This window comes from Mytilus edulis, chromosome 1 (genome assembly GCF_963676685.1).
Source record: "Mytilus edulis chromosome 1, xbMytEdul2.2, whole genome shotgun sequence".
Classification (NCBI taxonomy): Eukaryota; Metazoa; Mollusca; class Bivalvia; order Mytilida; family Mytilidae; genus Mytilus; species Mytilus edulis.
The window spans coordinates 72,756,667-73,227,579 of NC_092344.1; the positions used below are offsets into that span (position 1 = coordinate 72,756,667).

The 470,913-nt window shown below is 32.1% G+C and overlaps 12 protein-coding genes and 3 long non-coding RNA genes across 22 annotated transcripts; all 15 read right to left on the minus strand.

The window, feature by feature from the left end:
* Positions 1-6,966: 6,966 nt before the first annotated feature.
* LOC139489654 (uncharacterized) lies at positions 6,967-17,214 on the minus strand. 3 transcript variants are annotated; one of them, XM_071276296.1, is made up of 7 exons: positions 17,098-17,214; positions 15,638-15,724; positions 14,525-14,746; positions 12,213-12,428; positions 11,154-11,360; positions 9,538-9,692; positions 6,967-7,929 (listed from the first exon to the last, which is right to left on the minus strand). In XM_071276296.1, exons 1-6 carry the CDS (start codon positions 17,114-17,116, stop codon positions 9,637-9,639), a joined length of 807 nt encoding a protein of 268 aa, XP_071132397.1. In that variant the 5' UTR covers positions 17,117-17,214; the 3' UTR covers positions 6,967-7,929; positions 9,538-9,636. The 3 variants fall into 3 exon arrangements, with proteins under 3 accessions (XP_071132397.1, XP_071132414.1, XP_071132406.1); XM_071276313.1 differs by having other exon boundaries at positions 9,538-9,741; XM_071276305.1 differs by having other exon boundaries at positions 15,638-15,721; positions 17,098-17,174.
* A 26,765-nt stretch (positions 17,215-43,979) lies between these two features.
* LOC139489596 (receptor-type tyrosine-protein phosphatase mu-like) lies at positions 43,980-151,831 on the minus strand. The gene is made up of 30 exons (XM_071276190.1): positions 151,778-151,831; positions 146,102-146,174; positions 137,439-137,657; positions 136,404-136,604; positions 87,759-87,959; positions 85,641-85,823; positions 76,207-76,404; positions 75,425-75,559; positions 73,492-73,629; positions 71,876-72,019; positions 71,111-71,245; positions 70,349-70,486; positions 63,885-63,987; positions 62,781-62,860; positions 62,225-62,511; positions 61,307-61,394; positions 60,340-60,407; positions 60,116-60,152; positions 59,634-59,731; positions 57,201-57,326; positions 55,138-55,283; positions 53,869-54,004; positions 53,032-53,181; positions 52,026-52,125; positions 50,982-51,055; positions 50,428-50,553; positions 49,285-49,395; positions 47,964-48,115; positions 47,456-47,591; positions 43,980-46,793 (listed from the first exon to the last, which is right to left on the minus strand). Exons 1-30 carry the CDS (start codon positions 151,781-151,783, stop codon positions 46,713-46,715), a joined length of 3,870 nt encoding a protein of 1,289 aa, XP_071132291.1. The 5' UTR covers positions 151,784-151,831; the 3' UTR covers positions 43,980-46,712.
* On the minus strand, positions 108,744-405,949 carry LOC139489619 (multiple epidermal growth factor-like domains protein 10). Of its 4 annotated transcripts, none has more exons than XR_011656208.1 (15): positions 405,841-405,913; positions 403,571-403,643; positions 402,567-402,779; positions 392,794-392,994; positions 390,750-390,950; positions 384,828-385,010; positions 383,510-383,707; positions 122,920-123,054; positions 121,116-121,253; positions 119,881-120,024; positions 115,036-115,170; positions 114,000-114,165; positions 111,542-111,658; positions 111,167-111,203; positions 108,744-108,881 (listed from the first exon to the last, which is right to left on the minus strand). XR_011656208.1 is itself a non-coding variant. In XM_071276227.1 (15 exons), exons 4-15 carry the CDS (start codon positions 392,981-392,983, stop codon positions 108,755-108,757), a joined length of 1,752 nt encoding a protein of 583 aa, XP_071132328.1. In that variant the 5' UTR covers positions 392,984-392,994; positions 402,567-402,779; positions 403,571-403,643; positions 405,841-405,912; the 3' UTR covers positions 108,744-108,754. The 4 variants fall into 4 exon arrangements, 2 of the variants coding, with proteins under 2 accessions (XP_071132328.1, XP_071132346.1); XM_071276227.1 differs by having other exon boundaries at positions 111,542-111,667; positions 114,028-114,165; positions 405,841-405,912; XR_011656209.1 differs by lacking the exon at positions 403,571-403,643 and having other exon boundaries at positions 405,841-405,949.
* On the minus strand, positions 139,705-144,849 carry LOC139489646 (uncharacterized). The gene is made up of 2 exons (XM_071276284.1): positions 143,553-144,849; positions 139,705-140,843 (listed from the first exon to the last, which is right to left on the minus strand). The coding sequence occupies exons 1-2, from the start codon at positions 144,393-144,395 to the stop codon at positions 140,790-140,792; spliced, it is 897 nt and encodes a 298-aa protein (XP_071132385.1). The 5' UTR covers positions 144,396-144,849; the 3' UTR covers positions 139,705-140,789.
* Positions 161,151-191,892, minus strand: LOC139489612 (receptor-type tyrosine-protein phosphatase epsilon-like). Its single transcript, XM_071276213.1, has 24 exons — positions 191,766-191,892; positions 190,084-190,150; positions 185,642-185,845; positions 185,045-185,260; positions 183,242-183,442; positions 182,024-182,164; positions 180,912-181,023; positions 179,817-179,896; positions 178,827-179,110; positions 176,704-176,791; positions 174,648-174,715; positions 174,130-174,166; positions 173,653-173,750; positions 171,904-172,035; positions 171,501-171,646; positions 170,662-170,797; positions 169,632-169,781; positions 169,098-169,197; positions 165,078-165,151; positions 164,550-164,675; positions 163,922-164,032; positions 163,154-163,305; positions 162,518-162,653; positions 161,151-161,513 (listed from the first exon to the last, which is right to left on the minus strand). The coding sequence occupies exons 1-24, from the start codon at positions 191,769-191,771 to the stop codon at positions 161,433-161,435; spliced, it is 2,946 nt and encodes a 981-aa protein (XP_071132314.1). The 5' UTR covers positions 191,772-191,892; the 3' UTR covers positions 161,151-161,432.
* On the minus strand, positions 202,376-210,483 carry LOC139489685 (uncharacterized). The gene is made up of 7 exons (XM_071276355.1): positions 210,309-210,483; positions 209,268-209,467; positions 207,547-207,690; positions 205,841-205,891; positions 205,030-205,189; positions 203,690-203,803; positions 202,376-203,129 (listed from the first exon to the last, which is right to left on the minus strand). Exons 2-7 carry the CDS (start codon positions 209,444-209,446, stop codon positions 203,100-203,102), a joined length of 678 nt encoding a protein of 225 aa, XP_071132456.1. The 5' UTR covers positions 209,447-209,467; positions 210,309-210,483; the 3' UTR covers positions 202,376-203,099.
* Positions 229,439-231,902, minus strand: LOC139489695 (uncharacterized). The gene is made up of 3 exons (XR_011656221.1): positions 231,765-231,902; positions 230,904-231,039; positions 229,439-229,523 (listed from the first exon to the last, which is right to left on the minus strand). It is a non-coding gene; the product is annotated as an uncharacterized lncRNA (long non-coding RNA).
* Positions 232,079-241,357, minus strand: LOC139520652 (receptor-type tyrosine-protein phosphatase T-like). The gene is made up of 8 exons (XM_071313501.1): positions 241,240-241,357; positions 240,154-240,289; positions 237,035-237,184; positions 236,388-236,487; positions 235,229-235,302; positions 233,742-233,867; positions 232,974-233,084; positions 232,079-232,090 (listed from the first exon to the last, which is right to left on the minus strand). The coding sequence occupies exons 1-8, from the start codon at positions 241,254-241,256 to the stop codon at positions 232,079-232,081; spliced, it is 726 nt and encodes a 241-aa protein (XP_071169602.1). The 5' UTR covers positions 241,257-241,357.
* On the minus strand, positions 244,178-245,977 carry LOC139489699 (uncharacterized). The gene is made up of 3 exons (XR_011656224.1): positions 245,936-245,977; positions 245,151-245,248; positions 244,178-244,309 (listed from the first exon to the last, which is right to left on the minus strand). It is a non-coding gene; the product is annotated as an uncharacterized lncRNA (long non-coding RNA).
* LOC139489698 (uncharacterized) lies at positions 250,250-254,208 on the minus strand. Its single transcript, XR_011656223.1, has 4 exons — positions 254,080-254,208; positions 251,493-251,604; positions 250,775-250,842; positions 250,250-250,502 (listed from the first exon to the last, which is right to left on the minus strand). It is a non-coding gene; the product is annotated as an uncharacterized lncRNA (long non-coding RNA).
* On the minus strand, positions 255,245-275,477 carry LOC139520657 (cell death abnormality protein 1-like). Its single transcript, XM_071313514.1, has 8 exons — positions 275,249-275,477; positions 272,298-272,498; positions 269,603-269,776; positions 263,693-263,827; positions 259,585-259,722; positions 258,567-258,710; positions 257,033-257,167; positions 255,245-255,396 (listed from the first exon to the last, which is right to left on the minus strand). Exons 1-8 carry the CDS (start codon positions 275,475-275,477, stop codon positions 255,245-255,247), a joined length of 1,308 nt encoding a protein of 435 aa, XP_071169615.1.
* LOC139489632 (uncharacterized) lies at positions 283,635-287,916 on the minus strand. The gene is made up of 2 exons (XM_071276258.1): positions 286,152-287,916; positions 283,635-283,769 (listed from the first exon to the last, which is right to left on the minus strand). The coding sequence occupies exon 1, from the start codon at positions 287,683-287,685 to the stop codon at positions 286,165-286,167; it is 1,521 nt and encodes a 506-aa protein (XP_071132359.1). The 5' UTR covers positions 287,686-287,916; the 3' UTR covers positions 283,635-283,769; positions 286,152-286,164.
* LOC139520666 (multiple epidermal growth factor-like domains protein 10) lies at positions 310,835-330,161 on the minus strand. Its single transcript, XM_071313524.1, has 5 exons — positions 329,993-330,161; positions 327,300-327,494; positions 314,932-315,066; positions 312,130-312,267; positions 310,835-310,989 (listed from the first exon to the last, which is right to left on the minus strand). The coding sequence occupies exons 1-5, from the start codon at positions 330,159-330,161 to the stop codon at positions 310,844-310,846; spliced, it is 783 nt and encodes a 260-aa protein (XP_071169625.1). The 3' UTR covers positions 310,835-310,843.
* A 4,457-nt stretch (positions 405,950-410,406) lies between the features above and the next one.
* LOC139489601 (receptor-type tyrosine-protein phosphatase epsilon-like) lies at positions 410,407-443,258 on the minus strand. Its single transcript, XM_071276203.1, has 24 exons — positions 443,144-443,258; positions 440,120-440,186; positions 437,193-437,396; positions 436,563-436,778; positions 434,732-434,932; positions 433,478-433,618; positions 432,392-432,503; positions 431,313-431,392; positions 430,635-430,924; positions 424,999-425,086; positions 423,938-424,005; positions 421,572-421,608; positions 421,099-421,196; positions 418,116-418,247; positions 417,504-417,649; positions 416,665-416,800; positions 415,649-415,798; positions 415,109-415,208; positions 414,291-414,364; positions 413,775-413,900; positions 413,281-413,391; positions 412,508-412,659; positions 411,872-412,007; positions 410,407-410,753 (listed from the first exon to the last, which is right to left on the minus strand). The coding sequence occupies exons 1-24, from the start codon at positions 443,147-443,149 to the stop codon at positions 410,673-410,675; spliced, it is 2,952 nt and encodes a 983-aa protein (XP_071132304.1). The 5' UTR covers positions 443,150-443,258; the 3' UTR covers positions 410,407-410,672.
* A 4,041-nt stretch (positions 443,259-447,299) lies between these two features.
* On the minus strand, positions 447,300-459,675 carry LOC139489670 (uncharacterized). 3 transcript variants are annotated; one of them, XM_071276340.1, is made up of 7 exons: positions 459,508-459,675; positions 455,942-456,143; positions 454,195-454,338; positions 450,886-450,936; positions 449,837-449,996; positions 448,659-448,772; positions 447,300-448,047 (listed from the first exon to the last, which is right to left on the minus strand). In XM_071276340.1, the coding sequence occupies exons 2-7, from the start codon at positions 456,118-456,120 to the stop codon at positions 448,018-448,020; spliced, it is 678 nt and encodes a 225-aa protein (XP_071132441.1). In that variant the 5' UTR covers positions 456,121-456,143; positions 459,508-459,675; the 3' UTR covers positions 447,300-448,017. The 3 variants fall into 3 exon arrangements, with proteins under 3 accessions (XP_071132441.1, XP_071132433.1, XP_071132425.1); XM_071276332.1 differs by lacking the exon at positions 459,508-459,675 and adding an exon at positions 456,997-457,216; XM_071276324.1 differs by lacking the exon at positions 459,508-459,675 and adding an exon at positions 456,676-456,977.
* Between the last annotated feature and the right edge of the window lie 11,238 nt (positions 459,676-470,913).

The following is a 470,913-nucleotide window of genomic DNA, read 5'->3' on the forward strand; positions in this document are numbered from 1 at the left end:
TTAACATATCTTTCTTTATTCTTCATTTGATAGTTTGCTTTCTCTCACGTTCTGTTGATCATATTTACTGTAATTATTATCTATCGAAATAATGCGAATTAAAGGATCCACATTTAGAGTCAAAAGTGCTGGATCTTAAGTTTGTATTAGAAATTGATTTCCACGTTTGTAACATAGATATACCACTGTTTGTGCTTACGTATCCTTACTTTAATCTACAGCCTCTGCAATCTTGATCAAAGTAAACTAGACTTAGGAAGAAGGCTATGCTCATCATTCCCATTGTTAACTTTCTATTTCTATTCAATAACATTTCAGAAATTCATGTAATTATATGAATTATATATACATGTAGCATCGTGTATACTACTTTCGTGGGGTTATATTTTATGTCAAGGTTTTCGTGATAGTATTGTGTAAACTACTTTCGTTGGGTTATGTTTTATATCAAGATTATCTTGGTACAGGATTGACTATTACACCGCAAATATTGAACCCATGCTCAATCAGTCATAACATTAACGTTATTTATACTGATGAAGTCAATTTGAATACTTCACAGACATCATCATGAATTACACTAAAGTAATGAAATATATGTCACATCTGACCATACTTATCTTCCACTTGTGAAATAAGTAAATGTGGCCTGTTAACTTTATCGTTCTTGTCATGTCTTGAAAGAAGAACATTCTAAGGGGACTTTTAAATTTTGTGATACGTTCGTCTACAGCAACGTTGTTTTGTAACTTTGTTATATCTTTTCATATGAAATCTTTCGGTTCGTCTCAGGTGTTAATTTTTTTTAATGAACGATTGTTTTCTTTTTAATAAACTTTTTGTATTGCTTCTTTGGTAGGTAAATAATAATTATAACAAACGGTTTATTAAAAAAATACATTTTGTTAAAATCAAACAACAATTATTTCGTAAAACGACCCTGTAAAACTAGATATGCTGCTTTCAACGGAAGAGCCCTTGCTATCAACATAGTGGCATAAATCATACTGACCTTTAATATGAAAACACGTTGATATATCGATAAAATCCTCACTAAACAAGTGTTTGAAATTAGTCTATACTGCGAGAAATATACTCTTTTTGTGGTTGCTCTGTGGTGATTGTTGTCTCAGCTGACAAATCATCCAACAAAATCGTTTTTGTATGATAATCACTTTACATCAACCGTTTATGAAGAACGAATTTATTGACTAGTAAAGTCAAGACTCGCATATACTTCAACGGCAGTTACCACAAACGAAATTTTAAACAATCATAAGTGTGACCTATTTTCGTTTGAAAGTTAAACCAAACAAAACTAAATCTTCTTTCGCTTTTTTTGGTTCACAAATTACATAAAAGTCCTTACACGCATTGTTATATTGTTATTTATTCCAAATGCGTAATAAATTTTTTTCCGAATTCTTAGCATCTTTTGTTTGAACACATGGCCTAAGAACCGTAAATAAATTTACTTGATATAGGCGATTAGAATCCGACGAGGATACGTTCACAGATATGTCGTTATACATTCTATTTAAGAATCTTTATATATCCTTTCCTTTAAAACTAGACATCAAACATTTCAAATATTGCAATAGTAACATGTACGATCAAAGAGATGATTTGTCATTTCATATTGATAATTATCCATTTAAGATGGTGAAATACCATGGCACCATCGTATGGTGTTTATATATATATATATATATATATATATATATATATATATATATATATATATATATATATATATATATATATATATATATCTACTTGTTTAATTTGCTCGTGTGTGTAACAACGCATTTTATTTTTGAAAATAAATATATGTTTTACTGTAATAAAATTATGAATGGAAATGGGGAATGTGTCAAAGAAACAACAACTCGACCATAGAGCAGACAACAACCGAATGTCACCAATGGGTCTTCAATGCAGCGAGAAACTGCCGCACCCGTATGCGTTCTTCAGCTGGCCACTAAACAAATATGTATACTAGTTCAGTGGAAATGGACGTCATACTAAACTCCGAATTATACACAAGAAACTTAAGGTCACACAAGACTAACAAAGTTATTACAACAGGATTTTCGATGTTACTAACTTTTAATAAATTTTATCATCGCTACAAAGACATCTTTCGTATAAATATACCGACGAGCAGAGATTTTATACGTTCAGGTATTTCACGTTTCCATCTTTAATGGTAATATTTTATGCAAACCACAAACATGTCAACATCATAAGCTGACCAAACCTTTAAACATGCGTTTTTTAGGAAGGGGAATAGCTTCGTTACGGTCAAGTTATGAAACATAGGAGTATGTAATATTTTCACTTTGATTTTCATATGTTTTGTTTGCTTGTCGCCAACTGTTACTAATTTTATTCACAAAAAGTACTTACTATCAATGATTTATTAAACGGTAGAAATTTCAAACTGGTTTCATACGTTCTATTTTGAATTGTAGTCTGGTAAAAATCGTAGTTATATTGGACCATTGAGCAGAAATTGTGTAAAAAAAAAATGCACGATACAAATAATAATACGCATGCAAGGTGTTTCTGTAAAACTCTTAAATTTCCACAAACATGAATTTTATTGTTTAATTCAATTATTTCAATGAAATGTTTCTGAATGCAACGTTATTTTACTATTGAAATAATATGGAGTATCTATAAGGAATGATATTTGTTTTTTAAAATCTAGTACACATCCAAAATATTTTTAAACTTGTAGGATATAGAGGTACGCAGAAAATACAGAGTAAATCAGTATACGACTTCGATAAAGACGGCAAATGCAAATTATTAAACAAGTTGAGAGTTGTCTCATTGGCCTTCATACCACATCTTCCTATATCTATTTATGATATATTCAAGATAAATATCTTCAGTGAGACTAGTGTAGCTGAACATATATTCGGTTGATTTTTAAGGTCGACAATAACATAAATAAACAAATAAACAAATTTAACATAATATCAATTTGTAAGTAAACACATTATTTATAACAATGTATAAAAGAGGGACGAAAGATACCAAAGGGACAGTCAAACTCATAAATCTAAAACATACTGACAACGCCATGGCTAAAAATGAAAAAGACAAACAGAAAAACAATAGTACACATGACACAACATAGAAAACTAAAGAATAAACAACACGAACCCCACCAAAAACTAGGGGTGATCTCAGGTGCTCCGGAAGGGTAAGCAGAAACATGTTCATCTATATGTGTAATGGAGTATAAAATGAACTCCAATATATAAGTTAAGCACAAACCACTATACCAGCATTATTCAAATAAAGGTAGCCGTATATTTAAAGCATGCTCAATATAATTAATAACGTTGCCTTGCATTTATATATATGTTTAAACATTCATTTAGTTTTAACTAAGCACATATATTAGTTTTTTCGCTGATTCACCACTAGAAAAATTTAATATTAATTGGTGCTATGGTTTTGTCCTAGTATATAAACACAGATGAGTTTGGAATCATTGTATATATATATATATATATATCAATATAATCATTAAATGTATCAATCGAAATATAAAGTATGAGCTGATAATTATTACTGTACAGTAACTGATTTTATATCGATAGAATCTAAATACAATAACATTATATAAGATCCTATGGATAACACGAGGTGTTAGGTAAGTAATGAGGAAACAGCATCCAAAAGACATGATTAAACAAATAAAAAAGCGAAAAAAATAATCAACAATTAATGACGCGTATAAAATTTTAAGTTCAATATCTCTAAATCCTACATACAAATATATTGATGATGTTATTGTTTAATCAAATGTAGAAAATTATTTCCAGTGCATGACAAAATATAGAACCAATTCTTTCTTTGATACTCATGTCTATCTAGAATAAACAATATTCTTCGAATATTTTTCAAACATACATTTTACAAATTGAAGATACTTTTAAAAAAATACGTACATTTGCCACAGGTACAAAATTGTCCGACCCATCCTGTTACACAACCCTCATGGCAAAAACCCGTATGTGTATCACATCTCCCATTAACACATCTTTGGGGATCACATCCCCAAATGCAGGAACCATTTTCAGGATGACATTGTTGGTTTATACATATAGATGAACATGCTTCTGTACAGTTAGGTCCCCACATACCTTTTGGGCATCCTACAATGTTAGAAACTGTTTTACTAAAAGAAATGTAGTAATCCACGATCAACACGACAGCCAATGAATTAAACAAGTGCAAAATAAAAAGCATAAAAACGAATCCAGGAAGTCTATGAACATAAGCTCAAACGTGATAACTCAACGGAACAAATGGGGAAAAACTGTCATAATCCTGACTTTGTACAGGCCTTTATCATGGCGATTAAAACCTGATTTTATACCTAGTTTAACCTCCTCCTTGTATTACAGTAGCTATAGTTCTGATATACTGAAGACAAATGTGTGAGCTTAACTTCTTCTGTACATATTTTGATTGATTAACGCCTTTTTATAAAATATAAAACCGTAACATTCTTTTTAGGTTCATGATTACAACAAAATAATTGTTTTTAAAATATAGGTTCAACCTTATCATAGTTATATGTATTTTTATATTTAACGGGAAGTAACTTTTTTCTGAATAAGTAAATAGACAGAGAAAGCCGTTTCAGTAATGATTGTAATGTCGAATCAAATGTATGCAATCATATTGCCCTACCAAAGAAAACAACCTTATTTCAGCCAATTCTGATTCCGAAATGTAGTGTTAATTATACTTTATAAGATAAGATATAATTGCATGTATTTTAAGACATGAAAACTGACTCCTCAGAACGAATGCGAATTTTAAATTTTATAGGAGAACATCGCATACAATGGCATATCTTATAAGTCTTATATTCTAAGGAAAATTAAAAACAAACCTGAATAAAGATACCAAGTGTATAAGTTGGTTTGCTAGAGTAAAAATTCATAATCAATCTCAAAAGCCAAAAACAAATAAAACCGATCTCAAATTGTAGAAAGACTTCCTTGTGTCGAGTTCTGTAATAATACAAATACATATTGTGTATTTAAACGTTATCTCAACATTTATAGCAACGTAGCACCGTTCAACAACAGGTCCAAAGAAGCCATCGCCTGTAGTATCGTAGTAGATAACGTATTTTCCAGATTTATAACACGGAATATTTTGATTGATGTTTGGGAGACCAGGATCAGAATCTTCATAACATAGATACCCAACAGGTTGAATAATTGATGTGTTGGTTACATATAACTTAAATCCATCCGTCCGATAAGCAACTGTAAAAAAAGAATTACCATTTTTGCTTTATATTTTCCTCAATATAATCGTTAATTTGAACATGTGTATGCTCTCTCTGCACGAAACTAATCGCAACAATGAGTTAATTCTCTGATCAGTAATATCATGGTAACAAGAACTCAATAATGAGATTACAAGTAGTTCATGCATTACTGCAAACGATTCTTTCTGTGAGTATGTGCCATCTGTTAATCCGGTTATACAAAATAGGTAAAATATATCTAAGAGACATTCAAACTCACCATACAAAAAAGGTCAAATCCATGTCTAAAATCGAAAAAGACAAACAATAGTACACAAAACATAACATAGATCAATAAACACTGAGCAACACGACAACAACCCATTTGGGGTGATCTCATGTCCTCTAGAAGGGTAAGCATATCCTGCATCACATGTGGCACCTGTTGAGTTGATCATCTTAGTACAAACCCAGTTATAAGTAAAGATCGGATCGGTAATTTCTTATGTTGGAATAATGAAGTGGCAAATTCCAAATTTAATTCAAATATATTTTTAGTGTATAATCTGGAATTCAAATAAATTTGGTTTATCAAATCAATTCCGCTCTCGACATTCTTTGTTACAAACAAACAAAAATAACCTAAATTAAGATATTTATATGTCTCAATGCTTATTAACAAAGAAGGCTTTCTTAATTAACAAACCGCAGCTCATTGTGTATTGACTTGTCTTTAAATATATATATCTGCCATTTGAAATTCATGACTTCTCATTGTAGGTGCATGTATATAATATGAATCGTTAAAATAAACTAGCCCGGCTGCGTTCTATCTGTTGTTTTTTTTGGTTTTTCTTTTACTGCATGTAGACAAAACATGATTTAAGCTACATGTAAACATTGATTTTTATCAAAGGGAACGTAATTGTGTTAAGTTTACGTGTGAATTACATTAACACATCGGATCCATAGCACACTTGTAGCAAACTCATCAACAAAGTTTGAATATGAATGACATGAACGTGTATCACTTTAACGCAATGTAAGGCCCACCACCCTGCCCTTCGGATGAGCTTATCATTTGACTTCCAGATCAAAATAATAGATTTTTAAGAAACTGTATTGCAATCACATGAATCAGGCGCTGCCAGTGATTGGGCTTCTTTAGCGCCAGTATAAGTTCTTTTTCATGTCAAACAAAAACAAAATCCAGATTGTGTTATTCTTCAAGATATTTATGTATTATTGTCATTTTGTTTATTTTCTTTGGTTACATCTTCTGACATTAGACTCGGACTTCTCTTGAACTGAATTTTTAAATGTGCGTATTGTTATGCGTTTACTTTTCTACATTGGCTAGAGATATAGGGAGAGGGTTGAGATCTCATAAACATGTTTAACCCCGCCGGATTTTTGCGCCTGTCCAAAGTCAGGAGCCTCTGGCCTTTGTTAGTCTTGTATTATTTTAATTTTAGTTTCTTGTGTACAACTTGGAAATTAGTATGGCGTTCATTATCACTGAATAGTATATATTTGTTTAGAGGCCAGCTGAGGGACGCCTCCGGGTGCGGGAATTTCTCGCTACATTGAACACTTGTTGGTGACCTTCTGCTGTTATTTTTTCTACGGTCGGGTTGTTGTCTGTTAAACACATTCCCCATTTCCATTCTCAATTTTTTTAATAAGTAACAATGTCAAAAATAGGGGCATAGCAGTCAATATTTGTTTATTATCTTAATGCCTATAATATATATAAAACAAACAAATTTATTAACAAACAATAATACAATGACGGGATGTATAAGTACACAGTCAGGTCATATGTAAGAAAGAAACACAAAAAAGCCTATAAGCAAAAGTGAAAGACAAAAATACAGAAAATAACATTTTAGCGAAAATTGACCACCATTCAATATTTTATAGACTATTTGACAAATCTGCTAAGTATTGCAGTGTGCTTGGATTTTAATGTTTCAACTGTTGTTAGCTAGGGAATATAAGTGTAAAAAATGTTTGTGAGTTTATTTTAAAAAACAAAAAAAAAGGCATTGTTATTTTTTTCAAATTAAACTGCATTTTCAAGATTTAAATCAATATATTGCAAATAAATTACGGATAACATATATGAAAATAAAGAAAAAAAACAGTTGAAGTTCACTGACATCCGATCCATTTCTTATCTAGACCGCAGTTTCACACATTTACGTGGAAAATGTCCAAGAATGCGTTATAAGTTTAGATGTTATAACCATAAAATATTCCCCTGTGACATTCTCAATTTTACGATATAATTCACAGCTGTTTCTATTATTAATGCGTATGACATTATCGATTTGTTAACGTGGATCGTCAAGGACTGCCAGACAAAGATGATTCAAGGTATGTTTTGTCGACGATGATGTTTGTCCCTGTAAGTATCATAAACAATTGTAAAAGCTGTATTATCCAAAACAAAAATTCAAGGTTTGAATGATATATCCATCGAAACAACCATTTGTTCGTTATTTCAGTGAGCATATTTATAAATAACGCATTGTTAAAGTTGATAAGAGGGAGTTTTCTGAAGGGTGTTTGTAAACCAGACTCAGGATCTTCATTACAGATATAACCATTAGGAAGAATAGTTGATGTACGATGCTTGCCTATGAAAAACAAAAATCTATATTATTTCATGAAAGGCAACCATTAGCATTCTCTTTATTAGTAGACTGTTTTTTTTCTTCTAAAAAACTGATAAAATTGCATGACAAAAATGTTAAATTGAAAAAAAAGAAATTTACCATTATGTCCAAGGATAAAGTATTAATTGATACTACTGCAACGAATTACTTTATACAATTTTAATCAGCCTGAAAAATGTGTTCTGCATGCAATATAACTAAATATAGATGTTGACAGCCGACATGTTATATACACATACGTGTTAACGTCAAAAGCGCTACAAAATAGTCCTGAATTAAATCAGTAGAAGTACCATTTCTTTACTATTCTACACAATAATGTATAAAGCATCCTACATTCATCTATATTAGTTTTGGATGTAACACATATTCTGAGTGCTTGAAATTGTTTAGTCTATCAGTTCAGGTATATTTTTATCATGTGCCCGTAACGTCGCCAATGTTTTTTTTATTATTATTTACTCCTTACAAATAGAATTTGAAAGATGTTTTCTATCTCTAAACAAAGGCTCTCAAGAGTCTGAATCGCTCACCTGTTATTTTTTTGCGTAAATCTTTCATCAATGATTATTTTTCAATATATATTAATGAGTGGCTTAAAAATAACATTTACATGTTCATTGTATGTCTGCTTTATTTCATTCTGACAAAATTGTTTACACCATATTAAAGCAACACATGATTTTTCAAGTTGACTTTTTTTATTAATTGGACATAGTAAAAAGGAATGTAACTCTTGCATACAAATGACAACAAATGAAAAGAATTAATTAACACCAATGCGTGCTCCACCCTCAATGACGATTTTAAATAATCATTATAACCGACAGTTGTTAATCTATAGGATAGTTACAGCTAGTGAATGCTTACCTACAGTCAAGTATATTTGTTTGAATTATTTTTAAACCTACTCCGAAAAATGCACGAACTACATGATTTGAATAGCTTATAATTAACACCTCTACACATTGATTAAACATTATAAATCTCTAACAGTGTAAGACAAAATGTCACATACTATTCTTGCATCAACTTACCTTTAAATATGTATTTAAAGCCTAAACATTCAGACTTTATTCACATTAAAATACATCTTGAAAATTTTAAAGTTATCACAAATCCCTGTTTAGATATGACAAAATACTAATATCTAGATATTGTCAGGTAAATATGCTAATGACGCCTCCGGTTGCGAGAATTTCTCGCTACATTGAAGACCTGTTGGTGACCTTCTGCTGTTGTTTTTTTCCTATGGTCGGGTTGTTGTCTCTTTGGCACATTCCCCATTTCCATTCTCAATTTTATAATATATATGAATCAACGTGCAGACATGCTTTCAAATATTTCATGTTTTCATCTTCAATGGATAAAATTTCATCCAAGCACACACATTTTGTCATTCACATCAAAAGCTAACCAAACTTTAGACAGACTTATAAACAAGGGATATAGCTTCGATACTGTTGTCAAGTTATGTAAATAAGAGTTTCAATATTTTTACTTGCGTTTTCAAATATTTTGTTAGCCTGTCGTGAACTGTTACTAGTTTTATTCACAAATAGTACTTACCAACAATGATTTAATAAACGGTAGAAATTTCAAACTGGTTCGTTGATTAGTAAATCACTACTATAGATGTATGTCTAATTTCCATTGGTTGTAAAATCTCTAAGGGTAATATCGTGTAGTCTTTTTTGAATACAGCCCGTAAAAATCGTAGTTGTCTTTGACCAATGAGCAGGAATTAGGTTTTAAAAAAAAATATGACAGATACTAAAGTAATAATTATACGCCTGCCAGGTGTTTCTGTAAACCTGTTGAATTTCTACAAACATGACTCTTGTTTTTTATTTCAGTTATTTCAATGAAATGCTTCTGACTGCAAAGTGCATTTGTTATTGAAAATGATATATAGTATCTAAAGGAATGATATGAACAGCTTGTATTACTCGAGTAACACTTTCAAAATATACGACGGGTGCCACATGTGGAGCAGGATCTGCTTATTCCTCCTCAGCACCTTAGATCACCCCCAGTTTTTGGTGGTGTTTGTGTTTCTAAGTCTTTAGTTTTCTATGTTGTGTATTGTGTTCTATTATTTTTCTATTTGTCTTTTTCTTTTGTATGCATGGCGTGGTTTGTTTATTTTCAATCTTTGAGTTTGACTGTTCCTCTGGTTATTTTTAGCCTGTCTTTTCAAATGGGTATAATATAGAAGAACAACAAAATTATAGAGTTAAACAGTATACTACTTCGATAAAGACAGTTAACTCAAATATTGCTTTTTTTTTTTTTTTTTTTTTTTTTCTTTTTTTAACTTTTTAACATATTATTTAAGATTAAAGTCTCCAAAATGAGATGAGCGCAGTTCAACAGTGTTCTGTTAACTTTGAAGGCCGACTATCATGAAATAAACAAATTGAACATAATATCAATATGTGAGAAAATCACATTATTTATCAAAAGTTTATAATATAGACCCCTATATGAAAAGTTAAGCATACATCACTATACCAGCATTTTATATATACGTAAATAATGATTTTCGTACATTTAAAGCGTGCTTACTATGCATATATCTTTTAAAAAGCACATATACAAGCTTTTCACGCTGATTCATCCCTAGATGAATTGAATGTTAATTGGTGCTATGTTTTATACCTTATAAACACAGATAAGTTTGCAAGTATTTGTATATATAAAGATGTATACATATCAAAAATGTATGTATAGTTATATAGTTTATCAATTGGCACATACATTATAAGCTGATACATTAATTACAGTTGTTGATTTTATATCGATAGAGATTAAATATGTTAACTGTGTCTAAAATGCATATGAATACACCTAGGATTCGGGCACATGTCAATGATGAAACAGTTACCCCACGACATGAACAAACAATTGTGAAGTCTGGTTATATGATATATGGTATATATTGAATGGACAAGTGAAAAGAAAATAGTAATTGATATACGTAATTGGGTTTGATTTTACTAAATTCTACATACAAATATATTGGTAATGGTATTGTCTTATCATATGTAAAACAAATTCCCAGTGCTGGACAAAATACGATTTAAATTTTTCTATCATACTCATATATATCTAGAATTAATCATATTTCTTCATTTATTTTCTAACAGAAATTTTACGAAAGATACTTTTAAGAAAATACTTACATTTGCCACAGGTACAGTATTGTCCTATCCACCCTGTTACACAACCCTCAGTACAAAAACCTGTATGTGTATTACATCTTCCATTAATACATCTTTGGGGATCACATCCCCAAATACAGGAACCATTTTCAGGATGACAGTGTTGGTTTATACATATAGATGAACATGATTCTGTACAGTTTGGTCCCCACATACCTTTTGGACATCCTACAATGTTAGAAACTGTTTTACTAAAAGAAATGTAGTAGTCCACGATCAAAAAGAAGTCTATGATAATAAGCTCAAACGTGATAATTCAACGGAACAAATGGGGAAAAATTGTCATAATCATGACTTTGTATAGACCTTTTTCCATGGTGATTAAAACCTGGTTTTATACTGAGATTTAACTCATTCTTGTATTACAGTAGCTATAGTTCTGCTATACTGAAGACAAATGGGTGAGTTTTACTTCCTCTGTGCTTATTTTGATTTAATAACGCATTAAAAAACCGTAATATTCTTATAAGGTTCATGATTACAACCAATAAATTGTTTTAGGTTCAACCTTTTCCTAGTTATTTTCATATTTAACGGGCAGTTACTTTTTATCTTTTATTCTGAATAGTTTTAACAAAGAAAGCCGTTTCAGTAATGATTGTAATGTCGGAGCACACAAATGTAGGCACGATCATATTGCCCTACCAAAGAAAACAACCTCATTTTAGCCAGTCCTGATTCCAAAATGAAGTGTGTATGATACTTTATAAGATAAGATATAATTGCATGTATTTTAATACGCCAACACCGACTCCTCAAAACAAATGCAAGTTTGAAATTTTATACGAACACATCACATACAATGTATCTTATAAGTCTTATATTCTAAAGAAGATTAAAACCACATCTGATAAAATATAATAAGAGTATAAGTGTGTTTGCTAGAGTAAAAATTGATCATCAATCTCAAAAGGCAAAAACATATAAAACCGATCTAAAATTGTAGAAAGACTTCCTTGTGTCAAGTTCTGTAATTATGAGATATATGCATACACATTGTGTATTCAAACGTTATCTCACCATTTATAGCAACGTAACACAGTTCAACAACAGGTCCATATAATTCATCCCCTGTAGCATCGTAGTAGATAACGTATTTTCCTAATTCATAACACGGAATATTCTGAGTGATGTTTGGGAGACCAGGATCTGAATCTTCATAACATAGATAACCGTTAGGTGGAATAGCTGATGTGTTGGTTACATATATCTTAAATCCATCCATCCGATAAGCAACTGTAAAGATGAATTACCAGTTTTGCTTTATATTTTCCTCAATATAATCGTTAATTTGAACATGTGTAGGCTCTCTCTACACGAAATTAATCACAACAATGAGTTAATTCTCTGATGAGTTATATCATGGTCAAAACAAATCAAGACTGATATATTATTCCATGCACTATTGCAATGATTCTTTCTGTGAATATGTGACATCGGTTAATCCGATTATACAAAAAGGTCAAGGTTATCAAGAGACATTCAAACTCACAATGCAAAAAAAAATGTCAAAACCATGGCTTAAATCGAAAAAAATTCAAACTGACAAACATAAGTACAGAAAACATAACATAGATCAATAAATACTGAGCAACACGAAAAACAACCAATTTGGGGTAATCTCATGTCCTCTAGGAGGGTCAGTAGATCCTCCTTTACATGTGGCACCTATCGAGTAGATCATCTTAGTACAAACCCAGTTAAAAGTCTAGATCGGTAGGTCATTGACTGTTGCAGCAACTCTACGAAATATTTAATACGGTTTGTGTTGTTTATTCTTCAGTCTTCAATGTTGTGTCATGTATACTATTGTTTGTTTGTTTGTCTTTTTCATTTTTAGCCATGTCGTTGTCAGTTTATTTTCTATTTATGAGTTTGACTGTCCCTTTGGTATCTTTAGTTCCTCTTATAATGGAAATGAATACAAATCGTTATTAAAACATACTTTCTGATGTTGGAATAATGGGTCGGCAAAATGCTAAAGGTAATTAAAATTATCTGCCATCTATAATTCAAATAAATTTGGTAATTCAAATCAATTTCGCTCTCGACATTCCTTGTTACAAACAAACAAAAATATCCTAAATCAAGATATATTTATGTTTCACTGCTCACTAACAAAAAATGCTATCTTAATTAACAAACCACAGCTTATTGTGTACTGACATGTCTTTAAAGATATCTGCCATTTGAAATTTCTGACTTCTCATTGCAGGTGCATGTATATAATCTTTAGAGTAAACTAACCTGACCACGTTCTCTCTGGCTTTTATTTGTTTTTTTTACTGCATGTTGACAAAACATGATTTAAACTACATGCGCACATTATTTTATCAATGGGAACGTAATTGTGTTTAGTTTACGTGTGAATTACACCAACACAACACCGAGTTTAAGTCAATGTGAACACGGCCTAAGATGTATTTCCATCTGTATCAATCTAATAAGTCTTTTTCAACTGATTTTATAGTTGTTCATATATTGCTTTATTACACTTCTGTCCAAGGTAAGGACGAGAGTTGGGATACCGGTTATGTGTTTAAACCCGCCACATTCTGCATGTGTGTGTCTGTTCGAAGTCAGGAGCCTGTAATTCAGTGGTTTGTAGTTAACGATTATCTTGTATAGCCAACTATGCGATAGGGGCTTCGTTAATTGTTGAAGGCCATATGCAGACCTTTATTTGTAAATTTCTGTCTCATTTGATAAAAAAAAATCGATTTGACTCTATACTAAAAAATGAAAGAAAACAAATGACTTCTCTGACAGGCAGATTAGTTTAATAACATGTTGAAAGTTATTATTCGGGTTAGCCAATCATCATTATCATTGTGTAGGTTATTTTTCTGAGAGTCTGCGGAACAAGGCACAAGACAGTTGCGCTTGACTAAAATCTTAACTGACTATGGTTTGAACGTTTTTCTACCGAAGATCAGTGGATCTGTTTCGAAATTCAATTTCTAACTGTGGGGTTTAATTCAAGGTTGCATGCATACGGATTCAATTAGGTAGAATTATTGACTTATAAGTGACCCATTCATCTGCATGGTTTCTTAACACATTATTTACAAAATTGAACCACACTGGCTGCTTAAAGCGAATTATTATTTCACTATTTCACTTTTACTGATAAGTGAACAAAACAAGTTATATTCTATTTGTTTAATATCTCGTAGCTAGTGCCCCTTAAATAATTATGTTTTGTAGTGAATTTTTTGTCATCCTCAACTTTGTTTATCATTGAAGTAGGACTATTCTGGATATGTTTACATGTGTGAAAGCAAAGAAGATAAAATAGAAATACTATTCTATCTGAGATTGTGTATACTTACATTCTGTTCTGTAGTAAATAGTTATATCTGTGATGTACGCCAATTCGAAAGAAAATTGAAACATCCACCAGTCTGCAGATGGATCACTTCCATCTGCTGTGTGGGAACATATATTCAAATCAAAGTCATTTGAGATAGGTGGGAGTATAGCATTGTTGGGATTACTTAAAGTTCCTCCATACTCAGTGCTTTGCGAAGCTATGCCAAATGGTGTAAGGTTTTCTGTAAAATGAGCAAGACATATTTGTAACATATACATATTTATATATACTAGGTAAACATTACATTTTAATTAATTCTGTAATTCGTCATACCACGTATCATCAGACCCTTTTTCTCAACCTTTATACGTTTTTATCAATGAAACACCGCTGACTTAAGACTTAACCAAAAGGCAATGTATGAAATAGAATTTAAACACCGTAGTGTGCCCATATGTGTTTGATGCCTGTCACAATAATACCATCTCATAACGTTAAGTACCTTTCCGAAAGATATGTGAATGCTGCGTACACTGCAACACGCACTAGGTGCATGTTCACATTATCAGTGTATGTTAGAGAGATAGAGATATAAAAAGTATCAACATGTTAATATAACAATAAAATCGCTATAAGAATGACAGCATCGACGCATAACTTACGTATTTTTTATTTAATAAGGACTTATTATGTAATTTATAGTCGGACTAGCAAATATAACAATATTCTTTCAATTGAATTAGTACCCTTTCTACCGTAGCATTCTAAAATTACAGAGGCAGAATATGCAGAATATTTTGATCAATCAACCCTAATTTAGAATATTAAGCAGTTAACACTTTCATGCAATAATCTCAGAAAAGGATACTGCTATTAACGGGAGGGTCGTTATCTTGTTCATCTCAAAACATACTAAATTGAAGGTATAATACTGTATTGAAAGATGTGTATGTCTCATATAATATATGTATTACGTTGCTAGGGGAACAATACTGAATGTGACTAAATCCAACCCTCCGAAAGGTTAAACTCAATAATGACCTTCTGATAAAAGCAAAGGTTGAGTGACATTAACTATGTGTTGCAATTAACATATATGAAATGAAACTTGAATAAAAAAAAAGTCACTTACGTTGGGCTGTAACTGACAACTGTAGAATCGTGTGAATTAGCATCACCAACAACATATTGTTACATCGAACAGATGAAAGCAAAACTACTGAAATGAATTAAAAGTTCATGTTATTGAGTATTAAGCCGATATACGCCTACGAAGTAAGCAATAGTCTATAGATATTGCTACAATCTATAGATATGTGAAATATCTACAGTTGTTAAATAGTATTGAGCAGTGTAGGAAAGGACCAAAACTTTAGACCTATACTTTGTTTTATATAATTATATATATATACTTGCTTAACTTTGGATGACGTTCTGTTTTTAAGTTTTTGCATCACTGGGTCGATACGTCTGCTGGTGGACTAACAGTTCATGGGGATATCAATCAATCAGCTCAGTAGTCAATACTGACATGATTTAACAAACTTTTTTTTAAAAAATAGTCCGTTTATTAGTTTTAAAATTATTAAGAAACTAAGGTTTCAACTCCCTCAGGCAAAGTTGACTTTAGATGAATTTGGCTATTCATTTTAGGCATTTTTGAAATATAGCTCTTCAACGGTTTTGGTATTTATTCATCCCCGGATTTTAAATGGCTTTGAGCGTTCCTGATGAAGGTAAATCCAGAAAAGCGCTTCGGACGCATGGAATTGTAAAACGTGTTGTTTTTAATTTTATGGTCTCTTGTGGAGTGTCTCATCAGCTAGCATACCACATCTTCTTTCACAGTTAAATGTAAAAATAAAATACATGTTTGTATCAAATCACAGTCTGTTGGTGAAAGAGGTTATAGTTTATTTGATTCGCCTAACAGGTGCTTTTTGAATTTTGTCATACTATCTCTTTCTTGTGTAAGAAATATAACAAAGCCTGTTTCCCAGTAGATACATGTTGTAATATGATAAAACTTTTTACTTAATGGCACTGTTATCGGTAAAACTTTCACTTTGTACATTATAAACTGGACATAAAGCTGATATGTTCTATGAAACTTGATTTTTTTTTATTTAAAGCCCTACTCCAGTCAGGCATCCATTTTAGTTGTATCAGCTACTATAGTTGGGCAGCTTACCACAAAAATAATGCAAATGATGATACAAGCATGAAATTTTATAAGAACATGTCTATAGCTATAAGTAGTCATATTAGGGGGGTAGCCACGAAAAAAAAATCATCCGATCATGGCGGCCAGGGAATAGGCATCAAATTAACGGTCATTGTAGACCTACAACAATAAGCAAATCCCATACTTTTTAGTCCGCTAAAATGTCCCTTTTTATAAAATTAAAATCGACGCAAAAAAATGGCAGTAGAAGGAAACAAATTCGACTAAAAATAACTGACTTAAATATTTTATAAATAGTTCATTAACAGACGAATACCGTATCAATAACTGATTATCAAAGCATTTACAAACACTTTAACTATTATATAAATATGAGTGTGGTATATATGTGTTAGAAGAAGACGTACCTTTTATCGGGTAAACCATCACGATATTATTCAATAACCGGACGTTTCAATGTTAATGTATTTCATTTTCATTTTTCAGTGTTATCAGATTTATATTATATTATAGTGAGAAGATATTTTTGCACCAAAATCACTCAGGCATACAGTTGTAATTAGATATAATGATAAGTCTAACAATGTGAGTGTGTTTCGATAGATATAATGTAACTACAAACATCAATGTGCGTATTCAAAGTAACGCATCACGTATATCTTTCTAAAATAAAAAAAAAGGATAGAGTCTTAAGGGTCGACTTTGTAAATGTTTCTCTTGTGATAAAGTGAGCCTCATAGTTCATTTTGGTAAGAAAATCAAAGATAATTTTTATGTGACATCAAATGAATGATTTATATCATGCTAATAACATTAACGGTACCAATTTTCCTGGACCAGATGCGCATTTCGAAAATACATGTCTCTTCAGTGATGCTCGTGACCATAATATTTGAAATCCAAAGCTTATATTAAAGATGAAGAGCTATAATCAAAAAGGTCCAAAAAGTATAGCCAAATCCGTGAAAGGAATCAGAGCTTTGCGTGAGGGATATACGTTCCTTAATTTATAATAATTTCTAACATTTTGTAACAGCAAATTATCTTCTTTCAAGTTTTCTGACATCAACATTTTAAGATCGACATTTTTGAGGTTGTACACAATGAACTGCCTAATTGGTGCCACGACATTATGATTGACATGTACATTAAGCATATATATACCTCATTAGAATTAACGTTTTAGGATAGAAAACTGTTTGAAAAAAGCAAGAATTTCGAATTTCTGTCACAAATTGGCGGTCTTCACTTTGTTAAGAATTATTTTTTTTAGGCGAGTGACTGCAATATTTAAAAAATAATAAACAATTTTTGTAGGAATAATTGTAGCAAGCAAAGTAAAACGAAGCATGTTAATGTGATAAATCCTGTTAATTACTAGACCGATATGATGAGCGGAATAAGTAGCGTGCTTGTTTACAAAGTCATCGTCCGCATGTCAATCTAATTGGGAATCATTCTAACTCTAAGACGACCAAAGTTTGTCTTGTGAATCGATAAGTGATGAATTTCCCATTTTGCAATGGTGATAAAAACACACATTCAACTTTGAAATTTCAATATCTTAAATACTATTCTTAAGGATTCGAAGATGAATATGAGCACGTCACGTTTATAAATAAAATATTAAACATTTTTTTTTTGGAGATGTAATTCATCTTAAATGAAGTTTCACACTTCTAAGTTCCAGTTCATTGCATGTTACGAAATCCTTGAGACTACAACTACCATTTATATTAACATTTTCGTTGTCTTTTCTTCTTCTCAATTTTCTATCGGCAACCGGTTTGTACAACTATTTTTTTTAGAAGAAAATGTTCTGATATTAACACCTACTTTTTTTTGTTTTTTAATTTGAATTAATTCAGATTGATCCACTTCATTTTTATTGAAAGTGTGAATAAAGTTTAATTGTGGAACTGTGAATTTTTATCACGATAATAGTCCAACAATTGGTAAACATTGCGCAGAATGAAAAAATCATCAAACTTGGGTATTTTCAAAGGGCCGTAGCAAAATAATAAGTGCACCGCTTAATGATTTTGTTTTTCACCAATTTGTTTTTACAGTAATTTTAACCTGTAAATCAGTCTGAGAAAAAAAAGTTCAATTCTAGAATGTTTTGACTTATCAGAGGTGTACATCCTTCAGAAGATACGAATAAAAATAGACAAGATAACAGTGACTGATCAAATACAACAAAACGATACCTCAAATTTGACGATACGAAGAGGATTTTTTTTAAATTGCGCTATTTGGCGATTAATCAATAGTATTCTTTACAATACATGATCCGTCGCCTATCCCAAAAACTTTGACTACTGAAAGAGCCGCTTTTACTAGAGCGCTATACGTCGGAGATAAACATATAATACAGAAAATTGTGTGTCTATATGTCTGATGTATTTCTTACTTATTCTATATTCTTGTCAATTTATAGTAAAGTACTAAACTGGTAATTTTTATTGCAAATATTACATTTGTTACGCGATCTACAATCGGAAACATCGTGATTTCATAAACCATTAAACATTTGTTTTCTTGTGAGATATTCAAAATTGCATTAACATCAGATATTATCGTGCATTTCCATGTAAATTGACTACCTGTGCAGTATATAAATGGAAGTTTTTTCCAAAGTGTAACGTATATTATTTCAATTGCAATTTATCTGTGCCGTTTGGGCAGAAATATGTTGCGGTATAATTTTATCCGTAAATTATCTCATTCATGAATTTTCACTTTCTTTATACATGCCGTATTGATAATTCCTAGGTTGCTTTGGTTTATGTGATCACTGTTACAGTATTATTCACGCGCAATACTTTCCTTGTTCCTACGGTAATTCGTTTTTGATCAAAGGTGATTGAAGGGCGCCATAAATCTATATGTGTTTTACTCAACTTTTCAAGACCTTTTCAGTACGATTATAGGAAATCTCCAAAACATTTTAATGCCTTAAAATCAGTTGGTGAAGAGAAAAGATACACCAAAGCTTTTATGAGTGCAACTTTAATGTTCCATACGTGTCTGAATCTATCTAAATGAAAACATACGGATCTCCAATAATCACATTTGTTGTATAAAACGAACGGAAAACAACTGTCATATTCCTGCCTTATCTGCATTTTTTATGTAAAAATTTGTGAATTAAACTTAGTTTTAGCTAGCAAGCAAAACCACTGACTTGAGTGACAATTGCATAGAATTTCATCATATTGACAGCAAAATGTGAGCACACAAACAGGTATAGCAAGTACAATTGTAAAAAAATAGGATTGAAATATATAATATATATATGTATATATTCTACTGCTAGCCCCTACAGATACTTAGTTTTATATGCAACGTGCAATAAAGGGTAGTTAAAACTAAAAGTGAGGAGAAAGCCTTGATTACTACACTAATTTTTCTATTGCGAACTTTTCCTATCTATCTATCAACGTTCAAGAAAAGGATGCTAATTATATAATCGTTATTTATCATTAGGCGTACGATTATCATAAGTTTCAATATTATGTCATGATTTTCGTGATATTAGATTGCCTCTTACACGTCACATTTTGAGCCCAGTAGTTATTACTGTAACGCTGAATATAGTGAGGAAGTTAATTTGAATGAAATTACAAAAGCAACACAAATTCAATAAAGGTGAAAAAACTTGTAACATCTGGCCATTTATATCTTCCACAAAAGCTCATACTCAGTCCATTGTTCCTCGATTGTGACAAAAGGGAATGTGACCTGTTTACTTTAAAATACTTTATTTGTTTTTCGTTTATTTTTTTTATATAAATAAGGCCGTTAGTTTTCTCGTTTGAATTGTTTCACATTGTCTTATCGGGGCCTTTTATAGCTTACTATGCGGTATGGGTCTCTTGTGGACAGTTGTTTCATTGGCAATCATACCACATCTTCTTTTTTATATGAACACTTTTGGTAAAAGGAACTACTACATACACGGTAACATTTTGAAACTTGCTTCAAATGCATTAGTATAATTGTAACTTGTTCATGTCTTTCATCTGATTACTTTCGTTTATTTCTATTTTTCTGAGATTTTTTATTGCTTTACCATGTTTACTTTATTTTACCTGTCCTTTTTGGTATTCTTGGTTTTGAAGGCAAATGATAACATAACTGTGGATTTTTCAATATTCGTTGGATACCCATTTTCCTGGATTTTGTTGGTACGATCTGGTGTGCTTTGGACAACATTAAACTTTAATGTGTAAACACATCTATACAATAATGGAATAATGATTGGAAAATTGTTAATATTACCGAATGATCTCGGACGATTTCTGTCTCGGCAGACAAAATACTCCAGCAAAATTGTTGTGTGTGTCGATCACGTGAAATTAACTGTTTTAGAAAGGACTATAATATATATTCATTATTCAAGTGAAATATTTTCTTGAACGACAGTTGCCATTTTTTTGTTGCTGTGTTTATATCTCACTATGCGGTGTGGGCTTTGCTCATTGTTGAAGGCCGTACGGTGACCTATACATTTGAATTTATGTATCATTTGGTTATTGTCGAGAGCTATTTCAATGACAATCATACCACATCTTCTTTGTTGTATAAACCATCTAAGGTCAACGTTAGCCGATAAGTTAAACCTATTTTTTTCTTATTTTTCTAAACAAACGATTTTACAAATATTCATTTAATATCATGGCAGTACCAAACTCCTGACCAGTAATCTGATGAAACCCTTGGGACTAATGTGCATTACTTCTAACTTTCAGTCAATATTTCATTTGGTTTTTAAATTTTCACACTTTTAAGATTAGTAGTGCTCTACATGTTTCTTTTAGTTAATATTCATTTTGGTTTTTAAATTTTCACACTATTATTCCTGACTGAATTAAAAAAAAACAAAACAATGCAATATCAGGAATAATCTTGATTCTTCTCTAAAAATATGAACATCAAGGTAGACATACATATTTTGTTTTTAAGAAAGAAAAATATACACATTGTACAAAAGCAATCTGTTTCACACAAAACATTATTTTATAATGATACATGTTTATAATCCTGGTACCTTTGATAACTATTATCATTATGTTTTTTTAAACACATTTGATACGTTGCAGGCATGTAGTTTTAAACAACTATTTTTTTTTGTGAGAACCAACGTTGCTTAGTGGGTACGGGGTCAGTAGAGGTCTGTTCATTTAAAACAGTTAAAATAATCCATCCTTCTTTTTCTCGATATTACAACGTATGCATAGCTCAGCCATAGAATTTGTATTTGTCCTGCAAATAAAAAATATAGTTGTATTCTACCGAAACTAGATTTTGATATGCCAGCTTTAGCTGGCACTTATGGTAGAAGCATCGTTTTGGAATAAAGAACGATAACTCTCTCTACACGACCCATCTGAAAAGTTTCGTCACTCTCGTGAAATCTCGTACGATTATTTTTTTTAATGGCGGCCGAATTTAACGTTTCAACGCAAACTTGAAAAACGGGACAGATCGGAATAATTTCGATTTTAAATAAGACACGAATTTTTATTTGTTTACAAAAACAATAATTCAGAAATTTTCGTAACTTGTGTAGTTAATTAAAATTTTAATTTACCACAATGACCACGGAAACTACCAAAGTTAGGACAACAACATTTGACGCCATGTTTCGTCTGCTTCGACTTTCCATAATATCAGTGAGGTCAAAACAAATTACTTAAATAATCACAGGTACTTTATTTAAAAGTCACAAAATCATAATTACCGATAACATATTTAGCGTAAAAGTTCCGTCCAACCACGGAAACACAGAAAAAACCTCCGCAAGCAATACATTTCGATTGTTTTTTAAATGGCCATGACATGAGGCATGCGGGGTAAACTCCGATGCACTGGTTGACCATGACTACTTATGTTCATCTGTCGCTTAATTCCCCACATCAAGGAACAGTGATAATGACGTTGGTTATACTGTTGAATGTGACCACGGTAATTCATGTAGCCATTGGCGAATACAGAACTTTTCAAGGGAGCCCCCTGACTGACCTGAAAAAGGGAGGGGGGGGGGGGCTCCAGGCATGCCCTATATAATCAACAGATTTTTTCCCACGAAAGAGGGGGGGGGGGGGTCATCCCTGGATCCGCCTATGGTAGCTAGCCACAGACTAATTCAAAACTTAACAAAAGTTTAAAACAAAAAAGAAATATTCAAATAATTCACAATTTTCTAATTGAATTCTGTACTTCCTTTGACAAACTTTAACTCTCAACAAATTTGTTCATTGATTATGTCACATATCAGATATCTACCTTATAAGTCACAGGAGATGGAGACTGTTTTGTTTTCTCTAAGTTTAATAAAAAAAAAATGAGACTTGAGTCTGAGTAGTACATTTAGTACTGACTGTATACATGTATATTGTATGCTCCCATTTTGTCCAAAATTAGATTTTATGGGAAGATGGAGTTATTATGATAACTCATGAGAATACCATGACTTTGATAGATATATACAGGGCATGTCACTTGGAAGTATGTGGGCTACATCCTTTAGAATTCAAGCTGCAGCAGTGGCCTGTATATTTTATGCCGCTGCGTCAGTTTAAACCTGATCATAAAATTTTCAATCTACCAAGTACTTTATCACTATATCACTATCAGGTTCACATTTCAACCTATTTAGCAATACACACTTTGGTTATATAACATCACAGTACCAAAATTGCACTCAGTAACCAAATTGCACCTACATGTATTCAACAAAAAAAGCTGCAGAAATCTTTCAAGCTTTCTTTCACCATCATGCATGTCATGTGAAGTTATATAATTATCATATTTTTAAAAAGGGCAAATTAATTATAAAAAAGAAGATGTGGTATGATTGCCAATGAGACAACTGTCCACAAGAGACCAAAATAACAATAAAATAAGCAACTATAGGTTACCATACAGCCTTCAACAATGAGCAAAGTCCATACCGCATAGTCAGCTATAAAAGACCCTGATATGACAATGTAAAACAAAAATTAACTTTGTTACCAGCATCCTTTTCTTCAAAAAATAATATTTGAAGCAAGGAATTATGTCAAATTGTTCAAATATTTGAAGAAATAAAACAAAACATCTGTTTATATTTCAGTTTTAAGGATTTGTAATTAAACATGTAATGATGTAAGGAATTTTGGTACTGACTTCATTACAGAATCATGGATTGTTTAGAGGTCAGTTCAAACCCATTTCTCTATGACTCTACATATATGGACTCAAAATTAAATTAGTGTAACTATATTGTAAACAAGGATAGTCTACAAAATAAGCACAGAATGGTTCATAAATAAAAGTTGGTGAAAAAACTGACAATATAGGTGCAATTTGTGTACTCTCATGTTAGCAACTTCACAACTATAAATTTATTTTTAGGACCAAAACAAAAAAAAAGAACAAACTTAAAAGCAATAAAATGCTTCGCCATGCACAGCCTGATACGACCACGGTACAGATGTATATTTAGCATATAAAAAACACCAATTTTTTTATGTCAGTTGAAATTAAGCATATTTTAATTTTGGACCCTTCAAACTTCAATATGGACTAATTTGAAAACAGGTATCAGGTGAACCCAAACATTTCTATTCAGCAGCAGTCTCTAACTACATATCTCCTTAATTTTATATGATAGTCCTACAAAAATATTTAAAATGTGTAGATTTTTTTCTTTTAAGCTTCTCTCATGTGAAAGCAGTACCTTTTTGGTCACTATTTATGTGTTGCGTCTAAATAAGAATTGTAACACTTTATAGTGACTGAACAAGTTAAATAAATACTTCTCAAGAAGCAGAAAAAGAAGACAACTTGGAACAGCACCAGCCATGCCAGTATATGTATGAATAAAAACTCAGATCAGAGTAGCATGGACAATATGTTAGATATATGTCCTTGTGAATAGTAAGGAAAGTCATCAATAATTCTGCAGATAATGCAATTTTTATATCAAGTGTTTTTTTTACATTTTTCGACAAAATTTTCACACAATCAGTGAAACATTCAAAAAGGCTTTAAAATAAATTTTGATTACTGAAAGTTTCAAACAATGACAAGTGTTTTATTTACCAAATAACTCATGTGTTTCTGTGAGAAAAAAAAATCAAGTGCAATTTTTGGAATTTAAAGTGGAAAAAATCCTTTTGACGCACACTGGCGCATGTCAATTGTGAATATACTTACCAAATATATTTTCTTTATCATGATACTATCAAGGATTACACATTGTAGGAAAAAAATGCAAAAATTACAGATAAAATAATTAAACCACCTTATATCGTGTGCATCTCCTGCAAAATCAGTATTAGTTGCATCTATATATACTAAATGAGTAATAATCAATGTAAATATTTGGTAAATTTTTGAAGAAAAACCCAAAGTTTTGGTAAAAAAACACCGCAAAATCAATTCTAATCTTCCTTTTGAGTACTGAACCTTCTAGCACAATTTCATAGAAATCCATTCACTTAAACTAAAGTTATTGTCTGGAAACCAAATGTGTCTTCTTGAAAACAGAGACATATGATTGTATTATATGTCTGTTGAAAACAACTATGATATGATAAAGCATTACTCGAAAAGCATATTTTTGACATGCTTGTATTTCCCATTGCCATGCTCAATTTTATTTTGCGGTCATATAATAAAAACTTGAAAAGTAAACTAGATTTTTTTCACCAAAGCCCTTCTGACAGCGCTATAGATATATATTATTTAATCAAAATTTAACACTAGTATTTAGGTTCATCATGACAAATTGGCAAATAAGACCGAATTTTCACCTAAAAAAATACTGTGTACAGACTTATCTGTGCAGTTTGGGAAGTTTTAAATGTTTTTAGATATATAAAAGTTAAATTTATTTTGCATATCTGAAAAATAAAATCGTTTTTGATGAAGATCTGGATTCAAAATATTTTGTTTGTCCTCTGCTTGAACAGATATTTTTTTCATCAAATTGGAAATTGAATATTTTTTTTGTTAAAAAAAAATACCATACCCCCTCCTGCCTTTTGAAGTTCATTGAAACATTAATCATTTCCCTAAACATTTTCAATCTGAACTTTTTATTTTATTTTAGTGTAGCCTAGGACATTCGTCCTGAACATGCATGAAATATTTGACACTGGACGTTAAGCAACCAACAACCAATCACTATATATAGGACATTGTCTTGGTATAAAGCTGGCATTTAAGGTAGCGCCTTCCTCATATTAGTTATTATGACATAAACTATGATCCATACATTTATCTTATTAGTATCTAATTGCATACGCACTTTGGTTTGAGATTGATATCGTGTCGTCAACATGTCTGATATCTTTGATATATTTCGCCTCTCCTTTGAAAAACTTTTATAATAGAGCTCTTTGTATGTTTTGCAAAGTTCATAGTTTGCTTATTCTTTTATATGTGTTGTTATGTCAGTAAGATCTGACACTAAACACGATAATTTTAAATTAGATTACCGTAAATATTACATTCAGCTCTACATGTAGTGATAACCATGTGTCTCATTTCCATCTTTTGATAAACTTCTAGGATAATTGACTTTCACTCCAGTTTAAGTAGCTGTCCCGTGACAATATGGATTATTCAGGAACAATATGCAGGTATTGTGTTAAAAAAAAGAGAAAGATAAAACGATTAACGATCTTTGAAATACTACGAAGTTATTTCGTAGGTTTACCAGAGTTAGTCTTCCGATATTTTTGAAAATATTAAGTATCTAACTGTTACTTATCTTATAGATGTATAGGTTATATCAGTGTACAATTCAGCTTTACATAATAAAAAAGATACAATTATTGAACAAGTTATAACTTAAAAATTAAAGATTTTCATTTTCAGAATTTTAAATCAATAAAAATGGAACACAAATTTGATCAACTTTCGCTCATATTTGCCTGCCTTTTATGTAGTAATAATTACACATATACATGTTTAAGCATTGGTATACCGTTAGTTTGGCAACAACTCCAGGCTAATTTCAACTCCGACATAACATATTGAATGTTAATTGTTTCTATTATGTTAACTATCTAGTCATGGTTGAGTTATGATGTAGAAGAATATATTTACAAATGAAGACATAAAGTTATGGATCGAATTATGTTAATCATATGAATAGGATAAATGTTTATTAATAATTGTTTACAGGTACATGTATCACTTGAACTAGAATATAATGACATTGTCGGTATCCATATAAATAAAAGACAAAAGCTGTTTTGTTCACGCCGATGATGAATCAGCAAACACATCACACCAAAAAACAAAAATGCATACATTTTTTTGTCCTAAAGACTAGTCAAATAAAAAACGATTCACACATGACACAGGTCAGTCAACAAATGTGAGCAGTTGAAACAATTATTTACAATATTTCAATAAATTAGACAATGTGGATTGATATTATAAAAATATCAACAGAAATATCGTTACTAGCTGTTATTGACTAAGTAAACATTGAGTTTTAATGATAAATAAAAAAAAAAATAAAAAAAAATTGTCATTCTCAATTATTTCTTTATACTTTCAAAAACATATTTTTAAACGAATATATAAACAAATTACTTACATTCGCTACATGTACAATACTGCCATCCAATTACACATCCTTCAGTACAACCACCTGTTCGTGTATCACATGTTTCGTTTAGATATGTCTGAGGGTTGCACCCCCAAATACAAGAACCATTTTCAGGGTGACAATGCTGAGCTATACATATAGACGAACAAGTTTCTGTACAGATGGTTCCCTACATACCTTTTGGGCATCCTACAATGTATAAAAGTTATAAATTAGCTTTGAATTTAGACAACAGAAGATAATTAGCTTAATAAGAATGCTTCCTCCCAGCGTACATACTTACTGAAAAGCATCTTCGAGAATAAGATATAGAAACACTGCATGTATGCCTACTGTTAGTAAAAGATGTGTTCTTTTAATTTGTATAGACAATACATCTTTATTCTATTATTTGAAATCCATACTTTAGAAAATAGTTAACGCTGTTTATCGTAAATTCATTTGTCAGCAGTAGTTATTCTGTTGTCATACATTAATGTTTTTTTTATTATCATTATCTAGATTTGTAATACATGTGCCAATATTAGCTTATCCACCTGTACATTTGACATGTTCAAGTTTATTTGTTTATGTATTTACGAATTGAACCGTACACTTACAATGTATATCAAATTTTGAGTTTTAAGCTTAATTGTGCACGAATTTCAATAGCGATAATAGATTTCTTTGTTTAGCAAACTACATTTTATGATCCATGTAATCATTCGTAGCTCAGTGTTCAGTGCATCCTTGACTCACATCTATACATATGAAGAATGTAAATCTTCATTCACTTATATACCAACTAATCCAATTTTGTCATTGTAGATTTTTCAACATGACAGGAGCCGGTGCATATATGTGAAGGACTTTTTTCTTTTCATTATTTTTTTAATAATTTAATGTTCAAAAGAGAAGCATATAAGAAGATAATGCAATTTACATTACATATGGCGTTCATTAGTGTTTCAGCCCTATCCGATACTCAATACTCATTTGCCTAAAAGATTTGTTAATAATCATTTTTAATTAGTGTCGAACACAATCCCGTTGAGCGCGTTGCTTGACCTTGGTCCATCCCTTAATCCAAAATGAAATGTACTATGAATTTATAATGAAGTGATAATAATATTCCAATATTTCACTCATATTCAAGTGAAAACTCATTCTACCTAAACATCGCTTGTTTGTATATATTCATTGGAGGAAAATCGCATCTCCTTTCAATACCCAGCACAGTTATGTAAATTCCTGTTTGAGTTATACTAACTTGAGTATATTTTAGTTATACTAACTTGAGTATAACTTGAGTATATTTGACAGGTTTGTAGAGGGTTGTACAATTCATTTTGACCATATAGACTATGTTGAAACTATAGTTTTCGTATTGAGTTAGAAATAAGGAATACACCACAGATGTTGCAGTGTTACTTTATTTCTAAAAACGATTTGGTAAAACAGTCGTTCACGTGTTTCAATTTTTATAACTCATTGCGTCTGTCCTTGATTACAATAAAACCAGAAAAGCTATTCGGATGCGTTCCATTCATACATTAGTATTTTTATTTTTGTATAGCACGAGTTCAATTCTGCTGCTGGTCACAGCTCTGTATGTCTTTCAATTTCATACATCATTTGTTCCAAAATATTTGGCTTACACAGTTCTTGATTCAGACAAATTCATAAAAAGCACTTCGGATGCACAGCATTTATGAAATGCTATTATACGTAGGTCCCATTTGGACATACAGGCCTTCTTATACATCATTGGCTCACAAACATCTGGATTCCAAATATTTTTCATATCATTTGTAGTCCAATTATTTGGCGTTGTGCGTTCTTGATAACTATACATAAAGACAAGCGCCTCATTCACACATTTTTGTTTTGGAATTGACGATTGTGGCGTGATCCTGCGTCGTCCCAGAATATGTATTGCAGTCGCATTCCAATGACGCGTTGCTTGACCTTATGTGAACTGTAGATTAATTAACGTTGTATCGGTTTTCAAAAGTTATTTTAGAGCAATATGAATTAAATTCATTTTCTGCTAACAGACAAACATGAACATGCAGCATGATTAACTCAATTTTCTACAGCGCCAATTATCGAGTGACAAAATTAAATGCGTACATACGTAACACAAAACAACAACGGAACAATGTCAATTTCAGCATGTTTAGTGAACGTCCTTCAGTTCCAAATTTTAAAGCGTAGGACTATTCAAACACATGTGCTGTAAATCTGACAATGTTTTGTTGTTTATTCTTACTGTTGAAATTAGTCGTTATTTCATAATAAATAAATATTTACTGTGTGCGACGATTAATGTTGAACTTTTTAGATTCTTTTTTGCGAACCCATCTTCAGGTGAATGTGTGATTTAATATAACTACGCAGGCATTACATTTCTTTTAAACGAAAAATAAATGCAATAAATGTGATTGTTTCTGTCTTTCAAAAGAAAAACCAATTTTTAGCAATGACGTTATCGTTTCGACTCATGAGTTTAAATGTCCATTTGGTATACTATGCAAAGAAACTCACTTGTTCCATCTCCTTCAGACCAAGTTTAATTTAAATAAATGTAGCTATTAATGTTATGTCCCTTTACGGCATTGGTCATGTAGGTTTACGTGTGTTCCTATTTTATAATATATAATTTATGGATTTCAAATACCATGAATACTGTAGTTAAAGAGGGACGAAAGATACCTGAGGGACAGTCAAACTCATTGTTTGAAAATAAACTGACAACGTCTTTGCTAACAAAAAAAGACAAACAGACAAATAATAGTACAGAAGAAAAAACATAGAAAACTAAAGACTAAGCAAAACGAACCCAAACAAGACTTGGATTGATCTCAGGTGCTCCGTAAGGGTAAGCAGATCCTGCTCCTCATGTTATGATATTACTAATCCGGTAAAAAGCTTAATTCGGTAGGTCACAACCGTGAAACGGGAAGGTCATTGTAGTTACGACATAAGGAACATATCCGATATAATCTGCGAAACAATCAACCAATTCGTCATGTCGTCCGTAAAATTTACGATGGGATGATTTCAACTTCACAATTTGGAACTCTTGATTTAATAGCTTCCTTGTGAGAGCAGCAATAATTTACCAAGGAAATCATGATAGGAAGTTCAAGTTGGGAATATCATATCAACAGGGAGATATGTACTTGATATGCAGGCGCTGCTTGAACCAATATATTTTAGTCATACATATATTAATACTCAAATTTAGGGCATAAACGGTATTTCTTTTTAATGATCGCTTTTTGTCCCATTTGCACAAAGGCCGTTGGAGTTCTACTAAATTTTAAAGACACCGAACAGGTATTGGAATTTCTACAAACAAACAAAACAATCTGTTACAACAAATAAAGCAATCTGACATTGTGAGTGTTTGATTAAATGGCTATATGAAGAAGAAAAAAATTATTTTTTGATTTTCTGCTAAATGCGTTGTAATCAATAATAAAAGTGTCACATAATATACGACTAACCATTAATGGCAATGTAACATAATTCAACAACAGGTCCAAAGAATTCATCGCCTGTAGTGTCGTAGTAGATAACGAATTTTCCAACTTCATGACAGGGTATAGTCTGAGTGAGGTCTGGTAGACCAGGACCAGGATCTTCATAACAGAGGTAACCATCAGGGGGAATAGTTGAGGTATTTGTCACATATAATTTAAATCCGGCCATCCGATGAGCATCTGTAATAAATGAAACAAGATTATTTTTTACATCTAAAAAGATATTGAAAATCATTAGTAATGACTTTAATCACGAATGAGTTATTTGTTTGTTTTGTCAGGAGGTATTACATATAAGTGTTTTAACATTTATTCGAGATTTTACTTTGCTGACATTGATGCATATTATCTTTTTCAGAAAGGTGCAGACAATTGTTTAAAAGTGTACATACCTGAGTAGGTAGGAATCTACTTCATTGAAATGAACTTCAAATTACAGCCCTTATTTTGTTTCACTCGTGAAAATGAAATCCGTTGTAGATAGATATGGCGCTGTTATTTTATCTCTAAACCTTTCAACATACATGAATAATCCTTACGATCCTTACTTTTACAATGTCTGTAATGTTTCTTATTGTGTAACGCACCGAGGGTTGACAGGATTCAGCAAACGAAATACCGATAATAAGAAGGTATTTTTTCGTTGGACAATTCTATATGACTTCTTTACCGCAAACAAATAGAATGTTCTGCAAAAGTCTGCTGGAAAGTTTATCCTATTTAACCGATCCGATCAATTATATGTGAATTTTCTTTTCTTTTGCGTTTTGGTAAAAAGGCTCAATTATAATGTTAATTAATACTTCTTGATCTAAATATAAACATTTGTTATCTCTGTTCGTAACATAGATAAAAAAATTACTGCAAATAAAAAAAAAATAGAAAATTAATAAAGTGTTACGGAGTATGAACAATACGAGTCATTAATAAGTAATTCATCATAATAACTTTATAAAAAGGTGTGCTACATGTTTGCTCTTTCTTTTGCTCAAAGATGTTTTTAAGACAGAAAACGTAGTTTTTTTAACATTTTTTTTAGAAGTACTCATACATGTGATAATAATAGTTTTTTTCAAAGCGTTCGACCTTGGGCACCAAGGCGCCAGAATAATCAACATGTTGTTGTCGGTGATGTCAAAAAATATTTAGATGAGTTTTGGGGTTATAACCTTTATAAGCTCACTGTATGAATCAACATGTTTTAACAGGTGTTTATGAAATGTACATCTAAATGGAATGTGGAGGGCACTTGAAGGGAATTATCATTCCACAAACAATGAGAAATAGTTTTTAATCATTAAAGAAACAGAATCTTTAATAATTACCCGTGGCTGATCGGATTTATGCAATCTCGATAATTAAATTAAAAGGCTCGGACTTCAAAATTGATAATTTGTTCGGCATCACAATGTTAGAGTCAACTGATAATTCTTTCCCATTATGGCACCGAAGTTTAAGCGATGTATTACAAAATGAAGTTTCTTCCTTTTGGCCTTCTATCCCGGTTTCCAGTGTGTATTGCCCTTTCATAGTAATTATCCATCAAAAGTCATTTGCCATTTGTCCATGCTCTTTGGGTGACATTCTTGTTACGGTCCTCCAAGTTGACCAAGCTGGAAAACTCAGTTTGATGACATTGTGAAGGATCTCACAAACTGTGATGATTATTCTATATTATCTGGCCTTTGTGTCAAAGTTTCAGCAATACGGAACTCGTGTTCCTGGAAACCATAGACATTATCCACTATTGCTTGCATCTGAAGAGAAAATGGTTAAATATTCTCTTGTTTTATATTTATGATGGAAACGTGTTCATCAGGAACCTGTCAATTCCAAAAGCATTGTGTCCTATTATGTAGTATGGAACAAGAACGTCATCACCATTAGAAAACTTCCTTTAGAGGAGATAGGGTGTGTTGTTCAGACTTTTTTTGTCTTCTGTTAGTTTTGACTAATTGTAGATACTTGCATTGTTGCTGGAACCACTCGAGCTGATTTCAATCCAGAGATTTTAGAAGGATTCATCGTCGACAAGGGTCATTAAAACAATGGTGATGAAGCCCTTGTAGTTTCTGTACACAGATTTAGCAAGTATTTTAAGGACAAATGACCGTCACGTGCTTGCAATCCTGAGCACCACATACACGTGGAAATTGCCACCTATCTACTAAACAACTCTTCAGTTGAAGCAGAACACTGTAACGTATCAGCAGAAAACGTCGCCGTTGAAGGTAGCCCATACTTAATTTATGGTAAGGGAGAATGCATTTTGAGAAACTTTAAGTTGTTGGTGCAGACTTGCACAATTGTCACGTTAGACCATGTGTTCAAGAGAAGCATAACTTATGCCTCTTTTCCTCGATTGTTTCATCATCAAAGTGTCCCATTCTGCAAGAACTATTTAGAATGACGTTTAAGGAGTTTTTGCAGAAGCATTTTCCATGATTGTCTATGGAAGATGTTCTGAGACAGGCCTTTAATATGTCCATGTTTCCGTACCATCTAAAATGCCAACCTCATATTCATATTCGCCTTTTTTCGCAAATACCGTTGTCGATGACTACATGATGGTTTTGTGAGGACTTTGGGTAGCCGTCGTGCCTTTTAAAGGTATGACTGTCGATGATCAAGAGACCAAATGACAAAGAAATTAACATGCATATGTCACCGTACGGTCTTCAACAATGAGCAAAGCACAGACAGCTATAAAATTTGCTTCCAATCACGATAGTGCTGCCGATTGCTGAAAAACTCTACTGGAGGTCACACGTTGGCTTAAGATGCCCCTGCGAATGGTTAGATCAGAAGCGGATTTGAACATTTCCTGAAGTTTACCATGTGCCTACCTTGAGTCAATAACGGGTCAGTGTGACAAAGGCATTAAAAACATAAGATCAGGTTCCGGATAGTATAAATATGGTAAATTGAATTAAATATTGTTTAAAAGAATGCACTATAATTCTGAACGGATATAACATCATATACATAATATTTTTAAATTATTTTATGGAATTCTAAGGGCTCTGTCTGTCAATGCATTTTTGGGGATTGCAATATCGTAACTAACCAAATAATCTGGAGTAGTTATTAAATTGAACAAAGTATTATTATATGGTCGATAAAACAACTGTGTATCTTGCAATTTGAATTGTATGTGCAATTATATTTCTTTAGGGAGTTATCTTTTCAATTTAACCTTATTAATATAAAAAGGCCAAAAAATATCAACCTGGTGGAAAATAATCATTGTAAAATCATGAATACTTACAGTATTCTCTGTAGTAAATATTTATATTTGTAATGTACGCAAATTCAAAGGAAAATTGAAACATCCACCAATCTGCTGATGGGTCAGTACCAGTTTCTGTGTGTGAACATCTATCCAAACCGAACGAATTTGATATTGTTGGGAGTATAGCATACGTGGGGTCACTTAATGTTTCTTTAAATATAGAACTTTGCGAGGCTGTGCCAAATGGTGTAAGGTTAACTATAAAATAAGCAACACATAACAATGATAACACATTACATATTTGCAATATAAAGATATGTAAAAATACTTGTAAAACATTAAAGCTTAAGAAATTTATTGATTATTCACACCTTTTATCATCAAAATAATGTCTGTCATTTTTCTCTTTTAATTTGCATGTATGCCACTACGGTTCCAACAGTGTGGGCCTAAAAAAGAACTATGAATTTGGACTGATCATTTAAACAAGGTATCGAAATGGATTTTGTTCTGTTTATAATATAATGTCAACATATTACGAGAGCATCTATCTGTAAGATTTAACAAACAGCTTTTAAAATACTCGATAAGATGGATATGATTTATCATTGATATGGTCATATTTATAAATTAACTGTTTACAAAATTTTTAAATTCTTGAAATTCTAAGACTTTTCTACCTCAGGAATAGATTTCCTTTTCTGTATTTGGTAAAACTTTTAGGAATGTTGGTCCTCAATGCTCTTTAACTTCGTACTGTATTTGCCTTTTTAACTTTTTTGGTTCAAAAAGCGTCACTGACGAGTCTTTTGTAGACGAAACGCGCGTCTGACGTAAATATATAATTTAATCCTTGGATCTATGATGAGTTTATTTTCGGTCAGCAATTTCTTTTCAGAATGACAGCGTCGACTGTTATGTCAATGGAGTAAGGTATATATCTAGAATTTTTATATACAGCCATTGCACGGTCCGTCAAGGAGCAGGGTTACATGTTTATCACGCTACATTCGGTCAAAGATGGTCAAAGTCATATAATGCATGTATTTATGGGCATTAACTCTTATAAGAAAATGTCTAACATTTTTTACGTATAACATAATGACAATTAGTAGAGTTCATTATTCTGAACATATTTTCTCCATTCAGATTTTCTCTTTTATAACGATTCAAAAAATAATAGACAATTTAATTTGCAGTTTGATATGTTCCTTACGTCGTAACTACAATCCCCTTCCCTTTCATGAATATGACCTACCGAATTAGACTATTTACCGGATTTGTAATCACTTAAGCAACACGACGGGTGCCACATGTGGAGCAGGATCTGCTTACCCTTCCGGAGCACCTGAGATCTCCCCTAGTTTTTGGTGGGGTTCGTGTTGTTTATTCTTTAGTTTTCTATGTTGTGTCGTGTGTACTATTGTTTTTCTGTTTGTCTTTTTTATTTTTAGCCATGGCGTTGTCAGTTTGTTTTAGATTTATGAGTTTGACTGTCCCTTTGGTATCTTTTGTCCCTCTTTTAAACTTGACATTTTATATATGATTTCATTATTACAATTAAACGAATGATTAAGTAAGTAAGCAATATATTTTTTAAATAATACTGATAATAATGATATTAAAAACTATTGTACCTTTAAAAAAATTATATAGAATTGTATTTAAACTTTCACCAATTTGTGTTAGAATACATGGATATGACAGTATATGAGATATGACAAAAGTAAGAATTAGCAGTACAAAAGAAAGTATTTTTTACTAACACCTATCTGTTGTCTTTTAATTTTTCCTTGGTGGATATAACTGTCTTTCATAAGCGCCAAATTAATAATGCAAAATGAATTTATTTGTTATTATAAACAATTGTCAATTATCATCCCTTAATGATATACTCTAGTCCGGATCTGCAGGTAATATTTGTCATTGGACCTCATAGCCTTCCCAATCAATGTCTTACGCTCTCCATGTATATTCTTGTCTCATAACGGCAATAAATCCAATGTACAGTTTTTGTGTCTTATTATAAAATTTGATATAATAACTTTTTATTTTTCAGATATATTTCAAAAGCACTATCTTATGAATGGCTTTAATTTATTATGAATTTATTGAACCATAAAATTATTTTTTGACTCTTCACATTGAATAACCCTCGAAGCGTATTATGTAAAATGTGACGAGTAAAAAAAATAATTATGGTTTAATTAATTCAAAATTAAGTATTGCCATTCATTATAAATATATTTCTATCAAAATTAAGGTTCACAGAACTTTTTATATTATTTCTATTATAAAGAAGAATGTACACACATGTTGACGTATGCATATACAACGTCAGGGTGTGCATGTCGCCATAAGAAATTACAACATTGAAAATAAAAGTAACTTTTAACCAATCAGAAGACAGTAAAAACACCACATTTATGTATTTAATAGTATTACTTAGTTTCGAATAAGTTTACTTTCTCTGACTTTTTAGCAATAACAAAGCAATGAGAATTATATATTAGCTAAATATGACTGACATTGATAATTGATTAATAAGTGCAAGTGTACAGTCATGCATTTTGATTTCCATCTTCTCGAATCCAGTAATTGGCGATGAGATTAAAGCAAAAGTTGAGCGTTAAGTTGATGTTTAAATGTATAGAAATATAACTGGAATACACCAAAAAATACTTACTTTGGGCTGTAACTAACACCTGAACAGTTGTGTGAATTAGCCACACTAATAACATATTAGCTGATGTTATATAGAGAAGGTACAGTCTGGACTACTATTAATCTGAAAAATAAATGATGATTAATGGAGCATTCGCTGTCAAATATCGTGTTCACCGATTTGGTTCAAATTCCCATACTTGATTTATGATATACTTACACGTATATAAAAATCACGAAAGTCTAAAAAAGAAACAATTTACAATGCATGGATGTGACAACAATATATCAGCATTTCGTGTGTATTTTAGTCTGGATGTATTTTAAGTATGATATTTAATCCTGGGACACGATATCATCACTTACCATACCTTCTATCTAAGAATAGGCTTTAATTTGAAAAGACAAAAGCACAATAGTTTTCAAGAATCCACTCTTATCCATTGTATCTATATACCACTAAACCTGCCTTTTTTATGTACATTAATGTTAGACGTTTGAAAGTATGTCGAAAGCTTAACTACTTCTCCTTCAATTTATCAGGGAAAATTGAGAAGAACGCGTCGAGATCAGCCGGGTTTATTTCAGCATAACTTGTTGCAAAACAAAAACCCAATGCGTTTAGCATAATAAAATTTATTTCGGAGCACAGAAGGGTTCCAGTGGCCAAGTATGTAAACGAACTGCTGTATCACTAGTCTGTCGATCACTGATGTTGTGAGCTCGGAACTCGCACGTGGCACGTGATTGATCTCACCCTTACTTGACTAGTATTGGTTTTTTTTTACCTACAGTTCTCCCACAAAAAAAAAATATACTGAACGCCACAAAATGATTTTATAGTTTCAAATCAACAAACACCAATCAACTTGGGTTTTCTTACAGAGTATCATTGATCTACAAGGAATATAGCACGATTTTCCCAAAGACATTACAAAAAAACTGCTTGTTATGGATTTTGATTTTAAATTATCAATTGTGCAAACAAAATCATGTGCAGCAAATCCAATTCCTACGTTTGCATTTCGTCGGTACGGTATTATAGTGACTCAAGCAAGAGGATTCATTCTACTATATGCTTTGAATATTACGGAAAACATGGTATTTTAATGAAAAGTCGGACAAATGTACAGAAATAAAATCTGCTATGTATGCTCTATGCGAGGGACCTGTATATTCGTTTATAGCTTAAAAGTATATATAGTTCGTGATCTCTCTTGGTTTAATCATATGGGTTAAATAAAAAAAATAAAAAAAATATAGGATTTCCCTTTTTTTTCTATCAATATACTTTATTCTAATATTAATGGAAAAAGTAAATACAAATATTGGGTCACCGTTAATTTAACCTCACAATCTTCCTTCGAAAGAAGTATACATTTTTGTTAAGGTTGAACTGACAGGAGAAACAAAAGTAGAATCGTAATAACAAAAGAACAAAATTACAAAAATCGCCTAAATTTTACAATAGTTTAATTTAAGAACAGTTCATTTTTTTTTATAAAGAATATAGGTCACCGATGACCTTTGGCCTCAACCCCTATGTATTTTACTAACCCTTTATGGATCCGTAGGGGGTCAGCATTGAACCATATAATTTATTGTAGAACAACGTAAAAACATTACATGTAAAAAGTAAAATCACAAAAATACTGAACTTAGAGGAAAATCAATTCGGACAGTCCATAATCACATGGCAAAATCAAATAACAAAACGCTTCAAAAACAAATGGACAAGAACTGTCATATTCCTGACTTGGTTCAGACTTGGTAAGTGGGGCTAAAATGTTATAAGAAAATCTCTTATAAATTACGAATATAAAAAGATTTTCAGACAAATACCCAAAACAGATGTAACTGACTGACCTTAGGTGAACTTTTCCTTGGAGTCAATGATTTCAAATGATTTCGATAGGTCATAAAAAGTCTGTTTACATGAAATGACTATACAATTTATCGGTCATGCACCACAAAAAAAAGCACAATATAGAAATCGCTGGAATATGATTTAAATAGTACTGTGAATCATTTATGATAAGAACAAGTGCAGTGGACACACCGAATTTCAAACTATTTACAATGCCCTCTGATGCAGTAAAATGAGTACTGTGAATTCAGAAATTATCGCGACGTTTAATTAATGCGAATAATGCAACTGGGTGAGAACCGCAATAATAGAACTCGTATTTTGATAACAGAAACATAGATCTTTATAAAGATTTGTTTGTAATGGCAATAATTAAACTCGCAATGTTGTCCATTCGTTAAAAATCTAAATATTATATGCACGCAATAATTTCTGAATTATCATTACCTTGTACGTTATTAAATATGGATCTTCATTAAGTATCAGCATGTAAAAACTGAAATATCACATGTACTATATTCCAAACAATAAATTGCAATAAATCATCATCAAGTTTATATTCTAAACGAACACCTACTTTCAAGAAGAACACAATAATAAAATAAAAATAGAAAAACTAGTTATATAAATTTGCTTTTTTCATTGTGAATAACGAAATAGTGTCACCTATATCAGTCAAGCATAGATGTGTCACCAGATACTGTAATATGTTTAACAAATAAGGGGTGTGTTTATAAAACTAGTGAAAAATAAATTCACAACTTAAGTACGCTTTGTAACTTACACGCCATATATTTTAAGTGAATGAAAAAAAAAAAAAAAAGATTTCATCGTTATAAAAAAGAAGGTTGCATTGCATACGTGTAGCTCAATCCCCTCCTCACCAAATGATCAAAATTAAGATATAACTATTATTTTTTAAAGCAATTAAAAGTCCCCAAACTCTCAACGTTTTCTTCCAAAAGCATGGTACAATTTTTGTCCGGAGTTAAACAAAAGTCACGAAAGTAAATAAATCTTTATACATCAGAAAACTTTTAATGTGTTAGAACAATAGCGACAAATTGTCGTACTTAAAATAAACTCATCATATATATACAAAGATTAAATTTTGTATTTCGACAGACGCGTTTTACGTCTACAAATGACGCTCGAATCCCAAAAAGTTAAAAAGGCCAAAACAGTACGAATTGTTGAGCATTGAGGACCCACATTCCTAAAGGTTTTGTCAAATATAGCTAAGGTAATCTATTCCTTTGGTAGAAAAGCCTTAGTATTTAAAAAAAGGACCTACTGATTTATCAACTGATGTAAAACATGTTTAATCCCGCAACATCTTATCAGTGTCCGTCCCAAGTCAGGAGCCTCTTATTGGGTGGTTGTCGTTGGTCCATTTCTGTCATATTTGTCTTTTATAAATTGTTTTGTTATAAAATTGGCCATAAGTTTTACTCAATTGAGTTCATTTGAGAAATAATTTGAATGTCAGGTCTTTTGTAGCCGATTATCCGGTACTTGTTTATCTCATTATTGAAGGTCGTACAGTTGCATATACATGTAATTGTTTACATTCACATTCAGTTAGTTGGCTCTTACACTAAATGCGACCTTGTATTTGACGATTTGTTGTTAATTAAAATACACACATGCGAAGAAGAAACCCGTTGTTTTATTTGCAGTCAATAATTATAACTTGGAAAAAATGACCTCATAATTTTGGTACTGTACGATTCATTCACTCTGAAATTTGTATGCTATCTTTAGTACCGTACGCACGTTCATTGAACATATTTGTACTATTAGTTGTGCAAAAGTCTATCAATATCGTAGAAATTTGTACATGTATGAAACAGCATGACAAAAAAATGGATTTCGACGGAAAAAATAATTGGACTGAAAATGTTATGCATAATGAAATGATAGCAGGTAAGTGCAAAAGTAAAATTTCCAAAGTAGAACTCTTGGTTTAACAGCTTCCTTGTTAGCAGCAACTTTCTATTAAGGAAATCATGTTAGGAAGAACAAGCCCGGGAATTATCATATAAATAGGAAATATATACTCCGTATGCTGGAAAGTTGCTAAATAGAAATTAAATGTTCACAAACGGGAAGCTTAAATCATCTCTTGTGTCGTAAAGTTTTGTTTTTAACCGACTATAATTGTCAATTTCTTGATGTGATTCAAGATATAAGGCAGAATTTACTGTATCTGTTGTATATCAGGTATGTATATCTTAGGTTCCATAGGATAGATGCGTTGAACATAGGCAGCAACTTTAGCATTATTAAGTGCGAGAACATTATCTATGTAGCGGAAAGTAAATTTAAAAGATACTGTTAACTGTTGTTTCATCTTCGTGTACAGTTGGTTTCTATGGGAATGCCGGTTGTATGTTGAAAAACACGTAAACCAAACGTAACAAATATGTTGTTAATCAAGCATTCAAGTATCTTGATATGAGTTTCAGAGAATTTTTTATTTAAATAAGAGTGATGTTTTTAGAATTAAGATATTTGTATCAAATTTCGCCATTGTTCTTTATGAAACGTGTTTTTTAGTTATTTTTCTACCAGTTTATGATAGGGAATAATTGTGTAAAATGTAGGAAAAAAATCAAATGTTAAATACTGTCGCAAGTTTGAGTTTGATTGTCCCTCTGGTATCTTTCGTCCATCTTTTGCAAGATGAAAGTGACTTAAATTGGTTGTATGTACTCCAAAAGATCTTTGAAATGTTTAAATATCCAAATCTACTTTAAGACATCTCAAGAATATGTAGTTTCACAATAACTTTGAAGTCAGGCTTTGAATTCTGATAACAAGGTCTATCGTATCTAGATTTGGTACAATTTTATGTAGGTGAATCCAAAAAAGAGTTTCGGACTCACGGAATTATTCTTATCATGTATGTATTTCTTTTGCGTCCATATGTTTGTAAAGCTCTTCAATTGTTTTGGTTTTATACATTCTTGGACTTCCAAATACTATTCGAGTATTCTGATTTATACGTTCATGAGGAAGTTTAATCCAGAAAATCGCTTCGGACGCATGGCATTTATAACGTGTTATTTTCATTTCTTTTTGTCTGTTTTTACTGCTCAAGATTTACAGCAAACGTTTCATGAATTGACCATTACGGATTAAAAAAATATTGTGGAACTTGTATTTCAACAGCTGGTGTGAAAAAAGTTGACCTGAGATGAATTCCTATGTTTTTTTAAGTTCATGTTCACATAACTCTTTAAATGTAGGGGTTCCTAAACATCATTGACTTTTCAATATTAGGTTTCCTGGTGGAGGTATAATCAACAAAAAGCGCCATTAATAAAATATTATTTTCATTGTTGTTCATCTTCTAGAAACGTATTGAAAAGTAACAGAGGGAAAATAACATGGATCAAAAAGTAGGAGAATGTAATTAAACAGAAGACTGAAACAATCGATTGTGATGTTCTTTCATTAAATAATTCAAAATTTGGTGACTATGTTGAACGCATCTATCCCATCGAACTAGAGATCAATGATACTACATATACAGTTAAGTCGGCCTCATATCTTGACTTACATATAGAAATTGACAGTGAGTGTCGGTTGAAAACAAAACTTTACGACAAAAGAGATGATTTCAGCTTTCCAATTGTGAACTTTCCTTTTCTAATAAGCAACATTTAAGCAGCACCTACATACGCGGTATATATCTCCCAATTGATACGATATTCCTGTGCTTGCATTTCCTATAATGATTTTCTTGATAGAGGGTTGCTGCTCTCGGGGAAACTATTAAACCAAGAGTTCCAAATGGTGAAGTTGAAATCATCCCTTCGTAAATGTTAAGGACGCCATCACGAGTTGGTTGACCGTTATGGAAAATCTGTTTCACAAATGATATCGGATATGTTCCTTACGTCGTAACTACAATCCCCTTCTCATGTTATGAATGTGACCTACCGAATTAGACTTTTTACCGGATTTGTTATCACATAAGCAACACGACGGGTTCCACAAGTAGATTAGGATCTGTTTACCCTTCCGGTGCACCTGAGATCACCCCTAGTTTTTGCTGGGGTCCGTGTTGCTTATTTTCAGGTTTCTATGTTGTGTCATGTGTACTATTGTTTGTCTGTTTGTCTTTTTCATTTTTAGCCATGGCGTTGTCAGTTTATTTTCGATCGATGAGTTTGACTGTCCCTCTGGTATCTTTCGTACCTCTTTTGTACCATCTTAATTTGCAAATCTACATGATTAGCTTTACTTTATGTATTTAAATGCAAATATACTTAATTTAACATGTAAAGGTAAAACATGTAAATATTAAGTAATAATCAACAATTTGGGTCCATCATTAGAACTTGTGTCCATGGTAAAAATAAATCCATAGATGACTTAAAATAACGAGCTCGAGTGTGTTACGTCAAAATGAAATATTCAATTAACGACTTCTTAGCTGTTTTGGATTTGATTATACATGTTTTATATGAAGTGGTAAAAACTATCATTCACTATAAAGGACCATAACACCTTCCTTAAGGGGTCAACTGAATGTGTTTTCCATATTCAATAAAATTGTATACACTGTTCGAAGGTAAATACGCTATATAATTTTAAGCAGTTGTTGCTATTTTAAAAAATCGTGTTTTCACCTAAAAGTTCAAAAATCGATATAAAACTTAAAACATGAAACTTAAACATGGACTTTCTTTTTAAACTTTTGAATGCCTTTGCAACTATTTAAATACGTAATTCTCATCTTGGAAATTGAGTCCAATTTTTGTCGTCATTTCCGCTAGTTTGATCCTTGTATTCAATAAAACGTTTTTTTCTCATTTTGCAATTTGGTAAGATTCGTATCAAAATTTATATATTATTTAGAAACTAAGGTTTCAACTCCCTCAAGCGAGGTTGGCTTTATATAAATTAGGCTATTTATTTTAGGTATTTTTGACATATAGCTCATCAACGGTTGTGGTACTTATACATCTTCTGATTTCAAATGTTAAGCTTTGAGCGTTCCCGATGAAGGTAAATCCAGAAAAGCGTTTCGGACACAAGAAATTATTAAACGTGTTGTTTTCAATTGTTACCATCTGCATTTGTTGGAAAAATGAACGTATTTCTTTGAATACTTTATCAGTTTTTTTCTATTCACTGTGTGTTCTGATCAATTGGAGTTCAAACTTGTGTACCTTTTATTGACTAGTATACTTTATAAACGAAGGACAAAGAAAATAAATTACATGGTATAATAGTAGGGAAATAATTTGTTTGGTAGAATTAACCTCTTTCTTTTCATAAATTATATATAGTACATGCCTGTGATATTTCAAGCAAAATACAAAAATAAACGTGGAATCATGTTTACTAATAGCACACAAAAGATAGGTACATACAATATCTAGTTTATTTCAAAAATGCGTTAACACTAAAACAATGGTACTAAAATTCGAAAACATGGTCAAACATCACAAAAGGTACTTTACAAATTTGTAAATGTATCAATATGAAGTTTGAATAATATTTCAAACAGAACAGCGATTGAAGTGTTAAAATATTTTATATGGAGATCATATGACCCTATAATTGTCCTTAATGATCAATTCAAATGTATACCACGACACACTAGATCTTTAAAATTTAAAACTTTGATCTTTTGAATATAACACAGGTGTCGAAGTGGAAGTTGATAGTTTCAACCCTGCAGTTTAGCCTGATTAATAACAGTTAGTTCCCCGGCTCGAGTGTCTAGATCAATATTTGGAAATTTATCATTGTCATTTAATTTATCTTTTGTATTTTCAGAAATTGTTAGCCGATTGCATATTTCCGGGAGGGGGGGGGGGGGGGGATAACCAATAGTGCACAAGGAAGGACATAAAACTAAAGTACCATATTGATAGAAATTCCGTAAAAACAAGAATCACAGTCTTCAGCATTATAATCAGAAGTAAATGGAGTATTTAGTATTGTACATTGCTTTACAAACACAATTAACGAACCGTTCAAATACTGTTACGTACAGAGTGCATATGTCGATTGTGAAAAGGTAGAAAAAAGTATCGGTGGTCATTTATTTATAGTAAGTGACTTCATAAAAAATGCTGCTACTTATATCAGGTTTTTGCATTTTTTAGCAATCATTAGTACACATAAACAAAATCAAATGACAACCAATGTCGTTATTGTTATGTTATTACAGAATAAGATTCTAATTTAAATGAACGGAACAATATACATAACAGCAATCATGATGTGTATACAATAATCTTCATAGTAAAATATAGTAAAATCATATTAAATGTTAAGATTATCCATTACAATTAAAGTTACAAACAACACTTTCAATCTACATTGTTTGTAATTTGAAAAGACAGATCTGACTTAAACACTCAACAAAGTGATTAGTCATTTGTATATATAACTATTATCAAAACAATTACTTTGATTTATCGTATTAGAGGCCAAAATGATATGTATCATAGGAAAACCTTTAGCTGTACGATTTTAGTAAAATTTATACAAACCTATAGCTATTTTCATGTACTTAACAATCGTAAATTAACTTTATATGGTGACAATCAAAAAGAGCTGTAATAATGACAACATATACATGGCATCTAGGTCCCTGTTTTTCCTTATGAGTCTTACAAAGTATAAAGGATCCTAATTAAAATTAAAAACCAATTCTTCAGAGAACAATTGAAGGTCTTTCCACCTCGATAAGAATGAAATTGAAAAAACGATGTTAGAAAATGTCACTCCTTGTTGATGTAATTTGGTTCTTCAAATTGATAAAAAAAATAAGATTAATAGGTATATGCAGAAGACTTAATTGTTTTATTATGAACAGAAAATAATTTTTAGCAAAGGTCAAAATCTTGAACGTCAAATTGACCTTTGACCTTGACCTCAATTTCAAGGTCATAGGTCAGTGATCTCACATCAAAAGACCCCAGGTCAATCAATTGTATGGTTGTGGAGAAATACTGATTTCAAATACATCAGGGGAGAAAACTCCTATAAGGGTTAACCTAAACACTTCAACTGAACTATGTTGAAGTTGCGCCTTTTTGTAAACAGTTATTTGGCAAACAAATCATATCATTAACTGTAACAGTTTCCTTTGATTAACGATAACAAGCAAAATTCAAAATTTATTACATGACCTTGACCTTCGACCTTGATCTTAATTTCAAGGTAATAGGTCAGTGAACTCAAAACGGAAGACCGGATGTCAATCACTTGTATGGTTGTGGAGAAATACTGATTTGAAATACATAAGTGGAGAAAACTCCTATAAGGGTTAACCAAAACACTTAGATTGAAATAAGTTGAAGTTGCGCCTTATTGTAAACAGTTATTTGGCAAACACATCATATCATTTACTATCACAGTTTCTGTGGAATAACGATAACAAGCAAAATTCAAAATTAAGAACATGACCTTGACGTTTGACCTTGACCTCAATTTCCTTCAAATGGACCAAGGACTTCATATCAAAAGACTGTAGGCCTCTACGACTTATAACGTATGAATTTATCCAACAAATCGCCTATCTTAAATCTTCAAAGGGAAATAACTCCCATAAGATGTCTTCCGATCACTCAAGTCAAAATTAACCAAATAATCCTCAAGAGTAGACAAACATTTTGGTGAAAACAGTTTGCCAAAATCTTTTACGGTTTTAGAGATATAGCGATAACAAGAAAAAGGGGATGCGGGGAGATAACTCCTATAAGAATAAGTATTTGGTCATACAGGGTGAGTTTTGAAACCCCAATTACTGTACAACATCATTGGCCAAAAAATCCATTCGATATTTTGTAAGACAAAAAAGCATTTCAGACGGCAGAAGAAAAAAAAATAATCAGAAGAAAAACAAAAGGTCTTTCCAAGAAAAGTGGAAAGACCTAATTATAAATATTTATATTTTGTATTTCAGATACTACAAAATGAATGTTTGTATATAGTTTGTTTGTTTTTTAAATGCATGTGTGTTATTTATATGTTGTTGTTAAATGGAAATTATAAACGCTTTACTGCGATGATAATAAGTACATATAAATACTATATAAAAAGGTGCCAATAAATACAGAAGGACATGACAGAATACGTTAACTCCATTAAATATTCGCATAGAGAGAATCATCAGAGTCTCTCTCAAGTAATAGTCTGACACACTTGTAACAGTACTCGTACTGGTCCTGAAATAGACAATGGAAAGTAATGGTATACTAAAGTCACTAGTGTACAAATGATTTTATATCAAATCTTCAAAAGAAATTTACTTAAAAAAAGAAAAACATATAAAAGCACTTTGTCATAAATAGCCCAAAAGTTTATACGGAACACATTATTAAGCTTTTCAAAAATTGAATTGTCAAAAACGTATAACCGAAAACTATACTAGCTTAAAATGTATATAATCAAGTTGTATCTGTTGCATATAATGAAAATGATCAAATATTATAAATCATATTTAATCCATTTGACTCAATAATTTATTTTGATAGAGGATTGGTATACTACAATGTATGATAATCCTTCTAATGACTATTAAATCATTACAAACAAAAATGTGTCCATAGTACTAGGATGTTTTAATCGTACTATCATTTTCTATGTTTAATTGACCGTGAAATTGGAGTTCGAACACTCATTTGGATCCGACCAGAAAATAGTATGTCCATAAATGTGGCAAAAAAGAACAATTGATGTATAATTGTTCATAAATTGAATATTAACAAAGAAAAAAATGTTGTCTAACTGTTTAACTGTTCCAGTTATCCCTGCATCTTGCATAAGCGTATGTCAGTCATTGCTAACTGAATACCCTTAAAGTACTGTCACGTAACTTAACACTTACAAAGTCCTCAAGGAATTCTGGTCGCCTTAATTGAATCTCTCTAACTACTTGGAAAATATCAATTTCCTGATCTATCTGCATTTTTTCCAAAACCAATCGCAATGCAACAAATAGTCCACTCTTACTACAACCATCACTGAAATATTGACAAAACATTGCGTAACAGAGTTTACTAGATCATTATAACAAATACTAATTATAATCCTTTTTATTTCATTGTAAAGTTTCAATATTTAAGGTCAAATTGAGGGCATTTCAGTATTACATATAACTATATACTCCCTTGCTAATTCTAAATTAAAAAAAAATATATAAAATTTATAAATGTAGCCAAATTTGTTCACCGACGTTCAAATTAATGTTAATAAAATACAAACAATGGGATCGTCGCATTCGCTGATTTTACAAAAAGTAAAATAACAAAAAATCCCGATTTTGTTTTTTGTCCATGGATTTATGAGTTTGAACAGCGGTATACTACTGTTGCCTTTATTTAAGAAGGACTTACCTACAAACTACAGTGATAGGGCCGTTGTGTGATTCCCAGCAGCTTTGTACACGTTGCAGAAGATCTAGCATATTTGCTGGTAATGGGGGTGCATTACTGATCGTCCAATCGTCAGCAGTAAAAACATTGATTGAAATTTGTTCTTGATTTTTCTGTAAACGTAAATCATACTAAAAAGTTAATTTTATTCTTTAAACACATCATGTTTCTGATTTTTAGTAGAGTACTCAAACGACAATATTAAACAACGGCTAATAATACAATTATCTTCAGTTCTTAATACAGTATGTCAGCTATCTCCGTAGGAGAAAAGTCTAACAAAAATACCGCAGTACAAGGCAACAATTTTATAAAATAAAACCAGACACAATCGAACGCCATTTATCAACAGAACAACTAAAAGACATCTGTCAAATTCCTGTCTACAAAAAACTAGAGGCTCTAAAGAGCCTGTGTCGCTCACCTTGGTCTATGTGAATATTAAACAAAGGACGCAGATGGATTCATGCCAAAATTGTGTTTTGGTGATGGTGATGTGTTTGTAAATCTTACTTTACTGAACATTCTTGCTGCTTACAATTATCTCTATCTATAATGAACTTGGCCCAGTGGTTTCAGAGGAGAAGATTTTTGTAAAAGATAACTAAGATTTACGAAAAATGGTTCAAAATTGACTATAAAGGGCAATAACTCCTAAAGGGGTCAACTGACCATTTCAGTCATGCTGACCTATTTGTAAATCTTACTTTGCTGAACATTATTGCTGTTTACAGTTTATCTCTATCTATAATAATATTCAAGATAATAACCAAAAACAGCAAAATTTCCTTAAAATTACCAATTCAGGGGCAGCAACACAACAACGGGTTGTCCGATTCATTGCAGGGCAGATTGATTTTGACCTGATAAACAATTTTACCCCATGTCAGATTTGCTCTAAATGCTTTGGTTTCAGAGATATGAGCCAAAATCTACATTTTACCCCTATGTTCTATTTTTAGCCGTGGCGGCCATCTTGGTTGGTTGGCCGGGTCACGCCACACATTTTTTAAACTAGATACCCCAATGATGATTTTGGTCAAGTTTGGTTAAATTTGGCCCAGTAGTTTCAGAGAAGAAGATTTTGGTAAAAGTTAACGACGACGGACGACGACGACGGACGCCGGACGCCAAGTGATGGGAAAAGCTCACTTGGCCCTTCGGGCCAGGTGAGCTAAAAATATACAAATTAATCTAACAAATACATACGTGTAGTAAACCAATGTTCGGTGTATATAATGATGATTTTACAGTTATATTAAAAACAAAAGATTGTACTAACCGTGTGATTCAAAGATAGCTGAATCTCTCCTTGTGAATTTTCCTTTTCTAAAATAATACGGAAATCATCAAACTGTAGCATTTCTTTCTTTTCTAACCATAATGGAGCTTCCTTGATAAAAGAAACAAATTCCCTTAAAACACGAATTACAAAAGGTTTAACCCAAACTTTATGTTTGCATTCAAAATTCTGTAATTAAACGTATTTCGGCGGAGATTTGTTACGCTTTGCGGTAATTTTATCAATTATATCGCAAACTATACTTTTGTACTTCTGTTGCTGTATTCGTAAGATGTATAATAAATCCCAATGCAATATACTCTACTTACCTTTCCGGAGCACTATATATCATCCCCATTTTTGGAAGGGGTTGATCGTTTTGCTCAAACATAAGTTTTCTATGTTTTGTTTGACATACTATTGTTTGTCGGTATATTTTCGACTAATGAGTTTTTAAGTTCCTTTGATATCTGTTAACTCCTTTGCACTTCTAAATATACTCACAATATATTTTTATATTTGCAAACACAACCGCTTGCAAAAATAATTCTGTTTGCTATTAAAATGTGTTCATATCTGTGTACCATAAATTAAAATAGGTTTGTTCAAAGATGAACATTACATACCACCTTTTTTTATTAATGAATATCCACCTATCCTAAGTCAGGAATCTGATGTACAGTAATTGTCGTTTGCTTATGTAATTTATACGTGTTTCTCGTTTTTCGTTTTTTTTATATAGATTAGACCGTTGGTTTCCCCGTTTGAATGATTTTACACTAGTTATTTTGGGGCCCTTTAAAGCTTGTTGTTAGGTGTGAGATAAGGTTCCGTGTTGAAGGCCGTACATTGACCTATTATGGTTTACTTTTATAATTTGTTATTTGGACGGAGAGTTGTCGCATTGGCACTCACACCACATCTTCCTATATCTATCTATATGCATCAACTTGAAAACTATTTTAAAGCAATGTCAGATTCTGATGCGGCAAAGTTATATTCATGAATTCGACATCGATTAGGCATCTTAATAGTATCATACTGTAAAACCATAGACAAGCAAGCTTATCTTCACATTTCTATTTACAATGATTTACTAGTTACCTGATGTACTCGGAAATTATATAATGGAACAGTTCTCACCTTATTTCCGGGATCCAACAAAACAATAATTCTGGAACTGTGATCGTACATCATTGTCCAAAAATCAATTACAGTTTCCGCAAGTGGGGTCTGTGTTACAAACATTTTACTATCAACTGCATAGCCCTGAGTTAAGCAAAAATAAAAAAGGAACAGTCTGTTTTACATGTATCTATCATACTATCTTTTACGTTATGTATATTAACACTGATTGTGAACAAACGACTGTACTATTACCCAGCAGATGCATTAATCTGCGTGATAACCATTTTAAAATTGTTTTAATTATATGATGGATTTAATGCCATTTTCTTCCATTAAAAATTAAGGAAATACTATAAAATGACGAAATATGAACATTTTAGAATAAAACATAGGTGTTTCGCGAGTTACATATGATCTATGCCGAGCGATGCGAAATAGATGCATACTACCTTTTCCGCTTCAAATAAGTAAGAGAGATATATGAAACCTCCATGTACTGTATGTATGGCTTACATTTGACGACTGTAAATGAAGATGCTTTAAAGAACATAAAGTGAACTTCAACTCACTGGAATTATAACTGCATTAATGTAGTCACTTCTGTTTTTACCGTAAGACATTAGGTAAGGTCTATATTGATCATCTGCAAGAAATAATTTTAAAACAGCACAATACAAACAATTGTTTGCAATTGTTGAATCGCAATTTAATTTTCCCATTCACTCAGAGATATTTAACAATTGGAACATTCGCTAGAGTGTTTATTCCCCAAGGATATCATCAGTCCAGTAGTCAGCACGTCTGTATAGATAAAATTATCATTGATATGGTCATAATTATAAATGAACTGTTAACAAAACGTTTCCTTTTTTTAAATAATAAGACGCTTCAACCTCATGTATCGGTAAACTTAGCTGTGTTTGGCAAACTTTTTTTGAATATTTGGTCCACCATGTTCTTCAACTTCAGACTTTTTTTAGTCGTTTTAACCTTTATTATTCGAGCGGCACTGACGAGTCTTTTGGAGACGAAACGCGCGTCTAAAGCAAATACAAATTGTTTTTCATGATGAGTTTATTCACAGATATTTTCAAGATCTATTTAGCTTTCATGTCAATTTAGATAATTGTACGCAGGTGTTGTCATTTTTTTCGTCTTTGTTGATAGCATTATTTTCGGCTGCTGTAATTCGGTACATTCAGCAGCTGTTTTCAATCAATGAAAACTGCCTTAGAATATTTGGTTTTGTATCAAACTATTGGGACGTATTTCTTACGGTTTCTGTTCTTTTATGCTTTTATTACTACTCTTACTTTACTCATTCCGTCGTGATGAAAGTAATAACATGTATTAATCACATTCTTTTAAGTTATTTGTATTTTGACACGCTATTTGTTACAACAAAGTTTAGGAATACAACATACCACATGTAAATATTAATTTGTTCTATTAAGAGAAAGTTAACATCATATTGTATATGTTTTTGATAACGAAATTATTATACTGTTGATGTGATTTTTACGATGTTATATATTACTTTATGTTTGCGATCATCTACACTTTAAGAAACGATAATTCATGGATATATGTAATTTAAACTGAACATTACTTACGTGCGAGAACGCTCATTGTCGAGTTCTTTGATTTATTTTCTTTACAATTTGCACCAGTAAACTGATTAGAAGAATATGCTGGACGCAATGTTCGCAATCTCTAAAGTGTAAAAATTTAAAATGTAAAAATAAGAAGCTGTTTGTATTAATATAAAATTAAAACTGAAAAAGGACGAAATAAAGATCTTTGGAAACTACAAATCTTTAATGGAGCATCAATTAATTTTACACACTTATAAAGGAAACTTACAGTTTTTTCAAACAATACTAATGTACAAAATTGTGATATATCCAAAAATTGTGGATGACAAGTGCCTAACTATTTGTTTTTCAGTAATTTTATAATATTGGAAAATACTGTATGACGTTGCCAGATGCAACAGAAGCAGCAAGAATTTAAACAAAGATTGTTTATAGGGTCCCTCACAGGTGTATTACTGAGTTTTTAAAATTGTAAGTTACAAGGGGACAAGCAGAAAAGAATCCTTCCGAAAAGGCAATGGTCTTCATTTTTTTCTATTTTCTTCATCTGTTTTAGGACGGTGACACTGATACATTAGTTATAACCAACTCTTACTTTATTCTTTTGACCCAAAATCTTCTGCCATATCAAGTTTAGTCAAAATCAACTGATGTGTTATCATTGTCATTCGAGTAACACCCTTTTTTAGCGGACATGTAGAAGAACATGAAAATGTAATGCATTTAGACATGTATATATATATATATATATATATATAAATATCGTTAACAATTTAAGTTAAAACGATATTTTGTGAATTCAGTTATTTTAGCAATTAAAATAATGAAGTTTAACGTCCTTCTCAATGAAATATTATGATGTTTTTGTTTTGTCTAATGATGCAAATGAACAAAACGTGCTGAGGAAAATCGTACATTTTAAGCGCAAGTTTATTATACATATATTCTTATATAAAAATCTGGAATTTTAAAAATATTTTATGAAGATTTACTGCTGTGTAGAACACATTAGGAAAAAAAGTACCTGAAACTCTTCACTGTACATTGTTTGATTTTTTGGTAATGTTTTGTTTTGTTGCTTCTCTATATATCCACAGAAATCATCTTTGTGGATGGACGTATCAGGAACAGTGAATAATTCAAGAAGTGCTTCAAACACGATCTCATATTGTTCCTACAAATACAAAATGATGCTGTGAAGTGTGAAAAAAACAAAGGAAGATGATACTATTTGTCTATTTATACGTCTACACATTTTTACCAAACAAAACAACATATTTTGCAAACTGTAAAATCAACATTGTAAATCATACAAAATATCTGACTTGTTAACTTTGATAGTCACAATATATCCACTCTATATGTATAATATTAATTACCGACTTCTGGTAAATAGAGCTTGAACTATATGTAATTCAAAATTCTACAGCAATGAATATACACGTATAAACAATTAGTATGGTGAACCATTTGTATAAGAAGGTTAAACTACAACATCGTCAGCTTTTTAAAAGTCACCTATAGTTCGATCTGTCTTCTAAAGAGGGCGATGTAAACGAACAATATTTTACCCCAAAATAACCAGTAACTAAATATCCGTGATTATATCTTGTAACAATTTAAGGTGTCGTAGGATCGTTTGGTCGTATCCTTTATCCATCAAAGTCAGTGAAATTAATTATTTTATTTCCATTTACATATTTATATACTGTATGTCTGATTGGTTAACAAAACATACAAAACTTATTTATACGTAAATATCATATTGAGCAATTTTAAATTTAACTATCAAGTACCAGTTATCTATAGGTAGATAAGTTTATACAGTATACAATACTTGTATTGTTAAAATGTTACATACATGTGTTTGAATCATATTCATTCTGTCTTTCCTCATCATCTGAACATACTCCATAATATCAACGTGACCTACTTTTTTGCCATACTCATAAAGGGCATCGATAGCAATGAATGTACCTGTTCTCCCTATACCAGCACTGAAACATATATATCAGATATACATACTTATAGCAGTAATATATTATACATATGTTGAGTTTTGACATCCTTAGGATTTTCAAATTGAATCTGACGTTTTCAATATATGCATTGTTTTAAACAGGCATGTTGCAAAATTTAATATAATCAGAACTTCAACTTTATGAGAGAAAACAATTTTTAATGAAATTCATTTATACTTGACTTCTACAGTTCCATAATACTCATGAATTTAAAACGTGTCACGACAATAGTGTGTGAACTACTGCTACAAATAACATTTAATCCAATTATTACCACTCCCCTTTTTTCGACTGTAAAGTCAATAAACGTGTAGTCCATCCTATTCATTCCTGTCTTATAATTATATAATTTCAACTTACGTATTAAGTTGCTTACATTTCATTATTGTGATTCTAAACATGGTGCAAATATAACGCTTTAAAAAAAATATTTGTTAAGGTAAAAACAGAACATTGATACCTATTGAGTTGGTTGTAAACATGAAACTAAAGTTAATGACTCTTGAACACAAATATTGTATGATCTTGCAATTGGAATTGTCAGAATTCGAAGTATTTAACCTTTTTTGCTTTGATGAACTATCAGTTGACAAACACAATTTTCTGTATATATAGCTGAAACAATTTTATTATCAGCATCAAAAGACGCGTCAATTTAATCTAGCTTACTCGTCCCATCAAAATAAATCTTCTACCATATTATTTTTATTATTGTCATTTTTCTAATAATCCTTATTCATCCGTTGTGATTTTTTATTCTTGAATAAGCTTGAATTTAAATTCAAGACCGATCAGTAACTAGTTAATTGCATTAGCAATGCGTTAGTTTTTCCATTAATAATATAATTATTTGTTTGCCTCTCAGCATGCCAATACAGGGTTTACAACTGTAGTTTTGTATAAAGACAAATGCATAATTATCTAAACGCATGCAATACAATATAATCGCTCATGTTTCCAAATCCGATTTATAAATGACTAATTATATAAAAGAAATGTCTTGTCGTTGGGTTCATGTATAGAAAGATCTCCATACTGTTTCTATAAAAAATTACCACATAATATAAGTCTTGTGAAGAAAATTACATAATGTCAGTTAACTAACACACCTGCAGTGCACCAGTATTGGTCCACTATTATCACATTTTTCACTTCTGACTTTTCGGTAAAATTTTACCAATTTTATGCTATCTGGTACACCATGATCCGGCCACTGTGTAAAATGGAATTGGTGAACTTTCAGTTCCTGTTTATTCTATCAATACAGAAAATAACATCATCTCAAGAACTTTTGTGTAATAATTTATTGGGTACCTAAAATAATTCATACTTAAAAAATGCATAATTTATTATTTATTTTCTTTTTACAACAAAACTTTCAACAACAAAATATATTTCAAATCAAGCAGCAATCGATGTATCGATTTTCTGTCAAAAAGAATGATTTGTATATTTCATTTGCAATTGTGCATTAGTTAACCCATAATATAAGATACCAAATTGTAAGTTCTCTAAAATGTTACTAAAACAGTGTATGTTGCTCGAAATATATGCTTATAAAGAGTAAATTTGAAGTGTTTAAATGTCGCATTTCTATATTTTAAATTCTAACTGAACAGCATTAATGTTAAAAATAGTTTTGTCTACAACAACAAATAAAACAAAAAAGTATATGTAAGGTTGTCTTTTATTAATAAAATGCTAAGGATTTAATGTATCTTCATATGAAGATTCATTTCCTATTACATAAACTGCGCAAAAATGGTAACTGTTACATGTATCATAGTAATCTGCATAATGTGATCGCTCGACTTATGTACACACCAACATTTAACTGTATTCAATATCTGCTATTATTATCAAGCAATTGAAATCAAACGTCGGATTTAATGTGTTTTTTATATAGATTAGACCGCTGACTTCCCCTTTGAATGGTATTACACTAGTAATGTTGGGCCCTTTATAGCTTTTTGTTCGGTGTGAGCATAAGCTCCGTGTTGAAAACCGTACCTTTACCTATAATGATTTACTTTTATAAATTTCGACTTGGATGGAGAGTTTATAATTGGCACTCATACCACATCTTCCTATATCTTATTACAGCATGCTTGATATATTCTGTAGTATAAACCATTACTGTTTTTTTTCTCCTTTTTATACGCCTGATCACATGACGTATTATGGTATACTGTTGTTTGTCCGTTCATGGCAATCAAGTCGAACATTAACTCAAAATAAATTCACCAATTTGCGAGAAACTTTGGCAAATAATTTACCCTTCCGGAGCACCTGAGATCACCCCTAGTTTTTTTGGTTTGGTTCGTGTTGTTTATTCTTTAGTTTTCTATGTTGTGTCGTGTGTGCTCTTGTTTGTTTGTCTTTTTCATCTTTAGCCATGGCGTTGTAAGTTTGTTTTAGATTTATGAGTTTGACTGTCCCTTTGGTATCTTTCGTCCCTCTTTTTACGTGTATCTACATGAATTCCCTTACGATTTTTATCAATTTTAGATTTTATGTTTACGAATTATTGGGGTTCAATTCATTACAAAACAGGAGATTTTCTAGTTTTCAGACAATAACTTATAAATGCTTTGAACAGTTTCCTTGAAACTTTGGTGAATTGTTTTTATTAATTGGCGTAAGCTCCTTTTCAATTCTTATAAATTTCAGATTTTAAGTTTACTGGTTTGATGCGAGGTTTTATTCATAAAAAATGGAACTCTCCAGTTTTCGGAAAATAAATCACAGCAGTTTACATGAAACTTTAGTAAATTGTTTAATATATTGTTCTAAGCTCCCATTTGGTTTTTATGAAATTTAGATTTTCGTTTCTGATTTATGGAATTTTATTCATAAAAAGGGGTGATTTTCAAGTTTTTGGACGACATCCTTAAAGTGCTTTCAGCAGATTTTCTTTAACCTTGATGACTGATTTATATCTATCAAGATATTAGTGTTTTTATACATTTCTGAGATAACATTTACAATGTATTGAATTTTATTCTCTGATCACATGACGAGCGCTCATTTTGATTTATGACTGATGAGTTTGAATGTCCCTCCGGTAATTTTTGACTCTCATTTATTATCTTCTAAGTTTGTTGTGAATAGACGTTATTCATATACACAAACAAAAGTTTGAATGTAACTGGTCTTATCATATTATAGTTACCATTTTATTGTGCAGAATAATAAGTCTATACGAATAAACTGTGTAATGAATCTCCTCTTTCATTGTAAGTCTATAATTGTCCACAACAATTGCCCTGTTGATGTTTTGAGGCCAATACTGTTTGTTCTAAAATTTTGAAATTCCAAGATAAAGGAGACATGAAAATAAAAATAGCATAATATTATTTCCCATATGTTGTATAACTTGTTCGACATGTAATTTGTTTATACATGTGCGTAACCCTATGCCTACAGAAAGATGCAATTAACAGATTCATAATGTATTGTTTACTCGAATGTAAAAATGGGCCACCTGTCTAAATGACAGTACTATATGTAAAGTGACAACCCAACAAATAACCCAACATTGTTGCATCGCCATGACTACGTTTGTTAGTTTCAAAGACACATTTCCTAGATGATTTGAGATTAACATTAATGTATAAACATAGAGATTCGTGGTCACAGTTACTCAACGTGATACAAGATGTGTATGTATTTGTTTTTAACTAACATACACTATCTGCCTTAAATCATTAATTATACATTCTAGTATGACGTTCTTCTTCAGCTTTGGGTACAAATCCATGTTCTAATTCGAATAGAACATGGGCTGCACGTGATTGACGTCACAATTAAAATTGCAACGTCAGATGATTTTGAACAACGCCAGAGATCAAAATGGACATGTTTTGTTGGTGTTGCTCGCTAGAACATTAAATAAAAACATTCTAAAAGAAAGTTTAAACGTTTTTGTTCTTTTTTTTATTGATAAACTGTCGATTTTTTTATAACGTTTTTGTTCATCAAATCAAAATGTCGACATTTCGAGCGTAAACTATAGGTCCGCTTCGAAGTACAAAAGTTCAAAATATTCCTATTAGAATCGAAATAATTCTATCATGCCATGCTCTATGCTCATTTTAACATGGGTAGGCATTATATTTGTAAACATTTAATACCTTGCTAACGCTCGGTATTAAGATATTAACAAATATAATGCCTACCCATGTTAAAATGAGCATAGAGCATGGCATGAAAGAATTATTTCTTAATTATCCTTGGTCATCCCAACAGCATTGATTTTCTCGTTTGAGTCGGGACGGAGAAAGGGAAAGAAGCAATCAAGTTGAGTTAACCAATGATAATCTGTTTATAGCTATTTTTTGGCGTTTGCTTGCTCATTTCAGTTTTCCCTGCTTATTTATAATTCATTAAGAGAAGGAAAAAAGTATTATATGTTATTCAGGTCTCAGACAGGGTATATACTGTGATATTCCCGGCTTAGAGTTTATATCCCCTGAGCCGAAGGCGAAGGAGATATAAGCCCTAAGCCGGGAATGTCACAGTATATACCCTCTCTGAGACCTGAATGACACATATATTACGGATTACCCCTGACTTAATGTTATTTTCCAGTGCAGGTATTTGTTGACAAAACATAAATAAGTTGAAAAACCCAACCTGATATGTTCGGCATACGTGAAGTATTTTTCTAATTGGCTGTGAACATAATTTTACCGTGTATGTAATAATTTATAATAACACTTTTAACATTAATTTTAAGTATTAAAAGTGTAAATTGCGTGATCTTGTATGAAATGTATTATTGACTGAAGCACGTCATTATTTTCCTTCTGTGAGCCTCTGACAGTCTGATAGCTTTTGACTACGTCACATAGTAACCGGTGTTATGATGAAGTTTTTGAGGTTCCAATTGGGGATACAAACGTCGTATAGACCCCGGCAGTTTCCTGAATATATACTGACACCTCTTTGTTGTTATCCAATCACAAACCTCGACACATTTGTAATCCGTAATATATATATATCTTCATGCCTTATATATCATGTACTGTAGTACGCCGCTAGATTAAAACTGACGTGGAAAGGTAACACATGGCCAGCGAAAGCTCTTTTTAGAGAGCCGAGGTGGTCGTGTGGTCTAGCGGGACGGCTGCAGTGCAGGCGATTTGGTGTCACGATATCACAGTAGCATGGGTTCGAATCCCGGCGAGGGAAGAACCAAAAATTTGCGAAAGCAAATTTACAGATCTAACATTGTTGGCTTGATGTTTAGACGAGTTATATATATATATATATATATATATATATATTCCCTGCCCTATTTATAATTCATTAAGAGAAAGAAAAAAGTATATATTTATATTCAACCGGTAAACATCTTTTCTGAAACACAAAAAAATAAACTATAAACGAAGAATATTAAAGTCCTCATGAAAATCAAAATATGCAAAGTGAAATGTATTCAGACATATAACACATGACTAGACAATGACAGTTATTTCCTTTTTGCTCTGTTTTATGAATACATTGTATATATAAAATAGATAAAAATGGCCTTTGTAAATTTATTGATACTTTATCATAAGATACAACTGTTATCAGAATTTTGTAAATACTTGATACATACCATTCTTCCCTTTTCTAGTTTTGTGACCATCACTATTTTGACAACTTTCTCCTGCCAGATCATGTGCCAGAAATCTCTTACAGTATTCGGTTTTGGACCTTTAAGTACAAACATAATATTATACAAATACTGAAATGATAGTAAATACAGTTATCGGTAGATATTACAAAAAAATGACAATAAAATAGTTATAGTTATAACAAAAAAGAAAAAGAAAGAAGAAAAATATTACTACGAGGAAAATAATAAAAAAAGTGCCTTATCAAATGGTAAAATCAAAAGCTCAAACGAATAAAATAAAATGAAATACACCTGTCAATTTTTTGACTTGGAACATGAATTTTTAAATGGCGATGTCATTAAGCATCAGTCTTTAACAGAGGTGCTTAAAATAATTTGGAATGAAGAATTTAACCACATACAATAAAATCATAGAAATTAGGTAAACAAAATATTGGCTAAAACAAGTTTCTGAAACAAACCTTGTGATGCTATGTATGCCCTTTCTTTGTCATAACTCTGAAATGAAATGAATGAACTATGTCAATTTGGTATCTTAGGAGTGAAATTTAAAATTACGAGTTCTTCAAATTTAATGACGCATTGGTCGTTTTTTTGTATGCTCAGCGTTCAAGTTATTTTTTACATTAACATTTAATGTACGTAAAAAATTATATGATTAAAACAATAAACGTTTATATCTTACGTCAATATAACTAGCGTTTATATAATCATGCTTGGTATTTCCCGTCAAAATAATCCGTGAATGGTCATCTGTAAAACAATGACAAAACACTTGTTAAATCGTTTTCATATATTTAGTTTATGCCTTTGAGCGAGTTACTTAAATTCATTAAAACTGATTCAGTAATGCAGAGGTATAACGATACAGAACTTCCAGTCATGCATATTTTTTAAGTCGTTTTTTATTTGATATTAATCAATGGTATTTTATGAATTACTAATAGGGTATTGAACCGTTGTACATGCTTGCCCTTTCCCGTATGGACATGTGCGTCATTTAACGGAATTCCCTAGACAAAACGATAACTCAAGATGAATAAATACAATGAACTACATTCTACGATTTAATAAAGGCAAAATTGCCTAACATACGTAACGGAACATGAGGGTGCTTAAACGGATTTTGTTTTAATTAACCTGGTGTTTTGCATATAACATGTATGACATATACTGCATAACAATGCGATAATAAAGATTTTATCATGTTTATGTAACTGAATTTTCAAAATAATGGAATTTTATGCAATTTGCATAAAAGTGAGCGCTTTAACTAGCTTCATAACCAGGTTTAATCCACCTTTTTGTACAAAACGAAGTGTCGATACCAAATCAGGAATACAACAGTTGTTTGACATATGTTACATGTACTTAAGTTGTTAGTTTTGCAATCATATTTTTTTATTCCGTTTTGAATGTTCATTACCGTTAGAATTGTTTTTGAATTTTAGCTTTCCTAAAATTTCATTAAATTAAATGGTAAGTAAAAGTAGTCACAGCAGAACCGAACATTTTACTTGATTAAACCACATGGAACTGTTTTGACATTTCAATGCAATATTAATACCCGATCAATCCATGGTCTACTGTGTACATGTTAAGTTTAAATGATTACATATGGACACATCACAATACTTAGAATATATACATACATGGCCAAGTTTTCAGGAAACGATTCTTAAGTTTGTTTTCTTCTTTGGAACCTTCGTCGTGTGCATGAACAAGTCCTTTTGGAAAAATCTGTAATAATTGAAAATGAGATTATACCACCTTTTTCAAACTTACTCAGTACTTGTTGCATTATAAATGTCACTTAATTATAAAAAACAACGACACCAGTAGATTGAAAACAGGCAACGCACTTTTAAAGATATTTATATAATGTTAGGAGTTGATTTGCCATGGTTATTGTTTGGTACATATCAAGAATTTGAATATGTATGCAGTGAATGTGTTGTTAATGATCTATAAGAAGTTTAAATGTTGTTTTCTTTGAAATCAAATCATGATACAAAAATCGGTAGTTTTATAAGAAAACTTTTAGATATGTTAGAAATAAAATTGCAACAAGGATTTATTGTTGTTGTTGTAGCCTTCTTCCAAAAGTATAAATAATAATTGTTGCGATAACTATCGAGTGTGGCAAATCTAAAATGAAACATTGACGACTGACAGTAAATACTACGATAACTTGACATCAATCTGTTGTTCGATTTGTAGACTCTTTTTTCAAGAACCAACGGATAACTTTAGTTAATTTACCATGTATTCCTTACTTTCTGTAAACTATTGCAGGGCTACATATAGAGAAGAACCGTAAGAATATAATATCTTTCGAGCATGGGAGATTCCATCGACAAATACATTTATAGGTAAATTATTTTTATCTGCTTAAGTTGATTTCTCTGATGTATCATAAAAACTTATAATGGATGGTAATTGTACACGAAACTGATTCAGTTATACAATTTGTAGAAAATGACGGATTCAGAGAAGTCTCTCGTTGAGCTCGTTGAGTATTGTTTACCAATTCATTTGCCTGTAATCAAATCTTTTACTAACTAACTAACCTTGTATTCATTATCAAAGCCATTCTCTTTTCTTTTCTCGCTAATAACTGTCTTAAGTTCTGATATTGATATTTTATGTTTCGATTGTTCAGCAGCTATATTAGTGTAAACTCCTCCTCCTTCATCTTCTTCATTGTATTCTTCTTCTTCTGGTAATTGATCATTTTCTTCACTATATCTGACTTTGCCTGCGTTTGTGCCAGACAAAGATATTTGAATATCACCGACAGATGTTGCACAACCCATATTTGCATATCCGTCTTCCTTCTTTTGAATGATTTCCTGATCTTAAAAATGAAGAAGATAACAGTTTCAACTTTAATAATTCTATATCGATTTATTGGAATTTTGCAGAAATGCATATGTTTGAAGTTGCGCAAATTTATCGAGTATTATCATGAAGAACATAACTGATTCTTAAAGATACCATAAAACGATGACCTATTCGACAAAAAGGAACACATATCATAAAGATGCGTTGAAATAAATCATGACAGTCAAAACATTATTTGACAGTTTACATACAACGACAGTTTATTCAAATAATTTAACTCACTGAAATATGTATTCCCCTCTGCTCGCTTAAGTGCTTCATTATCACGGGAAAATCTGTCTTGTTGCGGCGTTGACCTTCGTCTGAAAACAATAAGATCAACCATGCATATTATTTTGGCCATACATCTTTATGATACACTATGTTACTGTTTTTCCCATAATGCTCGTTTTTTCAGAAGAAAAAAAAAACTAAAGCAAGGTACCAATTGATTATTTATTGAGATATGAAGTTTTTAAATATTGGCTGCTTATATCCAAAAAAGATTATTTCAAACATTAGTCATAAAATAGTTATTGTGCATATATTGACTTGTTTAAGCGAATTTTTGACGTCATCAATATCACAGTCATAGAAATACCTTAAACATTGTTCAATATATCAGAGCGACGACGGGAAAATCAAAATGGAATCCCGAAAAAGAAACTGAAACTAGAGAAAAGTGTAAAAACAAAACAAAAAACACTGAAAATTAGTGTTTTGCACGTTACGAACACAACATTTTTGTAAGACATTAAAATGCTTTCAAACAAAGTAAAGCAAACAAATGCAGCTTTTACAAGAAGAATAAATATAAAAGTAACACGCAACCAAATTGGATACAAATTAAAGCAAAAGAAAAGTATGAATATGTAAGTGAAACTAACACCCAATAATGACTGGAAGGAGAAAATAGAATCTTGAATAATATGTTTAAGGTTAAAAAGAAAGCACTAAATCGTCTTACATGTAGGTAAGAAGTTATGTTAAGTATGTTTACCCCCATCAAATTGTCAATCCTAATGTCGTACGTCAGAAACATGGATGTCAGTGGCTGTCGTTGGTTCATGTCAGCCGTATTTGTTTTTCAAAAATTGTACTGTTGTAAATAAGGCCGTTAGTTTTCTAAATAGTGTTGTTTCAAATTTTTCATATCGGGGCTTTTTATTGGCTTCGTAATTATATCAATTTTTCTCAATTATTGAAATCCGCACAGTAGCCTATAATTGCTAACATCCACTCCTTTTAAACTTCGGCGGAAACTTGTCTCATTGGCAACTATACAATATATCCTTTTTTTTTTATAGTGTAGGTGTTTTTCAACATTTCTATGTCAATACAATTTACCTGTAGATAATAACAGCAAGAACCACTACCACAATAACTATAATGACACCACTTATACTTCCTCCAATAGCTGGACCAGAACCTGCTTGCGACTTCTGATTGTCTATTGAAAGATTTTGTTTTTAAATATTATTGTAATCTAAAAATATCGAAAACTCCGTAAGCAGAATTCATGAAGATGCTATTTTCCGTCTTTTAAACCAATTAGATCGAAACCATTAACCGATGAACATTTAATAATAAACAACCAATGTTAACTTAAATTAAGGAGAATACTTAAAAAAAAACACTTATCTGTGATTCATTCTACTCTCAATATATTATTTACCCAACTGGTCATTTAGTTTTTGATTATTGAAAAATTATTCAACATGAACACCTCCTGAAGATGATCATGATGGTATCCATAAAAAGAGAAATAACACATCAGTTAATACCATAACTAACATACTCAAAGTTTCCGCAGAGGAATACGCCAGACCTCGGGCAAAACGAGAACATTTGAAATATATGTAAATGATAACCTTAGTCAGTTTATTCAAAGAAAAATGTAGCTGTGAAATGTCTTCAATCGATTAAAGATAAATTTGTTATTGCTCTTGAAGTCAAACCTTTAAACAATACCTTTTAAGTAAATAATTCATATTAAAAAAACGTAACTATTGATTGCGTCGTTGCATATTCCATTATGCAACACACGTGACCACTGACTGTGTTTGTACATGTTGCATATGACGCCTAAACCTCACACAACGCTGTAGAACTATAGATCTATTGTCGGCTTATCTACATGTTCTACTAAGAAATATATCGTTAGATTGACACAAAATATTGCGTTTCTCATTAGCAATATATAGTTTTTTAAATTTTGCAGGAGTATTTTCCAGCATCTCGTAAGCATTCATATTGAGTAACAATGTGATGTCCTGTTCCTTGCCGACCTTTTTATACCTTCGCAACAGATATAGTCGGAGATATTATGGACATAATTGTGCAAATCGTGATACAAGCATGAAATTTGGTATATGGGTGGACTAAATGATAATTAAAAAAAACAGCTGTTGGCCATAAAATAAAATCATTTTATCAAGATGGCCACCGCTCATTTTGCAAATGACGTCATATCCAATTGATTATATTTCGTAAATCATTTGAAAGCTGTGTAATAGGTATAATCCAATGTAAGTTTTGATAAAACTTATATTACAGTTCCTAAAGTACGAAAGAACAATACCTACATGAAAAAAACCAGTGATTTCCGGTTCCAAAATGGCGGCAAAACGTGTAAAATGTCATTTTTATCATTTCTCTCAACTTAACAAGAGATTTCACTGACTTTGTTAATTTCAAATGCATATATAGTTTGTTTAGGAAGACAGGTTGCTTATCTTATGATTATCTGACAGCTGCCTATACAATAACCCATACAAGGAAGGCCTGAACGGTATCATTTACAGTTACCAACACAGCTTAATTTCTTGCATCCGCATTTCAAAACACGAGGATCAGCGGCGACCAAAGAAATCCATTTTGGTTTCCAATTGTCATTGTGTTTTTTTTTCAACCCTTTTCCTGTGGTCATGACTTGGTACATGAACCTGTCGAATGAATAAATCCGGACGAGCCCAAACATGCCTATCTTGATAAGCTTCTCTTTTGATGTGCTCCAGAAGATTAAAATCGTTTGCAATGAAGCAGCGGCCTTGTAATTCTATTCCGCCGACCACATGTAATTATAATGATTTTGTGGTAGGCGGAATAGCATCATAAGGCCGCTATTTCCTTGCAAACGATATGACTTTCCTTACACTCGTTGATCACATACTTGAACATCACAGTCATGAACTATATTTTCTGTGTTTATGCTTTCATAACGGCTTCCATTATCAGTTCAAGCAAACCACATGCAGTGCGCGTGTCTATTCCTAATTACATTTAAAACATACATGAAAAGCATCTGCCATTCTAGGTGTTGCAATATCGGCTTCAGCGAGGGCATATGTCCATCCACTATCATGCAATTCATCACTCAAAATTTTAAAACAAGCGAATTTAATGTATAATCCACCGAACATGAAGATAAACGTATGTTCTCCGTACAAATCTGGCCATTCAAACTGAAATTCCTTAGCCAATACAAAAGAGTTCAATATCTGCATCTATAATTGATATTTGCCCGATATTTTGAAAGTTAAACACCTTTTTCACCTTATCCATCGAATGTTTGATCATTGCAATTAAAAGGGCGTGTTTTCAAGCAGTGGCATCAAAGACGTAACACTTTATACTCGAACAGAAGAGCTAAGATGCTTAGAGGAATGAATGACGACCAATATATGTTTAAGAAATTTTAATCTTCATCTGTTAAATGAACTACGATTTCCACCATTGTGCCCTTGTAGTGCGTGTAATTCATTCTTTATTTATAATAGTTTACGCATGCTCGAAATTTGTAAATGCATGTGTCTTATAACCTTAAAAAATGTCATCAAACAAATTCATAACATCACAAAAATTCAAAAGCGTTAAGCATATAATAAATAGTTCAAATATTTGTGTGTGAATTTTGTAACATTTTCACGCATGCGCAAACCCAGAAATTGTCAAATATTAATTTCTATTATATACGTCACACGTAAAGAAGGTATCCACCAAACCTGATAATATTTTGTACTCAAAGAAGGTCAAAGAAAAAAAATAAGTATTTCAATCTGGAAAAACAGCCATTTTAGAAAAGGTGGTGGCCATCTTGAAAAAATGAAATTTTCTTAAGGCCAGCAGTTTTTTCTTAAAAAGTATATAATAATGATGCTTCGTGCTAAATTTCATGCTTGTATCATCATTTGCACAATTCCCTTGATTTTGCTTGCTACATGTAATATCTTCCACTAATAGTTGGGGAGAAAGGGGCATATTGTGTTACCTTTTTCCGTTCGTCGATCCGTCTGTCTGTCGCTCTGTCGGTCATTCCGTCTGTCCCATTATTGGTATATAGCAAGATAACTCATATGCCTCCTACAGCTTGCTTCTTATGAATTGTTCCCTTTGTTAGCTGTTTGTATATATATTAAAGGTGTACATGTTGGCAGGGGTTTGATTTATATCAATATTTGCTCTTCTGGGAGATAGTTTAAAGAATATTTTTGATGTATTTTCTTGTACTATTTTCTTGAGGTGTAAGGAGTTTCCGGAAAACTTCTCCTACAGTGAACCATAGACCTATGTACTCCCAAGCCCAACTGTGTGTATTTTTAAAAAACAATTTGCATCAATTGTGTCGCACAGAAACAATATTATAACTATAATATATATATATATTTCTAGGATTTTGATTGTATGACGCACATCGTGACAAAACCAAAAGCCAATAGGTAATGCTAACTTATAACTTAAACACGACAGGTGCCACATGTGGAGCAGGATCTGCTTACCCTTTCGGAGCAACTGAGATCACTCCCAGTTTTGGTAGGGTTCGTGTTGCTTAGTCTTTAGTTTTCCATGTTGTGTCTTGTGAACTATTATTTGTCTGTTTGTGTTTTTTTTTTTAGCCATGGCGTTGTCAGTTTATGTTCGATCTATGAGTTTGACTGTCCCTTTGTATTCTTTCGCCGCTTCTTTATACACTTGAAGTTACACATGGGAAATTAACGCGCGTTAACCGTAATTCCATGGTTGCTTCTTGTGGTACATGTATATTAAATTGTGTTGATTATCCATGATATCTGTAATTAAATATTTAATCCAATAACGATTTTATCTTATCATGCCGATAATTTGTAGTCGTTTATGCCCGCGTCACACTGTCCCGATTTTAACGCCGATGGCAACACGATTATGGAAATTTTCAAAATCAGGACTGATCGTATTCAGATCGGGCTATTCGTAGTGCAATCTGTACCATCGTAGAACCATCGGCCACTTTTTCTAGCCTTCGGGGACAACTTCGGGAAGGGTTCTTAATTTTTTAACATGTTAAAAAATCCCCGAAAGTGCGTCCGATGTTGAGGATTCGTATTGAGTTCGTATAACCATCCTCACCATTGTAATGTCACCGGGAATGCATCTTTGAACATCGTATTGCATTCGTGTTTCCATCGTTTCCATCGGGCAGTTTTGACATTACGATGTCTACACGAATGAATCACGAAGCTACCCGAAGGTCTTACGATGGCAACACGTTTTCGTGAAGACCTCGTAATCCCGTCGTGTTGCCATCGAATAAAAGTACGAAGTCGACAAGATGGAACAACGACGGCAATAAATCCAGCTAAATGTAAGTTAATTTTCGCGCTAAAATACAGTTAAAGTGCCATGCGCGATATGCACTGGTCATTCAATACGACAGTTAAGAAAGACGTTCACAAAACATGGAGCTCATATCATATGATTCTATGAGAACAAGAAAGGCGACAGCGTTGTTTCTATTAATTCAAATGAAACAAGAAGAGCAGCTATTTCAGGCTCATGACTTACTTCTACAAGTAAAATAATATTTTTTGTCAATTTTTCATATCAAGTAACATAATGAAAATCATAAACGCGCCTCGTACACCAACACTGCAGGTACACGTATATAGGGAACCCAACTTTTTCTTCATTATTCTGATTTTTTATGTATCGTCTGAGCTGTTGTCACACGAATGTTAACTCCATAACCGTTTTGATTTCTATATGTCATATTTTGCCGCATTTGTTGCTTTCCCCCTCATCCTTCCTTTTGTCTATATTATTATGATATTCTCCTGGAAAGAGCTCTTTTTGAATAAAAGGGATCAACGAACCCATTACCTTACCTTTAAGATAGATCAGTAAACATGGGCATAATTATGGGTGATTATTTAGACTAGTGCACACATTTTACAGTTCAAACAAGACAATGCCAATCGTGGCATCCCATCGTATGTAACATATTGGTGACAAATATGGACACTATATGTGTATATGACACATGCAGAAAATGGTAAATTTAATATACATATTTGATACATAAACTATTTTTTTAGAAATCAACCAAAACATTCAGTAACTGGAAATACCTTTAATATTGTCTTTAGAACCAGCAGGTAAAAAAATGAGCAACCAATTTCCTGTGTATTATGCTATTTCAAGGAGAAAAAACAAGTCCATCTGCATGACCTTGGCCTTGAACGTAAAAAATGTTAGATCATTACAAGGAGGAACAATATACCAAATGTGGTTAAAATCTTTTGAAGCATATTGGTTTTAGAGTGTCCACAAGGATGATATTGCCTTGTATTACAACTGCCACTGTGACCTTGACCTTTGAACTTTAAAGTCAATAGCGCTTAAGATATTGTTAACGAGTAACATCATACCAAGTTTTGAGCATTTTGGTTCTAGAGTGTCCATAACAATTTTATCTACACGCAACTTACATAAATGTACATTATAATATATATTCAATATTGATCAAACAATTTAAAATGTGGGATGCCTTCGGCATATAATTTAAATACATCGTAAGCTGTACACGACGTCTTTTAGACATCGTATGACCATCGCGCCTGCACCATACTCCATCGTGTAGCCTTCGTGATCCATTGTGAGATATGAAGCTTAAATACCCGTCTTCGGTTAACCTTTGTATGTCCATCTTTTGCTATGGTATATATTTTAAGCACCATCGTATAGACTTCGTTATTAATCGTACTTGCTTCGGTCACGTTTTTGTATTTTAACGAGATCGGGACGAACTTCGTACGAACGTACAATTTTCGCATTCGGGTGTCTATCGTATATAAAAATCGGGACAGTGTGACGCGGGCATTACGCAATTGCATAACTTGACTGCCACATTTTCAATGAATAAGACTATTGACCTACATGTATATATGCAAATAATTTAGTTGATGTTACACCGTGTATGAAGTAACTCGCACAACATTGCGCGCCAATTTTACTCAATCCAGTTTCTCTGTCTCTGGATTACAAACGTCATGTTTTTGAGAACATGTAAGGTTAAACCAAAGATAATATCCTACCTCTGTTAACAATTTGGTATTAACACTTTTTTAAATGATGAAAACACGTTACTTTCACGTTACAGTTTGTGGTCGAATTACTCTTAAAAAAGCCAGAATCAGACAGGATATCAGTTCGTTATCTACATTCATATCCGTAAAATCTCAAATAAAGTCCTACATTGACTTTGTCATAATACAGTTACTTCAGAGTTGAGTACGGAGGCATCAGTTTGTCTAATTCTACATTGTACATTCATTTTAATCGAATTTCCTTAAAAAACTAGTTGAAGTGCTAGATATTTTTTTTTATTTATATTAAATTAGGGATCCGAAGGTTTTCTTTAAAAAAAAGGTATGTTTATAAATCAGAAGGAACATTATACATGTAGTTATAATTTTTGGGTCACTATGTTGTTGTCTTACCGATGTTAACCCATTGGTTCTTTAATACATATGAAGTATAAAAGTATCCCTCCTTACCTTTAATTGTGCAGACTGAACCACTAAATCCACCTTTGCATCCAGCTTCACAACTGCCATTCAATTTATTACATGAATTGTTATAACAATTTCCACAAAACTGTATACAATTGAATCCAAAATAACCGTGGGTACATTCTGAAATATTATCCATTTACTTTTAAAAATCTTTAAACATGTTTAAAGTGATCATGCATTATTAAATAATAGATCGGTGAAACGTATCTGGTCAACCAAAGTTGTCGCCAGTTCATATATAACAGTTCAATGTGTTCTCCCTTCTTTTTTATTTTTATCTCTATATGTTTGTTTGTTTGCTGACACATTGTATTCAATATTATGGAATTGTCTGCAACTATCATTCATGTGAAAGGTTTAACAAACAATAAAATCAGGTTTAAATCAGTATGTTTTACACAAGGAAACGCAGATACCAAGTCAGGAATATGATAGCTGTTTTCGATTCAAACTATGTGTTAAAACGTTTACGTTCGATAGGATTAGAGAGATGCATTTAACATAGTTACACATTTATAAACTGAACTTTATAGGGATTTGATAAAAATCTGTGAAGTTTAAAAATTAAATAGGTTTCTTTTCTTTTGTTCCTGCATGCTCGTGTGTGGTATCAGATTCGTATGACTGAGGAAGCAAGTCTGCAAGGTGACGTGTATTTTTGATATTCAAAGGACTGCTAAATAATCCATTGCAATAACAGAATTACGAATATTACAAACAACATCAAATATTGTGTATGTTTACCTTGATCGCACGAGTCACCACTCCATCCCTTTGCGCAATCGCCGTCAGGACATTTGCCAGTTAATGCATTGCATGATATGGTAAGACAGTTACACATCTCATTACAATTAGTTCCAAAATGCCAATCTTCACACGCTTCAAGAGAAAACCATTTCAGGGTAATCTCATGCATATAATGCTTGCAAATCAAAATTAAATGTTTAGCATATTTAGTTGACAGCGAAATATGTTTTAAAGTCAGATTCAAAAGTACATGTAACATGCTTATGTTAAATTCTTGTGAATCCAATTCATAATATTCTTGTTTACAAATGATGATAATCCAATCGCAAACTGATATGCTATTCCATACTCCAAATGTTATAAATTATGTATCAATATATACATACGTTCTAAGTACAAAGATAAATTCATAGTTAATTATATTCAGAGTAAATTACACTAAAATGAAAACGGTAATATAAAAATGCACTAATTTCACATAATAACTTTTCAATTGAATCATAAAATCTGGTTAAAATCCATTGTCTAGCACATATCTGGATCATGATGAATAAGTATAATAGTTACTTAAAGACGCATGACTAGTTGAGTTTAAACGTACACCAGGGTGAACAGACATACACCTAAACTTAAAACCATTTTGAAAATTATGCGAGACATCACGACAACCAATGACTTCTAAAACTACAAAAAACATGTACATTAAATGTCATTATTGTACATGGTTATTAATTAGTTCTTGATCAAACCATTGAAACTTACTCTGATTACAGTATTTTCCATACTTGTAGCCAGTTTTACAAACACTGTCATTTTTGCAGATTCCGTTGATATGATTACATTCATCTGCTATGCATCCAGTACAGGTCTCTGAACAATTCCAACCAAAGTATCCAATATTACACTCTGAAACAGATAAAAATAAAGAAATATTGGCATGACTATTATTTTTTCAGAACGATGCAATCAACATGTAACGAATCTTTAAATGTGCGCTTATGATAGTATCTCCAGCAGCAAGGATTTTACTTAAAGTCTATGTTTTCTCTTTTTGATCACTTCTAAACATGACAATAATTGTAAAACTGGATCACATTTCTTAATTGGAAGCCCTATATAGGCAAATAGAATTTCAAAATTATTATTTGTAGATACAATAAAATTGATAAGATGTATTCACGATCAGAATTTGCATATATCAGACATTACATAAATTACTTTAAACAATTACATTGATCACAAGTTTTAAAATTTGGTCTCACTGTGCCGTTGTCGACTATTTTAACATGATACAATGTATCTGAAATTTAAAACATTCTTTGTGCAAATTTGGTTTTCTTTATATGCAGAAGATGGTGTTTATTAGTATCAAATGCTGGTTTTCGAATGGCACATTCTGATTTTGTTATTCTAAATTATTTGTCATGTATGAGCACAACAGATAAACGTTTGTTTAACAATTCTGTAAAAATGAACCGTGTGATGTCCCTGTGTAAAATGGGTACTGTCGTGTCAGTGCAAGACAAAACACGCTTGCAGCATTCACCACTGACTAGCTGCTTGCTGTGATAAGGAGAGCCGATTTAATAAGTTTTGCCTTCTAGTTACAGCCTCTAATGCAATCAGACCATATTTGCCAATATATGGGATCCTCTTAAAGATGGCAAATGGAATTTGTGAACCTTATGACCTCAGGCAGAACTACAGGGTATCACCTAGCTAATTTTAAAAATCCCCACTATCTTCTGGATGACCGAGGAAAGTCATGCAAACAGTATTTAAATAACCAAAGGTCAGATAAGTAGCTAGGGCACAATATTAAGTCTCAATATAAAACAGTTTAAGTCATTTTTGACAATTGCTGGGATACAAACGTTGTAATACTCGAAAATAATGAATGCATATGATGTCGCCGTCGACATAAAAATACAACTATTGGAGAGAGTTATCTATCAAAATGTTGAGGCAAATCGTCTTAAATATGTTTAAATCCGTTATTATTCGTGTGGATTGTGTTTTTGAAAAAAAACGTTTGTTTTATATTTGTTTTATTTGTTTTAGATTTGAATATACTAGTACATCGCCCGGATAACAAAGAAAATGGTATCTTTGCAAAATTGTGCTTTTCTTCTTTTTATAAGAATAGTAGGTTTATATAATGCATCAAAGATTGAATAATTATAATAGTAGCTTCTTTAACTTTATCACATTGTCATATTCTTTACATCTCAAATTAGCTTCTTTCCACTATGAAATCAAAAGATAACACGACAATAATAGTTGTTTCATATAAAAGACAACAGATTCAATTCCAAAATGAAAGTAAAATTATTATAGTAATACTATTATTATTATCATATCAAATAAAATGAACAAACTGTCTGTGCAATTGAATCCTTTCCATCCTTTCATGCAGCCTGATTTACATTGTCCCGTCACATGATCACAGGGTGGTGATAAACAATTCACTGAGCAGTCACGCTGACACTGACCACCAAATTTACCTACATTACAGGCTGGTAAGTGAAAGAAAAAGTTTTTATAATCAAATATTTATTACTGTCATTAACAAACCAAAAAATGCATTTCAAATAAAACTTTTGTGTTCTAAATTATGAACAATTAATTTCTTATTTATTCAATGATCGGTAATTATTCTTATATATGCACAGTCTGAAACAAAATACTGTATAATATACATTGGAGATTCGTTTCGTAGTTAAAAACAGCTACTGCAGTAAGTGATGAATAAGGTTTTTCATTCATGTTTTCAATGTATCATCCTGCCTTGTAGACAAAAGTGCATGCAGAAATTGAAAAACGTTTTTTTATTAAAACATATGCTTTAAAATGTCTTATATTAATTGATTCCTGATTCCAATAACATAACACTTTATTAAAAAGTGTGTGTATATCAAAACAATTTTACTGTATCAATTTTTATACACCATCATTTTTTTGGTGTCACATTCAGATTTGACAGTTTTTAACCAATGTATGTGTTTGTGCGTTTTCTAAGTTATTTTTCTACAGTTCATCGGAAGGTACCAAGACCTTGTTGATAAATATTTCGTATCAACTGCACAAATAATTCACGGAGGTCTTATATATTCTTGGTACTGACACTATTTATCATCCTAATAACATTTTTTAGTACTCGTTTGTTTGTCTTTAAGAATATTACTTTTACTGGTTAGTTGTTGGTGGTATCTCTTTGACGTGGCTCTTTATTACACTTCCCGGAATTGTGTTATTGTTCTATGGTAAAACAAAATTGTATTCGTGCCTTTCGTGTGCTTCTTTATTACATATTTTTTTGTTCTTTTAAAGTAATTATAACATAATGTTGACTAATTTACCCCTATTTTTCACATTTTTACCTATTATGTCTTTTCAATTTGTTTAGACATCGTTGTCAATACAAGCTAGAGATTTTTAAGCGACCGTCATACAAGTGAGAGGATTAGTTAGAAAACTATGTTTCATCCACCATTTTTTACGCACAAAAATGCCTGTACAAAGTCAGGCAGTTTTTTATTTTGCCATTTGATTGGGACTTTCGGTTTTGAGTTCAGTATTTGTGTGATTTACTCTTTGCATTCTGTTTACACAATCTTACCTGCCAGATTCCAATTATGGTCATCTATCAAAGGTTATGTATATCAAGCATGCTTATATTTGAATTGGTCATTAAAGTGGATCCGTTGTCAACAGTCATACACATGTACAAGTGTGCTTACAACTATCCGCAAAACGAGTTTGAACGCACCACTTTTCTTCGCAAAATGCATACACTTAAACAAGAATATGACAGGGTTTTTTCCAGTCGTCCGGTTGGTTGATAAATTTGTGTGTTTGTTTTTTTTCAGGTTTTTGTCTCGCTTTTCTTGGATTAACAAATTTCGTTTAGTGATTTTATTACATATCATATATATATATACATATACGTCGTTATATTGTCTTAAGGAGATAATTTTGCCAACATGCATTTATAAATGGTGATATGGTTATTTCAATTAAAGATACAATGTACGAACAAATATATCCTTATTGCATCACTTTAAATATCAAAACGGCAGAAAAACTTAATGATAATAAAAAAAAATACTTATAAGTAAACCATCTTTTATAAATACAGAAGTCAATTGTAAAAAGAAGCATATTATACAGTTGATAATATACCTTCTGCTGGTCATTGAAGATATAACAGTGATGTATAGTACATAACTAACCTATTATATACAAGTGCATATGTACAAAGAGCATTAAATGCGTCCAATTTCTACGTAAATTAACAAATAAATGTTTTACCTGTTTCACATTTTTCACCAAGCCAACCATCTAAGCAACCAAGCACACAGTTTCCTGTATCTAAATCACAAAATCCATTACAGTTCTTTGGACAGGTTGACTGACAGTTGTCTCCATATTTCCCATAAGGACAACCTACAAGCAAAGCGATATCTTGATTAAGACAGTTTTGAACGTTTTCCTATTGTCTACGAATATATAGTGCATACAATACAGTAAGTTTGAAATACTTTCAACGTAAACAATTTTCTTTTCTGCATTGTATTTTCGAATTATCTTTTCATAGCTTAATTTGTTTTCTTCATTTCATATTGTTCATAAAATCACGAATATGCTCTAATTCTCATGCACAAAATTTCGTATTGCTTTCTTTATGATTGCATAACTACATATGACTGTCACCGACGAATTTGTAATTACCATGGCAACACGAGTGACACTTGTGGAGCAGGATCTACTCACCTTTCCAGAGCATTTTAGACAAATCAATTTGTGTGGGGTTTCATGTTATATATATTTTTCCACTTGTTGCATGTACTTTTAGTTATTTTTATATTCTCTTGTTATTTTTTTATTTTTCGTTAACGGATGGAGCTTAAACTTTTGCAACATAGTAAAGCCCTGGTAGGAAATTAAAAACAAATATATGATACCAAATATGTTTACCAACACTTAAACATGTTAACTGATATCCTGATTATATTCGATTTTTTAAAATTTAATGTCAATAATAATGACAAAAAACTAAAAAAAATTGCTTACTTCCGCAGTAATATACTTACCACCTATTTCAATTTCACATATATCTAACTTTGTATTTCCATTCAGAATGGGTGGTATATATATAATATATTTGCATACAGCAAATACGGGTATGTCCTCGTTATCATACTCTGCATTGTATAACACAGTATCATCAGTCCATGAATCAGTGGTATTTGAACAGTACACTTTATGATTACCGGCAATGGTAGTATTGTCTGCAAATGAGATATAATATCGACTCTAACAATGATGGATAAAACAAAACAATTTAAATAAAAAATGCACAAGTAGAAACGTCCATATGTACATGTAGATAGAGTTTGATATATAAATATATTGACACCTTTATCATTTTATATAAAGTAATTGATTTTAATGCATTTATGGTCATTTTATTTGGTGTAGTCATATACCAACAAAATCAATTAAAACCAGTTGATGCAAAAGAAGATTTATCCAAACATTTTATTTTAATTCTGAGTAAAATAACAAAGTATCGAACTCCGGCAAAAATTCCAAACGAAAAATACTTAATCAAATGGCAAAATCAAAAGCTCAAACACAGTAAACGAATGGATAACACTGTCATATTCCTAACTTGCTACAAGCATTTTCCGTTGTAGAAATTGGTTGATTAAACCTGGTTTTATAGCGAGTTAAACATCTCACTTGTAAATACCTGTACCAAGTCAGGAATATGACAGTTGTTGTCCATTCGTTTGATGTGTTTTATCATTTGATTTTGCCATTTGATTAGGAAATTCCCGTTTTGAATTTTCATCGGAGCTGAGTATTTTTGTGATTTTACTTTTTAGTATGACAGTCGTATTTGAAATATTGGTGTTGCGTATTTATTGTTTATTCATAGAAAGGGCATGATCAGAGTCAATTACACATTTAGTTTTTATTTAAAGTAATATTCCTATGGCTATATCATATCTCCTGAATCTTCAATACATGTAACAATTTTAAACACCTTTTTAAAAAAAAAATTTTGTTTGTATCTCAATTTCAATTTGACTAATTCATAAACATATTTTGGTATATGAAACGTTAATCAGTAACTTTGCTATCAGCTACGTAGGCTTTTCTCATGGCTTAATATCTATTAATCTTTCAAATACAGGTAACGTCTACATCTTTTCTTTTAATAATTTCGAACAGTAGTTACTTTTGTTAACACATTACTTGTATGCATTGACTAGATAGAAAATGAAATGAAAAAAAGACTTTTGTGTCTTGTCAGCAACATCCTCTTACATGTATAATATGTTGTTCAAAACATTCATATAAACGCCTTGTAAAAAGGTCATTGCGTTCGTCTATAATCTATATGTATTTGCAGTTTAATTAACAGTATAAGACGTATCCTGGTTTTTTGATAGTCGTACAGTAAAACCTATATGTTGTAAAAGAGGGAAGAACGATACCAGAGGGCCGGTCAAACTCATAAATCGAAAATAAAATGACAACGCCATGGCTAAAATGAAAAAGACAAACATACAAACAGTAGTACACATGACACAACATAGAAAACTAAAGAATAAACAACACGAACCCGACCAAAAACTAGGGGTGATCTCAGGTGTTCCGGAAGGGTAAGCAGATCCTGCTCAACATGTGGCATCCGACGTGTTGATTATGTGATCACAAAACCGGTAAATTTTATATTGATGTTTTACAAAAAGAAATCACCAATTCAGCAACATTCCAACTGAATCCATTTTCAGAAAACGACATCTGTAACAAACAAACCTTTAGCTACCGCTTTACAAGCAGAACCAAAAACAATGAAAGTCCCAACTATGTATTGGCTTCCGAAGCTACACAAAACACCTTACAAATATAGATTTATTTCGTCTTCAAGCCATTGTTCCACTACTAAATTATCTTTTCTTCTTACTAGTACACTTGGTACAATCAAAAACCTGATAATAAATTTTTTAAATAAGGCCTTCGAAAAAAATAGAATTAATTACTTTTGGAGTGTCAAAAACTCGTTGGAAGTACTTGATAAATTGCATGCTTATTAGTACGGTGACCGAGTAAGGAAAAGACGCTTATTTAAGGAGTTTAATTGTCATTTGGACTATACGGCTATAAATCACAGTATTGGTAGTTCAAAGGTTAAACGTAATATATTGACTTGTCGTCAAAAAATCGTACGGTGCAATTTTTGTAAATTGGGCTTTGAAGTACGTTGACTTGAACGAAAAATCGACTTAGAAAAGTTTTGAGGTCTACACTGTAAAATAACATCCATGATATGATTTATGTTATTATATACATTGTTGTTACACCTTATTTTAACTATTTTACATAAAGTTTAGCAAAATTAATCCGTTATTAAGGAGATTATGAAAAAGATTAACAACACGAATACTTTGCATTTTATAGAGTACGTTTCCATTCAATTTCATCAATTTCTTTTAACGCAAAACGTAAAATAATTAACAGCTATATGATATTTCATATATTTGTACCTTTATTAATCAATAATATCAAATTCCTATATATCAGAAGAATTATTTCAGCAATTAAACCCAGATACAAGTCCTAACGCTCATATGACGGAGCTATTTGAAGCTCATATACAGCTTCTTATCGATATATATACGTAATGGGGATGTACTGTATCACTTACATTCAAATACTGGGCTATGTTCCATGAAGAAGTAGGCATTTTGCTGTCAAATGTAAGAGCAGAGCGAGAGGAAAATTGGTCACTTCCTTGAGATCGTCAATTCAAATGTAACCTTATGTTTTTGTAACCAACCGTACCAATTACTGAAGGTGGTTGCCTATTTAAATACTCGATATGCTTCAGTTTTCTGAGAATATTCGATATAATAGATGGCTACTTTTCTTTCATACAGACTCCTGGACATTTTAACAGTACATGGACCGACATGGACCGACATGACAACAGAAAAGATCGTTATAAAAGCCCCAAGGGGAACAGGTGGTACTGCAGGCATATCAAATCAAAAGGCGCTTGTTAGGTGGACCTTTCCTGACTCCCTATGTCGTGTAAAGCTGAAAAGGGCTGGAATTACTGCAAATTCACAAGAGGAAACAAAACCAACAGCAATGAAAAGAGACGAAGAACATGTTTTTGTCACTGTGAACCACCTGAATGACCCATGACTGGTCCCTTTGATCCCTTATATCTTCTAGAATGCATGCTACAAGAGATATTCGAGGTTCTTTGCTCAGAGCTGTCGTAACATGTCTTAACATTTTATCACTAGTGTTCTTTCTTTAGATAAGTCAAGGAGTTTTTATAGTCCAATATAAAAGTCAAAAATAAAAACATTTGAAATTCCAATTTCCCTTTTCAAGGTGACGTCATCATGAGAAAATCATGTAAGTTGGATTTAGTGAAGCAATTAAAATCTGAAGTCTCTGGTGCACTGTCCCTACCTTCCCTTGTACCATCACTCACAACTTACATCAGAGATGGTATATATGGTATTGGTTCAATGTACTGATGTTAAGAAAGGTAAAACATTCGGTGACCTAGCAGCTGACATTTAAAAAAAATATGTCCCAACGAATTTCTTTAGCGCACATACTAGCAGATGTGTTTGCCCTCTACGACATGAACAACTCTATAAAGTCTGCCGAAAGGGAACACCGCACAAAGACTACCGCACAAAGACTACAGCTTCCACCAAAGTTTATCAGATTATTGAGGGGAGAAGTATTCCTGACTGGAAAACTTTGACAAATCTGGCCTATATTTCCACCATTCACTAACTATGTGTCTGTCTTTCCCCAAAAATTTGTAAACAATTGCCTGCTGTACATGCACTTACCGAATGCGACAAAACTTCGTCTTTGTTTGGAGTAGGAATACAAACTGTCTACCAGACTCAGAAAGACGCACACGGCTATTTCAGTGGTTTTTAGAGTTTCGGTAATATTGACAAAGACGAAGCCCTTGTTTGGGCATGAAAGTTAATTTCAAAGCTTTATGACAAAACAACTGTCTTTAAAACCGTTCCATCATAATAAATATTCAAGATTGCCACCAGTAAAGATGTAAGTTTAGTCAGGTTGCCTCCCTGTGAGACGGCAATGAAATAGCATTTTCACTTTCTTCGTTTCAAACTTATAAAAATTGGGACCGCATTACACATTGCTAAACCCCTATCCGGTCACCTTTAGATAACGGTTGAGTTAAATGATTCATTACACCCCGTGTATTTTAAAGGGCATATGTCAGTAGAATTCTTGAAGGGTCTTGTGTTTTCACTGAAGGGAAAATCTTCATGTAAAAAAAGTCATGTGTTTGTTCTCAACAAAACCTTACATGTTCGGAGATTGGCTCCTGTAAAGGATTAGAATTATGTGGATATTTCTAATCATGTTCCTTGACACATTGACAGATGAGCAAGAAGATACTCCTAGCATAATTCTGTTGTGTGGATGTTTGAATTGTAACTGATTTCGTGGTATTTAGTTCTTTTTAGTTTTAATAAATTACATGAATGAGCTTATAAAAAATACGCCTTCATGATAGTCATGATAGTAGGCTTCAGGTTAAAATAGTATTTATCATTTATTGATGAGGTTGCACGTAAGCCGGCAAGGTAACTACTGTAACTTTCACAGAATATGTGTTGATCATGTATAATAGATAGATAAGATATACTAGTATGATAGAAAACGTCATTTTCCAAAATAAATGATTTCTTATTCATTTTTTTTTTTACATTTTCGAGATAATTCATTGTTAATTAATTTGAAAAAATGTCTGTATCTGAAATTTAACCTGAACTGTTGTATATACTTCAAATCTTAAAATAAAATTGAGAATGGAAATGGGGAATGTGCCAAAGAGACAACAACCCGACCATAGAAAAAACAACAGCAGAAGGTCACCAACAGGTCTTCAATGTAGCGAGAAATTCCCGCACCCGGAGGCGTCCTTCAGCTGGCCCCTAAACAAATATATACTAGTTCAATGATAATGAACGCCATACTAATTTCCAAATTGTACACAAGAAACTTAAATTAAAATAATACAAGACTAACAAAGACCAGAGGCTCCTGTCTTGGGACAGGCGCAAAAATGCGGCGGGGTTAAACATGTTTGTGAGATCTCAACCCCCCTATACTTCTAGCCAATGTAGAAAAGTAAACACATAACAATACGCACATTAAAATTCAGTCCAAGAGAAGACCGAGTCTGATGTCAGAAGATGGAACCAAAGAAAATAAACAAAATGACAATAATACATAAATAACAACAGACTACTAGCAGTTAACTGACATGCCAGCTCCAGACTTCAATTAAACTGACTGAAAGATTATGATTTCATCATATGAACATCAGGCACAATCCTTCCCGTTAGGGGTTTAGTATCATACCATCATAACATATATGAGAAGAACATAACCCGTGTCATGCCAACAACTGGTTTTTGAATAAATGTGTTTAGTTCCGATGCAAAGTATTTTGACCTTATTTTATGCAAAACTGTTACCACATTTCTTTTTGACGACATCGATATTTTAATAGTACTCATTTTCCCGAATCCAATGATATATAATGTAGCCGTATAGTATGTTTGACGATTAAATCTAAAAAAATATTGGGTCTAGTCACCTTACTATATATTGGTGATTTTGAATCTGTTTAAAGTTTTGATTTTTTTCTACCCTATATACCACATTGCCTCACATTCTCATTAAGAAAAAATTCACACACCTAATTAAATAGGCATTTAAAAAGTCAGAATGTGAATATATATGTTCAACCTCTTTTAGGTCATTTTTTAGTAACAATGAACAAAAAAACTATGTCAATTGGTCATGCTTTGATACTATATATGCCCTTGAATTTTAACTAGATAACATTTTTGTTCGCTTTGGAGATTCCTTATATCGTCAGGTGATCGGAATTCCAATGGGGACTAAATGTGCACCACTTGTTGCGATCCTGTTTTTGTATTGCTATGAGTTACAATGTATGACAAAAGTCAACAAAGACCCATCGAAACAACACCTGATACACAAATTTAATAATACTTTTAGATATTTGGATGATATTTTGGCTCTCAATAATGACGACTTCAGTACGTATACTAAAGAAATTTATCCTGTTGAACCTACTTTAAATAAAGCTAATACTAACAATGACCACTGCCCTTTCCTCGATCTTGATAACTAAAACTAAAATTTATGATAAAAGAGATGATTTTTCATTTCCTATCGTTAATTATCCATTTTTAGATGATAACGTTCCCTTGTCACCATCTTACGGTGTTTATATATCTCAACTTGTACGAGTCGGTCTTGTATGTAACAATGTTTTAGATTTTAACGAGAGAAATTGATGTATTACTGAAAAACTATTACACCAGGGTTTTCGATATCACAGACTAGTCAAAACATTTACTAAATTTTATCATCAGTATAAGGACATCATTCGTAAATATAGCTCAACATGCAGACTTCTTAAACGTTCATGTATTTCACATCCAATATTTTATGGAAATATTCTTTATAACGCACAAAAATGACAGTATTTACCTCAGAAGTTAACAAAACGTTTAAATAGACTTATTAAGAAGGGATATTGGTACGATACTGTTGTTTGGTCATTAAAGATTGCATATTTTGGCATTAATATTGACACAATTATAGGGTCTTTGGATCGGAACTAAACACATGTATTTAAAATCCTGTTGTTGGCATGACACGGGTCATATTCTTCTCATATATGTTATGATGGTATGATACTAAACCCCTCACGGGGAGGATTGTGTCTGATATTCATATGATGACGACATAATTTTTCAATCAGTTTAATTGAAGTCTGGAGCTGGAATGTCAGTTAACCGCTAGTAGTCTGATGTTATTTGTGTAATATTGTCATTTAGTTTATTTTCCTTGGTTCATCTTCTGACATCAGACTCGGACTTCTCTTGAACTGAACTGCGTATTGTTATGCGTTTACTTTTCTGCATTGGCTAGAGGTGTAGGGGGTTGAGGTGAGATCTCACAAACATATTTAACCCCGTTGCATTTTTGCGCCTGTTCCAAGTCAAGAGCCTCTGGCCTTTGTTAGTATTGTATTATTTTAACTTTTAGTTTCTTGTGTACAATTTGGAGTTCAGTGTGGCGTTCATTATCACTGAACTAGTATATAGTTGTTTAGGGGCCAACTGATGGACGCCTCCGGGTGCGGGAATTTCTCGTTGCATTGAAGACCTGTTGGTGACCTTCTGCTGTTGTCTGCTCTATGGTCGGGTTGTTGTCTTTTTGGCAGATTCCCCATTTCCATTCTCAATTTCATAACTCGGTAGGTCACATTCATGAGAGGGAAGGGGGTTGTAGTAACGACGTTAGAAACATATCCGATATCATTTTAGAAACGGTTATTCCATAATGGTCAACTAACCCGTGATGGCGTCCGTAAAATGTACGAATGGATGATTTCAACTTCACCATATGGAACTCTTGGTTTAATAGCTTCTTTGTCGGCAGCAAACCTTTATCAAGAAAATCATGATAGGAAATGCAATCAGGGGAATATCGTATCAATTGGGAGATATATACCCAGTATGCAGGTGCTGCTGGAATGTTGCTAATTAGAAATGGAAAGTTCACAATTAGAAATTATTAGAAAGCTGATCTCATCTCTTTCGTCGTAAAGTTTTGTTTTGAATCGACCCTCATTGTCAATTTCTAGATGTAAGTCAAGCTATGAGGCCGACTTAACTGTATCTGTAGTATTCTTTATATCTAGTTCGATGGGATAGATGCATTCCACATAGTCCCCAAAATTCGAATTATTTAGTGTAAGAACATCATTAGCGGAAAGTAAAACTGATTATTTTCAAAGGGTTAAATATTTCGCAGTGGTCTCTTGCCATGGCTTTGTTTGGACTTGTTTGTTTGATTTTTGGCCTTGAATGTTTATCCCTAATATTTTATTAATTGTGCATTTGCATTCAGATATCGCAGATCAAATTTATTCGTTGATATTTTATGAATTTACGTTTTTTGATTGAGTTAAGCCTGCCAATTGATATTTTATCGTGTGTTTTTCTATGTTATGATGTTATGCTATTGTTTCAGAAAAAGGGAGACGGTTTGGTACCATTCAAACGTTTAATCCCGCTGCAAATATTTGCACCTGTCCTTAGTCAAGAATCTGATGTACAGTAGTGGTCGTTTGTTTATGTAATTTATACGTGTTTCTCGTTTCTCGTTTTTTTAATATATATAGATTAGAACGTTGGTTTTCCCGTTTGAATGGTTTTACACTAGTAATTTTGGGGCCCTTTATAGCTTGTTGTTCGGTGTGAGCCAAGGCTCCGTGTTGAAGGCCGTACATTGACCTATAATGGTTTGCTTTTTTAAATTGTTATTTGGATGGAGAGTTGTCTCATTGGCACTCACACCACATCTTCCTATATCCAATTAAAGGATATCGCTAACTTCCTATCTTTCTTCCTAAGAAGTTCCTGCATGAGGTCAGCGTCATAATTATAAAGAAACAAGTCGGCAAGTAGAGGGGCACAATTTGTTCCCATTGGAATGCCGACAGTCTGTTGAAAAACACGTCCTCCGAACGTAACGAATATGTTGTCAATCAAGAAATCAAGCATCTTGATTATATCAGTTTCAGAGAATGTTTTGTTTGAATCAGAGTGATCCTTTACAAAGTAGGATTTATCCCTTCCTAAGACAAGGTATTTGTATCTACGTTGGCCATTTCTTTCTATGAAGCAAAGCAATACCAAATCTTTCAATTTGTCTTTTAGTTTGGGTTGTAGAATACTTGTGTAAAGAGTAGAAAAGTCGTAATGTATCATATTTATAAATTTAAGTTATGTGTTAGGGACTTATGATACGTTCGAAAAGCGATCCCTATCATTTCAAGTGCAATACATTTATATGGTGCAATATCAGTTTGTTGACAAAATATGTGTTTTAAGAACCAACAATTACCAACATAACGATACACTGGTAATGCCATGCATATTTGCCAATTTTTTTAACGTGAAAATCAATTCGCAACGACATACCTACATGTACGAAGAGTAACAAAATTGCATTGAAAAATATTCTTAAAACAACTTGAATATAATGTTTTTATTTTAGACAATGCACTAATAATATTTCTAAATTGTCCCTCTAAAAGTTCTGTTTTTCAATATTCAAATTAAATATTTTCTGAAACATATTTTGTTGTTTGAAATGTATTGCAATGACAATTAAAATCCTACATGTGCACGGAATCAGAAGCAGGATGAACAGAACTTTGATAGTTATTGGTCAACATAAGGTCCTATTTAAGAGGAAAGCAATAATTTGTCCCTAAACACTAATTATTTTGATATATTCAAAACATTAACTGTAAGGAAGCCTACAGTCTGCATGTATACTTATTATGATCAAAGCACAATTATTGTTATTTTTCTGTTTTACTCACCTCCAAAGAAAAGATACACCCCAGTAGTAACAATTGATGATCCATTTCCAATCTGTATATATGAATTAGAACTAGCTGTTTCTATGCTGATGCATGATGTTGTGTTTCCATCGATTATTATATTAGCGGGTGAATTGACACCAGAAAGGCTATATGTTGCAATTCCATTATAAACCGTATTATCTGTGATTAAAAGTATACCAAATGTCTTAACTTACTTTGTTTGTATAAAAAATCCCATACCTGTGTTTTGAAACTTTAAATTAGCAGATACATAATACGATAAGCTTCTTTATCAACACTCAAAATTGAAATAGTATTTTGATTGTATTTGCTGATGTTTGCGTAGTTTTTTATTTAGCATTATAAGACAGTTAAGTTTGAAAAGAGATTTTTGTTATACACGGCATGTTTATAGCCCAAGACACTCTGCTTACAAACAGTTAATGTTCAACTATTACAAAAGATAATTATCGATTGCTTACAAGTTAGGAGGTTTCAAAAATTTATAGACACACGTATAGATACACTGAAATTATGAATAAGAATTAAGAAAATAAAAACTATACGATTCTCATAACATGCGTCCGAAGTGCTTGTCTGTATTAACATTCATCGGGAACGCTCAAAGCCGGATATTTTGAAACAGATGATGTTTACGAACCACCAACACAGGTGTAGAGATATACTAAAAAGTACATAAAACATAGCCAAATCCATCTTAGGTCAACTTTGCCAGAAGGAGTTGAAACATTAGTTTCTTTAGGATTTTAGAATTTATCAACTGACGATTTTAGAATGGTTTATTATTAATTTTGTCAGTACCAAAATACTGACTACTAAGCTGATGATACTCTCGGGGGCTGATAGTACATTTAAAGAGGTATCGACCAAGTGTTGCAAAAAATGTTAAAAAAAACCATTATTTATTGCATGCGTCCGAAACACTTTTATTGATTCACCTTAATCAGGAACGCTCAATGTCAAATGTTTGGAAGCCGAGAATGTATAAGAACAAAACAGCCGATGAGCTATATAAATTTTGAAATATCCATCTAAGGTCAGCTTTGTCTGAGGGCGTTGAAAAACATAGTTTCTTTTATAATTCTAGAAATTAAAAAAAAAACCGCTTTTACTCTATTTTATCCACACAAAAAAATCTAAACAAAAAACATGAAAAATATTTTTTAAAGGAACATCTTTTTTTCAGAAATTTTAGTTCCTAACTGTATTTATGATTATTTAGTAAACAAGAGATTAAGAAAAAGGCCAAATGTTTTCGAGTTGAAATAGCTAATTATACTCTTTGTTTGATTCTGCATATGCGTAATTGAGGTTGCTGTTCATTAATTTTTGGAGTATTTTGTATACAAAAGAAACCCATAGAATTTTTCAATTCCAAGTAAAATCTTTAATGTTTGCCAGGATTTAAAAGCATTTTTTGGTTGTACTTTATGATTTATCCCAGGCATAGATATTCTTAGCCGTATTTGGCACAACTTTTTTGAATTTTGTATCCTGAATACTCTTCAACTTTGTACTAGTTTGGCTTTATAAATATTTTGATCTCAGCGTCACTGATGAGTCATATGTAGACGAAACGCGCGTCTGGCGTACTCAATTATAATCCTGGTACCTTTGATAACTTTTGTGATGACTCTTTGAATATTTGAATAATCTTATTTAACAAATGATTCACAGATCACAGTAAAATTGAATGGGTTAGTCAAAGGTAAATAAAAGCGAAGGTGAATAAAAGTAACGATCATTATTCTATTGTTTATTCATTCTTTCTTGTATATGCATTTTATCTATTTTTCAAATAATATAAAGAAAACTAACCAATGAACTTTATTCCAATTTACAATATTCTGATTTATTCATTAAGGTTATAGAAAACGTTTTTGTTGACCAACATGGGCCAACATGTCCTCTTTTCGGTGACAGTTCACGTTTGAATCCCTGCACCTTCAGATGACTTCCAATAAAGATCTCACGTATCTGATTACTGTAATGCCTAATATGTCATCCTGCATATGATTTAATAACTATCTATTTATCCAATACAAACCATATTCAATCTAGCAAATTGATATTTGTTTGATGTATTATACTTACAGAAAGTACAGTATCTACCGCCTTTTCCCTTGACACATCCCTTCATACAAACATCTGTATTCGGATCACACTCTCCATGAAAACACTTCTGTTCATCACAACCCCAAATACAAGAACCATTTGAAGGATAACAATGTCTATCTATACATTCAACCGGACAATTCGTTGTACAATTGGTTCCCCAAGTACCTTTCCAGCATCCTGAAATTTAAAATTGAATCATATATAATCACACAAATTTCCAACATAAAAATCCTGTTAAAGTGACAATACATGTTTCCAATAATCTTTCCTATTTAATGCCCAAAAAAGCAACCGGAAAGTAATTGCTGAAAAACAAGTATTAATCCTAAAATGAAGGCAACAGTAGTATACCGCTGTTCGAAAGTCACAAATCGATTGAGAGAAAACAAATCCGGGTTACAAACTAAAACTGAGGTAAACACATCAACTACAAGACGAAAACAAAGAAACAACAGAAACACTAAGTGCAACAAAAAACCAAAACGACAATTCAACACACACAGACACTATAGAAACTATAAGATAACAACTGCAAAAAAAAAAGAACAAGAAGAACAGCTGGCTTTAATAGGCAAATCGAAATAAAAGTAAAAAAAGACAGGAGGCCATTCAAATGACACAACTGAAGATTACATTTTTAAGAGCCAGTTTGAACTAATCTGTATGCACACGGGACCTCATCTATAAACTGATCTATGTAAAAGAAAATCAATGTTAGCGCAAATAAATTGAAATTAAGGTTTATGACCCCCTTTGTAGCCATGTGAATTAAGAATTTTTCAAACTTCAATAGTATCAAAACAGCAAATATATGACCAATGATGGGTCACTGTGTACATATACCAAACTTCGAGCAAAGCATTATTATTTATTGTTTCATTGTATTTATAGAAAAAAGTGGTTTAATGGCAAATAAAACCAAAATTTTGTAGAAAATCCACAGACTTTAGCTGAGATTGTTGTTTTAAAATGTTAGACATAGATTACTCTGAAGTGTTAGCGTTGATTATTTACGGAAAGTCCCAAAATAACCTTTAAATTCCAACACAATTTTGTGCTGAGTTGCTTAAGTCGAGTGCACCCTAGAAGGTGTACTTGATTTGATCCATATTCATATTAGCTTTAACCAATATCTAATTTTAAAAACTTGTTTTCAGAAAATAGTTGCTAGCACTGCAAAAGCAATTATCCTTTACCTATCGATCACTGAATTGCTAAATATGAGAGTACAAGAGGAAAGACTGTTGTGTAGTGGTTAGTGCATCGGACTTAAAACACAAGGGTACCTGGTTCGATCCTCGTTCCAGGAAGAAAATTTCAGAGACTGAATTTTCGGCTCTCTCTTGACACCATTTGCGAGAATGGTCTTGTGAAACGATGCTAGTTCGTCGGAAGGGGACAATACATGGCTAACGCATGTAAAAAATAACCATATATCTTGCACGTGAAAGGCACCCTTGTAGATTTCGAAAAAGAACAGGTTAAAGCCGCTATAAACTAGCACACGTTCCGGCAAAGTGGAAAGGGATTAATATAAGTTGTAATAATTTGTTTCCCAATCCACTATAAGTAAATATGTTTAAAATAAGACTATTGATTGTCTATAACATTTCTATATGTTTAGCATTGAATCAATACGAGGGTACATAATCATAAAATGGTACCAATTTTACTGCACCATTCGTATTTTTACAGTTAGTGTTTATTCAAGGATTAACAATTCGTGTTAATGCAAATGTAAATTGGGTGTCTTTTTGAATGTGACAAATGCAGTTCGCCCTATGTGAATTTAAAAAGATATGTTTTGTTAATACTTTACCATTTATTTCTATGTAACATATTTCTATTAATGTATTTCTGTTGAAGAAATACACATTCTTGGTAGGGCTCAAATCACAATCGACACTATGAATCAGGGTTTGGAAGGCCTGATTCCCTGTGTCGACAAAGCACAGTTCAGTTTTTTTATACACAGTGTCATTTGCAAGGTACAACCGGAAACCATTCATGCGCTCTGCCGCTGTAAAATAAATAATAAGATAGTGAATAAATATGGCACTTGTCGTGTTGGTGAAGCAAGTTGTGAATGACTGGATTTTGATTATTTCATCAACGAGAAAAATAAATACGATAGACGATATTATGCTGTTGCAATATAATTTTATTTCCAAAGATTACATGTCCCTTTTTCGATAAGTAAATATATCAAACTCAAAAGAAGCGAGACAAATAGGTTTATTTAAGTGTGAACTGAATAAACTACTTAGGGTGTCCCCGATTTCTCTTTCAGGCAGAGTCATGGGACACAAAAAATCATGTTTAAAGCATGATACTGCATTTATGATTGTGTCAATGTGTAGTCAAATATGGCCCCGTAGTTTCAGAGGAGATGATCTGTATAGCAGTTAACAGACAATGGACGACGACGACAGACGAAATATAATGTTTCGAGGGGTTAGTGTTGGGGAAGGGAAATAATGATTAATACAAATAAGAACTTACTATCATTCCTTAGATAATATCTAATATTCGTAATGTAGACTAATTTTGGGAAAGACATTCCCCACCACTGTGTCGGTTGTCCAGCGGCTGTAGAAGAACATCCATCTGCCCAATTATTATTTGAAGGTCCTTCTATTGCCAAGTTCGCACTGTACGAATTACCATCGGAGTCTGTGTATGTTGTTTCTTGTTCTGCTGTCCCATGTAAAGCAAGATTAACTGTAAAAAGAAATAAAGTCATTTTTTTTACTTGGTAGTTCGTTTTCATTTGTTATTGTATTTGATTTGTTGTATACAGCTGTAGAATTGGATTACCGTTATGATAAACCTTACCTTAATCTTAATTCTTTCTGCGCCAGAAGTCGCATACGGCCTCGTCTTCATGATAAACGTGACAATGTTATTCTTTTGTTTAAGAATGTAAAACAAACAATATATTGTGCATGTTATGCCTTTGCCAACAATAGTAATGTGACTTGCTGTATACTGAATTTTTTTTAATTGATAATTATTATAAAACCCTTCTTTCAAAATAAAGAGTATTTATTGTGTTATCATATTTCATTAAAAGAAAAATATTTGGTCGCGTTGCTTTCATATGCGTTATTTACAGTTGTCAAGGATGACTGTTTATTTCGCTTAAAGCTAAATAAAAGATTTATACATTCAACAACAGAAAGAAAACAAATTCTAAACTATGTCGGAAGAAGAAATTAAGTTGTATGTTGTCAACCAAGAATCCATAAGCTTAGGTTTTTTGAAGAAATAAAAATATTTGTGGCATACTCCGCCCAATTAAAATCAATATTTTTTAGCATGTTCAATACGATTGTTTCTGTAATGTTCAAAGCTATGTTGTATAACGGGTATGCGACCTGCCTTAAAGTAAAGGGTCCAATATTAATAGTTAAACATTAATAGACCATTGGTTTTAAAGATTTCTAAATAGTTCAATTTTCTCCTATGTGCATGTAATTGTTAGAGATTTTGAAACTACTACAACCGAACAAAACGACATAATATTTCAAAACATTGAGATAGCTGTAGAACACCGCGGTAGTCTGATTTTCCTTACTTGGAAACCTAGATAACATAGTCGTGCAACGAAATGTGACAACACTTTGCAGAGTTGATTACTAAGAATACAATTTGAAACATGACACACATTGTCAACAAGTGTTTTACACAGCGCTGATTGGTCTAACAAGGAAAACGTGAACGTACAAATAATTATTATACGGTGTATTTCTTTTTGGGGTAGCATGTCTGTTTTGAAATTTGTAACGTTTGGTTGCTGTTTCCTTGTCGTATACCTTACCGCTATCTGCATTTATTTTCAATAAAACCATTGTTTTTTTAAAACACTGTGAGAATATGTTATTTGTAAGACGAAAAAAAAGTCATTTAGAGCAACAGTGAACTTAGTGATATTGAAACTCGCGTGAGAAACGCTTATTTTACTTTTATCAACTAACTTTGTAATCTGAAAGAATTGAACTGAACAGAAACAGGAATATTATATATAAAACAAAATAGTTAGCAATTTTCGAATTAGGCAATAATTGGAGAATCAACAATTACATTTGTTCATCCTGTTAGTCAAATACATATCATACAAATTAAATATATATGTTAACGTTTCCTGGTTAATCAAGGTTTAAAAAGGGTTATTCGGACCAAACCAGCATTCAATGATTTCGACACACAAACTGTACCGATCGACTTCACCTCGAAAATAAGTTGACATCTCAGGAACAACAAACTTACTTATCATTGCGTCTTTTTAGACAAAGGTATTACAATATTGGGTGTACTTACTTTGTCCTGTGATTAACACAAAAGTGGTCGCTATGACAATCAGAAATATACTCGCATGTTGTTGACGCTTTGAAACCATCTGTAAGTAAATCTTGTAATCGTTCACATCTATATCATCAACATAATCAAATATAGATATTCTGTTTTAAATCACCTTGTGCCTTGAAATAATTCACTACTTCAGTGTTTATAAACTATATGGTATATCTTTTTAAAAACATATTGTCATACTCTATAAAAAACAACTCCGTTTCGGAACAATTCGGTTAAGGTTCATTTATAATAATAAGCGATCTACAGACTGTGGGACCTATCACAATCGTACACGTATTTAGCCATGATGGGAAGTCTTTGTAATGGCTTCATAAGAAGAGCACAATAATTTGTCCTTTTTTGTTAGGTACAGTTGTATTTCGGACATAAAAGGCAGCATTGGCCTTTATAAGTTTACACGGTTGTATAATATGAATACCGTGTAAAAGCTGAAAAGAAAAATGATTACAAATAATAAAACCATGTAATGCCTACACAAATGTATGTAACTAGTACACAGTTATATACATGTACATCTTACGTAACCATGAACACAGAAATAACTTATTATCTTGATTTTACCCGATACAACGATGTAACCTTTTTGCATATAAGTTTGTACTTTGTTTTTCAACCCTAGTTAAACATGTTGAAATTAGTATGGACCGGTTCTTCGTTCTGTATTCTAATAAAAACAAATTTCACTATGTTGAAAGATTAATTTACCTTCATTGTAGCAAAAACAACATCACATTATATCCACAGCTTACCCGGAAGTATATGACATACTGTTTACATATATATATATACCCGCATTGAATGTCTTAGGTTGGTTTATTGTTACCCTGAGCAGTCAGGCATAGAAGTATCAGATTAATGTCTTTATCCGTAAAGTAAAAATATTTAAATGTAAAGAAAGTATTTAAAAGTATTCACAAAATTGAATGTCAAATTGATGTTTAACGGAGCAAAGGACCTGTTAATTGTATGTCTTCCTTGTACATGTTTTTATTTGTTAAAATTCGGAAGGATACATTATGTAACTCGGTCATGATAATTTTGATTAAATGACGTGTGCATAGCAATCAACATAAATAATCTTTAAATTGCAGACCGAATTCTGTTCATAATTGAAATTTAGTAACATAAATAAAACGATTAAAGTAACTTTGTTTTTGTAAAATATATCAATTACAGTTTTTGAAAAGTGCATCTATTTATGCGTCATCCATTCATACAGCCTCACTTTCCCCTTTCCCATGTTTAACCCGCAACTTTAAATGTTTGATTTCGTATCGTATTCGGAACACGTATGCAAAGTTTGCAAATATTCAAGTGTATATGTTATAAAGGCCATGCGAACAATCATCATATGTATACGCGAGATGTTACACATATTAGAGCTTTCTTACAAATTGACGAAAGGTACGAACGAACGTAAAGGGAGCACGTATTTCATTTTCTACAATAACAGTTAAAAGAGTCTTTGTTTTATCCAGTAAAACAGCATTCTTTTCTAAATCAAGTTTATTTAAAAAAAAAATAATATCGCAAATAATACACGATTTAAATATAATCAAACACAGAAAAATAGTGTCAAATACACTTACGTCCGATACGTTACTTACGTAAACCACAAGTACACACATTTCCGCGGGAATTTTTTAAGCACGAGTTTCACGATTAACATTTCAATGACATTATTGAAGTACGTTAGTCTAAATTTAACGACAAGATTCACATTTATTTTTATTTGTTACAGTACACTTTCAGCAAATTGTCAAAGTGGAATATCGAGATTTGCTAAAAAATGATGCTACAATGTTTTTAAGAAGTATTGTTGAATAAATCTAGAAAAAAAAGACTTTGTATATCAAGAAAATAAATCTACAATTTTACACCATATATATAGTGGATTTTATAATGACGATTTAACAGTACACATGTATGGAAGATAGACGCGAAGTTGCCAGTCACTTATCGTCCAGTGGCTAATATTTCATGAATGTTCAGGACTCTAGGCAAAACTTAGTTATACGCTAAAATAACCGTTCCATTGCTGCGGTGTATCATATATACACATTTAGGGTAAGGGGGGGGGGGGGGGGGTCAATGAATATTACCAGGGGAGAGGCAATGATTCAAAAGTTATGAAACGAGCACCAGCATATGGCATAGTAGGAAGATCATCTTTTTTTATTCATTTTCATTTTATTATTTTGAGCTTTGAAAATTTTGCATCAAGGATTTATTTGTGTTTCTGTTAGGGAAAAAGACAATGTATTTGCTTTGACATTATCTTAGGATAAACAGTGCAACAATGTAATATTGAAGAGTGGCATATGGGATGGGAGGGGCCTGTTTTTAGTCTTCTAGGGGCATTCTTTTTCGTCTGACTACTCTATATTTAAAATATTTTGTAGTCTTATCTCCTCCGACCTGGTGGTATCAATAATCATATTCTAACCTATCGTAAGTCCCGAAATCCTAAATATATCTAAGAAAAATCCAATTTTATAAATGTCGTTGCATGCACGATAATTGTTCGAAGTTCCACGAGTATTATTTAAATATTGCAAAATAAAGCATCCCTAAAACGAGTCTTACGTATGATTCGTCAAGCATACGTACCTTTCGTCAATTTGTAAGAAAGCTCTATTAAGTAGCCTTAATCAAAGAGGAAGAAGGTAAAACATACGGAAGAATGTCTCTAAGTGACAAAGATGACCCATTGGTGTTGAAACTTGTATTCGATCTTTTAACACTTATCAATTGTGTTAATGATAGCTTCCTAGTTCGAAAGAAAATGCTAACAAAAACTTCGATGAAGTAAAAAAACATATCGTTTTGTAAGCTAACTTTATTAGTTTTGTTCCTATTCAAGTAACTGCTGTGGTGAGTCTCTCATTGATAAGCTGCTTCGTTATTTGACATATTGTGAGACTTAGTCAGTGCTTTAAAGCACAGTGTATATCAATTGTATCACTTTTGTAAAATTTATTATGTAGAAGATATTTAAGATGAACAAGTCTATACGAAGTTTAAACTCTTTATGAATCTTAAATCAAAACAAATGTATGTGAACAGTTATTAAGGTCACAAAAAGGTATGATCATTTCTGTATTTTTCTTTCGTCGTCCTTTATGCATAAGACACACATTCACGGATCATCTCGCCGGAAACGCTACGCAGAAAATCTCACGAATGATCCCGGAAATGGAGTTTCCGTAGTCTGATACGGATCCTATACGGAGACACAACGATATGACTACGGGTTTTGACGTTACTACCACGGATAATAAAGGACGGGTTCATTTTGGCGACATGATTGATATAGGTTCTTACGGTAAGACACGGTAAAATAAGAAAATGACACAACGATACGTGTCGCGTCGTATGTAATGTGGATAAACAACGGTTTCCTACGGTATAAGTAAAGGTTAGTACGAATTGGAACGATCTGAAACCTAATAGCACGAACCGTCATATTTCTATAATTTACTTATTAATCATCATTTCTTTATGGCAGTTAATTGAGATTATTTTTCGATCTTATTAAATACATCATTTACATGTATCTGTCTGTCTGTACTATGTGGTGTTATTCGCAACCCTCTGACCAATGACATGTAGCAGCTGTTCTTGAAACATATTTAGGATTATTCTTTCAAAATTCTTTAATGTATCTGAATTTTCTTCACACAATTGAGCTCAAACTGGCCATGGATAGGGAAGTGCACTCCCTAGACCAACATCTAATCTGCCTCCTGTCATCTCTACGTCTGTCATCAAGTATCTCGATCCTGCCCTATCATTAAGCGCCATATCAATATCCAGTTGCAGCCAATTATTAGCAAGCAGCAGTTGTTGATGATTCATGTTGGATATTCATTATGTATACCCTCAACGTCAAGACACAGAATAAGAAGCTATAGGGCCCTATAGCTATGAAGCATTTATACAAAAGCTAGCCTTACGGCAGTCGGTCGTCGTTACAGACATAATAGTGTGGATTTATCATTATTCGTTGGAACCAATATTCTGGGTTTTGTGCGTACAGATGAACAACGAATTTTAATGTTCAACGCAAAAAACAAATTTCTATAAAAGAGGGACGAAAGATACCAGAGGGACAGTCAAACTCATAAATCCAAAATAAACGTACAACGCCATGACTTAAAAAGGAAAAGGACAAATAGACAAACAATAGTACACATGACACAACATAGAAAACTAAAGACTAAGCAACACGAACCCAACCAAAAAGTAGGGGTGATCTCAGGTGCTCCGGAAGGGTAAGAAGATCCTGCTCCACATGTGGCAACGATATAAAGTCGTATCCATACTTTGGCAGAATATCAAAATATCCATGAAAATTCGAGGTTCCCGCAATCCACGAAAATTGGTACCAAAGAAAATAAAATAATCCACAGCATTCCGTATTTTTTCGTGTTGTAACTTAGTAAACCGTAATAGACTCTTAGAACCCTGGCGGATACCTAACTATTCGTATTAAAACGTAGTAAAAACGTGCTGTTAATACGTGGCACATTCGTAACAAATCGTATTGTATCCTTACCAATACGTGGTGTAACTTTACTAGTACGTAGTTCTCCGAAACTAGCCGTATCAGTTGTTTTGGCCTACGAATAAGTACGGATTAATACGGGTTTGACAGGGACTATAACGGATTAGTACGGTCTTATACAGTTTAGTAAGGAGTTACTACGGTCATTTGATCCGTGGTCAAATTTTGCGTATACATGTTCAAAAATTGTCAAGGATATACAAGTACTACTACGATCTACTACGTATGACTACGACACCAATACAGATATCTACGGACTAATACAGATTGCCACGAATGATGCCGGATAGTATACATAGCTAATCCGGCGCAATTTCTTATATATTTCTTTTTTAATTGGCACAATTGCAATGCGCCCGGTTATTCTTACGTTAAATATCAATATGAGGTGATACAGAAACTAGACTCAAGCTGGCATGATCACAGGTTTAAAGGACACAGCGTTATCGGCTTTAATTATGCAATATGAAAAAAATGATGATGTTTGTAAAGTTTGTCCAAATCATAACTTTACATATATACAATTTTGTGTATACATGTACTACTACAAGAAACTAGTTTTGATCTTGGACCTGCCAGAGTCTTGATTGGAAATAACGATCACATGCGTTTGGTAAGTTTCACATTTGTTTCATATTGAAATAAATGTTAAGGAAAAAAATAAAAATAACACACTGTTCTCGCGACATACATGTATGAACATGTAACAAAACCGACGACAACGACGTAGTTATCTTAGATGTGTTTATGTCCCGCTAGGAACATTACATTTTTCAGTCTGTGCGTCCGTTCGTCCGTCTGTCCTGCTTCAAGTCAAAGTTTTGGGTCAAAGATTTTTTAAAGTGGAAGTCCAATCAACTTCACGAGTGGGGCATACCTGTACTATCATGGAAACATTCTTGTTCTATAAAGTTTAAGTACGATAGGCTACACAGATGATATCGAGCTATATTGAAGCTGTATCGACGTGAACACCTTTTGCATCAATATTTTCTTAAATGTATTTTAAATAATTAAGCTCGTGTCTCTTGAAATAGATAATATAAAAAAAGTCGAACCTTGTTTACAAGGAACAACCACCAAATCAGGATGCGTCATATATTATGCAGAACAGGGTCAAATGTTCTGTGTGCATGGTTCATATGTATACTCTTTACAAGTCCTTATCGACTTGTGCATCAAACTCACAACCATTGTTGAGGAAGGTATCGTGTATATAATTTATGATAACCGGAAGATATCAAATCACATATAAAGAATGTTAAAGGTCGAAGAAGAACAATATCATGATCAAATAAAAAAAAAATATGACGAAAAGTCAAACAACAGCATACATGACATTAATATATTCCTTTAGTTTTAAACAAATTGCACTGTCTTTAAAATGTACATTGTATCATATGCTTTCGAAAATAAGACAGCAATCGACCAATGACAACAACAAAGGCAAATGTACATCGTTGCTATTTCAAATAGAGCAGTTTATCTTGTTATCTTAAAAATGGATCAAATATGGGAATGATTGGGAAGCTTAACTTTACCTTTTTCAAGATCAAAGAAATGATAAAGAATCCCGCCGGAAAAGAATAACTTATGTCTCGACTTCTGCGAATAAAAAAAAACACGAAAAAAACCCAAAATACATGTACTTAACACAAAAGAAAATGTGGTATGATTGCGAATGAGACAACTCTTCACAAGAGACAAAATGACACAAACATTAATAACTATAGGTCACCGTACGACCTTCATCCATGAGCAAACCCCATACCACATATAGTCAGCTATAAAAGGTGAAGACATAACAAATGTAAAATAGTTCAAATCAGAAAACTAACGGCTTAATAAGTGTACAAAAGAGTTAACGAAAAACAAATACATGTATAGAAACACCAGATTATAATGAAAACAACGAAAACAACAAAAGCGGTCTCTTGTGAAGATATAGAGTATATAGAAAACTAGAGTCTACGCAACTCGGAAAAATGCAGGTTGGTTATTGTTTTAAAGCCGTAAAAATTTCCTCTATCATTACAAATGATCTAAATGTAGAACTTTTAGTGCGGAATTTATCGCATGTCATACACTCAACACATACATGTAACGCAAAAGTGCACTAATTATATTATAGCAGTCTAAATGTACGTTTTAATCAATTGGTTCATAGAAGAATTTAAATAATCATTGTATCCATTGTCTAATTGAATAATGATTATCATGACCCCCTCTAAAAATGTCAATACATTTTAATATCAATGAATTCATTCTGATAATTATTAATTACAGGCAATACATTACCTAGACAAATAAAAGATAAGTTAAAGATTATTAAAAATAGTCTCTAAATTCTTACAAACTAATGTTCAAATAATTATGTAATTATCTACTAGTATTCTTTCGTACTGAAGTGTTTTTTTTTTTTTTATAGTACATGTATAAATTATTATGAATGAATGAAGTACATGTATAAATTATTATGAATGAATGAATGAATGATTTTATTCTCATAAACTAGTACGTAGCTACAGAGAAAATAACAGTTCATATATAATACATATTTTGATTCGCATGTGTGAAAATAAATAACACTGTTACATTATAATATAATTACAGTTCCTCTAACCAGGAGGACAGACTTTCAATGATATGTAGCGTATAAATCTACACAATTTGTCTAGTTCTACAACATTTTCAGATGAGAATACATTTTAAAATTTAACAATGTAAGCATTTTGTTTACAATAATGTGGTAAATATTTTTCTCTTTCAATGTTAAAAAAATTGCATGACAAAATGTAGTGAAATTCATCGCAAATATCTCTTGAACTGCAGAGATGACAAGACCTTTCCGATCTCGGGATAGTTTGCCACCTTCCCGTCTCCACTGGCAAACGATGATTTCCGCATCTAAATTTACACAGAGTATATAAAAAATTAAAAGGAAAAATCGATAAATACTTTTCAAATTGAAAATTCTATAACATAAACTTTTTGAGGATTGATGTAAATCTGCACACCACTCTTGTCGAAATTGGTCTTTAAGCTTTTGCTAAATATTTAATTTTATCCATTTTTTTGTTAAAATAATCTTGGCAATGCCATACATTTGACATGCCACATTCATCAAATATTTTCTTAACACATAACATCCATTTATTTCTAATACCATAATTGTTATAGTTAATGTATAATAATTTATAAAGTATAATACATGATAATTTATCTTCATTCGTATTATCAAGAAGGCGACACCAAAAGTTGATCATTCGTAGTTTAGCATATAAAGAAATGGGGTATCTCCCAAGTTCTCCATAAATCATAAAATTTGGAGTCGAGCTTTTAAGTTTTAGAATGTGCTTACAGAATTTCAAATGCACTCGCTCAAGTATATCAAAATTTTCGTATCCCCAAATTTCAGCCCCGTATAGAAGAATGGGTACAACAGCTTTATCAAACATATATAGTTGGCATTCGATCGATGAGTGATTTAATCTGCTCTTCTTGATACATTTTTTTTGTAACACTATACATACATGTAGCTTTCGTTGCTTGGTCTCCTAAATATTTCCTAGTTTCGAAAAAACATGCATTTCTAGAGAAATAACACCAAGGTATTTAATAATGTTTAACTATCTCTATTTCTTCATTTTCAGTACAAAATTTTTAATTATTGGATATTCTTCCTCTTGTAAAAACCATCACTTTGGTTTTGCTAACATTGATTCTTAATTTCCAATTATTGCAATACTGTGAAAAATTCTTTAAAAGTAACTGTAAATCTGAACTTGATTCAGCAAGTAAAATAGTATCATCAGCATATAATAATACAAACAATTTTAGGTATATATTAAGTTCATTTTTAATATCTAATATTACAGATTATACACAACTTATGTTAACATTTTCTAAATACTGCTGTAAATCGTTCAAATACAGAGAGAATAACAAAGGAGAAAGATTTTCCCCTTGTCTTACACCAATTTCACTAGCAAACATGTCAGATAAATTATTATAATGAACAATACGTGATTTAACATCATCATACATATTTTTAATAACTCTAAATAACTTCCCTTTTACATCATTCAAAAGGAGTTTATATAATAGAGAATTACGGTGTACAAAATCAAACGCCTTTTCAAAATCTACAAAAGCGCAAAAAAACTTTTTCTTTTTAACACTGAGAAGTTCAAAAAGTGCATATAAAGAAAAAATATTCTGTTGTAGAGTAACCATGTCGGAAGCCGGCTTGATTTGCATTTAATATATTCAATTCATCAACGAAAAACCCCAACCTGTCATTAAGAATAGATGTAAATATTTCCCCCAAGTACGACAATAAAGTTATCGGTCTATAATTTTTTGGATCTAATTTACACCCTTTGTTCTTAAATATTGGTATCACATTACCAATAAGCCAGGCTTCCGGCAATATACCCGTATCAAAAATAAGATTAAACAATTTTATGTATATTTAGAACATACTCACCCCTTCTAGTCCAATGCAAAAAGACCTATATTGATTAAAGATTAAAGAGCAAAGATTAAAACAAAAAAAATGAATTTTGCAAATTTTCATACATTTTTTAATGGTACACATATATATAATAAACTAAAAATAATAGGGTAAGGATGTAGGTGAAAAAATATTTATTTAATTCATAATCAACATTTGAGGTTTTTTTTTCTTTCAAGAAAACAATGCCAGACTGCTGATATATAAAGCGAAAGATTTTTTTTCTTCAGAGAATACATGTAATTTATTAATAAATGTTAGCATTTAATTTGAATGGTCTGAATTCAAATATTCATATAGAGAGTTTTATGTTTATAACAAAAAAATTAAATTCAAAAAGGGGATTTATATAACATTATGTCGCTTTTTAAAATCAAAAGTATTAAATTTTACCTGAAGCAGAAGAAAAATAATTGATCCTTTTGGTCCTCACAAACTATGTCATTAATAGTTATCCCATAAGGACGCGGTGTGTCAGTGTAAGATCACCCCGATGGCCGGAGGCCAGAGGGTGATCTAACACTGACACACCAAGTCCGAGTGGGATAACTATTTTACATCCAAGCTCTTTTAGATTGGACGAAAAAACATTTGCAATTTATAAAATCTAGTTTAGAACGCCACACAACCATTATAATATACTTTATATATTACTATATGATGTATACCCTTTATGACCCCTGAACACGATGAGTAGATATCAAACAATGTCAACTCGCCCCACTTGCCTATCGGCCCACACTATATCGCCACTTTATAAAAGAATCGCCGTACTCTTGTTTACTGACTCGCCCCACTTTTGAAAAAGTGTAAAATCAAATTGAACAATCAGTCTGATAACTCACTTATTAACGAAAAAGGTTTAAACCCCACTGAATAAAGGTCTGCAAACTCGCCCCACTTATAAAAAGATCTTGCTTCTTTTAAGTATGTTAGATTACTGTGAGTTCGTATCCAGTCCTCCTGGTGTAGTGGTATGTGTCGTGGCTTGATATGCTAAAGGTCTTGAGTTCGAATCCCAGCATATACACTGGATTTTTTCTACGCGAATTTTGATAGATAGTCTTTTCCGTATAATTAATTATAAGTTTTATAGTGGATTTGACATTCCCGCCAAAATGTTACAGAACAAAGGAAAGCATGCATAACAAAGAAACTCAAACTGGGGTGATCTGGTAGGGACGATCCGGCTCAGATCACCCCTGTTAGAACAAAGGAGCTGGGATGTAAGTGCTATTCCATTCCATCCATTGAAATGATCATTACCTATGTTCTACAATTAGTTCATTATAAAAAGCGAACTCTTATTTAGGTTTGAATATTACAATGGGAAAGGATAATTTTGTAAGGTCACTCAAAAGTGTGAATATGTTCTAAATAGTTCAGACAATACTTGGTCATGTTGTATGAAGATTTAAGCCCTCGGCTTCGCCTTGGGCTTAAATCTTCATAAAACATGACCAAGTATTTTCTAACCTATAATTAATACAATTGGTAGAGGGTTTATGTCTCGGTTATTGTATAAAACGGTATATACTATGAAAATTAGAGCGAGGGGCTTGACTTTAGAATGTAAAGAAGGTAGCTGCTGGTGTAAGTATGTTTATTGATATGAACGAAGCGTTGTTTTACTATACATGTACTTATTTACATGGTAAGATGACAAAATGAACTGACCAAGAGCAGACAATTCTTGAATTGCAGTGAAAGCTTTACATTCTTGAAAACATTTTTTTTATTTCACATAAAACCTAAAACTATCACAAACAGTTGGATCCCCCTCCCACATCTTTGGTTGAAACACCTTTTAAAAATGGCTGGATCTGCCCCTGGTATGTACCCATATGTAGTTTAGTGGATAGTTTATATGCATGAAATATTTGTCACTGGACATTAGGCAATTATCGACCAATTTATGACTAAATATTTCAAATTGCTTTATTAATAATTTCCCTTCAAAAGATTCATGGTTGACTCTTTTTGTGTACAAAGTAATTGCATGGAAGATAAAGGATTACACATTTTAGATTGAGTTGTACTTTAATCAAGGTATAAAGCACCATTATTATTACTCTTTATTTAAATGAAAGAAACTTTTTTAATTGTCAAAACAAAATTTAGATCAAACGATTGATTAGTAGGATGTTAAAAATCTGTTTGAAAACTAATTACAAACTATTTAGTTAAATTTGGAACACATCATTTATTTCAAAATAGCCAGTAGCAATTTTTGTTCTAATATCTTGATTACAATACAATGAAATCTTACCCTTGTGGTCATTCATGCGTAGTTACTTAGTACACGCAAAAAGTATGTACTATGAAAATTAGAAGGCAAATTCAAGCAATTTGATTGGACGAGAAGTTGTAAGTATGTGCTAATCTAATATCTTGATTACAATACAATGAAATCTTACCCTTGTGGTCATTCATGCGTAGTTACTTAGTACACGGAAAAAGTATGTACTTTGAAAATTAGAAGGCAAATTCAAGCAATTTGATTGGACGAGAAGTTGTAAGTATGTGCTAACTACAGAAAAACTATTACAATTTGATTGAAAGTCACAAGTGTCAAATAATTCGTCTGATTTAACGGTTTCGTGTTCTATTCCTCCACGGTTATCCTAATGTGGTGAACTGCGCCTTTGTCGTCTTCCGGGGTCGTTGAACTTTTTTGGTCGTGCACCTTGTTTGGTGTACTGTCGACGAGGTACATCATCATCTCTCTTCTCTTCATCTTTCTTGGACATGTTGGATGGGCAATATTCAACTCCTTCGATGAATAGGCGGTCCTGTTTGAAAAAAAGCCTTTTTCCGTTGTCTACGGGCTTCTTGAAAGTGTGGCCAAAGTTCTATCGTTAACTTCTTTAGGAAATTGTTCACTGGTACCGAAGTGAGTGTCCTTCAATTCCCTTGCAGCTTTTCTCACGAATTCTCTTTCTTTAAAATTTCGGAATCTGCAAACTATTGGCTTGGTCATGAATTTCACTGATCCATCGGGGTACCGTTCGACATATTCTTTACCAAAACGGTGGGCGCGGTCGTATTCAGCTATTCGACCTAATTTTAATTGTTCCGTCATAAATTTCTCGATAATTTTTTCAGTCGTCTCTGACTCTTCAAACTTATCTTGCATCGGTATTCCGGTAAAAAAATCGCATTGATCTCGTCTGTAAGTCAATGTGTCTTGTATACAGATTATCGAAATCTTTTTGTAAGCGAAATATAGCAGAATCAGTATTAACAACAAAGCATGATGCATTTATAAGATGATTAAAACGTTAAAACTTGTATATTTTTACAAACTTATAGATTGAACGAGTTTAACTAGATTTGATTAAGTTTATATCTATCATCCAAGAATACGGTTTAATATATACAATTTAAGGTCAGTATAAAAAATATATCCATGTTGCTTGTATGAGGCTTAAAAAGTTGGTAAGGACGATGTTTACGAGTATTTTAACAGTTTCGAGCCGAATTACTTTTTTATGTCATTGCTCCAATATTGTTTGTACACTGCAGCATAATTTGGCTACAATTATATCAATTTATATGGATAATAATGTAAGACTTAGTATAGAAATTAAAACAGAAAATAATCCATCATTACTTCTCCTATACAGAGCCATGATAGAACGTATACATGTGATCACATGCTCAATTTTGTGTATTTTAAGATATCACTTTGCATCTGCTGAGGCATCAATTTGTATCAGACACAATATATATATATATATCTGTAAATGTATATAGCGCAAAGCCTCAGTTGTAGGCCTTTGATGCCTTTACCCACCAACCAGTCATATACATGTAACATTGCCCATCGTTTATGTCTACCTGAAGTTGAAAACAACTATATTTTTCATTTTAAGGTTTAGAAGGGGATATGATTGCAATAACCTTTAGACCTCAGTTGCAGACGGTCTGTTAATGTACATGTATGAACCATGACGTTTCAGCTGAGCAAGTCTCAGATCATTGCCTATAACTAGTATTTTGTTATTTTTATTCATCGTAGTTTGTATGTGTGTTGGTCGCCAGAATATAACTTTGGACCTCAGATGTAGGCCCTGCGCCTTTGTCATCATTTGTACCCAGTGTGGACAAAAGTTTTGGCGTAGAAGCTTAAAATAAAATGCGGACTTTTACACTTTGGACATTTATTAAAATGAAGAAAACTGTGCTAAAAATTAAAATGTTTTAAAGGCATCAAAGTATGCGCAATTTATTTCATTTTTACAAAAGTTTACTTGTATTATTATGTTTTTTTTTGTGTATTATTATAAAGGGAAAACAAATAATTTAATAAAACAATATGAAATAGGAAGAGGAGTTACAGAATGACTCATGAAAATTCGATGCAAGGGTTTCACTTATTATTATCATTACGGTTGATTAAATAAAGCAAGAAGCTGTCAGAGTGATAGCAAACAGGATTTTGTTAACAATTCCTTGTGTCCTGGCATTCCTCAATACCACAAAGACCATGATAACTCAAGATTTGTAAATGCGACAATAATCAATATTGAACTTGATCTCATTTCGTCACCAGTACCATCATATCAAAATCTGAATGACTTTGGTTGAACGGTCCTTGGGTAAAGCACGGACACGACTGGAAACACGTTTTAAAAAAAAATCTTACTCTGAAAGGTGAAAGTGCAAATAGGCAATATATATCTTGACCTACATTTTGTCACCAGTAACAGCATAGTTTTTATTAAAATTTGAAAAGCTGGTTGAACAGTTCTTGAAAAATGGACGGACAATGTTTGACAGCTACTCCTCGCCCGCTGTTAATCCAAAAATCTGAAACCGATATTTCCTTCTGAAATCTGGTTCAAATATTTAATAAATTTTGTCTTCTGTCTACATGTATTGCATGTTGTCTTACTATTGATTCTGCAAAGGGCGTTATACGTTGCTGAAAGTCTTTTGTTTTAAAGTTCTTGTATAAAACAATTGGTTTCGGTCAATTTTGTAGAAGTAAATGTTTAATGAATGACTTTTGCATTCATTAAATAGATGACAAACTAACAACAACAACAAATCATAAGTGGTGTATTTCCGTACAGTTGCTGAATCGGAAACCTGCGGTTAAATTATTATACATGTACTAGTATTAAGGTTTATGACCCCTTCTGTAGCCATTTTTGTACGAACTTTTCAAACTTCAATTGTATCAAAACTACAGATATATAAATGAATAACAGAGAAAGGCCATTTTGTATATGTTCCAAGGGGAAACTTGATGCAAAGTATCATTATTTACTGTTCCATTGCATTTAATAGAAAAAGAGTACTTTGTGGCAAATAAACCAAGATTTTTATAGAAAATCCACAGCCTTTAATACAAAGACTTTTGTTATAAAATTTGAAACATAGATAACACACTTGCTTTTCTATGATGTGCTAGTGTTTATTTTTTACTTAAAGTTCTAACCAGCCTGGACCATATCAAGGTAAACTCAACTGTTTGTTAATTTTATCATCTTCTGCAGGGACGTAAAAAAGTGTACGGCAAAATCCAGTTAAGTTATGAATTTTCTAAATCATACAATGCATTTGAATTTTATTTATCTATGGCATGCTATGTCTTAAAACGTTTCCTAATGCACAGGTTTGCATGTACTCATAGTAAATTTTGAGGTGAAACTACGGCCATTTAAGCCATAGGGTCCACATGAACCTTAAATCGTTCAAATTAATGCTACTTGTCAGATATTACATTTATCTTTTTTGTATACATTACACGTTATTTTGAAAGAGCTTAATTATAAAATTAATTTTACGGGTGATTAAAACTGATAAAAGTATCAGTTTCCTTATATTCTGTGTTTGCGTCTACAGTTACATGAACCATGTTTGTGAATGTGATGTCAATAGACGAATGCTTTGAAAACAAATCAATCTTTTTAGCCTCTTCGATAGTTTTTTTTCACCATATGGCATTTGCACGGTCGCTTAGAAACAGCCTTAGTACGATGCGGGAGGGTGTGTTGGCGGGTCTTAGATTGGAAAAAGAGATTGGAAGAACAAACTAAGAATGCAACAAGAACATGTTTCATGTATGAATTAAAGGTTAATAAGCAAAACACATGAACAAAAGAAGTAAACTTACCATTTTCTGGTTAAATCATTCCCATTCTAGCTATAACATGAACACATAATCTTCGATAGGAGCCGTTGATCGGAAATGTTATATCCGTAAAAAATTTAGTTTTTTTGTGGAACTATATATCTCAGTTAAAGCAGACCTGTGATACATATTAAACATACTATTTAATAACTGTATGACCAACTTAACCGGTATACATGTATGTTAGCTGTACATGTACGGGTGACACGATAAACCACACTTCTGACGTCGTTTTGGTCATTGTATGGTCATCTTCGGTCAATAGCTGTACATTATAACTACAAAATTATTACTTACCATGTACTTATTACAGAACAACTACAATATTCAATATGTAAATTTTCTAAAAAAATTTATTTATATATTTTTTTGTGTTGATTGACTGTTTATATCAAGTATATGCCTTCAGAAAGAATGATATTAGATTACTCAGCAATACAAAAAAAATCAAGCTTAGATGAAAAATTAAATAATTAAGAATAATAACTCTAAAATATATATTACGTATAGAATGTCACCCTGTCAGATAGACATGCTTATGTACACATACAAATGGTTCTTTTTACAAAATATATGTAATAGTTTCATTCCTCATGAATGTAACTAAATCAAAACGAATTCACGAGACACCCTTGAAAGTTTCTTCTTTGCGAATTATTGTTGAGTTAATCACGAATTCTTCAAGATAACTTAAGAAAGTCATTTATGCAAAAATGGCGAAGGTAGTACAGTGACATGTAGCTGCAATTTTAAGTCTTCTGGTCTGTGGTGGAGTTATCATTATCATTATGCCTCATTATCAGGAAGCATATCGTATATTTTTATTTGATATCTACCTCTGGCCTCTGATGTCAGAACTAGCGGACAGTATTGGACACATTTCGTAAATTGTTGTTTAAATTGCAATTTTGTGAACACATATCCATTTCAAATAACTTTTAAACGGACCATATATTAGCCTCTCATTAAACGTTGATTTAAGTTAATCTCATTTTCTTTTATACTTACAACTAGTCAAATTCAATCATAAGTGCAACATGATTCATTGTATTAAGCAAATTGTGTATGCGGGGATTTCATGAGTGGACAGAGTCCAACAGTTTGACATGTTAAATATTAAAAATGATGTTAACATTAATGATAAATAAGAACAACATTCTTTTTTTGCAATTTTTATAGCCACTCGAGATTTATGTACCTCATTTGATTGAGTTATGCCCAGACAAATTAAAGATAAACGAAAAAGTTTTTAATCCTCATACAAAACAATTGATTTTGTTTCTGACATTGAACTAATATTGTATATAATACACATGACGTAACGATAAAGAATGCAGATGTTTTTCTTGAAATAAACAAATGTTATATTGTATCTATTGATTAGCATATGAATTATTAATTTGATCATAGTCGTTTGACACAGTAACTGTTTGTTTCGCCAAATCCTGATATGTGGATAAACCCTCCATTTTCATAATGTCATCATAATGCTGCTCGTTACTACAAAATAAAGAAGACAAGATGGATTTTTTGCATTGTTAGTGGGAGACTATATTCATAAACAAAAAAAGAATCTCGAATGGTCAACAATAATACATTGCTCAAAATGAATAACAGTGTATATTCTAACATAACATAACAATTAATTTCAACAGTAAAAAGTTAAACAAATACCAAACCATTGTCCATTGAAAAAAAGTGTACAAGTTGTCCTTAGCTTCAGAATTTTGAACTGAACTTGACATTGAATTTCACTTATCATGTATGCTGAAATTGACATAGTTGAATTTAATACACATCATACACATTGATGTTTTGAAATCGATGATTGTCGTCGTAGAAAATACTGATGTTCATGTTTGGTTTAATTCTATTGCTCTCAAGAAATATTTGAAAACAAACAAAACGTATATAAGTAATCGTTAGTTCGCATAAGGTCAAACAATACGCCATTAGAATGCGATTGCAATACACACATTCTGAGGTCGCTCATGTTCATGCAACATTCGTCAACAGCAATACACAAACGTAGTCCTGCAGTGGGCGCAGCTTTAGAGAAATATCTGTATGCATAGCGATATCTGTAGTGCTGTATCTGTATAGTAAGAATAATTGCAGGAAAAAATAAATAAAATGCAAGCTAAAGTAGAGAGAGAAAACTCAAAACGAGGATATAGATCTAGATCGTCAAACTTTTCTCCAGTTTCGTAGCAGTAACTAGCGTTTTGAACGACACTATTTCAAGAGATATATACAATGAAATTCAATATTTCAGACAATTCACATGCATTGTTTTATTTCGAAATCAAAACTTGACAATGAGGATGAAAAAGTTGTTAAATTACTCACCATTGTCTAGGATTGTTACATACATAAAGTTGTGTGGATGTTGGCATTGAATAATGCAAAAATAACTGTGACATATTTTTACAATAACCATTTACTCAACATAGGAGCGTTTGATTTGTATCGGAACAACTAAAGCATGTATTATAATTCGTATTTATAGCTTTTATTGGTACAAATGTATAATTTGACCTCATTTAATCCATATTCATGTGACCTTCAATTTAACCACCTAGGTAGAAATTGGTTATTTATTAGACGTGAACAGTCAATTTAAGGAAAAGAATGTCAACATTTAATGTGAAACAAATATGAACCATTGTGTTGCCTGATTTGATCCTCAAACAAATCCTTCTCATACAAGTTTAAACGATGATTGACTTTTTTGTTGTAACTTATGACATGACATAAAACAGGCGTATACAAATTAGACCACTTTCGAGTTTATCTGTCACCGGAAAAACTCGTCAATTATACACGCCTTTAAGACGTCATTAACCAGATAGAAGGGGGGAGGGGGGGGGGGGGGTCGTCTACGTTCATCAAACGTCTTAGTGATCGTCATTGTGCAGGATAAACTAGGAATAATGGTTGTTCTGTAGGTACTTAATGACAATTCCCTAATGACAGCAATGCTGATTGTCAATTTTGAGAATGCAATTTGCCGAAAATTCGTCCAATATAGAATTATAGTTTTCCAACCACTCGCTCAACATTGGAATGGAAGTGACGACGCCCCTTAACGCACAAATGACGTTCATTAAAACCAGAGCTTTTGACGGAAATGCATCGAACTCGAAAGTTGTCTATTGCACTTGGTTACAATCTATCAATATGAATGGTTGTGTTCACATCCGGTTATGTGACTGTCAGCAGTCTTAGAAGGTTGATTCGTTGGCTTCTGGTCTAAAATACGCTCGAAATGATGATAATATTATAGAAAACTTTTAACACCACTGGGTCAATACCACTGCTGGTGGACGTTTCGTCCTCGAGGGTATCACCAGCAAAGTAGTCAGCATTTCGGTGTTGACATGAATATCAACTATGTGGTCATTTTCCTGTTTACTAAGTTAAACTTAGGATTTTCTTATCCCAGGCATTGATTACCTCAGCCGTTTTTGGCACACCTTTTTGGAAGTTTGGATCCTAAATGCTCTCCAACCTTGTACTTGTTTAGCTTTAGAACTATTTTGATCTGAGCGTCACTGATGAGTCTTGTGTAGACGAAACGCGCGTCTGACATATTAGATGATAATCTACGTACCTTTTTTCTAACCTGTTATCAAGTCGATCCATTGCTAATTATTTATTTCAGACTTATTGTAGTTTGGAATACGTTTTTGTATGTCACAAATCGAATGTGAGAATTTGAGTCAAATCGGTGAACATGAAATTGAAATCTACTGTACCTTTAACAGCTAATCAAATATACTTACCTATGTGAATGTGAATTGTCTGTAGCTTGCCTACTTTCTATGAATAAATGTATTATACAGAATTATTGTCACGAAATATTAAAAAAAAAAAAATCTACATACTAGGAATAAAATTGTGAATGGAAATGGGAAATGTGTCAAAGAGACAACAACCCGACCATCGAAAAGACAACAGCAGAATGTCTACGTTTGAATACAGTTCGTTATTTGTTTTTTATGACATCTTTACGATCTTAATTTTGTACTGTCTTGATTAACCTATTATTTCATTTATCTATATAACCACCTATATTTAAAAAAATGAGTATATTAATAGAAATTGTACTGTATATTATTATATTTACTGTATGTATTACGTTTTTAAAGTTTAGGTACCTTGCTTTTTTATTATTCGTCTACGTGCATATTTCACCATCCAAACTATTAACAGAACAACACACATGCTTGCTAAACCGCCAATGAAGAACCCAAATCTAATAATTGCTGATGATTCTTTTGAAACTGAAAAAATAAATAAAATGGAAATATGAATTAATACATATCTAGGCTAAAAAAGATGCATAAAAGTGTGGTCTAGCAGTTTGGTTCCTTGTAAATTAAAAAAAAAAAGGTAGTTAAAAAGAAATGGTTTTTGATATTTGAAGAATATTGCGGCCTTCATAGTGAGTGTATATTGACATCAGGCTTGTTTTTGTCATGTTTATTTACCAATTTGCCATTTTCTGGTTGATACTAGTTATTACGTCCTAAAAAGAAACTTTCCCTCCAACTTTTGGATGCAATTTAGTAGAAAAATAAGGTTAAATGCGAATGATTTTCCTTTTACCTCTAACTTGATAGATAAATGACAATGTTTTCAGAAGAGATATCACTCAAAGGGGTTAAATTTATTATTGAAATAAAGTTTGGTAAATGTATAGTGTATGCACCTTTTACAGTATTTGCTGGTAAATAAATACATAGTGTGGCCATGAATACACAGAAACGAATTTTTATTTCAACATTTTAACTAATGGAAAATGAATGATATGCAATTTTATTATAATTCACGTTAAAATGTCATATTTTGATTGGCTAATACGAGGGTGTTAATTTACTTTATCATATATTTGGTAGTAAATACAGTAGTTTTGAAAACTAAGGATTTTTTTATCCCAGGAATAGATTACCTTAGCCGTATTTAGCACAACGTTTTGGAACTTTTGGGCCCACTTTGCTCGTCAACTTTGTACTTGTTTGGCTTTATAACTATTTTGATCGAACGTCACTGATGAGTCTTTTGTAGACGAAACGCGCGTCTGACGTAATAAATAATAATCCTGGTACCTTTGATAACTATTTGAATATTTGATAAATAGCCTGCTGTTTAATCCATATCGCGCAACTTTAATGCGCACCTTTTAACATACTCTTTATCACACCCCTACAATTTTTTTCTCATTTTTACCGTTTTTATTTATGCAAGCTTCTCAAGAAATATTTTCCCTCAAAATGGGTTCTAAATGAACGGTCATTTAGGCGTGAAGCAATTTATTGAATTGGCATGTGACGCCCTAAACGTCGAAATGTTCTGGCACACGAAATGCAACTATAAAAAAGAACTCGATGAAATACCAAACAAAATACACAAAACAAAATACAAAAATAGGTAACCCAGTTGCTTCGGATGAGTAATTGAGCAGTTCTTTTATAGCTTTTAAACAAGACAAACATAAAACTGAAGGTTAATCAGGTGTTAGTGATCAGAAAACAGTTTGTATATACTCTCCAGTTGAATAACATGATAAAGCGTATAAAACATGGCAAAAACTGTATCACATGCCCTATCACCCTCTACCAATAGCATCCCTCTGGCCTAAAGGCCCTCGGGCTTATATTAGTATCTCGGGATGATACGGCATATGATTCGGATTTTGCCATGTATTATTCTCTATATATCACATGGCTGAGCGGGTGACGCTTTTTTTGAACGCCACCCTCTCGGCTAGACCAATCAAAAATTGGTAATTTAAAGAACAATGAATTGAATTTACATCAATTTATTTAAACAAATGTTTAAATTCTACGTTTTGGCTCAGATTCTATTTTTTGACTGTCAAAAAAATAAAAAAATAAAACATCTTTGCTTCACTCCTGTTTATTTTTCGAATACCCGTTATGTTGTTATATAGATATAGGAAGGTGTGGTGTGAGTGCCAATTAGACAACTCTCCATCCAAATAACAGTTTATAAAAGTAAACCATTATAGGTCAATGTACGGCCTTCAACACAGAGCCTTGGCTCACAAGGAACAACAAGCTATAAAGGGCCCAAGAATTACTAGTGAAAACCCATTCAAACGGGAAAACCAACGGTCTAATCTATATAAAAAAATTATGTACTTGACGTCATAGAAAACACTTTTAAATGAAATTCATCTATGTAAAAGACAATAATGATAGAACATACAGTATAAGAAATTAAATAACACATAGCTGAGAGGGTGATAGAGCAGATTGGTACCCCTTGAAAAAGCCTTGTCAACCTTGACTTCGCCACGGTTGAAATTTTTTTGTCGGGGTACCAATCTGCCTTATCATCCTCTTAGCTATGTGTTATTTATATAGTATGACATAAATATAGTTTTGAACAGCGGTATACTACTGTTGCCTTTATCTACCTTAATTTATTAAAAGGCAACGAAATAAGAATTGTTAACAATTAAGCAGGTAATTTCTTTTTATAGCTATTTCAATATCAATATTCAATATGCTATTTCTAACAAAAGCAGACGTTATTTTTCATATTAATCTACAATAACATAACCGTCTACACCACACATGTCAAATGCACCTACATCAAATGTGACATTGAGAGTTACCTGGCATATCGCACTTGCGACCACGATAACCGTCGTTACAACCGACTCTGCAATTCCCTTCCAAAATATCACAAGATTGATTGAAGCAAGTGTCACATAAGTAGGCGCAATTAAAACCAAAATAGCCAGGTACACATTCTGAAATAATTAAACCGAAAGCTAATATATATTGAGCATTGATTTGAATAAATGATCACATTTATCATTACTGGTATATTTTAATTGATGGGATTTGTTTTGTTCAGCTTTAAGTGTTTTTGTTGTATTTTAAAGAACGTGGTTTTATCAAGTTGCCATTGCCATTTAAAATTCTGTATATTGTATTTAGTATGATTTGATCAACTATGTTAGAAAATGTGTTTAGAGATATACCCCATTTAAAGTATAACATAAATACTAACACAAAAGGTAAATTGAAAAGTGGATACTTATAAAAACTTACAAATCAAACGCCATCAATCGACAGAATAAGTGAAAACTTCCTGACTTAGAACAGACGTTTTCAGAAGGAAATAGAGGATTCGACTTGATTTTTAACAGGCGATACTTTAAAGTAACTAGAGAAAATTGCAAAGCTAACAAAGCAAAGTAAACATCCTCTTGTGAAGTGAAGTTATCAACCAACCCCATTGTCAAGTTCTATACGTTAGTCAAGATATGATGTATAAAGATCTGAATCTGTCGTTTCAGTTTACTGGTCTGATGGAATATATGCGTTCAACATTTAAACTATATTTTAATAGTTAGTGGTCATAATTTACTTACCAGTACGTAAATTAAAAAAAAGAAGTTTCTTCCGTTCTGTATTTATTTAATGTAGGACTCGTATAAAAACAGTAGCATACTAGCACGAATCGGGTCATAAGGATTTTAAATAATTTTAGAACCTTTAGTATAACATGTATATTGAGCCTTATATATAGAAACACGCATCCGGCATACCACATGTACCACTTTATAAGATTTTCAAGAATTTTAACGAACAGCTTCATATTACTTTTTGTTTACCTTGATCACATGAATCACCTTTCCATCCATTTTTACAGCCATCATCTGAACATTCACCAGTAAACATGTTGCATGGTATTTTAAGACAGTTACACATCTTATTACAATTAGTTCCAAAATGCCAATCATCACACTCTACAAAACAAGTTTGAAAAGAAATCACAAAAAATAAAAAACTTATATATGAAACAATAGTTATATATTATATACAGCTGCTATGTTTATTATAATTATTGAATCAAAGATAATCTAATATGTTATACTTAGTATGTCGAAATTAAAAGAAAACGTAAATTATATCCAAACAGAACAAAAAAAATCATGATCCACTCGTATTAATTTATCAGAACTAAATATAAAATTAAGGAGGCGATATATGACTGCAAAGGAGCCAATTATCAACCTGAGTTCAAACTACGTTGATAAAAAACAAATATAAGTCATCGTACACGTAAATGTTTCAACAATGAGAAAACCCAATCTGTATGAATATTCAGTGGGGATCACTTCTAACCTCTTATTAGAACTTTCAGAATGATCTGTCATAGAACTGTTCTACACTGTCTTACAGCAGTTATTCCTAGAACAGTTCTACCCTAGAATAGTTCTACCGTAGAACTGTTCTAAGTAGAACTGTCAGAATCAGTTCTAGGGTAGAACTGTCAGGATCAGTTCTAGGGTAGAACTGTCCAAATCAGTTCTAGGGATAAACTGTCAGCAGAACTGACCAAATCAGTTCTAACCGTAGAGCTTTCAGCAGAACTGACTAGATCAGTTCTAACAGTAGAACTGTCTAAAAATGTTCTATCCGTAGAACTGACCAAATCTATCAGGATTGTAGAACAGTTCAAAATGACGTCACTACAGTTAGCTCTCCTGACAGATTGTGACAGTTTTGATGAAGTGATCTCAACTGTAGGAAGCAGTCGGCAATCCTCGGTAGAATCCGCTACTCTCCTTCTACCTTTTAGCTTCTTAGATGAGGATACGGAGTTGACACGAATGCTGTAGGCAACTATAAAAGGCACCGACAAGAAAAGTGGTAAACAATTTAAACAAGAAAACAGATTTATAGCAAAGTAGATAAACATATTCCTTTATGAATCAAAGACAACCATTGACTGTTCAAAGATAAATTGTTTTTTTACTGTACAAAAAAAAGTAAATCCCCAAAATACTGAACTTCGAGGAAAGTTCAAAACGGAAAGTTTCTAATCAAATGGCAATATCAAAAGATAAAACACATCAAACGAATGGATAACAAATGTCATATACCTGTCCTTATGTAGAACATGGTGGATTAAAACTGGTTTTAAAGCTAGCTACACCTGTCATGTGTATGACAGTCGCATCAAATTTCAAATGGAGATATAACAAAACAAGTGTAGGTGATTCAAATACCATAGTAAGGCATATGTGTTATAATCCCATACATTATTTCTGATCACGTTCATTAAGTTGAGGATACGTTTGATCAACACAGCCATGTTCAGTTCTCCTTAAATACATTTTGGTTTTTGATGACAAAGTACAACACTGTCGCATTTCAAAATGTGAGACCAAAGGCTGCAATACTTGTGCTATTTTAATTACAGATGCTGAATTTACTAGCAATTTGACCAAGAAGTCATATTTTACCAGAAGTTACGATGATCTGAATTGTAAATCGATAAATGTCGTCTACGGATTAGAGTGCAACCTTTGCGGATTAGTATACGTCGGTGAAACGAAAGGAAGGCTAAACAAACGTATGTGCGGTCATAGATCAGACATTAACCTCAATGCTAACGACATTCTATACCAGCATTTCAATCAGCCCGATCATTCCATCGTTTCTATGACAGTTCGCATTATCGAAAAGATATACCATAGCTCTAACAATCCTAATCTTTCAACGACTCTCCGTAGACAAAAAGAAGACTACTGGATTAGACTATTGGGAACTGCAACACCGTATGGCTGCAATGACAAAATTGATGGTATAGGTATTCTATCTAGTCCTTCGTGTAACTCGGTGAATGTGATGAATATTTTCAACTCGACTCCTCGACGTAGACGCGGTCATGGTCATCGTCATTATACACCACCTTCTCTGCATGATGTCTTTATTAATGACTTGCTGCCATTTATACAAAAGCCGTTAGGTATTCATCACATTCGCACGCAACTTTATTCATTACCCCTTTCAAAACTTCATTCTCTGTTCAATTTATGTTTGGAATCCACTGTTACAAACCCTCATTCAAACCTATACAAAATTACAGCTATAATTTCGGATATTGCAAGTCACAGACTTTTCAAGCCAGTCCGCATTGGCAAAGATGAAAAAGAGAAAAGATCTTTCCTTAATCTTTCCTTTGCCAACAAAGGTATCGATGGCGTCAACTTAGGCAATATCCTTCATCATAAATTAGTTCAATCGAAAATACCTCCTTATTTCAAAGACCAGTCTGTACCAATCATTTCTTATACCTATACCAAACCTATTGCAACTAAAATTTTCAATTACAAACACGTTTTGCAGGATCTCGATATTGACGACTTCAAGTCTAAACCTCTCGATTGCACTTGTGCTAGTTCCCAATTCACATATAATCCCGCTGGCCACGTTATTACCGGTGACCTCAACATTGTTAATAACACTTCTCTACAAAATGTGTTATCGAAAGGTCCGAAATATCGTGAGCCTAAATCCATCAATTGGAAATTCAACTTTAAAATTTTGATTGATTCAGTTGAGGATTATACCAGGTAATGGGCTAAGCGCGAGAAGGAAGACGTAGACACTCTTTCCGAATGGATTAAGGCAGTGAGGTCGTTGATACAAATCAGAATTAAGAAACTGAATGGGTCTATCAATGCCCATGCTACGTCAATCTTTAAAGACCCAAATGTTGCAAAACACCTATCCTACCTGCATGACAAATATGTTGTTGTCCCCGCAGATAAAGCCCCAAACAACATCGTTTTTGTATGTAAAACTCATTACATTAACTGCTTGATAAACGAATTAGGTATTGACAATTCACTTGGAAACTCAACATATACACTCACGACACTTACCAAAGAGAAAATCCTGGATAATCATAGGTCTGTTCTGTGTTCCTTTGGAATTTCAACCAAAGATGAAGAACTGGATCTGCCATCACTGTATTGGATACCCAAACTACATAAGTGTCCATACAAACAACGGTATATTGCTGGGTCTTCCAAGTGCTCCACGAAACCTCTTTCTAAATTATTAACATCTATTTTATCAGCAATCAAAGTCGGGCTTCAAAGTTATTGTGAAACTGCCTATTCTAGAGGGGGCGTGAATCAGATGTGGATACTTAAAAATTCCAAAGATCTTTTAGAGTACATACAATCTAACTCTCTTTCATCTTGTAACAGTATTAAAACATTTTTCTACTCTGTACACTAGTATTCCACATTCCAAACTAAAAGACAAATTGAAAGAGTTGGTATTGCTTTGCTTCGTAAAAAAGAATGGCCAACGTAGATACAAGTATCTTGTCTTAGGGAGGGATAAATCCTACTTTGTAAAGGATCACTCTGATTCCCCAAAAAATTCTCTGAAACTGATATTATCAAGATGCTTGATTTCTTGATTGACAACATATTTGTTACGTTCGGAGGACGTGTTTTTCAACAGACTGTCGGCATTCCAATGGGAACAAACTGTGCCCCTCTACTTGCCGACTTGTTTCTTTATTATTATGAGGCTGACTTAATGCAGGAACTTCTTAGGAAGAAAGATAAGAAGTTAGCACTATCCTTTAACTCTACGTTTCGCTATATAGAGGATTCCTTTCACTAAATAATTCAAAATTTGGTGACTATGTGGAACGCATCTATCCAATCGAGCTAGAGATAAAGGATACTACAGATACAGTTAAGTCGGCCTCATATCTTGACTTACATCTAGAAATTGACAATGAGGGTCGGTTGAAAACAAACTTTACGACAAAAGAGATGATTTCAGCTTTCCAATTGTGAACTTTCCATTTCTAAGTAGCAACATTCCAGCAGCACCTGCATACGGGGTATATATCTCCCAATTGATACGATATTCCCGTGCTTGCATTTCCTATCATTATTTTCTTGATAAGGGTTGCTGCTCACAAGGAAGCTATTAAACCAAGAGTTCCAAATGGTGAAGTTGAAATCATCCCTTCGTAAATTTTACGGACGCCATCACGAGTTGGTTGACCGTTATGGAATAACCGTATCACAAATGATATCGGATATGTTCCTTACGTCGTAACTACAATCCCCTTCCCTTTCCTGAATGTGACCGACCGAATTAGACTATTTACCGGATTTGTTATCACATAAGCAACACGACGGGTGCCGCATGTGGAGCAGGATCTGCTTACCCTTCCAGAGCACCTGAGATCACCCCCAGTTTTTGGTGGGGTTCGTGTTGTTTATTCTTTAGTTTTCTATGTTGTGTCATGTGTACTATTGTTTTTCTGTTTGTCTTTTTCATTTTTAGCCATGGCGTTGTCAGTTTGTTTTAGATTTATGAGTTTGACTGACCCTTTGGTATCTTTCGTCCCTCTTTGACATTACCATGTACTTTGCACCGTAAAATCTGAATAAAACCATTAACTGTTATACATCTAAAAACTTTCACAGCATAATGAATAAGTTGGATGGACATAAAGACGCAAAGACACAGCAACAAAAAATACAATGCCGATGTCATCGAAGACGAACCGTAATCAAATCAATGAGAAACGCCAACCATGTTTATGAATTGAATAACTACATTGTCTATCTAATTTGAACATATGCATTGTTATGGACTTTTTTATTAGCAGATACACAAGTGCAACTTACTCTCATTACAATATTTTCCATACACATAGCCGGGTTTACAAAAACTGTCAATTTTGCAAACTCCATTGATATGATTACATTCATTAACTATACAGCCATCACATGTCTCGGAACAATTCCAACCAAAGTTTCCATTACTGCACTCTGAAACAGCCAATTAGGATCTTTAAAGTACAGACTGGTCTGATGCGTGTGTCAGGCAAAATTACCATATATATGTAACCAGTCATCAATATAGAGAATCTAGTCTTATATAGTGCCAAGGGTTCATCTTCAGCCCTTCTGCTCTATTTTGATGAAAATGGTGAAAATTTTAACATTAGTTCTTAATTTCTGAAAACTGTTTCCTCTGATTTCCTTTGACTTTCTGGGAACCTTATAATGTAAGAAGCTGTACTTCTCCCCGCAGTCCTTGGCTTTTTGTTACCAAACATAAAGGATTATGTACCCTTTTAGACTTGTTATATATTATATTTTGTAGTGTACTGAATCATAATTATATGATCCATCGCCCCGTAAGATTTATCGTTGACTTTTTATTCAGTCATTTAATATATTTCTCATAATGTACATTCAAAGATAGCATTTCACCTTCAAAGTAGCCACGATATAGCCTTTCTGTCCTAATTCGGCGTAAAGCAACCAACAATCAATCAATCAAACAGCAAATTAATCAATTAACATGTATTTTTAAACTAACTTACTGCGGTAAATTCAGTACTGTTTAGAAAAGTTGCTTGCATTCTATTCAGAATTGTTCGGAAACTGTCAGATAATTCAGTATTGAATAACAAATAATGCAATTCTTTTTCGCCGATGATGACACGCGGACAAATCTATTCGAGCAGTGAATTTAGTCGTCTTTGGTGTGTTTGAATAGTTGATGATTAATTATCGTGAATTGTGTGGGTCTTTTTCTTTCCGGACACATAAATTTATCAAACATGCCCCTTTGTGTTTTTTTTCTATTTCAATCTGAACCTACAGTGCAGGGATAATATACACGATGATGTGCCGGCAAATTTGTGTAAACTTGATCTTAATAACAGGTTTCTGCAATAAGGCAAACATAACATCATCAAATTAGCAGCTTACTGTACTGAATGAACAAGATGAATCGTGTTTATGTTTTCGCTTTTCGACTGGGAAATCAAACGCTGCCGAACTGTAGAAGTCATTTCAAGTAACTAGCAGTATAATGCAATCCACAAATATCTTAATATTAATACTCGAACCTTCTGTGCAATTGAATCCTTCCCATCCTTTCAGGCAGCCTGCTTTACACTGTCCCGTCACATGATCACAAGGTGATGTTAAACAGTTTAAAGAGCAGTCTCGAAGACATTGATTACCGAATTTACCTTCACCACATGCTGTGAGATGACATAAGAAGTTCCCATTTTATATAATTACTTTTTTTGTGTCAATTCCACATTGTAAATAACCCTATTGTTTTGTAATTATCAATTATATACCTTTAAGGATGTTTGCTTGTCATGTTTTTGAATTTTTGTCAGTTTTTCGAAATGTTGCCCATGGACCCCAATTTTTCTTTTTATAAATCTCGTACATGGATAATTATAAGCCATTTGTGAAAGTCTTATCAAATCTTATTTATTTAAAAATAGTTTTTGAGAACTTTAACTGGTCAATGATACATGTAAAGCTATGAAAAATCAAGAGAGAACATTTTCCCACCAAAATTCCAATGGCTAATATCTCCTATAATCCCCTATCAAAAATAGATCCTAGTTTTACGGATAGTTATTTATTTTGAAACTGAGCAGCAAACATCCTTATATGCAAGATAAATCTGCGTACAATAACGTATATTACACGTACAATGTATTAATTCTAAGAAAGGTCAATTACCATCTCAATCTTAAACAGACACATTTAGTTCGTTGCTGTGTGTGTTACATTTTAATGTTGTGTCGTTGTTCTCCTCTTATATTTAATGCGTTTCCTCAGTTTTAGTTCGTTACCCCGATTTTGGTTTTTGTCCATAGATTTATGAGTTTTGAACAGCGGTATACTACTGTTGCCTTTATTTAAAACAAACTGGCACTAAAGAGGAATCAACAATATAAAATGTATCAATAGTTTTTATGTCTGCTAATCAGCGTATCTGAATATCATTAATATTTCTGAGGGCCTGTTTTTAAAACTACAAGAAGTATATTTTGTATATAAGATCTGGAAAACTGTCCATCAAGGTGAAAATAAAAGTATTGAAAATGGAAAAATGGGGGATGTACGAAATCAAAAATTTAATTGTTGTAGCAAACGGAAAGTAAAGAGTGAATTGCGAATAATGCAATATTGTCGGGATATGTTTTTCAAGTAAGGATTTATATTGTTTACCTTATCTATATGTGATTGAGACTGCATCAAATAGCACTCCAAAACTTTATCAGGGAGAGGCAAACTTCTATTAAAGCGATGTTTGTGTATTGAAGTATATTGATGTACCTGTAAAACCTCATGCAGGTGGAAACGGATTGCAAAACCGTTATATGGGTTTCTTTCATTTCGAGTAAGGTTAGACATTGTCTACCAGAAGAGCATTTGCCATATGTCTAAAAATTTACTGTGAAAAGAATATCACTGAATCCTATCTAAACAATGTTAATTTTTTTACCAAATGCGTTAACTGATGAAATTACTTATCACTTTATATACGAATGGTTTTTTTTTATCAATTTTTCTGTTGTAAAAGAAGCACATACAAAAGTGGCTTCTGGTGATCATTGTATGATAAAACGTTAATTCTCAACATGAATCTCAGCTATATATGTCATGTTACAAAGCTTTGTTTAACCTAGTATAAATATAACTACTTTATTTCACTATGCATTATTTAGACAACAACAACAACAACAACAATAACATAAACAGCAACAATAAATAATTTATTAGAGTCTCACCTCTTTTAAACATTTGATATAAAACACAATATAATATTAACAGATCAATTAATAAAATAGCCACTCTAAAAAGAGTTATGAGAGACTGAGGAGGAAATAATGAAATTGTTACCTCTGTTACATTTTTCACCGAGCCAACCACTTGAGCAACCGAACACACAGTTTCCGGTTCTTAAATCACATGATCCTATACAGTGATCGGGACATGTCGATTCACATCTGTCTCCATATTTCCCATACGGACATCCTGCAAATAAAGTGTCGTATTTCTCATGGTTGTCCTTTACACTATGTCAGTCGTTGATAAGAGATGGTTCTCACACAACGTCGCAAATTCGATTTTTAAACATTTTCAATGTGATAATTATTTTCTATGCATAATTGTTTTACATGCTGGAATTGACGTTTTTATAATTTTATTTCCTCGCCAACTTAAATACAGGTATCTTGTCTAAGGGAGGGATACGTTGTACATTGAAAAAAAAAAGAATCAAACAAAAATTCTCTAACACTGACAGTACCAAGATGCTTTATAATTTCGGATTGACAACCTACTTAGTACGTTCGGATGACGATTTGTAACATACAATTGGGTGACTTCATTAAAGAACTTATTAGGAAGAAAGAAAGAAGGTTAACCTTATCAAAACTTGACAAGGACTTCATGACAGGTACCAGGCCAGTTGTGGATCTTGATATATTAATCTTGCATGGGTACATAAGATTAAACCTGTTTTGTATGGTCTGTTTTGTGCAGTATCGTACATTCTCCAAGTTGTACCGGTATTTGTCTATTTTCTTTCATGTAGGATTTTTTGTATTCCCCCTGATATAATATATTATGATTATAAATGAAATATAATATGGTATTAAATTTGTTCACTCTGATCATCCACAGGATCTTCTAATTTTATGTCAAAATAGTTAGAAATAACACATTACACAAATGTACTAAATTTGTAAATTCTATATACTTACCACCAATTTCGATTTCACAAATATCGATCTTTGAATTTCTTTTCAGAATGGGCGGTAAATAAATAACATATTTGCAAACAGCAAATACGTCTATATCATCGTTATCGTACTCTGCATTGTATAACACAGTACCATTAGCCCATGCATCAGTTGTATTAGAACAATACACTTTATGATTACCGACTATGGTAGTATTGTCTGAAAATGAGATGTTATATAGACATTTACAATGATGGATAAAAAACCAGTTCACAAAAAAAAAAATACCCCAAAAGAAACGTCAATATACATGATATAGGTATTGAGATAAAAATAAGTTGACACATTTATCATTCTATGGAACATTCCTTGTTTTATTCCTTAGTATCGATCTTATATAAATAATATATTTGCATACAGCAAATACGTCTATATCCACGTTATCATACTCTGCATTGTATAACACTATACCATCAGCCCATGGATCAGTTGTATTAAAACAATACACTTTATGATTACCGACTATGGTAACATTGTCTGCAAATACGATGTAAAATAGACCCTAACAATGATTTATAAAAAAACAACCAGTTCACAATAAAAAAAAATATCCCAAAAGAAACGTCCATAAACATTCATGATAAAGATCTTGAGTTTGAGATAGACATTTGTTGACACATTTATCATTCTATATAACTTTACTAGTTTAATTGCTAAACTTCGATCTTTGAATGTCCATTCAGAATGGGCGGTAGATAAATAACATATTTGCAAACAGCAAATACGACCATATCCTCGTTAATATATTCTGCATTGTATTATACTTTATCTTACCTCCTATACATTTCTAGGAATGTGATTGGTTAAAAGCGCCCTCGTGGAGACCGTATCTATTTGATATTTGGTTAGTAGGGAGGCGGGGCTTATCTCATACCCGGTTAGTAGTGGTGTTACGTCCCTTTATAAAAACAGAACGGTACTGAAAAAAATCGTAAAGGTTTCAACAGACGAAGAAATTGATGATTAAGATTGAAATCAATTCATAAAACACATTTAAACCTAACAAGTTGTTATTGTTGGTATCTGTTTTTGTAGGATCAATGGAAGTAGTTTCTTAATGCTAACAGTATTGAAGACTTCCCCATTTTGATAGGTCTAAATTTCACACGTTAAGATAGTCGGTAAGATAAATTCGTTACATAGTGTGCTAGTGACCTAATACGGTATATATGGGGTCAGTAAATTCCATATGGGGATTCGAGCTTCGGTCTCACCCCATATGGAATTTACTGACCCAATATATACCGTATTAGGTCACTAGCAACCTATGTAACTAACAGTACCATATAGTATTTATACATTACACTTTGTGAATATGTCGACAGGAGAATTCAGGTATGTAAAAAGGTATTAAACAGATATATCATGTTAAGGAGGGGTATTTGCAAAAAATGCCAGTCGAGAGAATGTTAAATTTTGCGAGCCGTAAGGCGACGGAAATTCATTCTCAAGACTGGTATTTTTCGCAAATACCCATCAAGAAGATGCTCTATCTGTTTAATTACACCGAATGTTAATGTTCAAAAACGCATTAATGATCGTGACGTTACAAGCGTCCAGTCGTATAGAGTATTTTTTTGGCAAATACCACGGCAGAGAGGGTAAAAAAGGCATATCCTTTTGGCAAAAACCACGGCGAAGTTAAAAAATGAACGATATTCATTTGAAAACAGTAAATTTGTGAAAAATACACTAGCTATCAACCAATGAAAATCCAGAATTTTTACATACGGTGTAATTAGAACAAATAACACAGATTTACAAATATTTTCAAAGAGGGAATTTTAAACTCTATGTATTCAAATTGTGATTGTTATTTACAAATCTGATCAATACAGGCATCACCCAACTTTCAATATTTATTTCCTATAGTTACTTTTCACTAACTTAACATGTTACTATTCTATGGACTAGGTATTGAAATAAATATATGACTGCCTGATCTTCCAACAAATACTGAAAAATGTATATAGATTTAATCAATAGCCCACACGAAAATCACTACCACACTGTGTAACGAAATTATCTTACCGACTATCTTACTATGAGGCTTTTAGACTATTGTACTTTAAAGTTGTTAAGTTTTCATTATACAGAACCTATTTTCATTGGTCTTTACCTTAAAAAAGCCTATTTTCCTTTAACCACTATTCAATAGCTTTCGTGTCTTTTAATAAAAAAATTCTATTTGGTATATAATCCTGAATAGGACAATATCTTTCGGGACCTTCAAATTATACACAGTTGAGACATACATGCATCATACTCCTGTTATAATCTTAAAGTCTTTCATACAATATATCTTATGCCATGCCATAGGACATGAAGGATATACGCATACTTTTGAAAAACAATCCCAAGATCTCTATTTTATTACCTTTAGTGCATTGTTTATTATCAGCAATATTAGAACCAGGAACTGACCATATTTGCATATCAACAAAACGGGGAGATGTTAAAACCGTGCCTGTTATTTTAAATTGACTAAGCACGTATGACGTTTGCAATTATTCTTGACAAAGGTGTTTAAAAATACTATTTCCAAACTTCCGCGCTTCATACAAATTGTGCATCGGTCACCATTTTTACACCCAAATAGAATTACAAAAAGGAGCATTAAATCCTTAAATATAAAATCCGACATTGGCGAGTTAGGAACACACAACACTTGAAGAAAGACTGCAATCTACAAGTTTGTTTAATATGCCCAAAACACAATCATAGATATTCATATACTAAAGGCGTTCATAAACATAATGTTTATCATTACATTATTTTAATCCATTGTTGTCAATATAATAGAATGTTATGCGACTGTCATACAAGTGAGAGGTTTGGTTAGCGATTAAACAAGATTGAATACACCATGCTCTACATTAAAAAAATTGATTAGGGAAATTTAGTTTTGAATTTACCTCGGAGTTCAGTATTTTTGTTGGTTTACTTTTTACTCACCTCCAAAGAAAAGATACATCCCTGTTATCACAATTAACGATTCATTTCCAATCTGTAAATACGAATTCGAACTGGTTGTTGCAATACTGATGCAGGAAGTGGTATTTCCATCCGTTAATACATTTGTGGAAGGACTAGAAACAGTAATGCTTTGTTTTACAGTTCTATTGTACATCGTATTATCTGTAATTGAAAGTATAAAAGAAATATTTCAAAACTATGTTTTATAAGTAAACATAAAGATTTGTGTGAATGAAATATTTTACTTTGTTGTACTCTTATTCTACATTTGTATTTAAAAAAATAAGAAATTGATTCATTGAAAACTTATCGACAGTTCAGTGTAATAATCCAACTTATAAGCTTATTCCAAACACTTCAACATCTAATATATGGTTAGGTGTAAAACATGTTTAATTTGTTTTGTATAGTGTACCAGGAAGACCGTAAAAATGGTGTATGTTATAATACTTAATTCTTTTCATCACTTTATAAAAATACAACTGTTTTATCTACATTAACAACATATGCCGTTACTGAATGCGTCATTGATCGAGTAATAGAACAGCAACAACGCAATAATAACAAAAAACAGTGTTTTGGAGGAAAATAAGACTCTTTTGCAATGACGCATAACTGCTGTGCTTGGGATAAGTTATGACTTCGAAAATTGAATAATATTGAGTAATGTATTTGATTCTTTCTACCTACAGAATGTACAATATCTCCCGCCTCGTTCAGATACACATCCCTTCGTACAAGCATCTGTTTTTGCATCACACTCTCCGTGAAAACACTTCTGTAAATCACAACCCCAAATACAGGACCCATTTTGAGGAAAGCAATGATTGCCTATACATTCAACGGGACAATCAGTTGTACAATTAGTTCCCCAAAGACCTTTCCAGCATCCTAAAAGTACAAAAAAATATATATTTATATATATATAACTCGTCTAAACATCAACCCAACATTGTTAGATCTGTAAATTTGCTCTCACAAATTTTTGTTTCTTCCCTCGCCGGGATTCGAACTCAAGCTACTGAGATATCGTGACACCAAATCGTCTGCACTGTAGCCGTCCCGCTAGACCACAAGACCACCTGGGCTTCATATATATATTTGAACGTAGTTTTCAATTTAGACTTGTTTATATTTTTTCGTTTGGGCTTGTATCATATTTTCCCTCCGGTTTATATGATCCGTTCATCCTATATTGACTCTTAAAATTCAAGAGTCTATCTAAAAATGAGGGTACTTTTTCTAAAAAAGAGGGAACTTTTTATATGGCCTTCCAAATACCGTTTCGATCCCTAACATCACTGAAGAGATATTTATTTTCGAAATCCGGATCTGGTGTACTAAAATAATATTGACACCGTATGTTTGTGGCATAACATCGTGGCTACAAGTTCAAAAAAAATTTTTTTCTGTTTAGTATTAAATTTATATTAAGATCCATTTTGTTACATCTTGTGATCAATTTTATTTGGCAATCGTCAATGGCAGTCAGCAGGGTTAAAGAACATCAGTTGTTCGACCTGTTAGTCAAATGCGTTTTGTTTAAATATACGTTTTTAATTTTTTGGTCTTTTGGAAAATGTTGTTTGTGCTGTTTTTAGACCCTTCTACAACGAAATTTGTTTTACATGCACACGTATAAAAATTGCGGATTTTATCCAACGCAATCATAGGTTTGAACGTAGTTTTCAATTTAGACTCGTTTATATTTTTTCGTTTGGGCTTGTATCATATTTTCCCTCCGGTTTATATGATCCGTTCATCCTAAATTGACTCTTAAAATTCAAGAGTCTATCTAAAAATTAGGGTACTTTTTATATGGCCTTCCAAATACCGTTTCGATCCCTAACATCACTGAAGAGACATTTATTTTCGAAATCCGGATCTGGTGTACTAAAAAAATATTGACACCGTATGTTTGTGGCATAACATCGTGGCCACAAGTTAAAAAAATATTTTTTTCTGTTTAGTATTAAATTTATATAAAGATCCATTTTGTTACATCTTGTGATCAATTGATTTGGCAATCGCCAATGGCAGTCAGCAGGGTTAAAGAACATCATTTGTTCGACCTGTTAGTCAAATGCGTTTTGCTTAAATATACTTATCACTTTTTTGGTCTTTTGGAAAATGTTGTTTGTGCTGTTTTTAGACCCTTCTACAACGAAATTTGTTTTACGTGCACACGTATAAAAATTGCAGTTTTTATCCAACGCAATCATAGGTTTGAACGTAGTTTTCAATTTAGACTCGTTTATATTTTCTCGTTTGGGCTTGTATCATATTTTCCCTCCGGTTTATATGATCCGTTCATCCTATATTGACTCTTAAAATTCAATAGTCTATCTAAAAATGAGGGTACTTTTTATATGGCCTTCCAAATACCGTTTCGATCCCTACCATCACTGAAGAGACATTTATTGTCGAAATCCGGATCTGGTGTACTAAAAAAATATTGACACCGTATCATATGTTTGTGGCATAACATCTTGGCCACAAGTTAAAAAAAATTTTTTTTTCTGTTTAGTATTAAATTTATATAAAGATCCATTTTGTTACATCTTGTGATCAATTTTATTTGGCAATCGCCAATGGCAGACAGCAGGGTTAAAGAACATCAGTTGTTCGACCTGTTAGTCAAATGCGTTTTGTTTAAATATACTTTTTCACTTTTTTGGTCTTTTGGAAAATGTTATTTGTGCTGTTTTTATGCCCTTCTACAACAAAATTTGTTTCACATGCACACGTATAAAAAATGCGGATTTTATCCAACGCAATCATAGGTTTGAACGTAGTTTTCAATGAAGACTCGTTTATATATATATATATATATAAAAGTCTATAAAAACGACCAACCAGCAAATTTACTATGTACCGGATCGTCTAGAATAGGCGATACTATGCAGATAAGGAAAAAATTATATCAGTCTAAAGATTTGCACAACGGTACTGATATAAGATGTTATAATACGAAAATGTTGTTATTAAATCGTGCTGACAAATATTTCGGCTCAACAAATGGCCTTCTTCAAGTGTCACAAGTTTTAACAATACTGATACATAATGTATAAGGTGTAAAAATAGATCAGTAATAATGCAGGTAAGTTTTGGTCGATTGATTTTAATCCAAAAGCCTGAATATCATAATATAAACAAAACACTATAAATCAATATACGTGACTGTGTATATTAACAATAAAAATGAGTGAAAAAACAAAAACGCTAGTATTTCTTATTGATGCCGTTTGGATGATGTACATTAAGTTCCTTTATCCAAAAGCTTTCCCGAACCTGTCGCTGGGCATCACTCCAGTGAATATTCTGTTCAATCACTAGAATTTTCATGCGGTTAAAGTCATCAGGTTTGTGACCCGACTGTCTGAAGTGCTGAGAAACTGGGAGTAGTGGCTTCTTAGAGATATCACTCCTATGGCCATTTTTGTGGAAAGGCTGCTTTGACTCACCAACATATTGGAGGCCACAAACCGAACATTCTAGTATGTAAATAACATTCATACTTTTGCAGGTAACATTGCAAAATACCTTATAGTTGTTTTCGGTTGCCTTACTGTGAAATGTTGACGAATGCTGCATCTGGAGGCAGCATTTGCAGCGTTTTTCTTCACACGAACGACATTCTCCAGAAGTACTTCTATTATCAGACACTTCAGCCCGCACCAGCAGGTTCCGCAGACTACTAGATTGCCTAAAAGCTATCATTGGAGGCTCGGGAAAAATCTTGGATAGTTTGAAATTCTTTTCAACTGATTTCCAATGCTCACGAATGACACCAAAGCTGTTTTTGAGAGATGGGTGGTAAGTAAGAACACATGGAGTCCTTTTATTTTTCTTTTTAACTTTGTATTCCAATAGTTCACTCCTGGGAATTGATTCCGCTTTCTGAAAGCTTTTTTTGATATTTCTGTGTTTGTAGCCCCTTTTCTTCAAGCGAGTTTCAAGTTGACGTAGTTGTCTTTTAGTTGTTTCTGTGTTGGAACATATTCGCTTGACTCTAAGTGCCTGACTGTATGGAATGCTCTTGGTAAGATGAGCAGGATGGCAACTTTTAGGGGACAAATATTGATGAGTGTCAGTGGGTTTAAAATATAAATCTGTAGATATGATGCCCTCTGTGAGCGAACTTGAAGTATCGAGGAAGGCGATTTTGGATTTAGACTTCTCATGAGTAAATTTGATACTAGGATGTATGTTGTTGGCATGAGTGATAAAAGTATCTAAATCCTCGTCGCTTTTATTCCATTTCATATCCACATCATCTATAAATCTAAACCAGGAAAGCGGCTTTTCGATGGAAGTTTCAAGGAGTTGTTTCTCTAATTTGCCCATAAATATGTTGGCATATGACGGAGCCATTTTGGTGCCCATGGCAGTTCCATTTACTTGCAAATAATGATCTCCATCAAAAGTGAAGTTGTTTTTCTTAAGTACCAGCGTGAGCATTTTGACCAGGCATTCAGTAGGTGGATATTTCACTGGTCTGGAATTCCAAACTTCTTTACATGCATCGATGCCATCTGCATGTGGAATATTAGTGTAGAGGGAGGTGACATCCATGGAAACAAGAGTCGTGTCGGAGGGGAGTGGATTTAAGGCCTGCATTTTTCTTAGATAATCGGTTGTATCTTTGATCTGAGATGGTAAGTCTTCAACATGTTGACGAAGATGGAAGTCAACAAATTCCGATTGGATGACCGTTCGCTGAAACTATAGGTCTTCCTGGGTTATTGGCCTTATGAATTTTAGGTAAAAGATAAAATCTGCCCGGTTTTGGATTTTCTGGTTTCAAATATTCAAGAGTTTTGTCATCGATGAAACCATCGTCATGCATTTCTACCAAACTATCAGTAATTTCTCTGCTAAAAGATGTTGTAGGATCAGAGTCTAGTTTTTGGTAGAACCTTGCATCGCCAAGTTGTCGTTCAGCCTCTTGAATATAGGCAGATTTATCCATGACAACCACTGCACTGCCTTTGTCTGCATGTTTAATGACGATATTGTTGTTAGATCGTAAGTTTTTTAGTGCAGTCCGTTCTTCATTGGTAAGATTGTCAAAAGGTTTATTGTTATTTTTAGTATTTTTAATAATGTCCGACTTAAAGTTATCAATAAATGATTCCAGTGTAGCATTTTTGCTCGGTTTAGGGATCCAAGAGCTCTTTTTAATAAACTTGTAGTTGTTCTAATAAGGCCAATAACCCAGGAAGACCTATAGTTTCAGCGAACGGTCATCCAACGGAAAAAATATCGGAATTTGTTGACTTCCATCTTCGTCAACATGTTGAAGACTTACCATCTCACATCAAAGATACAACCGATTATCTAAGAAAAATGCAGGCCTTAAATCCACTCCCCTCCGACACGACTCTTGTTTCCATGGATGTCACCTCCCTCTACACTAATATTCCACATACAGATGGCATCGATGCATGTAAAGAAGTTTGGAATTCCAGACCAGTGAAATACCCACCTACTGAATGCCTGGTCAAAATGCTCACGCTGGTACTTAAGAAAAACAACTTCACTTTTGATGGAGATCATTATTTGCAAGTAAATGGAACTGCCATGGGCCCCAAAATGGCTCCGTCATATGCCAACATATTTATGGGCAAATTAGAGAAACAACTCCTTGAAACTTCCATCGAAAAACCGCTTTCCTGGTTTAGATTTATAGATGATGTGGATATGAAATGGAATAAAAGCGACGAGGATTAAGATACTTTTATCACTCATGCCAACAACATACATCCTAGTATCAAATTTACTCATGAGAAGTCTTAATCCAAAATCGCCTTCCTCGATACTTCAAGTTCGCTCACAGAGGGCATCATATCTACAGATTTATATTCTAAACCCACTGACACTCATCAATATTTGTCCCCTAAAAGTTGCCATCCTGCTCATCTTACCAAGAGCATTCCATACAGTCAGGCACTTAGAGTCAAGCGAACATGTTCCAACACAGAAACAACTAAAAGACAACTACGTCAACTTGAAACTCGCTTGAAGAAAAGGTGCTACAAACACAGAAATATCAAAAAAAGCTTTCAGAAAGCGGAATCAATTCCCAGGAGTGAACTATTGGAATACAAAGTTAAAAAGAAAAATAAAAGGACTCCATGTGTTCTTACTTACCACCCATCTCTCAAAAACAGCTTTGGTGTCATTCGTGAGCATTGGAAATCAGTTGAAAAGAATTTCAAACTATCCAAGATTTTTCCCGAGCCTCCAATGATAGCTTTTAGGCAACCTAGTAGTCTGCGGAACCTGCTGGTGCGGGCTGAAGTGTCTGATAATAGAAGTACTTCTGGAGAATGTCGTTCGTGTGAAGAAAAACGCTGCAAATGCTGCCTCCAGATGCAGCATTCGTCAACATTTCACAGTAAGGCAACCGAAAACAACTATAAGGTATTTTGCAATGTTACCTGCAAAAGTATGAATGTTATTTACATACTAGAATGTTCGGTTTGTGGCCTCCAATATGTTGGTGAGTCAAAGCAGCCTTTCCACAAACGCCTCAATGGCCATAGGAGTGATATCTCTAAGAAACCACTTCTCCCAGTTTCTCAGCACTTCAGACAGTCGGGTCACAAACCTGATGACTTTAACCGCATGAAAATTCTAGTGATTGAACAGAATATTCACTGGAGTGATGCCCAGCGACAGGTTCGGGAAAGCTTTTGGATAAAGGAACTCAATGTACATCATCCAAACGGCATCAATAAGAAATACTAGCGTTTTTGTTTTTTCACTCATTTTTATTGTTAATATACACAGTCACGTATATTGATTTATAGTGTTTTGTTTATATTATGATATTCAGGCTTTTGGATTAAAATCAATCGACCAAAACTTACCTGTATTATTACTGATCTATTTTTACACCTTATACATTATGTATCAGTATTGTTAAAACTTGTGACACTTGAAGAAGGCCATTTGTTGAGCCGAAATATTTATCAGCACGATTTAATAACAACATTTTCGTATTATAACATCTTATATCAGTACCGTTGTGCAAATCTTTAGACTGATATATATATATAACTATCTACACACGCTTAAAAAACACGTGTCTCATGTCTATCTCTAGATTCACCTTCCGTGACAAGGTAACACTACGACTATTGAAGTTATATTTTTTATATAGCGGATGTGGTCGAGTGGTCTAGAGCGCTGGACATGAGGCTAAGCGATTGGTGCTGTAGTGTATCGAAGGTGTGAGTTCGAATCCCGCTGAGGGACGGACAAAAATTTGTCAGTATAAAATCTAACTCTAACACTGTTTGGTATAATTTTCAGACATATATATATATATATATATATATATGCATATGTATCTATTCTATCAGATATCTAGTGTTAAAGTTCTGTATGTTGTGTGTAGACATAATTTATTTGGCATAGTTTTAATGAATGGTTGGTCCAAAAAGCTCTTCAACTTCGTACTTAATTTGGCCTTTTCAACAAAAAATATTCGAGTATCACTGAGGACTTTTTTGTAGCCGAACCGGATGGCTGGCGCAAATACAATATTTAAATACTAGTATATATAATGAGATAGTAACATGCATACTACTACACTGTTACCTGAAACTTCACTTTTACCTGAATTCTCACGTTTTAGCAGTGGGTAGGTTTTAATCATTCATATTTCAAATTTCTGATTATGTAAAATTGAGAATAAAAATGGGGAATGTGTCAAAGAGACAACAAACCATAGAACAGACGGATGTTATATATTTTTCAACAAATTATGATAGATCTATTTGATTTTTTTTTTATCTTATTAACGCGATGCTGGTTCTTGATTGTATATATAAATCTGTGCATACTGCATATAATCAAGAATCCATTATGTAAATGCCTGGCGTTCCAAACACAGTAAATATAGGAACAAAACAACATCGGAAACATAACAACGATTGTTACACATGCATACACCACACATACATAAGACGTGATTTGCAACGCATGTGTCATTTGAAATTTTGTGAATACAATAAGATGCAACCATCTGCGATTCATGTCTGAGTCTAGATCGCCTGGAACAGTCAGCAAAGAGTAGCAGACAAAATCAGTTGAAACAAAACAAATAGTTTATTCAAACTGAATAAGGATCGAGAAGGAATCATTTGTTCGACAATACGACAACAGTATACCCATTTAAGTGGGAAAATTGTACATCCAAAGTAGGACAAGAACACAAAGCAATTTAATAGAATCGTTTAAGACATTTATGAAAAAAGTTGTGAATAAAAGTCCTATGAGTAATTGAGGAGTAAAGATGTACACATAAAACAACCATCATGATCCTGTCGAGGTATACTTGACGCATCAACGTATACGTATGTATATATTGTATGTGCGTGACCATCATTTTTTTTAATTTTATCTTTCAACGCCTACGATCTACGTCAAGACATGATTGTGGTTCATATCAAGACATTGTGTTTGTACACAAGATATATTACATGTGCAGCTATTAGTAAATTAATTCCTTTTATTATGTTTTTCTTCTGCATATTCTATTTCTAAGTTTTTGTAATCATCCATTTTGTTTTTGAATATTCCTGTCTTGAATTACAGTGTATGATTAAGTGCCCTTATAAACCATCGAGCATACAACACATGATACTTGAAAAGAGTGAATAATGATGAGTTTAATTCATGGCTCATTCATTATACGCGTTTATTAAATAGGGGATTTCCCATTTCCATTGTTGTGGACACTTTTTGCTGACGGAAGCAAAGTAAACAGTGATAAAACCCATAAATACTGGCCATTCTGCTTTTTATACCAAATTCAAGCATTCATTCATAATTGTCTTAACTTAATAAGGGTTCGCTTCTCAGTTTAAAAATATTTAAATTTTCAGAACACTAGTTCATATTAATAGGGGATAAATAAAGGAATCAAAAGAGCAAAATATATATATAGGTCAATGTGCTTGTTTTCGAGATATTAGCCATTAGAATTTTGGAGGGAAAATATTCTCACATTACTTTTCAAAGCTTTATCATTGACAAGTTAAGTTCTCAAAAACTATTAAAAAATAATTAAAAGTGTATAAGGCTTTTACAGATGGCTTATCATTATACATGTAAAAGATTTATAAAAAGAAAAATAGGGGTCAATGGACATTTTTTTTAAGTCATTCCATTGAACAAAACCAGAGGACTCCGAAAATCTGACAAAAAATCAAAAATATTGACAAGCGAACTGCGTTAAATTTAAATGAAGTGACATTCCTTTCAATTCAAAAGTTCAACTTATCCTTGATGGTTTAAAAAAAAATGTATTGTACGATTGTTTTTTTTTAATTTTTAAAACCAGCCATTTAGTTTTAAATTGAACAAATTAAGTGGCTTTGTGCAATAAGTATTTCATGAAATGGGCTTACATTTGCTTCCTTTCAACCAATATAATCGCAAATGCAGCCAATAACATACATTCTTTTATAATATGTTATCGCCCGTAAAAATTATTTACAGAGTAAAACTGTCTCAATTTGTTCCGAGATTCAAATATCATACTTTTAAGACTGAGTAAAATTCCAACAAATTGTTTTGTTAATACATTACCAAATATTTCTATGTAACATAATTCGACAAATGTATTTCTGTTGAAGAAATAAACATTCTTGGTAGGGCTTAAATCACAATCGATACTCTGATTCAGGGTTAGGTAGGCCTGGTTGGCCTCATCTCTGTAGCACAGTTCAAGGTTTAAATATACACTATCATTTCCAAAGTACAACCGGAAACCGTTTATACGTTGTGGCTCTGTAAAAAACAAATACTATCATAGTTACTGTAGTTAATGTACTTGACACTTGTTGTGTGTTAATGCAAGCAGAACACGGCGATAATTCGCTTTGCATAATGACACAAGCTAGAAAGCATGATTCTTATTGCAAAGTACTATAATGTCCAAAGAATGCATATCCTCTCTTCTATATTTACTTCATTCAGAGAAAAAAGACAAGGAAACCAGAAAAAAGAAGACTATTAACGTTCGACTTAAAGTAACTACGAAATAAGTTAGTTTTAGTTCAGGATCGGATTAAATACAATCACTTACCATGCGTCTATATACCTTTTGTGTAACAATAAAACAATAGTAGCACGGAGTATTTTTGTTTGATTGTTTGATAAAGGTCGATGGCCAATCTTAAACACCACAGTTTACGAGCAAACTCAGAAGCGACCCGTCTCAAGTGCTTTTAATCGATCAGTTCAACAGTACTTGCCTTGATTATATGATATTGCTAACTACTAAAGAATTTTCTAAATACACTGCCCGAATTTACCCACAAAAACTCAATTAAAAGAAAAATACTAAGTATAATAATTATTTCAATGTTTCACTTTTACACAGGCAACTCTACATGAAGAAAAATTTATGACAAACAAGGGGGCGATTTTTCGTTCCCTAATCATATTTTTGGTTGAAATCGTTTGTCAAGGTGAATATATCTTATGAGGCGTAGAAAGGCGATGTCAACAGTTTGTGTCTTATTGATCCACTTGTTTATTTGCATTTAAACATTGTCTTGGGTTGAATTAAAAATAATTAAACAGTGAATATAATGGTTTGGCAACAAACAGTTGACTTACCATCCTTCCGGTAATAACTCTTAACATTTGAAATGTAGGCTAATTTGGGAAGAAGTAGGCCCCACCATGCTGTCGCTTGATTAGCAGCTGTAGATGAACATCCATCTTCCCAATTATTATTTGCTGGTCCTTCTATAGCCAAGTTGGCAGTATATGAAATACCATCATTGTCTGTATACGTTGTTTCTTGTGCTACTCTTCCATGTAAAGCCAGATTTACTGTAAAAATAGGCGTACTATGTAAAGCATACATTTTGATCAATTATTACTTTAGTACGTATTGTATAGATTTGCATTATTATGTTGCAAAAAACAAGCTACTGTAGGAATAAACAAGAATGTGTCCAAAGTACACGAATGCCCCACTCGCACTATTCTTTTCCATGTTCCATGGACCGTGAAATTGGGTAATTATCTAATTTGGCATTAAAATTAGAAAGATCATATCATAAGCAACAAGTGTACTAAGTTTCAAATTGATTGGACTTCAGCTTCATCAACAACTACCTTGACCAAAAACTTTTACCTGAAACTCCCACTTTCATTTTCTATGTTCAGTGGACCGTGAAATTTGGGTCAAAAGTCTAATTTGGCTTTAATTGCAATACTCATAGAAGAAGACCCTATATCAATACTGAACGAATAACAATGAGATGAAGAACAACGATCAAGAGTTGTTGACGTATTTCTGAACTATGTTGAAGTCCTACCTTTAATCACAAAGTGATTAAAAATTCATCTAGAGTTGTCTCTCTTTATCTGTTGTTTTACCGTTATTCACAAATACCAAAATTAACATTATACAGACTTTCTGTATATTATACTCATTTGTGTAGAGGTTCCATCCTCTGTTTTTCATTTATAACTTTTACAACTAATACAAAAACAATCCATTGAATTAAACATACATTTTATTACACCAACTTGTATTTACATTTTCATGACTAGAATATACATTTTTACTTTGTGGCATTACTTTGGCTACAGAGTATTTTATAATATTTTGTTGAGGCGCCAGGGTGACTACCGATTACCTATACACAATGGCTATCAGCTGACCTATGTTGACATAGTGTCATAAAACCCCTGGTAGTTAAACACGGTTACACCACCACCTACCATGGGGAGTGACCGGGGAAAACACTCGTATTACCAATGCTCCAGTTATTAGTGCCCCACCTGTTGGCAGGTGTAGGCCTCCCCTCTATAAGATGAGGTGGAGGAGGTCCCAGAGTTACCCATCTGTAGACCCCACCGTTACCACTAACCACATTTTCCAAACCTGCAAATTGTAGAACTTGTCAGGCCCAGAGCAAGGGCCGAGTGAAATAATCCCCCAATCACTACCAGTCTCCCTGGACCTCCCCCATTCAAATTTGACTCTGCGGCTAAGGATAGTAGAAGATAATTAATTTCTTTAAAATGTCTTGTTTTCTTTCAAATTGTTTAAATTGTTAATTACTTAAAACTAGAATTAATTCTGGATGCTTAAATCACAATAGTCCATATGTTAATAACGTGCTTAATGACGGAAATGTCCAAATCATAGAAACGCAAGTTTATTCCAAATAGTCCTGTATAGGTCCAATACTATGAAGGTCCGGCTTGTATACTGGTAACCATAATATTGTAATCAAATACAGCAAACCAGTGCCTGAAAATATAAAACAAAAACAGCAACAACTATTCTCATAGGGAGGGCGGGCGGGTTTGGATATTTTAACTTATTTGCGTAACACTTGCTTTCTTGTCGACAGCAAATTAAAAAGTGCCCGATACGGGAATTCCAAAATTCTATTCTAGCTGATACGGGAATTCCAAAATTCTGATTCATGCTACGATCGCCGCTATGGCCATGCCGAATATGGCATTGAGCTACAGGCTGCAACGCCCACGCACCCACACGAATATTTGATTGAATTAAACCAGATTATTGAAAATATAAAATTTTTATAATCTCAATTAATTGCAATACTCATAGAAGAAGACCCTATATCAATACTGAACGAATAACAATGAGATGAAGAACAACGATCAAGAGTTGTTGACGTATTTCTGAACTATGTTGAAGTCCTACCTTTAATCACAAAGTGATTAAAAATTCATCTAGAGTTGTCTCTCTTTATCTGTTGTTTTACCGTAATTCACAAATACCAAAATTAACATTATACAGACTTTCTGTATATTATACTCATTTGTGTAGAGGTTCCTTCCTCTGTTTTTCATTTATAACTTTTACAACTAATACAAAAACAATCCATTGAATTAAACATACATTTTATTACACCAACTTGTATTTACATTTTCATGACTAGAATATACATTTTTACTTTGTGGCATTACTTTGGCTACAGAGTATTTTATAATATTTTGTTGAGGCGCCAGGGTGACTACTGATTACCTATACACAATGGCTATCAGCTGACCTATGTTGACATAGTGTCATAAAACCCCTGGTAGTTAAACACGGTTACACCACCACCTACCATGGGGAGTGACCGGGGAAAACACTCGTATTACCAATGCTCCAGTTATTAGTGCCCCACCTGTTGGCAGGTGTAGGCCTCCCCTCTATAAGATGAGGTGGAGGAGGTCCCAGAGTTACCCATCTGTAGACCCCACCGTTACCACTAACCACATTTTCCAAACCTGCAAATTGTAGAACTTGTCAGGCCCAGAGCAAGGGCCGAGTGAAATAATCCCCCAATCACTACCAGTTTCCCTGGACCGCCGCATGAGAGCCCCAGTCAGCTACCAAATCTGACTGGGGTTCTCACCTCCACAAAATTTTCATTATTGAATCATTGGAAAAGTTGATTTTGTTGTGCGTAGGAAAGACTCAACCCCCCCCCCCTTGTATATTATTTAAGAAAACCTGATTTCCAGTTTGTGACAAATGAGTTCCATCTGTTCTGTATAAAGACACTTCACTTGCCCTAATGTTCTCATGTAATATAGCTTTCCCCCCGTTTTCTATTACAAAGTTTTTGACCACTGAATTCACTCTTTTTCTCTTCTGTTCGATTATTGCACCCGCATTCAAGGGGGCAAAATGCCAGTATCTGCGCTGTAGTATTGAAGACCATATTATAATAACATTTTTAAATAAAGCCTTGTAACGTAGGATAGAACATTTTACATTTTCCATTAAACCCTTCCCTGTCAATTCTAAATCTGTCAAATCATTAGCTCCACAGTGAATTATTATAAAATGAGGAGAAGGTAAAATTTTTCTTTTTGCGTCCAGTAGGGAGTCCAAATCTTTAATCTGTAAACCAGGTTGCCCAATCCAGTATGTTGTTACACCTTTTGACCCCAGTCCCAGGTTGTTCCTACCATATTTCTTCGCCTCTACGTTGGCCCAATGAACAAGGGAACTTCCAACAATCCATAAAATCTTGGGACCTGTGAAAACCTTTAGCTTGTTAGCTTTTTGAAACTAGAAAAATTGTAACCTAATATAGCGAGAATAAGCATGCGATTTCCATCTGCCTAATCTCATAATTACCTCCTCTGAGACCCCCTGCCTGGCTAGTTCCGTGGCTCCCCCAATTCTAAAACTATGTGACCTAAAATGGCCTTTACTAATACGAAGAAAATGTAAAGCTTTTTCCAGTATACTACTGAATTGGTATCTAGTTAAAGGCATACCAGTATAATGGATAAACAAATCTGTATTGTTACAGGTAGGTCGTACCTTTAAATATTCGTTAATGAGTCGTACCGGACAGTAGTTTTTTCCGTTCTCAGCTATCAACAAAGTAACAGACTTTCCCTTTTGGTCAGTTTTTGACCACCTTACTCTTAGCTCCAGGACTTTTCTCCTTACTAAAATATCAGAAATTGTTAAGTTGGACCCATTTATAACAGACTTGGATTTCGAAGTAGTGATTTCCCCTACTCTTAGCAAACCAAAGAAGGCAACAGAAAAAACTGCTGAAAATAAAGCAGCTTCATATTTATTCTTACATACTTTATCTAAACAACTAATCATATCTGATAACAATTGCACTGTAATTGGTGCTCTAATGTCATTACGTTTTCCCCCTTGAATTCTTTTTATTCCTTCTAATGCCTTTCCAATTATAAAGAATTTTGTAGTATCCTGTATCCCTTGAATTTTATGATGGTATGAAACTCCTGATATATAAGATGATATGGTTCCCCCCGAAAGACCCTGTACTGACAAAAAAGCTATAAAATTTAACAAATCATTGACTGGCACCGGCCAATCCTGTTTCAATTTATAAGATGATCTAAAAGTACAAAGTTTTGACAGAGCCAAATTGTATGATTTTTGTGTATTTTTGGACACACCTTGATTGACAATATAATCAGCCACCTGACTTAAGTGTTCCAGATCTGTGTTGGAATTTTGGTTGGCCACTGGTCTGCTTCTGGAGCTAGGCTTCTGAACTTCCCCCACTGAGAACGAGAAAGACAATCAGCAATTTGGTTTTGTTTTGAAGGGATATAAATTGCCTTAACTAATGTATTATTTTTTAAGTTCATTAAAACCATCTGTCTTACTAAAGTCATAACTCTACTTGACTTGCTAGTTTTCATATTAATGATTTGAACAACCGCCTGATTATCAACATGAAAAATAACTTTTTTGTTAACAAAATAGGATTCCCAGGACATAAGAGCAGCTACAACTGGAAACAACTCTAACAATGTCATATCTCTGGTGATTCCAGTCTCAACCCAATGTTTTGGCCATGTGCCTTGGGCCCACTGACCTGCAAAATAGATCCCATACCCGCCTTTGGACCCCCCTGCACTATCAGTGAACAACTCTAATTTTTCATTTGAAACCCATACATTGTCTGTTATTACAGTTACACCATTGTATTGTTTTAAAAAATCTAACCAAACTTCTAAATCTGCTTTCATCTGCTTGTTTACTCGGATTTTGAAATACGATTTTCTTACCCCAATTGTTGAATTTATGAGTCTGCGACAGAAGGTGCGGCCTGGAGCAACTACCTTACAAGCAAAATTCAGGAGCCCAAGAAGGGATTGCATATCTTTAAGAGTTATTTTAGAACTGTCCAAGGTATCTCTGATTTTTTGTGAGAGTTTGACAAGTTTTTCATTTGGAAGTCGCATGATTAAATTCTGTGTATCAAATTCTATACCCAAAAACATAAGTAATGTAGTCGGCAAAGTAGTCTTGTCACTAGCAAGAGGAATACCGATTTTGTTGCATACCTCTTGGAATAACTTCAAAGTATTGCCAACTTTTGATGTTTGGCTCGACTCGACAAAAAGAAAATCATCTAAATAATGGAGGATATCATCATTTCCGCTTTTTAGCTGTATTATCCAATGCAAAGCTTTTGCAAATTTCTCCCACAGGGCACAACTTATTGAGGCCCCCATAGGGAGCATTTTATTAAGATAATATTCACCCTGAAATTTTATCCCCAACAAGTCAAAATCGTGCGGGGCAATTGGCAACAAACGAAAAGCCGCTTTTACGTCACACTGATTTAATCGGGCAAATGTTTTGTGTCTATTAATCAAACATGCTGCTTCGTCCACTGAACTGTACTGCACTGAACAATGATCTTTATCAATAAAATCGTTTATTGAATTATTCTCAGGATAGGATAAATGTTGAATAAGTCTGAAATTCCCATCCTTTTTTGGCACTAGCCCCATTGGTGATACCTGAAGTGTGGGAAAAGGTGGGTATCTGAAAGGACCAGCTATGCGACCAAGTTTAACTTCCTTCATTAATTTTTCTTTAAAAATTTTGGGTAGCTGTAATGCACTTTTTAAATTGGAACTCTCCCTTGGTTCCCTAGAGCCAAAATATTTTAAAGAAAAACCGTATTTGAAACCAGATATAATTTCATGTGCTACATTGTTAAGTGGGTAGAATTCTAAATAATTTTCCAAGACTGATACTTTTATAGGAGTATTTCCCAATGAATAAAAATTAATACTTTTTGTTATTTCTTCCTTGCCCCGGTTATTACATTGGGCTTTTCTGTGTTTGCCACTGCATATTTGGCATATGTGTTTAAACCTACAACGAGGGAAGTAGGGACAGTCAGTACCATTATTATAGTATTTACATGACATATTTACACTTCCACTAGTTACCTGTGATTTTTGATGTGTTCTATTGTTTGGAAGTGTAGCTGCATTTGAGTTATAATTACCACGATTTTGTGTATCTGTTCTATAACCCTGTGATTGCACTGACACACTATTGTGTACTGTGGGAGATGTGATGTGTAATAGCCAATATTCACCGTGTATATTTCCCCAAGATAAATTAGGATTCTTTTCTATTTTTAGCCTAAATTGCTCGTCATAGGTAGCCCAGTTTTCTGACCTAGTTGCCGCTAATCTTATATCGCGCATATATTTTAACAATTCCTGTGCCCGTGTGTTGTATTTCTCAATGTAGACACTCATAAAAATCATGAATGCTGAAGTCCATTCATTTATTGACAAATAAACCCCCGACGATCTTTTTTCAATGCAAATTTTCCCCCTTTTTAATTTCAAATCGCCCTCGTCAACCTCTTCCATTTCTTTTTGCGTTCTCAAAAGAGAATGAAGCTCTATAAATTTTCCCTCCCAAATTTTTTCTTTAATTTTAAAAGACACGTGTTCCCCCACTGTGTCATGCACGCTAGATTCTTGTGACGGAGTGAAATCAATGGAATTATTTGCAATTTTGTGTCTTAAAGAGGGGAATGCCCGTGCATCTTCCTCCGACTCATTACCTGATGAGATATCAGTATTTTCCTCAGGTACTTCTGCCACCACATGTCCGACCTCTTTTGTTTTCTTTGCAGATCTTCTCCGGTCAGCTCCGTCTTTCTTTTGGGCAATTTCTTCGGGCTGCACTTTCTTTCCTCCTGTCCTGCTGGTCGTTCTTCTTTTCTTCCCCATGGCCCTTGATGGCGATCCAACGGCATTTCTCTTGTTAGGCATCTTCTTTTTCTGGATATTTTAACTTATTTGCGTAACACTTGCTTTCTTGTCGACAGCAAATTAACAAGTGCCCGATACGGGAATTCCAAAATTCTATTCTAGCTGATACGGGAATTCCAAAATTCTGATTCATGCTGCGATCGCCGCTATGGCCATGCCGAATATGGCATTGAGCTACAGGCTGCAACGCCCACGCACCCACACGAATATTTGATTGAATTAAACCAGATTATTGAAAATATAAAATTTTTATAATCTCAATTAAAATTAGAAAGATCATCTCATAAGCAACAAGTGTACTAAGTTTCAAGTTGATTGGACTTCAGCTTCATCAAAAACTACCTTGACCAAAAACTTTAACCTGGACGGACGAACGGAACCACAGACGGACGGACGAACGGAGCCACAGACCAGAAAATATAATGCCCCTCTACTATCGTAGGTGGGGCATAAAAAAGAAGATGCGGTATGATTGTCAATGAACTCTCCACAACAGACCAAAATGACACAGACATTAACAACTTTAGGAAATCGTTTGACCTTCAACAATGAGCAAAACCCATACCGCATAGTCAGCTATAAAAGGCGCCGAGATGACAATGTAAAACAATTTAAACGAGAAAACTAACGGCCTTATTTATATAAAAAAATTAACGAACAAAAAATTATGTTACACATTAACAAACGACAACCAATAAATTACACTCAGACTCCTAATTTAGGACAGGCACATACATACTGGTATTCTAGTTTAATTAATACTTACAATGGGTTATCCTTAAAATGTAATTCATAGTCTTTATCGTAAAACATATTGTTATTTCACTTCTTATAGATAAAGATTTATTTGCTTGTACCTCAGGTTTTACAGTGCATTTAAAAAGAATATACAAATATATAAGTACATGCAATATCGGCATTCTTTAAAGCTAGTATGTCATTACATTGAAAGACAATAAAATCATTGGAATTTATTCAAATGAATGCAGATGTGTATCTTGGACTACATGATATGTTCATGATTTAAAAAATTAAACAACGATATCGTAAAAATATCTACAATTCAATACAGAAATAACTTTCAAAAAGCATTCATTAGACACTTCTTTCAACACGTCGGTAACTATTCCTTACTGTTTTTAACAATTTTGTTTCATTTCGAAACATAACAACCATAGTTGTGTTAGCTAAATTGATAATCAGAAATCACACGCTTGCAAAATGCAACATATTTGTAAAGTTCTTTTTTAGAATGCACTTTGAATCAGGATTCACTACTAGTTACTGTAAAATTGAGAAATGAAATGGGGAATGTGTCAAGGAGATAACAACCCGACAATAGAACAGACAACAGCAGAAGTTGTATTTAATAAAAAAAAAAATGTTTGATCTACCAAAAAGAAAATAGTTGCTATCGTCGACAACTCTTGTTTTACGGTTGAGTAGTTATTAAGTTATTGAGATTATATAATAGTCGGTGCTTTCTGTTTCCTTGTCGCATAATTGATACCTCTTTTATATAATAAAATTGAGAGCTACACATGTAAATATTATGCGAATATGTATATAAAGATGTAATACAAATATCCTTAATAATTAAACAATGAACGAAGAAATTTCTTCAACTAAGCGTTAAACACAATTGATATTTCAAATAGATAAATAGAACAATTGTTCAAGATGGTACAAATTTTAGATATACATACTCTGTGCTCTTACTGGAACGAGAAGAGTCGCTATTACAAATAACAATACACCTGATTGTAGCTTTGGGATCATCTGAAAGGTCAATATAATAGCATTTATAACTTAAATTGTTTCTAACATTCTGTTTTAATCGGAACCAATCAAACAATCTAACATCCATACTACATATACTTATACACTGCGTTTCATATGTATTTGCATTCAAACCAAATATTAACCAAATTGAATATCGTGATTAATGTGTGAGTTTCAGTTCGATTAAAGGTATGAGTAAATATTAAGTTGATTTTGTATTCGAGTAATGCTTCGATTTTAAAAAAAAATACTTAAATGTCTACAAGTTATACCAGTAAAATGTCTTGTAAATTATAAAAACAGATTTCATTTTCTATGCAAAGAATAGTTGATAAAATAGGAAGTGGATTCAGTAGACAATTTCGTATATTTAACCTTTCCCCTTATTTTTCACTTTGGCACCCCTTCGTTATTTTTGGAGGGCTTCTATGTCCTTACTTTTGTTAAGTCCTTGATTTGTGACTAACGTGTTTGAAATTAAAAACACATAATCACATACTCTAGTTCTTACTCGAGTGTTTACTTAAACTCTTTCTGAGGATGTGACTCAAATTTAAATAGTAACTTGAGCTATATCTCTAACAGTGACTCAAACTCTTGCTCGGAGAATAAGTCAAACTCAAACTATCTCAAACCTTCACTGGAAATTTATCTTGAAGATAAACTGAATAGATTTGAGTTCATCCGTCACCGACAAAACTCGTCAATTATGCACGCCTTTATGACGTCATTTACCAGATAGAGGGAGTCGCCTGTATCCCTGCACTATTTACGTTCATCCAGCGTCTTAGTGGTCGTCAGTATGCAGGATAAACTAGTAATAATGGTTGCTCTGTAGGTACTTACTGATAATTCCCTAATGACAGCAGTATTAATTGTCAAATTTTGAGATTCAATTTGCCGAATAATTAGTACAATATAGAATTATAGTTTTCCAACCACTAGCTCAACACTGGAATGGAAGTGACGACGCCCCTAAACGCAAAAATGACGTTCACTAAAACCAGAGTTTTTGACGGAAATGCATCGAACTCGAAAGTTGTCTATTCAGGCTAACTCACTGGTTATTTCATTTCGGTAATCTGAATTGGTCGAACCGCCATCACGTGACCTTAAGTTGTCTCGTATATAATCTGAAAATCAAAATGCCTTTAAAGAAAAAAAATCCCATCACTGTTTTTTTCCGGAGTGCGACATTAAAACAAACCGTTTTCCTCACCACTCGTTGTGTCTCTCAATAGGTTCGACTATGGTAGCACAATTCAAAGATTTCAGACCTGCAATTCCCCAGTTTTAAAATGCTGTAACTTTCTTTATAAGTCTTGAAAATTTATAAAAGTGGTATCTATGGATAGCTAACGGATTTCTGTTTCATGTTAATGCAATGTTTGTATTATATGTAACAATTATGTAATTAATTTAAATGATAACTGTGTCTACAAAATTTTACAAGAATTTTTCACTTTTAATTGAAATAGCTTCTTCATGGATCCCAAGAGGGTTGATTTCATTTTATGTTGTTCTTTGAGCTATTATCTGCAAAAGGGTGTCTCAGATTTTGGATAGAATGTATAGATCAAATTTTAACTTTTATGTTGTAGGGATGTTAAAACTAATTTAAATTTATGAGAGAATGGAAGACGACAGCGATAATTTTAGACACCATTTGTAGCTCCTGCTGTGTTAATTAAGATAACATAAAAATGTCTTCTGTAGCTATATATAGAGATGAAAGTTCTACATTGATTCAAGTGAACTGATCATGATTTTGCCATACATTTCATAATAATTGATTATATATCTTGTATCTACCTATATATACCTCTTTTATTAATCTATATGCAGTTTTAAGAAAGTAACAGCATTTTAGAAATTGGAGATTGGGTGTAAAAAAATCTTTTTATCGTGTATTCTTTTCAGAAACATATAGTCGTAAATAAAAATGTTGAAAACCTAGAGGATATAGAATGTCAATGAGTCATCAAATATTTAAAAAAAAGCCACAATGTTGCCATATCATGTTCATGTATACAGTGAATCAATTAAATATAATTATCCACATTTCTATTGCAGACTTTATGTATAATTTGAAACCAACGAAAATGCTTGCAGATGTTTCAAGACAGATTAAGTACACTTGGCTCTATCATGGTGGCCCCTTTATATAAGGGATTGAAGCTGAAGTACAGGCGAGGAGATCTACTGATCTTCGCCAAAAACACTTATTATTATAATCAAGTAAGATTGAAGTCGTGCGCACCTAGCCACAGTGAAGTTCTTATTCACAGCTACAGTTTTGATAAACTGTCCGTACAGTTTTGCATCTAAGCCCTTTAGAGTGATGATAATACATGATAATGCGTCAAGTTTCTGATAAAAATATTCCAGGACAGAAAGAATGAAATCGATTGAAACTATGTTAATTCCAACATTTGTTTTAACTAATCATGGAAATCAAATATTAGAAAGGAAGACGAGAAGTTTGTGATTTTTCCCTAAATGAATTCAAGTTTTAATTTGTCTTCCTATAACTCTGAATTTATATTAAATGTATACGTATGTAATCAGCTAAATATTCACATTTATAAATATTGATAGTTGTTGTGTATTTACTATAAATTCAGTCATACAACAATTGCTACCTACAATAAAAAACAAACAAAAAACGGAACAGAACAGAAAATGTGGTTTTTATAAACAAACAAACATAATTATATTGAAGTGATAATAAATTATTTTTTTCTAACATTTTGTAATTTTTAAGTAGTGTACATGTAATTAGTAAGCTTTTTTTCAATACAACATCATTTTTGATGAAATTTCTTGGACTTAGATGTAAAACTGTGTAAACTATAATTGATCGTTTTATATGTAGATGAAAATTACTTAGAATACTAGGCCATCGATGTTTTTTAACCTAAATAAAGTTATATGTATGTGAAAGAAAATGTGGTCATGAAGATTCACGTCCGATAATACTGATTTATTTTTGTAAAGACACTTTATTAAAATTTTGTTTTAGAATAATATTTTTGTCTAAATCTATAAACAATTATGTGTTTGAGACGTAAGGGTCAGTTGTCTGTTTCAGCTCTTTTATTTAAGAATTGAATGCTTTTTTTCGTAACTTCATTGGGGTGTAAAAGCGTTGACCAAAGTACATTTTGTATGAAGCGCGGAAGCGCTTCATACTAAAATGTGCGCACGGTCAACGCTTTTACAACCCTATGAAGTTACAAAAAGAAGCATTCAATACTTATAATTACATTTTTTTAGCAATGATCATGAAAACACGAATTTTATTATTGTTTTATTTAATTCACCTGTGCACTTTATTGTGGGACCACGTGTTATCATGAATGAAAAGTTTTATTGAGCAATGCAGTTTGCTTACGGAATAACACATGATGTGCAGTTAATTAGCCAATCACAATAAAGTATCATACTGAAACATACATCTAATGTAATTATAAAAGCATGCAAAGCAAACGTTTGATCAACTTGCTTACTATGATTGCTTTGATGTTTGCGAAAAATAGGTAGGCGGAGTTTTAGGTTGTTTTATATATACTTTGATTTGATTGGACAATAACAAATTGACAAAGTTAATGTTTATTGTCCAATCAAATTTCAGTATATTGTAAACAGACTGAAATAGACTACCTACCTTTTGTTTACAAACATCCAAACAAACATAGCCAGCAAATTGATCGAAGGTTTGTTTTGTATGCTTTTATACAAAGAGCTATTATATAAATGATTAAAAATCTACAAACGGGAGAACACATGTCTATGCATGAAACTGTCCCTCTACCTATTAAGGTTTGCCTTTTTTATCCTGCAATTGGGTGTTTACTATACAGATACAGCCCTACAGATATCGCTATGCTGTACCTGTATACTATACAGATATCACTTTGAAGCTCCGCCAACTACCGGACTGAGTATTGTATGAACCTACGTGACAGAATGTGTATTGGAGTCGCATTCTAATGACGTATCAATTGCGAATTAACGATTACTTTTATACGTTCTGTTTGTTTTCAAACATTTCTTTAGAGCAATAAGAATCACACCAATTTTCTGATAACATAAACACATGAACAGCAGTCTTTTATACGATGACAATTACCGATTTCAACACTTGAATGTGTATGAGTGTGTAACAAAAACAACCATGTCAATTTCAGCATGCATTTTTAGTGAATGTCGAGTCTGAAGCGTAGGACAACTCGTACACTCCTGTCTCAAATTGGACAATGTTTTGTTATTTGTTTTGACTGTTAAAATTAGTTGTTATGTTAAAATAGATAATTATTCACCCTGAGCGATGTATTATTATTGACCATTCGAGATTCTTTTTTTGCGAACCCGTCTTCTGCTGAATGTGTGATTACTACATATCGTATTACTACACAGGCCTCAGGGGATTACACATTGAAAATAAATGCAAAATATGTGTTTTTGTGTCTTTCAAAACACAAATAATATACAGAATTAATTGCAGGATAAAAACAATAACTGTTTAGCTACAAGCTCGCATACACCTTGTTTCCTAGCTTCGTACACATACAGCTGATATTTTAAGCCACTAAACAGTTATTGTCTATATAAATGGTCGTATTACACTTTAATTAAGCTTTACCGTAAAATGGTCTTTTGTTTTAGTTTGCAAATGTATTTGTTGTTGGCATGACACGAGTTATGTTCTTCTCATATATCTTATGATGGTATGATACTAAACCCCTAACGGGACGGATTGTGTATGATATTGATATGATGAAATCAATATCTTTCAATCAGTTTGGAGCTGGTAAGTCAGTTAACTGCTATAGTAGTCTGTTTCTTTTATGTATCACTGTCATTTTGTTTATTTTCTTTGGTTACATCTTCTGACATTAGACTTGGACTTCTCTTGAACTGAATTTCAAATGTGCGTATTTTTGTGCGTTTACTTTTCTACATTGGCTAGAGGTATTAGGGGGGGGGGGTGAGATCTCATAAACATGTCACAAGTTAACCCAGCCGCATTTTTGCGCCTGTACCAAGTCAGGAGCCTCTGGTCTTTGTCAAGTGTATTATTTTAATTTTAGTTTTTTGTGTACAATTTGGAAATTAGTATGGCGTTCATTATCACTGAACTAGTATATATTTGTTTAGGGGTCAGCTGAAGGACGCCTCAGGGTTGTTTTTTCTGTGGTCGGGTTGTTGTCTCTGACACATTTCCCATTTCCATTCTCAATTTTATTGATATTTCAACTTCTCTGATAAACACATGGGATTGAGATAATAAATTAAGGAGTAATAGCAAATACTGGTTGGTTCGGGAGTCACAATGATTGACCTGGTAGGTTGAAAAGTCTTCCTATGGTCTGTTCCATTATTAAATAGAAAGTTAAACAATCCGGGTGTATCAATATAAAATTAAGCAGGGCTAATATCATGAATATTCATACTACACGTCTAAATATTCTCGTCAGAAATATTAATTTGATTTACCACTAGGCGTAACAACTGTCCATCATCATCTATAACATTGATTTGAACAAAATATATAAGTTATGTTTTATAAACTGTTTAACATTTAATAAGTAACCTACCTTCATTGCAACAAGAACAATATCACTGTGTATTAACTGTCAACCAGGAAGTTCAAGACATACTGTTCATATTTATATACCCAATTTGGATATTTTTAGTCGGTGAGAAGTCAGGCATTTACATATCATATAACTGTCGATTCAAACACAAATTTAAGTATTAATAGTATTTACTGGGAATAAACCCATACGTAATATTGTTCAAGGAATGCTGTGGAAGACGACGTTATAGTTTAATCATATTTATTTATAGTGGATTAGGAAACAAGTTTTACAACTTTTATTAATACCTTTACAATTTGCAGGTGTAACTGCTGTATTGTAGCGGCATAAGCCTGTTATTTTTCGAAATCTACAAGGGTGTCTTTAACGAGCAAGATATAGTGCTCTCTCGTAACACGGGTCAGCCATTTATCATCCCCTTCCGACGGACTATCATCGTTTCCTCAACACCATACTTGCAAATGGTGTCAAAGGCCGGCCAAAAATTCAGTCCCTGAAAAGTTATATGGAAACCCTTGTTCAAACATAGCTCTGATTTACTTAATTTTATCCTAAAATGAAAACATCAAAACCTACCTTGACCAACAACCTTTAACCTGAAATTTGCACTATCATTTTCTATGTTCAATGAACCGTGAAATTGGGGCAAAAACTCTAATTTGGCATTTTAATTAGAAATATCATATCACAGCGAACATGTATACTAAGTTTCAAGTTGATTGTACTTCAACTTCATCAAAAACTACCTTGACCAAAAACTTTATCCTGAAATTTCCACTATCATTTTCTATGTTCAGTGAACCGTGAAATTGGTGCCAAAACACTAATTTGGCATTCAAATTAGAAAGATCATATCATATGGCACATGTCTACTGAGTTTCAAGTTTATTGTACTTCAACTTCATCAAAAACTACAGTGGAGATCACTTCTAACCTCTCATCAGAACTGTCAGAAAAATCTGTCATAGAACTGTTCTAACCTGTCCTAGAACAATTCTACCCTAGAACTGTTCTAAGTAGAACTGTCAGAATCAGTTCTAGGTAGAACTGACTAAATCAGTTCTAGGAAGAACTGTCAGGATCAGTTCTAGGGTAGAACTGTCTAAAACTGTTCTAGGTAGAACTGTCCAAATGAGTTATAACAGTAGAACTGTCAGCAGATCTGACTAAATCAGTCAGGACTGTAGAACAGTTCTAAATGACGTCACTGTAGTAAGGGCACTTTACTGATAAGTCTTTTGTAGACGAAACGCGCGTTTGGCGTATATACTAAATTTAGTCCTGGTATCTATGATGAGTTTATTTACAACCTCTTGGTCGATGCCACTGCTGGTGGAGATTTATTTCCCCGAGGGTATCACAAGCCCAGTAGTCAGCACTTTTTGTGCTGACATGAATTGTCATTGATATGGTTATATTTATAAATTTACTATTTACACATTTTTGATTTTTTTGAAATACTAAGGCTTTTCTACCTCAGGCATAGATAACCTTAGCTGTACTTGGCAAAACTTTTAGGAATTTCGGTTCTCAATGCTCCTCATCTTCGACCTTTATTTGGCCTTTTTTGGATTCGAGCGTCACTGATGGGTCTTTTGTAGACAAAACGCGCGTTTTGCGTATATACTAAATTTAGTCCTTGTATCTATGATGAGTTTATTTAGAATTGAGAAGAAAAAAATCACTTGTATTTACTTTTCTATATAATAGCAGATTTTCCATATTTTTTACTGATTAAACGTTACATGGACAAATATCGAAGTGGATAGAAGGTTATCCAACTCATCGGAGAAATATTTTTATAAGATTGCATATAGTGAAACATCATTGTTAACGTTTCTTCGTTCCCCGTTTTTAACAGTCTCTTCCTAAATATAACTCTGCATTTAATTCATGGAATTTTAATCGTATTTTACCTTGTTTGCCTTGGATTTACATTCATGATTTAAGATTCTGTTTTGACAAATGTTCAAACGAAAATTGTACAGTGGATGAATAATGGGATATTAATGAAAAAAGTGTTGTATAACCATGATAACGTAAAAAAATATATATACATTTGCACCATCTCGTCAATTTAGCCAGACTTATCCATAACGATTATAAATGATATCTGGGAGTCTGGAACGTCAGAAAAATATACATGAATGAAACATTTGCCACAGGACGTTTGGCTACAAACAAAATCATGCATTTTTCTTTGCCTTCTTCAAATTATATTAACAGTATACTATTCCAAGAAGAGAACTTCCCATACATGTACATTTTATTTTAAAATAAAGTATATGAATCAGTCATGTGAGTGTTGGATGATGCCGTTAAATAGTTTTGTTTAAAAAAGAAACCATCACAAACTACTGACTTAACAAGTCACTTTAGTGACGGTTCATTATTATGGATACAGAGAGGAAATAACGGCGCACTAAATTTTTATATATGGTATAAATACACCTTATTGCTATTTGTCCGCCATTACTGGATATTAAACAGGTTCCCGTAAAATTTTGACGTCATAAAACAAAATATCTGACTCCACAATGGAAAAGTGATTGTTCTATGCTTCAAAAGTTCAAGCGGCTGGGTCAGCCGGGATTATCGATAAGGTGTGTTGTGTTCCAAAGTTGGTGTCATTTTGATCATACAATCCGTCCTGACATAGAAATACTATTGCTTTACAATCATGACAATGAGGCCATATATATTTACATGATATTGATAAAGTGTAAATATGTTCAGTTTTGGTTGATGCGGTCAAATTTATTTGGATACATGTCAACTCGTACTTTCGACAACTCGTACTCAACCAACACGTACCCTATTTTTACCAACTCGTACCTCTACCAACTCGTACTTCTACTAAGTCGTACTCAATATATTTTTTACATTAATATATAAGTTCAATATTTTGAATAAAAAAGAGGACTTGCTGGTACTCTAAATTGATGTGGATTTTTTTTTAAGCCAATGTGTTCCAATATTGCTGTCATTTGAATTATACAATCCATCGTGGTATGTAACTATAAGTGTCAAAGTGATTTACTATGTGGCTATACATATATATATATATTAAGATTTACATAATAAAGTGTTAATATGGTCAGTTTTGATTGATGCTGTCACATATGGTCAGTTTTGGTTGATGCTGTCAAATATGGTCAGTTTTGGTTGACACATCATGGTTGATGCTGTAAAAAATTGTCAGTTTTGGTTGATGCAGACAAATAGTTTTGTTACATGAGTCAGTCTGAGGTATGAAAACTACTGATAAAAAGAGGACATGCTGGCACTATAAACTGATGCGAGCATAATTTTGTTTTCCAATATTGCTTTCATTTACATTAAACAATTCATCCTGATATAAAAAAAATATAAGTGATTTACTTTGCGGCTATTAGGATTTACATCATATACATAATAAAGTGCAAATATGGTCAGTTTTTGGTTGATGCGGACAAATTATTTTAATATACCAGTCAGTCTGAGGTATGAACACTACTGATATTTGTTTATGATGCAATATTTTGAATAAAATGAGGACATGCTGGCACACTAAATTCATTGTGTTCCAATATTTCTATCATTTGTTTTATCATGATTATATAATCCATCCTTACATAAAAATATTACAGATTTATTATGCGACTATGAGAAATACATAAAAAGAGCAACTATAGTCTGTTTTGGTTGATGCTGTCAAATATGGTCAGTTTTGATTGATGCAAACAAATAATTTTGTTACATGAGTCAGTCTGGGGTATGAAAACTACTGATATTTGTTTCTGATGCGATATTTTGAATAAAAAATTGAAATGCTCAATTGATGCGGATGCATGTTGCAGTTATCTATATACTACAGTCCCTCTTGACCTAAAATTGTAACTGAATTACTGTGCAGTTACAAATGTATATGGATTTACATGTAAAAAAGCAAATATTGTAATCTTTGGTTGATGCGGTCAAAAGATTTTATTACACGGCTCAGTCTGAAGTATGAAAACTACTGATATTTGTTTATGATTCAATATTTTGAATAAAAAGTGTACATGCTCATTGGCGAATCCAGGGGTTGGGGTGGGTCCAGGGTATGGAACCCGCCTTTTTTTGGACCATCAACGCATTTGAATGGGAGCATATACATGTAGTTGGAACCCCCTTTACTCTGGATTGGGACCCCCCTTTTTAAAATGGCTGGATCCGCACTATAGATTGATGCGAACAAAATTGTTTTCCAATATTACTGTAACTTGTAAATTACAGTCCCTCTTGACCTAAAATTATAACTGAAGTACTGTGCAGCTATATAGATTTGCAGAAAGAAAGAGCAAATAATGTCAATAAAATTGAGAATGGAAATGGGGAATGTGTCAAAGAGACAACAACCCGACCAAATAAAAAACAACAGCAGAAGGTCACCAACAGGTCTTCAATGTAGCGAGAAATTCCCGCACCCGGAGGCGTCCTTCAGCTGGCCCCTAAACAAATATATACTAGTTCAGTGATAATGAACGCCATACTAATGTCCAAATTGTACACAAGAAACTAAAATTACAAGACTAACAAAGGCCAGAGGCTCCTGACTTGGGACAGGCGCAAAAATGCGGCGGGGTTAAACATGTTTGTGAGATCTCAACCCTCCCCCTATACCTCTAACCAATGTAGAAAAGTAAACGCATAACAATACGTACATTAAAATTCAGTTCAAGAGAAGTCCGAGTCTGATGTCAGAAGATGTAACCAAAGAAAATAAACAAAATGACAATAATACATAAATAACAACAGACTACTAGCAGTTAACTGACATGCCAGCTCCAGACTTCAATTAAACTGACTGAAAGATTATGATTTCATCATATGTACATCAGGCACAATCCTTCCCGTTAGGGGTTTAGTATCATACCATCATAACATATATGAGAAGAACATAACCTGTGTCATGCCAACAACTGTTTTTAGAATAAATGTGTTTAGTTCCGACGCAAAGACCTTATCAGTGACTCAATATTAACGCCAAAATATGCAATCTTTAATGACTTGACAACAGTATCGTAATTATATCCCTTCTTAATAAGTCTATTCAAAGGTTTTTTAAGTTTCTGAGGTGAATACTGACACCTTTGTGCTTTATAAAGAATATTTCCATAAAAATCAGTTTAGATTGATACGGTCAAAAGATTTTTGTTAAACAGGTCTGTACGAGGTATGAAAACTACTCGTAAACATATATCCCATTTGTGAAATGGGAAACAAGTACTTACATTTGGTTTATGAGGTCAGATAATTTTGTTATCTGATAACGAGCCCTCCTGACTCCCGGAATGACAAATGTAAAACAATTTAAATAATAATCCCCCCCCCCCATAATACTAACGGCCTAAAAATGAAAAGAAAAACAAAATAAATATTTAACACATCAACAAAAGAAAATCACTGAATAACAGGAACCTGACTTGGAACAGGCAAATACATGCAGAATATGGCGGGGTTATAAAACATGTCCTCTTGTCGATTATAAATCTGAAATAAAACCGGCAACATAGCAAAACTCAAATATACAATATTAATCGCTATTTTGCCGAAGCCTTTATATTTAGACAAAGAGGTCTTAAAACTTATAAATCAATTCTAGCCGTAGAATTTATAAATCAATTTTAGCCGTAGAATTGATAAATTAATTCTAGCCGTAGAATTTATAAATTAATTCTAGCCGTAGAATTTATAAATCAATTCTAACCGTAGAACTGTTCTAGAAGAAGCTAGAACTGTCTCAAACTGTTTTAGGGTAGAACTGTCAGGATCAGTTCTAGGTTAAAACTGTTCTAGCTACAACTGACTAAAAGGTGTCAGGCTGACAGTTCAACGTACAATCCTAGAACAGTTCTACGGTTAGAATTGATTTATAAATTCTACGGCTAGAATTAATTTATAAATTCTACGGCTAAAATTGATTTATAAATTCTACGGCTAGAATTGATTTATAAGTTTTAAAACCTCTTTGTTTAAATATAAAGGCTTCGGCAAAATAGCGATTAATATTGTATATTTGAGTCAATGTCATTTCAAGAATTCAAGCATCATCGCAAACAAAATTGTCTTATAGGAGAAAGGTGTCATATAGCCTAGCTTACAGAAACATCAATTACAAATATCAAACATGGACACATAGATGTGGCTGCCTATTTAATATAAGATTTGTTGTTGTTAATCTTATGTTATAAAATGTCATCAAGGAAAAATGGGAAATTGTCACTCCCCCTCCTTTAGACTGAGAGATACACGGCACTTCAATTTTACAATAATTGTATATACTTAACCGACGTGTATTTCCTGGGATCGTCATGTTTCAAGATTTGGCAGAGCTAGAGCTATATTATAAACATTTCACATGCCTAGTGCAAAACAAACCACCATATTCAATATAAATTTTGTACTGTACTATATCTGTTCTTAACATTACCATCAATAATTTTAAATGCAAAGACCAAACAGTTATCTTTCCCTGTTTGCAATCGCCAACACACAATCATTTACTATGTCTTTGATCTTATTTTCCAAAAACGACCTTGAATACGATTTATGATTTGCAAAGTACAGGACCCTTTAAAACGTATTAATTTTATTTGAAAATAAGCAGTCGAATTGCCAGATTACGACATCATTTCTATAGTTTCATAGGAATGTGTTCCAAGTACAAAGAGTCAACAGTTACATCCGAATTCCACATAAAATTCCAGAATTCAAAACATTATTAGTAGTCTTAACGAAATTTACTAAGTCCTTGCATCAAGTACAAATGCACATAATAAAAGAAAACCAGTTTCACCCATGAAAAGTTTCAGAAAATATTATAAAGAGACTGGTGTAACAATGAAGTAGAAAACATATCTGCTTGGCGCATACAGTATACTTTAAAATGTAGATTTTGTTAATGGCTGACGTGTATAAAAAGACCAGAACGGAATCATCAATACGGAGAGGCTATCTATTTGTAATGTACATATGTATATCGAAATAAAAATAATTACATTAAGTTTAATATAAAAGGTCATGAATTTAAAATACGTAGACGAGGTTTTCAAGCCATACAATTAAAAGTTTTGGGTACGGAAACAAGCAACATTACATGGACGAGTTGACCGACTTGGATGTATACAAACTATTTCAGCATGATTTGTTAGGACCTCTGACAAGTGCGTTTCATTAAACCCCACTTCTTGTCCCTAACATACGTGCACGTGGAAATGGGAAACTAAGGAATCTCTAATATGTTGATATTTGTATCGGAGTAAACTCTCTAGATCAGGAATGTCAATTTCTTCGCACTGAATTTCAAACCAAAATTTGACAAGGAAATCGTCATAACAACATTTAAAAAAAATCAATGAATATCGTGGTCAGGTTTATGTATTCCTCCTTTTCCCAAGCAAAAAAAAAACAACAAAAATTACCAAAAATGACTCACCTTTTGATTTGACATCAATCATGTCTTTAATAGACAAACAAGAGGCCATACAAACACACATCTTCAAAAGTTGTAAATTGCTTTTGGCTGTAAACTAGCTCTGATTAAATGCGACTGTTCACAAAAGTGAACTTTTGGTCGTTTGTATTGATAGATTTTTCAAAACCCTGTCACTTCTGTTTTGTATCGATATGACGAGCTCAGTCCCTTTCAAATAATTATAATAGCTTGTTCTTATGTGGTACTGTTATCAGGGTCACACCACTTTATCTGGTTAGGTTTCACACATCGGTTCATGTATGTTTAATAAAAAGAGAATATCATATGGCTTTTTCAATATCGAATCCGTATCAATCCAAGACACTAATATAATCCCAAGAGCTCTGATCGAGGGATTATATTGGTTGAGGGTTGATACGGTGTGTGTTTTTATGTGACGTAACGTCATACAGATAAGAAGGATTGAAATGACGTCATACAGATTATAGGTTTGACATGACGTCATACAGATTAGGGTTTTGATAAAGCCTTTGAAACAGTGACTGCAATCGATGCCGTGACGTCATACAGATTAAATGTGTGATAAAGCTTTTGCAACCGTGCTGATATCGATATCATCACGGGTGGCTGATACAGCACGCTTGCCATTAATTGTATTACACATACAATTTATCTGTATTTACTACTATATATATAATAACATTCTTTATCTGCCTGCTCCAAGTCAAAAGTGTGTGGTTCAGAGGTTGTCGTTGGTTCATGTTTCATTTTGTTTTGTTATAAATAGGACCTTTCTGAATTGAATTGGTTCATAATCTTCTTGTCGCATCTTTTATTTATACCCGACTTTAAGGTATGGGTTTTTCTCATTGTTGAAGGTACTATGGTTTCTATAATTGCTTACATTTACTTCATGTGAGCTTTGTTGTATAGTTGTCTCATTGGCAATAATATCATACAACATCTCCTTAGTTTTACAATTATAAAAGTTATTTTTTTTCCCCTATGGATGTATTTGTTCCCTTAAAATGCTTAAGCTTGAACGTAAGATGATATTATATTAACATAGGTCTTTAGATTGTTGGAGACCGGTACAATTACTGGACGACACCGGGATGTTACATTTTGCTTAAAACATGTAGTATCCGCAATGCTGTTGTCATGAGATGGTGAATGCATATGTTTTTCAGAAGTATCATTTGGGACATCAAACGTCTGTGACCCTCATCCATTGATGGTTAATTGAACGTGACTGTGTGAGCAAAAAAAAAAGAAACAAGAAAAAAACACAAAAAACATCTATTTTAAAACTACCGTGGTAAGAAGTATAGATTTAGCAATCCTATATTTAGTCCCAAAAATTAGTCCTTTCGTTATTAAAACCTCCCACAGAGTTATAGTTAGAGAGAACCGTCCTATTCGTTGTTGGACAATGCTTTGCCGACAAAAATGCGAGTAGGGCAAACTTGATATTAGCGGTAATTTATTAACAACTTTGCATTGATCACACGACTAGCTTTTTTCATCGATGAGGAAAAAACAGTTTTTTTTCCCCAAACAAAAAAAACAAAATGCTCTATAAATTATCCAATTCCTTTCCAAGGTGTAATGCGTTTTGGGAGATCATGATTGACTAAAGCAAACTGTTGATATATTACAAGTAACAGCAAGACAAATCAAGGATATTTGTTTCCTTCTCTAATATCCCATAACATGTATCAGATGCATTGTAGTTCCGTAACAATAAATTTATATCATGTTCATATCTTATGGACATATATTTAAAACTATACCATTGTAGTAATATTTTAATAAAATTTTAACATCTTCTTTAAAATAACAACAACAAACTCTCTGCATTGAGTTAAGAGTTTGAAATAGAACAACAAATAATGAACGTTTTTATTACTATTTGTTTTTGTAATTTACATTGATGGAGGTAAGTATATTGGATTTTTATAAATGACAAATGATTCGATCGTTCAAACACTACGAACTGCATCCGTTTATATTTTTGATAGGTTTTGCAATAAATGTTTTAAACTTGCATGGTAATGTTAACACAAGTACCTTTGATAACCATTAACACAAATCACACAATACTGTGGAGAAAATAATAAAAGGTATATAAAATGGGTTACACAAAACGAAAAGACATAAAATATTGACGCCTTTTTAGACTGTAAGAATTTTCTAAGTATTCGCATACAATGAATCGTTTGGATCTCCTTCCAGTAGCACTCTGACACACTTGTAACAAAACTCGTATTGATCCTACAATTGACAAAGCAAATTAAATTTAAAAGATAGGTCACTCATACAAAATTTTATGAGTGTCTTTTCTGCAAAATTAATTAATGTCCAAAAAGGGAAAGAAGAGCAAATCTGAAATATTAGATATTGGGGTAAAGTTTTCTGGTTTTAAATAAAGGAGTTATTAAACACTGAATCCTTCAAAACGTTGAAAATAACAAACGTTACAGGTTGGTAGCACCCGAGTTTTGAAGACTGAAAATATCATATACATATTTTACGGGACAATTTGTTTAGTTCATGGAATGCAGTAACTGTTGTAACATATATTTTTTCCATTGGGTGTAATTATGACTGAGAATAGAATCACTTAATGTATAATCAATATTTCATTACATGGTAGAATTACTACACTAAAAATCTCGCACAAATAAAAAATGTACACTTGTTCAATATATTTTAAAGAAAATTGCCATTTCAGTCAATCTTTGTTGTAATCAAGAATGTCTTAAAACTTCAATCATAGAACACGGGAATGTACATGTCTTATGAAGAAACAGAACAAATAACAATACTTAGGACATATTTGAGTCAGTGGTTGATTGCTTATTTGCACGAGATAAAGTAAGACTTACATATGGCACAATTTCTTAAATGTTATAAATCATAATGGGCAATTTTCATCATCTGTTTTTTACAGTCATTAAATGTTATGTTTTACATGTTATAGGAAAAGTTCATTAATTAATTGTATGTACTCGCTTAAACCACACGGTAAATTTACAATCATTAGGATTCTTTAAATCATTCAGATTTACAACTACATGTATACGTAAATCTAAGCTTCAGTATATAAATATATCAACAATTCTATAAAAAAAACTGTTTTGAAATATCTGATTGTCATCTCTTATTCGCATATTTTGTTGTCAAATGATGGGACAATGTCAATGTTTAATAATGTTATATCCAATGATTGAAAAATATAACATACACTTATTAATTTCCCGTCTAAACACACTTACAAATTCCACAAGGATTTCTGGTCGCCTCGTTTGCAGTTCTCTCACTACTTGGAAAATATCAATTTCCTCATCAATCTGCATTTTGTTCAAAATTAATTTCAATGCCACAAATAATCCGCTCTTACTACAACCATCACTGAAATATTGAGAACCGATTGCAAAATCATGTTATTATTTTGATTAATAAAAAAGGTAGTAACACGTTTTATCATTTGGTGATAACCATTTGTTATTATTAGAGTGACGATTAACACTATCAAATATTCCCATGCTTATGTCCTGCTCTTCGGCAGCTGTCGACACTTGTAGAACAGGGACGCTTAGTACACGATGATTTACGTTAAGATTCGTGTTGAACTGTCGTTATCATGATTTCTACATATTATAGTAGTACTGTATGTTTTATGCTTTACTGTTGCCGTTTTTCCCTTGTGATAACCCCTTGGTATATGATGCCACTTTTTGATATTGACAATTTGACACGATAGTTTTTATTATTAGATTTTCAGACTAAAATGAATTAAAGAAATTTGAACAGTTTTCGAAAAGTAAGACTAGTACGTAGACATGTGATAAAGTTCCATATGTAAATGTAAACCTTCTTTATTAATCTACACGTTAGTTTTAGGGACATACCTACACACTACAGTGATAGGACATTTGTGTGTTTCCCAGCAGGTTTGTACACGCTGCAGAAGATCTAAAATATATTCTGGTGAAGGTGGTGCATTACTGATTGTCCAATCCGTAGCAGTGAACACATTAATTGAGATCTGTTCTTTATTTTTCTGTAAAGGAATATCAAACTAAAATAATATTTTGTAGATTTACTCCAAGTGGATTTTAAATTGAATTGGTTAAACATTTTTAGGAGAAAATTTATACTAAAGCGATATTATTTAACTGATCTGAAAAATTGATTTGTTCAAAATTACTTAGTCTAGTTTTATTCAAGTTATACATGTCTGAGACACGAGCAGCATTGTACTTAGAAATCGCGTGTTTGCACGCAATAACAAATTAAATAAAACACATTATATACATATTCAAGCGTGTGAATGTGAAGGAGGCGTGTTTATATTAATACGTTATTATAAGAATGAGTTCCTTGTTCATGAAATATGTCGCGAGTATTGAATTTGATGCCGACGAATATAAATTATTTTTTTCTTTTCAACATCGGCTGAAGACGAAATGTCGGTTTAGTATGTCGTAAGATATTCATAATTATTAAGTTTAACAATATTTTTTCTCGTTCTTTACGACAAATGAAACTCAAAAGGTATAAACCCTGAGCTTGTGAGAAGTCAAGAAATGTGTTACGTTCGCCAAATTCTGTACAAATTCAAAATGGTGTAATTTACTGAATTGAGTAATTGTATAAACTTATAGGATCGTATTTACCGTATGATGTAAAGTTAGCTGAGGCTCTTCCGGTGCATTTTCAGTTTCTTTTACAATACTGAAATTATCGAACTGGAGCATCTCTTTCTTGTCTAACCATAATGGAGCACCCTGGAGAGAAATAAAATGTATCCGTAATCGACCAATTCTAAAAACAGGATACACGCTTCTTTAGCACTGTGCAACAACTTTTTGTTTATATATTCCGTGTCAGAGGACATTAGAGCAATTCAATATCGTTATAACGTTGTTGTTTTTATACAAATTACATGTATATCCCATTGAAACATATTTGCGACAATTTGTATTCACTTCCTATTCTTACTCTCGAAAGTTTCGGAAATCTTCGCTTTCAAAATGTATTTTCTAAATGTTTTTTTTTTCTTTATGAATATTTATAATTAGGTTATTAAACCCTCTCATAAGGAGAAGCAGGTCCAAGGTCAACACTTTAATATCGAAATAGTATTTCGATACCAGTTGTGATACCAGTGAATTGCCTGTTTTCGTTTTGTTTGAAAGCAAGTCAACATTAAAATGATGACATCAGCTAGACAAAGAGGTTTTTCGTAAGATCACTATTACTAGATACTCAATGATATCCGAAGTAACAAAACATTAATCTTACCTTATTTTCTGGATCTAACAAAACAATTATTCTGGAACTGTGATCATACATCATTATCCAAAAATCAATTACAGTTTCAACAAGTGGGCATTGTGTTACACACATTTTACTATCAGCTGCATAGCCCTGTAATAAAATAATTCAAATATATATCAAGATAAAAGGCTTAAATAAGATTTAAAATCACAGTAAATTCATTTGAATTTGTAATGATGAATAGTCTATAACATATATCAAGATTCTGACCTAAAGTAAATCATTTTTTTATGGGAAGCTTTTTCAATTGTGTGTATTGTTTTTGCAATTAACTCACTAAATCGAATTTCATTTAAAGATACAATTGAATAATCTTAGACCTACTTATGTTTTTACAGATGATAATTTCTAAACCGCCAGCCCATTAATCAAGTGTTATTTTGGTTTTCAATACTTAATACTACCGCGCGATGATCGGGTACTCGATTGAACGTTGAGATCCTATGTTTTTATGTAGTAATGGAGAAGACTTTTTAAATAAATTAAACTCACTGGAATTATCACGGCGTTGATGTAGTCACTTCTGCTTTTACTATAAGACATTAAGTAAGGTCTGTAATTGTCATCTGCAACATATCATTTGAAAAAAAAACAATTCTATATTCTAGCGCATGTAATAACAACATTGCATCTTATAGCTATAGGATCGAATGACGATTAAAGAGTTTATTTTGTATATTTTGCATACTTTTTTGTTTTTTGTTGTTGTTGATAAAACTTATGTATTGCATAACATGCATAATACACAAGTTTAATCTTAAGGTAAGGTTTGCATGAAACCTGGATTTTTTTCTTAGTGATATTATATCAATATGATACATCAATTTGTTCAGAGAGGACTACCCAATCATTTAATGAAAAAAAATCGAACATCGCCCGTCCCGTTTTTTCAGGTGAAAAGCTCAAAATTCCGATTTTTTACGATTTTTAGGGAAAATTGTATTTTAATTCTTCTGAAATAATAATGTATGCGAGTGACTATAAAAAAATAAAACTAAATAAAACATGTATAAATAACTGTGGTCCATTCATTAATAATAAATTTTAATTAAAAATATAAAAAAAATCCTAAAAACAAGATTTTTTTATTTTTGGGTAAAAAAAAAAACCCGTTGCCATGGCAACAAAAAGCAAAAAATATCCCTTTTCCGGGTCCACCGTTTTTGTAAAAAAAACTGTGAACTTGAGGAATTAACTATTTGCATTGTAATGAGCTAATAAAATTGGTTTGTCCCCGAACTCGTTTTTACGGAAATGGCCGTTATATGTGTTTAAATTTCATTTCTGTAAAACACAAAAATATTTTTTTTGTTGATCTGCAAAGAACAAAGTCATCTTTAATGGCATCTTTTTTATAAAGAATCATTTTGTCTTGTAACACTTTGGGATTGACCATAATCAATGAGAGAAAACCGTGATTAACTTAGGGATGACATCAAAAGATCAATGTAGGATAAAAAACTTAATTCAAATAGTTTGTGGGTAGGGGGGATAAAAGTTGCTGCAAGTTTTGTTAATTTGACATCGATTTTACATATAGCCATATCGGTTAATCAATTTTCCCAAATTAAGTTATGAGGGGGAGGGGGAGGGTCAGAAAACAATCTATGTGAATTAAGTTTTTTCTTTTATCCTACATTAAACTTTTGATGTCGTCTCTTTAACTTTTATGCCCACAACTATCAGTCGGAAGGGTAGGTGTTTAACTTTGGTCATACTTGTGTATTAATACATGTACAAGACTCTGATTTTGAAGGAAACACTTATATTCTTTCAGTGCTTCAAACTGTAATATTTTAAATCTTAGAAAAGCATTCAAATTGCCATTAAAAGTAATGAAAATTGCTTCACTGCCCCATGTTTGGTAAATTGTTTGTATGCAGCAATTGGATGAAAAGACATCAGTTTTGACTATAGTAAAGTCATTTACAGCAGCCGTGTTTATTCCATTCATTTAAATCTAGACATCAACAAATGTTATTCAAATATGATCGTGAAACATTTATGACTAAGCAGGGAAGCCTTGCGGAAGAAATATAAGATTACTGGTATTATTTGTTCAATTGTTACACATGATGTGCAGATTTTGGGTCTTTGACCAAACAAACAAATTACATGCTCCTTATACATGATGAAAGACGAAACAGACGATGGCCTTGGAATACAAATGACCAGCCGTATATGTATTGTTGATATTTAAAATAAGAAATGCAGTTATGTAGACCTGTAATATGAAAATCTTCCACATTTCAATAAATTAAAATCAGTTCAATGAAGTTCACAGGAGTTACGGCACTGTAGTTGAGGAATCCCCATCATCAATTGGCGATTTGATGTTCGCAAATGCAGTTTTACTGTCCACGCGTAGGGGAGACAGTAAAACGGAAATTTGCGACCGTCAAATCAAATTGACTGTGGCTACTCTTCAACCACAGTTATGTTATTCCGATTATAATGCATTACACAAAGAAATAATACGTTAGAGCTTGGAATAAATGGATAATGTGTACATGGGACACTGATGATGCCCCTATTACATAAACATGAAAGATTATAAAGCATTACGTATAAATTTTTTAACATTTGGTAAAAGCAAACTTAAGTTGGAGAACAGAAACGAAAAATTCAGAAAACGACCTCATAAAAATACTCCGAGCGTCGTCACTACTTTATTACGATCTCTTATATAAGGAGAAAGACTAAAAACTAACAGTTTCCCGGATTTTATAGTGAGTCCGTGTGTAGAGACACATATTACCATCCTTGTTTTTAGATAAATTGATTCAAAGTTGATTAATGCATAGAAGTAATTAGTTTGTTTGATTAGAGGTTGTAAAATGTCCAGTGGCAAATACTTCAGGCATGTTCAGGACGACACAATACAATAGTTGTGACTTAATGCATCCATAAAAAATTACTATTAGAACACTCCGTCAGTTGTAAAAGTGATTGATAAAAATAAAATACATTTCGAATGATGTAAACGTGTGGGTTGTGTGCGTATAAAAATTTGCGGAAAAGACCAAGTTCAACATTCTGTCATTCGTAAAAATTATGCAATAAAAATATCTGTGCATCCTCTATAAGTAAAACACATGGCGCATTATGTAAATTTTTAAACTAAATTGACTAAAAGTGTCACAAAAATGTGCCGTTTTTCATAGTGTCTATAATTTGTATTTATACTGTATAAAAAATCGGAAACGGCGTGCATCAGACTTACTGGGGTTCTTGAAGCAGAATAAACAACACTTCTACCTTGTGAAAGGACAAGACGGGACAAGCCATAAAAACAAGAAATTAGACCGATTTCTATTGAAATCAGCTTCCCATACATTAGTTTTATTTAGGTTTTATGGCGGGAGACAAGAGAAAGGGGACGGGAGAATGGAGAAAGGTATCCCCTGTCCGACCATTCATAAATCTAGAACTGTAAAAGGGACGACATCAAAATTCAAATCTATTCTGTGGTTTTGTGGCAAAAAGCATTGTGCATAAGTTTTATATCAGTTGGTTGAGGAAGACTAAAGTTAGAGAATGGAAACCAATTTTGTAAAAACGGACGTACACTATGATACGTACATTCGGATGAACGTACAAACAGACAAGGATATAACTCAATGCCCCCTTTGCTACGGCGGGGGCATAAAAATGCACATTTATGAAATAAAATAAAACTCCGCGAAACTTCATGAATTGTTTTTGCATAAAGACGTTATGGCTAAACGTGACGTCATATAAATGAAAACTAACAAACTGAAGGTCATAACGTTACTTGTACGATTCAAATTTTGATGGAATTACATCAAAACGACGATTATGAGGTAGGTGTTGTTTTATTTTCGATAAGATTGTAGTTATCGAACATTGGTAAATCAAAGCAATTCAAAATGGCGGGTCCCTCCTTCTTTCAATTATTTGAATTCGAGTTATCTCCCTGTGTACGCAAACCTTACCATAATCGTTGACAACATACATTTCAACGTAATTTTGTACATTCAGTTACCCAAACCATGTAGTGGATTATTTCCTTTCAGTGAATCCTATTCGGAAACTTGGTTTGTAGCAAAATATTGTCATAGATATCTTTAATACATGTTTCTTTATTTTATTATTATCAATGATTGTGTATAACTGACCGTTTCATTATCATTATTGATTGTCTACATATGTTTAAAATAAAAATAAATGTCATACTCGTTGTTTGTTTAAGTTTCTGTTTTTTAATCTATGTATTACCAAAATATAATTTGTTGCATACGTATACTTTAATTAAGTAGGGAAACTCATTAATATTTAGATGTTTTTATAGAAAGAAATTTACTTACTAAGTCCTATAGTATGCAAACATAACACTGCATTCTTCTAGATAAAATATTGTTGATAACATTGTTTTTATATGACTTTTACCTAAAACAATATGTTCATCGTTATTAATATTGCTTTCAATTAACGACAACACACTCGTTAGGTCACGGTCTGAAAATGTGTATTAGTACTAAAACTATTTACGTGCAAGAACAGCTGTCGAAGAATTCTTTGTTTTGTTTTCTTTAGAATTTGCAGCAGTAAAACTTTTCGCAGAATATAATGGTCTCAGCGTCTGCAATCTCTAAAATGTTAAAATAAGAAAATGAAGTAATATATAAGAACATATATGCGATATATAGTTATATGACTCTCTTATCAAACAAAAGTATATAAATGAATTTCATAACAATAATAAAACTTCATTCAAACAATCATGCATTGCATATTTTGTCTTCCAGTTTAACACAAGTACTGTCAAACTGGTCGCATGTTAGTACATACATTTAAACTGCAAAGTAACATAAGAATAAACGATGTATTAATATTATCCGTCATCTTCTACAAACAGCCACACAGTGCGTTAAATATACGTTAATGTTACATGTAAGACAACTTTTACATGTGTAATTTTTTATTTTTTATTTTTTTTTAATTTATAAAAAAAATGTTTTGGGGACGCTTAAGATGTAAGCATGCTGGTTGTTAAGAATACGTCGTGATAACAATATATGTTACCTGAAACTCTTCACTGTACATTGTTTGATTTTTTGGTAAAGTTTTATTATCTTGCTTTAGAAGTTGTCCACAGAAATCATTCTTTTGAATGGACGTATCTGGAACAGTAAATAACTCAAGCAGTGCTTCAAACACGATCTCATATTGTTCCTGCAAATGTAACATGACAATATTAAAGAATGAATCATATTAGAAATACGGTATTCAAATCCTGTCTACACGCTAGAGTTATCACGTGCACTATCAACAAACTTTTTTTTAACAATTTATAAAGCTGACGCAAAAACAAATTATGGAGGAAATGACCCATTCCAACATGTTCAACTCTGCAACATTTATTCATGTGACTGTCATGAGTCAAGAGCATGTATTTCATTGGTTGCCATTGGTTCATGATCGTCATATTTGTTTTTCGAATACCTTTTGTTATAAACTAAGTCGTTAGTTTTATTTACTATGTGGTTGAGTTTTTCTCATTGATGAACACCGTACGGTTGCCTATCATTTCTTATATTTATCTCATTTTCACTTTGGTAGATAGTTGTTTCATTGGCAATCATACCATATCTCCTCTTTTGTATAATTAACAAAATTGAACTGTTATTGATAAAACTTGCTTCTGTGATGAATCTTTTTTTACTCTATCAAAGATTGCTTTATCAGCAGTACGTTGATGCAAATCTGACCTATATCTAACCATGCTAATAGATATAAAAAAGGTTATGTTATACAAGTGTTTACTGCACTGAAATCGATATTATATTGTTGAACAAGATAGCATCAGATATTTAACAATAATTAATGGTGGAATATTGTCAATTTACCTCTGAAGAGGGAATGTTTAACATATACAAACATAGTAAAACCAAGGTTTATTATCAGAAACGTACAAGTCCTTCATCTTGCAACAAACCACTAAGAGTCTAAGAAATAAAATGTGTACGTCGCACGAATCTATACCATTTTCAAATTGTGTTCTCAAATGCCATGACTTTTATTTCATATTTGTATTGTCGAAAATCATACATACATGTGTTTGAATCATATTCATGCGGTCTTTTCTCATCATTTGAACATATTCCATAATATCAATGAAACCAACATTCCTGCTGTTTTCATAAAGAGCATCCACAGCTATGAATGTGCCTGTCCTACCAACTCCAGCGCTAAAACAAAACATGATACATATAAAAGGGGGACGAAAGATACCAAAGGGACAGTCAAACTCATATATCAGAATGTTATCATACAACTGAAGAGAGGGATACATTTTAGGCCCTGAAATTGCACAATGGAAACCTTCTAAAATTCTGCTTATTATTTGATAAATAAACAGATTAATTTACTCTGAATGCTGGAGTGCAATATGTCACTTGTGAAGGCAATATTTATAAATTCGACATCATTTACCGATAGAAGAATTCTGTTAAATGACTTGCACGACAAATTACGATATTACATAAAACTTCGCAAGCCGCAAGCACTTCAAAAGGAGTAATGGGAAATTGACAAGTATTAAGTTGAGCTCATCAAGTTTGTCATTTAGTTTGAAGTCGGTCATTTGCTCCAATATCGAGTAAAATAATAAGATTTGAATCCGACCTCCTACTTTAAATGGGATATATAATATGAAAACACTGATTACAACGTGCTTAAGGGAATAATCAACCTCACTTTCTCCGTATGCGAAATGGTTGTCTTTTAGTCGGAAAAAAATCCTACAAACAAATATACATGTATATCTGATTTAAGATATATGAGATGTATTTGTGTTCATGACTACAATGACTTTAAAATATATCTACTCAAAAGAAAATCAGATGTTGGGATAACTCTCATATTTTGGTATTATATCGTATATGTTTCTACCTGCAGTGGACAACCATTGGACCATTCATATCATATGTAACGCTTTTCACTTTCCTGTAAAATGTGACCAGTTTGACGCTATCTGGAACACCATGATCTGGCCATTCAGTGAAATGAAAATGATGAACTTCCCTTTCTTGCTTGTTCTACAATTATAAGAAGTAAGAACATTAAATTTGAGCTTATAGTCTATTTTTTGTTCTACAATACCGTGTATATATTTATAAGCAGTAAACACTACATTATTGTTTATTAGCATATACAGAAATAGAAAAATACTATTACGTTGAGTTTAAGGTGAGATTAAATTGAAAGTTTGCTTGTTATTGAATATCAATGTAAAACTTATTGCATAAACTTTACCAACATTTTGCTGTTAATTGGAATTAGTGAATTAAATTACCGTTTTATTGTAAACAACAATTAATCTGTACACAAAAACTGTATGATACGTCTCCTTGGTCATTGTAAGTCTAAAGTTATCTACCATGGTTGCTTTATCGACAGATTCAGGCCAGTATTGCTCACATTTTTTCTGAAATACAAAAGTTCAAAAGTGCATGTGACATGAAGATAATATATTTACCCTTGCTTTAGTCAGTTTTAAAAAGATTTGTTATTCAATTTGTAAGCAAAACATACTCAAACAAAGAAGATCCTGCACTGAACGATCGGTCGTCTTTATTTATATAATTATTTCTTGATGATCTTCTTAATTGGGCAATTTTGTTTTTTAGGTGATATAATGTCTTTATGAAACACAAGTTTACCACTGGTATATTTTTGTTATCAATAAAGAAGACACTTACAAAACAAGAAATACCACTAGTAAAGCATCAGTATTTTTTGGATTTATCATGTAATTCGGTAATATTCAGAACCAGACCATGTTAATGTAACATGAAATGTAGCCCTGCATTGTACAAGACCGTCATGCTGAACCTGATTTTTTAACGATTAATTCACAATGTAACAGTCCACATGAAAACTTATCACTTTACTCGGACGCATGATTCCGACTCCGAATTGACCAGTTTTACATTCTACTCATTTAGGCCATGTGCTTAGCGGAAAACAAACACAGCAATTTTCTTCTTAGCAATTTTTTTATGCCTCGGCCAGGGTTCAAACCCAAACCAACTGTACTGGAGTTGAATATACTACTACGAGACAATCAAAGTGGTAAGACATTTAGGATCTGTTCATACTAAATTCAGAATGTTCATTCAGTTGATATGTACATTTACACGTCAACACATTCTGAATTGTCTAAAGTCCTACTGAACATTTATTGATTTACTGCAAGCGCTATGTGTCAACAATACTTAATTTACCACAGTCGATGATTCTTAGAACTGACTGAAAGACTGACAATGACATGTGCATCGATGTCTATGAATCTGTCTGTCCTGTCAATACAAGCACCAAAACCGACAAGCCTAGTATAATTGAATGTCATGAATATATCATACAGGTGGATGGAGGGATGATAAGAGCCATGGTCTTTCTTCCATGTGCCTATATCACCGTGCTTAGTCGCTGCGTAATTATTGCATCAATACAATGAGACGAGAGCAGGCATTATCAGCGACGTCACAATAACTGCGGAAAGTTATCAGCGACGTCACAATAACTGCGGAAAGTTATCAGCGACGTCACTATGTGACGGAAGACGTTATTTCTATTGCTTTCATCAAGCGTAAAACTGTCTATGGGAAGGAAAATCGATCAGTAATAGAACGATTATTTATACTAATTAGCCCCCACAAATTGCACATATAGGATTACTGAGGAAACCGAAAACATTGAGCTGCTAATGTGATTAATTATTACGTTAATATATATAATCTGAACACTTTGGTACAAAAGGTCACATATGAATTAAGATAACAGAAGTATCCTAAATAGATTAGGAAGAAGAATATCAAGGTAACAAACGTAAATGTTTACAAAGCGGTTTAAACCAATGCCATATATACTGCGATCGGTTGCATCAGCATTGGATTGGTCTCCTACTTTGAGTGTATATTTTTTTTATTAAACTATCTGAGAACCTCAATACACATTAATGACTTTGAACTAAAAAAAATCTTATACATGGGGTTTAACATATAATGTGACTGAAAGGAGTAATATTAATAGAAGTACATACCCTTCTCCTCTCTTCTAGTTGCGTTACCATCACTATTTTGCATACATTTTCCTGCCATATCATATGCCAGAAATCTTGTATGGTATTCGTTTTTGGACCTACGAACAAAACAAAAAGCGTTAAAGGACTTAAACAAAAAAAGAAAATGCATAATATATCATTGGTTCAGTTTGAACCTGAATAATGCATCCGAACCCCTATCCGACATAAATATATAAGTCATAATGATAGAAGATTCGATTTAAACTATATTCTATAGCGTTTGCTACTAAGCAAAGAAAATATTTTACGAACCAACTAAAATTTGATAATGCCCTATCGGCTGTAAAAGGCACTTTTTTAATGTTAGTCAAAAACCGGCCAATTTAGCATGTTTTAAACAGACATTAAATATATAAAAAAAAAATATTGACTTAAATTGAATGCAAATCTACCTTTTTAATTATCAAACTATTAATATAAACATGATAAACGAACCTTGTGCTGCTATGTATGCCTTTTCTTTGTTATAGCTCTGAAATCAAATAGGTTGGATATTGTTAGAAGCAGAATGACAATAAAAACTTTTTTTTTATTAACTACACTGTCAATACTTTAATATAATTTATTCCACTTTCAAGCATGGTTGTAAATTCAACAATATTAACTTACCGATGTTTAAATCTCATAATCGGTTAAGAAGATCAATTAAGAAAATAAAAAGAGGCAAGCGCATGAACTCCAAAAGGACGGAAATCGATTGCGTCAATAGAATAAGGTGTCTCCTCCAGTACTACCAGCTATGCAATTCTGCTCTTAGTAAAAACAAACGATGTCAATGACATGTAATTCTTCAAGTATAATGTAATAATGTACAAATAAAGTATCAGGCGCCCAAATCTTTCAACTAAATGCCTTCATTGCATGAATAGATGTTATGGACTCTGAAATATGTATTACACTTTTTTTTTTTTAATTTACTTGACAATAAAAACGTTATAAAAGAGTTATCTTACATCAATGTAACTAGCGTTTATGTAATCATATGTGTTATATCTAGTCAGCACAACCCTTGAGTGGTCATCTACAAGAAAACAGTTAAGGTTTTTACAATATTTACGTATACTAAACGTGTACACCAAAATGTACATGTAACACTAATATTTGTTTATACATATGACATAATTAAACACTTACATTGGAAATTTTACATTTAGAATAGTCAAATTGTATAGTCAAAACATTCAGGGATAGCTCTATTTATCAATTTATTAGTTTTTTGGTGTATTCATGTATTCATTGATACATTTGTCGCTATTATTCGTTTGTTTCTCTGTCCTATATTTTCTCTCATTTATTTATTGTAGTCCTGTCGTGTAATATTGTCATTTTGATGTTATAATTAACACTGCCATTAAAGCGGAAGGTTTGGCATGCCATAAAACCAGGTTCAACCCACCATATTTTCTTTAAAATGTCCTGTAACAAGTCAGGAAAATTGTTACATTATAGTTCGTTTCTTTATGTTTTACATTACGGTGTTGTGTCTCTGTTGTGTCGAAGTTCTCTTATATTTGATACATTTCCTTCAGTTTTAGTTTGTAACCCGGAATTTTTTCTCTATCGATTTATGAAATTTTAACAGCGGTATACTACTGTTGCCTTTATATGTGTATTCATCATGATCGTTAAGTAAAATATAAATATATAAAAAATGAAATAGTGAAGAAAAATAAGGAGTAGCAAACATTTAAAATTTTGTCTTATACATAAATTTGGTGTATTTATTGTCTTCTGATTGGTTAAAACAATTAGCTTTATTTTCAATGTTATCAATTTTTATGGCGACATGCCCTCTCTAATGTTGTGTTTTCATAGGCAAACATCTGTGTACGTTGTTATTCGTATTAATATACATCTTTGAGCCTTATTTTTAATAGAAATTTATTGATAATGAATGGCAATAATTTATTTTGAATTTATTGAACCATAACGCGAAGCGGATTACTGTAAACCAACTTATTTTCGCGGATACTTTATTTCGCGTTTAGCCTTATCTAGTCAACTTCGCGGCTATTTAATTTCGCGATATTCTTATTTACTAGAGTTGTTTAAATAAGGAAAGATCCAAGTTATACATATTCGCGACGATTTAAATTCGCGTCATTTTTCTAATCGCGAAAGTCGCGAAAATAAATCGCTCGCGAAATTAAGTTAGTTTACAGTATTCAATGTGAGGAGTCAAAAAAATTTTTTATGGTTTAATAAATTCAAAATAAATAAGCCATTCATTAAATAAACTGTAAAATGCATATGTTTATTTAGAATAGTTAATAATAGTTATATCGTCGCTGTTATGCAAAAACCTCGTATCTAAGGTTTTCATAATTTTACACCAGGCAATAAAAACTGATTTTTTTTATCGATTATTTAGAATTAAATATTTATGTTCCAATGTATGCAAAAATATCGTATCTTCTAACCAATCAATTACCAAGGCGAGCAAAAATTTCTGCACCTATATTGTATTTTCTAAGCTATACATAATATATTAGACAAAACTGAACCTGTTATAATCTCAGCTGCTAGTGCCATCTTTTTTTTCTTTTGAGATATGATATTTTCGCACAACAAAATGTCTCACCAATCCGACTACACTTTTTCGTCACTTGTCAGAATTCGGGTTAATGATTGGTTAGAAGATCAGATATTTTCGCATTCAGTGGAACATACATATTTAATTCTTAATAATCGATAAAAAGATTTCCGCAAAAAATTGAGATACGAGGTTTTTGCATAACAGCGACGATATGCTTGTTTATTCATTTATCTAGGTATTCATTCATTCATTTTATTCATTTATTCAAATATCAAAAAATATAAAACTGAATTATATAAAATAAAGTAAAAGTGGAGAACAAAATGAGAAAACATTTTTGTCTTGCGCACTTAGGGCCATGAATAGTGAGCTTTATAAAGACCCACTCTAGAGGTTCTATATGTGTGCCTACATTTAAGACTATTGTCCGATACAGATTATAGGTATAAAAATAATGAAGAGACAATACGTACATGGCCATGTTGTAAGAAAGCGATTTTTAACTTTGTTTTCTTCTTTTGAACCTTCAGTGTGAGCATGAACAAGTCCCTTAGGTAAGAGCTAAAAAAGTAAAATTTAATCATATTAACACATCCGTTCTATTAAGTAACAAGTTCGGTAAAAAAGCACAGTGATTAAATAAATGCTACAAATACTGTCAGAACAAGAAGACGAAGATACCAGCTGAACAACACGTAGGATCAAATTAAACACAACCCGCAGTCAAAATATGTTTTTTATATTCTAATTGTTACAGTGGTGTGGCATTAACACTCTTTTTTTATGATACAAGCCTACCGGCACTTTTAGTAATCCTATTCTTTAAATGTATAAATGTTAGATGTTTGAACATTGTGTTTTTGGCTGTTAACATAGATTTTATTTTAATTGCAATTACATTAAAAGAACATTTCATTAATATCTGTAATTACAATGTGATTACACTTATGATTCTACATACTGCGAATAAGTAAAATTTGAAAGTGAACACTGTTAAAATGATGCTAGACTGCATATGACGAATCGTTCAATTCCAGATCTAGTGGTGTTAATTTTAGTCAGTATTAGAAAATTAATCTCAACGTTGAGTACTATTAAATCGGAACAATGCGTCTTTCGTCATATTACTGATGTTTATAAAGTAACAATCTGATAAAATAAGTACTGTTCGACTGCTTTAACTGTTTGTTCTCATGCACCGCCGTAAAAAAAACTTTATCTTACCTCCTACACATTTCTAGGGATATAATTGGTAAAAAGCGTTCTCGTGGAGACCGTGTATATTTGATATTAGGTTAGTAGAGAGGCGGGGCTTATTTCATACACGGTTAGTAGTGGTGTTACGTCCCTTTATATTCCATATTAGATAAAAATGAGACGGGGCTTATTTCATACACGATTAGAGGTGGTGTTACTTCCCTTTATAAAAATCAAACCGATACTGGGAAAAAAATCTTAAAGGTTTCAACAGACGAAGAAATTTATAATAAAGATGTAAATAAATTCACAAAACGCATTTAAACCTAACAAATTCTTATTGCTGGCATAGTTTTGTAGGATCAATGGAAGTAGATAATTTCCTAATGCTAACAATATCGAAGACTGGCTCATTTTGATAGGTCACTAGTCTAAATTTCACGTTAAGATAGTCGGTAAGATAAATTCGTTACATAGTGTGCTAGTGACGTAATACGGTATATATGGGGTCAGTAAATTCGCTCTCACCCCATATGGAATTTACTGACCCCTTATATACTGTATTAGGTGACTATCTTCTAGCACTATGTAACTAATAGTATCTGGTTATGTGATTAAGCATTGCCACTATTGAATTACTTTAGTCTTAGACGGTTATCCTGATTTGTACGACATCTGAAGAGATCGAACAATAAATAAATAAGTCATGTTCAGTCCCTTGAACTCAATTTTTCACTTATCCACTTATTGCAATTCAGTCTTTGTATTAGCCTTATACGATATTCGACATCATGTTAATTTGTACATATAGTTAAACAGATTTTAATGAACTGCAAGCAAATTTTCAGAACAAAAGGTACAAATTTTACTACTGTAACAGTGAATGCGTCTAAAATTTGATTGACAGACTTTAAAGGACTATATGATTGTTCTGTATTTTCTTAAGAGCTGTTCAAATCAAAATGACTTTTTCAGATCAAAATTGTCTAACGAGGGTCAAATGTTTAAATACATGTTAACACCGACATATTCTGCACATGCGTGCATGGAACTTGTTGTCCAATGATTGTAGTTGGTTGCTATTTCTCATTAAAATGGTATTTCCTTTAAAATTATTCGTCAAATGAGTATTGTGTCATATTATTATCAATGTATTGTGTTCAATTGTTTATAGATTATTAAATTTATTTATAATTGTTAAAGTTCCTTGCGATGTCTGTAACTGTTCTTCTTTTCTGTTGGAGCATCATTTTCCTTATTTCTTTTATGTTCAACAATGAACAAACTTTTTCGCATTCTAAATTACACATTAGGAATTTATCTTTTCATTTCTAAAATTTGATATTCAATAGAAAAAAGATCATCTCGAAATGGTTAACACGGAAAATTGATTCCGTACCTCGTATTCATTCTTGAAACCTTCTTCTTTTCTTTTCTCGTTGATGACCTTTTTCAGGTCAGCTATAGGTATTTTATATTGAGTGATTGCTTGTTCAGAAGGTATATTATTATACACGTTTCCTTCTCCTTCCTCGTCATACTCTTCTGGATATTCGTCCATTATTTTAATAACACTTGTTTTACTCTCTATTTTGCCAGTAAAGGGAGGCTTTTCCTTCGCTGAATCTTGTACACTATCGAAATTAAGACATACGCCATCCGTCGTAAGCGCAATGTTATGATCTAAGAGTAAACAGAAAAAACATAATGTTTGACATAGATATATTATTTTATAAAGAATGTACTTTAATATATATATAATATGTTCTTTTAATGTAATTGCAATTAAAATAAAATCTATGTTAACAGCCAAAAACACAATGTTCAAACATCTAACATTTATACATTTAAAGAATAGGATTACTAAAAGTACCGGTAGGCTTGTATCATAAATAAAGAGTGTTAATGCCACACCACTATAATAATTAGAATATAAAAGACCATATTTTGACTGCGGGTTGTGTTTAATTTGATCATACGTGTTGTTCAGCTGGTATCTTGTTGTCAAATATCTTCGTCTTCTTGTTATGACAGTATTTGTAGCATTTATTTAATCACTGTGCTTTTTTGACGAACTTGTTACTTAAAAGAACGGATGTGTTAATATGATTAAATTTTATATATATACAATAAAACACTTCGAAAAAGACAAACAAAATAACAAACACAAAACAAAACAAAACAAAAAACAAAAAACATTCGTAAGGTGTTTTTTTGTCACAAGTAGTCTTACTCATGAATCATACAAAAATCGAGGAAAACATCTTTATTTAGTCAATCTAAACAAAAACAATGTATTGAAATTAGAATGATATCAAATTGATAATTTGTGTAAAATTTTGAACATTGTTGAATAGTCAGCTAAATATCAGGATACAAGTATACTCACTGCAATAAGTGTTTTCGTCGTTTCTACTTATTTTGTCTTGGTTTCTGTTATACTTTTCTTTTCGTGGTTTAGATCTGCGCCTACAAATGTAATCAATGACACAACAGGTAATGTATGTAAGTATGATACGATTTGATGGGATGTTTATTTTGGACCCTCAATGCTCTTCAACTTCCTACTTATTTGGCTTTATAAATATTTTGATATGAGCGTCACTGATGAGTCTTATGTAGACGAAACGCGCGTCTGGCGTACTAAATTATAACCCTGGTACCTTTGGTAACTATTATTTGAAGATTTCCTTTTAAGTATTTTTCAAATTATAGTTTGTCGTAACTAGGTATTATGTATTGTGTATTTCTACCTTTTTCCATTGAAACATTATTCTTTTATTATTATCATAATTTTTGAGTTAGTGTTTGCGTGTTTTATTTCTTCATTATTATAATTATTGCAAAGTTTGAATTAGTTTTTTAAACAGTTTTCGATTACTGAGTTAGTACCTTCATTTATGACTTTTTGTGTTAACGATTCGATGTACTTTGCTATAGATAAAACAAGTTATTAAAAATTATCTTGATTTCTGCAATTTTTTTAATTACAATCATGATTGTTATTGTAAAAATTTCTTTATGAATACCATGAATACACAGCATTACTAGAAATGTTTGAGTTGAAAATGTAATCATAATTTATCGTTGGTCCTCTCAACGAGATTGATGATCTCGCTTGAGACGGTACAGTGAAAGTGAAAAATGCAATCGACTTGAAATGGCCAATGATAATCTTTTTATCGCTTTTTTACATATGATGACGTTGTTAATTTCATTGACAACGTTACGTTCACCCGTGATGTATATGGATAATTTTTCATATCACTGTCTCTATTGTGCTGAGAAAGAAATTTACCAGTAAGTAAGATTAAAGGAAAATTTCGTAAAAGAGCGATAATGCCATTTACCAATTAAGTAAATCATAAAAGAAATCAAAATAAATTTTACTTGATCGTCCGGAATGTTCAACGGCAGATGTCTTTAACCGTAAGCATATACCGTAACAACTTCAAATATCTAAACAATTGACAAGATACTTTACCTGTATATAATAATTAGTAGTATTACTACAACAACGATAACAACCACAGCCCCTATGCCTCCTCCTATTGATGCACTGGAATTGTTTTCTTTGGTGGTCATCTCTCCATTCACTAAAAAATGTATGATTACTGTTTTACATTCATGTAAACCTATATGTTTTATATATAAATGAGGCGATATTATGATATATGATTCCCAATGACAATAAAACAGCAACGATAATTTAAATGCATTTGATATAAGCCATAATTTTAGAACACCGTTCGAATTTCAACAACCTTATAGTCGGCTATAATAAAAAAAAATATGTAAAAATCAGATACAATTGGCATATCTCAAACAGTTGGTACAAAAACTAAACAACAGACATAAAAAATAGAATTTGGTTTGATCCAAATTACTTTTTTCGAAGAAATTCTTTATATTATTAACAACAATTTTAAACGGGTTTTGAGGTTGTTGCAGATACGAAATTTGGACAGAAGCAAGAACGGAAAATACCGACCCATTTCCTAATCCAATCTAACGCCCGCTTTTAAAAGTGTGGATATACATGTAATAGTAAAACCCAAATGTAGTACTCTATTGTTGTGTTACATGTAGTAGACACCAAACGGCAAACTGTAAAAACTGTTTTGATGAATTATATGATTATATACATGTGTTTTAAGGTTTTGCATATTATGGTTAATATAAACAGTTTATGAAGCTTGGTAGACGAATAATAAAAGAGTACAACACTAAATAATTAGTTATTAAAAGTTACAACCGTCCAAAATCATCAACTTTTTTGGAAAAAAAGCTAGATTGTTTTAAAATCCATCAATAAAAAGATTCACTTGATAAAACATTAATATTATTATATTGAATAACAATAAAGAACATAATGTTTACGCTGCGCGCCATATGGGAAAAGCCTTGCGTTACATCCTGTTTCTCAGTCATTACGAATATATGTTCTATATTTTTTAAACTTTACTTATATTGTATAGTTATTTTGGATTAAGTTAATGTTAATGTAAATCACTAAAAGAATTTCAATATATATATTTCGAGACCTAGTATATAATGTATAAAACTCAATCAATTGCATTTATCACCTAAGCATACCTAAGGTTTGGCACCGTACTCCTTCGTATCTGCCATCTATACAGCCATAAGAGCAATTTCCTTCAAATCTCTCACATGACATGTTGAAGCATGTTGCACATTGTGTTTTGCAATTAAAACCATAAAAACCATTGTTACATTCTAAAACAAATTATTACAGTATTAAAGTAGTAAAGATGTCACTATGGCCAAGCTAATATTAAAAATGATGCTGATGAAATGTTTTTTTTAACTTACAATCCTCTTTCCTCCCAGAAAAAATCCGTGATTTAGTGATTTTTTGCTTGTGTGTTTCCTAATGATGCAATACTTTCATTTTATGATTACTGGATCATTTCAGAATATACAATGTAGCACTTTTTAAATTACTGTACAACAATACGACAAAAGCAGTATTTCTATCATCACAAAAGTCGATAGTCTATAATCCATCAGAAAAAAAATCATTAGATAGAGAAGGTATAATCGAAAATAGAAACACTGCATTTTTTTCGTACAATAACAATCCAGACGAGAAAACTCGAGAGTTGCCAAGCATATAGAATATCTAAAATTCAAATGAGAAGGGTGTAGACGTTTAACATATTTTGCGCAATATTTGACTTTTTTTTTAAATGACCTTCAAAAATATGTGTTCTTTCTAATTGATGTCATCAGGCAGGTCATGTAGACCGCCTTTTTTCATGACGACAATTAACTGAAAAAAACCTCACATATCATAATTGAATACGACTAATACAGAACTGAAAGGTATGAATAGTAAAGGAATTCGAAAAAAAAAAACAGGATGCATACCCCTTTACAGCTGTTATACACTTGAATAATGTATTTCCAATTATGCAGATTCGATAATTTTACGATAATTTAAAATCTATAAAAAGGTCGCACATCAACTCTTTATTAATTGGCATGTCAACAATAATTAAAAAAGACGGACAAAAGCAACAACGTTGAAATGATAGATATCTAAAGCTAGTCGATTTGAATTTTAAGATCTTGGATCAAATACTACAACATAAAATTCTAGAACACTTCTGCTTTGAAGCAACTATTCAGTAAGCAATTACAAAAATGAAAATAAAGTTATAGTTCGGAAATTGTACTGAACAGTCTTACATACCTTTGAATATACGCAAATTTATCTTCTTGTATTAAGATGCTTTAATGGTGAGAGAAAAATGTTCTATATCTTTACTCACATTATTATAAAATACCTACGCTTGTTACAATACTGTCCGGTTTGGCCAATTTCACATCCAGCAGTACAAACACCTGTTTTATTATCACATTGATTATTTAAACAATTCTGTGCATCGCATCCCCAAACACATAATCCAGTTTCAGGATAACAGTTTTGATTAATACAATTCGCTGGACATAATTCAGAACAATTTCTTCCCCAAGTACCTTTCCAGCATCCTAAAAACATAAAATGTGGAAGTTATTGTTCTTTGACAAAACTGTGCATTTATGATTTATATTTTAGTAACTAAGATCGACGACAAGTTTCAAATTGACGTCTGTTCAGTTTTCAAATCAGAGTCCATTGTTATACATGTACATGTTATAATATAAGATTTGAAGTCAACGACAAGTTATGGCCACCTTTAAAACTTAATCAAGTGAAAGGAAGTTTATTCTTAAGTTAGATCACCTATACTTTTGTACTATATCGTCGACATAATTTTTTTGGTTATTCATGTACGGCCTTATTTGCAATTACTTTAAGATATGCTATTCAAGATACGATTTAAAAAAAAGTGAAATCACAAAAATACTGAACTCCGTAGAAATTAAATCGGAAAGTCCCTAGTAATCACATGGCAAAATCAAATGACAAAACACATTAAAAGCGAATGTTTACAACTTTCATATTCCTGACTTGGTACAGGCATTTTCAAAGGTAGAAAAAGGGGGATTGAACCTGGTTTTAAAGCGCTCACTTTGTACGGAAGTCTTATTAAATTTCGTTATATTTACAACGATGCGTGAACTAAACAGACATAATGAATACAGTTAAAATATGGGCACAGCAAAGTGACCTGCACCAATACCATTTGATTCATCGCAACCTGAAACAAGTATAGTAAGTTAAGAAACATTTAAATAGTAAGACTTCTACTGTTTTGCCTGATAAATAAAACAATACAAGATATTCTTATAATATGTCATATATTATAAACAAAACAGATGTAGCTTTACTGTTATCGTTCCAAACGACAAAACTTAACCAGAGACTAAAAGACCGAGAGTGTTAACAACTAGAAGTCATCGAAACATCATCAACAATGAGCTGAACCAATACCGTACGGTAAACTAATCTAAAATTAATTCAGGAAGGGAACTAACTGCCCGATTTAATCTTATACAAAATACGTTTTTTTAAACATTACAAGTAAAATTTGAGCCCCAACGTTCATCATCAAAAAGGATTTAATCTTTCCCTTTTTCTTTGAAATGAAAATAAAATGGTGAGTTGAAACTGGTTTTGTAGCTAACGAAACCTTGCGCGTTATGGAAATGCTAAATATATCGCTGAAATTGACAGCAATACATGACTAGAATACAGTACAAATAAATGCAAGAACAATCAGGACAGATAAATAGTACATAAATAAATACTATTATATTACATTTCTACTTGTTAACCACATTATATATTTCTTTTTCATTAAGAAGCAATTATCGCTATTTTACTAAGTTTAGCCGGAGGACAATTATCCGATTATTATTCAATTTGCATAAAAATGATAACCTTTTATAATGTTTTAAGACCCTTAATTAACTTTGAATTAAGGTATTTTTTGTAAACTGTTGCTTGGGCAGTCTTCACCTAGATTTCAAACTGTACACTTGTGAAAAAATTTGTATATACTGTGTAAAGCAGCCACAGTGTACGAATATAGACGAACATACTTTAATGTATCCCGTACTGAAACTCACGGGGTTATAATTTTACTCTTGAATTCAAACCAATGTCTTTTACATAAATAATGTTTTGTTTACATTTAAATACATTACCATAGATTGCAACGTAACACAGCTCTACATAGCATTCAACACTGTTCCTTCTATTGACGAAATACATATTTTCGGCCAGCATATTACAAGTTAAGTTTTGAGTAATCGCAGGATATCCAGAAATTCCTTGGTCTGTGTAGCACAGACCGCTAGCGCTACTTTGGTCTGCAGTTCCATTCTCAAGATACAAACGAAACCCATCCATACGAAAAGGAGCTGGAAATAAGAATCATACGAGGTCGTACCGTAACATTTATGTGTTAACATCTACGTCATTTGATATCTGATAGATCGTTTTTTTTTCTAACTGACCTTATCTTTCAAAATGAACCTTTCGTGAACTAATTTGAGAATAAAATAGCTCTCTTTCTTCATTATTCCAGTACATATAATACTTGAATGTTAAAATAAATATAAACTGTATTATTAATGTTAAAATAAAATAAAATTGATTTGCTTGAAACATGTACGTGTATGCTTCTCAGTCGGGTCCAGTTCATTCCAAATAAGCATTGATCGACAAAAAAGGTGGATTCTTACCCCTGGACCCCTTCCCATACATTTCTCAATCGGTTCTTTATATAAAATATAACTTACTATCTTTCCGGTAATAAATCAGAATGTTTGTCATATGGGCCACTGCTGGTAATTGAAGACCCCACCAAGCGTATAACTGTCCTGCATTGGTGGCTGAACATCCGTCGGCCCATTCATTATTTACAGGTCCTTTAATTGCAAGGTTTGCGTAACGATCAAGATAAGTTGTTCTTTGTACCGCTATTCCCTGTGGTACAAGATTGACTAAAACAAAATGGTAGAATTAAAAACAAATTATTTGGGGAATAATGGTATTCTTTCCACATTGGATTTCTATCAGTGATAATCCATCTTCAATGGAAATCATTGATTTGTACACTTTTCTGAAATAACATATGCTACGTTTGCTAATAAAAAGTCACCTCCGGTCTCACCGATTCCAAAATTGAACTTCTGGTTAATTGAGATCACATCTGGTCTAAAAAAACGTAAATTTTAATTTTGATTATTATTAAAATGATTTTTTTCTTGTAAATAGTTAGGAACCATCTACAATACTAAAATTACGAGGTCCAATTTATCAGCCGTCATCACGTAAAAATGATGAATCAAAGAATTCAACTTTATATCTAACTAATATAGTACAATGCTGTTGATTAAAAATTACACCACTCCTGACCCCTTTGTTTCCCACATAATTAATATTGCCAATAATTAAGAAGTTCCGGGTCGAATCCGATACCGATACCAATAGTATATTCACCTGTTTCCTATTACCTTATCTGTACGTTCCGCATCTGACAGGCGCACCACCAAACGCTGTATTTATGATTTTGCTATATACACGGGTCATAATCACAGGGTTGACACTACTAAATTCAATCATTGTCTCATTGTTCCCGATTGTAGTATTTTAATCATTATGACTTTTTAAGATGACAATACGAATAATATAATTCTGGACTTAAAATAAGGCGTATAGGTACAACATGTAATTTTTTAATTTGTAAGCCGGAATGACGTAAAACAGCGAATCAAAGAATTCAACTTTAATTATAACTCATTAAGGACAATGCTGTTGATTAAAAAATACTCCTTTCCAGGGACTTTTGTTTTCCAAATAAAATTAATAATACCAATAATTGATAAGTTCCAGGTCGACGGGTTCAAACAGAAAGATGTTGAAAGCAGAGAAAACTGTGCATCTTATAATCGGCATGACTTTATCAGATGACAATACCAATACTAAAATAAGGCTTACGCATAGTTATATTCTTTAATTCAGCCACAGACCCGCGATATCACGGGTGTGTTCTAGTATCATTTAAAGATTTAAATACAAGTATTGTATTGTATTTGTATTGTAAAGGCTTGTGGAATAACATACTCAAAATATTTGGTCAAACACCAGTTGCTTTAGATGGTCGAGTTTTTTAAATTGCATTTTTACATCTAAAATACTCATTTCTTGTATAAACGTATAATGAATTTTTCACTACCCCTTTTTCACTTTGTGTTGAGGACATCGAAACTTGCACCTTCGTCGTTATTACAAAATTTGTTATCAACTATACTTTTAGCAAAGTTGTGTGTAAAACTTAACTATATTCGTTAAATGAAATGCACGTAACTTTACAATAAAAATAAGTATAGGTAAACAAACGAGTGTTGCTAAACAGTGGACACGGAAAACAGAACGGAAACAGAAAAAGAAAGAATAAGCATATTATCTGTTTGGTTATTTTATCTACATAGGCATGTTGTCTTTTTTTTTTATATATATATAGTACAACATATGTCTACATAGAAAGATAAATAGATGAGTACATTTTAAAAATAAGGTTAAAAAGCATAAAACATTGAAATAATTAACAAGAGATGATGAGACTTGTTTCTTTTTTTGTTTTTGTTTTTAACATTTGATTAAGTCATGCGTACTTCGTTCATGCTATTCAATATAGAAAGTGGTTGTCGTTTGATGGTGTTGTTCATAATTGTTTCTCGTTTCTCTTTGTTTTATATAGACGAGATTGGTTTTCTTGTTTTTATGTTTTTTTCAGCTGTTCGACTGTTCTTATTTTTTTAAAAGAAGAAGAAATATCATTTATTTCTATTCCGTTATATTTGGGGTTTTCCCTTATCTATTTCTATCTTTAGTAACTGTGGTTTGTAGAACAAGTTTGTAAAACAAGTTTGAAGAACTGGTTGGATAGTATCTATATATAAGTCTTTAGTGAGTACTGCACGAACATTTCATAGGCGGGAATACGGGTGGGGTATATAAGTCCGATGTTTGGATAATTTGTATCGAGGTTCTCGAAGTTACTACGAGCAAACCAAACCTACATTTTGATTTGCCTCTTATTTCGCCATGTAGATAGATTAGAAATGTTTTAAATTCGGGCGAATTTATGAGGGATAATTTGAAATAAGAAAGTAACTCAACAACAACAAAAAAATCTACATACGGCCTCAAAAGATGGACATTGACCCCGATTCTATAGATAGGTTGTGAAGTGATCAAATCTTGTGAAAAATGATTTTAATCGTTTTTTCTTTGTTTCTTATTTTCAATTTCTTGAATCAGAATGAGTCGGAAGTGGTAAATCTTTTTGCGTTGTTCTGCATTGGTTATTTTCTTTGTTTCTTTTCTTGTACAATGCCATCGAAAGAAAACACACAAGAAACATAATGGGACAATGGTGTATGGACAACAACCGTCGGTAAGGATAACCGGGAAGTAGAATAGAAATTTTAATACACTTTATTTTTATGTTAAAATTGAGAAAAACACCCACTATACAAAGCCTTTCTTGATCGATACGTTTTTTTGGTTTTAACGTCGAGAACACATTACACTCCTGGAATTTCAAATCAATAATAACGAATTGATGTGAAAAAAGGCAGAAAATTAGAACCCTACATAGATATACGATTTGCACAGTGCTCTTATCTAGTTAGCCGTAGTCATGTCCTAGGGTTTTCAAACTCAAATTTACCACACTGCTTTTAAGCATGCCGCTTAGTTTTTCTATGAAAATTCAATCCTTCAGGTTATTCAATCCTTCTCAAATAGCCATGAATTTTATTTCATAAGAATACAATTGAAATCGTGTCACTCGTTCGTTATGCTGTTTTACTATAGTTGAAAAACTTTAAAAGATAGGTGAACGATACTAAAGGGACATTCAAACTCACAAATCGAAAATAAACTGACAACGCCATGACTAAAAAAAGACAAAAAAGACAAAAAGACTATAAGACAAACAGTACTACACAAAACACAACATAAAACTAAAGACTGATCAACACGAATCCCACCAAAATTGGGGGTTGTCTCAGTGACTCCAGAAAGTTAACAGATCCAGCTTCACATGAGACGCCTGTCAACATAGACATGAATTTATATTCATTCACACTAGAGGAAAGTTGAAATTTGAAATTTACTTTTTATTTATATTGGTTAGTTTTTAAAAATCTGGATGCTATGTGAAGACAACTGAAAATCCTTTCTTCTCTGTTCTTTTTTATTGACGGAAATAATACTTTAATTTACACTACGCATCTGAACGTTTGGATGTTTCTACTGGCCAAACACCCGGCAATATTCAAGATATGATCACTGATATCATTTACTTAAAACACCTGACCAAGAACAGTTCCATGAGATTCCATAGAAGCAACGTCCTGTTGGATCTGTTTGATGTTGTTCAATTTACCAAGACTCTTTGCTTGCGGAAGCATAGGAATGAGTAAATCCATTATTGTGTTTTACCTGGTTTCCTGTAGTTAGAAATTTTTAATTGATGTTTATATTAATGTTTCGTGTTCTGTCTGACTCGGCTTCTGTTAAAATCATTATTTATTTAGGTGGACGATAAACATTTTATTACTAGATTAATGATGTATGTGGTAGAGACGGCAATGTTTTCTTAACCGTCTCATGAACTTGGTGCACGTTTTAATTTTTGAATCTTTGTATTTATCAAGGTTTATTCATTCAGTTGCATTGATAAGTTAGTAGCAGTATATCAGTGCAAAAATTCAACCCTCCAGCCGCCCCAACACCGCCGATTTTTTATGAAGATGTTGTGCCTTTATGGTTCACGTTATGTTACTATAACATTTGTATAATAAATGATCAGGCCAGACATTTATGAACATTTTTCGAGTAGTTAGGGTGCTTACGTTCCTTAACGATGAATAGTCTCATCTTGATTGCTCAACAGCTCTATTTCACGTCGGTCTATGCCCACACAGATTTACTCTGATGCGGTACCACGTGGAAAATCAAGTAAGGCTATACCGCTCGGGAACGACTTGCTAAAGTACTCAGAGAAAAAACACAACTATTTTATTCGTGTTATTTGTATCCTTAACGATACCGATAAACGAGAAATACATCATATCATAATTTTGACTGTCGGATACATGTTCATGTAAAACATTCTGATAGACACATTTCAATATGTAATGGTGCATATTTTGTTATTATTACTTACTTTGAGCTGATACTGTCAAAATGATGGTCTCAACGATAATTAAAAGCAGTCCTAGGTTTAACCGGATCTGAAATACAATTTCATTTGGTAATAGAATCATGAGTGAAAGTAATTCAAATATAGCTAACAATATAGCTGATGAAAATCAACAGCAACTGGTTTAATTAACACAAATATTCCCCATATCGATCTTTTTTGTGTTAAACTAGTTGCTGTTGATGTTCCAGATAAGGGGACTGAGCTAGCGCTAAGCGCTCGAAAACAAATTTAACCCCGCAAATCCTGAAGTTATGTGATTGCTGGTAATTCATGTCTGTCACAATGACATTTTATTTTCGGACAATGGTTTGTAATAAACCAGATCGGTAGTTTTCTTGTATGCATGTAATCCCATTTTTCATGTTGGAGTCATTCATAGGTGACTTTTATTTATTTGTTTTTGTAGATAGATTTTAATACTTCTACATCTTCGGATTTCAAATGTTTGGCACTGTGCGTTCCTGATGAAAGTAAATCCAGAAAAGCACTTCGGACGCATGAAATAATTAAACGTGTTTTGTTTTCATTTTTTTTTATATCACTGGGTCGATACCTCTGCTGGTGGATTATCAGTCCTCGAGGGAGGGAATCATCGGCTCAGTAGTCAGTACTTCAGTACTGACAAGATTAGATAAAATTTTCTAAAATTAGCCGTTTATAGATTTTATTAAGAAACTTAAGGTTTTAACTCCCTCAGGCAAAGTTGACTTTAGATGAATGTGGCTATTTATTGCAGGTATTTCTGTCATATAGCTCTTCAACGGGTTCAGTACTTATATATATACATCCTCTGATTTCAAATGTTTGACACTGAACGTTCCTGATGAGGGTAAATCAAGAAAAGTGCTTAGGACGCATGAAGTTTTTTAATGTAATGTTTTCAATTTGTTATCAATACCACCAATAGGTCTACAACGTACAAATCCCAAACCCGGCGGCTGGTTAATCTTGACTTCTTAACAATAAGGTTTAATGGTTGAGAAACATAGCTGCCACACTAGTTCCGAAACATACAAAAGAACCAAAAAAGAAAAGAAAAAAAAACCAACACAAAGACTTTAAAAGATACAGCGGGGTTAAGAATTGTATGTGCTATCTCAACCTTAATTTTATGTTTCTAGCCGTATACACTAAAGCTAGTTTAAAGTTAACATTATCTTTTTTGACCATTAAAACACGAAAGATAACACGACAGGAACTCAGTACTAGATTTAAATTGTTGTATACTTGTCGTGGATTAACACAACAAATGTAACTTATTCAAATACAAAATTCATAATTAGCAAAATCGAATGTATATCGCTTGACTGTGTAATGTTATTTATTTCATACATGTGAATAGTGATGGTTGAAACGTCACTTGTGTGGTGACGACGTTTATTTGAAAGGCAATTATCGAATTTTATAAGCAGATTAAATGGGATTAAATATAAGAATACAAAAACCACAATTAATTTTCTCTAAACATTCGACATTAATTTTGATGAAAATAATTCGGTAAAAACAGACTATTTGTTTTGAACATGCAGTTGTCACCACTTCATGTATTAATTGTGAATTCTGTTTTCTAGGTCTGATTTCTAAAAGTATAACTTGTTAATATTTACTTTTATATAAAAAATTAAATGAAGAAAAATACGTACCTTCATCGTAGCCAGATCAACATCATTTTGTGTTTATTGCTAACCGGGAAGTACAGCTAGGACATACCGTTTGTGTATACTTCCGTTTTACATTAGTAAGAATATTAAGCTGGATCAGTCAGGCATACAATCTTAATAATGTATCGATAAATACAAACTTTATATTTTTAAATACAAAGAAAAGTGATAATAAATTATTCTTAACTGAACTGTTGTTGATGATCAACATAACAAACGAACCGTATAAATCCCAATATATGTTTGGGTGGATAATAGTAAAACACTTGATCAATTGTTTCGCTCCACCTGAACCCCCCCCCCCCCAAAAAAAAAAAACAACCAAAAAAAAAAAAAAAAAAAAAAAAAAAAAAAAAAAAAAAAAAAAAAACGGCTTTTATATATAAATCTGCATATCACAATTTGGTTTCTACAGAAAATTGTGTTATTGATATACATGTAGCCTCCGAATTTGAAAAGATATAATTTTTAAATATGTGATAAAGTAGAAAATTATCCTCGCTAAGACTACATAAATGTATGTCCACTCTTAAAACAGCTGTGTTTATAAGCTGCAGTAGTTATGTTGCTCATTTTATGAAATATTTGTTATTTGAATCAAAGAAACAGTTCGATTGTATTACAAAATTAAAGTTAAATTCCTTAGGACATGAAAAGGCTTCATTTTTTAATTGACTTCTTATCTTCTTTAATCATTCGGGGTACAACTATATTTTGTATTAACGGTCAGTCAAATATGACAAATAAAACGAACTGTTTTCATAAAGCTCATACAAAAACCTCAAAAACTTCTACTCTGTCAATTATTTATTTCGCTATAAATACAATATAAAATACATCAACATATTCAGCATGAGACTAAATCTCGCTTGAACTTTTTATTTAAATATATTTATCATATTGAATATGAACATATACAGCAAATCTTAACACAATCGTATTGTGTTGGCAAGTAAATAAAAATACACCTGTTAAAATAACTTTTTGTTTCATCTTAACAAGTGGGTCTAACTTGAAAAACTTCCGCGCTTCATACAAAATGTACTTCGGTCAACGCTTTTACACCCCAATGAAGTTACAAAAAGAAGCATTCAATTCTTAAATAAATAATTATGCAACTTTGAAGTATTTTTTGTAAAGTTGCAATATTTTTAAGAGTATCCTCATTGTTTTGATAGAAGATACAAACAAATATTTATCACTGGCTCCAATGTCTAAGTAGGCGTTATTTGCAAGATTTAGTTGACAAGTTGACAAATCTCCTTTTGTAGCTACGTGAGATTATCGTGTAGGAGAAATACCAGTTAGAATCTTGGCATGATTTAAGCAGCCGTTTAGTAAGTTTTTAAAAAACGTTCATAAGGTTATTTCTGAAGTTGTTTTTCATGTTTTTCTAATCATAACAGTACATGTATCAAATAAAAATGAAAAAAAAGTGAACATCATAGGATGTTATTTATTTAACTTATAAAATAGAATTGAGAATTGAAATGGGGAATGTGTCAAAGCGACAAAAACCCGACCATAGAGCAGACAACAGCCGAAGGCCACCAATGGGTCTTCAATGTAGCTAGAAACTCCTGCACCCGGAGGCGTCCTTCAGCTGGCCCCTAAACAAGTATGTATCGAAGTTCAGTAATAATGGACGTCATACTAAACTCCGAATTATACCGGCACAAGAAATTAAAATAAAAAATCATACAAGACTAACAAAGGCTAGAGGCTCCTGACTTGGGACATGCGCAAAATTGCGGCGGGGTTAAACATGTTTTTTGAGATCTCAACCCTCCCCCTATCCCTCTTGCCAATGTAGTCGACAATAAAGATGTCATTACTGTACATGACTCTATACATGTTTCCGCTATCTGCGATACGGTAGTATCAAACGAATAGCTATGAGCTATATTTATAGATTATCGTTGGTTATCTCAACGAGAAAAGCAATCGAGTTGAGATGACCGATGATAATCTGTTTATAGTATTTTACCTATGATGACGATGTCAATTTCATGTCAATTTCTCAAGCAACGCCACGTGGCTCCTTTGTTTCTAGCGATAATTTTCCATCTCTTGAAATCGAGTAGCATGATATGAAAAATTATCACAAGAAAGATCAAAAGAAAAATGCACAAAATAGCAATAATGCACTTTACTATCTATTTTTTCGTGAATATAATTTGGATTATATTCTAATTCGCCAGCTCAAACGAATATAAATTATTTAATAAATAAAACAACACATACATAGGATAAGTGTGCCTACAGCTAAAGCAGCCTTTTAATTAGTCCTACTTTTTTTGTGCTTATTGATACAATATATTTCCAGAAATATCCAAAAGAAATGATAAATTAAGATACAATTTCATTTGAGGTGGACAAATATTTAATTTTGCTTTGAACATGCCAAAATACTTCACTTCCGAAAAGTATAAAATTAAAAACTCGGTAAAATTTGACAGACGAATCTGCGGATAAAGAAAATCGAACGTTCCGGAAATTTGGGTCCAGGCCACAGACCACAATTAATTCCTCTATCAGTTCTTTATAACTTTTTGTCTCATTAAAAAAATTGCACCGAATCTTTTTGTCAAATTTTTTGTGTGTGTAATGTATAGTACTAGTCCAAAAATATATCCAAAATTCAGAAAGATTGCAGCCACACATCTTACAAATTTAGCCAATACACATCCACACCCCTATTGACAAGTCAAGAGATGTTCCGAAAACTGTAAATATTACCTTTTTGCACTTGGCCTAATCACTCATTCCAAATCAAAATCAGTTAATACAACATCCAAAAAGAGGTAGGGCCAATATGCCGAGGATTTTTTTCACAGAATGGCCAATTTCAAAAAGTGCCAACAGAGTAAAATTTACTATACAAACAAAAAATAAAAATGCTTTTTGATCAATATCTCGATTTACATATAGTATGATATGTGTGATCAATAGTTAATTTAACCCTAAAAAAGGATGAAAGTCCAATATCCGGATTTTCGGGTGTTTTTATGTGGAAAAAACAGGGAATCCCCCAAGAAGGACATTTCAAACCAAAAAAAAGTTATGCTTTTTATGACTGTTGTTATTCATACTACTTTTTACTTCAAAAATGAAATTGGTTTAGTGTGTCCTTATTACATAAAAAACAACTTTTTAAAGAAAAAATTGTAACATCGAAAAATTGTACCAATATAGCTTCTAAATAAGAGTGATAATGATAAGAATCACCGTAGCTCCACCAGTAGAGCGCAGAACTACTAATAAGTGACGGTTTTGAAGAAAGGGTTCGAACCTCGCTCAGAACTTTTGCATTTTTTTGTGTTGTTATATTAAATTCTAAAGTTTCTATCATATTTTTTCGGATGTTTGCTTGATTCATAGAGTCATTCTGGTTCATTTTGACTATTCAGTTAGTTTACTAGTATATCATTTTACGTGTATCAAAGAAAAAATAATGTATCGCTTATTGTGTGCAATCCTATGACTGTCCATACTCTTGAATTACTTTCTATTCATGTGTTTACATTATTACATATATCCAAGGGACAACTGCCGTCAAACTGATGTAGGTGCCTGTACATAACCAATAACACGAGAATTAATTCTATAGAAATTAAGCCTACATGTTGCTAGTGTAATATACACATAACTTAAAATAAGGCCATTGTATACAAGTTTCATAACAACAAAAAACAATTCGTCGAAACCTTTTTTGAACATGGTATTATATGTAACAAATGCTGTCAACACCAATGTTGTCGCCAAATCACAAACTGTAGAGATACTTGTACTGAAATTTTTACTACCGTCTATACACGGATACATAACTCATCAGAAAAATAAAACAACACCACAGAACAAATCAATTACACTACAAATCGTGGTTGTAGGTAAAGCATCAAGAAGCTGTTGCATCTGTATCACAACGATTTGTTAAAATTACAGAAAAGGCAATAAAACATGAAGTAGTAACACAGGGTGATCTATGACCAACTGATTTAAGATGTTCTCCGGTTAAAATATATACATGTACATGTATTTTCTTGTCTTATCTTATAGACGATAAAACCTTAAAAGACCAGGACAAATACTGTGTAACAGATATACATATTCAGAATGAGAAAATCACGATTTGAATTAGTTCGATATTATTTGGCTCCTTGACAAGTTACATGGTATGGCACCTTGCATAAAGGATGTTAATAAGAAAATAAAATCAATATTAAAAAATCAATAGTCATGGCCTTGTTTTAGTAGGAATACCTGTTCAAGGTATGAAAATAAATGATGTGACGTATTATTATGTACTATAATTAGCATCTATCGGGCTATTTAAAACATGATTTACCTATCTTATCGAATGAAACAAATTGACGGCAAATTGTCCCTACCTCAAATTTATTTCACCTCTCTTCTTTCATTTCCACCAAAAAAAAATCTAAGAAATGAGTGAGGAAGGGAATGAAAAAAAATTAAGGAAAAATACACTCTAATTAAAAGGAACTATATTCGAACAGCGACAACGAAAAGCGGGGTCATTAATTGTGGTCTTGGGCCTATTATTAGATTTTACCGAATTTAATATTTTATATTCACCGGAAATGACGTTCCTGGGTGTTCTGGGATATCATGCTGAAATAAATATAAATACGTGTCCACCTCAAATGGAATCGTATCTTTGATGATTTATCATTTCATTTGGATACTTCTGGAAATAATTTTTAGCAATAAGCACAAAAAGGTTGGACTTTGTAACTACGTAAAAATTTCTAGCTGGCAATAATATTTTCATGTCAAAATTAGGTCGCAAAGTCCCCCCCCCCCCCTCCCCCCTAAAACAAAATTGCCCTCAAAGTCCAGACGTAAAAAATGGCTTCGGCGTTATGACGTCGTAGGAAGGCGTCCAAGAAAAAATGAATAAAATAGCCTTGCCAGACTTCATAATTATTTGGACTAGTGCAAACACGGTGGGTATGGTTGTCCTGCGAGAGAACGTTCTGTGCTGGTGATTTGGTCCTGTCAGGTGCTGGTGGGTCCTGATTCTGTGCTGGTGGGTTTGTTTACATTGTATCAGAACGGCAATAAAACGACTGTTTTGTTGCTTAATTTTTCTCTGATGCGTCATAAGTACCATGCAAAGTATATTACAACAATATTATATTGCAAAAGTCGTGCAAGTTCGTTAAACGGAATTGTCCTGACGCTGTGCTGGTGATAAGAAAAACGGTCCTGGTTCTGTGCTCCTATGTCCTGGTTCTGTGCCTTTATATTTTAGTTAAAAGTGGCATATATTCAAGATCATTGATGCTGTACTGTTATTGACTAATTAACTGTTGTCTGCTTTCTTGAAATTGACATTGTTGTGAATCTGTTTACTGTTATTATGAGAGAAAAAATACCCCTATTTTTTTTTAAATTAACTGTAATCTTATTTATTGGCCTGTTAATGGAAACTTTCTTGCCCCCTTTTAAGATAAGAAAATATGTTTACGATTTTCGTGATTACGATCATTTTGCAAGATCACCAAAATACGTTGTAATTTATACAATACTTATATGAAGTAGGTGATGTGGTATGTTTGTTGTCAATGGACAAATTTCCATAAGAAACCAAAGGAAGTATGTGTTAACAACCATACGTCATCGTACGACCTTCAACAATAACCCATAAAATAAAAATGTAAAAGGTTTTGTATAAAAATGGAGAGCAAAAATATAGAACAAAGGACTTTCTGAGCGTTTGAATCATATGTCTTTAGCAGCTTAAAACACATTTGTTTGTGAACAATTTAGTGCTGACTATAAGAATGACAATAGTATTGCGGGTTTGTTTGTTTGGTTTTTTTTTGTGGGGGGGGATGGAGGATAAGTTAAAGCGAGGTTACAGTGAAAGTTTTAAGCTTGGAATAGTTTCTCGTAAGATTTAAAAGTTGTATTTTAAAAGAAAAATGTATCTTATAGCTATTAAGAATCACTTGCTGTATCTGTAAGATTTGTTCAACATAATTTTTTTGTCTGAACGGTTATCAGGTATTTTTTTCGAAAGTTCGATAGAACACTAAACAAAATTCACTATTTTATGAAAGGGCAGACTAGAATTTGCCGAGAATTGCAGAGAATGAAGACGAAATAACCTATGTACAGAGATTTTTGTTATGTTTAGCATAGGATCAACACAAGGGTACATTATCCTTAAAGATCTATTTAAAAGTATTTGAAACTACCGTTTGCTTTGTTAATTGTGCCTTCAATTTCAAAAATTAAAATATCTCGTAGCTTCATACTACCAATTGAGTATAAAACAAGTACATGTATATAAGTTTAAAAAAGAAATTCTTAGATTAAACACCTACATTTAACTTTAAAAGGTCATAACAGTTTAAAACAATACAAATCTACACACACAAAAAACTGGCTTAATTTCAACTGATTTAAAATCAACCCGAATCGCTATAAGATCATATATAAGCTCACCTGTGTCGAGGGGTCGTGTGAGGTTCATGTATTGTCTTGGCGTCCGCAATTACAAAAAGATCTTTTCTGAAATTACTTGACCAAATGTAACCAAATGATTGTTCAAGAGTGAATCTATGAAAAGCAATATCCATCAACAAACATGATCACTGTCTGTTAAAATGTATTCGAGTTTTTAGTTACAGCCGATTCCATTGAGTATGTAGGCAAAGGTAATATCTTTGGTTAGCTTGCTTGTTAGCTAAACCGTGAAGTCATTGTTAGGTAAGGTATACTACCCTCCTTTCGAAGTAGCCTGGTCCTACAGACAGAAAGATGTGTCATTTGTCGGACTAGTCTACTTTTAAAGTAGGGTCGTTTACATAACCTAACAATGACTTTTCTGTTCAGCAAGCAATATAACCAAAGATATTCCCTTTGTCTACACACTCATTGAAATCGGCTTTAATATTGTAAAAGTTCAAGCAATTAGGGCAAAACTTACCGAGTAAAAAAATCAAAAGGCCAATGTCTATCTACCTTGCACATTTCAGAAAATTCAGATCAGATAACGAAACTGGGTCCAGCAACATTTATAAGCAATTTAAGATTTTGGCCCTCACAGTTTCCATTCACCACAAATATTCTCGTTACAACGAATCATTTTAAATACAAAAATACCAGTTGCAGCCTTTTGTTTATCTATTAATATATGTATCCGGATAAAGTTATGAAAGGCAGCAGGGTCACCAGGGTGAGGAGTCCGTGTCATCGGAAATAAATGCTAAGCATAGATCTAGAAAGCGACAGATAATCATGACATTAAAAAAACTCTCTTCTTTTCGACTTTTTTCGAACAAATTGACACATTAAATGAATTATATAGTATTGTGGAATTTTTAACTTGTGTTCAATTCATTGGTTACACCTTTTACTAGGATAACAATCCTGTCAAGTATGAGCTGGGAAAAATATTTCAGAAAAGAAGATGGAAATGTGAAAGTTTCCGTGCGTCAGGTGCAACAGCATACGAACAGCTAACATGCCTCGTCAGGGTGGAAGCTAAAAGGTCCACGATAATTTGATTTAAAACCTTTAATCGTTCCAACAAAGTTGTCGAGGATTTAACCATCTACGACAACAAGAATTTTTTTTTTTAGAATTTACAGCTCTTCTATAAATATATGCTTGCTATGATTGTTTGGATGTTTGTAAACGACAGGTAATTAAGTAGTCTGTTTACTATATACTAGAATTTGTTTGGACAATAAACATTAACTTCAATTCCTGTCAGTTTGTATTTGTCCAATCAAATCCCAGTATGTATTGAAACTCCGCCTACCTATTGGTTGAAAACATCCAAGCAAACATAGCAAGCAAGTCAATCAAAGTTTGTTTTTGCATGCTTTAAAGAAGAGCTGTACTATATAATGTAAAGAAGCGTTTAAGTCTTTCGCCAAAAAATACTATCAATTTTTTTTTGTCCTATGTAAACTTCCGTACCATTTCCTTCCATTCATGATCATTAAATTGAACTGTAAAATATTTCTTGGTACCTTTTTAATTCCTTTATAAGTCTTATGTAAACATAATTATGACAATAACTGTTGTGAGCACAAGATTCACTGCACACTTTTTAAGTTCTGCTTCATCAAACATTAAAATGTGAACTTAAGTTTTGAGACTTTTTTAATCGACACGTATATGAGAACATGGTTTATCTATTAGTTGAAAATGCGGCTTTGAACTAGCTTTCAGTACCTGCGAGCATTCGTTGTTCCATAATGTGTGTCTTTGTGTTATTATTTTATGTGATAAATCGTTATGTTGGTACACCACTGTAACAATGAAGGAGGAAATGAGGAGGGTTGGTTGGGTGGAAGTGGGGAGGGGTATGCGGAGCGCTAACAAACATGTCTATGCGGCATGGGCTTTGATCATTGTTGAAGCATCAATGTAAGGGGCATTTAATATCTTAATAAAACTATTCTTATTTTAGATACTATATATTGTTATCTGATATTGGACGAAAGATGTTGCCCTTTTATGTAATTATGTTACGATCATTTGAAAACACATATTAAACAGCCAAATGGATGCACAAGAGCTAAAATAGGAGTCATAGATCCTATTGACAACAATTATCTGCCCAATTTTATTGATTTTGTAACATTTGTTTCAAATATGACCAACTTCTTATCCAAAATCACCAGCACCGTATCAGGACCCAACAGCACAATGACAGGACCCACCAGCACAGTATCAGGACATGAATAAATTTAGAAAATGCTAAATTTTAATAAATTGCAATGCTTTTTCACAAAATAGTTTTGTCGTGTGGATTTCGGTATAGAAAGCGGACTCTATGAGCATTTTTGTTTTATTTTTGCAGTTCTAGATTTTCTGAAAATGAGCATTTTTGTGTTACGCTTACTGAAACAGTTTAGAGGGTCAACTTTTTAATGGTTTACATATGAACCCATAAGAAACAAAATTGAAAAATTTCAACTGTTTTCTTCCATTTTTTATGAGTGAAAACGTCAAAAATCATCATTTTCGTCTTTGTTTACATTTTTTCATTGATCACCAGCACCCGTCAGGACCGAATCACCAGCACAGAACGTTCTCTCGCAGGACAACCATACCCACCGTGATATACTTTTTTTCTGAAGAAAATTTTTTCATTTATTCATATTTAGAAGAAGTTTACTTAATTTTAAATGCTTCCTTCCTTCCTTAGCAATTCCCCCGACATATTTTCCGTATGCAAAGTGACCTCAGTGTGACCCATCTCTTAAGAATCCGGTGATCACAATACGCATGGATGTCCTTAAAATAAACTATTATCTGTATTTACATGTTAAAAACGTGCTCAATGTCTGTGCTTTTTGTTGATTTTTTGTCGATTGTTGACAAACAGGTGACAATCGTTAAACTTCGGCTTCAAAACACGAACTTTAATTACCTGCCATATTTTCACAACACTGACCGATTGAAAAAAAAATTGACGATTATATGAAATTTACACGAAAAAAATGATAAATTCGTGCACAGAAGACTTAGCTTATGATGTTTGTACAAAATGTATGCATTGGTTCATGAATTGAACATTATTTTTCACAGGTCACTCGTTTCTTATGACTTTAACGTTATACAACCTTTTTTTTCATTAATATCCCATAATTCATCCACTGTTCAATTTTCGTTTGAACATTTGTCAAAACAGATTCTTAAATCACGAATGTAAATCCAAGACAAACAAAGCAAATTACAATTAAAATTCCATGAATTAAAAAATGTAAATGCAGTTATTTTTAGGAAGAGACTGTTCAAAATGGGGAACGAAGAAACGTAAACAATGATGTTGATATGCAATCTTATAAAACTGTTTCTCCGATGAGTTGGATTACCTTTCTATCCACTTCGATATTTGTACATGTAACGTTTGATCAGTAAAAAATATAGAAAATTTGCTATTGTATAGTAAAGTAATTGGAACTGATTTTTTCTTCTAAATTCTGAAGTGCCCTTACTGCAGTGACGTCATTTAGAACTGTTCTACAGTCCGGACTGATTTAGTCAGTTCTGCTGACAGTTCTACGGTTAGAACTGATTTGGACAGTTCTACCCTAAAAATGATCCTGATAGTTTTAGACAGTTCTACCCTAGAACTGATTTAGTCAGTACTACCTAGAATTGATTCTGACAGTTGTAGCTAGGACAGGTTAGAACAGTTCTATAACAGATTATTCTGACAGTTCAGCTTCTAATGAGAGGTTAGAAGTGATCTCCACTGTGAGAACAAACTATAAAATCAGTAGGAAAAGGCTTAACTCATCAGATGGATACAATTAGACATCCATAGACAAAATGTGGACAAAAATAACATCACAGAATGGACGTGGACGGGTACTTATACATCCCCACAACATATTATTATTTGAATGCATTTATTTGAATGTACTACATGTATGTATATTGGATATAAGCAGATGATTGGTACATGTATAATGACAATAGATGCTATCAAATCATATCCTATCATCAAAAGTGTGTACAACATAAACAAATGTCCTCACTGTCAGTATTTTCAAATAGGCACTACTGTATGCACATGTATTATAATATATGAAATCAAATCAAATCAAATGGCTTTTTTCCTTATAAAAGGATCCACAGAGAGCATATTAATCAATTATACACTAAATTACAAAGTTAATGCAATACCTACACAAACAAACATGCATACTTGTTAATAACTTGTTAGGTATATGCATTAAAGGAGAGAGCCAGTACAAAGAGGGATAACTCTATGTGTTCACTTTAACTTGTGTCTTGGACTAAAGACTGTACAGTATTAATAAAATATCCCAATCGTTTTTTGGAATGATCCATATACTTCCAGATCATCGCTGTAGCCTTGCTCGAGTTTCTTTGTTCTGAATGATTTCCTTTGTTCTGTTACATTTTGGCGGCAATGTCAAATCCACAACAAAACTCAAGAATTTAGCATATAGACCGGTCAATAATTATACCCCTACATTATGACGACTGGTTAAAACTTTTAATTAATATCTTAAAATATTGTGTACGAGATTGTATTTGGTTTTCGTTCATATTTTCCAGTTTCTATTCTAAACAGTGGCTGCTAAGCCTAAAGTTAAAGTGTTACAGTAGATGTATATCATTGCATGTTAATGTATGGTACTTATGAAATTAAAGATCACTAGGTTAGAATTATAATGTTTCAGATCTACTAACTGCCTAAAAGATAATTTCTAATCCAGACTCAGTGATCAGGTAAGCTAAATTCGTAATGATTGTCACAAAAATGTTTACAGAATTATGTTTGGCTTCTTGGTATCACAGTGGCTTATCCATTCGTGACGCCTTCTGAAAATAGATTAAGTAAATACATTAATTTCATCCGTATCTTAAAAAGTTAAGAATTTGGTTATTAATTATCATTTAATGTAAGCTTGAATAATTTTAAAGTAATGTTAGTTTAGAAAAGGCATGAAGATAAGATAACTTTATAAAAGTTTGTTGTATCATTTTCTGTTTGATAGTCAGTATGTTTATATCCATTTCCGACTTAGTATCGTGATCAAATTTTTTTTTACTAGTTTTCTACCTTATTTTAAATACCATTTTTTTTTTATAATTTTAATCAAATTATATGAGGGTATAGTGTTCGCACTTTACCCTCAGTCGTCAAACAGTCATTTTCAGTCACCATTAGTTTTAAATTGGTTAAAATTTTAACGTGATCCATCACAAATAATTATCGTTACCGTTATTTTTGGGAAAAAAATAACGTGATTCGTAAAGATCGTCTAAAAGATTTTATCGTCATGCACATACAAAATATCTTTAAAATCCTTTGACAAGAATTTTAACCGTTATTCGTAAAAAAAAAACTAACATTAGGACCCTCTAATAAATGTACATACCTTTACACCTAACATGCATTTCAAACAGCAAGTTTTATTTTCTGTAACAACATATCCTTGACGAGAGTATAAATTCAGCGCTCGATTTGTTGAAACAACCCATAGATACATAGTCTGAAATTGATTAAACAAAAGTATAAGCATTGAACAATGCGATAGAATCACTATTTCTCTTAATTTAGGAAGCAACCACTTAACTATAAAAAGGGTTTTACGATTTTCTTGTCTGAGTCTGAGCCGCATTTAAGAAGAAAAAGTGATCAGCAAAATAAGACCTAAAATAAGTCAAATATATATTAAACCAAAATCGTAAGACGACCCCTTATAGTAGTATAGACTCAAAAACACTGCAACTAATGTGTGACGATATTTTTTTACTCGAGACCGTTAGATCTAAACAACTAAAGCGCGAGGCTTGCTGACCATTTTAAATAATTAAAATTTATCTGATGAGATTTGAGAAATGTATCGTAATACACGATTTATGATGGTGAAGCTATTTCTCTAATGATTTTTTAAATTTTTGCAGAAAGTTGTGTTATTTATTTGTAACGTCATCAGACGTGGTCTCCATTTTTCAAAGACTTCACAATAGAAAATTAAGAAGAAAAAAAAACAAAAAAAACAAATGGCTAAATTTCGACCATTCATTTGCCGGAAACAGTTATTTCATCATTATAAGCAATCATTTTGGAGATGTGAAAACAGATACAACTAAAAGAGAATAACTGCTCCTACATAACAATTTGAATCATATTATTTTTGCCTAATATATTCTTCAAATATACACAAGGTATGAATATCTACGCCTCGTTCACAAGTACGTTTAATTCGAATTGAATTCCAATCGAATGCGAATCGAATTCGCTAATCACGTTCACACACTCTTCATTTTTAATTCGAATCGAATTCGAATTGGCTAATTCTCATTATCCAATTTACATTTTAAATTTTAATCAAATTCGAATTGGCTAATTCGCGTTATCTAATCTGCATTAGAAATGCGTTCTAAACGGAATATTATTACGAACTAGTTTATTTGCGTGTTTTATCATATTTATGGTTGTATTTTACAAAAAAATAGAATACTTTTGTTTGATTCAATTTTTTCCAACTTTGCCACATAAGGAGAATTAACTCAAATGTAAGGGCAGATAATTCAGATAAAGTTAGTTAATGCGAAACGAATTCGAATTACGTGTGAACGCAGCATACTGTATGAATGTTTGCCCTTGCATTAAAGTTTTTACTATTTATGTCATGTTTGTCAATCATTTGATAGTCAAATATAGAAATTATAATAAAGCAGAATGACTATGTTAAGTCACATCAACACTTACTTTACAATTATGATTTCTTTTTGCATCTGTTTCAACAACGTCCATAAGAACTTTCCCGATTCCTTTCCCTCTAAACTTTTCATCAACACATATACATTCAATATAGCAATATCCGACTGGAACATTTTTCTCTGTTGTTGCGCTATCTAAGCATAACAACCTAAAAAATGTTAATCAAGTACACTTAATAAAAAAATTAATATTAGACCCTTTATACATGTAGCTTGCTGTTCGGTGCGAGCCAAGGCTCCGTGTTGAAGACCATACTTTGACCTATAAGGGTTTACTTTAACAAATTGGGACTTGGATGGAGAGTTGTCTAATTGGCACTTATATCACATCTTCTTATATCTAAATATTATTCATTTGATAAAATTGTACGATCGTATGTTTACGACGAAGGGATTGTATGTACATGTATACGACTATATACGTTGTACACATTTCCGTTTAGAACGTACATGTACGATTTATATAACTCCTAATAAGTATTATAGTTATCCCATGAGGACGCGCAATGCAGATACCGCAACTTGTATAAAAAGAATAATAATGTAGTCTTCTCCAAAAATAGTTGTATTGTAATGCAAAATACAGAGCCACACATTAACATTTTAAAGCATTTCTAAAGTTGAGTATATTAGGTCAGACAATATAAGTGGTGTTTCATGTTTCTCAGTCTACCATGCATTCATTGCATTTCCCATTGTTTACATGCATATACATACAGATGTTTTGTCTATTTTACTTTATTCTGTAAAGTTTTTAACCCAATTCTGACCGTCATACTTGTGCTTGGTCTTGTACTTACCCACATAAATCACAGCAATCAAAATCTGGAACTACATCACTTGACCTTTCACTGTAAAATATAATTAACTAAAGGCAGTAAGAAACGTGTAATGAGAATATTAATAATAAAGATAATAAATTCTTTATTTTGAAAAAGGTAACGCGATTTGAACTAGTCTAACGGACATATGTAAATGGATATATGTAAATGCATTGCCATTGGTCAGTTAAAGTTTGTCGGGAAGTGGAACGGTCGTTAAACTGGCCGGGGTTCTAGGCTCGCTGTTCGACATTCTCGGTAGATATACCGAAGCGAATTAGAATTTGGAACTGTACCACAGGCAATTTTGCATCGAAGGACATTATAAAACGAAATGAATTAATTTTTAAGTGAAAATGGAGAATCAAGATTTATCTTTTGGTATTATATATTTGTTTATCATCTGTTTATTAAATACCAATGTTTAAATACCAATTTAAAAGTCGTTGAAGTGACTTGGCCGGGGTTATAACCAGAGGCGGATTTAGTGGGGGGGGGGGGGGGGGGGGGGGGGGAGGTCGTGCCCCTCCTTTTTGGGAACAAATTTGGTTGCTTATATAGGGAATCACTGAAGCGTGACTGAAGCGGCCCGCCTCTTAGGCAGTCAGTGGGCCCCCACTTATGAACATTTCTGGATCTGCCAGTGATAACCAACGACTGACATTACTTGAGGGAAACACGCTACCATGTATTCACCGAAACGGTCCGTATAAATAAGAACAAATCCAAGAACATACAATTAGTTAAAATATTAAATAAATAATCTTAAAATAATTAGAAATAGGGGATCTTGTCCACCACCCCTGATGCAATGTTTTTATATATTTAACACCATGAACTGTTAAATTTTGTGCTAATACCAAAATTCCATATTGTTTTTTCCCACACTTTGACAAATCAAATTCTATGCCTTAAGGTCCCATCCACCATTGTTAAACATGCAGTTGATTGTAAAATAGTTTGGTCATTTTAATTCAAGGAAGTTCGTGCATGAACACTTCCTTTTTACATAGTTTGACATAATTTTGTCGCTTTGATCGAATAAAAATTATAAAAAAAACTATCTCTGAACGAAAAAAGGAAGCAGATAGAGTATATATTACGAGACTATAAAAATAATATGTCGATGACAGACAAGGTCTAAACAATAAAAAAAGAACAACAACAAAAAGTTGAAACACGATCAAACTTTACACAGTTAAGCAAACAATACAATTACCCAAACAGAAACGGGGTTAGGTTGAACCAATCTGTTCGTGGTGAAAGTGCATCCCAGGTTAGGGGGAGGGTTGGGATCCCGCTGACATGTTTAACCCCGCCACATTATGTATGAATGTGCCTGTTTCAAGTCAGGAGCCCGTAATTCAGTGGTTGTCGTTTGTTTGTGTGCTACATATTTGTTTTTCGTTCATTTTTTAAAATAAAAAAGGCCGTTAGATTTCTCGTTTGAATTGTTTTACATTGTCATTTCGGGGCCTTTTATGACAATGCTATATTGGCTTTGTTCATTGTTGAGGGCCGTACGATGACCTATAGACTATAGTTGTTAATGTTTGTGTCATTTTGGTCTCTTGTGGAGAGTTGTCTCATTGGCAATCATACCACATCTTTTTTTTATATTTACTTTTAACATCTGTCGTACATGTATTGCTAAACTAAATGGAGTTTAATAACTTATATCTTACGGGAATTTTTCTTTGTCTCCGTGATAAGCTATACTGCATAAGCCAGCACGTACTCCATCATATTCAGCAACAAATATTCGATCATATAATTCCTGAGGTCGACCCTTACTGGTCACTCTAGTGAATTCTATAACCTTTGGAATACTGAAATATTTATAATTGGATTGTAAATTGTAAATTCGTTGCGTTTTATGTGAAAATACAAAACATTTGATAAAAACGAAGCTGATTGTTCTGCTTTGTATTTAGGTTTATGGGGTTGTTAATAATAATACTCCTTTCCTAATTGTGAGGTCAACTTGAAATTAATATTCAAAAACCGATTTTTTGAGAGTTAGAAGTTCCATAATCAGTTTACACACCCGTAGTCAGGGTGTTCGAGGGGTTTGTACAACCCCCCTTTTCCCCCTAAAAAAATAATATGTACTGTTGAATACGACGTTCTGTTTGAATGTTTAAAACTGTTAAAAGTTGAGTATGATTATATCGAACCCCCTTGAAAATTCCTTGCTACAGGCTTGGTTTGTGATATGAATGCAATGAGCATATCATGATGTTGTACCATACTGCATACCGTAATCTTAAATGGCATATTTTGAACATTTTAAAATAATTACATCAGATGTATGTTTCATTATAATACTTTATTCTGATTGGCTAACTGCACGCCACTTGTTATTCCGTAAGCAGTTGCATTGCTCAATACAACTTTTCATCAATGATAACACGTGGTCCAACAATAAAGTGCACAGGTGAATTAAATAAAAAAATATATAAAATTCGTGTTTTCATAATCATAGCTTTAAAATGTAATTATAAGTATTGAATGCTTCTATTTGTAACTTTATAAGGTTGTAAAAGCGTTGACCGTGCGCACATTTTTAGAATGAAGCGCTTCCGCGCTTCATACAAAATGTACTTCGGTCAACGCTTTTTACACCCCAATAAATTTACAAAGAGAAGCATTCAATACTTAAATGAAATATATCATATGATATCAATACAAACACTTATTTCATTTAAATGCGGTTTACATGCTCCCACAAATTGCACATGCATGGTGTAAAAATGGTGTAAGCGTGAATAATCAAGTATTTAGGTAGAAATTTTCTGAATTTTTACCATCTTTCATTGTGTAAAATAATATCTTCTCTCCTTAACAATTTTTTTTTATAACTTTTGATGTGTGGATTGGTTTGATTCGGTCCTTTTTCCTTTTTAGGTTTAGTACGTTTACATCAATTCATAACTGCATTTTATTAAACAAAAGCCAGACAACGCACATGCGCCATGACTATATAATATACATACATTATGTGTGTTAAAAAAAAATATAACATAAAACATAGTACAACTAGAGGCACAACGATGCTTAGTGTAAGGACTTTTTATTGTAATTTACTGATTGAAATAAGTAAGTCCAAACTAACGAAAATATATTCCCATTCCCACTCTTATAAAAAAAAAAGCCACCCTGTTGATGACTTTTTACCTTAAATCATTCGCGATTTCACGATATAGTATCTCCCTAAACAGTGCCCTAATTTTGTACTATGTTCTATTTGAGTGTATAATGTATACGTAGATGCTATATTTGTGAACTGCAAAATTCCTCAAAAGATTGAACTTGATTCACGCTATGATAAAAAAAAATGTGTGTACTAACAGATCAAAGAGTCTAGTTCAAAAATTTACATGCATGATATATAAAGAATTTATACCTCGATTCCTTTGTTGCATGAACGATTTTGTCAGTGAAAGCTTCTGTTGACAAATGTGCATAAAAGCTGCAGTCTTCATGTGTATCCATCATTTTACGTATTTTGATTGGACCATTATTGTATAGTACTTCTTCGACAGGCGGTACGGTATAAAATGGTTGCTGAGTAACGACTGCCATGAGTGATTGTTTTTGTTTTGCCTATATCAAATTAAAAGAAAATGTGTAAAATGTAGATGGCATACAAGAGGAAAATCGAGAATTAAAAAAAATAACTAACATTTCCTTTTACATTTACATTTTCATTTACATGTTTATTTTAATTGCCAAATTGAAATGAATATGAGTTTAATATTGTGGTATACTCTCTTTCATTTTAATAGTCATTATAAAGTTATGTGGGATATCCGTGTGTGATGACCCGTAAGTTAACATTTGTATTGTATCCATGGACAATAGAAGGACATTTAAACAATTGATTAGCACTCAGACAGTACCAAATAATCAAATTAGTCAGATGTTAGTTTAATGAAACATATTTTGATGTGAAACAATGAAATAAATCTCAAAATCCCTAAAGAGATTTTACTTTTCCCTGAAACACGACAAGACACAGACATAATATTATAAAGTTGTTAACTTCTGTGCGATTCCGGTGTTTGATGGAGAGTAAAAAATTGTTCCATTGCTAATCATACAACATCTTTTTTTTTACAATTACAGATATTTTTACCAAATACAATGTACAATGTAGTGATAATGAACATTACAATCTGTCATATAGCATCTAGAAAACGGTATTCTATCTACATGTATCTGTAATGTCTACTCCGACTGAAACACTGCCTGGCATTCGAAATACCTCAGGTAGACACGTTTTTCTAGTATCGATTTTGGGTTATATATCATCTGTTATGTTTTGTATTTAATATTGAGAAGTCAATGGCACTTCTATATTTATATAACACGAATGTATGAAGTGTGACGACCTAGATTTTATGTTCAAGATGAACAGATATTTATATAGATTATCCATACTTACAAGTGATTCGTTATGTACTTGTTCTCCTGTCTTACACTGCTATATTAACCACTACCACTGTCCGAAGTGTCATGTGTACACCATGTACATAGTTTATAACCTTTTTAATGTCTATTCATTCTACACACTTATACATATTTGCTCAAATACATGTTGTAAATATTGCCACTGTGTATTACAATAAAGGTATTTAAAAATGAAATACAATGAACTAAATGGTACAGTAATGTGAAATTAAAGGGAGAGAACACACTATATTTAATATCACACTGACACAATACGGGTGGTCAACTCTGTTATTGATCCTACAATAAAAGATCAATACTATAGTATTAATGAATGGGTGTTTTTATAATGGCCTTGTTATATGTCCAAGGTCTGTTATAATGGTCGAGGAAGTCTGTAATGCACGGCCGACACTCGGCTAACCGAGAGATAGGTCGGTTAATCTATATTGAGTATGCGGCTATATCGGCTGTTGGTCTGTTAATGGGGTTGGTTATACGTCTGTTAAGAGTAAAACGCACAATTTTAATATTAAAATCATTTTAATATACAGATTTTAGGTACATTATAAGAATCAAATAAAAAAAAGAAAAGTGTCTGACAAAATGATATATATCATAGAACATTTTCCAACTGTAAAAACATTTCATAGTCTGCGCAGGTTTCAGTAAAACTAAAAGGCGTCGCGCAAGTATGTAGTATTTATGCTTAGACGCATAGCAATTTTTGTAATGAAAGGCGAAAAAAACAATTTTAGATATCATTTAAAGGACAAAAAATCGTACTTTGGTTCTAAAATATAAATTGAAATTAGTAAATATTTCATAATTGTAATATAACGTGAGTAATACCACGTTTTAGTGAACATTATGGGGATAAAGTCTGTTAATGGGTTGGACAATTGAAATTGTGTCAGTTAAGAGTTATTTAGCCACGACAATAGTTGTGCTACCTTTATATTTTCCCTTTGAAAAAGTTAAGAATGAGATGCTCTTGAGTAAAAAAAAATGACAATACGCTGCAACAGTATCCTTCTAGTAAGAACATTTTTATTTTGACTTCCTTTGCATTTTTTAAGGGGTGTGTCACTTCAATATATGGATATGGATTGCTTGCTGAAATATGCATGAATCTATTATTAACGTTTTCTTCAGCCTTAATTTTTGTGTCTTTTCAAAGTAGCACGTTCTCAAATCCGTCTGAAAGTGTCTTTCTAATATAACACAGGGTACATATAACGTGTTGTCGTTCTCATATGCACATGATATTTGTCACTGGACGTTAAACTCTAAATCGTCAACATCATCCGATTGGTTCTTTTCTTCTATTACTGAATCATCTGTTGTTTACAAATCAGTCTAAAGAAGTAAATGGAAAGGAGCGAATGCAGCTACATTTGGTTATCTTAAGTTTTAATTCATTTTATTCCGTTTAGTTCCTTTCTACATAAGTGTAGAGGAGAACTGCAGTTGTCCGCATGTAAACTTTTAGCATTTATTATCAATATGAGTACATAGCAATCCGTTACTGTTTCAACACCCAGGGGTGTTTCATGTCTTTATTCTCAAACAGTTATTATTTTTTTCTATCTTTTTTTATCAATGCATCACTTCCTACTGTCCTTATCTATTATTCTATATATTCTGTGTTTCCATCCAGATTCTCGTGTATACAATGAGGGTCCGGATTGGGGGTGTTGTTTATTTCTATATTCTTTAAATTGTCTGTTACTTTTCTCTACATTTTATTTTATCTTACTCATTATTATTTCTTTATTCTTTATATATTTTAGCATCCCAATATATTTTACTTACTGATGTTTAGTTACATTACGACGTTTATCTCTGATTTATATACTGGTTAATACCAATTTAGATACAAATTAGTGTCATTCATGACAACCTAAACAGAATCCACATGATATATGCGACCATTCTTGGATAAAATCAATATGTATAGATTATAACATGCCCTTTTCTATATTAGCCCTGGTATCATCCCGAGACTTCCATATCGGCCTCGAGGCTTTAGCCGAGGGCCGATATGGGTCGAGGGATGATACCAGGGCAAATATGGAAAAACATGTTATAATCTTTAAGCTATTTATCACATATTTAAGTGTTGCAGAAAAGAGGGAAAACAAGTTCAATTATAACAATTTAATGAAACATAACAGGTAAATCTTAAAAATTTATCCGTATCCGTAACAAATATGTGATAAGATATAAATAACACATAGCTGAGAGGGTGATAGAGCAGATTGGGTCCCGAGAAAACATTGTCAACCGCGGCGAAGCCAAGGTTGACAATGTTTTTTCGAGGGATACCGATCTGCTCTATCACCCTCTCAGCTATGTGGTATTTGATTTATTATAATGAATGTCCTACCATCATTTTCTTTAACAGATGAGTTTTATTATAAAGTATTTTCTATGTAGTCACGTACTTGACAGCGTAACGGGTATTTAAAACATCATCAGAAGTGAAGTAAATAGACAATAGTAGTGCATTGACTTGACATATAAACGATACAAGGATTAGGCACGAAACGGGAAAAAAGCTCTGCTATCAAGAAAAAAATTATTTTCAATTGTTGTTATTTTGTTATTGTTATTTATTTAATTTAAATTTTGGGTAAATACCCCTTTCAAAGGCCTCATATCTGGCTGAGAAATATACATCACAATGAACATGGTGAAATGTACATCACCAGTTAAAACCCATCGATGGTGAACGAATGCATTTGATATCAACAATAAGCATATCACACAATGATTTATAGGTTTTAAAGTAAAAATATTAACAAGTGAAATACGTTTTTCCAACAATTGTAAAAGAAATAAGTTTGAGTCGTTCCACGCTTCGTTGTATTGTAAATTAGAACTTTAAGCATTGTCTATAAAATAACTTGACGTAGATTCAATTCATTGTCGTTTAAACTGCCGATTTTTGATTGGTCTAGCCGAGAGGGTGACATTCCAAAAAATTGTCACCACTCAGCCATGTGATAGAGTATATTAACACCTTCGTATTAGGCAATTAAAATATGGCATTTTAACATGATGTATAATTATAATACTTTAATATTACACTTTTTTATATCAGTTTTTTATATTCATGGCCTAAATTCATTGTTCATGTCAGTGTTTCCGTATATATTATGTTTCATTGTTCATGTGTTGTTTCCGTATATTTTAGCCACTCGTCTTGAGCCTACCCATTTGATCCGATAACACCCCATACAGCAATAAAATTATACTTTTATTGCCATTCATAACTCTTAACAGACCAATTAACAGACCGGGTTTTATACATCCGACCCATTAACAGACCAGGTTTTAAATAAAGATTGATTTATGTCACCAAAATACAGATTTTTGTGTAGATTTTTCACACAATGATATCAATTTGGTTGACAAACATAATGCCTGTCTTTGTTCGATGTTCAAAATATCGCATGCAAGTAAATTCAACCAACGTGTCTTTTTGTGTACATTTTGTGTGTGTAAAATGTGTATAAATTTATTGATGAGTAACACGCCTTTTCATTTTATAGATCGTACATCGAAGCTAGAAAAATAATAATTACACCACTGGATTCAGTACATTGAATTGTTTTGTTAGACATGAATAATTTTTATGATAAACATATATTTAAAAAGTTATACAATGAAACATGCAGAATTTCCAATGATTTCCTCGATAACACCTGATTAACAGACTTTAGCCAACCCGATTAACAGACCCACCGCCGATATAGCCACATACTCAATATAGATTAACCGACCAATTTCTCGGTTAGCCGAGTGTCGGCCGTGTAATGGCCCGAGGCAACGCCGAGGGCCATTACAGACATCCGAGGCCATTATTACTGATCGAGGACATATAACAGAGCCATTATAAAAACACCCATTTCTTAATACATTTATTAACCAACTGAACAAAAGTGTATGTGTTAATATATCAAATATCCAAGATATTAAGTTGACAAAAGTTATGTGTTGAAAAACAGGAGGAACAGTGATCCCTATAAATGGTTCTTTAATGTTGGTTGCTGGTTGCTAAATTAAATAAAATACAAAAAAGTATTATACTCTTTACAACTTAATTTTATTAACTTTATTAAAAACCCTAACTGTGCTTTATACAGACAAACCGGGCATTAATACAGGGCCATTACAGAAAAACAGGCCATTACAGAAAAAAACAGGGCCATTACAGAAAAACCGGGCCATTACAGAAAAACAGAAAAACAGGGCCATTACAGAAAAACAGGGCCATTACAGAAAAAACAGGGCCATTACAGAAAAAAAACAGGGCCATTACAGAAAAACAGGGCCATTACAGAAAATATGTTATTTTTAATAACTAGTCATTTTTGGCAATAATGTACTTAGTTGGTTAATAAATGGATGAATTGTTTCCCTTAGGAAGTAGGAATAGAGAATGGAAACGGGGAATGTGTCAAAGAAATAACAACCCGACCAAATAGGAGAAACCAGCTCAATTGGTCTTCTAAATAATAATAATAATAATAGTAAAAATTTCTATAGCGCCCTATATAACAATAAAATCACTCTAAGGCGCTTTACATATATATATACATGATAAAAATATATTAAGTTAACCACAAAACAAAATGAAATAAAAAATGTTATGTTTAAAAGAACTAAAAACGTATATATGAAGGATATATGAACATAAATAATTATATTGATAGAAAAATAATAGAATTAAAATCAATAATAAGTACAAAAAAAAAAAAAAAAAAAAAAAAAAAAAAAATAATTCAAACATAGAAAGCGAAAATATATTAAAAATTTAGCAGAAAGATTATAATAAATAATTGAAATGGTCATGAAAACTTTTGCTAGAATAAAAATTGTACGAAGAAAACAAAAAAACAAAAATCACAGCACATTTTCAAATAAAAGGAATAAGAATTAAGATAACAGCTTATTAAACGCAAGTCTGTAAAAATATGTCTTCAATTGTTTTTTAAAACACTGAACAGATTTAGAGTGACGAATTTATACAGGTAGATTGTTCCATAGGGTAGCGGCAGCACGATTAAATTGTCTTTCACCGTACGTTCATGTGGCAGTTCGAGTCTAAGGCTGCCCTCTGATCGTAGTGCCCTAGTTGTTGTTTGGAGATGTAATAGTTCCTGTATATAGTCCGGGGCAGTTCCTTGCAGTGCCGTGTACGTATAGACAAGGATTTTGAACTTTTCTCAGAGAGAAAATCGACCACCCAGTGGCGGGCTTCAGGTGATCCCTTGACAATGATGTATACTCGTTCGACGAAATGAAGGCTACAATTAATTCCGAAACAATCAAATGAATAAAAAATATTATAAAAAAGGCACAAGACTAAAAGACATAAAATAAGAATGGAAGTGGTGAAAGCGTTAAAGAGAAAACAACCCGCCCATAGAGCAAACAACAGCCGGAGTCCACTAATGGGTCTTCAATGCAGCGAGAAACTCCCGCACCCGGAGGCGTCCTTCAGCTGGCCCCTAAACAAATATATATAAGAAAAAAATGACAATAGTGCATAAATAACAAAAGACTACTACAATAATCATTATGGATAGCTAGTGAAATGAGAAAATGTATCTATGCGTTTTATTTTTTTTTATATACATTTGTACATGTATATAATTTTATCTAGTGAGTTTTCAAATCTTTTATTTAAATGTACATGTACTTTTAATCGTTTGCTTAACTTAAATAGTTTGATATCAATACTTATTTTTCATTTAAATAATTGGTTAGAATGTCAATATATTACCATTTTCAACTAAGCATGGTTTGAATCATTGAAATCAGCCCATTTCTCACGTTTACGATAACAGAATGAAAAAGGTAATTCCACATTTGAGAATCTAAAGTATTTTAGGGGATATTATCAAAATCGTACATCAAAACGATGTTATTGGCTAACATCATCCAAAAGCATTGCATGCAACCAATGTATCACCTTGCAAATATATATATTAGTTTTACAAAAAAATGTTTACTCGCAAGCTCGTGCAATATAAAATTCTACTCGGAACAATATTCCCCAGTATTCATGCAATAACCGGCTATATTATTGTATTTAAAATGTGTCAAATATCAAACTTATTCTTTCCCTGTATTTTAACTCGTTTTTTTGGTAAAATATTATTTTAATCGTTTAAAGCTATTTCATTTGATATTTTATAGTTTGTCTTTTTATGTTATAAAATACACTACTGTATCAGGTAAGGGTGAAAGTTGGCGCCTCATAAAACCTTTTTTATGCACCTGTCGTTAGCCAGGAGCCCGTCGTTCTGTAGTTCTCGTTTTTATAATGATTAGGCCATTGTTTTTCCTGGTCGAATATGTATGTAACGCTAGTTATTTTGGGTATTTTATAACTTGCTGTTCCTTGTAAGCTAAGGTTTCGTGTTGAAGGCCGTACTTTGAGATACATGTATGATTGTTAACTTTTTATACATTGTGACTTGGACAAAGTTTCCCTACAAATACCTACCTTTTATAAGTACTCACTTAGAATTCCTGTTGTCAGCTATAGGTTAAACGCTTGAATTGTAGCCAGAAAGTGTGGTGTTTATTATATTTAGCCACACATCAAAACCCTAACATACATGTTTGTGCATAACTAGTACAGAAGTTAAACTTTTCTTATATGTATGTCAAATATGTTTTATCCTAGCAGGCAACGCTTCCAATTGTCTTCCCTTCAAAAGGTTGCTACATAACGTCTGAACTGATATTTTTATACTATTTGAATATAGTTTTCTGTTAGGCGAGTAATCATATTGGATTTTGTCAACACAGTATGTCATCACATGATAACGTTTAGCATATTTCTTTCTTTAGAACTGCAGAAATAAACAGTGTCGCCGTTGGTAATGACAAAGTCTGAATTGCTAACGTATAATTCAATAATAAATCTTATATTGACGTATTATGGACTCCAACAGCGACAATATTTGGCAGTCATATATTCCGCTATACAGCATTTGATATTAACAGGTAATTTTCCATCATATGAGATAAGTGAAAACTTGAATACCACAATGTCAGAATGGAGCTACATGTAATGACTGAGTCAACGGATATAGCTGAACATGTGCTGACGGATTCACTGACATACACTGTCAGATAGGTAAAAGACGAAATATCAATTTTAACGCAACATTTTACTTTTTCTCTAGAACGATGTTAGTCACTACAGTATACTAATAAAGTTAATACTTAATTTGTTTTAATACAAATATGCCAATATTCCTGTTCAATTTTGAATATTTACTTGGATATTTCATAAAGCATAAGTTATGCGTTATCACAACACATACTTGTCATCATCATTTCGATTGAATGCATTTAAACTTATTTTGATCTCGTAAGTATTTGAAAAATCTCGGTCATATTTGACGACAAGTATATCTATATATAGTTAAACTAAAACAAATTAAAACCGAACCACTCTTGTACAATCTCACAATTTCAAAGTTGACGGAGGTAGAGTATTTACAACAGAGACTGCATAGTATTAGTTACATAGTGTGCTAGTGACCTAATACGGTATATATGGGGTCGGTAAATTCCATATGGGGTGAGAACAAAGTTTTAAAACCATGTTTAAAATTCAATGTTCTACATAAGAAAATGCCATAACCAAATCAAGAATATAACAGTTGTAAATGTTTCGCTTGATGTGACTCTTGATTTTACCTTTTGATTACTGACTTTCCCAAGTCAGGAACCTCTGACCTTTGTTAGTCTTGTATTATTTTAATTTAAGTTTCTTGTGTCCAATTTGGAAATTAGTATGGCGTTCATTATCACTGAACTAGTATATATTTATTTAGGGGCCAGTTGAAGGACGCCTCCGGGTGCGGGAATTTCTCGCTACATTGAAGACCTGTTGGTGACCTTATGCTGTTGTTTTTTTCTATGGTCGGGTTGTTGTCTCTTTGGCACATTCCCCATTTCCATTCTCAATTTTATTTCTGTTTTGAATTTTCATTGGAGTTCGGTATTTTTGTTATTTAACTTTTTATGTCATCAAATAAGCAGATAAAAAAATTCGAAGGCATCACCCACACTGAGACCTCTTCCCCCAAAACAAAAACATATAAATTCAAACATTACCAAAAAAGTCCAAGTAATGACAAAAAAAATCAAGAAAAAAATGAATTTTTCTTGCGTCATATAATGTAGTCATTAACACAAGTTTTAAAGTGAAAACTTGACGAAATAACACTGAAAATGTATGTTTTCTTTACAGACATAGATGACTGTGCCAACAATCCATGTCAGTATGGAACATGCAATGATCGAGTTGATGATTTTCACTGTGATTGCGGAACCTTCCTCACAGGCAAAACATGTAAAAAATGTAAGTACAATAGATAAATAAAAGCAATAAAAGATTGACAACAACTACCTAATAAGTGAATTCAGGCTACATGGATTGTTCACTATTCGGATTGTGCATCAGATTTAACTCCTTTTAGGGTTCATGCGATTCTCTGTTGATTACCTTTATTTTATACTTTTTAATAGATGTTTGAGTTTCGAACATTGATAAACAATTACTACTGTTGCCTTAATTTTCAACACCACACCATTAACTCAGAGGATTTGATCATTTAAAAAACTTCTATTTTGGAATACGTTCGAGGTTATACATTGAAAAACGTAGTAAAATATAATAAGTGCATATCATATACAATGAAAATATAAACAAGTTGAACGATAATCTAATGCACTCTTATGGTACCGACACTATATGTATTCAGTAAGCAGTACGATGGACGTGAGAACGCGCCATACTGGAAAACAAATCCCTTAAACACATTCGTAACAAATATTATACATGACCATTTTATATAAGAATTCGCTGGACTGGAAACATTCAATTTGCTTCTAAATCTCACGAAACTCTGATGAGAAGGTCCTTTAAAAATGCAAAGGAAATATTATCGAAGAGAAACGTAGACGTAGTTAAAACAGTATACCAATATCCTGTGCACCAGGTGTATAAGAACAAAGCAAAATATTGCTTTGATTTAGGTTAACTTTTATAAGGAAATACAGAGTATTCAAGTAAATAAACCAATTGAAGGCAACAAAAGTAGCACACATGTATCAATTTATTAGTAATCCTCAAGAATTTTCAGATATCGCTATGAGTACGCTATGTGTTGAAAAATGTCCTGTTTTATGTTTCAAGAAAAGTTTGAATTGTTCACAACAAAATTTGAAAACAGAATGTACTAGTAATTTACTTATTTAAGACATTCACAACAATAACATTTTCTGTCATTAAACATATACAATTAACCTATTTGTAATTTCATCATGGTCCATAGCTTTTATAGATTTAGCATCTGCTGCAGTTCTTGCGACTTTTTGTTGTTTTTTGTTATTTTAGGTGTTTTTTTGGAATGTAAGTTCTATGAATACAAACAATAGTATTGACTTCTTAGAAGTATTTCAGAAAGAAAAAAATCGTCTTTTTAAATTTTTTTTTTATATAAGCAAGCAATAGTTGTAGATCAGACATGTTAAAGTGTGATATTGTACTTGAATACAGCCACTTTCTACTTTTAGTTGAATGTCATATTGGTCATATAGATATATTGTTACGGGTTAAAGCATAATGATAATGATTGTACCAAACACAAAATTTCCATTTAAACATTATATATAGTTAGTTATGTCGTTTACACTTATTGTCATATGTTGTAACATATATATTTGTTGCAATAACATATACTTCTTTATCAGAAGTTATCGTTATGTCGTTGATTTTTTTCTTATTCATAAAAAAAATCGAGTTTTGTTTTTTCTAATGTTGTAAGTCTTTTAAATTGCTTTTCATTTTGTACAATGGCATTGTCAGATTATGTTCGACTTAAGAGTTTTAATGTCCTTTGGTATCTTGTGCCATTCGTTTGTAATAAGGAAAACTATATATTCTCATTGAACGAAAATCAAAGCAGCAAATTGAATTTTTGGTCTCGTACGTAAGTTAATCCAGACAGACGTGCCTCCCGCATGGAAATCGACATAATTGCTTATTTCCTTTTTTTTTCGCATAGTTATATGCATATTTTTATACAGTAATAGTTGTTTACATAAAAAGTAAAATCACAAAAATACTGGACTCCGTGGATAATGTAAAACGTGTAAAAAATTCTTTAAGCAAATGGTAAAATCAAAATGTAAAACATATCAAACGAATGGACAACGACTGTCATACTCCTGACCTGGTACAGGCATTTTCATATTAAAATGGTGGATTGAACCTGGTTTTATAGCGCTAACATACTCGTGTCAAGTTTTTATTCACAATTAACAAAGTCATGATAATTTCTTCATCAGTTGGTCTCTTGTGGAGAGTACTCTCATTGGCAATCATACCACATCTCCTAATTTTTATAAAAAGACACACAGAGGTCTACGAAACACTCCATCGTTTTGAGGCGCTAGCGTCGTTTTACTTCAGAAGATGGAATATATTAATAACACTAATTTCTCATAAAGAATTTCTCTTTTCTTTACCAAAAGTTACTCCTAACGCAAAGCATAAAATATTAACGAACAGTTTAGTAATCAATCTGAATGATGACTACTGTAGAAAAAAGAATAATTAAAGGGAAATATGAGATAATATCAGATTATTACATGGCATTTTTCATATCGCATGTATTATCAGCCCTAGGTTCAATATCAGCCCAAGAGCCGCATGGCTCGGGGGCTGATATTGACCGAGGGCTAATAATACATGTGATATGAAATAATGACATGTTATGATCTTTTTATCATATGCTTCGACAATGGAGAAAAATCACATATTCATATATTGATCCTTTTACGTGGTTTCCAAATAGAAGTTCAAAGAGTGAAAAGTTCATGGACGTCCGACCCCAAAGTTAGTACATTCGATATGAAATCTTTCTATTATATGCCTCAACAGAGAAGAAAAACATTTTAATATGTACTAAACGACAAAAAAAAAAATAAATTCAAACATAAACATAATGAACACTGTTTGGAAAAGTCAACTTTTTTTTTTAAAGTAACTTTCTAAATTGTGTTTGAAACTTTTAAAAAATGCATTTATTTAATAATTTGATTGTTTTTTTGTTTTTGTTTTTGTTTTTTATTATTTTACAAAATATACTTTCCAATATTCAAATAATTGTTTTGTACACTACTTTGTAATGTTTTTCAGTGAATACGTAGCATTGAGGTGTATTTTCCGGAAATTGCTAAGTATCACCGGAATGCCATGCGATAATATAACGTTACGAAAAGGCATGTGATAACACTCGAAGCATGTGATAAACATTTCATATCAGCCCGCTAAGCACCAATTCGAAAAATATGGAATTTACGTTAATTTAATGCTATTATCATACAGTAAAAATCATATGTTATTTAGTCTAAGTATATAATAAACAAGTTTACAGTACGCCTAATATAAAGTTATTTTTGGTCGAGTTTTAAAGTGTTTATCTGAACTCAAAAGAAGAGTGAGACCATATGTGACGACAAGGTCAGGATGTATGCTATTACCTACTTTTTGTGTCGTGCTATTAATGTATTGTTTCCTGTAAAGATATTGGATCGACTTGCCGAAAAAAAAACCAACACTAAAAACATAAGAAATTTATAGCCTTTATATTTAAGAATTGATCACAATTTTGACAAAAATTCATGAAATAAGAAACAATGAAATTAATTCCATTTTTATACAAAAACGAAAACGACTTCATTTGAACAAACACGAAAACATTTTAAGTTTTACTATATATCATTAGAAGTTCTCCTGGATGTAAACAAAAAGCAGGCAGGAATTCAGTAAAAGAGCATACTTTAGTTGCTTATATCATAATTTGACTTATTACCAATGGTATTTCAACTGATCGGGCGGAGCTTATGTTTTAATTTGAATAAGGACAGTCTATTTGAAGATGTGTGTGATAAGAATGATTGCCGTTATAATTATTACTGATTTCTAATCACCTTTCACTGTCATCAAAGGAATTTACAAAACAATGACTGGACTTCATTGATGAGTTTATCCTAAAACACCTATCTGTAGATGGACTGGTTTATTGTGAGCGAATCGGTTAAACTCCGCCCAGTCAAGTGAAATAAATCGAGTAATACATAACAACAATACCACGGATCATTTTGTGCTATCATTATATCGAGGGAAATATATGTGTAAGCATCATATTTAATACAAATAGTTTGTCCTCACATCAGATTAATCACAGTTCAATTTATAGATTTATGTTATATTTAAACAAAGATGTTTCTGTGAAAAAGTAAAGGATAAACTTGGCGACACCAACATCAGTATAAACTATATACTGAAAGATATATTGTCAAGTGAGGTATTCGAAAATTATAAATATATAATTCTTGCTAAAATTGCCTCATAAACCATATTATTTAATCTTACGAAATGAAAGCTTATGACGGAATTAAATAGTTTTTCATCCAATAAAAAAATAGCATTTATTTGATTTAAAAACCTGTCGTAAAGTTTAACAAAACGATTTTAGCTCTATATACATTAACATCTATAATCTGTTTTTATAGTCATGATAACTGTTTCTATACATCAATATAAGCATGGAAGCTTTAATAATGGTTAATAATTAATGACCGATTTATCTATAGCATAACAGTTGAACTGTTCCATTAACAATGTGTAATAGTCGTTCTCATTTGTTCGTCATAAATACTTCTATGAGTCTGGTACCACTATAGATTTGCATACACCGAGTCGTTTTTTAAATACTCTTTGATACACCTGTAGCAATATTCATACTGGTCCTGTCAAAAAGAAACACGCAGTCATTTAAGAAACAACATTTTAATGATTCAGATCTAGACAGTCGGAAATTATATTAACCTCACAGTTGGAAACTTAAGACAATGGAATATAGTAAACATTGAAATTGATAACCAAAACTAAATGATTTTTGTTTTCAAATGAAGCATATATATATATATATATTGTAGATTCTTACATTGATACGAGTGGATAATCGGATTTATCCAATCGAGATAGTTAAATTATCAATTTTAAAGTCCGAGCCTCGGCGAGGACTTTGAAATTTATAATTTAACTATCGAGTAACTATGTAAGAATTTGTTTCTCTAATGATTAAAAAATACATTTTCTTTTTTTTGTTAACCGAAAATCCCCTTCGAGTGCCTTTTACATTGCACGAAGTTGTCAATTTCATTAACACCTGTTATAGCATTTGATTCATCCAGTTAGCTAAAAAGGTCATGACCCTTAAAATCATCCAATGATCTTCTGAGATCACCGGCTACCACATGTTGATTAAATTGTTTTATACAATGGGTTCAGAAAGGGATAAATTTCCAAAGAATTAAAGAAACAAATATAAGTGTCTCTGAACAAAAGTTTTTTTACCCTAGAAATGTACTGATGATAAAGCTCTTCCAATTCGTATTTAATTTTTTCTACAACTGATTTGAGTCAAGTGTTACTGGTGAATATGAAATAGTTGAATCATGCGATTGGCATAGTACATAACGTTTGTGATAGATTTGTAATAGATTTTAGCCTCAAACATTAAAAAAAAAAAAACAGATGCACGATTGTGTTTTGCTGTTTTTTTTAAATATCATCCCCTACATCTGAAACATTCGGCATAATAAAACATTGGACAATTCATTGTGAAACTGGAACAATGTACCTATTTGAAAATAGCTATAATAGGATCTGAAATACATTTAATGTATGATGAATGAAGAATTCTTGTACATTTTGGTTTTATTCCCCCCCCCCTGGTGAATAAGAGATGCAAAGCATGTCTAATCACACACAATAAACACCATGATAAGTATTCCGTCCAGTATCTTTCTTAGCGTTGAATAAATAAAGTATGAAAACTTTAAAGCTGACATTTAGATAAAAATCTGAAATTAATGATTTTGAATATTTGAAAGGGGTAAATAGGATACTATGTTTGCTGTGTTGCACTTCAGTGTTGATATTGATTTTACTCTTAAAGTTGGTGTGTTTCCCTCGGTTTTAGTTAGTTTAGATTATTTTCTCTCAATCGACTAACTTTTGAATACCGGTGGCTGTATTTGATACTGACCCTTTTACAATGCTACCGTTTTATTTGTAAAAAACTTGCATTTACAATTTAGGGGCCAGTTGAAGGACGCCTCCGGGTGCGGGAATTTCTCGCTACATTGAAGACCTGTTGGTGACCTTATGCTGTTGTTTTTTTCTATGGTCGGGTTGTTGTCTCTTTGGCACATTCCCCATTTCCATTCTCAATTTTATTTCTGTTTTGAATTTTCATTGGAGTTCGGTATTTTTGTTATTTAACTTTTTATGTCATCAAATAAGCAGATAAAAAAATTCGAAGGCATCACCCACACTGAGACCTCTTCCCCCAAAACAAAAACATATAAATTCAAACATTACCAAAAAAGTCCAAGTAATGACAAAAAAAATCAAGAAAAAAATGAATTTTTCTTGCGTCATATAATGTAGTCATTAACACAAGTTTTAAAGTGAAAACTTGACGAAATAACACTGAAAATGTATGTTTTCTTTACAGACATAGATGACTGTGCCAACAATCCATGTCAGTATGGAACATGCAATGATCGAGTTGATGATTTTCACTGTGATTGCGGAACCTTCCTCACAGGCAAAACATGTAAAAAATGTAAGTACAATAGATAAATAAAAGCAATAAAAGATTGACAACAACTACCTAATAAGTGAATTCAGGCTACATGGATTGTTCACTATTCGGATTGTGCATCAGATTTAACTCCTTTTAGGGTTCATGCGATTCTCTGTTGATTACCTTTATTTTATACTTTTTAATAGATGTTTGAGTTTCGAATATTGATAAACAATTACTACTGTTGCCTTAATTTTCAACACCACACCATTAACTCAGAGGATTTGATCATTTAAAAAACTTCTATTTTGGAATACGTTCGAGGTTATACATTGAAAAACGTAGTAAAATATAATAAGTGCATATCATATACAATGAAAATATAAACAAGTTGAACGATAATCTAATGCACTCTTATGGTACCGACACTATATGTATTCAGTAAGCAGTACGATGGACGTGAGAACGCGCCATACTGGAAAACAAATCCCTTAAACACATTCGTAACAAATATTATACATGACCATTTTATATAAGAATTCGCTGGACTGGAAACATTCAATTTGCTTCTAAATCTCACGAAACTCTGATGAGAAGGTCCTTTAAAAATGCAAAGGAAATATTATCGAAGAGAAACGTAGACGTAGTTAAAACAGTATACCAATATCCTGTGCACCAGGTGTATAAGAACAAAGCAAAATATTGCTTTGATTTAGGTTAACTTTTATAAGGAAATACAGAGTATTCAAGTAAATAAACCAATTGAAGGCAACAAAAGTAGCACACATGTATCAATTTATTAGTAATCCTCAAGAATTTTCAGATATCGCTATGAGTACGCTATGTGTTGAAAAATGTCCTGTTTTATGTTTCAAGAAAAGTTTGAATTGTTCACAACAAAATTTGAAAACAGAATGTACTAGTAATTTACTTATTTAAGACATTCACAACAATAACATTTTCTGTCATTAAACATATACAATTAACCTATTTGTAATTTCATCATGGTCCATAGCTTTTATAGATTTAGCATCTGCTGCAGTTCTTGCGACTTTTTGTTGTTTTTTGTTATTTTAGGTGTTTTTTTGGAATGTAAGTTCTATGAATACAAACAATAGTATTGACTTCTTAGAAGTATTTCAGAAAGAAAAAAATCGTCTTTTTAAATTTTTTTTTTATATAAGCAAGCAATAGTTGTAGATCAGACATGTTAAAGTGTGATATTGTACTTGAATACAGCCACTTTCTACTTTTAGTTGAATGTCATATTGGTCATATAGATATATTGTTACGGGTTAAAGCATAATGATAATGATTGTACCAAACACAAAATTTCCATTTAAACATTATATATAGTTAGTTATGTCGTTTACACTTATTGTCATATGTTGTAACATATATATTTGTTGCAATAACATATACTTCTTTATCAGAAGTTATCGTTATGTCGTTGATTTTTTTCTTATTCATAAAAAAAATCGAGTTTTGTTTTTTCTAATGTTGTAAGTCTTTTAAATTGCTTTTCATTTTGTACAATGGCATTGTCAGATTATGTTCGACTTAAGAGTTTTAATGTCCTTTGGTATCTTGTGCCATTCGTTTGTAATAAGGAAAACTATATATTCTCATTGAACGAAAATCAAAGCAGCAAATTGAATTTTTGGTCTCGTACGTAAGTTAATCCAGACAGACGTGCCTCCCGCATGGAAATCGACATAATTGCTTATTTCCTTTTTTTTTCGCATAGTTATATGCATATTTTTATACAGTAATAGTTGTTTACATAAAAAGTAAAATCACAAAAATACTGGACTCCGTGGATAATGTAAAACGTGTAAAAAATTCTTTAAGCAAATGGTAAAATCAAAATGTAAAACATATCAAACGAATGGACAACGACTGTCATACTCCTGACCTGGTACAGGCATTTTCATATTAAAATGGTGGATTGAACCTGGTTTTATAGCGCTAACATACTCGTGTCAAGTTTTTATTCACAATTAACAAAGTCATGATAATTTCTTCATCAGTTGGTCTCTTGTGGAGAGTACTCTCATTGGCAATCATACCACATCTCCTAATTTTTATAAAAAGACACACAGAGGTCTACGAAACACTCCATCGTTTTGAGGCGCTAGCGTCGTTTTACTTCAGAAGATGGAATATATTAATAACACTAATTTCTCATAAAGAATTTCTCTTTTCTTTACCAAAAGTTACTCCTAACGCAAAGCATAAAATATTAACGAACAGTTTAGTAATCAATCTGAATGATGACTACTGTAGAAAAAAGAATAATTAAAGGGAAATATGAGATAATATCAGATTATTACATGGCATTTTTCATATCGCATGTATTATCAGCCCTAGGTTCAATATCAGCCCAAGAGCCGCATGGCTCGGGGGCTGATATTGACCGAGGGCTAATAATACATGTGATATGAAATAATGACATGTTATGATCTTTTTATCATATGCTTCGACAATGGAGAAAAATCACATATTCATATATTGATCCTTTTACGTGGTTTCCAAATAGAAGTTCAAAGAGTGAAAAGTTCATGGACGTCCGACCCCAAAGTTAGTACATTCGATATGAAATCTTTCTATTATATGCCTCAACAGAGAAGAAAAACATTTTAATATGTACTAAACGACAAAAAAAAAATAAATTCAAACATAAACATAATGAACACTGTTTGGAAAAGTCAACTTTTTTTTTTAAAGTAACTTTCTAAATTGTGTTTGAAACTTTTAAAAAATGCATTTATTTAATAATTTGATTGTTTTTTTGTTTTTGTTTTTGTTTTTTATTATTTTACAAAATATACTTTCCAATATTCAAATAATTGTTTTGTACACTACTTTGTAATGTTTTTCAGTGAATACGTAGCATTGAGGTGTATTTTCCGGAAATTGCTAAGTATCACCGGAATGCCATGCGATAATATAACGTTACGAAAAGGCATGTGATAACACTCGAAGCATGTGATAAACATTTCATATCAGCCCGCTAAGCACCAATTCGAAAAATATGGAATTTACGTTAATTTAATGCTATTATCATACAGTAAAAATCATATGTTATTTAGTCTAAGTATATAATAAACAAGTTTACAGTACGCCTAATATAAAGTTATTTTTGGTCGAGTTTTAAAGTGTTTATCTGAACTCAAAAGAAGAGTGAGACCATATGTGACGACAAGGTCAGGATGTATGCTATTACCTACTTTTTGTGTCGTGCTATTAATGTATTGTTTCCTGTAAAGATATTGGATCGACTTGCCGAAAAAAAAACCAACACTAAAAACATAAGAAATTTATAGCCTTTATATTTAAGAATTGATCACAATTTTGACAAAAATTCATGAAATAAGAAACAATGAAATTAATTCCATTTTTATACAAAAACGAAAACGACTTCATTTGAACAAACACGAAAACATTTTAAGTTTTACTATATATCATTAGAAGTTCTCCTGGATGTAAACAAAAAGCAGGCAGGAATTCAGTAAAAGAGCATACTTTAGTTGCTTATATCATAATTTGACTTATTACCAATGGTATTTCAACTGATCGGGCGGAGCTTATGTTTTAATTTGAATAAGGACAGTCTATTTGAAGATGTGTGTGATAAGAATGATTGCCGTTATAATTATTACTGATTTCTAATCACCTTTCACTGTCATCAAAGGAATTTACAAAACAATGACTGGACTTCATTGATGAGTTTATCCTAAAACACCTATCTGTAGATGGACTGGTTTATTGTGAGCGAATCGGTTAAACTCCGCCCAGTCAAGTGAAATAAATCGAGTAATACATAACAACAATACCACGGATCATTTTGTGCTATCATTATATCGAGGGAAATATATGTGTAAGCATCATATTTAATACAAATAGTTTGTCCTCACATCAGATTAATCACAGTTCAATTTATAGATTTATGTTATATTTAAACAAAGATGTTTCTGTGAAAAAGTAAAGGATAAACTTGGCGACACCAACATCAGTATAAGCTATATCAAACTATATACTGAAAGATATATTGTCAAGTGAGGTATTCGAAAATTATAAATATATAATTCTTGCTAAAATTGCCTCATAAACCATATTATTTAATCTTACGAAATGAAAGCTTATGACGGAATTAAATAGTTTTTCATCCAATAAAAAAATAGCATTTATTTGATTTAAAAACCTGTCGTAAAGTTTAACAAAACGATTTTAGCTCTATATACATTAACATCTATAATCTGTTTTTATAGTCATGATAACTGTTTCTATACATCAATATAAGCATGGAAGCTTTAATAATGGTTAATAATTAATGACCGATTTATCTATAGCATAACAGTTGAACTGTTCCATTAACAATGTGTAATAGTCGTTCTCATTTGTTCGTCATAAATACTTCTATGAGTCTGGTACCACTATAGATTTGCATACACCGAGTCGTTTTTTAAATACTCTTTGATACACCTGTAGCAATATTCATACTGGTCCTGTCAAAAAGAAACACGCAGTCATTTAAGAAACAACATTTTAATGATTCAGATCTAGACAGTCGGAAATTATATTAACCTCACAGTTGGAAACTTAAGACAATGGAATATAGTAAACATTGAAATTGATAACCAAAACTAAATGATTTTTGTTTTCAAATGAAGCATATATATATATATATATTGTAGATTCTTACATTGATACGAGTGGATAATCGGATTTATCCAATCGAGATAGTTAAATTATCAATTTTAAAGTCCGAGCCTCGGCGAGGACTTTGAAATTTATAATTTAACTATCGAGTAACTATGTAAGAATTTGTTTCTCTAATGATTAAAAAATACATTTTCTTTTTTTTGTTAACCGAAAATCCCCTTCGAGTGCCTTTTACATTGCACGAAGTTGTCAATTTCATTAACACCTGTTATAGCATTTGATTCATCCAGTTAGCTAAAAAGGTCATGACCCTTAAAATCATCCAATGATCTTCTGAGATCACCGGCTACCACATGTTGATTAAATTGTTTTATACAATGGGTTCAGAAAGGGATAAATTTCCAAAGAATTAAAGAAACAAATATAAGTGTCTCTGAACAAAAGTTTTTTTACCCTAGAAATGTACTGATGATAAAGCTCTTCCAATTCGTATTTAATTTTTTCTACAACTGATTTGAGTCAAGTGTTACTGGTGAATATGAAATAGTTGAATCATGCGATTGGCATAGTACATAACGTTTGTGATAGATTTGTAATAGATTTTAGCCTCAAACATTAAAAAAAAAAAAACAGATGCACGATTGTGTTTTGCTGTTTTTTTTAAATATCATCCCCTACATCTGAAACATTCGGCATAATAAAACATTGGACAATTCATTGTGAAACTGGAACAATGTACCTATTTGAAAATAGCTATAATAGGATCTGAAATACATTTAATGTATGATGAATGAAGAATTCTTGTACATTTTGGTTTTATTCCCCCCCCCCCCTGGTGAATAAGAGATGCAAAGCATGTCTAATCACACACAATAAACACCATGATAAGTATTCCGTCCAGTATCTTTCTTAGCGTTGAATAAATAAAGTATGAAAACTTTAAAGCTGACATTTAGATAAAAATCTGAAATTAATGATTTTGAATATTTGAAAGGGGTAAATAGGATACTATGTTTGCTGTGTTGCACTTCAGTGTTGATATTGATTTTACTCTTAAAGTTGGTGTGTTTCCCTCGGTTTTAGTTAGTTTAGATTATTTTCTCTCAATCGACTAACTTTTGAATACCGGTGGCTGTATTTGATACTGACCCTTTTACAATGCTACCGTTTTATTTGTAAAAAACTTGCATTAACCAAATATTATTTACTCAAACGAAACTTACAAATTCTGTGAAAAATTCAGGTCGTCTAACTTGCATTGTTCTAACAACTTGGAAAACATCAATTTCATCGTCTATCTCCATTTTTTCCAAGATAAGTTTTAGTGCAACAAATACCCCGCTTTTACTGCAACCATCACTGAAAAAAAACACGGAGGTTGTTTTATGTTTAAAGAATAATGACATGACCGTATGAATGATCAAGTAACAATAACTAAAAATAAATGGTCTAATAAACATGGCAATATCTTTTGAACCTGTCAGATGAGTAAGAATGACCATTTCAGTAATTGAATATGAAAAAAATTAAATAAGAAAAAAGATTGTATTCTCATAGGCAATTATACCAGGTCTAATTATATTTAAACTATATTTCTTATTTGAATGTTCTATGCACTTTTCAAGTAAGCCAATATCAAATTTAATGGCAACATTTGCATTTAATTAAAAGTTAAAACTGTTCTTCGCCATGCAATAAATGATAGATTGTCTTTAAAAAAGATTTTATCATAGGAAATTAACACCTAGCAAGATGTCTGAACAGTACTCGTTTTATACTGTTATGATCTTTAATTCTGAAAAAGGAAACAAATTGAAATATACAAATATGATTCATTTGTGTATTTTACGGTCCTTACTATTTTCGACGTGTATTAATTCCATAACATTATGGGAACGAAACACTTATATACAATCATCTTGCTAAACTTAAAAAGTCCAAATGTGTTATGTTAACAGTGTTGCAGATAACTTCGTTGTGACCAACATACGAATGGCATATCACATCGCATAGATAAAAAATATTATGCAACAGAATATCTATTTCGACATTGTATGTATGATATTCATATGTTAAAGACGTACCTACACACAACAGTAATTGGACCTTTCTGTTTTTTCCAGCACTTTATTACTTTTTTCAGCAGGTCAAGTAAAATATTTGATGATATCATTGCAGCATTGTCTACTTTACTTGTGGTAAAAACAGTTATTGTCATCGGTTCCTTTTCCTGAAGAAAAAAACCCAGAATGTATTATTACAAGTTAAATTGTTTAATAAAAATCTCTTATTGGTCAATTTTGAAATAGAACAGACGAATGGCATATCACATCGCATAGATAAAAAATATTATGCAACAGAATATCTATTTCGACATTGTATGTATGATATTCATATGTTAAAGACGTACCTACACACAACAGTTAACATTTTTAAACAAAGAACTTTTGGGTTTGTAGTGATGTCTGCTTGTCCCTTTTGTTTTTAAATTTCATATTGTAACGTCGACGTCTAATCGTTTTTTTTAACGAAAATATTTCTTGAAGTTATTTCAGGTCGCACGGTTGCCTTTAATTTCTTACATTCACTTCATTTGCACTTGATGGATAGCTGTCTCATTCGAATATACACTTACACTGTTTACTGGCCTGTTTTCGTTTTTTTTTGGTTGATATGAAAAGTAAAATCATAAAATTACTGAACTCTGATTAAAATTAAAAACGAAAAGTCCCTAATTAAATGCCAAAATAAAAAGCTCAAACACATCACACGAATGGATAACAATTTTTATATTCCTGACTTGGTACATACATCTTCTAAAGAAGAAAATGGCGCATTAAACCTGGTTTTATAGCTAGCTAAACCTCTCACTGAAATGACGCATAAAATTCCGATATATATATATTGACAACAACGTGTCTCCTTAGACAATTTATGTGGTATTATGAAAGTCGCATAAAGTTCCATGATATCGATTTGTACAGTTCTTTGTTTAAAACTTTTGGGTTTGTAGTGATGTTTGCTTGTCCCTTTTGTTTTTAAATTTCATATTGTAACGTCGACGTCTAATCGTTTATTTTAACGAAAATATTTCTTGAAGTGCGCATGTGGTACTATTTAATCCAGGTTCGCAGGTCGCACGGTTACCTTTAATTTCTTCCATTCACTTCATTTGCACTTGATGGATAGCTGTCTTATTCGAATCATACGGAATAACTTTTGTTACAGAGGTAACAATAGCAGAAAATACTTATTCTGCTCAGGAAAAAATCTTTTATAACCTTCACATTTACCTTATGGCTCAGAGTAAGCTTGAGCTCCTCTGGATTCGGTGAGTTGTCTTGCACAATAGTTAAATCTTGAAACTCCAGCACTTCCTGTCGTCCTAAACACAACGGAGCATTCTAAGAGAAAAACAATAGTTTTTTTAATAACTTCTTTAAATATAACCCGTTTCAATTAATTTTAAGCAGGTGTAAAAAATACAAATGAGAAAAAAGCACATTAATGTATGGCCAACCATGTCTTCAAATGAAATAAAAAACAATACCGTTTTATTAACATACTTTATTCAAATCAATACATCTTATAGTATACATTTTAACAATAAAAATTATTTAACAACAGTCATTGTAAAATGTAGAGAATAGATATGTGGCGGAGATGGACAATTACCATATAATAAATAAGGAATGAACAATTGTGTATTATGGAACACATTTAACAATTGGTACCCAAACTATTCAGTTCTTTTCTCCTTTTGAACTGATAACAACTGCAAAAGTTTTAAACTTAATGTTTTTTGGCTAATACTATGTTCTGTTAACTACCACAATGTTCCTTGTTACATTCAAAAATAAAATATAAGCCTTTGGAATGATAAAAAGATATTTTGTTTCAAAAGATACATTTGTTTGTTGTTTTTTTTAACAATTTTTGCTTAATTAAGCAAATGAAAAATTGATAAAAAGGAGCTTTGCGTGATTTTTTTAAAATGAAACGCGCTATCGTTAAATGTATTTCAACTTCATACACTCAATGTTATAATGACGATATCTTACCTTATTCAACTGGTCCAACAAAACAACAATATGAGAGTTATGGTCATATACCATTGTCCAGAAATCAACAACAGTTTCTTCAAGTGGACACTGAGTTACTAAAATCTTACTGCCATATGTATATTCCTGTAAATGAAAAAAATGCATTGTATTATATATGCGTAGGACAAATGATGCTTTCCGCTGTTATCACGAAGTGAAATCATCCATGTTAATCATCAATTTGGATATCCTTTCAGAAGATTAATATGTGAAAAAGACTTAAAAAAACATACAAACAAAAATATAATGCATTATGAATCCACTTTTGTTTTTGATTATAAATAACATTATTCAATTTGAGGGATGGGATGCAATGCAATCTAAATCATTCTATTTCATGTTTTAAGTAGCAACTTTCAGCAGCACCGAAAAAAAAAGAAAGAAAAAAAAAAGACCCGGCGTAATAATATATACGTGTTCAAAAGGGAATTGCATATTGGGAATTTTAATATTTAGAAAATAAATGCATGAGTTTTGCTTGAATAAACCATCGTCCGAAAGGCTTCGTCAACGATCGGTGACGACACACGAATAGCTAGATGTAGCCTTTGTTTAAAAATATAACTACTAAATTGAAATATAAGTGCGAAAAGTCCTTATAACATACCACTCAAACCTAAACATGCATTGGAATTTCCCCGAGAATATTTTAAGTTGTTGATACCAATGTATCTCCCCAATTTTTCTTTGTATCCGTCAATATATAGAGAATAATACATGGCAAAATCTGTATCACATGCCGTATCATCCCGAGATACCGATATCAGCCTGAGGGTCTTTAGGCCCGAGGGATGATATTGGTCGAAGGTGATACGGCATGTGATACAGATTTTGCCATTTTTCATACGCTTTATCATATATTTCAACAGGAGCGTAAATATGAAATGATTTATGGTCCCTAGCACCTGGGTAACCCTCACTTCTACTTTTGTCTTGTTTTAAAAGCCTTAAAAGAACTGTTCAATTACTACTCCGAACAACTTGGGTTACCTTACAATTTGCTTGTTGTTGTTTTAAAAATATTTTGTTTATTGTATTGTTTGTTTGTGTTTTGTATGGTATTTTATTGCGTTCTTTTTTGAAGTTGAATTTTGCATTGGTGTGCCAGAAAATATAAAAAAAACTCGGCGTTTGTGACGTCACATGTCAAACACTGACGTCATTCAATAAATTGCGTCACGCCCGAATGACTGTTTATTTAGGACACATTTTGCGGAAAAATATTTCTTGAAAAGCTTGCATTAAAAAAAAAAAAAAAAATAGGGGTGAGATAAAGGGTAGGGGTGTGATGAAGGAAGGGTATGATAAAGGGTGCGCATCACAGTTGTGTGATATAGATTAAACAGCAGGCTATTTATCAAATATTCAAAACTTTTGCATTTACTACTAAATATATAAGTATTTTTAATCTAATGTAAATTAATTATAACAGAAAGTTTACCCACGGGTATAATCACTGCATTGATGTAATCAGTACGCGTTCCTGAATGTGACATTGTATAAGGTCTATATCTGTTGTCTAAAACAAAATAAAGTTAATTAAGTATTTCTTTATTGTTTGATATCTGTCACATGCTGTGCAACGAACTATGTTCTGTTTTTAATTTAGTATTGTCGAACGAATGAACCATCATTTTATCATTAAAAGTAAAATATTTGATAGATAGATTGTAATTTAATTTTCTATCCGAGACAAAATTCCTCTTAAATAAAGATAAATAAAACATGTCATATGCAGTTCTATCTAATAAAATCATCAACGCAGCACAAAATTGAAAATGCAAAACAATTATATAAATAAAATGTGTAAACTGACAAATTCAAGGAAACATTTTTTTTCGACAGTCGTACAATTTTAAATACTGCCGGGATCGTCAGAAATACAGCCAATGTCCATGAAACGAGGTGCCTTCACAGATATATATTTTCTTCGTATCAACGATGACTTTGTTTTTGTTAATGTCGTTGTCAAATTTGAAATTTCCTATCTACCACACTTTTTTGTTTGCGTTCTTGTTAGATTAATTTGTACGTTTGTTTGAATTTTTAATCAGTTTAATCAGTTAGATATGTTTCACAGTTTTGGCTGTTTGATCCAAATTATTGTTACATCAACCTATAATATCTGTTTCGTTTGCTCACTCAAATTTGCCGAAATATAAAGTTAACATTATTAAACCGCTGCTCAATTATCAAAAATCAATTCAACTTTTACGGGTTACAAGCTAGAACCGATGGAAACACAGCAACGGAACTATAAATAACTGTCATAAAAATGTTCGGAAAATGCATGTTCTAAGTCAGAAAGATAGCAGTTGTTTTTCAGTATCACAATGAATGTTAACAAAAATGCTCAGCTTCAAAGCAAATTCAAAAAGGAAGGAGTCCATAAAAACTTACAAAATCAGAAACTATAATTCAACAGAACAAGTAAAACAACTACCATAATCTTGACCATGTTAAGACATTTCGAAAATGGTTGGTTGAACCTGATTTTATAGCAAGTATTCAGATTCAGCTTATTATAAATGTCATGTTATATAATTTATAAACATCGTTTTCAATTGATACAAATTGCATAAACTAAAGGTATGCTTTACTTACGAGGAAATATTTTCTTTGTCGAATTTTTTGATATATTGTCTTTTGATGTAGCAGCAGAAAATGCCGATGGAGGATACACAGGTCTTAGAGTTTCCAATCTCTAAATCAAAGATAATTTAATTGACAACTTGTTATAATACTGATTGTTAGGTAAATGGTTGTACATGGAAATCTTTGACTTAAGTTAACTTACCAAATAAACTCATCAAAGGTACCAGAAATGACATTTTGTAATTACGTCGCGCGTTTCACAAAAAACTCATCAGTGACACTCGAATAAAAAGAAATTAAAAAAGCCAAATAAAGAACGAAGTGGGAAGAGCATTGATGGCCAAAAATTCCTTTAAATTTTGAAAATTCCGCTTAGTAAATCTATTCTTGAAGTAGAAAAAATAATTTCCCCTTAAAATCTATGAAAGGTAATAACAAAGTCTAAGTTGTAATTACAAATACATGTAAAGATTGTACAGGATCAGATGAAAACATTCTATTTTTAAGTTGAGACAAAGTGATTGTAATTTCAAGTGGTAACACATATGTCTTATGCTGATTCAGGTTACTTTTAAAAAAATAGGCGTATGATTTATATGAATTGATTTGACATAAAGTATTTCTTTTAACTCATTTTTAATGACTGTAAACTATACCTGAAATTCTAGTTTATAAAGTTTTTGATTTTGTGGTAATTTCTTCTGTTCTTGGTCTGAAATATATTGACAGAACTCTTTCTTTAGAATAGATGTATCTGGTACTGTGAACAACTCTAACAAAGCCTCAAAGATTGCCTCATATTGTTCCTGTAAATGAAAACGACTCAATTGTTAAGATGATATTTTCTTTTTATAGTTCTTTTGAAGAGTTTTTTTTAATTATTTCTCCCAGTTTTAACATTCATAAAATAGAGTGGTGGCATAAGTAGTCAGTCTTTTCACCAGCCTTATCTTTTTGACATGATAAATTTTATGGAAGTTTAATTGGTTTTACACCATGTGATGAAGTCATGTTAGAGTCATTAAGTTTTGTATGGTGGGGTGTTTCATAAGAAAATTTCCCCTATAATTCAGAACAATTCTAATGACTTAAATCTGATCCATTATATTTTCTAGTTTATCTTATTATTTTTATGTCACAAAACACTGCCATATTTGATAGGATTCAAATGCTCAAACACATTTATCTAAACTTAACAAAATGTACTTAATTTGCCTATCACAATCTTATACAATAGTCTTTGTTTCAATGATAGTTGCCTTAGATTAAGCCAAAACATCTTAAAATTTAATGTTATCAAATTCGTGTTAAAAAAGAGAGGAAGAATGACAAAGCCATATTGAACCTCAGAAGACGAAAAAAGAATAACAAAAATTAGTCAAACTCAAAATGGAGAGAGGCCATAAAAATTGACAAAATCTAACGCTTATTAACGAAACAAGTGAAAACCAACTGCAAAATATCTGACATGCTACAAGCATTTTCCGAAGAATCCAAACTGACAATGTCATGCCAAAAAATGATAAACCACAAAAATATAAACAAGTTAGAGTTTAAACAATGTCCTACATATAAGTAATAAGATAATGCAATTGAGCCATGTAAACGAAGTACGTGGCGACACATATATTGCATACATGAAGTATACAAGTATGAACTCAAAGTTTTAGTAAACATTACAACACATCAAAACATTTTCTGGAAAATGAAAAGACTATGTAATAACTAAATTCGACTGCTTTCAAATTTTTTTGAAATTTTTGTTTCTCATTTCATAAACAATGAGAGAACACAATCGATACATTTAGAATTGAATTAAAGATATTCCAAGCAAATTACAAATGAGTAGAAATGTAGGCATGCCTCCTTAAAATTTAAGTCATTTAAGAGCATCACTGAATAGACATGTATTGTCGAAATGCGCATCTGGTGCAAGAAAATTGATACCGTTAATTTTATTACTATCACTGGGTCGATGCCTCTGCTGGTGGACTATTAGTCCCCGAGGGTATCACCAGCCCAGTAGCCAGTACTTTTGTACTGACATGAAAATATGGATTTTTTTTTTGTGTTATTAAAATTTGCTGTTACAAAATGATAGAAATTGTTACAAATTAAGGAATGTATCTCCCTCATGCAAAGCTCTGATTCCTTTCACGGATTTGGCTATACTTTTTGGACCTTTTGGATTATAGCTCTTCATCTTTTATATAAGCTTTGGATTTCAAATATTTTGGCCACGAGCATCACTGAAGAGACATGTATTGTCGAAATGCGCATCTGGTGCAAGAAAATTGATACCGTTAATTTTATTACTATCACTGGGTCGATGCCTCTGCTGGTGGACTATTAGTCCCCGAGGGTATCACCATCCCAGTAGCCAGTACTTTTGTACTGACATGAAAATACGGATTTTTTTTTGTGTTATTAAAATTTGCTGTTACAAAATGATAGAAATTGTTATAAATTAAGGAATGTATCTCCCTCATGCAAAGCTCTGATTCCTTTCACGAATTTGGCTATACTTTTTGGACCTTTTGGATTATAGCTCTTCATCTTTTATATAAGCTTTGGATTTCAAATATTTTGGCCACGAGCATCACTGAAGAGACATGTATTGTCGAAATGCGCATCTGGTGCAAGAAAATTGATACCGTTAATTTTATTACTATCACTGGGTCGATGCCTCTGCTGGTGGACTATTAGTCCCCGAGGTTTTCACCAGCCCAGTAGCCAGTACTTCGGTACTGACATGAAAATACGGATTTTTTTTTGTGTTATTAAAATTTGCTGTTACAAAATGATAGAAATTGTTATAAATTAAGGAATGAATCTCCCTCATGCAAAGCTCTGATTCCTTTCACGGATTTGGCTATACTTTTTGGACCTTTTGGATTATAGCTCTTCATCTTTTATATAAGCTTTGGATTTCAAATATTTTGGTCACGAGCATCACTGAAGAGACATGTATTGTCGAAATGCGCATCTGGTGCAAGAAAATTGATACCGTTAATTTTATTACTATCACTGGGTCGATGCCTCTGCTGGTGGACTATTAGTCCCCGAGGGTATCACCAGCCCAGTAGCCAGTACTTCGGTACTGACATGAAAATACGGATTTTTTTTTGTGTTATTAAAATTTGCTGTTACAAAATGATAGAAATTGTTATAAATTAAGGAATGTATCTCCCTCATGCAAAGCTCTGATTCCTTTCACGGATTTGGCTATACTTTTTGGACCTTTTGGATTATAGCTCTTCATCTTTTATATAAGCTTTGGATTTCAAATATTTTGGCCACGAGCATCACTGAAGAGACATGTAATGTCGAAATGCGCATCTGGTGCAAGAAAATTGATACCGTTAATTTTATTACTATCACTGGGTCGATGCCTCTGCTTGTGGACTATTAGTCCCCGAGGGTATCACCAGCCCAGTAGCCAGTACTTCGGTACTGACATGAAAATACGGATTTTTTTTTGTGTTATTAAAATTTGCTGTTACAAAATGATAGAAATTGTTATAAATTAAGGAATGTATCTCCCTCATGCAAAGCTCTGATTCCTTTCACGAATTTGGCTATACTTTTTGGACCTTTTGGATTATAGCTCTTCATCTTTTATATAAGCTTTGGATTTCAAATATTTTGGCCACGAGCATCACTGAAGAGACATGTATTGTCGAAATGCGCATCTGGTGCAAGAAAATTGATACCGTTAATTTATTATTAACCTTCTTCTTAACTATGGGTATGGAATTTCAACAATTAAACTTACATATGTTTGAACCATATTCATTCTGTCTTTTCTCATCATCTGTATACATTCCATAACATTTATATGACCAACTTTCTTTCCATTTTCATATAATGCATCTATTGCTATAAAAGTCCCTGTCCGTCCAATTCCAGCGCTGTATATGTTATAAATGTATATTGGTTATTATATCATTATTATGTGTATTAATAACAGGACAAACACATGCAAAGTATTTGTTATTATATCATTATTATGTGTATTCTATATACTTGTTTCAGCGCTGTATATTTTATAAATGTATATTGGTTATTATAGCATTATTATGTGTATTAATAACAGGACAAACACATGCAAAGTATTTGTTATTATATCATTATTATGTGTATTTTATATACTTGTTTCAGCGCTGTATATTTTATAAATGTATATTGGTTATTATAGCATTATTATGTGTATTAATAACAGGACAAACACATGCAAAGTATTTGTTATTATATCATTATTATGTGTATTTATAACAAATATATTTATAACAAATATTCAAATATTTGTGCATTTTTTGAGCAAATCATATCAACAGATACATCGTATATATGTATACTTGCGTTAAAAAGAAGATTGATTTCAAAACTTTGTTCATAGTAATTACTTAGGAAAAGTTAAGATAAATTTCTAACTATTAGTTAACATTATTCTAACTGTTTTACACAATTTGTATCTCAATATACAGGGTATTATTATAGAAGATGATATTTGATGAGGTGATGTTTACTGATGAAGGGTCGACACCGCTACTGATAGACTGTTGCTGGATGATATCAATCATGATTTATATAACATCTTTCTCGAATTCTCCTTTGATATATAAAAAAAAAATTCGTAAGATGTTAAACAGTCCTCACGAAACATGCTTACCGTTTGAAGATTTGTCTATTTCTATATCCACAATCGGCATACACACAAGTAACTATTTGCACATCCTTAGCGATTTAATGTTTAGGTTGAAAAATTCTTGATGAAGATTAATCTATAAATATTTTTAATTTTCTTACCCGATGACATACAAATGGTTTTATTAGACGATCTATCTTTTCACATAAATACCTGCAGTGTACAACCATTGGCCCATGTTGACAACATGTTGTACTTTTGACTTTCCTGTAAAAATTTACAACTTTGATGCTGTCTGGAACACCATGGTCTGGCCACTCAGTAAAATGAAAATGGTGAATTTTTCTTTCTTGCTCCCTCTGAAATAGGAGAATACTACATGTATTTGAGGTCTTTTATCCGTGCAGGTAAGGAATTTTGCTGTAATTGAAATATTCGACATTAACATTTGAATTCGAAAATATTTTTTTATCAGTAGGATAGTAGATAAAAGAATACAACTTGAAGTCCTAAGCATGATATGTGTCCTAGAAATATTAGTAAAATCCCAAAATTAAGATATCATATCATCACAATGTATAACGTCCATATATGGCAGAGTATTCTGCTAAATCGATAACAAATATAGAACGCGAAGATGGAAACAAATCAATACGGCTGTCACTCTTTCAATGTGTGAACGGATGTATCTTTGATGTAACATATAAAATTGAGAATGGAAATGGGGAATGTGTCAAAGAGACAACAACCCGAATAAATAAAAACAACAGCAGAGGGTCACCAACAGGTCTTCAATGTAGCGAGAAATTCCCGCACCCGGAGGCGTCCTTCAGCTGGCCCCTAAACAAATATATACTAGTCCAGTGATAATGAACGCCATACTAATTTCCAAATTGTACACAAGAAACTAAAATTAAAATAATACAAGACTAACAAAGGCCAGAGGCTCCTGACTTGGGACAGGCGCAAAAATGCGGCGGGGTTAAACATGTTTGTGAGATCTCAACCCTCCCCCTATACCTCTAACCAATGTAGTAAAGTAAACGCATAACAATACGCACATTAAAATTCAGTTCAAGAGAAATCCGAGTCTGATGTCAGAAGATGTAACCAAAGAAAATAAACAAAATGACAATAATACATAAATAACAACAGACTACTAGCAGTTAACTGACATACCAGCTCCAGACTTCAATTAAACTGACTGAAAGATTATGATTTCATCATATGAACATCAGGCACAATCCTTCCCGTTAGGGGTTTAGTATCATACCATCATAACATATATGAGAAGAACATAACCCGTGTCATGCCAACAACTGTTTTTAGAATAAATGTGTTTAGTTCCGATGCAAAGACCTTATCAGTGACTCAATATTAACGCCAAAATATGCAATCTTTAATGACTTGACAACAGTATCGTAATTATATCCCTTCTTAATAAGTCTATTCAAAGGTTTTGTAAGTTTCAGAGGTGAATACTGACACCTTTGTGCTTTATAAAGAATATTACCATAAAAAAATGGATGTGAAATACCTGAACGTATTAGAAGTCTGCATGTTGAGCTATATTTACGAATGATGTCTTTATACCGATGATAAAATTTAGTAAATGTTTTGACTAGTTTGTGATATCGAAAACCCTGGTGTAATAATTTTTCAGTAATACATAAATTTCTCTCGTTAAAATCGAAAACATTGTTACATACACGAGCGAATCGTACAAGTTGAGATATATAAACACCGTAAGATGGTGACAAGGGGACGTCACCATCTAAAAACGGATAATTAACGATAGGAAATGAAAAATCATCCCTTTTATCATAAATTTTAGTATTCAGCTTTCCATTAGTGATATAGATATCAAGATCGAGAAAAGGGCAGTGGTCATTGTTAGTATTAGCTTTATTTAAAGTAAGTTCAACAGGATAAATTTCATTAATATACATGCTGAAGTCGTCATTATTGAGAGCCAAAATATCATCCAAATATCTAAAAGTATTATTAAATTTGTTTATCAGATGTTGTTTCGATGGGTCTTTGCTTATTTTTGTCATAAATTGTAACTCATAACAATACAAAAACAGGTCCGCAATAAGTGGTGCACAGTTAGTCCCCATTGGAATTCCGATAATCTGACGATATACGGAATCTCCAAAGCGAACAAAAATGTTATCTAGTAAAAATTCAAGGGCATATATAGTATCAAAGCATGTCCAATTAACATAGTTTTTTTGTTTATTGCTACTAAAAAATGACCTAAAAGAGTTTGAACATATATATTCACATTCTGATTTTTTGAATGCCCATTTAATTAGGTGTGTGAATTTTTTCTTAATGAGAATGTGAGGCAATGTGGTATACAGGGTAGAAAAATCAAAACTTTGAACATGTATAGATCGTTGTTCAGGCCATCAACACATTTTAAAGTGTATACATGCTGTTAAACATATATTACAAGATGTGGTGTCAGTCATTATCCAAGTCACAATATGTAAAAGTGAATCATTATAGGTCAAACTACAGCCTTCAACACGTAGCCTTGGCTTACAAAGAATAGCAATATATAAAGGGCCCAGAAAATGAATAGTGGTAAAGCATTCAAACAGGCAAACCAATTTTAATATAATTTATATAAGAAACGAGAACGAAAAGCATGTATGAACCACATTAATAAACGACAACCACTGAACATTTGGTTCCTGACTCAAGACAGGTGCAGATAAATGCAGTGGGTTAACCCTACAACATTCAGCTTAATCTGAAAAAAAATGTAACATCACAACTTGTTGCATATTTTAAATACGGAAAAAGGAACAATTGAAATGGAAAACTGAAATAACTATTATTCGTCATGTTAACGGGTTTATTAAAACATTGCGTATTTTGTTAGTCTGCATCACATTTATAATTGAATTCTATGCGACTGTCATACAAATGAGAGTTAAAGCTAGCCATAAAACCAGTTTCAATCCAACATTATCTACAGAAGAAATGTCAGTACCAAGTCAGGAATAGGGCAATTGTTATCCAATCGTTTGATGAGTTTTAACTTTTGATTTTGCCATTTGATAAGGGACTTTCCTTTTTGAATTTTCCTCGGTATTTTTGTGATTTTACTTTTTAAAGACAATAATGAAATTACCAACAACGTTTTGTTCGATACTGTGAGCAATCTATAAACATAAACTGTATGTTCTCTTTCTTCCTTCATTGTGACTATATAGTTGTTTACTACCATTGGTTCATGAACTGTTTCAGGCCAATATCTGTCACACTTTATCTGTAGAAAATTTATGAATGCAAATGAATATAAAAACTCAAAGTATTATACAGAAGTGTTTGAATGTCAAATTAATATCACAAAGTTCTTTTTTGTATTTCTTTTTTATATACTTGTTATGTCATAAAAACAGCAAGGATTGTATTTCTGTTTTCAATTATTTGTTAAATACAAAGGTTTTCATACTATTTAAAAGACAGTTGGTCTATTCACATCCATTTAGTTTTTGAAAGGAGTAGGCCCGGTATGGGCCGATTTTGCCTCAAATTTCAGGTTCATCTAACGAAATATTTTGGACACTTTTTAAAGACTTTTAAAAGTGTCTATTTCAATTGATTCATTTAGTTTATGTGATGGGTTTTAACTGATTAAGTCATTAAAAACGCTCCGATTTAAGCACAAATATGAAAAATCTATCAAATATGCCAAACATCGTCACTTTTCACATGGTTTTTGTCAAAAATGAAAGTGGCTGCATCCTTGTTCATCCTCCCCCTATATATATGTTATATATTATCATCACATACAACTTACATTTTAATATTATGAATGAACACGAAGGTGGCCACTTTCATTTAAGACGGACACCGTCTAAAATTTAACTAAAATGCTAAAACTATGCAGATTTCAGTAATTTAGCACGACTTAATGATGTGAGTACCCGATATATGCGCATTTTATTGTCAAAAACAGCCCATATTTGTGTTGCAGAAGTAATCTACTTTCCGATAAATAGTTGAAAGTTTATATTGTCTTAATTTTGTAAAACTGCTATATTTTGGGAACCTACTCCTTTGTCTAGACAAATAGGTTATGGAAAATATATTCAGGTTATTGATACCTTTTTATTTTCAATAAGTTGTGTTACCATCACTATTTTCCCAACATTCTCTTGCCATACCATATGCCAGAAATCTCTCAATGTTTTCTTTTTAGGACCTTCATATTAAGAAAAAGTAAAAGTAAAGACAGTAAGAGTATATTGTATCTGGAAGGACAAGCATATGTCAAAGCGATCCTCATAATTATGAAACTAAGTTCCAAAAGTAATCAACTTTCTAAGTTTAATGAAAATATTTTCTGCGTACTCTGCAAAACTAAAGCTGTTATTATTTTTTTTTAAATCTAAACACACGATTTCTTAAACGTAATTTTAGAACTTGTAGATATTTTGAATGTCAAAGGAATTGTACAAATCAAAATGGCAAAACTAAATTAAGGCCAGGAAAAATTGACAAAATTATTAAGAAATAGTTATCATTTTAGAATTATGGAAAGTTATGAAAGGATAAATATAACAAGGACAATCATATTGATGATAAAAAAAGACGGGAATTTCTTGAACACGTTATAATTCTACGTTATGCTCTCCTTTTTGTACTATAACATAAAAAGAGGCAAAAAAGTGTGTTTGCATTACATATATCCGAAATATATTACACACAGGCAGAAATATTTCAATGTGGAATAAAGAAATTTTACGAAATACAAATAATAATATATTTGTAATTAATCTTCATAATACAAATATCTAAAGATTACATATAAATAAATTACAATAACATAAAATATTTAATATGAAATATGTTGAAATCAAAACATAGCATTCATAATATATATACACACCTTGTGATGCTATATATGCTTTTTCCTTTTCATAATTCTGAAAGTGTAAAAAATTAAATTATGTTGAAAATCATAGATATGTTTCATTACCAATAATCTAAACTATCGTATATCGTTTAGTACTGATTTACTGATACAAAAATTAATGCTGTCTTCATTTTGGGGTTTGATCGTTACTTAATTTGTATTTGCTACTTTTCGGTTTTATTTATGCCCGCGTCACACTGTCCCGATTTTTATATACGATGGACATCCGAATGCGAAAATTGTAAGTTCGTACGAAGTTGGTCCCGATCTCGTTAAAATACCAAAAAGTGACCGAAGCAAGTACGATGAATAACGAAGTCTATACGATGGTGCCGAAATTATATACGATAGCAAAAGATGGACATACGAAGGTTAACCGAAGACGGGTATTTAAGCTTCATATCTCAGCCGAAGCCTACACGATGGATCGCGAAGGCTACACGATGGATTACGAAGGCTACACGATGGATTACGATTAATGGCGCAATGGCCATACGATGTCTAAAAGATACGAACAGAATTTCGACAACATATCGTTTCTGTACAAGTCTGCTATGCATGGCGGGAAATCGATCTTTTTCTCTAATTCTTATAAAACTTAGTTTATTATCCTCTCGCCTACTACATGTAAGTTGCGTGTAGATACAATTGTTATGGACACTCTAGAACCAAAATACTCAAAACTTGGTATGGTGTTACTCGTTAAGAATATCTTAAGCGCTATTGACTTTAAAGTTCAAAGGTCAAGGTCACAGTGGCAGTTGTATTACAAGGCAATATCGCCCTTGTGGACACTCTAAAACCAATATGCTTCAAAAGATTTTAACCACATTTGGTATATTGTTCCTCCTTGTAATGATCTGAAATTTTTTACGTTCAAGACCAAAGGTCAAGGTCATGCAGATGGACTTGTTTTTTCTCCTTGAAATAGCATAATACACAGGAAATTGGTTGCTCATTTTTAACCTGCTGGTTCTAAAGTCCAGTTACTGAATGTTATGGTTGATTTCTAAAAAATTAGTTTATGTATCAAATATGCATATTCAATTTACAATTTTCTGCATGCGTCATATACAAATATAGTGTCCATATTTGTCCCCAATATGGTACATACGAGGGGATGCCACGCTCGGCATTGCCTTGTTTGAACTGTAAAATGTGTGCACTAGTCTGAATAATCACCCATAATTATGCCCATGTTTACTGATCTATCTTCAAGGCAAGGTAATGGGTTCGTTGGTCCCTTTTAAGAAGAAAAAAAAAGAGCTCTTTCCAGGAGAATATCATAATAATATAGACAAAAGGAAGGATGTGGGGAAAGCAAAAAATGCGGAAAAATATGACATATAGAAAACAAAATGGTTATGGAGTAAACAGTCGTGTGACAACAACTCAGACGATACATAAAAAATCAGAAAAAGTTGGTTTCCCTATATACGTGTACCTGCAGTGTTGGTGTACGAGGCGCGTTTATGATTTTCATTATGTCACTTGATATGAAAAATTGACAAAAAATAATATTTTACTTGTAAAAGTAAATCCTGAGCCTGTAATAGCTGCTCTTCTTGTTCCATTTGAATTAATAGAAACAACGCTGTCGCCTTGCTTGTTCTCATAGAATCATATAATATGAGCTCCATATTTTGTGAACGTCTTTCGTAACTGTCGTATTAGACTGACCAGTGCATATCGCGCATGGCACTTTAAATGTATTTTAGCGCAAAAAAATTAACTTTTACATTTAGCTGGATTTATTGCCGTCGTAGTTCCATCTTGTCGCCTTCGTACTCTTATTCGATGGCAACACGACGGGATTACGAGGTCTTCACGAAGTCGTGTTGCCATCGTACGACCTTCGGGTATCTTCGTGATTCATTCGTATAGACATCGCAATGTCAAAACTGCCCGATGGAAACGATGGAAACACGAATGCAATACGATGTGCAAAGATGCATTCCCGGTGACATTACGATGGCGAGGATGGTGATACGAACTCAATACGAACCCTCAACATCGGACGCACCTTCGGTGATTTTTTAACATGTTAAAAAATTTAGAACCCTTCCCGAAGTTGTCCCCGAAGGCTAGAAAAAGTGGCCGATGGTTAAAGAAGGTTAAAGATGGCACTACGAATAGCCCGATCTGGATACGATCAGTCCCGATTTTGAAAATTTCCATTATCGTGTTGCCATCGGCGTAAAAATCGGGACAGTGTGACACGGGCATTAGAAAAAGAGAAAAAGAGTAAAGCGAATTGAGCTTTATATCAATGTTTGCAGCTAGGATAAAAATGTTTTTTTATGTGTCCGTGTCAACAAACAGATTTAAAATGCGGTTCCGGGCAATGAAAGATCAGGATTGAAATTCACAGCACAGCATTATGATCTCGTCCTTATTATTTGACAATGTCTGTGAATGTGTATTAATTTACCCATTTACTATGATCTAACCATAGTAGTGTGACAACATAAAAACCTTCTGAACAGTACTAACATAGATTTCTGAAATAACCGAGGTTCTGATTTTGATATTAGTAATCAGTACGTTTACTTTAAATTTAAAACTTAAAAGTATTTGAAAAACTCTCTAATTCTGGATACAGTTGAAAATGGAAAAGTTTCCTACTTAAACGAAACGAAAATATTTTCAAAACTTACATCAATATAACTAGCATTAATGTAACCATGTTTCGTGTCTCCCTTCAAAACAACCCTCGAATGATCATCTACAATATATAATTATAAATTGGATGTGTGGTTGCTAAATAAATTTCCAGTGTGACGTCCATTTTCGCTAAAGTAGTACACATTTTTGTTTAGGAGTAAGCCCCCCTTCGGGTTCGCAATTTTCTCCCTGTGTAATAATACATTGGTGGCCATGAATGGGTTTTTTTTAAATGGCAAGAAATCCCAAACATGGAGGCAGTCTTTAGCTGGCGTGGAAATACAAACGTGTTCATAATCTTTCAATCAGTTTCATTGAGGTCTGGAGCTAGCATGTCAGTAACTGCTAGTAGTCTGTTGTTATTCATGTATTATTGTCATTTTGTTTATTTTTTTTTGTTACTTTTCTGACATCGGACTCGGACTTCCCTTAAACTGAGTTTTACTGTGCGTATTGATGCACGTATATTTTTTCTACATTGGCTAGAGGTACATGTGGATGGTTGAGATCTCAAAACACATTTTTAACCCAGCTGCTGTTTTGCGCCTGCCCCAAGTCAGGAACTTCTGACCTTTGTTAGTCTTGTATTATTTTTTACTTTAGCTTCTTGTGTATAATTTGGAGTTTAGTATGACGTTCATTATCACTGAACTAATATAAATATTTGTTTAGGGGTCAACTGAAGGATGCCTCCCGTTGTGAGAGTTTCTCGTTCAATTGAAGACCCATTGGTGGCCTTCGGATGTTGTCTGATTTATCATCGGGTTATTGTATCTTTGACACATTCAATGGTTTGATTCTTACATTATATCGAACCGATTCCTTTTTTTTTTAGATTTTGTAGTTTTGGATTTTAAACGGCTAATGCTGTGTTTAAATAAAGTCATGATCGATGCACCAAACACTCTTTCGGTTTCTCTCTACTTTTTCTATTATATCATGACTAATTTAAACTTGGGAATGGAAATTGGGAAAGTGTCAAAAAGATTACAATCCGACCGAAGAGTAGAAAACAGCCGAAGACCACCGATGGGTTTTCAATACAGCTAGAAAATCTCAAACCCGAAAGCGTGCTTCAGCTGGCCTCTAAACAAAAATGTGTACTAGTGTTTAGTTATAACTGCCTACAAACGACAATAGTAAAATCATTTTCTTATCCGTATTTTACATGTACGCTAATAAACCATTAATAACTTTACTGACATTTTTAAGATTAGGTCTTGATCTTTTTAAAAATATATCAGATTCTTTTGAACTTTAAATAGTATTTGATGTAAAGATTTTTTGAAGCAATAACATTCACTGTGTAATTTCATATAATAACATACAAGGCCATGTTGTAAGGAAACGATTTTTTTCTTTATTCTCTGCTTTTGAGCCTTCCACGTGCGCATAAGCAAGTCCTTTTGGTAAAAACTACAAATAAGCAAAACAATGCATTTTATTTATGAGCGTTATATATAACATTTATTTAACTGCTTTGATTAATTCAATATAACTGAACATATCATTACGAAACCACTTGTAAAGTAAGCTCTGACTGTTTGTAAACGTCAAATAACGTTCTACCTTCTTTATCATGGCAAACTTAATCTCTTTGTATACATAATTTCATTTACCTCATATTCCTTATTGAAACCATCGTTTTTCTGTTTCTCGTTTATAGCCTCCTTCAGATCCCTGGTAAGTATTTTGTATTTGAAAACATTGTGTTCACTGGGTACATTATTATACACGTTTCGATCTTCGTTTGCAGATAATTGTAATTTAGTATCTTCACGTTCTGTGGTTGATAATGTTATTTCTGCTCTATCTGCCACTGTAGCTACATGTACATTAGCGTATCCCTTTCCAGAACTAACATTCTTTTTCGTATCTTCAGAACGAACCATAAATTAATGAAAAGGAAAAATATATTTGTTTAGCAATTGTTGACTAAAAATTGAATTTGAATTTTTATTCTTCAAAAAACACATTTTAAACCGCAGTAAAGAATATGTTGTCTCTTTCGTTGAACTTAAGTTGCGTGTTTCTTTTCACTCGTAGGCAACGACTATAACTTTGATGTTCAGTTTCAATGGATTTTGTTTTGTAATACTCATTTTGAAATAGACTTCTCTAAGAGACAATGAAAATATATAAACTCACCCAAAATTATCTTATCATTTGATTTTGTCCAGTGTATAAATATACCTTTCGTTGATACTGATCTTCGCCTGGAAAAATAAGCACTTAATGTAAGCTCGGTTTTGATTTTGCTAATTGTTGATAACCGTACTATGTATGACCTGTTCTTTGTTTTAAATCCCCGACTATGCGTTGTGGGCGATTGTTACCTCAATCTTTAGCCATCAAAACCCGTCTCCATTTATTCTTATTGAATCATGAGAACGTTTTAATATGAATCTTTCCAGATGATGAAATAATGTTTTGGGAGAAAAAAACATAATCTTATTTGCAAAATTTTTCATATACATTTAATATGAATTACGATTGTTTTTTGGATTATGTTTAAGTAAATGATAAACAACACCAAAAAAAATTCCTAACATAAATTCTGACAAACAAATACTACGGCAATTTACAGGAAGGATAAATTACATGTATTGCGATCAAAATTCTCGATGCTTTTTGTAATCGTTTTTGGTCCTAACCTTACAGACAGAAATTCCAATATTATTTACAACACACCCTCGAGGGGTGTACAACCATAACACGGAGATCATTGAAATCCTTTCAGGCAATCAAAAGGTTAAAAACTATCACTGCATGCACTAAAAGATATATACTGATTACTCTTATAACATATTCCGGAATAAAACTATAAATAAGGGCAACAGTAGAATTTTGCTGTTCAAACACTTACTTATAAACGATAAATGCCGCCACCAATATGAGAACAACAATTATAATAGCAGCAACAGTTCCACTAATAGCAGCGGCGTTTGTAGGTTCTTCTTTCAGTGACTCAGATCCAACTTAAATAATAAAACAAAACCTATTGTCAAATGAAAGTAAGAACTTTTCAATAATAGTTAATTTATACAGCTGTCCAATATACATGTATGATTATCATTCAGCCTTCAGGAAAACTCACGATATTATATTTGGACGATAGGAACCCATTCAACGTCATTTTCAAGCAAAAATTGATATCTATATTGTTGAAAACAAAAATAGTAATATAATAGCCCTTTATACCTTGTTGCTCGGTGTGAGACAAGTTTAAAGCTCTGTGTTATATATAAAAAAGAAGATGTGGTATGATTGCTAATGAGACAACTGTCCACAAGAGACTAAAATGACACAAACATTAACAAATAAAGGTCACTGTACGACCTTCAACAATGAGCAAAGCTCATACCGCATAGTCAGCTATAAAAGGCCCCGATATTACAATGTAAAACAATTCAAACGAGAAAACTAACGGACTTATTTATATAAAAAAAAATGAACGAAACAAAAATATGTAACACATAAACAAACGACAACCACTGATTACAGGCTCCTGACTTGGGACAGGCACATACATAAATAATGTGGCGGGGTTAAACATGTTAGCGGGATCCCAACACTCCCCCTAACCTGGGACAGTTGTATAACAGTACAACATAAGAACGAGCTATAAAAATCAGTTAACAAAGGCTTAACTTATCAGAAGATTGCAGACTGTTTGACATATAATTGTTTACTTTCATAGATTGTGACTTGGATGGAGAGTTGTCTCATTGGCACTCAAACCACATCTTTTTATTTATATATAATGTCCTTAAAGTATAAATACTGTTATAATTTGATTGTGAGCATAGTGTAACAATACCTAAGAACGGTTTCACAGAACTAATCATCAAATGAAGGCATTACCATTATTGTGAAAGGGTTAAAAGATCAAACACTGATCGAGAAAAAAATCTTTAAAATCTTGTACAAATAAATATACTTTTGGGAAAAGGCATTTGAAATCATCGAAATGTAATCTTGGAAGTTTAGAGAAAGCAAAAGAAGGAACACAATGTTAAACTTTCAACGACGGTATGAAGTTTCAGCGATAGTAAGCGTTACGATAGGCGATACTTGAGGCACATTGTAACCTTTTCGAAATATTTTTTTTTTTAGCCTGAATGCTTATTAGTTTAAAGTGTAATCGTCCTTAATCGAATATCAGTAATACTTTGGATACACTTGACTACGGAAAACATTTAGGAAACACAACTTCTACGTCATTAGAAAGCAATACTAGTAATACAAACTGAGCATGTAAAAGGTATTTAAGTTTAGAATTTATTTTTTAAAGTTTGTAAGCTAAATTTTTCAAGATTTTTTTAATTTTGCGAAAGGGCCAAAACCAATGAAATTGTGGTTATAAAGGGATATAGACGACAATTTTCAGATATTATCTATTTAATTAAACGATATCAACTCAATCAAATGCAAAGTTGAGGACCATTAGAATATACTATTATATACGCATCAAATAAGGTGCATGCCATCAAGTATTGTGATAGAAAAAGCTTAGTGTCTCGAGTAATTCAACATTTTATGAACATCAAATTAAAGAAAATCAATATGTCAATGATTTTTCATATCAATACAAAAGTGCTGACTTCTCGTCTGCTAATACCATAGGGGAGGAAAAGTCCACCGATAAGTCATTAGGAGGAAAAAATAATCGGTTAAACAGTAACCTACAGAAAGGATCTATAAAAAAAAATGACCAATGACACACTAGCTATTAGGAATTGAACATTGGAAATACATATTTCCGCCTCTTTCTATTTTATTCGGTATACATTTTGAATAAAAATTTATAAAAATAACCTGCGATTTTATATCCCTTATCCTGTGTAGGTATTGTCTGCTATGTGCATTATCATATAAAAGTGAAATTAAAAGTATTTGGCACAACTTTTTGGAATTTTGGATCCTCAATGCTCTTCAACTTTGTACTTGTTTGGCTTTATAAAATATTTTAATATGATGAGTCTTTTGTAGACAAAACGCGCGTCTGGCGTACTCAATTATAATCCTGGTACCTTTGATAACTTTTTAAAATCAGCACAGAAGGTTAGTTAACAGATGAACAAAGGAAAATAGTTAACATTTAAAAATCAGTACAACAAATTACCAAACTATTATTGCATCAATTTAAAAATCAGCACAGAAGGTTTGTTAATAGATCAACAAAGGAAATAATTAACATTTAAACAATCACTTCATCAACTATTATTGCATACATGTAGCTTCAGCTCGTAATTATATTTTCAATATCGAATAAAAGTATGTATTCGTCAATTTGACGAAAGTCTCATACTAGTCTGTAGAAAATTGAAACTCCGTTGAAGATTTAAAAATTAGTTGTGTATCTGTACCAAGAAATTATGTAACTTTTAACTACTTGAATAATAATGAATAAGTATGCTTGAAATGTTACACGTTCTGTAAAAAAAGTCTACCTTTATCACATGATTCACCATGCCATTCCTTTTCACAACCGCCGGTTGGACATTTTCCTGTTAACGGGTTGCATGGTCCAGTCAAACAATTACACTTCCTTGTACAGTTGTTACCAAAATACCAGTCATCACATGCTAAAAAAATTGGCACATACTAGTATATCCTACATGTCATAGTAGATCAATGAACCTATAAACATTATAAATTACATATAAATGGTTGAATACAAAAGACATTAGAGCAACTTATTAAGTAGAGTGAGCTAGAAAGAGTCAAAGATTACACCATGTAAAAAAAAATAAACCAACAGACAGAGGATAGTAATCTCATAATTTAAGTTAATATGATTTAGCGAAACACAGTTTTGGCAAACGAACCCCATTGAACTACTCAAAAATGAAATCATCCCTTCGTACATTTTAAGGACGCCATCACGAGTTGGTTGACCGTTATGGAATAAACGTCTCACAAATGATATCGGATATGTTTCTTACATCGTAACTACAATCCCCTTCCTTTTCATGAATGTGACCTTCTGAATTAGACTATTTACCGGATTTGTTATCACATAAGCAACACGACGGGGTCCACATGTGGAGCAGGATCTATGTTCTGTCATGTGTACTATTGTTTGTCTGTTTGTCTTTTTCATTTTTAGCCATGGCGTTGTCATTTTATTTTCGATTTATGAATTTGACTGTTCCTTTGGTATCTTTTTCCCTCTTTTACAAGAGATGTATCTTTTGATTGCAGGGGGTTCAAAACTTGTAAACAATCTAGGAAAATTGCTAGACGAATTTGCCCTTCGTTAGCACAAAATAAGTATTTATTCTGTATATAAAAGGAATCTTTCTCTAAAACTATACAAAATAAAAGTATTCGTCATATTTTCAAATTTCTGCAAGAGAAAATCGAAATCATGTTGCCCTCTCATACATAAATAGTGTTTGATTAATCGTAAAACATCTGCAAGAGAAAATAGAAATCATGTTTCCGTCTTATGAAGTGTTTGATTAATCGTACAACAATAGCAAATCCTTGCATAATATTAATATTTCTGTCAACTAGATTTGTATCATAATTTTTTTTTAAAATATCCCACACACAAATGGAATTGAAAAGGATTGATGCATTCAGTACGGAATAATACACAATACTAATCATTTACGTACTATTGTTGCAGTAGTTCTCTAAAATAAAACCAGATTTACAGTCAGTGTTGTTATAACATAATCCATTCATGGAATCACATATATTCAATACACATCCTTTACAGTATGTTTCACAGTTTCGACCGAAAAATCCCCTGTTACATTCTGAAACAATAAGTTTTGTTTACTTAAAACGTGAATAACATGATGATTGACATGTCCTAATTGTCATAACCACAACCAGTACTTTTTTTTCCAATGTGAATCACCAAATAAGACTTACAAAATGTATCACCGTGTTTGTTCTAACATAAGCAACAAACGTTGTGCTTCATATGAGGCAGGATTTGCTTACCCTTTCGGAGCAACTGTTTTTGGTGGCGTTAGTTTTTTTCATTTTGTTTGTTTCGTATACTGTTGATTGTCTTTTCTTTTTCGAACAAATTTAGAACAACCAAATCAAAATGGATGAGCTTCAGATCTGTTTTAAATCCTTCATATACAATTCTGTAGTGGCTTTTTTCATTTACTTCATGTCTTGTTTTATCCAATGAGCAAATGGATGCGTAGAACCTCTTTAACTTTTAAACTTTATAATAACAAAGTTCAATTTGGTTTTACTTTAGCTTCAAAGTTACTAAAAATCTCTCGATACTTGTAACGTACATTGAATATAATAACAAAGGATATAGGATATATATCCATCACACAAAATCAGTACATACACAGAAAAGAAATAAAACGAAACTAGATGTGTCACAGCGACACGAACGGCCCCGTCCCAAAAAGTTGAAAAATCTGCAATTTCAATATAAACACATGTGGACACAAACATGATGGTAGTCTCACATATCAAAAATCAGCTCAAAATCTGGAGGCGTTTAGAAAAAAAATCCGTATAACTGTGATTTTCAATAATTTATCAAAGTCCAAAGCCCATAATTTCGGCAAAAACTAGGGAAGCGAAACGAAACTTTTACTTGACCTGTTACTCATCATGGTTAACGCACATACCAAAAATCAGCCTAATATCTGAAGGCGTTTAGAAAAAAAGTCCGTATAACTGTGATTTTCAACAATTTCTCAAAGTCTAAAGCCCGTTTAATCGGCAAGAATTAGTGGAGCCAAACAAAACTTTGACTTGATCTGTAACTCATCATGGTTAACTCACATACCAAAAATCAGCCCAATATCTGAAGGCGTTTAGAAAAAAAGTCCGTATAACTGTGATTTTTCAACAATTTATCAAAATCCAAAGCCCGTTATTTCTGCAAAAAATAGTGGAGCCAAACCAAACTTAAACTTGATCTGTAACTCATCATGGCTAACTCACATATAAAAAATCAGCCAAATATCTGAAGGCGTTTAGAAAAAAATCCGTATAACCGTGAGTTTCAACAATTTCTCAAAGTCCAAAGCCGGTAATTTCAGCAAAAAATAGTGAAGCCGAACGAAACTTAAACTTGATCTGTAACTCATTATGGTTAACTCACATACATAAAATCAGCCCAATATCTGAAGGCGTTTAGAAAAAAAACTCCGTATAATGGTTTGTTGCGGAATGACGGAATGACGGAATTTCGGACAAGGGTAAAACTATATGGCACCGACAACTTCGTTGCGGGGCCATAAAAACACCCAACAAGGACAACAAGAAATCAAAGGAACAGCTCTATAATTATAATCTTCATGAAAAGTGAATCGAGATCATGTTTTATGTTCCATCCGGTTGTTATTTTAGTTAATATAGCGCTTTCGTCTAGATTGGAATGTTGTTATAATGATATTTTTGGTTCCATACCTTGATCGCATGATTTCCCATGATATCCTTCCTTACAACCTTCAGGCGAACACAGTCCATCAAATGTGTTGCATGGTAGGTCTAGACAGTTACATTTCATCGAACAATTATTACCAAAATACCATTCTTCACAGGCTGAAAGATTCACAAATGAAACGATTATGGACAAAATTATATTCACGGATACAAACTTGAATCGTTATAAAAACTTTGACATCTACTGAGTATATACCATTTCTCTCTCTATTAAGCATGTTTTCCGAGTTTCACATTATAACCGACTGCAATAAAAGTTAAATAATATGAAAAATAAGTAAAAAAGCTAAAATACCGTTTTCAGAGGAAAATTCACAACGGAAAGTCCTTTATAAAATGGCAAAATCAAAGTCTCAAACGTTAACACATCAGACAAATGGAAAACAACTATCATATTTCTAACTTAATGCAGGGATTCGGTTTTTTAGCTCGCTAAACCTATCACTTGTATGCCAACAGCATGAAATTCCATTATATTGTCAAAAATAGGGATACAGCAGTCATATGTGAACACAGAAAAACAAAATGGCATACAGACAGAACACATTAGCAAAAATAAAAGACAAGAATAATTGGTATCTTTCAAGGAATTTTTATAGAAAAGGGACGAGACGTTCTTAGGCATACTCCTAGTTCATCAACGTTTTGCTCAGACACTTGTAAAGTTTTACAATGTTAAATACTGAATGAGTTGAGAAATGTATATATCCCATATGCAGGTGAAGTGGGTATATTGCTACTTAGGTGTAGGAAATTGATGATTTCAAGTAGCAATATAATATACTTCATTTGGAAACTGAAACCTTCACCAGGAAGCTCTGAGTCGAATATTTAAGAGCATAGGATGAAAATAGACCGTTAGAGTTGAAAAACTATACACACGCTATTTAACTTCAAAAGAACTTTAGAAATAGCAAAATCATTCAAAGGTCAAGTTTGCCTTGGTTTCTTTGTTATTACTATATTTCTATTTTTTGTTTCCCACAATTTCAAAATTAAGTTTGTAATACATTTAACCATAAATCATAAACTATTGATTGTAGAAAACATCATTTTCATTTGTAGGAAACCATATACCATGATGATATCAATATATATATATATATAATACTTTACCTCTCTTTATTTTGTTTTTATTTAGTGGCATCAATTAGTTTCACGTCGTTTTTTTCTATTTTGTTTTTAACACATTTACACCAGAGAAATAAAACATTCAAATCTATGGTTTAATTTTGTAAATTTGAACTAACTTATGTTGAATATAAATAATTTGCGTGGTGAATTTTAAGCGTCAGTCGGAGCTTAAAGTTGGAAACCATGTCTTAATAAAATTGGTTTTTGTATTACAACAGAGCAGGTTGTTATCATTGCCATTCATTATCGTCAATGTACTTTGCTAAAATAATTATAGTATTGCTCATTTTCCTTTTCTTTTATATTATTATTATATCACAAACATATATATGCTCATTTTTTTAAAAGTCATTACTATACATACGTTTGTTGCAGTACTCTCCAATTACATAACCCGGCTCACAGACAGTTTTGTCATCGCACAATCCATCAACATGATCACATAACTTTGATATACATCCCTCACAAATTTCTGAACAATTTCTTCCAAATTGACTGTTGGGACATTCTGAAAAACATAAATGAATCCTTTATGATTTTGGATATAGAATAAAACTCCGAAATAGGTTTAAACTGTCAAACGCACAAATTCAGGTATTTAAAAAAAATAATGTATTATCTATTAAATAACTGGTAAATTTAACTCCTGTACCAAGTCAGGAATAAGACAGGTGTTGTCCATTCGTTTAATGTGTTATATCATTTGAATTTCCCATTGGATTAGTGACTTTTTGAATTTTCCTTGAATTACAGTATTTTTGTGATTTTACTTCTTTTGAATGAACAATATTTTGAAAGTATATTTAAGTACAGGATTATGTTTACATTAAATTATAAATGTTTCAAAAGAATCGGTAGATTTTATTTGGCAACAACAATTGAGGAGTAATTAATTTCAACATTCATAATAGTAATGCCTACGATGACAAATTTTATGTCACGACAATGCACCGAAAAACAATGATAACAAATGAGATGTGTCGTAATTTCATGGTTGTAGCACGACAATGTAATAATACGAATCAAATTCTTCTTTTATCAATTAAATAGGGTTGTAACAATATCGATCATCCTGGTAACTTTGATAACTATATACGCACATTAATAGTACGGATAGCATATTCATTCAATATGTGCATCGGTCAACGAATTTGCACACCAATAAGATTGCAAAATAGAAAACCCTTAAAATTCTTTATTAAAGAATAGGAAGGTTTGCATCAAATTATTACTGATTTGATCTAATCAGATAATTGAGTTTCATCAATTTCTATGTAATTAAAATATCCCTTCTGGGTTGAAAAAAAATGTAAATCAGGTTTAATTATTTTTTTTGGTGTTCAATCATAAGGAAAACAATAATGCTTGGAAATGACACGAACTTTGTGAACAATTGAATCCTTGCCATCCGTCATTACATCCACCAATGCATTCTCCAGTCACGCGATTACATGTTGGACTTAAACAGTTTGGTGAACATGTCTGTTGACAGTCTCTACCGTATTTACCCGATTTGCATGCTGTAAAATAAAGCAATAATTAAAACGTCGAACATACAAACATGGATATGCAACAAGCATTTTGTAATTTGATTGAAATTTTAGGTAATTTTGAAATACTTTAAAATGAATAACCCTGACAGGCATTTTAATCAAATGACTGACAGTCATTATGTAAAATGACTCACATTTTGAAACAAAATTCAACAAATTGTCTGGTTAGTTTCAGGTAATTTGTTAAATTGAAATAACCTCCAGTTTTTTGTGGGGTTCTTGCTGCTTAGTCTTTAGTTTTCTATGTTGTGTTTTAAGTACTATTATTTGTCAGTTTGTCTTTTGTTTTTAGCCATGGCGTTGTCAGTTTATTTTCGATTAATGAGTTTAAATATCCCTCTGGTATCTTTCGCCCTCCTCTGGTATATTTTGCCCTTTTTTTTTTTAAACCATTGAGATTCATTTAACCAAAAAAACAATACTTTGATAAAAATGAGTTTATCTTTCAAAACGAGTTTGGAAAGATGTTATCCTTTTTGGTAAAACAACGTAAAGTATGTACTCACAATGTAATGTGATTTGATTATGTTCTAGTCATAATGGAAGATCTACAAATTGTTCTTGCAAAAAGTAAAAGTTAAGAAACGAATTTGAAGAAAATTTAGATTCAAGAGAAAATTTTATTTAATTAAGCAGAGAAAAATAAGCATGTTTTTTTATTGACTGATTGTGTTTGTTTCCATTCTGTAGCCAAAATTTAATAAAGATTTAAGAGAAGTACATATAGTTTACATAATAAAAATAGAAAATTTGTGGAATAAAATTATTCGGTGAAATGATAGGAATTTGACAGTTGCTTGAAATGGAGGTGTGTTAATTAGAAACAGAAACCTTCGGTCGAATTATACATTATACACAATCACACATATTGACTCTCTAAAGCATTGTTTTCGCCATACTTCTAGTTTTGATGCAAAGGTATACGAATTCAAGTATAAAGTAAATTATACTTCACTCCGCGGAAAATTCAAAACGGAAATTCACTCATCAAAAGCCCAATCACATCAAACGAATTAATAACAACTGTCACATTCCTGACTTGGTACAGACATTTTCTAATGTAGAATACGCCTGGTTTTATAGCTGTATATTCACTTTCCCAAAAATATTTGGGTCTGTACAAATCGATGATTTAATACATCATAGATATTCAATGTAAAATTTTCAGATGAGATTATACTCCAAACGATGTATTTGCAAAAAAAAACAACAGGACACGTGTGTAACATATTCCACCATCCAAATATTATATGAAAAATCAAATAACGATCGAATTCGTTGCTTTCAGAAATAAGAAATAAAATACAAGATGTGTCCATCTATTTTCAATTATTCGAACCTATATAAGCATGCTTTAAATATTCTTAATTGTATGGATTTGCACTGGTTCGTTTTAGGGTCCTTTATACCTTTCTGTTCGATGAGGACCAATGCTCCGTGTTGAAGACCGTACTTTCGCTTAAAAGGGTTTATTTTTACAATTTGTGAATTGAATGGAAAGTTTACTCATTGGCACACATACACCTTCGTCGTATATCTATTTGAAATGAATTTATTATCACAGATAAAACTGCTCTGTTGTTCGATCCCTTAATTTGTAAGTTTTTGTGAACAATTTATTCTAACAAGTGGTGAATGATAAGCAAGAAGAAACAGTTTACGAATCTGAAAAAATGCAAGTTCTACGTAAATGGTTCGTTTTTCAGAATTTCTAAATTTCTTTAAGTAGTTTGTGTCTTTACAAGTTGTTGATGTTAAGTAATCGATTCCGGTTTCGAAAAACCAAATGTCTTAGAAAGGATACAAATACATAGATTGGAAACATTTTGCCACATTATCTTACATCGGGTTATCTGAATGATTAGACGACAGTAATATTGAAAAGTTCGTTGAAAAAACACCATGCCAACATATTCTATCTCGCATTGAAAGGAATTTCATTACTGTAAAAACACTTTAATATATAAGTATAATTGACTCACCTTTTTTGACACATAAAAAGGTTAATATAAGGAAATTAGCCAAATACAATTTCCCTTTGTATCCCATATACGTATTATATAACGGAGAATAGCTGTAGTATATACAAGGTGTCAAATAAAGCATATTTTGTTTGCAATGTAAACATTGAAGAATTACCTTTTTATAATTCTTGTAATTTTTTATGTGAATAGGTTAACAGCTGTAATTTTCGCTGTCATTTTATTTATTCTCTCAAGGGTTATACCATGTCTAGCATATACTAATACAGCTCAATCATGCATACTCTATGGTCGGGTTGTTGTCGCTTTGACACATTCCCCATTTCCTTTCTCATTTTTTTATTGTATTTTTGAATATGTGTTGAAAAGAGGGACGAAAGATACCAAAGGGACAGTCAAACTCATAAATCTAAAACAAACTGACAACGCCATGGCTAAAAATGAAAATGACAAACAGAAAAACAATAGTACACATGACACAACATAGAAAACTAAAGAATAAACAACACGAACCCCACCAAAAACTAGGGGTGATCTCAGGTGCACCGGAAGGGTAAGCAGATCCTGCTCCACATGTGGCACCCGTCGTGTTGCTTATGTGATTACAAATCCGGTAAATAGTCTTATTCGGTAGGTCACATTCATGAAAGGGAAGGGGAAGGTAGTTACGACGTAAGAAACATATCCAATATCATTTGTGAAACGGTTATTCCATAACGGTCAACCAACTCGTGATGGCGTCCGTAAAATTTACGAAGGGATGATTTCAACTTTACCATTTGGAACTCTTGGTTTAATAGCTTCCTTGTGAGCAGTAACCCTCTATCAAGAAAATCATGATAGGAAATTCAAGCACGGGAATATCGTATCAATTGGGAGATATATACCCCGTATGCAGGTGCTGCTGGAATGTTGCTACTTAGAAATGGAAAGTTCACAATGGGGAAGCTGAAATCATCTCTTTTGTCGTAAAGTTTTGTTTTCAACCGACCCTCATTGTCAATTTCTAGATGTAAGTCAAGATATGAAGCCGACTTAACTGTATCTGTAGTATCCTTTATCTTCAATTCGATGGGATAGATGCGTTCCACATAGTCACCAAATTTTGAATTGTTTAGTGAAAGAACGTCATCTATATAGCGGAAAGTAGAGTTAAAGGATATTGCCAACTTCTTATCTTTCTTCCTAAGAAGTTCCTGCATGAAGTCAGCCTCATAATAATAAAGAAACAAGTCGGCAAGTAGAGGGGCACAGTTTGTTCCCATTTGGGATGCCGACAGTCTGTTGAAAAACACGTCCTCCGAACGTTACAAATATGTTGTCAATCAAGAAATCAAGCATCTTGATAATATCTTGAATGTTGTATTTTCTTTTCATCTGTTCCCTCTATAATTTTATTTACTCTACTAGTGTTGTTGTGAGCTGTTGATTTTCAAATATGTATTGAGTCTTTTATTATTACATGCGCATCTTATACAATAGATAAGATACCTTAATGATATTGCATTCATTATCAAATTGATTAATTCCTCGTTTCAGCGTTTAACTTTGTCGTAATTGTCTGTGATTGTGATGTGCTATTAATTTGATTTGCATTAAAACTCAAATAACGAAGAAAGCATTTTGTTGTCTCTAATTGTGGTGATGAAAAATAGCCTATAATGCGTGTCGCGTAATTACCCCAAAAAGCGATTTCAAGTTCAAACCATCAGTATTTTTATAGTGATACATAATCTTCAGCTTTTCGTGTAATGATTTTATTAACTGTATGTACCTTTCTTTTCTTTTGTCGAGGTCTTTACTTCTCTTGAATTTACTCTGTCAAACTGGTTCCGTATTGGTATAAAATATATTTAAAGTTTATGTATGTTACTTTTTTAATTTGATGATAGAAAGCTTTTGTCCATCGAAAGACAATAGAATGGGAAATACAATATACTATTGAAATAGTTTACCGTTTTTACACTCATCACCAGTCCATCCATGTAAACAACCAAATATGCAAAGACCGGTTTCAAGGTCACATGGACCGTGGCAATTTTCTGGGCACTTTTGATCACAAACCGGACCATACTGTGAAGGAGGACAACCTTAAAGATAAAAAAGGTAAAAGAAGGAAAAAGTTTTTTTCATAAAATGTTTCTCCCAAAATTTCAAGCCACTAGACCAAACAAATATATTGTCGATAAAATCCAACATTTTGATAATATCGCTATTGCGTCCTTTGTTTTGGAAATCGTCGTAGATTTAAATGCGGTTTTGAATGACAACTGAACAGCTTATTTTAACATTGATATTTTATGTCAGTTCAGTTTGTGTGTTCCCGCGATAGTTACGATTTGATCAGTTTTTTCTTATCAAGTTTCTTATCACTTTAGTCTGCTTAAACTAGAGTTTTCATTTCTATATTTAATGATCGGTTGTTTGAAAATGTCGACAGCCTTAAATGCAGTAATTAACAATCCCATAAAACTGTTTAGCGTTGAAATCTAACGATAGAAGTGTTATTCAAATATCCGTAGTGTATAACAATTTAGATATTGAAGTTTTCGTAAAAAATCACTGCAGGAATGTGTACAGTCGTAAAATTGTTCATATCATTTGGGTTTTCAATGAAATTTTAAATTATGTGCATTAAATCACTTCAACATTTTCAGTATTTGAGTTTAAAGAATAATTCAATATTTAATTTTTGTTTTTTTTTTAATAATATTCTTAATGATATCATACAATGTATTTCAAATGACAAATATTTTTAAAATCTTTTCAATGTACTTCAAATGTTGATTCATTTATATCCTATGGAACCAATGGATTGAGGAAAACTTGCATATTCGTGGATAATAGATTTAATCATAGCGCCAATTCACAACGTTGAACATTTTAATTCGTGGTTTCCATTTACCCAAGTAATCCAGGCAAATTGGTATCCATGGAATAAGAATGATTTCACAATCACTATAGATTTGACAGAGCCCTTTTAAAATATAAATTTCATCTCCACTACATGCCAAGTCTTGATTTGTAAAGCAAACAATTCTAAAATTTTACAAAGCAAAACATGAAAATATCAGAGAATAATAATTACAATAAATCGATTGAACAAAAAGGTTTTGGCTGTTCAAAAGTCAAATTAAAATTTAACCACACACCAGAAGCATACTTAAAATGAAGAACTATCTTTAACAAAGATATCATACACCCCTAGAAGTTGGCATGTTCATAATGTTTATGTCTTTTTGATCATATCAAAATACCCCAAATTTGACGTCAAAAGTCTTACAATTCTGAAAGTTAAGCACACACCTATGTCTTTAAGAAATATATATACTTATATATTATATGTTTTGAAGTTAAGTGTGACGTCTATTTGCACTGATCTGGTACACACTTTCATTTAGGGGCAAGTTGAGGATTTTCGTGCTGCGTTGAAGACTAATAGATGGACTTCGGCTGTTGTCTGGTCTTTGGTCGTGTTGTTGTTTCTTTGACATATAACTCATTTCCATTCTCAATTTTATTTTTCTCAAAGACATGTACAAGAGCTTGTGAAATTTAAATAAAATAAAACATGAACTCGTACTTAACTATTTGAGATAAAACAAGAAAAACAAAGTTCCTACAACAGATGGGACGGCCAAGGAGAACTTAACTAGCACAAATTTAATAATTGCAGTCGCAAACCTTTTTTGGAGATAATTTATAGCACATCTTTTGACAAGTAATCAAAGTTGATATACATTGTTATCAAATAATTTTGCAGCATTATATTTTGTTTACATAGATATTTATATATCGATACTTGAAAGTAATCTTCAATTTTTTTATCAGTTTTTAAAATTGTTGTGTTAACTTAAAGTTTGGCATTCATGGTAGTAGTGTCTTTATTCATCATAATAATAAAAAGTTAGACGACTTGCTTATCAATCGATGTAATGTTAAAAAGTGTAAACCCCTCTCATATGCAATTATGGAGCTTGTTGCCATGGTCACATAAGTACATATGGTGGTTATTTTGTCAATTGAATTGATTTTCAACCTTTGATAGAACTTAAGTTAAACCAATGCTTGTTTTCAAGTTTTTGTAAAGGTGTCGAATTTTTGTAAGAATTATCACACATATGCATAGTATGTATTATTAATTTTATTTTAGTGTATCAACATTCAAAAGCTTTGCAAAATGCTATCAGAAAAATACTCACCAATAATCCCAATTTCGCATACTTCCAGGTCAAATGATAAACCTTGTTTTGTAGGTAAATAAGTCAAATATCTGAAAACTTCATTGAAATGGATTTCTTGAGGCAAAACATTTTCGTTATATAACACGATTCCATCCGTCCAGATGCTTGTATTTGAAGCATAAACACTATGCATACCATTCTTTGTAGTCAATTCTAAATAAATAAAATCGAACTTATAAAAAGATTTTTTTGTATGAATTAAACTGAAGTTTGAATATAAACCATAATTGACATAATAATACATGCTGTCGAACTGTGTTTATTATAGAGCATTACGTTTACACTGAAAATGATAGGATAAAGGTAAACGTTGCAATGGGGTACCCAAATGAAAATAATTTCAAATGAAGGTTCTGTTTTAAAAAGGTGCATAATGAAATGGTACGGGAAATGTAAACATCTTTAAGTGGGTAAAATTGGTTGACGCTTTTTTTTATATTAACGATTACATGGTGCAGGATAATCTATGGAAAAAAAACATTATTGTTCAATTGAGATATCTTTTTATTCAGTTCATTGCGATATATGCGACCATTGAAATCAACAATTATTTGATATTTCAGCTAGAGGACATTACATATATTATGGAACGCACTGGATTTATCTATGATTTGAAGTTCATCTTTGTAAGCCCTTTGTGTATTGAATTGCATGCTTAGCGTTTTATATAAGCAAAATGCTTTGTTATTAATATACTATTACGAATGCTTTTTGTGTCTTTTCTTCTAGGAACTACAAGTTCGGATCATAGATATGGAACATAGTGAGTGCAGATTGTTAAGATATGACTGTAAGTGGTTAAGTAACCAGCGTAATTGTAGACATTGGTTTAATAGAACGACACGGAGAGGTCCAAAGAGCATAAATTTATGAACTGGTTAACATATGTGATCTTGATATTTATTTCACCTTTATTGCAATCCGACTGTTTTATAATTTATAATCTTATATTAAGTGTGCTATCTATTATCGTCTTAATTGTAGATCTTGTTTTGACAAGCAATTTTGTCTTTTATTGCTGCTCTCTATCTATCGTACTTTCTGCAAAAATTCATAAATTTGCCAAAAAATTTAATCAATGGAGTCAGTTGACAATTTTGGCTACATATAAGAGAAGAAGATGGGTCATGAATGCCAATTATTAGAGAACAAATGACATTGACTTATGTTTGCCAAAAATAATTTGTCTCAGTCTATTTTAGGTTTGAAAAACGCTATGCAAGTAACAGGTAAAAATCATTTTTCAAGGGCACAAACTCTTATAATAGAGTACTAAAACATAATATGATATGATCTAATCAGTGATCATAAGTTAGTGGCGGCCTGGAAGGGGTGGGATGTTCCGGGGGTTGATCCCCCTTTTTTGTTTGATTTATAATACTTTTGTATGGGAACATATGGTTGGGACGACCCTTTTTATTTGACTTGAAAGTGTTGAATCCCCTTTAAAAATTTCGCTTGATTGGCACCTGATTAGTGGACAAAAGGCTCAGACATACAGAGTTATCAAAGGTACCAGGATTATAATTTAGTACGCCAGACGCGCGTTTCGTCTACATAAGACTAATCAGTGACGCTTAAATCAAAATATTTATAAAGCCAAACAATTACTAAGTTGAAGAGCATTGAGGATCCAAAATTCCAAAAAATTGTGCCAAATACGGCTAAGGAAATCTATGCCTGGAATAAGAAAATCCTTAGTTTTTCGAAAAATTTAAACTTTTGTTAACTAGATAAGAATTGGGTTGTTTAATGAAAAATAGATATAGATTCCAAGAATCAGTACTGCACTTTGAACATCACAATCAACTGAGTTTTACTTTTAATTTGTGAAAATAAGGGCGAAATGAATGATTTTTTTGTTTTATTTTAATCTTGGTTCGTATCTGTTATAGTATCTTAATAACTGTATAAAATATCCTATGAATTTTTTTTCACTGATCTTTGCGTTGAACATGTGTTCAAGGAGATTTTTCTATTTAGTTTATATATGAAAGTCTTTCGTTACTTTAAAATCGATTGATAGCTTGTTAGTGATTTAACGCCACTTTTAAGTGCCCCTTTTGGATTATGTTGTGGCGGCCAGTTTTTACTGGTAGAGGAAGCTAGAGAGTCCGAAGAAAACCACCGACCTTCGATAGGGAAAATGACAACCCGTATATTTTTGAAGCGAGAGAGTCAGAACAATAACTAAATAAACTAAAATAGATATATTCGTCTAGTAGGTTTAAAGTATCTATGTTAGTTAACATCGTTCCATCAAATCTTCAGGTATGATGTCGAATCAAGATGTCAATGAAATCCGGAAACAGCATTTTTGTTGGGCAGCCCACAAACATATAAGAAACTAAACTTTAAGCTATCAATGTTCAATTTTTGTCTCGCTTGGCGGAGTCAAAAAGCGAGAAATAGGTATGCTGTTTCCGGCGTCGGCATTACATTTGTTGACGAAGAGCTATTACGCTCTGATTACTCTCGATTCGTCTTAAACCGTGTCCGGATATAGAGCTGATTGTTTAAGACAATTGAAATGGTTAACTTTAGACATTACTGATTTGAAAACTTATTGCATCAGATTACTAATCAATGCAGTTGAACTTAATTTTATGTGTATGTTTTTATATTATAGAAAAGAATATAACAACTTTAATGGATGTAAATCGTAAACTATTTGGTGAGAGTTGGTAGAAATACGAGTTGGAAATAGTTGGTACGAGTTTGCGAATGTACGAGTTGATATGGCTCCACAGCGACCTCGTGTACTATTTTATTGGTATTTCTAAACTTGCCAAACTTCTTGATTTGTAACATGTTGATTTGTAACTTGTATGTTTTCTTTAGAAACGGAACTTCTCATTAGCTGATAACAATTACACAGACACATCTCACAAAACGTGACTCAAATAAAGTAAAATTGAGAAAGGAAATGGGGAATGTGTCAAAGCGACAACAACCCGCCCATAGAGAAAACAACAGCCGTAGGCCACCAATGGAGATTCAATGTAGCGAGAAACTCCCGCACCCGCAGGCGTCCTTCAGCTGGCCCCTTAAAAATATGTATACTAGTTCAGTGATAATGAACGTCAGTAATACTAAACTCCAAATTATACACAAGAAACTAAACTTAAAAATCATACAAGACTAACAAAAGCCAGAGGCTCCTGACTTGGGAAAGGCGCAACAATTGCGGCGGGGTTAAACAGGTTTATAAGATTAACTACATTTCACAAATTAAGAAATGTAGAAATTCATGTAACGAATGAAGAAAATACGTTTACACATTAAGAAATTACATTTCACAAATCAAGAAATATAGAAATGCATGTAACGGATGGAAAAAATACATGTTACAAATTAAGAAATTACATTTTACAAATTAAGAAATACATGTTATGAATGAAGAAATTTTATTTCGCAAATTAAGAATTGTATATTTATGGCGGATATTTCCTTCCATAGAAATGGAAATAAATAACGTAATAAAGAAAAATGGAATTAGCTGTGTTCAATTTCTATTATATAATAATGAAACAATTGTAGGTGACAAAACTACTAAATAGTGTGATAAAAGTCTTCTTTCTTTGTTAAGACATACAAAAGATAAAAATTTAACAAACATACCACCTAATGTTATATAAATGCCTGTCACAATGCTTTCTTTTTTGAGGTCAACCTGAAATTTTACATTATGTCCCTGTGTTCTTGAACATGATATCTTATATCCATCATTTGCTTTATTCACAGGTTCACTACCATTTGGATATTGCGAGACTAAACTTTCAGTTGCCATATTATCTGTTATAAAAGATGTATATAGCGTGAATCTTTTTATTCATATTGATGGCCATGGTGATCGGAGCAGATACAAATGTATCGCATGTAAATCATTGTTGACTTCTAATGGATGCATGATTGTTTTCATTTACAAGTGGTTCTGGTTTTTGCTTTTTAACGTCTTTGTTATGGATTTGTTCTACCGCAACACGTATATTGTTAATACTTATTATCTTACTTAATAAAATATTACTAAAAATAGACAGTCTTGAGGTATTTTAGCACACTCTTAAACAAAGCAAAAGTGGCTGGAATAACTACATTTTCCTGAACTTAACTTCCACCAGCATTGACTCAGTAGTACATATTGCAATACCCAGTAGTATTACATATATATCAATTGCAAAACACAATGTTGACTATCATACATTCTGGTAATTTTCAGTTTAAGTTTAAAGTGAAGTTTAAAACATGAATTGCTGATAAATAAGTTAAACCAGGTGCAATCTATTTCTTTTTATAAAACGGACTCGGTTATTTTCCCCATTTGTAAAAAAAGGGTAACAAATGAAACAATTTAATGCCTTATTAAATAGTTTAATGTACTTGTATTAAATCTAAAGTTTCATGAAATATTCAAAATACTGATTCTTATTTTCACGTACGACATTATGTTCTAACACATGTGATTATATTGGATTGATAATTGTTGGTTGCTTACGATTATGATTGATTGAATAGTTTTAAATATATAGTACTGTTTCCAAGATGAGTAGCCTGTAAGTAAGACATAGTGTTGATCATATAAGCATACACTCATGTGGGTACGTTTGATAATTGATGTCAATTCATACGTATTCAGAAAAAGTGCTTTTAGTTAAAAACTGTGTTAAATTCATCAAATTTATTTTCCTGAATAATACTTTAAAAAATAAATATATAGTAATAAGTAAATGATTTTTTTTGAAGGGATAACATTAATTAATTCACCTAAAGGGAAGCATTTTATGTACAGCACAGGAGCACGGAGCAAGTTTAAGTTCAACGTAAGGACTTATTGAAACCTCCATTAAATCAGTAAACTTTTGTATGGACTGTTCGTTCAGCTTTAAATACTTCAATTACTCATTTATTATCTCATTTCTTGCATAGATGTGTGAAATCTACACTAAAATTTTGATTGACTGGTCTCAAATAAAATGTTTGAGAAAATGACAAATATACGGTTTGGAGATGTTTTGTTCCAAATGCTGTAGATATCGTCTTACGCTATATTACATTTTTTCTCAAACGATTGAACTGATTATAACAAAACTTGAAAGGAATGATTGAAATAACCAGTTTCACAAAGGCAATTTCACAGTATGTTTATTCAACAAAAAAGTCTAATTATAGTTATAATACCACCAAATCATAGAACGTCACATCCGGTTACATATGAAAAAAGGGAAGAAAAAATTACCTTGAATATGAAGTTGTAGGAAAATAATCCTACATTTTATAGCAGTAAAACAATTCTGAGTCATAAACATATTTTGGGTTTTTCCAAACACAATTCTTTTTTTTTTTATGTTTCTATACATGGTTTACATGGTTACTAAAGCTTGAATTCAGGAAAAAAAAAGTAAAACACCATTAATTCGGGCCGGGCCAGAAAGCACATACCAGAAAGTAGTACATATTTAACACAAAATGGTTTCTACGCATGAGTGTAGCTTTCAAAATATGTAGAATACTTCTTTTGGTATCAAATGTAAGCTGATGGACTGTTGATCATTGTAGAACACTTTTTGACTTATAATTATGAATATTAAAATAACTGCACCAAATTGCACCAAAAAAGAGGGTACATTTTGTCTGTTTGTCAGATCAGAAGAACCTGTTTTGGTATATCCGAAGTTCTGGGGACCAGTTCATTCTGATATGCCATTACAGGTGTGCTGATTATTTTCAAAACAAGACACCATAAAGTGTTGCTTTGACCTGCAATTATTGCCACTTTATTTGAACTTAAAACAAAGGAGGTGTGCCTGCTTGAAATGGGGGAATTTAACATAAAAAGCAATGGGGCCATGGAATAGTGATAAAAAAGGGTAAAAATTTGAATCTTTTACTTCGAGTGATGGTTATTATCTTTTATGCAATAATATCATCCATATAGTTGCGGGTCTGGGTATTTCTTTCATTAAAGATGGAACCATGTTCATCTTAATGTTCAAACAGATGAAAGTTTCTATTTACACAAATAAAAAATAAAAAAAAAAATGAATCAATGAAAAAAAAATCGTCAATTGTTAACTTTTCTACTTTTGTCAAAAGCAAAGCCTCATATTCATAATTTTATATAAGACAGCATTGTAATCAATTGTCGCCAAAGCCGGCGTCAACCTATATACTATACTATATATATATATACTATACTATAGTAAAGTATAGTAGTATATAGTATATAGTATATAGGCGTCAACCAACATCAAACGATTATTCATAACTGTTGTAAAATCTGTTTTGTAATAGATTTCAAAAATGCACAAATACTTACACTTGTTACAGTAAAGTCCAGTTCGGTTTTTTTTACAACCTTCGGTACAAATTGATGTGTCTCTATTGCAATTATTGCCAAAACAGTTTTCGGCATTACATCCCCAAACACAGGAACCAGTTCCAATGAAGCAATGTTGCCCTAGACAATTTTCGGGACAATAATTGTCGCAGTTGATTCCCCAATAACTCATTGCACAACCTGAAATATAACTTATACAATTTTTATTACAAAACGATACTTATAGAATTATCATATTTTATTATACATGTTATATTGTTTTATATTTTGTACGTTGTGTTTAAAAAGGGTCCAATTATATTTATTTGAAGAAAAAAAATCAACTTTTTTTTCATTATTATTATTCTATAAAGTTCAACGTCACTATACCGTCATCGATCCATATTTCTGTGACAAAGACAGAGGTATGGGAGAGCCATTAATTAGTCTTTTTTATTACTTATATATGATATAATATGTACTCATTAGAACATAAATGTTAGTTGTATAAACATTATAGCCGATTTGAAACATGCTAATCAAAATACTAAAATATTAAACAGATGGCATTGTTTGTTTTTAATATTGATTCACTCATAGGGTCTGTGCATAGGAAATGAACACATTTATTCTAAAACAATTTGTTGGTATGATACGGGTTATGTTCTTGTCACATATTTTATGATGGTATGATACTAAATCATAAACCGGAGGGATTGTGCTTCATATTCATATGACGAAAACATAATCTTTCAATCAGTCTAATTAAAGTCTGGATCAAGCATGTCAGTAACATCTAGTAGTCCTTTGTTAATTTATTATTGTGATTGTGTTTCGTTTCTTTTGTTACCTTTTCTTATATCGGACTCTGACTATTGTTTACCGAGTTTTACTGCGCATATTGATGTGTATTCTACATTTGCTTACGGTATAAGGGGAGGGTTGAGATATAAAAACACACGTTTAACCCCACTGCATTTTTGCGCCCGTACCAAGTCAGACAATACCCTGTAATTAACTAGGAAAATATGTCATTTATTACGATAGTAAAGGATCAGATGAAGGCAATAGCGTCCTCGGAGCAATATTAAGTGTTGAATAATGTTAAGTTGCCTCTGGCCTTTATTATTCTTGTAAGATTTTTAATTTAATATGTTAAGTATGACGTTCGTAATCACTGAACGTGCAGACATTTTTGTTAAGGGGCCACTGTATTGAATACTCATTGATGGCCTTCGGCTGTTTTCTGCTTTTTGGTTGGGTTTTTGTCTCTTTGACACATTCCCCATTTCCATTCTCAATTTTGTGTAGTATACTGCTTATATATGTGTTATTTGATTAGTTTATGATAATAATACTTATTGATGATTCTAATATGACGTGCTTCTTTCGCTTTGTGAATAAACCCATGCTCTAAATCCAATAAATTTTGTTTGCAAATGCGTATATTGACTACTGCAGATTAATGAATTTGATCCAATTGGCATGTATTTAAGATAATTCATTAACTTAAAACACTTCCAAACTCTTAAATGATGTACACATTGTTACTAATTCATTTATCATGACTAATGTGTTGCAATTCGACATTGACATATTTGACCTGGATATGACAACCGTTCAGGCTAGCTGTTCAAAAAACTTCTTCCTATGACAAAACAATTACATTGCCAGTCGTTTGCTTGTTTAAAAACAAAAAGGAAGGTTCATAGAAGAGCCTACACAAACACTCTACACTTTATACACATCGGACATAAAAATAACCTTAATTGTCCTAATCAGAATCGAAATAATTGATGCAATCTATACTTAATTGTAGTGTTAACATGGGTAGGCATTATATATGTTTATATATATTTACCCATAGTAAAACAACAATAAAGTATAGATTGCATCAATTATTTCTTAATTATATTTATTATTTATGAACTCAGGAATAAGCAAAAGAACTTAAACACGTTTTCTATCCTACAGAAATAATCATACATGATCTATTCTAGTCTCAATATTGATGCATCCACCATCTTCTAAGAATTATGTTTTTACAGTTCAGTTAATCAATTCGAAATTCAAAAAGGGCAAAGATGCAAAAGGACAATTCTGCAAAGTATGTCGAAGAAAACTGGAAAAAGCAGGAATTAAAAGCAAAGAAATGAAAATATTAACGACAGTCCACAGGACAGAGAAACGTATTATTCGCCAAAATCTGGTGTTTGGATCAAGTGCCGACCAAGAAGGTTGAATAGTTCCTGCTGCACGATTGGCAACCACCATAATGAGGAATGATTATTGTGTTGGCGCACACATATTAAGATATCATATTCGAACAGTTTTTATCAATTGATGTGAGCATAGTTTGTCTCGTTCTGTATACATACAAGTTGTATGAACATAGCCAAATTACAAAAAATTACAAAATTCAAGGGAAATTCGAAACGATTAATTCTTTCTTAAAATTTAAAAAGTCAAAATCCCAAACACATAAAACGGTTTGGAAGCAATGCCTAGTCTTGATGGTACAGTCATTTCCTTATGTAGAATACGGCGGATAAAACCTGGTGTTTTTGTTTGCATTTGAATACACTTACGAGAATCTCTATAATTTTTCAATCTTTTTTTTATTTGAGAATTTTAGTAACACATTAACTTTCCCTAATTCGGGATTGCGTTTTTCGTCATCAGGGATTCATTTTTGTTTTGATTATTCAACATTATTTATGAACTTGGTCTATTAAATATAAGTTAATTTCAATTTAAGACGAAATTTTATTCAGCAGATGTCTTTTTTTATTTAACTCTTTGGTTTTGATTGCCTTTTCTTTTCAACAGAATCCAATCGGAAATTTTAATATCTTAAGTTATATTCAACAAGATTTACAAGGAAGGAAAAGAAGCAATTCGGGCATGATTTAAAAGAACGACGGTTGTTTTCATAATTATACTAAACATACCTTTGATGGCAACGTAACACAATTCAACAATGGGTCCTGGGATGCGGTTGCCTTCATCTGATCCTTTGTCATCGTAATAAACGACATATTTTCCTAGTTGATTACATGGTATTGTCTGAGTGATGTTTGGGAATTTTGGAAATCCACCAGGAAAAGGATCTTCATAACAGAGATAACCATCAGGCGGAATATTTGATGTGTTGGTCACATATAATTTAAATCCGTCCATACGCTTAGCAACTGTAATACATATTATTCTGATTCAATGTTAGTTGTCAACTTGTAAGTATATTTTGGAAACTGGTAATTTATAAAGTTTGATGAAAAAAAAAATCTGCCTATTAATGTTTTTCAAATTAAAAAGTAAACATGGGGACTCTTCAGAAATAAAAATTCATAAGCTACTTGAGCACAACGATGATTTGTGGTTTAGGTTATGAATTATAAGCTTTAGCTTCCTGTGTAACTTTGTATTATGAATGTTTTTTTTTGTTTTTACTTTAACTTTTGCCTATGGTTTTGTTTGTTTTTATAGTTTCATTTGTAATGTCCCCTTTGTATCTTCGTTGTTTCTACTTGTAGTACCGTTGGTCGAAAAATATGGTGCAGTTCAATTCGGGTTATGCATAATGTCTACATCTTAGTGTTTTTTCCTAAACTCATAGACAATGGTTAACACAACAATATCTATGAATGGTATATCAATTAATACTAAAATCTGTATTTTTGGGTTCAAACCTGTTTCGAAAAAAATCATGATAATATTTATTACCCTTTAACCCATATATTTTACGTATGTATGTTAAATATATAAATTTGTAACGCTCACAAATAAACATATAATAAACAAAAAAAGTATTTTCATTTACCATGTGTACAAAACTTGTGTACACTATTTTATTTGGCGGCAAGTTGTCCAGGGTTATGGTTGTCTTTCTAATAGCTTATTTTAAAAATTGTAATTGTGATAGAGAGTTTTCTCATTGACACTCATACCACATCTTATTATATCTATACGTATGATCATGATGATAGCAGTTTCGTTTTGATAAGTTATGGGATGTAAACAAACACTTAGTAAGTTAAGAAGTAAACAATTCAACTTATAATTGTAATGTTGTCATTTTTATGTTATATTTAACATTGCCATAAAAGCGGGGGGTTTAACATGCCACAAAACCAAGTTCAACCCACCATTTTTTTCTTAAAATGTCTTGTCCCAAGTCAGGAAAATGGCCATTGTTATATTATTTTTCGTTTCTATGTGTGTTACATTTTAGTGTTGTTTTCTGTTGTGTCGTAGTTATCTTAGTTCTCTTATATGTGATGTGTTTCCCCTCAGTTTTAGTTTGTAACCCGAATTTGTTTTTTCTCTCAATCGAATAATGAATTTCGAACAGCGGTATACTACTGTTCCCTTTATTTACTTGAACCCAAGACGTTGATAACTACTATGAGACTACTACATTTTGGGGTCAATGTTGCAACTTTATCCATTGTCAGGTCTATTCCTTTTAAAATAATCAACATTTGTATGACACTAAAGGTATTTATTAGTGTTTTTGATAAGGTCATGTAGTCCAAAATAGATTTCATTACAATTGGTTGTTGGTCGAATTTACCAAAACTTAGTTCTTTTTTTTTTCAAGTAATGGGTTATACCAGTTTAAGAAGTGCACGAATGAATATTGAAATAAAGAGTTCATTTCTAAATAAGGCAGGGTCATGATATATTGTTACAGCTTCTACTTTAATACATTATTATATAATTTGATACGCCAGACGCGCGTTTCTTTACACAAGACTGATAAGTTACGCGCAGATCAAAAAAGTGTTAAAGCCAAACAAGTATAAAGTTAAAGTGAATTGAGAACCCCGGAATTTCAAAAGTTTTGCCAAATACGACTAAATAATTTACGCCGGGGATTAGAAAATCCTTAATATTTCGAATGGTTCTTTTTTTGCAAACAGTAAATTTATAAAAAAAATACCAAACAATTGTTATTCATGTCAACACCGAAGTGTTGACTACTTGGCGTGTGATACCATCGGGACTAACTTCCATCAGCAGTGGCATCGAACCAGTAGTTATCAAAGGTACATGTACCAGGCTTATAATTGATAGGTCAGAAGTGCGTTTCGACTACCTAAGACTCATCAGTGACGCTCCGATCAAATAGTTCGAAAGCAAAACAAGTATAAAGATAAAGAGCATTTGAGACTTAAAATTTCAAAAAGCTGTGCCAAAAAACGGCCAAGGTAATGTATGCCTGTGATAAGAAAATCATTAGTAAGATTCATACTTTTGCAAACAGTAAATTCATAGTATGCTGACTACTGGGCTGGTGATACACTCGGGGACGATACGTTACCTAGTACTGGCATCGACCCAGTTGTGTAAATAGTTATCGTAGGTATCAGGCTGATAATTTTATACGCCAGTCATGCTTTTCGTCTCCATTAGACTCATCAGTGACGATCAGATCCAAAAAGTTAGAAAGCCAAACAAGTATAATGTTAGAGTTCACTGAGAACCAAAAATTCAAAAAGTTGTGCCAAATACGGCTGAGGTAATCTATGCCTCATAAGAAAGTCCTTAGTGTTTTGAATAATTGATACTTTTACAAACAGTAACATAAGTCTGTTGATTTTACATTGGCATCGACAACACCCCCACCACCAACACAATTCTTTATTACCCAATTTATGTATCAATGGAGACAAATGAAATCAAGACATCAGTGTATAAACTTGATAAAGTGCCTTTATACAAAAAAATACAGTCAAATGAATGGTAGTATACCGCTGTTCTAAAGTCATAAATCGATTGAGAGAAAACAAATCCGGGCTACAAACTAAAACTGAGGGAAACACATCAACTATAAGAAGAAAACAACGTAACAATGTTACCAAAAACACCGAAGAGCAACAAAACAAGCAACAATAAAACATACATAGAAATGAACTATTAGATAACAACTGCCATATTCATGACTTAATTCAGATTTTAAGAAAAAATAAATGGTGGGTTTGAACCTGGTTTTGTCGCTGGCCAAACCTCTCACTTAATGGCAATGTTAAATAAGCGAATATCTAAAATTAATTTAAGACAGTACAAAAAAAACCCAGCATAAATGAATTACGAACTGAACGTTACACAAAAACAGATGTCTGTAAAAACTTTTAATGAGAAATACAAAAAAAAAGAACATTGACCTGCAGCAGACATAAGGAACATGAATTTGGATTTTTTGTCTACGAAGCTTACATAACGGTATTCATTTTGTTTAAAATGTAACAATCAATAGTATTTTGTGACAGTCTAAAAGAAACTTATTCTCATCTTTCTCAGCTGATCACCATAAATCTGAAATCTTATGATCAGCTTACGATCTGCTGATTTATCTTTTTATTTACAATTATGTCATGTTTAAAGTTGCAAATATTCTTTTGTGTAAAAATATACATCTGTTAAAAAAATTTCCAGACTCCGAATGACACATTCAACGCTTTTTGAAGTAAATAATAAACAAGTAAAAGAAAAACTTTCAAGTTGATTGTTCAATACAGATATAAAACGAAATCAATAAGAGTGATTATTAGGTTAAAATCGCTGAAACCAAATATCAATGAAAGAATACAGAAACAGAAAAGTAAGACAATCGCAAAAAGAGAACAAATGTAAGTTGTTTTGTTCGAATTTTATACGGCAGTAATACACGTGAAAGGTTTACATTAACTAGCTATAAAACCAGTTAAATCAACCATTTACTACAAAAAAAATCCCATATTTAGTCAGGAATATGACAGTTGTAGTCCATTCGTATGATGTGTTTGAGCTTTTCATTTTGCCATTTGATTAGGAACCATCCGTTCGGATTCCTGTATTGTTGTGATTTTACTTTTTTTTAATTTAGTGACTATGGAGACAGTGACAAGTGGAAACAATGAGTTATCGTCCATAATGTGGGACCAATAATTTATCAAGTCCAAGTTGGTGATTCGATATGGAGATGTATTTTGATCAAATTCATGAATAAATACCAAAGGAAAGTAAAGACATACCAAACATACTTGAAATACCAAATCTGATATTGACAATGAATTATTTATATTTATAGTACCCAAGCCGCGATACCAAAAACTCTGAAACCCGGACCAACTAAGATAACCGAAAATATAACTGTTGAAAATGCTAATGCCACTATCATTACCTGCCTCTCAAAAAAGAGAAAGAAAGGCACCAGAAAGACTTATAGAAACTCATTGACTGTAAATATTTGTGGTTGAATTGGTGTAGTGAAATAAATGAAGGTTTATTATATCATAATTGAACTTTTAAGACATAGACAGTGAAGCATGTGGCTGTTTAATTTAGTTGAGGGTAAATTTATTTGTTTGCTTTCATTCACTACAAATTATTCTCGCTTATCTTGATCTTCAAAATTTAAGCGGGATCGATTGCCATGTTTACATTATCACTATAGTTTGATTGGCTAACAATAAAAAATGACAATTAAGAATGGATAATCATCAGTTTAGCGGAGGTTTCTCTTAATACAATATTATTTGTTAGTATAGTTCATTATTACACTATTATATTAGGGTTTATTGGCGTAAATTACCCATTGCATTTACTAAGGTGTTGCAAATTTAATCATTGTGTGTATATTGTACTTTAAAAAAACATATATACTCTAATGAAATAGTCATCACTGCAACTACAGATAAATATATAACACCAAGGAATTGCATTTTACATAAATCAAAGATTAGAAAATTTCCGTTTAACATGTTTTTATATCTACATATATATACATACAGCCTTCTCTGTAGTAAATTGTTATATCTGTTATATGTGCAAATCCGAACGAAAATTGAAACATCCACCAAGCTTGACTATTTGTATCCATCAAAACTGTGGTGGAACACGTACGATATGTAAAATTGTTTGATGCAGGTAGGTTTATGGCATATTCCGCGTTCCCTTTAGGTTTCTTGTAACTAGAACTTTGCGAAGCAATGCCGTGTGGTGTAAGGTTATCTGTAAAATTTGAAGCAAAACAAAATTAAAACATGTCACTGTTTGCAAAGCACAGATATTTTCAATAGACGAATCAACTAATATATTAACGTATTGAACATTTAAAAAACCTACAAAAAATGTGTTTAAATCGATCTGCAATATGAGAAGATGATTTTTTTCTGATTTGTTAAATAAAAGTATACATGAAATTGAAGTACGTTATGTGGATGACAGCATATGTGTTTTCTAATTTCAAAATGTAAAACCAAGGAGCAGAATATATCACCAAATTAGTGATAGATGTATTCATTTGGGTGGCTGTTGTATGAAATTTTAAGATATCAATATGATGTCTGACTATTATTTACCTATTATATTATATCATTAATTAAGCATCAGTACCCGATGAATTTCCAAAAGGCTCTTTATATTTACTTCTTAAGAAACCAATATCAGGAAAACAAAAACAAAGTAACTCGTTTTCTATCATGATCAGACAGTCAATAGCTTGTTCATTTTGGTAGCCACATCTATTGGAAGTTATTATGATATCGATTTATCATTCTTGATTGCAGCGTCACTAATGAGTTTTATGTAGACGAAACGCGTATCAAAATTATAAACATGGTACCTTTGATAACTATTTACATAACTGGGTCGATGCTGGTGGACGTTCCGTCCCCGAGGGTATCACCAGCCCAGTAGTAAGCAATTCGGTGTTGACATGAATATCAATTGTATAATCATTTTGTATAAATTTTGTATAAATATCAATAATGTGGTCATTTTTATAAATTTCCTGTTTACAACACTTCGAATTTTCTAATCCCAGGCACAGCTTTTTGGAATTTTGCATCCTCCATGCTCTTCAGATTTGTACTTGTTTGGGTTTATGAATATTTTTATATGAGCGTCACTGATGAGTCTTATGTCGACGAAACGCACGTCTGGTTTACTAAATTATAATCCTGGTACCTTTGATAATTATTTATTATTAACTGTTTGCAACAGTAAAAATTATTCGAAAAACTGAGGATTTTCGTAACCCAGGCATAGATTACCTAAGCCGTAATTTGAATTTATTTTGGAACTTTGGATCCTCAATGTTCTTTAATTTTATACTTGTTTTGATTTTTAACCTTTTTGATCGGAGCCTCCCTGATGAGTTTTATGTAGACAAAACGCGCGTCTGGCGTAACAAAATTATAAGCCTGGTACCTTAAAGGGTCTTACTCGTCGTTCAAACAGTTACCCTTAACTATTGTTCTCATTCCTTTTGGTCATTTAGCTTTAGTTTAGTTATGTCGTATTTCATTTTCAATTTTAGGTTTTGGTTTTCCTGCTGAAGGTAAATATAGAAAATCGTAGCAAACATGCAGAAATTATACGGCTTTTTCAATTCAGTGTTCCTCGTGATCATTCAAATGAAACATGTTTTCGGCCTGTTTTCCACGAATACGTTTTATCACTGGGAACTAAGTGTAAAAATGAAAATATGTGCATTAATTAAACGATTTAATTTGTAGTAGGGATATTGGGAGCATATATATATAACGGTTAATTTTGTGATTGGAGTATTGTGAGCTTTTATACTATATTATGCGTATATATTTCCCTTCACTACTAACACCATCAGGTTCAAATGAGCCTTAATTGCACACGCATATCACTTTGATTTATAGAATTAAAACAATAATTACAATTTTCTTATCTTTTAGATACGTTGTGGAAAGAAGAGTAGTAGTTGGAGATCAAATAATACTCGGTACTCTAGATACATTGTGAATAAGTATAATTTATTTTACCAGAATACCTATGAAAAAAAATGTAAAGAAATGGTTGTTGAAATTTATACTGTTGGTTACAAAAAAGAAAATCTATACATATAAATTGAACGGTATCTTTGTGCAAAACAAACTGCAATGTTTCGCCATCCGAATATTGATAACGATGTTAGTTACTCAAGGTTCTACGAATCCTTAACCCAGTTAAGTTTCAAACTTTTGCTCTTTTTCATTCAACATTAATGAGAAATAAACCTATTTGGAATACTGGTATTTGTGCATAGGAAGATATTTCATATTTTAACTTCTCTTTAAAACTGTTGTGGTCTGATTTTCAAGTCAAGCGTAGTGAATTTATCAACTAAAAATAGAGAATTTAAAAACTTAATTCAGATTTATACTTCAATTTGAAATGAACTTAATTTTTGTACGTGTTTATCGTATGCTCATTTTGCGTTGGAATTTAGTTTTGCCAAACAGAAATAAAATCAAACCGACAAGTGTTACCAGTTGTCTTCAGCAAATAGTGTGCATACTAAATTACGAATTGTTACTTAATAGATCGTCAAATTGTACAATTTTGTTCACAAATTGGAATTTTGTGAACGTAGTTACACTTACCTGATATCCTTACATTATGGATTATCTTTCCGGTATTTGGTCACATCTCGCTCAAAACGCTTGACTGATCAAGAATTCAAACCTCTCGGTGAATAAGTCCAAGCGTGAGAACCCCTTCAGTATTCTCCGGCGAAATCCAAACAGATTGCCAAAAGAATTACTAATGGGGAGGAGGTGGGTAGTATATCAGGTAAGTGTAACTACGTTCACAAAATTCCAATTTGTGAACAAAATTGTACAATTTTAATATTACTTGTTACACTTACCTGATATCCTTACACTATGGATATCCATAGATTCTAAAGCAGTCCCAACTCAAGCGGTTTTGTTCAAATAATGTACACTATATTACACTATATACAAAGTCTAAATGTTTGACTGTAAACACATTAAATAGATGTCTTTTTCATCTCACACACAAAGGTTTAAAAACTTGCATCGCATCTCGTCGGATATGAATAGTTCCAACACTGTACAAACTATATTACAAGTTAAAAACTGTACACATTTTTCTTCTTTTTTTTTTTTTTTTTTTTTTTTTTTTTTTTTTTTTTGGAATTTTATGTATTTTTCTTCTTTTTTTTTTTTTTTTTTTTACTTCGATAAAACATGAGGGTCTATGTGACGTAAGTAAAATTTAGTGAATGTGGATTCCCTGCTCCAATCAGCAGCTTCCATGATGTTCTTCATTGATGCACCTTTATAAAGAGCCCAAGAAGGACCAATAGCTCTTGTCGAATGAGCTTTAACAGATTTCTTTTTGTCGTTATATGCCATCTGAATGGTACTCACAATCCATGATGAAATTGTTTGACTTGAAATTGGCTTATGTGGATTACTAATTGCTAAAAACAATTTACTATCTTGTCTGTTTTCACCACTAAAATTGTCAGTGCTCTTTAAATAGTAAGTTAATGCCCTTTTAGGGTCAAGAAGCTTTTCTGCCTCAAAGGCAGGTACAAAAATCTTAGCACCAAAATGTCCAGGACGGTCTTGTTTTGACAATCCTTCTCTAATAAAATAAACTCCTCTGCTATGTACAGATATATTTCCATCTCCCAAACGTAAGGCCTGTATATCACTGCAACGCCTGAAAGTAGTGATAGCAATTAAAAATACAGTTTTCCATGTGATAAACTTGAGTTCAGCCTTTTTCATTGGTTCAAAAGGCTTTTTCTTTAACATCTCAAGTATTTTATCTAAATTCCATTCAGGAAGTAGTTTGACCCTGGGAGGCCTTGAATTGAAAACACCCTTCAATAAGCGAATAATGTATGGGTGTTGACCTACTGGTATTTTTTCGACTGGTGGTAAAACACTTGATAGCATAGATCTGTAGCCCCCAATCGTACTATACTGGAGACCACTGGTATACAGACTTGTAAGAAAATCTGCAGTTTCTGTTAAAGAGGCAGAATAGGGATCAATTTCCCTTTCACTACACCAGCCACAGAATTTTTTGAACTTACTAGAATAGTCTTTTTGAGTTCCTGTTCTCCAAGAAGCTGACATGAGTTGTCTAGTTTCTTTAGAAAAGCCTCTCTTTTTGAAAATTCTGTTGATAGAGGCCATGCAACCAGACTGAATATTTCTGAGCTTGGATGGTATATTTTTGTTCTTGGTTGATGTAGTAGATTTTTTTGAACTGGTATTTTTATGGGATAATCTGATATCATTTTTAGCAGTTCTGGGTACCAGTGTCTCCTCGGCCAATGAGGAGCTACTAGAATTAGCTGGCAATTGTACCGATTCATGTGTTGAAGCACTTTCGGTACTAGACAGATCGGAGGAAATGCATACCCGATTACATTGTCCCACGGTATGGACAGAGCATCTATTGCATATGCTTCCGGGTGTGGAAACCATGAACAAAATATTTTCACTTTGCGATTTTCCGCTGACGCAAACAAATCTATCATTGGTCTGCCTAACCTGACAAAAATTTGTTGAGCTACAGTCTCCTGAGGAGACCACTCTGTGTGTCTTATTTTTGTCTGTGATAGAAGATCTGCTAACACATTCGCTTTGCCTGCTATATGTGCTGCTTTTATCTGAATTTTGTGTTCTATTAGGAGTTTCAACAAATCCCAAGTTTTTTGACAAAGCTGAATTGATTTGGTGCCCCCCTGTTTGTTTATGTATTGTACAACAGTCGAGTTGTCGCATCGCAGAAGTACATTTTTCCCTTTCAACTGAGGAAGAAAATGTTGTATTGTTTTCAGTACAGCTTCTAACTCTAGACAATTGATATGTTGAGTTTTCTGTATATCTGACCAGGTCCCTTGGACTATCTGGGAATCCATGTGACCACCCCAACCGTTCGATGTAGAAGCATCTGTTGTTACGGTCACATGAGTTTCCCAGTGTTGTAAAGATCTGCCCTTTGTAATGTTGGCTGTATCTGACCACCAAATCAGATGAGATTTTAGATATTGTGTAATTGGAACATTCAGTTCCAGATTTTGAGAAGTGGGGCGCCAATGACTCAGCAAATAAATTTGAATTGGTCTCATATGAAGTCTTGCATAGGGAATCATCTCTATGCAAGAAGCCATAATTCCAAGTAGATGTAAAAAATCCCTGGCTGTTGCATGTTTTTTCAAGTTCATTACTTTGACTGTTTTTAGTAATTTCAACACTCTTTCTTGTGTTGGCATTACCATTCCTAAATCCAGATGGAATAATGCACCTATATATGTTATTTTCTGTGTTGGAGTTAAAGAGGATTTTTTAGATTGATTATGAAACCCAACTTTACCAGAAGATTCAACACTATCTCTCGATCCTGGACTAACATGAGAGATGATTGATTTACTAGAAACCAGTCGTCCAGGTATACTACTAGTCTGATGCCTTGTGCTCGTAAATGTGCAGCTACTACCGATACTACTTTGGTAAAAACTCGAGGAGCTGATGTTGGACCAAACGGTAGAGCTGAAAATTGTAAGCAAGGGCTGTTTTTTACACAAAACCTCAGATACTGTCTGTGTTTTTGAAATACAGGGATATGCATATATGCGTCCTTTAGATCGAGAGATATTGCCCAATCCCCTTGTTTTACTACATTCAAAACTGTTGATAGAGAGTCCATTTTGAAGTGTTGTTTTCGGAGATACCTGTTGAGGGGTTTTAAATTTATAACGGGTCTCATGTCCCCTGTTTTTTTCGGAACTAGGAAAAATGTGCTGTAGAAACCGTTTAAAATGTCCGCCTGCGGAACATATTCTACAGCGCTTTTTTCCATAAGTTCTTTTACTTCTAAATGTAAAATTTCTAAATCTTTTGCAGGAACAGAAGTTATTTTTACTCCTGTTTTTGGAGGAAACTGTTGAAATTCCAGTTTGTAGCCCTCTTTTATAATTGATAAAACCCACTGATCGTTTGTTATTTTTGTCCATTCCTTTAGAAATAGGCTTAAACGACCCCCTACAGGTATCTCTGGAAGCAACATTTGAACATGAAAGTTGCTTACCTTGATCTGATAGTCATTTCTTTTGTTGCCCCTTGGCATGAAATGGGTTGTTAAAGCGACGAAAATTGTTCGTTGTACTAGAACTCTTGTCGTCTTTATCTGGTCTTGTTACTGTACTAGTTCTTTGCACTGTACGCTGTGTATTAGACTTTGCACCTGTGAAAGTAGAACCTTGTGCATTGTCAAATTTTGGTTTCTTAGACCAATCATTCGAAAATTGATTGCCTGTAGCTTTCCTTTTCACTGAAAAAGTTTTATTCACATGTAATTCAGGCAGTAACTCTTTTAATTGTTTATTTTTGTCAACCCTGTCTTTAAGAGTTTGTTCCATATTGTCACCAATGACACCTGACTTTGTCAAAGGTAATGATACAAGTGGATGCTTAAGCTCTTTGATATCATTAAGACCTGTTTCCTCTAAAGTAGCTTTTCTACGAATTAAGTGGTGAAATGCACCAGCCCGTGCCACTTGGTCCAAAGATTTTGTAGACATTGCAAATATGTCTCTTACAAGTTGGATAGATTTGTCTAGATTAACTTCATTTTCTGACAAAGTATTTAACAAATTGCCCAAAGCTTGTTGGGTGTATGCTGTAGTAATTATCCCCATGCGTGCAGCTACCTGGCCTTGATACGCCAACTTTTCAAGGGATTTTAAACAAGGATTGTATAAATTGCTTTTCTGGCTTACTGAATAAGCTTTAGCACCATGTTTTTTCACTAATAAATCAGGTACCATATTATCTAGACTAGGTACTTCTAAAATATCACTAGTTTTCTCGTGAACAGGAAAACTGTGTCTATATTCATCATTATAGGCTGTTAACCTTTCTGGATTTTTACACCTCCAAGAACCAGATAAAATATCAATTTGACTTTTGTCAAGAATAAGACCTCCAGAGCTTGTCTCTTTTTTAGTCTTAACATCATCCCCAAATTTTAAGTGATCATTATTGTTCTCATCTGAGTCACTTTCATTACCCTTCACATATTTACTGAATCTTGATGAAGATTTTTGAGGATTATCAGTTTCACTTTTTAAAGAAGACTCATCTTCTGATAGTAAACCTATGTCATGTCTTTCTCTATGGCCTGGTGCCAAAGATACAACATCATCATTTTCCCTTTCACGAACTGAATCTGTTGGAAAATGTTCATGGTTAGAATCCTCAACAAGTCTGTGCGCTCCTGAAGAGCCACTATCTTGTTCAGATTGATTCTGACAAGGTCTCTGCTCACCTGACGTGACAGTATCCTTGTTTATATTTATACCATCGTTTGAACTAAATAAATCAAAAAAATTATCAAACCTGGTTTCTATCTGTGAGAAACGGCTTTCCCATTTCTTATTCAGTTCCTCGACCTCGTCCTTTTTCTTGGACCTACGGGAACTGGTCTTTCTCGAGGCTTTTGGCTCCGCCATTTTATCCCGAGCATCCCCTGCCACTGATGATTTTGGACTGCTGGCAGTAGAAAATACCTCGTCTTCACTGAGCGTGTGATGAACGGTAGCTTCCGTCATCCTTGCACGCATACGAAAAACTTAATTTGCAAAAACTTGTGTCTTAGACACGTTAATTCTGACGAATAAAGAAACGTGACCGCTTTGGATTTCGCCGGAAAGAATACTGAAGGGGTTCTCACGCTTGGACTGATTCACCGAGAGGTTTGAATTCTTGATCAGTCAAGCGTTTTGAGCGAGATGTGACCAAATACCGGAAAGATAATCCATAATGTAAGGATATCAGGTAAGTGTAACAAGTAATATTAAAATCTTCAAATTGTTAATCACTATTCAATCAGAACACAAACACGAGATGACTGACAGAGGCGGGCAGTAATTGACAAACGTTTATTTGCACAAACGCAAAACGTCAAATGAGCCGCATCCATCTTTCATAGAAACGAGTAAATATTCTAAAATTTCTTTATCCAATTATCTAGTTTAACACTCTCTTTTTTACATTGGCTAAGTGTCAGTGAGTGTTCAACTTGATAATGATTTGTGAACAAGAACGTACATTTCCAAGTCTAAGCCAGAAAATGACTACAGTTTAAAAAATAAAGGGCTTATTCAAATCATTTGGTAAGGAAGTTTTTGCATATAATTTATTCATTTCTGTAATATATAGTTTTCCACACTTATTTCCTTAATAAATTTATAACAATTCTGGGTAAAGAATTTCATATAATGTGTATATTCAAACATATACGAGATTTCTGTTGTTCTGAATACATGGAGAAATATCTGTTATAGTCATCAAACAAAAATCAGAGAAAAAAATATAAAATACTTGTTGGTTATCGATCAGAATTAAAAATCAAATAAATATTAAATAAATGTTGTCACATCGAAGCACTTTTTCTTGATTGCCTGTCATTAGGGACGTTCAAAACCGAATTTGAAAGGCAATGATGTTTAAGAACAATAAAATACATGATGTATTTATGATTTTGAAAGCAAGCACAAAATCGTCACAATATATGATGAAAAAAAATAAGTAGGAAATGCAAAAAGCCTAGGGTTCCTTGTATGTAAAAAAAATGACTATCTAAAAATTGGAACACATGAATTATTAGCTATATAACTCAATTTTCGGCTCTGCCTTGACACCATCTGCGAGTATGGTCTTGAGGAAACGATGATAGTCCGTCGGAAGGGGACAATAAATGGCTGACCCGTGTTAAGAGAGAGCCATATCTCTTGCACGTTAAAGACACCCTTGCAGATTTCGAAAAGAGGAGGCTAATGCCGCTACAAGGCAGCACTCGCACCCGCAAAGTAGAAAGGGATTAATATAAGTTGCAAAACTTGTTTCCCAATCTACTATAAAAAAATATGTTTAAATTATTAGTTATATATAGGTCGTGTACTAAAATTACAGGGTGAATACGTGTACTAGCACAATACAAACAAGTATATGATTGACATATATACATCATACATTCAATGTTACAAAATATTAACTTACTTTGAGCTACGGTCAACAGTACAGTTGTCTGGACTAGTATCACTAATAACATTTCAGCGCTATTATAATTCGGCATGCAGAACTTATATTATCCTGAAATAAATAAAAAAGCACTATCGTTTGCATTACTAATTTAATTCAAGATTTGTTTTAGGGAAAGTCGATATTATGTACTTACTGGTGTACATAAGATCCATCATTTGCGGTACAGGTGTACCGATTATAATTGATTTTCAGGAGCTGTTGGACTTGCTTAAGTTAGAAATGGATTTAAAAATGTACAATAGACAAAAAACAATAATATCATATCTAAACACTGTTTTGCAGTCGTATAAAACTGATATCATACTGTTACGGATCGGGGGTGTCTCAAAAGTAAAGGTATTATTATGAGGTTAACACTGATTACTATATTCTTGGTAAATTCTAATATAGATTTGTCAACTCTGGTGTCGAGCTACAAACTAAGTAATACTGGTAGAGAGGCGGGCAAAATGCTTAATACTATGGTAGCGTAGCAGGCAAAACATTAAAGGCACTGGTCTAAATATGGTAGCATAGAAACTCATTAACATTGACTTATTAAGTAATTACATGTACAACAGATAACAAGATTAATAAAGCTTCACAATTTATTATATACAAAACATTCAATACTATTCCAAGTATAAATCACATGAAAACCCAACAGAACACTTAATAAAATATACAGAGACCCCCCTTTTCGGTACGTTAATCGTTTGTCAACATCGTAGTAAACGTAGTAAAACATCTAGGTCAATTATGGTTAAGTCCATTTATTCAACGGGGATGCATACAATAGCATTGCGTCGACTGCGGCATTTTTGGTTTACCTTGGTAAGTTCCTTGGTATTAGGAGTGACTGCCCTGGTAGCGGGACACAGTCTATCTGAAGACTGTTGTGCACTCGCTTTTATATCTCTGTCCCATCGAATTCTCGTGCCCCTATGGAGATGGTAGGCAAATTACGTTATGCTGATTGGATGCTGATCTCAGGTCATTAGGTCACTGACGTCAATAAACATTGTGATGCAAAAAGCGGCGATCGGAATGTTGACATTCTGTCGAGTCGGGAAATGGACAAACGGGACTTATCTAAGCATACTCTTAGCATGTATGGGCCCCGGTTGCAATAGTCATGCCTTGCGCTAATAAAATTACAAGGTTATAAAGCGGGAACGTGTGAAATAAGGATAAACAGAAGGTGGGAACAGTCATTCAGTCAAGGGACCCCCCCCATGGTCAAACAATGAAGACGAACTCTATACTATTATTTCCAGTGACCTTACTAACAATATTTACATACAATAACAATATATAAGTATACACAATGTTCATCAAATGTCTTTGTATACGCGTTGGCTAACATTAAACGACGAATGCGAAAATAGAAATGAGTGTTTACTGAGTAGCCCGATACAGTCGTATGTACAAACCTAAAGCTTATACCCTTAACCGTAACAATACCACTAAATAAAACCTAATGCCGGTGAAACATGTCAAATGATAATTAACATGAAAAAGACGACATACTACATGTACCATGTGTAGAGAAATCGATCATATAAAGAAAATCAGTATAGATTTTAACTGAAACCGGTCATTTATTTGTACACCGACTCTGCAATATTGTTACACCTAAGTTCTATTTTTCTACTTCATAGTTTCTATTTCTGAAACACATGGAAATTGAATAGATCATTTGTTACAAGTAACAATAGATTTTGACCACAGGGTGTGACGAGCGGGATTTATGGAAAACCCTGTTTTTTCATACCGAAAACATAGTCTATTGTTATTCATAACAATAGAAATTGATTATTTCTTAAATTTAATAGCCTGAACATAAGAAATTACTAATAGTGTTCACTACAAGTAGTTTCAAGATATTGAAAAAACACATTTTAGGAAATTCGAATAGCGAACAAATATTTAGCATTTTTTTGGAATACAAAATACTTTTAAGACTCCTTTACTTGAAGGTAACATAATTGATCCCAGTCATATGTCTCTATTCTAAGTCTAAAATCGATGCCACTGCTGGAGGACGTTTCGTCCCCGAGGGTATCACCAGCCCAGTAGTCAACACTTCGGTGTTGTCATGAATATCAATAATGTGATCATTTTTATAAATTTCCTGTTTACAAAACTTAGTTTTTCGAAAAACTAAGGATTTTCTTATCCCAGGCATAGATTCCCTTAGCCGTTTTTTGCACAACTTTTTGGAATTTTGAATCCTCAACATTTGCTCAATGCTCTTCAACTTTGTACTTGCTTGGCTTTATAAATATTTTGATATGAGCGTCACTGATGAGTCTTACGTAGACGAAACGCGCGTCTGGTGTACTAAATTATAATCCTGGTACCTTTGATAACTATTGATCTTACACAAAACGGCGATTCTAACTTGGCAATCCAGGGAGGGGGCCGGGGGTTGGAACCCCCCTTTTTTAATAATCAATGCATTTAAATGAGGACATATGGTTGAAAACCCCCTATCTCCTGAGTTGGGAACCCCCTTTAAAAATGGCTCAATCCGCCCCTGGTTGCACACTAAACGGTAGTTCCTAAATATATGTTTCTTTTCACAATTTTATAACATATATTTTAAAAAGCCATATTTTGAGATGCTACAAAATCCTTGTTATTTTTTCAAAATATTTGACCAGCATAGGGACCCTTCATTTTATTTCCTTCTGTTTAGTTCTTTTATTTATATACTATAAATTTATAACAATCTTTTAATATTTTTTATTTTGAAATAGAGTAGCGAATATCCTTTGATGTAAAAACATCTTGTTTAAGAATTAAAATTTTGAAGACAATTAGCTTTTAGAATTTAAATATATAAAAATTTTAACACCTATTTATCAAAAAATTGTTAATTTGCATCTTTTACACGCTCTTGAAAAGAAATTTTAAAACTTTTCCATGTTAAATGCATAAATGATTTGATTTTCAAATCTTTACCTTTTAGCGAATGTTCTTTTCTTAAAGTTTTACCAAGTATTCTGCTGAAATTGTTGTACCGTTACAGACAATTTGCTTTTATCTGTGAAAAAAGCTACAATTTTTTAAGAAAAAAAAGTAACATTAATAACAGCGATAACACAAAATAGGACACTTGTGTGTTTGTAATAAAAAAAATACCAATATATGTAGTGACAACAATCCGAACAAGGAGTGGACATTATCCACTAATAAATCTTTATCAACGCGAAATAATCCCTTTGGTGCGATTCAGCTGGCCCCTTAAGAAATATGTTCTAGTTCAGTGAATGTTGACGTCATACTAAAATATCGTTATGACTTTATTTAATGCAATAACATTTAAGCCAAGTTAGCTTAACTAGCAAAATTTTGTCTCACTATACCTACAGTATAATCAAAAGTTTGTAAATGGTATACAATGATTACGTTTAGCATACCATTACACGTAGTCAAAAGTTTTTTAAAAAGCGATTGTGAATACAGTTTTGTAATTAACGAAGAAGTTAACATGGTATCGATTCGGCTTTTTTAAATGTAAAAAATGACAAAAAAATTAATCTTTATACGGTATTTATTTTCTAGTATTAAAAAACTGGTAAAGCGTTTTTTAACACATTATGTTGGACAATTTTCATCCACAGGCTTACCATTCTACGAAGTTTTAAGAAAGCGTCCAATAACTGCATGCATGAAGTAAACTGTTGACATTTTTTATTTAGACATATTGTATTTACTTTTACATGTAGCTAAAAGAATCAAACACAAGTTATTACAACTAAGATAGTATTCTCCTAAATATAATATGTCAGAATTTATAAGCATAAAGACACGCAACAGCATAATTACACAATTATAAATCTACACAAATAGGTAGAAAATTCCCCAAATAGATAACAATCCTACGTCATAAAAAATATTCTCCAACATACTAAACCATTTATATTCATACGGAAGAACAAAAGATATATAAGGGTTAAATCGTTCACTTTCTTTTTTCTCTAAGGAAACATTGAGATTAAGTCTATATTTATTTTATCGATTTATCAAACAGCTAGATCTAAAGACGGGACAAGGTTAGTTTACGAAAAAAAAAATGAACTCTAATTTCAGCATAAAACGGGCTCAGACATGTCCTAATGACATTTTATAGCTTTGATAATTTATATTATTGATTATAAGTTTCGTGCACAGAGTATTTGACTTACATTCTCCAACATGATAGTGTAATGGGCTCTGGGTTGAGGGAAATTTTCACGTCGGGAAATTTTTCATTTCTATATACTAATCGATTTCCTTCTAACTTATAGTATTGCGGAAATATTGTTTCAATGTACGAAATGATATTTTTGGGTCAGTGTTAATTGAGAGATTGCATATACATAGTTGATTCAGCAGGTGGTATAAGTGTTCGTTAATAATAAGTAGCATGTCCATGACTAATATTGTAGAATAACTAAAGTTTTCATCGGTTTCTTCTATCAAACAAAGTTTCCGAGCCTTTTTCAAAAATAAGATTGCATTGTTGCAATAACAAAAGAGACGAGTTGTTACTTTTCTTTGAAGTTCTTTTTTAATGGTGAAGAATTTGCGACAACACAGTTATCTCATACTTTACAACCATACTCTAGTTATAGTCGTCTGCCAGTTAAATATAGTCAATTTAAATTTAAAAGAATAAGATTATATCTAAACTTATGTAATAAACATAGCCGTGTAGATATGTTTTTGATTTTTTCAAGAACAAGATTGTTCCATTTATTATCAACACTCAAAGTCATTCACAAGTGGTCATCGACAATGCTAATAACTTGGTAATGAAGTCGAAAGAAAAGTTTTCTGTGCGTTAGATATACTACGTCTGTCTTTTTGTATTTAATGACAATAACCAAGTTTTAGACCAGTTATATATGAAGAATAACTCATTTTGAATATGTGCATGTGTTAATTATGGATATAAAACGTACCTTTTGCTGTGACTTCTTTGTATATAAGTATTGCTTTTTATGTATATTTCGTAGTGTAGCCCTTTCGTAGTGTAGTGAACTTGTATCTCTGTATTTGTTTATCTCCTTATTTTCATATTGTCTTTATATCAAAATGTAATGATGACAAACAATGGAAAATACAAATAAAAGAGCCTCCTATTTGAGAAATCGTACAATTTGTTCATCTTTTAATAGAAATCTAACATCAAAGGATGCATTTTTTTTATAAGGCTGGCCTCAATAAAAATCTATTTCCTATGGGTTTAGATCACAAATATACAACTGACGGGTAACATTATTAATTCAACTTACCTGTTCAATATCTACCGATGTGTAAAAACAGGAAGCTTTAAAATGATAATTATATATACACACTAGCAGGTAGTTGTTAGTTACAAATTAACTTTTGATATATGTATGCAATATTTTTATTTAACTCTCATGAATTAAGAACAAAAGGAATTATCTTTATCTTCCGATGAATACAAACCTTTCAAAAACATACATGGATATACCCTTATGTCTCAATAAATGATGATGAATTACACGGTGAAGAACAACGTACCTTATTATAGAAATGTCTCTAAACAATGCATACATGTATGCGGATGTAATTTTCTTTTTAGTTTTTCCATGTAATTTTAACTCAAAATGGACAACATATCATAATTGAAACTATTGAAGCATAGATTTGTATTCAACATTTCAAAATAGGTAGGTGTGCTAAACTAAAATTAAATTGCCTTCATTAAACATTCAGTTTGCGAATTTCACTAACTATATTCAACCTGTTACGACATTATTATAGAAAGCATATTGAGATATAACGTCATCATTGTTAGAAAGATGTTACATAAAAATAACAATACATTATATTTCTAAAACAACATTTAAGTTAATAAATGAATCTATGAATTTTTAGGATATATTTTAGAACTTTTAATGAATAGAAATGGTGATTTCTTTTTTTCGACAATTGCCTCTATTTATTAAAATACAGAATTTCGAATAACAAGTTGAGTATATGTAATAATGTGTATCATTATGGAATATCAATGGGTGCAAAACCTGCATATTGATTAATTGGTTGTAAATATTAATCGCCACCTTCATAACTTGTTTCTCATATCTTGTGGGTAATGACTTTATTGATGTCGGTAAAGAACCACTGAGGTTGGATGGGAACACTTAGAATCCTAGTCATTTAAGATAGAAGTTCAACGGTTTTTAAACTCCCAACCTTAGTATCTAGAGACTAGAGATCACTTAATGAATTTGAAAATGTGTATAATCGACTATCTGAACGAATATCAAGCTGTTCAAGAGAATACTGGAAGTTCCAATTTTCAAACTCAAAGCATTGAATTTTCAGAAACCGAAAAGCAAACTAATTAAATCAAAACAGAAAAACTAATGAATTAAAAGTTGTGCAACTTAATGTATGATTCTTTGTTTCAAAAAAGAAGAATGACCAACATACTTTGTAAAGAATCACTCTGATTCAAATAAAAAATTCTCTGAAACAAACATTATCAAGATTCTTAGTTTCTTGATTGACAACATGTTTGATACGTTTGGAGGACATGTTTTTCAATAGACTGTCGGCATTCCAAAGGGAACCAATGGTGTCAATCGATCTTCTTGCAGACTTTTTTTTTTATGAGGCTGACTTCTTACAGGAACTGTTTAGGCAGAAAGATAAAAAGTTAGCAATTGCATCTAACTTTACTTTCCGCTATATATATGATGTTTTGTCACTCAATAATTAAACATTTGGTGACTATGTTGAACGCACCTGTCCCATTGAAGTAGAGGATACAACAGATACAACTTCATATCTTAAATTACATCTAGAAATTGACAATGAGGGTCGGTTGAAAACAAATTTTACGACAAAAGAAATGATTTCAGCTTCCCAATTGTGAAATTTACTTTTCTATGAAGCAATAGTCTAGCAATGCTTGCATAGAGTATATATCTCCCAATTAATACGATATTTCCGGGTTTGTATTTCCTATCATTAAAATTATAAAAAATAAAGGAAATAGTGAAAACGTCAGATTAACACTACACTACAAACCAGTAAAAATCTAAAATAGCCTATATCTGTACTCATCTGTATTGATCTTTACTCGACTAGTCTGAATTGTCATTTATCTCAACTCAATTTGTTATCTTCGGCTTTCTACATGAAGTAAGTAAAACAAATAATTTAATTTACAGGTCAATATATAACGCTTTACTGCGTTAATTTCCTTAATTTCTATATTACATATGTGAGTTATGTTTTAGAAAAATTAAAATGGCGCTTTATGTTCTTTCTGTGTATTCTTAAATTGTACTTTGCAAAAAAATAACATGTTATTAAAAATATCAATATTCTGTGAACAATTTTAAGGCTTGTTGTGTTAGCTTTTCACTATTCTCAGCGTTCGCATTAACATGAAATCCTTCTAATAAACTTGCAAATTTCTTTTCGTTTACTGCTGGGCGTCCTCCGTGATTGTTATACATGTATGTGACGTCATGACGTCATTAATCTAAATTTAGTAACGGATTTCTTATATTGAACGCCAATACACAAATAAATAAAGTAACGGATTTCTTATATTGAACACTAATATACAAATAAATAGAAAAATAGCGTCAATATACGTATAAATAGAAACAAGGCTTCAGATATGTAACAGGGGATCGTCATATCCAATGAAAACAATAGAATGCTACACCATATGTCATATTGTTTAATTATGTTAATTATCCTGTTCTTTTATGCTTTTGTTTTGACAATGACGTCAGCTCTATAGAACGATATTGATTTACCCCTTGGCATCTCTATCCTCTATTTAAACAATCGTACTAAATGTAAGGAGAAAGTGTCAATTTCAACGGAACATATTTCCCTTACAGGGACACATTTTGAGAGTTGCTGATTCAACATTATTTGTTAAACTTTGCATTGGATGAAGAATTCAAAACAGATAACCATAGCTGTGTTTGGCAAGTACATTTATGTGTACCTTATACATATATTATACAGTTAACATACATGTACACGTACATGAAATATCTCCAAATATCGTTTTTAAATAGAAACACAAAATATATGGCGTATTCATCCATGACACAAGAGAGTTAACATGTATTTTCATTTTTCCTTGGTGACAAAGTTGTTCGTTCTTTTAATGATTAAGTTTTTGATAATAATAATTTTTTGACTGTTGCATCCACATGTTACATTTTTACTTTAATGTCTGTTTATGTTGTCACCCATCCCTCCAATGCAATTGTATTCGACTGTCATACACATGAGAGTTTAGCTAGCTAGAAAACTTAGTTTAATCCACCATTTTGTACACAAATATATACCTGTATCCAGTCAGGAATATGGCTTTTACACGTTCATTGTGTTTGAGCTGTTGATTTGGTCATTTGTTAGGACACTTTGTGACGGCGTGCACAAAGCTGAGTCCACAAACGTAACGTCTTCAAAGTACTAAAATCATTTACGACGTCAGCATTTTCCCCCAGAAAATAAGCGCGTAACAAAAACACTGGACACTTAGTCTATCACCTAACTTTAAATATTTACGTTCAACATATTTCTTTTTTCTCTCGAACAAAAAAGTGCAGCTGATGCACATTCTGGAAATATAGATAAATATGTGCTCAGAGCAGAGAAATGGAAATGATTAGCGATTATGTCGTGGACCCCTTTCAGAAAATAGCGCTAAAACGTAATTTCTTTAGATTGTAACATAATAGCTGGACATTAAAACAAATCAGGTGTTCAGTCTGGACTATCGAATCATTCATATTTTGCAGATAATTTTAAACCTCTGGTTATGCACATTTGGAATACCAAGTTATTTTGAAAATAAAAAGATTGCAATTACACATTTTTCATACCGATTCTTCCATTTCGATTATTAGTCCTTCCAAATTACTACTTCTTACACATTACAAAGATCATTTCAGATTTATCTACCATGATCTTTTTTGATTTTTTTTGCTATGAATTTAGTGTGATGTCCGAGTCCGAGTCCGAACAGTTCTATTATACGAAAATGCAGGAAAATATGTTGAATTTGTATAATTTTGGGTCAAAAACTCTTATTTATGCTTATTTAATGTTACAAGTTACACCGTATTTTTTGCCGTTTTCTATATGTCCGTTTCATGCTTTATAAATTAAATTTTAATTTACCTTATTAGTAATATGGATTTAAATGGCATGCATTCATCATTTTCTCATAAAAAAAATCTTATTCTTATTCTTATTCAGAAATATTTTAAACACGGTTGTATAAAACTTTTTAAAACGTGCATTTTACAGTTGCCGTCATCTTTGTGCACGCCGTCTTAGTTTTAAAGTTGCTAAGTTCGATATTTTTTTCAGAAAATGTACAGGAAAAACACAAGGAAACAGCGGTTGAATTGCTGTTTTTCATTTTAAGTCGCAATGAGGCCACCAAAAATGCATGTCTTATAGATTTTTGTATAATTTCCTAGTTTGCATAATCATGTAAATCTTTCAATTTCAAACCACATTCATAAACTAGTATGATGAATAGTAAACAACATCGTCAATGTTTGGTTTAATCTAAAAGCGCCAATAAATATAATTGATATTTCTAATTTACCTTGGATATATATACTTTTTTGAAATACAATATTCCGAAGAATATTCACTGGACAATAGCTCCACTTCTTGTGTCTAACTATGAAAGACCATGAATTTTAACAACCGAAAACTACAGATTTGTAAAGAAGTGTCTAATCATGATAATACTTCAGTTATCTAGATACCTTTCCGTTTGATTTCAATAGTATCATCATTGACAGAAAATAATGATAAGTACACTAATAAGTAGATGAGGTATGATTTCAAATAAGACAACCATCCACAAAAATTCAAATAAAGTGGATGTTACCAAATAATGGCAACCGCACAACCTTTAGAAATGAGATAAAAATAGGTCTTTCAACTTTTCTCTGGAAAGTTATTTTGTTTTTGTTCTCAATTGTTTGTTTCTTCCACTTTATTTGTTTCTTTGATGCAGCTTTTGTTTCTTAATGAATCGATCCGAAATTTGGTGTATGATAACGAGCACGATCGGTGACTCTCCTTTTAAAACATATCATATTCTATCGAACAATTTCCCCTCTCGAAGTTATTACCTCGAACAATGTTTTTCATATTATAATGTTTCTGTATAAAGCCACATCGTTTAACTACATTTAGACACATTTAAAATAAGCCATTATATTATACATGTATATTGCATTTAAAGAGTGTTTTTGTTTTAGGTAAAGCTATTACATGTATTATTAGTATTTAAAAAAATTAATTTCGTCACTATTATTTTAAATTCTTATTGGTTTAGAGTTGGTTTTTAAGAAGTTTTTGGTTCTTTGCCATGGTGTTGTCAGTTTTTTAAGCGACTTAGGAAACCCTAATGCCCCTTTTGGAATATTATACCTATATCTTGGTGGGGCCTGTTCCACATCAATAGCTCGCCATTGATTGTCTTCAGTTATATTCTAATGTGTTTTTGTCATTTATTGAATTTAGTGATGAATAAAGAACTTTAGTAGTGCTTTTCAGGTCAAATGAAAAGATATATATCATTATCATATAGTGTAAAATTATTTTAAGTTAATTAAGGAATGACTTTAAAATAAAAATTGCTCTTTGAAAACATAACATGGAAAAACACTGAATAACCCGCGAAACTTGTTATTTTTAAGTGTGTACAACATTTATGTTTCTTTTCGACAGAAAACACATTACAGTCATTTCTTATAATTTAACTATAACCTCAATGTTAAGCAGGAGCAAATCGTTAATGATGTCACGTTCACCTGAGACAACTATGTCTATGAGCTGATAGACAAAACGCTGTCAGCTATTCAGAAGACGCGTTGCATCCAAAATTAAGTTATATTCAAAAATAGTTTACAAAAAAGCGTTCATCTTTTATTTTATATTATTATGTCACAGGAATTAAGAACAATAGTCTAGTTAAATGAATACATTTGAATGATTTACATATAACGGTAAGCTGTAATTTGTACAATGTTATCTCCACATTCGAATGAAGAACACTAAATTATAATTGTATAATAATTATTTTGTTGATGATACTCACTTACTGTCTATCTGACACATAATTATGTTCAATACCTTGTACTGATCATTTGAACATTTATTTATGATTTTAACGATTAAAAACTTAAAACTGAAAATCTGTAAATGCCACAAAATTACAGTACTACGAAGTATAACGGGAAAAGTTTAAAATACAGGAGCTGAGAAGTTTTTGAAGAGTATGTAAACATTGGTACTCGCGGTTGATATTTTACTTTATCAATCGCAGACAACTCTGGTAACTACTCAGACTGTTTCCCTCTTTTGATTGTTATGGTGTTTGCAACCTTTTTGTTAACAAAACCATGTATTTGCTTAGTGACGGACACATGCTGTATTTATATGTTCATAGTCATGTGTAGTTTTGCGTGTCATGAGATCTTGATATGTAGATATATTTTCCATTCGAACATCATCATAGTGTTGCTGCTCATGACTACTAAAATAAAACAAATGTATTATGAATATATGGTGTTTAATGCAAACAGATTTGTATTTGTCGAAAAACTTTTAAAACATGAAAGGAATACATTCAGATGTTACATTGGTGAAAGGTTGAAATGAGTATAGACGTCTTAAATTGGTTTCAGTGCGAAACAAGCTCATGGCTCGAAAAATATCGATAAGCCTGAGATATTTGACCAGTTTAAAATGAAGTCTGTGTTTTGACATTTAATACTATACCTACCCCTTCATAAAAAAGAATGTACATACAAATAAACACAAACAACAACATTTATCTGATGACCAATAAAGCCAACACCATCGGTCGTAAAAGTAAATCATACGATAAACAAAATTGCACAGTACAACTTAGAGCTAGAAGACTATTATTTTTTTTATGGAAATATAAGACGTCATAAGCAGCCTATAAAGATAGCCACAACTACATTTGTAAAAAATGCTGGCCAAGAAGCGAACACCAAAATACCTTTAACTAGTTTACAGACAGATCCAGTTATGTTTTTGTAATATGAATGTTACGCGGAAGGACATGCCTTCGAATCAAAAGCTGTTCCGGTGATTACGTTTGAAAAAATATTAAGTCCTCTAAATTTCTATTTCTTATCGCTTAATTGAGGAAAAATTTGAAAAAAAATATGTATTTTGAATTGGCTATTCATTAAGTAATGTTTGATTAAAATTGATTGAAAGAATAACGGGACTCTACATTGTATGCCGCTTTGAACAGTTGAAGAGGTTTATGACCAAAAAGGACCTAGATATAATAGCCAAATCCATTTAAGTTAAACTTTGGAAAAAAGGAGTTGAATTATTAGTTTCTTAATAATCAAATTCACTAAAAATATTTCAATACGTGCAAACAATTTGAGTGGAAAACTTTATTATAGGAAGTTTTTTTCATTGCTTTGAATAACATGTTAATGACGTTCGCTCCGCCTGCTAATAGAAAATTATAATAAATAACTAATCACATTTGCTTTTAGTATAGTTTTCATACCTCTGTGTTTTTTCGATGACATTTTCTTTCCCTGAAAATATGATTTTTTTTTGTAAATACTCGAATTACAAAAGTGCATAGGTTGTTGTCTATTATAACATGCTAAACTCACCATGCAGGCAAGTGAAATGTTTTAAGAAGTTAATTGAAAACAAAATATTATAATAGTCAGACGTTGAAAATGTTATTATTAGTGAAAAAGTAAAACAGTACCAAATACAAATGAGAAACGGTTTTGGATCAAGTGTTAAGCAATCCAACGCCCTTTTTAAACAATCTGTCTTTAAACATGTTAAAGAAAACTTCAAAAAAAGTTTAAGTTCGGTAAAAACTGTGATTAATTTTTAATTTCTTCCCTAAATGCATTGAATGTCTTACTCCAGAGTGTAAAAGTTTATTTCTGATGTCACTGTAAGGTATCAAAAGATTAAGAAAGACTGAGAAAGACAATTTAAATGCAGATTAATGGAGCGGTAAAACCAACAAAAAGAATAGATGAGAAGTTGTACCAAGTATGGTTAAGGTTATTATTGTCTAGGGTCATATATGTACACATGTAAGTGTTCCCAATAGGGCAACATTATATAAATACTTAAATACTTGGTTGTATTGTTGATATATTGAGTATCTAAAACGTATTTATTTGTCGTAAAGATAATGTAGTTGAACTATTTCATACCTTTTTTTCCCCGTAGTTTTTGTCTTTTCCTGGCTAAAACGCATACAGCTGCTGTCATCAGAATTCCTAGTAGAAAACCTCCAATGAAAATACCCAACTGAGTCGATAGTAAAGGTTTGTTTTCAGCTGTAACTGTAGAAACTAAAAAAAAGAAGTAAAAAAACAAACAAATAAACAAACAAAAAACACGTAGCCTTATTGATACAACGATGAAAATGATCTGCAATTCCAGACATGGAACTCTTATTTCATTGCATACGTGTGCACAATTGAGTTGAAATTTTATACACTAGAACATGTATATTTATGTTAATCCAACTTGTTTATATATTGCATAAACAATAACGCATTGTTACAATGAAGACAATGAGAACGACATCCAACGTATTTCGTCAAGAATAACGTCTTCATGATAATCTGGAATTATGAAGAAATTAAACAAACCAACTTACTTCTATCGAAAATAAAACATTTATTTACTCATCAAATTAATCATTGTTAATCGAGGCGAAATTAGTTAAAATCGGCGAGGAAGAGGCAAATCGAAGCTAACAAAAAGATAGCAAGGAGATCGAATGAAATTGAGAAGGAGAGAGACCGGGTGCGTATTACAAATTAAAAAGTAGTGTAATATAGATATAAAATCTCTCAAACTTATTACCAATATTTTTGACATATCCACGTATACTCATTTCTGAGAAATATTAGCTACGTGAAGCTATACAAGACTTCCGATACATGCCTGTTTTTCTTTTACATTTTATTAAATATTTAGCCGTGAATTATAAGTAGAATAAGTCTATATTGAGAAACACAACAAACTATGAGTTATGAAAATAACAGTTGATTTTTCCAAGATTAAAGTTGATAATTCCAAGTTTAAAGTTGGAAATTCCAAGATTAAAGTTGAAAGTTTCAAGGTAAAGTTACATGTAATAATTCCAAGAATAAAATCAACAATTTGAAGAAAAAAAAGAAAAAATATAAAAGGAAGGTTCCTATATGCTTCCATAGCATAAAATTGAGCATGGAAATAGGGAGTGTGTCAAAGAGACAACAAACCGACCATATAACAGACAACAGCAGAAGGTCACCAATAGGTCTTCAATGCAGCGAGAAATTCCCTCACCCGGAGGCGTCCTTCAAGTGGCCCCTAAATAAATATATGTACTAGTTCAGTGATAATGAACGCCATACTAAACTCCATATTATACACAAGAAACTAAATTTGAAAATAAAGACTAATAGATGACAGAGGCTCCTGACTTGGGAGAGGCGCAAAAATGCGGCGGGGTTAAACATGTTTATGAGATCTCAACCCTCCCCTATACCTCTAGCCAATTTAGAAAAGTGAACGCATAACAATACGCACATTAAAATTCAGTTTAAGAGAAGTCCGAGTCTGTTGTCAGAAGGTGTAACAAAAGAAAGTAAACAAAATGACAATAATACATAAATAACAACAGACTACTAGTAGTTAACTGACATGCCAGCTCCAGATTTCTATTACACTGATTGAATGTTTATGTCTCCATCATATGAATATCAGGCACAATCCCTCCCGTTAGGGGTTTAGTATCATACCATCATAACATATATGAGAAGACAACCCGTTTTATGTCAACAACTGGTTTTTAATAAATGTGTTTAGTTCCGATGTTCAAAGACCCTATAAGTGAATCAATATTAAAGCCAAATTATGCAATCTTTAATGACCTGACAACAGTATCGTACCTATATCCCTTCTTTATAAGTCAATTTAAAAGTTTGGTTAGCTTCTGAGGTGAATACTGGCGTTTTTGTGCTTTATAAATATATTACCATACAAGACTGGATGTGAAATACCTGAACGTATAAGAAGTCTGCATGTAGAGTTATATTTACGAATGATGTCCTTGTACCGATGATAAAATTTAGTTAATGTTTTGACTAGTTTGTGATATCGAAAACCCTGGCGTAATAATTTCTACATTAATTTCTCTCGTTAAAATCTAAAACGTTGTTACATACACGAGCGAATCGTACAAGTTGGGATATATAAACATCGTAAGATGGTGACAAAAAGGCCTTATTTGAACAATTTATTATCAGGTTTTTGATTCTACCAAGTGTACTGGTAAGAAGAATAGACAATTTTGTAGTGGAACAATGGCGTAAAGACAAACTAAATCTATATTTGTAAGGTGTTTTGTGTAGCTTCGGAAGCCAATACATAGTTGGGACTTTCATTGTATATGGTTCTGCTTGTAAAGAGGTAGCTAAAAGTTTATGTTTGTCACATATGTCGTTTTCAAAAAATGTAGTCAGTTGGAATGTTGGTGAATTGGTGATTTCTTTTTCCAGAACCTCAATGTAAAATTTACATCAAACAATAATAATATTATTAGCAGCTTTATTGGCCGGGACAAAAACAAATTCCGTGGCTAGTTCTTTTAGTTTATGTTTGATACGAGAAATAGGTTTATTGTTGTTGTTGTTATGAGTTAAATGTTCCTTAAAATGTTGAATACGTAAATCAACTATGTTCATTACTGAATTCAAGAAAAGATTCCAATGATTTTTTGTCAGCTTTTTCTCGTTTTATTCATTTCAAACAGAAAGTACGGAGTGAGTCAGTGATGATATTTTCAGAGTGATCAATTTCGGGAAATAGTTTAGAATAACAATTTGCCATTATAATTTGAGCGATTTCATACTAACGACTGCTATATGAAATTGTGTTGCAATCCTCTAATATTTTATTTAACTTATTAACCGGTAATGAACAGAGCTTTGTTTACAGATAATGTCTGCCGTTGTTTTTTAAAATAGAAATTATAGGTCCGAAATTTTCTTTGATTGCGAATTTTCCTACGACCATGAGAACGATTTTAACGAAAAAAATTAGAAACTATATCCAAAATGTTAACAGAATCGGTTTTTGATATGTTACCAATTCCCATGATGTTATCATTAAGACCGAGAGGGTAGACTTCTGTAATTTTTTAATCCAATTTAATTCAATTATTTTCCGTGATCGTACAAACTTTGAATGAGATTCACCAGGCTGCTTATTTACTTTTTCTAAAGGTTGAACTGTTAAATATTTAATAGGATGATTGTGCTTCTTAAGGTGTTGATAAATGATACTTTTGAATTTATTGGGTCTTTTAAAACGATACTGGTGTTCTTTTGTGCGTTTAGATAAATATCGTTCAGTTTCACCTACGTACTGAATACCGCATCCCGGTTTGTTTCATTTGAGTAAATAAATAATACTGTTAGTTTTTCAAGTTATATCAGTTTCAAAATTTAAAGAAAATGTGTGACCATTAAACGTGGATCTGACCGTATTGTTGGAGGAAAGACGGGGACATATACATCAATATTTTCAATATCAATCACATACAAAAAGTAAAGTAAAGCATATCTGGAGTGAGCTGATACGCAGAGGCGAGATCCCAGTTAGCCAATCACATGAGATTCTGAGTTCTGAAATTCACTAGGATAATGAAAGTCGGGAAACAGTGTTGAATTGATGAGTGTCTTAAAGTTGAAATTGGAATTCCCAAGTTTAAGGTTGATAATTCCAAGATTAACGTTAATAGTTCCAAGATTAAAGTTTGAAAGGCCAAAGATAAAGTCGACAATTTGAAAAAAATGAATAAAAAAAAAATCGCCCTTATACGCTTCTGTACTTTTGAGCCAGCGTTTTGCAAGTATTTTTACACAATTTACTTTTAAAATATTGTAGATAAGCGTTCATTACGACTGTACGACGAAAAACACAGAGAAGCGCTTATGATACACCAAACTTAAAATAACAGAGGCGAAAGATCTCAAAGGAACATTCAAACTAGAAAAGTCGAAATAAAAATAACACCATGGGAAACAAAAGGAAAATACCAATAGACAAACTACTGTACACGAAAAACAACGTAGCAAACTTAGGACTGGATAACACAATCCCTAGGGTATTTTGAGGTGATCCGGGTTAGCAGATATTGCTTCAAATGTGACAAAAGTAACTCTTATAAAATACGTTGATAAAGCATCATACAATAATCTACTCTTGTTTTACCATATGACATCACCAAATTTGCTAACTGTCGGTCATGTTAATTTTCTAACCTTGAAAAGAAAAGTTTTTTTTATTTTAGAAGTGAAACTTTATCATCACAAAGGAAGAAAAAAACAGACACAAAATATTAAAGCAGAAATAAATTAACTTGAAACTAAAGCAAGAGCTATACACACCTGTTTAAAACAAAACTTGGGGTGACCTCAGGTGCTCCGGCAGGATAATAGTATTCTGATCAACATGTGGCATCCGTCATGTTGATCTTGTAAGTACAAAGTAGGTAAGAAGTCTAATTCGGAAAGTCACAATAGTAAACTAATTTTGGTCTGAAACGGTTATTTGGATCCAAACAGGTTCTGTAGTCCCCTTGCAATCAATTTAGTTCGCATCAGCAGCATTCACAAAATTCAGTATGGTTTTTATGTTTACAGGTAGATAGCAGCTTCTACACAGATCTTGACCGTTTGAAAGCAGCAACCTGTCTGAACAGCCCCGAATCACAGAGGAATAGTTTGAACATTAATTAAAAATCTAAAAAGAAGGAATTATTTGTTGTGTTCAGTCTTTAGACAGCTGCCAGCATGTGGTATGGATTTCACTCATGGTTAAAGACCATATTTTGACATTAAGTTACCAAATCCCAGGTCATTTGGCCAATTGGTCTCCGGTTGATTGTTGTCTAATTTGCAATATTTCTACGTATATTTTTTTTGTTCAATGTTAAAGGACTTTCTTATCCCAGACATAGAATTACCTAAGGCATATTTGGCACAACTTTTTGGTCCTCAATGCTCTTCAACTTTGTATTTTCTTGGCTTTCTAAATAATTTGATCTGAGCGTCACTGATGAGTCTTTAGTAGACGAAACGCGCATCTGGTGTATAAAATTATAAGCCTGTGATAACTATCAAATACCCAAAGATTATTCATGTCTCCCTTACTTCAGAGGAAGGTAATGCATATTATGACTTCCTAACTGAATTTAAGTAAATGGGGTTGAGCGTTACCCTGTTTTGTTTGAAATCTAATATGTTTTCATTAAATATCATAAATTAAATGTTTATGTTCCAATGTGTATCATATAGATACCAGGACTGACATTTGCTTTTGTGGCATTCGCGCGTTTCGCTTAAAAAAGAATCGTCAGTGCCACTTACAAAATAAAAAGTTAAAAATGGCCAAAATAAAGTGCAAAGTTGAAGAGCTTGGAGTCATTTGTTTGTTTAAATCTCACACTTTAAAAAAAATGTTTGAACCTTATGGTTGATTAAATCATCAATCAATAGTTTTAATCAAAAAGCAAATGTCGACAAACTTTACTGCCAATATACCTTTTGACCTCTCGGTGAAGTGATATCACTATTCTGAAGATGATTTGACTGATATATACAGAAAAGAGCTATCTCCATTACTAAGTCATTGAATCAAAGACAAAATCAGTAAGATAACAGATTTCTGAAAGCTTTTTTCGTTTCTTTTACACGAAGCCAAGACTTAAAATATCATGTTGAAGCTTCTGCGACTCTTTCGAGTAACTAACAAAAATAAAAATCACATCATAATGAAACATAATGGTCCCAACTCAGAGTGCAGGTAATACTGTTTTCAAAAACATATGATTGGTAAGTCCATTCTAAATTTTCATTTTTCTATGAAACGTCAGTGGAAATACCTTGAAACATCATGCTATACAAAGTAAATGGTTGCTATGGACATACCTGCAATCATTGTTTGTCTAATAGTCTTTCAGGAAAATATCCGAACAAATCACATCCTTATTTATTGTAATTGCTCTAGGTCAGTGTTAGAGTCGTAACATTTTCTTATTAATATTATTCGAACAGAATTATTATTAAAATATTTCAGAAATTGGCATTTTCCAAATCCGAAGAACTTAATTGTTATATAGTTGGTAGGTAAATTCAACACTTCTGGCCATTGGTTGATGAGATATACCATCTTTATATAGGAATATAAACTTCGACCTCATTAATTTTCTATATCAAAACAATCCAACCAATCTGGTTTTCCCTTAATATTTCTTTAATCTGAAGCATTATTTGATCCATCTATGATCTATGTCTTAATTAAATTAAGGATATAACAATGAAGACCAAAACAAAATACAAGAAAAAAAAACCACCAAACTGAAAAAAACTGCTGGAATCAAATGTAAACAAAGATAACGAAAACGAGTGCATTAAATGAATGTGAAATTAGCAGTCGGTTTATTGTTCATTTTTCGATATACAATATTAAACTGGGTGCTAGCAGTTGGTTCGATATGACAATTTCTTAGTTGAAAATAATCAAAATGTTAAAATATTCGATAACATTAGAAGCACTATAGTCATGATTAACAGTAATACAAAGATATGTAAAAAATTATGTTATTTCTGTTTCCAGCTGTCTTAAATTCTCGTTGTCCTAAGCCTTAAATATAAACCTTTGCGTAAATTGCACATTTTTCTTTATGTTAAATAGAGTTTTGTCAATAAAATACAATCAAAGATGTACTTTTATGCAGGATATTTTTAGAAACAATAACAAAAAGTCACTCTATTAACATTTGAATATTTAATTCAAAATTACTATGGGAAGCCAAACAAATATTGTCATTTTTTATATAATGCAGATAGTAAGTTAATTTAAAGATACAATAGACACAAAAGGTATTTTAACTATCAAACTTGGACTTTGAATCCTCCGTAAACACAGAATAGAGTTAAGAATGGCAACGTGGAATGCGTCAAAGAGACAACAGCAACTATCAAAGAACAGAAAACAGTCGAAGACCATTAATGGATCTTCAACACAGTGGAAGTCCCGCACCCAGAGGTCCCCAAACACAATGTGTACTAGTTCAGTGAAAATGGACGTCACAATATATAAAATAAAAAAATGAATCAGAAAAAACCCAAAAACATACAGGACTAACAAAGGTCAGAGACTCCTGACTTGTAACAGGTTAGATGTGTTTTTTGATATCTCAACTCTCCTCCTATATCTGTAGTAAATGTAGAACACACATCAATACGTACAATCAAATACACTTACGAGCATACGATACAGTTTTGATCCCGTATTTACAGTTTGATGAAAATTTCCATATTAGGCTATTTTTTTGCCTGATTAAATCAAATATGTAGTAAAAAATATACCTTCATGTGCTACTTTTTGAGTTAATGAGGTCGAAATTTTGTATATTTGCTAAAAATTCGGATTTGTGGCCGAATGTTTCTTTCGAAAGAAAGCCATAACTGTTTTGTTTTAAAAGATAAACACAATTGGTTTTTGTTAAATAATTTGTAATTTCTGTATTTTATAAGTATCATAAACATTTATGCATTTTTTATTCAAAAATAAGTCATATTTATCAAATGGTAATGAATTGAGAAATAAACGTCATTTTTTACTGTATATTTATCAAAATTAAAAAAATTGCACTATTTACAGTTTTATAAAATTTGGTCCACATAATCTCCCTGCAAAATGAAACAAAATGTAGTTTTAAAAAAATAGGGGTCCATGCACTCGTTTTCAAATTAAAATCAGTTTGAATGGTAAAAATCAGTCGACAAATGCATCTGTTATGTCACAGTTTGACGTCGCGAAAATAAAATTAGCAACGTCATTACCTCCCCTGTAACTGTATCGTATGCCCTTTAAAAGTAGTCCGAATCCGATGTCAGAATATGTGTTTTCTTTTGTTGCCCATTTTTTTTTTATTTACTAGCAGCTATATGAATAATACTTTGAATATTTAGAGTTCAGGGATGGGGAGACAACTTCATTTGCCCTTTAATGTATATTTTGACGATTTATAGCTGAAAGTGACAATATCATTTAAAGGGGCCTATCAATAAGTGTCCTATATATAGTTGTATATGATACTTGAGTGATTGTTTGTTTTTTTGCTTCTAGAAATAGTATGTATAAAAAACATCTTTGTTTGCATTTAATCGAAACAAATCTATATTTCATAAAGACAAATGTACGATGCATATAAAGGTTTATGTTTGAATATATGACAAATTAAAGGGGTCATAACATGATTCCCTACACACGTTTTCCTACCGTGCTTTTAATGTTATCGACTATTTAAATTTTCATTATTTTCAACTAAGACATTTGAATATCGAACTGAATGCTAGTAGCCAGTTGAAAATTGAATATCGAATAACCAACCGACCACTAACTTCACATACATGTGCATTACAGTTTCTCTTGTTATGCATGTACCCCGACATTACACAATCAGAAATAATTTTTTAATCAGAGAACATGCAGATCCTGTAATTTTCTACACACCGTTTGAATTATGATAATGCTAATCGTTAGGCGAAACGGAGTTAAACCTGTTAGTCTCTCCTACTTCTTCCTACCTTCGCATGCTACGCCGTGCCAGCCCTTTTGACAACCCCCAGGTGGACACTTTCCTGTTAACAGATTACACGGGCCAGTCAAGCAGTAACACTTCCATTCACAATTGTCACCGAAATACCAATCGTCACAAGCTACAATACAACAAATGCATTATCGTATATTAATGAAATAACGGATTTGCTTTAGAAACATAAACTCATTGAAACGGTCCTGCTATTTTTGAGACTTCTAGATAAGGTTATCCACTTTGATAAATCTCATACACGAGTTTTATGTGTGCCATATCATCGTTAAACCTTACCATGTAGAGATGTCAAATTTAGATTATTGCTCCATTTCTTTTTTGGATAATGTGTTGGTCGTTATTTTTCTTTGAACTAGTTTGTCAAAAAAAGATCGCTGTTTTCACCTTACCATATTCTTTATTAAGGTGTCACTTCCAACTCAGGTGTCTAGAGGTCAGTGCTTGTCGTAAGATACATTTCGTTTTGTATGTCGAAGCCTTTATAAGCAACTATACGGTGCATGTGCCAAACCGTGGAGCAGGATCTGCTTACCCTTTCGAATCACCTTATATCGTTGGTTGGTTTCATGTTGCTAAGTCTTTTCTTTCGTTGTGCTTTGTGTACTATTGTTTGTCTGTTTGTCTGTTTATCTTTTTCCGTATAAGCCATGGTGTTGTCAGTTAATTTTTAACTTATTGGTTAACATGTCCCTCTGGTATCTTTCGCTTCTTTTTTTCAGAGGGTGATACATAGAGATTAACACATGGCCTTTTCCATATCAGCCTTGATATTATCCCGAGACACCCAATATCAGCCCGAGACGGAGTCGAGGTGCTGATATTGATCGAAGGATGATACCCAGGCTGATATGAAAAAGGCCATGTATTAATCGCTTTATCATATACATGATATACTTTGACAATAGTTTATGTAAGGCAAATAAAAAAATGCAATAACTAAACTGTTTAAAACTTTATAAAGAAGTTAAATTATGAATCAAATATACTATAATGTTCATTCAAAATGAGCTTCGGTCAACGAATTTTCACATCAATAAGATTAAATTTTTTTTATTTTTTTTTATTAAAGAACAGGAAGGTTAACATCAAAATAATAACTGAATTGATGTTATCAGATAATTGAGTTTCATCAATTTCTGTACAATTAAATGTCCCTTCTGGGTTGAAAAAAAAGTAAATCAGATTTAAATATTGTTTTTGGTGTTCAATCATAATGAAAACAATAATGCTTGGAAATGACACAAACTTTGTGAACAATTGAATCCTTGCCATCCGTCAATACATCCACAAATGCATTCTCCAGTCACGTGATTACATGTTGGACTTAAACAGTTTGTTGAACATGCCTGTTGACAGTCTCTACCGTATTTACCCGATTTGCATGCTGTAAAATAAAGCTACAATGAAAACGTCGAACAAACAAACATGGATATGCCACAAGCATTTTGTAATATGACTGATATTTTAGGCTACTTTAAAAATATTTTAAAATGAATAACCCTGACAGGCATTAAATCAAATGACAGAGTGTCATTTTGTAGAATGACTCAAATTTTGAAACAAAATTCAACAAATTACTTTAGTTTATGTTAATTTGTTAAATTAAAATAACCCTAAGTTTTTTTGTGGGATCCGTGCTGCTTAGGTTTTATTTATCTATGTTGTGTTTTGCGTACTATTGTTTGTCTATTTTTCTTTTTCTTTTTTAGCAATGGCGTTGTCAGATAATTTTCGATTTATGGGTTTAAATGTCCCTCTGGTATCTTACGCGCTTCTGTTGAGCTTCATTTAACCAAAAACACGATATAGTGCAAAGCCAATAATAAATGAGTTGATAAAAATGAGTTTATCTTTCAAAACGAGTTTGGAAAGTTGTCATCCTTTTTAGTAAAACTGATTAAAGACGAGAACAGATACATAATTAATCAGAAAACTAAGTTCTGCAATAAATTTACTCGACGAAAGGATAGGAACTTTGACTGTTGCTTGAAATAAAGGTATGCTACTTAGAAACAGAAACGAATTATACATGATACACAACCACTCATATTCACTCTCTTAAGCATTGTTTTCGCCATACAAATTTGTGTCTATTTGTAATGCAAAGGTATATGAATACAAGTATAAAGTAAATCATACTGAACTCTGAGGAAAATTCAAAACGGAAAGTCACTCAATCACATTAAACTAATGTATAACAACTGCCATATTACTGACTTTTTACAGATATTTTCTTATGTTGAATAAGCCTGTTTTATAGCTACATCTTCACTTCCCCAATAATTATTTGGGTCTGTATAAATCGATGGTTTAATGCATCATTAGGTAACCAATGTAACATCTTCAGACGAGATTTTACTCCAAACGATGTATTAGCAAAATACAGGACACAAGTGTAACATATTCTACCATCCAAATATTATATGAAATAACAAATAACGATCAAGTTCGTTGCTTTCAGGAATTATAAATAACATACATGATGTTTCCATCTATTTTTAATTATTCAAACTCTTATAAGCATGCTTAAAATATTCCAATTTGTTTGGATTTGCACTGGTCCGATTTTGGGGCCCTTTATACCTTTCTGTTCGGTGTGAACCAATGCTCTGTGTTGAAGACTGTACTTTCACGTAAAAAGTTTTATTTTTACAAATTGTGAATTGAATGGAGAGTTGTCTCATTAGCATCCATACCACATCGTCGTCTATCTATTTGAAATGAATTTATTATCAGAGATAAAACTGCTCTGTTGTTCGATCCCTTAATTGGGAAGTTTTTGTGAATAATATATTGTAACAAATGATGAATAATAGTCAAAGAGAAAAAATGTGCGAACCTACAAAATGCTAGATCTAGGTAAATGATTTGTTTTTCAAAATTTGTAAATTTCTGTAAGTAGTTTGTGTCATTACAAGTGGTTGATGTTGAGTAATCGATGCCGGTTTCGAAAAACCAAATGTCTTATTAAGTTTACATTTACATAGATTGGAATCATTTTGCCACATTATCTTATATCGGGTTATCTGAATGATTAGACGACAGTAATATTGAAAAGCCCGTTGAAAAAACGCCATGCCAACATTTTATCTCGCATTAAAGTGATTTCTTACTGTAAAAACACTTTATGATAGAAATACAATTGACTCATAAAAGGTAATTATAAGGACATTAGCCAAATACAATTTCCCTTTGTATCCCATATACGTATTATAGCACGGGGAATAGCTGTAGTATATATAAGGTGTCAAATAATGCATTTTTTGTTTGCAATGTAAACATTGAAAAATTACCTTTTTACAATTCTTGTCATCTTTCATGTGAATGGGTTTACCAACTGTAATTTTCGCTGTAATTTTTTTTTAATTCTCTTAAGGGTTATACCATGTCTAGCATATACGAATACATCTCCATCATGCATACATTGTATTTCTGAATATGTGTTGAATGTTGTCTTTTCTTTTCATTTGTTCCCTTTTTAATTATATTATCTCTACCAAGTGTTGTTGTGAGCTATTGATTTTCAATTATCTATTGTGACATTTATTATTGTCATGTGCATCTGATGCAGTAGATAAGATACCTTAATGGTATTGCATTCATTACCACATTGATTCATTCCTCTTTTTAGCGTTTAACTTTGTGTTAATTTTCTGTGGTTGTGATGTGCTTTTAATTTGATGTGCATTTTAAATTAAATAACGAAGAAAGCGTTTTGTTGTCACTAATTGTGCTTATGAGAAATAATCTATAATGCATGTCGCGTGATTACATCACAAAGCGATTTCAAGTTCAAGCCATCAGTATTATTATAGTGAAACAAAATCTTCAGCTTTTCGTGTAATGATTTTGTTCAATCTATATACCTTTCTTTTCTTTTGTGGAGGTCTTTACTTCTCTTGAATTTACTCTGTCAAACTGGTTCCGTATTGGTATAAAATATATTTAAAGTTTATTTATGTAACTTGTTTAATTTTGACGATAGAAAGCTTTTGTCCATCTAAAGACAATAGAATGGGAAATACAGTATACTATTCAAATTGTTTACCGTTTTTACACTCATCACCAGTCCATCCGTGTAAACAACCAAATATGCAAAGCCCAGTTTCAAGGTCACATGGACCGTGGCAATTTTCTGGGCACTTTTGATCACAAACCGGACCATACTGTGAAGGTGGACAACCTAAAATATTAAAAAGTTAAAAGAAGGAAAATATTTTTTTATACAATGTTTTTTCTTAAATTCTTAGCCACTAGACCCAATAAAGTCCAACATTTTGATAATATCGCCATTGCGTTCTTTGTTTTTGGAATCGTCGTAGATTTAAATGCGGTTGTGAAAGATAACTGAACAGGTTATTTTAACATTTATATTTTATGTCAGTTCAGTTTGTCTGTTCCCGTGATTGCTACGATTTGATCAGTTTTTTTCTTATCAAGTTTCTTATCATTTTAGTCTACTTAAACTAGAGTTTTCATTTCTATTTAGTGATCGGTTATTTGAAAATGTCGACAGCCTTAAATGCAGTAATTAACAATCCCATAAAACAATCAATATCGATCTATATATCTAAACATCTCACCATATATAATTATTTGAATAAAGTTTGTTTTTTATCTTCATTTATTTCTCACAAAGGCTACCTGTATTTATTAACCAGTTTCAATTTTATCGTACATCAAGTCTTTTGTTATGTTAATTTCGATTACATTAAATTTCTGGTCGAGTGATCATTTACCACGTGCGATTTGTTAAAGGGATGTGTAGTTCATTCATAAAAAAAAATGGATTAATGATTTTGATTCCCAATAAGGATTAATATCAAAGATATGGTGAGTAAATATTTGTTTATAATATGAACCTGTTGATACAACATGTCTTGTTACAATTAGATGATATTCATGAATATATACACAACAGAAATTACATGTAGGGAGTTGCGAGCAGTGTACATATTATTATTCAATCAGTATCAAAGAGGTCATTGAACTGACCTGACCATGCAACATATATATTTATATACAAAAAATGTCACACATAGTAGAAAAGGCTTCGATTTTCGTATTCGGTTTAAAATATTTGAGCAGAAATTGCATTTCATGTTTTATCATATTTAAAATCACCAATTTACTTATCCCTTTCTTTTGATATTTTGCGATATTTCTAGTTTTCCAGATAACCCATTTCGTGATTAAAAGCACCGTATCTAAAATATGGGTATAAGATGCATCTGCATTAATGACCCCAAAAATTATACTTGTTTCCGATTTTTGTAATTTTTGGATATTTAATTTTGAACAAAATTCCCTTATTTTCCCAAAAATTTGCCGCCAAACGTCTTCCACCAGTTTACAATAAATAAAAAGATGAAATAGTGATTCTTTTTCATTGCAAAAGTGACACTTCCCGTTTGAGCGATTCATTTTTTGTAACTTTTCTTCAGTGTAAATTATATTATGTAGTAACTTCCATTGAAATTGTTTAATTTTCCTGTTAGCTAAATTCTTATTCAAAGTTTCCCAAATGTAATCCCATGGTAGTTCATTCCCAAAATGTAAATTCCACTTCAACTGACTATTTGGAGCTGTTTTATTCTCATAAAAGTATCTAATATCTTTTAGGCATAATCTTTTGGCATCAACGACAACTCCATTTTTTATAAATTGACAAGCATTTATTATTTTTATAGGTCCATCAGAATGACTAGGTATACTAGAGTCTGTTTTTAAAACGTCAATTTGTTGAGGTGTTAACGAAGTTTAAATGCGGCTATATTGTGCAATCCAATTCCTTTTATCTTTAAGACTGTTAAAAATATCAAGGGATGTTTTAAAGGATTTATTGTTTAAGTCCCATATATCTTTAATTTTTTTTATTCAACTGGAGGCAAAATTTGCATAATATAATGCATGTCCCTTGAACTTCAATTTACAATTGCCGAAAATATTTTCTTCTAAAAGGTCCTGTTTCGTGACCGATTTTTGGATTTTCTGTAAGTCAGTCCAGGAAATTAAAAGTTCTTTATAATATTTGGACATTTGTATTTGCTTAAAACATGTAGTGTCCGAACAAGAACATATAAAAAGTCTGTATCATATTTTTCGTCTAGTGACGTTAACCAGTATTTTCGTATTGCATTCCATTTTTGTGTTTTTGAGTTGACAATACTGTACATACTTTTCACTTGTTTTGATTTAATAAAGTCCCTTAAGTTTATCATTCCTATCCCCCCTTTTTCTTTCGGTAAACAGCACACTGTTCTAGCGACTTGGTTTGTTTTCCCATCCCATATAAAGGACCATATAATATTATTTATTTGTTTTTCGTATATATCCGGGATACCTCTCATTTCAATTTCGTATCCAATGACGGACAGTACAAAGGATTTAATAATTAAGACTTTTCCCGTAAATGTGAGATCTCTTGATTTCCAAACTTCCATACAGCTTTTTTATTTATTTTTTCTAACCAAATTTGATCTAAGTCCACCCCGTATCCATGTAGTACCCATAATGCTTTCACAGGACGCTTAGACCATTTAATTTTGTTAAATTTTGGTTTTTTATTTCGCCACTTGCCTAAATACATGCCAACAGTCTTATCCATATGCATTTTAGCCCCCGAAGCATTTTCGTACAGTTTTAAAGTTTTAAATGTTTCTTCGATAGACTCCTCGCTTTTATTAAAGAGTTGAGTATCGTCAGCAAACTTATTTAGCTTTGTTTCAATAAAGTCCCCAGTTCTAGTAGGAAGTTTTATTCCTTTTTATTAGGATTGTTTCTAATTGATGCTGCAAGTGGTTCTGCTTGCAGGATATATAACATCGGGGCTATTGGGCATCCTTGACGAATTGAACGGGTTATGCCTACGAATCTAGAAGTAAACCCATTCGTATGAATGCACGTCTTAGCGTTAATGAAAAGCATTTTTACCCAACTCCTGAATTTTTCCCCAAACCCAAATTTTAATAAGCAAAAATCGATCCATTCCTATTCCGCCCTATCAAATGCTTTTTGTTGATCTAAAAATAATATCGCACCCTCCTCATCTTCTAATTCACAAAAATCTATAACATCTTGTAATAATCTATTGCCTTGAAAAATGTTGCGCCCTTTGACAAACCCTTTTTGATCGAAATCAATTATTTGCGGTAATACATTTTTTAACCTTTCCGCGAGTACTTTGGAAATAATTTTATAATCCGTGTTCAAGAGCGTTATAGGACGCCAATTTTTTATGTCTTCTCTCTCCCCAGACTTAAACATAAGCGTTATCATACCTCTGTATTGAGATTCACAGAGCAAATTGTTGTCAAAAATTTCCTTAATAACCGCCCCGAAGTCTTCACTTATCAAATACCAATACGTTTTGTAAAATTCATTCACAATTCCGTCTTTCCCAGGAGATTTATCAAGTTTCAAAATTTTTAACGGCCTTACTTATTTCATCTAAAGATATTTCCATTTCACATATTTTTTTATTTTCCTCACTTAGTTTATGATCTATATTTTGTAATAGATTTTATGCAGCATCCCATTCCCAACCCTCGGATGTAAATAATTGTTTGTAAAAAGACACTTGTTCTTCTAAAATAGATTCTATATCGTCCTTATACCTTCCGTCTGAACCTTTTTTTTCTAGTCCATAATTTTTCAGCATCCCTCTTTTTTTCGAGTTTAAAGAAGTACCCTGTTGATTTTTCGCCTTTCTCATACCAGTTAACCTTAGACCTAATTCTGACTGCCACGGCTTTTTGGGCATAATAATCTTTAATTTTTACTTTCAAATTATTTAATTCGTTTTCATTATTGATAGGATGGGTTCTCGTAATATTATCTAACCTTTTTTCCCACTCCCTTATTTGTTTTTCTGTTATGTTTAATTGCTTTGCAACTTCTATAGTTATACTTTTTATCTTTATCTTAGTTTCCTCCCACCATTCTAGATTATTTTCGAAATGATTTTTTTTTAATTTCCAGTTCCCCCAAAAGCTTTCGAACGTATTTCTAAATAAATCCGATTGAATAACTGATGAGTTCATTTTCCACGTTCCGGGACCGCGTTCTGGTTCATTCGTTTTTAATTTCATGAACACACCGTCATGGTCACTGAACGGAAAATAAACTAATTTTACCTGTTGTGATTTATTTTGAAGCTCACTACTTATAAATATATAATCAATTCGTGACCTTGAATTACCCCGGCAAAAAGTATATTGTTTTTCTTTAGGGTATCGCTTTCTCCACACGTCTATTGACTCATTATGTTCAACAAAAGTTTTTAATTCATGTGATCCTATGTCGTCTCGTAACGGCACTGGTTTTCGATCTAAATTTTTAATAAGAGCACAATTAAAATCTCCAAGAACGATATTTCTATTATTGTTACACTACAAACTCCTCAGAGTCTGAATTGACCAGTTTTTGTGCTCGACCAGTAAAATCGAGCACACATTTTACTCGACTAGTCTCGACATTGTCTCGACTGTACTTAACTGTACTTAAGTGTACTCGACTAGGTCTCGACTTTACTTAATTAGTCTGATTCAGTACTTGATGATCTTTGTGTAGTCTGAAATGGTCTTGACCAAGGCTCGACCTGTCTCGACCTGTCTTGACTAGTCTCGACCTGTCTCGACTAGTCTCGACTCAGTCTCAACCAGTCTCGACCTGTCTCGACTAGTCTTGACCTTCAAATTTAGTTTTGACTGGTGTAAATCAGCCCATCTAACTAAATTAAATATTGATCTTAAAAAATTCAAGCTTATTAGGTAGTTTGATTTATTGCTGTGAAATGAAAGAATTTAATTTTACAATATGTAAAAAAAAAATTATAATATAAAAATTCAGATAGGCATCTTTAATTTTTTTTATAACTTTTTCAAATCAACTTGGATTTTCATCAAACTATGCAGATATCTTAGATATATATCAAGCTTACTGAATCCCATTTCATTTAGTTTTTTGTTGTATTGCTGTAAAATTTAAGAATTAAAGTAATTTTGGTATAAAAAGCTAGGATTTGCAATTCGGACAAAATAGAGATAGTACACTTTAATTTTTTTAATAACTTTTTCAAATCAACTTGGATTTTCATCAAACTATGCAGCTTTCTTAAATGTATTCTTAGCTTACTAAATTCCAGGTCATTTTGTTTTTTGTTGTAATGCTGACAAATTTAAGAATTAAATTAATCTAGGTCAAAAAAGCTAGAATTTGCAGTTCGAACAAAATAGAGATAGTACACTTTAATTTTTTTTTTAACTTTTTCAAAAGACTGAGTCGAGACTAGTCGAGACTAGTCGAGACTGGTCGAGACTGGTCGAGACAGGTTGAGACAGGTCGAGCCTTGGTCAAGACCATTTCAGACTACACAAAGATCATCAAGTACTGAATCAGACTAATTAAGTAAAGTCGAGACCTAGTCATATACACTTAAGTACAGTTAAGTACAGTCGAGACAATGTCGAGACTAGTCGAGTAAAATGTGTGCTCGATTTTACTGGTCGAGCACAAAAACTGGTCAATTCAGACTCTGAGGAGTTTGTAGTGTTATCAATAAGTATGTCTTTTTCAAAAAATGATTTTCTGTCACCCGCCAGATTAGGAGCATAAATATTGTAAATAAAAATCCCGTTATTACCTGGGGTTTTAACATGCACCGAAATTGTTCTACCAATACTATCCCGTCCGGTTTCAGTAATTTCAAATTTAAATTTTTCAGAAAAAAGAATAGCTACCCCTTTTGAATTACATGATCCATGATTCCAAAAACTCTCCCCCTTCCATTCATTTTTCCATTTCGTTTCGACATCGCTAGAGCTATGTGTTTCTTGTAAGCATATAACATCAATGTTTTTCTTTTTACACCAATAAAAAACGGCATTTCGTTTTTTATTGTCTACCATACCATTGACATTTCAACTAACAATAGATATAGACATAATACAAAGTTATATAGTGAAATGATGCTTTCTTTTGTTCATTCGTTTTACGTGCTATATAATATATACATAAAAAAAAATATTTATACACAAATATATGAATAGAAAGTCTCAACAAATTTACAATCGTAATATTCTTTTCTTAGATATGACACCGTCACAGTTGACTGGGGTGAGCATACACCCGTAACCGTTATTTCAACTATAATTAAGTAAACCACTTTATTCATTTTTCCAACTTGTGAACTAGGCCGAAACCCACATGGGTTACTAAAAATAATCATGGAAATTTTGTTTTCTTCGATCAAAACTGAAAGTAAACATGTTGTATACTTTACTTTTTCATGTTTTTGACAACACATTTGCAGTTTCATCGTGTAAGTAACGTTAGTGAACAAACACAAGTTACAACAATTCATTGAAATATTAATCAATTTTACATTATAGGGTCGTAGTACATGACATAGCCCACGTGTAAAGATAAACATAGGAATTTTACAAACTGTTTAAAAATAGCATTGATTTGAAAATTGTTGACAAACGTGAATTATACAGATGCATTATAGCAATTATAACAATAAAAAAAAAATCATGTACTATATATATTGTGAATAGTTAGTTAACATGATTTTGGCATCTTGGTAACTTGCTTCTCGCTTGAGCCTGGAGTGGAACTTGAACTTCGATTACGTTTTTTACTCGGAGTTTCATATTCACCTTCACACTTTGAATTTATAAAGTCCTCAAAAATATTTTCCATCAATTCTATACCGGATTTGCTGATATGAACCCCACTTGGGTCATTCAAGTCAAACAGTGCACGGAACGGTGTTTTGTTTGGAGCAAATTCGTCCCATAGATCAATATATTTTAGCACTTGACTTTTTACACAAAGTTTTTGTGTAAAGCTATTGACAGACCTCGCTGCTGTATTTAATGCTTGTATAGAGCTGCCCTTACCTCGTCTGGGTAGAATGCTACAGATAGTAGGGTGCCCAATCAACAAATATTATCGATTTGCCTTAACGGAATAACATACGGCTATATTTTATATCATTGGAAAGAGTGGAACAATCCTCATCGAAATAGCGTTGTCGTCGATGTCTACCGTGGTCACGATTTTTTTAAATCAGGGTCAAAGGTCAGAGCAAAAATTCAAGGAAAATGCACAGTCACATTTAGATAGCTTGATTCTCCTAGATCTATGCGTTTGGAGCAAAATAAAAACAATTAATTTATAGAAAAATATCTTTTGTGTCTACATTTAGAACTTATTTTATATTTTTATCCCCAAAAATGACTTTAGATTGACTTTTTTGCATGTAGGGTGCAAATTTGAAATTTTCAAACAGCTGTTAAATAACAGTGACCTTGACCTATTTCAATTTCTAAATTTGTTATTTTTGTATTCAATTCGTTACAAGTAATATCTAAAGACGTTTTTTAGATCTTAACTTTAATCTCTTGTTGAAAACAAAATGTGTTTTTCACGTCTTTTGATAGTAAGGTGTTCGTCAATTTCAAGGTAAATATCAAAATTTTTTATTGGGTGCGAAATAGTATATATAAATGATTTGTTCCGAAATTAACATCGAACTTGATTGAATTTAAAGCTCTGTGTATAACTTTGCTTTGAAGAAGTAAAAATTACTGCAAACAGAGAAAAAGAGGGGAGGGGGGCAAAAGTTATGAAAAAAATGTCTATTAGAACAGGTAAAACACCCCTTCTTACGTATACTAAATGAGCAACAATTGGCTATAATGTTTATAAGTATTCCAAAAATGTAATAAGGGAGAGGGTTATGTACAGCACCGATGTTTTTACAAACAAATGCAAACAAAAAAGGCGTAAGAAACCAAAGGAACATTAAAAACTTATAAAATGAAAACAAGCAGACAACAGTATTGCTAAAACACACACACAAAAAAGATCAAATGCAAATAGAAAATTATGATCGAGGCTAGTATTTCCTACTACGTTCTATGGTCTCCTGTAGTTTTAGCCCATCAACCATGCCAAGGTCAGAGAACATATGGCAGGGTTTTTTTTTAGTTTTTTTTTAATTTACATATCTTTAGGAATCCCCATTAGAAAGATTATTACTATATTTCCAACGATATCAAAATTGACTATATGTTTTATTTATTGTTTAGTAAATATTATGGACTTCTTAATTTTCATTCGATAACTAACAATGATTTATAAGGTACATACAGAAAATGAAATCTTATGCATCGTCATCTTCGTCGTCATCAATGTTACTTACTGCAACCAGATGAGTATTTACATTTTGACATATGTCATTTGCCTGACATGGGCATACATCTGTACAGGATAGATTTTGTCGAAGCAAATGCAACCCTTTAAAAACACAGATTCCCCCTCACAAGTACAAACTAGTCTTGCAGAAATTCGGATGACATCTGACCTTCGAGATAGACAAGTCATTTTTCTTTTCCCATTCGAACTGAAGAGGAGAATGCTAGGTTAGTTTTGCTATTTTGGAAGATATCTTTACGTCTGGAGTGAAGCGCTTATTTCATATTGTTTAAAAGTAGATTCACAAGTAGGAAATTTGACAAGGGAGAAATTTTAAATTGTAGCCAATTAAACGCTCAATTTGTTTAAGCACAATGATCTATTTTTAGTTTTGACTTGAGATCATCCAACCTAACAACAAGATCTCGAGCTGCATTAATCGATTCATCGATGTCACAATAAGAAAGATTTGACAAATCGGTGAAATCATCTGGGTTGTCCTTTAAGACTTATAAACAGTGCGCCTATCGATCCTAAACAGGACCGATTACATTGTATCGCATCATGTAACATCATGTGCGACTGGTACCATGTTACAGGTGGCAAACCCGATACTTTTACATGTGTCATGGACAGGTAAATAGCGGAGCAAATCTTGTGTGCAAGCTATATTGCCAGTTTGAAACCATAGCTCATGCAAATCACAAAATACTGAACTCCGAGGAAAATTCAATCGGGCAGTCCCTAATCACATGGCAAAATCAAATGACAAAACTCATCAAAAACGAATGGACAACAACTGTCATATTCCTGACATGGTACAGACATTTTCAAATGTAGAAAATGGTGGATTGAACCTGGTTTCATAGCGCTAAACCTCTCACTTGTACTTATGAACCCATAAGATAAGAACATCTGTATCTTGTGACTTTTTTACTAATAGCCTACTCTTGATTCCTTTCACACCGAACTCTTTGTCTACATGTATAGCATGTACAATCATGCGAGTATCTACTTCATCGGGCGTACAAAATAATTCTTCAAACCTGAATACTCCGTCTGAGCTGGTTTAGGGTCCTTGGAAGTGTTAAATAGAATATGACTTCTTCATGTATTATAGTAACTGTTGATATACCATGATGCCGAACAATTAATTCAACAAGAAATCTGATTAAGGCCTGCTGGTTCTCACTGACCCAAAGAAATTTTATACAGTCAGGCATTTGACGACCTTCTATATATGCCCTGAAACACTTTACAGACGAACAAGAACTTGATTAAGCTTTAAAATAACTGCAGTTGTGTCTGCTAGTGTAAGATTTATAGCAAGAATGACAGTACAACATTTTGTTATCATCAGTACGAAGATAGTCTAGGTCTGAAGCATCGTGCAATATACTAAAATATACATGATCTTTCCGTCCTCCCATAGCCTCGATAAAGCTTTAGTGTTAATTCCTCGCATATTAATAGGCAATTCAGTAGAAGAACCATGACATACAAGTTATAACACACTTCTCCCATTGTATTTTAGTCCTACTTTGCTTAGGGTTTGATTAGCATAGTTTAACAGGACTGTGAATGTGTGCCATATTCCGGGTCTGAAACGTGACCGAAGGATTTGTTTTGTATATTATAATTATAACAAAACTATCAATTAAAAGAAAACAATTAAAGTTATAAAAACCAACAAAATGATATTTCAAGTTACAAAACAACGATCTTCAAACAAACTGGACTATCAAAAACAAACAAATTGGCCATACAACAAGTAAAAAAAAGAAATGAAGTTAGACAAGTGACAATTGTCCTAGTTAATGACCTAATAGTGTAAGCTACAAATCGATTAACGGCACGAGAAAAGGCGTGTTTGAATCAAGACAAAATTATCACTAAATTTGTGTTTTTAATTGCTGTTTTCTTTTCACCGATTAACATTACACGAAATATATTTGGCACACATATGAACCATGTCTTATTGATGTAATCAGAGTAAAAATCCCGTGAAAGTAACACGTAATAAAATTGCTTTCGTTGAAAATGTTGTTAATTTCAGCTATAAAAATAGACCTACTAAAATCATGAAATACTTATACTTAAATTATATAAATATTTTTTAGCTTTCCTTATATGAATAATTTGATATTTAAGCTAAATGATAAGTACAATTTGAACAAATAAAACAAAGAGGAATATTTTTATTTTTTGTGTTGAAGATGACCTGTACTGTACAGTATCTTTGGGTACCATAAGAAACAACGTAATTTTGAAAAACGTGACCACGGCAGCATACGACGACATTCATGATTAGAAAATATAATGATTTTTCAACAGTTTGCATCTAAATTTAGCCGTATGTTCTCCGTTAACTTAAACTCGTTAACTAGACGTCTTTTTCGATACTGGGCACCCTACTAAGATACCAATGCGTGCATTTGGGTATTTGGTTTTTAATGTATCTAATAGTCTATGCATGTCGTAAGGTTTGCTGTTATTTGCTCGGTGTCACTTCTGTACTTACTGATGTCATTTATCCCTAATGATAAAATCACATTAGCAACATAGTCAGAATTTACTATATTGTCAGATTGACAAACAAGTTTATCGATTTGATCAAGGGTGGTGCCTGATACCGCTATATTATTAATACTTGGGTCCTCAATTCTAATGCGACTGCAATTTGATGCACCAAATTTTTGGTTTTTTTTAATAATAATCCTAATGATATCATACAATGCAATGTAGATCAAATGACAATTATTTTTAAAAACTTTTCAATGTTCTTGAAATGTTGATTCATTTATATCCTATGGAACCAATGGATTGAGGAAAACTTGCATTTTCGTGGATAATTGATTTAATCATAGCGCCAATTCACAATGTTGAACATTTTAGTTCGTGGTTTCCATTTACATGATTTACCCAAGTAATCCAGGCAAATTGGTATCCATGGAATAAGAATGATTTCACAATCACTGTAGATTTGACAGATCCCTTTTAAAATATAAATTTCATCTTCACTGCATGCCAAGTCTTGAATTTGTAAAGCAAACAATTTTACAAAGCAAAACATGAAAATATCAGAGAATAATAATTACAATAAATCGATAGAACAAAAAGGTTTTGGCTGTTCAAAAGTCAAATTTAAATTTAACCACACACCTAGAAGCATATAATCATACTAATATGAAGAACCATCTTTAACAAAGATATCAGACACCCCTATAAGTTGGCATGTTCATAATGTTTATGTCTTTTTGATCAAATTAAAATACACAAAATTTGACGTCAAAAGTCTTACAATTCTGAAAGTTAAGCACACACCTATGTCTTTCAGAAATATATATACTAATATATTATATGTTTTGGAGTTAAGTGTGACGTCTATTTTTACTGACCTGATGCACAATTTTATTTAGGGGCAAGTTCGGGATTTTCGTGCTGCGTTGAAGACTAATAGATGGACTTCGGCTGTTGTCTGGTCTTTGGTTGTGTTGTTGTGTAATTTCTTTGACATATAACTAATTTCCATTCTCAATTTTATTTTTCTCAAAGATATGTACAAGAGCTTGTGAAATTTGAATAAAATAAAACATGAACTCGTACTTAACTAATTGAGAAAAAACAAGAAAAACAAAGTTCCTACAACAGATGGAACGGCCAAGGAGAACTTATCTAGCACAAATTTAACAATTAGAGTAGCACACCTTTTTTGGAGATAATTTATAACACATCTGTTGACAAGTTATCAAAGTCGATATACATTGTTATCAAATAATTTTGCAGCATTATATTTTGTTTACATAAATATTTACATATAGATACTTAAAAGTAATCAGTTTTGTGTTACATTAAAATTTGGCATTCATGGCAGTAGTGTCTTAATTCATCATAATAATAATATAAAAGTTAGACGATTTGCTTATTAATCGATGTAATGTTAAAAAGTGTTAACCCCTTTCATATGCAATTATGGACCTTGTTGCCATGGTCACAGAAGTAAAAATGTACATATGGGGGTTATTTTGTCAATTGAATTGATTTTCAACCTTTGTTAGAACTTAAGTTAAACCAATGCTTGTTTTCAAGTTTTTGTTAAGGTGTCAAATTTTTATAACAATGATCACACATATGCATAGTATGTATTAATAATTCTATTTTAGTTTATCAATATTCAAAAGCTTTGCAAAATGCTATCAGAAAAATACTCACCAATAATCCCAATTTCGCATACTTCAAGGTCAAATGATAAACCTTCGAGTGTAGGTAAATAAGTCAAATATCTGAAAACTTCATTGAAATGGATTTCTTTAGGCAAAACATTTTCGTTATATAACACGATTCCATCTGTCCAGATGCTTGTATTTGAAGCATAAACACTATGAATACCATTCTTTGTAGTCAATTCTAAATAAATAAAATCGAACTTATGAAAAGATTTTTTTTTTGTATAAATTAAAATGAAGTTTGAATATAAATCATAATTGACACAATAATACATGCTGTCGAACTGTGTTTATTATTGAGTATCACGAAAATGATAGGACAAAGGTAAACGTTGCAATGGGGTACCCAAATGAAAAAAAATCAAATGAAGGTTCTGTTTTGGATAGGTGCATAATGAAATGGTACGGGAAATGTAAACAGTTTTAAGTGGGTAAAATTGGTTGACGCTTTTTATTAATTAACGATTGCATGGTGCAGGATAATCTATGAAAAAACATTATTGTTAAATCGAGATATCTTTTTATTCAGTTCATTGCGATATATGCGACCATTGAAATCAACAATTATTTGATATTTCAGTTATAGGACCTTACATATATTATGGAACGCACTGGATTTATCTATGATTTGAAGTTCATCTTTACAAGCCCTTTATGTATTGAATTTCATGCTTTTTATATAAGCAAAATGCTTTGTTATTAATATACTATTACGAATGCTTTTTGTGTCTTTTCATATATCTATAGGACATCTAGGAACTACAAGTTCGGAGTATAGATATGGAACATAGTGAGTGCAGATTGTTAAGATATGACTGTAAGTGGTTAAGTAACCAGCATAATTGTAGACATTAGTTTAATAGAACGACACGAAGAGGTCCAAAGAGCAAAGATTTCTCAACTGGTTAACATATGTGATCTTGATATTTATTTCACCTTTATTGCAATCCGACTGTTTTGTTATTCATAATTTTATATTAAGTGTGATATATATTATCGTCGTATTTGTAGATCTTGTTTTGACAAGCAATTTTGCCTTTTATTGCTGCTCTCTATCTATCGTAGTTTTTGCAAAAGTTCATAAATTGGGTTAAAAATTTAATCAATGGAGTCAGTTGACAATTTTGGCTACAGAAAAGAGAAGATGATGGGTCATGAATGCCAATTATTAGAGATCAAATGACATTGACTTATTTGTTTATCTTATGTTTGCCAAAAATAATTTGTCTCAATCTATTTTAGGTGTGAAAAACGCTATACAAGTAATAGGTAAAAATCATTTTTTTAATGCACAAACTCTTATTTAAAAGAGTATCAAAACATAATATGATATTATCTAATCAGTAAACATAAGTAAGTGGCGGCCTTGAAGGGGTGGGGTGTTCCGGGGGTTGATCCCCCTTTTTTGTTTGACTTCTAATACTTTAGTATGCGAACATATGGTTGGGACAACCCTTTTTATTTGACTTGAAAGTGTTGAACCCTCTTTTAAAATTTCGCTTGAGTGTCACCTGATAAGTGGAAAAAAGGCTCGAACATACAAAAATAGATTAGAATTGGGTTGTTTTAATGAAAAATAGATATAGATTCCAAGAATCAGTACTGCACTTTGAACACCACAATCAACTGAGTTTTACTTATTGCCTTTGTGAAAATAAGGGCGAAATGAATGATTTTTTGTTTTATTTTAATCATGGTTCGTAACTGTTATAGTATCAAAATAACTGTATAAAATATCCTTTGAAGCTTTTTTCACTGATCTTTGCGTTGAACACGTGTTCAAGGAGATTGTTCTATTTAGTTTATATATTAAAGTCTTTCGTTACTTTAAAATCGATTGATTGCTTGTTAGTGTTTAACGCCACTTTTAAGTGCCGCTTTTGGACTATTTCGTGGCGGCCAGTTTTTACTGGTAGAGGAAGGTGGAGGGTCCGGAGAAAACCACAGACCTTCGTTAAGGAAAATGGCAACCCGTATATTTTTGAAGCGACAAAGTCAGAACAATAATTAAATAAGCTAAAATAGATATAATCGTCTAGTAGGTTTAAAGTATCGAGTTGGTAGATATTGGGTACGAGTTTGCGAAGGTACGAGTTGACATGGCTCACAGCTACCTCGTGTTCTATTTTATTCTATATTTGTATTGCTACACTTGAAACTAAAATTTAAAATCATACAAGACTAACAAAAGCCAGAGGCTCCTGACTTGGGACAGGCGCTAAATTGCGGCGGGGTTAAACATGTTTATGAGATTAACTACATTTCACAACTTAAGAAATGTAGATATTCATGTAACGAATGAAGAAAATACGTTAACAAATTAACAAATTGTGTTTACACATTAAGAAATTATATTTCACAAATCAAGAAATGTAGAAATTCATGTAACGGATGGAAAAATACATGTTACAAATTAAGAAATTACATTTTACAAATTAAGAAATTGCATGTTACGAATGAAGAAATTGCATTTCGCAAATTAAGAATTGTATATTTATGACAGATATTCCCCATAGAAATGGACATTAATAACGTAATAAAGGAAAAATGGAATTAACTATGTTCTATTTCTATTATATTATAATGAAACAATTGTAGGTGACAAAACTACTAAATAGTGTGATAAAAGTCTCCTTACTTTGTGAAGACATAGAAAAGATAAAATGTTAAAAAACATACCACCTAATATTATATAAATTCCTGTCACAATGCTTTCTTTTTTTAGGTCAACCTGAAATTTTACATTATGTCCCTGTGTTCTTGAACATGATATCTGATATCCATCATTTGCTTTATTCGCAGGTGCACTACCATTTGGATATTGCGAGAATAAACTTCCAGTTGCCATATTATCTGTAATAAAATATGTATATAGCATGAATCTTTTTATATATATATTGATGTCATGGTGATCGAAGTAGATATCGCATGTAAATCATTATTGACTTCTAATGGATGCATGCTTGTTTTTTTCATTTACAAGAGTTTCTTGTTTTTGCTTTTTAAGGTCTTTGTTATGGATTTGTTCTACCGCAACACGTATATTGTTAATAATTATTATCTTACTTGATAAGATATTACTAAAAATAGACAGTCTTGAGGTATTTTAACACACTCTTAAACAAACGCAAAAGTGTCTGGAATAACTACATTTTCCTGAACTTAACTTCCACCGGCATTGACTCAGTAGTACATATTGCAATATCCAGCAGTATTATATATATATTTATCAATTGCAAATCATACATTCTGGTAATTTTCAGTTTAAGTTTATAGTGAAGTTTAAAACATGAATTGCTGATAAATAAATTAAACCAGGTGCAAGCTATAATTATTTTTATAAAACGGACTCGGTTATTTTCCCCATTTCTAAAAAACGGATAATATCTAAAACAATTTAATTATTTTTTAAATAGTTCATTGTACTTGTATTAAATATAAAGGCTTCATGAAATATTCTAAATTACTTATTTTAATTTTCACGTACGGCATTATGTTCTTAACAAATGGGATTCTATTGGATTGATTCATTAAAATAATTGATACTATTTGAAAAGATGAGTAGCTTGCAAGTAGTTAGAAACAGTTTTGATTATATAATCATACACTCGTGTGGTTACGTTCAATGATAAATGTCAATTCCTACATATTAAGAAAAAGCGCTTTCAGTAAAAAAACTGTGTTAAAATCATCAAATATTCTAGTCTCATAATCTGATACGTCAGACGCTTGTTTCGTTTACATGTAAGACTCACCAAGGTTGTTTGAATCAAAGGTGAGGTTAAAATAGACTGATATAAAAAGATATTTCCTAAATAATAATTTAATAATAAACAAATAGTTATTAGTAAATGAAATTATTTTTGAAGCAGTAACATGAAATTATTCACTTAAAGGGAAGTACATTTATTTTATGTACATCTCTAGACATGGAGCAAATTTCAGCTCAACGTAAGGACTTATTTAAACCTCCATTGAGTCAGTTTACTCTTATATGGATAGTGCGTTCAGTTTGAATACTTCTATTACTCATTTATTATCACATTTCTTGCATAGATGTGTGAAATCTATCACTAAAATTTTGATGTACTGGTCTAAAAATTAAAAAAAATGTGAAAATGAGAAATTGCGGCATGGTGATGTTTTGCTCGAATTGCTGTAAATGTCGTGTTACGTTATATAATTTTTTTCTAAAACAATTGACTGATTATGAAAAAACTTGATAGGAATGCTTGAAATAGCCAGTTTTAAAAAGGAAAAAAAATAACATTAAGTTTATTCAACAAAATCATAGAACGTCACATCCGGTTGCATATACAAAAAAGGGGAAGAAAAAAATTACCTTGAATTTTGTAGAAAATTAATCCTACATTTTATTGCAGTAAAACAATTCTGAGTCATAAACATTTATCTTGGGTGTTTCAAAGCACAATTCTTTTTTTTTTTTGTGTTTCTATACATGGTTTACATGGTTACTCAAGCTTGTGTACAGGAAATAAAAGGGTAAACATGTTTTACTTTGAATGATGGTTATTATCTTTTATACTGCAATCAGCTATTTTACTATACAGATAAAGCTATACGTATAAACGTTAGCTTTATACGTCAATGACCTCAACTAACATATAAGCCCCGCCTTCTTACCGGAACTGCTGTATTTCATCAACAACGTCACGTCACAACCATGACAACATGTAGTAACAATGGTCATACTTTTATGAATTTAAACTTGTTATGTCTTCAAATTGGTAATTTATATACCATGTTTATTAAATGTAATTAATTAAGTTCGTTTTCCCTTTATAATTCCCTAAAATGTCAATGTCTTACCGCCTGGACTACGCTTATAGGGAAATACCCAAAAATGGTACACCAAGAGGGAAATTCCAAACATTTCTTTTTTAACAATATTTGTTACATATTTTTTTATTTTTTTTTATTTTCTATCGATTTCAGTATAAAGACAATATACGTATAGTGTCTTGAAATATGAAATTTATTTGTATTCGGCACGAAACGGGAAAATGCCCGGTATAACCTCGCATTTCCCCCGTTTCTAAGCCTCGTACAAATACATTTCATATTTTAAGACACTTTACATATTGTCTAAATATGCAATGATATGATCCATAAAGTTTCTGGTCTGGGTATTTCTTTCAATAAAGATGGAACCATGTTCATCTAAATGTTCAAGCAGATGAATGTTTCAATTTACACAAATATTTAAACAAAATAAATGAACCATTAAAAAAATCGTCAATTGCTTACTTTTCGACTATTGATAACAACAAAGCCTTATTTTCCTGGTACATTTGATACCTATTTACACCACTGGGTTGATCTCACTGCTGGTGAACGTTTAGTCCTCGATGGTATTACCAGCCCAGTAGTCAGCACTTCGGCATTGATATGAACATCTATTATATGGTCATTTATTATTTTTTTTTTATAAATGTTCTGTTTACAAAACTATGAATTTTTCGAAAACTAAAGATTACCTTAGCTGTATATGGCACTTTTTTTTTGGAATTTAGGTCTCCAATGCTCTTCATCTTTTTACTTGTTTGGCTTTATAACTGTCTTGATTTGATGAGTCTTTTGTAGACGAAATGCACGTATTAAAAAATAATCCTGGTACCTTTAATAACTATTTTATAATTTTATATAAGACAGCATTGTAATCAATTGACGTCAAGGCCGGCCGTTATCCAAAATCAAAAGATTATTCATAACTGTGGTAAAATCTGTTATGTAATAGATTACAAATATGTACAAATACTTACACTCGTTACAATAGAGTCCAGTGCGTCTGGGTTTACAACCATCAATACAAACTGATGTCTCACTATTGCAATTATCACCCAAACAGTTGTCAGCATAACATCCCCAAACACAGGAACCATTTACAATGAAGCAATGGTGACCTACACAGTTTTCGGGACAAAATTTGTCGCAGTTACTTCCCCAATAACTCATTGGACAACCTGAATTTTATATGACACGTACAATTAATATTACAAAATGATCAATATACAATCATAATATTTTACATTAACCATTACAGAAATAATTATTTTTTCAATTATCAAAAAGCATGTTTCATCATTTTTTTTTGTTTCTATAACATTGAAATGAGAAGATACAAAGTTGAGCAGTGCAAATTTTTTTAAAAACGATAGACTAACAATTAGTTTTACCTCGGTCAAAAGATAAGAAAATACATACATTCCTTTTTCTACACGCACAAAACTATTGATTATATCCGTTGCGAATTGACTTCATGACATACCTGTGTTTTACATGTAAGAAGGAACAAATATGTATACCGTTTATCACATGAACATACATGTAGAACTGATATATATATTTGACTTTTACTAGAAGATGCACGTGAAATTGGGAGTTTTTGAATAACGCTGGCAGTACGTCGACTGAGCATGCACGAAAGCGTTTAATGCGGGGTTCACCCATTGCCGATTATTGCTCCCATTTGAGATCAGACAGCGATACGAAACGAAACGTGAAAACGTGGGATTACTATCCTCAATTATCTGGAATGTCCTATCATTGTCTGAACGCAGTCGTTTAATTTCGTAACAGATTCCTACGGGTCGGGAAGGGTCCGAATAGTTCGGCGAAGCACCCCGACAGTTAGGTGCGTCCCGTAATATTCGGGGAAACTTAGCCGATTTAATCTAGTCGGATTACAATCCTGCCTATGTCGTGACAGATTCTGCTGTATCGGATCAAAATCCTAACAATGTTCTGTGTATTCTGGACGGTGTCCTGTGAAACGTGAATGATCTGGAGAATGCTTTTATTGCTGTTTTTCTGCCGATTGAGTCCATATTGCATCCAGATCTTGTGAGGATTGCGAACCGTTTTTGCCGAAACAGTTCTGGAACAGTCCCGTTATTAATACGAAATTCGTCAATCATACCCATGTCAGAGTCCCGACAATTACAGAATACAATACAACTGAGACCAGACAAAGCCGTTTGCAATGCGATAGAGCGGACCTTAATAGGATAACGTTCCGACAGTACCTGCTCATCCCGATTATGCCGACAGTTTTCGAACGGATAACTTCCGTCAGCGTCGGTTCACTGTCTGGTCACTGTCTGATCTCTGTCGGATTACATTCGGTGGAATCGGGACGCAGTCGTAACATACTCGGTCGAATTTTACCTGGCGAAAGATATAAATTGGATAAGAAGCCGATTGAGAATGGGATTATCGGGATAAATTCGCTTGGAAACGGTTGAATATCGACGCTTCCTGAACAATATCTGATTGTTGTCGTGATTAGATTATTTGCTTTTCAAAATTTTAATTAAAGTTTGAATTTTCATCCACGATTCACAGGATCTTGATCAGAATTTTGACAAATTTTAATCGGGAATGGTCCTGTCAAGGACGGCAGTAAAAATCGTTAATGTGTGAATCCAGCTTAAGATATCGATCGGTCTCCGAGATTAGATCTTTTCTGTAAAATTGGAAAAAAGATTGTTCCGAAGACAAATTCAGGAAGTACAAAGCACTACATGTGAACGTCATATCACAAATATCTTGGACTTTGTATGGTTTCAGAGTTGTCATGGCTCAAATGAAATCGGTCTCTTCCTATTACATGTTTTACGAAAAATTAATGACGAAGAAAGACCCAAAAGCTTCTTCAATTGTATTGAACTCTGCCTACTGTTGAAAAATGTATATTGACACCCTTATAATTTTGTTGCTTTTTCCGTTGCCATCTCAAAGACGTGTAACCCTTATATAACTTGACTTATATCACTCTTATGCTTCTTTGGGTTTTAATTGGTGTCATGATAACGTTTTAACTGCCATTGATAATCCATTAGAGAGATTCAAACGCCAAACCTTCGTTTCATGTCCGCAATAACTTTGTACACAGTATTAAAAAAACAACAAAGAACTTAATCGGATAGCCATACAAACATCTAGAAAGCAACAAGTGTGAATGAACATTGGATTAAGCGAAGTATCAATGTCTATGTTGAAATCGACTAACAGTTAATTGTACTTTTTGCTTGTTTGGTTATATATTTCTAAGTATTTTTTGTCATGGCGTTGTCGGTTTCTCTTCCACTTTTGAATATTTTCGTTGTATTTATTTTCTTTATATTATACGCGTCATGTTTTTAATTATTTAAAAGTCATCATGTAAAAACATTGAAGATTGACAATAAAACAAATCTATTAAGGCCGTACGGTGACCTGTAGTTGTTAATGTCTGTGTCATTTTTTTTTTGTGGATAGTTGTCTCATTGGCAATCATACCACATCTTCGTTTTTATGTATACTATTACTATTGTGTCAAATTGATATTATGCTAAGACAACATTTAGTTAATCACAACTGAGAATTGTGAAATATTTTGTCAGGGAGTGTCTTATATTAGGTCTTATAGTCAAAACTGTGTATAAATGCAAATATTTTACAATTTCTAGTTAGTTTATTCACAATTATTCTAGAAATAGTAAGAAGTCGACAATAGCAAAGAGGCCGTACATTATCAAAGTCTATATATGACTATTTGTGTCATGTGATTGTTGTCTCATAATTTTGATTTTTTTCTATTGTGTAATATGGATACAACTTTATGTAAGCCTTTTGGAAAATACAAGACATTTCATCTCTATTCTTGTGGGTTAACGTATCATTTTTTATAGCAAATCTTGTATCTGTCTTGTCACGGTAATCTTTTTTTGTATTGACGTAGTTATATACCTACATATTTGAACTCAAATTAAAATATCAAACTTATATACAGGTTTGACTATGAACATATTCATCCATGGGAAGTTCCGCAATATTCTTCGATGGATTCATTGCGTGCAGACGTCATTCTTTTTATTGTAAGGCATAAAACTACTGATGTATTTTAAGACGATAGCCTGGAACATTTACACGATATAGAAAACTAAAGACTAAGCAACACGAACTCAACAAAAAAACGAGGTTGATGTCAGGTGCTTCGGAAGGGTTAGCGATTTTAGGGATAAAAATGACTCTTATTATACCTCATATTTAAAAAGAAAACTGCAATACATCAGGAACTATCAGCATCAATTTTGCTTTTGTATGGCAAGTTCTTGAAGAAAAATAAAGAATATTCTGCACGTTGTCTCGAGGGGTCAATTATTTAAAATCTTTTAAAGTAATTGGCCTTTTAAAAAATTATTTTGAAAGTTAAACACCAACTTGACACCATCTATTCATATATATGTGACAAAGGCTGAAGTATGGGACAGCCGTGATTAAGTCTTTAAAATTGCATATGAAAAAGTAAACAAATGATTAAACCAGGTTTATTCCATCATTGTCTACTTAAGAAAATGTCTGTACCAAGACAGGAATATGAGAGTTGAAGGTCATTTGTTTGATGTGTATAATTTTGATTTTGCCTTTTGATTAGGGACTTTTTGTTGTTTTGAATTTTTCTTCGGAGTTCAGTATTTTGTTATTTTACTTGAAACCCTATAAATAAACATAAAGGAAGTATAATCTTGACACGTTAGAACACAAATGGCAGTTGCATAAACATTGGAGTCGATTTGAAATATGCCAGAAAAAAATCTAAAATATCAATATCAGTATTTTATATACTAATGTATGTGTTATTTTATTATTTTATGATTATAAAACTTATTAATGGTAATCTTTTATTATTAATGAACTCAATAATTAGGGAAAACACTTATACACTTTCACCTTTCAACAGAAACAGTCGAAATTTTCTATTCTAGTCACGAGATTGCTCCCTTCACCACCTTCTACAAAACTAAAATTTTACAGTATATCTTATCAATTAAAAGTTATCAAACATATCAAAGGGAAAAGATACAGAAGGACAATTTAGCAACTTTTGTCGAGAAAAATTGAAAAACATGAATGAAAAGAAAACATATCAAAATATAAATGGCAGTCCACAGAACAAACAAAACTTAGGATTAAGAAACGTAACTCTCACTTAAAAACCGGCGGTTGACGCAGATGCTGACCAAGAAGGTTTTATAGTTCATGTTGCCCGAATGGCACCCAAAACAATGAGAAAGGATAAATGTGTTGGCAAACACATATTGTAATATAACTAAGATCCAGTTGTAACCAGTTGATGCAAACAAAGATTATCTCGTTCTGTAAACATACAACTTGTATAAAAATAGCAATGAATAGCCAAAGATAAAAAATACCAAGCTGCGAAGGAAATTTAAAACGGAAAGTCTGTTCATAAAATCGCAAAAAAAAACAAAACAAAAACACAAACACATACACATACAACGAGTGGAAAACAATACATATTCTTGACATGGAACATACCTTTCTTATTTAGAAAACAGTGGATAAAACCTGGTGTTATTGGCAGCAGTTGATTACAATTATGAAAATCTATATAAATTATTTTTTATTTTTTTTTTTATTTTAGAAATTTCAGTTACACATAAACTTTGCATTTTTTCTGGATTTTGATTTTTTATCATAAGGGAAAAATATTTGTCTTGATTATTCAACATTATTTATGAACTTGGTCTCTTAGATATATAAGTTTATTTCAATGGAAGACGAATATTTATTCACCAGTTTTATTTTCAAGATTGTTTTGATTGCCTATTATTTTAAGCATCATCCAACTTGATATGCTGATAATGTGAGGTACATGTAACAGTTTTAGAAGGAAGGAAAAAAAGCAATACAGGTATGATGAAGAAGAAGATCTGTTGTTCATACAATGATTATAAACATACCATTGATTTCAACGTAACACAATTCAACTATTGGTCCTGGGACGCTATTGCCCTCATCTGATCCTTTTGTATCGTAATAAATGGCATATTTTCCTAGTTGATTACAGGGTATTGTCTGAGTGATGTTTGGCAAACCAGGCTCAGGATCTTCATAACAGAGATAGCCTTGAGGCGGAATTGTTGATGTATTGGTAACATATATTTTGTATCCATCCATACGTTTAACAGCTGTAATGCAAATTAGATCTGATTCAATGTTAGTTTTCAATCTGTAAGTAAATATTGGTAAACAAAACTAAACATTTATATAATATGATTATAAAACAACTAAATTTTGATTATTGATGGTTTCAAAATGATAGAGTTAGCATGGCAACTCTGCAGAAATAAAAATTTATAAACTTTTTGAGCACAACACTGATTTGTGGTTTTGGTTTTGAGTTATAAGCTTTAGTATCCTGTGTAATGTATCATCGGTCGTAAATCTTGTTCTCTTCGGGTTGTGCTCGTTTTTTCCTTCTTTTAATAGTCATGAACAACGGTAAACACAATAGCAATATAAAAGTAACAAATCACTTCAAAATAAATAACCGTATATAAACCCTATTTTATAATAGACCAATATTAATGACACGCTGATGTCATAATAACATTTATTATGGCGTTGACCTTAACTTCGCTTTTTAACTTGTAACCTTCATAAACAAACATTAACATGATCATGATGATAGCAGTTTCTTTTTTATATGTAAAAAACAAATAAATCAATTCCTCATTTCATTACATAACTTCATCAAAGCATTGTGATAATTTCTAGATTAGTACTCTTAGCCTCAATATTGCAATTCTATCCAATGTTAGGTCTGTTTGGTTTACAACCTTCAGTATTTGTATATAAATGGTACGCACTGAAACCCTGACTTTGGTATGAAACACGGACCCGGACTGGACGCCGAACCCGGGCTGTAGTTTTTTTTTAACCACTTTGATTTTTTAAAGATTACTGTCATATAATAAGTAACAGTATGAATAATAAAAAAGTGGACCGAAATTTTCCCACATTCTGAGCAAAAATTGAACAAAAATTAATAATGCTATAAATAATTAAGTAAATATAAATGTGATCAAAGCCCGCTATTTATTAGAAATTTCTCCATATTTCAATATTTGTGATTTATGCTTTTGTATCGTTAATGATAATAAGTGGTTTTATATGAATTAATTGACGAGGGACAATTTACTTTGTAACGTGTGTTGTGTCTGCAGGATGTTAAACATATAATAGAAGTTTTTGATTTGAAACAAATTTTATTCATTAAGATATGAAAAGGATTGAGCAACAGGCACAGCCTATAAAAGCTCTCTCCATAATACATCTACAAGGTATAATTCAATTAAAACAACTGTATTTAAAATAATGCAATATAGTGTAACATGCATGCTACTTGTGAGCACACACGAGCAAATATATGTTAACATTGTTACTTACTAAAAATAGAAGTTTTTGGTGGGGTTCGTGTTGCTTAGTCTTTAGTTTTTTTGTGTTGTATCTCTGGTATCTTACGCTCATCTTTTATGAGCTGTGTCCTTACCTCATATGTACATGTGTCGTCGACTTGACCAAAAAATTTATTTGTACCGGTAAACATGGTAAAGTAAAGTAAGAAAAAGATATATAATTCATTTGTCGTTATTGTTTTATGGAAATTCTTAAAATCATTTTATTATCAAGGAAGGCAAATTAAATTAAAAACCAATTGTTCAGAAACAATTGAAGGTCTTTCCACCGGTTAAGATCTATTTTGATATTAAAATATTAAAAATCAGTCTAAAAGGTCAGGTCCTATGGCTTTATGATGAAAACATTTGATTTTAGAGCAAAGGTCAAGATCAAGAACGTCCTATTAACCTATGACCTTGACCTTAATTTCATGGTCACAAACCAAGGACCTTAAATCAAAATACTTCAGGTCCTTTATATGTATGGTTAATGAGTTATATTACTTTACTTTTAATTTTAAATGTAACAGGGGCGAAAATCCCATTTATTGTCCACGAACCCTTTCAACCAAGTCGATATGTTATACGGTTTTTGAAAATAATTGAAAAAAGCCAAAATCAAAATTTAGAATATGACCTTGATCTTTGACCTTGACCTAATTTTCATTTTTTGGCACCAATGACCTTAAATAAAAAAAACCTAGGGTTCTATCACTTATGGTTTACCAGTTAGAAACGCTTATTGTTAATATCAAATGCATATGGGGAAATAACTCTCATATGGAGTCTAGGGAAACCTTCGGTCCAAATGAAGATCCTAATCCTGAAGATGTAAGGAGCAATTTGGTAAAACAAATTTGTTGTAATCTTTTATGGTTGCGAAGGAGTAGCGGTCATAAGAATAAACAGTGTTTGGGGAGATAACTCTTACAACGTAAAGTTTTTGATTATACGGTTGTCAGTTTTCTGAGCGTATTAACTACTGTTAAAGTACTTTAATTCTTGGGTATCAATTTTCGTGGTTTCAGGAATATTTACATGTTCGTGGGTTTTTAAATTCGTGGATTTAAGTTTTCTAAAAAAAAAAAAAAAAAAAAAATGAAAAATTGAAGCCTTTAGAAACGACGATTACACTTAGTCTGGATTGAAGGAAATTGCTAAATAAACAGTGACCCGTATAAATCGTAGTGTCAACACTTATTAACTCAAGGTAAAGTGATCAACAGATTAAAGGCCATCAAATGTGTTAATTAGGCCATAAACATGTCACCTAAAGAAAACAGTAACATTATCAAATGCTATAAACATATCTTGAAATGTAAAATATTTCTTATCAAAATCAAGCCCAACATGAAATTATTATTTCCCATATGTACGAGAACTTTGAGGATATAAAATGAACACTTTATCATACTAGCATATCAATACCGGAAATCTGACTTCCATCGATCAACAATATTGTATGAGTATTAAAAGATAAAAGTTGTACAGTTTAGGTCATTTATGATTAAATGAATATAATCCTGCATGCAGTTGTACAGTAGTTCATAGTTCATTTGCACTGTGACTACTATTATAGTATTCTCAGATTTGGCGTTTTTTCAATATATTCTCTAGATCATTACAGTAGTCAAACTTGCATCTACATGGATATCTTTCCATGACTTGATTTTGGTTGTTTTATTTCGTTGGACACTTAAATTCGTGGATAAAGTCATCCATGAAAACCACGAAAATTGGTACCCTACGAATAAAAGTACTTTCACAGTATACGATATCATATTCCAAATATCTAAACGACATCTTTTGAGAAAACGATACTACACAAGAAAAAAACTAGGCGAAAGAAAAAAAAATAATAATCAGAACAAAATCAATAGATCTTTCCACATAAAGGTGGAATTACATAAAGGTGGAAAGACCTCATTATTTTCATAGGAAGCGTGAAGCGCATTAGTTTGAAACGTTCGAGAGTTATATTTGTTGTACTGTTTTCTTTTAATAGACAATAAGGGAAAAATAAAATTCCTGCTATTTTAAATAATTCGTGTGTTTATATTTCTCTAAGAAACTGTATAAATAGATTTTGAAATTATTGCGAATATGTTTGTCTTATGACTTAGTGTCTTACTTTTATAAATAGTACATCACGGTTAATTTCCCCCTCTTCATACATAAACATTAATCGAAATTTACGAATTTAGCCTTAACTTGTTCTTGTTTTTTCTCAATCGAATAATGAATTTCGAACAGCGGTATACTACTGTTGCCTTTATTTACTTGAACCCAAGACGTTGATAACTACTACTACTAGACTACTACATATGTGAGTCAATGTTGCAACTTTATCCATTGTCAGGTCTATTTCTTTTAAAACAATCAACATTTGTATGACACTAAAGGTATTTATTAGTGTTTTTGATAAGGTCATGTAGTTCAAAATATATTTCATTACAATTGGTTGTCGGTCGAATTGACCAAAACTTAGTTCTTTGTTTTCTCAAGTACAGGGTTATACCAGTTTGAGAAGTGCACGAATGCATACTGAAATAAAGAGTTCATTTCTAAATAAAGAGAGGGCCATGATATATTGGTACAGCTTCTACATTTAAATTAATAGATGATTATATAATGTGATACGCCAAACGCGCGTTTCTTTATACAAGACTGATTAGTTACGCGCAGATCAAAATAATGTTAAAGCCAAACAAGTATAAAGTTAAAGAGAATTGAGGACCCCAGAATTTCAAAAGTTTTGTCAAATACGACTAAATAATTTATGCCGGGGATTAGAAAAACCTTAATATTTCGAATGGTTCTTTTTTTTGCAAACAGTAAATTTATAAAAAAAAATTACCATACAGTTGATATTCATGCCAACACCGAAGTGTTGACTACTTGGCGTGTGATACCATCGGGACTAACTTCCACCAGCAGTGGCATCGAACCAGTGGTATAAATAGTTATCAAAGATACCTGGCTTATAATTGATACGTCAGACGCTCGTTTCGACTACCTAAGACTCATCAGTGACGCTCAGATCAAAATAGTTCGAAAGCAAAACAGCTATAAAGATAAAGAGCATTTGAAATTCCAAAAAGCTGTGTCAAAAAACGGCCAAGGTAATGTATGCCTGTGATAAGAAAATAATTTGTATTTCGAATGATTCATACTTTTCCAAACAGTAAATTCATAGTATGCTGACTACTGGGGTGGTGATACACTCGGGGACGATACGTTACCTAGTACTGGCATCGACCCAGTTGTGTAAATAGTTATCGTAGGTACCAGGCTTATAAATTTATACTCCAGTCACGCGTTTCGTCTCCAATAGACTCATCAGTGACGATCAGATCCAAAAAGTTAGAAAGCCAAACAAGTATAATGTTAGATTGCAATGAGGACCCAAAATTCAAAAAGTTATGCCAAATACGGCTAAGGTAATCTATGCCTCATAAGAAAGTCCTTAGTGTTTTGAATAATTCATTCTTTTACAAACAGTAACAGAAGTCTGTTAATTTTACATTGGCATCGACAACAACACCCCCACCACCAACAAAATTCTTTATTACAAATTTATGTATCAATGGATACAAATGAAACCAAGACATCAGTGTATAAACTTTATAAAGTGCCTTTATAAAAAAAAACCCAGTCAAATGAAAGGTCGTATGCCGCTGTTCTAAAGTCATAAATCGATTGAGGGAAAACAAATCCGGGCTACAAACTAAAACTGAGGGAAACACATCGACTATAAGAAGAAAACAACGTAACAACGTTACCAAAAACACTGAAGAGCAACAAAACCAGCAACAATGCAACATACATAGAAATGAACTATTAGATAACAACTGCCATATTCATGATTTGGTACAGAGATTTTAAGAAAAAATAAATGGTGGGTTTGAAACTGGTTTTGTCGCTGGCCAAACCTTGCACTTAATGGCAATGTTAGATAAGCGAATACATAAAATTAATCTAAGACAGTACAAAACTGAACGTTACACGAAAACAGAATGAGAAATACAAAAAAAACGTAATACATACTTCGATTTTTCATTAGGCAAAAAAAAAAAGAACATTGACCTGCAGCAGACATAAGGAACATGAATTTGGATTTTTTGTCAAATAAGCTTACATAACGGTATTCATATTGTTTAAAATGTAACAATCAATAGTATTTTGTGACAGTCTAAAAGGAACTTATTTTCATCTTTCTCAGCTGATCCACATAAATCTGAAATCTTATGATCAGCTTACGATCTACTGATTTATCTTTTTATTTACAATTATGTCATGTTTAAAGTTGCAAATAGTCTTTTGTGTAAAAATATACATCTGTTAAATAAATTTCCAGACTCCGAATGACATATTCAACTTTTTTTACTGAAGTAAACAATAAAAAGGTAAAAGAAATACTTTAAAGTTGATTGTTCAATACACATATAAAGCTAAATCAATACGAGTGATTATTAGGTTAAGATCGCTGAAACCAAATATCAATGAAAGAGAACAGAAACAGAAAAGTAAGACAATCTCAAAAAGAGAACCAATGTAAGTTGTTTTGTTCGAATTTTATACGGCTGTTATACAAGTGAAAGGTTTAATTAGCTATAAAACCAGTTTAATCAACCATTTTCTACAAAGAAAATCCCATATTAAGTCAGGGATATGACAGTTGTAGTCCATTCGTATGATGTGTTTGAGCTTTTCATTTTGCCATTTGATTAGTGACTATTCGTTCGGATTCCTGTATTGTTGTGATTTTACTTTTTTTTTTAATTTAGTGACTATGGAGACAGTGACAAGTGGAAACAATAAGTTATCGTCTATAATGTGGGACCAATAATTTATCAAGTCCAAGTTGGTGATTCGATACGGAGATGTATATTGATCAAATTCATGAATAAATACCGAAGGAAAGTAAAGACATACCAAACATACTTGAAATACGAAATCTGATATTGACAATTATATATATTTATAGTACCAACATTAAGTTCAAGCCGCGATACCAAAAACTCTGAAAACCGGACCAACTTAGATAACCGAAAATACAAGTGTTGAAAATGCTTATGCCACTATCATAACCGGCCTCTCAGAAAGAAAAAGAAAGGCACCAGATAGAAAGACTTATAGAAACTCATTGACTGTAAATATTTGTGGTTGAATTGGTAAAGGTTTAATATATCATAATTGAACTTTTAAGACATAGACAGTGAAGCATGTGGCTGTTTAAAATAGTTGAGGGTAAATTTATTTGTTTGCTTTCATTCACTAGAAATTAATCTTGCTTATCTTGATTTTCAAAATTTAAGCGGGAACGATTGCCATGTTTACATTATCACTATAGTTTGATTGGCTAACAATGAAAAATGACAATTAAGAATTGATAATCATCAGATTAGCGGAGGTTTCTCTAAATAAAATATTTTTTGTTAGTATAGTTCATTATTACACTATTATATTAGGGTTTATTGGCGTAAATCACCCATGGCATTACATAACTCTTTTGTTTTATATTAATTAAGGTGTTGCAAATTTAATCATTGTGTGTGTATATTGTACTTATATATACTCTAATGAAATAGTCATCACTGAAACCACAGATAAATATATAACACCAAGGAATTGCATTTTACATAAATCAAAGATTAGAAAATTTCCGTTAAACATGTTTTTATATCTACATATATATACATACAGCCTTCTCTGTAGTAAATTGTTAAATCTGTTATATGTGCAAATCCGAACGAAAATTGAAACATCCACCAAGCTTGACTATTTGTATCCATCACAACTGTGGTGGAACACGTACGATATGTAAAAGTGTTTGATGCAGGTAGGTTTATGGCATATTCCGCGTTCCCTTTAGGTTTCTGGTAACTAGAACTTTGCGAAGCAATGCCGTGTGGTGTAAGGTTATCTGTAAAATTTGAAGCAAAACAAAATGAAAACATGTCACTGTTTGCAAAGCACAGATATTTTTAATAGACGAATCAACTAATATATTAACGTATTGAACATTTAAAAAACCTACAAAAATGTGTTTAAATCGATCTGCAATATAAGAAGATGATTTTTTTCTGATTTGTTAAATAAAAATATACATGAAATTGAAGTACGTTATGTGGATGACAGCATATTTGTTTTCTAATTTCAAAATGTAAAACCAAGGAGCAGAATATATCACCAAATTAGTGATAGATGTATTCATTTCGGTTGCTGTTGTATGAAATTTTAAGATATCAATATGATGTCTGACTATTATTTACCTATTATATTATACTATTAATTTAGCATCAGTACCCACAAAATTTCCAAAAGGCTCTTTATATTTACTCCTTTAGAAACCAATATCAGTAAAACAAAAACTAAGTAACTCGTTTTCTATCATGATCAGACAGTCAATAGCTTGTTCATTTTGGTAGCCACATCTATTGGAAGTAATTATGATATCGATTTATTATTCGTGATTGGAGCGTCACTAATGAGTTTTATGTAGACGAAACGCGTATCAAAATTATAAGCATGGTACCTTTGATAACTATTTACATAACTGGGTCGATGCTGGTGGACGTTCCGTCCCCGAGGGTATCACAAGCCCAGTAGTTAGCAATTCAGTGTTGACATGAATATCAATTATATAATCATTTTGTATAAATTTTGTATGAATATCAATAATGTGGTCATTTTTATAAATTTTCTGTTTACAAAACTTTGAATTTTTCGAAAAACTAAGTATTTTCTTATCCCAGGCATAGATTACCTTAACTGTATTTGGCACAACGTTTTGGAATTTTAGATCCTCGATGCTCTTCAGCTTTTTACTTGTTTGGCTTTATAAATATTTTGATATGAGAGTCACTGATGAGTCTTATGTAAACGAAACACGCGTCTGGCGTACTAAGTTATAATCCTGGTACCTTTGATAATTATTTATTATTAACTGTTTGCAAAAGTAAAAATTATTCGAAAAACTGAGGATTTTCGTAACCCAGGCATAGATTACCTAAGTCGTAATTTGAATTTATTTTGGAACTTTGAATCCTCAATGTTCTTTAATTTTATACTTTTTTTTTTTTTTTTACTTTTTTGATCGGTGCCTCCCTGATGAGTTTTATGTAGACAAAAGGCGCGTTTGGCGTATCAAAATTACAAGCCTGGTACCTTTGATAACTATAAACATACTTCTTTGAAATATGAACATAAAAGGTCTTACTCGCCGTTCAAACAGTTATCCTTAACTATTGTTCTTATTCCTTTTGATCATTTAGCTTTAGTTTGGTTATGTCGTATTTCATTTTTTTTGTGGTTTTGGATTTCCTTCTGAAGGGAAATATAGAAAATCGTAGCAAACATGCAGAAATTATCAGCTTTTTCAATTCAGTGTTCCTCATGATTATTCACATGAAACATGTTTTCGGCCTGTTTTTCCACGAATACGTTTCCTTGCTCGTTTTATCACTGGGAACTAAGTGTAAAAATGAAAATATGTACATATATTAAACGATCTAATTTGTAGTAGGGATATTGTGAGCATATATATAACGGTTAATTTTGTGATTGGGGTATTGTGAGCTTTTATACTATATTATGCGTATTTATCCTGCAATTGGGTGTTCTACTATACAGATACAGCCCTACAGATATCGCTATGCTGTATCCGTATACTATACAGATATCGCTTTAAAGCGCCGCCAACTGCCGGACTGAGTATTGTTTGAACCTACGTGACCTCAGAATGTGTATTCCAGTTGCATTCCAATGACCATGACATTGTCGATTTCAAAACTTGAATGTGTATGATTATGTTACAAAATCAACCATGTCAATTTCAGCATGCATGTTTAGTGAATGTCAAGTCTGAAGCGTAGGACAACTCGTACACTTCTGTTTCAAATTTTTTGACAATGTTTTGTTATTTGTTTTTACTGTTGAAATTATTTGTTATGCTAAAATAGACAATTATTCCCCCTTAGCGATGTATTATTGTTGACCATTCGAGATTCTTTTTTTGCGAACCCGTCTCCAGCGTGGTAAGTGATTTTGATATTACTACGCGGACCTCAAGGGATTACAAATCGAAAATAAATGCTAAATATGTTAGTTTTTGTGTCTTTCAAAACACAAACAATATACAGAATTAATTGCAGGATAAAAACAATAACTGTTTAGTGTCTTTAAATATCAGCTGTATTTGTACTCGGCTCGAAACAGGTGTAGTAGCTCGCTAAAAGCTCGCATACACCTTGTTTCCTAGCCTCGTACAAATACAGCTGATATTTAAAGACACTGAACAGTTATTGTCTATATATTTCCCTTCACTACTAACACCATCAGGTTCAAATGAGCCTTAATTGCACACGCATATCACTTTGATTAAATAGAATTATAACAATAATTACAATTTTCTTATCTTTTAGATACGTTGTGGAAAGGAGAGTAGTAGTTGGAGATCAAATAATACTCGGTAATCTAAATACATTGTGAATAAGTATAATTTTTTTACCAGAATACCTATGAAAAAATATGTAAAGAAAATTGTTGTTGAAATTTATACTGTTGGTTACAAAAAGAAAATCTATACATATAAATTGAACGGTATCTTTATGCAAAACATACTGCAATGTTTCGCCATCCGAATAATTATAACGATGTTAGTTACTCAAGGTTCTACGAATCCTTAACCCAGTTAATTTTCAAACCGATTCGCCATGCAGTTTTAAATACTGCGGCCAATCAAAATCAAGAGGGTTAATCTAGCGGCTATATTTTCTTCCAATCAGAGCTAAATATGTATATTTTTGGTAGGCCCTTCTATACACCATTCCTGTAAAGTTTATGTTACAGTGGCATATTTAACTCACGGAAAATGAAGATAATGCAGTTTTTCAAACATATGTGCTACTGTGCCGAAAGATTTTCCTCAAAAAAGATTGAATAAGAACTATTTATAGAGGTTTCCCCAAACCTTAACATTTTACATTTCAAAGACATTTTGACTTTGAGTAAAACATGTTTTTGCTCTTTTTCATTCATCATTAATGAGAAATAAACCTATTTGGAATACTGATATTTGTGCATAGGAATATATTCATATTTTAACTTCTCTTTAAAACTATTGTGGTCTGATTTTCAAGTCAAGCTAAGTGAATTTATCAACTAAAAATAGAGAATTTAAAAATGTCCTTAAAACTTAGTTAAGATTTATACTTCAATTTGAAATGTACTTAATTTTTGTACGTGTTTATCGTATGGTCATTTTGCGTTTGAATTTAGTTTAGCCAAACAGAAATAAAATCAAACAGACAAGTGTTACCAGTTGTCTTTAACAAATAGTGTGCATACTACAAGAGGGACGAAAGATACCAAAGAGACAGTCAAACTCATAAATCTAAAACAAACTGACAACGCAATGGCTAAAAATGAAAAAGACGAACAAACAACAGCACACACGACACAACATAGAAAACTAAAGAATAAACAACACGAACCCCACCAAAAAACTAGGGGTGATCTCAGGTGCTCCGGAAGGGTAAGCAGATCCTGCTCCACATGCGGCACCCGTCGTGTTGCTTATGTGATAACAAATCCGGTAAATAGTCTAATTCGGTAGGTCACATTCAGGAAAGGGAAGGGGATTGAAGTTACGACGTAAGGAACATATCCGATATCATTTGTGATACGGTTATTCCATAACGGTCAACCAACTCGTGATGGCGTCCGTAAAATTTACGAAGGGATGATTTCAACTTCACCATTTGGAACTCTTGGTTTAATAGCTTCCTTGTGATCAGCAACCCTCTATCAAGAAAATCATGATAGGAAATGCAAGCACGGGAATATCGTATAAATTGGGAGATATATACCCCGTATGCAGGTGCTGCTGGAATGTTGCTACTTAGAAATGGAAAGTTCACAATTGGAAAGTTGAAATCATCTCTTTTGTCGTAAAGTTTTGTTTTCAACCGACCCTCATTGTCAATTTCTAGATGTAAGTCAAGATTTGAGGCCGACTTAACTGTATCTGTAGTATCCTTTATCTCTAGCTCGATTGGATAGATGCGTTCCACATAGTCACCAAATTTAGAATTATTTAGTGAAAGAACATCATCTATATAGCGAAAAGTAGAGTTAAAGAATAGTGCTAACTTCTTATCTTTCTTCCTAAGAAGTTCCTGCATGAAGTCAGCCTCATAATAATAAAGAAACAAGTCGGCAAGTAGAGGGGCACAGTTTGTTCCCATTGGAATGCCGACATTCTGTTGAAAAACACGTCCTCCGAACGTAACAAATATGTTGTCAATCAAGAAATCAAGCATCTTGATAATATCAGTTTCAGAGAATTTTTTGTTCGAACCAGAGTGATCCTTTACAAAGTAGGATTTATCCCTCCTTAAGACAAGATACTTGTATCTACGTTGGCCATTCCTTTTTACGAAGCAAAGCAATACCAACTCTTTAAATTTGTCTTTTAGTTTGGAATGTGGAATACTAATGTACAGAGTAGAAAAGTCAAATGTTTTAATACTGTTACAAGATGAAAGAAAGTTAGATTGTATGTACTCTAAAAGATCTTTGGAATTTTTAAGTATTACACATCTGATTCACGCCCCCTCTAGAATAGGCAGTTTCACAATAACTTTGAAGCCCGTCTTTGATTGCTGATAAAATAGATATTAATAATTTAGAAAGAGGTTTCGTGGAGCACTTGGAAGACCCAGCAATATACCGTTGTTTGTTAGGACACTTATATAGTTTAGGTATCCAATACAGTGATGGCAGATCCAGTTCTTCCTCTTTGGTTGAAATGCCAAAGGAACACAAAACAGACCTATGATTATCCAGGATTTCCTCTTTGGTAAGTGTCGTGAGGGTATATGTTGAGTTTCCAAGTGAATTGTCAATACCTAATTCGTTTATCAAGCAGTTAATGTAATGAGTTTTACATACAAAAACGTTGTTGTTTGGGGCTTTATCTGCGGGGACAACAACATATTTGTCATGGAGGTAGGATAGGTGTTTTGCAACATTTGGGTCTTTAAAGATTGACGTAGCATGGGCAATGACAGACCCATTCAGTTTCTTAATTCTGATTTGTATCAACGACCTCACTGCCTTAATCCATTCGGAAAGAGTGTCTACGTCTTCCTTCACGCGCTTAACCCATTGCCTGGCATAATCCTCAACTGAATCCATCAAATTTTTTAAATTTGAATTTCCAATTGATGGATTTAGGCTCACGATATTTCGGACCTTTCGATAACACATTTCGTAGAGAAGTGTTATTCACAATGTTGTGGTCACCGGTAATAACGTGGCCAGTGAGATTATATGTGAATTGGGAACTAGCACAAGTGCAATCGGGAGGTTTAGACTTGAAGTCTGATATCGAGATCCTGCAAAACGTGTTTGTAATTGAAAATTTTAGTTGCAATATGTTTGGTATAGGTATAAGAAATGATTGGTACAGACTGGTCTTTGAAATAAGGAGGTATTGTCGATTGAACTAATTTATGATGAAGGATATTGCCTAAGTTGACGCCATCGATAGCTTTGTTGGCAAAGGAAAGATTAAGGAAAGATCTTTTCTCTTTTTCATCTTTGCCAATGCGGACTGGCTTGAAAAGTCTGTGACTTGCAATATCCGAAATTATAGCTGTAATTTTGTATGGGTTTTAATGAGGGTTTGTAACAGTGGATTCCAAACATAAATTGAACAGAGAATGAAGTTTTGAAAGGGGTAATGAATAAAGTTTCGTGCGAATGTGATGAATACCTAACGGCTTTTGTATAAATGGCAGCAAGTCATTAATAGATACATCATGCAGAGAAGGTGATGTATAATGACGATGACCATGACTGCGTCTACGTCGAGGAGTCGAGTTGAAAATATTCATCACATTCACCGAGTTACACGAAGGACTAGATAGAATACCTATACCATCAATTTTTGAGCTGTTTGACTTGCTAAATTACGAATTGTAACTTAATAGGTCGTCAAATCTTCAAATTGTTAATCAATCTTCAATCAGAACAAAAACCCGAGATGATTGACAGAGGTGGGCAGTTATTGACAAACGCTAATTTGCACAACGCAAAACGTCAAATGAGCCGCATCCAGCTTCCATAGAAACGAGTAAATATTTTAAAATTTCTTTATCCAATTATCTAGTTTAACACTCTCTTTTTTACATTGACTAAGTATCAGTGAGTGTTCAATTTAATAATGATTTGTGAAAAAGAACGTATATTTCTAAGTCTAAGCCAGAAAATGACTACAGTAACGATTGTTTAAAAAAATAAAGGGCTTATTCAAATCATTTGGTAAGGAAGTTTTTACATATAATTTATTCATTTTTGTAATATTTAGTTTTCCACACTTATTTCCTTAATAAATTTTTAACCTTTTTGGGTAACGAATTTAATATAATGTGTATATTCAAACATATACGAGATTTCTGTTGTTCTGAATACATGGAGAAATATCTTGTATAGTCAGCAAACAAAAATTAGAGAAAAAAGATAAAGTACTTGTTAGTTTTCGATCAAAATTAAAAATGAAACAAATACTTAATAAATGTCGTCACATCGGAGCTCTTTTTCTGGAATGACTGTCATTAGGAACGTTCAAAACCGAATTTTGAAAGGCAATGATGTATAAGAACAATAAAATACATGATGTATTTATTATTTTGAAAACAAGCACAAAATCTTCACAATACAATGTATATGATAAAAAAATTAAGTAAGAAATGCAAAAAGCCTAGGGTTCCTTGTATGTAAAAACATGAATATCTTAAAATTGGAACACATGCATTATTAGCTATATATACATGTAGGTGGTGTACTAAAATTACAGGGTGAATACGTGTAATAACGCAATACAAAAAAGTATATGATTGACATACAAACAACATACATTCAATATTACAAAATATATAGACAATAACTGTTTAGTGTCTTAAAATATCAGCTGTATTTGTACGAGGCTAGGAAACAAGGTGTATGCGAGCTTTTAGCGAGCTACTACACCTGTTTCGAGCCGAGTACAAATACAGCTGATATTTAAAGACACTAAACAGTTATTGTCTTTATCCTGCATTTAATTCTGTATATTGTTTGTGTTTTGAAAGACACAAAAACTAACATATTAAGCATTTATTTTCGATTTGTAATCCCTTGAGGCCCGCGTAGTAATATCAAAATCACACATTTCGCCGAAGACGGGTTCGCAAAAAAGAATCTCGAATGGTCAACAATAATACATCGCTCAAGGTGAATAAATATCTATTTTAACATGACAACTAATTTCAACAGTAAAAACAAATAACAAAACATTGTCAAATTTGAAACAGAAGTGTACGAGTTGTCCTACGCTTCAGACTTGACATTCACTAAACATGCATGCTGAAATTGACATGGTTGATTTTGTAACACAATCATACACATTCAAGTTTTGAAATCGACAATTGTCATCGTCATTGGAATGCAACTGGAATACACATTCTGAGGTCACACAGGTTCAAACAATACTCAGTCCGGCAGTGGGCGGAGCTTTAACGCGATATCTGTATAGTATACAGGTACAGCATAGCGATATCTGAAGGGCTGTATCTGTATAGTAGGACACCCAATTGCAGGATAAAAACTTACGTTGGGCTACGGTCAACAGTACAGTTGTCTGGGCTAGTATCACTAATAACATTTCAGCGCTTTTATAATTCGGCATGCAGAACTTATTTTATCCTGTAATAAATTAAAAAAAAGACTATCGTTTGCATTACTAATTTAATTTAAGATTTGTTTTAGGATAAGTCGATATTACAATGTATGTTATGACTGGTGTACACAAGAGCCATCATTTGAGGTACAGGTGTACCGATTATAATTGATTTTTAGGAGCTGTTTGACTTGCTTAAGTTAGAAATGGATTTAAAAAATGTACAATAGACAAAAAAACAATAATATTATATCAAAACATTGTTTTACAGTCATATACCACTGATATCATACCACTAAATAAAATATAATGCCGGTGAAACAAGTCAAATGATAATTAACATGAAAAAGACGACATACTATGTGTAGAGAAATCGATCATATGATGAAAATCAGTATACATTTTAATTTAAACCGGACATTCATCATGTTCATTTGTACACCGACTCTGCAATATTGTTACACCCAAGTTCTATTGTTCTGCTTCATAGTTTCTATTTCTGAAACACATGGAAATTGAATAAATCTATTGTTACAAGTAACAATGGATTTTGACCACAGGGTGTGACGAGCGGGATTTATGGAAACCCCTGTTTTTTTTTATCCCGAAAACATAGTCTATTGTTATTCATAACAATAGAAATTGATTATTTCTAAATTTAATAGCCTAAACATAAGAAATTACTAAAAGTGTTCACTACAAGTTGTTTCAAGATATTAAGATACCAGTCATATGTCTCTATTCTAAGGCATTGAACTTACACAAAACGGCGATTCTTACTTGGTAATCCAGGGAGGGGGCCGGGGGTTGGAACCCCCTTTTTCTAACAATCAATGGATTTGAATGAGGACATATGGTTTTGAAACCTGTCTCCTGAGTTGGGAACCCCGTTTTAAAATTGCTCGAGCCGCCCCTGGTTGCACACTAAACGGTAGTTCCTGAATATATTTTTCCTTTCATAATTTTATAATATATATTTTAAAAAGCCATATTTGAAGATGCTATAAAATCCTTGTTATTTTTTCAAAATTTTTGACTAGCGAGTATCCTTTGATGTGAAAACATCTTGTTTAAGAGTTCAAATTTTGAAGACAATTAGCTTTAAGAATTTAAATATATAAACATTTTAACAACTATTTATCAAAATCACTGGTTAATTTGCATCTTTTACACGCTCTTGAAAAGAAATTTAAAAACTTTTCATGTTAAATGCATAAATGATTTGATTTTCAAATGTTTACCCTATAACGAATGTTCTTTTCTTAAGACTTTACCAAGTATTCTGATGAAATTGATGTAACGTTACAGACCATTTGCTTTCATCTGTGAAAAAATTGACTTTTTTAAAAAGGAAAAAAAACATATCCCGGGGCAAGCAATTACACAAAATAGGACACTTGTGTGTTCTGAAATAAAAAAAAATACCAACATATGTAGTGACAACAACCCGAACAAGGAGTAGACATTATCCACTAATGAATCTTTATCACTGCGAAATAATCCCGTTGGCGGGATTCAGCCGGCCCCTTAAGAAAAATGTACTAGTTCAGTCAATGTTGACGTCATACTAAAACATCGTGATGACTTTTGACATAAAAATCCAATTCAATAACTTTTTTAACCGAGTTCGCTTAACTAGCAACATTTTGTCTGACACTATACCTACAGTATAATCAAAAGTTTGTAAATGGTATACAACGATTACGTTAAGCATACCATTACACGGAGTCAACCGTTTTTACAAAACCGATTGTAAATACAGTATTTTGATTAACGAAGAAGTTAATATGGTATCACGTGTACTATATATGTAATCGATTTAGCTTTTTAAAATGTAACAAATGACAAAAAAACTAATCGTTATACGGTATTTCTTTTCTAGTATTGAAAAACTTGTGTCTGCGTTTGTAACACATTATGTTGGTCAATTTTCAACCACAGGTTACCATTCTAAGAAGTTAATAGAAAGCGTCCAATAACTACATGCATGAAGTAAACTATCGACATTTTTTATTTAGACATATTGTATTTACTATTTCATGTAGCTAAAAGAATCTAACACAAGTTATCACCACTAAGATAGTATACTCCTAAATATAATACGTCAGAATTTATAAGTATAAAAACACGCAACAGCAAAATTATACAATTATAAATCTACACAACAGTAACATAAATAAGTGCAAAAATTCCCAAAATAGATAACACTTCTACGTAAAAAAATTATTCTCCAACATACTAAACCATTTATATTCGTTAGGAAGAACAAGAGATATATAAAGGTTGAAACGTTCACTTTCTTTTTTCACTAAAGAAACATTGAGATTAAGACTATATTTTTTATCGATTTATTAGACAGCTAGATCTAAAGACGGGACAAAGATTAGTTTACCCCAAAAAATTATGATTGCAGCATAAAACTGGCTCAGAAAAAAAAGCAGTTTTTAGTCCTAATGACTCTTGACAGCTTTGATAATTTATTATTCTGATTATAAGTTTTGTGCACATAGTATTTGACTTACATTCTCCAACATGATCATTGATGATAGTGTTATGGGCTTTGGTTTGAGGGAAATTTTTACGTAGGGGAAATTTTCATTTCTAAATACTAATCGATTTCCTCCTAACTTATACTATTGGGGAAATATTGTTTCAATGTACGAAATGATATTTTTGGGTCAGTGTTGATTCAGAGATTGCATATACATAGTCGATTCAGCAGGTGGTAGTATTGTTCGTTAATAATAAGTAGCATGACCATCACTTATATTGTAGAAAAACTAAAGTTTTCATCGGTTTCTTCTATCAAACAAAGTTTCCGAGCCTATTTCAAATATAAGACTGCATTGTTGCAATAAAAAAATGAGACAACGTGTTGCCTTTTTTTGAAGTTCTTTTCGAATGGTTAAGAATTTGCGACAACAAAGTTATCTCATGCTTTACAACCATACTCTAGTTATAGTCGTCTGTCAGTTAAATATAGGCAATTTAACTTTAAAAGAATAAGATAATATTTAAACTTTGGTAATAAACATAGCCGTATATATGTTTTTGATTTTTTTTAAGAACAAGATTGTTCCATTTATTATCAACACTCAAAATCATTCCCACGTGGTCATCGACAATGCTAATAACTTGGCAATGAAGTCGAAATGAAAGTTTTCTGTGCGTTAAATATACTATGTCTGTCTTTTTGGATTCAATGACAATAACCAAGTTTTAGACCAGTTATATATGTGGAATAACTCATTTGGAATATGTATATGTGTTAATTAAGAAATAATTCATGGGGGCTTGAATATATCGTGATTTTACCACGGGTTGGCCCTTTATGACAAATATTTTACCCCTGAGCGATAGCGGGGGGTAAAATATCGGCATAAAGGGACAACCCGTGGTAAAATCTAGATATATTCAAGCCCCCATGAATTATTTCGATTCTTATAGGACACATACGGCAATTCTTTTGGATCGAAGCGCTCTAGGTGTAGGCAAATATTTGCCGTTCCCATAAATAAACGCACTAATAAACTAGCGTAAAAGAACGGAGCAAACTGCATTAGTGACATGCTTAAACTATTTAAAATAATGTATTTAGACAGTTTTGGATGAATTTGAATGATAATTTATTTATATGTCTTATATGATGTACAATAAAGGGCTTTTGCCACATTTTAGCATCATTTGTGTATGTTTCCTTGTGATGAATTTCGGATTCACAAGCGTGTATTTTCCCGTAAAATGCTTACATTCTAACGTCATTGTTCTATGACGTCGGGTATCTCATTCATAAAAAAAGCATATGACGTGGGAGTACAATCGGAACAGCACTGGCAATATATTCATATTTTACCACGGGTGTGTACTCAAAGCGTTTGAAGGACGTCATGTTAGAATTATGGATATAAAACGTACCTTTTGATGTTACTGCTTTGTATATAAGTATTGCTTTCTTGGTATCTATTTATTGTCTATCTTGCCAATCAAAAAGTGTTAAGTTCCTTTATTTGATATTTGAACTTATACTTACATTCTATTTATTCCATCACTCCAGACTTTGAGAGGGATTTAATTGTATTTAACATAAGTTTCAGCCCTGCAGTAGTGTTGTGTACTTGTATCTCTTTATTTGTTTATCTCATTATCTTCATATTGTCTTTATATCATAATGGAATGAAGAACAATTAATGAAAAAATGCAAAATATTAGAGCCTTCTATTATGCCTATCGAAAAAATCGGATAATTTATTTAACATTCAGCAGAAATCTTACATAAGAGGATGCATAATGTTTATTATGATCGCCTGACTCAATAAAATTTTACTTCCTATGGTTTTAAAACACAAATAAATAACTGACGGTTAACATTATTTTATACAACTTACATGTACCTGTTCAATATCTACAGTTTTGTACAAACAGGAAGCTTTAAAATGGAAATCATATATTCACACTAGATGACAGTTGTTAGTTACAAATTAACTTTTGATACAGGTATGCAGTTTTTCTATTTAACTCGTCAGAATTAAGACCAAAAGAAATTAACTTTATCTTTCTATGAATAAAACCTGTCAAAAATATATACGAAAATGATCTGATGTGTCAATATATGATAATGCACTGCACGTTATAGAACAAAAGAACCTTATTTTAGAAATCTCTCCATACCATACATGTATGCGGATGTATATTCATATTTTTTAAGTTTTTCCAACTAATTTAAAATTAAAAAATGGAAAATACCATTATTGAAACTAGTGAAGCATAGATTTGTATTCAAACATTTCATAATGGGTTGGTGTGTTAAACTAAAATTAAATTGCCTTTATCAACCATTCAGTATTGAACGTTTTGCAAATTTCACTTACTGTTTTCAACCTGTTACGACCTATGCAAACTTATTGAGATGTAACATCATTGTCAGAAAGATGTATTTGAAAGAGAACAGAACATTTTATTATATATACCTCATTATGTTTTTTCTATGTAAAAAATGATGAAGTAGTTGTGCTATTTCATCCCACTGACTATTTGCCAGTCAAAAGTGTCAAAGATTATAACCCCGGTTAGAAGTTTTATAGTCATAGTTTTTTTTCATACTTATTTTACTTTGACAATGATGACGTGATTAACTATTCAGCTACGATGTGTGCACTTAGCAATGTTTAACTCTAATATCGATATTATCTGTAATCTGTGTGTGTCTATTGTACATGTTGTAATTTCAAATGAATATATTAGTGCAAGTAGAAATTATAAAAGAGAAAGAAAATCTTCGCGACACATTTTTAAAGATCTAAAAGATAGTACTGAATGTATTATATGGATCTGTCGTCGTCTTCTTAATCTGTATTTTGTTTACTTCAGCTAGAATTTTGTATATTCACGGAAATTTTAACACAAGTATTCCTAGTCTTGATTGCAGTAGATGAAATATTTACAAAGAAACACAGACCATAAACAAAACTTATAGTTCATCTTGCGCAGGTAAAGTTTTGGGACACTTTCTTTCAGATAATATATTTAGACTTTATGAAAGTTGGTTTGCTATGTATAATAAAAACTAAATGACTGTTGTTCAGTATAATAAAACACCTAATGACTGGGTGTGCGGATACCTAACTATTACCCTTGGCTTCGCCTCGAGCAATAATTGGCATGTCAGGTACAACAAACTTGCTTTTACCCTCTAACCCTGTCAATAGGTGTATAATATTTGTAAAACAACTTTGAAGTTAATAAATGAATCTATGAATGTTTAGGATATAATTTAGAACTGATGATTATTTTCTTGAAATGCTGAATTTCGAATACCAAGTTGAATATATGTAACAATGCATATCAATATGGCTTATCAACGGGTGCAAAACCTGCATATAGATTAATTGGTTGTAAATATTTATCGCCACTTTCACCATTAGTTTGTCAGATCGTGGGGGCAATAACTTGATTGATGGCGTAACTCGGATTGTCCGCAAAAAACTACTGACTTTGGATGGGAAAACTGACATTCCCAGTCAATTAAAATCGAGGTGTAACGGGTTGTTAACTCCTAAACTTAGTATCTAGAGAACACTAGATGAACTTGAAAAATGTGTATAATCGAAGTTCAGGATTAATATCTGAACGAATATCAAGCTGCCAAAGAGGATACTGGAATTTTTGTTATTTTAGAAACCGAAAATCAAACTAATTAAAACAAACCTGTAAAACGAATGAAAGAAGAATTTGAACCACTTTATGTACGATTCTTTGTTTCATATAAAAGAATGACCAACGTAGATACAAGTATCTTGCTTTAAGAAGGGAAGAATCCTACTTGTATAGTATCACTCTGATTCAAACAAAAAATTATCAGAAACAAACATTATCAAAATGCTTGATTTCTTGATTTACGACCTATGTGTTACGTTTGAAGGACATGTTTTGTTAGCAGACTGTCGGCATTCCAATGGGAACCAATTATGCCCCTCTTGTTGCAGACTTGTTTCTGTATTATATGAGGAACTTTTTTTGCAGAAAGATAAGAAGTTAGTATTTTCATTTAACTTTACTTTCCGCCATATAGATGATGTTCTCTGACTAAATAATTCAACATTTGGTGTCTATGTTGAACACAACTATCCGATCGAACTAGAGATACAGGATACAACAGATACATACAGTCTGCCTCATATCTTAACTGACATTCAGAAAGTGACAATGAGGGTCGGTTAAAAACAACACTTTACGACAAAAGAAATGATTTAAGCTTCCCAATTGTGTACTTTCCTTTTCTATGTAGCAACATTCCAGCAGCGCCTGCATACAGAGTATATATCTCACAATTGATACGATATTTCCAGGTTTGTATTTCATATCATAATTTCCTTGATAGAGGGTTGCTACTAACAAGGAAGCTTTTAAATTTGAAATCATTCCTTCTTAAATTTTAAGGACGCCATCACGAGTTGGTTGACTGTTATGGATAGCACAGATGGTATATATGTCGAATACATACCTTAACTACAATCCCCTTCCCTTTTCACAAATGGTCCTACCTAATACGGCAGTTTTCGAAGGGTTTGTTTTGCTTAATCTTTAGTTTCCTATGTTGTGTTTTGTGTACTATTATTTGTCTGTTTGACTTTTTTTGCCATGGCGTTGTCAGTTTTTTTCTATCTATGAGTTTGAACGTCCCTCTGGTGTCTTTTGCACCTCTTTTTTGACACAAAAAATGGTTGACATATTGCATTAGGTAACTAAAAACGAATCCAGTAGAACAAACGTTATCAATTTATCATAGAAATTATAAAAAGATAAAGGCTTAACCCTACACTACAAACCAGTAAAAATCTAAAATAGCCTATATCTGTACTAAACTGTACTGATCTTTATTCGACCAGTCTGAATTGCCATTTGTTTCAACAAAATTTGCTATCTACGGCTTTCTACAGGAAGTATTTAAAACAAATAATTAACAGGTCCAAAAATAACGTTTTGACTGAGTAAAAGTCCTTAATTTTTACATTACATATGTAAATAATGTGTTAGGAAAATTAAAATGGAACTTTTGTTTTTTCTGAATATTCGCTAATTGTATTTTTCCAAAAAATTAACATGTTATTACACTACAAACTCCTCAGAGTCTGAATTGACCAGTTTTTGTGCTCGACCAGTAAAATCGAGCACACATTTTACTCGACTAGTCTCGACATTGTCTCGACTGTACTTAACTGTACTTAAGTGTACTCGACTAGGTCTCGACTTTACTTAATTAGTCTGATTCAGTACTTGATGATCCTTGTGTAGTCTGAAATGGTCTTGACCAAGGCTCGACCTGTCTTGACTAGTCTCGACCTGTCTCGACTAGTCTCCACTCAGTCTCAACCAGTCTCGACCTGTCTCGACTAGTCTTGACCTTCAAATTTAGTTTTGACTGGTGTAAATCAGCCCATCTAAATAAATTAAATATTGATCTTACAAAATTCAAGTTTATTAGGTAGTTTGATTTATTGCTGTGAAATTAAAGAATTTAATTTTACAATATGTAAAAAAAAAATTATTATATAAAAATTCAGATAGGCATCTTTAATTTTTTTTATAACTTTTTCAAATCAACTTGGATTTTCATCAAACTATGCAGCTATCTTACATATATATCAAGCTTACTGAATCCCATTTCATTTAGTTTTTTGTGTATTGCTGTAAAATTTAAGAATTAAAGTAATCTTGGTAAAAAAAGCTAGGATTTGCAATTTGGACAAAATAGAGATAGTACACTTTAATTTTTTTTATAACTTTTTCAAATCAACTTGGATTTTCATCAAACTATGCAGCTATCTTACATATATATCAAGCTTACTGAATCCCAGGTTATTTTGTTTATTGTTGTATTGCTGTCAAATTTAAGAATTAAATTAATCTAGGTCAAAAAAGCTAGAATTTGCAGTTCGAACAAAATAGAGATAGTACACTTTAAGTTTTTTAATAACTTTTTCAAATCAACTTGGATTTTATCAAAACTATATAGCTACCTTGGTGATCTTACTAAATCCCAGGTTGATATGAAGTTTTAAAATATTTTTTTGTCAAATTTAATGACATGGCACTAAACATGATTTAATTACATCAGTACACGTGAGTTTTACAGGTAAAAAGAAAGCCCTACTTTTCTTAATCTCGTGTATTACTTATCTAGTGAATTAAAAGCCCTGCGATTTAGATTTAACAGGATGTTACAACTTTGAATAGATGTTATTTAAAATTTAAAACTCTCTGGTAGATGTGATCTTTTTAATAAGTTTGCCCCAAGCAGAAGGTATTGCTTTATAAATCACCACAAATCAGAAGAACTATTTTAATAAGTTCTAATGTTTCATCCCTTTTTGATATATTTATAAAGTGTATATTAAAAGGAATAAAACATTAAAGGAATTATATAACTATTTTATATATACTTTTTCCCAAATTATGAGAAAAGACATATTTCTAATATCGTAGCTTTTTGACCTAGGTTAATTAAATTCTTAAATTTGACAGAAATACACCAAACAAAATAACAACCTATGATTCAGTAAGATCAATATATTGCAAAGATATTTGTAGAGTTTGATGAAAATCTAAGTTGATTTGAAAAAGTTATGAAAAATATTAAAGTGTACCATCTCTATTTTGTCAAAACTGCAAATCCTAGCTTTTTTTACCTAGATTAAATAAATTTTTAAATTTAACAGCAATACAACAAACTTAATAACAACCTTGGATTCAGTAAGATGAATACATCACCAAGGTAGCTATATAGTTTCAATAAAATCCAAGTTGAATTTAAAAAGTTAAAAAAAAAATTAAAGTGTACTATCTCTATTTTGTTCGAACTGCAAATTCTAGCTTTTTTGACCTAGATTAATTTAATTCTTGAATTTGACAGCAATACAACAAAAAACAAAATGACCTGGGATTTAGTAAGCTTAGTATACATTTAAGATAGCTGCATAGTTTGATGAAAATCCAAGTTGATTTGGAAAAGTTATCAAAAAAATTAAAGTGTACTATCTCTATTTTGTCCGAATTGCAAATCCTAGCTTTTTTTACCAAGATTACTTAAATTCTTAAATTTTACAGCAATACAACAAAAAACTAAATGAAATGGGATTCAGTAAGCTTGATATATATGTAAGATAGCTGCATAGTTTGATGAAAATCCAAGTTGATTTGAAAAAGTTATAAAAAAAATTAAAGTGTACTATCTCTATTTTGTCCGAATTGCAAATCCCTGCTTTTTTTAACAAGATTACTTTATTTTTAAGTTTTACAGCAATATAACAAAAAACTAAATAAAATGGGAATCTAGTAAGCTTGATATATATGTAAGATAGCTGCATAGTTTGATGAAAATCCATGTTGATTTGAAAAAGTTATTAAAAAAAATTAAAGTGTACTATCTCTATTTTGTCCGAATTGCAAATCCTAACTTTTTTTACCAAGATTACTTTAATTCTTAAATTTTACAGCAATACAACAAAAAACAAATAACCTGGGATTCAGTAAGCTTGATATATATGTAAGATAGCTGCATAGTTTGATGAAAATCCAAGTTGATTTGAAAAAGTTATTAAAAAAATTAAAGATGCCTATCTGAATTTTTATATAATAATTTTTAGTTTTACATATTGTAAAATTAAATTCTTTTATTTCACAGCAATAAATCAAACTACCTAATAAGCTTGAATTTTGTAAGATCAATATTTAATTTAGTTAGATGGGCTGATTTACACCAGTCAAAACTAAAGGTCAAGACTAGTCGAGACAGGTCGAGACTGGTTAAGACTGAGTCGAGACTAGTTGAAACAGGTCGAGACTAGTCAAGACAGGTCGAGACAGGTCGAGCTTTGGTCAAGACCATTTCAGACTACGCAAAGATCATCAAGTACTTAATCAGACTAATTAAGTAAAGTCGAGACCTAGTCGAGTACACTTAAGTACAGTTAAGTACAGTCGAGACAATGTCGAGACTAGTCGAGTAAAATTTGTGCTCGATTTTACTGGTCGAGCACAAAAACTGGTCAATTTAGACTCTGAGGAGTTTGTAGTGTTAACAATATCAATATTTCTTTGAACAACTTTATAGCTTGTTGTGTTAGCTTTTTGTTATTCTCATTGTCCGCATTTAACATGAAGTTCTTGATATCTCCTTCTGATAAACTTTCTTTGCGTATGCTGCCGGGCTTCCTCCATTGTTGTTATGTGTAACGTCATAACGTCATAAATCTTAATTGAGTAACGGGTTTCTTATGTTGAACACCAATATACAAATAGATAGAAACATAGCGTCAATATACATAAAAAAAAAAACATGCTTCACATACGTACAATAACCTATGAAACAGGGGGTCGTCATATTCAATGTAAACATTAGAATGCTACACCATATGTAATATTGTTCACTATCCTATTCTTTTATGCTATTGTTTTGACAATGACTTCAGTTCTATAGAACTTGTTTCACTTACAGGGACAAAGTTTGAGAGTTGCTGATTCAACATTATTTGTTAAATTTGCATCGAATGACGAATTCAAAAAAGATTACCATAGCTGTGTTTGGCAAAGTACATTTATAAGTACCTTATACATATATTTAAAAGTTTACATACATGTACACGTACATGAAATAACTTCAAATATCGTTTTTCAATAGAAACACAAAAGATATGGGGTATTCACCCATGACACAAGAGAGTTTACATGCATTTTTATTTTTCTTGGTGACAAAGTTGTTTGTTTTTTAATGATTATGTTTGTGATAATAATATTTTTATGACTGTTGCATTCTCATTTTTGACATTTTTACTTTAATGTATGTTTATGTTGCTCCCCAATCCCCCCATTGCAATTATATGCGACTGTCATACAAATGAGAAATTTATCTAGCTAGAAAAGCAAGTTTAATCCCTCATTTTGTACACAAAGTTTAAAATGATTTCACAATATATGATAATGACATATATCTTTTCATTTTCAAGTAAACTATTTTAAAATAACTTATAGGAATCTAAGTGTCATTTTTTAATGGAAAAGCGATAACACCTTGGCTATCTAATGAATACATCATGTACATTGCGTGTTTTTTTTTTTAATGAGAGACGAAAGATACAAAATGTATTTTCAAAGTCATAAGGCGAAAACAAACCTGTTGTTTTTTTCTATGGTCGGGTTGTTGTCTCTTTGGCACATTCTCAATTTCCACTCTCAATTTTATTTGCATTGGAAAAAGATCAAATTACGACGAAAAGACAAATAACAGTACACAAGACATAACATAAACAAATTTGTTCAAAGAAAAAATGCGATAAACACTGTATAATTTTAATTATTGAGTTGCCGAATAGAGTAGAAAACCCATTACAGTCATTCCTTTGAATTTAATAAAAAAAAAAATCATTTTTAAGAAGTATTAAATTGTTGCTGATGTCACGGTCACCTGACACAACTATGTCTATGAGCTGATAGACAAAACATTGTCAGTCAATCCGAAGATGCGTTCCATCAAACATTCAGATACATTGAAATTGTATCCCAAAAAAGTTCAAATATTATTGTATATTATTATGTCATAGTAATTAAGTAAACTACTCTAGTTAAATGAACACATACATTTAAATGATTTACATAAAAAGGTAAGCAGTAATTTGTACAATGCTATCTCTATATTCTAGCTGAGAACACGTAATTATAATTGTAGAATATTAATTTATTTGATGTTCCTGTCTATCTGACATATAACTATGTATTGAAACCTTGTAATGACAATTTGAACATTTGCTTATGTTTTTAACAATAAGAAAGTATGAACTGAAAATCTGTAAATGCCAGAAATTTGAAGTACTTCTCAGTTTATCGGGAAAAGTTTAAAATATAGGTGCTGAGAAGTTTTTGAGGAGTATGTAAACATTGGTACTCCCGGTTGATATTTTACTTTATCAATTACAGACAACTCTGGTAACTTCTCAGACTGTGTTTCCTCCTTCGATATTCATGTTGTTTGCATCCTTTTCGTTATCAAAACCATTTATTTGCTTATTGACGGACAAATGCTGTATTTATATGTTCATAGTCATGTATAGTTTGGCGTGTCATGAGATCTTGATATGTAGATACATTTTCCATTCGGACATCATCATAATGTTGCTGCTCATGACTACGAAAATTAAAAAAAAATGGGTAATGAATATTACATGTTCAATGCAAACATATTTGTATGTGTTGAAAAACTTTTAAAAACATGAAAGGAATACATTCAAATGTTACATTGGTGAAAGAATGTCAGTAGTATAGACCTCTTAGCGTGGTTTCAGTGGAAAACAGCCTCTTAGCTAAAAAAAAATATTAGATACACGTAGGCCTCAGATATTTGACGAGGTTTAAGTGAAATCCATGGTTTTACATTGCCAAGCACTCCCTCTTAGAAAAGTATGTACGTACATAAATACATAAATACGTAAATAAACATACACATAAACATACATCAGATGACCAAAATAGCCAACACCATCGATCGTAATAGAAAGGCATACGAAAGACTCTAAATTTTCAAGGAATTATATGATTTTGAAAGAAAGAAAGGTTAAAGATGAAGCAACCCATGGTAGCCATAACTATGTTTGTTAATAATGCCGGTAACGAGGCGCACACCGAAGTAACTTCAATTAGTTTACAGGCAGATCCGGTAATATTATTTGTTATTCAATGTTACGCGGAAGGACAGGTCTTCGAATTCAGAGCCACTCCAGTGATTACTTTAGATCTATTTCACATCACTTAATAGAGGTAAAATTTGAACCAATTTTTTTGGAATTTCATTTTGTTTTTCATTTCGTCATGTTTGATTAAAACGAATTCAAATAATAATGACGCTTAACATTGTAGACCGCTTTGAACAGTTTTAAGACCATTAAGGACCTAGAAATAATAGCCAAATCAATTTAAGATAAACTTTGCCCGTGGAGATGAAACATAAGTTTCTTAAAAATCAAATTCACTGAATATGTTCGAATACGTGCAGACATTTTTGGTTGAAAATACTTTTCAGAGGAAGCTTTTTTTATGTCGTTTGCCCGCCTAATAATATAATATTAATACGAATAAATTGTCACATCTGCATAAGTATAACTTACATACCTGAGTGTTTTTTCTGTGATATTGTCTTTTCCTGCAAATATGACTATTTTATAAATAGCTCACAAGTGTATATGTTGTTATCAATAATAACATGGCTTAGTTCACCATGTAGGCAAGTGAAATGTTTTAAGAAGTTAACATATTGTTAGTTGATTGCAACAAAAACATAATAAAAGTCATACGGTGAAATTTTACTCAGTGATAAAGTTACTATAAAGTCGTAACAGTATCAAATCCAAATTATAAACGGTTTTGTATAAAGAATAAAGCGTTTACCAATCACTAGTCCGTTTTTAACAATTTGATATGAATACGTAAAAAAGTTTCAAGTTCGGTCAAAACAATTTGATTTATTTTTGTCTTTCCTATTTCATTGAATGTCTTACGCCAGAGAGTAAAATTTCATTTCTTATGTCACTGTGACTCCACAAAAGTGAATAAAAAAAAAAAGAAAGAAATTTAAATTCAAAGTTAAGGAACAGTTAAAACAAAAATATGTTAAAGTTGTACTAAGTACGGCTAAGATATTATAGGGTCCTACATGTACATATATCTGTTTAGTGCTCCCAAAAGGGCAAAATTTCATAAATACTGAATGTACTAAATGTACAAAAAAAACACGTATCAATGATCTTTCATGTGAACACAAATATGCAAAATACTTGGCTGGTGATACAATTGGTCATGACGAGTCTAGCGACAAAGAAGTCAGATTAATGAGGTCAGATGCGGATTGCAGTCGAAGACGGTAATGTTACTTTACAGTTACGCTAACATTTATATTTTCATTTTTTAAATTATTCCCAAGTAGTCAGCACTTCTATGTTGACATGAATTTTCATTGATATGGTCATCATATTAATTAACTGTTTACAAAACTTTGAATTTGTGAAATGTAGTACGCTCATTTCATACCTTGATTTTTCCGTAGTTTTCGTCTTTTCCTTGCTAAAAAGCATGCAGCTGCTGTCATCATAATTCCTAGAAGAAAACCTCCAATAAAAAGACCAATCTGAATCGGTAATAAAGCTCTGTTTTCATCTGTAACTGTAAAAAAATTAAAAAAAAACAAAAATCACGTAGTCTTATTAATACAACAAAGAAAAAGTTCTGGCATTTCTGATATGGAACTCTTATTTCAATTTACACTATACATGAACAATTGAGTTGAATTTATATACTCCAGAACAGACATTCTTTCATTATGGATAACTATTTCTCTAATTCTACGTCAATGTATCCCTTTCTACACCCAGTGTATAAAAACATTTAATCAATGTGTTATTCGTTTGATCTCAGTTCTTCATTGATCAAAATTCGATTATGACGTCGAATTTTTTTGCTTTCTTCTGAATTTCCTATTGTGAAGGCAGGAAAAAAGGCGATCATGCCTGATGACGTCACATTAAAAGAACACACCTTTTTGCAGATCATTCGAAAAGAAGGACTAAGGCTGTGTATTGTTTGAAAATCATTAGATAAACAGATTCAATCACTAAATCTCGTGTAATACGATATTTATCCACTCGGCGAGCCTTGCGTTTTAAATTTGAAAAATTAACTATCTCGAGTGGATAAATATCGTATCAAACTCGAAGCAGTGGTAGAATCTATATGTATCATACGAATCTATTCCTATTAAAAAAGAAAATATTCATTTACTCATAAAATAGAGTATTGTAAACTGTGGCGACATTAGTTCGCCGATGTTCAAATCTTCTAAATCGACAAGGAAGAAACAAATCGAGTGAACTTGAAAGAGGAAGGTAAAACATATTATGACTTCATGTCTGAATGTAAGTAAATTGTGTTGATTGTTACCTTTTTTCAACTCTAATATGCTATCGTTAAATTCATCAATTTAATGTTCGAATGTAAATAAACTCATCATAGATATCAGGACTTGAACTTGTTTTGCGCCTGACGCGCATTGTTTCGTCTACAAAAGACTTACCAGCAACACTCGAATAAAAAGTTAAAAAGGCCAAACTAAAGTACGAAGTTGAAGAGCGTTGAGTAATTTGATTGTTTAAATCTGACACTTGAAAAAAATCTTTAAACCTTATGGTTGATTTTAGAAGTTAAAAGTTTAAATCAGAAAGCAGATGTCGGCAGATTTTAATGCCAATATACCTTTTGATGTCTCGGTGAAGTGATATCACTTGTTGTGAAAATGCTACATGTATGACAGATAGATACAGAAAAGACAAAATCTTTGCTCTCTAACGAACCATCTCCTTAACCAAGTCAATAAAACAATGACAAAATCAGTGAGATAACAGATTTTTCTGAAAGCTTTTGTTCTTTGTTTACACAAAGCGAAGACTTAAAATATCATGTTGAAGCTTCTAAGACTCTATCGAGTAACTAACAAAAATAAAAATCACATCATAATGAAATATAATCGTTCCAACTCAGAGTGCAGGTAATACTAATTTTAAATCATATGACTAGAAAGTCCCTTTCTAAAGGTGTAGGTTCAGTCAGACCCCATTTTGGTCCCAAAATATAGCAGTTTTACAAAATTTTGAACATGTAATCTTTTAGCTATTTACTGGGGAAGAGGGACGAAAGATACCAGAGGGACAGTCAAACTCATAAATCAAAAACAAACTAACAACACCATGGCTAAAAATTAAAAGGACAAACAGACAAACAATAGTACACATGACAAAACATAGAAAACTAAAGAATAAACGACGAACCCCACTAAAAACTAGGGGTGATCTCAGGTGCTCCGGAAGGGTAAGCAGATCCTGCTCCACATGTGGCACCCGTCGTTTGCTTATGAGATAACAAATCCGGTAAATAGTCTAATTCGGTAGGTCACATTTATGAAAGGGAAGGGAATTGTAGTTACGACGAAAGGAACATATCCGATATCATTTGTGAAACGGTTATTCCATAACGGTCAACCAACTCGTGATGGCGTTCGTAACATTTACGAAGAGATGACTTCACCATTTGGAACTCTTGATTTAATAGCTTCCTTGTGAGCAACAACCCTCTATCAAGAAAATCATGATAGGAAATGCAAGCACGGGAATATCATATCAATTGGGAGATATATACACCGTATGCAGGTGCTGCTGGAATGTTGCTACTTAGAAATGGAAAGTTCTCAATTGGAAAACTGAAATCACCCTTTTGTCGTAAAGTTTTGTTTTCAATCGACCCTCATTGTCAATTTCTAGCTGTAAGTCAAGATATGAGGCCGACTTAACTGTATCTGTTGTATCCTTTATCTCTAGTTCAATGGGATAAATGCGTTCGACGAAGTCACCAAATTTTGAATTATTTAGTAACAAAACATCATCTATATAGCGGAAAGTAGAGTTAAAGGATATTGCTTACTTCTTATCTTTCTTCCTAAGAAGTTCCTGTATGATGTCAGCTTCATAATAATAAAAAGAAACAAGTCGGCAAGAAGATTGGCACAATTCGTTCCCATCGGAATGCCGATAGTCTGTTGAAAAAGAAGTCCTCCGAACGTAACAAATATGTTGTCAATCAAGAAATCAAGCATCTTGATAATGTCAGTTTCAGAGAATTTTTTGTTTGAATCAGAGTGATCCTTTACTAATTAGGATTTTTCCCTTCCTAAGACAAGATACTTGTATCTTCGTTGGCCATTCTGTTTTATGAAACAAAGCAATACCAACTCTTTCAATTTGAAATGCGGAATATTTGTATAAAGTGTAGAATGTAGAAAGTATAATGCTTCTGCTACATAAATATGGGCTGTTTTTGACAATACAGTGCACATATATCGGGTACTTACATCATTAAGTCATGCTAAATTACTGAAATCTTCACAATTTTAGCATTTTAGATAAATTTTAGACGGTTTCCGTCTTTAATGAAAGTAGCCGCATTCGTGTTCATTCATAATATTGAAATGTAAGTTGTATTTGATGATAATACATAACATATATAAAGTTTGAGGATGAACACGGATGCGGCCACTTTCATTTTTGACAAAAAAACATCTGAAAAGTGACGTTTTTTGGCATATTTGATAGATTTATCATACTTAAGCTTGAATCGGAGCGTTTTTAATGACTAAATCAGTTAAAATTTTTCATATACACTAATTGAATCAATTGAAATAAACACTTAAGTGTTTAAAAAGTGTTCAAAATCTTTCGTTAGATGAACCTGAAATTTGAGGCCAAAATCGGCCCTTACCGGACCTACTCCTTTTCATTATTCTATGAAAAAGTAAAATCACAAAAATACTGAACTTATAGGAAGATCAATTGGGAAAGTCCATAATCACATGGCAAAATCAAATAACAAAACGCATCAAAAACGAATGGACAAAAACTGTCATATTCCTGACTTGGTACAGGCATTTTCAAATGTAGAAAATGGTGGATTAAACCTGGTTCTATAGCGCTAACCCTCTCACTTTAATGACAGTCTCAGAAATGAAACGTCAGAGAAAATAGCTTGATACATCATGCTTTAAGAAGTAAATGGTTGCTAGGGACATATCTGCAATTATTGTTTCTCTAATAGTCTTTCAGGAAAATATAAGAACAATAACACATCCTTGTTTATTCCCATTGTTCCAAGTCAGTGTTTGGGTCGTATCATTTTCTCATTAATATTGTTCTACCAGAAATGACTGAATTATTTTCAGAAACTGGTATCACATCTTTCAAAATTTAAATTTCCATATGATAGTCCGAAGAACAAATATGATTTGTAGGTAAATGAAACACTTCTGGCTATGGGTTGATAGGATACAAAAATTGAATAAACTGATGCCATCATAATATAGGAATATAAACTTCGACCTTATTTATTTTCTATTATAATCTGAAGGATTAATTGATCCATCTTTAATATATATGTCTTAATTATATAATAATGATGACAAAAAAAAAACACCCCTAAAAAACAAACAAACTGAACAACCGGTGGGAAGTAAATGTTACACTGAGATAACGAAAACGAGTGCATAAAATGGATGTAAAATTAGCAGTCAGTTCGTTGTTCGTTATTCGATTTACAATAATCAACCGGGGGCTAGCAGTCGGTTCAATATGAAACTTTATTAGTTGAAAAAAAATAAAAATGTTAAAATACTCGATAACATTAAAAGCATTATAGTCATGATTAACAGGAATAACAAGATATGAATGAACTCGTTTTATAACCCTTTCCAACTGTCTTACATTCTTGTTGTCCTAAGTCTCAAATATAAACCGTCTGTAAATTGCACATTTGTCTTTATGTAAAACAGATTTTTATCAATAAAATGAAACCAAAGATGAACTTTTATACATGTGATTTCTATAAACAAAAACAAATATTCACTCCATTACCATTTGAAAGTATAATTCAAAATAACTACGGGAAGCCACAAAAATATTGTCATTTGTTAAGTTTAAAGATAGTAAGTTAATATAAAGACGCCAAAAGTTATTTCGACTATCAAACTGACACTTTCAGTCTCTGTAAATAAAGCATAAATTTGAGAATGGAAATAAGGAATGCTTAAAAGACACAACAACAACTATCGAAGGGCAGAAAAAGTCGAAGGCCATTAATGGGTCTTCAACACAGTGGGAAAATCCCGCACCCAGAGGCCCCTTAACAAAAATGTGTACTAGCTAAGTGAATATGGACTTCACAAAATATATAAATGAACTATAATAATAATATTAGAAATATATATACAAGAGAAACAAAGGACAGAGGCTCCTAACTCGGGACACGCGCAAAAATGCGGCGAGGTTAAATATATTTTTGATATCTCAACCTTCCTCCTATATATGTAGTAAAGTAGAACAAACACACAACAATACAATGCATTTTAAAGTCCAATGTCAGAATATGTGTTTTCTTTTGTTTCCCTTTTTTTCTTTTTTATTTATTAGCAGCTAAATGGATAATACTTTGAAGATTAAGAGTTCAGGGAGTTGAACCATCTCCATTTGCACTTTAGTGTATATTTTGACGTTTTTTAGCTATAAAGTGACTATATATATTTAAAGGGGGCTTTCCTTAAGTATCCTATATATAGTTGTATATATAAATTGAGTGATTCTTTGTTCTTGTTTCTGGAAAAGCATGTATAAAAGTTCATCTTTGATTGCATATTATCGAAACAAATCAATATTCAAAAAGACAAATATATAAAAGAAGATGTGGCATGATTGCCAATGAGACAACCGTCCACGAAAGACAAAACTGACACAGAAATTAACAACTATAGGTCACCATACGGCCTTCAACAATGAGCAAAGCCAAGACCGCATAGTCAGATATAAAAGGCCCCGAAATGACAATGTAAAACAATTCAAACGAGAAAACTAACGGCCTCATTTATATAAAAAAAAATGAACGAAAAAAAATAAGTAACACATAAACAAACGACAACCACTGCATTACAGGCTCCTGACTTGGAACAGGCACATACATACGTGTACGATTTATATAGGGGTTTATGTTTGAATACATGATATACTGAAGTGGTCATAACATCATTCCCAACACATGTTTCTCCATTTTTGTTAACTAGGGCTACCGTGCTTTTAATGTTATCGACTATTTACCTTTTTTATTATTTTCCAGAAAATGTTAATATTGAACTGACTGCTGGCAGCCGTTTTGGATATTGAATATACTAACTTGACATACATGTACATTAAAGTTTCTCTTGTTAAGCATGAACCCCGACCTACCTCAATCAGGGATTATTTTTTTAATCAGAGAACATACAGGTCCTGCAATTTTCCACACACTGTTTGATTATGATATATGTATTTTTTTTCGTTTTTGAGATTTCTTACTATTTCTGTTGCGCAATACTGAGTAATTCGGTTTATACGGTATATACTGTTTTCGCGCTCTTTTCATTTCATCGAGATTTCACAAACAAAACTTGTTCGACAACTTTACTAAATTTAGATTGTAATATTGAGCTTTGTATAAATCCTAACTCTTTTTATTTTCTTTTTGTAGATATTAGTATGAATAGTTAAGATGAATTATATGACGCATGATGTAATATGGACTTTACTTTGATACATATGTATTTTGAAAACAACTGTTAAATTAAAACTGTATGGTGTGTATCTCCTACCATATTAGTCTTTCTTGTTTCGTTATTTAGAATGAGAAATAATTTATATTCGGACGAGCAAAGCGAGCAAAGTGAGAAAGAACATAATGCTATACATAGGGAGTAAAATCTGTAAGCCTCTCCTACTTCTTCCTACCTTCGCATGCTACGCCGTGCCAGCCCTTTTGACAACCTCCAGGTGGACACTCTCCTGTTAACATATTACAAGGACCAGTCAAGCAGTAACACTTCCATGCACAATTGTAACCGAAATACCAATCATTACATGCTACAATACAACCAATATGTTATCGTATATAAATGAAATAACGGATTTGCTTTAGAAACATGAAAATATTGAAACGGTCTTTCTAATTCTTAGCTTTATAAATGTAATATACTTTGGAAAATTTCATACGCCAGTTTTATTTGTGCCATATCAATATCATTGTTATAACTAATTACCGTGTCGGAAAGTCAGAATCATATAATTTCTTTATCTGAACGTTTGTTTTATGAGAAATGTGTAAGTTGTCTGACCCTGTTAATATATGTTTTGCAATCGTTAGTAGAACCTAAAATAATTCATGTCTATATAATGTGAAATCCTGTTAGTTTTACGTACATTGATTTACATGTACGACGTCACACTCTGGTATCAGATATAATCATAGCTGTTATTGTTGACTGATGTATGGAATATTATAGGTGTCATGTTGTCACAAGAGTAAACGTCAAATTCACTTTTTCCTAAAGGAAATGTGTATGTAATGGTGTGTCGCAAAAAGAATCCTTGATATAAATTTAGAATTTCGATACCTTTTTTTTTTATTTCTGGGCACCAGTTCTTTGAATTTACAAAAAAAAAAACGAAGCTGCATAAATTTTCTTGTTTTGAAGGTGAACGAAAGGTTAAAACATCTTTAAAAAGGTTAAAGTTATTATTCTTGTAATTATAAATTATTTGTCATAATTTAAATTTATTCATTATTTTTTTTAATTCCATTATGTTTGATTCCGTAGAAATCGAAGCTGCGACACAATACCACCTATCATAGCATATACATAATGCAAGATCAAACAGAACATTTACCCCCGATTTTATTTTATCTATACGACTAAAATAACGAGGTCCAATTTGTTAACTGGCATGACGTTAACACGATTAATTAAAGAAATCAACTGTATTAATTCATGTTTCTAATATAGGATAATGGTATTGATTAACAATTACACCATATCTCGTCCTTTTGTTTTCCAAATAATTAAATTTACACATACTTCACTAGTTCGGGATCAAATTTGATACCGATTCATGTGTTTCTTTATCTATATCTTCCCGCTCCGACAGGTGTACCCATAAAGGTGTTTTGCAATCTTCTATATAAACAGAACAAAATCACATATTAACGTCGTGATTATAAGGGATAGACACACCTAACATCAATGATTGTCAAATGTAGGTTCCGCTTATATAAAGAAATCAAGGATATTACAAAAGAACTGTGTGTACAGAAATCATTCCATCAATGAATACCTGTATGCGTAGTCGTGTATATTGGTATGACAAATATAGTTTCATATACCTTGATCACATGATTGACCACGCCATCCTTCCTTGCATCCTTCTGGTGAACATATCCCATTATCATTGTCGCAGGGTTTCTCAAGACAGTGACATTGTCTTGTACAATTATTACCGAAATACCAATCGTCACAACCTACAATGTAACAGATAAACAAACATTAAAATTTCAAAAATAAATAAAATTCAAAAACATCATATTTTGTTATACATTGTACTAGAAAAAATTGACACGTACATATCTATAAATCATGCGTTCATAGTTTTACCTTTAACCTAGTATTGTTTAATGAAAATGCAAACAGAATAGGCGCAGTATAACATCATGGAAGTGCATTATAATAGTCTGAGGCATGTTTGATCTTCTTTTAGATTAAACACTTGTTAAAGCTGTAACAGTTAAGAGTACATAAAATTGAGAATGGAAATGGGGAATGTGCCAAAGAGACCACAACCCGACCATAGAAAAAAAACAACAGCAGAAGGTCACCAACAGGTCTTCAATGTAGCGAGAAATTCCCTCACCCGGAGGCGTCCTTCAGCTGGCCCCTAAACAAATATATACTAGTTCAGTGATAATGAACGTCATACTAATTTCCAAATTGTACACAATAAACTAAAATTAAAATAATGCAAGACTAACAAGGGCCAGAGGCTCCTGACTTGGGACAGGCGCAAAAATGCGGTGGGGTTAAACATGTTTGTGAGATCTCAACCCTCCTCCTATACCTCTAGCCAATGTAGAAAAAGTAAACGCATAACAATACGCACATTAAAATTCAGTTCAAGAGAAGTCCGAGTCTGATGTCAGAAGATGTAACCAAAGAAAATAAACAAAATGACAATAATACATAAATAACAACAGACTAATAGCAGTTAACTGACATGCCAGCTCCAGACTTCAATTAAACTGACTGAAAGATTATGATTTCATCATATGAACATCAGGCACAATCCTTCCCATACATTTTTGGTTTTGTGTACCCATATTGAAGATTTTGTTTTTACACATAAATCAAATTAGATTAAAAAAAAAAAGGCAAGAGAATTAAATTCAAAGCAACTAACTATTCGTTAATAGTGACATGCATATGACCAAGATTATGGTTACGTCTTATGATCATACAAAGCTGACAAAACCTTTTATGATTATCAAATTTCCTAGTTTGCTTCCGCGACAGCACTTGCTGATTTTTTTCTCATGTGTTCTCGTAAACACTATTAACTTTGCTACATTATTGATATTGATATATTTGCACTCTATATCTATTTATTTATTTATCTATTTTTAAATGTGTATCTGTTTGTGAAATTAACATTACTATTTCATTGATATTATCCATCAAATGGTGCAATATTTTGTAATACTAGATTCTAGTATATGCAATTTTAAAACAAATCCATACTTAACGTACTTGTGTTGCAGTATTCCCCGATTTCATAACCAGGCTTGCAGCTAGTTTTGTTATCACACAATCCATTAACATTATCGCACAAAGTTGATATACATCCGTCACAAAATCCTAAACAATTTCTCCCAAAGCTACCGTTAGGACATTCTGAAAAAAATATATGACTTTGTGTGACTTCGCAAAGAAGAATATAGTTCATCGCATTGAATGTAAAGATTCTGGTAGTTAATTGTCATTGTTTTTTTTTACTGTTTTTTGTTATAAGATAGTCTAACTAATTTCATTCAGTTTTAAAGCTACTTCGAAAAAACTGTAACAAATCGAAGATTCAACTTCCCCTTATTCATAGAATTGGAAGGTTTGAATAAGAACAAACCACGGAATAAACATAATCAGTATTTTATTATAATGATTTTCATGTGATTAAAAATAAATATCATGCTTTTTGGTTTGAATAAAGTATATCACATGATCTTATAAACATATTTTCTTTGTACTTGTTTATAAAAAAAGAAATAATACTTATAAATAACACAAACTTATTGTACAGTCGAGTCCCTTCCATCCATCATTACATTCACCAATACATTCTCCATTCATGCGATTACATGTTGGATTTAAGCAGTTTGTTGAGCATGCTTGAAGACAGTCCTTGCCATAAGTACCACTTGAGCATGCTGTAATGTACATGTCGAAAATATATATGAAATAGTTTCCATATATGTATAATTGCTCTACAAATTCAACCTTACCTTAAGCTTCTTTTCAGAGTCCACACGTTTTCAATTCAATGTGGTTTTTAAATGATACATTTAAATAACAAAAGAACCACTTAAGAGACTGAAAAATATAATTCCATTTGAATGTAATTGTTTGGTAAACTTTAATCTTGATCGAAAAACTATAGTGACTTTAAGTTGTTTAAACCAAAAGTATAAAACGTGTGTACAAATTGGTCCTAATTTAGTCAATAGGGCATGCAAAACCTTTAAAGTTTACCATCCCTGTATTCGCTGCACGTGGGAAAGGGAATATAACGCACTTTCGATTGGGTCTGATTTTGATAGCGACGCCATTTAGTGCTCTTCACCGGTTTTTCATTTTACAGTTTTACAGAAATTGACAAATTATATTGATCTCGTAAAAAAAATAACCAAGCTAAATTATTCACAATGAAATAATTGTTCTTTTATTTATTTATTCATTTATATATTTTTCAATATCATGAATATGTCACTTTTGTAAAATCTACATTTATATCTCATTGACGTTATCTTTCAAATTGTTGAATATTTTGTAATATCAGATACATGTATATGCAATTTAAAAATAAAATCCATACTTAACGTACTTGTGTTGCAATATTCCCCGATTGCATAACCGAGCTTGCAGCTAGTTTTGTTATCACACAATCCATTAACATTATCACACATAGTTGATATACATCCCTCACAAAATCCTGAACAATTTCTTCCAAAGCTACCGTTGGGACATTCTAAAAAATATGTGCGACTTCAGAAGGAAATATATAGTTCAGAGCATTGAATGTAAAGGTGTCGGTAGTTAATTAGGTCTTTCCACTTTTCTGTGGAAAGACCTATTGTTTTTCTTCTGATTATTTTTTTTTTCTTCCGCCTAATTTTGTTCTTGCGATAAACATTTGTTTCGCAATATGTCGCTTAGATATTTGGTATATGATATCGAACAGTTTATGCGCTTTTGAAATTTACCCTGCGTAAACGAATACTTTTCTTTGTAGGAGTTATCTCCCCAAACACTGTTTTCCTTGTTAGCGCATCTCCTTCGCAACCGTAAAAGATTATGACAAATTTATTTTACAAAATTGCTCGTTATATCCTTCGCATGATTTGTCCTATTTTGACCGAAGCGATATGACCGCTCCATATGAGAGTTATTTCCCCTTATGCATCTGATATAAGTGATATGAATTTCTATCTTATAAATCATAAGTGATAGAGACCTAGGATCTTTTGATTTGAGGTCCTTGGTCCCAAAAAATGAAAATTAGGTCAAGGTCAAAGGTCAAGGTCATATTCTAATATTTGAATTTGGCTTATTTTCACTTATATCCAAAGACTGTATAAGATATCAACAAATTATTTTTACTAAATTGTTAGTTGCGACATGTCGTAAGATGTAAATTTTGATTGCAAGCGTACGTTGAATGTAAAAGGGAGTTTTCTCCCCTCTTGTATTTAAAAATACGCGTTTGGTGATATAACTCATTAACTAAATATAATAAAGACCTATGGTCTTTTGATTTGAGGTCCTTGGTTTATGACCTTGAAATTGATCTCAAGGTCATAGCTTAATTTGACGTTCTAGATTTTGACCTTTTCTTTTATTCTATATGTATACATGATAAAGATATACAACTTTTAGAAAAAGGTATCAAACCATTTAACCTTGTAAAAAACAACCGGAAGTGACCTTTTGTAAACCGGAAATAGCTATTTTTTTGTACTTTATTAATATAAAAGTATATAGAACCAGATATTTTTGGAATCAGTGTCAAGTAAATATTCAAATATAATCGGAAGTAACATTTTTCAAACCGGAAGTAACAAATTATCTCCCTTATTTAAAAAAAATGTATGGAAACAATATATTTTTGGAATCAGCTTACTAGGAGCTATCATTTGACGATTGAAATGACATTTTAAACTTAGTTTCACAACTTTTCATATCAAAATACATTGTTTTGATGGAAAGACCTTCAATTGTTCTCTGAACAATTGGTTTTTAATTGTCATTGTATATTTTTACTGTTTTTTTGTAAGATAGTCTAACTAATTTCATTAGGTTGAAAAGCTACTTCGAAAAAACTTGAAAAAATGAAATATTCAACTAACACTTTACTTATTCATAGAATTTGAAGGTTTGTAATCAGTATTTCGTTATATCGATTTTCATGTAATTATAGACAAATATCATGCTTTCTGGTTTGAATGAAATATAACACATGATCTTATAAAAATATCTTTTTATTTATAAAAAAAAAAGAAATAATACTTATAAATAACACAAACTTATTGTACAGTCGAGTCCCTTCCATCCATCATTACATTCACCAATACATTCTCCAGTCATGCGATTACATGTTGGATTTAAACAGTTTGTTGAGCAAGCTTGAAGACAGTCCTTGCCATAAGTACCACTTGAACATGCTGTAATGTACACGTCGAAAACATATATGAAATAGTTTCCATATATGTATAATTGCTCTACAAATTCAACCTTACCTTAAGCTTATTTGCAGAGTCTACACGTTTTCAAAGCAATGTGGTTTTTAAATGATACATTGTAATAACAGAAGAACCAATTAAGAAACTGAAAAATTCTAATTCCATTTGAATGTAATTGTTTGGTAAACTTTAGTCTTGGTTCAAGAGCTCTGAAGACTAAAAGTTTTTTTGAAGCCTCTAAAGTATACCATCCCTGTAGTAGCTGCAAATGTGAAAAGGAATTTAACGCACTTTTGACTTTGGTCTGTTTTGATATCTACGCCATTTAGTGTTTTTCAACGGTATTACATTTTACAGTTTTACAAAAAATTGACAAAGTATATTCACTGATTTTAGCGTTTAGCTTTATCATCAAGTTTATGTATGTTTGAGTTGTAGAACTCTGATGTGATTTTGAACCTAAGCAAGGAAGAACTTTGTTTTTGGCGCGTACTGTTCGGATGAAAAATAATCATAAAATGCGTAAAACTTAAATCACAAATCTATTTTTATTTTAAGCATTGTTTTATGTTTTTACTTTGCTTTATCCATGTTATCTTCAGCTTTAATAAGTGTGATATGTTTGGTAAACGGTTTTCCTTTTTTTAGTTGCGGGCCGTTTTGTTTATTTTTCTCTATTTAACGGATGCCATATTTGTATAAGAATATATCTATATGAAGTTTGATAATCTTGCAGTCAATTTTGATGATCGATCGAATTTATCCATCCAAAGCCGAAAAATGCATAACAAAATATGTTATTTATAACATTTGTTTATACCTTCTTTACACTCATCACCAGTCCATCCGTATAAACAACCAAATATGCAAATCCCAGTTTCAAGGTCACATGGTCCGTGGCAGTTTTCTGGGCACCTTTGATCACAGACCGGACCATAATGTGTGGGAGGACAACCTGAAAGACAAAGAAGTAAAAAAAAAAGAAGAAAAGGTCGTGTTACTATAGAAATATTTACTCCTACATTTCAACCTAACAAATATTTTGTCGATAAAAATCCAGCATTTTGATTAAACCGTCCTTGCATTATTTGTTTTTGGAATCGTCGTCCATTTAAATGCGATTGTTAATGAACGCCTGAAAAGCTTTGATCTATTTAGATAAAAAAAAAGTCTTGAACTTTCGTACACAGTCGAGTGCAACAGTGGAAAATTAGTTTTAAAAAATATTTTTCTGTTGCTTTACAGTTTCTACTGTTAAAATCTTTTTTTACTCCGTTTTTTTTTTGGATGGTGGATCAGTTTTTGTGTTACGGCGATAGCAGCGATTTGTACATGTTCACCAAATCATTTTGGTCAGTTTAAATTAGAAGTGTAATTTCTAAATAAGAGATCTGATGTTTGAAAATGTTGACAGTATCAAAATCAGTAATTAACAATCGCACGATCGGGTTCACATTTCGATTGCAAATACAAAACTATTTAACGTTGAAATTTAACGATAGCATGTGTTATTCAAATGTCCGAAGAGAATAACATTTTAAATATTGAAATTCTTCGTTAGATGTGTCTTTAAAACAAATCATACAAAAGAAACATTGCAAAGTTGAAGACGATAATTTTGTTGACAAATGTTTCTCTGATATGTTTGAAAATTTCTTCTTTTGTATTTTAACTGTTTTCCGAATAAATCTGAGCAGCGAAACTCTTTTCCTATCTTTTGAGATTTAATAAGTATAATATGATACTTACTTACTTACATGGTGGAATATACAAACATTTTAAGAAATTTTCGGTATGATTGACATAGAAAAGTTGAAAAAAATAATATTTGACTAATACGAAAATTTTACACTTAAAGATTTTAAAATCTTGCATTTTGTATCACTTTGTTTCCGAAATATACATTTTAAACACTTTTACAGTAGGAAGTCACAGATTGAGTTTAAAATTTAGAAATTCAGAATCAAAACTTAATAATTTTACATATGAGAAAGGTAACAAAAAAGTAAAATATCAGAAAACCGAAATGTGGGGACATTGAAAATCGTCAAGTTTTTCATTTCATTTGGTTTTTCAATCAAATTCTTAATTATATGCATTAAATCTGTCAATGTTTACCATCTATTGAGATTTTGTGTTTAAAGAATATTCCAGACTGTATTTTTTTGTTAAAAGTATTCATAATAATATCATAGATCAACAGATCATGTTTTTAATCATTTAAATGTACTATTGATTCATTTATTTTCGTATGAACCATTGTTCGTGAATATAAGATTTTATCATACAACCAATTCGCAATTCGTTAAACATTTTAATTTGTGGTTTCTCTTTACCCAGGTTATCTACGCAATTGGTATCCAACGAATAGTAATGAATTCACAGACATATGTCAACAAGTAGAAAGTATAGATTTGAAAGAGCATTTTTAAGTATAAATCTTTTTTTTACTACAACCAAGTTTTTTGAAAAGAATGCAAAACATTTTACAAAGTAAAACATGAAAATATCAGATTATGATAATTACAATAAATCGAGTGAATAAAGAGGTTTTACATACAAATTTTTGGAACCTCAACATAAATTTTTACTATTTGACCTAAAAGTATACAATTCTAAGTGTAGGGAAAGCCAGAATATTCATTTTTTTGTTATAGCAGATATTGTCTTAAGAGCACTGTTTGATGCAGTATAAAGTTTCACTGTTTGATGCAGTATAAAGTTTTCTGTACCTGAGATGTATTCTTATATCATTTTACCATGAAACACATTTATATGGGAATTGTGTTTTGCGAATCTTTTTCAGTCCGAATCTATAAACTTTTTTAAACGTTATGTCAAGCTTCACGTGTAGGTCATATCTTGATCTTGCTCATAGATTAATAGTGTTTTCTGTATATTTTACTGTCATGCAAATTATGACGGTACATGTTAAGTATTTCTTTGTTATATACATTTGCGCTGCTAGTTTTCTCCTCTGAATTTGATATTCATTTCGGGGCCTTTAATAGCTGACTATACGCTATGGTTTTGTTCGTTGTGGCAGGCCATTTATTCTTAGTTGTTTTGCTCACTTTGACTTTTAATAAATGCCGCAAATCCATGATAAAATGTCAATCAAAGAGTATTATAAGCAAATTTACTAACACTATACCTTTATAAAAGCTTCTTGTCAAATCGTTGACAACAATGCTTGATAAACACACACTTTAGAAAATGTAGTAATGTTATACAGATCGATACATTATAGCATATGAAGACACTTACCACCGATTTCTATTTCACACAATTCGACCATATTATTTCCACTTAAAAATGGTGGTACATATGTCAAATAGTTGCAAACAGCGAAAGTAATTATGTCTGTGTCCAAACGTAGTCCACTGTACAATAAAGTGCCACTATTCCACTTGTCAGTGGTATTAGAGCAATAGACAGCATGATTATTGTCAGCAGTTGTTTTATCTATAAAAGACAAGAAGCAGAAAAATGATATAACATTTTGTTAATTTTACTTTTAGTGTTTACTAGTAGTTTCAAATTATACTTACAACCAATTTGTCGTATATGGTCCGTCTACAATTTCGATGTTGGTGTACTGCAACACCAATGACCAATGTAAGGCAGATGACCAATATCCTACCGACAAATATCATGACGCTACATCGTTTATGGACAGGCCCAACTTGGTTCGTATTCCTTTTTTGCAAACATCAGGTCGTTGGTATTTTTTTATAATTTGTTTAAAATGTTGTTAAAATAAGGTCTCATAGAGCTTATAGTAGCATGCGGTAATAATTCTGTTCATTGTTGAAGGCCGTACGATAACAGTTACTTTTTTCATTTTTTCTCTCTTTGGGTTGAATAGAGGAATTACTCTTTATCATATCACATCTCCTAATTGTTATATTACAGAAGCAGTTATTTGTTTTAGGAATACGATTGTGAAATAACCATTTTTTTCCTGTGCTGGTTTTTATTCTACATTATTTTGTACCAGCGTGTTGTCCTACTAATCAATGTTACTTTTTTGTTAGAAATGGGAAGATTGAGCTAACGAAAAGAATATGATAAACCTTTATAGAAATGTGCCTGTTCCAAGGTTTGAACTGTGATCATAGTGATAACCATGCACTGTCTAATGCAATCATTATAATAATATTATCTTTGTTATTTTTAAAATGTTGTTTCATTGATAGATCTTTGATTGTTAATGTTCAATTTATTCACAACTTTTATAGACTCGTGTTTTGTTTGGTTACTGATCATATTGATATATACAAATATATATTCTCTGATGCCAATCTATCCAAAATGACTTTTCATTTAAAAAAATATAAAAAGCTGTATAAATCTACGATCTAGCTATAGTGTCACTTTATATATAGCAAAAACATACCAAGCAACAAGATACATGTTTTTAAAATGTGCATGTAACTGCGCATGCGATTCTAAAATATTTTACTTTTTCAAATCAACAGCCAAAAACAAAAGCTTCGTAGAAAGAAAAAATAAAATTACAAGCTTGATAGGTACATTTTGCTCATATTATATACTTCAAAACAACTAATCGTGATCTGCTCACCTCTACCAAAAACAATATGCACAGTAGTTATAGTACTTAAAGATTCAAATTCAATCTGCAAGTAGGAACTGGTTGCAGTAGAAGAAAATATAATACAAGTTGATATGAGTCCATCGACTGAAAGTCCCGCATTACTTTGACCCACAGGAAATATGTTTACTGTTTGATTGTAAGCCAAATTATCTGCAAATTAAATAAGTGTATAATTATGTTTACAAAATAATGTAAAGGAGTAGGTTCAGTAAGACCCCTTTTTGGCCCCAAAATATAGCAGTTTTACAAAATTGTTTAAATGTAAACTATTAGTTATTTTTTGGAAGGTATAATGCCTCTGCTACATAAATATGGGCTTAGTTTGGCTTTACAATGCACATATATCGGGTACTTGCATCATGAAGTCATGCTAAATTACTGAAATCTTCACAATTTCAGCATTTTAGTTAAATTTTAGACGGTTTCCGTCTAAAATGAAAGTGGCCGCATTCGTGTTCATTCTTGATATTGAAATGTAAGTTGTGTTTAATGATAATACATAACATATATAAAGGTCGAGGATGAACACGGATGCGGCCACTTTCATTTTTGACAAAACCATATGAAAAGTGACAGTCTTTGGCATATTTGATAATTTTTTCATATTTAAGCTTGAATCAGAGCGTTTTCAATGAGTGAATCAGTTAAAACCTGTCACAAAAAAAATTGAATCAATTGATATAGACATTTAAGTGTTTAAAAAGTGTCCAGAATCTTTCGTCAAATGAACGTGAAATTTGAGGCCAAAACCGGCCCTTACCGGACCTACTCCTTTAGTAAATTCCTTTGCCATATATTGAAAAAAAGAGAAACAACTATATAATAGCAGTGCAACTTTATAACACAGATGGATTACTTTTTTTTTGAATAGGAATAGATCAAAATCATATTTGACCACAACAATTAAATAAAAATACTACACGAATTTCGAATTGTCGTCAATATGTAATATCATCGTGATTTTAAAAAAAAATAAGAAAAAAATACATGAACGTTTACATGTATCATTATAAAAAATAGCAACTCTAAAAACGTCTTAACATTTAACAATATCATCAACGAAGCTAAGTGTATACCAAAACGTCCAAAACGTTTATAGTATATAAATTTATATCAATGATATGGCAAATTGACAGAGTAGAATAGTCAAATTTCGTAATGGTATAGAAACCCTTTATGCTATAATTATCATTATCACAAGGCAGCTGTGGCGTTCCATGGTCTAGACAGGATCTGAGAACTAGAGAAAGAGTATATTTAATTTACAAACAAACGTATAAGACTCAGTCATGAAGTTCGCACAGTTGTGAAGATTCGTCATTGAAATGACAATAGAACATACAGCCCGTAACAGAGAAGTGATCGAATTGATGTTTCTTTACCGTCAAAATTAGCTATGTTATCGACAAACTTACTTGAGTAGTGACCGAACTATTGGTACTTTAACGTTAAAAAGATTGACAATGCTGACAAACTTTCATGTGTCGATAATCAAGTTTAATACCGATAATATTGAAAATAATTCTAATAATATGAAACAAAATATGTCCATGCACCATTTCGATTGGGCGAAAAGTAGTCATTTCTTTAAAGTCAGAACAGAAAAAAAAAGATTTATGGAAGGACGTCTTGATAGTATTATTTTCTTTAAAATTTTACCCAAAACTAAAAGAAATATACTGGTAAACAATTAAAAAGGTGTTTGATAGGAATAAAGTCCTTTATGTTTTCGGGTACAATGTGTACCGTATGTGTGATGGATTTGAATTCAATCAATAACTTTGAAATGTTTTCTCATATGTATACACAAAAGGGAGGACTGATACTTGTACTTTTATTAGAATATGTCTTCGTCCGTTTCACATGCCAACCTTTTTATAGGACAGTTTATACAGGAAAATTTTGTGGACAATTTTTTTTTCATATGACAAAATATTGAGGCAGCAGATTTTTTAAGTCAAAATCAGGGTCAGAATATTGTTTTCTAAAAACTACCAGGCCCCTTCCTCCATGAAAATTAAATGGTCCGTGGCAAAAATCAAAAGTTCCCACATGTTCAACTTCAAAATTTGACCAGATTCTATTCTTAACTGTCGGATAATATACTATAGGAGAACATAGAAAATGTCCTGTATGGGACCATTCTGTACTCATACTTCACGCGTAGTTGAGAACAAGTGTCCTCGTAGTGAACGCACCCGACTACGCGTGTAGTAAAAAGTGTACTCTTACGTTGGATACCGGGCAGTTTCTTTGTTATATCTGTACTTTATCAAATAGATGTACATGTTAATATTTACTTAATATCAAATAGGTAAAAATTATTGCTGAAAGCCTGTTCAGGGTTTCTTTCTTGTGTATGATTATATAATTTTTCACATGCCTGAACTCATTGACGATAATGTAAGGTGCTCTATTAGAAAAAAATGGATTTCTGGTTCGGGTTTGAAAAAGAAATTTCGCCTTTTCTTGAGCCTGTTTTGTACATTTAGTTTAACAGATATGATCCAATGGACATTTTCACATGGAACCTTCAGTAAATAGGTAAATGAAAAGATATGGGGTAATTTACAGAGAGACCACACTCCATCCATGAGAAAAACGGAGGGCATTTTAAAGTCTAGAGGTCTCCACGAGGCTTTCAACAAGGGTGGAATCTCACTCCTTCTGAAAAGCTCTAAATCGCCCCAACGTGTACATACGTTTGGTCATCAAGATATTCTGGTTTCTATTTTTGTGTGTCATAAACATTCAATTCGGCTTTGAATTTAATTTACCGAAACATTTCCGTACATTAAATCTTAGGACGGTCAGAAAATTTAAGGACGCAACAGATCGAAGTAAAAGTATAAGTAGTACATAGATGTTCAATAATTCAGCTTCCTGTACATGTTCATGAAGCTCTAAATTTTGAATGTTAACTTCTTTAAAAAACACCATTTTATTTACAATAAAAAATCTCAAAATGTCCGTTAACAATGAAAAGGTTTGACCATGAAAAATCACATATCTAAGAAAAGATGTCGTTTAATTTATTTTAAGAAAATTTCAGTATATCATGTCAAATTTCTTTAATTTGAGAGTTTTCTTTTAGTTACAAATGTAGCTCCATGTCTGATGGTGAAATAAAAATGAATGTCTCAGAAAGTGGTGAATTAGTTTCCATAAATGACAGATGAATCGGGCCAAGCTTAGTAATTTACAGTAAACAGACTACTGTAACATTGACGCACTCGTCGAACTGTTTAAAAGATTTTGTGTTTATGACCAAAAATTTATATACAACTTCATTTATAAATTAATCTGAATTTCATAGCGCGTCGTCACAATAATGAAAGTTATAAAAAAAAACTCTATTACCAGCAGATCTATACTTCTATAAAGAAAGTATTCTTGTACAAAAGGGTATTTATTATAAAATGGTCCTAACTATAGAATAGATAGTTTACCACAAAAATCTTAAACGGAAGTTTCGACAATTTTTAACAGAAGAGATTTGAAAATAAATTTAACTTTAAATAAACACTGAAATAATTTTAATACCTTGAAGGTGTAAAGAATAAACCAACAATCTCAATCTTTAAAAGTGTCTTCATTGCACTAACAGACGAGTTCATGTTTACAGTAGAAACAGTGGATGTGACTCCAATAAATTCATTATCATTGTAGTCATGAATATTTATCGCTTATATTAAATTGATAAAGATTTTATCGAGGTCGCACCAACTGTTTCTACAGCTAAGATCAGTTACATGTAACATGGTCCGTAGTGCATTTCTTTTAGAACATAAATGAAAATAAAAAAAAATCCCACATGCGCTTTCTCATAGAAACTTTTACAGTGTGTTGTACTACTTTTTGGGACAAAATATATCAAAATTATAGAAAACTTCATCGTCTCTAACTCTAAATATGGACAATTATATGTTTAGGGCGTCTTAAAATCTTTTGACAGCTTCCGAAGTGCTAATTTTAAATCTTTTTCAGCTGGACCAAATCACTACTTTCCTTTAAAATTCTGAACCCACATTTTTTTACAGTGTAACTTCAACCCCCCCCCCCCCTTCTATTTGCAATTTGAGGCATTAAACATGGAGAAATTATTTTGGAAGGGGTATAAAAAATTAACGGCAAGTAACCCCATGTCAAAACTAGGGACTATATGAACAACGAAAATCAAGGGACGACAATGGTGGTCTCGGACCACATGATCTCGTCGATTCGCAAGACGAAGCCATTGTTTATGACAGAACACACATTCTAGATTATGTATTTTTGTTTCCATCAGTTCGAAAGTATTTGATCATTTCAACTCCTTTGTATTTCATAATATGTGTCATGAACAAAGACATATGTTCGATTGAATAATGATTTCCTCGTTACAAATGATGGAAATTTCGGAGATCCCGTATTTGATCCTTTACCGTTAGAATGAAAATGCCAATGACAGAGGTTGATTATAAAAAATGTTTTACTGTGTTAAAAAAACTTCGACTTAAACAATGAAAACTTACACGTTGGACATGAAATATTTTGTCGATGAAGAAAATTAAATTATGTCAATTCTGAAATAAGTTTGTCGATAACGTAACTTATTCTGACGGTAAAGAAACGCGAATTCGATCACTACTCTGTTACGGGCTGTACACATCTTCAGTTTTTCATTTTTGAAACCGCTTTGCTCAACCGACCTACGCAGTAATTAAATTTAGAAATTGTACACAGAAAAGAACTTAGAGAAGACAGATTTTATTGCCACAAAACCAGGTTCAACCCACCATTTTTTCCTTTAAAAATGCCCTGTACCAAGTCAGGAATATGGTCATTGTTATATTATAGTTCGTTTCTGTGTGTATTACATTATAACATTGTGTCGTTTGTTTTCTCTTATTTTTGAGTGTAAATTCACATTGCGATAAGACGTGTCACGGTACTTGTCTATCCCAAATTCATGTATTTGGTTTTGATGTTATATATATTATTCTCGTGGGATTTTGTCTATGTGTGTTACATTTTAGTGTAATGTCGTTGTTCTCCCCTTATATTTAATGCGTTTCCCTCGGTTTTAGTTTGTTATCCCGATTTAGTTTTTTGTCCATGGATTTATGAGTTTTGAACAGCGGTATACTACTGTTGCCTTTATTTAGATAAGACAGATTTTATTGCTTATATAGCAAATATGTTACAGACCGCAAATGGTAACAAAAACATAAACACTTTATAAATTGTGTTCGTTTTGAGTGCTTTTCATGATGTGCCTTCATCCGCTGATTAAGTGAAAACCAATGATATAAGAACTTACACAGTTAACGACTTATGTGACTAAAAAGAAACTAAAATAGTCATGACTTATACATGTTATAATGCAAAATAATATCCCAAAAAATTAAACATGAAAAGCGAAGGCAATAAGTATTTCTCTATTCAGTTTTGCTTTGTCAAATAGAATGTTACATACATGAGCTTCTTGTTGACTCATATCGGGTGGTTAATTTAGGTTGAAAGAGGCATACATGAGCTTCTTGTTGACTCATATCGGGTGGTTAATTTAGGTTGAAGGAGGAAAGTATACAAAATATATATACATACATATATATAACAATCACCATATAACATATGTACAACAACTAAAACATCGTTTTGACATGACGATGCATTGCAATATTTTTTTCGTAACATGTAAAAATGTAAAAAAAAAACAACTAATATTGATGTTTTGACAAATTACATACAAAGTACCAGTTTTGTAGCACCACATGCATATTTCGACAATCAATGACTCTTCGGCACGCGACCAAAACAATTGAAAATGCAAAGCTTTTAAATAGATGAAGAGCTATAAATTAAAAAGGACAAAAAGAATAACAAAAGCAATGCTACTATACCTACATTTATTACAATATTGTCCGGCTCGTCCATGTACACACCCTTCAAAGCAAGCACCTGTATTTTGATAACAATTCCTATTCATACAGTTCGTAGAGTCACATCCCCAAACACAGCTCCCATTTGTAGGATTACAATGTTGGTCAATACATGTCGGTGGACATGGTACTGTACAGTTTTCTCCCCAGAAACCTTTCCAACATCCTTAAACACGTTTATGCAATATATTTTCTCATGTTCAGTGTAAAAAAGTATAACAAAAATAACGAACTCAAAGGTAATTGAAAACCTAATTTATATAGCATGTTTTCATTTCTGAAATGAAGACATTTAAGACACAACTATAGAACTTCTCCAAAAATCCGTTCACTAACTTTAGTTTGCTTCAACCAAATGTTATAAAACTTAAACACAATGTTTTTACAAAAAAAGTTATGCCCCTTTATAAACATGAACATTATTGAATGTATCGTTTAAACTTTCCAGCTCTTGTTTGCCTCAACAAAATGTTATGATGGATGCCACTTATACACAATGACTTTTTCAAGATTACACAGATCAAGTACGATATCGGGTGGCGTCATCTTCACTGTTCATAAGTTATGTCCCTTTATAATCATCAAAATTGTTGTATTTCACGTTTGTCTTGTAACTTTGGTTTGGCTCATAAGTTTTTTCCCTTTATAAACATAAAAAAAGTATTTTTACGTTTTGTTTAACAACTTTGGTTTGCCTCGACCAAACGTTATTAAATCATTTACACAATGCTTTTAATACCACAAAAACACAGATACAAAATATCAATATCGGGTAGTGTCACTTTTACTGTTCATGAGTTACAATGTATGCCCTTTTTAAACATAAAAAAAGTTGTTTGCCTCAACTAAATGTCATGACACTAATTCACATTAACTATTACCACAAAATGCAGATCAATGCGTTGAAATTAGGTTTGCGTCACGTTTACTGTTGCCGAGCTATGCCCTTTATAATTGAAAAAAATGTTAATCTGTCGTTTCTGTTCTCTGACTTTAATTTGCCCCAATCAAATGTTGTTAAAATTATACACAATGCTGCTGATTATCACAAAACACTGATCAGTTTCGAAATTTGGTTGCGTCAATTTTACACTTAGTACATTGACTCATGAATATAAACAAGCGGGAAAATTCTGACCAAAGGACGAATTCCCCATTTGTCTATTGTTTGCTTGATAAATTGTTTGATTCTAAATTTCTGAACAGTTGTTTGATGATCGCATGAGGCAAAAAAGGGCAATATATATATTTATCGCTATTTCGTGCATTTTTACTTTTTTCTTTTCTTGTGATAATTTTTCATATCATGCTACTCGCTTGAGATGGAAAATTATCGCTAGAAGCTAAGCAAGCACGTGGCGTTGCTGACAAAATGGACACAAAATTGACAACGTCGTCATAGGTAAAAAAGCGACAAACAGATTATCATTGGTCATCTCAAATCGATTGCCTTTCTCGCTTTCGGCCATTCCGGCTCAAGGAAGAAAATCAATCTCGTTGAGATGGTCAATGAAAATCTATAAATATATATGTATTCCGTGTTAAAGTATGGGTAAACATCAGGCTAAAAGTTGTGTATCTAATTTCTTTTTGTAATTGAAAATCACGTGTTTTATTACATTTGTTGAAGTCCAACACAAATGTGTGTCCTGAGAGCTAGAAAATGATGCACACACACAAGATTAATGTTCACTATCTGTACAGTTGACATGATTTATTTATCTTTATGCTTAATATATTTTAGACGCCAGTCTACAATTGAACTGTGCATATTAGCCTCTAAATGTTTACCGTCATTGACGTATACAACTCATCTCCTTTTATGCAACACGCTGAACATAACATGCCTGATGTCATATTGAACTACGTTGGCGCAAATTTGACTGCACCAGTTGTATTTTGACAATTAATGTCAATTCAGTGATTATTTGTTCGATGTAATGCAAACTCAACTATTTGTTTTAATTGAACAAATGCAGTTCGTGTATTATTGTTTTCTAATACTTTACCATTTATTTCTATATAACATAATTCGATTAATGAGTTTCTGTGGAAGTAAAACATATTCCTTGTTGGGCTTAAATTACAGTCGATGCTCTGATTCAGATTATTATGAGCCTGTTTTCCAATATCTCTAAAGCACAGTTCAGTTTTTGAATACACACTACCATTTGCAAAATACAACCGGAAATCGTTCATGCGTTGTGCCTCTGTAAAAAACAAAAACATAAGTATGTAATGAATTATTATGGCACTCCCTATGTTGTTCAAACAAGCAGGTGACGGTGATAACTTGCATTCATTAAACTAAGAGAAAAATTGGATGCATGATTTGTTGCAGTTGACTGTATAATTTCAAATAATTGCATGTCTCCTTTTTATAATAAACTATTTCCGAAACAATAGAGCAGGAAATGGGAATAAAGATTAAAGATTATTTATGTTCGTCTTGAATTACTACTATAATATGCGTAATTATCACGCCAATACGAAAATGAACTTGTATCTCAATTATGTGAATAAAATCATCCAATAACAGGTGTGATAGAGAAACAGATGCTTCAAGATATTATCACAAACATGCTATTACTTTAGACTGATTCGATAAAACAAAAGAAATGTGGAAACAAACTATATCAAAGATCAATCCTTCATATGAAATAAGATGTCAGTTATATTAATTTCTTGTTACAAAACTTTTTTTTTTCCAGAAAAAGTTTTCGAAAAACTAAGGATTTTCATATCCCAGGAAAAGATTACTTTAGCCGTATTTGGCACAACTATTTGGAATTTTGGACCCTCAATGCTCTTCAACTTTGTACTTGTTTTGCTTTACAACTATTTTGATCTGAGCGTCACTGAAGAGTCTTATGTAGACGAAACACGCGTCTGGCGTACTATATTATAATCTTGGTACATTTGAAAACTATTTCCACTAGTGGGTCGATGCCACTGCTGGTGGACGTTTCGTCCCCGAGGGTATCACCAGTCAAGTAGTCAGCACTTCGGTGTTGACATGAATATCAATTACATGATCAACTATATAAATTACTTGTTACAAAACTTAAAATTGTTCGAAAAACTAAGGATTTTCTCATCCCAGGAATAGATTACCTTAGCCGTATTTGGCACAACTTTTTGGAATTTTTGACCCTCAATGCTCTTCAACTTTGTACTCGTTTAAGTTGTCAACTATTTTGATCTGAGCGTCCCTGAAGAGTCTTATGTAGATGAAACGCGCGTCTGGCGTACTAAATTATAATCCTGGTACCTTTGATAACTATTTACACCACTGGGTCGATGCCACTGCTGGTGGTCGTTTCGTCCCCGAGGGTATCACCAGCCCAGTAGTCAGCACTTCGGTGTTGACATGCATTTCAATAACATGGTCAATAATACAAATTTCTTGTTACAAAACTTATTTTTGTTTGAAAAACTAAGGATTTTCTTATCTCAGGAATAGATTACCTCAGCCGTATTTGGCACAACCTTCTAGAAATTTGGACCCTCAATGCTCTTCAACTTTTGTACTTGTTTTTATTTACAACTATTTTTATCTGAGCGTCACTGAAGAGTCTGATGTAGACAACACGCGCGTCTGGCGTACTATATTATAATCCTGGTACCTTTGAAAACTATTTACACCACTGGGTCGATGCCAGTGTGGTGGACGTTTCATCCCCGAGGGTATCAGCAGCCCAGTAGTCAGCACTTCGGTGTTGACATGAATATCAATTACATGGTCAATTATATTAAATTACTTGTTACAAAACTTGAAATTGTTAAAAAAAAACTAAGGATTTTCTTATCCCAGGAATAGATTACCTTAGCCGTATTTGGCACAACTTTTTGGGATTTTGGACCCTCAATGCTCTTCAACTTTGTACATGTTTGGCTTTATAACTATTTTGATCTGAACGTCACTGAAGAGTCTTATGTAGACGAAACGCGCGTCTGGCGTACTTAATTATAATCCTGGTGCCTTTGATAACTATTTACACCACTGGGTCGATTCCACTGCTGGTGGACGTTTCTTCCCCGAGGGTATCATTAGCCCAGCAGGAAGGACTTTGGTGTTCACATGAATATCAATTACATGGTCAGTTATATAAATTTCTTGTTATAAAACATGGTCAGTTATATAAATTTCTTGTCACAAAACTTAAATTTTTTCGAAAAACTAAGGATTTTCATATCCCAGGAATAGATTACCTTTGCCGTATTTGGCACAACTATTTGGAATTTTTGATCGTCAATGCTCTTCAACTTTGTACTTGTTTTGCTTTACAACTATTTTGATCTGAGCGTCACTGAAGAGTCTTATGTAGACAAAACGCGCGTCTGGCGTACTATATTACAATCCTGGTACCTTTGAAAACTATTTACACCACTGGGTCGATGCCACTGCTGGTGGACGTTGTCCCGAGGATGTCACCAGCCCAGTAGTCAGCACTTCTGTGTTGACACGAATATCAATTACATGGTCAATTTTATAAATTTCTTGTAATAAAGCTTAAATTTTTTCGAAAAACTAAGGATTTTCCTATCCCAGGAATAGATTTCCTTAGCCGTATTTGGCACAACTTTTTGGAATTTTTGACCCTCAATGCTATTCAACTTTGTACTTGTTTGGTTTTACAATTATTTTGATCTGAGCGACCCTGAAGAGTTTTATGTAGACGAAACGCGCGTCTGGCGTACTAAATTATAATCCTGGTACCTTTGATAACTATTTACAAAACTGGGTCGTTGCCACTGCTGGTGAACGTTTCGTCCCCAAGAGTATCCCAGCCCAGTAGTCAGCACTTCGGTGTTGACATGAATATCAATTACATGGTCAATTTTATAAATTTCTTGTTACAAAACTTAAATATTTTCGGAAAACTAAGGATTTTCTTATCCCAGGAATAGATTACCTTTGCCGTAATTGGCAGAACTTTTTGGAATTTTGGACCCTCAATGCTCTTCAACTTTGTACTTGTTTTGGTTTACACCTATTTTGATCTGAGCGTCACTGAAGAGTCTTATGTAGACGAAACTCGCGTATGGCGTTCAAAATTATAATCCTGGTACCTTTGATAACTATTTTCACCACTGGATCGATGCCACTGCTGGTGGACGTTTTGTCCCCGAGGGTATCAACAGCCAAGTAGTCAGCACTTCGGTGTTGACATGAATATTAATTACATGGTCAATTATATAAATTTCTTGTCTCTAAACTTAAATATTTTCGGAAAACTAAGGATTTTCTTATCCCAGGAATAGATTACCTTTGCCGTATTTGGCACAACTTTTTGGAAATGTGGACCCTCAATGCTCTTCAACTTTATACTTGTTTTGCTTTACAACTATTTTGATCTGAGCGTCACTGAAGAGTCTTATGTAGACGAAACTCGCGTATGGCGTACACAATTATAATCCTGGTACCTTTGATAACTATTTCCTCCACTGGGTCGATGTCACTGCTGGTGGACGTTTCTTCCCGAGGGTATCAACAGCCCAGTAGTCAGCACTTCGGTGTTGACATGAATATCAATTACATGGTAAATTATATAAATTTCTTGTTATAAAACTTAAAAATTTTCGAAAAACTAAGGATTTTCTTATCCCAGGAATAGATTACCTTAGCCGAATTTGGCACAACTTTTTGGAATTTTTGACCCTCAATGCTCTTCAACTTTGTACTTGTTTGGTTGTACAGCTATTTTTATCTGAGCGTCACTGAAGAGTCTTATGTAGACGAAACGCGCTTCTGGCGTACTAAATTATAATCCTGGTACCTTTGATAACTATGACTATGAATATAAATAAGTTCAAACTTTGATATGACAAAAAGTCACAGGACTAAATGTTACAATTAATTTATTGAAAATTGTTTGAAGATATGCGAGAAAGATCTTTAAAGATTTTGTTTTTGTTACATATATATATCTTTATATTTAGGCAATTGTTGCATTGTCCATAAGCCTTGATAAATGAAAATTTATTAATATTTAATTTTTTAAAGGATATATTTCTTGGCAAAATGAAGCCATTTTAGTATCAAGTCACCTTGACATTTTGATTTTATAATAAATATTTGATTATTTTTGATATTTTTTGTAATAGATTTTTTATTACAAAGTTGCTTTGTTTATTACATTTCAAGAAAAAATAAAGAAAAAAAACGGTTTCCTTGTTCAGTTCAAAGAAATACAATCTCAAAACTGAATTGTGACTTTTTGTTCTGTGACTTTTTGTCTTATGACTTTGTGTCCGTGACTTTCTGTCCTACATTGAATACAACAAAGGTCTCATTTGTTTAAATTTATTAACTTAAAGTTGCTTTATATACTATTTTATATCTATATTAATAAAAAAAAAATATTCACTGCATTATTAACTCAACTGAATGGACACCATAAATATATACTAAACCTAAGTTAATGGTTAAAATAGTCCAGTTGCCATAAAATACTTCTGAAACATTAAATAATAAATTATAAAATCATTTAAAATACTAGTCACAATTCATTTTTGAGATTATTTGATCAGCTTGTTTTATTTATATTTTAAAGTTTACGTATATAAATGTGAAAGTGTTGATAAATATTATGTTGAAGTTATATTATTATTGATTATTTTGAAATTTTAATTTGAATACTATATATTTACATTTTTAATTTCAAATTGTTGTTCAAATTTCATTTCCTAAATTAATAAAATTCAGTTGATAGATACAAAGAATAGGTCTAGGTTGGTTAAGACTTGGTCGAGTATGGTTCAGATTAGGTCGAATATGGTTCAGACTAGGTCGAGTATGGTTCAGACTAGGTGTAGCATGGTTCAGACTCCTATTAAATGGTTCAATACTGGTTGAGTACAAGGTTAGACTGCTAAGTGTGTTTCAGACTACAGTCGAGTATTATCAAGAAAATTACAGCTCAGTTATCAAAAAGTGAAAAATCAGTACATTCGAGTACATATATAGGCCGTTTCAGACTTTATTGGTCTGTAGTGTAGACTAAAGTATACTTTTTTCATAAGAGAACATCTTATAATTTTATTATAAAGTACAAACGAAATCAGTCATGTCAGTGTTTGATTATGCGCTTTTATGCGGTCGAATAGTGTAATACAAACCATCCTGAATTACTGAATTTAGTGACAGTTCAAATTTACGAATACAGAGATGAAATGCTGGCACTCTAAATTGATGCGGACAATATTTTGTATTCATTGTTTTTTCAATATTGCTTTAATATGACCCTGCCATAAAAAAAAACTTCTGGTTTATAATGCAGGTATAAATATTCACAGACTAAAGCGCAAAGCCTTAATAGTACTGAAATGTTTGACGCAAATTTGAAGCAGCCTTGCGGCAAGCTTGCGGCAAACAAAATATTTACAGGAACACAGAAAATAGTCTTTTCAGATGATGGCTGATATCTGCAATCTCTCGGCAAACATTGCAGATTTTTGCTCATCAATGTTCGTCGTAAGATTGCCAGAAAGTTAAGATAATAAAGATTTTGTGCCATTCTATATGTTTGCCGCTAGATTGCAGAAAACTTTGTCCATTCTATATGTTTGCCAGAACATTGCAAGAATTTCATAATATTGACTAGACAAGCATAGTTGGCACTTCCTAGATGCAAGCAATTTTAAATTGTGGACAAAGTTAATTACGCAATTATGAGTTAGCTGTATGTTGAAAACTTATCTGCGATTTGTCTTTTTTATTTCTTTATACCGGCATATGATATCTTTTGAGAATGAACCCTGTCCTTTTTCAAAAATCAAATGCATGTATGTATTTCCCTAAATCAAAGACGAGTTTGCAAGTATTCTTTCAATGACTGTTTGTATATAAGCAGGACGTTTTTTGTTAATTTAATGTGTAATTTTAAAGAGATGAATTGCGTGTGGCTATACACATGACATTGGTATATGTGTAGGTCCTGCAAGTTTGCCATAATTTTGCAGCAAACAATTGAGACAAGTTTGCAGCAAATCTAATTTGCATAATTATGTTTGATGCAATCTTGTTGCAACCTTCATTTGCATGGGGCAATAGTTTTCGCAAGTTTGCAACAAACATTGTGTCAATATTTGCTGGTAGTTTACTGCAAATGTTTGCCACAGGGCTTATTTTTCGGTAAGGGTAATGGTTAGTTTTGGTTGATAAGGTCACATAAATAGACAATAATAGTGCATTGACTTGACATATCAACGATATAAGGATACGGCTTAGAAACGGGGAAATGCGAGGCTTTGCCGGGCATTTTCCCCGTTTCGGGCCGAATGCTTATATCGTTGATATTTCATGTCAATGCACTATTATTGTCTTTATTCTGCAATCTAAAAACATTTTCAATTGTTGTTTAATGTGTTAATGTCACCATTGATTGAAATATTGGGAAACTTTCCCCTTTTATAAAAAGGCCTCATATCATGCAGGCGGAGAAATATACAACACGATGACATGTACATTTACCTGTTGAAATTCGCAATCGATGGTGAACGAATTTGTTTAAGAATGAACTAAAATATCAACAATAAGCATAAATATAATGATTTATAGTATGCAGACCAAACATATTAACAAGTGAAATATGTTTTGCTTTATAAAAATTGCAAAAGAAATAAGTTTGAGTCGTTGTATACATTGAAAACAAGAACAGGTCGAATAGGTCGTATGAATAATTAATTATAATCTCGACAATTTCTATTTAAATATTCATGAGGAAAACTGATATCATGTCAGTGACTGTATATGACATAGAAATATACGGTCAACGCAAATTGACTGCTCAAATAGAACGAGTGCAGTATAATTTGTGATACAAGTCAGCCTGAGGTAACAATATTAAAGATAAAATATTTTTTGCCTTTCGAACATTCGTCACTAGTTGTTTTTCAATATGATTGGTCACCATATCGCAAAATACAGGTTAGATTTGAAAAAAAACTTGTTATATATTGCCTGTACCATGTATGACTATCTAAAAAAAATTTGTTGCTAGTAATATCATTGATTAAAGTGTATACTTATAATTAAAAAAAAAATGAAATATGATTTGCAAAGAGCCTTTATCGCGGACATTGTGTTTTTGTTTTTAATGGAATTGATACAAAACAATAATACGTTTCTATGAACAAACACCAGCAAACAATGGGTGGAAAGCATTACTCAAGAGCGATCACTTATTAAAGAAAATAAATTAAGTAAAGGATATAAGCCGATAACAGTCCATTCTGTAAAATATTAGACACGTCTGAGGCCGTAGGCCAAAGATCTGTGCAACATTTTACAGAATGAACTGTTAGAGGCTTATAGCTTACTTAAAACATTGTTTTACACGTCAAAAAGGTGAAAAAATGCAATCAAATAAAAGATTTATTTTCATCAAGTGTGAAAAAAGTTTTGTGAATACACTTTCTTAACAATACAATTTAACCTACATGTTGGCCCCTTCAAACCGTAGCTCAGCTTAAACAAATGAAAAAAAGAAAGTACATCTGAGGGTAAAAATGGTCAACATGTATTGCTACATGTAAATTAAGACTCAGGATATGCGTATCATGATATTTGCGTGCGAAAGAACTACTCTTAATATGTTCCGTGAATACCTTTACATGCGTTTTGTGTTCAAAAATGAATAAAGACGTGGAAAGTATATTTCTAATGCAAAAAAAAAAAAAAATGAAAAAAGTGATGTCGTTATTAGTAATTATGCTGTTTCAAACTCTGAATTAAAGTCAAATGTGTATTCAGAGATATATCCCGATTATTCGATTTAAGTATGGATCACAAAGGGGACACAGATATAGCAGCTAATAATGGCAAGTTTAACTGTTAAATATGTACTAGTATTATATTTCAAAATGTAGTCCTCTCCTATTAGATTCTTGTTTATTCTATGGTTTTATTTCTTATTAGGTAAATAAAAAAACAACGAAAAAAAAACACATGTGACGACAGGTTTACGTTGTACCATATCGAGTGCACCGCAGTCGATTTTGTTTCAAATATATATATTTGTATGAACACATGAAGAGATAACAACGTGCAAAAATTTCAAATTCTTTTGTTGTTCATCGAAATTTTCAAGAGAATGTTATTGTTTACACAAACGATACCATCTAAGTATCCCCTCCCCTTTTTTTAATTTATTATTTTCCTGGAATGTCGTGTAACCTTTTTTATTCCGTTTATTTGTGTATTGTCCCGTGTGTGGTTTTTTTATGTCAACGGAACATAACTTTGTCTTTCGATATTTTTTGCAGAAGAAACCTCTTTCTTATTTTATTTTATAACATACAACCGTAACAACGATCACTACGAACAAAGTACAATCGAACATACGGTTGATTTGTTTAACAGGTAACATGCGTGAGCGTTTACCATTATTCTGCTTAAGTTCCAATTTTCAGCGTCGATCATAAGCGAAATGCTGCATTATATTCATATTCAAGCAATAATATCAGACTTAAAAAACAGCTTGTAAATCAAAAGCCGGAACCTGAAAACTATAAAAACTATTGTAGTCCCCTGGTTCATGAGGAAGTTCCAGCTTTGTACTTTCTACACAGGGTGAGGATTATGTTGTTGATCGTCCTTGTAATGCAGTGTTATCTTTAAAATAGCATTTCTTTATTGTTTTTTTCCCTCATTTAAATTGTAGATGAAAATGATGTTAGGAAGAATAACAGCAACACCAGAGGTCAATTTTGATAACCAAAGACGGAAGAAAATAAATCTTTTGGTAGTGTTCAAATCAATTTGAAAGTCTTTTTTTTCTCAAGAAACTGAATGACAAAATTATTGTATTGGAAGGTAACTTTAATAATTTTTTGTAATTGTCTCATGTTATTTCTTTTTTATTTTTCTTTTCACATGATGAAAAAAAATGGTGTGTTTCAGGGAATGGGTTATCATTTACCTGTAAGAACCAGTTATGCTACCTTCAGCTGCCCAATAAAGAGCAGGGCTATTCTTAAAAATATTGGACAGTTTAAGGTAACATGATGGTTACTTACAGGTAAATGATAGTCTAACTGAAATAAGGAACGGATACAACAATAGAATGACGTCACAACAAAGTGCTTTACATAAAACCATCATTTAATAGCAACTGCTCTTATAAAAAGTCGACTGAATCAGTGATTTAGTCATATTATAAGAGCTTGTTGTACTGAAATCAAAATTGATAACATCGTCACAGAAGAGCAGTAACTACACTAAGGAGTAAACTGTGAATTTTAACAAATTAACGTATCTATACATCTTTTCCTGTTCCTCATTTTGATATTTACATAGTTATCAAGATATCAACCAAAAAAAAATCGCAAAAAAAATGTAAAAAAAGACTTGTTCAATAGCTATTACTTCTAATAATGATCGTCTTACAGTTTTTACATTCTCATCCTTTCTGTCCTGTGGATTTTTCCAGTATTCAATAGTTAACAAAAATGGAAGATGCTTGCATGATACCCTCATAAACTATTTTCAGTCTCGATGGTCATTTTCGTTTGCAGGCATCAACATCGAACATAAGCTTTAAACTAAAACCCCAAGTAGGATTGTGACCATGTTTGAACATGGTTTTGATGGTCAAGAATTTCAGGGGAGGAGAGTATTGTTAAAAGTTAGCATATGACGAACGACGACGATGACCTGGATAACAACATACCTTTTTCTCCAGTGTTTCAGCCAAACATATACAAGTCATATATTGTCTGGGTTTTTATTTGGTGGATATAATGGTATGTGACAACTCCCAGTCTAATTATGACTTACCATCCTTCCGATAATAACTCTTAATATTTGTTATGTAGGCCAGCCTTGGAAGAAAAAAACCCCACCATGTGCTCGCCTGATAACCTGTAGATGAACATCCATCTTCCCAATTATTATTTGCAGGTCCTTTTATTGCCAAGTTGGCAGAATATGCAATACCATTTTATGTATATGTTGTGTCCTGTGCTGCTGTTCCATATAAAGCCAGATTTACTGTTAAAAGAGGTGAACTAGTTACCGGGTACTTTCTTACCAATTGTATTTTTTACGACTTATATATAAATTTGAATAATTGTCTTACATTTATTTCTGTAATTCTATTCCTACAGATAATCTAAATGTATTATACTTTAAAAAAGATAACAGGTCTTTATCGTATGATGTATTGTCATTTGTTGTATACCACTGATGTCCAGACAGTTTTCTAACACCTCGTCAATAATGGCTTACAAGTCAGGAAGATGGCCATTGTTATATTATTGTTCGTTTCTGTGTGTGTTGCATTTTAACGTGGAGTCGTTTGTGTTTTCTCTTATTTTTGAGATATTGAGATCAGACGTGGCACGGTACTTGTCTATCCCAAATTCATGTATTTGGTTTTCTTGTTATATTTGTTATTCTCGTGGTGTTTTGTCTGATGCTTGATCCGTTTCTGTGTGTGTTACGTTTCGATGTTATGTCGTTGTTCTCCTCTTATATATAATGCGTTTCCCTCGGTTTTAGTTTGTTACCCCGATTTTGTTTTTTGTCCCTGGATTTATGCGTTTTGAACAGCGGTATACTACTGTTGCCTTTATTTACTATTTTTACTATTGTTTATCATTTTGAAACATAGAAATCATAGTTATTTAGACTAAATTGATCTACACAACTAACATTAATGCAACTTATTGTATTTGTTGTTGACACAGTTGAGTGTTTTTGAGTTGTTTTCTTTTTATTGTCGTGATGATATAGTATATACGTATCAATTACCAAGATGGAACAATTTTATATATACTTACTCTGTGCTTTTACTGGAACAAAAAGGGTCGCTATGATAATTAAGAATACACTTGGAGTCAGCTTTGATACCATCTAAAAATGAGTTTGGTAATATATATATACATATATGGCACGCCGTAACTGCCTTGTTGTACTTCTTTCTTTATCATGATGAGTTTTTTTTATTGATTATGATGAGGTTTTTCTCTATTATGAAGAGATTTTTTCCTAAGATATGTCTTAGGACAAATTATAGGACAGTCTTAGGATGGTCTAATGATATATCTTAGACTGTACATGGAAAGATAATCTTAACTAAGATGTCCTATCGTAGTCCTAAGTACAAATTGCTATATAAAATGCAACTATTTTAACAAGAATATAAAAAAAAAGGTTATGAATGTTTTGTTTTCTACATTAGGTTTTTTAGGTACTTTGCTTAAACTCAAGTCTTATTTTCAAATATTAGTTTATAAAATATGTTTAAATCAAGTAAAAAGAAGAAAATTAACTAGCAATATCACTTAAAATTAATACCATTTATATCGTTAAATTGTGTACATATGCATATACGGTAAAATGTATGTTTAGTTATAAATAATTAGATGAGACGAACTCAAAGTGCCAATTATTTTAGAGTTTAAAAGGGAATCTCGCCTAATCTTGGTATAAAAAAAACAAGACATAATTCTTAACTTTATATTGCTTTACCGTAATCCAGTGGCGGATCAAGAATGATATAGTATTTATATGTTAGGACACCACAAAGTTATCTTAAAAGTTAGAATGGTCTTAAGACTATCCTAAGACAACTTATTAGTAGTCCTAACGTTAAGACACCTTCGATGACACGGCCCCCGAACTCTAATTCGATGTGTGTAGGCTTGTCGGTAACTCTTAATTGGTCGAACCGCTATCATGTGACACCAAATTGTATCGTTCCCAATAATGAATTAATGAATAAAATAACACAATAAAGTGCGAAAACAGAAAGCATGAGTTGCTTGGTAAGAAAAAATGAAATACTGGACTACGTGTGAAAATTCAATACGGAAAATTCCTTACCAAATGTCAAAATCAAACGCTAAAACAAATCAAACCTGTGGATTACAAATATCATATTCTAGATATAGTACAGACATTTCTGTCTGATTAAAATGGTGGATTCAACCTAGTTTTATTGCTTGCTGAACCACTCACGAGTGTCTATTTCGCATAGACATAGTCTTAAAATCAAAATCCTTAAACAAAAAAGACTCTATGACTGCTTTTTTTTTCGTCAGCACGATATTACAATACTTCCCTTCCCTCATCACGCGTCTCTATATGTATGACTTATTTAATATCAAAATTTGGCATTCGTTTAAGAAACAAACAGATCTGTAGTCACAAATACAAAAGGCCGAAACTTACAGGAATTATAAAAGCATAGAGTTATAACTCATGAATAATGTTTCGAACATTTTTTGCAATATCTTGTACAGATATATTGCATTTCCCCTTCGTCTCTTTTCCATTGTAGTGACTTGAAATACTTAATCCTTCGACTTGTTTTTCAAAGTCGGTAAAAGGCCTTTTGTTTTAGTTCGAAAATTTGTTTGATATTTCAAAAAAAAAAATGCGAATTCAAGAGACACGGTAGCAGCATATGCTGAAATTCAACAAGGTGAAAATATATTGATACTGTAACAAATAGCCAAATATTTAGTCAACTGTGTCTTAAATGAGTCTTAAATTTGCATCTTACATGTTCGTTTACATCAACACAGAATTTCGAAAAGATAAATGAAATTGTATGGGAATAAACTCAATTCTTCTCTATAAAATGATAACTTAAAACCCTTTCTGTCTTGGTCTATGCTGAAACTTCGCCTAAATAACATCTTGGTTGCGGGTAAGCCTCGAGTGCGCGAGTCGTGATCCAACCAAATCCAGATCAAATTTAAAAAAAAAATGTTGTGTTGTTGATACTTTCCTGATAAGCACATGGGATTAAGTTGTAATTGCAAATACTGGTTGTCTCGGGAGTCAGACTGATTGAACAGGTAGGTTAACATGTCTTGCTGTGGACTGTCCGGTTGTTAAATAGAAAGTTAAAACTTCGTCTAGCATAGTACGAAGCAGGACTACATTTGTTACATTCATAATACATTAACATATTCATGTTATCACAATGCATTTAATTTACCATTGGAAGTAAAAATCGTCCATCATCATCATCTATAACATTGAGTTGAACAAAATGTATTCGTTCTGTTTTATTAATGTTTAACATAAAAAAGTAACCTACCTTTATAGCAACAATAACAACGTCACCATGTATCCATTGTCAACCAGGAAGTACAAGACTTACTGTTAATATGTATATACCTAATTTTGATATCTTTAGTTGGTGCATTGTACACCATGAGCAGTCAGGCATACAAATATTATATGTTTGTCGATTCAAACACAAATGAAATTATTTATAGCATTAACTGGGGTTTAACATATACGTAGGAGTATTAACCATATGTGGATTCTTAAAAATTCTAAAGAACTTCTGGATCCTTTTAAATCCTGGTCTGATTCTGAAATTAGATCTATCATTATTTGTATTTATTAACCCTATATAAATATATATACAACCATTCCCCATGTAAATTATAATGTTTTTGAATAAAAATTAAACGGCAAAATTATTTTATATTTCTTCCAATGTGACGTTTACATTTTATGACGCCAAACACGACAGGCGGCTCTTCCCGAGTTCCATATGTTTTTGATCAACAATCCAATTGAGATTTGTATATTTTTCTTTTCTTTTTCACAAGCATGCAATATTAATGATTAAAGTTGGAATATTGGCTAATTTGACTCGTATGCACAATAATTTCTTTTGGTAGCTAGACAAAACCTTTTGCTGACATACACTCAACGTTTCATACTGAAACAAAGCGATACATCTTCAATAGACTTGTATATGTTCCTCGACACATATGTTATTATTTTATATCCGTGTCTCAAATGATAGCGGATATGTTCCTAATGTTGTATTATAATCCCACCCCTTTCCCCGTATGAGACTACAGAACTAGACTAATTTCCGGGTTTGAATTGACATGAACAACACGACGGGTACCACCTACATGTATGAAGCAGGATCTGATTATCCGTCCAGAGCACATGAGATCATCCACAGATTTTGTAGGGTTCTTGATGCTCAGTCTTTAGTTTTCTATTTTGTGTTTTGTGTGCTATCGTTTGTTTGTTAGTGTTTGTCTTTTTTTTTGTCATGGTGTTGTCATTTTATTTCCACTAATGAGTTTGAGTATCACTCAGCTGGCATTTATCGCCTCTCTTTTTTAAAGATTTGAATCAAATATCTCATAGTTTTATTAACTGGGGAATATAGAACTCATGTTAAACACATGCAAATAGTAATGCATTTACGATTAAGTTAGAATTGATGTAGATGATACATGTATAAGTACAAACACAGATCAGCATTAATTACAAATAAATATATAATAATCATATTTTGTTTTTATACAAAGTTTTATAAAATCCACATGGGTAACGGATAGGAAGGAACTTAAGGCTCAATGAAAAAAAGGTGTATTCAAATCATAATTTCTCCAAAAAAGTGTTAATATACATGTAATATAACTATTATCTATGTTGGATTCAAGTTACTTAGTCATGTTATTGGAGCCTTGTGACACAAATATACAAATCTGAATATCATGAGGAATTGAAATTTGAAGTTGAGTTTCCCATGGAAGTGGTGTCTGGCATGGAACCAATTTGAAGCACTTCTTTTATATTGTTTTAACAATTTTCCTACAAATTGAGATTTAAAGGCTTAGACTTTTGATATCTAGGATATGTTTAAATTTGTATGGAAGTGTGGAAGGTATAGTTGTTTAGTAACACTAAGAAATAAAACAACTTTGTAAAAGAATGTATTTTTTTTTTCAATTTATTTCTTTTGAACATAAACCTTGATGGATATTGTCCTTATCCCTTTCTGATACGTATTCGAGTATTGTGACACATAATATAGAAGAAATTCTGAAATGCTTTAAAAAAAACATCGAAGGTGGATATCTAAATTCCATTGTTTATAATTAGTGTAATTTAACATATTTGATTTGAAAAGCAGATTGTAATGCTATGATTTAAAAAAGAATGTAACATAAAAGAAGATTTGGATTTCAATTTAAGCAGTCAAATCTCCAGATTTCGATATCATTAATATAGTTTCACAAGAACATGTTTCTAGTACAAAGAGTCAACAGTTACCTCCGAATTCCCCAGAAAATTACAGACTTGAAGATATATTAGTCTTAAAGAAACTTACTAAGCCCTTGAATCAAGTACAAATGCAAATAATAAACCAGTTTCACCCCTAAAATTTTCAAAAATTATCATAAGGAAACTGGTGTAACGATGAAATAGAAATCATATCTGTATAACGCATACAATGTACTTGAAAATGTAGATTATTTTAATGGCTATATAAAAAGACTAGAACGGCATCCAATTGGAATCATCAATACCGAGAGGCTATCTATGTGTAGTGCACATATATATCTCAAAATGAAAATACTTACATTAAGTATAATAAAAGGTCATGAATTTGAAATACGTAGATACGAGTTTTTCAAGCTAAACAATTAAAAGTTTGGGGTACGGAAAGAAGCCAAATTATTTGGATGAGTTGACCGACTTGGATGTTGACAAACTATTTGAACATGATTTGTTAGGACCTCTGACCAGTGCGTTTCATTAAACCCCACTTCTTGTCTCCCTGACATACGTGCACGTGGCAGTTGGAAACTAAGGGATCTTTAATTTTTTTTATATTTGTATCGGAGTAAACTCTCTAGATCAGGAATCTTCGCAATGAATTTCAAACCAAAATTTGGCAAGGAAATTGTCATAACAACATTTCAAAAAATTCCAAATAAAAGCATATGGCTCCATCCTGGTAAATATCGTGGTCAGGTTATTCCTCGTTTCATCAAGCAAAAAAAACCAAAAAAAACCCAAAAATTACAAAAAATGACCCACCTTTTTCTTTGCCATCAATCATGTCTTGAATAGACAATATTATTATGCATGGTTTGACTAATCACAAATGTGTATTGACACTTCTATAAATTATAGTTTAGCTTCAAAAACGACAATCGCTCGTTAATTTCTTTGGTGAAAGTAAGTATTATTCAAATAAGAGGCCATACAAACATACATATTTAAAAGTTGTAAATTGCTTTTGGCTGTGAACTAGCTCTCAGTAAATGCGACTGTTCACAGATGTGTACTTTTGGTCGTTTGTATTGATAGATGTTTCAGCACCCTGTCACTTCCGGTCTGTGTTACGTCCTTTTTTTCTGTTTTGTATCGATATGATGAGCTCAGTTAATTTCAAATAATTATGATAGCTTGTCATTACGTGGTACTGTTATCAGGGTCACGCCATGGTCTCTTGTTAGGGTTCACATATAGGTTTATATAAAGCCTGTGGTTCAGAGGTTTTCGTTGGTTATTGTCTCATATTGTTTTGTTATAAATAAGACCTTTTTCTGTATTGAATTGGTTCATAATATTCTTGTCGCATCTTTTTAAGCCGACTTTAAGGTATGGGTTTTTCTCATGGTTGAAGGTTTTATGGTTTCTTTAATTGCTTACATTTACTTTATATGAGCTTTGTTGGATAGCTGTCTCATTGGCAATAATATAATACCACATCTCCTTAGTTTTACAATTATAAGGGTTTTTTTTGTTCCCTTACCTTATGGATGTAGTTGTTCCCTTGAAATGCTTAAGCTTGAAAGTAAGAGGATATTATATTAACATAGGTCTTTTGGTTGGAGACCGGTACAATTATTTGACGACACAGAGATGTTACATTTTGCTTAAAACATGCACTATCCGCAATGTTATTGTCATAAGATGGTGAATACGTATATGTTTTTCAGAAGTATCATTCGGGACATCTAACATCTGTGTTTATTGACCCTCATGCATTGGCGATTAATTGTTTACAATTGAAACATTTTTTATTTAAAATATCAAGATACAGAGATGTGTTATAATTGCCAATGAGGCAACTTTCCACAAAGTTCAGATTGATTGGTTTTTATATAAATCAGCTAGTTCATAACAAATTACAAAAAAACATGTTGCCTTAGACTAAAATATCAATCAGTACAATCATCGAATGTGTTGTAAACTTATACGTTATTAACAGTCAGAGAAGAACATGACCGTGTGAGCAAAAAAAAAAACCCACAAAAAACACAAAGAAAAAACATCTATTTTAAGACTACCATGGTAAGAAGTATATATATATTTAGTCTTAAAAATTAGTCCTTTCTTTATTAAAAACTACTGTTGTTGGACAATGTTTTGCCGACAAAGTTGCGAGTAGGGCAAACACGATTTCAACGGTAATTTATTAACAACGCTGGTGCATTTATTAACGACTAGCTTTTTTAATCAATGAGGAAAAAACAGTTTTTTTCCCAAACAAAAAAAACCAAAATGTTCTATAAATAATCCAATTTCGTAATGCGTTTTGGGAGATCATGATTGACTAAGCCAAGTGGCGATATATTGCAAGTAACAGCAAGACAAAACAAGGACATTTGTGGCCTTGCATTATATCCCACAACAATATATCACATGCATTGTAGTTCCGTAACAATAAATTTATATCATGTTCATATCTTATGGACATTAATTTAAAACTATATGATTTTATTAAGATTTTAATAAAATTTTAACATCTTCTAAAGAAAAAAAAACAAACTCTACATTGATTTAAGAGTTTGAAATAGAACAACAAATAATGGACGTTTGTTCATTGTGATTTAAATTTATTGAGGTAAGTATTTTGGATTTTTGATAAATGACAAATGATTCGATCGTTCAAACACTACGAACTGCATCCGTTTATATTTTTGAAAGGTTTTGCAATAAATGTTTTTAACTTGCATGGTAATGTTAACACCAGTACCTTTCATACCCATCAACACAAATCATACAATACTGTGGAGAAAAAAATAAAAGGTATATAAAATGAGTTACAAAACACTAAAAGACATAAAATACGCCTATTTAGATTGTAAGAATTTTCTAAGTATTCGCATACAATGAATCGTTTGGATCTCCTTCCAGTAGCACTCTGACACACTTGTAACAAAACTCGTATTGATCCTACAATTGACAAAGCAAATTAAATTTAAAAGAAAGGTCACTCATACAAACTTTTGTGCATGTCTTATCTGCAAAATTAATTAATGTCCAAAAAGGGGAAAAAGAGCAAAACTGAAATATTAGGTATTGGGGTAAATTATTCTGGTTTTAAATAAAGGAGTAATTAAACATTGAATCCGTTGAAAATAACAAATGTTACAGGTTGATAACTCCCGGGTTTATAAGACTGAACATATCATATACATATTTTATGTGACAATATGTTTAGTTCAATGGAATGCAGTAACAGTTGTAGCATATATTGTTTCCATTGGGTGTAATTATGACTGAGAATAGAATCACTTAATGTATAATCAATATTTCATTAGATGGTAGAATTACTACACTAAAAATCTCGCACAAGTAAATAATGTACACTTGTTCAATTTATTTTAAAGAAAATTGCCATTTCAGTCAATCTTTGTTGTAATCAAGAATGTCTTAAAACTTCAATCATAGAACACTGGAATGTACAATTCATAGGAAAGAACAGAACAAATAACAATACTTAGGACACATTTGAGTCAGTGGTTGATTGGTTATTGGCACGAGATAAAGCAAGACGTACATATGGCACAATTTCTTAAATGTTATAAATCATAATGGGCAATTTCTATCTGAAGATAATGATTTCTTTTTACAGTCATGAAATGTTATGTTAAACATGTTATAGGAAAAGTTCATTAATTTATTGTATGTACTCGCTTAAACCATCCGGTAAATTTGTAAGCATTAGTCTAAGAATTTTTTAAATCATTATTAAGCGAATTGTTTCATTGTTGTTGGTTTTTTTTCATCGAAAGGGAATACCGTGCATTCAGATTTACAGTTATATGTAAATATAAGCTTCAGTATATAAATATATCTCCTTCGCAAAGGTATGTTATTATTATGTTCAAGGAGCGATAAAACTTATCAACAATTCTATATAAAAAACTGTTTTGAAATATCTGATTGTCATTTCTTATTAGCATATTTTGTTGTCAAATGATGGGACAATGCAAATGTTTAATAATGTTATATCTAATGATTGAAAAATATAACATAGACTTAGTAACTTCCCGTTAAAACATACTTACAAATTCCACAAGGATTTCTGGTCGCCTCGTTTGCAGTTCTCTCACTACTTGGAAAATATCAATTTCCTCATCAATTTGCATTTTGTTCAAAATTAATTTCAATGCCACAAATAATCCGCTCTTACTACAGCCATCACTGAAATATTGAGAACCGATTGCAAAATCATGTAATTATTTTGATTTATACAAATTGTAGTAACACGTTTTATCATTTGGTGATAACCCTTTGTTATTATTAGAGTGACGATTAACACTATCAAATATTCCCATGCTTATGTCCTGCTCTTTGGCAGCTGTCGACACTTGTAGAACAGGGACGCTTAGTACACGATGATTTACGTTAAGATTCGTGTTGAACTGTCGTTATCATGATTTCTACATATTATAGTAGTGCTGTATGTTTTATGCTTTACTGTTGCCGTTTTTCCCTTGTGATAACCCCTTGGTATATGATGCCACTTTTTGATATTGACAATTTGACACGATAGTTTTTATTATTAGATTTTCAGACTAAGATGAATTAAAGAAATTTGAACGGTCTTCGAAAAATAAGAATAGTACGTAGTCATGTGATAAAGTTCCATATCTAAATGTAAACCTTCTTTATTAATCTACACGTTAGTTTTAAGGACATACCTGCAAACTACTGTTATTGGACATTTCTGTGTTTCCCAGCAGGTTTGTACACGCTGCAGAAGATCTAACATGTACTCTGGTGATGGTGGTGCATTACTGATTGTCCAATCCTCAGCAGTGAACACATTGATTGAGATTTGTTCTTTATTTTTCTGTAAAGGAATATAAAACTAAAAAAATGTTTTGTAGATTTACTCCAAGAGGATTTTAAATTGAATTGGTTAAACATTTTTGAGAGAAATTTTAAACTAAAGCGATATTATTTAACTGATCTGAAAAATTGATTTGTTCAAAATTACTTAGTCTAGTTTAATTCAAGTTATACATGTCTGAGACACGAACAGCATTATACTTAGAAATCGTGTGTTTGCACTTAATAACAAATTAAATAAAACACATTATATACATATGCAAGCGTGTGAATGTGAAGGAGGCGTGTTGACGTCATATACGTTATTATCAGGATGAGTTCTTTGTTCATGAAATGTGTCGTCAGTATTGAATTGGATGCCAACGAAAATAAATTATTTTTTTTCTTTTCAACATCGGCTGAAGACGAAATTACCGGTTCAGTATGTCGTTAGATATTCATAATTATCAAGTTTAACAATATTTTTTTTCTCGTTCTTTACGACAAATGAAACTCAAAAGGTATAAACACTGAGCTTTTGAGAAGTCAAGAAATGTGTTACGTTCGCCAAATTCTGTGCAAATTCAAAATGGTGTAATTCACTGAATTGAGTAATTGTATAAACTTATATGATCGTATTTACCGTATGATGTAAAGTTAGCTGAAGCTCTTCATGTGCATTTTCCGTTTCTTTTATAATACTGAAATTATCGAACTGAAGCATTTCTTTCTTGTCTAACCATAATGGAGCACCCTGCAGAGAAATAAAATGTAGCCGTAAACGATGAATTCTAAAAAAAAAAAAAGGGGGATATATGCTTCTACAGCACTGTGCAACGAAAGTTTCGGAAATCTTCGCTCTCAAAATGAATTTTCTAAATGGTTATTTTCTTTATGAATATTTATAACTAGATTATTAAAACCTGTCATAAGGAGAAGCAGGTCCAAAGTCAACACTTTAATATCGAAATAGTATGTCGATACCAGTTGTGATACCAGTAAATTGCTTGTTTTCTTTTTTCTTTGAAAGCAAGTCAACATTACAATGATGACATCAGCTAGACAAGGAGGTTGTTTGTAAGATCACTATTACTAGATACTCAATAATATCAAAAGTAACAAAAACATTCATCTTACCTTATTTTCGGGATCCAACAAAACAATAATTCTGGAACTGTGATCATATATCATTGTCCAAAAATCAATTACAGTTTCAACAAGTGGGCACTGTGTTACAAACATTTTACTATCAGCTGCATAGCCCTGTGATAAAATAATTCAAATATATATCAAGATAAAAGGCTGACATAAGATTTGAAGTCACAGTAATTTCATTTGAATAGTTTCTACCATTTATCAAGATTCTGATCTAAAGTAAATCATATTTTTAGGGGAAGCTATTTCAATTGTGTGTATTGTTTTTGCAATTACCGCACTAAATAGAATTTCATTTAAAGAAACAATTGAATAATCTTGGACCTACTAATGTTTTCTGCAGATGATAATTTCTAAACCGCCAACCTATTAATCAAGTTTTATTTTGGTTGTCAATACTTAATACTATTGCGCGATGATCGGGTAATCGATTGAACGTTGAGATCCTGCACTTTTAATGTATTAACGGAGAAGATTTTTAAAATAAATTAAACTCACTGGAATTATTACGGCGTTGATGTAGTCACTTCTGCTTTTACTATAAGACATTAAATAAGGCCTGTAATTGTCATCTGCAACATATCAATTGGAAAAAAAACCAATTCTATATTTTAGTGCATGTAATAACAACATTGCATCCAATAGCTATAGGATCGAACGACAATTAAAGAGTTTATTTTGTATATTTTGCATACTATTTTTTGTTTTTGTTTGTTGTTGATAAAAACTTATGTATTGCATAATACACAAGTTTAATCTTAATTGTTGACAACATACATTTCAACGTAATTTTGTACATTCAGTTACACAAACCATGTAGTGGATTATTTTCTTTCAGTGAATCCTATTCGAAAACTTGATTTGTAGCAAAATATTGTCATAGATATCTTTAATACAGGTTTCTTTATTTTGTTATTATCAATGATTGTGTATAACTGACCATTTCATTATAACTACTGATTGTCTACATATGTTTGAAATTAAAAAAAAATGTCATACGCGTTGCTTGTTTTGGTTTCAGTTTTTTTTAATCTATGTATTACCAAAATATAGTATGTTGTATTCGTATACTTTGATTTAGTAGGGAAACTCATTAATATTTAGATGTTTTTATAGAAGGAAATTTACTCACTAAGTCCTATAGTATGCAAACATAACACTGCATTCTTCTAGATAAAATATTGTTGATAACATTGTTTTTATATGAATTTTACCTAAAACAATATGTTCATCGTTATAAATATTGCTTTCAATTTACGATAACACACTCGTTAGGTAACGATCTGAAAATGTGTATTAGTACTAAAACTATTTACGTGCAAGAACAGCAGTCGAAGAATTCTTTGTTTTGTTTTCTTTAGAATTTGCAGCAGTAAAACTATCAGCAGAATATGATGGTCTCAGCGCCTGCAATCTCTAAAATGTTAAAATGAGAAAATGAAATAATAAGAAACATATACGCGATATATAGTCATATGACTCTCTTTATATCATACAAAAGTATATACATGAATTTCATAACAATAATAAATAATCATTCAAACAATCCTGTATTGCATATTTTCTGACTTTCAGTTTAACACAAATACTGTCAAACTGATCTCATCTTAGTACATACAATTAAACTGCAAAAAAAAAACTTAAGAATAAACGATGTGTTAATACTTAAATATCATCTGATATCTTCTACAAACAGCCACACAATACGTAAAAGATACGTTAATGTTACATGCAAGACAACTTTTGCATGTGTTATTTTTTTTTTATTTTTTTTTTTTTTAATTGATAAAAAAATGTTTAAGATGTAAGCATTCTGGTTATTAAGAATACGTCTTGATAACAATATATTATGTTACCTGAAACTCTTCATTGTACATTGTTTGATTTTTTGGTAAAGTTTTATTATCTTGCTTTAGAAGTTGTCCACAGAAATCATTCTTATGAATGGACGTATCTGGAACAGTAAATAACTCCAGAAGTGCTTCGAACACGATCTCATATTGTTCCTGCAAATGTTACATAGCAATATTAAAGAATGAATCATATTAGAAACAAGGTATTCAAATCCTGTCTACACGCTAGAGTTATCACTATCAACAAACTGTTTTTAACTATTTATAAAGCTGACGCAAAAACAAATTATGGTGGAAATGACCCATTCCAACATGTTTAACATTTTTCATGTGACTGACATGAGTCAAGAGCATGTATTTCATTGGTTGCCATTGGTTCATGATCGTCATATTTGTTTTTTTAAATACCTTTTGTTATAAACTTAGTCGTTTGTTTTATTTACTATGTGGTTGAGTTTTTCTCATTGATGAACACCGTACGGTTGCCTATCATTTCTTATATTTATCTCATTTTCACTTTGGTAGATAGTTGTTTCATTGGCAATCATACCATATCTCCTCTTTTGTATAATTAACAAAATTTAACTGTGATTGATAAAACTTGCTTCTGTGATGAATCTTTTTTTACTCTATCAAAGATTGCTTTATCAGCAGTACGTTGATGCAAATCTGACCTATATCTAACCATGTTAATAGATATAAAAAAAGGTCATGTTATACAAGTGTTTACTGCACTGAAATCGATATTATATTGTTGAACAAGATAGCATCAGATATTTAACAATAATTAATGGTGGAATATTGTCAATTTACCTCTGAAGAGGGAAAGTTTAACATATACAAACATAGTAAAACCAGGATTTATTATCACAGACGTGCAAGTCCTTCATCTTGCAACAAACCACTAAGGGTCTAAGGAATAAAATGTGTACGTCGCACGAATCTATACCATTTTCAAATTGTGGTCTCAAATTCCATGACTTTTATTTCATATTTGTATTGTGGAAAATCATACATACATGTGTTTGAATCATATTCATGCGGTCTTTTCTCATCATTTGAACATATTCCATAATATCAATGAAACCAACATTCTTGCTGTTTTCATAAAGAGCATCCACAGCTATGAATGTGCCTGTCCTACCAACTCCAGCGCTAAAAAATACATGATACATATACATGAGTGCAGACTTCTATCATAATAGTGAAGAGAGAGATACATTGTTTAGGCCCTGAAATTGCACAATGGAAACCTTCTAAAATTCTGTATAGTATTTAATAAATAAACAGATTAGTTTACTCTGAATGCTGGAGTGCAATATGTCACTTGTGAAGGCAATATTTATTAATTCGACATCAATTTATCATTAGTAGAATTCTGTTAAATGACTTGCACGACAAATTACGATATCACATAAAACTTCGGAAGCCGCATGCACTTCAAAAGGAATAATCGGTGAAATGAGAAATTGACAATTATTAAGATGAGCTCATCACGTTTGTCACAGATTTAGTTTGAAGTCGGTCATTTGCGCCAATATCGAGTAAAATAGTAAGATTTGAATCCGACCTCCTACTTTAGTAATGTCGTTAAATGGGATATATAATATGAAAACACTGATTACAACGTCTTTTTTAAGGAAATAATCAAACGCACTTTCTCCGTATGTGTACTTTACGAAATAGTTGTCTTTTAGTCGAAAAAAATCCTGCAAACAAATATGCATGTATATCTGAATTAAGATATGAGATGTATTATTATTCATGACTACAATGACTGAAAAATATATCCACTCAAAAGAAAATCAGATGTTGGGATAACTCTCATATTTTGGTATTATATCGTATATGTTTCTACCTGCAGTGGACAACCATTGGACCATTCATATCACATGGAACGCTTTTCACTTTCCTGTAAAATGTGACCAGTTTGACGCTATCTGGAACACCATGATCTGGCCATTCAGTGAAATGGAAATGATGAACTTCCCTTTCTTGCTTGTTCTACAATTATAAGAAGTACGAACATTAAATTTGAGCTTAGTCTATTTTTGTTCTACAATACCGTGTATATATCCATAAGCAGTAAACACTACATTATTGTTTATTAGCATATACAGAAATAGGAAAATACTCGTTAGTTGATACATGTATCAATACTGTCTCTTTCTGAATATTACTAATTAAGTGTGTTCTCTTCGTTTGTATTTCATAAACCGTAATGCATATTGCATACAAATCCCGGAATCTGTTGATGTTAGTTATTTGTGGTATACGCTGAGTTTAAGGTGAGATTAAATTGAAAGTTTGCTTGTTATCGAAACTTTTTTAAATCAGTTAACATTTACTGACATAATGTTGCTGTCAAAGTGAAGCTACGTCTTGACCTCAAATGAATATCAATGTAAAACTTATTGCATAAACTTTACCAACATTTTGATGTTAATTGAATTTATTAAATTAAAATTACCGTTTTATTGTAAATAACAATTAATCTGTACACAAAAACTGTATGATACTTCTCCTTGGTCATTGTAAGTCTAAAGTTGTCTACAATGGTTGCTCTATCGACAGATTCAGGCCAGTATTGCTCACATTTTTTCTGAAATACAAAAGTGTAAAAGTGCATGTGACATGAAGATAATATATTTACATATACAATTAAGATTGTTTGACTAATGCTATGATATACACTGTACACCAATGCATTAATACTTAAATAAATAAAAGACTAGATACTTATATTTTATTTTTCACACACCTATTAACCCTTGCTTTAGTCAGTTTTGAATAGAATTGTTATTCAATTTGTAAGCAAACAATACTCAAACAAAGAAGATGTACTGTACGATCAGTCGTCTTTATTTATATAAATTATTTCTTGATGATCTTCTTAATTGGGCAATTTTGTTTTTAGGTGATATAATGTCTTTATGAAACACAAGTTTACCACTGGTATAATTTTTGTTATCAATAAAGAAGATACTTACAAAACAAGAAATACCACTAGTAAAGCATCGGTGTTTTTTGGATTTATCATGTAATTCGGTAATATTCAGAACCAGACCATGTTAATGTAACGTGAAATGTAGCCCTGCATGTTAGAAGACCGTCCCTTACCGAAAAAAACGCCCTGCGGCAAACATTTGCAGCAATTTTGCAGCAGACATTGCCGCAAGATTGCAGCAAACGTTTGCTGCAAACTTGCCGCAACCATTTTACCATGCAAATGAAGTTTGCGGCAACCTTGCTGCAAACATAATTATGCAAATTAGATTTGCCGCAAGCTTGCGGCAAATGTTTGTTGCAAACTTGCGGCAAATTTGCAGGAACTACACATATACTAATGTCATATGTGAATACACATTTAATTTATCTCTTTCAAATTACACAGCAACATTTTTACAAAGTCAATTCCTGTCTTTATACAAACAGTCATTGAAAGAATTCTTGCAAACTATTGAGATTTAAGGAAATACATACATGCATTTGAGTTTTGAAAAAGGGGCAGGAGTCATTCTCAATGACATAATATACCTGTATTGAAAAATAAACAAGGTAAAATCTCAAATGTGTATTGAGACTATAAAGCTAGGTAATAATTGCATTACAGAATTTAACTTAATCTTAATAAACATGATCATGATGGTGCAGTACATCAGTTACAAATTGAAACTTATAATAGTTTAAGTTTTTCAATCACACATACATGTATATATTGTTGCTTACTTAATCATGTTTGATGATAACATTAATTATTTCATTAAAGCATGAAGTTCTATTAATCATTTGTACTTACTAAATTACATACTGATTAATTCATATTATCAATTGAACCTAAATGCCTCCTTGATCTCTTATATGTGAAAAGCATTTCCAAACACAACCAACATTGACCTAGCCACAATTTCAAATTGTTAGCATCCAGGAAGTACTAACTAGGCATGCTCAGTCAATATTGTGTAATTCCTGCAATGTTCTGGCAGACATATAGAATGGTCAAAGTTTTCTGCAATCTTGCGGCAAACATATATAATGGTCAATGTTTTTTGCATTCTTGCGGCAAACATTCTTTATTATTTCAAACTTTCTGGCAATCTTACGGCAAACATTGATGTTTCTGCAAACTTGCCGCAATGTTTGCCGGAATTTTGCCGCTAGCGGCAAACATCTGCAAACACTATTTTCTGTGTTCCTGCAAACTTTTTGTTTGCCGCAAGCTTGCATCAAGTCTGCTGCAAGTTTGCGGCAAATAATTCAGTTTCATAAGGGGTCATGCTGAACCTGATTTTTTAACATGCTAATTCACTATGTAACAGTCCACATGAAAACTTATCACTTTACTCAGACACATGATTCCGACTCCGAATTGACTAGTTTTGCATTCTACTCATTAATGCCATGTGTTTAGCGGAAAGCAATTCTCTTTTTACCAATTTTTATATGCCTCGGCCGGGGTTCAAACCCCCAACCAACTGCATTGGAGGTGAACACACTTCTACGAGACAATCAAAGTGGTAAGACATTTAGGATCTGTTCATACTAAATTCAGAATTTTCATTCAGTTGATATTTACATTTACACGTCAACACATTCTGAATTATCTAAAGTGCTACTGAACAATTTATTGATTTATTGCAAGCGCTATGTGTCAACAATACTTAATTTACCACTGAATTGACTGAAAGACTGACTGTTTGTCCTGTCAATACAAGCACCAAAACCGACACGCCTCGCCTTGTATAATTGAATGTCATGAACATATCATACAGGTGGATGGAGGGATGATAAGAGCCATGGTCTTTCTTCCCTTCGCTATATCACCGTGTTTAGTCGCTGCGTAATTATCGCATCAATACAATGAGGCGAGAGCAGGCATTATCAGCGACGTCACAATAACTGCGGTGAAGTTATCAGCGACGTCACTATGTGAGGGGAGACGTTATTTCTATTGCTTGCATCAATCGTAAACTGTCTAAGGGAAGGAAAATCGATCAGTAATAGAACGATTATTTATACTAATTACTATAACTAAATTAAATTACTAATACAATGACAAATTGCACATTTATGATTACTGAGGAAACCGTTTACATTGAGCTGCTTACGTGATTAATAATTACGTTGATATATATAATCTGGACACTTTGGTACAAAAGGTCACACATGATGATACTATGAATTAAGACATCAGAAGTATCCTAAATAGATTAGGAAGACATATATCAAGGTAACAAACGTACATGTTTACTAAGGGTTTCAAACCAACACCCTATATACTGCGATCGGTTGCATCAGCATTAGATTAGGCTCCTACTTTGAAAGTATATTTTTTTCCATTCAACTATCTGAGAACCACAATATATATTGATGACTTTTAACTCAAAACATCTTATACATGGGGCTTAAAATATAATGTGACTGAAATTAGTAATATTAATAGAAGAACATACCCTTCTCCCCTCTTCTAGTTGCGTTACCATCACTATTTTGCAAACATTTTCCTGCCATATCATATGCCAGAAATCTCTAATGGTATTCGTTTTTGGACCTACGAACAAAACAAAAAGCGTTAAAGGACTTAAACAAAGTAGAAAATGCATAATATATTATTTGTTCAGTTTGAACCTGAATAATGCATCCGAACCCCTATCCGACATAAATATATAAGTCATAATGATAGAAGCTTCGATTTAAACTATATTCTATAGCGTTTGCTACTAAGCAAAGAAAATATTTTATGAACAAACTAAAATTTGATAATGCCTTATCGGCTGTAAAAGGCACTTTTTCAATTTTAGTCAAAAACCGGCCAGTTTAACATTTTTTAAACAGACATTAAATATAAAAAAAATTATTGACTTAAATTGAATGCAAATCTAACTTTTTAATTATCAAACTATTAATATAAACATGATAAACGAACCTTGTGTTGCTATGTATGCCTTTTCCTTGTTATAGCTCTGAAATCAAAAAGGCTGGATATTGTTAGAGGCAGAATGACAATAAAAACGTTTTTTATTAACTACACTGTCAATACTTTAATATAAATTCATTCCACTTTCAAGCATGGTTGTAAATTCAACAATATTAGTTTACCGATGTTTAAATCTCATAATCGGTTAAGAAGACCAATTAAGAAAATAAAAAGAGGCAAGCGCATGAACTCCAAAAGGACGGAAATCGATTGCGTCAATAGGATAAGGTGTCTCCTCCAGTACTACCAGCTATGCAATTCTGCACTTAATAAAAACAAACGATGTCAATGACATGTAATTCTTGAAGTATAATGAAATAATGTACAAATAAAGTATCAGGCGCCCTAATGTTTCAACTAAACTAGAACACACCCGCGAAATCGCGGGCATATACAGCTTATGAACTGTTGTAGGATGATGTTTGTAAAAGATAATTATGTGTCATGGAGAATTTCAGAAAAGGTATCAAAAGCCCTCTCCCTTTTTCAAAAGTTCGATATTAGTTTCCTTTCTGTTAAATTCAACTATTTTTCGTGTTTCTGGCCTCAGACCATAATTATTCTTCTCTCCTTTGCTACAATGCTTCTTTTGGTAAAAGTCAAATTGAATTAAAAATTTGCACTGCTTCAAACATGAAATAAATGTAAATACTTATATATAGACCATTATTAGTCTAATAAAATATGCTTCTAGGACAATCGGATTCATCAATGCTTTTTCTTTTGAGAGCCTAATTAACATACCAATGGTAGGATATGAATCTTGTATAAAAGACTAAGACCGACTAAGGCTAATTTGAGGAGTGTTCGGAGGGTCCTGATCCCGAAATCACGTTCTTAAAAACTTGAAATCCCGAGATGCAGAATTTAAAGAAATTCATATCCCGAGATACCGAAATCGAAAAATCCCGTATTGATCAATCCCCAGATCCCGAGCTTAAAAACACCCGATCCCGAAGTTCCGAAAAGGGTCCTGCCTCCCTCTAGTGTCTACCCTACTTTCATTTTTGCCAAATCACTACTTTCACTTTCAACAATAAATGTTTATGCCCCATTTATGTGCATAATGTTTTCTAGTCTGTACATCCGTGCGTTCGTTCGTTTGTTCGTGTCAGACGTCCGTCCGTCTGTCCCGCTTTAGGTTAAAGTTTTTGGTCGAGGTAGTTTTTGATGAAGTTGAAGTCCAATCAACTCGAAACTTAGTAAATATAGTGCCAAGGTGGCATCTGTGTACTATGGACATATTCTTGTTTCCACATGTTTTACTTATTTTTATATATATGCAACTGGTATGACCCCTTAAATAGTAAACATTTCAAACAAAACAGTAGACAGAATACAGAGAGAATCTATATATTAAAGTAGCATAATCGCAGTTTACATGTAGATACAACGCGTAAAATAATTGTCCTCTCTAGGTTAGTTGTGGTTCTTGCGATCTAAATACCATGATATAAAGAACACTCTGATTGGCTTATTTATTTTTCGATTTTTGTTATCTATCATACGATTGGTTGTTTTAAACCTCAAGTCTCATCTTTGAATAAAAGTTAGTCTGATGACGGAATCAATATCCGGACTCCTTTTTAGTCGTTTTTCTCCAAAAATAACTCAATCTGAATAATCATAAGAATGGATGACAAATGCGACTACGCATGTTACCTATAGAACACAGAGGCATGGTGAATAATTAATCGTGGAAGGAAGAGAAGCGACACACAAAATGAGGTCTTCTCGTTTAATAGTATAGATGCCGTCATTGCTTGAAGAGATGTTATGGACTCTGAAATATGTATTACACTTTTATTTTTTTAGAATGAAATTCAAAACAGTGTGGCTGTGGCCATTGATTGACACATTAAATTCATCCATTGACTGGGACAATTTACGTGAACGTTCGTATGTAACGACCACTGTTCACGACGTACCTACGATAGACATTTAAACTGTGGGGTCACCAAAGGTTTCTTAACGCCTTTAATTATAAAATAATTCAAAAAATTAATCAGGAATAACCTTTATGTTTTGATTTATATAATTGATATAAATCAAAACATCGTGTTATTTCTGATTAATTTTTCGAATTACTTTATTAAGTTGTTGAGAACCTTTGGTGACTCCATAGTTTAAGTGTCTTTAAAAAGTACATAGTGAGCAGTGGTCGTTACATACAAACGTTCACCTAAATTGTCCCAGTCAATGGATGAATTTAATGTGTCAATCAATGGCCACAGCCACACTGTTTTGAATTTCATTCTAATTTACTTGACAATAGAAACGTTATAAAAGAGTTATATAAAGGGAACTTATCTTACATCAATGTAACTAGCGTTGATGTAATCATATGTGTTATCTCTAGTCAGCACAACCCTTGAGTGGTCATCTACAAGAAACAAAATAAGGTTTTTTACAATATTTAGTATACTTAACGTGTTCACAAAAATGTACATGTAACACTATTTTTTTTTATACATATGACATAATTAAACACTTACATTGGAAATTTTACATTTAGAATAGTCAAACTGTATAGTCAGAACATTCAGGGATAGTTCTATTTATCAATTTATTAGTTTATTTGTTTGTTCATGTATTAATGTATTCATTGTCGCTATTATTCGTTTGTTTCTCTGTCCTATATTTTCTCCCATTTATTTATTGTAGTCCTGTCGTGTAATGTTGTCATTTTAATGTTATAATTAACCCTTCCATTAAAGCGGAAGGTTTGACATGCCATAAAACCAGGTTCAACCCACCATTTTTTCTTAAAAAATGTCCTGTAACAAGTCAGGCAAATGCCTATTGTTACATTATGGTTCGTTTCTGTATGTTTTACATTTCGGTGTAGTGTCTCTGTTGTGTCGAAGTTCTCTTATATTTGATAAGTTTCCTTCCGTTTTAGTTAGTAACCCGGATTTGTTTTTTCTTTATCGATTTATGAATTTTGAACAGCGGTATACTTCTGTTGCCTTTATTTATGTATTCATCATGATCGTTAAGTAAAATATAAATATATAAAAGATAAAATAGTGAAGAAAAATAAGGAATCACAAACATATATGTCTTATAAATTTTAAAATGAATATGTTTATTTAGAATAGTTAAGAGTAATTATATGCTTGTTTATTTATTTATCTAGGTATTCATTTATTAATTTATTCATTTATCAAAATATCAAAAAATATAAAACTGAATTATATAAAATAAAGTAAAAGTGGAGAACAAAATGAGAAAAAATTTTTGTCTTGCAAACTTAGGAACATGAACAGTGAGCTTTTTAAAGACCCACTCTATAGAGATTCTATGTGTGCCTACATTTAAGACTATTGTTCGATACAGATTATAGGTATAAAAATAATGAAGAGACAATACGTACATGGCCATGTTGTAAGAAAGCGATTTTTAACTTTGTTTTCTTCTTTTGAACCTTCAGCGTGAGCATGAACAAGTCCCTTAGGTAAGAGCTAAAAAAGTAAAATTTAATCATATTAACACATCTGTTTTATTAAGTAACAACTTCGTCAAAAAAGCACAGTGATTAAATAAATGCTACAAATACTGTCAAACAAGAAGAGAAGATATTTGACAATAAGATACCAGCTGAACAACACGTAGGATCAAATTAAACACAACCTGCTGTCAAAATATGGTATTTTATATTCTAACTGTTACAGTGATGTGGCATTAACACTCTTTATTTATGATACAAGCCTACCGGTATTTTAGTAATCCTATTCTGTAAATGTATAATTGTATAATACATTAAAAGAACATATTATTAATATCTGTAATTACAATGTGATTACACTTATGGTTCTACATACTGCGAATAAGTAAAGTTTGAAAGTGAACTCGGTTAAAATGTTAATAGACTGCATATGACGAATCATTCAATTCCAGATCTAGTGGTGTTAATTTAAGTCATTGCGAATTTGTTCTTTGCAGTATTAGAAAATTAATCTCAACGTTGAGTACTATTAAATCGGAACAATGCGTCTTTCGTCATATTACTGATGTTTATAAAAGTAACAATCTGATCAAATAAGAACTGTTCGACTGCTTTAACTGTTTGTTCTCATGCACCGCCGTAAAAAAGTTTATCTTACCTCCTATACATTTCTAGGAATATGATTGGTTAAAAGCGTCCTCGTGGAGACCGTGTATATTTGATATTAGGTAAGTAGGGAGGCGGGGCTTATCTCATTCACGATTAGTAGTGGTGTTACGTCCCTTTATATTCCATATTAGGTAAAAATGAGGCGGGGCTTATTTCATACACGATAAGAAGTGGTGTTACTTCCCTTTATAAAAAAAAAAAACGATACTGAGAAAAAAAAAATATTAAAGGTTTCAACAGACGAAGAAATTGATAATTAAGATGTAAATAAATTCACAAAACGCATTTAAACCTAACAAATTGTTATTGCTGGCATTAGTTTTTGTAAGATCAATGGAAGTAGATAGTTTCTTAATGCTAACAATATCGAAGACTTGCTCATTTTGATAGGTCACTAGTCTAAATTTCACATGTTAAGATAGTCGGTAAGATAAATTCGTTACATAGTGTGCTAGTGACGTAATACGATATATATATATGGAATTTACTGACCCCATATATACCGTATTAGGTGACTAGAACACTATGTAACTAATAGACGGTTTTCCTGATTTGTACGACATCTGAAGAGATTGAACAATAAATATATACAGTGGAGATCACTTCTAACCTCTCATTAAATCTGTCAGAATCTGTCAGGAGAACTGTTCTAGGGCAGTACGTAGAAATGTCAACCTGGCACCTTTTAGTCAGTTCTAGCTAGAACAGTTCTAACCTAGAACTGATTTGGTCAGATCTACCTAGAACTGATTTGGACAGTACTACCTAGAACTGATCCTGACAGTTCTACCCTAGAACAGTTTTAGACAGTTCTAGCTAGAACTGATCCTGACAGTTCTACCCTAGAACAGTTTTAAACAGTTCTAGCTAGAACTGACAAAATCTTTGGTCAGTTCTACTTCTAGAACATTTCTACGGTTAGAATTGATTTCAAATTCTACGGCTAGAATTGATTTATAAATTCTACGGCTAAAATTGATTTAAAAATTCTACGGCCAAAATTGATTTATAAGTTTTAAGAACTCTTTGTCTAAATATAAAGGCTTCGGCAAAATAGCGATTAATATTATATAGAGTTTTGTTATTTAGCCGGTTTTATTTCAGATTTATAACCGGGACAGAGAACATGTTTAAAATGACTATGCCATATTTTGTATGTATGTGCCTGTTCCCAAGTCAGGAGGCTTTAATTCAGTAATTTTCTTTTGTTAATGTGTAACATAAATCATTTGTTTTTCTTTCATTTTTTGTAGGCCGTTAGTATTATGGGGGAAAAGGGAGGGGGCATTATTATTTGAATTGGTTTACATTTTCCATTCCGGGAGTCAGGATGGCTCGTTATCACATAACAAAATTATCTGACCTCATTAACCAAATGTAATAACTTGTTTCCCAATCCACAAATGTGATATATGTTTACGAGTAGTTTTCATACCTCGGACGGACCTGTTTAACAAAAATCTTTTCACCGCATCAATCTAAACTGACATTATTTGCTCTTTCTTTCTGCAAATCTATATAGCTGCACAGTACCTAAGGGGGTCCAACTATATGCTCCCATTCAAATGCATTGATCGTCAAAAAAGGGGGGGTTCCAACCACTGGACCCCCTCTGAATCATAAACAATTATCAGTAGTTTTCATACTTCAGACTGAGTCGTGTAATAGAATCTTTTGACTGCATCAACCCAAACTTACTATATTTGCTTTTGTTTATGTAAATCTATATAGCTGCACAGTAATTCAGTTATAATTTTAGGTCAAGAGGGACTGTAGTATATAAATGACTGCAATATTGGAAATCAATGACCACAATTTTTTTTCTCGCATCAATTGAGAGTGCCAGCATTTCCTATTTTTTATTCAAAATATAGCATCAGAAACAACTATCAGTTGTTTTTATACCCCAGACTGACTCATGTAACAAAATTATTTGTCTGCATCAATTAAAACTGACCATACTTGACAGCATCAACAAAAACTGACCATATTTGACCGCATTAACCAAAACTGACCATATTTGCTCTTTTTTATGTAACTCCTATAGTCGCATAGTAAATCTGTAATATGTTTATGTAAGGATGGATTGTATAATACAAATGGAAGAAATATTGGAACACAATGCTACCTAATTTTGTTTGCATCAATCTAGTGTGCCATGATGCTCTCTTTTTATTCAAAATATTGCATCCTAAACAAATATCAGTAGTTTTCAAACCTAAGACTGACACAATTATTTGTCCGCCTCAACCAAAACTGACCATATTTGCACTTTATTAGGCACATGATGTAAATTTTAATAGCCTCAAAGTAAATCACTTATATTTTTATATCAGGATGGATTGTTTAATATAAATGAAAGCAATATTGGAAAACAAAATTATGTTCGCATCATTTATAGTGCTAGCATGTACCTCTTTTTAATCAAAATTTTGAATCGTAAACTAATTACAGTAGTTTTGATATCTCAGACTGACTCATATAACAAAATTATTTGTCCGCATCAACCAAAACTGACCATATTTGACAGCATCAACCTAAACTGACCATATGTGACAGCATCAACCAAAACTGACCATATTTACACCCTTTATTAAGTAAATCTTAATATATATATAGCTGCATAGTTATAGTTACATATCACGATGGATTGTATAATTCAAATGCCAGCAATATTGGAACACATTGGCTACAAAAAAAAACTCCACATCATAGAGTACCAGCAAGTCCTTTTTTTATTCAAAATACTAAATTGTAAACAAATTTCAGTAGTGTCGATATATCAGACTGAGTCGTTTTAACAAAATTATTTCACCGCATCAACCAAAACTGAACATATTTACAATTTATCATGTAAATATATATGGCCTCATTGTGAACCAATAATATTATTATGTCAGGACCAATCGTATGATAAAAATGACACCAACTTTGGAACACAAAGCACCTTATCGCTAATCCTGGCTTGAACTTTTGAAGCATACAATCACTTTTCCATTGTGGCGTCAGATATTTTGTTTTACGACGTCAAAATTGTATGGGAAACTGTGTGATATCAAGTAATGGCGGCCAAATAGCGATTAGGTGTATTTATACCATATCTAAAAATTTACACGACGTTATTTCTTCTCTGTATCCATATAATGAACATGTCACTAAAGTGACTTTTTAAGTCAGTAGTTTGTGATGGTTTTTTTTAAACAAAACAATTTAACAACATCATCCAACACTCACATGACTGATTCATATACTTTATTTTAAAATAAAAAGTACATGTATGGGAAGTTCTCTTCTTGGAAAAGTATAGTCTGTTAATTTAATTTGAAGAAGACAAAGAAAAATGCATGATTTTGTTTGTAGCCAAACGTCCAGGGGCAAATGTTTCATTCATGTTAAGATCGAGTATATTTTTCAGACGTTCCAGACTCCCAGATATTATATATAATCGTTTATATGGATAAGTCTGTCTAAATTGACGAGATGGTGCAAATGTATATATATAGTGTTTTTACGTTATACAACACTTTTTTCATTAATATCCCGTAAATCATCCACTGTACAATTTTCGTTTGGACATTTATTAAAACAGAATCTTAAATCATGAATGTAAATCCAAGGCAAACAAGGTAAATTATGATTAAAATTCCATAAATTAAATGCAGTTATATTTAGGAAGAGACTGTTAAAAACGGGGAACGAAGAAACGTAAACAATGATGTTTCATATGCAATCTTATAAGAATATTTCTCCGATGAGTTGGACAACATTTTATCCACTTCGATATTTGTTCATGTAACGTTTGATCAGTAAAAAATATAGAAAATCTGCTATTATATAGCAAATTAATTGGAAGTGATTTTTTTTTTCTAAATTCTTAAGTGCCCTTACTGCAGTGACGTCATTTAGAACTGTTCTACAGTGCTGACTGATTTAGTCAGTTCTGTTGACAGTTCTACGGTTAGAACTGATTTTGACAGTTCTACCTAGAACAGTTTTAGAGACTTCTACCTAGAACAGTTTTAGACACTTCTATATTAGAAGTGATCCTGACCGTTCTACCTAGAACTGATTCTGACAGTTCTACTTAGATCAGTTCTAGTGTAGAACTGTTCTAGGTAGAACTGTTCTAGGACAGGTTAGAACAGTTCTATGACAGATTATTCTGACAGTTCTAATGAGAGGTTAGAAGTGATCTCCACTGTAAGTCATGTTCAATTCCCCCAACTCAATTTTTCACTTATCCACTTATTGCAATTCAGTCTTTGTATTAGCCTTATACGATATTCGGCATCATGTTAATTTGTACATATAGTTAAACAGATTTTAATGAACTGCAAGCAAATTTTCAGAAAAAAGGTACAAATTTTACTACAGTGAATGCGTCTAAAATTTGATTGACAGACTTAAAAGGACTATATGATTGTTCTTTATTTTCTTAAGAGCTGTTCAAATCAAAATGACTTTTTCAGATCAAAATTGTCTAACGAGGGTCAAATGTTTAAATACATGTTAACACCGACATATTCTGCACATACATGCATGGAACTTGTTGTCCAATGATTGTAGTTGGTTGCTTTTTCTCATTAAAATGGTATTTCCTTTAAAATTATTCGTCACATGAGTATTGTGTCATGTATTATTATCAATGTATTGTGTTCAATTGTTTCTAGATTACTAAATTTATTTATTGTTAAAGATCCTTGCGATGTCTGTAACTGTTCTTGTTTTCTGTTGGAGCATCATTTTCCTTATTTCTTTTATGTTCAACAATGAACAAACTTTTTCGCATTCTAAATTACACATTAGGAATTTATCTTTTCATTTCTAAAATTTGATATTATTCAATAGAAAATAGATCATCTCGAAATGTTTAACACAGAAAATTGATTCCGTACCTCGTATTCATTCTTGAAACCTTCTTCTTTTCTTTTCTCGTTGATGACCTTTTTCAGGTCAGCTATAGGTATTTTATATTGAGTGATTGCTTGTTCAGAAGGTATATTATTATACACGTTTCCTTCTCCTTCCTCGTCATACTCTTCTGGATATTCGTCCATTATTTTAATAACACTTGTTTTACTCTCTATTTTGCCAGTAAAGGTAGGCTTTTCCTTCGCTGAATCTTGTACACTATCGATATCGAAATTAAGACATACGTCATCCGTCGTAAGCGCAATGTTATGATCTAAGAGTAAACAGAAAAAACATAATGTTTGACATAGATATATTATTTTATGAAGAATGTACTTATATATATAAGATCTTTTAAGCATTTTTAGATCTATCCTTTAAATACACAACCGTCTCTTCAAAAAAACCCACAACAAGAACAATAAAATACTTCGAAAAACACAAACAAAATAACAAACACAAAACAAAACAAAAAACATTCGTAAGGTGTTTTTTGTCAAAAGTAATCTTACTCATGAATCATACAAAAATCGAGGAAAACATCTTAATTTAGTCAATCTAAACAAAAACAATGTATTGAAATTAGAATGATATCAAATTGATAATTTGTGTAAAATTTTGAATAGTCAGCTATTAAACTATCAGGATACAAGTATACTCACTGCAATAAGTGTTTTCGTCGTTTCTACTTATTTTGTCTTGGTTTCTGTTACACTTTTCTTTTCGTGGTTTAGATCTGCGCCTACAAATGTAATCAATGACACAACAGGTAATGTATGCAAGTATGATACGATTTGATGTGATGTTTATTTTGGACCCTCAATGCTCTTCAACTTCCTACTTATTTGGCTTTATAATATTTTGATATGAGCGTCACTGATGAGTCTTATGTAGACGAAACGCGCGTCTGGCGTACTAAATTATAATCCTAGTACCTTTGATAACTATTATTTGAAGATTTCCTTTTAAGTATTTTTCAAATTATAATTTGTCGTAACTAGGTATTATGTATTGTGTATTTCTACCTTTTTCCATTGAAACATTATTCTTTTATTATTATCATAATTTTTGAGTGAGTGTTTGCGTGTTTTATTTCTTCATTATTATAATTATTGCAAACTTTGAATTAGTTTTTTTAAACAGTTTTCGATTACTAAGTTAGTACCTTCATTTATGACTTTTTGTGTTAACGATTCGATGTACTTTGCTATAGATAAAACAAGTTATTAAAAATTATCTTGATTTCTGCAATCTTTTTAATTACAATCATGATTGTTATTGTAAAGATTTCTTTATGAATACACAGCATTACTAGAAATGTTTAAGTTGAAAATGTAATCATAATTTATCGTTGGTCCTCTCAACGAGATTGATGATCTCGCTTGAGACGGTATTGCGAAAGTGAAAAATGCAATCGACTTGAAATGGCCAATGATAATCTGTTCATCGCTTATTACATATGATGACGTTGTTAATTTCATTGACAACGTCACGTTCACCCGTCATGTATATGGATAATTTTAAATATCACTCTACTGTGCTGAGAAAGAATTTTACCAGTAAGTAAGATTAAAGGAAAATTTCGTAAAAGAGCGATAATGCCCTTTACCAATTAAGTAAATCATAAAAGAAATCGAAATATATTTTACTTGATCGTCCGGAATGTTCAACGGCAGATGTCTTTAACCGTAAGCATATACCGTAACAACTTCAAATCTGAACAATTGACAAGATATTTTACCTGTATATAATAATTAGTATTATTACTACAGCAACGATAACAACCACAGCCCCTATGCCTCCTCCTATTGATGCACTGGAATTGTTTTCTTTGGTGGTCATCTCTCCATTCACTAAAAATGTATGATTACTGTTTTACATTCATGTAAACCTATATGTTTTATATACAAATGAGGCGATATTATGATATGATTCCCAATGACAATAAAACAGCAACGATAATTTAAATGCATTTGATATAAGTCATAATTTTAGAACACCGTTCGAATTTCAACAAACCATATAGTCGGCTATAACAACAAACTGTAAAAATCAGATACAATTGGCATATCTCAAACAGATGGTACAAAAACTAAACATCTGACATAAAAATAGGTCCAAACTACTATTTTCGAAGAAATTCTTTATATCTTTAACAACAATTTTAAACGGGTTTTGAGGTAGTTGCAGATACGAAATTTGGACAGAAGCAAGAACTGAAAATACTGACCCATTTCCAAATCTAATCTACCTTCCGCTTTTAAAAGTGTGGATATAATAGTAAAACCTAAATGTAGTACTCTATTGTTGTGTTTGTAGACACCAAACGGCACACTGTAAAAACTGTTTTGATGAATTATATGACTATATACATGTGTTTTAAGGTTTTGCATATGGTTAATATAAACAGTTTATGAAGCTTGGAAGACGAATAATAAAAGAGTACAACACTAAATAATATGTTATTAAAAGGTACAACAGTCCAAAATCATCAACTGTTTTTAAAAAGGTTAGATTGTTTTAAAATCCATCAATAAAAAGATTCACTTGATAAAACAATAATATTATTGATCATAATTATATTGAATGAAAATAAAGAACATAATGTGTACGCTGCGCGTCACATGGGAAAAGCCTTGAATTATATCCTGTTTCACAGTCATTACAATATATGTTCTATATTTTTTAAACTTAATTTATATTGTATAAATATTTTGGATTAAGTTAATGTTAATGTAAATCGCTAAAAGAATTTCAATATATATATTTCAAGACCTAGTATTCAATGTATACAACTCAATCAATTGCCTTTATCACCTAAGAATACCTAAGGTTTGGCACCGCACTCCTTCGTATCTGCCATCAATACAGCCATATGAGCAATTTCCTTCAAATCTCTCACATGACATGTTGAAGCATGTTGCACACTGTGTTTTGCAATTAAAACCATAAAAACCATTGTCACATTCTAAAACAAATTATAATACAATATTAGAGTAGTAAAGATGTCACTTTGTCAAGGCTAATATTAAAAATGATGCTGATTGAAATGTTTTTTTTTTATCTTGCAATCCTCTCTCCTCCCAGGAAAATCCGTGATTTTGTGATTTTTTTGCTCGTCGGTTTCCTAATGATGCAATACTTTCATTCTATGATTACTGCATCATTTCAGAATATACAATGTGGGACTTATTAAAATACTGTACAATAATACGACAAAAGCAGTATTTCTATCATCCCAAAAGATGATAGTCTATTATCCATCAGAAAAAAAATCATTAGATAGAGAAGCCTCAGGGTATAATCGAAAATAGAAACACTGCTTTCTTTTCGTACAATATTAATCCAGACGAGAAATTTTAGTTTTGATATCAAAACTCGAGAGTTGCCAAGCATATAGAATATCTAAAATTCAAATGACAAGGGTGTAGAAGTATAATAACATATTTTGATCAATATTTGACTCTTTTTTAAATGACCTTCAAAAATATGTGTTCTTTCTATTTGATGTCATCAGGCAAGTCATGAAGACCGCCTTTCTTCATGACGTCAATTCACTAAAAAAAAACTCAGATACGACTAATACAGAACTGAAATCGAACAAAAGGAATCAACCAGTTGGGAGAGGTATGCAGAGTAAAGGGATTCGATACATACCCCTTACAGCTGTTATACACTTGAATATTGAATTTTCAATTATGCAAATTCGATAATTTTACGATAATCTAAAATTTATAAAAAGGTCGTAGATCAACTCTTTATTAATTGATAAGTCAACAATAATTAAAAAGACGGATACTGAAAGCAACAACGTTGAAATGATAAATATCTAAAGCTAGTCGATTTGAATTTTAAGATCTTTGATCAAATACTAAAACATACAATTCTAGAAAACTTCCTACTTTGAAGCAAATATTCAATAAGCAATTACAAAAATGAAAATAAAGTTATAGTTCGGAAATTGTACAGAACATTCTTACATACCTTTGAATATACGCAAATTTATCTTCTTGTATTAAGATGCTTAATGGTGAGAGAAAAATGTTCTATATCTTTACTCACATTATTATAAAATACCTACGCTTGTTACAATACTGTCCGGTTTGGCCAATTTCACATCCATCAGTACAAACACCTGTTTTATTATTACATTGATTATTTAAACAATTCTGTGCATCACATCCCCAAACACATAATCCAGTTTCAGGATAACAGTTTTGATTAATGCAATTCGGTGGACATGATTCAGAACAATTTCTTCCCCAAGTACCTTTCCAGCATCCTAAAAACATAAAATGTGGAAGTTATTGTTCTTTGACAAAACTGTGCATTTATGATTTATATTTTAGTAACTAAGATCGACGACCAGTTTCAAATTGACGTCTGTTCAGTTTTCAAATCAGAGTCCATTGTTATACATGTTATAATATAAGATTTGAAGTCAACGACAAGTTATGGCCACCTTTAAAACTTAATCAAGTGAAAGGAAGTTTATTCTTAGATCACCTATACTTTTGTACTATATCGTCGACATCATTTTTCTGGTTTATTCATGTACGGCCTTATTTGCAATTACTTTAAGATATGCTATTCAAGATACGATTTAAAAAAAAGTAAAATTACAAAAATACTGAACTCCGTGGAAAATTAAATCGGAAAGTCCCTAATCATATGGCAAAATCAAATGACAAAACACATCAAAAGCGAATGTTTACAACTGTCATATTCCTGACTTGGTACAGGCATTTTCAAAGGTAGAAAAAGGTGGATTGAACCTGGTTTTAAAGCGCTAAACCTCTCACTTTGTACGGAAGTCTCATTAAATTTCGTTATATTTACAACGATGCGTGAACTAAACAGACATAATGAATACAATTAAAATATGGACACAGCAAAGTGACCTGAACCAATACCATTTGATTCATAGCAACCTGAAGCAAGTATAGTAAGTTAAGAAACATTTAAATAGTAAGACTTCTACTGTTTTGCCTGATAAATAAAACAATACAAGATATTCTTATAGTATGTCTTATATTATATACAAAACAGATGTAGCTTTACTGTTATCGTTCTAAACGACAAAACTTAACCATAGACTAAAAGACCGAGAGTGTAAACAACTAGAAGCCATTGAAACATCATCAACAATGAGCTGAACCAATACCGTATGGTAAACTAATCTAAAATTAATTCAGGAAGGGAACTAACTGCTCGATTGAATCTTATGCATAATACTTTTTTTTAACATTACAAGTAAAATTTGAGCCCCAATATGTTCATCATCAAAAAGGTTTTAAGCTTTCCCTTTTTTCTTTGAAATGAAAATAAAATGGTGAGATCAACCTGGTTTTGTAGCTAACGAAACCTTGCGCGTTATGGCAATGCTGAATATAGAAATTGACAGCAATACATGACTAGAATACAGTACAAATAAATGCAAGGACACTCAGGACAGATAAATAGTACATAAATAAATACTATTATATTACATTTTTACTTGTTAACTACGTTATATATTTCTTTTTTCACTAAAAAGCAATTATCGCTATTTTACTAAGTTTAGCCGGAGGACAATAATCCGATTATTATTGCATAAAATTGGACAATTATATTTATATATTATGAGAGCCTTTTATAATGTTTTAAGACCCTTAATTAACTTTGATTTAAGGTATGTTTTGTAAACTGTTGCTTGGGCAGTCTTTACTTAGATTTCAAACTGTACACTTGTGAATAAATTTGTATATACTGTATACAGTCTTGCGTGTAAAGCAGCCACAGTGTACGATTATAGACGAACATACTTTAATGTATCCCGTACTGAAATTCATGAGGTTATTAATTTACTCTCGAATTTAAACCAATGTATTTTACATAAATAATATTTTGTTTACATTTTTAAAATACATTACCATAGATTGCAACGTAACACAGCTCTACATAGCATTCAACACTGTTCCTTCTATTGACGAAATACATATTTTCGGCCAGCATATTACAAGTTAAGTTTTGAGTAATGGCAGGATATCCAGAAATTCCTTGGTCTGTGTAGCACAGACCGCTAGCGCTACTTTGGTCTGCAGTTCCATTCTCAAGATACAAACGAAACCCATCCATACGATGAGGAGCTGGAAATAAGAATCAGACGAGGTCGTACCGTGATATTTATGTGATAACATCTACGTCATTTGATATCTGATAGATAGTTTTTTTTTCTAACTGACCTTTATACCATATCTTTCAAAATAAACCTTTCGTGAACTAATTTGAGAATAAAATGGCTCTTTTTCTTCATTATTCCAGTACAAAATAAGTATGAACATATGGAATACTTGAATGTTAAAATAAATATAAACTGTATTATAAATGTTAAAATAAAATAAAATTGATTTCCTTGAAACATGTACGTGTATGCTTCGCCGTCGGATCTAGCCATATGTCCCCATTCAAAGTAAGCATTGATCGTCAAAAAAGGTGGATTTTAACCTCTGGACCCGCTACCCATAGATGTGCCAATGTCCTTTACATCAAATAGAACTTACTTTCTTTCCGGTAATAAATCAGAATGTTTGTCATATGGGCCACTGTTTGTAATTGAAGACCCCACCAAGCGTATAATTGTCCTGCATTGGTGGCAGAACATCCGTCGATCCATTCATTATTTGCAGGTCCTTCAATTGCAAGGTTTGCGTAACGATCAAGATAAGTTGTTCTTTGTACCGCTATTCCCTGTGGTACAAGATTTACTGAAAAAAATGGTAGAATTAAACACAAATTGTTTGGAAATAATGGCAGTCTTACCACATTGGATCTCTATCAATAATAATCAATCTTCGTTTAACTCAAAGTTACTCATTTGCGTCAAATAAAGGATTATTTAAGCTGATAGAAATCATTGATTTGTACACTTTTCTGAAATAACAAATAAAAAGTCACTTCCGGTCTCACAGATTTCAAAACTAAACTTCTGGTTAATTGAAGATCACTTCTTTTCTAAAAAAACGTAAATTTTAATTTTGATTACCATTAAAATGATTTTTTTCTCGTAACTAGTTATTTAAAGATTTAAATACATGTATTGCCTTTTGGTATTGAATGCGTTTTTCCACATTTAACCAGTTCAAATTATTAAACAATAAACTGGATGATGTCATTATGTCAGCTTCTGCTTTAACCCTAGCAGATTTATTTAATAACTTATTAAGTTGATTTATTCCACTTTCATAACCACTCCCTTATATATTGCAACAATTGTCAAACGATGGAAGAGTATAAGCATTAAAAAAGATAATACATATACATGTATGCATAGGTAAATATTTTCTTATCTTTTGTAATAAATTGATTCTATTTGATATTGTAAATGACATTTCATCTATTTGCTCATTCCATTTTAGGTTTTTGTCGATATAAACCAAGAAGTGTTTCACAATCTACATTCTCTATTTGTTCATCTGAAATATTGATACATTTTAAATTGTTCCCAGTTGAATAAAGCCTCTTTTTTTTTTATAATAATCATTCATTTGATTTACACTTTTTGGCATTTAGTTGCATACAATTTTGCGAACACCAGATTTCTATTACACTAGAACACACCCGCAAAATTGAAGTATGCAAACTTTTGTGGGATGAATTTGTGTAAAAATAAATTATACTGGAGAATTTCAGGAAAGGTATTTGACGTCTTAAATACTTTTGGACAGGATACTTTATTTTATCCCTCTCCTGTTTTTTTTTCCAAATCCGTTTTTTTCTTTCTTTAAATTTCTAAAAATTAAACACTATAAAAAAAAATTAGACATGACGTTATTGGCCTTAATTTGTTGGCTTCCTTCAACCAAGTATTACCTAAACCAGAGGGTTGGTCATTAAAATATTCAAGTGTTTTAAATAACATTATATGACTAACCAGATTAAAAGCAGTTTCTTTAAATCTGAAAATAAAACTACGTCTATTTCTTCATTATCATGCAACATTTGCTAACCATTCGTCTACTAATTTGATATTACATGTTTAGGTCTGAAACCTGAATGTTTAGTATTAAGAAGGGCATTACCACTAAAATATATATACAAACTATCTGTAGTTCTATGATTTTGGGGAGACAAGGCATAACTGCTATTGGTCTATAAGTATCAGGATTACAAGTATCGCCACTTTTAAAAATTGCTGCATATACTCTTAATATTTGATCAAGCATCATTTGCTTTAGACTTGTCGAGTTTTTTAAAATACATTTTTACATCTAAAATACAGATTTCTTGTAGAAAGAATTTTTCACTACCCCTTTTTAACTTTGATTTCACAAATGTGTTGAGGACATTGAAACTTGCACCTTCATCATTATTACAAAATTTGTTATCAACTATACTTTCAGCAAAACTGTGTATAAAACTTAACTATATTCATTAAAGATCATTAAATGAAATGCACGTAACTTTACAATAAAAATAAGTATAGGTAAACAAACAAACAAGTTACGCAAACAGACAAAGACAATTTTATTTACATTTTAGCTTAATGTACGTATCTCTTATACTGAAAGTGAGCTCGAATAACTATAAACCGGCTGTAAATATTTTAGTTCATTTTACTTGGTGTTCTAATGATTGAAGCGTTGTATAATATTTTTATTATTAAATAAAGGTTACTAGTTCATAATCTGGTTGCTGTATCAATCCGGAATTGGAACGGGTCATTCCGTATCGGTAAAGCTGTCAGACCACCAATTAAAAATCCCTATCTGTTCAACCAAATTTTGCAATTTTCACAGCTTTCTAAATATTTTACCTTAAGTTTAACTTCAAGGAAACCAGGTATATCCTGAATTGTACATGTATCACTTTCCTACATGCCAATTTTCAACCAATGTTTAAAGTCTTGTAACAAATTTCTGATTTTGAAAAGACAGGTACTACCAAAATAATTCCCGGTTTTCTGGAAATCTTAAATTAGTGTACTATGTAGCGCATTAATCCTGAATTTTTAATGCAAACTCATAGACAAGTGAATTTTGTCTCAAAATGGTCTAAATATATTTCCCTTTCACCAAAAGTTTCATTTCTGCAAATTTGTTGGTTAGTTTAAGTAAACAATGACATCAAAAGCACTATTTTGTGTCAAAGTAGGACTACTTTTACATACGTTCTAAATTGGAGGGAGTAATTGGTGGTCTGACACCTAAAGGATTCCACTCTGAGCTCTGTCACATTTTCTTGTCAACGCGGGCAGCAGCCGTTACGCAGACGTGAGATCAAGTAATTACAACACACCTATTTTAATCGTGTTATTTGTATCCTTAACGTATAAAAGTCTACAAAGGATACAGAAGAACAAGCCTTTATACCAATAAGCGAGAAATCATTATACATCATATCATAATTTTGACTGATACATGTTCATGTAAAACATTCTGATAGCAAATTTCAATATGTAATGGTGCATATTTTATTAATTACTACTTACTTTGCGCTGATACTGTCACAATGATCGTCTCAATGCTTATTAAAAGTTGTCCTAGCTTTAAACGGATCTGAAATACAATTTCATATGGTAATATTAAATTATGTTTGAAAATGATTTAAATATAGCTAACAATATTTTTGATGAAAATCAACAGCAACTGGTTTAACACAAAAATTCCTCATATCGATTTTTTTTTAGTTAAACCAGTTGCTGGTGATTTTCACTGTTTGTATGACTTTCTATGTTCGGTTACATTACTGTTCCAGATAATGGGACTGGGAGGACTAGCGCTAAGTGCTGAACAACATATTTAACTTTGCAAATCCTGAAGTTATGTGATCTCTGTTAATTCATGTCTGTCACAATGACATTTTATTTTCGGACAATGGTTTGTAATGAACTAGATCGGTAGTTTTCTCGTTTGCATTTAATCCCATTTTTCATGTTGGAGTCTTTCATACATTGTAGGTGACTTTTTATATATTTGTTTTGTATATACATGTAGATGTTAATACTTATACATCTTCGGATTTCAAATGTTTGGCACTGAGCGTTCCCGATGAAAGTAAATCCAGAAAAGCACTTCGGACGCATGAAATAATTAAACGTGTTTTGTTTTCATTTTTTTTTTATATCACTGGGTCTATACCTCTGCTGGTGGATTATCAGTCCCCGAGGGAGGGTATCATCGGCTCAGTAGTCAGTACTTCAGTACTGACACGATTTAAAATTAGCCGTTTAAAGATTTTGAAATTATTTAGAAACTTAAGGTTTCAACTCCCTAAGGCAAAGTTGACTTTAGATGAATTTGGCTATTTATTTCAGGTATTTCTTTCATATAGCTCTTCTATGGTTTCGGTACTTATACATTCTCGGATTTCAAATGTTTGGCACTGAACGTTCTTGGTGAAGTTAAATTCAGAAAAGTGCTTCGGACGAATGAAACTTTTTAACGTAATGTTTTCAATTTAATATCAATACCACCAATAGGTCTACAACGTACAAATCCCGAACCCGGCGGCTGGATAATCTTGACTTCTTACCAATAAGGTTTAATGGTTGACTTTAAAGCAAAAGACTTTATACAATTATATCATGCTTACAAGGGGTATTTGCCAAAAATACCGGTTGAGAGGTACAAATTTCCAGAGCCGTTAGGCGAGGGGAATTTAAATACCTCGAAACCGGTATTTTTAGCATACCCCTTGTAATCATGATATAATTGTTTAATTCCACCGAATGTTCCACCTCAGAAAGTTTATTATAATCAGGTATCATATGAAATTTCGACTTGAGTGTATAATTTTTGTATACACTGCAGCTGTGCTATTTGCGCAGTCAACTGCATTTGACCGTATAAGCATTTCTTATCATTTTTTTTTATGTAGTCACTGACTGTATATATATCTCCCTTTTTATGATAATAAGCTGGTTCTCGGCTGACTACTACACTTTGTTCATCAGTTTCAGTGAAGCGTAATACAAGTGGATTCCAGTTTTATGTGACCGGTTGACAATTCGTTTCCGTTGAGTTTTATTTATGACGTCATTCCCGGCATTTTTACTTCATTCGGTTCAAATTCAGTAATGATGCTTTTTGAACAGATATATCATGTTAAGGAGGGGTATTTGCGAAAAATACCAGTCGAGAGAATGTTAAATTTCACGAGCCGTAAGGCGAGGGAAATTCATTCTCAAGACTGGTATTTTTCGCAAATACCCCTCAATAACATGATATATCTGTTTAATTACACCGAATGTTAATGTACTAAAACGCATTGATGATCGTGACGTTACAAGCGTCCAGTCGGATAGAGTATTTTTTGGCAAATACCACGGCAGAGAGGGTAAAAAAGGCATATATCCTTTTAGCAAATACCCCGGCGGCGTTAAAAATGAACGATATTCATTTGATAACAGCAAATTGGTGAAAAATACACTGGCTATAAACCAATCAAAACCCCGGATTCTTACATAAGGTGTAATTATATCCTAAATATTTCATCTGGAACCATATATTTAGAATGACCATGAATTTGTCATATTAGAATAGAAATAATTTATTGAGTTATATTTAGACATGGTATTCCCCATCTGCCATGGTATTTGCTAGGTTATTTCCCATCAGCCATGGTATTTGCTAGCAAATACCCCGGCATATGGAATTCCCTAATGGCAAATACCCCGGCAGAGAAAAAAAAATCTCAATATATAGAAATTGGTGAAAAATACCATGGTTCTCATCCAATCAAAATACAGCATTATTACATAAGGTGGAATTAGTTGGCAAATACCACGGCAGAGAGGGTAAAAAAGGCATATCCTTTTGGCAAATACCACGGCGGCGTTAAAAAATGAACGATATTCATTTGACAACAGTAAATTGGTGAAAAATACACTTGCTATCAACCAATCAAAATCCAGGATTCTTACATAAGGTGTAATTATAAAAGATACAGCGGGGTTAAGCATGGTTTGTGATATCTCAACCTTATTCTTATATTTCTAGCCGTAAACACTAAAGCTAGTTTAATTTGTAGTTAACATTATCTTTTTTGACCATTTAAACACGAAAGATAACACGACAGGAACTCAGTACTAGATTTTCATTGTTGTATACTTGTCGTGGTTATCAATCATTCTACCTAATGTAACTTATTCAAATATAAAATTCATAATTAGCAAAATTTAATGTATATCGCTTGACTCTGTAATCTTATTTATTTCATACATGTGAATAGTGATGGTTGAAACGTCACTTTTTTTGGTGACGCCGTTGAATGGCAATTATCGAATTTTCTAAGCAGATTAAATGTAAGAATACAAAAACCACAATCAATTTTCACTAAAAATTATTTGACATTTGATGAAAATAATTCGGTAAAAACAAACTATTTGTTTTGAACATGCAGTTGTCACCACTTCATGCATTAATTGGTGAATTCTGTTTTCTAGCTCTGATTTCTAAAAGTATAACTTGTTATTTACTCTTATATAAAAAATTAAATGAAGAAAAATACGTACCTTCATCGTAGCCAGATCAACATCATTTTGTGTTTATTGTTATCCGGGAAGTACAGCAAGGACATACCGTTTGTGTATACTTCCGTTTTACATTAGTAAGAATATTAAGCTGGATCAGTCATGCATACAATCTTAATAATGTATCGATAAATACAAACGTAATAGTTTTAAAGGTAAAGAAAAGTGATAATACATTATTCTTAATTAAACTGTTGTTGATGATCAACATAGCAAACGAACCGTATTAATCCCAATATATGTTAGGGTGGATGATAGTTAAACACTTGACCAATTGTTTCGCTCCACCCGAACCCCCCCCCCCCCCCCCCCCCCCCCCCCCCCGGCGTTTATATATAAATCTGCATATCACAATTTGGTTTCTACAGACATTGTGTTATTGATATACATGTAGACTCCGAATTTGAAAAGATATAATTTTAAAAGATGTTATGAAGTAGAAAATTATCCTCGCTAAGACTACATAAATGTATGTTCACTCTTAAAGCTGCTGTGTTTATAAGATGCAGCAGTTATGTTGCTCATTTCATGAAATATTTGTTATTTGAATCAAAGAAACAGTTTGAGTGTAATATTACGAAATTAAAGTTAAATTCCTTAGGGCATGAAAAGGCTTCATTTTTATATTGACTTGTTATCTTCTTTAATCACTCGGGATACACAACTATGATTTGTATTAACGGTCAGTCAAATATGACAAATAAAATAAACTGTTTTCAAAAAGCTCGAACAAAAACCTCAAAAAGATTAACTTTTCTATCTAGTCTGTCAATTATTTATTTCGCTATTATATAAAATAAAACACATCAGCATATTCAGCATGAGACTTAATCTCGCTTGAACTTTTTATTTAAATATATTTATCATATTGAATATGAACATATACAGCAAATCTTGGCAAGTAAATAAAAATACACGGGTTAAAATAACTTTTTATTTCTTAACGAGTGGGTCTAACTAAAAAAAAAACTTCCAAGCAGTCGAAGATAGCTAAGTCTCGTGTTATACTATTTAACAGAATTGTAATGTTTTATAAAGAATATACCACTTTGAAGTATATTATTAAGAGTATCCTCATTGTCTTGATAGAAGATACAAACAAATATGTATCACTGGTTCCAATGTCTAAGGAGGCGTAATTTGCAAGATTTATAGTTGACAAGTTGACAAATCTCCTTTTGTAGCTACGTGAGATTATCGTGTAGGAGAAATACCAGTTAGAATCTTGGCATGAGTTAAACAGCCGTTTAGTAAGTTTTTAAAAAACGTTCATAAGGTTATTTTCTGAAGTTGTTTTTCTAATAATAACAGTACATTTATCAAATAAAAATGAAAAAGTGAACATCATAGGATGTTATTTATTTAACTTATAAAATAAAATTGAGAACTGAAATGGGGAATGTGTCAAAGCGACAACAACCCGACCATAGAACAGACAACAGCCGAAGGCCACCAATGGGTCTTCAATGTAGCGAGAAACTCCTGCACCCGGAGGCGTCCTTCAGCTGGCCCCTAAACAAATATGTATCCAAGTTCAGTAATAATGGACGTCATACCAAACTCCGAATTATACTGGCACAAGAAATTAAAATTAAAAATCATACAAGACTAACAAAGGCTAGAGGCTCCGGACTTGGGACAGGCGCATGTTTTTTGAGATCTCAACCCTCCCCTATCCCTCTTGCCAATGTAGTCGACAATAACGATGTCATTACTGTACATGACTCTGTACACGTTTCCGCTATCTACGATACGGTAGTATCAAACGAATAGCTATGAGCTACATTTATAGATTATCGTTGGTTACATGTATCTCAACGAGAAAAGCAATTGAGTTGAGCTGACCGTAGTCCAAGATTACTCTGACGTCCAACGGCTGTTTTTGCCAGACAAGCTGGGGCCGTGGGACGTCAGAGCTCGTCCCATATCAAAAAGTGGATATTTGCCCACCCAAAATAGATACGCTGCTTCGTTGCTTCTGGTGCCGATTGAGGGCCTTGGAATTATATAAATCGGGCATCAATCTGTTCATTTTTCATTTATCTCTTCATTTATGTAAGTTTCACCTACCTGCCAACCTTTATTTTTCCATATTTTAAGTTTTCACAGAGACCCATCGATTTCTGCATTTTGACTTTCAAAAGCGACGAAGCAGCGCATCTATTTTGGGTGGGCTAATATCCACTTTTTGATATGGGACGAGCTCTGACGTCCCACGGCCCCAGCTTGTCTGGCAAAACAGCCGTTGGACGTCAGAGTAATCTCGGACTAAGATGACCGATGATAATCTGTTTATCGCTATTTACCTATGATGACGTTGTCAATTTTATTTCAATTTCGCAACGTTTCTAGCGATAATTTTCCATCTCTTGAAAGCGAGTAGCATGATATGAAAAATTATCACAAAGAAAGATCAAAGGAAAAATGCACAAAATAGCAATAATGCACTTTACTATCTATTTTTTCGTGAATATAATTTGGATTATATTCTAATTCGCCAGCTCAAACGAATATAAATTATTTAATAAATAAAACAACACATACATAGGATAAGTGTGCCTACAGCTAAAGCAGCCTTTAGTCCTACTTTTTTGTGCTTATTGATACAATATATTTCCAAAAATATCCCCCCAAAAAATGATAAATTAAGATACGATTCCATTTGAGGTGGACAAATATTTAATTTTGCTTTCAACATGCCTAAAATACGTCACTTCCGAAAAGTATAAAATTAAAACCTCGGTAAAATTTGACAGACTCGAATCTCCAGATAATGTAAATGGCACGTTCCAGAAATTTGGGTCCATTAGGTTTTACCGAACTTAATATTTTATATTCATCGGAAGTGACGTTCCTGTGTGTTCTGGGATATCATGCTGAAAGAAAAATAAATACGTGTCCACCTCAAATGGAATCGTATCTAAATTTATCATTTCTTTTGGATATGTCTGGAAATATTTTGTAGCAATAAGCACAAAAAAGGTAGGACTGTAACTACGTAAAAATTACTAGCTGGCAATATTATTTTCATGTCAAAATTAGGTCGCAAAGTCCCCCCCCCCCCTAAAACAAATTGCCCCCAAAGGCCAGACGTAAAAAATGGCTTCGGCGTTATGACGTCGTAGGAAGGCATCCCAGAAAAAGAAAATAAAATAGCCTTGCCAGACTTCATAATTATTACTGGTGCAAATGTACATTGTTTTTTTAACGTTACACAACTTTTTTTTTCATGAATATCCAATAGTTCATCCACTGTACAATTTTCGTTTGAACATTTGTCAAAACAGATTCTTAAATCATGAATGTAAATCCAAGGCAAACAAAGCAAATTACGATTAAAATTCCATGAATTAAATGCAGAGTTATTTTTAGGAAGAGACTGTTAAAAATTGGGAACGAAGAAACGTAAACAATGATGTTGATATGCAATCTTGTGAAACTATTTCTCCGATGAGTTGGATTACCTTTCTATCCACTTCGATATTTGTACATGTAACGTTTGATCAGTAAAAAAAAAAATTAGAAAATCTGCTATTGTATAATAGTAATGTAATTGGAACTTATTTTTTCTTTTAAATTTTGAAGTGCCCTTACTGCAGTGACGTCATTTAGAACTGTTCTACAGTCCGGACTGATTTAGTCAGTTCTACCCTACAAATGATCCTGATAGTTTAAGACAGTTCTACCCTAGAACTGATTTAGTCAGTACTACTTAGAATTGATTCTGACAGTTGTAGCTAGGACAGGTTAGAACAGTTCTATGACAGATTATTCTGACAGTTCTAATGAGAGGTTAGAAGTGATCTCCACTGCGAGAACAAACTATAAAATCAGTAGCCTAGGAAAAGACTTAACTCATCAGATGGATACAATTAGACATCCATAACAAAATGTGGACAAAAATAACATCACAGAGTGGACGTGGACTGGTACTTATACATCCCGACGACATATTATTATTTGAATGTACTACATGCATGTATATTGGATATACGCAGATAACTAGTACATGTATAATAGATGCCATCAAATCATATCCCATCATTAAATGTGTGTACAACATAAACAAATGTCCTCACTGTCAGTATTTTCAAATAGCCAGGCACTACTGTATGTACATGTATTATAATATATGAAATCAAATCAAATGTCTTTATTCCTTATAAAAGGATCCACAGAGAGCATATCAATCAAATATACACTAAATTACAAAGTTAATGTGATACCTACACAAACGAACATACATAGTTAGGTATATGCATTAAAGGAGAGAGCCAGTACAAAGAGGGATAACTCTATGTGTTCACTTTAACTTGTGTCTTGGACTAAAGACTGTACAGTATTAATAAAATATCCCAGTCGTTTTTTGGCATGATCCATATACTACCAGATCATCGCTGTAGCCTTGCTCGGGTCTCTTTATTCTGAATGATTTCCTTTGTTCTGTTACATTTTGGCGGCAATGTCAAATCCACAACAAAACTCAAGAATTTAGCATATAGACCCAAGAATTATACCCCTACAACATGACGACTGGTTAAAACTTTTAATTAATATCTTAAAATATTGTGTACCAGATTGTATTTCGTTTTCGTTCATATTTTCCAGTTTCTATTCTAAACAGTGGCTGCTAAGCCTTAAGTTAAAGTGTTACAGTAGATGTATATCATTGCATGTTAATGTATGGTACTCATCATCGTCTTATGAAATTAAAGATCACTAGGTTAGAATTATAATGTTTCAGATCTACTAACTGCCTAAAAGATAATTTCTAATCAAGACTCAGTGATCAGGTAAGCTAAATTCGTAATGATTGTCACAAAAATGTTTACAGAATTATGTTTGGCTGCTTGGTATCACAGTGGCTTATCCATTCGTGACGCCTTCTGAAAATAGATTAAGTAAATACATTAATTTCATCCGTATCTTAAAAAGTTAAGAATTTGGTTATTAATTATCATTTAATGTAAGCTTGAATAATTTTAAAGTAATGTTAGTTTAGAAAAGGCATGAAGATAAGATAACTTTATAAAAGTTTGTTGTATCATTTTCTGTTTGATAGTCAGTATGTTTATATCCATTTCCGACTTAGTATCGTGATCAAAATTTTTTTTACTAGTTTTCTACCTTATTTTAAATACCATTTTTTTTATAATTTTAATCAAATTATATGAGGGTATAGTGTTCGCACTTTACCCTCAGGCGTCAAACAGTCATTTTCAGTCACCATTAGATTTAAATTGGTTAAAATGTTAACGTGATCCATCACAAATAATTATCGTTACCGTTATTTTTGGGAAAAAAATAACGTGATTCGTAACGATCGTCTAAAAGGTACTGTGTATATTTTATCGTATAAAATTATAATCCTGGTACTTTTGATAACTATTATCGTCATGCACACACAAAATATCTTTAAAATCCTTTGACAAGAATTTTAACCGTTATTCGTAAAAAAAAACAACTAACATTAGGACCCTCTAATAAATGTACATACCTTTACACCTAACATGCATCTCAAACAGCAAGTTTTATTTTCTGTAACAACATATCCTTGACGAGAGTATAAATTCAGCGCTCGATTTGTTGAAACAACCCACAGATACATAGTCTGCAATTGATTAAACAAAAGTATAAGCATTGATTAATTTAGGAAGCAACCACTTAACTATAAAAGAGGGTTTACGATTTTCTTGTCTGATTCTAAGCCGCATTTAAGATGAAAAAATGATCAGCAAGATAAGACCTAAAATAAGTTAAATATTAATATATTAAACCAAAATCGTAAGACGACTCCTTATAGTAGTATAGACTCAAACACTGCAACTGATGTGTTACGATATTGTTTTACTCGAGACCGTTAGATCTAAACAACTAAAGCGCGAGGCTTACTGACCTATTTAAATAATTAAAATTTATCTGATGAGATTTGAGAAATATATCGTAATACACGATTTATGATTGTAAAGCTATTTCTCTAATGATTTTTTTAATTTTTTGCAGAAAGTTGTGTTATTTATTTGTAACGTCATCAGACGTGGTCTCCGTTTTACAAAGACTTCACAATAGAAAATTTAGAAGAAACAAAAACAATGGTTAAATTTCGACCATTCAATTGCCGGGAACAGTTTTTTTCATCATTATTAGCAATCATTTTGGAGATGTGAAAACAGATACAACTAAAAGAGAATAATTGCTCTTACATAACAATCTATATCATATTATTTTCATTTTTGCCTAATATATTCTTCAAATATACACAAGGCATAAATATCTACGCCTCGTTCACACGTACCTTTAATTCGAATTGAATTCCAATCGAATGCGAATCGAATTCGCTAATCACGTTCACACACTCTTCTTTTTTAATTCGAATCGAATTCGAATTGGCTAATTCTCATTATCCAATTTACATTTTTAATTTTAATCAAATTCAAATTGGCTAATTCGCGTTATCTAATTCCCATTAGGAATGAACTCAAATGTAAGGGCAGATAATTCAGATAAAGTTAGTTAATGCGAATCGAATTCGAATTACATGTGAACGCAGCATATGAATGTTTGCCCTTGCATTAAAGTTTTTACTATTTATGTCATGTTTGTCAATCATTTGATAGTCAAATATAGAAATAATAATAAACCAGAATGAATATGTTAAGTCACATCAACACTTACTTTACAATTATGATTTCTTTTTGCATCTGTTTCAACAACGTCCATAAGAACTTTCCCGATTCCTTTCCCTCTAAACTTGCCATCAACACATATACATTCAATATAGCAATATCCGACCGGAACATTTTTCTCTGTTGTTGCGCTATCTAAGCATAACAACCTAAAAAATGTTAATCAAGTACACATAATAAAAAAATTAACATTATACCCTTTATAGCTTGCTGTTCGGTGTGAGCCAAGGCTCCGTGTTGATGACCATACTTTGATCTATAATGATTTACTTTAACAAATTGGGACTTGGATGGAGAGTTGTCTCATTGGCACTTATATCACATCTTCTTATATCTAAATATTACTCATTTGATAAAATTGTACGATCGTATGTTTACAACGAAGAGATCGTATGTATACGACTAAATACGTTGTACACATTTCCGTTTAGAACGTACATGTACGATTTATATAACTCCTAATAAGTAATAGTTATCCCATGAGTACGCACAATGCAGATACCGCAACTTGTATAAAAAGAATAATAATGTAGTCTTCTCCAAAAAATAGTTGTATTGTAATGCAAATACAGAGCCACACATTAACATTTTAAAGCATTTCTAAAGTTGAGTATATTAGGTCAGACAATATAAGTGGTGTTTCATGTTTCTCAGTCTACCATGCATTCATTGCATTTCCCAACTCCTTACTTTAGAAATCTTTACTAAGATTTAAGTTGAGAAGTTGTTTCACTCTTTTAAAATCATATTTCAGTATTCCAAATTATTTAACTGGAAGTAAGTGTATTAACATTTACTACTCATTGTTTAAAGTTGGTGCTAACTCGAATAATTCAATCCCTCTCCGTGTCCGATTTCTTTACATGTAGCCATCATAGATCAGCGGAATATAACGACTGAATTATTCGGGTTAAGATGGTGCCAAACTTTCCCCCAAAATTTTTACATGCATATACATACAGATGTTTTTTCCATTAATATACTCTATACTGTAAACCCAATTGAGACCCTCATACTTGTGCTTGGTCTTGTACTTACCCACATAAATCACAGCAATCAAAATCTGGAACTACATCACTTGACCTTTCACTGTAAAATATAATTAACTAAAGGCAGTAAGAAACGTGTAATGAGAATTTTAATAATAAAGATAATAAATTCTTTATTTAAAAAAAAAGATAACTCGATTTGAACTAGTCTAACGGACATATGTAAATGGATATATGTAAATGCATTGCCATTGGTCAGTTAAAATTTGTCGGGAAGTGGAACGGTCGTTAAACTGGCCGGGGTTCTAGGCTCGCTGTTCGACATTCTCGGTAGATATACCGAAGCGAATTAGAATTTGGAACTGTACCACAGGCAATTTTGCATCGAAGGACATCACAAAACGAAATGAATTAAGTGAAAATGGAGAATCAAGATTTATCTTTTGGTATTATATATTTGTTTATCATCTGTTTATTAAATCCCAATGTTTAAATACCAATTTAAAAGTCGTTGAAGTGACTTGGCCGGGGTTATAACCAGAGGCAGATTTAGGGGGGGGGGGGGGTCTGGTCCCTCCTTTTTGGGAAAAAATTTGGTTGCTTATATAGGGAATCACTGAAGCGTGACTGAAGCGGCCCCCTCTTAGGCAGTCAGTGGGCCCCCACTTATGAAAATTTCTGGATCTACCAGTGATAACCAACGACTGACATTACTTGAGGGAAACACGCTCCCATGTATTCACTGAAACGGTCCGTATAAATAAGAAAAAATACTGAAAATCTGCAACATTTATTTTTCGATTCCAATACAACAAAATTAATCATTAGTAAAATCAAAGATATTTTTACATTATGGAATGTTCAATTAGATGATGAAAATTTAAAACATTTTATGCTTTTGGGAGATAGCAGTGGTCAATCGAACCAAACTTTACATGTACATCTCTTTTTTATTTTGACAAAATGGTCCTTGTGGAAAATAAGAAACAAAATCAAATATGATGGGATAAAAATGTCCTCTACATATATTTTGAATCTTTGGAAATCATACATGATAACACATCTGAAATCTGTACCCTGTTACTTATCGAATAATACATTAGACAAAGAGAAAATAAACACATTAATTAATTTTATACTATAAGTACATACCTCGCAGGAGATAACAGTCACGATGTTATGTGGTCTGTTTTTTTATATCTCTTTAATTTATATTGATTACGGCAATCCATGGTTTAAAGATGCACTCGATTATGTTATAATGTTATGTGAATCTGGTTTATAGGTGCACTCCTTTATGTTATAATGTTATATTATGTATAACTAGTATTACATTCTAGAAAGATATTTCTTTTTTCACTCATTGTCATATAAAAGAATATAAGTATTATTACATGTATACTAATTTTTTTTTTTGATAATACAGTGCACTTTTTCAGCCTTCTGCTTCCCGGACAGTTGGTTTAAACGTAAACGGGAATCCACAGTTTGCATCCTGGGCAACTGAGGAAATTGTAAACAGGAAATATTTGGAATAAACAAGTATCAATTTAAAAAAAAAATAAAAATCTTTGAAGTGACTTGACCGGGATTATAACCAGAGGCGGATTTAGGGGGCGGGGGTCTGGTCCCTCCTTTTTGGGAAAAAATTTGGTTGCTTATATAGGGAATCACTGAAGCGTGACTGAAGCGGCCCGCCTCTTAGGCAGTCAGTGGGCCCCTCTTTTGAAAATTTATGAACCTGCCAGTGATAACCAACGACTGACATTACTTGAGGGAAACACGCTACCATGTATTCACCGAAACGGTCCGTATAAAAAAGAACGACTGACATTACTTGAGGGAAACACGCTCCCATGTATTCACCGAAACGGTCCGTATAAATAAGAACGACGGACATTACTTGAGGGAAACACGCTCCCATGTATTCACCGAAACGGTCCGTATAAATAAGAACGACTGACATTACTTGAGGGAAACACGCTACCATGTATTCACCGAAACGGTCCGTATAAATAAGAACGACTGACATTAATACTTGAGGGAAACACGCTACCATGTATTCACCGAAACGGTCCGTATAAATAAAAACGACTGACATTACTTGAGGGAAACACGCTCCCATGTATTCACGAAACGGTTTGTATAAATAAGGACAAATGCAAGAACATGAAATTAGTTAAAATATTAAAAAATTAATCTTAAAATAAATAGAAGTAGGGGATCTTGTCCACCACCCCCTGATGCAATGTCTTTATATATTTAACACCATGAACTGTTAAATTTTGTGCTAAATACCAAAATTCCATCTTGTTTTTTCCCACACTTTGACAAATCAAATTCTATGCCTGAAGTCCCAGTCACCATTGTTAAACATGCAGTTGATTGTAAAATAGTTTGGTCATTTTAATTCAAGGAAGTTCGTGCATGAACACTTCTTTTTTACATAGTTTGACATAATTTTGTCGCTTTGATCGAATAAAAATAAAAAAAAAAACTATCTCTGAACGAAAAATGGAGCAGATAGGGTTTATGTTAAGAAACTATAAAAATAATATGTCGATGACAGACAAGGTCTAAACAATAAAAAAAGAAGAACAACAAAAAAGTTGAAACACGATCAAACTTTACACAGAAGAGCAAACGATACAATTACCCAAACAGAAACGGGGTTAGGTTGAACCAATCTGTTCGTGGTGAAAGTGCATCCTAGGTAAGGGGGAGGGTTGGGATCCCGCTGACATGTTTAACCCCGCCACATTATGTATGTATGTGCCTGGTTCAAGTCAGGAACCCGTACTTCAGTGGTTGTCGTTTGCTTGTGTGCTACATATTTGTTTTTCGTTCATTTTTTAAAATAAATAAGGCCGTTAGATTTGTTTGAATTGTTTTACATTGTCATTTCGGGGCCTTTTATGACAATGCTATATTGGCTTTGTTCATTGTTGAGGGCCATACGATGACCTATAGACTATAGTTGTTAATTTTTGTGTCATTTTGGTCTCTTGTGGAGAGTTGTCTCATTGGCAATCATACCACATCTTCTTTTCTATATTTTCACGGAAACTCATGCCTCTATCAGAAACCATTAGAAATTCATTGTGAGATTATAGGAACAAAAGAATAACTTCATGATATTGAGCTATCCATTTATGAATCATTCTTGGACATTATATTGAGCTTCCCTTTCATTTACAGTTGATCCTTTGACATGATATTGTTAATTATTGTTATGCTTTGACTTGTCCTACTACACTAATATGTGTGTTTACTTTTAACATCTGTCGTACATGTATTGCCAAACTAAATGAAGTGTACAAGTCTGATGCTAAATCTGGTGTAATAACTTATAACTTACGGGAATTTTTCTTTATCTCCGTGATAAGCTATACTGCATAAGCCAGCGCGTACTCCATCATATTCAGCAACAAATATTCGATCATACAGTTCCTGAGGTCGACCCTTACTGGTCACTCTAGTGAATTCTATAACCTTTGGAATACTGAAATATTTATAATTGCATTGGAAATTGTAAATTCGGTGCGTTTTCCGTGAAAATACAAAACATTTGACAAAAACGAAGCTGATTGTTCTGTTTTGTATTTAGGTTTATTGGGTTGTTAATAATAATACTCCTTTCCTAATTGTGAGGTCAACTTGAAATTAATATTCAAAAACTGATGTTTTGAGAGTTAGAAGTGTACTAATCAGTTTGCACACCCGTAGTCAGGGTGTTCGAGGGGTTCGTACAACCCCCCTTTTCCCCCTGAAAAAATAATACGTACTGTTGAATACGACGTTCTGTTTGAATGTTTACAACTGTTAAAAGTTGAGTATGATTATATCGAACACCCTTGAAAATTCCTTGCTACGGGCCTGGTTTGTGATATGAATGCAATGAGCATACCATGATGTTGTACCATACTGCATACCGTAATTTTAAATGGCATATTTTGAACATTTTAAAATAATTACATTAGATGTATGTTTCATTATAATACTTTATTCTGATTGGCTAACTGCACGCCACTTGTGATTCCGTAAGCAGTTGCATTGCTCAATACAACTTTTCATTAAATTAATGATAACACGTGGTCCAACAATAAAGTGCACAGGTGAATTAAATAAAAAAATATATAAAATTCGTGTTTTCATAATCATAGCTTAAAAATGTAATTATAAGTATTGAATGCTTCTATTTGTAACTTTATAGGGTTGTAAAAGCGTTGACCGTGCGCACATTTTTAATATGAAGGGCTTCCGCGCTTCATACAAAATGTACTTCGTCAACGCTTTTACACCCCAATAAATTTACAAAAAGAAGCATTCAATTCTTAAATAAATTTACAAAAAGAAGCATGCAATACTTAAATGAAATATATCATATGATATCAATACAAACACTTACATGTATTTCATTTAAATGCTTACATGCTCCCACAAATTGCACATGTATGGTGTAAAAATGGTGTAAGCGTGAATAATCAAGTATTTAGGTAGAAGTTTTCTGAATTTTTACCATCTTTCATAGTGTAAAATAATATCTTCTCTCCTTAACAATTTTTTTTATAACTTTTGATGTGTGGATTGGTTTGATTCGGTCCTTTTTCCTTTTGAGGGTTAGTACGTTTACATCAATTCATACTTTTTATTAAACAAAAGCCAGACAACGCACATGCGCCATGACTACATAATATACATACATTATGTGTAAAAAAATATAACAAAACATAGTACAACTAGAGGCACAACTATGCTTAGTGTCAGGACGTTTTATTGTAATGAACTGATTGAAATAAGTTTTTTTAAGTCCAAACTAACGAAAATATATTCCCATTCCCACTATAAAAAAAAAGCCACCCTGTTGATGACGTTTTACTTTAAATCATTCGCGATTTCACGATATAGTATCTCCCTAAACAGTGCCCAAATTTTGTACTATGTTCTATTTGAATGTATAATATATACGTAGATGCTATATTTGTGAACTGCAAAATTCCTAAAAAGATTGAACTTGATTCACGCTATGATAAAAAAAAATGTGTGTACTAACAGATCAAAGAGTCTAGTTCAAAAGTTTACATGCATAATATAAGAATTTATACCTCGATTCCTTTGTTGCATGAACGATTTTGTCAGTGAAAGCTTCTGTTGATAAATGTGCATAAAAGCTGCAGTCTTCATGTGTATCCATCATTTTACGTATTTTGATTGGACCATTATTGTATAGTACTTCTTCGACAGGCGGTACGGTATAAAATGGTTGCTGAGTAACGACTGCCATGAGTGATTGTTTTTTCTTTTTGCCTATATCAAATTAAGAGAAAATGTGTAAAATGTAGATGGCATACAAGAGGAAAATCGAGAATAAAAAAAATAACTAACATTTCCTTTTACATTTACATTTTCATTTACATGTTTATTTTAATTACCAAATTGAAATGAATATGAGTTTGACATTGTGGTATACTCTCTATCATTTTAATGGTCATTATAAAGTTATGTGGGATAACCGTGTGTGATGCCCCGTAAGATAACATTTGTATTGTAACCATGGACAATAGAAGGACATTTAAACAATTGATTAGCACTCAGACAGTACCAAATAATCAAATTAGTCAGATGTTAGTTTAATGAAACATATTTTGATGTGAAACAATGAAATTAATCTCAAAATCCCTAAAGAGATTTTACTTTTCCCTGAAACACGACAAGACACAGAGACATAATATTATAAAGTTGTTAACTTCTGTGCGATTCCGGTTTTTGATGGAGAGTTGCTCCATTGCTAATCATCATACAACATCTCTTTTTTTTTTACAATTACAAATATTTTTACCAAATACAATGTACAATGTAGTGATAATGAACATAACAATCTGTCATATAGCAGCTAGAAAACGGTATTCTATCTACATGTATCTGTAATGTCTACTCCGACTAGAACACTGCATGCCTGTCATTCGAAATACCTCAGGTAAACACGTTTTTCTAGTATCGATTTTGGGTTATATATCATCTGTCATGTTTTGTGTTTAATATTGAGAAGTTAATGGCACTTCTATATTTATGTAACACGAATGTATGAAGTGTGACGACCTAGATTTCATGTTCTAGATGAACAGATAATATTTATATAGATTATCCATATGATACTTACAAGTAATTCGTTATGTACTTGTTCTCCTGTCTTACACTGCTATATTAACCACTACCTCTGTCCGAAGTGTCATGTGTACACCATGTACATAGTTTATAACCTTTTTAATGTCTATTCATTCTACACACTTATACATATTTGCTCAAATACATGTTGTAAATATTGCCACTGGTATTTAAAAATGAAATACAATGAACTAAATGGCACAGTAAATAAGTTGGTGAATAACACATAATATTAAATGTCACATTACGCGTGGTCAACCTTGTCATTGATCGATCAATTAATGAATGAATTGTTTCCCTTAGGAAGTAAGAATAGAGAATGGAAACGGTGGATGTGTCAAAGAGATAACAGCCTGACCAAAGAGCAGAAAACAGCTCAAGATCACCAATGGGTCTTCGCAGATAGAAAATCGACCACCCAGTGGCGGGCTTCTGGTGATCCCTTAATAATGATGTATACTCGTTCGACGAAATGAAGGCTACAATTGATGTTGAAACATTCAAATGAACAAAAAATATTACAAAAAAAAAGGCACAAGCCTAAAGACATAAAATTAAGAATGAAAATGGGGAAAGTGTCAAAGAGAAAACAACCCGACCATAGAGCAGACAACAGCCGAAGACAACCAATGCAGCGAGAAACTCCCGCACCCGGATGCGTCCTTCATTATCGGACAGCTGAAGGTTGCATTACTGATTCCTACAGGTAAATGATAGTCCAATCACTGAAAAAAAACTGTTTTCATCATGTGCAAAGAAAAAAATACAACCAAATAACAAAGACAATTCCATTTTTTTTTTTATTAAAGTCAACTTCCAATATATACCATTATTTTGTCACTCGTCAAAACAGATTCTTGAGAAAAAATAATCACTTTCAAATTTTAATTTTAACGCTTCCAAAAGATTTATTCTCGTCTATCTTTGGTTATCAAAATTGATATCTGGAGTTGGTCTTATTCTTCAAACATCATTTTCATCTACACTTAAAAAACCCCAATAAAGTTATGCTTCTAACGTTTGATAGATAACACCGAAATACAAGGACCATAAACAATTTAATCCTCTCCCTGTGTAAAAGTGCAAATCTAGAACTTACTTCATGAACTAAGGGACTACAATAGTTTTTTTGTTTTTTGTTTTTAATTTTCAAGTTTCTGCGTTGATTTACAATGCAAGTTGTTGTTTTTAAGTCTGATATTTTTGCTTGAATATGAATATAATGCAACATTTCGCTTATGAACGACGATAGATATTGGAATTTTAGCAGAATTAAGGAAACGTTACTGCATGTTATCTGTTAAACAAATCACCCGTGTGTTCGATTCGCACTTTGGTCGCAGTGATCGTTGTATCTGTAAGAGAGACGGGTTATTTTTGAAAATGGAAATTGAGAGACAAAAATATGTTCCATTAATAAAAAGAATAAAACAACACAAGTGACATCAATACACAAATAAACGAAACGAAGAGGTGACACGACCTTCCAGGAAAACAACCGATAAAAATGATGGATTATCAGATGGTGCCGTTTTATAAACAATCACATTCTCTTTAAAATTTCGACGAACAACAAATAAATGTAAAATGATTGCACGTTGTAATCTCTTCATTAGTTCCTATAAATTTTATATTTGAAACAAAATTGACTGCGGTGCACTCAATAAGACAATATATATGGTTCAACGTGAACCTGTCTTCACAGGTGTTTTTTCTTTTCTTAACGTCCAGTGGCAAATATTTCATGCATATTCAGGACGACATTTTCATTTATATGTTTATTTTAATTGCCAAATTGAAATGAATATGAGTTTGACATTGTGGTATACTCTCTATCATTTTAATGGTCATTATAAAGTTATGTGGGATAACCGTGTGTGATGCCCCGTAAGTTAACATTTGTATTGTAACCATGGACAATAGAAGGACATTTAAACAATTGATTAGCACTCAGACAATACCAAATAATCAAATTAGTCAGATGTTAGTTTAATGAAACATATTTTGATGTGAAACAATGAAATTAATCTCAAAATCCCTAAAGAGATTTTACTTTTCCCTGAAACACGACAAGACACAGAGACATAATATTATAAAGTTGTTAACTTCTGTGCGATTCCGGTTTTTGATGGAGAGTTGCTCCATTGCTAATCATCATACAACATCTCTTTTTTTTTACAATTACAAATATTTTTACCAAATACAATGTACAATGTAGTGATAATGAACATTACAATCAGTCATATAGCAACTAGAAAACGGTATTCTATCTACATGTATCTGTAATGTCTACTCCGACTGGAACACTGCCTGTCATTCGAAATACCTCAGGAAGACACGTTTTTCTAGTATCGATTTTGGGTTATATATCATCTGTCATGTTTTGTATTTAATAATGAGAAGTTAATGGCACTTCTATATTTATATAACACGAATGTATGATGTGTGACGACCTAGATTTCATGTTCTAGATGAACCGATATTTATATAGATTATCCATACTTACAAGTGATTCGTTATGTTCTTGTCCTGTTGTCTTACATTGCTTTTACCACTGCCACTGTTCTAAGTGTCATGTGTACACCATGTACATAGTTTATAACCTTTTCAGTCTATTTATTCAATACACATATACATATTTGATCAAATACATTTTGAAAAATTTTGCAATGTGTAGTACAATAAAGGTATTTAAAAATGAATTACAATGAACTATATGGTACAGTAAATAAGTTGGTGAATGTAAAATTAAAGGGAGAGAACACATAATATTAGATATCATATAAATACGGGTGGTCAACTCTGTTATTGATCCTACAATAAGAGATCAATCAATGGATGAATTGCTTATCGAAGTAGGAATAGAGATGGAAACGGGGAATATGTCAAAGAGATAATAGCCCGACCAAAGAGCAGAAAACAGCTCAAGATCACCAATGGGTCTTCACAGAGAGAAAATCGACCACCCAGTGGCGGGCTTCTGGTGATCCCTTAATAATGATGTATACTCGTTCGTCGAAATGAAGGCTACAATTGATGTTGAAACATTCAAATGAACAAAAAATATTATAAAAAAGGCACAAGACTAAAAGACACAAAATTAAGAATGAAAATGGGGAAAGCGTCAAATAGAAAACAACCCGACCATAGAACAGACAACAACCGAAGGCAACCAATGCAGCGAGAAACTCCCGCACCCGGAGGCGTCCTTCATCATCGGACAGCTGAAGGTATCATTACTGACTGATTCCTACAGGTAAATGATAGTCCAATCACTGAAAAAAATCTGTTATCATCATGTGAAAACTTAAAATACAACCAAATAACAAAGACAATAATTATTATTACAATTTTTTTTTATTTATTAAAGTCAACTTCCAATACAATAATTTTGTCACTCGTCAAAACAGATTCTTGAGAAAAAAAATCAGTTTCAAATTTATTTTAACCCTTCCAAAAGATTTATTCTCGTCCATCTTTGGTTATCAAAATTGATATCTGGAGTTGGTCTTATTCTTCAAACATCATTTTCATCTACACTTAAAAAACCCCAATAAAGTTATGTTTCTAACGTTTGATAGATAATAGATATAGGAAGATGTGGTGTGAGTGCCAATGAGACAACTCTCCATACAAATAACAATTTAAAAAGTAAACCATTATAGGTTAAAGTACGGCCTTCAACACGGAGCCTTAGCTCACACCGAACAACAAGCTATAAAGGGCCCCAAAATTACTAGTGTAAAACCATTCAAACGGGAAAACCAACGGTCTAATCTATATAAACAAAACGAGAAACGAGAAACACGTATATATTACATAAACAAACGACAACTATACACCGCAATACAAGGACCATAAACAATTTAACCCTCTCCCTGTGTAAAAGTGCAAATCTAGAACTTACTTCATGAACTAAGGGACTACAATTATAGTTTTTTTGTTTTTTTTTTAATTTTCAAGTTTCTGCGTTGATTTACAATGCAAGTTGTTGTTTTTAAGTCTGATATTTTTGCTTGAATATGAATATAATGCAACATTTCGCTTAGGAACGACGATAGATATTGGAATTTTAGCAGAATTAAGAAAACGTTACTGCATGTTATCTGTTAAACAAATCACCCGTGTGTTCGATTCGCACTTTGGTCGCAGTGATCGTTGTATCTGTAAGAGTTACGGGTTATTTTTGAAAATGGAAATTGAGAGACAAAAATATGTTGCATTAATAAAAAGAATAAAACAACACAAGTGACATCAATACACAAATAAACGAAACAAAGAGGTGACACGACCTTCCAGGAAATCAACCGATAAAAAGGATGGATTATCAGATGGTGCCATTTTATAAACAATCACATTCTCTTTAAAATTTCGACGAACAACAAATAAATGTAAAATGATTGCACGTTGTAATCTCTTCATTAGTTACTATAAATTTTATATTTGAAACAAAATTGACTGCGGTGCACTCAATAAGACAATATGGTTCAACGTGAACCTGTCTTCACAGGTGTTTTTTCTTTTCTTTTTTTTATGCACCCAGTAAGAAATTAAAAGGTTAACCCGAGAAGAAACAAGAAACTGAAATGAGAGGACTACATTTTGAAATATAGTATAATATTATATAAAACTTGCCTTTATCAGCTGCTAAAACTATATCCTTTTTGTAATCCACACTTAAATCGAATCTATCTAAATACACATTTGATTGTAATCCAAATTTTGTTAAGGATATACTTAGGTGAGGTTAAGTGAAAATTAATAAATTAAGAAGTTAAAATTGATTCTATAAGCTGGTAGAACATCAATTAAGGATAAAAAATAAGCTAAAGATATTGATAGGTCATGGAGCTCCTTTGCGAGATAGTTGAGATTTAAAATATGGCGGGGAAAAGGCTGACTCGGACTTTTACCTTATATTTGTATCGATATTATTGGGTCTCAAAACAAAAGAAAGAAAATCAAGAATCTTCTAAAATTTTGGTAAATGACCTTTCATGACCTATTAAGTCTTATATGAAAAAATAAATGGGTGTTATGGGGCAAAATATTTTACATTGTATTGTATGGAAAAACTCCAAGGACTCCAAACATTTGACACACATTCCAAAACCTCACCTAAGTACATCCTTAAAGCACAATCACTAGTCACCACTTTCTTCTTCTTTTTTGCATTAGGAATATACTTTCATCGTCTTCATCCATTTTGGAACACAAAACGCATGTAAAGGTATTCACGGAACATATTAAGAGTAGTCCTTAAGCAATTGCTGACCAACATTGATAAAAAAAATGCAATGAAAAGTATACTTCTGACAGATATTTGGTTCTCCTTGAAAAATACTGGGTCATAACATATCTTAATTACAATCCCAAGTAATCTGAATATATTTATTCAGAAATGCACAATATATGTGTATAAATCTACATGTTTTAATACGACTGCAAGACAAAATGAAAAAAAAATGGTCGTATATTGCTATCACGTCTTCGTCGTCAGCGTCGCCGAAGACAGAGGTTTTCCGGAAAATAACTTTTGTTTAAGTAAATAGAAATCAATCAAATTTTAACAAAAGGTTTATAACCACTGAAGAAAGGTTGAGATTGATTTTTTTTGGGGGGGTTATGGTCTTAACTGTTTAGGAATTAGGAGCCAAAAAGGGGATCGAAATAAATATTTTTGTAGTTTTCAGTCATTAAGTGTATGAATCTCTCTGAAATTATACCACAAGTTTCCAAACTTCAAAAGGGATGGTTATGATTTGCTCGGAGGGGTAGGTGGGGGGAGGTGTTATGGCTCTAACCGTTTAGGAATTAGAGGCAAAAAAGAGGGAAACAAGGGTTTCTTGGTTAATGGTCAATTAACACAATTTGAAACCAGTGTAAGGAAGGTAATCAAAATATATTAAGGTAATCCAGACATGTTTGATTACCTCCCTTACACTGCTTTAAGATTTTTTTTTCCCATATCAGATTTCAGAAATTAAAAAGAAAAAAAGTGGGGGATACATTTTTCTTTTCTTGAGGTTGGGGTCAGTATGCAACAGCATAGTATATTGCACAAAACAACAAAAAAAGGAGGGTATTTTTTTAATTTTTGGAGGAGGTTGGGCAATTCGCAACAGCGTAGTGCAAAAGCAAAAAATTAAGTATAAATTCAAATTATATTACAGATTTTTAGTTCTTTGACTACAGTTATTCTGTGTCAGAAACCTATTATGTGTCAAATATTTAATTACATTCCAAATTCAGACCTGAATCAAGCGTGAATAGTGTGTCCATTTTTGTCCGACCGGTTCAGGGTTGGACCTTTGCGGTCGCATCCAACTGCGTTCGGCGAAGCAATTTAATAAAGACTTAAATAATTTTATATACATATTAAGTTGTGAATATGGTGAAACTGATCCTCAAAATAAGTTTAAACTGCCCTGGTGTGGAATAAATTTGTGTTAAATTGATCATACTTCTTAATTTACTTATTTCAATCAGTTTTAAATATTGCATACTGCCTTAATGATAACATATATAATAATAACTGTTGAAATTTGTTTGCCTGGGCATTAATTTACCGTAATTTACCAATTATGGATTCGGTAATTTCCGCTAAAAAACGAAGTTTACCGATTGATCTCATCATACATCAATCTCATCATACAACAAAAAACGTATAATGTTGTGACCACTTCATATAATGTTGTGAGCACTTCATAAAATGTTTTGACCACTTCATATAATGTTGTGACCACTGCATATAATGTTTTGACCACTGCGTATAATGTTGTGAGCACTTAATATAATGTTGTGAGCACTTAATATAATGCTGTGAGCACTGCATATAATGGTGTGAGCACTGCATATAATGCTGTGAGCACTGCATATAATGTTGTGAGCATTGCATATAATGTTGTGAGCACTTAATGTAATGTTGTGCGTACTTAATATAATGTTGTGAGCACTTAATATAATGTTGTGAGCACTGCATATAATGTTGTGAGCACTGCATATAATGATGTGAGCACTGCATATAATGATGTAAGCACTGCATATAATGTTGTGAGCACTTAATATAATGTTGTGAACACTTAATATAATGTTGTGAGCACTTTATATAATGTTGTGAGCACTGCATATAATGGTGTGAGCACTGCATATAATGTTGTGAGCACTGAATATAATGCTGATCATTAACATAAGGCAGTCATGGCGTTCCATAGCATACCCTGAGTTTTAATCTACATGTAGCAATACATGTTGATAATGTTTAACTTCAGTTGTACTTTCTTTTTTCCGTTGAGCTACTGTTTAAAAGAGGCATCATGTAGCATAAATTTCAATGTAAAGAAAGTTTTTTCACAAAAAACTTTTCACAGTTGATGAAATTTTTTTTTACTTTTTGATGTGTTAAACAATGATTTAAGTAAGATATAAAGATGTAAAATATTGAACAGATCTTTAGTCTGCGGTCTCATACCTGTCCAATATTTTACAGAATGGACAGTTATCGACCTATATCCTTTACATAATGGACGTCATACCCAACTCCGAATCATACACAAGAAACTAAATTTAAAATCATACAAGACTAACAAAGGCCAGATGCTCCTGATTTGGAACAGGCGTAAAATGTAGAAAAAACAAACGCACAAAAATACGCACAGCAAAACTCAAATAAAAAGAAGTCCGAATCTGATGTCAGAATAGGAAGCAAAAGAAAATAAACAAAATGACAATAGTACATAAATAACAAAAGACTACTACAAAATCGTCATGGATAGACCGGTTATAGAGAGCCAGTGGAATGAGAAAATGTATCTATGCGTTATATTTTTTTATATATACATCTGTACATGTATATAAGTTTATCTAGTTTTCAATTCTTTTAATTACATTTACATGTACTTTTGATCGTTTGCTTAACTCAACTAGTTTGATATCAATAATTATTTTTTCATTTAAAGAATTGGTTAAAGTGCAAATATATTACCATTTTCAACTAAGCATGGTTTGAATCATTGAAATCAGCCCATTTCTCACATTTACGATAACAGAATGAAAAAGGTAATTCCCCATTTGAGAATCTAAAGTATTTTAGGGGGTATTTTCAAAATCGTACATCAAAACGATGTTATTGGCTAACATCATCTTAAAGCATTGAATGCATCCAATGTATCACCTTGCAAATATATATCAGTTTTACAAAAAAATATTTACTCGCAAGCTCGTGCAATATAAAATTCTACTCGGAACAATATTCCCCAGTATTCATGCAATAACCCTATATTATAATTGTATTTAAAATGTGTCAAATATCAAACTTATTCTTTCCCTGTACTTTTACTCGTTTTTTGATAAAATATTATTTTAATCGTGTAAAGCTATCTATTTGATATTTTATAGTATGTCTTTTTATGTTATAAAATACACTACTGTACATGTATCAGGTAAGGGTGAACGTTGGCGCCTAATAAAACCTTTTTTATGCACCTGTCGTTAGCCATGGCCAGGCGCCCGTTGTTCTGTGGTTGTCGTTTTTTGGTGGGTTTATCGTTTCTATAATGATTAGGCTATAGTTTTTCCTGGTCGAATATGTAACGGTAGTTATTTTGGCTATTTTATAACTTGTTGTTCCTTGTGGGCTAAGGTTTCGTGTTGAAGGCTGTACTTTTGAGATACATGTATGATTGTTAACTTTTTTTATACATTGTGACTTGGACAAAGTCACAAATACCTACCTTTTATAAGTACTCACTTAAAAGAGGGACGAAAGATATCAAAGGGACAGTCAAACTCATAAATCTAAAACAAACTGACAACGCAATGGCTCAAAATGAAAAAGACAAACAGAAAAACAATAGCACACACGACACAACATAGAAAACTAAAGAATAAACAACACGAACCCCTACAAAAACTAGGGGTGATCTCAGGTGCTCCGGAAGGGTAAGCAGATCCTGCTCCACATGTGGCACCCGTCGTGTTGCTTATGTGATTACAAATCCGGTAAATAGTCTAATTCGGTAGGTCACATTCATGAAAGGGAAGGGGATTGTAGTTACGACGTAAGGAACATATCCGATATCATTTGTGAAACGGTTATTCCATAACGGTCAACCAACTCGTGATGGCGTCCGTAAAATTTACGAAGGGATGATTTCAACTTCACCATTTGGAACTCTTGGTTTAATAGCTTCTTTGTGAGCTATAAAATGCTATTCATGTTGTCAGCTATAGGTTAAATGCTTGAATTGTAGCCAGAAAATTTGGTGTTTATTATATTTAGCCACACATCAAAACCCTAACATACATGTTTGTGCATAACTAGTACAGAAGTTAAACTTTTATATGTATGTCAAATATGCTTTATCCTAGCAGGCTCGAGGGCTGATATTGACCGAGGGCTGATAATACATGCGATATGAAAAATGACATGTTATGATCTTTTTATCATCTGATTCAACAGTAGAGGAAAAATAATATTGATCCTTTGACCGAAGTTTAAAGAGTAAAAAAGTTCACGGACGTCAGGCGGGCCAAAAATTTGATACATTCAATATGAAATCTTTCTGTCATATGCCTCAACAGAGAGAGAAAAAAAAACATTTTAATATGGACGAATGGACAAAAAAATAATTCAACAATATACATAATGATCATTGTTTGGAAAAGTCAACTTTTTAAAGAAACTTTCTAAATTATGTTTCAGAAAAACTTAAAAAAATGCATTTATTAAATAATTGTTTGTTTTGTTTTGTTTTTTATTTTTATTTCTTTATTATTTTAAACAATATACTTTTCAAATAATTGTTTTGTACACTACTTTGTAATGTTTTTCACTGAAAACGTAGCATTGAGGTGTATTTTCCGGAATTAGCCGAGGATTACCGGAATGCCATGTGATAACGTTACGGAAAGGCATGTGATAACAATCGAAGCATGTGATAAACTTTTCATATCAGCCCGCTAAGCACCAATTCGAAAAATATGGAATTTACGTCAATTTAATGTTATTTAGTCTAAGTATATGATAATAACAGGTAATTTTCCATCATATGAGATCAGTGAAAACTTGAATACCACAATGTCAGAATGGAGCTACATGTAATCACTGAGTCAACGGATATAACTGAACATGTGCTGACGGATTCACTGACATACACTGTCAGATAGGTAAAAGACGAAATATCAATTTTAACGCAACATTTTACTTTTTCTCTAGAACGATGTTAGTCACTACAGTATACTAATAAAGTTAATACTTAATTTATTTTAATACAAATATGTCAATATTCTCTGTTCAATTTTGAATATTTACTTGGATATTTTCATAAAGCATAAGTTATGCGTTATCACAACAAATACTTGTCATCATCAATTCGATTGAATGCATTTAAACTTATTTTGATCTCGTAAGTATTTGAAAAATCTCGGTCATATTTGACCACAAGTATATCTATATATAGTTAAACTAAAACAAATTAAAACCGAACCACTCTTGTACAATCTCACAATTTCAAAGTTGACGGAGGTAGAGTATTTACAACAGAGACTGCATAGTATTAGTTACATAGTGTGCTAGTGACCTAATACGGTATATATGGGGTCGGTAAACTCCATAAGGGATGAGAATAAAGTTTTAAAACCATGTTTAAAATTCAATGTTCTATATAAGAAAATGCCATAACCAAATCAAGAATATAACAGTTGTAAATGTTTCGCTTGATGTGACTCTTGATTTTACCTTTTGATTACTGACTTTCCCAAGTCAGGAGCCTCTGACCTTTGTTAGTCTTGTATTATTTTAATTTAAGTTTCTTGTGTACCATTTGGAAATTAGTATGGCGTTCATTATCACTGAACTAGTATATATTTGTTTAGGGGCCAGTTGAAGGACGCCTCCGGGTGCGGGAATTTCTCGCTACATTGTAGACCTGTTGGTGACCTTCTGCTGTTGTTTTTTTTTCTATGGTCGGGTTGTTGTCTCTTTGGCACATTCCCCATTTCCATTCTCAATTTTATTTCTGTTTTGAATTTTCATTGGAGTTATTTTTGTTATTTAACTTTTTATGTCATCAAATAAACAGATAAAAAAATTCGAAGGCATCACCCACACTGAGACCTCTTCCCCCAATACAAAAACATATAAATTCAAACATTACCAAAAAAGTCCAAGTAATGACAAAAAAAATCAAGAAAAAAATGAATTTTGCTTGCGTCATATAATGTAGTCATTAACACAAGTTTTAAAGTGAAAACTTGACGAAATAACACTGAAAATGTATGTTTTCTTTACAGACATAGATGACTGTGCCAACAATCCATGTCAGTATGGAACATGCAATGATCGAGTTGATGATTTTCATTGTGATTGCGGAACCTTCCTCACAGGCAAAACATGTAAAAAACGTAAGTACAATAGATAAATAAAAGCAATAAAAGGTTGACAACAACTACCTACTTAGTGAATTCAGGCTACATGGATTGTTCACTATTCGGATTGTGCATCAGATTTAACTCCTTTTAGGGTTCATGCGATTCTCTGTTGATGACCTTTATTTTATACTTTTAAATTGATGTTTGAGTTTCGAACATTGATAAACAATTACTGCTGTTGCCTTAATTTTCAACACCACACCATTAACTCAGAGGGTTTGATCATTTAAAAAACTTCTATTTTGGAATATGTTCGATGTTAGCCCTGAAATTTTCAGACGAATCGGACAACATGTTGTTGGGTTGCTGCCCCTGAATTTGTTATTTTAAGGAAATTTTGCAGTTTTTGGTTATTATCTTGAATACTATTATAGATAGAGATAAACTGTAAACAGCAATAATGTTCAGCAAAGTAAGACCTACAAATAAGTCAAAATGACCAAAATTGTCAGTCAACCCCTTTAGGAGTTATTGCCCTTTATAATCAATTTTTAACAACTTTTCGTCATTTTTTATAACTTGTACAAAAATCTTCTTCTCTGAAACTACTGGGCCAAATTTAACCAAACTTGGCCACAATTATCATTGTGGTATATAGTTTAACAAATGTGTCCGATGACCCCGCCTACCAAACAAAATGGCCGACATGGCTAAAATTAGAACATAATGGTGAAATGCAGTTTTTGCTTTATATCTTTGAAAATAAGATATTAGGGCAAATCTTTCAAGATTTAAATGCCCATCAGAATAAGATCTTTCTCCTCCTAAAATTTCAGATGAATCTGACAACCAGTTGTTGGGTTGCTGCCCTAAAATTAGTAATTTTAAGGACATTTTGCAGTTTTTGGTTATTATCTTGAATACAATTATACATAGAGATAAACTGTAAACAGCAATAATGTTCAGCAAAGTAAGATCTACAAATAAGTCAACATGATCAAAATTATTAGAGGACCCCTTAAGGAGTTATTGCCCTTTATAGTCAATATTGAACAACTTTTCGTCATTTTTGTAACTTGTACACAAATCTTCTTTTCTATAACTATGGGGCAAATTTAACCAAACTTGGCCACAATCATTACTAATGTATCTATTTAAAAAAGTGTCTAATGACCCCGCCTACCTATCACCCAAGATGGCCGACATCAGTAAATACAGTAACAGGTGAGCGACACAGGATCTAGTTTTATTCTTTTGGTACGCATGCTGAAATCTTCTTTTTTATAAGTTTATTTTGTTTACATCGTTGACCAACAGATGCTCAGGTGTCAGGTGCTATGATATTTACATTTGTTTTGTTGGTTTTTGTTTTAATAAATATACCTAAGCTTCATTATATCTTCTCATGGAAATCATGTTTAGTCGCCTTATAAAAATGATTGAAACCAAGTTAACTATTTATGAATGAAATCATCAATGCAATAAATCACTTCAATGTACATAAGCAAGCAATAGTTGTTGTAGATCAGACATGTTTAGGTGTGATATTGTACTTGAATACAGCCACTTTCTACTTTTAGTTGAATGTCATATTGGTCATATTGAAAGATTTTTACGGGTTAAAGCATAATGATAATGATTGTACCAAATACAAAATTTCCATTTAAACATTATATATGGGTAGTTATGTCGTTTATACTTATTGTCATATGTTGTAACATATATATTTGTTGCAATAACATATCCTTCTTTATCAAAAGTTATCGTTATGTCGTTGATTTTTTTCTTATTCATAAATAAAATCGAGTTTTGTTTTTTGTAATGTTGGAAGTCTTTTAGTTTGCTTTTCATTTTGTACAATGGCATTGTCAGATTATGTTCGACTTAAGAGTGTGAATGTCCTTTGGTATCTTGTGCCATTCGTTTGTAATAAGGAAAACTATATATTCTCATTGAACGAAAATCAAAGCAGCAAATTGAATTTTTGGTCTCGTACGTAAGTTAATCCAGACAGACGTGTCTCGCGCATGGAAATCGATATAATTCGCATAGTAATTTCGCATAGTAATATGCATATTTTTATACAGTAATAGTTGTGCACATAAAAAGTAAAATCACAAAAATACTGAACTCCGTGGATAATGTAAAACGTGTAAAACATTTCTCTAATCAAATGGCAAAATCAAAAGGTAAAACATATCAAACGAATGGACAACGACTGTCATATTCCTGACCTGGTACAGGCATTTTCAAATTAAAATGGTGGATTGAACCTGGTTTTATAGCGCTAACATACCCGTGTCAAGTTTTTATTCACAATTAACAAAATCATGATGATTTTTTTCGTCAATTGGTCTGTTGTGGAGAATACTCTCATTGGCAATCATACCACATCTCCTAATTTTTATAAAAAGACACACAGAGGTCTACGAAACACTCCATCGTTTTGAGGCGCTAGCGTCGTTTTACTTCAGAAGATGGAATATATTAATAACACTAATTTCTCATAAAGAATTTCTCGTTTCTTTACCAAAAGTTACTC

Coding starts and splice junctions, on each gene's coding strand:
- LOC139489654 (XM_071276296.1), bottom strand. Junction 14,747..15,637: donor GTTGTCAGTTACAGCCCAAC/GTAAGTGACTTT, acceptor CTCATTTTACAG/AAAACCTTACACCATTTGGC. Junction 12,429..14,524: donor TATTTACTACAGAACAGAAT/GTAAGTATACAC, acceptor TCATCTTTACAG/TTGCTTATCGGATGGATGGA.
- LOC139489646 (XM_071276284.1), bottom strand. CDS start 144,395: ATGCCTAACAAGAGAAATGCCGTTGGATCGCCATCAAGGGCCATGGGG. Junction 140,844..143,552: donor GAACACATCAAAAATCACAG/GTAACTAGTGGA, acceptor AGGTTTTCACAG/GTCCCAAGATTTTATGGATT.
- LOC139489596 (XM_071276190.1), bottom strand. Junction 54,005..55,137: donor CCAATACTGGTGCACTGCAG/GTGTGTTAGTTA, acceptor TATATGTTTCAG/TGCTGGTATAGGGAGAACAG. Junction 48,116..49,284: donor AGCTATCTTTGAATCACACG/GTTAGTACAATC, acceptor TTACGTTTACAG/AAAAATCAAGAACAAATTTC.
- LOC139489612 (XM_071276213.1), bottom strand. Junction 185,261..185,641: donor GATTTATTACCGGAAAGATA/GTAAGTTATATT, acceptor TCTTATTTCCAG/CTCCTTTTCGTATGGATGGG. Junction 170,798..171,500: donor CCAATGGTTGTCCACTGCAG/GTAGAAACATAT, acceptor GTTTTGTTTTAG/CGCTGGAGTTGGTAGGACAG.
- LOC139489685 (XM_071276355.1), bottom strand. CDS start 209,446: ATGGCAGTCGTTACTCAGCAACCATTTTATACCGTACCGCCTGTCGAA. Junction 203,804..205,029: donor AAAGAAATCATAATTGTAAA/GTAAGTGTTGAT, acceptor AATCAATTTCAG/ACTATGTATCTATGGGTTGT. Junction 203,130..203,689: donor AATGCATGTTAGGTGTAAAG/GTATGTACATTT, acceptor ATCTATTTTCAG/AAGGCGTCACGAATGGATAA.
- LOC139520652 (XM_071313501.1), bottom strand. Junction 236,488..237,034: donor TTTATAAACTAGAATTTCAG/GTATAGTTTACA, acceptor TCTTTGATTTAG/AGATTGGAAACTCTAAGACC. Junction 235,303..236,387: donor GACAAAGAAAATATTTCCTC/GTAAGTAAAGCA, acceptor ATTTTGTTTTAG/ACAACAGATATAGACCTTAT.
- LOC139520657 (XM_071313514.1), bottom strand. CDS start 275,477: ATGGACGGATTTAAATTATATGTGACCAACACATCAAATATTCCGCCT. Junction 272,499..275,248: donor GTGTTACGTTGCCATCAAAG/GTATGTTTAGTA, acceptor GTTATATTTCAG/GTTGTGCAATGAGTTATTGG. Junction 255,397..257,032: donor TGGGAAATCATGCGATCAAG/GTATGGAACCAA, acceptor TTATTGTTTCAG/AATGTAACAGGGGATTTTTC.
- LOC139489632 (XM_071276258.1), bottom strand. CDS start 287,685: ATGCGTGCAAGGATGACGGAAGCTACCGTTCATCACACGCTCAGTGAA.
- LOC139520666 (XM_071313524.1), bottom strand. CDS start 330,161: ATGGCAACTGGAAGTTTATTCTCGCAATATCCAAATGGTAGTGCACCT. Junction 327,495..329,992: donor AATTTATATAATATTAGGTG/GTATGTTTTTTA, acceptor TTATTTATTTAG/AATTGACTACAAAGAATGGT. Junction 315,067..327,299: donor ATGCGAAATTGGGATTATTG/GTGAGTATTTTT, acceptor TTAATATTTTAG/GTTGTCCACCTTCACAGTAT.
- LOC139489619 (XM_071276227.1), bottom strand. CDS start 392,983: ATGAACGATTTCCGGTTGTATTTTGCAAATGGTAGTGTGTATTCAAAA. Junction 120,025..121,115: donor AGGATTCAATTGCACAGAAG/GTTCGAGTATTA, acceptor TGGCTGTTTCAG/AGTGCAGTAATGGAAACTTT. Junction 111,668..114,027: donor TCGCAAGTGCGATATGCCAG/GTAACTCTCAAT, acceptor TTATTTTTTCAG/TTTCAAAAGAATCATCAGCA.
- LOC139489601 (XM_071276203.1), bottom strand. Junction 418,248..421,098: donor AACTAGAAGAGGGGAGAAGG/GTATGTTCTTCT, acceptor TTTGTATTTCAG/AAAAAATGTGAGCAATACTG. Junction 412,660..413,280: donor AGCTAACTTTACATCATACG/GTAAATACGATC, acceptor ATTCCTTTACAG/AAAAATAAAGAACAAATCTC.
- LOC139489670 (XM_071276324.1), bottom strand. CDS start 456,709: ATGTTCATTATCACTACATTGTACATTGTATTTG. Junction 454,339..455,941: donor CATGCAACAAAGGAATCGAG/GTATAAATTCTT, acceptor TAAATATTTCAG/TATTCCAAAGGTTATAGAAT. Junction 448,773..449,836: donor AAAGAAATCATAATTGTAAA/GTAAGTGTTGAT, acceptor AATCAATTGCAG/ACTATGTATCTGTGGGTTGT.